General features: G+C 37.9%; 1 protein-coding gene and 2 long non-coding RNA genes across 6 annotated transcripts; 1 reads left to right on the plus strand and 2 right to left on the minus strand.

Moving 5' to 3' along the window:
* Positions 1 to 135,257: 135,257 nt before the first annotated feature.
* LOC104007680 (uncharacterized) lies at positions 135,258 to 400,445 on the minus strand. Of its 2 annotated transcripts, none has more exons than XR_681965.4 (7): positions 400,100 to 400,397; positions 348,349 to 348,669; positions 328,883 to 328,967; positions 174,813 to 174,886; positions 172,436 to 172,505; positions 171,712 to 171,878; positions 135,258 to 136,183 (listed from the first exon to the last, which is right to left on the minus strand). It is a non-coding gene; the product is annotated as an uncharacterized LOC104007680 (long non-coding RNA). The 2 variants fall into 2 exon arrangements; XR_010159280.1 differs by lacking the exon at positions 135,258 to 136,183 and adding an exon at positions 356,207 to 356,318 and having other exon boundaries at positions 168,605 to 171,878; positions 400,100 to 400,445.
* A 15,932-nt stretch (positions 400,446 to 416,377) lies between these two features.
* TMEM64 (transmembrane protein 64) lies at positions 416,378 to 440,825 on the minus strand. Of its 2 annotated transcripts, XM_528186.9 has the most exons (3): positions 439,854 to 440,825; positions 425,918 to 426,073; positions 416,378 to 420,247 (listed from the first exon to the last, which is right to left on the minus strand). In XM_528186.9, exons 1-3 carry the CDS (start codon positions 440,646 to 440,648, stop codon positions 420,056 to 420,058), a joined length of 1,143 nt encoding a protein of 380 aa, XP_528186.3. In that variant the 5' UTR covers positions 440,649 to 440,825; the 3' UTR covers positions 416,378 to 420,055. The 2 variants fall into 2 exon arrangements, with proteins under 2 accessions (XP_528186.3, XP_003311872.1); XM_003311824.6 differs by lacking the exon at positions 425,918 to 426,073 and having other exon boundaries at positions 439,854 to 440,769.
* A 2,543-nt stretch (positions 440,826 to 443,368) lies between these two features.
* LOC107976384 (uncharacterized) lies at positions 443,369 to 470,874 on the plus strand. Of its 2 annotated transcripts, XR_010159281.1 has the most exons (4): positions 443,369 to 443,454; positions 444,705 to 444,850; positions 463,817 to 463,909; positions 467,874 to 470,874. It is a non-coding gene; the product is annotated as an uncharacterized LOC107976384 (long non-coding RNA). The 2 variants fall into 2 exon arrangements; XR_010159282.1 differs by lacking the exons at positions 443,369 to 443,454; positions 444,705 to 444,850; positions 467,874 to 470,874 and adding exons at positions 454,831 to 454,991; positions 465,266 to 465,781.
* Positions 470,875 to 572,587: the final 101,713 nt, after the last annotated feature.

Below are 572,587 nucleotides of genomic sequence, written 5' to 3' on the forward strand. Positions count from 1 at the left end.
ATGGATTGAGCCCAGGAGTTCAAGGCTTCAGTGAGCTATGATCATGCTACTGCATTCCAGCAAGACCCTGACTAAAAAAAAATTCTCAAAGGGTCTATGATCCAATAAAGTTTATGAACCAAAGGTCAAAGGAAAGAGCACCATTCCACTCCAAAACTTACTCTGTATGTGAATCAGTCACTTAACCTCTATGAACCTTTGTTTCCAATATGTGTAAAGTTAACTGTCCTGCCTCCTCCACAAGTACTATCATATGGTTCAAATAAGATAATGCGTGTGAAAATATTAACCAACACTGGTATAGGGAGAACTCACTGTGTGCCCCAGGCACATTTTAAAGAACTTCATGAATTTTATCTCAATCTTTATAATAACTCTATGAAATGAGAATTACTTTCGGTATTTTACATATAAGGCCACTGAAGTACAGAGACCAAGTGATTTGCTCAAAGTCACACAGCTAGTAAGTGATACCTCTGGAACTTGAAACTACTCAGTATGATTCCAGAGTATAGGTTCTCTGTTGCAATGTTCAAATGCTTCTCTAACGTCAAACATGAACTAATTTATGAATGATGGTTGATGGAGATATTTTAAGGATAGAGAAGTTAAAATTTACCAATGATTTTTTTAAGGTGGTGATTATAGTGGGTGCTCAGGAACACCAGCTTGGGGAACCTTAGGGAGCACTAGAGAGACAATAAAATGTAAGTAGAAAGTCTGCTAGTTTTACCTGTCCTCAAACTTGCTGCTTCGTACTCAGATTGTTAAGGCAAATTGGGCTCAAGCTAAACCACAGTTTCAGAACCCCTTCAGCCAGACCAGCCTTAATATGCTTGGTAAGCTGACTGAGGAGGGCTTAATGGCCTCTCCCTTGTGCAAAAGCATTTGTTCAGTGTGGCAGCTCTGGCTGACTCCTGATGAAGGGCATATGGAGTGTGGGAATGGCCATGGCCATGGTTTCCTCCTTTGAGGATTGGAACATCAGAGAGCTATGGAAGATGTTTGCTGGAACAGTAAAGATCTATATTTGCTTCAACAAGAGTATTTTTTTCCTTTTCCCACCCAAGCAGCATGCACCATTTCAGCTGTAGCCTACAGTGTCTAGATGAGATACGGAGCAAGAAGAAAGACATTTTAGGAATTCCAACCTGATCCCAGAAGTCATAGATCATTGGAAATCTCTTATTTCTCTTATATCCACATGCTTGTGATATTTAGAACAGAGGGTTCCTTTCTCACAAGCATCTCAGAGCTCCCTGCAAAATCTCATAGTGGGAAGGAATCTTAAGATGTCGTCCTACCCAGAGGTTGTTAAAGAGCTTCAGGATCTGTGTGACTGTATGCATTTTTCTGAGATGATCTGTAGGTTTCATAAGATTCTCAAAGAGATTTATGGCCCTTGCAAACAATAAGAACTACCAGTTTAGTCCAAAACCTAGGCTTAGAAAAAATAAAATTAACTATAATCCATGTAGAATAGATAATTGCTTTAAAAAGCTCTTCAGAAGGAAATGCACTAGTCGCAACAACTGTTTTCAGCTACTCTTGCTTCTCAAAAAGGTCCTCCATTTATCAACTGTAATCTCTAAGGCACTTTAAAGTCATTTATTTTAGTTATAATCTCTATGATGATGGACGGAAAATAGCTGGTCAGGAACACCTTTAAAGTAAGTCTTGCAGAAAGTCACTAAGTTTCCAAGGAGTTTTCTTGTTTCTGGGCTAATAGCTCCACCTCCTTTAGTTTCTCTATTTGTCTCGGTCCCCACTCACTGAATTCTTGATTCTTGGTGTCTATGATTAAGACATTAGAACTTGGAAGGAGTGTTATAAACATAATAAAAGTTCACATTAATAATTAATTGAGCACATTTTCATGCAGTGACTGGATAGTTTGGACGACGTTGGAGACACTGCGTATCTTTTTGTGCCTCTATTTCCTCACATATAAAACAAAAAATTAAATAATGCCAAAGAATGATCTTTTTTCTTTTCTTTGAGACAGGGCCTCACTCTGTCACCCAGGCTGGAGCACAGTGGCGTGATCACAACTTACTGCAGCCTCGATCTCCTGGGCTCAAGTGATCCTCCTAGCTCAGCCTCCTGAGTGGCTGGGACTACAGGTGCATGCAACTACACCTGGTTAGTTTTTTGTTTGTTTGTTTGTTTAAATTTTGGGCCAGGCATGCCAGGCATGGTGGTGCGCACCTGTAATCCCAGCTACTTGTGAGGCTGAGGCAGGAGAATCCCTTGAACCTTGGAAGTGGAGGTTGTAGTGAGCCAAGATAGTGCCACTGCACTCCAGCCTTGGTGAGAGAGCTTGACCCTGTCTCAAACAAAACAAAAAATTTTGTAGAGACAGAGTCTCGCTATGTTGCCTAGGATGGTCTTTAGCCCCTGGGCTCAAGCTATCTTCCTGGCTTGGCCTCCCAAAATGTTGGGATTACAAGCGTGAGCCAGGGCACCCAGCCTCGGAGAGTGATCTTAGTGGTGGCTTCAAGGAGGTTGTGGACAATTGATAGATGTCCTTATATTCTGAATGTTGTTCGAGGACTCAAAGATGAAATAAGGACTAAGGAAGTACAGTTACACACTCAACTGAAAAATCTCTGTGATCCAGCTTGTCCCGGGTGCTTCCACACAGGACAAGTGCTTCGAGTGATTCACAGAAGCACTAGCAGGCCACTAGCACTCTGCTGGATGGTTAGATGTGAAAACTGGAGCTTCTTTGCCAGGTTCCTTATAAAAGTAAAAGAGGTTGCTGTCCCCAACATAGCTCGATGGAGAAAAAATATGTTTTTCTGGGACATAGATGTACTGTAGGGCAGTCTGTTTAAACTTTTGGGCTTAAGTGATTTTGATGACATCTTCATATTGGCCAACACAGCCTATGGTCAAATCAGCTGTTTGGCAAATCATATTAAAATGTCACTAAAATTGAGGGTTCTTTTAAGGAGTATAAATATTTAGAGTTATTACCCAGTGGGAGGCCGGGCGCAGTGGCTCACGCCTGTAATCCCAGCGCTTTGGGAGGCCGAGGTGGGCAGATCACGAGGTCAGGAGATCGAGACCATCCTGGCTAACATGGTGAAACCCCATCTCTATTAAAAATACAAAAAATTACCTGGGTGTGGTGGCACGTGCCTGTAATCCCAGCTACTTGGGAGGCTGATGCAAGAGAATCGCTTGAACCCGGGAGGCCAAGGTCGCAGTGAGCCGAGATCGCGCCACTGCACTCCAGCCTGGGTGACAGAGCAAGATTCCATCTCAAAAGCATTAATAAATAAAATAAATAAATAGAGTTATTGCCCAGTGGGAATAGCTCATTACTATACATTCTTAGAATAACAAACATTTTTTTTCTCGGATCATTCACTTACTAGTCATATGACTTTGTCCAAATTACTTAAATCTCTGTGTATTTCAGTTTTCTTATCTGAAAAATGGGGTAAATAATTGTAGGTGTTTCAAAAGTTTACTAAGAGGAATAAATGAGTTGATACACATAAAACATTTAGTACAGTACTTGATCCATGTTAAAGATTCAATAAATATTGAGTATTATTATTTTTCATTATTTGGGTGGTTTTTCTACATATATGAAAGCCAGTCTTTTAATCATCATAGTTATTATAAATGACCAGTCTATTTAGGGTTAAAGTTTAGAAATATTAGATAAAACCACATTATAACTTTTACTAATGTAATCACTTTTTAATTTGTACACTTTATATAATCATCATTATATATTTATTTATACAGTGTATACTGTGAAGTATCATAGGCAATGTTTTCAGTACTGTATGCATGGAAAGGAAACATCTTCCCCCGGACTCCTTAAAATAGATTACTGAGAAGCTATCCCTGATCAGAAGGTGAAATTCACACGGGAGACACTGACTCTTTAGACTTTGTTTCACTGGCCTGGTGGAAGATGGACCTCTGTGTATGAAGAGAGGTCAGCTGATTCACTGAAGGTCAGAGACAGAGTGGCTGGGCTGAGACCAACTTCTGGTCTTCCTGACTTCTAGTATGTTTCTTCTGCTTTTCTTACGAGGAACAAAGAATCTTATAACAAACAATTTAAAAAGAAGTGTTTCAAATAACCTGCTTCATACTGTTTTAAAATAACTATACCTTAAATATAAATCTCTCACAATTGCACTTTCTATTCAGAATACATGGGAGAAAGGAAGTTAAATAGTGAACTTACCTGCTTATGTTCAGTGATTGAGCTCATTTCTGAGCACCAAAGGCTTGAAATTATGAATTCTATAAAATTGTCTGAATTTCTGCTTGAAACTAAATACCCGGTTGCCTTTCACAGGAGAGATAATAACCCTTTACCCTGGTCTTGGTTAAGGAGCACTTTGCCCAAGCTATATATTACAAGGAAATGGAGCATTCATTACGTGGTGTTCTGAAGTTCTCCTAGTTCAGCAGGCTCCCAAAGAAGAGCTCTCAGCAAGTGTTAAAAATTCGAACTGCACAGGTGCCTGAGAGCCAAGTTGTTTTTAGCTTATTGGTTTTTTGTTTATAGCTTGTAAAATGATTTAAGTAGAAACTCTGAGCCTGTGTGGAAGTCCTATCTGGGAAGCTGCTTTCCAAAAGTGTAGGTACCTATATATGTTGCCTAATGTGATTATGCAAATTGTACAACAGTTGGTCCAGTCATTTACCCAGAGGCTTTATCAAATTTGCTAAAATGGTAAGCAGACTAGCTAAATGTGGTCCCTGGGATCTGAAAGATGGAAATCTAGCTTATAACAGGATAAGGACATTCCACTGGCCATATTTCAAACTTACAGGTATCATAGCATAGAAACCTCAACCTTCATATTTGGTTATTGAGACAAATTATCAAACACACTTTAAATTCTACTGATTTCTATGAAGAAATCACATTCTTCACATCAGCCAAAAGCAGACTCCTTCATACCCAGAGTGGACCAGGCCCCCCATGAAGTGCTATATTCTTCTGAACACTATTGTTCAGTTTGTATTCACACAGCTCAACCACTCAGGTTAAATGACCTCTTTTAACCTGAGGTCATTTTGTAGTCTGTGTTTCTTTGTTGAAACAATCAGGTATTAAATAGTTACTTACTTTATGCAACATGGTTTTGGTGTGTAGGTATGGTTGACTGTCTCTGGCTCTTTACGTAGGTGATCTATTGTCTTGATACTGTCAACGATTTAGTATTGAAAGCTTTGAGTCCTAGGAAACTCCTCCTTAGAATATGAAAAGTCCCAGTTTTCAGTGGTGAGTGAGGAAGTTTCTGGGGAGAGTACAAAATACACATAGTGGCCCCAAAAAAGGGCCTGGAAACAACACTGTTTTGAGTGTTAAATGTATATAGCATAGATTATCTACCTTTTATAGTTGCTGTCACTATTTTTTCTTCCTTCCTTTTCCCCTGATCACTGATGCTGACAGCCATGATTTGTGCTTCATAGAAATGGATGTGATGGAAATGTGCAACTTCCGTGTTGCAATCATGATTGTGAATGTTAACAGTCAGTGACTTTGCCTGTGGATTAATCACTGTTTTTTTGTATTGAGAGAGTACTATCTTAACTTTTAAGATTGCAAACTGCTATTGCTTTTTATGCACAGCCATATTTGATTTGATTTTTTTTCTCTTTTGAGACAGGGTGTTGCTCTATTGCCCAGGCTAGAGTGCAGTGGTGCAGTTATGGCTGACTGCAGGCTTGACCTCTTGGGCTCAAGTGATTGTCCCACCTCAGCCTCCTGAATAGCTGGAACTACAGGTGTGTGACAGCACGCCTGGCTAATTTTTTGACTTTTTTTTTTTTTTTTTTTGTAGGGATGGGGTCTAGAATGTTGCCCAGTCTGGTCTCAAACTCCTGGGCTCAAGCAATCCTCCCACCTCGGCCTCCCAAAGTGTTGGGATTACAAGTGATCCACAGTGCCTGGCCCACATTTTCTAATAGTTCAGAAAATGACAATGAGAAGGATTACAGTGCCAACTCCAATTACAGTGCCAATGACCCAAACATTATAAAAATGAAGTTGAAATGAATATACTATTTTAATGATAGGTGGAAGGACAAATAGAACTAGATTATGTGGGCAAACACCCTAAATAGGACTGTATAATATGCAGAAAAAAATTGGGGATTGGGCATGGTAGAGAAGATGATATAAAAGCATATGCAGATACTCCTTGACTGACAGTGGGATTCTGTCCCAATAACGCTAACTTGAATATGCATGGCTGACTGGGAGCTGCAGCTCACTACTGCTACCCAGCATTGCAAAAGAAGTATTGTCTGTACTGAATTGGTATTGATTTTGCACCATTGTAAAGTAGAAAAATCGTTAAGTCAAACCATCATAAGTTGGGGAACTTCCTAATGGAGAATGGGTCTCAGAAGTCAGGATGAGACAAGCAAGTAATTCTAAGTCAATCAAAAGTTGTTTTGGATAGCAAAAAGAAACCAATGCTCAACCAAAAATAGTAGCTCCGGAACTAGCTTGTACAAAGTACACGAAAGAACACACATTATTTTATTGTTCCCATGATTGCTCTGTGAAACTGAGTAAAGTTAGTTTCTGGGGTTGCCCCTAAACTCAGAATGGCTTGTGCAACTAACCTCAGAAAAGAGAAATTTTGATAACAAATGATTCAGCTGATTCTATCAGATTTAACATTTATTCTTTCATTCTTTCATAGTATTAACATATCAAGTGATGCTTCAAATCAAAGTAACACAAAATATTCCTCCTAGCTCTTCAGCACTTTAATCCGAAAAATGGATTCGCAAAACATCTTGAATTCTATAAAGATTTTAGTGAAGTCTCGAGAAAACATAAAACAAAAGATGGTTGATACCTTGTCCGAGTACAAATTAGGCTTTGCTTTTCTGTCTGCGCATTCCGTAGACACTGCAAATAAAAATTTTGGGAAATTCCATTCCATCTATAAACTTCTTCCCCAAAATAATGAGGAAGATCTCACCAGGGAAATGTCCTGAACATTTTGTACAGAATACTGCTAAATAGGGGCATGATATGATTACCTGTAGTATTGAAATATTTATAATAAAAGTTTTTGGTTACTTTTTAGTTTTCTTAAAATGTGAAGAAGCACTTAATGAGATATTTGACTTTATAGAAATGAAAGGAGACAGCTTCCTTAAACATGTACCTACAAGATGAATGTAATTTTTGCTGCCCATGGGAAAGATTTTTAAATTCTGACTTGATATCAAATCATGTTTTCAAAGTGTGAGACAAGACGAATGAGTTTTTCTAATTTGGAATTACGTTGAGGGTGAAAATGGAGAAGAGGATTAGAGTAAAAGAGAAATTTGGATGCAGTTTTCTCAAAACTGTTTGATAATTTTTCAAGAGGACATAAGGTGCCTAGAAAAGGATGAACTAACTGCACTTCAGTTCCTGAATATCATGAACAGGGAAACCAACCAGAAATAATTTCTTCAATTTCTTTACTGGAACTAATTTATCTGGAATTCAAATTATTTTAACTTCAAAGCCTCAAGTACATATTAACCTGTTTCCCAAGAAAAAGAGGTTATAAGGTAGGATGATGTGTACTGTGCTATAAAGAGTTTAATGATGATGGGCATTTCAGACATAGATAGTCATTATAACGAATTTATAGATGCAAATAACCTGCTTGACAGATAACTACTCTATCAAAACCAGCCTGAGGATACAAGTGGTTGGAAAGTTTTGGAGCACTGGAAACTAATTCCTTCAAATCTAAAAACTTGCTCTTGCAAGTAAGCAAAATTCTAAGTATTCCATGATTAAACACTTGGGCGGAAAGGATATTTAACTTGATACTATAGCTTTGGACTGACACCAAGAGCCAGTGCAATGTGGGCTTGATATGAGAAGAGCTGCAAGTCAAAGTGAATTTTATGTTGGACTGTATTCAATTTTACTACTACATAAAAGAAAAAAGGATGCCTAAAGACTGAGTCAGTTCAGAGAAGTATTATTGGAAAGCAAACTAGAAAGAGAAAAAATATCCTGGGACAAAGAAAAACATGTCAACTTTTTTTTTCAATAAATACAGGCAATATCTGTTTAGCAATGCTTACATTCTTCTTTTAAAGTCACATTTATATATTTAAGGAGTACACAGTAATAATGCCTACAAAATTTAAATATCCAATGAAGTTAAAAAGTTACATTATTCCTTTAAAGAAACATTGTAAAAGAATTTAAAAATTCTTTTAAAGAAACATTGTAAAAATATCAATATATATTTTGCTCACATATTATTTAATTTGTCCTACTATAAGTAACTATTGTTTATTGCCTATTAACTATTTCTACTGTTGTTTTGCTTAAATTATAGCAGTTACATAAAAGAAAAATAAATAATACAGAATAATCTATAATTTTGATAAACACCTATTATTCATATTTTAATGTTAAAGTAATGGCACATATGAGTGTTATTTATTATATAGTATTTTATTGTGGGTTATTTGGTTTGGTTTGACTGTGTCCCAGGCTGGCTTTCTAAAAAGTTGGTCACCCTACCTTCAAGCCAGGCTGACATAATTCCTCATGTACTCTTATCTATTAACGCGGTCGAGCAACAGACACCATAAAGCTGTTGCCAGAAACTGCCACTGAATCATCACTTTTTTTGTTTTTCCTATCTGTTTTTACTCTGATAATGATTATTTCAGACTTCTGCCTCTTGGCAATTTGGATATAATTGTTATTTGGTTTCTTGGGCATTTTTACTCTCAGTTTCTACTTAACTTGTCTGGGATTTGTCCCTTTAGTCCCCAGACTGAATACAGTGACATGTTGAAATCTTATGCAGTTCCATGGAAGCAAACTGTCAGCAGGACCTCTCCCTGTTTCCTGTTCAAATCCAATCAAAATACAAACAAATGCTAACTATTGCAGTAAGTGTAAAAACTTTAAGACAGCAATTATTGGCCTTGTAATTTCACAGTGTTTAGAATCCACTTTAGGACTGAATGAAAAATCAATAAAGCAACCCTAAATGTCTGAGTTAAACAACAAGGGCCGATAGAAAGCTCTAGGTCACAATTTTTCAAGTTTGTGCAAATGTAGAATGCCTAAATATTTACAATATTATAGATATATTTGCTGTAATAATGGGGTCTTGCACATACACACGCATGCACACACAGAACAGGTGTTGGAAAAGTAAATTTCTGACTTTTTTTAAAGGTCAGAAATCTTGATGTCCCAAGACAACTGATATTACCATGTGAAAATGCTGTTCATATCTGAGTTGCTGCCTAATGTAGGCACTGTGCAATTTCAAACACATTTTAACTTATTCATTATCACTAGTAATCCTAATTCAATAGAAACTTCTGACTTTATAATAACAAATAATTAGCATTGACAATAAAAGTGCGAATGAAGACATGATTGATGAATTTGTTTATTAACCATTAATAATGTTAATTCAAAATTCTATGGGTGTATTTGTCTATGTGTAGATAGTGTATTTTGTTACATGTAATTTCATAAAGCTTATAAACAGATTTAGATTTGAACTAACAGAAGAATCAAGCAGATACTTCTTAACAGTGTTAAAAACTTCATTTTGTTTTTTTATTAAAGTAATAGGAAGAATATACTTAACAAAAAAGGATAAAATGTAAAGTAAAATTGCAGTCTCATTAGACCCAAATTATAGAGAAATAAAAATTATTACAAAACAATTTAAATTATAAAATCTTTGTGGTAGCTATTACCTCAGTAGAAGGAGACTTTATTCTCTCTGAAAATAATAAGGAAAAATGAAAAAATTGCTCTAGCAATAAGCATGACCCCAAGTTACATCTTAATTTAATCAATTTTGGTGCATTTGACAGGAGGGACAATGTCTTATCTTTGGATCCCACATAATGCCTAATACTGTTTGAACAGAATAAGTGCTCATTTAAAAAGTACTTTTTCAAAAAACAATTTAGTTGTGAAATTGGTCCAAGTGGAAAACTATGAAAAAATAATATAGGTTTTAATTTTATACCTCACCTTCAAACTTAAAGGCAATACAACAGTGTCAACTTTTAGAAATAAGAATCTTATCAGAGCTTAATATTAATTTTCAGGTAACATGCGTGGCATATTTACATTCACACTGGGAAATTGTATACATCACTATATTTTAACTGGTTAATTCTAACTGGTTATCAGCTCCATTCACTTCTTCCTGTTTCAAACCACATACACCTTCACATGTTCTTCTTTTAATTCACTACATAGGGTTAATCTACGGTATTTTAAGTACAGTATTAGGAAATTCCTTGTCAGAAATGGGCTACTAAAGCCTGATATGGAGCAAATTTCCCTTGATGCAGCTTTTTCTTCCTGCCTTTTAAACATAGGCTTTCTTTTTAAACACTGTGGTCACCAGGATGGGGATTTAACACCTCACATGATCTAAATCCTCTCTCTAAACAATCTCAATTAGTTCCACGGCTTCAACTTACCATCTAAGTGAAGTTTGTCCAACCCACGACCTGTGGGGTGCATGCGGCCCAGGATGGCTTTGAATGCTGCCCAATACAAATTCGTAAACTTTCTTAAAACATTATAAGACTTTTTTGTGATTTTTTTTTAGCTCATCAGCTATTGTTAGTGTTAGCGTTGTTTATGTGTGGTCCAAGACAATTTTTTCAAAGTGGCCCAGGGAAGTCAAAAAATTGGACACCCCTGATCTAAATGTTGATATTTCCCCATCTTTCTCTAAGGTCCCAGAATTTCATTTTTAATTTACCTAAGGGATGTTAGATTTCTCTACTTTGATGTCCCATGGGGACTTTGCATTGTCTACTTGCAATCAGCATCCATTTGTATCTCCTTTGTATGTTCCTACACTCTTCCACCATTCACATAATATTATAGGGGCTATTAGTCTAAACACTATGTTTTAAAGACATTTTGTGGCTAGGGTCCTGGATATGATTAAGGTTGTGCCAATGAAATGCACTCACGAACTATTTGGAAAATGGAGGTGATTCTTTTTTATAGTGCTGTGGGCAGAAAAGCAGCTCCAGCAGACAAAACTTCTGGCATCAGGCGCTCTGAACGCCCCAGATGTGATGTTGGCAGCAGTGCCCTTACTGCAGGGTGGAAAGAGCAGTTCCTCATCTGTAAATTCTGTTTTCTACACTAAACCCTGATGGATACAACCCCGCAACTGTTTCTCATTGTGCAGTTTCTATCTTGGATAACATCACCACTTCTAGACAACTACCCAAGCCAGCCCGTATGCAGATGGCTACCAGGTCCAATTCTTTACCATTGACTTTTGAACTTTTCTGTATTTCCATATCTCTGCTTTCCTGTTGGATACATCGACATATCTGACTCACTGTCTGTCACCCCAAACCTGACATATCTAAAATAATTTTTTTCAAAACAAATTTAAGAAAATGATACTATTATCAACAGAAATAGACAGTCCTCTTAATTGCGCTATTCTATATCTGTTATTTATAGTACTACATTTCTCCCAGGTACTCAGGCTTGAAATGCTAGATTCATTTCTCACTGTTCCCTCTCTCTTCTTCAATTTTCAGTCATTCTCTGTTCACAGAGCTTACCATTTTTCACTGGGATTTTGCAATGGACTGTTAACTAGTTAGTCTTCATATCTCTGTTCTTTCCTTCTTTAATTTGTCCTACTGCTGTGACCACACTGATTTTAAAACTCTCCATTGACTAATTTCTTTCCCTCTTCACAAAGCTTCAATAATTTCCTACTGACTTTTTGTTTAATAAACTTCAAATATGTTTGCCTGTCATTTAAACTTCTCCATAATTTCCTCATTTGAAATAATATCTCATTATTCTTTTAACTGTTCCCTCTGTGAAATAGTCAGGATGGAATAGGTTATGCTTCTTAATAGGCAGCTCCCAAATCTCAGGGGCTTGGAGTTGAAAATGCATGTTATGTGTGCTTGAGGCTCAGCTGGGCCTCTGATCATCACTGTCCTTGTGCCAGATCCCAGGCTGATGAAACAACCACTTTATAAAACAGTGCCAGTCATTGTAGCTGAGGGAAAAGGTGGGTCTTGAAGTGGAATTCAGTGCTTTGGCCAGAGGTAGTCACATTATTTTCCCCTTCTCCTGTGAAAGCAAAGACAGACATACAATTACTATACTTTCCTACTCATTGTCTTTAAATATCTTTTGCTTCTCTGTCTTTATTATCTGCTTAAATTTTTGAACATAAATGTTTCCTTATCTATCCACATTGTACCCATTGTTTTATATCCAGCTTTCATATCTTGTTTTCCAGTAAGACTTCCTAGATTAGCCATATCTGCAATAACCTCTTCCCATTGCACTCCTAAGAAAATTGTCTAATTATTGTGAGATCTTTGCTTTGATGCTTTATTATTTTAATTTTAAAAAGCAATGCTTAGATTTCTTCACTAAAGTTGTATGGAATCGTTTGTTTCTTTCTGTATCCCACCCATTCTGGTTGCCACCATACTCTTCATTTGTAGGCTTTCATATTTTAAAATTTTGATGGATATCTTGGAAATGGATAAACCCTGACCAAATTTGTAAGAATAGAAAAACATACCACTTTAAACTTTGAGAGACCCCCAAATTGGTACTACATAGACTATTTTACACTGATATTTATATGGAAAATATAAGTAAGTATCCAAGGTAGAAAATATTTTAAATGGAATTAATTTGTTGGTAAAAACCTAGGAGTTACTCTATCAATACTACATTAAAATATGAAACTGAATTTTAACAAAAAGGTGCTATTCTCTCATAGATTATATGACTTTAGGTGAAAGCTTTGTGTTACCATGTGTTTAATTGCTTTAATAGTAATGAAATTATTGTGCTAATTTGATTAAAAATAAATTTCTTCTAGTGGACAGTTTCTTATTTTCACATGTCCCAAATCTTTAAATATTGCGGGCACAAAAAAACGGGAAGCAGAAAATTTACTAGCAACATGAAATATGAGACTACTGCAATATCTTCAGGTTATTTTTTAGGATTGTATATTGATTTGAAGATGCATTTCACCATTTTATCCATATGTCCTTGGACATTTGAGGTAGAGAAAAAAAGATGAAAAATACATTGTACAGAATAAGTTGCTAAGATAGGAAGATTAGCAAAAGTGAATGAGACAGGCAGGACATTTGGAAAGGTACAAACTATTGCTTGTGCATCTTTTTCTTGCTTAACAAAGTGGTTAAGAAGCACATTGATCTTCAAAGGATGACAATAAATTGTGCATACTCTGCAGCCATCTCATCTTTATGCCTACAAATTGTGTGTTGTGCAGAACTGAATTCTTCAGGAGTCACTTGTTATGAAGAAGCATTCTGATAGTGACTTGCAATTATACCGCATTGGAGCAGGGAAAAAATTGATTCCTTTTTCTTCACTTGATGTATTTTTAATTAATTTATTAAATAGTTGAATATATAAAGAGAGTAAAAATATTTGAATAAGGTAAAAAGAATAGCAATAAGATCAATATCTAGGTATTGTCAACCAGTTTAAGAAATAGAACACTATCAGTACACTTCAGTTTCTCTGTGTGTCCTTCTTCAATTCCATACCTCTACCTTATATGTTTGTATTTCTAAATAATATTTGATTTTGTGTTTTTGAAATTTACATAAATAGAATTATACTATATTTATTCTTCTGTGATTTGCTTTTTGAATGCAGCATTATATCCCTGAGACTCTATTTTAATATATATGGCTGAAATGCATTCATTTATACTGCTGCAGAGTATTTCATGTAAGACTATACCAAAACTTTGTATTCATTCTATAATTGATGGGTATTTCAATGAGTATTATTTTATTATTTTTATTGTAAAAAATGCTGCTATAAATATTATTTACCTCTCTTCTGGTGCAATTGTTCAAGAATTTTTCTAAGATACACGCTGGGAGTGGGATTGCGAGGTGGTAAGGTTGGCGCATCTTTTTTTTTTTTTTTTTTTTGACGGAGTCTCGCTCTGTCGCCCAGGCTGGAGTGCAGTGGCGCAATCTCTGCTCACTGCAAGCTCCACCTCCCAGGTTCACGCCATTCTCCTGCCTCAGCCTCCCAAGTAGCTGGGACTACAGGCACCCGCTACCACACCCGGCTAATTTTTTATATTTTAAGTAGAGACGGGGTTTCACCGTGTTAGCCAGGATGGTCTCGATCTCCTGATCTCGTGATCCACCCACCTCGGCCTCCCAAAGTGCTGGGATTACAGGCGTGAGCCACCGTGCCCGGCCGGTTGGTGCATCTTAACATCATGACATGATATTAAATTGCATTGCCACTTGCATCTGCGAATGCTAGGTATTGTTTCCTACACTTAATGAACATCTAGCTTTAAGTTTTCTAAAATCTAGAGGGTGTGAAATGGTTGGCTTAGTTTTACTTTCCCTCATGATTAATAAGATTTTTTTCCTTTGTTTTTAATGAATATATGTTGAATATCATTAAAGGATTTTTCTGCACCAATTGAAATAATTACATGATATTTTTCTGCTGTAATCCATTCATGTGGTGAGTGACACTAATTAATTTTATAACTTTACACTTTTGGGAAAAATTCATTTTGATCATGATGTATTATCCTTTTATATTGTTGGATTCATTTTGCTAATGCTTTATTTTGTACCTTTCCTCGTGACTACTTTTTCTTTCTTGTGCTCTCCTTGTCAAATTTTTGTATCAAGGTTATGCTAGTCTCATAAAATGAATTTGGTCAGGTGTTTTATTTTTTCTGTTTCTGTAATGGTTTTATGAGATGTAAATTATATAACCTCATAGAATTTGTTGGTTAAATAATCTCAGATTTGTATTCCCTTTATGGGAAATGCTTTGACTTTGGACTCCACTTATCTATAGCTATAGAATTATTCAAATTTTTAATTTCTTTTGACAGCAATTTTTGGCCAGTTATATGTTTCTAGGAATTTATTATAGGAATTCCTATTTAAGTTCAGTTTTAAAATTATTGATATAACATTGTTAATGCTACTTTATTATGTATTTAATCTCTGCAATATCAGAAAATATGGATATTTTTCATTATTAGTTATGTTTGTGTCTTCTCTTTTTAAAATCATCCATGAGTTTTGTCAACGTTATTAGTGTTATCAAATTTTTTTGCTGTGTTAGTATTCTGTATTGTATCTTTGTCTTATAGTTCATTATTTTGTTTTTATATTTATAATTTTTGTCATCCATTTAACTTTATTCAATTACTTTCTCTGATTTCTTAAATTGGGTATTTAACTTATCTGTTTTCAGGATTACATTTGTATAATGCAAGGATTTTTAAAGCTATAAATTTCTGACCCAGAAGCATTTTAACTTCACCATACAAGTTTTGATATACAGCATTTTAAATCTTTCATTATGATTTCTTTTTTGACCCATTAGTTAATTTAGACATTAAGATTGATATGTTAAATAGATTCTTGATTTCTAGCTTAATTGCACTTTTATTAGAGATTATGGACTAGATAACTATTTTTTTGAAGTTTGTTGAGGTTTGTTCATCTGGTGCAAGGTCGATTTTAAAAAACAATTTGTCCATGTGTCTTGAAAAGTATGGGTTAATCTTCAATTGTTGCTCACAGTCTTCTGCATTTTAAAGACAAATACAATCTAAAAATAAGAAGTTTCATTCTCTCAACTGAAAATAAGAGATTTCTCTCTCCTCCTTTTTCTGCCAGCATTAACCTTAGAAAATGTAATGAAGTGATTAACTAAAACTTAAAGTACTTTCTTATTTGTCTGAAATGTCCATAAATCCTTTTGAAGACTAGATAGGGATTTCATCAGCTTTAAGAATGTCTTTCTTTCTTTCTTAAGGACCTGGGTGACATCTCTTTGAAATGTTAACATTAAGGGAGATAGCACCCTTATCTCTCATTTTCTTAGGAAGGTAGGAGTGTCAGTGGGTGTCTTGTTCCAATTTGCAAAACCACCTCTTGTCAAAAATACATGAGAAATTCTCCAACCTCCCCCAAACCTCTGCTCTGGATCAAGCCACTTAGCTAACACAGATGGTCACCCTACTTACCAGGTAAAGTTAGGATGGACTATGTGTGACTGATGGTGCTATCAAGTCCTCTCACTTAAGAACTAGTTATTTTCTTGTAAACATGTATGTAATGGGTTGTATCTGCTTGCTTGTATAAGGGGCGAGATTTCTGTCTTTGCAAACTCTTAGTGGATTGCTGTGATGTGCATCACACTCTGGCTTAACACTTATTCAAAAATGCAACATTTTCTTTTCCTACTACTTTTGTGAAGAGGATGTCTGGGTTGGGAGAATATTTTGTTCTTTTTTCTTCTTTTCTTGTTTTGTTACTGTTGCCCAGGCTGGAGTAGAGTGTGCGATTCAGAGCTCACTGCAATCTCTAGCTCCTGGGTTCAAGGGATCCTCTTGCCTCAGCCTCCTGAGTAGCTAGGACTGCAGGCATGCACCACCACACTTGGCTACTTTTTATTTTATTTTCATTTTTTTGTAGGAACAAGGTCTTACTATGTTGCCCAGGCCTGTCTCAAACTCCTGCTGATCCTTTAGCTTCAGCTTCTCAAAACGCTGGGATTACAGGCGTGAACCATTGAGCCTGGCCTAAGATTTTTGTTGTTTTAATTATATTTCCCCAACAACATGTGCACACACACATATACTAAGTTTTTAATTGTGTTTTTCAAATCTTCTATATCTTTACAGAGCTTTTGATCTAATAACTATCAACAGAGGTATGATAGCAAATTTGTCCATTTCTAATTGAATTTAGTTAACATTTGCAGTATATATTTTTGGGTTATAACATATGGGCATTCAAGTTTAGAATTATTACATTTTTCTTTAAATTGAAAATATTATCAAAACATGTAAATTAACTTTATTTCTAATAACGTGCTTTGTATTAAAATGTTAATATAGTAACAATTTATTTCACTTACCATTACACAGAATTCTGCTTCTAATATGTCTTTGTTTTTAGCTCTCTTTCATACATGATATAGCTGATTTTTAAAAATTCAGTTTTAAAAATGTCTGTCTTTACTGGAAAGGATTCTACCTTTACTGATTTTCATTACTGATATACTTTGATTTATTTCTGTCATCTTGTTTATTCACTTTCTTCCCCCTCTGTTTTTCTCTGGCTTTATTTTGAATAATTTATTGATTTCCCCTCTATCGGTTTTGAGGTTGTATAGCCCTTTTATAACATGTTGATGGTTACTTTAAAAATTTCAACATGCATGCTTAACAAAACAAGGTCTAAATTTAAACAATATTTTACCCTCCTCCTAAACAATGCAGGGGTTTATAGAATAATTTAGCTCACATCAATCTCCTCCTGACTTACAAGATATTACTATCCAATATTTTTTATTTATTTTGCTATATCACTCTTTTATACATTTATATTTTAATTAGCTTTACACACATATTCTACAAGTTTGTTTCTTTGTTTATTACTATTCCTTTCCGTATCTCACAATTTCGGTAGGGGATGATTTTCCTTCTATCAGAGACAAATTTTTTAGAATATCCTGTGGTGAGGGTTTGCTACTGTGAAACTTTCTCAGTTTCAGTCTAAAAGGTAGTTGTACTGGATATATAACTGTAAATTGATAGTTTTCTTGTGTTGGGAGGGTAGGGTGCTGAATATAGTATTCCACCAAGTGATCCAGAAATATGGTGACCAGCCAAAATATTGTTCAATATGGTAGCACTTGGCAGGTATTAAGATATAAAAGATCTTAAATAATACAGAGCTAATGAGACTATCTTAGAGAAAAAGTGTTTAAACATAAAGTCAAGCAATGAAATAAAATTAACCTTAAGAATGAATACATCATGGAAAAATAGCTGGTGATGAACATTAGATCCATTTAAATATTGACCTGGGATTCCCGGGCAAGATGGCCAAATAAGAACAGCTCTGGTCTGCAGGTCCCAGCAAGACCAACGCAGAAGGGTAATTTCTGCATTTCCAACTGAGGTACCCAGTTCATCTCATTGGGACTGGTTAGACAGTGGGTATAGCCCATGGGGGGTGAGCAGAAGCAGGGTGGGGAATCACCTAACCCAGGAAGTGCAAGGGGTTGGGGAACTCCCTCCTCTAGCCAAGGGAAACTGTGAGGGACTGTGCCGAGACGGACAGTGCTATCTGGCCCAGATACTATGCTTTTCCAGTGGTCTTTGCAACCCACAGACCAGGAGATTCCCTCAGGTGCCTACACCACCCTGGGTTTCAAAAACAAAACTGGGTGGGCATTTGGGCAGACACTGAGCTAGATGCAGGAGTTTTTTTTTTTTTTTTTTTCATACCCCAGTGGCACCTAGAATGTCAGCAAGAGAGAACCGTTCATTTCCCTGGAAAGGGGGCTGAAGCCAGGGAGCTGAGTGGTCTTGCTCAGCATATCCCACCCCCACAGACTCCAACAAACTAAGATCCACTGGCTTGAAATTCTCGCTGCCAGCACAGCAGTCTAAAGTCGACCTGGGATGGGGGCAGGGGCATCCACCATTACTGAGGCTTGAGTAGGCAGTTTTCCTCTCACAGTGTAAACAAAGCCACCGGGAAGTTTTAACAGGGTGTGGAAAACACCTCAGGGTGGCAAAGCCCCTGTAGCCAGACTTCCTCTCTAGATTCCTCCTCTCTGGGCAGGGCATCTCTGAAAGAAAGGCAGCAGCCCTAGTCAGGGGCTTATAGATAAAACTCCCATCTCCTGGGAACAGAGCACCTGGGGGAAGGGGCAGCTGTGAGCGCAGCTTTAGCCAGCTTAAATGTTCCTGCCTCCCAGTTCTGAAGAGAGCAGCAGATCTCCCAGTACAGCACTTGAGCTCTGCTAAGGGACAGACTGCCTCCTCAGGTGGGTCCCGGACCCCTGTGCCTCCTGACAGGGAGACATCTCCCAGCAGGGGTCAACAGACACCTCATACAGGAGAGCTCCAGCTGGCATCTGACAGGTGCCCCTCTGGGACGAAGCTTCCAGAGGAAGGAGCAGGCAACAATCTTTGCTGTTCTGCAGCCTCCACTGGTGATACCCAGGCAAACAGGGTTTGGAGTGGACCTCCAGCAAACTCCAGCAGACCTGCAGCAGAGGGGCCTGAATGTTAGAGGGAAAACTAACAGAAAGTGATAACATCAACACCAACAAAAGGGATGCTCATGCAAAAACCCCATCTGAAGGTTATCAACATCAAAAACCAAAGGTAGATAAATCCACGAAGATGGGGAAAAACCAGCACAAAAAGGCTGAAAATTCCAAAAACCAGAATGCCTCTTCTCCTCCAAAGGGTCACAAGGGATCAAAACTGGATAGAGAATGAGTTTGACAAATTGACAGAAGTAGGCTTCAGAAGGTGGGTAATAAAAAATTCCTCTGAGCTAAAGGAGCATGTTCTAACCCAATGCAAGGAAGTTAAGAACATTGATAAAAAGTTACAGGAACTGCTGACTAGAATAACCAGTTTAGAGAAGAACATATGTGACCTGGTGGAGCTGAAAAAACACAGCACAAGAACTTCATGAAGCATACACAAGTATCAATAGCCAAAGTGATCAAGTAGAAGAAAGGATATCAGAGATTGAAGATCAACTTAATGAAATGAAGCATGGAGACAAGATTAGAGAAAGAAGAATGAAAAGGAATGAACAAAGCCTCCAAAAAAATGGGACTATGTGAAAAGATCAAACCTACGTTTGATTGGTGTACCTGAAAATGAGAGGGAGAATGAGACCAAGTTGGAAAACACTCTTCAGGATATTATCCAGGAGAACTTCCACAGCCTAGCAAGACAGGCCAACATTCAAACTCAGGAAATACAGTTAATGCCACAAAGATACTCCTGGAGGAGAGCAACCCCAAGACAGATAATCATCAGATTCACCAAGGTTGAAATGAAGGAAAAAATGTTAAGGGCAGCCAGAGGGAAAGGTTGGGTTACCCACAAAGGGAAGCCCATCAGACTAATAGCTGATCTCTCAACAGAAACCCTACAAGCCAGAAGAGAGTGGGGGCCAATATTCAACAATCTTAAAGAAAAGAATTTTCAACCCAGAATTTCATATCCAGCCAAACTAAGCTTCATAAGTGAAGGAGAAATAAAATTCTTTACAGACAAGCAAATGCTGAGGGATTTTGTCACCACCTGGCCTGCCTTCAAGAATGCCTAAAGGAAGCACTAAATATGGAAAGGAAAAACTGGTACCAGCTACTGCAAAAACATACCAAAATGTAAAGACCATTGACACTATGAAGAAACTGCATCAACTAATGGGCAAAATAACCAGCTAGCATCATAATAACAGGATCAAATTCACACATAACAATTTTAACCTTAAATGTAAACAGGTTAAATGCCTCAATCAAAAGACACAGACTGGCAAATTGGATAAACAGTCAAGATCCATCAATGTGCTGTATTCAGGAGACCCATCTAACGTGCAAAGACACACATAGGCTCAAAATAAAGGGATGGAATAATATTTACCAAGAAAATGGAAAGCAATAAAAAGCAGGGGTTGCAATCCTAGTCTCTGATTTAGCAGAAAGAGGAATTTGCGTCATGATTAAAACTCAACGTTATACCTTCATCACAAATGACACTGCCCCTTATAGAAGTATAACAAACGTATTGCAAGGTCTGACTGCTATATCCAGTGAGTTAGCCAGCAACCCAGGGGTAAATGACTCCTTTACAGAATGGCTAAAAAAAGGTAGTTCAGTAAATGGAAATGAATAATAGCCTTAACTCTTATTTCCCTCACAGCCGTAATAGTTATACTTATTCTTGTTGAGTGCTATGGCATACTTATGCATCCATAAGTAGATGCTGAGGCTCATAAAAATGGCACTTACTCCTGTAGTCCCAGCTACTTGGGAGGCTGAGGCAGGAGAATGGTGTGAACCCAGGAGGTGGAGCTTGCAGTGAGCTGAGATTGCGCCACTGCACTCCAGCCTGGGCGACAGAGCAAGACTCCGTCTCAAAAAAATATATATATGGCACTTACTAAAACCTCCGTTAATTATCCTCACCTTATCCAGAGAAGCTTCTTCTTTTGGAAAATCAAGCAAAACAACTAAGCCAAAACATGTGTAAAACAATTTAAAAGAAAGCTGTATGAAAATACAAGGGCAGGGATTGTTAGATATGAGTTATAAATTTCTTTTCAAAGAATTAATATGTCAGTATGTTCAATTCTTTACCTTCTACTTTTAAACCTAACTTCCTTGTAAAGCAACCTTTTTTGATTACCTACTCCACCCTAACTCATTCTGATTACCTGCTCCACCCTAACTCATTCTGATTACCTGCTACCTGCTCTGCCCTGACTCTCGCCAAAGCACTCACCCCATCATTCTCTTTAAATTAGCTAACTGGAATTAGTTTAGCCTGTGTGGTCTAACCCTAGCCAATAGGAGAACGACACAGCAGCAGGGGCCACATGCGTCAGGGATAAGAACCCCTTCCCCTCCCTTGTCCAAATGTGTGCTCACCATTGTTCCATCTGTAAGGGTGAACCCTTCTATATAGAAGTAACTTGCCTTGCTGAGAATTAAAAAGAAAATTTAAAAAAATACACTTTAAACCAACAAAGAAAAAAGACAAAGAAGGACATTATGTAATGGTAAAGGGATCAATGCAACAAGAAGAGCTAATTATCCTAAATATATATGCACCCAATACAGGAGCACCCAGATTCATAAAGCACGTTCTTAGAGACCTACAAAGAGACTTAGACTCCCACACAATAATAGTGGGAGACTTTAACACACCACTGTCAATATTAGACAGGTCAACGACACAGAAAATTAACAAAGATATTCAGGACTTGAACTCAGCTCTGGACCAGGTGGACCTAATAGACATCTACAGAACTCGCCACCCCAAATCTACAGAATATATATTCTTCTTAGCACCACATCACACTTACTCTAAAATTGACCACATAATTGGAAGTAAAACACTCCTCAGCAAATGCAAAAGAACAGGAATCATAACAAACAGCCTCTCAGACCACAGTGCAAACAAATTATAACTCAGGATTAACAGACTCACTCAAAACCACACAACTACAAGGAAACTGGACAACCTGCTCCTGAATGACTACTGGGTAAATAACAAAATTAAGGCAGAAATAAATAAATTCTTTGAAACCAATGAGAACAAAGACACAATGTACAAGAAACTCTGGGACACAGCAAAAGCAGTGTTGAGAGGGAAATTTATAGCACTAAATCCCCACAGGAGAAAGCAGGAAAGATCTAAATCGACACCCTGACATCACAAAAGAACTAGAGAAGCAAGAGCAAACAAATTCAAAAGCTAGCAGAAGACAAGAAATAACCAAGATAAGAGCAGAGCTGAAGGAGATAGAGACACCAAAAAAACTCTTCAAAAAATCAATGAATCCAGGAGCTGGTTCTTTGAAAAGATTAACAAAATAGACTGCTAGCCAGACTAATAAAGAAGGAAAGAGAAAAGAATCAAATAGACACAATAAGAAATGATAAAGGGGACACCACCACTGATCCCACAGAAATACAAACTACCATCTGAGAATACTACAAACACCTCTATGCAAATAAACTAGAAACTCTAGAAGAAATGGGTAAATTCCTGGACATATACACCCTCCCAATACTAAACCAGGAAGAAGTCGAATCTCTGAATAGACCAATAACAAATTCTGAAATTGAGGCAGTAATTAATAGGCTACTAACCAAAAAAAGCGCAGGACCAGACGGATTTACAGCCGAATTCTACCGGAGGTACAAACAGGAGCTGGTACCATTCTTTCTGAAACTATTTCAAACAACAGAAAAAGAGGGACTCCTTCCTAACTCATTTTATGAGGACAGCATCATCTTGATACCAAACGTGGCAAAGACACACACACACACAAAAGAAAATTTCAGGCCAATATCTCTGATGAACATCGATGTGAAAATCCTCAATAAAATACTGACAAACTGAATCTAGCAGCGCATCAAAAAGCTTATCCGCCATGATCAAGTCAGCTTCATACCTGGGATGCAAGGCTGGTTCAACATACACAAATCACTAAACGTAATCCATCACATAAACAGAACCAATGACAAAAACCACATGATTATCTTAATAGATGCAGAAAAGGCCTTCAATAAAATTCAACACTGCTTCATGCTAAAAACTCTCAAAAAACTAGGTACTGATAAAACGTATCTCAAAATAACAAGAGCTATTTGTGACAAACCCACAGCCGATAGCACACTGAATGGGCAAAAGCTGGAAGCGTTCCCTTTGAAAACCGGCACAAGACAAGAATGCCCTATCTCACCACTCCTTTTCAACACAGTATTGGAAGTTCTGGCCAGGGCAGTCAGGCAAGAGAAAGAAATAAAGTGTATTCAGATAGGAAGAGAAGAAGTCAAATTGTCTCTGTTTGCAAATGACATGATTGTATACTTAGAAAACCCGATCTTCTCAGCCCAAAATATCCTTAAGCTGATAAGCAACTTCACCAAAGTCTTAGGATACAAAATCAATGTGCAAAAATCACAAGCATTCCTATACAGCAATAACAGACAAACAGAGAGCCAAATCATGAGTGAACTCCCATTTACAATTGCTAAAAAGGGAATAAAATACCTAGGAATACAACTTACAAGGGATGTGAAGGACCTCTTCAAGAAGAACTACAAACCACTGCTCAAGGAAATAAGAGAGGACACAAACAAATGGAAAAACATTCCATGCTCATGGATAGGAAGAATCAATGTCATGAAAATGGCCATACTGCCCAAAGTAATCTATAGATTCAATGCTATTCCCATCAAGGTACCATTGACTTTATTCACAGAATTAGAAAAAACTACTTTGAATTTCATATGAAACCAAAAAACAGCCCATATAGTCAAGACAATCCTAAGCAAAAAGAACAAAGCTGGAGGCGTCGTGCTAAGTATACCACAAGGCTACAGTAACCAAAACAACATGGTACTGGTACCAAAACAGATATATAGACCAATGGAACAGAACCAAGGTCTCAGAAATATCTACATCAACAACCATCTGATCTTTAACACACCTGACCAAAACAAGCAATGGGGAAAGGATTCCCTATTTAATAAACAGTGTTGGGAAAACTGGCTAGCCATATGCAGAAAACTGAAACTGGACCACTTCCTTACACCTTTTACAAAAATTAACCCAAGATGGATTAAAGACTTAAACATAAGATCTAAAACCATAAAAACCCTAGAAGAAAACGTAGGCAGTACCATTCAGGACATAGGCATGGGCAAAGACTTCATGACTAAAGCACCAAAAGCAATTGTAACAAACCCAAAATTGACAAATGGGAACTAATTAAACTAAAGCACATTGGCACAGCAAAAAAAGCTATCATCAGAGCTAACAGGCCACCTACAGAATGGGAGAAAATTTTTGCAATCTATCCATTTGGCAAAGGGCTAATATCCAGAAACTACAAGAAACTTAAACAAATTTACAAGAAAAAAACTAACAACCCTATAAAAAGTGGGCAAAGGATATGAACAGACACTTTTCAAAAGAAGAAATTTATGCGGCCAACAAATACATGAAAAAAGCTCATCATCACTGGTCATTAGAGAAATGCAAATCAAAACCACAATGAGATACCATCTCATGACAGTTAGAATTGGATCTTTAAAAAGTCAGGAAACAAAAGATGCTGTAGAGGATGTGGAGAAATAGGAACGCTTTTTCACTGTTGGTGGGAGTGTAAATTAGTTCACCTGTTGTGGAAGACAGTGTGGCCCTTCCTCAAGGATCTAAAACCAGAAATACCATTTGACCCAGCCATCCCATTACTGGGTATATACCCAAAGGATTATAAATCATTCTACTATAAAGACACATGCACATGTATGTTTATTGAGGCACTATTCACAGTAGTAAAGACTTGGAACTAACCCAAATGCCCATTAATGATAGACTGGATAAAGAAAATGTGGCACATATGCACCATGGAATACTATGCCACCATAAAAAAGAAAGAGTTCATGTCCTTTGCAGGGACATGGATGAAGCTGGAAACCATCATTCTCAGCAAACTAACACAGGAACAGGAAACCAAACACCACGTGTTCTCAGTCATAAGTGGGAGTTGAACAATGAGAACATATGAGCCCAGGGAGGGGAACATCACACATCGGGGCCTGTCAGGAGGTAGGGACAAGGGGAGGGATAGCATTAGGAGAAATACCTAATGTAGATGACGGGTTGATGGGTGCAGCGAACCACCATGGCACATGTATACCTATGTAACAAACCTTCATGTTCTGCACATGTATCCCAGAACTTAAAGTATAATAAATAAATAAATAAATGTTAACCTAAGGGTACACAACTATTGGTGTTAGGACTATAGAGCACAATGGGCATGTTATATACCTAAATAATGTAATGATAGCAGTGCAAGTATATTTTGGGAGGTTAGAGAAAGTATGAGAGTGCTAAAGCCTTCATGTTATGATCTCTAAAATGAAACATGAGTATAAAAGCCATAACTGCAACCTTTTATTATTATTATTGCAATCTCATTCTCTCTTTTAATTTTAGAGAAATTCTTAAGAAATCATACTTTTGTAGTGAGAAAAACATTTGTTTGCAATTCAACAATCCTTTCAGTTTTAGTTTTATTATTTAATTTAAATAAAATTTAATGCTAGAATTTATATATGATCTTGTTTTCATGAAAGATTTTCTCTCATTCTGTTTATCTTATTATAAATTATTTGAATATACATACTGAATGATAACTTGAACATTCACCAAATAACTGACAGTCATTTCTGTGTAATGGAATTTAGAATTACTTTAAAATTTTAACTTTTGTTCCTTTCAGCATTAATTTTTTATTGTAAACATAAATCAATTTTATACAAATAATGGAACATTTTCTCTTAAAAAATAAATGCGACAAAATGTTAGTAGCTAAATGCATGAATATATTTTTAAACTTCCAAAATTAAAAAAAAAAAAAATAATGGCTGGGTGTGCTGACTCATGCCTATAAATCCTAGCACTTTTGGAGGCTGAGGTGGGAGGATTGCTTGAGCCCAGGGAAGCCTGGGCAACAGGGCTGTCTCTACAAAAACTCAAAAAATGAGCCAGGCCTGGTGGTGTGCCTGTGCTCCCAGCTACACGGGAGGCTGAGGCAGGAGGATCACCTGAACCCAGTCATTTCAGGCTACAATGAGCCTTGTTCGCACCACCGCATTCCAGCCTGGGTGACAGAGCAACACCCGGTCTGAAAAAACAAACAAACAAACAAAAAACTTTAAATATTTTTTTCTATAAGTGTTTTAGTTTATTTTGTATTGCTGTAAAAAATACTTGAGACTGAGTAATTTCTTTATTTCTCTATGTTTTTTCTTTCTTTTTTTTTTTTTTAGTTGAGGCAGTCTTACTATGTTGGCTGGGCTAGTCATGAACTACTGGGGTCAAGTGATCTTATTTCAAGTAGCTGGAACTACAGGCATGTGCCACTGCCTCTGGATTCAGGACTGCGTAATTTATAAGAAAAGAGACTTATCTATCTCCCAGTTCTGTGGGCTCAGAAGTTCAAGGGCATAGCCCTGGCTTCTGGCAAGGACATTCATACTGTGTCCCATCATGGAATAGTAAGTCAAAGCGGAAGCCGCTGGCATGTGCAAAGAGAAGAAATCCTGGCTTTATAACCACTCACTTTCATGGGAACGAATCTATTCTTGAGAGATGGAATCCAATCTCAGGAGAGCAAGAGCTTGCTCACTACTGTGAGAAGAGCACCAAGCCATTTATCAGGAATCTGCTCTTGTGACCTGAACAACTCCCACTAGGCTCCACCTCCCAACGCTGCCATACTGGGGATCAGACTTCCACATGAGTTTTGGTGGAGACAAACCAACCAGATCCAAACATAGCAACATGCTTTTTATTTTTATTTTTTTCAGAGGGTTTGTATAGGATAAATCTCCTAAAATTTTTATAGAAGGACTATGCAGCTATTACCTTTCCTCATTTTAAGAGTTTAAATATACTTCTGATTGATACAGGGATATTGATTCATCCTTCAGCGTTCCTCTTCCTTTGGGTTACCTTCTTCCCATAAGCTCAGATCAGCGCCTATATTTCTGACATGCATTTGCAGATTCTTCTCCTGTAAGCACTTGCATCTATTTTTCTTAATTTCTCAGGTAGCTATTTTACCTGTATTTGGAAAGGTTCCCTTTTCCCTGACACCTCTACTATCTGAATCCATAAAAGCCTGAATTCTGACATGGGTGGAAGTCAGTGTGTAGGAAAATGGTATACTGGTGAGTTTCCTAATGCTTGCATCACATTTATAATTTAATAGGATGGGCCATGTTTTGTAGTTAATAGATAGTTTTAAAAGATCTTAATCTATAAAATACAATGGTCACTCTTGAAGGTCTAATTCTTACATAAACTTTTTTGGGTTAGTTTATAATCATTATAATTTTTTAAAAATCTAGATTTTAATGTATAAGCCAACGTGGTTTGACTCCCAGTTCTACTACTTACAAAAGTGTAATCACTGGGAGATTTCTTAATCTCTTTGATTCTCAATTTTTAAAATCCATAAAGCGAGGATAATGCCTACCTCATAGTGTTGTTTTCTTGAGAATTCAATAAGCTAATATGTGGAATGTACATATTATTATGCACTTGGACCTAGAATATCTAAAAGTGAATTCAATGGTATAACTTTCTTTTAAAAATAAGTGTAATTGGGTAATTTATTTATCATTGTTAACTATTTTCAGTCATTACTCAAACAAATCTTGATTTCTAGGTCTGGGCTCAAACTCACCAAACCATCTTATCTTGGAAGTAGATAGAAAGATTGTTTACTATAGTGATGAAGAGCAGAGACTTAGAAGCAGACAGCATAGGATTGAATCTCTGTTTCTACCTTGACTTGCTCTACCTTATGAGCAAGTTGCTTAGCCTCTGTCTTGATTTTCCCATCTGAAAAATCATTATAGATAGTCCTTATGTCACAGGTTTGTTTGAAGTTTAAATAAGTTAGTCTTATAAAGTGCTTAGAATACTTTATGAGGTTATGTTGAATAGAAGAAAGATAGGTACCTCCAAGGAAGGGCCAATGTTAGCTTAGTTTGATATAAAAAGGGCCTCTAAACTTTTTTGACTTTGTGGCCATAACCCCTTCTTAAACACTATTCTCTCCTGTTTTGGCCCTTTGCTTCTCATCTTTCAGGTCATAGCTTAATCATTTTTTTTTCCCATCAAGACTTACTGGATCTCACAGAGGAGGCTATTTGATAAAAGCATCCTTGAAGTCCATCTTCCCTTCTAACACATATATAAGCCCTGTGCAGGCAGAGATCAGAGTGTCTTGTTCACCATTGAAACTTGAGCACTTAGCACTGTGCCTGACAATATTTGTTTGAGAAAGAAGGAATACTCCTTTTTTTCACTCCCGTATGGGCTATTCATTAGGAGGCTAATAGATGCAAATAAAAGAGGGCTTGGGATTTCTCTTTCAGCCTTCTTACTCTCCAGAAAGACCTGAAATTCTCTCTGAATTCCTGCTGATTTCTCCTTGCCACAGACAGGCAAAGAGATTACAGTTTCACTTGATATCAACGGCTTTAACCCCCATGAGGGTTTCTTACCAGTTAAAGAAGTCATTTTTTTTCAGTCTCAAAAGTGAAAGAGATCTTTTATCCTAGTAGGAAAGTTACAGTTTGCTGTGTCTTCTTTGAGATTTAAGGTAGTTTACATGTAATCTCTTATCTGTTCAACTGAAGATATCCCTGGCAAGAAGCTCCCACATCTGAATCAGATTTCTGTTTTCTTACAGAGTGTCTTTCTGAAGAGCTGGAATTCCTTCAGAATAGGGATAGTAAATCAGAATTTAAGATGCTTGTTAGATGATATAGTCCCACAGTGGTTTTCTTGCAGGATTCAAATGACCTGATTATTTGTAGATATTATTGGCTTCTCATTCAGAAATGCTGCTCAGCAGGAACTTCTCTCAAACTCTTTCCTGTCATAAGGGAGGATCCTTGGAGAGGAAAGTGAAATAACTTGATGGCATTGAGATAATATGCAAATTAAGCATTCTTACACACTTGCTTTCAATCAACTATTTTATCGTCACTGAATAAGAAAGACAAATGGACATCATCATTTCAAAATATAAATGGATATAAATATGATCAAATATAACTTCATCATTATGATTCATAATCATGAGGCATCCACAGAGTAAAAGATATAGAAAAGAAATGGCCTTGGTTGTTCTGATTATTAAATCAGAACATATTGACCATAGCAACACATGCATATTCCACTTCAATAATGCTAAAATGCCTAAGGCAAGATAAATCCACAGGAAGATTCATCTCAGCTCACAAGGGTAAGCAGAGGAAAGCATCTGCAAAAGTCTCAATGTGAAGTGCCTGCCTTTGAAATTTGGAAACAAAACATCAAATATTTAACAACATTCAGATCCATCTATGGGGTCTAAATTTGGTCACATCTTATCCAGGTCAGTCCAGTGCTTACTGGCCATGACAAACTGATTTTTTAAAAGGAATGTTATTTGGGATTTGTGGAGCCACCCTAAAGATCAAAACCCTACTTAATCTGTGAATGACACAGGGTAGGTATCAACAATGTGACATGTCAAATTTATGTCTCCTTAATCCTTTTCTGTAAGAATGGTGTCAATTATTTTCATTCTGTGTTCGTGTGTGTCAGATAGCCAGTCAGTCAACAGCATTTAATGAGTGTCCACTGTGTACTCTGGGGAGCTATAAAGGAAACAGCTCCTGTCCTTGAGGGGTTTATAATGAAATGGGATAGATAAGGCAAACAAATGAAAAAAATACGCAATGGTTGTCATAGAGTCTAGGGCTAGCCTTCTGATAAAACAACAACAACAAAAGACATTTAGGTTCTGTAATTTCTTTTGTTTGAAAGTTCAGAAGAAAATGTCACTTATTTTCAGAGGTTATTTAGAGGACTACCTAAACAAATATGAAGATTTATTTTAAGCATTTGAGAAAAACTCCTCAGATTTTTAAGTCAATATGCCTTTAGTACTATTAAGCTCTTTAGCAAGGTATCTTTAAATACCCACTCATAGATAGAAAATCCTGGCTTAGCTTTCTGAGGTTGAAAGTGGAAGAAGGGGCAGTTTATCTGCTATAAACATGTTGATATTTCTGTTTTCACAGTTTTGATGATACCAGCTAGTTTTTGATTAAATTGCATAGAAGTTACAAGTGGTAGGAGAGTGATGCTTTCCTGATTTTGTTTTCCCTGCATCAGTGAGAAAGATGAGATAAAAGTTTCTGGTTTCCTCAGTCTGATTTGTGGGCAGCTATTGCCAATAAGGGCCACCTGTAAGAGCTATGTGATTGCTCAGCATATGAATAGTTTCTACTGAAAGTATAGTCCTGACTTTTAGGAAGACTACTTTTTTTTCTCATGCAAATATTTTAAGCTTGTCCTCAGTGCCTTTCTGTCTGCCATCTGTCCCTTCTTCTCCTGTCTGAGGTGTTTCCTTGCCCTAGGATCAGTACTTCTAAGCTCTCCCACTGAGATGTTCTAATAAAGGACTGCCATTCTGAGGGAGTTTCTCCTTTTGAATATTCTCCCTCACTCCTCAATTCACTTATTTCTTCTATGCAAATTGACAAGTTAGTGGACGCTAATTTATTAATGACTTAAATAGGGTATTATGACCTAATAGTTGCATCACAGTATGAATCTCTGAATATGATATAAATCAGTTTCTATTATTGAAACTTTAATATTAAGTGGATACCCGCGAGACATCTTTCAGTGTGAGAGGGCTTCTTTGGGCCTTGAATTATTGACCTCTGATTAGTCTTATTCCCAGAGTGATGGGAGAACCACATCAAGATTTGGGATGGTAGAAAATTTAGGAAAACATTTTGTATATCCTCATATTTCCAGGAAAATTGTGTCACTTCCTTTGAACCCTCAATGGTTTGTTATCACAATCAGAATAAAGTCCACACTCTTCACTGTGGCCCTAAACTTTACTTCATTTGGCCTCTGCTCACTCCTCTGATCTCCTCTTCTCCAGTCTCTCCTTCCTTCACAAGGCCAAAGACACCTTGACTTCTTCCAGTTCCTTGATTATCCTAGCTCTTTCCTGCTCTGGAGACTCCAGAAATTCTCAAGGCCGAGACTTTCTAGGCATTCAGGTCATTGTGTCTAAATGAATTCCTTCTTACCTCCTCTATTATATTTTCTTTAAAGCACTTCTATTTTCTGGAATAAATGAAATTATTGTTACTCTGCTTATTGTACATTTTCGACCACTGAAATTTCTTGAAGGCTGAGACTTTATTTCATGATTGCTGTATTTTCAGGGTCCAGACTATACTAGGCAAATAGTAGATAATAAATATTTGATAAAAAATGTTGCCTAAATAATCATAACTAGTATACAAATCATAGCTGAATTTAAGTTCAGGCTAAGAAACGATAAAATACTTAAAATGATTGCCTCCTTATTGACAACCTGATTTTATATTATTGAAAAAAATACTTTATCACACTTCAAGCCTTCTCAAAATGTTCGATATGGTGGAATATGAACACTTCTGCTCTTTGAATATCTTCAGTTCTTCATGGAAGAAACAGTGGAAGACTGACTACAAATTAGGAAATGCTAATAGCATCTGTTGGGAAGAAGAGTGGTGGATCATAGTGTAACTGGGAAGTTATTGAAAAATGACACGAATGAAGCCAAAGAGAAGAGTCACTGCCTGGAAGCCTGTTGTAGTTAATGCACACAGTGTTCCCTTCTTTGTCCTCCAAGTCCCCTGAAACCAGCAGAGTGTGAAGTTTAGAGTTGAGGCTTGATTACACCAAACTCAGGTGTGAGCAGAAACAAAGACTGCGGGCAGAGAAGGCAGAAAGGGCAGAGGTGGCAAACACTAACTCTGAGTTGGCTGACAGTTGATTAAGACAGAGTCACAAGGGAGAAAAATTGCTTTTATTTGCTGTGAGGATGACCAGTGCCCCACCTGGATGGACCCCAATCAAATATCCTAGAGTTGACTCTTACTTTTTGTCAGCTCCACAATAAACTGTGTTCTCCCTGTAATGACAGGCTAGACAGATTATTTTAAGGGTGTATGTACTCTTATGGAAATGGAAACAAAAGGACAAATGGCAGGGTCTTTCTCCCTTGCTTGAACTCTTACTTGGTTACTTTTCTCCTCCCCTACCTCCACATCATTTTTTTTTTTTTTTGGTCTGTTTTGTTTGGAAGCCTTGTCTTACCAATTTCCAACCATTCTCACTTTCTTCAGCAATCTGTCTCTTTGTAGCCTTGCACTCAATGAGTGCTATAATTGGAAGAAAACTCTGTTAACTTGAAAGATAAATAATGGTAACAGTATTTTAATTTGTGTTTTTCTGATGACTCATGAGTTGAACATGGTTATAGTTTTGATCACTTCTTTCTTTCCTAGAGTATTACCTATTCATATAATTGTCTTTTTTTGGAGTATTTCTATTTTTTCTTAACAGAGTTTAGTGCTTAGAATCATAGGCTCTCTAGCACCGATTTTCTGAGCATCATGCTGACTCTGTCACTTCTATGGGACACCAATGGGCAAGTTGCAGAATGACTGTGCCTCAGTTCTCATCTTTAAAATGGGTAATAGTAGATATGACTATGTCTCAGAGTAGTTGTGAGGAGTAATGAGATAAAATATAGTAAGTGCTCACAACACTACCTGGCACATAGTATATGCTCCATAAATGTTATCTATTATTATTAGCTATTTAAATATTAAGGATATTATTTCCTTGTGGATCACTTTTTAAAAAATATCTTTCTTCATTTAATACTTGCCTCTTCCTTTTATCCAAGATTTTAATCTTCAAATGTGTTAAATTTTTTTGGTGGCTGGATTTGTTGATCTTTAACTTTGCATTTTCCTTCAATGCTTTTATGCTCAGAGAGTCTCCCTCAATGGCAATTTGTGAAAGAATAGATTTTCAGACGCTATCTCTATTTTTCTTTTCCTATTTATGATTCGTCAATTTCCTGCCATGTGTTTCAGTCCTCTTCATTCTTTTTTCCCTCATTTCCTTGATTTTTATTTTTGATTGTGACAGAATATATGTAACATATAATTTACCAGCTTAATCATTTTAAGTCAGGAGTGTAAAGTATATTCACACTGGTGTGCAATCAAAATCCAGAACTCATTTCATCCTGCAAAGCTGAAACTCTACCCCTCTTAAACAACAACCCCTCATTCCAACCTCCTCTCAGCACCACTGGCAAGTGCCTTTCTACTTTCTGTCTCTACAAATTTGACTACCTTAAATACCTCTTATAAAGGGAATCATACAATATTTGTGTTTTCATGACTGGCTTATTTCACTTAGCACAGTCTCCTCAAGGTTTATACGTATGCAGCATGCATTATAATTTCATTTTTTAAGGCTGAATAATATTTCATTGTATATGTAGATGTATAGACTACCTTTTGTTTATCCATTTTCTCATCAATGGGCACTTGGGTTATTTCTACCTTTTGACTAATGTGATTAATGCTTCTATGAGCATATTTGTACAAACATCTCTATTAGACACTACTTTAAATTATTTTAGTTATATACCCAGAAACAGAATTGCTGGATCATATGGTAATTCTATTTTTAATTTTCTGGGAAACTGCCATACTGTTTTCCATAGTGGCTACATCATTTTACTTTCCCACCAACAGTGCACAAAAGTTCCAATTTCTCCACATCCTCACCAACACTGTTATTCAAATGTAATGGCAAAATAGAAGCATTTTTCACACACAAAAAGAATAATACAATTTATTGTCCACAGAACTGAAGTAAAAGAACTATTAAAGTTTGTGCTTTAGCAATAAGACAGTGAACTCAGGATGAAGGTGAGGGTGTAAGAATTTCTGAGTTGAACTACAGTTTTAGAACATGTATTGGTAAATTTACTTTAACATTAATCATAAAAATATAAATACCCCTTTTTAAAAGGGCAAAACTAGAACTATGAGCAATAACAAGATTGTGTGGGAAGTGTTCAATGGATAGTTAAAGCATTCTATGGAAATTCTCTGGATAACAGAAGAGATAATGAGTAGCAACAGTCCTGTTGGAAAAATTTACATTTGGTAAAATTTATAAATGTAGCATCTATCTGTAAGTCTGTTCTTTTTATAGTTGAATATATCTGTTCATATGGACATACCATATTTTGCTTCTCCATTCACAAGTTGATAGACATTTCAGTAGTCTCCAAATTTTGGCTATTATGAATGATGCTGTTACGAACATTCATGCACAAGTCTTTGTCTGGACATAGATTCTCATTTTTCTTGAGTATAGACCTAAGAGTGAAATTACTGGGTTATATAGTAAATAATAATTTTTGAGTAAACGTAGCATTTCACATTCCCACCAGCAATGCATGAGAGTTCCAGTTCTTACATTCTCATCAGTCCTTGTTATTATTAGTCTTTGTTTAGAGCCATCTTAGTGGGTTCGGCATTATATCTCTTTGTTGTTTTAATGTTAAATACACCCTTTTGAACTAGTAAAATCTTTGAGAATCTGTGACTCCTCCCTAGCTCTCTGGACTCCCAAAGCTTTAATCCACTGTTTAGTGTTCTTTTAACAATTATGATGTGGCTATAATTTATTCATTGATCTATTCATTCATTGATTCATTAACTCAACAGTGATAACTGAACGTCTGCAATAGGTCAAGCGATATTCTAGGAATAAAAAACTGAATTAAATTGATTCCTGCTCTCAAGGACTTGACTAACCTAATTGGAAACATGGACCTAGACAGTAAGAATTAAAATACAATGTGGTAGATGCAAATAAAGTACAAAATGTTATTCAAGTTCTGATCTAGTCAAATCTTAATATGTCAAGGGCTTTCAGTTGCCATTTTCCTTGTCATGAGAACATCTTTCTAACATGCTCAGGGTTGATTTCTAATGGTAAGAGAATGAGGTTGGAATGAGATAGGAGCTGACTTCCAGTCAACACTGTGGGCTCCACATATCACTTTTCTTTAGTCCATTATCAGTGCTATTATCTAGTTCAGAACTTGATATGCTCAAAACACCCTAGTTTCTGTTCTTGCATCTTAAAGTAGAAAGATCAGATGCTATTTCCATTAGTTGTCCATCTAAGGATACCATATAGCTATTCCCTTGATAGATTTAGTTTCACCACCTTACATTGAATTTTTCTTAAGAAGGAAGCAACTAAAATAAACAAGAAGTTCAATCCTGAGATTCTGAGGGCAATGGCATTTGCAAGCAATTTGTGGCGGGTAAGAGAGCAGTCCATAAAGTACTTCCTCCTAGGATGTTCTTGTGATTTCTGCTCTAATATATCTCCTACCCCCAAAATGCATGCAAGTGCCTACACACACACACACACACACACACACACACACACACACACACACCGCCACCACCTTCTCCACTTCCCTAAACCCAATGAATGACTAACTTGCACAACATTCATCCACAGATTTTAAATATGAATACAAAGAAGGGATTCTAGTGATTGGTACTTTTCCTGACCTTTAGATAACAGTTAACTAAACCATTTTAAGCTGATGTTGACATAGCCTATTAAATATCTCTACAGCAGAAATTCTATAATCTGCATTGTTCAGAAGTCCTGAAGTCTATGATTTAATGTAAAAATAGACCAGAAGTCTGAAGAATTTATACAATTTATATTTATAACACAGTTGACAGAGTTAGTTGAATGTGTCAGAACACAATATGTGTACATATAAAATTTTTGGTGAAGTATGCCATAAAATTATAATTTGTTCATTAATTTTACCAGTTCACAAACATTTCTTAGGTATGGGTAATATGTCAGGCTATATGCTAGTTATTGTGGATACATGGATAAGAAAAAGACAATCCTCATCTTAAAGGAACAAACTCATTGGAGATAGACCTGTAAACAAAGAATTACCACACACAGTAATAAACATAGGGAAAAAAGAAAAATTAATCATCAGGATAGGAATGAAGGAGTTTTAGGGAAGACTTCCAAAGAAATAGGTTTTTGAACTGTGTCTTAAATATTTGCTGCTCACAAAGTGTGGTTTTCAAACTAGAGGTATTCACATTTTCCAGAAGCCTGTTAGAACTTCAGAATCTCAGATCCCATTCAGGACATACCAAATCAGGATCTCTATTTTCATAAGATCTCTGGTCATTTGTATGACATTAAATTTTAAGAAGGTTTGCTTTAAAGGATGGTGAAGAATTCCCAAGTAGGTTTGAAGGAAAGGAAAAATATTCTCCAGAAGTGGGAACGATACTTGTAAAGGGACTATCTTGGACAAGATTCTCCTCAGAAGCACACTCTGAGGCAAAGAGTTGAGTACAGCAGTTTATTTGGGAGGAAACACTAGTAGGGGAGTGGGAAGTGAGATAAGGAAGGGAAGAATGACTGTAAAGAGTGTCTTTTCTGGCAGATTACTTCTGTGAGCAACTGGGTCTCTCAGTTCTTTGGGAGCACCCTGGGAAACAGTGTGGCTATGACTTGGAGCTGCTCACCAGTTCCAGTCATTCTGTGGTTGAGAGCTGCTCCCTATGGATGTTAATTCTTCTCCATTTTAGATTTTCCACAGGTGTGGGCCCCATTAGCTCTGGCCACCTGAGAAAGCCCTCAGGCAAAGAGTCGCAGGTGAAAGCCAGCAGTTAGAGGTTCACAGAAATGGTGAGTGCTGAAAGGATATGGGTGGGTATCAATGATGGCTGCTATAGAGATCAAGGCATGAAACGGGACTACAAGGTATACTCAAGGAATTGCTGGTTGTCTAGCATTCTGGGAGTGTAGGGAATAAGTGTGGAAGTATCAGGATCTAAGGCTGTCTAGATACATAACAGCCAAATCATGAAGGGCCGTGTGAGGAAGACATGCTAAGGAAGTTGGAACTTATTTTGCGGGCCACTAAATATTTAAAAAATAGAGTGTCATAGTAGAAATTTCATCTTTGGAAAGATTATTTTGCAGTCTAGAGGGTGGGACTTCAGTGAGACTGAAGACAGAGAGGCCAGTTAAGAACTCTATAATCTTGGATACAGCTTTTGTAGTTAGGGTATCACCATTAGCTGACTGGATTAATTAATATCTCTATTGAGCTTCTGCTATGTTTACAGCATTTTGCAGGTAGCTGTGTGAGGTATATCAGGTATTTTCTTTAATTAATGCAAATAATCTGTTTAAAGTCTATTCAATATATTAGTGCTATTGCTGTATGTTAGTAAGTGTTGGTGTGTTTAAATTTTACATGATGTGTATATATCACAGGTCTTGAGTACGCTAGCTGATACCTAGTATCATTCTCTAAAAAACGACCAATAGTATTTTTCTTTTTCCTGAGAGCACAGGATGAAATTTAAGCTAATAATTTTCTTTTATACCAAAAAATTACCTTTATACAAATTTTTTAATACCAAAAGTTCGCATTCATTGGGAACCATATGTAGGTCCCCAGTGAATGAATATATTAATTATTCACCTTGCTCATGGACACTAGTCACATTTTATTTGCGACCATTGCCACATCTCATAGAATAGGAATTTCTTGATTATTGCTATATTCACTCATATCAAAGTGTTGCCTTCCATTTCTCTTAGCTAAGATAGGCATAAAACTTTTTACTAAGCCAGATAAATAATGGCTCATGTACTAATCCTTGTGAAATTAAACAAAAAAATCTGTGAAATTAAAAAAAATTATGAAATTTAAAAAAAAAGGAAAGAAATTCCTGCCATGTCACTTACTATCCCTAATCTTAATTTCAGTGTTGTATAGATGTGTGCTTCTAAACTGTCATGTTTTTCACACTTCGTTTCAATCCTTGAACTCTATTGAAAAGCTTCATTATATATTCTCCATTACTGATCTCATTATAAAAATTTGATGTTGCTTAAAATAACCATTTGCTTTATTAAGCCAAGCTTTGTTTACTTCTGTATCTGTTGAGATTAACCTCCCATCACCATCCTTATACATGTACCCTTTGATTATTCTCAGTATTGATATCTTGGTCTTCCAAGAGCTGTAAGTTTTCGATTCACAAAAGGAAGGAGGTTCTAGGATTCAACTAATGTGATGACTAGATTTGTATATGGTATTAAAGTATTAAAGGAGAGAATTTCTTCGCCCGTAGCTTATCATTTATTTGAATGCAGAGAAAATTTACTGGGGAGATTCAAAATGATAAATTTGTCTATGTGGAATTCAATAAGCAAGATGCTGAAATAGAGTCTAAATCTTCCATCATCACTAAAGCTGTTTGATAAGAAATTTATCTCCTCTTGTCTGCTTTAGCTTGATCTAAGTTAAGTACTAATGAATCATGACCCAGTCTGTGTTCATTTGTCCTCACATTTTACTTGCTGTGGCAAGGATTCAAAAGTGATTGATTAATGTCAAATAGGTTTTCGCTCTCTATTGGAAATCTTGCCGCAGTAACACATGCTTTTTTTGTTTTAAATTTATATAAGGCAACTTTCTCTATGGTGGGTACCGTAGAAGACTAGAAGTTTCTATTATAACACATTCATCATTTTGAAAAATGAAGGTGGCTGGCTGCAGTGGCTCACGCCTGTAATCCCAGCACTTTGGGAGGCCGAGGCGGGTGGATCACCTGAGGTCAGGAGTTCGAGACCAGCCTGGACAACATGGTGAAACCCTGTCTCTACTAAAAATACAAAATTAGCCGGGTGTGGTGGCGGGTGCCTGTAATCCCAGCTACTTGGGAGTCTGAGGCAGGAGAATAGCTTGCACCCAGGAGGCGAAAGTTGCAGTGAGTCGAGATCATGCCACGGCACTCTAGCCTGGACAACAGAACGAGACTCCGTCTCAAAAAAAAAAAAAAAAAAAAGTGTGAAGCTATCTGAAGATTGACTCAATTGACCTGATGCAATGAGGAAGTCCACTAGAGGATTTAAGCAATAGGCCAAGTTTTCAATCAAATCTTAAAATAATTAAGTGACCTTAAAATTCTTGACTAAATTTCTGAGTGATCACTTGTGTATTCTCATCAAATGAGGTAGTTAAGAGACCTGAGGAAGAGAATACTTTTGGGTCTGAGTTTCTGTCTGTTAAGTAAAAATGGATTTGTTGTATAATCTGAGTAAGCTGTTTACCATCTCAAGAGTCTCCATGAAGAAAAAAAATGTTAGATAGTGGACAACAATGCTCTCTTTATGAGGACTACATGGTGTAAAGTGACTGTCATGTGTCAAAGCTTCATAAATTGGGGAAATAGATAAATAACTGTGGATAGTTTTGCCTTTTTGTAAACAGATACTGATAAAAAGACCTAGAATAAAGGCTCTCTCTTTTAATAATTTCTGAATTTCTTGTAACTTTCCACTGCCTTTCACTCAAACTCCCCATTACTCCAGTTATGCAGCATTTATGCTGGGGGCTTTATGGGCTGCCATTACTGCTGTGCATGCTTTTCCATTTAATTTTAAAGTTCCATTGTTCTAGGGCATTAGGATTGTTATCAGATTTCTTAAGGTCAAGGTCAGTGAGTCAAATATACTGGAGCATAAAACATTTTTGTCATCCTTTTAAAAGTCACATTTATTTTGAAAAGACCAGGAAACCCACCCATCTTTACCTCTCCTTAATGTTGATCCAATCTGAGCTTTAAATTTTTTACTTTTTGCAGCATGATTTGTAACATAGATGGCTAGCCTTAAATTTGGCCAAAAAAAAAAAAAAAATGGGTTTCTTTTTTGCTTTTGCTGAAGCGAGCCCTTCTGGTCATCTATAGGTCAGCTCTTGTTGGTGAACTGATGACAGTGGAGGCACCTGCACTTTGGAAATAAACATTATATCAAAAGAAGTCAAGCAGCAAAGGTTAAACCAGAACATGGACCCTGTTGCTCACATGAGCCCCAGGCAGGCATTCTATAGAATCTGAGAAGCTAGTCTCTAGGGAGAGGCAGAACTTTGTGTTCTCGCCCAATCACTCTCCACTGCTGCTCAGGACAATGCAGACATGCCCTAGTGAAAGTCAGCTCTACCCACGCAAAGTGAGATAGGAGAACATTTTAGGGTGAAACTAGAAAATGATACATGAAGATAATTGCAAAAAATAAAGTGATTTTAAAGTTTTCTTTGGGGCATGGTCATCTGCATGGGGATATCTAGAACTGTGGCAGCCATCTGGAGACCTTGAAGCAAGTCAGTCTAAAAGCAGACACTTTGCTATGTCTTAAATCTCACTATTGGCAAAATGGAAAGAAGAAAAGCATCTATGTTCTCATTACTTCCACTGGTTTACTGAATTAACCAACTTAACAAGAAAGGAGAGAGTTTCAGGAATGTTTGTATGTTAAAGAAGTGATTTTTAGATGTTAGCAACTGTAAACTAAGGATGGTCCTTTGAGTTAGAGATAAAATAGAGCTTTTTAGTGACCTCCTTTGTAGTTGAATAACCACTACCTACACAGGATCTTCACTGAGGCAATTGGTTTTAAATATCACCTTTGAAGCCAACATTTCTCCTGTTAATTTACAATCTTTAGAAAGAGTGATAGGTAATTAAAAGGCTATAACAGGGAATGTGCTCACAGAATAAATATGAAACACCTTTGATACTGTGGTGCTAAAGGATAGATGAGAAAGTCTTCAGTCAGCTTCAGGTTTTCTCCCATTCGAATCATGAGGTTAGCATTTAATTAGTAAAGGGGTGGGACAATGTAACAGACTAGGTATCTAAAGACTCATTCTTTCCTTCACTTAGGAGAATTACTACCAGCCAATTATCCCTTTACAAAATGCTATTTATCTCATCTTCATGTATACATCTTAGAAATAAGGGAGGATGCTATGATTCATGTCTGTGATTTTGGTCTCTTGGTTTTAAAATTGCCCGTAAGTGTAGATGCTGTTATGATGTCACACTCACAAGAAACCTGAGTTTACCATCAAGACCCATTGTGAAAGCTTGACATTGTTATTCCAGCATTATCCAAAGTTATTATTTTTGTGAGGCAGGATGAAGCTGAATTGAACTAAAGAAATAGACATACTGTACAAAACCTGATGACTTTTTCTTGAAAGCTGACCCAGACTGCTACAAGCTCTTTAACTTTTGTAATTTAAAATTAATTTGAATGAAAAAATATTAGGAGCACTTGTTTCTGGCTATTTTGAACAAAGTCATTTCTTTTTGGAACATTAATGGCTCCAAGGTAGAAGGAGAAAAATGAGAACTTGCTTATGAGCTTATGGAAGAAACATTACGTTTTCAAAATGAGAACCCAAGGTAATTACTTCACTTGAGGAAAAAAGGGAGTATGGCACTTTGGCACATTCCACAAACCAATTAAATATTAGCAAAACAAGTAGCCTTAGAAATGACATTTCTTTATGTGGAATATATAAGCTCAGATTTTAGAGATAAATCTTATCTCAACACTTCTGTCTCTGCCTCCCTACTCCACTCCTATAAGTTTCTCACCTATAAACAAGAAAATATTCTTCAGAGTATCAGCTTGGCATTAGCATAGGTCATGGAAAATCCAGTAAGCCCAGTAACAGAGTGTGATACTGTGTGTGCTGCTACTTCCAGGAAGTGCAGTGCTGCTACCTGGGGAAACAGACCCAGATGAATGGGCTGACCTTGGGTGAGTTGTATAGTCATGCTTTCTTGGTTTCCTCAGCTGCAAAGGGGTAATGGTGATGCTATCTACCTTGCTGGTGTTCCACAAATATTACTGAAATGGTAGTTGGTTAACATTTTGAATGAATGTGCTGTTTTAAAACTGCCCTTATTGCCGTCTCTTCAGGGCATAGAAATCTTCTACAGCCAGGAGCTAGTCTACCTGTACACCATGTCCATGAAGCTTGGAAAGGAGAAGAATGTGAATCTTAGACGAGAGCATGAGTTCAATTATTTAGATCATGACAAGGCAATGCACTTATTTGTGAGTGGAGAAAGACCATTCTGCATCTGGCAGTGGCCACCCCCAAATAAAAATAAGTAAAATTAAGTTATATTTCCATCATACTCAAATTAAAAATTAAAAAACTGTCCAGAAAAGGGCAAACATGAATATATATTGAGGGGAATTGATAATTATTTATTCTCAACATGTGCTAATCATTACACTGGAAGAATGCATAAGTTATGTTCATATGGTCTGCTTATAGCAAACTCACTCTCATAGCTATCAGATACTCAAGGGTTTTCATTAAAAACCGGTACTCAAATCAATAGTCTTCCAATTCGAATGGGAATAGGAGAAAAGGTTAGACACGGCTGTTATTTCAGCTTTGGCTGCTGTCCAAGACGCTGATGTGCTGTTACCTAGCAGTAGGCATTGGGGCCACAGAAAGCCTATGTGTCAATTCTATGACCAATCTGCCTGAAGTTCTGCAACAGTGAAAATAGTAACTTTCTTGGAATTCCATGGCTCACAACACTTCTGCTTATAGAAATAAAATTTGTCTTTTGAAGAATGTGCACTACAACTGGAAAAATAGGTCAAGACATTTTAAAGTGCATTTAGATAACAAGAAATGTTCAGTGATAGTCACAAAGTCCAACCCCTATGTGCCATTAATTAGTGCACTTTCAGCTTTGAATGCCGTTGGTTGTCCACAATCCAGGCATCTTAAACCTGTAAAAGAAAAGGATGGATTTTATGGCCACCTCGCTATGGCGGTTTTAAATAGAGTAATAACCTAAGTTCTATCATTATTAAGTCTCAAAGACAGTGATGCCTAATCATATAATTATTTGTCTGTTTATAGATTCTCAATGAACAGTATGTCTTAGTTTATTGCTGTACTTGTTTGGATGTTAATTAACTGTCAGAGCAATTAAATAACAATTCTTATCATTTGAGGGGCTTAAAGAGAGTCTGCTGGGTCAGTTTAAGATTTAAATGTAGTCCAAATTGCCCAAGATAACATTTTTTTCCCTTTCCCTTTAGAAGCATTTTTATATGCATTGTTCCTTAGAATCCTCCACAGACAGCATACTCTCCAGTTTTGGAAATCCTGTTTGGAACTCAAAAATGCTCCCTTTAAGGAGTGTCTTATAATGATTTTTTTTTTATAACCAAGCCAGAGATAAAGAAGCAGTGGGTTCAGCAATTTATATCACACCCTTTGCACACATCTTTCCCACCTTAGCTTGCATGTACATATGTAAATAATGTGAGTCAGGAAACTGAGAAAAATGTGCACATCTTCTACTGAATTCCCCAAATGGGCAACTCAGGCCATTATTGGCTCTTCAGTTACCTAGCAAATATGCTTTCTGCTAGAAAGAGTGGAAAGGCAGAAGCTCCTGAAATTGCTCAGCTATCTGGGTAAACTCAAGAGTCACGGGACTGGGAATTTCAATCTGGATTCTCTAAAATCTCTTTGTGAGTATTGAGGTCGCTTGCTGGCTTAGAAAACTGTCAGTGCTCACAAGAAACTCTTCACAACTATTAACGGATGACTCAGTTTGCCTCTGTATGTTCTCCCAATAGCAGAATTGTTGGCTGGCACCTGCTCCGCTTTTTAAGCAATCCCAGAAAATGGATGTTAAAACCTTCTGGTGATTCAGCAGCATGTAGAAATGTTACTGCTGTGCTAGAAGGATTTGTTTCTACAGGCAAAGAGCTTTTATGTATTTGCCTGGGTTATTTAATAAATTTTGGTTTATAGAGGCCATTTATTTATGCTTTTCTGTCTATAGCTGGACCACACTACTCTGTTATATAAACACTGAACCAATCCTGCATGCTACTATATTTTTGAGTTTTTTACATCAAATTAGTTTTATACATCATACTCTTCATACCACACCAAAAGACTGTTTTGAGGACTGGCCTTCACAGAAGTTGAGCTTTAACTGTATGTTTAAAGAAACAACTGTCCCCTTTCCACTGTTTTTTCAGAAGTCTGAATCAGCCCCCCCCCCCCCAGGGTAAAATTACACTTAGCACCACCTCATGCAGCTGGCAGGACAACTCATCCAATTTACTCCACAGATATAATCCTGCATTTGAATAACTGAGGTAAACATAGTTTATTGCTACCATAAGGTACTGTCATTGCAACTGTAGGCAGTCATTAAGTCAATGATAATTTATGGTTCTATCACCACAAAAAGGTGTATCAAACTTTTTGAACTCTGCAATCAAAAAGAACTAAAAATGCCCATAAATCTGAATGTTATCATCCTAAAACCTTTGAGGATTGAGCTGATGTCATCTTCTTTCCCAGTTATACTGCACCACATAATTATTATGTTAAAAAGAGAAAAGAAAATGTATTACAAGCCTTGTAGACATAATTTGATGTGAGAAAACCTTAAAATACATGAGTTTCATAAAGTGGAGTCCATCAACCCATGATATAGTCCATCAGCATCTGTAGGCCATGGGTCCTGTAGATGTAATTGTCCTAATGAAACAAGCCCATTTAAAGCATATATATTCTGTGCTAGGTTCCGCACACAGCAAATTCTATAAAAAAAAATTGATATTTGGTTTTATAAAGTCCTAAGCTGGGAGTCAAGAAGAATGGTCTCTTTCACACATTCGAAATAGCCATTCCACGTCTTGGACCTGGTCCTGCACTGTGGACGGTATTATCACCACTGTGTCTTTTAGCTCTAAGACTGTTTTGGAAAAAAATCTTATAGATACTCTAAAGCCATACATTGCAGAAGAGAATGTTTAACATTAAAATACAAAAGTAGTTTTAAATTTTAGAGCAAGACAAATAAATTTATTAAACTAATCTCATGTTATTTGTGCCCACACTGAGATAACAGACAGTTCTACAGTCATTTTAAATTGCAAATGTTTTCAGTTCAGGAATTAGGCTTATCTTTGGAAAATAGTAATCAAAACCCCAAATGTTATTTAACAGGTAAACTCCTTTTGACAGGTTGGGTTTACTTTGGTCTGGAAAATTCTAGTAGAAAAGTGGTGGGATGGAGTTAATTTCTTATTTGTTTTTCCTGCCTCATGGCTCCCTCTTGCTAACTAGTTTCTAAACACTTTGGAGTGGAGAAGTAGCAGGGAGAAGAGAGGAAGAAATAAATGGGTAGGGTCTAGGTCTTACTAGATCAAAGTAACATGGCTTCTTGCCCTCTGGGGCTGGCCCTTTCTGTTGTGAAAAACATTTTTCAGAGGCTGAAAGAGTGTGCCTTCTGGGTCTCATTCTTTCTTCCCAGCAATCCTCTTGACCCAAGTAGATGCATCCTATTCTGGGTAGATTTGCAGTTTCTTCCACAGCCATTTATCCCCAGCTTGTTGCTTCTGTGCCTCTTCTGCACCTGCAAGCTATGCTATTGGAAAGAGCCCAGAGTGATCTGGAATCTGCTCTACCATGTGGCACCCCTCTCTGTTGAGGGAAGCACTGATTCCCCACTGTCCCCCAACAAATTATAGGAGTCTATTTCTCTTCTCCTGACTCCCATCTAGGTATTACTTGGCTCTCACTGTCTAAATTTCCTGGGTAGGTGTCAGATCCCGGTCTGTCCTGCCCTCCACGTTAGGCAGTCACATAGGCACTCCAAGTAGCCCCATGGACTCACTCTCACCAGACTTGGGGCATCTGCCACCTTTCTCATGAGTTAAAGGAGAGGGCTCAAAGTCGAGCTTTCTTCAGTGACATCTCAACAAATCCTCCTCACAGGATTCTCCCTCCTACACTTTTGCACACATTTAATATTTCAAAGTGCATAAAAAGGTTCAAGAGATAAGGAAGAATTTCTTGGGAATTTCCTCTGAAAATTTGCATTTAATGATTCTGCAATTCACCACGAGCCCCTCATCTTTTATAAGTTAATGTTTAATTGAAATATCAATTTTAACACCTAGCAGCTTGGCTAGATGGTTAAGCATTTATAGAAAGGATGCACAATGAATACATAATTGCAGAAATACTCTTTTAAAAAATCCACAATTGAGTTTTTTAAGAAACCTAACTACTTTAATGAGATATAATTCATATACCACAAAATTCAACTTTCAAAACGTGTATGACTCACTGTTTTTTAGTGTATTCACCGAATGACGCAACCATCAGAACTAATTTTAGAGTAGTTTCATCACCCTCAAGAGACACCCTATATCTCTTAACAGTCATCCCCATTCCCTGCCCACTACCTACACCTCTGGAAACCAGAGGTTTCTTCCTGTATCTATGAATTTGCCTATTCTGAACAGTTAATAAAAGTTAAGTGGCTGGGTGCAGTGGCTCACACTTCTAATCCTAGCACTTTGGGAGGCTGAAGCGGGAGGATTGCTTGAGCCCAGGAGTTCAGGGCAGCCTGGGCAACATAGGGAGAGCCCCATCTCTACAAAAAAGCAAAAACGTTAGCCAGCATGGTGGCATGCAGCTGTGGTCACAGCTACTTGGGAAGCTGAGGTGGAAGGGTCACTTGAGCCCCGGAGGTTGAGGCTGCAGTAAGCTGTGATTGCGCCACCACACTCTAGCCTGAGTGACAGAGTGAGACATTGTCTCAAAAAAGAAAAGAAAAGAAAGTGAAAAATAGAGTCATACAACATATCACCTCTTGTATATGGTTTCTTTTACTCAGCATGATGTTCCCAAGATCCATCCGTGTTGTAGTTTCCACTGTTACTTCATACCTTTTTACTTCCAAATAATATTTCATTGTATGGATACACCACATTTTGTTGATACATTTATTATTTGATGGACATTTGGGTTGTTGTCAATTTTTGGATATTATGAATAATGTGGCTACAAACATTTGTGTCAAATTTTTGAGTGGACATGCTTTCATTTCTCTTGGGTATAAACCTAGGACTGGATCGTATACTAACTGCATATTTAACATTTTGAGGAAGTGTTTACCGAAGTGTTTACTAAAGTGTCTGCACTATATTGCATTCCCACCAGCAATGTATGAGGGTTCCAATTTCTCCACATCCACACCAACACTTGTTATTACCTTTCGTTTTTATTTTAATTATCCTAGTGTTGGTAAACTGATTTTGATTTGCATTTCCCTAATGACAAATGTTGTTGAACATATTTTCATTTGTTTTCTGGCCACTTATGTATATATTTTGGAAAAATGTATATTCATGTGCTTTTCTCACTTATTAATTACTTTTTAATTGTTATTTAAAAGTTCTTTATTTATGATGCAAGTCCCTTATCAGATAGATGATTGCAAAATTTTCTTCCCATCTGTGGGTTGTATGTTTACTTGGTGTCCTTTGAAGCATAAAAATCTTTAATTTTGTTGAAATCCGATATATATCTTTTCTATTGTTACTTGTACATTTACTGTTATCTAAGAAACCATTGCCTATCCCAATGTTATGAAAATTTATTCTATGTTCTCTCCTAAGAGTTCTAGAGTTTAGGCCTTCAATTTATACCAACGATCCATTTTGAATTAATTTCTGTATATAATATGAGATAGGTGTCCAACTTTATTCTTTTGCATTTGGGTAACCAGTTATTCTGGCAACATGTGTTTGAAAGGAGATTCTTGGCCTGGCATGGTGGCTCACACCTGTAATGCCAGCACTTTGGGAGGCCGAGGCAGGCAGATCACTTGAGGTCAGGAGTTTGAGACCAGCCCGGCCAACGTGGTGAAACCCCATCTCTATTAAAAATATAAAAATCAGCCTAGTGTGGTGGTGGGCACCTGTAATCCCAGCTACTTGGGAGGCTGAGGCAGGAGAATTGCTTGAACCTGGGAGGCAGAGGTTTCAGTGAGCCAAGATTAAGCCGCTGCACCCCAGCCTGGGTGACAGAGCGAGACTCCATCTCAAAATAAATAAATAAGTAAATAAATGTTAAAAAAGTTTAAAAAATAAAAGGAAATTCTCAAGACTTAACAGCAGCCTGGGTGTTTTGGTGGCATCTATGTCCAGGTGTAAGTGATGATAAAACACTATATATGGAAAATTCAGTTATAAAAATAATTCATTGCTCCTTGAGGGAGTTCCTGACTCAGGACTGAACTATATGAAAATAAACCTCCCTCTGCAATTAGTTCATGGTCCTTTATTTTTATTTTTTGGCTGCTGTACACCCAAGATAGCTGCCTTTGGGGTCAAAATGCATTCCTGCAATTCTTAAGGATTCCAATATTCCTCTCTATGTTGAAGAAATAAGGCTAAGGAACAAAAAAGACTGATGTTACCTGTAACAAATTATAAAAACAAAAATTGCATTGAGGTTTTATATATACACACACACACACACACACACACACACACTACTCTCAGACTTTTTTACAAGATTTCGTGATCTTGTATAAAAGACAAAAATTGCATTGAGGTTTTATATATATATATATATATATACACATATATATGTATATATATACACAAACTACTCTCAGACTTATATACAAGATTACGTGATGAGCAGCTAACAAAGAGACTGAATATCCCAACAAGGTCGTTTTTAAATGATGTAACAGCAAAAAAAATGGAAAGATTTTTCTTTGTTATAAGAGTATAGTAAAACCTAAATGAACAGAGTGCTAGAAAATTTTCCTACTTCAGCAACCTATTATCAGAGTAATTTATATCTGCATTGATCTGCAAACCTAAATAAAGAACCAAACTATATTATATGTCAATTCAGGGGAATATTCTCTACATGTTTGAATTGTGTGTAACCAAGAATTGTGTTTCATTACAAATTTGTAGGGACTGCATTAGCTCCACCATGAACAAATTGCCTATTATAATATTATATGTGCTAAATTTATAAGCAATTAAGTGATTTATATCTTCAACTGTGTTTCTTTTTTTAATGTTACTTCCTTGACTTTTAATTAGAGTCCTGGGAGGTAAGAGAGAGAAGAAGCAGAATTGCTTGTCCCAGTTAGTTCTGTATCATCAGTCATCATTAGGAAATTAATACGACTTTGCCATCCTCTTTTCTATCTAGATATACGTGGGTATGTTAGAGTAGAAAATAACCACTTGAAACTTACAAAAGCAGGTGAGAAGGGTTAGAATACTGTTCAAGATATTGGGGTTACTAAGATCTCATGAGAACAAAGGGCTAAGGTTGTAGGTACTTCAGGGGAGGTAAAAGTAAATAAATTGCTAGAAAAGGTCAATACAGTCTCAGATTAGTGTTGCTGGGAACCAAGATGGTAAGACCCCTTGTGAATAGAGATATTAAAGAACAGGAAATCTTTCTATATTCTCAGCACTCCAGGAATAAATCACTGTGCACAGTCAGATAAGACTGAACTACATTAATCTGTTAATACTAAGATCAATTATTTCATTACTCTTTAATATGCTAATAATCAGAAATCAGGGAAATTCTAGAGCTAATGATTGGCAGGAGAGAGAAGAAGCAGAGGTGTTGTGAGATCCATGTATCAAAAAATCAATCACAGAAACTTAAAAATGGATTCAAGTTTTCAATGTCAGACTAAAGACAAGTTTATCAACTCTTCCTCCCATGACCTAATTACAGAAACAGGAATGACATTAAAGAAGGCAGCCAATTAAAGAATGACATAAAAGTGACATAATTTCCAACAGAAATAATGAACTGTAGAAGGGATCATCAGTGGACATAACATTTAATAAAATCTGTGGAAGTCAGAAAGCTGAGGAAGGGATGGTGACTACTGAATTGAGTGAAGGAAACCATAGCCTAGAATATCCTTGAGGGCCACTGCAGTGAAAGAGGCCTCTAATCTACCTGTAGGGTCCCATAGGTGCTATAGATTTAAAGAAGAGATCCCCAGCATAATGACTGGCTTTCTTCTCACTCAATTTAAAGCAAAGTCTGCCAGCCGGCAAGCTCAACTCACATACAGTACCCAGTCAGCCTTTCTATTGCCTTATTCTTATATATAAACAAGCAACAAAGGATCATAGATATTTGAGGAAAGCCTGCAACACAAGAGAGACTGGATGAAAAAAATGCATCAGGAAAAACAGGAAAAATTTCAATAATGCAAAAAGAATTATATCCTTAAATTGGTGACCTCAAAGATTTTTATGACTATACTACATATGCAAATGAGATAAGCATATTGTAAAAAATAAAAAATGAATTCCAATTCAAGATAGCAGATCACCACATGCATTGATCTCTTTTTCCTACTGACTCCATGAAAACAATAGTAAAATAAAAAGGTATAAATCTACGTAAGTGGAGTGAGAAACTAGAAAATGTGAGATCAGAATAAGTTTCTGAAATCTAGAAAGAAATCCAGTGAACACTGGGAAATAATGAAGCAGAGTGGCAGGCTTTCAAGCTAGAGAAACTTGACTTAATGTTACTAATGGGACCCTAATAAGGCCTATGGAAAAATGAATTTTAATATATTATTACAGAAGTCCAAGAGGAAGGCCATGAGAGCCACATGAAGGCCACAAGTCTATGAAAGGCCATCCAATGTGTTGGTAGGTCCTATAAAAGAAATTAATGGAGAGAGGTCCTTACAAAAGAAGCAATAATTAGGGATTTACATTTGAATAACTTGACTTTGGAAAAGAGAAGAGACACTTTTCCCAAATATTAGCAAAAGAAAATAATGGAGGCTGGATAAGAAGAGATGAGATCATGGACTGAGAATCAGATGGGCTTCAGGTAAGCTAGGGATGCAAGAGGAAAGGTAAAGGTTTTAAGCAGCTATTGAGAGAAATATGTAATGGAACTGACACAAGATGAGAAATCATTGCTCAGTAGCAGTGAGGTCTCAGTTGAAGCTGGAATGAGTCATAATCCAACAAATCACCAGTGATTTTCTCTATTCATGCTCAGATGCCATAGGTATTAACACTGCAGAGAATCAAGAGGCCTGGTGATGCTTGTGTAGAATTGCTGAAACGGTTGATCGTGGAGGACAGACAGGAGAGGAATCATGCAAATACTACCAGAAAAGGTTAATGGATGGGGGAATATAAAGGAGAAAGAAGCCTGCAAAAGCAATGAAAGCAAAGAACAGGCTTAGTGGAGGTAAGGCTGTTTGAGGTGAAAGACTTTGGGGCCATGATTACAACTGAAATACAGGGTCCTAACTCATAAAGTCAGTGTATTGCATGTGAATGAGAAGATGCAAGGCATAGCTTTAAAGGTCACTAGATGGCATAGGGTATACATCTGGAGATCCATCTTAGCATTTTTTTGGTAACTAAGCATGTACTCTTTGTAGGTAATAGAGGTTTTTAAAAATTGTGTGTATGTATGTATCAAAATGAATCAAAACAATTAGGATAAAAATAGCTTATGTAAAGGTCCTTGGTAAGATGATAGCAAAATAAACATCCCGAATAAGGCATGTCAGAGTAAACTGTAGTTATTTTTGTCCCTCAAAAGCAAATTTTCTAATAGTGGTGCACATGTGGCAGATCTATTTCTAGGAAAGCAATAAATTGTGTTGAAAAGAGACAAGACATATGCCTCACTCATGACTACTAGTAAGAAAAAATAATTTCTGCATGACCAGTCAATGGTCAAAAGATATAAAAGGTTAGAAAGAAGGTATTTGGATAAACAATCCAAGGATGATATGTTAATGCAGATACCTTTAATCTATCATGTAGGTTAAATACATTAAATGTATACTATTTTGGCTATCTCTTGCTATATAATAAGCCACTCCAAAATTTAGCAGCTTAAAGAACAATAATGACATTATTGCGCAGAAGTCTGTGGGTGGATTGGGATCAGCTGTGCAGTTCCTCTCATTCGTGAAGAGTTGTTAGGGGCTGAAGACAACTGAGTACTCAAGTGGGCAGGACTGTCGAGAGCACTTGGTTAGCAGTTGGCTGGAAGTTCAGTTGGGGATCTTGACCAAGATGCCTCTCTGTTCCTCCGTGTGGTTTTCCATATATCTTGGCCTTCTCACAACACCATGGCTGGGTTTGAATATTAAGAATTCCAGGTAGAAGCTGAAGATCTCTTAAGGCCCAAGTTTAAAAGTTACACCTGTCACATCTGCTGCTTTCTACTTGTCAAAACTAGTTTTGAATCTGGCCAGATTCAATTTACAGTGGTGATGTGTGGGAGTATCTTACTATATATATGTATAATCAAAGTAATATATGCATATATGTTTTAAAAATCAAATAGTAAGAAGGTCTTGTGTGAAAAGTAATGAGTCCCTGACTGGCCTCCACTCTCTGCTCCACTGCAAAGATGAACACTTACTTGTTTCTGTTTTCAGTTATTTTGATAGCTGTCTCAATCAGGGTCTGGGATTTGAATTTAATGTTTTGTTTTATGTTTAAAACAATTTTTGTAGAGACAAGGTCTCACTGTGTTGCCCAGGCTGGTCTCAAACTCCTGGGCTCAAGTGATCCTCCCACCTCAGCCTCTGATATTTGAATGTACATTGCTGACAAGTGAATGACTTAGTCTGTCACTGTTCGAGTGATGCTCCTAGGTCTGTGAAAAATGATGCATTACTGACAGCACAGTGAGTAACATGTGCATTGTCTTGTTTGTGTTAGTTCTCTTTGTCCTCTCAAGTCCCACGGGATGACAAGGAGGGTCCGGACAAATGTCAGCCGCACATGCAGTGAATTGTGTGACAGGATCACTGAGCTTAGGGAGTCCACTGTTTCATTATAAGCAGTAAACAAGCCTGCTCTCTGACCTGTGGGAGATATTACTTCATTATTTAAGGTTGCTGACAGCAAACGCAGTCTGACATGTGGTTCAGGTCTGGGCCTTGCATTTCTAGCATACCCAGCAAGGTGTGTTTGAGCACGAGACCCCAGGAGGAGTGTCTCCCACATCTCTAAATCAGGATTTGACTTTTTTTTTTCTCTAAATGGCTACATAGCAAATAGCTTAGGCTTTATGGGCCACATATAGTCTCTGTCACACATTCTTCTGTTTTGACCACTCTTTAAAGATAAATGAAAGCATTCTTAGTTCACCAGGCATACAAAAACAGGTCATGGGTTGGATTTGGCCTGCGAGCCATTGTTTGCTGACCCCTGCTCTTAACAATATATACCTTAAAAATAATTTATTAACATTGGACCTTATCTATTGATTTTTATCTGTGCTGGAGAAGAATATAATTCACTTTCACTTCACCTTTGTCCCTTTCTGTGTATTTAGTTTTTAGTTCTCTATTAATGAAATTTGCAACTGTAAGTAATATACAACTATTAATAGCTCTATTTTCTGTTCTATTAATTGTGGGTAGTGCCTTTGGACTCCACAGTTTGTAAAATGAGATTATTGGTGTCTTTTCCCTTCCTGTTATCTCTCCTTCTCTAGCTCCATCTCCCAGCTTATGCAATTACTTTTACAACATTAGTGTTATTTTTATTTGTATTCAGTTCCCTAACTATAACTTTTAATACTTTTATATAGAATAATTATAAACTTTTAAAATGTAAACAATATTTGTACCATGACTATTAAATATTGTTCACTTGACTGCCAAGAATCAAACTCTGATTAAGTTTCCTTTCTGACACAACTTTTTGTTTTCCCTGGGGCTACTACTTGCCTTACATATTTTTATTTTATTTTCTATCATTATTGCATTCTTCAATTCTTAAAATTTCTCAAGGATAGTATCATATCTATGAAATCTCTATTTCCCAGATATCTTTCTTGGAACCTTTCATATTCTAACTCCAGTATGAATTGATTGCTCTCTTAGGCTCATTGAACCGCCAATTTATTGGGATTTTTAAAATTAATCTGCTGCATTGGCTGATATTTCCTGGATCTTATGTCTTTTTTCTTGTTTGATTTACCTCTTTATTTGGCTGGAGCACATTTTCAAGTAATATTATAAAAGAGGATACATGAGACATAGTTTTCAGTTCTTGGTTGTTTAGAAATATTTTTTATTCTGCAGTCACATTTGGTTGATAGTTTTTTAGGTATAGAATTCTAGATTGAAAATAATTTTCCTTCAAAATTCTGGAGGCATTCTTCCATAACTTTTAACATCTCATGTTACTGATAAGTAGTCTAATTCCAGTTCCTTTGTAATTATTACCTAGAACATGTATGGAGTGGGTTGAAATTGAGGCCAGCTGATCTATCTACCTTGCAAAATTCTGTAGTTGGCTAGGACTATGACATTTCAATAATAATAGAATGTAGAAACAAGAGATAGGACTAAAAGGTCGGTGTGGTAGTCAGAGTGGCTTCTTCAAAATTATCCATACCCTAACTCCTAGGACCTGTGAATATGTTACATTACATGGCTAAAGTGACTTCACCGATATAATTAAATGTACAGACCTTAAGACAGGAAAGTTATTCTGGATTATCTGGGTGGACCCAGTCTAATCACAGGAGACCTTAAAAGCAAAGAACTTTCTCTGGATGGAGTCAGAGGGATAAGACAGAAGGAAAAGTCAGAGAGATTTGAAGCATGAAAGAGACTCAACCTGCTGTGGCTGCAGAGGACCACATGGAAAGCATGGGAAGAAATGCAGGTATCATAGAAGAGTAAAAACCTGCCTCAACTGACAGCCAGCAAGGAAATGGGGGTCTCATTCCTGCAACCACAAGAAACTGAACTCGGCCAACAGACTCCATGAAGTAGGTTGGAAGTGGATTCTCCCCAAAGTGTCCAGTAAGGAATGCAGCCCTGCCAACACCTGGATTGCAGCCTTATGAGTCCATCAGCAGAGGACCCAGCTGAGGTCCCATGGACTTCTGACCTACAGAAACTGTGAGATCATATGTCTGTGTTATTTTAAGTTACTGAGTATATCTGTTGATTTAGTATGGCAGCAACAGGTAACTAATAGAGAAGGTCATTAGTTGAAATCTATATGAAAAAAAAGTTAATGGCCCTATCCTTTTTTCTAACTTTCTTCACACATAATATTCATCATCAGGTTTGCCTACAATTGAAGTCAAAAAATAGCAAAGTCACTTTTCTGAAGAAATATAATCATCTGCACTCTGCAGAGGCAAGGCAGCTTTAAGAGCTTTGACTTGCATGTTGATGGTTCAGAGACTGTCCAGCATGGTGGCCAGTTTCCCGCTCTCATGCCATAAAGCAAAATCTGCCAATCTGGCTTCCAAAGAACACAAATGGTTATCCCTAGACTAGTCAAATCAAGTATAAAATGTGAAAGAGTGAGGCAAATACAGAAAGAGAGAAAAAAAATAACTACAGAGGAAATAGAAAACACAACTAATAGGAAATTTCTAAAAATTAAAAGAAAATACAGGAAGGGGAACGTCACACTCTGGGGACTGTTGTGGGGTTGGGGGAGGGGGGAGGGATAGCATTAGGAGATATACCTAATGCTAAATGACGAGTTAATGGGTGCAGCACACCAGCATGGCACATGTATACATATGTAACTAACCTGCACATTGTGCACATGTACCCTAAAACTTAAAGTATAATAATAATAATAAAAAGAAAATATTTCATAATAGAACACTAATTAGTATTCTAGGGTTATTTGAGAAGGTTGCATTGATATTGCAAAAATAGGACACTAAACAAAAACAATATCTAAACAATTAGAAAACATACAAAATAACCCTTGGGAAAGCAAAAAATGATGAATGGAAGAAAAAAAACCCAAATAAATTTAAAGGTTGAAAACAAAAATCAAGGAAATTTTCTAGCAAGTAACTAAACAAAACAAAAACAATATAAAAAACCTATACCATTGGGAAATAAATGAGAAAATATTATAGACTAGAAGACCAAGCCAGGAAGCTCAATATCTAGTTAAAAAGAGTTTCAGAAAATAACAGAAAAACAGATGACAGAAAATTTTGGAAGAAATAACACAGTCTTTTTCAAAATTTCATGAGGGATATGTGTCTCTAGTTTAAAAGGGGTAAATACAGGCATATAATTTTTCCTCTTTCCGTCACTTGGATAGAAAAAAAAATCTATCTTAGCATTTTATATGCTCATATTGCTACATAGTTCTGCTTGAGTGGGGCTGCCTTTGGGGAAAAGTTGTGAGAAAAGAAGGAGAAGAAAACAATGAGGATTCCCCTACATTAATTGGATCACAGGACCCATCTCTGTCAGTTCTTCTGGCTAGAAAGACTGGTAAGGTATCTGAACTATTTTTCCATTGCTTTAGTGCAGTTCTGTGGCTCAGGTTCTATTGGGTTAGAGTCAGGAGGTAAAAAATGAAAAAACCAGGAAAATCATGCCTGTTATGGTTCATTCTTCAGGTTTTGGCACACCTCTCCAATTCATCTTTTCAGAGTTCTCAGATTTTGATTTTTTAAATTTTGACCAGAATTTTTAGGTATAATCAGTCGAAAAACAAGTAGGGGTGTGCTTACTCCATTGTGGCCAACTCTGGAAATATAAAGCAGGTTTTAAATATTTAAGTATTTTAAGTATAAAATGAAAACTCCAGGAAGTTAGAAATATGAGACAAGATAAAAAGGTATATGGTTATCTATGGAAAGATTAATAAATTAAGTAATTGAATCAACAACGTCTCAGTTTCCATCTAGTGTAGGACTATGACACTTTACTTTTGGAGTAATTGAACTCACATCAAAGAACATTAATAAGGAGATGTAAGGCTTGGTATTATGATGAAGGTGGAGGCAGCAAAGGTGATAAGTGGTTTGAGAAAACTCATAAAATGCGTAGACTTATGCGTAGACTTCTGAAACTTAGACTACAAAGTGCTAAGGAGGAGAATTGCCTGGCAGACTGCTGTTTATATATCTTTGTCTCTCTAATGGTGTTTAGTACAGTGCCTTACACATAGTAATGACATAAATGCCCAAAGAAAGGTTCAACTGATAATGACTGCAATGAAATTACTGAGCTGGTGTGAAAAAGATCAAGAGTGAGTCCTGTTGTAATTGTTTTAGTCAGATGATGAACATTTTGTAGGGTATCGAGACTGGAATAGATGGAGATGAGATGGACCCATCTTGTTGAGGACATTAACTTTGAAAAAGAAGACCAGTATGGTGGCTCATGCCTATAATCTCAGCACTTTGGGAAAGCCAAGGCAGGAGGATTACTTGAGCCCAGGAATTTGAGACTAGTCAGGGCAACATGGCAAGACTCCGTCTCTACCAAAAAAAAAAAAAAAAAAACAAAATTAGCTGGGCATGGTGGTGAACACCTGTGATTTGTGATTCCAGCTACGCTGAGATGGGAGAATCACTTGAGCCCAGGTTGAGACTGTAGTGAGCTGTTTTCATGCCACTGCACTTCAATCTGGGCAACAGAGTGAGGCCCTGTCTCAACAACAACAAAAAAAAAAAAAAAAAAAAGAAAAGAAAAAAAAAGAAAGAAAAATAAATCAGAAAGTGATCAGCAAGTATTTTGTCAAAAAATTTAATGCTACCAGCAGCTTGTGATATTTGTGATGTTAGGCTCTAGTTTCAGCAGTATTTGGGAAAAAAAAAAGACAAAAAAAAGACTATGAGTCATGAAGCTTGATCATTAATAGCACAATCTTTTCATGAAATTTCTACCATCATTTATCAAAATTTGCTCATCCTTTCATTATATCAAATAACAATATAAAAAAGACTTAATGGATTCTTTAAGTAGCTTAGATTTTGGTACTGAAGAATCATTTTCAAAATTAATATATACAAGGAATTTTAAGCATAGGAAATCCATTTGAACAATCAAACTCTTATAAAAGTTTACATTATGTGTTTATTAAATCTAGGCTATATGTAAAGACTTGTGTAGGAGATTTCTTAACAGGACTCCAAAAAGCACTAATCCTAAGAAAATCTGTTAAGCTGTACTACATTAAATTTAAGAACTTCTGTCTGTCAAAAGATACATTTAAGAGAAACAAAGCAAGTGGGATGGCCAACCATCCCAGTTTGCCCAGAACTAAGGGCTTTCTTGCAACATAAATTTTTAGTGCTAAAACTGGAAGAGTCCTAGACAAATCAGGATGGTCACTCTAAAGACAAGCAACAAAGGAGTGACAATATTTGCAAAATGTCTGTAGGATCTGACAACTGGGACCACCTGCATCTACAGGGCTTAGTTCTCAAGACTGGAAACAGACCACTTACAATTTGTTCTGAAAAGTTTGCTAAGAAAGATAAGACTGAAAACAATACATAACTTCACTACTTGCTTCAGGAAATTCATGAAAACTAATTTTTCCAAAGAGTAGATTGCTCGTCTAGAAAAACGGCCCCCTTCTCAGGACAGTAGTTTGCTTACTTAGTGGAAAATCTCATAAAACAACTGTTTGTTTACGAAGACTCATTTTATGACCGTTGCCTTGTTGTCCCTCAATCCTATACTAATTTATTATGAATTTTTCCCAGTCCCAATCAGATGTCTGTATTGAAAGATTCATAAATCATTTGATTTTAGATTTTAAAAAATTCCACGGATATCCGCTCTTGTCTTCCCTTTTCTGAGACTGAAGAGTGTCAAACTGATGCTTTTCATCACAGTAGTAGGTTAAGATATTTGGTTTTGCTTGATCATTAGGTTAATTTAATAGTCTTTGAGGGGAGTTGGCAGTTGACAAGTCTCTTTTAGAATATATAATGAATTCTTAAACATATAAGAAAATGAGAAGATCACCCAATATAAAAATTGGCAAAAGACTTGAACAAGCAGTTTACAAAAGAAAATACACACATAGCTAACAAACATAAAAAGGGCTCAACTTCATTAGACATCAAGAAAATGCACATTAATATTGTCCAGCAGAATGACTCAAATTACAAAGTGCTGGGGAAGAATATTATGCATGTTGATGGGAGTGTAAATTGGTGCGGTTACTTTGGAAAATAGTTTGGTATTATCAGTAAAAAACAAACATTTGTGTATTTTATGAATCAGAATTTCCACTCCTAGGCATAACACCCCCAAATATACAATGAATATGTACACCAAAAGACATGCACAAGAATACTAACAGTAGTATCATTTGTTAGAATCCCAAATATTCATCAACAGTAGAACAGAGAAAGTATTGTATGTTTATACAATAGTTCATAGCAATTAAATTGAATAAACTACAGATTTTGCAACAATATGGGTTAAGTACACAAACATAATATTGAGATAAAGAAATTGGTCACAAAAGAGTACCTATTGTGTGAGTCCATTAATGTAGAATTCAAAATATTCCAAACTAATCTCTGGTATTAGAAATCAGGATATTGGTTACCTTTTGGGGGGTTACAACAGGAAGCGATCTGGACAGGCTTCTGGGATACTAGCTACGCTTTATTTCTGGAACTAGATGATGATTACACAGGTGTGCTCATTTAGTGATGACTGAACTGTACAGTTATTAGCCACTTATTGGTATGTATGTGTTCCAGTTATCTATTGCTTTGCAACAAATCATCTCCATTGCAGTGACGTGAAACAAGAACAGTCATTTATCATTTTTATGAATCTGCAATTTGGGCTGGGCTTAGTAGGGACAGTTTGTCTCTGTTCCTTGCTTCATCAGCTGGAGTGGCTTGAAGACCAAGAAGGCTTCAAGGCTGAGGGCTGGAATCATCAGAGGACTCCTTGCTCACATATCTGCCTGTTAATGCTGACTACTGGCTGGGGCCTCATCTGAGGCTTTTGGCTAGAATGCCTACGAAGGGCTTTTCCATATGGCTGCTTGGCTTTCTCATAGCATGGTGGCTGGGTGTCAAGAGTGAGCCTACTAATAGAGCAAGGTATTTTTATAATCTAGTGACTCAGTGTTGCTTCCACCATACTCCAATGGTTAAGGGAAGTCTATTCAGGTTCAAAGGAAGGGCATAGACCTCACTGCTCAATGGCAGGAAAGTCAATGTCACCTGTAAGAATATTATGTGGGATGGTATATATTATCGTGGACTTCTTTGAAAAATACAATTTGCAGAAGTGTGGTAGAGTTTTTTAAAAAGTACGCTAAAGACATTGCAAGTTAAAAAATATAAAACAGCAACCCCTGGCGGTTATTTTAAAGCAGAGGGAGTCCACATGAAAAGCAATGCATCAAAGGGAGAAAATGGCAATCTGGAGATGTCAACTCTTACAAATTAACTCATTTATTTGTTTGTTAATAACTCTTTAAACATTCAGTGTTTGCCAAGTTCTAGGGGATATAGAAATGGGAAAATCAAGGTTCTTGCTCTTAAGAAACTCACCTAACATGGCAAATAGCTCCATCATAATTTTAGTACCATTGTTTAACTTTGGGAGCATGCCTTGTGCTAGCACAGTAAGTAATTGTTAGAAGAGATGGCCTCTGATCAGAGGCCCTTACAATATTTGCTATCACAATGTTTTCCTGGGTGTGGCCTATATGGTCAGTGTGTATAGTCTGCTTGAATCTGGTATGCAGATCTGCCAATCACTTGCACCTGGCAAGCCCCATTATTGCTATTCACACTATCATTGATTTAAATAACCGTGGTGCTTAACTTCTCAAGGATACCACTCTGGAGGGTATACAGATTTAGATAGAATTAAAGTAAACTGGGGCAGTGTATTTGGTTACAGAATATAGCAATGTGTCCTACTAAGGGCAGCATCTCTGTCAGGGGAAAGCTATATTTAACTCACTCTTTTTTAATTGCTTGGATGTAGTGCTATGAACATTAAAATTTAATCTCATTGGAAATGTCCCCTTTTTATAGATCCCAGGCCTTTCTCAGATTTAAAAAAAAATGCATTTACCTCATTTTAGCAAAGAGTAAAGACTACATCATGCAAAAGAATATTGTTTTAAAACAGAAAATATATTGTTTTAAAATGATGCATGTTTCAATATCTAAGACATAAAATAGGTAAGTAAATAAATTTTAATAAGGTTAGCATAGTTACACATTTATTTCCTCTTTTATAAACCCAGAAGAGAATGGGACACAAAGTATAATTGTGTAAACTTGGAGCATTAGCTAGTAGGATGCCACAAATAAAGTGGGTCATGAAGATTTTCAGGATATACAGCAAGTATTTATATTTGTGACATATAGACAATATGGATGTGATGGCTCATTTGTAAAAATTATCTTATTTGCAGAGTACAGAAGCATCTTCAGTTGGAGAGCCACTGCCTCTTGCTGTGAAATATTTGGGAATCTTCAGAAACCATGAAGAATAACCTGCTAAAGGTAATAATCATACAGAATTAGATTCTGATGCTTGCTTGGGAAGGTATATGGTGGTTTCTCCCACCAAAGTAAAAATGTCTTCTTATCTGGAAAACTGCAGTGACTCTCCACCCCTCTGCCCTGGTCCTTTCCGTTGTTAGACTATTTCTTGCTGTACTGAATTGAATCTTCCTTTTATCAATTATTTCCCTTTAGATTGATGAGTAAAAATCCATCTTAAGATGGATTAAAGTACTGCTTTCCAAATGTTGAAGATAACTCTCATGTCTACTTATCCAGAGGAAAACATTTACATATTTCTATATTCTTCAGACTCTTCTATGGCTTTTTCATAGTATCAACATAGGTAAACTCATTAGTCTGTTGTGAAACAAACAAAAGATGCCTACTCTAGGTAATGGGCTAGGTACTTACAAACACATATTTTCATTTTATTTTTATAGTAATCTGAGGAAGATGTGATCAATCAGTAGTCTGAATGGTAAGGTTAAGTAAGTTGCTCCAACCAGACTAGTGAGTGGCTGAGCTGGTATTCCCAAGCAGAGCCTTTGACTTCATCTTCAGGTGTCTCCACTTCTCCATTGCTACCCTAAGAGTGACTGGCCACCTATGAGATACTAATTAAAGGATTGGCATTTACAGCAGCAGTGCTCAGACTTGAGTGGGTGGCAGAGTCACCTGGGGGGGCATGTTGAAACACAGATTTCTGCATCCTACTCCAGAGTTTCAGATTCAGCATGTCTGGGATGAGGCCCAAGAATGTGCATTTCTACACATCTCCAGATGGTGCTAATGCTGATGTCTGGAGACCACATTTCGAGAATCACTGATTTAGAGTTCCTCAGCATTTGTCTGCAGGACCCTGTAATCAGATCAATACCCTTGATTAACAGGAAAACAAGAGAAAGCACTGCCTTTCCCAGGAAGCCTACTCTCATGTAGTAAGGCCTCTTCTGCCCCCTACACCATCCTCCAGCTTCCCTGTCTTCACACTCTCACAAGCCATCACCCTTTTAATTCCATAATCAACTGAGCCTATCTCTGTTATTGCATTTGTCACAATGTTTGCAAAATATATATTTTCTCCCTTTTCCCCAACAAGATTGTGGGGCTCTTAAGGGCAGAGGCTATTTGATTTCTTTCTGTACCCCTGACATCTAGCAAAGAGTTTAACATTCAGCAGAAACTCAATTTTAAAATGAACAAGGGAAAAAATATGGCTTGGTAATTACATTTCTGGGAACCAGAAAGCTATGAACATAACTGGTATGTCTTTGACAACATAAGAATTCAAAAAACATTTGAAAGGTGTGTGCCAAAATGAAAGAGATAAAACTCATAAAGAAAATGCAAATTTTCAAATTCAGATTCAAAAGTCACTTGATTAAATACAGAATCGAGGCAAACAGTCTTTGTTGAGGTTGATGTGAAAAATTCTTAGGGGGTTTTAGTTCAATATGAATGAATAGTATGAAATGACTGCTAGAACAATTAGTACAACTATGAGCTTTATATAGAGAGGTAGAGTATTTAGATTTAATACAGTCACGGTATTTGCTACGTTTTTAGTTTAAAGGCAATATCAGTGTTTGAAAGAAAAGAGCCTAGCAGGAGGCTGGGTTCATGTTCCCAATACCTCCTTATTATACCAAAGCCAGATTTAACTATAAAGTACATAGTCTTTCATTTGGTCTATTTTAATTTTACTTCAGAAAGATTTCATTGATTTTTTTCTTTTTTAATTTAAGAGCAGCAAACTGTTTCCTGTAGTTTCTCTTTTCTTTTTCCAGCTTGGAGGAAGCTGTAGCCAATTTCTTCTTATAGCATTTACCATTGAAAATTGACTTCCATTGTTCATGCCTCTTTCACCAACTCCTAATATTTTGAAATGGGTCTCTTTTGAACTTAAAAGTTCATAAGTTTAGTCTTATTTCAGGTAAGAAGATTACTGAAGGAAAAAAATGGCTTAAATGAAAACCATTAATTTTTTCCTAGCTATCTACATAGACTAGCTAACTAATTTCCAATCAGAAAAAAAGTCCTGATAACTCTTTTAGGAAATATTGAATTTAAAAATAAGTGATATTTAAAACTGAAAAAACAAAATTCTTAGTTTCAGAAAAAGTAAAAACCAGAAATGGAAAAAAAAATTGTAGCTGGTCAGCTGCTCCCATTCTGAGTTTGAATTGGGCATAAAACATAGCATTTAAAAAAAGGTTCAAGAGAAGTTGGTGCTTTTTTTTCTTTTACGGCATGATTCTATTTGTATTTTCCCCATGCTTCTCTGGCCTCCCGTTCTCTATTTTCTTTGCTGGACAGGACATTTACTTATGGGTCCCAAATTGTCCTCCTTGTAGTTATTCCCAAAGTCTCAGTTCTTGACTCCTAGCTCTTCCCTTTCCATATTCTTCTTCAGAAAAAAATACCTTTTCCCATTGTACTTTTTAAATAGCTTTAACTCTCACCATCATATAGCTGATTTTAATGCATAACATCCGATTCTATTTTTAACCTTAGATTCAGTTCCATATTTTTAGTTGTCTACTTAATTTCATGTGAATGCCTTTAATTATCTCAAATTTATTGTTCTTTCCATTGGGATATATTACCTTTCTGCTCCAGTCAGATATTTCTCCTAAATTTTTTAGCCTTATCAAAGCACCATCATTCTCTAGATTAATTAAATTTAAACTTTTATATCAACTTCAAAATATTTTCTTTTTTCACCCTTTGTGTGTAGCTAGTCATCAACTTCTTTTATTGTTTCTTCCAAGAAATGTCTTTTTTTCCCATGCCCATTGCTATAGTCAAAGTTCAGGCTCTCCTTGTGCGATATCTCAGTCACTCACTCACTGTTCCTGCTTAGTGCAACTGCTCCATCCCCAAAATCAGGAACTTGCAGTGCTCCCTAGCATGTGCCTTACCACATCCTGCCCCCAACTGGAGCAAGGCTGGGCAATTTATTTAAGCCAGGAATTTGGAGTTGGAGTCTCAAATGACAGTCAGATGAACAAAGGTCATGTTGGATGGGAATAACTGCTTTTTGTCTATGTGTATACTGTGTAGGTGATAGGCAAGCTAAAGGGTACTAAGAGAAGCAAGAATGTTTTGCTACCTAGCAGAGAGGGGGGTGGGCCAAGAGTCAGGTGACTTCCTGAGATATTGAGGGAGGAGCCTCACTTGCTGGCTTTCTGGTCAAGCCTCTGGGTGGCTTGACCTAGTTTCTTTCTTGTCCTGAGATACTTGTGAGTTTGCAGCTTGAATTCTTGTACTGTCTCCCTTTACTTAAGTTAACTGGATTGAGATTTTGTTTCTTGCAAAAAAACATGTCCTTACCCCAGTACCACTTTTCAGTCAATCACACATGGGTTGTAGTCATAGCTTTTTAGTTCACCTCATTAACACTAAGATGTAGGGATTTAAATCATTCTTACATTCACCTGCTAGATTAATATTCCTAAGTAAATTATCGGATTCCTGTTAAAAAGTCTAACCCTCTAGAAGTGCACTTCTAACCGCTACCAAAAATCAAGCACCTCTTCCTGGCTTTTATTAATTAGAAAATACAGATTCAGCTTTACATATTTAATCAAATTTCTCCCTTCTATGAATATAAACCCTCCACTCAGTCAGGCTGGTTTATCCCAGAAATGCCATGTGCATTCCTCACTCCATGACTTGAAATGTGGCCTTCACTTGAAATGCTGCTGCATTATCTCCTCCATCTGTCCAGGTCCTACCTGTTATTTCTACACCTTTGGCCTGATATAGGTCCATGCTTCAGCAAACATACAGCTGGCAAATTATCCTTTAAAACTTAGTTCAGGCCAGGCGTGGGGGCTCACGCCTGTAATCCTGGCACTTTGGGAGGCTAAGGCTGGTGGATCACGAGGTCAGGAGTTAGAGACCAGCCTGGCCAACATGGTGAAACCCGATCTCTACTAAAAATACAAAAATTAGCTGGGCGTGGTGGTGGGCACCTGTAGTCCCAGATACTCGGGGGGCTGAGGCAGGAGAATTGCTTGAAACCAGAAGGCGGAGGATGCAGTGAGCCAAGATCACACCACTGCACTCCAGCCTAGGTGACAGAGTGAGACTCTATCTCAAAACAAAACAAAACAAAAGAACAGAAAACAAAAACAAAAAATTTAGTTCAGGCATTATCTGATTTAGAAAGCTTTCTCTGATCCCTATACTTCAACAATGCTCCCCTATCTGTATAATTGCCCTAATGTTGTATTGACATCACCTTTTATATATTTATGTTTCCCAGAATAACTGTGTGTACCATTAAGTCAGGGCATAAATAAACTTTATGTCCTTTGAAATTAACAGAGTGCTTGGTAGAGAGTCAGTTCTTAGTGAATGAATGCCAAATGAGTGAATGAATGAATGAACAAATGTCTGCCTTTTAAGACTCAAGTTAAGTTCAACCTTCCCAATGAAGCCTTCTCCCATTATTCTCAGCATTTACTAATGTTCTTTTCTTCTACACATAGATTTTGCTACACAATTTAGTATTCAATTACATAATTTTCATGCTTTTCAAATTTTGTTTTATCTTCTAATCTTCTTTTTCTTAACCCGATTAAAATTTCTTGAATGTTAGGAAACATGCCATTGTCTTATTCTGTGTTATTTTCCACATGTTTAGTAGGGAATATATGCTGTTGTTCAGATTTGTTGAGTATAATTGCTCAAGAGCTATATCTCTGAAAGAATTAGAGTTGGTGTCTTATGTAATTTGTCTAGAATTACTTCTGCAAATATATTTATACTTCATCTGAAATAAAAGATACAGCATCCAAAAACATTTTTCCTCATTGGCACAACACAGTAATGTCACTTCCTTTCTGTATCTGATCTTTCTTTTTTCTCATTTGGCAGTGATTTTATAGTAATAAGTCCCATCCTAACAAATGCCAGTCTAGGGGGCCAACATGTTCCTTTGCTTTATGTCTCATAGTTAAGCCTCTGATTTGGTTGAAACACTGTAGAAATATAGGAGAGAATTGTTGTGATTCATCCTGATTTAGAAAGTTCACATTTGCCAAAATCCACCTTCTTTGTCAGATGCTCATTTTGAAACTTGAGAAATTTGGCTAGAAATGAGTACTAATTTGAGAATGGTGCCAAAAGGTAGGAACTAATTAAAAAATGAAAAGAAAATACAAAAACCCAAAACCAAACAGAGCTCCTTTACTTTAATCAATGTTCTTCAAAAGGTAATTTTTTGCTGTTAGTTTGAGGGCCATGAAAAATAAGGAGTTCTTTTTTAAAAAGACAATAAAAATTGATGTGATTTCTATTAAGTCAAGATTAAGTATGTTAATCAGTTTCTTTGAAAAAACAAAAGATTGACTTCATAATTTTAAATCAGAAATATATTAAAAGTCAAGAAAAACATCCCTTGTATAATTACCTACTGTATTGCATCCAATTTTTAATAAAATTTAGTTAAAAACTATCCATATGGGAAAGAGTAATTCATCCTAATTCATATGAGATATTGTTGGCACTAGAGTGAGACTTGAGAAAAGTTCAGACCATTTTAATAATCTTCTTTCCCCTACCCAGTATTAATACATTTAAAGGCAACTGGACACTTGGAAATAATCTTTCTCTGGTCTTTCTAAATGAAAAGCTGTCAAGGCATCACTATTTGGGTTGCTGTTGCAGTGATACCGTAACTGTAGCAACCGTATGCTGATGAACCAGCTTCTATCAGGAATGTGTTTTATAAATTCCCATGAGGCTTCAGCAGCTTGGTAAGCCAAAGGGGAACATATTTCAAATTAATTGTTCCCATTTTATGTGATAAAAAAAATCAGCCAGGCTCCTCTGTGACAAACCTGCTTTATTGTGTCAGTAATGGAACCACACATTTAATTGACAAGTGACAGTTTCTTGCTGTTCTATTTCCTTTGTTATTTATTATATTATGAGTGGGTGTCTGTGGTGCTGAGAATGCCTGTGGTGGTAGGAAGGCAGTGTAAATATGGTCAGTTCTGTTAGTGTACCAAACAGGTGTCCCTTACCTTACCCTATAATATTGTTTTTCACTGTTTGTTTATACCTTGAATTTTAGTAAACTGAATTATATTTTTCATCCACAAGGGGGTTTCCTTTTGAAGGAAATCATGCCATGACTTTTTCTAAAGTAAAAGGTCCCTTTGTATTATAATACAAACAATTGGTCAAGGGAAAAGGAGAGCTCAGATTCAGTAGGGTTATACTTGAGAAGAACTAGGAAATCTAGCCAGAACTCCATGACCATTAAGCTTTATCACCTAGGGAAAGCACAATTTGAATTCGAATCTCTAAGAGTCTTGCTTTTAATCTCTGTGGAAGAGACGTTAACTTTAAAAGCTGATATTTTTAGCATAATCTATTATACCATATTTTTAAGAAATATGTTTACTTATTGTTTGAGCTTGGACTGTTAAAACATAAATATAATAGATTGGGTGGCTTAAACACCACATTTATTTCTCGCCATTTTGGAGGCTGAAAGGACCTCCAAAGGTCAAGGTGCCAGCAAATCTGGTGTCTATTAAGGGCTGGAGTACTAGCGTCCAGACTACTGTCTTCTCATTGTATCCTCACATGATGGAGAGAAATGAGAGAAACAGAGCGTTCTCTCCAGTTTCTTCTTATAAAATAACTAATCCCATCTGAGAGCTCCACCCTCATGACCTAATTACTTCCCAAGGGCCTCATCTCCAAATACCAACATACTGAGTTTCAATATATGAATTTTAGGGGGACACAAACATTCAGTTCATGAGACATATAATAGACTATGTAATACAAATAAAAATAAGTTTTTGCATAGAATGTAATAGAAAGAATGTTGCTCCCTCACTAACAATGAGGAAAATACATATAAACTACAAATACGACTTTTTAAAATCTGTCAGTGGGCTGAGGTCCTAGATAAATCAAGTCACCTCAAATCCAAGGAGGGCAGATCCCCCACCCCCCAACCTCCTGCAAGGAGAGATGGAACACATGTACTACCTCCACTGTGGGAGTTATGGTAGGAGGAAAGGGCCACCCCATAAGAGGGAAGAAAGAATTAGCTAAAATTGTATGAATTGCCAAAGGTTGAGATTCAGCTAGTGTGACAGTATAGACTTTCTGGGAGCCTCAGACCCAAGGGGCATTTGCAGCACCCTCACAGACTATATACCATTTCCACTGAGTGTTCATGAAAAACAATTAGGGGTTGAACATGAGGAAAGGTCTGTCACACTCAGGGCAAAGAACCAGGGTTGCTGGAGAAAGAGACAAAAAAACTCCCTTACTCCTGGGCAGGAAAGAGGGCTGAACCAATACTAATACCATTAGAGGTCTCCTGCTTCTATGGAAGGGACAGAAAACATATGCTCTCACAAAGCACCACCGCAGACACAGGCAGAGTTTGACTGCTGTGGGGAAGAGGGAAAGGAATATGATAAAACCCCACCTGAAGGCTCAGGCTCACAGGGCTTCCTTAGGATTGATGCTCAACCAGGACAACAGGGCCCTCTCTCTGCTAGCCTAGCAAGCAGTGACAGCCTATTTCAGCCTACCCTTGAAGGAAGGGCAAGAGGCTGGGGAGAGGCCTCTCCCTCTCACCCCCGTGGCAAAGGTATAAAGGAGTGATTGTAAGATGAGGATGAATCACAAATACTGAGAAAAACCTCATAGCAATCTCACTTCCCAGCCTAAACTCAGGGCATTCTTAGAACAATTTGATGCCTTATAGAGCACTGAAGATATTCATACAACAAGGAAATCTAAACTCAACTAAATAACTAAATTCTGACTAGATTGATACAATCCCTCTTACTAAGTGCCTGAAAAGATCTGTGCCCATTTATAGGCACACATACTATTTACCTCAGTCTTTTCCAAACAATACCATAGACTGGTCTAAAATATGTGTAATTACAATCCAAGATGAGTAAGAGTGAAGACAAAACAGAAGAAATATTTAAAGAAATAATAGTGTAGTTTTTTTCCCAAAATAAAGACATTAAGCCATGTGTTCAAGAGATACCAACAATCACAAACAAGAATTAAAATACGCATACACAAACACACACAAACACACACATAAACTAGACACATCATATTCAAACTGCTGAAAACCAAAGATAAAATGAAAATCTTGAAGGCAACCAGAGGGGGTTAAACACATTACATATGGAATAACAAAGATAAAAATGACTGTATACATCTCATCCAAAACTATGCAAGCTAGAAGAAAATTGAATAACATCTTTAAAGTTTTGAAAGAAAAAACAAACCCTTTGTCAATTCTTAATTCTATGACAGTGATAATTTATTTCAGATGCAAACATGAACTAAAGCATTTTTAAGACAATCTAAAGTTTAGAGAAGCGATTTCCATCAGATTCATGCTAGAAGAAATATTAAAGAATGTCTTTCAGGCAGATATGAATCAGAAACATGTACCTACAAAAAGAAATGAAGAGTTCCAGATATTGTAAAAAGTTAAGGTAAATATTTAAAAATTTTCTTATTTTTATTTACTGAAAAAGATAAGTGATTAAAGAAAAATTGTAAAATATTGTGGTATTTATAACGTAAAATTAAAATGTATGACAACAATAACACAAAGATGGGAGAAAGGTTTGCAAACACACTGCTATAAGGTTTGCACAGTCTACTTGAAGTGCTGTGATATTATTTGAAGGTAGGTTGTGATAAGTTAAAGATGTATATTGCCTAGGGAAACCACAAAGCAATTAGAAATAGATGTATAAATAAGTCAGTAGTGAAGATAAAGGAATCATTTAAAAAGTACCCAATCCAATAGTAGGCAGACAAAGAGGAGAAAGAGGACAAAGAACAAATGAAAAAATAGAAAACAAAATCTAGCAAGATGGTAGCTAGGGAAAGCACAAAGCAATTAGAAATAGATGGATAAATAAGTCAATAGTGAAGATAAATAAATCATTTAAAAGGTACCCAATCCAATAGTAGGCAGAAAAAGTGGAGAAAGAGGACAAAGGACAGATGAAAAAATAGAAAACAAAATCTAGCAAGATGGTAGATTTAAATCTAACTATGTCTATGATTATATTACATGATCCTAAGCACTCAAATTAAAAGACAAGTTTGCCAAAGTTGAGGAAGGCAGCAGGCAGGACTTACTTCAACGAATTAATTTCAAATATAAAGACATAGCTAGGCTAAAAGTAAAATGATTAAGAAAGATATACAATAAAAATGAATCAAAACAATTCAAGAGAGACTGTGTTGATATTAAATAAAGTAGATTTCAGAAAAAGGAATATCTCCACAGAAGAAAGGGACAGTTCATAATGATAAAATGATTAATTTACCAAAAATGCATAAAATCTTAAATGTATGTATGGTTACCAAAGAGCTTTAAAATACATGAAGCAAAAACTGATAGACTGAAGGAGAAATAAAGAAAAGCATAATTATTATGTAAGATTTCAACACTCTTCTTTCAATAGTTGATTGAGCAAATAGACAAAATATCAGTAATGACAAGGAAGATCTGAACAACCAATTTTACCAAATTGGCATTTATAGAACATTTAATCCAACAACAGAGAATGGACATTCTTTTCAAGTAAAAACAGAATATTCAACAGGATAGGCCATATCCTGAACTGTGAAGAAACCTCAACAGATTTAAAAGAATTAAAACCGTACAAAACATGTTCTCTATCCATATTACAATTAAATTAAAAATCAATGAGAAATCTACCTGGATGATTCCCAAATATTTGGAAATTAAACAACATACTTCTAATTGAGTCTTTGGTCAAAGTTGAAGCCGCGAGGAAAATTGGAAAGTATTTTAAATTGAATGAGAATGAATATGTATATTTATTTGATTTGAGCATACCGGAATTTGAGAGAGACATTGACAGTGTTGCTTCAAGAGAAATTAATAGCTTTAAATGTTAATGCTTGTATTAAATAAAGAAAAGTCTCAAATCAATGATTTAAGCTTCCTCATTAAGAAGTAGAAAAATAAGGGCAAATTAACTCCCCCCAAATCAGAAGTAATGTGTTACAGAAATTAATAAAATTGAAGAATGAAAAAGAAAAGCAATAAAGTCACTGAAATCAAAAGCTAGTGCTTTGAGAAAATTAATAAAATTGATAAATCTTTACACTAGAATTTTTAAACCTTGACACAACTGAAATTTCGAGCTAGGTAATATTTTCTTTTTCAAGGGCTGCCCTATACAGGATATTTGACAGCATCTCTGACCTCTACCCACTACATGCCTGTAGCATCCCACCAAACTTGTGGGATGATTAAACATGTCTCCAGACATTGTCAAATGTTCTTTGGAAGGCAGTATTGCCCCCAGTTTAGAACCACTTCTCTAGACAGATTGATTAAAAAAAAAAAACATACTTAAATGACCAATATCAGAAATGAAAGATGGGTCCTCACTAAAGATCATACTAATATTAAAAAGATAATAAAGGAAATATATGAACTATTTTATGACAGTACAACATCTTACATGAAATGAGCAAATTATTTGAAAGACACTACCAAAAATCACTAAATAAGAAATAGAGAATCTGTGTAGTCCTATTTCTATTCAAGAAAACTGCTGGTCCAGATTACTTTGCTGAAAAGTTCTACCAAACATTTAAAGAAGAAATTATTCTTCTACACATACTCTTCCAGAAAATAGGAGAGTAGAAAACACTTCCCAATGCAATTTTCTGTTATCTTTATAGAAAAACCAGCTAAAGACATTGCAATTAAACTACAAACTATATCGATCATAAAGAAAGGACACAAAAATTCTCAATAAAATATTAGCCAACTGAAACCAGCAGTATATTAAACAGATATACATCATGAAAAAGTAGGGGTTATTCTCAGGATGTAAAGTTGATTTGACATTTGAAAGTTTAACAATGCAATTTACTGTGTTGATAAAAATGAAGAAAAATTATGTGACTAATCTCAATAGATGAAAAAAAACTTTTAACAAATTCAACATCCATTCATGAATTTAAAAAAGCATCTCAGAAAACTAAAAATGGAAGAGAAAATTCTCAAGATAATAAAAGGCATCTATAGAAGTCCTATAGCTAACATTATACTCAATGGTGAAAGATCAAATGCATTCTTCGTAAGATTGGGAATATTGCAAAGATGTCTGCTTTTACCTCTCCTACTCAATCTCATTATTTCTATCCAGTCCAACAAAACAAGACAAATGAATATAATATTTGCAGACTGGAAAAGAACTAAATTGTCTCTATTAACAGATATTATGATTGTCTAAGTAGGAAATCTTGAAAATGTATGAAAAAAGCTAGTAGAACTAATAAGTAAGTTTAGCAGAGTTTAGGATATAAAATTAACTGTATTATTATATACCAGCAATAAAAATCTGAAATTATTTTACAATACTACCATTTATAATAGTATCAAAAACACAAAATATTTTGTAAATATAGCAAAATATGTACAAGATTGAATACTGAAAACTTTAAAACATTGAGCAGGAAATCAAAGGGGATTGAAATGAATGGAGATATTTACTATAATCAGGTTTAGAAATATTGAGTTTGGAATACTCAGTATTGTTAAAATGTCAATTCTCCACATGTTGATCTATATTCAGGTTTTTTTGTAGAAGTTTACAAGTAAATATTAAAATGTATATGGAAAAGCAAAGGAATTAGAATAGCCAAAAATCTTTGAAAAAGAAGAACAAGTTGGAACATTCAAACTATCTGATTTCAAGACTCATTCTAAATCTATAGTAATCAGAACAGTGTGATGTCAGTGAAAGAACAAACACACAGATAAATGGAACAGAATAGAACATTGAGAAATAGAATCATGCAATTGATTTTCAACAAAGGGATCAATATTTTAAGGTAGAAAAATCATCTTTCCAACAAATGATGCCAACATAACTGAACATCCAATTGGATAAAAGAAAAAATTACTTAGATTTCTATTTCACCCTGTGTACAAAAATGAACCCATAATGAATGACAGAAAAAAATGTAACGCCTAACTCTATAAAACTTCTATAAAAAGCAAAGAAGAGCTGGATGCAGTGGCTCATGCCTGTAATCCTGACACTTTGGGAGGCCAAAGCAGAAGGATCTCTTGAGGCCAGGAGTTCAAGACCAGCCTATTAAAAAAAATTATCTGGGCATGGTGGTGCATACCTGTAATCCTAGAAACTCAAGAGGCTGAGGTGGGAAGATCCCTGGATCCCAGGAGTTCAATGCTGCAGTGAGCTATAATTGTGTCACTGCACTCCAGCCCAGGTGACAAAGAGAGATCCTTTCTTTGAGAAAACAGCAACAACTACAAAACAAAACAAAACAAAAAACAAAGAAAAAAATCTGTGGGACTTTGTATTAGGCCAGGATTTATTTATTAGGTAGGACACAAAAAGCATGAATCATTAGAGAAAAAATATGTTAAGAAAATGAAAAAAAAAAACCCAAGAATGAACTGGGAAGGAATTGCATCCCTCAATAGACCAACAACGAGCTCTGAAATTGAGTCAGTAATAAATAGCCTACCAACCAACAAAAGCCCAGGACCAGATAGATTGACAGCTGAATTCTACCAGATATAAAAAGAAGAAATTGTACCATTCCTGCTGAAACAATTCCAAAAAATTGAGGAGGAGGGATTCCTCCCTAACTCATTCTATGAGACCAGCATCATTCTGATACCAAAACCCGGCAAAAACACAACAACAAAACAAAGAAAACTTCAGGCCAATATCTTTGATAAACATCGACACAAAAATCCTCAAAAAATACTGGAAAACCAAATCCAGCAGCACATCAAAAAGCTTATCCACCACAATTAAGTAGGCTTTGTCCCTAGGATGCAAGGTTGGTTCACCATACACAAATCAATAAATGTGACTTGTCACATAAATAGAACTAAAGACAAAAACCACATGATTATCTTAATATTTGCAAAAAAGTCTTTTGATAAAATTCAACACCCCTTCCTTCATGTTAAAAACTCAATAAACTAGATGTTGAAGGAACATACCTCAAAATAGTAAGAGCCATCTCTGACAAACTCACAGCCAGCATCATACTGAATGGGCAAAAGCCGGAAGCATTCCCCTTGAAAACTGAAATAAGACAAGAATACCCTCTCTCACCACTCCTATTCAACACAGTATTGGAAGTCTTGACCAGGGCAATCAGGCAAGAGAAAGAAATAAAAGGCATCCAAATAGAAAGAGAGGAAGTCAAACTATCCCTGTTTGCAGATGACATGATCCTATATTTAGAAAACCCCACAGTATTGGTCTAAAAGTCTTTAAGCTGATAAACAGCTTCAGCAAAGCCTCAGGATACAAAATCAATGTGCAAAAATCACTAGCACTCCTATACACCAACTACAGTCAAGCCAAAAGCCAAATCAGGAACACAATCCCTTTCACAGTTGCCACAAAAAGAATACAATACCTAGGAATACAGCTAATGAGGGAGGTGAAACATCTCTACAAGGAGAACTACAAAACACTGCTCAAAGAAATCAGAAATGACACAATCAAATGGAAAGACCTTCCATGTTCATTGATGAGAAGAATCAATATTGTTAAAATGACCATACTGCCCAAAGCAATTTGTAGATTCAATGCTATTTCTATTAAACTACCAATATCATTCTTCACAGAACTAAAAAAAAAACTATTTAAAAATTCATATGGAACCAAAAAGAGCCCTAATAGCCAAGGCAATCCTAAACAAAAGGAACAAAGCTGGAGACATCACGCTACCTGACTTCAAACTATACTACAGGGATACAGTAACCAAAATAGCATGGTACTGGTACAAAAACAGACACATAGACCAATGGGACAGAATACAGAACTGAGAAATAAGGCCACACACCTACAACTGTCTGATCTTTGACAAAAATGACAAAACAAGCAATGGGGAAAAGACTCCTTATTCAATAAATGGTGCTGGGATAGCTGGCTAGCCATCTGCAGAATACTGAAACTCGACTCCTTCCTCACACCAAATGCAAAAATTAACTCAAGATGGATTAGAGACTTAAATGTAAAACCCAAAACTATAAAAACCCTGGAAGACAACCTAGGCAGTACCATTCTAGACATAGGAATGGGCAAAGATTTCATGATGAAGATCAAAAGCAATTGCAACAAAAGCAAAAATTGACAAATGGGATCTAGTTAAACTGAAGAGCTTCTGCACAGTAAAGGAAACTATCAACAGAGTGAACAGACAACCTACAGGGTGGGAGAAAATTTTTGCAAACTGTGCATCTGACAAAGGTCTAATATCCAGCATCTATAAGGAACTTAAAACACATTTACAAGAGAAAAACAAACAAAGTGGGCAAAGGACATGAACACTTTTCAAAAGAAGACAAACATATGGCCAACAATCATATGAAAAAAAGCTCAACATCACTCATCATTAGAGAAATGCAAATCAAAACCATAATGAAATACCATCTCACACTAGTCAGAACGGCTACTATGAAAAAGTCAAAAAATAACAGATGCTGGCAAGGTTGTGAAGAAAAAGGAACACTTACACACGGTTTGTGGGAGTGTAAAGTAGTTCAATCATTGTGGAAGATAGTATGGTGACTCCTCAGAAACCTAAAGACAGAAATGCTATTTGACTTAGCAATCCCATTACTGGGTATATACCAGAGGAATATAAATTGTTGTATCATAAAGACACGTGCATGCATATATTCATTGCAGCACCATTCACAATAGCAAAGACATTGAATCAACCTAAATACTCATCAATGATAGACTGGATAAAGAAAAATGTGATACATATATACCATGGAAAACTATGCAGCCGAAAAAATGAATGAGGTCATGTCCTTTGCAGGAACATGAATGGAGCTGGAAGCTATAATCCTTAGCAAACTAACACAGGAACAGAAGACCAAATATCACATGTTCTCACTTATAAGTAGGAGCTAAATGATGAGAAAACATGGACACATAGAGGGGAACAGCACACACTGGGGCCTACTGGAGGATGGAAGGTGGAAGCAGGGATAGGACCAGGAAAAATAACCAATGGGTGCTAGGCTTAATACCTGGGTGACAAAATAATCTGTACAACAAACCCCTGTGACACAAGTTTACCTATATAACGAACCTACACATGTACCCCTGAACTTAAAAGTTAAAAAAACCTAAAAAAAAAAAAAAAGAAAAAGAAAAACAAGTCACATGTGGGAAGAATATGTTGGTTAAACACTTACCTGATAAATCACTTGTATGCAGAATATATAAATAACTCTCACAACTCAGTAATTAGAAAACAAATGTACTGTATTTTAAAATGGGCAAAAGCATTGAACCTATACTTCACCAAAGAAGATATACAGATGGTGAAAAAAAAATCATGAAAAGATTCCCATTGTTGTTAGTCACCAGGGAAATTTAAATTATAATCACACCCATCTATTCAAATGGCTAAAATTTTAAAAATTGAATGATCCTAAGTGCTTATAGTAATGTCGAGCAAGTGGAACTATCATACGTTGCCAATGCAAATTTTTACTACCAGTTTGGAAAAACAGTTGGGCAGTTACTTTTAAACTTATACATACATTTACCTTATGACTCCAAAATCTCACTCATAGAAATTTAATCAAAAGAAATGAAAACCCTTGTCTGTATAAATACTTGAACATAAATGTTTATATTGTCATTATTCATAATTGCCAAAATTTGAAAACAACAAAAATTTCTATCAACTGGTGCATGTATAAACCAAATTGTAGTAAACCTATTCAATGCAATACTATTTAGCAATAAAAGGAATGAAGTACAGATGCATGCAACAACACTGATGAATCTCAAATGTGTTAAGAGAAAGATGCCCATCTCAAATGGCTACATACTATAGGATTCCATTGAGATGTCCTTCTGGTGTTCTATTTCTTGTTTGTGGTGTTGTAAACACAACTGTGTGCATTTGTCAGAATTTATAAAACTGTACACTCAAAAATGTCAATTTCACAATATATCTAATATATCTCAACATCTTGATTTTTAAAAAGCTAAATGTGGCTTATAGAGTGTAATATAACTTGAGATTGGGTTTCTTGTTTCTAAACATAAATTGTTAATGTGTTGGCAAGTATAACTTCTATCCTTACTAAAACTTTCCTGAAGTTTTTATGGATTACCTCAATGATGCACACTTAAATACAGACTAAAAGTAAATATTTATCTTACTAGATTTATCTTCATTTTTCTTATCTTCCTGTCCTTGGCTTTTAAAGATCAATTCACTAGAAAGAAATCTAAAAGTTATTAGTTGTTATCTCTGGAGGTGGAATCACAGGATTAAATAATTTTGTTCTTTGTATATTTTTGTATTTTCCAATGTTATGATTAACATGTATTATTTTTATAATCAGAAAAACTTACTAAAATAAGACAGTACCCCAAATTACCTTAAGATTACTATTTGAAGATATCTGACTTTCTGGAGCTACACACACAGAGTCACTCTCTTTCTTGCAGCCACCTGTCTAATTTAGGTTGCTTCCTAAGGGACTAACAGATGTTGGTCACCAAGAAGCTCTGCAACAGAGACAGTTACCTCAGTCGAGTTGTGGTGAAAGTGATGCCTCTTTCTGACTTGCGCAAAATATGTCTTCACTCATAATGTACACAATCTGCATGAAACATGGCCTGTCTTATGTTCGAATACATACACCTACTTAAGCACAAATTTAAAAATTCCCGTAAGTTCTAGATTGCATTTTGTGTAATATGTGTGGGCCATTCATAGCTCAAGCTATTTTTCTCTATCTCACACCAAGTTTAAATAGAATTCACATAGATGATAGGCACATTTTAAAAATAACATCACTAATGAAAGAAAAAATGCATGGAATATTTTAAAGCTGTCTTTTCTATTATGAAAGTATCACAATGAGAATCTAGAAAAACCAGAAATGCTATATATCTACATATCTCTAACTCCTTATATCTATCTATCTATCTATCTGTCTATCTATCTGTCTATCTATTATCTATCTTTCCATCATCTATCTAATCTATCACCACACATATCCCTACTACTCAGAAATAAGGTGCTATTAACATTTCAGAGCATTTCTTTTAGGTATTTCTATGTATGTATGTATGTATGTATGTATCTATCTATCTATCACCACACATATCTCTATTACTCAGGAATAAGCTGCTATTAATATTTCAGAGTATTTCTTTCAAGTCTATCTATCATCTATCTATCTATCTATCTATCTATCTATCTACCATCTATCTATCTAATCTATCACTGTTCATATTCCTGCTACTCAGGAATAAGCTGCTGTTAACATTTCAGAGTATTTCTTTCAGGTATTTTTCTCTATGCATAAACACTACCACATGTATTTAAAGCTGTCCTATCTTTATATCATCACTTTAGTACTTCCATTGGTAAAATAAAACTGCAGCTGTGTTCCACTGTATACCCTGCTACTCAGGGTATTTGGAAGCTGAAAATTTCTTCTTATCACATTCTTTTATTACTAGAATTAGCCAATAAATTATTAGATACAATTCAGTAAGGCCATGTGCCTTTTACTTTTATTTATTTTGTTTTCCCAGCAATTTGCTAATTTCCCCATATTTCCTGAGCTCCTTTTCAGTTTCTCTCAGGTAGTTATTATATCTATGACTGAAAATAAGAGGGCATTAATATTAACAATCTTCCTGCCTCAATGTGATTAATCCCATCCATAAGTGAAGTGTTTTCTATTTAAACACAATTTGAGGGGGTGGAGCCAAGATGGCCAAATAGGAACAGCTCCAGTCTACAGCTCCCAGCGTGAGCAATGCAGAAGATGGGTGATTTCTGCATTTCCAACTGAGGTATCGGGTTCATCTCACTGGGGAGTGTCAGACAGTCAGTGTAGGACAGTGAGTGCAGCACACCGAGTGTGAGCCGAAGCAGGGCCAGGCATCGCCTCACTCAGGAATCGCAAGGGGTCAGGGAATTCCCTTTCCTAGTCAAAGAAAGGGGTGACAGTTTGCACCTGGAAAATCAGGTCACTCCCACCCTAATACTGCACTTTTCCAACAGTCTTAGTAAACGGCACACCAGGAGATTATACCCCACACCTGGCTCAGAGAGTCCTATGCCCACAGACCCTCACTCATTGCTAGCACAAGAGTCTGAGATCAAACTACAAGGCAGCAGTGAGGCTGGGGGATGGGGCGCCTGTCATTGCTGAGGCTTGAGTACGTAAACAAAGCAGCTGGGAAGCTCTAACTGGGTGGAGCCCACCGCAGCTCAAGGAGGCCTGCCTGCCTCTGTAGACTCCACCTCTGGGGGCAGGGAATAGCCAAACAAAAGGCAGCAGAAACCTCTGCAGACGTAAATGTCCCTGTCTGACAGCTTTGAAGAGAGTAGTGGTTCTCCCAGCACGCAGCTGGAGGTCTGAGAATGGACAGACTGCCTCTTCAAGTGGGTCCCTGACCACCGAGTAGCCTAACTGGGAGGCACCCCCTAGTAGGGGCAGATTGACACCTCACACGGCTGGGTACTACTCTGAGACAAAACTTCCAGAGGAACGATCAGGCAGCAACATTTGCTGTTCACCAATATCCACTATCCACTGTTCTGCAGCCTCTGCTGCTGATACCGAGGCAAACAGGGTCTGGAGTGGACCTCCAGCAAACTCCAACAGACCTGCAGCTGAGGGTCCTGACTGTTAGAAGGAAAACTAACAAACAGAAAGGACATCCACACCAAAACTCCATCTGTACGTCACCATCATCAAAGACCAAAGGTAGATAGAACCACAAAGATGGGGAAATAAAAGAGCAGAAAAACTGGAAACTCTAAAAATCAGAGGGCCTCTCCTCCTCCAAAGGAATGCAGCTCCTCACCAGCAATGGAACAAAGCTGGATGGAGAATGACTTTGATGAGCTGAGAGAAGAAGGCTTCAGATGATCAAACTACTCCCAGCTAAAGGAGGAAGTTTGGACCCATAGCAAAGAAGTTAACAACCTTGAAAAAAATTAGATGAACGGCTAACTAGAATAACCAATGCAGAGTAGTCCTTAAAGGACCTGATGGAGCTGAAAACCAGGGCACGAGAACTACGTGATGAATGCACAAGCCTCAGTAGCCGATTTGATCAACTGGAAGAAAGGGTATCAGTGATGGAAGATCAAATGAATGAAATGAAGTGAGAAGAGAAGTTTAGAGAAAAAAGAATAAAAAGAAACAAACAAAGCCTCCAAGAAATATGGGACTATGTGAAAAGACCAAATCTATGTCTGATTGGTGTACCTGAAAGTGACGGGGAGATTGGAACCAAGTTGGAAAACACTCTGCAGGATATTATCCAGGAGAACTTCCACAATCTAGCAAGGCAGGCCAACATTCAAATTCAGGAAATACAGAGAACGCCACAAAGAAACTCCTCGAGAAGAGCAACTCCAAGACACATAATTGTCAGATTCACCAAAGTTGAAATGAAGGAAAAAATGTTAAGGGGCAGCCAGAGAGAAAGTTCGGGTTACCAACAAAGGGAAGCCCATCAGACTAACAGCTGATCTCTCAGCAGAAACTCTACAAGCCCAAAGAGAGTGGGGCCAATAATCAACATTCTTAAAGAAAAGAATTTTCAACCCAGAATTTCATATTCAGCCAAACTAAGCTTCATAAGAGAAGGAGAAATAAAATACTTTACAGACAAGCAAATGCTGAGAGATTTTGTCACCACCAGGCCTGCCCTACAAGAGCTCCTGAAGGAAGCACTAAACATGGAAAGGAACAACTGGTAACAGCCACTGCAAAAACATGCCAAATTGTAAAGACCATTGAGGCTAGGAAGAAAATGCATCAACTAATGAGCAAAATAACCAGCTAACATCATAATAACAGGATCAAATTAACACATAACAATATTAACCTTAAATGTAAATAGGCTAAATGCTCCAATTAAAAGACAAAGACTGGCAAATTGGATAAAGAGTGAAGACCCATCAGTGTGCTGTATTCAGGAAACCCATCTCACATGCAGAGACGCACATAGACTCAAAATAAAGGGATCGAGGAAGATCTACTAGCAAATGGAAAACAAAAAAAGGCAGGGGTTGCAATCCTAGTCTCGGATAAAACAGACTTTCAACCAACAAAGATCAAAAGAGACAAAGAAGGCCATTACATAATGGTAAAGGGATCAATTCAACAAGAAGAGCTAACTATCCTAAATATATATACACCTAATACAGGAGCACCCAGATTCATAAAGCAAGTCCTTAGAGACCTGCAAAGAGACTTAGACTCCCACACAATAATAGTGGGAGACTTCAACACCCCACTGTCAACATTAGACAGTTCAAAGAGACAGAAAGTTAACAAGGATATCCAGGAATTGAACTCAGCTCTGCACCAAGCAGACCTAACAGACATCTACAGAACTCTCCACCCCAAATCAACAGAATGTACGTTCTTTTCAGCACCACACCGCACCTATTCCAAAATTGACCACATAGTTGGAAGTAAAGCACTCCTCAGCAAATGTAAAAGAACAGAAATTAAAACAAACTATCTCTCAGACCACAATGCAATCAAACTAGAACTCAGGATTAAGAAAGTCACACAACCACTCAACTACATGGAAACTGAACAACCTGCTCCTGAATGACTACTGGCTACATAACGAAATGAAGGCAGAAATAAAGATGTTCTTTGAAACCAGTGAGAACAAAGACACAACATACCAGAATCTCTGGGACACATTCAAAGCAGCGTGTAGAGGGATATTTATAGCAATAAATGCCCACAAGAAAACCAGGAAAGATCTAAAATGGACACCCTAACATCACAATTAAAAGAACTAGAGAAGCAAGAGCAAACACATTCAAAAGCTAGCAGAAGGCAAGAAGTAACTAAGATCAGAGCAGAACTGAAGGAAAGAGACACACAAAAAACCCTTCAAAAAATCAATGAGTCCAGGAGCTGGTTTTTTGAAACGATCAACAAAATTGATAGACCACTAGCAAGACTAATAAAGAAGATAAGAGAGAAGAAACAAATAGACGCAATAAAAAATGTAAAGGGGATATCACCACCAATCCCACAGAAATACAAACTACCATCAGAGAATACTATAAACACCTCTATGCAAATAAACTAGAAAATCTAGAAGAAATGGATAAATTCCTCGACACATACACCCTCCCAAGACTAAACCAGGAAGAAGTTGAATCTCTGAATAAACCAAGAACAGGCTCTGAAATTGAGGCAATAATTAATAGCTTACCAACCAAAAAAAGTCCAGGACCAGATGGATTCACAGCTGAATTCTACCAGAGGTACAAGGAGGAACTGGTACCATTCCTTTTGAAACTATTCCAATCAATAGAAAAAGAGGAAATCCTCCCTAACTCATTTTATGAGGCCAGCATCATCCTGATACCAAAGCCTGACAGAGACACAACAAAAAAAGAGAATTTTACACCAATATCCCTGGTGAACATGCATGCAAAAATCCTCAATAAAATACTGGCAAACCAAATCCAGCAGCACATCAAAAAGCTGATCCACCATGATCAAGTGGGCTTCATCCCTAGGATGCAAGCCTAGTTCAATGTGTGCAAATCAATGAACATAATCCAGCATATAAACAGAACCAAAGACAAAAACCACATGATTATCTCAATAGATGCAGAAAAGGCCTTTGACAAAATTCAACAACCTTCATGCTAAAAACTCTCAATAAATTAGGTATTGATGGGATGTATCTCAAAATACTAAGAGCTATTTATGACAAACCCACAGCCAATATCATACTGAATGGGCAAAAACTGGAAGCATTCCCTTTGAAAACTGGCACAAGACAGGGATGCCCTGTCTCACCACTCCTATTCAACATAGTGTTGGAAGTTCTGGCCAGGGCAATCAGGCAGGTGAAGGAAATAAAGGGTACTCAATTAGGAAAAGAGGAAGTCAAATTGTCCCTGTTTGCAGATGACATGATTGTATATCTAGAAAATGCCATCATCTCAGCCCAAAATCTCCTTAAGCTGATAAGCAACTTCAGCAAAGTCTCAGGATACAAAATCAATGTGCAAAAATCACAAGCATTCTTATACAACAATAACAGACAAACAGAGAGCCAAATCATGAGTGAACTCCCATTCACAATTGCTTCAAAGAGAATAAAATACTTAGGAATCCAACTCACAAGGGATGTGAAGGACCTCTTCAAGGAGAACTACAAACCACTGCTCAATGAAATAAAAGAGGATACAAACAAATGGAAGAACATTCCATGCTCATGGGTAGGAAGAATCAATAGCGTGAAAATGGACATACTGCCCAAGGTAATTTATAGATTCAATGCCATCCCCATCAAGCTACCAATGACTTTCTTCACAGAATTGGAAAAAACTACTTTAAACTTCATATGGAACCAAAAAAGAGCCCACATTGCCAAGACAATCCTAAGCCAAAAGAACAAAGCTGGAGGCATCATGCTACCTGACTTCAAACTATTCTACAAGGCTACAGTAACCAAAACAGCATGGTACTGGTACCAAAACAGAGATATAGATCAATGGAACAGAACAGAGCCCTCAGAAATAATGCCACACATCTACAAACCATCTGATCTTTGACAAACCTGACAAAAACAAGAAATGGGGAAAGGATTCCCTATTTAATAAATGGTGCTGGGAAAAATGGCTAGCCATATGTAGAAAGCTGAAACTGGATCCCTTCCTTACACCTTATACAAAAAGTAATTCAAGGTGGATTAAAGACTTAAATGTTAGATTTAAAACCATAGAAACCCTAGAAGAAAACCTAGGCAATACCATTCAGGACATAGGCATGGGCAAGTACTTCATGTCTAAAACACAAAAAGCAATGGCAACAAAAGACAAAATTGACAAATGGGATCTAATTAAACTAAAGAGCTTCTGCACAGCAAAAGAAACTACCATCAGAGTGAACAAGCAACCTACAGAATGGGAGAAAATTTTTGCAATGTACTCATCTGACAAAGGGCTAATATCCAGAATCTACAATGAACTCAAACAAATTTACAAGAAGAAAACAACCACATCAAAACGTGGGTGAAGGATATGAAGAGACACTTCTCAAAAGAAGACATTTAGGCAGCCAAAAGACACATGAAAAAATGCTCATCATCACTGGCCGTCAGAGAAATGCAAATGAAAACCACGATGAGATACCATCTCACACCAGTTAGAATGGCGATCATTAAAAAGTCAGGAAACAACAGGTGCTGGAGAGGATGTGGAGAAATAGGAACACTTTTACACTGTTGGTGAGACTGTAAACTAGTTCAGCCATTGTGGAAGTCAGTGTGGTGATTCCTCAGGGATCTAGAACTAGAAATACCATTTGACCCAGCCATCCCATTACTGGGTATATACCCAAAGGATTATAAATCATGCTGCTATAAATACACATGCACACGTAGGTTTATTGTGGCACTATTCACAATAGCAAAGACTTGAAACCAACCCAAATGTCCAACAATGATGGACTGGATTAAGAAAATGTGGCACATATATACCATGGAATACTATGCAGCCATAAAAAATGATGAGTTCATGTCCTTTATAGGGACATGGATGAAGCTGGAAACCATCATTCTCAGCAAACTATCAAAAGGACAGAAAACCAAACACCGCATGTTCTCACTCATAGGTGGGAATTGAACAATGAGAACACATGGACACAGGAAGGGGAACATCACACACTGGGGCCTGTTGTGGGTGGGGGGAGTGGGGAGGGATAGCATTAGGATATATACCTAATGTTAAATGACAAGTTAATGAGTGCAGCACACCAACATGGCACGTGTATACATATGTAACAAAGCTGCATGTTGTGCACATGTACCCTAAAACTTAAAGTATTATAAAAAAAAAATAAACAGAATTCATGAGACATCATGTTTCTAATGAAATTTTGAATTTCTTTTGAATTTCATTTTATTTTTGAAACAGGCCTCCTTCTTGTTATTTTTTCTCTTTTTGTCTTTCTATTCATTGATATCTCTTGATTCTCTTTTCCTTACCAATTTCATATCTGTAGAAATTGCTCTGAAGTTTTAGAACCACTCTGTAGAATAATTTAAAACTCCACTATTTCCTGTAATAAAATATTAACACCACACAAAAAGGGAGATTTGTAGATGAACACAATCTGGACATAAGTATTGAGAGATATAAAAAATTTTCCTTATTAACATATACTTCCTAAATTAGCTCTCTTGAGTAAAGATGCATTGAAAATGGAAATCACTACATTCTGTTTAAAAGAATTCCATTTCACTTCTAAATAAAAGCAACATTTACCTTTACTATTGAGGACAGACAAAGACCTATACAATGATTCATTTCATGACCTTCAAAAAGAAAAAGTCAAGTGTGCCACCTTGTAATAAAATGGGAGAGCAATGAGACAGGTCTTATTACTAGCTTGAAGGTCAGCAACCACAATAAAATAAACATTATTATTTGTGATTTAAACTTTTTACAGGAACCAAATCGACATTGAAAGAGCCTAGAACACAAATTGTATATTAAAGTGAAAAGAAATGCATGTCTCATTTTAAAACTAGAATTTTGCTGCATATGGGAGCATCTGTCAAGTGGGGGCTACGTGGGATCCACAGTGTTGGAAATTCCCTCCTTTAGTGATTATGTTTTAGTCAGGGTTAAACAACAGAGAAGCCAATTAAGGATATCTCTTCTCTGAATTGTTAGGTAAGGTTTCCCAAACCAATATATATGGAGAATTAATGTATTTAAACAGATTTTTTAAATACCCCATTTTACTTTAAATTCAGATCTTCTAGTACAGTAACCTTTCCCAGAAGTAACACTGGGAATCTGTTTTTGGGAGGTTTGTCATTTCAACTCCCAACTGCTATATATTTTAAAAAATTGTATGAAACAATACTTTGGTACTATTATTGCCAAATCAGCTTGAGCTCTATCTGTTTACCCACATCTGACCTGGATTCTACTTGCACAGGAGAGTCTAGACTCCCTTGGGTAAATGAGGATTACTTGAGGACTGATAGTTCCTCAGATGCTGGAATTAATACTCTTTTTGAACATGGAGAAATCTGAAGTTTCTTCCACCTTTGGCATAGGTGTATTCCAGAGGAACAGGAGCTTTGCTGGATGGGGAAGAGAGTCAAAAGCTAAGTGTCCTTTAACAGCGTTCAGAATTATTGTCAGTGAAGAAGGGTGGGGCAATGTGTGTCAGTCAAGGTCCAATGAGGAACAGGTGGCCCCAAAAAGCAATTTAGTGTGCTTTTATTAAATTTTCCAACAGAGGAAATAGAGGAAGGTGAGGTGACTCAGACATTACAAACTACAGGAAGCCACTGCTTTCTCTGTCTGGAGAGCCAAAAGGGAAGGAAAGTGGATTCACTTGAGCCCTGAAGCTGGGGCCACCCACCAGAGCGGAGACCACCAGGCAGCCACCAAGAAGGAGTTGGGTCCTAGAGGGTAGGTCTGCCTGGTGGGAGCTGGAACCACAGAGAAGAATTGAGCTCTAACAAAGATGCTGACTGAAGCAAAGAGAGGGGAAAATTATCCTGGATTCTCCTATCTGTCCACACTTGTCTTTTGCCAGAGCCTCCTACTGCCCAGTCTCACAGAAAAGAAGCTCCTAAGAGAGCCTGGGTAATGTAAAATGCAGTGGTCAGAACAGGAGAGGGCCACGAAAGGGACCTTAACTGAAGGAAAACAGACATATGACCAACTCATCCTAGCTGAGAGGGCTCTCACCCAAACTGTTCCCAGGCCAGACTTTAGATACTGTCTAAAGTTTATCCATGAGGAAGACTTAAAACTGAAAGACCAAGAGTAACTTCTGCATTATCAGAAGCTATGAGCCACAAGACTCAGGTTGTTTAAAGGAGTGGTGATCAATAAAGGGAAATAATTTTTCCACTTGGGGCAAAAAGAAATATGGTTCTTTAAGGAGAAGTTTTGAAGTCAGTGGCCTAGCAGGAGCAGCAGGAGAGAACCGTCTTGGGAACAAGTGGTGATGAGGAGTGAAAGATGAAGGTGGAAGAGAGGTCAGAGGCTCCTGTTAGGGAAAGGTTCAGCCTTAGCCGAAGGGGTGGTCTCAAGGCTGACACAGAAAAAGCAGCCGTGTACAGACTCTGAAATCTGCAGGCAAGGAAGTTTGACAGGATTTCTTGGACCTGTTGACATAAAATGGCAGAGATAGAACCAGCCTTTAGAAAGTAGAGGACAGTCACTGAAACCTAGAAATAAAGGCTCTATTATTAGGACACACATTATATATATATATGGTGATAATAAAGATAGTTGGTAGTGTCTGTGGCCTTGGGCATGGTGTTAAGTGAGTAAAGCATCTCACTTAATTCTCACAAAAATCTTGTAGAGTAGGCTCTCTTCTTATCACTTTATAGACCAAGAGAGTAAGGACTAAAGTCAGGGCTGGTAAGAGGTAGAATAGAATCTGACCTTGTGCCATCTGACTTCAGAGGCTTCTTGTTCAACCATCATGCTGTGCTCTCCCATTACATAATCTTTGTGGTGTGATGATATAATTTCATCATCCTTAAGACTAGCCATACTTTCTGTTCTTCTTTATAGGGATAAATTTATAAGATTTTCTAGGTCATGCCCATTAAAGAAAGAAAGTTAAGTTTCTCAAGAAGCATGTATTTCTCCCAAAGGACAAAACAAACGTGTATCCACTGACACCCCCAGAAAGGGTATTTTGGCCCCCATTCAAGCTGGCCAGGTGCCATCCATCTGGCTGTGCATCCTGTTTGACTTAATTCAGTAATTTGACTCATTGAAGCCGTGTGCATCACAGTTTACTACTTGGGAGCCCTCTTAAGAACAGAAATAAAAACTCTCTGCAGATGTGACCAATCTGATGAAAAGCAAGGAAGTTTCTAGTTAGAAAGTACCATCATTCCATTCTCATACCATCTGAATTGATAATGCCAGGAAGGAAAACTTTCATGTTATTTAATAGGATGAGCACTTCTTCCTGAGGAATCCAGTCTTCTATAAAATGACAGAGATCCTGGAGATAAGCCTGCATGGCCCAAAGTTCATCTCTTGCTTATCTTAAGGTAGCTGCAATTTAGAATTTCTGTTTCTGAAGCAAGGAAAAATAAAACAGCAGCCAAATTTCAGCCGGTAATAGGATGTTCTGGAACTGCTCTTTTATTTGGGGAAAAACACAGAAAGAGTTTTACTGTGCTTTATACCAAAGGCATGTATGATAAATTGCATGCCACTTTAGTTCCTTGTAAGTGAAGTGGAACCAAAGCACTCATTTTTCTTAACCTTGATCTTTCCAGCTAACCATAAGGATTTACTAGCCAAGATACAAAAATATAAATCACAAAAGAAAAAAATTGGTAAATTGGGATCCACCACAACATCTTTTGCTTGTAAAAAGACATTTTTAGGAAAATAAAAAGCAAGCCACACATCAAAAGAAATATTTGATAACTACCTACCAAATAAAGGTCTAGTACAAAGAATATGTAAAGAACTCTCACAACCTCATTTAAAAAAATAGGCAAATGATTTGAATAGGCTCTTCACCTAAAGAGATATATAGATGACTGTCAAACAAACAAACATATAAAATAGTGTTTCAAATTAGTAGTCACTGGGAAAATGCAAATTATAATCACAACAAGAGATCATTAGAATGACAAATATTAAAAATCTGATGATCCTAAGTGCTTGCAATAACATGGAGCAAGTGAAACATTCATATGTTGCTCATAGGAATGCAGGATTTTGCTGCCACTTTGGAAAACAATCTGGAAGTTTCTTTTAAAGTAATATGTACATTTACCATATGATATGGTTTGTGTATGTCTCCACTCAAACCTCATCTTGAATTGTAGCTCCCACAATTCCTACATGTTGTGGGAGGAACCCAGTGGGAAGTAATTGAATCATGGGGTTGGGTCTTTCCCATGCTATTCTTGTGATAGTGACTAAGTCTCTTGAGATCTGATGGTTTTATAAAGGGGAGTTTTCCTGCACAAATCTCAGGTATTGCCCAGACTTTCCACTGCCCAGTCTCGGGTATGTCTTTATCAGCAGCATGAAAACAGACTAACACAGTAAATTGGTACCAGTAGAGTAGGGCACTGCTGAAAATATACCTGAGAATGTGGAAGTGACTTTGGAACTGGGTAACAGGCAGAGGTTGGAACACTTTAGAGGGCTTAGAAAAAGACAGGAAAATGTGGAAAAGTTTGGAACTCCCTAGAGACCTGTTGAATGTCTTTGACCAAAATACTGATAATGATATGGAAAATGAAAGCCAGGCTGAGGTGGTCTCAGATGGAGATGAGGAACTTATTGGTAACTAGAGCAAAAGTGACTCTTGTTATGTTTTAGCAAAGAGACTGGTGGCATTTTGCCTTTGCCCTAGAGATTTGTGGAACTTTGAACTTGAGAGAGATGATTTAGGGTATCTAGTGGAGGAAATTTTTAAGCAGCAGAGCATTCAAGAGGTGACTTGGGTGCTGTTAAAGGCATTCAGTTTTAAAAGGGAAACAGAACATAAAAGTTTAGAAAATTTACGGCCTGAAAATGTGATAGAAAAGAAAATCCCATTTTCTGAGGAGAAATTCAAGCTGGCTGCAAAAATTTGCATGAGTAACAAGGACCCAATGTTAATCCTCAAGACAATGGGGAAAATGTCTCCAGAGCATGTCAGAGACCTTTGTGGCAGCCCCTCCCATCACAGGTCTGGAGGCCTAGAAGGAAAAAATGGTTTTGTGGGCTGGGCCCAAGTCCCTCTGCTGTGTGCAGTCTGGCGACTTGGTGCCCTGCATCCCAGCACCTCCAGCCTTGACTAAAAGGGTTCAAGGTACAGCTTGGGCCATGGCTTCAGAGGGTGCAAGCCCAAGCCTTGGCAGCTTCCACGTGGTGTCGAACCTATGGGTGCACAGAAGTTATGAATTGAGGTTTGGGAATCTCCACCTAGGTTTCAAAGGCTGTATGGAAATGCCTGGATGCCTAGGCAGAAGTTTGCTGAAGGGGTGGGGTGCTCATGGAGAACCTCTACTAGGACAGTGTGGAAGGGAAATGTGGGGTAGGCACTACCACACAGAGCCCCCACTGGGGTGCTGCCTAGTACACCTGTGAGAAGAAGGACACCATCCTCCAGACCCCAGAATGTTAGATCCACTGACAGCTTGCACCATGAGCCTGGAAAAGCTGCAGACACTCAATGTCAGCCCATGAAAGCACCCAGCAGGGAGGCTGTACCCTGCTAAGTCACAGGGGCAGAGCTTCCCAAGACCATGTGAACAGACCTCTTGCATCAGCATGAACCAGATGTGAGGCATGGAGTCAAAGGAGATCATTTTGGAGCTTTAAGATTTGACTGCCCTGCGGATTTTGGACTTGCATGGGGCCTATAGCCCCTTTGTTTTGGCCAATTTCTCCCATTTGGAATGGTTTTGTCTATCCAATGCCTGCATACCCATTTTATCTAGGAATTAACTAACTTGCTTTTGATTTTACTGCTTCATAGGTAGAAGAAACTTGCCTTGTCTCAGATAAGACTTTGGACTGTGGACTTTTGAGTTAATGCTGAAATAAATTAAGACTTTGGGGGACTGTTGGGAAGGCATGATTGTTTTTGAAATGTGATGGCATGAGATTTGGGAGAAGCCAGGGTGGAATGATATGGTTTGGCTGTGTCTCCACCGAAATCTCATCTTGAATTGTAGCTCCCACAATTCCCTCATGTTGTGGGAGGGACCCAGTGGGAGGTAATTGAATCATAGGGGTGGGTCTTTCCTGTGCTATTCTTGTGATACTGAATAAATCTCACAAGATCTGATGGTTTTATAAAGGGGAGTTTCCCTGCACAAGTTCTCCTCGTCTGCTGCCATGTGAGTTGTGCCTTTCACCTTCCGCCATGATTGTGAGGCCTCCCCAGCCATGTGGAAGTGTGAGTCCATTAAGTCTTTCTTTTGTAAATTGCCCAGTCTTGGGTATGTCTTTATCAGCAGCATGAAAACAGACTAATACACCATACGAGTGGCATATTCAGAGTACAATGGGGCTTTTGATCAATGTAACTTAGGGTAGGGGGTGGTATAGCAGAGGAGTGGGAAGTGTCAATGCTTCACCACCATGGAAAAACTCAAAGCTTGTCACTTATCAACAGAGAATCTGTGCCTGCCATTCTTTTTCTATGCTTATGTGACACTATTGACCAAGAATGACAGGGAAGTACAGTTTTTATTTTAAAGTATTCAACTAATTCATTAGGTCACCTCCTTGCTATGGCAGCCCTATATTATAATTTGTATTGGAGTTTGACATATTTAATAAGTCCTTATTGAGCACTCTTAGTGTGCAGATCACTTTAATGAGTACTACAGGGAAGGAAATAAAAGACAACTTTAGATTTCTCTGGAATTTATACTACATTGCATGCTGACTCTGCACTATGAAATAGTGCTGAGGGCTGTTTTTAGAGCATCTCATTTATTCTTGACAATAGTACCATCATCTCCATTTAATATACAAGGAAACTGAGGTTCAGCACAGATGAGTAACTTGTCCAGAGTCACAGTCAATAAGTGGCAAAGAGGAGTTTAAAAACAAGGTCTGTCCATTTTTAATTCTAAAACCTTTGCTATTGGTCACAGAGTTGTTGGGACCCAGCTGGCTGCTCTTCCAATCTTACTGCTCATGGCTTCCATAACAAGCTGTTTAGTTTTCCATTTGCTTAACTGTTTGTCTGAGTGCTAACATCTAAAACCAGGAAGAAAAGGAAACACTGAACTATCCACAAAGATATGTGAGTCCCAAAGAAGAATCATTTTTTTAACATAGAGAATAAGAAAACCATATTTAAAAGATGTAATGATAGGAAAATAAAATGTTTGCTTAGGTTGTTTCTTATACAGTCATATCTAGCTCATAAAATGTCAACATTAGAACAAAGACTGACATTAGTTTATAGTTCATGAAATAATGATACCAAATAATATAGATTGGGCTATTAGCCACTAATGAAACCTCAGGACTAGTAAGCCTTATAGTCCCTCTTATCATTCTGATCTAAATTTGAATACACCAAAGAAAAATAAAAATTGGGAAAACTTTTAATTGTGTTTCATTACATTAATACCCAATAGATTCATCTGGCAAAAAAATTAAATGATAAAAATCAAAATAATTTTAATTTTAAAATCAAAATAATTTAAATCAGCTTAGTAAAACCTTTCTCACCTTCCACCTACCTATTTCATCAGTGAGAAAAATCTTGGTCTAGTGAAGTTGGGGCAGGGGCAATGTATAAGCCCTCTTACATCCCCAGGACACAGCATAAGTCTGGAATAGACGGTTTAGGAAGCAGTTTCTTAAACTGCATCATAATGATGAAGTCCTACATTAAGTAAGATCCCAGAGTTAGTTAACAGCAGGCAGGGTAAGAGTTGAAACCTCTAGTCTTTTCCTTATGAAATATTGCTTCCAGTTTAATTGATTTTATTTAGATGGGTTTATACTTCAGCACAGATATTCAGGCAGCACTTGTATTTCCCTAGGGACTCTGTTTATAAACATTCAGAGATAGTTACAGGTAAAGTTAGAATATCTTTCCCTCTTTTGTTTAATATTTATTAAGGACTTACTATGTGTTATATTCTGTGCTATGTGTTTTGCATAAAATATATCATCACAATGAACTTTTGCAGATGAAGAAATAAAAGTTCTGAGAGATCTTCAGGAACTTGTACATAATTACAGAAGTAATAAGTATTGGTTGGAAATGAAACCAAGGGCTACCTCCTGTCCCCAAATCTCATGCTCTTAACTCCTTCACCATGAGTTTCTGGTTCTATTCCTAGACTCCAGGCATCATATACTCCTGTTAATACTTTCTGTCTTCAAGCAAGTCCATTTACATTATAAAAGGTTAAGTTGTTCATGAATATAACTTCTAGATTCAGACCACCTGGATTCAAATTTAAACTCCACATATACTAGCTGTGAGTTATTGCCCAGTGTGCATAATGTTACAAAGGCTTCAATTTCCTCACTTATAGGATAAGGAAGACAGTATGGCCTACCTAGTGACAATGGATGGTTGTGAGGATTAAATGAGATAAATCATGTAAAGCATTTGCCTGACTCTTATTAAGTGTTCAATAATACTATCATAATCTCCTTTGAAATTAGGCATAAGACTTTAGGTGTACAAAGAACCTGAACAGAGATGTATTTGAATTCATGTCTTTATAAAACACAAAAATTATTGCAACAATCTTCAAATAGTCTTCAAGCCTTCTCCACACATTGTTGTAATCTATGTAAAGGAAAATTAAAAAAATCTCATCCAGGTGCAGTGGCTGAAGCCTGTAATCCCAGCACTTTGGGAGGCCGAGGTGGGCAGATCACCTGAGGTCAGGAGTTCAAGACCGTGCCTGGGCAACATGGTGAAACCCCGTCTCTACTAAAAACACAAAAAAATTAGCCAGTCATGGTGGCATACACCTGTAATCCCAGCTACTCTGAAGGCTGAGACAGAAGAATCACTTGAACCCAGGAGGCAAGGGTTGCAGTGAGCCGGATCGCACCACTGCATGACAGCCTGGGTGACAGAATGAGATGCTATCTCAAAAAAAAAAATCTCAGGACCCCATTCTCCTTATGCCTGGAGACTGAGTCATGCAACACCCCTTCCAAATGAATAGCTGTTACTAGCATCGTGAATAGCCAGATCCCCATGAAAAAGTAAAAGGCCTCAGGTATCTACAAAAGACTGGCCTCACAGAACATTCATATGAAAATTCTTTGCTGGCCCCACATAAATAAGGGCATGCCAATTATAATTTTAGGTCTGTAATCTAAGTCTAGCTTCTAAAACTAAAGTCTGTCTGATTCTACACTGATAATGTCCATTGCAAGCTTATCTTCCCAGGTGCAGAACAAAGACAAGGCCAGATCAATCATTCCTCCACTTATTCAGAGACGTCTGCATAATTGATTCTTCCTTTATTCCCTTTTTCTCTTCAAACATTCACCTTATTCTGTGTACACAAGAATGTAACCTTGTGAGACTTTAGTTAGTGCCCGGTAAATCTATAAATTTATAAGGAGACTTATGTTCACCTTACTGCCTGCCTGTCTTTCTTTCTACATGTCTTCCCTCATTTAAGGAAATGTACAAATACTAAATCTCCTGAAAACTTTTTCAGAAAAGCAGCCACATATGCATCTGTGGCTTGAGTTTTTCCTAGACATAACCTAATGCTGGCTTAATCAACCTCAATTGATTGATATCTTTGCTTCAATCACTCATTTTTATTTTCATCTACATATTGTATCCATTGTATACCACTATAAACTGAAATGTACTTACTGTTGCTAATGTGAACAAAAACGTATCTGAGACAAATCTCAATCAGTTTAGAGGCTTATTTTACCAAGCTTAAGGACATGCCTGTGACGCAGCCTCAGGAGGTCCTGAAGACATGTGCCCAAGGTGGTTGGGCTACAGTATAGTTTTATACATTTTAGAGAGACATAAGACATCAATCAATACATGTAAGATATACATTGGTTCTGTCTAGAAAGGCAGATGGGACAACTCGAAGCCAGAGGGGTAAGTGGGGTGGGTGGGACAGCTTCCAGGTCATAGGTGAATACAAAGATTTCCTGATTGGTAATTGGTTGGAATCAACAGAAGAAAATGTCTGGGTTAAGATAAGGGATTTTGGAGACCAAGATTCTTGTTGTATGGATAAAGCCTCTGAGTAGCAGGCTTCAGAGAGAATAAATCTTAAATGTTGCTTATCAGACTTAAAAAGTTGCCAGACTCTCAGGAATCAGGGAAAAGACCTAGAAAGGGAAGGGGATTCTCTACAGAATGTAGATTTTCCCCACAAAAGACAGCTTTTCAGGGCCATTTCAAAATATCAAAGAAATATACTTTAGGGTAAAATACTTGGGCTTCTTCCAGGGCCTGCTACCTGTCATGTGATGCTATACTAGAGTCAGGCTGGAATTTGATGTCTCATTGCTACAAAAGGTCTGTTTCGTCAGTCTTCTTAAGATCTCTGTTTTTTTCTTTTCTTACTTTCTTTTTTTTTTTTTTTTTTTGAGACATTGTCTCACTCTGTCGCCCAGCGTGGAGTGCAGTGGTGTGATCTTGGCTCACTGTAATCTCTGCTTCCTGGGTTCAAGTGATTCTTGCACTTCAGCCTCCCAAGTAGCTGGGATTACAAGTGTCCCACCATGCCCAGCTAATTTTTTTTCCCATATTTTTAGTAGAGACAACATTATGCCATGTTGGCCAGGCTGGTCTCGAACTCCTGGCCTCAAGTGATCTGCCTGTCTTGGCCTTCCAAAGTGCTGGGATTACAGGCATGAGCCACTGCACCTGGCCAGATCTCTGTTTTAATGTTAATGCTGATTAGTTGTGCCTGAATTCCAAAGAGAGGAGAATATTATGAAGCACATCCAACCCTCTTTTCTCCTCGTGGTCTGAACTAGTTTTTCAGGTTAACTTTGGAATGCCCTTGGCTGAGAGGAAGGGTCCATTCAAATGGTTGGGGGCTTAGAATTTTATTTTTAATTTACACTAAACTAATCTGATCATGAGGCTTCCTTGTCTAAAAATCTTCCATTTTTCTGCAGAAGACTAAGACAAGAGAGGTCCAAACTGAACCACCTTAGTGTGACAACCAGATCTACAATTTAACCTTCACTTTATATAATCAATGTTTGAGCCACAGTGAATCACTTGTTACTCTCGTTATAAATTATTTGCTTCACTCATATCTGCATGTCCAAATCACACTTATTCCTAGACTTGGGTCAAATGCTGCCCCTTCCACGTCTTTCTTGATCCCCTCAGCTTTAAGTGTGTTTTCTTATAGAAATACTTCTCAGTCTTTAGTGTGCATTATAGTCACCTGGAAAGCTTGTTACAACACACATTGCAGCAGTCAAGCCCAGAGTTTCTGATGCAGTAGAAATAGGATGGGACCTGGGAATTTGCATTTCTAAGAATTGCCTCGGGGTGTTGATGCTGTGAGTACAAGAACTGCACTTTGAAACCACTGTCCTACAGCATGTTAGCTCAAGGCATTTACTACCATTTGCTTTGCATTTCAGTGGTGTATGTTCATGTCATTCATCTTACTAGAGAGCAAACCTCTTGAGAGCAAGATCTGAGGCTAATTAGCTTTTGTCTCTCTATCTTATAATATTAGCGAATGGTGGGGCTTTTAATTATGTTGCTTGGCTAAGTGAATGCTAATGGTATGGAAAGACTTCTCTAGTGGTGGGATTTAAAGAAATTGAAACACTTTGAACCCATATATGTGGCCATTTGCAGGCTAAAAGAGAATGCATATTTAACAAAGACTTGCAATTTGCAAGCTCCTGATTGAATGTGCTAGAGTCAGGCTGGAATTTGGTGTCTTACTGCAACAAAAAGTCTGTTTTGTAGCTGTGCCCACCCTGCAAAAAACTGATATTAAGCAAGGCAATATTTTACACATATTATCTTGCTTAATTCTCATCACAGCTTTTTGCTGGGTGGGCACTATTATTATTCTTACTTTATAGATGAGCAGTGACAATTATATAAGTAATTCTCCCAAAGTCAGCTGGTGAGCAATGGGGAGGACTGGGGTTTAAACCAGGCTCTCTTTCCAAATCCTGGCTCTAAAAGGCTATGCTATGCTCTACTGTCTCACACTGAATGATGACATCTTGACAAAGTCATAGGTTTACATTCTCATCATCAGTATTCTCATCATCAGCAGGTAGCAGTGGTCTCCTTTAATGTCAATAGTAGGAGGTCAATTATCCTGATATATTTACAGGATTGGCTTCCTGTTATTTTTGTCTATTATATCCTAAACTTAAAAATATATAGGGCTTACTTTGGAATTATAGGCAGAAACTCAAATTGTCAGACTACGCATCTACGAACTGGTAAACTTAAGCATCTTAGGGTTATTAATCAACACTAGGACTGTCACATACACTTCCATCCATAAAAATGATGATGAATTTAAATAACATGAAAGACACCACAAGATTGGATTTGTCTGGCACAAATACATTGATTGACAGAGAGAAAAAAAAGACAAGAAAGCCTGAGCAACTAGTGTTAGGAGAACCAGTTTTATATTTAATATTCATAATTAAAACTATTTGCTTCAAAATTACTTTAAGACTCTTGATTGCTTTTTAAAAAACTAAAATTTTAGTACTTAGATTAAAAAAAACAGAAATGGCCAGGTTCAAAATGATACATAAGGAGTATCTGTAATAAAATACAAAAATTTCCAGGTAAAGCTATTTTGTAGTAATAGTGGTTATAGTTTTCTAGTGTGTTTTTTTTGTTGTTGTTGTTGTTGTTGAGTGGATTTGAAACACTGAGTTATCTGGCCACTACAGTTTTTGGCCATATTATTAACAAAAAATATATATATTTCAAAGAAAGAAAGGGATGGACAGTTTCTGCTGTGAGTTTGCTGAATCCGGGGGGCTATAGACAGCATCTTTCATGGAGATGCACCCATGAAGGCAGAAGTAGCAGAAGGAAAGGTGGAGAAAAGTCCTGCAATCTGCAATGTGGTCTGAATATTCCTTAGTTAACTCCCTGAGCTGAAGATTAATTTACTTGATTATAATTTGCAAAATACCCTGCTGTTATGCTATTTCAAACAACTGTGAGTTTGCACTCTATTAAGAAGTAGATAAAAATTAGTATACTACTTGGAGCTATATTTGATTATCCCTCAGAGTTTTTGCACCCAAGTTTCCAGAAAATTGAATGAAGTTCAGGGGCCATGCCATTAAACCCCAAATAAACCACTGGTAATCCTGGCAGCTTGAATTTACCCAACAGTTTTGTGAATACAATCAGAGAATTTACTGTGGTAAGTATGAGCTAATTAATATTTTTATGGCTTATAGTTTTTTTAAAAAAGATAAAAAGCTGCAGGGAATAAGCCCAAATAAAACATACGTTTATTAAAATATCAATCTATAAAGGGAAATAATAATCTTTCTTAGAGTTATAAGAAAAGAATCATAAGAAACATTAAAATAGTATCTGATTTATGACAAAAAATTAGATTATATCAAGATGATAGGGACAGAAGGCAGGGAAATTCTGGGCAGAAATTCCCTGGTGAGGGCCCTACCCTCAAGTCCAAAAGCCTGATACCACGGCCCAAAGTGAGAACTTACATCCCTGTTTTCTCGCTCAAACGTTGCCTTTTCCAAAACCACCCATGGCCTGCCCTGCCTCCCATCCTGTGCCCATAAAAACCCCAGCTTCCACTGGCAAAGAGAGGAGAAGCAGCTGGATGTCAGCCTATGGTTGGATGTTGGAGAGATTCAGCTTGACTTCAGAGGGACAGCTTAACTGTGTAGCTTCACTTAATCTTCCAGGGAAGATTACCTTCCTGATCTGTCCCTTTTTCAGCTCCCCTTCCTGCCGAGAGCCATTTTCATTGGCAATAAAATCCCTCACATTTACCACCTTCAATTTGTTCATGTGATCTCATTCCTCCTGGACGCTGAGCAAAAACTCAGGTGCCATTAGTGTGGGTGCAAAAGGCTGTCACGCTGACCCTCCACTGAGCTGTTAACACTGAAGTTGTCCACAGATGGCAAAGCTAAAAGGGCACTGTAACACTTCCTCTGGGGCTTCAGGGTCATGGGCACCCTTCCCTGGATGCTGCTGTGGGGCCAGCATAGAGTTTGCTCTTGCCAGCATCCAAAAGTACTCACCCTAGCTCCTGCACCCACTCACCTGAGCTCCCTATCCCATGAAGGGTGGAGCAGCAAGGGAGTGGAGTTTGCCCCTGCTGGTGCCTGGGCACTCCAGTTCCCACACATGAAGGGGTCAGGGAAATATCCTGCTTCAAAGATGTACTGAAGGATGTCACTGCTTACTAGATAGAGACCATTATTGTCTTAAAGAGGACTGGGCTTCAGGGATATAATCCTCATAAGCAGCACACTCTAGTCCTGTTTGCCTACATGATAACTTGCAACACAAAATCTTCTCCAGTAGGAATTATGTGTTTTCTAATAGCCAATGTGATGCAAAAATATATATATATATTTTCAATTGATAGTTGTAAGAATCTGAACTTTTGCCCCCAAAACTCACGGATAAGGTAACTGGACATATTTTCTATAAAAATATATGGATTCCCATAGATATTTTTCTTCAATAGACATGGGAATCTTTTCCTTGCAACCTTGGATGAGTAATAGCCAAGTACACATTGTTAGTTGATCAAAGGAAATAGCATTTGGTAAGGAAAACAAAAGCAAGATGAATGAGGATGCCTTCAAGGAAGGTAGGAAAATGGCCTGAGCTTTTGAGAATATTTTTTTCAGCTCAAAGGCTGAACTTTCCACATTTTGTGTTTTTGCTTGAGAACACTGAAGGTTAAGTTCCTTTCCCTCTATCTTCACAGTCTTACTCTGTGACCTCAATTTTCCGTCAGCTTCAGGGCTCCTAGAGAGCATCAATGTGTCGCTTCCCAAGAAAGATAAATGTGAAGTAAATCCAAAATGCATCTGGGCATTTGAACCCCCAAACCTCTCGAACTTTTATTTGCCAGTGAAAAACTGTTTAAAGTTCAAGCTGGGAAAGAAGATACATTAAAACCTTTCTCTCTCTCTCAAGCATCCACAAATGCCTTGTCACTTATTCCCCCTTAGTCCTCCTGAAGTTTTAAGGCCCTATTCCTCACATTATGGGTGAAAAAAAGGCCATACTCATCGATTCACTGATTGGCATTCTGTGATGAGAGCAGCAGGACAAAACCCTGGCATTTCAGTAACAATGGCTCAGATCTGCATGAGGCTTTTATCTAGTCCCTGGTGAAGCACGATAATTTCCCTCATCCCTTCATGGGTAGGAATTGGAGTGCACCAGCACTGGCCAGGGATGAACTCCACTCACTCACTCAAACCTGCTGTGCTCAACTCCTTGTGCGAGGGAGCATGCAGGTGAGTGGGTGCAGGACCCATGGTGAGTGCTTCTGGGAGCCAGCAGGAATGAACTCCATACCAGCCTGGCAGCAGCATCTAGAGGGTTGCCCATGACCCCTGAAGCCCCAGAAGGAGTGTTACAGTCAGTGCTCTTTTAGCGTTGCCATCAGTGGACAGCTTAAGTGTTAACAGTTCAGTGGAGGGTCAGTGTGACAGCCTTTTGCACCTGCACCAGAGTTCTTGTCTAGCATCCAGGAGGAACGAGGTCACACGAATGAATTGCAGATGGTAAACACAGGGGATTTTATTGCCAACGAAAGTCACTCTCCATGGGATGGGGAGCTGAAAAGGGGATGGAGTGGGAAGATATTCTTCCTCTGGAGTCTGACTGGGGACTACAGGTAATCTTCCCCTGGAGTCCATCCAAAGCTACACTCTTAAGCCAACCCTCTGAAGTCAAGCTGCTTCTGTCTGATGTCCAACCATAGTCTCCAACATCCAGCTGCTTCTCCTTTTCTCCTCTCTCTGCCAGCGGTGCCTGGGGGTTTTATGGGCACAGGACGGGGGACAGGGCAGGCCATAGGTGGTTTTGGAAAAGGCAACATTCGAGCAGGAAAATAGGGATGTATATGCTCACTTTGGGCCATGGTTCCAGGCTTGAGGGTGGGGCCCTTACCAGGGACCTGGCCTCTTCTGCCCAGAGTTTCTCTGCCTCTTGTGCCTGTCACTGTCTAGGGTAGGAACCTTTGGCTGGAGGGTCACTTTCTATGCACCCCTCCAATCCCCTCTGTAAAATATCCCAGTGAGACCCTAGTGATTTCTGTGAGCCACTGGAGCTGCTTGGAAAATCCAGTGATCCTTCTGACCTACAAGGGAAAACTGGGTGGGCTGGGAGAGCTGCCAAAACTCATGTGATGCCGCTTGTCAAACTCTAGAGCCCACCCCAGGTTACTGTAGAGACAGCTTGTGAAGAGTATCCTTCCAGGGACCCCAAAGCCTCCTCTGATTTGAACTCCTCCCTCCAACTCCACCCAGACATCTTTTCTCTCAAGGCTAGAACAGTGCAGCCATTGGTCTAAAATTTGCCTCCCTCCCTTTTTTCCTGGTGTAGGAATCAGGGTCAAGTGTCACTGGGAGGTAGAGATGGTAGAAGTGAGGTTCCTACCTGCCCTCTTGCTTTTATGGAACTTGCAGTCATTATACCATCCTCTTTCGTGAGATGGCATCCATCTTCCCCATTACATTTGGCTAGAATGGCAGAACAGCTCAGGTGAGCTTAATTTATAGCAGAAAAAAAATTCACATTGGTTTAATAGTTTTCAACACCAGCCAATTTCTATGTGTGCACAGAGCTGTACGTAAGAAACAGTGGCTATGGTGCTGAAATGTACTAAGCTATGTCATAGTAAAATTGATTCTGAAGGAATAAACAAAGATTCCCATTCCTAGAAGAATCTCTATAATATTATCAAGTTTACTTACTGCTTAAGGGAAAGAAACCCAGTATCTTAAAACATTGTCAAGATTCTGGGCACTCTGATTCTGAAATCTCCCATCAATTTTGCCTTTCAATCAGCAGGTTTTGAACAATATCATGCCCTCGCATATTGCTTTACTGATCTAATAACTCCTATGCATATTTCACTGTTCTTTATATATTAACAGTGATGTGAAACAATCATTTTTAGAATATATGTTTTCAGGTTTTGTTGTTTATCTATGGCTGGTCTCCTTAGAGCCTTTAATTTGTTACTATGCACCAGAAGCTTCCAACAAAGGACTACAGTGTCAAATACTATTTTAAAAACATGGCTGACTACATAGTCATTTTCTTTTTTGACAAGAATTAGAGGGAGGAAAACTAGGTCCCATAAGGAAGGGTCAAAGTAATTAGTTTTTCACTTATTTATGTTGTTTTGCCTATTTTATTTTGCTTTTCAAAGGGAGGAAAAAGGTGAGAGATTACTTTTAATTTATAAAGATTCTAATTAAAAAAATTAAAACAGCTTTCCTTGTCAGCAGCAACTAAAATAAGGACGAACAGACTTTAAAGAGTAGATGATTTCACTAAGAAATTAACTAGGTTTCCTGATCACCAAGAGGAAGTTGTATCATAATGGACCTCTTATGAAGATTATGGAGTTTGAGTCCCTAAAGATCTTCCAGATTTTCAGTAGGTTTGGACATTTACTTTGCCAAATGTAGGGTGTTATATCAGGTTGTGACTGGAATGACCTCATCTCTGCTCAGAACTTTGCAGTTGCTCCTTATCCTTCAGAGTTACTAGAGGAAACCTAGCACCCATCAGAATCAGTGAGGACTGCAGAAACATTATGATGATCTGACTGGGCTTTGGTGTGGGAATTCTCCCTTCTGTTCAAGACCTTGGTTCTTCAAAGAGGTCATTGAAGTTGAGCTAGACCTGAACATCTAGGAATTTGCTCAGTGATCTGCGGGCTAACCATCCTACAAATGGTACCCTGGGTGGTTTACATAGGAGGGTGACTGTAGCTCTTGACCTGGAGGTTTCAGGCTCTCTGAGATTTTGTCCTGGTTGCATTATGGAGATCATCCAGTGCTGCACAATGCGCTTCAGTCACATGTTTTCCCAACAATGTGGGAAAACATTTTGATTGTCCTGCTACTTTGACATTGGGGAGTTCACCTTGCTGCACTGTCAACATATTTCACTTAGGGAAAGTTTTTAGGCTACAGAAAAGTTTATCTAGGAGTCTGAAGGGAAATAATGTTGGCTTACTCGGAAAGAGGGATGTGGTGATAATGGTGCACAATATCTGGATTGCTGGCTTGGGAGTATGCTTCCAGAACATAGAGTAACTTTTTCACGGACACAAAATGACTCTCACAGCCTATTAAATTCAAGTAGTTTCTGAGATGCCTGAACGTTTAGTCTATTGACATATTCCAGTCTTGCTTTTCAGTTTTCAACTTTTCCTAGTTAAATGGGCTGAAGAAAATGGAACTTCCCTTTATCTTTTATCTTGTGATTATAGGAGATGGCAGCTCTAACCTAGCTCTTGCCTATGACCTCAGGATATGAATGAACTTTTCTGGAAAGTGAAATGTATTTAAAATCAAAAGATGGAACATTTTTAAATGTGAATTTAAATAAAAACAAAAATTACATTAAAATTATGTTATATTTGCTTAAATGAATGTTCTGAAAATATATTCCATTTACAATAGAATTGTAACAAGCAGACACTTTTATCTAGTTTTATATCATTTCTTAAACAGGTATACAGTGTAGCTTAATTCTTGGATTTTGCAAGTTTGCTTCTGTATACTTAAAAATTTTTTTCCAGTGGCAGGATAAATGATTTAAAATAGCACTAAACGATAGTAATATCTTATTTGCTTATAGTGCTTTTTAGCTTTTAAAACATTTTTGTATAGTTTATTTATTTGATTACTCAACAGACATATTGAAATATTATTCTTAAGCTTCTCTTAATGCACAAAATTAAATAAAATGTATTATCTCATTGACCAAAGGCAATTGTTACCCCTAGAAAATAGAGAGCTTCTTGGCGCTTTACACAAGATAAAGATTAACTGCTAAATGATTGCAATCTTTTAGGTAACCATAACTCAATTTGCAATAATAATTAACTTTATTCATTCCTTGAATTCATGTAGCATACTTCCTGAGAAAAGCCTTAGGTTTGTAAGTTTATATTAACGTGTTTATTCACACAATGTTCTCCACCACACAGGTCAGGCAGATTTTACCACTTCCATTTTATGGATGGAAAAACAGTTCATGATAAGGTCAGATAAGACGCCCAGAGTTGATTGGTTGGCCAGGGTCACCCTAGTTAACCTAGCAGAGTAGGGACATGATCCTCTGACAGGTATCCCGTGCAGGCTGATACATCTCCCCATGGGCTTAGAACCACCCTCAGGGCTCTTCACCCAGGTATGCCCTCCCAGATTTTGCCCTGCCTTAGAACCACTCCCTCTCAGTCTATTCCTTCACCCTGGAGTCCACCATTGAAAGTCTGCACATTTTAAGTGCTTTCCAGGCCGTTCTAGTCTCCAGTTTCAATCTATGGAGCTAAGAGTTGTTAGTGGTTTTATGTCTGACACCACCATAAGGCTCACTTGCAGTTGCCCTCAGTAACCTCCAGGCCAGTGAGGAAAGGAGGCGTTGGAGGCACAAGGGGACTTTTAGAACTCCTGTTTCATAGCTGTCTTTGTGTTCAGATGTGACTGATTCCTATACCGATCTTCCAGCTCTTGAATGATGCCACTTCTGTGTTATCATATACTCATTTTATTGACAAGCATAATTTTTTTTTAAAAAGTCTCTAAAAATGTGTAGCTTTCACCGTCAACCAGGGACTTGCTGAAAACCCCTTTATAGCATTTTATGACTGAGGTTTCCAAATTGACTTAGAGAGGCCTTTTCAATGGCAACATTTTTTTTTCATCCCAGAGGGTTTTATTTTTAGCTCACATATCTGGCTCATGAAGAAATATAAGTAAACGAACACTTTAGATACACTTTAATGCCCAGTAGCCTCAAGAGAGTCTCACAATTAAAAAGTTCAATTTCCTTTATTCATTAAATGTCAATAAGTACCAGAGAGACAGGCATGTTGTAATATTCATGCAAAACATCTCCCATTAATGGATTCAGATGTTAAAAATAGGTCATTTTAATAATTCTGACTTCTGATACACAGTCCAGAGTTCCATTTTCCTGTATTGAAATTTGTTCCATACTATGAGGGTTTGAATATTAAATGTTGCAGAATTGCATATATATTTAAACATTTAGAAAGCAACATCATAATCTAAAGAAAATACCCAACTTGTATTTTTAAGAGATCTAAGTGTAAACTTATCAGATTACTAAAGCTGGCTGGGTGCTGTGGCTCACGCCTATGATCCCAGCACTTTGAAAGGCCGAGGTGGGCAGATCATCTGAGGTCAGGAGTTCGAGACCAACCTGGCCAACACGGAAAAACCCCATCTCTACTAAAAATAGATGATGGCGCATACCTATAGTCCTAGCTACTTGGGAGTCCAAGACATGAGAATTGCTTGAACCCAGGAGGCGGAGGTTACAGTGAGCTGAGATCACGCCACTGCACTCCAGCCTGGGCAAGAGTAAGAGACTCAGTCTCAAAAACAAACAAACAAACAAACAAGATTACTAAAGCCTACCTTTCCGAAGCATCCCACGCTTCAAGGAAGCTGCCTGTTTGCTCAGAAGAGGAGCATTTAAAGAGTATTTCTTATTAGACACATTTTGGTTCCCTGAAAGGGGGTCTGTTCATGTGTGCTAGTCACAGATTAATTTATGTCTGCACTGTGGATTCCAGACCTTTTCTCATCCTGCTCTGAAAATCAGCACTTGTTATTTTCCTTGATTGTTCTTTCCATCTCCTTTAATCATCTTCTTCTGCAAAACTCCATATCCTGTGCCAAGACTCACCTCAAATGTTATCTCATTTGTACAAACCTTTCCACCTTATCTAGGAAAACTGATGGTGTTATTTTATATTCCCCCGAATCTTGTCTGTATCTTGGTTATTATCATATTTTCCAATGCTTATTAAGAACTCATGACATGCCATGTAATTTACTGTTCCTCATATAGACTACCTTATTCAACTCTCACACATCCCCTATAAGATAGATATTGTCTTATTATGTCACATGAAGCTAAAAACTTATCCAAGGTTTCACAGGTAGGAGGGAGCCAGGACTTGAACTTGGATACTTTGACTGTAAGGCCACTGGAAAGCACCACACTCTGTGGGGAAATCACAGATACTAACTTCTTTTATAGTAAGTTTACGTGAGCTGATCCAGTCTCATGGCTTCAAATACTATCTTACTGTATGTTGATTATGCTGAAATTTACAACTTTTCTCTGAAAACCAGATTTGTATCAGCACTGGGGTTTCCAGTAGATATCTCAAAATGAATGTGTCCAAAATAAAACTCCTGACCATCTTTCCCAAACTTGGCCCTTCCATAATCTTCCTCATCTTGGATGACAGCAACTACAGTCATTCACTTTCAAAGTCGTAAATGAGATCTTGTCATTACCAATAACTGCAATCCTCCATAATTTCAACTTCCTGCACCCCAGTGTCTCTGACCACATCTCCAAATTGTATAGTTCATTCCATGGTTTTCTCAACATAACAATCCTTCAGTCCAAAATTGATTAACCACTTTTGACTGTGCTCGTCCCTTTGCTGTGTTCCACTATTCCTTACAGGCTTAATTCTTCAAACACTTCTCATGTATATCCTTTCTTACACTTCTCTTGCTTTATCTCACTTGTTAAAACAACGACCCTGAATAATTCAACTGTCCACCACACCACCATGTTGACTCACTATAAATTCATGAATGAACCCTAAGTGAGACTGAAGTTCTGATAGGTAACCATACACTCACACACTCTCCTAGATGACTTATTTCCCTCTCCTCATATTCCCAAAATTTCCTCTCCCAGCCTCATTCTCTGTTGGGAAACTTTGCTTCACTAAGAAAATTGAAACAATTAGGAAAGAACTTCTATAGACTTCCGTTGCCATCTCTGGCCAACTATCAGCATTTATACCAAGATCCTTTGCTTTCATGCCAGTTACATGAAATGGATTATCTATACTCCTCTAAAGCAAATATTTCCACTTGTGACCAGATCCTATCCTTCATGACCAATTAAGAGCATTGTTCCAGGAATTCTCCCTTTTCTCTCTTACATTAGCAATGTTTCACTGTCCACTGGATCAATCATTCACATTAACATATAAATGTTATGGCATTCTTCCCATCTTAAAAAATAAAAACAAAACATTGTATTTTGATTCCATTTCTATTCCTCAATACTACATTAATTTCTTGGCCCCATTTTGCAGCAAACTCCTCCAATTCAGATTGTATCTGATTCTTCTCCTCTCATTGCCTTTTAAACTCTTTCCCACTAGGTTTTCACCTCTACCATTCCACAAAAAATTTCTCTTGTCAAAGTCACAGATAAATCTAATGTTCAACTCTCAGTCTCCATATCACTACTCTCTCTATAATTGGCTCGATGATAACACACCCTTATGGTTTTCATCTTGCCTTCATCATTCCTTCTCTGTCTCTCTTGTGGCCAAATCCTCTCCTCTTCAACCTCATAGTGTTGAATATCCCAGGATGTTGTAGTTTAAGATTCCCTTTTCTTTTCTATATAAAATCATTCCCTTGGTGATCTCATTTAGTCTCATGGATTTAAATTACCTCTATAAAAATGACTCTCAAATTAGTAATTACATCTCTAGTATCTCTTTCCACATACCCAGACTTACATAGCCAACTGCCTGCTAAACATCTTCACTGGATGTTTAACAGACATCTTAAACTTAGTATCTCAATGTGCAGCCTCCATCTCAGGTGATAACTTCATTCTTCCAACATTCAGGCCAAAATTAAATCAACAAAAAACTTGGAGTTTTTTTTTCTCATATCACACATCCAGATCATCAGGAACTCCTATCACATTTACCTTCAAAATATATCCATAATCTAATTATTTCCCACTGACTCCACTGCTCACATTCTTGGCTGAGCCACTACTACTATCTAACTGCTTTTAATTGTTTACCTACAGTCTGAGTTCAATACAGCAACCAGAGTGATTCTATTGAATCCTAAACCAGATCATCTGAAACCTCTCTTAAAAACATAACAATAGTCCCCATTTCAACCTCAGTGAAAACCAAAGCCCTTTCCATGGCCCACGTGGCCCTACATTATCCTGATCCACATCGCCTTTAATATCCATCTCCATATTCCCCCCATTCTCTTCGTTCCTTTCACGCTGGCTTCCTAACTATTCCCTGAACACACCAAACATCCTCCTGCCTTGAGTCCTTTGCACCTGCTCTTCCCTCTGCTTGGAATACTCTTTCTCAAGATATCCACATGGATAATGTTTCTGTACTTCAAGTTCTTGTTCATACATGAAGTGTTCTGTCTCCAACTTGCCTCCTTTAATCTATTCTTAATACAGAAGCCAGAGTGGACCCCTTAAAATGCAGATCAAATCAAGTTGCATTTCTAATCAAACACTTGCAATGAACGACAGTTACCATTTCAGCTTCCAGAGCCCAGCCTTTTTCCCTCCTTGACACCATCTGCTTTGCTCCACTCCTTACTCAGTCCATCCACATTGGTCTCTCTGCTGTTTTTTGAAAATGAAGCCAGTTTCCTGTTTTAGAGACTTTGCATTTTCTTTGCCAGGAATGTCTGAATAAGGATTAAACCTATGGGAATTGAGCCCCAGAGTAAGCACATGAATGAAAAGGTATCAGGACAAGAAGAGAAAGAGTATTAATAAATATAAACTTCCTTATTTTGTGTCATTCTTCTCTGTCTTCTACCTTCTCCTGTTTTTCCTTCTTCTTCTTCTGGTGGGGATTTTCTGATGTGTTTTGGAAAAGCAAAATTTTCTCAATTATCAGTTTATTTTTGCCAATGTATCCTGAACCTTTTCCCTAAACTTTTCCAGTAATAGTAGAGTCCTCCATCCTTCATGTGTCAGAAGCTATCATGGGGTTGAACTCTGGTTATTAAATTGAGCTGCCATTGGTGGATAAGTCATAGTTTCTCTTAAGTTACTCACCTTCCTTCTTAACTCTATTTGTGTTTTTGTGAGAGACACTTCCCTTCTCTCTATACCCCTCTCCTCCCTTTCCTCTAAGTCAAAATGTAACTGTTCCATAGAAAATAAAAAAAATTGAAAGATTAGAAGCATAATAATACAAAATTAAATTGTGAAGCTCTGTATACTGGATTAAAACATACATATTGATTTGTTATTTGTGATAAAAGAAAAATATACATATGCAGTGATTAAAATATACAATGCAGATCTTCTAAAAACTTTAATGAAGCTGAAATTGATGATAATGCCAGTTAAGACAATAGTAACTACGGAAGAAGACCCTCTCTAGTCAGTCAATTATGACTGGTGTCTAAAGTTTCATAACTCAGATGAAGAAATTCTTACAGCAACAATGAGCAAACTCAACCTTCCTCTTCTTTCTTGTACCTGTATGCAGCAGCCTTTTATTTTGTCTTCAAGCAGGAATTCTAAAGAGATGGTGGTGCATGGCTGGGAATGAAAACTAGGCCCGCATGTGCCTCCTTCAAGTACTACTTGTGCTTTCTGGGCTGCCTGTTCTCAGTTAGACTTTCAGCTGTACAGCTGAGAAAGAGAAAAAAGTACAAAGCACAATTAAGAATTGAGCCTTTACCTTCAACATTTCAAAAAGAAGGCAATGAAGACCCTTGGTGTTAAAAATTGATCGATTTCTATTGGAAAAAGAGGACTTTTTTTTTCCTGTTCAGTTTATGCAATGAGAGGCTCAACTTTGGGCTGAGACTAATTTCATATTTGCTATAATTAACCACTAACACAGATGTAAATTAAAGATTTTCCTGATTTTTTGAACAATTGGCTGTAAGAAACATTGAAAAGAATCATAGTCTATCTACAGATCTCCTCAGTCGAGTTCATTCTCTAGAGTTGGCAGTTAAAAATAGTGCACACATGATCAGGAATGATTTAATCCATATAAAGCTATGTTTATTGATTTTTTAAAAAAAATTTATTGGTAAGAGGCTACTGGAAATACTGTGTTTCATCTAAATTAAACTCACAGTTAAATTAAAGTCACAATTAAAAAAGAAAAGAACCACCAGTGTACCTGTCAATAAAGAGCTACTGTATTAACAGTGTTGAAAAAAAAGTGTTTTCAGACAGTCTAGTGAAAGTAAGAATGCCAGAGGTTATCATAGCTGTCAGTTTTAAAGTCAATCTCCAGCTCCTGCTAGGAGGAAATTTCCCCCAGTGCAAGATTAGGGTTGTTTTTATTGGCTCCCATCTACTGAGTCTTAGGGATGTGTTAGGCACCAGGGAAAATGGGGAGAGATGGTCTGTCCAGTGTACTCATACTTGAAATCTACAACTGAGTCATCAAGGAAAAGTAACTGACAAAAGAGAGAAAGGTAGTTGATGATGAGGGGTGAGAGATTTTGCAATTTGTAGTTGGTGTCTGTCTTCATTCACTGGCTCCCTGAACAGGGTGGATGGTGTTTTAAGGCTATCTTTTTCTCTTCACACTTACTGGACTGTTGGAGGGCATCTTGGCATATCACATTGCTTTACCTACTTTCATATTCTCCTATAAAAAGTCATTTCTAAGAGAACGTGATTTATTTTCTTCCTTCAAACTTCAGGACTTCATGGCTGAACTTCCTTTCTTCCCAGGAGGATATAAATCTGGGCAGAAAAATTTGAAATTTGTGAATTACATAAAGTCAAGATTGAATTTAAGTTCTCCTTAGCAGTTAAGTTTGGGCAAGTTCTTAACTTCTGGAATTAAGTTCCTCATTTAAAAATTTAGTGGATATTATCTTTCTCATAGGATGTTACAATTAAATAAACTACACAAAAGATTGACATATTATATATATTTATTTAATACATGTTGGTTCCTCCAAGAAACTAAAAGCATGTCACATATCTAAATCTGTCACAATGAGTTCATAAAGACTTTCTAGAGGTTTTTGGAGGAGGAATTCTGTATTTAGGCAGAGGGGGTGGTTACCTGTAGGATTATTTAATGAGCTTTCAGAATGTTCCCATATTGAACATGGTTTTCATGGCTCTAAAGTTCTTATGCTTAAGATCATTTCCTTGGATTAAAATATTGTAAATATTAAAGGTAAGGGTTAAGAATGCAAAATGTTAAGTGAAAAGGAAACGTAACTGTGGAGCTTATGAAACAGATAACTTCAAGTTTTCTTGGGGAAGGAAGCAGGTATGAAATATGGTCCAGGGCCAGTCAATTTGAGAGATGTTCTTTCCACTGCAGATGTAAAAAGTGTCTATGTGTGTGGGGTATCTGTTAGAAATCTTCAGGCCACCACACTGTAGCAGAGAGAGAGAGAATCGATACCCATCCATTCATACACACATGCAATGTTTACTGAGCATCGGCTATGAGGCAGCTCTGGGAGAACCAAATCAACACCTTCCCTGCCCAAATAAAGCTTACAGTTATTTAAAATTAATCAAATGATCAAGCAAGCATAAAATTATGCTACAAATGGAGAAGTGATGGAGTTACTACTGGATGTTACCACCAACAGCCATTTCAGTTCTGAAAGAGGTGATAAAAGGAGTCAAAAACACCTCCATAAGTTCTAGGGAAAATGTTTTTGGCCCTGCCCTGGGAAGGTGGACATCCACATCATCTCTGACATAAAAGAAAATAATTATTACCCACATACAGCTGACACCCATGTGTTAACCCTTGAAAGTGTTTCGAAATGGAACTTTTAAAGTGTCAGAATAACTCATTGAACTCCAGATCTCTTGATGTCTAGATATTTCCACCTTATTTATATTTTAAAAGATCCCCAAAGCAGGCCGAGACCAGAAGAGGGAATCTCTCTCAGTTGGCAGATTAGAGAAGAAATCTGTACGGTGGTATGTGTGTTAGACCTGTTTGTATTAGTCCATTCTCATGCTGCTATGAAGAAATATCGAAGACAGGGTAATTTATAAAGAAATGAGGTTTAATTGACTCACAGTTCTGCATGGCTGGGGAGGCCTCAGGAAACTTACAATCATGGTGGAAGGCACCTCTTCACAGGGCAGCAGGAGAGAAAATGAGTGCCAGCAGGGAAAATGCCAGACATTTATAAAACCAACAGATCTCGTGAGAACTCACTCACTATCACGAGAATAGCCTGAGGGTAACAGCCCCCATGATTCAATTACCTCCCACCAGGTCCCTCCCAGGACATGTGGGGATTATGGAAACTACAACTCAAGATGAGATCTGGGTCGGGACACAGCCAATGCAGATCACTGTTCTTCCTTGGATGTGCCATATATCAAGAAAGGAAAGCCAGCTACGAAATGAGTCCCCTTAATTACACATAAGGATTGAACTATATTTGCTGTCCTGTCACTATGCAGAGTCTTCATAAGGCTCTACTTTAGTTAGGATGAATATGCTTGTTAGATACCATGCTGAGGACAGTTTTTGACAGCAGCAGAAGAGAACTGTAAAAGGCCATGTAGTGAAGAGATCCCATATCTTCAAAAAGGAGAAATGCCTTGAATATCCTAATGTGCTTTGGTGTCACATCATTTACTCAAAGCACTGAGCAAGTTTCTCTGGTTCTCAGTAGTCACCTGCAGAAATGTTCACAAAACAACTTCTCCACTGGAGTTCCCCACTGCAGGCAGTGGCACAATGGCCCATCAAGTGGCCCAAGACAGCAACCTGGGCATCTTCCCTCATTTCTCATTATTCCTTAGTTTGCCCCACAATAATCACTGCACCCAATCCATCGCTCTGCTTTGTTGATTCTGCCTCCTATTTCCCAAGAACGTTCATTTATCTACCGTTACCTTCACTATGACCTCTCAATTAGGCTAGTGGATTTCTAGTTTCTCCCAACTCCATTTTATTATGTGCTTTGTACCCAAAGAGATCCCTAAAGATCTAATTTTATTACATTCTTACTTACAATATTTTAGTATCTAACTCCCTGGCATGACATACAAGGCCCTTTAGGATCTAGCCCCTGAGGACCTCTTCAGTGCCATATCTAACTCCCGACCCCTTGCCCCATTCCTCCTGCCCCAGCCCCACTGAACTGGGTGCAGACCACAAAGGCTCCACCTTTTCTGTCACCTTTGGGTGTTTACACAAGCCACACCCTCTATCTAGAATGCGGTTCTCCCTTCTCCTGATTCTCTCCCACTTGTCCTTTGGGTCTAGTTTAGATGTTGACCCCTATGCAGAGCCTCACCTGACCCTGGGGACTGGATCAGATGCCCTACAATGTACACCACAAAAATGTGCTGCCATTTCAGTTTTCGCACTATATTTTAGTTGCTTATTTACTTGACAGTCCCTCTTTGCTAGAGATGTAAATTTATTGGAGCAAAGATGACTCAGATGTACTCTATTGTATCCAAAGCACCCAGGGACATTGTAGGACCTCAGTCAATGTTTGTTGTGTAGGTGAATTTGCATTCCCACTAGATGCAAGCCTAGGGCATTACTTCCCCCTGCAGCCTCCAGGAGAGGGAGAAGAAACACAGGCTCAGAGGACTTTCCAGCCTTGGGATTCCAGGAGTTTATGAGGACACTGATGGCTTTAAGCAAAGGAAGAATATCATTGAATTCAGAAAAAGGGAGAAAGCAGAATTGGCAAGATACAAAGAAGAAAATTCTGTTCACTTCTCATTTTGCCTCAAACCAACGTTTCATGTAATTTAAGTTCACTTTCTTTTATGCTGTTGACACTTTATGCTGACTTAGTGGGGTACAAGTATCACTAATCCCTGTCTCAGATCTTTAATAAATTCTTTTTAAAAAATGCATCTTGGCTATCCTCACCTGTCCACAGTTTCAATCTGAAATTCTCTGACAGGAGGAGGAAACGGAAATAATTTTTGAATTCACCCAGGATAAGACCATGTTCGTGTCTCCCAAGATAACTTTCACTCTTAAAGATTATATAATATTTCTGTCCATTCAGTTATCAAGATTTGCTTTGCTATTTAATGTGTAAGAGACAACACCATAAATATAGATGAATATTAGATTTCTAGGTATTATTTGGTAATGTTTTATTGTATTAAGAATTATTTACATATACGTCTGGAAGATGATTGCTTATTTCCCATAATTGTGATGTCTTTTTAAAGGACTATTCAGTTAAGGGATCTATATTTCTCTCGATTTTGATGGTGGTGGTGTTTAAGTGCATGATTTGTACACCTTAAAAGTAGAGACATAAAAGCTCAATACTTAGAAAGGAATTTGAAATTCATTGAAACACTGTGGGAACTCAGGCCTGTGTGTTTCTGACTTCATTAGGTAAATCTTTGGGAAAATTTGAACAAAAAGTAAGTCAAAAAATAATGGTTGTAAGTTTCATCACCATTTTTAGCAAAAAAAAAAAAAAAAAAAAAGTCAGATGTGGTTTTTCTCAGAACTGCCCTTAATGAAAGAAGTCTGTAAAGTATAGTTCAGTTACTGACCAGAGGAAGCTTTTGTATGAAAGATTTCAAGAGCAAGATCCCTCTTGAAATCTCTCATATAAAACTGCGTTTTTGTGGAGAAGCACCAGAAGATTAGAATACGTGTCAAAAATGAGAATGAAATGTAGGATTTAGGACCTCTTTGTTGTTATTTGAACTCTTCTCATAGAAACAACTCCACATCAGCTGACATCAAGGACATGAAACTCTCAAAGATGGCACCTCTGATTTGTACACCTATAAATTCCAGGAAACTCAGGCTATATCCTGACAGACAAGAAGTGCAGGTTACAGTAAGAAAGGCTGGAGGTATTAGAGCCTGCTGTGAGCCTACTTACTCTGGGTTTGAATCCTAACCCCACCATTTACAATTCTGTGACTCTGGACTCATCTTTTCGCTTTTGGAGCCTTAGACTCTTGGTAAAATGAGTCCCCAGATACCAGCCTCAAAGGATTGTGATGAGGGTTAAACAGGGCTGGCTACATAATTTTCGGGGCCCAACATAAAATAAAAATATAGAATCTTTTGTTCTATATTTAGTGATGTATAGACACTAATCAAGAAAAAAGTGCTATGGAAGGTACTAAAAGTAAAAAAGATTTTCCTTTCTTCCTTGATCTCTCTCTACACTGGTTGCAGCGTTTTTATTTGCTATGTTGTGCTCTCCCACAGGGAGATTCACCCCTCCTGCAGAACTCCCCTTCCATGGGCCTTCTGTTCCAACTGAAGATAGACTGGCAACTGCCAAAGGATTGTGACCTGGTTGCCAAGATGTGCTCAGTACCTGGGGCAAGCAAAGTCTCAGGAGTCATCCACTGAATGCGCCCATAGCACTTTCAGTCTGGCACTCCAAGCACCACAAGTGGGGGAGTGTAAGGCGAGAACCTATCCCAGGGAGGGAGGAAGTTGGCCAGAGGAGGGACCCATGCGACCTGAGGCTCCAAGGCTCTCATGCTCCATTTTTCCATAGCCTTCACTTACAAAATATTAAGTTCAGAAATAAAATTATTAAGCATTTCAAGAAGGCTGCTGTAGAGGATTAAACCCTGAGCCCAGGGCTCTTTCAGTACAGGGGACTATGGGACTGCACTGGTTGCACATCCATGAATCCCACCTTGGGAATAAATAACAATGTTCTAAACCCCCTGGTGCACAGGAAACCCCACAGTTATACATGATGGCTATGGGACAATTCAGGTCGAGATGACACATGGTATTTTTAATTAAATATTTTGCAGAGGTAAATATACATTTAAAAAATAAAGATGTTTTAAGAGTCATCTTCATCCAAGACCCTTCAGTGATAGTGCAGCCTTCTGAGTGAAATCTTAGCTAAGAGACAGCATGAAATACAAGCACTCATTGGCCAGTGTGCACAGCAGGAAAAGCATCCCCCAATAAGGTTTTAGGACTCTAAGTGTGCAGGTGGCACCTGTAATGGTAGAACTGTGCTCAAATAACAATTTTTACATATCAGTCAGCATAATGGCAGAGTAAAAAGTGCTTGATTTTGGTGTTGGAATAAGAATGAGCCATAATTGGAAGTTTAATTGAGGGGAGGGAGAGGCATGTGGGGCTGGGTTATAAAGTCCATCTAGGGTTTATGGAGACTCTAAAGAAGTGATTCACGTGAATGCTTAAGCATCTTATCAAAACTTCTGTAGAGACAGGGACACTCGTCTAGTGAAATCGCCATTCATACAAATCTGCTTTAGCAGGGTGAAGGGTACAGATTAACAGCTGACTCTGGAATAATACATATATGTTCAGAACCGTCAGAGGGACAGCGATCAATGTCAAAGCTGATGAAGCTCTTGGGTACTATTTGGATTACTACAAAGCCTCCCACTGCAGGCAGGCTGACCTTTTTCAAACATATATATCATGATGTCACTATACTGTTTGAAATATATTGGCTTCCAGTTGCCTGAGAATAGCCTAAACCCTTACATTGCTGACAAAGCCCTTCACAATTCGGGTTTGTCTACTTCCTCACTCTGCTCCACACTCTTATTCCTCCACTGAATTCCTCTCACCTCTTGACTCCTGCTTCTTTTCTCAGAAACATTCTATCTTCCACCATCCTCTCCTTTTTCAATAAAGTCTTGTAAGCCCATTAGTACATAACCTAAACATCAAATCTTCAGGGATGAAGGTCTTCCCTTATATGAGGTAGAGTGTATGCTTCCACTTGGCTCCAACAGCACCCTGTAAGGCTATCAGAGTACTTTTGATATTGTTTCATATTTGCTACAGGATAGCAGGTATCATATCCATCATGACCATCTTCCTATCTTGACACATGAATGTATGACACATAGTAGGCACTCAACAACTATGAGTAGACTAAAGAAGTGATAAATGCACTTTTCCTATAGCCTAAGGAGTATAAAGAAGCTCAGTGTCTATACATCACTAAAGCAGATTATCTACGTGTTTACACTGTGTTGGGGTAAAGTATTAGTGAAATACGTGATGCAGATGCAGAGACAGTCCTTTCCTAGAGCTGGGCTGCCACTCAGGCTATAGATGTTGGACCATTCTAGGTGTCAGATGTTGGGATTAGAGTCACAGCTGTGTTTAAAAAGATCTGCATAAGTCGAACTCCAAATAAACAGTATGTCATACAAAGCATGAGTCAAAAGCCAGAGCAAGAGATAGCTTTGGATGTGCTTGATATGTTTCTTGAAGCAGTGTCTTTTTTTCGTGTCTCTTCAAGCTTGTGACAATTTGAGGGGTCTGCCAAGGTCTCCTGAGACAAATATTTTGGGAGATGATTATCGATGTGGCTTTCACATTGACATGCCTAACTGGAATGTCATACCTGTGGAGGAATATTGACAAAAGATTGAAGAGGTTAGGTTGTCTCTGATTAGGCTGAGAGTTTCAACTGATATGACTGGCTCTCAAAGGCTTTATAGGGCCTGGAACAAGGCAGTAATGAGATGAAAGTTTTCTCACAGTGTCAGACGGTTTTAACTCTTAGCGTCTGTGTAAAGAATCAACAGTAGGGGTGACATGGAAAACTGCTATGATGAGATGAGACTATGTATCAGCATCCAGGGCTGTGCACATTCCACTTCAGAAACCCTGGTACAAGTTTGAAGAGATATGCACTCACATTATATTACTGCCTATTTGGAGAAGTTCTGGATACCTTCATCAAAGTTCCATTACAAAGAAATCCTATTGAGTTTCTATGTAAAGACTGCTGATAGACAGCTCATATAATAATCTAATGTTTTTTCCTTTATTCATTCAATAAATATTTGGTGATCACTCACATGTGCCAGACCCAGTTCTTAATACTAGAGATTTAGCTGTGAACAAGAGATACATTTATGTACTGTCTAGAACAGCATTGGCCAATGGAATTCTGCAATGATGGAAATGTTCTGTTATCTGTACTAATACAATAGCCAGTAGCCACATGCGGTTATTGCACATTTGAAATGTGTCTGGTATGACTGAGAACCTAAATTCAAAATCTCTCTTATTCAAAACCCTGTACTCTACTTGATGTCCAACAGAGGCCACCTTTCTCACACCTCATCCATTGCATTGTCAGTGCAAAATCTCACAAAAATATTTGTAGTTTCCTATAAAACTTGACTTTATTTCTCTTCTGTGTTTTTGTTTGTTAAGTTCCCTTGGCCTAGAATAAGCAAATGCCTACCACTACCCCCACCACAAGACCCTCCCTGACCACTTCTATTCCCAGTAGGAGCCACAGCCTTCATGAAGCCTTGCCCACATGCCTCCGTCAGTTCCCATAGATCCCCATGCATCTCTTCATCATAACACTTACCACATATTACAAATAGTCACTTTTATACTTTAGAGGTAGTGGAGCATGACAGGTATGAGTACAAGCTCCAAGGCCAGATTCCCTAGGTTCAGGCACACAAGGATTTACTATAAGCAATATATTTTCGAATTTTATAAATACTAATTATCAAAGGCATGCATAATTGCCAATTACAACATTAACTCTAGATAAAAAATATAGAAATATAACACATTTAATATCCATGATCACCTCATCAAGCATGAGTGAGTTTTCAGTGAGAACTTTTGAATTATTGGTTATGATTGATTAAGAACCCCATCACTGCTCTTGGGGAAACTGAGCTAATGTAAAGGGAAAAAAGGGTCATCAGTTAAATTTGCATTTATTCTAAACTTGTGTGCTAAACTTGTGTGCTAACAATTTCTAGCTGCAGATAAGTTCAGAGGAAACATTCAAAAAATAAGTAACACAAACAAAGGCATTCATGAGTAAATCAACCAACCAGACAATTTACTCTAGGGAAGGTACATGAGTAGCTTTTTCCTTGTTCATTGTAGAACAAATGGAGCTCTTGATGTTGTCAGAAATTTGTCAAGATGCACACTCAGATAGCTCTTGAAAGGATGGAAAGTAAATGTTGTTCTCTATCATTTTTGCCATAAAGGTATGGCATTTAAGTTATAGGGTCTGAAGATAAGACGGACTGTGAGAGTCCATTATAATCCAGCTCCCTTCTGCTGCAGTTACAATGCCATTTCCATTACTGCACACAGATAAGAAGAGCTCTTATTTCAAAAGATTTCCAAGCACAGAAATACAATCCTCTGATACCCTCCCCACTGAAATATGGTCTTTCCTACTCAATTTAAACCAATCTTTTTTTTTTTTTTTTGGCTGGAAATTGTTAAACCCATTAACTTTCATTCTATCTTGTGGGGAGACAGGGAAACACTCCCATCTTCTGAAAAATAACTCTCCACATTGCTAAGCATGTTATAAACTGCCTAATACCAAGAAGACAGGTTTGGGACATGAGCAGGAGTTTCTGATGCTTTTTCAATGTGCTTGTTGATACATTGATTGACTGGGCATTAGTTTTCCAATCTGTAAAATGTGTACACTAAGACTTTTCACTTGCTTTTCTCATTGGTGTTTTGTGAAAAAATCATTCTCTCTGGGACATCGTGCTGTATCAGACAGCTACATTTTTCATCAAAGAATGCTAGGAAATTTGGCTAAACTCTTTTGGGCTTCCAAATGCCTTTTAGGTTGAGGAGAGCCATACTACAAATCTTAAACTTATGAGTTATTTGAATCTCTATTGGTGGAGACCTAAGAAAATTTTCTCACATGTACTAAGAAGCTGTAACTTGATAGAGAACAAAGAAAAAAAACTCCAGAATGGGAGCTACTCTGAAAGTTCTGAGATGAAAGGACTTAGTTTCTCCTACTAAGCTGATAGGTTATTCTATTGTCAGAGTATGGGAGTTAAGCTGGTGGTCCTCATTTTGATCCAGAAGCTGAGAGCTGAGGTATAGATTTCCTGAGTTGGAAAATTGTAACATAGCTCTTCTGCTTCTGTCTCCTTTTATTTGTGACATTTGGTCTTTTACTTTGTATTTTGGATGTAATTGTACTAGTGCTGTTATTGGAGTAGTCTCACAACGTACTTTGTAAATAACTGGAGTCTAGGTACATAAATATGAAATATGTAACTCCTACTCAAACTTATTCCATTTCACTTTTGCTAAACTTCACTTGTTTATTTTGAAGACATGTGAAGCACACATATTTTATTGTTTGTGTAATTACCAAATACAGGAAAAGTTCTTCGCTCTTTAACCTGAGTTTTTCAGGCTATGTCTTCAAATCACACCTCCATATTGCCACTACTGTTTCAGCTTTGCTGTCATAATTTCATGGTTTAAACACTTAGATATTTTATTATTTTATCTCAACCTTTTGTGAAGAGTCAAGGAAATTATCATGAAAATGACAAACAAGCCTCAGAATAGGAGAAAATGTTTACAAATTGTATATCTAATAAGGGACTTGTATCTAGAGTATACAAATAACATTTATAACTCAATAATAAAAAGACAACCTAATTAAAAATAGGCAAATGATGTAGATATTTCCCTAAAGAAGATATACAAATGTCTGATAAGCATATAAAAAAGTACACAGCATCATTAGACATCAGGGAAATGCAAATCAAAACCACGCGATGCAACTTCACATCCACTTGTATGGCAATAATAAAAAAGACAAACAATAAGTGATGTTTGGAATGTAGAGAATTCCTCATAGATTGCCAGTGGAAAATTAAATGGAGCAGTCAAATAGTCTGGCAGTTTCTCAAGCAATTGAACATAGACTTACCATATGACCCAGAAATTCCACTCCTAAGAGAAATAAAAACATGTCCACACAAGAATGGTGCACATGAGATATTCATAGCAGCATTATTCATAGTAGCCAAAAGCTTGGATAATCCAAGTGTTCATCAACTGATAAATGGTTGAGTAAAATGTGGTATATAATGCAAAGAAATAGTATTCAGTGATAAAAAGGAATGAAATATATACTACAACCTGGATGAACTCAGAAAAGTTTATGCTAAGTGGAAAATTCCAGTAACAAAAGATCACATATTGGATGGTCCCATATAGCTGAAATGTCCAGAATAGGCAAATACATAGAAACAGAAAGTAGATTAGTGATTGCTTAGGGCTTGTGGAGGAAACTGGGGAGAAATGGAGGGTAACTGCTAAAGGGTAGAGGATTTCTTTTTGGAGTGATGAAATGTTCTTAAATGGACTGTGGTGATGGTTGCATAACTCTGTGAGTATACTAGAAACCACTGATTTGTACATGCTTAATGGATGAATTTTATGGCATGTGAATTATATCTTGATAGAATAGTACTAAGGAAAGTAACTATAGAGCCCAGACAAGGGTGAGGAAAGAATATGGGATGATTGTAGTTAAATAAGAGATAATAAAGACCATAGAAATGGTGATGAAGGGTCAGATGAAAGAAAGACTTAAAAAGTAAAATAAGCAGGAAGCAATTGAAATTAAAAGATAAGGAAGCAGGAAAAGTTGAGGATGAGTTTGATTTTCTATTTTTAGTTGGTGATACCATCTCTGGACTCCAGCTTGAGTTGTTGAAAAAAAAATCCTTATTTTCAATTAACAGTTTCCTTTCCCAAGTCTTCTCCATGTAATGTAAATTGCATTCCACTGAATTTAGCCTAAAAAACAAAAATTGGAAGTTTTCTCCTGGGATAAATATGCATTAGAGAGGTTGACATTAAAAAATTACGGTGACATATTCCATAGGAATATCAAAATGGCAAAATTGTTGAACAATCTCTCCCACAGCATCACCCAAATACAACTATTGTATTTATGATGTGATTTAAAATTTCATTCACATATTTTTCCTTCACTCATTTGTACAGTAGATGCCTGTGGCAAAAGTTTCTGATCATAGATTTTCTTGAGAATCCAAAGAAATGAACAATTTTAAATTATTGGATGGCTGAAATGTAAACGATACCTCTGAGCAACAGAAACCCACTAGGTTTATGAAGCAACCTCTTGACATAAACTATCACTGATGGATTTATATTAGTGATTGCTCATACTTGAGCTCAATGTCATTTAGTAGACCTTTCATTCTTATGCCATTCATTTGAAGCCCTGTTACCCTTTCTCCTTCAAATAAACGAGGAACAAGAAATCCTACTGAAATTTGCCCTCTGTAATCACTACTCTGAAGTAATGAGAACTTTTATTAATTTTACCTTTTAATGTATATTCACTGATGGGAAACTTCTCATCAATGAATATACATTAAAATCTTGAATGACAAGATTTTTAAAAATCATATGGAGTAACAGTTACTCTGCCATGACATTGGCATCCCTCAATTGGCAGATGCCATCTTGCAGCCCAGCCAGAATGGAGAAAAAGGTTAATGCATACAGGGCATCCCCACTCTGTGACTGAAATCCAGGGGCACCCAAATGCTTCAAGGGTGAAGACCTCAGATCTGAGGTTGTTTCCAGTAGTTAAGAAAGTCCTTGTCAAATATATACTTGTTCATTTTTCCTAATTTTTCTCATGAGTTTCTTTAAAACAAAAAACATAAAGGTGCTTAGAACAGAGAATTCAATAACTGATTGAGGCAATCTTTTTTTAAAAAATCTATAGTTAGTTGAGTTGTTGAATGATCACATGACACTACAAGTGGGAATTCAAATTTATTTTTGTGTTCTTGTAATAGTGATGTCCACATCTCTTTGCCTCCAGCTCTGTGTACCACATCTGACCCCAAGATCATAGGTATTAAAGTTTTCACTACATGACTGGTAAGGCAGCACTTTCCAATCAACCACCTTTTAACCACTTGTCTCTATTACACATTCAGTGAGGTCTATTATTTGTGAGGTTTAAGGGTGTTTATGAAATTGTCCTTTATAAACTGATAAGGACTTGTGGGTAGGCATTCAGTGCACATGAATGCTAAGGAGGGCCAGAATCTATCAGTCAGTGATAGTTTGCCCAGGAAAGGCAGTCATCCACTGGGATCCCACAGCCTCCACTTTTAAATCATAGAAAACAAAATATTGACTGTAGCCCATTTTCTGGACAATCAAAGTTGACTGTTTTCAGTAGGAACCAGTCATTTCATATGCTGAAGTTCTGTGTATAGGTTGTCTTCAGGAGCCCATACCTTCCACATGTTAAAAACAAAACAAAAAAAAAAAAAACCTTGTTCCCTGCATAAAAGTGAAATATTTTCCATGTCATAGCAATGTCACTCTTATCAAGAGTGAGATAAAAATCACGTTCAATTTCCAACAGGGTGCACTGTCACACCTGAGAAAATCTTTCCTCACAGAAACTGAATTATAGAGAATTGGCTTGGTTTCATGCTTGGCTAACAAAATCCATGAAATCTATAAGACAGTTGAGAAGCCTAACCAATAGTCTTGTAGAATATAACCAGCAGTCATTGAATTTAACCACTAAGCATATAATATTTCTATGGAAAAGTATGCTCAGAATTCCAATTTGGGATTCCAAAGATAATTTTCTCCTTCAAAATTGCATTGGCTCTTGATGTCTAGGAGATAAAAGCAATATAAAGGGCCATTTGGTTCCTAGTGTTATGCACTGCTTAAATACTGGCCCTTAATTTCTGCAGTTAGCTCTCTTCACATATCACTCAGGGATCATGTGTGCTCATACTGCTCATGTATCAGTGTCTCTCAAAGTGGCCCACCTGATGCAGTATCACCTTGACAGAGCCCTACCTACTGAATTTGAATTTAATAGTGTCTGTGTGCATCCAGGATTTTAATGTTTTATCTTTTACTAAACTCTTGCGGTGATTTTTAGGAATATTAACATTTGTGAACCACTTTCTTAGAAGCAGAAAAAAGAGTGCATGCCTTGTTGTCTGTCACCAACAGTAACTGCAAACAGCAATAATGGGTACTGATTGCCCTTATCATACTGCATTGCCATGATATGTTTATCTTTCTTCCTCACTTGCCTGTAAGCCCTTTGAAGGCAGAAATTGAGCCATATTTATCTTCATACTTTATGTGTTTAATACAATATTTGCTATGAAGAAATATTCAATAAATATCTGCTGAATAAATGAATGAAACAATGAAATTATTAAATATACCTAGAGATAAGGTAATCCTCGTGTTTACATTTAAAGCAGGAGTAGGTTTCAGATGGAAATGTTACTTTAAAGATGTCCATTGAAAATTTTTAAAAATATTTTCATATACTGCTATGTTTTTCAAGTTTTGTTTATGTGTATTCTTAATGCTGTTTATTGGTAGGTCATAGACTTTCAATTTCTTCTGTCCTACATATTAATGATTCTGTTCCAGATATTATTTAAAAAGTGAAAACTAGATTATACCTGCAGATAAGTAACAAGGTAAAAAAGATATGTTTGTATGGCCAAAATGAATGGAGAATGAAATAACCAGCATCTTGAATTTTGCGATTCTCAGTTAGGTCTGTCCCTAAATTATGTCTGACCTTTGTTCTGGCATGTCTATTCTCTATGTTTTGTTTTAGTTTGCTTTTCTGTAACATCAAAATGACCACAGTGACTTAACTCATAGAAACACACACACACAGAGAAATGGGTGGTCTGCAGTACCCTGAGATTTAGAATTGCAAGGTGCTAAGATGTTGTGCTACTGTATCTTTATTTTCAAAAGTCTTATTTTGTTTTAATGCTATTTTATCTCATTTAAAGAAATCTTGCCCTTTGAAGTATATGGCTTTGTCTGAGCCTCTCTAAGCATAGCTGGCCTTTCTTCTGTTTCTTCTGTTCCTCCTTCTGTTCATTTAATTAGAGAAAACACATTTGCTGCCCACAAAGGCTTCCTTCCCACCCAAATCAGTAATCACAGAGGACTGACTGGTTTGCATTTGTTGTTGTTAGGACTCTTCTTTTTTTCCTCCTTCTTCTGTGTATTTTTCTACAAAAGAGATTCATTTAAAGAGTTGTTTTAACCTTTATTTCTTTCTTCAAAAACCTAAAAACAGTGTCGGGATTCATCATAAAAATAAAATGAGTGTTTGGTGGAGAAAGAACCATAATAATGTTTCTTGGGATCTTTGTTATTTTTCTGTTCTTGCAAGTTCAGTGTTTTACTTACTTATTTTTGCTACTTCCAGTGCATGTTTTGGCTTCTTTGTGTGTATGCCATCACAAGTCTTGCCAAAACATGTTGGAGAAAATGGGTGACAGCCAGTTTGCAACAATAGAATTCCCCTGTTTTGACTTACAAATGGTCTTCTAACATCAACATAAACAGTGTGCCCTCCCCACATGAAAGAGATTGGATTAAATAACACACATAGGAAATTTATACCTTCTCAAGTATTTATTTTTGTAGGTATCTCACCAAAAGAATTTTTGAATTTGCTTTGATTCTGATAAGATCATGAGCAATTAATTTATACTGTGAAAATATTGTTTAAAACTTCTGAATTTCCAAATAGTTCATTTTGCTCTATCCACATGATCCCCTTCTTTTCTTCTCTCTTCTAACATGTCAACTGTAAGACATAATTTCTTGTTCCATAATTCCTCAAATGATCACAGTGAAAATCCTGTCAAGACTCTTCGTACTGCAAGTGAATATTTATAGATGATTTATAAACTGTTGAAAACTAGAATTTATAATGAAGAACCTGGCAGGGCCTGAGATGTTTCTGCATTGGGAGGTGTTAATAGAACAGAAGAGCAGACATTAAAGCACACCCACAAAAAGGAAGATAATATACAGCCTGCTCGGAATGGACTGAAATCACTGAAATAATTATGGACTTCTCAAGAACTATAGTGTGCTTGTCTGTAGAGCCCTTACACATAAATGGATTTGAAAAAGCATTATAACAGCTTCCCTTTCAAGAAGATGACTTCTGCTTAAAAGTCTCCAGGGTCTGGAGGTTTTATTGTGTTGTATGGATAGACACAGAGTGGTTTCTTTCAGACTCATACAACTAAGAGTTTCAGAATCTCTCAGGAACATGATGTTGTGAATGTCTAGGTTTTATGTCATTGAATAGGAAAAAATATAGGAATCTCAAATTTGAATTCTCTCTTATACTTTAAGGACAAGAAAAATACAAAAATATTAAATTCATAGATAATTGCAAGACTTTCTGATGGCCAACAGTTTTAAGCTTCAAACAAATTGATTCAGTAGAAACCCCAAAAGACTGATTTGGGTTTCTCTTCCTATTACCTTCCTTCTGCCCACTCTGGATTACAGCTGATTGTAGGGGTTCAGTCACGATGGTGGGAAAAATTGTAAAATAAGCCTTATTGGAAGGCCAGAAGGTTTTTGCAAAAGCCTCAGAATAGAGTTATGGCTGAAGGCAGCCTAATCCTCTTTGAGCTATAGCAAGGGTAATTAACAGGAATGTAGAGGAGTCTATCTAAATAGCTTGTTTACTCATGTGGTCCTAAGACTAACCTTTAACCATCTGTGGGTGCGTGATTGCTCTCTACTTGGGGGGTCAGCAGCGGTAATTATCTTCTAGTGGTGTTTACTTGAGACTTTTATCATTTAATGTGTGCTGAATAAATGCTGGGAAGGCCAGTGAGTCAGGGTCGCAGTTGCAACTTTTTACAGCACTCTCCTGGGAGTCTGTAAGCGGCCGGCCCCAACTCTCAGCTGGACTGACAAGCATAATATCTATGTCAGAGTACATTATTCATCTGTCATTGGGTCAGGGTCTGCGGGAAGGACCCCCACAGCTGATAATAGCAAAGCATTGCCCCAAAGTCAGACAGTAGTAAAAAGGAGTAGGAACAGGGCCAAATAATTCACAAGTAGAAATTGCAAATCTGTGTATAATTTTAAATTGCAAAAAAATGGTCAATATTTTTCTAATCCAAAGAGAAAATCCTCATGTCTTTTTTTCATAAATGGCTATTATTAAAAAGCTGTGGAAAAGATAAGTGTAAGATGAAGCCTCAAGAATACATATGACTGGATTTATGGGCCCACTGTCCAGCAATACTTATCAAGTGCCTACTATGTGCTAGCCACTCTTATCAAGACTGTGAGAGTTTTACTTGTATTTCTTATATCCTCATAAAACCCCTAAGTTGTTGACTATTATTAACACTATTTCATAGCTAAGAAGATGGAGGCATAAGTAGACCATGATCATGCAACTATCTAGAAGAAAAAACTTTGACTTAAACCCGGGCAGTCTGGTGGGAAAGACCACCCACTTACCCACTTGCAATGCTGCTCATATGCTCCTGACCTATCTAAAACACATGTATGTGAATTATCAGACCTTCAGTCTCTCAAAACCTCCCATATCATTCATTAATCTATATTTAATTATTGGCATTTTTTGAGTATCTATAGAGTATACTTTCTGTACTAGAAGAACTTGATTACTAATTGGGAGAGAAGAAATGAATGTGTGAGGCAGATTTAGATTTAATGATGCGATTATAAAGCAACCTGATATGGTTTGACTCTATGTCCCCACCCAAATCTCATCTCGAATTGTAATTCCCACACATTGAGGGAAGGATCTGGTAGGAGGTGACTGGATCATGGTGGCAGTTTTCCCCATGCTGTTCTTGCAATAGTGAGTGAGTTCTCATGAGATCTGATGGTTTAAAAGTGTGTGGCAGTTCCCCCTTCACTCTCTCTCTCCTGCCACCATGTAAGACGTGCTTTGCTTTCCCTTCACCTTCTGCCATGATTGTAAGTTTCCAGAGGCTTCCCAAGCCATGCAAAACTGTGAGTCAATTAAATCTCATTGCTTTATAAATTACCAATTCTCAGGTAGTATCTTTATAGCAGTGTGAAAATCGACTAGTATACAATCTGTGAATAAATAGATGATTATATGGATCAATCCATATACGTAAATACTTATAAGAAAGAATCTTGGTGGAGAAGAGAGAAATTATTGGGGAAAGTTTAATCATTTCAGACTTGATTTAATAAGAACAATATGAAGTATGGTAAGGTGAATAATGAGCCCCCAAAAGATATTCAGCTTCTAATCCCAGGAGCTCTGAATATGTTACCTTACATGCCAAAAGGGATTTTGCAGATATTATCAAAGTTAAGGAATTTGAAATGGGAAGATTATCCTGGAGTTTCATGCTGGGCCCAAACTAATTATATGAGGCTTTAAAAGCAGAACACTTTTCCTAGGTGTCAGAGAAAGATTTGTGATGACTGAAGAAGGGTCAGAGAAAAATTCAATGTTGCTGACTTTGAAGATGGAAGAAACGGCTGTGAGCTAAGGAATGCTAGCAGCCTCTAGAATGTGGGAAAGGCAAGAAACCCAATTCCTCCCTAAGTCTCCAGAGAGAAACACCATCCTTGCATTGTTTATAGCCCAGATTGACTTTGTGTCAGACTTTTGACCTTCAGAACTGTAAGAAAATAAATGTGTATTGTTTAAGCTACTAATTTGCAGTAATTTGTTACCACAGCAATAGAACATTAATACAACTGGTATACATTTGTTTGACAGGTCATAGAACTCTCACAGTCACTAACTCATTGGGTCCCAAAGCAATCTTAAGGGTTAGGCTGGGCAAAAGAAGACACAGAAGCTCAGGGAGGTTGAATGGCTTATCTCAGGTTTCACAGCCAGTGGATGCCAGGCCAGCCTCAAAATTTAGAACTGACTCTGCACCCTGTTTTCAAGTATTCATGAATAGTAACACTCAAATGGTAGAGTGGTCTGACAGGTCACAAAATCCCTTTACTGATCCTTATATTACTTAACTGATGCTTAATGAAGGTGATCCAGTGGTACACCACAGAGGTTGTGGAAAAAATAATTTAAGATAGTTTACAGGCCCTCAGTCCTTCTTGACTATACAGCTATAAATGAGAAATATTCATCCTCATGATGCCAGCATAGAGCATCTGCATCTGCTTAAAGAGCCCTGACTTTTATAAACTATAAACTCATTTATACTATAAAATCAAAAATTATTTTCTTCAAGATTCATCCTGTCAAAATGTACTGTGGTTATGATTCTATAATAAGCCTGTTTGATAAAATATCTCTGTGATTTGAGTATGCTTAATAATTAGGGTAACTTGTTTAATAATTGATCCTCACATTGTGAACCTTCTAGTAAATCCATCATACATTTAGAAATCCAGACATTAATGCAAAAAGAGGGAATGCCTGTTCAATTTAATCTATATTACAGAGACCACAGTGCCCTTGTTACACAGCTACCAAGCCAGGAATTTCAATAATTTATTATCTGTAATATACAAATAATCAGATGGAAGTTGAAGACTTGAATATTGAAAATTATTATTTGCCTGAAGAAATGGGAGCTTGGAAGAAAGGATGACTCATATGTTCAATAAACGTTTGCAATTATCAAGACATCTAATAAAAATGGATAAGAATGGAAAGTTAATATGAACTAAATTTCATTGAATCAGAATGTATCCTTTACAAAAATAAGCTTTAATGAAATCACATTAATTAATATATTCAGTGCTAACTAGATAAATTTACATGCTGTGTTTGTTTTAGATGTGATTACTTGAGTACTGCTAGGCTGTAACTAGCACAACAGTATAATTGCCATAAATGTCCCCATACTATGCATCTAATGGGTTTTAACTATTTTATTTATTTTATTTTTGCATCTGGCCACAGGGAATAAATAGTCCTCTTCTCTAATGTCATTAATAAGTAATGACTTTTACATTTACCAGCCATTTTCATTTTCTCTTCCTTTTCTGTAATTGAATCCACAAAACATCTAAAGTCTCTAAAATCTATCTAAAGGAGAAATTGAATAAGATATCTTCTTAAAATATCTAAAATGTTGAGGTTTTAATAGGTACAAGTCATTTTGGTAGTTTTGGCATAATACTAGAAACTGATGGTGGGAGGATAGAATAAATTCATGCTTTTTAAGTGTTTATGACCTTGTTGGGGATGCAGAACATAAACATATGAAAAAATAAATAGTATTTTCTCAGAAAATCTCATGGTATTATCAATAGCTTTGTGTCATAGAGTGTAACTACTATGTGGATGCCACTTCTTGCTCGACCTGCTCTTCCTCCCATATTTGGAATTCTCTTACATTCCTTTTAGTACCTGATTTGTAGAATTTTTTTTTAACTCTCAGAAATAAGTCTATTGGTGTACTATATCTGGTCAAGGTTTCCTTCAAGGGAGTCCTCTGGTATGAAGGATACCAAAAAACATGTGAGAAGAGAAGATCTTGGACAAAGAAGATCCTGAGAAAGGAAGCCAGATACATACACTCAGTGCAGCGGAAGGAGACCACAGCCACACAAAAGACCATTGTCTAGTCCACATGTATATCCTCCTTCATCTTCCATGATTAAAGAGGCAGGATGGATTTTCCAATTTCGTTAAATCTGAGGTTGGTAAAACATAGCAGATCTATTTCCAGGTTATTCCCAGAGAATTGACAGCTTAACAAGGTGTGGTAAAAGATAAAGGGAGATGGACAATGAGCCACTAGAGGCTGTCAAGCAGATATCCTATGATTAGAACTCTGATTTAAGAAGACTGTAGGGTCCATCCATTGAGGCAATCTGGGACGAATTGCTAAACTAGCCATAAGCATACATAAGCATTATCTTATGTCCTCTGTGTAAAGGATGTTGCTTAAATAACAGCAAAAGGTTTTTGAAAATGGACTATGTTATAGTTATAGTAAATTATATTCCAAACATAATTGTTATTTTTGCCTTTCCAAACATAGAGTAGCTCAGCTGGTGGGTTATACAGCTATACATAGCTATACTTAGATTGTTTATTAATTATTTATAATTCTATTGCTTATGTGTTGATTTACTTTACAATAGTTTTATATAAACAGGTGTGTGTATGTGTGTGAGTGTGTAAATGAACTCTAACCACTTTAGGTGTGGTTATTAGCATTTGAAGTCCATTTAACCAGGAATCAACATTTTCAAAATGGTTACTTAACATGTGACATATATTTATTGAAATATATCCCACAGTGTTTGTTAATCATAATTGGTAAAATGACAATTTTCAAGATAGATGCATGGTTAAAATATATTATAGAAGCCTCACCACCTTGAATAAGTGAAATACAAAAGTTCAACAAGCCCAGCAGTTTAACGTCATTGGTGGAATAACCAAAGTCTACAGTCTCATTGGCCCTGTTTCTCTACTTCCTGGAGAAATCAGATGAAGGATTCTACTCTAAGCCTGACTTGATACGCTGTCAGAACATCAGTGCATTCACTTCAGTGAGCCTCTCATACAAGGTGGTAAAATCAATGTATCTAGGCAGAAATTGGATTTCCTCCAAGCTGTGTAACTGTTGCATAACCTCTTAGGAGCCATTTTGGTAACAAATGATCATAAGTTTGATGGAACTTGGTCTGAAATTTGGTTTTATTGTAAGATAGCATCTATTAGTAAGTTTGTGAGACAAGGGATATATATAAAATTGCCACTTAACTATTTACAGAGTCTACTAACATTTACTAAAAGAATCTAACATTTGCTGAGTAACCTAATTGGTTTGAATCATTTTGTAATCTATCTAAATATATCTAAGCAAATCCAAGTCCAAATAGAATTAATCTTCATATCCATATATCTAGATACATATCCATATTTATATTCACACTCATGTCCCTATCTATTTTTGTTTAAGAAGCAGCATTCAGAGAAACAGTAAGGGAGAGATGAGGCAGTGACCTGCTGGAAACCCAAGTGAAAGATTGATTTAAGGAGGAAAAGGGCTAAATTAGAACTATACTTTCCAGAATCCCATTTCCTTTATGGCCAGTTTTGTCCTAAAAAGAAATATGGCAGGGTTTGGAAGGCAGCCCTATGCAGGCAGCCATTGCTCTGTTAAGGTCCTAGTGGGTAAATGTGCTGAGAAAGCATACAGAAGTCCCAGCAAGTTCCAGCTGTCTTTGCCCTCCTTGCTCTGCAACCACCTCTTCTTTCTGCCAGCTTTGTAGTGACTATACCACTAATCTCATATCCACTGCCAGGCACAGCGACAACAGCCTTTCATTGACTTATTGACCAGCTCTCCCTTTCTCAACTCTTAATCCAGCAGCCAGATGGTTATCCATCCTTCAGATTCTCAAATGATGCTGTCTTTCATTCTTTCCCTGGTTTATAGGACCTGAGGTATCAAATAAGGAATAAAAGATGGTCTTGTGGAGAAAGCTCTGCGTGAGGAGTTAAAACTTGAGCATCACAAACTCTTCATCAGAGTGTTTATATATAAACTGCCAATTTTATAAATTGTTCCAAATTGTATAGGCATAGGAAGAGACTTCTACAATATAGTGTGTGGGGAAAATACATATTTTAAGATGCTCAGGTAAAAGATAATACCTCAATGCAAGAAATTCTTACTAACATGACTGCTCATATTTTGTCCAGTTTGTGAATTTCTAGCTAGTAAGCATACATTTAGATTTGTGTACCTATAGACCAATATGTTGATTTTTACCCCATCAACAAAATAACTTCAGAAAAAGAAAAGCCTGAAATATTAAGGGTTTAGATTTTCAGTTTTTTAGCTCATTTCATGATAATGGAGCTTCATAATGATGTTGTAAGGAATTCTATGTATGTCCTTTACTAACTTAAAATGTGATCATTCTCTATTTCACTTAAAGCTTAGGAATATGATACTTGATGTTGTGGAGAATACCAATCAGCATAATATATAGTCTCTTCCACTCAAAAACTGAAATAAGGCTTGGCAAGGAAGACACATATACATTTACCGTTGAAATACAAAAAGTGGCAAGACATGAATAAATGTTTTAGATATAGAAGTGTTAGTGTAAGTATACATACATAGGTCAGAGACTGGATCATTCATGGCTGATATAATACACGGATGCTTCTAGACTTGGTAATATGTAGCTAAGCACAAAAAAAGAAGGGAGGAAATAACAGGTTGGGTGAACAGCATGGGCAAATGCAAAGTTAAATTTAATAAATACTGAATACCAACTTAGCCAAGGCATTCACAGAAAGCAATATCACAGATAAAAGCATTCATCTTGGGTGTAGAAGAAGAAATTACCAAGCATTTCATAAACTGTCTGAAGGGCATTTTAAACATATGATTCTGTCCATGCTCACAAAAAAACAAGTCCTGGTTTTTGTGAAGGAGTTTATAAAATATTTCATCCTCAACTAAGTTGTTTTTCCTTCCTGTTCACTTCGTGGTAGATATCCAAGCATGATAAACCTCTTCACAAGTGGTATGTTGTTTCAACTGGCTTCCAAATGTTTGGGTTTTAAAATGGTTCAGTTATTCTCTTCTGGAAGGCAGTTGTCAAGGCTGATTACAAAATATTCTTTAAAATACGACTAGCAGCACATTGAAAGAGGCCGTTTCAGTGAACGAAATTCATGGCTGCCTCGTACGTTTGGCATCTTCCTCCCAACGGAACAGGAAGTAGGGAACATATTTGTTTAGTCAGGAAACTTTCACCCATTGTTTGTGCTGGCTACGCGGGAGGGTGAGTGGGTATTTATATTCCTGTTCTGATTGCAGGGCACTTTTGATTCCTCATTAATGGTGTTTGGAGAGTTGTGAAAAGAAATATAACAGCACACAATTATTTTCATAGACTTCCTTTAAAGTACTATAATTCCTACAAATATTGCCCGAGTCTCCTACTGAGACAATCAGAACCTAATTTCAGATAGAATAGAGTACAAATAAAATAAGATGAAAGGCTTAAGCCAGCTAATATTTCTATCAAATGATAGGATTTTAAAATACATGTCTATTAGAACTATAACTTTCAAGTGATAATTTCCATCTAGTTGTGAATTAAGGAATGTATGGAAAGAAGTATTTTTTATGTCATGCTTTCTTTTTGTTAGTTTCTGGTCTATGTGTGTATAGAGATCCTTTTTGCTATCTCATTTTTGCTCATACTTGGAATATACACAAAAATGATGTAAACTCTCCAGTTTTCTTCCTGTGTGCAAGGGCTTCTAGAAGACCTTATCTTTCTTCTATAACTTCTTCACCCCTTCATTCATCTGCAGAGCCATGAATGCTTAAAACAAATCTGGTAGGACTAAGATATCAAATGCTGCCTTGCAGTGGAAATTTTCAATATTAATTAAATAGATAATTATGTTAAAACTATGTGCATATGGTTCGTGTTTTTTATAATTTTTTGAAAGTTCTTTCTGATTAGAAGAACTATGTATATTTTTGCACACAATAGTCATCTGATGTACACAAATTTACTTTGAGCTCTCTAACAATGAGGCTTGTTTATTTGCATTTTTGGTTCAAGATTCAAAAACTCTCTTACCCAGAGATGCCAAGAGGTAAGTGAATGCATGAGGAAGGCCATGGGGAAAACTAAGAGGCATTACAGCAAAGATGGCAAACTGAAGAGCATAGCTATTCCCAAACTGATTGTCTCCTATAAAAATGGGAGCTACTACTGCCAAATACTCAATTTTGTGAGAAGCTAAAATGCTGAAATTTGATACAGAATTTCCCGATGAAAGAAACTCTTGTATGCTACAAAGCAAGGCTATGAGGGGATCTAGGCTTCAGGATCAACACTGATATCCCTTGTAAACTTTTATATCTTTTAAATGTGACAAATGTTTGGCCTCTTGAACAGTGAAAACCAATGAGCTATATCCAAGATCCATTTTGACAAGGACTATTTCATTTAACACTAAAAACGTTAGTTATAGATTATTTATATAATTTTATATCATTTATTAGTACATAAAAATTTTATATCATTATCTCAAATTATCTATCCACCCGCCCACCCATTCATTCATCCACCTATCCACCCATTTATCCATCCATCCGTCCATCCATCCATCCATCTGTCTGTCCATCTGTCCATCCATCCATCCACGCAGCCCCCCACCCATCCATCCATCCATCAATACACATATGTCTCTGAGGTATGTGGCATGGTTATTAAAGAATCTGAGCTTGAGTGTCAGACTGCTGATGTCCAAACCTTGACTCATAGCTATTAATGAAGCATCCTTGGGCATTTACTTAACCTTTCACTGCCTCAGTTTCCTCATCTGTAAAATGTGGCTAATGGCAGTTGGCATGGCATAGAACTGTTCTGAATACTGAGATTAATTTTGTCCTGCATCTCCGGTAATGTTCATAACTTTCTGGGCATTTTCATGCCTGCTGCGAGGGAACAAAAAAGTGATCTCATTGATTCCTTTCCATTCACCAATGTGAGATACTCAAATAAAAGCAGAAATGAGAACAAGAGCCCTCTGGACATGTACTGTAGTGTAAAGATTTCTTTACAGGATTTGGGGAATACAATTTTGTCACAAAACTGTTAGTCATTATAGTTTCTGTGACCCCAGTGCTAGGCTGCTTTAAAAATAAGTCATAAACCTATATACTTTTTCAAATCGTCTCCTATGACCAATTACATAGGCATGTCTTTAAATAAAGCTGTTCTCTCTGTCTCGTATCCATTTCACAAGATGAATTCTTCATGTTACAAGAAGATTTAGAGTACGGTTTCTTTAAATAGCAAGACTTCAATGCATTCAAAGTATGAATCAATTTATAAAAAATTGATTTATATACAACTTTACAGGAACAAATCTATTGCATAAAAGCTGTTACAGGACTCAATCCAGCAAGCTTTAACAAATGTGGAATGAATTGCTTGTCTAAAAGCAAAATAACTATTCATAACTCCCTGCCCCCATCTCAGTTCTTTCAATACCCACAGCTTTGTTTAGTTTTTTTAACTGGTGTCCAAACTGAGTAAACCTTGCAAGAAAATTTCATAATAATGAATATACACCCCAGATGCTGAATTAAACATTTTTGAAGAGAGGTTGTTGTTCTACATATTGGCTGTCTGTAAAAAATTAATTGATGATTTTCCAAAGCAAAAAGGAAAAATAAAATTCCAAATTAGGGTAATTGCTTTACTCTATGTGAGCTGCATAGCTCTTTTTTGTTGCTGTTTTTGCTAGTTATTTGTTGATCCTAAAGGAAAACAAAACTCAAGGCTAGAAGCATTCATCAGTGGGAAATTCTGACTGACCTTCCTGGCAGGCTGTCAAAGTGCCATTTAGCACACTAGCTGTAAATGTGCAAATAATAACCCTTGTTGCCAGGTAGATACAAAAATCAAAACCAAAAAAATCACTGAGCTCCCCTCCCTGAGGTGGACCCTTATTTCCATCTGCCTGGTCATGCAACTCCCATTGTGCCATTAACTACCCCTTGGGCTTCTGGTCCAGTGTAAAAGTGTTTGGCTTATTTGCATTGACATGTAATTAATGCATGTAACTGGATGATTAATGGTACCTTGCCTGTTCTCTTAGAGTTTAGCTGAGGACTCCCGAGTTGACGATAATAGGTGTTAAATGCCAATAAATTCCGAAAAGAGACGTTAGATCCATCAGTGTCTAGCCTTAGTGAGACATGAACTGCTTCTGTGGTGCTTTCTTCATCCTATATAAGAAATGGAAGTTTAAAAAATAATTGATAAGATAAATGAAAGAGAATTGGAGCTACCTTGAAATTCATGGGAGAACTAGCACTGTGTCCACTGGAGTATGTCCCAGAAATTGTGGTGTTTGACTTTCCCTGGAAAGACCTGAAGATAAAGGGCTGGGTGGGGACAACTATGAGGGAGAGTGAGCAGCAAGACCACAGGAAAGACTCTGCACATGCAAGGTCGGGGAGGGTACAGATGGGCTTTGCTTCCCAGGGACCAGAATGTACAAGTAGCTGGGCGGGAGAACACTGTAGGAGAGGACTGCCTGTCAGAGAAAAGTAGATTGTGCCTTGGGAGCAATTGCTGAGACCTTGCCAAAAAGACAGGGAGAGGCAATTGCTTGGAGCAGGCAACATGGCCAACTCCAGGGTTTCCACGCAGTCCCAGAACTCACAGAAAAGCCCCATCTACTACACAGACAGATTCTCCACCCAGCAACACTGAGTAATTCCCCAAATAGTTTTTTCCTTTCTGTGAAAGCATTTCTGTTCCTTGAATACCCTTTTCCTGCCTTGTCTGATCTGCCTGGAAGCCCTTTACCTTCAGGCCTTTCCAGAGAGAGTCAAACACCACAGTTTCCGGGACACATCGTTGCGTATTCCAGTGGACACAGCGCTAGTTCTCCCAAGAATTTCAAGGTAGTACCAATTCTCTTCCAGACAAAGACGCCAGAGAACAACAGTCCCAACCAAGTGAGATCTTTCATCTCAGTCCCCTCCTTTATTCTGGACCAGCCAGAGGCAGTGGAGCCAGTGGGCAGGAGGTGGGAAGGGGCAGAAAGCAGTACGTTACCTCCCCTACCACTACTGCAGGGAGAAAATCTTGACACTGCAAGGGAGTTGGAGTGCTTATATAGATCTGACTTGTTATGTTAACACCTGGAAATGAGATTGCTGTATTGCTTAAAATTGGGATCTGTCAGAGATACTATTAGAGGCAGGGAGGAGAGATTAGAAGGGAGATTAGCTAGAGTGGGTTTGAAGGACTTTCAGGAGAAGAAAAATAAAGATTTTTCTGATCGGCATAGCTGCGTTCGCCCATTCAATAAACATTATTTATACAATGAAATGAACTAAAAATAGCCCTTATTAATTAGGAATTGGCAAGGCAGCAGGATTTGTACAGTTCTCTGAAATAAAATGCCAGGAGTATAATGATAAATAGAAATGCTGAATATCTTTTTAAATATTTCGTTGTAAAAGAAGTCTGCCAAAGTTCAGGATAATGGGCTCATTATTGCTACTAAAGATGTCATCCAAGCCTCACCTGAGAATCACCTAGACTTCTCTTCCTCATTTTCCACCTAATCAGTCACTAAATTATGTCTCATGAAAGTAGCTGTCAAATCAGTTTCCTCTTTTCCAATTTATTCCTACAGCCCTAGTTCAACTCCTCGTCGTCTGTCACGTGGGCTATTGCAATAGCTTCTTCTGTAGTCTCCCTGCCTCTGATCATATCCCCTTCTGTCCATCCTTCATATTATAGCCAGAATAATCTAAAATGCAAATTATACCACTCCCTTTCCTGGAATACACCAGTAGTTTCCCATTGATGACAGCACAGCTTCTCGAGCTTTGATCTGGCCCCTGCCCACCTCCCTACTTAATTTTCTACCATTCTTCTCCACCCAGCAACACTGATTAATTTCCCAGAGTTTTTTCCTTCCTGTGAAAGTGTTTCTGTTCCTGGAATACCTTTTTCCTGCCTTGTCTGATTTGCCAACACCTTTGGTTCCCTTTTTGCTATGCCCATCGAAGAATCCTCTAAGGCTCTATTAAACACACAGGCTCACAAGGCTAGACTAGGCCACAGTTGGCATCAACTTATCAGAAGGTGCCACATAGGAAGCACAGCTTGCCAGGAGGGTATAACCAAGTGAAATCTCAGGGAAAAAGCCCATACGACTATCATGTCCCCAGGGACAGCTCAAGGGCAAGGAGATGAAATCCACATCTGGGCAGTTCAGTTTCTGCCCTGGCATAGAAGAAGATACCTGCCTCACAGGGCCAATAGATCTTGTAAAAAGTCCATAGTCACTGCTTCCACAGGTCACTATACTCAGAGAAGCTTGAAGCTATGGCTCCCCATCTGATATTTGTAGTTCACTTATTGTTCTCCCATTCTAAATGCAATTTACCAATCAGGGGTCATTCTACCACCGGTAAGGTTGCCTGGCAATATGGTTAATACATACCACCATATCTGGCTTCCAGGCAACATTGTTAGCCAGTGACCATAGGTTGGATTCTCATTTGTGCAGCAAGAAAAGAGTTTATTAATCCTTCCATCTGTTCCTTTCTCCTCTATGGGACTTCCTTATCACTACACCTTCACCTTAAGTTATTTATTCTGTTTTCTTTACAGCCTGTGGATCTTGCACATACTTATATCATTGGCTTCATCCTTGCAAATGGCAATTGTTTGCTATATTAAAATACTTTCCAGGACTAGTGTAACGGTGTGGCTTTTTGCAGGATGGGGTGGGAAGATCATAGATGCTCCCCAACTCTGAGGATTTTTGACCATATTTGGTTGTAACAAAATAACAAGAGTAGATAAAGTCCCCAGACATATTTTGTGGACTTTGTCTTTTCTCATCCACTGGATGTAAAGACCAACCTATTAGATTTGGTAATACAGGTATTTTTTTAAAAAAAATTAGATCTTTCAGAGACTACTAGATAAAATGAAAACATGAGCTAAGTTAAATTAATGCTTTAATAACACTTTTAATTGAGAAAATGTGACTTTTAAAAATCAGTCCAGCTCATGAATTAAAGATCCTCATTAAACTATAGACCATGGAGGACTTGTAACAGCTCTACATCCAAGTTCAAGTGACGTCCTCCATCTAGAGCAAATCATGACCTCTGGATTTAATGCATACGTTATTAGCAGTTTGATCCCTTAGATTCAGTCCATGAATTTTAATCCTCTTTACAAGATGTTCAAAATGATTGGAAAAGTGGAGCTGAAGGTAAACAGGAGCAGCTGTTCACCAGAAAACCTCTCTACCTGACCCCTGCTGGGTTAACACAATGGATTCTGAGAGAACATTGTGACTCATTCCCCTCCTGGTATTTATCACAGACTCATACATTTTGCTCTTTCTTATATACTGCTTTAATCCTGTCCTGATCACGGAACATCATTATCCCCACTTGGAAACTGACTCAGAGGTCAGTGCGATGCAGCGTGGCCGTCCTATTCAGCCTTGTTTGCTTCCTCCCACTCCCTATAACTCTGGGGAAGGTTGAATGTCCTGAGGAATTTGACAGAAGTGTGAGGCCTGGGCTCTAGTGATATCAGAGTTTCATATTAAAAAGAAAGGAACTGGAATATAACCTCATTGTTGGAGCGAGGAGAGCTAAAGAGGAGGTAAAAGATACACAAAAGAAAAGGAAGTGGCAGGTGCTGGCAGAAGGCTGAAACGGTGAGTTTCCACTGCAGAGAGAGTGTGAGGAAATATATAAATTGCCAATAGGAAACGGGATTCTCTCACCACTCCATAACACACTGGGCTGAAATGCTCAAGTGGGAAGAATGACAGCCAAGGCCAACCTGAGCTCCACTCCTGCCCTGCTGTGCCTAGATTTCACTCATTTCCAGCCCTGGGTGCTCTTGTCTCACATATGTGAAAGTGGAGAAAACACAGGAACACTTTGTTTTCTCTGAACTGTCTGGGGAAAAAAAATGCTGTACAGTAAATCAGAGAACCAAACCCTGTGTAAACCGTGAAGAAGGCTGTACTAAATCTAGAAATGGAAGGTACCCGAGGTGCTGCACTGAAACCACTGTTTCCTTACAGATTTTGACTCTTAAGTGCTTATTGTATATGAGTGAAAGTCCATGCAAAAATACTTATTCTACTCTGAGTATGCTGTGGGCAGCAATAATTGATGTATGACGAGAACATGTCATGGTAATGTAAACCCAAGTTTGCTTAATGGTAGCATGTCTTTAGAGATGAAGCCATTGAGGTTGTCTAGCCAGATACCTGGAAGAGTCTCCTTGCTTATAATTATTAGGAAGTATGGAGTTAGGAATTTGTGTATTTGAATATTCTGCCTCGAGTTTTTTATTTAGTTGTTTCCCTACACTGGCTCAAGTGGCAGCAACATAATAGATGATGCTGAGTAAAACTCCTGGGCATATTTCTTTCTAGAAAAGACTTAAAATTGAAAGGAATAAGTGCATTTATTCACTTGCACATTAATTCAGTGGATTCTCTCTGGGGTCCCATGGCAAGACCTGCTTTAAGTTGCAACCATCTTACAACATGGTACCTTTGCTCCATATTAATGACAACTAACACTTATTGAGTGTTAATCCTTATACATATAGTTTCTCATTTTTTAAGTGACCAAACCCCATGTTACAGGTACTTTAATTTCATAAGTTATTTTCATAAATCATTTCATAATTTCATAAAATCATTTCATAAATTACTTTAATTTATGAAATTTCAAAAAAATTTCATAAAATCATTTCATAAATTACTTTCATTTCATAAATGAGAAAACTGAAGGAAGAGGTTCTGTAATTAGTCCAAGGTCATATACCTGGTAAGTAATAGAGATGGATATTGAAATTCAGTAGTCTGGCTCCAGAGCCTATGTGGTTTAACCACTACCCAAACTGTATCAGGAGCCTGAAAAAAAATAGGATTTGCGCATGTCTTGGAGTGGAGAATGAAGGACAATAAGGTACAGTCAAGCATGCGGTGACCCTGCCTCTTCTGATGAGTGTCAGTTGTGCTTTTCCTACTGCCCTTCCTGATTAGCCTTCATTTGGGCACCATTCGCCTTCTCTTCTCTGTCCTCATGTTGCCCACTGCCTTTGTCTCATTCTAGATAGCAATACCCACAGCTGTCTTTTCTTCTCACTCTATGTCCTCCTCCTGGTTGGTATCAATTCCAGGATTAGTAATCAAAAACTAATATATTTCCAAATACATATCTCTACCTTAACTACCAAACCCATTTCTAGCTGACTTTTGTCTATCAGCACCTGACTGTTCCACAGGCTCCTGAAACTCAACATGTCTAAAAATGGCTCTACATTTTTGAGTTACATGTTGCTATGGTATAAATGTTTATATCTCCCTAAAATTCATTTGTTGAAATCTTTACCTCTCAGGTAGTGGTATTAGGAGGTGGGGACTTTGGGAGGTGATTAGGTCATGGGGTTGAAGCCCTCATAAATGGGATTGGTACTCTTATAAAAAAGGTCCAAGAGAGGCTCCTTGCCCCTATGCCATGTGAGATTAGAATGAGAAGACCACTGTCTATGAGGGAACAGGGCTTCATCAGACACCAGCTTTACCAGCACCTTGATCTTAGACTCCCCAGACTCTGGAACTGTAAGAAATGCATTTCTGTTGTTATGTCTATGGTATTTTGTTATAGCAGCTTAAATGGACCAAGACACACCTGTAGGCTTTAAATGTTTATATTTGAAAATAAAAGAGAGGAAAATAAATAAATAAATAAATAAATAAATAAATAAAAGACTCCACAGCCTAGTGGATAGGCTCTGTTCCCGGACTTGCTTCTCTTCCTGTATTCTGAGTCTTAGTTAATGACATCATTTCTGACTTGTAATTCACAGTCAGCAATTGCTACTTTGCACTCACCCAAACCCTGCCCACTTGAGATTAGGGATCATTTTTCTAATCCAGCTGTTTCTTCTACCTCTGCAGCCTTTACTTTATCTTAGGTGTGTGTCACCTGCCTTGTTTGCCTGCCCTGCCATTAGTTTTTCTCTCTTCTGTTTATTTCTTCCTCTTTATTTACAAGATTATAATTCTCCAAACTTTGACCATCTTAATTCGGTATCTAGAAATATAGATCAGCTTTCTATCATTCATAATATAAAATCCAAACTCAAGATGGCTGGCAAGCTCTTTCAAACAGAGCTCTTGTCTATCCATACCAATATAATATTTTTAAAAATAATAGTAAAATGGTTGTGGCCAGCTTGCTTTACCTGCCTTCCATTTCTCACACTGAAGCAGTCTAAGAGCCAAATTTGCAGAGTCAAGATGAGAACAGTAGCTTTGAAAGTGCAAATTGAGGCTGAGAAGGAAAGATACAGCTCTTGGTTGGGACATCTTGCTTCTTACCCTCTCCATGGTCCCTCGGTCTATCTAATTCCTTACCTCTCCTCTACCAACCTACTCCTCCATCTACTCTCCTCTTGTATTCAGCCTCAAGGGGGTAGTATAGCCACTGATGCTAGAGGAGAGGCTTACTGGAAGAAAGAATCATCAAGACCTAAATTTAGGGTAGATTATTAAAAACAAAACAAATATAACCAAACCAAACCAAATTAAAGCAGCAGGGCACAAATGGTACATGCCTGCCTATAATCCCAGCTACTCAGGAGGCTGAGGTGGGAGAATCACTTGAGTCCAAGAGTTTGAGACCAGGCTGGGCAACATAGTGAGACCTCATCTCTACAAAAAGTAAAGATTAAACCTTTCTCACTGCCAAGATACACAGCCTGCTAGTATCTCTGATATATTTGTTATGAGTTGAAATATGTTTCTCAGAATGTGACTGTATTTGGAGATAGAGTCTTGAAAGAGGTGATTACAATAAAATAAGGTAATTAAGGTGGGCTGAAACCTAAAATCACTGGTATGTTGTAAGAAGAGGAAATCAGGATATAGACACGTAGAGATGGAAGATCACATGAAGACACAGGGAAGAGACAGCCATCTACAAGCCTCAGAAAAAAAGAAGCCTCAGAATAAGCCAACCATGCCAACACCTTGATCTTTGACTTCTAGAACAGTGAGAAAATAAGCTTCTGTTGTTTAAACCACCCAGTCTGTGGTACTTTGTTATGGTAGCCCTAGCAAACTAACACAATGCTACTATAAGAAATAATAATAGGCTGGGCACAGTGCTCATGCCTGTAATCCCAATACTTGGGGAGGGTGAGGTGGGAGAATTGTTTGAACCCAGGGGTTTAAGACCAGCCTGGGCAATGTAGTGAGACCTCACCTCTACAGAAAAAAAAAAAAAAAAAAGAAAGAAAATTAAAAATTAAAACTTAGCTGGCTGTGGTGGTGCACACCTATGGTCCTGACTACTCAGGAGGCTGAGGAGAAAGGACGATGTGAGCCCAGGAGTTTGAGGCTGCAGTGAGCCGTGATCGCGCCACTGCACTCCAGCCTGGGCCACAGAGCAAGACCCTGTCTCAAAAAAAAAAAAAAGAGAGAGAAATAATAATAGCTAGTATGGTTTTTGAGTGTTTAGTATGTGCCATGTTTTGTTTGATATGGTCTATGTTTTTAAACTTTTTTAGTACTCACAACAACTGTAAGACAGTATTACTTTTATTTCTTGTATGTGGATGGGGAAGCTGCAGTAGAGAGGTTTAATGTTGTGTTAAATAGCTAGAAAGAACGCAAAAGTAGAAACTAGGTAATCAGAGAAGATATGTGTGGTCTTGCCCTGAAAATATTAAATATCAACTGTTTCCACAAATCAATAAAGGAAACAAAGACAGCTCAATACAAAAATAGGCAAAATACTTGAAGTTTCACAAAAGGTGTATCTACATATCTACGTGACCCATAAATATATGAATGGCTGCTAAGCCTCTGGTGGGTATGTAGTGCTACTGCATTTTATTTTTTACTTTACTAAGAAATGCAAATTTAAAAGGAATTGAGATTGAATGTACTCTGTGCTGCCTGCCACACCCCTTTTTATGTTCTAAGCTTGAGACACCTCTGACTTCCTGCATTGCTGCAGGGAGAGTACCATGATCCTGGAGTTTTTTAAGACTTTGAAGATGATACTCTCCCTCCTCTACCTTTTTTTTTTTTTTTTTTTTTTGAGACAGCGTTTTGCTCTTGTCACCCAGGCTGGAGTGCAGTGGCATAATCTTGGCTCACTGCAACCTCTGCCTTGGGGTTCAAGTGATTCTTCGGCCTCTGTCTCCCAAGTAGCTGGGATTACAGGCACCCGTCACCATGCCTGGCTAATTTTTGAATTTTTGGTAGAGATGGGGTTTCACCATGTTGGCCAGGCTGGTCTCGAACTCATGACCTCAGGTGATCCACCCGCCTCAGCTTCCCAAAATGCTGGGATTACAGGTGTAAGCCACCGTGCTCGGCCCTCCTCTGCTCTTGACCAAAATAAAATTGCACCATCACTGTCACTCAGATGAAACCTCTCTGTTTTCCTCTGGGTGCCTATTGTACTGTGTATGCCCCTTATCATAGTACCCACATTGATTGTAATTGATACATCTGTCCCTCTCATTGGGCAATTAGCAATGTGGGGTCAAGGACTGACCGAATTAACATTATAGTTTCCTGAAGCATTGAGCATGTGGCTATAATATATTCTGTGGTTGACACATATTTGTTGAAATAATCCTAACTCCTTATTATGCTCTTTTGTCAGATTACTTTTCAGGTTTATGCTGGGCTATGTCTATGACTTCAATGAATAGCTGAAAATTAAGAGTTTGATGTTTTGTAAATAAGTACCTTAATGGATTTATTTGGCATTGTCTACCAACAATGCTTATTGATTCTGCTTTCAGGAGTTTTGTTCTCCACTTATGAACTAACCTAAGTTGGTTTGGCCTTTATAATTGTCCAGTTGTTTTTAGAAGATATCTACAAGGCCGGGCACATGGCTCATGACTGTAATTCCAGCACTTTGGAAGGGCGAGGTGGGCGGATCATTTGAGATCAGGAATTTGAGACCAGCTTGGCCAACATGGCAAAACCAAGTCTCTACTAAAAATACAAAAATTAGCTGGGCCTGGTAGTGCATGCCTGTAATCCCAGCTACTTGGGAGGCTAAGGCAGGAAAATTGCTTGAAGTTGGGAGGGGAAGGTTGCAGTGAGCCGAGACTGCACCACTGCACTTCAGCCTGGGCAACAGGGCAAGACTCCATCTCAAAAAAAAAGAAAAAGAAAAAGAAAAAAAAAGGTATCTACAATCTGAAAGGACTAGAGGTGGATAAGGACAAAAAGCCTGGGCTGCCACAACCTTGCCACATATGGGTGTTATATTACAATGAAAGTGAGTCTCAGATGAGAGTGTGCCACACATTTGAACACTTCTCAGCAAGCGACACAGTGATGTAACCTGTTCTGCTGGCTCCTGACGTCCCTTTTCTCTGTCATTTTGGGTATGCCACAAGCACCTTGAATGAAAAGTACATGATGATGGCAGGAAAAGTTAACCTTCCAGCTGAATTAGATATTAAATTCTCCATAAGGAAGATAACTAGAAGCTGAGTTTTGATTCTAAGACATAACTTGAAGATGTTAAGTTGCTGGGCTCACCAGGTTATTTTACTCTACACCTGGAAAGGTGAAGATACCTGCAGAACATATTTAAGCAACCGCATTTCCTGAACGCCACTCATTTTACCAACGAAAAATCATTTCTGATACTGTCTTTGCCAGTTAGAAATGCTTTAGAAGCACTTTCATTTTTGACGTGCTTGCAAGCCCTAAGAAGACTCTTGATTAGGATCTTTCAAATGTTAACTAGCTGCTATTACAGTGTGAGCTTCTAGTTAAAATCTTCCAAATGTTAATTAACTGCATCTAGGATATAGATTAACTACACATACACATAACTATTTATACTAAAGTACTTAAAAGAAAATTATAGTTGTACACAATATTGCCATGGAATTTTCCAGAGTTGTACCAATTCACACTCCCAGAAGAAAATGAGAGTTCTAGTTGCTCCACATCCTCACCATCATCACTGCATTCTTTAAAATTTTTAATTTAGCCAATCTGATGGGTACATACTGCTACTGCATTGTATTTTTAACTTGCATTTCTCTGGTAGTTAACAAAGCTTAGCAGTTTTTCATATATTTATGGGTCATGTAGATACGTAGATGTGCTTTTTGTGAAAGTTTTCAAGCCTTTTGCCTATTTTCCTATTGAGTTATCTTTATTGATTTGTGGAAACAGCATATATTTAATATTTTTAGAGCAAGAATATAAATATTTTCTCTGATTACCTAGTTTCTACTTTCACAGTTCTCCTTCATGTTAACGTGGTTGTTTATCAGTAAGAATTTTATCTAGAGTTGTATTATGCACCAGTCACATTATATGATCTTAGTGGAAAGCTAGGGGAAATGAGAAAACATTTCATGTTTTAAAATGAATGTACATTAAATTCATTTTGTTTTATCAAATGTTTGGTAATTAGAAATTTTTATTAATACTAATCTAAAATATTAAACAATAGAAATCCCACAGAGGGGAAAATAAAAGGAAGATGCATGGAAGGACAAAAGTATCTGCAACTTACTAATCTTAGATATTATGACTTACTCATACAACCATGTTTTGTAGAACCATAATTAGAATGCTTCTTTCTGACACACTAGTGTTGTTAAATTGCTATCAGATCCTTCTTTTAAGATATTTGGCCATCAAAATTCACTATGAATCCCCACAGCTTTTCCTTCAAGTATATCTTCCAAATGAATCAGTCTTCTGAGTGCTTTCTACTTGGCAATTCCTTTTAAGTTCCAAAGGTTTCAACATCACTAGAGCCCTTATTTTTCTTCTATGCATCAGAGAAAGGGTAGCGAACATTAAAGTGGCATCATGATGCTGATGAAAATATAACTAGTTTTTGCAATCGGAAAAAGGGAAATTTCTAGAACAAGCTTCCCCCAACAGAGTTTTCAAGCAGCAACTGCTGTCTAGGCATTCCCTGAAATGTTTCTAGAAGGAGGTGAGTTGATGTTACTAGCAATGACTTGAGTTCACCAAAGTTTTATAGCTTCCTGTGGAACAAAAGATTTAGATAATTATTCAGTGTTTCAATACAGTAAGAGTCTTTCAGATTGCTAAAAGATCATTAGCCTACCTTATGAAATATTTTATCATCAAATTTGAGCGATAATAATAAGATTTCATCCTGTTTAATGAAAAATGAGATCCAAGAGTGACCTTTATCTTAAATTTTATTCCTGTAACCAAGAGTATTATTCAAGGTTTGTTCTTAGATTACTGACTTTTAAAAATTTTTCAAATGTTGGGTTGTGAATAGATACAGAGGTCTGTTTATGCATCAGGTATTTGAAACAGTGGATATTGTCTAATTTTCCTGAAAGGTTAGGAAGATTCCCCAAGGAGATAGACCTTGAGAAGAGTTTGAAAGAGTAGATGACTTGACAGAGGAAAAATTAGAGTGTAGGTGAGAAATGGAGTGTAGTAAAGGGCATACACAGGTAAGTTCAGCAAGTCAACTTGCTGAGGGCAAGCTTAAAATGACAGCTTTGAAATCATATTCAAAGTACCCTGAAGGAACTGTAAATCAGTTCTGTGGATGATAGGTTTTACAAGGCATATCATTGAAACTTGCTAAAATAACTGCATTTAGGTATGCTATGAGAGCTGAGCTGTGCTTTAATGAGCTCTATACTTAAGCTATCACTCTTCCTTTTGTGTGCCATAGTCACATTTTCTTCATCTCAATAGACACTGTACATTATTTTAATTATATCTTATTTCTTTTTTCTCAATTGTGATATTATTTCTAACTACAGCATCATATTTTATGAATCTCAGTTTTTTTAAGTTTACATTTCTTTAATTACTCCATTGTAGACAATTTTTTTGGCCATAAAATTTGGACAAACATCTTTTTTTTTTTCTTATTTTACCTTTCTCCACAAACTTGTTAGGGTAGCTCAAGGAATTTTATCATCTCTATCTATAATCTCTTCTAATATTATAATACCCATTGGAAAGTCCTCCTTTATATCCATCCAAAATCTCTCATGTTGACTTGCCTTCTTTTATATATTAAGTAGACACTAAGAACAGGTTATTGTCTTTGAAATAGCCATTGTGGGGTGGAGCCAAGATGGATGAATAGGAACAGCTCCAGTCTACAGCTCCCAGCGTGAGCGACCCAGAAGACGGGTGATTTCTGCATTTCCAATTGAGGTACTGGGTTCATCTCACTGGGGAGTGCCAGACAGTGGGTGCAGGACAGTGGGTACAGTGCACCGCACGTGACCCGAAGCAGGGCGAGGCATCGCCTCACCTGGGAAGCACAAGGGGTCAGGGAATTCCCTTTCCTAGTCAAAGAAAGGGGTGACAGATGGCACCTGGAAAATCGGGTCACTCCTACCCTAATACTGCGCTCTTCCAATGGGCTTAACAAATGGCACACCAGGAGATTATATCCCGCACATGACTCAGAGGGTCCTACACCCACAGAGCCTCGGTCATTGCTAGCACAGCAGTCTGAGATCAAACTGCAAGGTGGCAGCCAGGCTGGGGGAGGGGCACCTGCCATTGCCCAGGCTTGAGCAGGTAAACAAAGCAGCTGGGAAGGTCGAACTGGGTGGGGCCCACCACAGCTCAAGGAGGCCTGCCTGCCTCTGCAGGCCCCACCTCTAGGGGCAGGGCACAGACAAACAAAAGACAGCAATAATCTCTGCAGACTTAAATGTCCCTGTCTGATAGCTTTGAAGAGAGTAGTGGTTCTCCCAGCACGCAGCTTGAGATCTGAGAATGGGCAGACTGCCTCCTCAAGTGGGTCCCTAACCCATGAGTAGCCTAACTGGGAGGCACCCCGCAGTAGGGGCGGACTGACAGCTCACATGGCCCGGTACTCCTCTGAGACAAAACTTCCAGAGGAACAATCAGGCAGCAGCATTTGCGGTTCAACAATATCCACTGTTCTGCAGCCACCGCTGCTGATACCCAGGCAAACAGGGTCTGAAGTGGACCTCCAGTAAACTCCAACAGACCGGCAGCTGAGGGTCCTGACTCTTAGAAGGAAAACTAACAAACAGAAAGGACATCCACACCAAAAACCCATCTGTACGTCACCATCATCAAAGACCAAAGGTAGATAAAACCACAAAGATGGGGAAAAAGCAGAGCAGAAAAACTGGAAACTCTAAAAATCAGAGCGCCTCTCCTCCTCCAAAGGAACGCAGCTCCTCACCAGCAATGGAACAAAGCTGGATGAGGAATGACTTTGACGAGTTGAGAGAAGAAGGCTTCAGAAGATCAAACTACTCCGAGCTAAAGGAGGAAGTTCGAACCAATGGCAAAGAAGTTAAAAATTTTGAGCTGAAAACCATGGCACAAGAACTACGTGATGAATGCAAAAGCCTCAATAACTGATGCGATCAACTGGAAGAAAGGATATCAGTGATGGAAGATGAAATGAATGAAATGAAGTGTGAAGAGAAGTTTAGGAAAATGAGAATAAAAAGAAACAAGCGAAGCCTCCAAGAAATATGGGACTATGTGAAAACACCAAAACTACATCTGATTGGTGTACCTGAAAGTGACAGGGAGAATGGAACCAAGTTGGAGAACACTCTGCAGGATATTATCCAGGAGAACTTCCCCAATCTAGAAAGGCAGGCCAACATTCAAATTCAGGAAATACAGAGAACGCCACAAAGATACTCCTCGAGAAGAGCAACTCTAAGACACATAATTCTCAGATTCGCCAAAGTTGAAATGAAAGAAAAAATGTTAAGAGCAGCCACAGAGAAAGGTCGGGTTACCCACAAAGGGAAGCCCATCAGACTAACAGCTGATCTCTTGGCAGAAACTCTACAAGCCCAAAGAGAGTGGGAGCCAAGATTCAACATTCATAAAGAAAAGAATTTTCAACCCAGAATTTCATATCCAGCCAAACTAAACTTCATAAGTGAAGGAGAAATAAAATACTTTGCAGACAAGCAAATGCTGAGAGATTTTGTCACCACCAGGCCTGCCCTACAAGAGCTCCTGAAGGAAGCACTAAACATGGAAAGGAACAACAGGTACCAGCCACTGCAAAAACATGCCAAATTGTAAAGACCATCGATGCTACGAAGAAACTGCATCAACTAACGAGCAAAATAACCAGCTAACATCATAATGACAGGATCAAATTCATATATAACAGTACTAACCTTAAATGTAAATGGGCTACATGCTCCAATTAAAAGGCACAGACTAGCAAATTGGATAAAGAGTCAAGACCCATCAGTGTGCTGTATTCAGGAACCCATCTCACATGCAGAGACACATACAGGCTCAAAATAAAGGGATGGAGGAAAATCTACCAAGCAAATGGAAAACAAAAAAAGGCAAGGGTTGCAATCCTAGTCTCGGATAAAACAGACTTTCAACCAATAAAAATCAAAAGAGACAAAGAAGGCCATTACATAATGGTAAAAGGATCAATTCAACAAGAAGAATTAACTATCCTAAATATATATGCACCCAGTACAGGAGCACTCAGATTTATAAAGCAAGTCCTTAGTGACATACAAAGAGACTTAGACTCCCACACAATAATAATGGGAGGCTTTAACACCCCACTGTCAACATTAGACAGATCAACGAGACACAGAGTTAACAAGGATATCCAGGAATTGAACTCAGCTCTGCACCAAGCAGACCTAATAGACATCTATAGAACTCTCCACCCCAAATCAACAGAATATACATTCTTTTCAGCACCACACCACACCTATTCCAAAATTGACCACATAGTTGGAAGTAAAGCACTCCTCAGCAAATGTAAAAGAACAGAAATTATAACAAACTGTCAGGCCACAGTGCAACCAAACTAGAACTCAGGATTAAGAAACTCTCTCAAAACTGCTCAACTACATGGAAACTGAACAACCTGCTCCTGAATGACTACTGGGTACATAACGAAAAGAAGGCAGAAATAAAGATGTTCTTTGAAACCAATGAGAACAAAGACACAACATACCAGAATCTCTGGGACACATTCAAAGCAGCATGTAGAGGGAAATTTATAGCACTAAATGCCCAGGAGAGAAAGCAGGAAAGATCTAAAATTGACATCCTAACAGCACAGTTAAAAGAACTAGAGAAGCAAGTGCAAACACATTCAAAAGCGGCCTTGAGGGGAGGGGTAGTATGCACTCCTTGGACTTCTTCCACTTCAGGCTCCCACACTGTGATCAACAATCATTGTCTTTGTGGTCTGCACTCATGGTGCAGATGATACCTAGTGGTGGCTTTGCTGGGTGGCGTGTTTGGCTCCAGTGTAACCATACAGTGCAGGAGACAGAAAATCCCACAGTGATGCAGCTTCTCTTCTTCCCCCATCCCTTGTAAGTGATCCAGCTGCTTCTGCCTGCCCTTGCAGCACACCTTTCTGGAACTAGAAAGTTCCCTCCTTATTCTGGATGCACAGCAAGCTTATGAATGAGTCCTCCCCACACTCCTCTTGAGTCCTCAGTCACTACAGAAAGGATGAATCCTATTATCTTAGAGCTGACTTAGCAAATTAGCACACACTTGGCTTAAAAAAACAGAAATATATTCCCTCACAGTTTGGGAGGCTGGAGATCCCAGATCAACCTGCCCACAGGGCCTCTCCAGGGCTCTAGGGGAGAATTCTCCCTTGCCTCTCCCAGCTCCTGGTGTCTTCTGGTGTTCCTTGACTTGTGGCTGCATAACTTTACCTCATTCTTGATATGGCCTCTCTTCTCCCTGTGTCCATGTCTTCTGTCTCTTATAAGGACACTTGTTCTTGTGATTTAGGGCTCATCCAGATAATATAGGATGATCTCATCTTGAAATCCTTAACTTAGTTACATCTGTAAAGACCCTTTTTCCAAATAAGTTCCCTTTCACAGGTTGCAGAGCTTAAGATGTGAACCTATGTTTTGAGGGCCACCATTCACCAAGTGACAGTGGGGGAGAGTCTGAGGTCGTTGTTATAACTATTCATGCCATGCTGCCATATCTCTGGCTTCCTCCAACTCAGTTGGGTGAGACCAATTTGTAGGTTTGTCACTCTAAAGGTGTAGACAGGAAATAATTCTAACCCCTGTTCTTTTAAATGCCCTCTAAACTTCATGAGGAGCTTGTGTTTTGTTCCCTCTGTCCCAACCTCTCTCACCCCTACTCCCTTAAAATTCTGCTCTAAGAGGTCAAGGGGAACAAAATCCATCAGTTTTCTCACTGTTTGTACTTACACTGTTTTGTGCTTGCAATGGCCACTACTCCCTTTCTTACCATCCCCCTCTACACCCCCCTTTCCCCACACCAACCCGATCAATTTTTTTTTCTATGCAAAAAACTATCTCCAATCTTTTGGTTTTACATTAAGAATAGAGCTTCTCTAGATGTAGCAATTTAGGGTCAGGATCTCTGCTGTTCGGGTGAGCCCTCTACAATACACTGGAAACCAGTAGGTTTCGCCTCCAGATGGGAGAACCCACAGTAACGGGAAGGACTCCACCACACTGACACTTGACAACGCATCCTGTCCCACTTACAAATTGAGAAAGCTCACTCATCTCCACTTAAAAAATGCTCTGCTTTTAGTTGTTTTAAGTGCCTAGCAGTTGCTTGAAAACCTTAAATCATTTCAGTTCTTTTTCTTTTTCATTTGAGAAGCATCATCACCCACAAAAACAACATTTTAATACAGTTCTTTCAAATGGAAAATAAAGTGATTTGGGGCTGATGACAACTCAGGAACCATTTCTAATCTTTTGAGATAAATGAACCCTTATCTGTCCTTTTTGAGTATTTTAATGGATTTGTGCAAACTGCTACAGGATTGATTTGGCTGCAGTTTCGCAGAGTTGGTTAGAATGAATCTATCAGACATAGAGTTGGTGCCTTAGCAAGGAAAGTGCAATTGGGATTTTGTTCCCACGGCCCCCAAATTTAGAATTTATAAACATTGTAAAAATGTATTTTAAAAGATTTCTCCTTTCTGCAGCTCAGAAAATGTCTCTTCTCAGCAATAGAAATGGGTGGAGGAAGAACATCTAGGAGGCCAAAGATTTCCAGCATCTGAAAAAAGAGATGGTTTGGGGGTGTGAAAGGAGTCATCCCAGGAAGCTGGGAGAAGTGGAAATTTGGAGGTGGAGGGACAGACAAAGAGGACTGAAAGGGCTGAGCACATGATAGAGAGTAGGGAGAGTGTGAAGACAACAGAGGGTTCTGGCATAATGTTGTGTCAGCCGAGGGAATGTGCCTACAGAGATCCCCCAAAGGCTGGCAGCACACCCATCCACTTGCCAAATTATCACAAACTTAGCAGCTTAAACAACACGAATTTATTATCTTACAGTTCTGCAGTTCAGAATTCCAACATGAGTCTCGCTTGGCCAAAACCGAGGCATTAGCAGAACCACATTGCTTCTGGAGACTCTAGGGCTGAATCCATTTCCTTGCCTTTCCCAACTTCTAGAAGCCACCCACATTCCTTGGTTCACTGCCTCTTCCTCCATCTTCAAAGCCTGCAACGTTCCTTCTCTATGACCCTACTGTGTTTGCCAAATCTTCCTCTGACCAAATCCAGGGAAGATTTTCTGCTTTAAGGACTCCTGTGATTAGATTGGGCCCACCTGGACAATACCAGGATACTCTCCCCATCTCAACGTCCTTAATTGTATGACATTTGCAAAGCCCCCTTTGCCATATAAGCTAACATTTTCATAGATTATGAGGGTTAGGAAAAAGACACTTCAGGGAGCCATTATTCTGCCCACCACAGATGGCATGAGTTACCCGGTCCGGGGCAGCTACAAGGGAAACTTCACCGACATCCTAGCTCCCCACCATCTATCATGTGAGATATTTCTTGTGAACATAAAGTGGATGTTTCCCACTTTATGTTCCTGTGATATTTTCTGTGAACATAAAGTGGGTGTTTCCCACTGTGTCTGGGTGTTTCTACTTGCCTGTCAAAAAAAGAATCATGGAACTTCTGTCCCCATCTCCTAGAGACACCTGTGGCACGTTCAGGGAGGTGAAGCAAATCCGCTTGCTAAGAGGAAGCTTTCCTTGCCTGCCTGGCTTCCCATACTGAGGCTCAGCTGGAGGATTTGAGGCTAGCTTTCCTGGTGCCTATTGCAGGCATGAAAACTGCTGATTATGGTCTGTGTGCAATAATCTTGATTGCTTACTAACTCTATCAATTTCTTAGGGCTGCCGTAATAAAGTACCACAAACTGGGTGGCTTAAACAAAAGAACAGTACTCTCTCACAGTTCTGGAGGCTGGAAGTCTGAGATCATAGTGTCAGCTAGGCAGTGCTCTCTCCGAAGCCTCTAGGGGGTGGGGCCTTCCTTGCCTCTTTCAGCTTCTATTGTCCCAGGTGTTCCTAGTTCGTGACAGCATAACTCTAGTCTCTGCCTCCATCTTCACATCGTGTTCTCCCTGTATTTTTGTGTCTTCACATGGCTGTATTCTTATAAGGACACTGGTAATGTGGGATCAGAAGCCCATCTTACTCCGGCATGACCTCATCTTAACTAATTACATTTGCAAAGACCCCATTTCCACATAGGGTCATATTCTGAGGTACCGGAGGTTAGGATATCAACATTTCTTTTTTGGGGGGGAAACAATTCAACCCATAACACTGACCAAGTTTATGTGTCATATGTGTGTTATATTCCTGTAGTTATTTTTATATATTCTAGCTTTTATTTTTACTCCATTTCCATGGTCAGTCCAGATTGGTGCCTGATATTGTTTGGCTGTGTCCCCACCCAAATCTCAACTTGAATTGTACCTTCCAGAATTCCCATGTGTTATGGGAGGGACCCAGGGGAAGGTAATTGAATCATGGGGGCTGGTCTTTCCCGTGCTATTCTCATGATAGTGAATAAGTCTCACAAGATCTGAGGGGTTTATCAGAGGTTTCGCCTTTGCTTCTTCCTCATTTTCTCTTGCTGCCACCATGTAAGAAGTGCCTTTTGCCTCCTACCATGATTGTGAGGCCTCCCCAGCCATGTGGAATGGTAAGTCCAGTTAAACTTCTTTTTCTTCCCAGTCTTGGGTATGTGCCTACAGAGAACTAATATAGAAAATTGGAACTAGTAGAGTGGGCATTGCTGAAAAGATACCTGAAAATGTGGAAGCAGCTTTGGAACTGAGTAACAGGCAGAGATTGGATCAGTTTGAAGGGTTCAGAAGAGAGAGGAAAATGTGGGAAAGTTTGGAACTCCCTAGAGACTTGTTGAATAGCTTTGCCCAAAGTGCTGATAGCAATATGGACAATAAAATCCAGGCTAGGGTGGTCTCAGATGGAGATGAGGAACTTGTTGGGAACTGGAGCAAATGTGACTCTTGTTATATTTTGGCAAAGAGACTGGTGGCATTTTGCCCCTGCCCTAGAGATTTGTGGAACTTTGAACTTGAGAGAGATGATTTAGGGTATCTGGCAAAAGAAATTTCTAAGCAGAAAAGAATTCAAGAGGTAATTTGGGTACTGTTAAAGGCATTCAATTTTATAAGGGAAGCAGAGCATAAAAGTTTGGAAAATTTGCAGCCTGACTATTCAATAGAAAAGAAAAAAACATTTTCTGGGGACAAATTCAAGCCAGATGCAGAAATTTGTATAAGTAGCAAGGAGCCTAATGTTTATCCCCAAGATCGTGGGGAAAATGTCTCCAGGCCATGTCAGAGAACTTCATGGCAACCCCTCCCATCAAAGGCCCAGAAGTCCAGGAGGAAAAAATGGTTTTGTGGGCTGGGCCCAGGGTCCTCATTCTGTGTGCAGCCTTGGGATTTGGTGCCCTGTGTCCCAGCTGCTCCAGCAATGGCTGAAAGGGTCCAATGCACAGCTCGGGCTATGGCTTCAGAGGGTGGAAGCCCTAAGCCTTGGCAGCTTCCACATGGTGTTGAGCCTGTGGGTGCACAGAAGTGAAGAACTGAGGTTTAGCAAGCTCCGCCTAGATTTCAGATGTATGGAAACACCTGGATGCCCAGGGAAAAGTTTACTGCAGGGGTGGGGCCCTCACAGAGAACCTCTGCTAGGGCAGTGCAGAAGGGAAATGTGGGGTCGGTGCCCCCACAAAGAGTCCCTACTGGGGCACTGCTTAGTAGAGCTGTGAGAAGAGGGCCACCATCCTCCAGACTCCAGAATGGTAGATCCACCGACAGCTTGCACCATGCACCTGGAAAAGCCACAGACACTCAATGCCAGCCCGTGAAAGCAGCCAACTGTACCCTGCAAAGCCACAGGGGCAGAGTTGCCTAAGACCAGGGGAACCCACCTCTTGCATCAGCGTGACCTGGATGTGAGACATAGTCAAAGGAGATCATTTTGGAGCTTTAAAATTTGACTGCCCCACTGGATTGTGGAGTTGCATGGGCCCTGTAACCCCTTTGTTTTGGCCAATTTCTCCCATTTGGAACAGCTGTATTTACCCAATACCTGTATCCCATTGTATCTAGGAAGTAACTAGATTGTTTTTGATTTTACAGGCTCATAGGTAGAAGGGACTTGCCTTGTCTCAGATGAGACATTGGACTGTGGACTTTTGAGTTAATGCTGGAATGAGTTTAGACTTTGGGGGACTGTTGGGAAGCCATGATTGGTTTTGGAATGTGAGGACATGAGATTTTGAGGGGCTAGGAGTAGAATGATATGGGGAGGGACTCGGGGGAGGTAATTGACTCATGTAGGGGCTGGTCTTTCCCATGCTATTCTCATGATAGTGAATAAGTCTCACAAGATCTGATGGGTTTATCAGGGATTTCTGCTTTTGTTTCTTCCTCGTTTTCTCTTGCTGCCACCATGTAAGAAGTACCTTTTGCCTCCCACCATGATTCTGAGGCCTCCTCAGTCATGTGGAATGTAAGTCTAATTAAACCTTTTTCTTCCCTGTCTCGGGTATGTCTTTATCAGCAATGTGAAAACGGACTAATACAGTGGCTTCCACAATATGTTCCTTGCCCAAATTCACAACCACATTTCCAATTAAAATGTAGTAGATGGCTGCTACTGCCATATTTACTTCAAAGACTATCTTACCTTTCAAATAATCTTTTCTAGTTTCTCTGATTTTAGTTCTATTTCCTGATACCTGGATCCTCACTCCCAGCAAAGTGGGTCTATTCTGATGATTGGCAGTGGATACTAAAGTTTTGTGTTGAAAAGCACTGGGAGGCCTTCAGGGCTCAGTGAAGAAGGACATCATGCTTATTTAATGATGTCTGCCACAGTCTTAGTGGTATTGTAGGGGCATGTGAGCAACATGCCAAGGATTTCCTGATTCTGAGCCTCTAGGGCCTTGCTGGCCTTGAATTTGGTTTCCATCAAAATCTATACACCTCACATTACTCCTTTCAACATCATGCATTGGAGCCCTTTGGAAGTAATAATAATAAATAGCTATTACTTAATGAAAATTTACTTTGTGCTGGAAACCGTGATGAACCTAATATATGTTACATAATTTAATTCCTAATTTAATTAACTATGCAGTTCTATTGGTAGGTAATATTATTTCACAGACAAGAAAAACTAAGAATTAAAATTATTTCCCAGCTGGGCACGGTGGCTCACACCTATAATCCCAGCACTTTGGGAGGCTGAGGCAGATGGATCACCTGAGGTCAGGAGTTTGAAGCCAGCCTGGCCTACATGGCAAAACCCCATCTCTACTAAAATTACAAAAATTAGCTGGGCATGGTGGCACGTGCCTGTGGTCCCAGCTACTCAGGACGCTGAGGCATGATAATCTCTTGAACCCAGGAGGTGGAGGTTGCAGTGAGCCAAGATCACACAACCACACTCCATTGCAGCCTGGGTGACAGAGCGAGACTCTGTCTCGAAAAAAATTATTTCCCGAAGTCATAGAGATAATTGTTGTAAAACTGGGATTTATAGCAGTTTCTGTCTGACGCCAAAGATTTTTCAAATCTGAGGTTCTGGACCATATCCCTTAGCCCTGTCTGACCCTCTGGAGTCTCTTACTTCCCAGCTGGCATCCTTCACACTGAACTGTGCTTTGGTTGCACCTTTTACAAAATGTAAACTTAGCATGTGTTATTATGTGCAGAGTGGGACAAAGGATAGTTTGTTCCAGCCTGTATGTTTCCATGCATAATGCATATTCTTAAAAGGGATACTTATGAATAGCATTGCTGACTGAATAGTAACAACATTCCATTTTTGTTTATAATGTATTCTTGTAAGAAGATCATCTATTAATAACATTAATTGAAGCTGAATTTTTCATAAGGATTACGCTTAAGTCTTGTTGGCAAGACTATGAGCTGTTTCATAGGCTGCAGAGAATGATGTTATATTCTGGGATGTTTTTCAGACTTCCATGAACTATGACCCTACTAAGAAGTTCTTTTGTTAGAAGTGTATTATAAGTCACATGTTTACAAGTTAACTCTCACCTCTTCTTTCACTATGAACATGCCTAGCAAAGCTCAAGCAATCTGCACAGGAGATATAACAAACATTTTAGGGATTTTGAACACAAAATGATTTCATTTTGAGTTGACCTATAACAGTTTCTTCCTGTCCTAGGATTTGATAATCAAATAAATCAGCCATTAGCTTATCATAGGAATTGAATTTGCCTAAAATATATCATGACAAGGCCAATGGAAAACTATGTAAGGGTATTCAAGTATTTAGTAAGGAGAATACAGATCTGTCCCAAACTATGGCCATTTAGAGTGAGGGAACTAAAGCAGAACCAGATAAAGGAAGTTAGGTTTCAAACTTAGCAAGTGAAATTTTATGCTTGGTGGATTACATGCTTCACTACAGGGATGTCTGAAGGAAGTGGCAGTGGGAGCTCTTGGTATATCCTTTTAGGTTACAGTGTACAATCCTCAGAAGGGAGATTTAGGTCCTGTGCAAAACCACCAACACATATTGAAAACATTCATAAAGCTAAATTTCTTCCAAGTGGACTATTAACTGCTAGACAACAACGTGCTCATTTACAATATAAAAATAAATGGGTCATTTAAACTAGGTTACCATCAGATCAAAATGAGAATAGGGAGGCTTATGTGAAAGAAGAAAAGGACAAAGGGAACAGTGAACCTGTAAACTCTGGTGTCTACAAATGTCTGCAGGGCAGGGAGGGTGAAGACACCTTAGATTGGGCACTTCTGAGGAGACCTTACATTTGTGGGTTTGCATCTCTCTGGAGGTGTTCTATGTGTCTGTGGGAGCATGTGACTTGGTCAATATGACAAATGGCCACTAAGGAAATAAATGAAATAAAATTCACATTGAGGGAAAGAGCTAGCCAGGGAAAATCTGGGGCATAATCTTTTGAATAAACAGCAGTAAGGAAGGCAGAATGATATTTTAAGTACACAAGAAGTGGCACAGAGGACAGCTTTCACACTTCAAGAGAGCTGTAAGAAAACTTGTGATGTATGATGTTATTTGTGAGTACAAGAAGGAAGACCTCAGGAGTCTATGAAATACTTCTAAGAAATCATATACATATATATGTGAAAGGAAGCATTTCATTATATTAAGAGTGTCATTTGTACTATTTTATTATTAGTAAAGGTCTAAATCTATTAGATGCCTTAAAAATACCATGCTGAAAGATTAAAACAGAAATAATAACCTGCGCATAGGAACTTTGATCTATAGCAATTCATAGTTATGCTTACGTATCTTTCAGTTGCTTATAGCTCATCCTACTTAAATAAAATAAAGGAAAAGATCATCTAAGGAGCATAAAGTTTTCTACTGCTTTTTGTGAAAGGAAGAGATATGTTTCTTAACTAGGAAAATAGCCTTATTAATATGTTAATGACAGTGAATATACAAAACAAAACAAAAACAAAACTGTTGTAGAAGCCAGAGACAGACAGGCTTTAAAAGAATATACATGGAAAATAACACTTTGGGATAAATACATCACTAATCAAAGCCCCAGCCCTAATAATTGGAAGTTTGATGAATAAGATGTATATGAAGGACAATATTCATGCCACTGAGATGGAGAGCATGTGGATTCCTGAAACACCATGTTCTTGCATGGAACAAGCATTTTATAAAACCCAAAAAGTCAATTTTTCATCTTGTTCTGCCCCTTTCACCCTTACCAAAATGGATCCAAATACAGAACACCTATTAACTCTGCTATTCTAAAATAAGCATTGAGTCATCCTTTTTCTTCTGGTTCAATCAACTCAGCTTCTTAGACTTTTCTTGAGCCAGGAAGCTTTACAGGCATTCATCATTTCTGATTCATTCATTCTTTTGTTCTGCATCTTAAAAGCTCTGCAGGTTTGGAATTGATAATAGAGTTGCAATCGCTTTCAAAAACAGTCAACAAATTTTTCTTGAACACCAGAGTGGTGCACACAGCATGCCAAGAGTATAATGACCACAGGTGGGCTTACGTGGCTACTAAGTACAAAGCCATTATAGGAAATGGAAAAAAAATGGAAAACATGGCTCTGCCACTGAGGCTCTTAGAATTTGATTCTAATAGAAATGACTGTGTAGGACTGCACAGACCAGCCCTAGGAAGTGAAGGCAAGCACAAATGCTCATCTCCTTGACTGGTCACACTATTCATTTGCCTGTTCTGAAGCTGTGAACTATTCTCCTCTGCCAAGTTCACTGGATTTCAAAACTCCAAACCCCCAAAACATCTTTGGGCAATCCCAGTGTTAATGGAATGGGTCCTGAGAGGCTACCTTTTGTTGAATTGGAAAGGCAATACACACGTTTTGTTTTAAAAATTTAAATAGTAAAAAGGAGTTTTTAGTGAAAAGTATATTCCTGTCCTCCCCACCCTAGATTTCCAGGCTCCCCCTCCAGGGATAATCATTACTTTCACATTCTTGTAACTAGAAAAATTCTACTGCAGTACAAAAATAGATAAATAGCTCCACCCCCCACTTAAAAATAATTTTTTAGTACAGTTCAAGATTTACAGAATAATTACACAGACAGTACATAGAGTTCCATGTGCTCCACCCCACCCCCTGCTCTTGTACCCAGCTTTCCCTATTAACGGCTTGTATTAGTGTAGTACATTTATTAAAATTAATAAATATTGATACATTAATTTTAACTATAGTCCATAGTTTACATTAAGTTCCACTCTGTGTTTTATGGTTCTAGGGGTTTTGACAAATGTATTACATAATGACATGTACCTACTATTATAGTTGTTTTTTTTCTTATACAGAATATTTTTACTGCCCTGTCCTTTACCCATTCATTCCTCCCCTCCTTATACTCTGCTTCTTATCCGAACCCCTGGCAACCACTGATATTTTTACTGTTTGTATAGTTTTGCCTTTTCTAAAATGTCATACAGCTGGAATCGTATAGTACATGGTCTCTTCAGACTGACTTCTTTCTTTAGCAATATGCATTTAGCGTTCTTCCATATCAAAACTGACTTTTTTCTTTAGCAATATGCATTTAATGTTCCCCTATGTCTTTCTGTGGCTTGATAGTTAGTTCATTTCCTTTTATTTATTTTTTTGAGACAGAGTCTTGCTCTGTCGCCCAGGCGGGAGTACAGTGGCACGATCTCCGCTAACTGCAAGCTCCGCTTCCCGGGTTCACGCCATTCTCCTGCCTCAGCCTCCCGAGTAGCTGGGACTACAGGCGCCAGCCACCACGCCACCACGCCCGGCTAATTTTTTTCTTTGTACTTTTTAGTAGCGATGGGGTTTCACCGTGTCAGCCAGGACGGTCTTGATCTCCTGAACTCGTGATCCGTCCGCCTCGGCCTCCCAAAGTGCCGGGATTACGGGCGTGAGCCACCACGCCCGGCCTTCCTTTTATTATTGAATAAAATTTCATTGTATGTATGTATCACAGTGTATCCATTTATCTATTGAAAAACATCTTGGTTGCTTCCTATTTCTGAAGATTATAAGTAAAGCTACTATAAACATTTGTGTGCAGGCCTTTATGTGGGCCTAAGTTTTCAAATCGTTTGGGTAAATATCTAGGATCATGGTTGTTGGATAGTGTGGTAAGACTATGTTTATCTTTATAAGAAACTGCCAAACAGCCAAAGTGGCTGCACCATTTTACATTTCTACCAGCAACGAATAGGTATTCCTGTTTTTCCACATCCTTACCATCACTTGATGTTATCTGCTTTTCCGATTTTGGACATTCTAATAGGTATTTAGGGTATCTTGTTTTAATTTGCAATTCCCTAATGACATATGATTATCATCTTTTCATATGCTTATTTGCAGCTGTGTACCTTCTTTGGTGAGGGATCTGCTCAGATTATTTGTGCAATTTTTAATTGGGTTGCTTATTTTCTTACCGTTGAGATCTAAGTGTTCTTTGTAATTTTAAACAAAAGTCCTTTATCAGATATATGTTCGCAAACATTTTTTCCCCCAAAATGTTTCTTCATTCTCTAACAAAGCAGAAGCTTTAAATTTTAAGAGTCCAACCTATCCATTTTTTTCTTTGTGAATTGCCCTTTTCATATTGTATCTAAAAACTCATCACCAAACCCAAGATTACCTTGATGTTCTTCTGTTCTATTCCATAGGTTTTATAGCTTTGCCTTAAATTTAAGGCTAAAATCCATTTTGAATTTTTTTGTATGTAAAAGGCATAAAGATTGTGTCTACTGGATTCACAGTTTTTGCATATGGACATCCAATTTTCACAGCACCATTTGTTGAAAAGATTATCTTTTTTTCTATCGAATTACCTTTACTCCTTTGTCAAAGATCAGTTCGTGTAAGTCTATTTTTGGTCTACCAATCTGTTCCACTGATCAATTTGTCTATTCTTTCACCAACACCATGCTGTCAGCATTACTGTAGCTTTACAGTAAGTCTTAAAGTCAAGTAGTGCCAATCCTTCTAATGTGTTCTTCTTGGGTATTGTGCTAGCTATTCTAGATCCTTTGCCTTTTCATACACATTTTAGATTCAGTTATTTGACAGCTACAAACTAACTTACTGCAGTTTTGATCAGGATTGTGTTGAATCTATAGATCACCAGCTGTCTTCTGATTAGTACTAATACTGCCTAATTTTTTGTTTCTTTTATTTTAGCCTATTTGTGTCTTTATATCTTAAGTGCATTTCTTATAGGTAGTTTATGGTTGGATCTTGCTTTTTCATCTACTTTGACAAGCTCTGCTTTTTAAATGGGAGTATCTAAACCACTTATATTTAATTTATTTATATCATTAGTTCTAAATTTACCATATTTGTTTGTTTTCTGTTTGTCCAATTCATTCTTTCTTCCCTTTTTCCTTTTCTGTATTTTGTATTTATTGTAAATGTATTATGATTCAATTTTATCGCCTTTTTAATATAACACTTAAAAAATTTTACAGGTTGCTTTAAGGGTCATAATGTAGTTAAATGGTGAGCCAAATATGAACTGCACACTGTATTGTATCACCCATGAGCTGAGAATGAGTCTTACGGTTTTTAAAGGGGTAAAACGAAACAAAGGAATTATGCAACAGACTCTATATGACACACGAAGCATAAAATATTTGCTATATGGACTTTTATAAAAAAACATTGCCAACTCCTATTGTAGAAATAAGTGTACCCAATTTTAAAAATCTTTTCATTTTTATGATGATACCCACAATTCTTTCCTAATATTCTATATTTGTGGGTTTTTTAAAATTTTAACTAAATAGGCTTGCAAGAATTTGAGTAACTATTAGTTTTTCTGAAGAACTGGCTCTTATTTTTATTATTTCATTTTACCTTCTTTGTTGGCTTGTTAATTATAACTCTTTGTTTTCTTATCTTATGGTTAATTTAGGGTTTTATGATGTACATATTTAACTTATCGAATTCCACCTTCAAATGATAGTATACCACTTCACATATAGTATATGAACCTTACAACAACATACTTTGATTTCTGCTGATCTATTTATTTTTAAAAATTCACTTCTCTCTCTCTACTTCATTTTGGATAGTTTCTATTGCTATCTCTTCAAGTTCGCTATTTTTTTTTCTTCTGCACTGTCTAAATTGAGGCTAAACTCTTCTAGTGATTTCTTCATTTTAAATCTCGTACATTGTGGTTTTCATCTACAGAAGTTTGATTTGGAATTTTAAAATATTTTCTGTGTCCATGCTCTACTTTTATCTTTTGAACACATGGAATATAGTTATAAATACCCTTTTTAGATTTTTGTGTACTAATTCTAATATCTGTGTTAGATCTGGGTTAATTTCAAGTGATTGGTTTGTCTACTCATTATGGGTCATATTTTCTAGTTTGTTTGCATACCTGGTAATTATTGATTATTAGATTCCAGACATTGTAAATTTTACCTTGTTGGGTGCTATATGTATTTTTTGTTCCTATAAATACTTTTGAACTTTTCTGTGATGTAGTTAAGTTAGTTGAAAACAATTTATCATTTCAATTGTTGCTTTTAAGATTTGTTAAGTGTGAGCAGAACATTGCTAAGTCCAAGGCAAATGGTTCTGCATTTCTGATATAAGATGCTCCTGTGTTCTCTATCCAACATCCTGTGACTCTTGAGACCTTACAGTTTGACTGGTGGGAAGAGGCACTATTTTCAGCTCTATATGAGCAGAAGGCACTGCTGCATTTAATCCTTTGATATGACTCTTTCTTTGGCCTCAGGTACATGCACTAACCATGACTCATCTGAATACTTGAAGACCCCTTTTGAAGACTTTCAGACTTCTCTCTCTGTGAACTCTCTCTACTCTAGTGCTTTGTTCTGTGAGCTTTCACTGTCTAGGTTTTCCCAGACTCTCATCTCCATCTTTTTAAGGAGTCCACCAGGTTTTGCTTGAGTTCCCCTGGCCAATCCCGTGGACTGTGGCCTGGAAATGCTCTCAAGGCAAGAAGCTGAAGCAATATTTGGGCTCATCTCATCTGTTCTCTTCTCCCAGTGGTTGCTATTCTTCACTGCCTGGTTTGAACGTCTTTAGGAGAATAAATCCAGTCACTTTCAATGTATCTTGGCCAGAAGTGTAAGTTTACACTGTTCTTTTTAACTTAACGTTTACAAAGTATTTCATTTTATGAATGTGCTGAATTTTTTTTAACCAATTTTGATTTAATTGATGTTTGGGCTAATTTTTTTGTATGTTATTATTGCAGAAAAATGCTATAGTGAAAATCATTGCCTCATTGTGAATACAGCTATATCATATTTTAGAAGCTAATTCCTCCAACAAAATGTGTATGAATTTTAAATTTTGATTAACATTAAAAAATTGCCCATCAAAAGTTTATACCAATTTTCATCCCAATAAAAATGTCTGCGAAAATGTATTTCTCTAGAGATCATCTCTCAGATTCCCATTCTTTTCTGTCCCATCTAAATGCTTGGTAAATACGAAAGAATGTATGGAGAAAAGTTTCAAAATTTCAAAGAATCTTAGTATTTGAGTTTTTTCTCTTATACCTGTTATAAATGATTCTAAATTTGCCCCTCACTTGCCCATACACATATACACATTCTGTTAACAACACATAATTTATATATTATTTAATTCTCATAGCATTATCAGACAGAGATTATTACTATTTCAAATTTAAGATTATTACTATTTCAAATTTACAGATGACAAAATTAAGGCACATAGACATCTAGTAACATCTAAGTTCATGTAGTTTTATCCAGAGGTTCTTGGACTTTCTGTCTGATTGCCACCCCTGCAAAATCTGGAGCTGGTCTTGTTCTCAGTTTTGGCTGCCCTTCCTCTATCCTTCAGTGACTCATGGGAGCCTACGACTCTGCCTTAGCCTGGAAAGAGGAGGATCTAATTAGAACTCTAACTCCACTCCTGGTGTCCTACCCTTGCCTTGTCTACACCCGTCAGGGTGTCTGGAGGGGTCCCAGGATTTTCCATGCATCAGAACTTGCTGCTTGTACTCTGTCCACCAGTTCTGCCCTCTTGAGATACACTGTTTCCTGAAACCTTGTGAATAAAAGAAAGTTTTTCTCTTGCCTGTGCCTGTGCTACTGGCTTCCTGCCATCCCACCCTGACCTTGCAGAGAGACCTCCATCACCTCTTGCTGACTCTTCCACTGTTTCTGGCACCAGGAGAGTCTATTCTTTCTTCTCTTTGTGTTTTTCACTACTATAAATCTTGCGTTTTTTCCCCTGAGCAAATCCTGACTTTTCTCTTCTGATGGAACTTCCTAATGATGTAGTTATTGCCAGAATACTAAGTCAGTATCTATCTTTACATGAGGCCAGTTTCTCTGATGCATCAGTCCTACCTGGAACATTGACTCTATGCCCTTCTAGTGCATTTTGGGTCAAGCACATCATTTTATTCGTCTTCCCCACACCATCAGCATTTTTATTCCCTCACACAGCATCAGCTCCTATTATCATCAGAAAGAGGATCACCATCCTTGCAGTTTAAAATCCAATTCTGTTTATCTTTTCTCTTTCTTGGCAGCTGAGCTGGGACTCTGCCTGGATATAACTTATGGCCTATTCTATATGGAAAGTTGGTTTTCTCACAGTTCCACTCCCTTCCCAGATATCAGCAAATGGCCCTCCTAGCCCAGAAGTCTCCAGAGAGGTATTTATAATAGTCAAATTAGTGCAAATTTATAATTCTTTATCTTTAAACATTTGGAAATTGAAATAAAAATAGTTTCCCAGAGCCTTTTGCTGCAATGAAATTGGTAATCTTATTCCAAAGGTTTTTATGCAGAGTTAACATGACCAGGCAATTTTACATGCAGTAGAAATAGAAAAAGAATTGAAGTTGTTAACCAATAACAGAAAGTGTTTAATTTAGATTTAAGGAAGAAGGCTTTATGTATGGAAATTTTTAAAGAATGGGATTAAACCTATTTTAGTTTCCTGCCTTGGGCATCATGAGCAATTGCACTGTGGAGTAGGAAGAGTTGAGATAGTTGGCCATCCTAGCTTCCCTGAAAGTCATGCTCCTTAGGACAGGGATGGGTGCCTGCAGGAGAGTTTGTTCTCACTGTTCCTGGCCATAGTAGATTGATCATAGGAAGACAACTGGCTAAAACAAGAAAAATAAATTTAATTCTTAGAAATGTGCCATTGGAATTTAGAGAGCACAGCCTGTTACCTGGGACACCGGGTTTGGAAGCAGTACAAACCTAGGGGTGATGGCATTGCCCATCATGTGCCCCAAGGAATAGCCAAAGTTAATTATGGAGTATGAAAAAATCAGCCTATACAAACAGAAATACAAGAGCGAATGACGATGGTGCCGAGGAGAGCAGAGACTGACCAGTTCCTGTGAAACCTGGCTGTCCTTTCTGATTGTAGGTTACAGGCAAATCCCTGGTGTCCTCCCAATACATTGCACATACTGTATTGTTATGCTGAATGTGTTCTGTAGCTTGCAATTAAACGACATTTAATGCAGAGAGAGGTAAATTATAACATTTGGGATCATTTAGGAGAAAGCAGCCTGAAAGCAGAAGGAATTAATAACATTGGAATTTTTCTTCTCTTGATATAATTGAGTGAAAAGTACTGTTCTTAGCTAAAGGCTAACTTGCATAGGTACAGCTATCTTATGCAGGACTCCTATCTTGAAAATGGGTAAAAATAACATTTTAAGTAAAAAGTATATGATAATAGTGTTACATTCTGCTACTAAAAATCCCAATAATAATTTTAATCCTATATTTATTTATTGAATACTTAGTATTTATCAAGTATGTAAACACTTTGCATGCATTTGCTCTACTACTGTCATGGGTCACTTAAGGACGAGGATATCTTATGGGAAATGTGTCATTAGGCGATTTTGTCATACGAACATTGTAGAGTGAACTTACACAAACCTAGACGGTATAGCCTACTACACACCTAGGCTATTTGGTATAGCCTATTGCTCCTAGGCTACAAACCTGTACAGCATGTTACTGTATTGAATACTGCAGGCAATTGTAACACAGTGGTAAGTATGTATCTAAACATATATAAACGTAGAAAAATTACAGTAAAAATATGGTATAAGATAAATGGTGCCACTATATAGGGAACTTACCATAAATGGAATTTGCAGGACTGGAATTTCCTCTGGATGGTCAATGAGTGAGTGGTATGTGAATGTAAAGACCTAAGACATTATAAATACTGTACACTTAGGCTACATTAAATTTATAAAAAAGTTTCTTCAGTAATAAATTAACCTTAGTTTACTGTAACTTTTTCAATTTATAAGCTTTTAAGTTTTTAAAAACTTTTTGATTGTTTTATAATAACACTTAGCTTAAAACACACATTGTACAGTTGTGCAAAAATGTTTTCTTTTTTGACAGCCTTATCCTATAAGGTTTTATTCTATTTTTAAACATTTTTATTTTTATTTCACTTTTTAAACTTTTTTGTTAAAAACTAAGACACAAACACATACATTAAACTAGGCCCACACAGGGTCAGGATCATCAATATCACACTGTCTTTTGCCTCCACATCTTGTCCCACCGGAAGGTCTTCAGGGGCAATAACACATATGGGAGCTGTCATCTCCCACAATAACAATGCCTTCTTCTAGAATACCTCCTGAAGGATCTGCCTAAGGCTGTTTTACAGTTAACATTTTTTATATTAATAAGTGGAGCATACTCACAAATAATAAATAGTATAATAAATTCATAAACCAGTAACACAATCATTTATTATCAAGTATTGGGTACTATATATAATTGTGTGTGCTATACTTTTATATGACAGTCATCACAGTAGGTTTGTTTATACCAGCATCATCACAAAAACATGAATAATGCATTGTCCTACAATGTTACGGGGCTACAATATCACTAGGGGATACGAATTCTTCAGCTCCATTAAAATCTTATGAGACCACCATGGTATATATAGTCCTTCTTTGACTGGAATGTCATTATGTGCTGCATAGCTGTATTTCAACTTCATAACATGAGGACTATTTTTGCCTTGATATTGTTATATGATTAGAAATATGAGGTAACCTCAGAATAAATTATCTTACTCCTATTTCAGAAGAAAGACCAATAGAAGGACCAAATATGATATGGTCTCTATGCCATGTGTCATCTTCTGGTTATAATATAGTTTGTGGATTTCTTAAAATGGCCAAGTCAAGCAAAATACACATAGCCTGACCAATGTAGTGATATCATTAGCTTCTATATTCTAGACAATACATTTCAATTAATTAATGCACTCATAAGTCAACGAAGATTTAGTTGAAATCTAATGGAATTAGATTGGACGAAATCTATATGGAAGATATTCTATTGAGTGCTAGGGGAGTAAAAATAAATTAGAAATAGTGGTGGAAGGATACATACAAACAGGCAAGTGTTATTGCAAAAGTTAGAGCAAAGAACTGTGGCTGCACATTTTCTAGGAGGAAATCAGAGGTAGATGCTTGGGAGGTGTCAGGAAAGCTGAATATGGGTGTATCAAGAGTGGCAGAGGAGGAGAAGCACTTCAGGCAGAGGGAATACACAAGCACAAAAGCACAAAGCCTTGTGGTATCTTCAGAACAGCAGTTCTTTGTTGCTGGAGTAAAGATGTGTATGTACTAGAAGTCAAGTCCTACATGTACATGAGACTGGAATGTGTCTTTTATACTAAATAATGAGTCCGCCCTTAGTCCTAAATACCACCATGAGAACAGAGTTTATAAAGTTAGGACTGACAAATGCCCATTTGTTTATCTGAAGGTAACTGACAGCTGTAGGGAGAATGGACTGAAGTCACGAAAATGAGAAAGCTGGTATAGAAGCCTAGAGACTGGAAACAGTGGGGCTTGAAAAAGGCAAGGACAGTGGAGTACAGAAATAAAACTGGGTATTCAAGTGATGTCTTGAGATAGAATCAGCATGATTTAGTGATGCATTAAACATGGGACGGGAAGGAGAAATGTGATAATTCCAAGGCTCCTAGCTGAGATCCCTGTGGGCGGTATACCAATAACCAAAGAAAGAACAGAGGAGTTCAAACAGTTTCACAGGGAGATTGGGAAGGTAACAGGATTAGGCTTTGGCAAGCTGCATTTGAGGAACATGTGGAATAGGCAGCTGGAGATGTCTAGCAGCCAATGAAAGTGCAACCTCAAATTACATTTGCTTTGTAAGCAATCATGACCCATCATCAATTGACATTCACATCTTTTAGGATGTGTATTGTTATCAAGCACTTTTCCCACCCCTCCCATTGTCCTGAAAAAAAGCTTTTTATTATCCTAACTGGGAAACTTATCTAATTTTCTTATAAACTTTTATTTTATAGATTTCTATCTGTCAAGATAATTTTGCATCTTGATAGAAAACTTGTTGGTTAATCACAGATTTCAGCTTTTTGCTATTCACAGTCTGTCTGATATTCTGGCACTATTTCTTTACCCAAGTGGTTAAAAATGTTGAGCAGGACCAAAAGCAAACACTAGGGCTCACCAGCAGTGAGGAGTTGTGATTATTCCACATTTCGTGCCAGGCCTTTACCCCTAATCTGCTTACCCTTTTCTACCTTGCTTTTGCTCCAGAAATTTACTCTTACTGACTACATAAATGGAGCACTTTTTCCCTTTGGCTTCTGGTTGGATCTGCCAGTGGTAAGACACAGGAAGGGGATCTGAGAGTGGAAGCAGGGAGAGGTCAAGATACTGTTTCCTCTACTCTCTCTCTTCCTCAACTTTGGGGGCTCTGTCAGTGGTTGCTTTTGTCATGCTCTCCTCCTTTCTTGACTCTGTCACTGGGCTCTAGTGACATCATGATCTCTCTTTAGCCTCTCATGCCCATGGGCAGTAATGGGTTCTGAGTCCCTGGGTACCTCAACATACTTGTTGGTTCCCTTGGATCCACTCACATCTATGCACAAAGACCATTACATTCTATTCAAAATCTCAGTGGAGCATCTTGTTTTACTGCCCTGGTCTGATGAGTACACTGCCACTGAATACGACATTTTAGATGTCTCTATTATGTGACTTTTCAAAATGATATGGTGAAGTTATTATTATAGAGAACTTATAATGTTTCACTTAAATAATTCTTCATCATCCCAACACCATTTGTTACTACAAAATGATATAGTATAATAGCTTCAAACAATTTAAGGGGAAAAACCCCAGCTGTAATCAGAGAGTGCACAGTGCATACACACTCCAAACCCTCACCTCCATTAGTTCGTTATTTAGTTGTTATTTCCCCATTGTGAAAATCATGATATAAGTTAAGAGTAGCTGTTTGAAGTAGAAATAATATACCAACTTATAAATGTCTCATCAAGGGTTATCATTTGCAATTTAGTCATACGAGGTCACTCCACAGCCCCAGGGTGCCCTGGGCACTGTTTACTACATAATGAGCAACTAGGTTACTCTGATCATAGCTACTACCTATCAAATGTGATCCAGCTAAAAGAGATTCAGGTGTTTACAATCCTAATCTTATTGTTTGCACTAATGTTAGTAGAAAGACAAATGTATTTGGCATGAAAAGCTTAGGAGTAAGGGTCTCTTCCTTGCCCTACTAAGGGTGGGCAAGGGCTTAGCTGCTCAGACCATAGAAGCAATGTTCAAATAGTCAGGGTTCTTGGAAGATTCTCTATTTCTTATTTAAAACACATCAGTCCCTTGCAGGGTTCTTGGAAGATTCTCTATTTGCTATTTAAATCACATCAGTCCCTTGACTAATGTATCAAATGTAGTGAAATTAGGGATGATGGGTAGGGAGTTGGGGCTAGAGGGGAGGAAGGACATAATTACTTTAAACTCTTCTGGTGTAGAAATTTTCATCATGGTCCATTCTTTTCTTCCACCATAGGATATTCCTATTCCAGTTTTCTGAGAACATAAATGGCTGTTTGGTCACATCAAAAAATCCCAATCCCAAAGCCAAAGGCATTATTAATAGCCAGTATGATGCTAGAAAGCTGAAAAACAGAAAAAAAAAAAAAAAACTGAAGCCACTTCTGCCAGGATCAAATAGTAGCTTGTCAGTAGTGGAGCAACATTTAGAAACGTGGCTATGTCTGTTACTCAGACAGTGACATGATAGGGAAATTCCAAGTGGTAATAATCTTCATTTATTCTCAGAGTTGTAAAAACAATACATAGCTTTAAGTGCTTTAACAATGCTTTCTTAAAAGGTTATGTTATGTAGATGATGTTCAATGAAATTAGAACAGCTTTCCTTGTATAATTAGATGTCATATTAATCAAAATGGAAATTTAGGGCTTTCTCTGTTGGAAATTTTAAAAAAAGCCTTCAGGAAGTCTTATGTGTCCATCTTTTATGTATCAGTTGAAATACTTTTATTACTCATATTGAGATTGCTTAGTTCCCATGATGAAATTTGGGTATTACATTATTAATAAATTAACTGTCTTTTTCTTAAAGCTTTGAAAGCACCAATATTATGTTTCTATAAAAATCATATTTTTCCTGTTACTTTCTGTATTTTTCTACAATCTCTTAGAGTAAAATTACCTTGATCTTTTCCTTTAATGCTGTCTTCTTCATTTTTTTGCTTTCGTCTATTGAATTTTGCTTTCATTGGCTAAAATAGAAAATAGAAATTTTAAAAAGATTGCAATTTACACTCATCGAGCACTTGCTATAAGGCATGCACTATGCCGACCCCGTTGCATACATAGTCTGCCACAACTTGGTTATTCCAAGATTCTATGGAAGAGTGTCCTACTTTACATTAAACATTTTTTAGGACTTAGAGAGTTAACTAACTCATATAAAGTAACACAGTAAGTGTTAGAGTTGAGATTAGACCTCAAACTCATCTGAGAGCAATGTTTTCCAGTCTTATAAAAAATTTGTTACTACTTGTAATTATTTCATGACACTTTGTGTTTCTTGCTCAAAGTAAAAGCAAAAAAGAAAAAAACTGCATAAAAATAAATATTGTGGAACGTTTCATATTTTGCTTCTTAAAGCAAAAGTTAATTTATATTTTATGTTTGTGACTACTGATGGACCATTTTCTCCTCTGAAGCTCAAAGGTTTAAATTTCTCTTTAAAATAGCTTAAACCCTTCAAAGATGAAGAAATAATTTCTAAATCCATGTTTCTGATTTTTCACTTAAAACATTCTGTATTCTACATATGCCTAATTTTTTTAATTGAGGAAAATCACCTTTTCCCCCTAATTGCAAAACCATCTTAAAATGACATATTTTTATTCATTGATTATCAGTAGAGCAATCTATTCCATGAATTATACAATTTGTATAATTTTATCTTTGAAATTGAGATTTTTTGCTTTTGTTGGGTATTCACTATAAACCAAAATTTGATGGATTCAATAAATTAGCTTTCAGCAAGCAACCTGCTTGTGAGGAATAAAGGACCCAATTGGTCAGCTCACTGAAGCAGTAGTGGATGTAATGGTGCCCTCATGGCCATTCAGTAAATCAATTTCCTGATAAATCTTTGCTTACAGAAAACACTTTAAGTATCAAGACAATATACCATATATCGGCCTAGATTCTCTATGGCCATCTCTCAAGAGGACGTTTGACCTGAAGCTTTGAGAGTTTGTTTGAAACTTTGAGATATTTCTTGGTCAAGGATAGTATAACATAGCCGTTGTATAGCAGTCATCTTATTCCTGATTATTACAGGGCTAGACTACATTATAGATTACAGGCTAAAATTTAGGTGTACCATTAGTGAAGGACACAGTTTAGTGTAGAGGTTAAAAATGATGGCTTTAGAGTAAAGCTGGATTCGAATCCTGGGCTTACTACTTATTCTCATTGTCACCTTAGACAAATTACCTAATCCTTTTAAGTATTCATCTTCTCACTCTAAATAGATTAAGACTACCAATCTTACTGAGTTGTAGAGCATAGAAAATAGTCTATGTCTGGTACTTAGCACAGTGTCTGTTCTGCTTTGTAAAGGTCAGCTTTGACTTGGACATTAAACACAACATCTGTAACCATTAATGCAGCAAATTAGCCCATGGTGCTAACAACTGTATGGTTATGTGGTCAATGCTCTATGGAGGCCAATCAGCCTTACTCTGATTCATGGCCTCAGCTTTACTCGGCAAGGGCATAAGTATGCCAGAATAAATCTATATCCATTACTGGAGAAAAAAATCAAAATGTCTGCCCCAAGGCTGGTCAGTCAGTAAGGTCAGACTCATACACAAAGAGCAATATTAATGTTAAGTCCGTCTGCTCAAAAATAAAATGTTCACCTGCAGTTAACTTTGAGGATTGGGAGAAATCAATGAATTAGCAGAATCTTAAGAAAGAGCAAAGTTAGATTGGAAAGGAAGTTCACAGTGAGTACATTTCAAGCAGGAGCTTGGTGAGGCTACTGCCACAGAACTAGTTATAAGAAGGACTAAATATGACTGGAATAATTTGGATCTATGATGTCAATTAAACCATATTGTCATATGAAATTCCTTACAAAATTGGAGATGTGTAAATTGGTTCCCTTTCCAATAAAGAAGCACTCTTGAGTAGAAATTTAAAACAAAGCCAAAAGATAAACACTCTTTACTGGTAATTATTCCACTCACGCCAAATGTTGTATAAATAATAAAATGATATTAGTTTCAGATTATCAGCTTGCCAGAGGCACAGAACAGCAAAAGCAAACATCTCCTGGTAATGTGGTTTCCTTGATGATGTATGAATATAATAGCGAGGTGCTAATAGGAAGAGAACCTATGAATAAAAGGATTTGATTTTTTTCTGGTTTCTGCCATTGGCGAATCCTTTGGCACAGGCAGTGTAAGACGTACCTTGATAAGTAGTGGGGATGATGCTTTACTGAATTAGTCTGGTGAAAAACAGACCATAATATCATAATTTACTTACCATTTGGGGCTTACCTCAATTTTAGAGCTCTTGACAGCTACAAAAACTCATCAGGTTAACTCAAAAATCAAATTATCATCTTGCTTGCCTGGAGAAGGAGAACAAGCATATTCATCATCATTTAGAATTTTTTTAACAACACAGATTAACAATAAAGTAGTATCTCACATCTTTAAAGTATTTTACACTCTCTTGGCTGCTTTCACTTACAGTAGCTCTCTGACACGCAGAAGTCAGGAGAACCAAGAAGATTACCTTCCTAACTATGCAGCTTTATGGAGACCAGGATGAGCTAACAGGAGACATGGTGAAGGGCGCATTCGTGAAAAGCTCACATCACAGTGTCAAGTGTACTCGGGAAGGACTCACAGAATTAAAACACATTTTCTGTTTTTTTTTTTTACATTTAAAACTTTTTATTTTATTTTATTTTATTATTATTATACTTTAAGTTTTAGGGTACATGTGCACAATGTGCAGGTTAGTTACATATGTATACATGTGCCATGCTGGTGTGCTGCACCCATTAACTTGTCATTTAGCATTAGGTATATCTCCTAATGCTATCCCTCCCCCCTCCCCCCACCCCACAACAGTCCCCAGAGTGTGATGTTCCCCTTCCTGTGTCCATGTGTTCTCATTGTTCAATTCCCACCTATGAGTGAGAATATGTGGTGTTTGGTTTTTTGTTCTTGCGATAGTTCACTGAGAATGATGATTTCCAATTTCATCCATGTCCCTAAAAAGGACATGAACTCATCATTTTTTATGGCTGCATGGTATTCCATGGTGTGTATGTGCCACATTTTCTTAATCCAGTCTATCATTGTTGGACATTTGGGTTGGTTCCAAGTCTTTGCTATTGTGAATAGTACCGCAATAAACATACGTGCGCATGTGTCTGCCTGACAAAAAAAGGGCCAAAACTATTTGGCCCACCTCTGCAATTGAAACCACAGTTTCTTCCCATTTGCAAAGGCTGTATTTCCCTTTATTTTTCTTGCTCTCCACTGTGCTCCTTTTTTCAAAAAAAAACTCATCTGAGGGCAAGATCAGGAGCCTCTTGCGGCCACAGAAACACCCAAAGTGCCTGCACCAATACAGACTTTCACAAACATCAAATATGAGAGGAATTTAAAAAATGAGATTTTTTTTCATTTGGTCTTTACTGAGTCTTCAGTCATTTTAGGCACATGACATTACTTATTTGTGTCAATTCTTACCCCCCTTTCCCCCAACCTTTTCCTTCCATAAGTTCTTCAAGTATTTGCTCAAATCTTACCTTCTCAGGGAGGTTTATCTTTTGAAACTTGCACACATCCCTTAACATTGGGTGTGTGTGTGTGTGTGTGTGTATGGTGGGGGGTGATGATCCCCTGTCTCACTCTAAATTTTTTCATCACCTTCTAAGGTAGTATATAATTTTTGTATTTATGTTTGTTGTTCACAATCCATCTCTCCTCACTAGAACGCAAACTCCAGGAGGGCAGGGATCTTTGTTTAGTTCACTGATGAACACGCAAAGAAATATATGTTGAGTGGAAGAACAAACCAATGGCTTTCTTTTGTCCTTCTTATAGGTAACTCAATACTAACAAGCATCCCAACCAACTCTCATTTTAAACTTCTAGAAGATGGCCAGGGAAAAATGTTAACATGCATTTGCTGAACACATCTTATTTTGCAGAGAGGAATAGAAGCATATTTCAATAGAGATGTGAAAAAGCTGCTGAAGGTCTAGCACAGAACTTACTAATAGTGTGTAACAAATTATTGGGTTTTAGAAATTCAATTTAGTTCTCAACATGTGCCGCTTCACCACCTGCATACACATGAGTCACACCCACACCCGCTCTCTCTGCCAGCTCCACCTTTTATCCTCCCCCTCATTAGCCAACACCTAATTACATACTAATTGGCTCAGAGAACACAAGCTTGTTATTGCACTAAAAACACTCAGAGCTCCCCCACAGACAGATTCTCATGAAAACCAAATATAAAAGGAGTTGGCCCACTGCCTGGTTTTCTTCTAGGTCCCGGACACACAGATTAGTGTTTGTTTTCAGGCTTCTCCTAAGTCATATTTTTCAGGGGCACATTTCAATACTCGGTACCAGCCAATGGGACCAACCAGATTTGAGTCTCTCATGCGGGCAGCAATTTCAGACAGAAAGGACCTTTATAGATGACCTTAATTGTTATGTGAATGGTTCATTAGACAGACACACCTGCAGATCACCGGGAACATTTCTTCATTAAGCTTACTATTGTTCCCCTTATGTGATCCCTGAACATCAAAGTGTTCAAACTGCAACTCTCTAGGATTAGATAAACTGACTTTATAAATACATTAGGAACAAGAACATGTAGCTCTCTTCGCTGAAATTCATTTTTCTTCCAATGGAAAACACACCAAACCATACCCACCATCAAAACACAACTAAATGAACTGCGACTAATGACAGATTATTAGGAGTCTGAGTGGAGATGGAGTTTTGTGAAACTGTGGGTTTCTTTTTTTTTTTTTTTCCAACTAGAATCTGGTACTGTAATTACCAGTAAGGATAGGCTCAGACACCTGGAGGAGGAGACAAAAATATAGAACAGAGTGTCCACATTGGCTGCATACTGCTCTCCCACACTCCCCTAGTGTGGGCGAGGTGGGGGCGGCACCAGGGGGAAGATGCTTGCCATGTTCGGAAATGGAATGCCATATCAGGGCAGGAAGAATTAAGAACAAGGAGGGAAGAAACCCTTCAAGCTACATCTGTCTCCCAAAAGGAGCCACAGACCAGCTCCAATTGCACATATAAAGGAGATGAAGAATTTTGGAGACAGTCCACTGCAAATTGTTGTTGCTTTGCTTTGTACGATTTTTTTTTTTAGACGGAGTCTCGCTCTCACCCAGGCGAGAGTGCAGTGGCGCGATCTCGGCTCACTGCAAGCTCCGCCCCCGGGTGCCCGCCATTCTCCTGCCTCAGCCTCCTGGTAGCTGGGACTACAGGCGCCCGTCACCACGCCCGGCTTTTTTTTTTTTTTTTTTTTTTTTTTGTATTTTCAGTAGAGACGGGGTTTCACCGTGTTAGCCAGGATGGTCTCGATCTCCTGATCTCGTGATCCGCCCGCCTCTGCCTCCTAAAGTGCTGGGATTACAGGAGTGAGCTACCGCGCCCGGCCTGTTGTTGCTTTGCTTTGATGGTGTGAGGCAGGGGCTGAAAGATGGATTCCCTACTTGGATAAGCCGAGATTCTCAGAGTATTATTTAATCAAACTTCACTACAATGCAGAGATCTCTTACACAATATCTGTGTCAGATTATTATTCTATCTCTGAACAACTTTAGTAGTGGGAAACCTACTTGATAATCCAGTCCTTTTGAGGAAAGGTTGCATTTATATATACACCTTTAAGTATCACAGATACCACAACGAACAATTGTATGGGTTTATGTTCTTTTTCATTTAAACCTCATGCTATAAATTCCACATTCTAAGTATTGTTAATATTGTTATTATTATTAAATGAATAAACAAATAATTAATGTGCAAAGGGTGGTACACAGTATCCAACACATGGTAAGGCCTCAATAACTATTAGTTGAGTCAATAAATCTTTTTAAAGCACAGTGCCAGTTTCACATGTGCTGGAAACTTATTTGGTGAATGTATTGGCCCGGGTTCTTAGTTACAGACAATAAAACCCATTTTAGCATGTTTAAACGGAGATAAGAGTCATAAACAGCATAGAATCATTGAGTAGCCTGAAGAAACATACTCTTTGTTTCCAGGAAAGCCCCAAACCGCACCACACAATTGGGCTTTTACTTGTGCTGCTGCTGGATCCAATGGTTCAGGGTGAGAGAGTTCCTGCTGCCTGCTCTGGAACCATACCAAGTCTACCAGGGTGTGCATGGCTGACTGAATGCCTTTCAGCTGTTTCTCTCCACTCTTAACTACATTTCAAATTAAAACCCTGCATGAGTGTGTCTGATTGGTGGACTCTAACAAATCAGGAACCTCCTCCACTGGAACCTTAGAAATAGACTTTTTAACGTTTCATATGTCAAAACACATCAAGTGAGTTGACCATTCACATCATCTGCCACAGTGGGGTGGGAGCTGTGAGCAGGGACCTAAGCAATAGCTCATGAGGACAATGGACTTGGGCAAACTGACTTCTTCCCAGGCCATCAGCAGTATCTGAGCAATCTGAGATGAATCCCACAAATTCATAAGATTTGCAAACAGTATGAACTATTCCACCAACCTCTTCACCCTCTTGTTCTCCCAACATGATGAATGTGTGATTCATCATGATCTGGTCCTGACATTCACTTCTGCCTATCCTTACCTAAAAATTAATATCAACACCTGCTTGGAGTCCACTGAGCAAATACATTGCCATTTCTTGCCTTTGCATCTTTATGTTTATTGTCTCTTTGCTTTATTTCCTTTTCTTTCTGTGGGTTTTCCTGATTCAAGGTCAAGTTTGGGCATTACCTCTACTAGAAAGCCTTCCTTAATTCTCCAATACTGGGTCAGTTGTCTCTGCCATAGTATCAAGTGAATTATCTTTGTACTTGTAATATTTAATTATCATCATCACTTTGTGGGTGCGTGTCTCTCTCATTGTATTGTGAGTTCCTTGAAGGACAGGTCTACAAATTATTCATCCTCCTTTTGCATTGTGAGCTCGTTGAAGGACAGGTCCACAAATTATTCATCCTCATGTTGAAATATAGTGTCTAACAGTATTCATCAGGGATGGATAACTCCTTTAACAAACAATATGAATATTGCAATGGCTTGACTCAGTAAATATTTATTGAATAAACAACTATTGCTTACTCACATTATAGTTCAATTTGGGTCAGTGGAGGCAATGCTCCACCCAGTCATTCAGGAACCCAGGCTATTTTTATGATTCAACTCTGCCATATTTTAGACCTCTATTTTCTTCTCCTTTATAAAGGAAATAGAAAAAGAAAAAAATAAAGAATTGTGGCAGAGGTATACTACTTTTTAGGTGGTAGGCCTGGAAGAGGTATATATGACTTCCGTGTGTGTTCCTTTGACTAGAACTTAGTCTCTTGTCCCCACCTAACTGCCAGGGAGTTGGAAAATGAAGTCTAACTGTGAGGTCAGGAAGAAGAAGAAATGTCATTTAGTTAACGCAAAGGATTACTTATACCACAATACACATTTCTGGCCACCAAATATCATTCTTTCTCTCACAGGAGAGACAACTCAAAGTCCCATTCAATCATGGTGTACAGCTCAAAGTTCAGAATCTCTTGGTGATGCTCAGTTCTCTCCACCGTGATCCCGTAAGTTAAGAATTAGAAAGACAAGTTTTCTGCAAGTGCCACCCCATTCCAATCTTATGCACCCAATGTACAGTGGTCCAACAAGAACAAAATAACTGCAATAATATCTCCCATTCAGAAAAGTGAAAAATAAAAGATGCAGCAGTAACTTATTCATAGCATATAAAAATCCTTTAGGCCAGGGATCAGCAAATATTTTCCCCTCCCTCCCTCACTTCTTCCCTTCTTTCCTTCCTTCTTCCTTTTTTTTCTTTTTTTTTTTTTTTTTTTTTTTTTTTTTTGAGACGGAGTCTCGCTCTGTCGCCCAGGCTGGAGTGCAGTGGCGCGATCTCGGCTCACTGCAAGCTCCGCCTCCCGGGTTCACGCCATTCTCCTGCCTCAGCCTCCCGAGTAGCTGGGACTACAGGCGCCCGCTACCACGCCCGGCTAATTTTTTTTTGTATTTTTAGTAGAGACGGGGTTTCACCGTGTTAGCCAGGATGGTCTCGATCTCCTGACCTCGTGATCCACCCGCCTCGGCCTCCCAAAGTGCTGGGATTACAGGCGTGAGCCACCGCGCCCGGCCCCTTTTTTTTCTTTCTTTCTTTCTTCCTCTCTCTTTTTCTTCTCTCTCTCTGTCTCTGTTTCTCCTTTTGAGATGGGATCTTGCCATGTTGCCCAGGCTGGTCTTGAACTTCTGGGCTCAAGCAATCCTCTCACCTCAGCCTCCCAAACAAATGCTTTCCTAAAGAACACTCAGTTCCTATTTCCTAAAATGGCCAATATTTTAGGTTTGCAGGCTATATACTGCCCACTGCAATTACTCAACTATGCCATTGTAGTTCAAAAGAAGCTATGGAGAATATATAAAGCCCAGCTACATTTCAATGAAGCTTTATTTATAAAAACAGTACACATGCACCTGGCCTGTAGTCTGCAGATCTATGCTTGAGACAAACATTCTGAAGTCTGCCTAACTTAGAGATGGGGAGAGTTGCTTGATTAGGGCCTGATCTCCCTTTTTGGGAAGAATTCCAGTGTCCATTTTTCCTCCACAGCATCTGGCTCAACAGTAAGAGATTTTTTTTTTGGTTTATTATTCTACTGGACCATATCTGAAATGGGAATTGAGGAATATGCACAACTTTCTCAACTGCTTCTAGCCAGAGCAAGTGGAAAACATAAAGGAATATGAGGAATTCCTTTATGTTGGAATAGGGCCTACTCAAATAATCCCTTCTTAACTTGAGTACAGCTACAAAGATCCTAGTTCAAAATAAGGTCACATTCACATGTACTAGGGATTAAGACTTCAACATATTGGCCCAGCGTGGTGGCTCACGCCTGTAATCCCAGGGCTTTGGGAGGCCGAGGTGGGTGGATCACAAGGTCAGGAGATCAAGACCATCCTGGCCAACATGGTGAAACCCTGTCTCTACTAAAAATACAAAAAAAATTAGCTAGGCGCAGTGGCAGGCGCCTGTAGTACCAGCTACTCAGGAGGCTGAGGCAGGAGAATCACTTGAACCTGGGAGGCAGAGGTTGCAGTGAGCCGAGATCGTGCCACTGCACTCCAGCCTGGCAACAGAGCGAGATTCTATCATAGAAAAAAAAAAGAAAAATACTTCAACATATTTATTTTGGGAGACACAATTCAACCCATAATAGCATATCATCTGCCTTCCAAGTTATTGCAGGTGACATTTCTTTTTGTTTTTGTTTCTTGTGAGACAGAGTCTCACTCTTTTGCCCAGGCAATAGTGCAGTGGCATGATCTCAGCTCACTGCAACCTCTACCTCCCAGGTTCAAGCGATTCTCTCATGCCTTAGCCTCATGAGTAGCTGGGACTACAGGCATGCACCACCACACCAAGATAATTTTTGTATTTTTTTGTAGCAGTGGGGTTTCACCATGTTGGCCAGGCTGGTCTTGAACTCCTGGCCTCCAGTGATCTGCCTGCCTTGGCCTCCCAAAGTGCCAGGACTACAGGTGTAAGCCACTGTGCCCGGCTGCAGGTGACAGTTTTACCAAATATTTTTGACACTGCATGAATTACCAATATTCCAACCTCCAGTATCATTTTCCTTACCATGTACTATCTGACTGCTAAGCCAATTTCACATATTTTAGGTTTTGTTTTGGCAGCACCCTTTTATTTTCTTTCTTTTTTTTGAGATGGAGTCTCACTCTGTTGCCCAGACTGGAGTGCAGTGCCACCACCTTGGCTCACTGCAACCTCCGCCCTCTGAGTTCAAGCAATTCTCCTGCCTCAGCCTCATGAGTAGCTGGGATTACAGGCGCCTGCCACCGCGCCCGGCTAATTTTTTGTATTTTTAGTAGAGACGGGGTTTTACCATCTTGGCCAGGTTAGCCTTGAACTCTTGACCTCGTGATCCACCTGCCTCGGCCTCCCAAAGTGCTGGGATTACAGGCATGAGCCACCGTGCCTGGCCGGCAGCACTCTTTTCAAGCAATGAATACCTGTCTTATCAAGCAAGATAGGTTGACTGCATAACAATGCCAAAATTTCTGTGGTTAACCCAATAAAAGTTTATTTCTCACACTATATCCAATGAGGACCAGTGGGATGCTCTGCTCCACACAGTCATTAGGGAATCCAGGATCCACACATCATGTAGCTCTGTCATCCTCTGTTCATGCTCCTCTGCTTTCAGAGGGTGGAAAGAGAAAAGTATGGAGGAATGAAGGTTGGAAAGTAAAGCATGCCACTCCCACTGGTATTCAAGTAGCCAAAATGAGTTACACATCCCAAACTAGCTGCAGGCAAGACTCAGAAATGTGAATAAATTGTGTGCCCAGGAGGGAAAGAAAGAGAGCTTGGTAAACACACAGTCTTGCATTTGCCACAAATACTTTGAAAATATCTGAAATATGCTTTTGAACAAATTATTTTAAACAAATGAGTTTCAACAGGCTCAAGTCAGTTCCTAACATTTGTTAATATTTGTGGCATCTCATCTGAAGGCACAAGGTGGTATATGCTATCCAGACTTCTGGCTAGCCCTGGCACCTTGTTTGTATCTTGAGTCCAGCTGTGAATCTGGGAGAGGCCTGACAGTCTTTTCTGACCCCATAGTTAAGCAATAGCTGGGAACGAGAATTCCTCATATCTTAGCTGAAGTTTGAGGCAAAATTCTAAACAAATGAAGATGGGTATGAAGAAATGTAAAAGACATGAATAAACCAAGGCCAGAAAGAAGTTAGGAAAAGAGATTAGATATTAGATAGAAAGCTTCAGTTCAATTCTAGAATTCTACTTATCTACATCTATTCACCCATCCATCAAAGAATGACTTTCAGATCCCTCTGATAATAGCCCACTTCCAACCTAAATTTTCATTGGTTTTAAGTCTGGGTAGAGACAAAAATGCAAGTTAATAACTATTTTCCAGCTGAGCTGGAATGGTCAACTATTTTCATCATTATGGTTGCTAGATATTTTCCCCTAAGTATCTCATCTTTTGTTAGTCTTTCATGGGGCCAAATTTCAGATAGGTATCTTGTATCTTGTCTCATTAAACCTTATTTCCAAGCCTCCCATGATAAGATGTCTGTCAGAATTCCTCATATGACATGGTATCTCTACCCTTCTTCCTGTCACTCTCCTAGGAATATGCTTTAATTTTCAAACTTCCTACTAAAATTTAGACTCTAGAAATAAATTCAGGTCCCTGTATGTGGCTGGACTATGGCAGAATATTATAGGAGTGTTGTTTTTCTTTGTATACAGAACCACTTTTCATTGTTTTGATCCCACCCTCAGTATACGATTTCTAAAAAAATTTGTTGCTTGTGACTCAAAATCACAGCAGTCATCAAAAACTTGGAGATTTAAAGCCTTCCCTCAGTGCTGGTATCATAATGGACACTAGGAAAACATCATTCCTATGCTTTGCCTGTCCAAAGTGAAGGCTACAAAATTTGTAGTACATACCACAAAGAATGTCTGGTTCTCCTTTTATCTTAACTCAATATTGCTCAATTTGCACTTTCTCAGCATCTTGTCCTACAAATGCATTAGTTAACATGCAATATTGTTTTCTACTATTAGAGCTGATTCTTTTGAAAAGGAAAATTTCTATTGTTCTATTTCAAGAATGAGATATCCCCTCAAATCTCTCATTAATAACTATTTGTTTATATTTTCTTGGGATGTTAAAAGTTTCAGTGTTTTACTTATCTATATATCTATATATTATCTATCTATATCTTGCACATTGCTTTCTCTGTTTTTCTAGAAATTAGTTTTGATTTATTACTATTTCCTTAGAATGATTGGGCTTATTTTTCTAGTATATCTTTAGTCTTCCATGCTGCTGTTTTGTGTTTTTTCATAGACATTTTTTAACCACTATAGAAATATGTGAAGTTTGAAATCCTCTTGATTAAAACCAGTGATTAAAATACTAAACCTGACATTTTTAAGTTGTACTACATCCTTCCCTTGACTGGAAAAATTAATGAAAACCTTTTCTGTACTTGAGTGGCAATTTCTTTAGTTGAGGGTTTCAACATTACAGAAATGACACTTTGTCTTTATGTATGTATCATCCAGCCAGTGATCACTAAGACCTGGCAGTGGGTTTGATGGATTTCAACAGACTACCCAGGGAGTCAGAAACACTTCTTGTTACACTTCACATCACCACCACGGTATCCAGATAGTCGCCTGTTGCTGGAACTGATAAAAGCATTCTTCTAGCTTCACTGTAAATATACTTTAGCTTTGTGAAATATGAAACACATTTTTTTTGCAAAGTCCAAAGCCACTTTCTATGAAAAGAACCTTGGTTTCTTTTTAAAAATATATATATTTCTGGAGATACAATTTACATACCATTAAAATATCCATGTAAGCATATAATTCAGTGGTTTTTAGTATATTCACAGAGTTATACAACCATCAGCACACTCTGATTTTAGAAAATTTTCATAAGCCTGAAAAGTCACCCAGGAAGAAAGGAATTATAGTCTGGGAAACGTTGTTATGGATACATTACTCTCTGCTCCTTCCTGATAAATATAACAATAAATCTGGAAAACAGAACAAGGGGCAACCAAGGGAAAACTTTGAAAAGTGGTAAGAGAATGACAAACTATTTAGAAACCCTAGGACTGGAAGAACAACACAGCAGTATGGTGAACTATTCCTTCTACCTTCACTCAGCTGCAGAATGTGACCGAGACCAGGCAATTTCCACAAAAGGCAGCCCAGGGAAGCTTATTCCTCTCCCTAGATAGAATGCTTATACCTCCAACAATACCATGTGAGCCCAGCACCACTGGTAAGTAGAATCAACTGCCCTGCAAATAGTAAGAGGCCAAGGGAAGTGCCCTCCTTTCACACCTGACCTGAGACTACTCCCCTGCTGAGAGAAACTGAGATGTCCTTGTGGCACCAGCAAAAGAGACCCTGCCACAACAAGCAGCCTGACTTTGTACTTGTGAACCTGAGATTCCTCTTCCCTACCCAGAGACACCTGGGATGACAGGGCCCTATCATGCTACTACAACAAGCCCCTGTCCTGGGAGGCATCTTCATCACCACAGTCCCAGTAGTCCTCCTTCAACACCCACATTGCCTCCCCATTCTACAACGAAGCACATCTAGCAGCCTGACCTAGGGAAACACTTTCCATCCTCTCAGAGAGCATTAGCAGGCACAAATAGGAACAATGGCAACAGATGAAGCAGACCAAAATAACATTGCAATGGCTCTGAAAATTAAACTGTTATTAGAACTACAGTCCATGAAGTAGGCCAGGATCTGCTTGCTAAACCTAAATGTGCTGATTTCTTGCTAAAATAGAACATTTCAGTAGAACCTAGAGTTTACTAGAGTAAGAGACAAAATATCCAGAATGCAATTGACAACCAAACATGATAATCAAGAATCAAGGAAATCACAACTTGAGAGCAGAGAGATAATGAATGCCAGCACTTAAGTAAATCACATGTTGAAATTATCTGGCAAGGATTCTAAAACAATCATAATAAAAACGTTTCAACAATCAATTATAAATTCTCTTGAAACAAATGAAAAAATAGAAAATTGTAGCAAAGAAAGAGAAGGTATAAAAAAGAAACAAGGTAAATACAGAACTAAAAAATACAACAGAAAATTTAAAACTTACTAGATGGACTTAATAGTAGAATAGCGATAACAAAACATAGAATAAGTGAACTTAAAGTTAGAATGATAAAATTTACCCAGTCTGAACAACAGAGAGAAAATATACTATACCAAAACAATAAAACAGAAAATAGAACATCAGGAACCTATTAACACAATAACCAAAGATCCAACATTTGTATCATTGGAACCCTAGAAGGAAAGGCAAGGGAGGGAGCTAGACTGAAAGAAACTTTGAATAAATGATGCCTAAAAGTTTTCCAAATTGGTGAAAGACATGAATCCACAGATTCAAGAAGTTGAGTGAACCATAAATAATATAAATCCAAATAAATTATACCAATATATACCATAATTAAACTTCTGAAAACTTAAGACAAAGATAAACCTTGAAAGCAGGCACAGAGAAATGACACATTACTTACATGGGAATACCAATTTGAATGAATTTACTTTTGATATCATGGTGGTCAGAGGAAGTGGCACAACATTTTTCCTGTGTTGAAAGAAAAGAACTGTCAACTGCAAAGTCTAAACTCAGTGAAATTATTCTTCAGGAATAAAAAGGAATTGAAGACATTCCCAGAGAAAGTAAAGTTAAAAGAATTTGTTACTAGCAAACATTCTCTTAAAAAGCTGAGCGTGGTAGCTCATGCGTGTAATCCCAGCATTTTGGGAGGCTGAGGCAGGCAGATCAGTGAGGTCAGGAGTTTGAGAGCAGTCTAGGCAACATGGTGAAACTCTGTCTCTAAAAAAAATGTAAAATTAGCTGGGTGTGGTGGTACACACCTGTAGTCCCAGCTACTCAGGAGGATAAAGTGGGGGGATCACTTGAGCCTGGGAAGTTGAGACTACAGTGAGCTGTGATCATGCCACTGCACTACAGGCTAGGCAACAGAGTGAGACCCTGTCTCCAAAAAAAAAAAAAAAAAAAAAAAAAGGTTGGCAAATGAAAGTTACTCAAACAAAAAGGAAATCATAAAAGAAACAAACTTGGAGCATCAGAAAGGAAGAAAAACAACAGACAGCAGACATATGGGTATATTTTCCTCATGAACTTTCTAAACCATGTTTGAGGATAGAAACAAAAATTATAGCAACTTCTAATACTCAAAACAATGATATTTAAAGTAGAAATGGTAAATAAACCTAAATGTACATAAAATTTCCACATTTCACTTGAAGTAATAAAATGTTGATACCAGTAGATTGTAAGTTAGTCACCATTACAGGCTGAATTGTGCTTCCCCAAAATTTATGTGTTGAAGTCCTAACCCCCAATAATTCAAAATGTGGCTGTGTTGGGAGATAGGGTTCTTAAAGAGGGAATTAGAGGAAAATGAGGTCATATGTATGGGCTGTAATCCAATATGACCAGTGTCTTTATAAGAAGAGGAGATTAAGACACAGATGTGTGTGCACATGGAGAAAAGACCAGGTGAGACACAGCAAGAAGGCAACCAGCTGCAAGTCAAAGAGGCCTCAGAAGAAAACAAACCTGCTGACACCTTGATCATAGACTTCCAGCCTCCAGAACTGTGAGAAAATAAATTTCGGTTGTTTAAGTTACCCAGTCAGTAACATGTTGTTATGGAAGCCCTAGCTTGCTAATCCAGTCACATATGCATTTAAAAAAATATTCAGAGCAACCACTAAGAAAACTATAGAAGGAGATACACTCAAAGCCACTATAAAGAAATAAAAATTCTTTTTTCAAAAAGTTCAATTAATATTCAGGTAGACAAGAAAAAAGAAATACAGGAATAAGACTTAGAGGAAATAAACAGAAAATCAGTAATAAAATGGCAAATGTGGGCACTAAGTATCAGTAATTGCTGTAAGGTAAATCATATAATTTACCATCAAAAGGCAGATATATGAAGAGTGGACATAATGAAAAAGCCAACAATATGGTGTTTATAAGAAACTAACTTCAAATTCAACAACATAGATAGATAGGATGGAAAAATATATTTAATGCAACCATTATTTTGAAAAGGGACATGCAGCCATATTGACATCAGATAAATTAAATTTCACAGCAAAGGAAATTACTAAATAAAAGTGGGACACCATGTAACGATAAAAGAAACAGTCTACCAAGAAGACATAATGGTTTAAGTGTTTATGTACCAAGAAACAGTATGTCAGGATGTATGAAGCAAAAGCTGATAGAGCTGAAAGGAGAAATAGACAAATCAACAGTCTTAAATAAGGACTTCAACATTTCTTTTTCAGCAACAGAACTATCAGAGAGAAAATCCACAAGAATATAGAAAATCTAATGCATGCAGCCAACCAACAGGATCTATTTGATATACATAGCACACTTTACCCACCAAGAGCAGAATCACACATTTTAATATGCCCATGGAATATTTACTAACATAGATTATATCCAGGACCATAAAGCAAACCTCAATGAATTTAAAAGAATTGAAATTATAGAGTACACTCTTTGATCATAATATAATTAAGCTAGAAAGACAATAGGAAAATCTCTCAACACGTGGAACTTAACAACATATTCTGAACAATTGATGGATCAAAGAAAAAGTCTCAAAGAAAATTAAAAACCAATAGAAGTGAATGAAAATGAAATGCAATATATCAAAACATGTGACATATAGCTAAAGCTGTGCTTAGGGTGGGTGGGATTTAAGGCACTAAAACTTGCATTGGAAATGAGGAAAGGTCTCAAATCATTAATCTAGGCTCTTACCTATGAAAATAGAAAAGATAGAATAAAATGAACCCAAAGCAATTTGGAAGTAAATAATAAGGATTAAAAAAAAAAAACCAGAAATCAATAATTAGCACCCTCTGAAGCCATGGCCCGAGCTGTGCCTTGGCCGCTTTTAGCCATTGGTAGAGCAGCTGGGATGCAGGGCACCAAGTCCCTAGTCTGCACACAGCAGGGGGTGCCCTGGGCCCAGACCAGGAAACAATTTTGTTCTCCTAGACTCTGGGCCTGTGATGAGAGGGACTGCCACAAACGTCTCTGGTATGCCCTGGAGACATTTTCCCTATTGTTTTGGCAATTAATATTTGGCTCCTTATTACTTATGCAAACTTCTGCAACCAATATGAGTTTCTCCTCAGAAAATGGGTTTTTCTTTTCTATCGCATTGCAAGGCTGCACATTTTTCAAACTTTTATGCTGTTTCCTTTTTAAACTGAGTACTTTTAACAGCACCCAAGTCACCTCTTGAATATTTTGCTGCTTAGAAATTTCTTCTGCCAGATACCCTAAATCATCTCCCTCAAGTTCAAAGTTCCACAAATCTCTAGGGTGGAGCAAAATGCCACTAGTCTCTTTGCTAAAACATAGCAAGAGTCACCTTTACTCCAGCTCCCAACAAGTTCCTCATCTCCATCTGAGACCACATCAGCCTAGATTTCATTGTCCATATTATTATCAGCATTATTGGTCAAAGCCATTCAACAAGTCTCTAGGAAGTTCCAAACTTTCCCACATTTTCCCGTCTTGTTCTGAGCCCTTCAAACTGTTTCAACATCTGCCTTTTACCCCGTTCCAAAGTTGCATCCACATTTTTGGGTATCTTCACAGCAGCACCCCACTCTACTGGTACCAATTTACTGCATTAGTCTATTTTTATACTGATGAAAAAGACATACCTGAGACTGGGTAATTTATAAAGAAAAAGAGGTTTAATGGACTCACCATTCCACATGGCGGGGGAGGCCTCACAATCATGGTGGAAGGTGAAAGGCACGGTCTTACATGGTGGCATGCACCAGAGAATGAACCAAGCAACAGGAGAAATGCCTTATAAAATCATCATTGCTAGTGCAGCAGTCTGAGATCGAACGGCAAGGCGGCAGTGAGGCTGGGGGAGGGGTGCCCGCCACTGCTGAGGCTTGAGTAGGTAAACAAAGCAGCTGAGAAGCTCAAACTGGGTGGAACCCACAACAGCGCAAGGAAGCTTGCCTGCCTCTGTAGACTCCACCTCTGGGGGCAGGGCATAGCTGAACAAAAGGCAGCAGAAACCTCTGCAGACTTAAATGTCCCAGTCTGACAGCTTTGAAGAGAGTAGTGGTTCTCCCAGCACGGAGTTTGAGATCTGAGAACGGACAGACTGCCTCCTCAAGTGGGTGCCTGACCCCCGAGTAGCCTAACTGGGAGGCACCCCCCAGGAGGGGCAGGTTGACACCTCACACGGCAGGGTACCTCTCTGAGATGAAGCTTCCAGAGGAAGGATCAGGCAGCAACATTTGTGTTCAGCAATATTCGCTGTTCTGCAGCCTCTGCTGCTGATACCTAGGCAAACAGGGTCTGGAGTGGATCTCCAGCAAAATCCAACAGACCTGCAGCTGAGGGTCCTGACTGTTAGAAGGAAAACTAACAAACAGAAAGGACATCCACAGCAAAACCCCATCTGTACGTCACCATCATTCAAAGACCAAAGGTAGATAAAACCACAAAGATGGGGAAAAAACAGAGCAGAAAAGCTGAAAATTCTGAAAATCAGGGCACTTCTCCCCCTCCAAAGGAATGCAGCTCCTCACCAGCAATGCAACAAAGCTGGATGGAGAATGACTTGATGAGTTGAGAGAAGAGGGCTTCAGATGATCAAACTTCTCCGAGCTAAAGAAGGAAGTTTGAACCCATTGCAAAGAAGCTAAAAACCTTGAAAAAAGATTGGACAAATGGCTAACTAGAATAACCAATGTAGAGAAGTCCTTAAATGACCTGATGGAGCTGAAAACCGTGGCACAAGAACCACGTGACGAATGCACAAGCTTCAGTAGCTGATTTGATCAACTGTAAGAAAGGGTATCAGTGATTGAAGATCAAATGAATGAAATGAAGTGAGAAGAGAAGTTCAGAGAAAAAAGAGTAAAAAGAAATGAACAAAGCCTCCAAGAAATATGGGACTATGTGAATAGACCAAATCTACGTCTGATTGGTGTACATGAAAGTGACAGGGAGAATGGAACCAAGTTGGAAAACACTCCGCAGGATATTATCCAGGAGAACTTCCCCAACCTAGCAAGGTAGGCCAACATTCAAATTCAGGAAATACAGAGAACGCCACAAAGATACTCCTCGAGAAAAGCAACTCCAAGACATATAATTGTCAGATACACCAAAATTGAAATGAAGGAAAAAATGTTAAGGGCAGCCAGAGAGAAAGGTCGGGTTACCCACAAAGGGAAGCCCATCAGACTAACAGCTGATCTCTTGGCAGAAACTCTACAAGCCCAAAGAGAGTGGGGGCCAATATTCAACATTCTCAAAGAAAAGAATTTTCAACCCAGAATTTCATATCCAGCCAAACTAAGCTTCAAAAGTGAAGGAGAAATAAAATCCTTTACAGACAAGCAAATGCTGAGAGATTTTGTCACCACCAGGCCTGCCCTACAAGAGCTCCTGAAGGAAGCACTAAACATGGAAAGGAACAACAGGTACCAGCTACTGCAAAAACATGCCAAATTGTGAAGACCATTGATGCTAGGAAGAAATTGCATCAACTAACAAGCAAAATAACCAGCTAACATCATAATGACAGGACCAGATTCACACATAACACTATTAACCTTAAATGTAAATGGACTAAATGCTCCAATTGAAAGACACACACTGGCAAATTGGATAAAGAGTCAAGACCCATCAGTGGGCTGTATTCAGGAGACCCATCTCATGGGCAGAGACACACTTAGGCTCAAAATGAAGGGATGGAGGAAGATCTACCAAGCAAATGGAAAACAAAAAAAGGCAGGGGTTGCAATCCTAGTCTCGGATAAAACAGACTTTAAACCAACAAAGATCAACAGACAAAGAAGGCCATTACATAATGGTAAAGGGATCAATTCAACAAGAAGAGCGAACTATCCTAAATGTATATGCACCCAATACAGGAGCACCCAGATTCATAAAGTGAGTCCTTAGGGATCTACAAAGAGACTTAGAGTCCCAGACAATAACAGTGGGAGACTTTAACACCCCACTGTCAACATTAGACAGATCAATGAGACAGAAAGTTAACAAGGATACCCAGGAATTGAACTCATCAGCTCTGCACCAAGTGGACCTAATAGACATCTACAGAAATCTCCACCCCAAATCAACAGAATATACATTCTTCTCAGCACCACATCTCACATATTCCAAAATTGACCACATAGTTGGAAGTAAAGCTCTCCTCAGCAAATGTAAAAGAACAGAAATTATAACAAACTGTCTCTCAGACCACAGTGCAAACAAACTAGAACTCAGGATTAAGAAACTCACTCAAAACTGCTCAACTACATGGAAGCTGAACAACCTGCTCCTGAATGACTACTGGGTACATAACGAAATGAAGGCAGAAATAAAGATGTTCTTTGAAACCAATGAGAACAAAGACACAACATAGCAAAATCTCTGGGACACATTTAAAGCAGTGTGTAGAGGGAAATTTATAGTACTAAACGCCCACAAGAGAAAGCAGGAAAGATGTAAAATTGAAACCCTAATATCACAATTAAAAGAACTAGAGAAGCAAGAGCAAACACATTCAAAAGCTAGCAGAAAGCAAGAAATAACTAAGATCAGAGCAGAACTGAAGGAAATAGAGACATAAAAAACCGTCAAAAAATCAATGATTCCAGGAGCTGGTTTTTTGAAAAGATCAACAAAATTGATAGACTGCTAGCAAGAATAATAAAGAAGAAAAGAGAGAAGAATCAAATAGATGCAATAAAATATGACAACGGGGATATCACCACTGATCCCACAGAAATACAAACTACCACCAGAGAATACTATAAACACCTTAACGCAAATAAACTAGAAAATCTAGAAGCCATGGATAAATTCCTCGACAGATACACTCTCCCAAGACTGAGCCAGGAAGAGGTTGAATCCCTGAATACAACAATAGCAGGCTCTGAAATTGAGGCAATAATTAATAGCCTAACAACCAAAAAACGTCCAGGACCAGACAGATTCACAGCCAAATTCTACCAGAGGTACAAGGAAGAGCTGGTACCATTCCGTCTGAAACTATTCCAATCAATAAAAAAGAGGGAATCATCCCTAACTCATTTTATGAGGCCAGCATCATCCTGATACTAAAGCCTGACAGAGACACAACAAAAAAAGAGAATTTTAGGCCAATATCCTTGATGAACATTAATGTAAAAATCCTCAATAAAATACTGGCAAACCGAATCCAGCAGCACATCAAAAAGCTGATCCACCATGATCAAGTGGGCTTCATCCCTGGGATGCAAGGCTGGTTCAACATATGCAAATCAATAAACGTAATCCAGCATATAAACAGAACCAAAGACAAAAACCACATGATTATCTCAATAGATGCAGAAAAGGCCTTTGACAAAATTCAACAGGACTTCATGCTAAAAACTCTCAATAAATTCGGTATTGATGGGATGTATCTCAAAATAATAAGAGCTATTTATGACACACCCACAGCCAATATCACACTGAATGGGCAAAAACTGAAAGCATTCCCTTTGAAAACTGGCACAAGACAGGGATGCCCTGTCTCATCACTCCTATTCAACATAGTGTTGGAAGTTCTGGCCAGGGCAATCAGGCAGGAGAAAGAAATAAAGCGTATTCAGTTTGGAAAAGAGGAAGTCAAATTGTCCCTGTTTGCAGATGACATGTATATTTAGAAAACGCCATCATCTCAGCCCAAAATCTCTTTAAGCTGATAAGCAACTTCAGCAAAATCTCAGGATACAAAATCAATGTGCAAAAATCACAAGCATTCCTACACACCAATAACAGACAAACAGAGAGCCAAATCATGAGTGAACTCCCATTCACAATTGCTTCAAAGAGAATAAAATACATAGGAATCCAACTTACAAGGGATGTGAAGGACCTCTTCAAGGAGAACTACAAATCACTGCTCAATGAAATAAAAGAGGACACAAACAAATGGAAGAACATTCCATCCTCACGGATAGGAAGAACCAATATCATGAAAATGACCATACTGCCCAAGGTAATTTATAGATTCAATGCCATCCCCATCAAGCTACCAATGACCTTCTTCACAGAATTGGAAAAAACTACTTTAAAATTCATATAGAACCACAAAAGAGCCCACATTGCCAAGACAATCCTAAGCCAAAAGAACAAAGCTGGAGGCATCACACTACGTGACTTCAAACTATACCACAAGGCTACAGTAACCAAAACAGCATGGTACTGGTACGAAAACAGAGATATAGACGATGGAACAGAACAGAGCCCTCAGAAATAATACCACACATCTACAACCATCTGATCTTTGACAAACCTGACAAAAACAAGAAATGGGGGAAGGATTCCCTATTTAATAAATGGTGCTGGGAAAACTGGCTAGCCATATGTAGAAAGCTGAAACTGGACCCCTTCCTTACTCCTTACACAAAAATTAATTCAAGATGGATTGAAGACTTAAATGTTAGACCTAAAACCATAAAAACCCTAGAAGAAAACCTAGGCAATACCATTCAAGACATAGGCATGGTCAAGGACTTCATGTCTAAAACACCGAAAGCAATGGCAACAAAAGCCAAAATTGACAAATGGGATCTAATTAAACTAAAGAGCTTCTGCACAGCAAAAGAAACTACCATCAGAGTGTACAGGCAACCTACAGAATGAGAGAAAATTTTTGCAATCTACCCATCTGACAAAGGGCTAATATCCAGAATCTTCAAAGAACTCAAACAAATTTACAAGAAAAAAACAAACAACCCCATCAAAAAGTGCGCAAAGGATATGAACAGACACTTCTCAAAAGAAGACATTTATGCAGCCAAAAGACACATGAAAGAAATGCTTATCATCACTGGCCATCAGAGAAATGCAAATCAAAACCACAATGAGATACCATCTCACACCAGTTAGAATGGCGATCATTAAAAAGTCAGGAAACAACAGGTGCTGGAGAGGATGTGGAGAAATAGGAACACTTTTACACTGTTGGTGGGACTGTAAACTAGTTCAACCATTGTGGAAGTCGGTGTGGCGATTCTTCAGGGATCTAGAACTAGAAATACCATTTGACCCAGCCATTCCATTACTGGGTATATAAGCAACGTATTATAAATCATGCTGCTATAAAGACACATGCACACGTATGTTTATTGTGGCACTATTCACAATAGCAAAGACTTGAAACCAACCCAAATGTCCATCAATGATAGACTGGATTAAGAAAATGTGGCACATATACACCATGGAATATATGCAGCCATAAAAAATGATGAGTTCATGTCCTTTGTAGGGACATGGATGAAGCTGGAAACCATCATTCTCAGCAAACTATCGCAAGGAAAAAAACCAAACACCTCATGTTGTCACTCACAGGTGGGAATTGAACAATGAGAACACTTGGACACAGGAAGGGGAACATCACAGGAAGGGACACAGGATGGGCCTGTCATGGGGTGGGGGCAGCAGGGAGGGAAAGCATTAGGAGATATACCCAATGTAAATTATGAGTTAATGGTTGCAGCACACCAACATGGCACATGTATACATATGTAACAAACCTGCACGTTTTGCACATGTACCCTAGAACTTAAAGTATAATAATAAAAAAACTCATAGTTAATATCATAATTGTGAGTAATATTTTTCTCATAAGATCAGGATGAGAAGATGTCTGCTTCCATCACTAGTATTCAACATTTTAATGAAGTTTCTAGCCAGGACAATTCCAAAAAAAAAAAAAAAAAAGAAACAAAGGACATCAAGTTTAGAAGTGATGTAGTAAAAATTATGTCTATCTGAAGATGGTATGATTTTGTGTATAGAAAATCCTAAAGAATTCACTAAAATCTACTAGAGCTAATAAATGAATTCAGAAATGTTGCAGGACATACCAATCAACCTACAAAATTCAATTGTTTTTCTATACCTTAGCAGTTAATAATCCAAAAATGAAACTGAGAAAATAATTATATTCGCAATAGCATCTAAAATAATAAAACACTTTGCATGAATTTAGTTATATAAGTACAACATTTGTACACTGAATACCACAAAAATTCATGGAAAGAAATCAAAGCAGATCTAAAAAAACGGAAATCCATAAATGGGTCCATGATATGGATCATATCACTTATTACTGTAAAGATGGCAATACTCTTCAAATTGATCTGCAGATTTGACAAAATCCTTATCAAAATATCAGCTGGTATTTTTGCAAAAATGGACAGGCTGATCCTAAAGTTCATATGGAAATGCAAACCATCTTGAAAGAGATGCCAAACCATTTTGAAAAAGAAACTCAAAGTGGGAGAACTCAAAATTATTATTATTAATTGTTGCATAACATTCTGTTACTTCAATGCACAATGTATTTCAAAACAAATTTTGAATTGTTGAATATTTAGGAGGTCTTCACTTTTTTGCATAATGCAATAATATTTTTATACATTTTTATGCAGATCTTTGATACCTTAGAATAAGTTTTGGGGAGTTGAATTACCAGGGGAAAATATATGAATTACTTGCAGGTTTTGAGACATAAGTCCAAAAGGCTTTTAGTAAAGTTCTGAAAATATAATAGCCTTACAAGCATGCTTGAAAATTTCCTGAATTTAAGAAAACGTTAGATATTATAATACTGTAATGTTTCCTAAAATGTAGTTCATTGTTACCTATTGTTTTTAACTTGCTGTTTTTGTTAATGAGTTGAAAGTACCATTTTCCATTATTTGCTGACCTTTTGTATTTCTTTTTTAAATGTTTGGTCCTATTATTTACCCATTCTGTTTGAGAATTTACCATTGTTAACAAAATATTGTCATTAAATTATTATAATTTATACCATAAAATTTCTCTTTTGTGAATTTTTAAATACAACCAGTTTAGGGAGTAATAGATTTTATTTCATGGAATTGAAATGATAAAGTAGATAAAACATTTAAAGTGTTTAGTTCAGTGCTCGGCACATAGAAAGTCCTTAATTAATGTTAATTATTCTTATTCTCATTATTGATAGTAATATTAACAATCATCCTCAAATGAGAAGAAATTTCTCCAAATTGTGCCTTTTTTTTAGGTGAGGAGTGTGCGTTGCTAGTGACCTCACTCTGTGACTAACTGGATGCTTGGACCCTTATATACTTGATTGGAAGTCTCGTTGCGATAGCTCCCACTAAACACTCTAGAGACTGGGAGTCCTGTATCTCATACAACTTTGCATAACCAAGTTGGGACTTTCTCCTATGGAAGTGATAGAATATATTGAAAAAAAAAAAACAAAACAAAAAAACAAAAACTCTCCACAGCATACAGCAAACCTTGGGAAGCACAGGGCTCTTTTTTATGCTTCAGTTGTTTTAATAGAATCTATAGCCCTGGGAGTGTACAGTTCCTCTTCCACTCCTCTTTCTCCTCCATCCTTACACCTCCATCCCTCATTCCCATAATATTCTGCCCTTTCTTCCCTCTCTCTGTTTAGCTATACAAAGATGAGTGTTGTGGGGACACTTCTCTGGCAAACCTAAAATGTAGCACCTAACCAATAGAGAAATGTCAACCTAGGTTTTCAGGGTGAGTAGTTTCTAGGTCTCTAAACTGAACAAGACAACAAAGAATGTTTATGTTGTTTCCTACTTTCTTTAAGATAATTGTTCCTCTTTTCACTGTGTTTTCATTTATTTTTGAATGGGAAGGCAGTTGTGAGAGGCTGCATCAGAACTTGCTAACAAGATAAGTATTTTTAGAGACTCATGCCAATGGTTGATTTTTGTAATTCTCAGAATACTGAGATACTACTAGAGTGCTTTGCATAAAGTAGGGCTCAATAAATATTCATTGAATGAGTCCATGAATGAATCTCCTTCTTTCCTTTAGTCTCTGTCTTGTCCTTCATCTAAAATGGTTGTCACACATTTAGATTCTTTCATTTCTAGGGAAAGTTCTCCCTCTGGAATTTTTATTAAAATTATGTCTTGGGACGTCTAATCTCTAATGTGCAGGGGTACAGGAAAGCATTGCTGAAGTCTTTTAACATTCCACTCTGGAGAGGGTAACAAACTGCTTTTGTAACATGCAAAATTGATGACTCTCTAGGACATGAAGATAAATACAGTTTATATACTTCAGGTCACTGTTACTCATTGCTGTTTCCATGCCTCATATGTTAGATTTGATTCCTTGCCCCCTTGGTGACCCAGCCATCTCAGGATGAATTGATTCTCTCTCTTTGTGACAACACTCTGCTTTTATAAACCACAAGCATGGCTCTTATCTTCCACTGAGACTATTTTATATCCCTGATCCCTCAGCTGAAGGTGATCCAGGACAGAGATTTTCTCCAACTCATTTTTCCATGAAATCTACTATGAAGTTAGTGCATGATAAATGTTTTTAAACAAATATTAATAGCGAATGAATAAACTGCTGGAAGAAACTGAAAACTGTTTTTCATGGCTCTTTGTTGCTGGGCTTTTGTTGGCTAGACCCCTGGGTAATGCTGTGTTTATCCAGCCTGACCTCTCCACAGTTGTGATTACATTCTAACATAGGTATCAAGGTTAGCCTGTAGTAGAGGGTTGGCAAGGTTTGCTTCAAGACTCATATGGTGGGGAAGAAAATTAGGCCTTGGAGAATTAGCTGAAGTCCCTCAGAGGATAAGACAATAATCTCCCTACCAAGTTCAAAAGGTCAAAAAATCTGAGAAAAACAAGCAAAGTACTAGAGGCTTCGGGAAGTTGTTGCAGAGTAAGGACTAGTGTCCACGTTGATACACAAGGAAAAGATGACACAAATAAGCAGGAATCAAGTCAATCTCCAGCTTAAAACCCACCAAGTTCTCCAATACTATGGTATAGGGGCCAAACAAGTAGTAAGCCTACTTTTCAAGATGGCACCTATCCACCTTTTCTGCAACATTTTCAAAACTCTGCCTTTCAAGCAGATGCACCAGCAGTGTCCAAGAAGTTTAGAACACTTCACATGCTATATTGATTTTAAAAAACCTGTTGGGGAAAAATAACTGTAGACTCATGGGAAGTTGCAAAAATAATACAGAGAGGTCCTGTGTACCCATTACCCAGTTTCCCCCAGTAATGACATCCTATATAACTATAATGCATCATTGAAACCAGAATGTTGACTCTGCTGTTTGTTACCTCAGTAGCCTTGCTCAAGCTGTTCCTTCTGTTTGCAATAATGCTCATTACCTAGCCTCAGTCAGACATCACCTCCTTCAGTAATTCTTTGTTAGCCTTAAATTCTATTCACATGGCACCCTGTGTATATTTGTATCACATCATATCTTATAATAATAATCTGTTTTCTCCTGCATGGACTGTGAGCTCCTTAATGGCAAAATCTAAGTTTGCTTCATCTATATATCCTTACTCAGTGATAATTTATAATGTTGGCACATTATAGATAATGCATACTTGTTGAAGAAATTAACTAATGAAATGTTTCAAGGTAACATATTGATGTTATAATATCGATGGAAAGAAAGGGATTATTTAAGAAGTAGTCTGCAATACTTGGTGATTGATTATATGAGACAAGGGTTGAGTGATGAGAGATAGAGAGAGGACACTGGGATCCTGTAATTTAGTAGGTTTAGTGGATAGGGTTGCTTGCTGCCCCAGAATCTACTCCAACTGTTTTTTTTTCCTGGCACTAGAATTGACTTTTAATTTGTCCTAAAGCTGCTGAAGCAAAAACCATGATAAAACATCCTGCTTTCTTTTCTTTTACAACCCCCCGAATGCAAAAAAAAAAAAAAAAAAAAAAAATGAAAACCCAAACTATTTGTAGGAAAAAATGATTTGGTCCATGGGATGAAACAGTATAAATTCAAAACTTACAGATAAGAGTTACCTCTATCACTCAACTCTTTAAAAATCTTATATGAATATCCAGTCAAAACCAACAAGGTATTGCCCTTGAAATGTTATCTATACAGATTTCCAAGGAGAACCCAGGACTGTATACTGTCTTGGAATGTCCTCAGAAGGCTCTGTCAGGCCTACACTCTTGATTCCAGTAGTGGAGCATTTGACAAAGGCCTAGACAATCAAAATGCTTTCCAAGGAATGTTGACCATTTTAGAGTTGGTCACCTGACCTAAGCTACTTCATGTTCCTTTTAGGGGGCCTACCCCTGCAAAAAAGGCTTTTGATCTTTTCTTCTGCACTTGCAGTGGGGAGGTTATGAATCAGAGGCTGCTGTAGCTCTTCTGATCCCCCACGGATGAATCTGGCTGTGTTGGAAGTCATCAAGTGAGAGAATTGAGAGAAAGCAAGTCTGGATGATACTTTATGTAACCCAAATTGAGCCATGCCTGAAGAAAACTCTTTACCTTGGATCAAAGGAGATGACACTTTGAGTGAATGAATTACCTCTTTCACTAGAGCTATTTTGAATTGGTAATTTTTTAAAGAAAGGGTCCTAACTGACATCTAAAAATTCTGTTCGAGAGTATCAGAACTTTCTGGATTTTTCTTTCCTCATTCAGAATGTTTTCTAGTAAATTTATAGTTAAAAGGTCCAACCAGCGTAAAAGCTTCTCTTTTTAAAAAATAAAACTTGGCAAAGATACTCATTTCAAATGGTGCCTCAGGTCACTCAACTTTTTAGGAGGTCTCATTTCACAGCAGTTACAAATATCCATGCATTTGAAACTGCAGGCAAACTTTTTTTTTCTTTTCTCTTTTCTTTTTTGAGATGGGAGATGGGGTTTCTCTTTGTTGCCAAGGCTGGAGTTCAGCCATGTGATCACAGCTCTCTGCAGCCTCAAAGCCTTGGGCTCAAGCAATCCTCCCAGCTTCCCAAGTAGTTAGGACAACAGGCATGCCTTGCCTGTTTTTTTTTTTGTTGTTGTTGTTGTTGTCGTTTTCCTGTGGAGACAGGGTCTCACTATGTTGCCCAGGCTGGTCTCAAACTCCTGGCCACAAGCGATCTTCCCGCTTTGGCCTCCCAAAATGCTGGGATTACAGGCATGGGTCACCATGTCCGGCCCAAACCTGGTTTATAATCGTGACTTTTCCAAGTACTATCTGCATGAGTTGTACATGTTTTTCACTTCTTGAAGCCTCAATTCTAGCATCTGGTGAATGGGAATAAAAATATCTACCTAAGTGCTGTGAAAATTAAATGAGATAATGTTTGTAAAACATTGTATCCAGCATTTAGCAAGTGCTAGTTATTTGATGGAGAAGAAAAGAACAAAAACAAGAACAAGAAGCAGAAGAAAAAGAAGAATAAGAAGAAGAGGAATAGGGAGAAAAATTAGGAGAAAAGAAAGAGGAGGAGAAAAAGGAAATTAAGGAAAGGAAAAGAAATAAGGCTTTATACACTCTATCAAGTAGATCAAAATCTTGATCATGAATGAAGAATCTACAACACTGAGCATGAATCTCACTGCCCTGCCAATAGTCTGTCTTCCACTTCTACAACATCTCAGGATACTGTTGGTCTCACTGGTAGTGATAGGTAAATTATTCTCCTGCTTTCACAATAGGAATCTCAATGCTGAATAAGTTTACTGAAAAGTTTTAAGTCTCTTTCTGTTTTATTGAAACTTTTACTTTTTTTTTTTTGATACACGGTTTTATTTTGTCAGTCAAGCTGGAATGCAGTGGCGTGAACATTGCTTACTGCAGCTTCAATCTCCTGAGGTCAAACAATCTTCTCACCTCAGCCTTGCAAGCAGCTAGGACTACAGGCATGTGCCACCACGCCCCACTAATTTTTTAATTTTTCTTTTGTGGAGACGCAGTCTTGTTATCTTGAACAGGCTGGTCTTGAACTCTTGGAGTCAAGCAATCCTTCTGCCTCAGACTCTCAAAAGTGCTGGGATTACAGGCATGAGCCACCACATTCAGCCAGGAAAAGTTTTTGTACATTTAAAAAATTATAGGATATTTGTGTATATAGCTTTGCTGGTTTGACTTCCTAGAATAGCTCCCAGGAACACAAAGTACTTAATTGATTAGTATAAAATGATTATGTCATACTCACATGTTGGTTTTCTAAATGCACTTAATTTTTCAGATTAAGAACTGAAAACTATGCTGACCAGGGACACTGTAGACCTGTGGCTCATTTTTGCATAAAGGTTATCTGTTTATTGTCTGATTTGGTCATGCCTATAGGCCAATAGTGTTTTATTTTGAAATGTTTCAAACTTACAATAAGGCACAAAAATAATATAATAGACACCATGGTCTCAGCATCCAGATTTAAGACATGTTAAGATGTTACTACGTTTGCTTCAGACTTTTCTAACACACACACACAAAATACTAGAGATGCAGCCAAAACCCCATCTATCAATCCCTTCCTCTTCTCTCCAGAGGTAGCTATTACATTGAAGTTGGTATGTAATATTTCCATGTTTGGCTTTGTACATGTTCTACTTATGTATGTATTCATTAACTTCGTACTACTTTTTAATGTTCTTATATAGTTTCATTAGTAACATCCCAGAGGGCATATCATTTGTGAGTTTGATTTTCTCACTCTTCATTTCTTTTTTGGGGATAATTTATTCTTGATGGTACATGTAGATCTCCTCACTCCACTACAATTGCTTTATGGTACTTAATATATGAATAAACTATGGTATATTTATTTCCTACTGATGGACAGTTAGGCTGTTTCTTCTTTTTGCTATAACACTGGTGTAATGAATATCCTTGTACAATTCTTAAAATTTTCTTTGCTTTCTAGTTGTCTAGAAATCTAGGCATAGACTTTTTGAATCATTAACACTAACATCTTTAGCTTTTTAGGGTATTGCCAAGTTGCATTTCAAAGTAGTTTTACCAGTATATATTCACATAAACATTATGCTGGTTTCTACTTTTTCATATTCTTGCCAATACTTGGTGTTTGTAACACTTAAAATGTTCCCATCCTGCAAATTCACACGACAATATTAACCTTAAATGTAAATGGGCTAAATGCTCCAATTAAAAGGCACAGACTGGCAAATTGGATAAAGAATCAAGACCCATAGGTACGCTGTATTCAGGTGACCCATCTCATGTGCAAAGACACACATAGGCTCAAAATAAATGGATGCAGGAATATTTACCAGGCAAATAGAAAGCAAAAACAAAAACAAAAAAAAGCAGGGGTTGCAATTCTAGTCTCTGATAAAAACAGACCTTAAACCAACAAAGATCAAAAAAGACAAAGAAGGGCATTACATAATGGTAAAGGGATCAATGCAACAAGAAGAGCTAATTATTCTAAATATATATGAACCCAATACAGGAGCACTCAGATTCATAAAGCAAGTTCTTAGAGATCTACAAAGAGACTTAGACTCCCACACAATAATAGTGGGAGACTTTAACACTCCACTGTCAATATTAGATCAACGAGACAGAAAATTAACAAGGATATTCAGGAGTTGAACTCAGCTCTGAACCAGGCAGACCTAACAGACATCTACATAACTCTCCACCCCAAATCAACAGAATATACATTCTTCTCAGCACGACATTACACTTATTCTAAAATTGACCACATAATTGGAAGTAAAACACTCCTCAGCAAATGCAAAAGAATGCAAATCATAACAGTCTCTCAGACCATAGTGCAATCAAATTAGAACTCAGGATTAAGAAATTCACTGAAAATTGCACAACTGCATGGAAACTGAACAACCTGTTCCTGAATGACTACTGGGTAAATAATGAAATGAAGGCAGAAATAAATAAGTTCTTTGAAACCAATGGAACAAAGACACAACGTACCAGAATCTCTGGGACACAGCTAAAGCAGTATTTAGAGGAAAATTTATAGCACTAAATGCCCACAAGGGAAAGCAGGAAAGATCTAAAATCAACACCCTAACATCACAATTAAAAGAACTAGAGATGCAAGAGCAAACACATTCAAAAACTAGCAGAAGACAAAACATAACTAAGATCAGAGCAGAATTGAAGGAGACAGAGACACAAAAAAACCTTCAAAAAAATCAATGAATCCAGGAGCTGACTTTTTGAAAAGATCAACAAAATTGATAGACCACTAGCCAGACTAATAAAGTAGAAAAGAGAGAATAATCAAATAGACACAATAAAAAATGATAAAGGGGATATCACCACTGATCCCACAGAAATACAAACTACCATCAGAGAATATTATAAACACCTCTACGCAAATAAACTAGAAAATCTAGAAGAAATAGATAAAATTCCTGGACACATACACCCTCCCAAGACTAAACCAGAAAGAAGTTGAATCCATGAACAGACCAATAACAAGTTCTGAAACTGAGGCAGTAGTTAATACCTACCAACCAAAAAAAGACCAGGACCACATGGATTCACAGCCGAATTCTACCAGATGTATAAAGAAAAGCTGGTACCACTCCTTCTGAAACTATTCCAATCAATAGAAAAAGAGGGACTCCTCCTGAACTCATTTTATGAGGCAAGCATCATCCTGATATCAAAACCTGGCAGAGACACAACAAAAAAAGAAAATCTTAGGCTAATATCCCTGATGAGCACTGATGCAAAAATCCTCAATAAAATACTGGCAAACTGAATCCAGCAGCACATCAAAAAGCTTATCCACCATGATCAAGTTGGCTTCATCCCTGGGATGCAAGGCTGGTTCAATATACACAAATTAATAAACATAATCCATCACATAAACAGAAACAATGACAAAAACCATATGATTATTTCAATAGATGCAGAAAAGGCCTTTGATAAAATTCAACACCCCTTCATGCTAAAAACTCTCAATAAACTAGGTATTGATGGAACGTATCTCAAAATAATAAGAGCTATTTATGAAAAACCCACAGCCAATATCATACTGAATGGGCAAAAGCTGGAAGCATTCCCTTTGAAAACTGACACGAGACAAGAATGCCCTCTCTCACCACTCCTATTCAACGGAGTACTGGAAGTTCCGGCCAGGGCAATCAGGCAACAGAAAGAAATAAAGTGTATTCAAATAGGAAGAGAGGAAGTCAAACTGTCTCTGTTTGCAGATGATATAATTGTATTTTTACAAAATCCCATCGTCTCAGCCCAAAATCTCCTTAAGCTGATAAGCAACTTCAGCAAAGTCTCTCTCAGGATACAAAATCAGTGTGTAAAAATCACAAGCATTCCTATACACCAATGATAAACAAACAGAGAGCTAAATCATGAGTGAACTCCCATTCACAATTGCTACAAAGAGAATAAAATACCTAGGAATCCAACTTACAAGGGATGTGAAGGACCTCTTCAAAGAGAACTACAAACCACTGCTCAAGGAAATAAGAGAGGACACAAACAAATGGAAGAACATTCCATGCTCATGGGTAGGAAGAATCAATAACCTGAAAATGGCCATACTGGCCAAAGTAATTCGTAGATTCAATGCTATACCCATGAAGCTACCATTGGCTTTCTTCACAGAATTAGGAAAAACTACTTTAAATTTCATATGGAACCAAAAAAGAGCACATATAGCCAAGACAATCCTAAGCAAAAAGAACAAAGCTAGAGGCATCACGCTACCTGTTTTCAAACTATATTACAAGGCTACAGTAACCAATACAGCATGGTACTGGCACCAAAACAGATACATAGACCAATGTAACAGAACAGAGCCCTCAGAAATACCACCACACATCTACAACCACCTGATCTTTGACAAACATGTCACAAACAAGCAATACGGAAAGGAATCCCTATTTAATAAATGGTGTTGGGAAAACTGGCTAGCCATATGCAGAAAACTGAAACTGGACCCCTTCCTTACACCTTATACAAAAATTAACTCAAGATGGATTAAAGACCTAAACGTAAGACATAAAACCATAAAAACCCTAGAAGAAAACCTGGTAATACCATTCAGGACATAGGCATGGGCAAAGACTTCATGACTAAAACACCAAAAGCAAAGGTAACAGAAGCCAAAATTGACAAATTGGTTCTAATTAAACTAAAGAGCTTCTGCACTGCAAAAGAAACTACCATCAGAGTGAATAGGTAACCTAATAGAATGGGAGAAAAGTTTTGCAATCTACTCATCTGACAAAGGGCTAATATCCAGAATCTACAAGGAACTTAAACAAACTTACAAGAAAAAAAAAAAAAAAACCCTTCAAAAAGTGGGTGAAGGATATGAACATACACTTTTCAAAAGAAGACATTTATGCAGCCAACAAACATGAAAAAAAGCTCATCATAACCGGTCATTAGAGAAATGCAAATCAAAATCACAATTAGATACCATCTCATGCCAGTTAGAATGGCGATCATTGAAAAGTCAGGAAACAACAGATGCTGGAGAGGATGTGGAGAAATAGGAACACTTTTACACTGTTGGTGGGAGTGTAAGTTAGTTCCACCATTGTGGAAGACAGTGTGGCAATTCCTGAAGGATATAGGACTTGGAATACCATTTGACCCAGCAATCCCATTACTGGGTATATCCCCAAAGGATTATAAATTATTCTATAAAGACACATGCACATGTATGTTTATTGCAGCACTATTCACAATAGCAAAGACTTGGAACCAACCCAAATTTCCATTAATGATAGACTGGATAAAGAAAATGTGGCACATATACACCATGGAACACTAGGCAGCCATAAAAAAGGATGATTTCATGTCCTTTGCAGGGACATGGATGAAGCTGGAAACCATCATTCTCAGCAAACTAACACAAAAACAGAAAACCAAACATTATATGTCCTCACTCATAAGTGGGAGTTGAACAATGAGAACACATGGACACAAGGAGGGGAACATCACACACTGGGGCTTGCCGGGGGCTGGAGAGCAAGGGGAGGGATAGCATTAGAAGAAATACCTAATGTAGATGTTGGGTTGATTGGTGCAGCAAACCACCATGGCAGGTATATACCTATGTAACAAACCTTCACGTTCTGCACATGTAAACAGAACTTAAAGTATAACAATTAAAAAAAAGTCCCCACCCTGATAGGCAGGAGATAATGCCTTAATGATATTTTAACTTCTGTTCCCCTTCTTTTGGGAGAAAACAAATAGTCACATGGTCATAAAAGACTGGGAAATGAAGTCTGGCCTTGCACAGCCACCCCACAGTGCCAACTCCACATTGTGGAAGGAGCACAAATTTCTGGTGGACGGCTAGCTGACTAATTAATGAGACTAGTGACTAGTCTCAGCCACTAATTTTTTAAAAATGCTTCCACTGACTTAGCTCTCATTATTAATTACTGAAAGACACAGGTTAAAATTCTCCATTATCATTGCATATTTGTCAAATTTTCTTTGTAACTCATTTTTTGCTTATATAAATTTTTATGCTGTGTTGTTAGGAGTCTACAGGCTCAACGTTATTTTGTTTTCCTAGTGAGTTGTTTATTTTCACATTATGTAATGGCTCTCTTTATCTGTGTGGTTTTTTTTAAATTAAATTTTATTATTATTATACTTTAAGTTTTAGGGTACATGTGCACAATGTACAGGTTAGTTACATATGTATACATATGCCATGGTGGTGTGCTGCACCCATTAACTCGTCATTTAGCATTAGGTGTATCTCCTAATGCTATCCCTCCTCCCTCCCCCCATCCCCCAACAGTCCTCAGAGTGTGATGTTCCCCTTCCTGTGTCCATGTGTTCTCATTGTTCAATTCCCACCTATGAGTGAGAACATGCAGTGTTTGGTTTTTTGTCCTTGCAATAGTTCACTGAGAATGATGATTTCCAAGTTCATCCATGTCCCTACAAAGGACATGAACTCATCCTTTTTTATGGCTGCATAGTATTCCATGGTGTATATGTGCCACATTTTCTTAATCCAGTCTATCATTGTTGGACATTTGGGTTGGTTCCAAGTCTTTGCTATTGTGAATAGTGCTGCAATAAACATATGTGTGCATGTGTCTTTATAGCAGCATGATTTATAGTCCTTTGGGTATATACTCAGTAATGGGATGACTAGGTCAAATGGTATTTCTAGTCTTAGATCCCTGAGGAATCGCCACACTGACTTCCACAATGGTTGAACTAGTTTACAGTCCCAACAACAGTGTAAAAATGTTCCTATTTCTCCACATCCTCTCCAGCACCTGTTGTTTCCCGACTTTTTAATGATTGCCATTCCAACTGGTGTGAGATGGTATCTCACTGTGGTTTTGATTTGCATTTCTATGATGGCCAGTGATGATGAGCATTTTTTCATGTGTCTTTTGGCTGCATAAATGTCTTCTTTTGAGAAGTGTCTGTTCATATCCTTTGCCCACTTTTTGATGGGGTTGTTTGTTTTCTTTTTGTAAATTTGTTTGAGTTCATTGTAGATTCTGGATATTTGCCCTTTGTCAGATGAGTAGGTTGCGAAAATTTTCTCCCATTTTGTAGGTTGCCTGTTCACTCTGATGGTAGTTTCTTTTGCTGTGCAGAAGCTCTTCAGTTTAATTAGATCCCATTTGTCAATTTTGGCTTTTGTTGCCATTGCTTTTGGTGTTTTAGACATGAAGTCCTTGCCCATGCCTATGTCCTGAATGGTAATGCCTAGGTTTTCTTCTAGGGTTTTTATGGTTTTAGGTCTAACGTTTAAGTCCTTAATCCATCTTGAATTAATTTTTGTATAAGGTGTAAGGAAGGGATCCAGTTTCAGCTTTCTACGTATGGCCAGCCAGTTTTCCCAGCACCATTTATTAAATAGGGAATCTTTCCCCATTGCTTGTTTTTGTCAGGTTTGTCAAAGATCAGATAGTTGTAGATATGAGGCGTTATTTCTGAGGGCTCCGTTCTGTTCCATTGGTCTATATCTCTGTTTTGGTACCAGTACCATGCTGTTTTGGTTACTGTAGCCTTGTAGTATAGTTTGAAGTCAGGTAGCGTGATGCCTCCAGCTTTGTTCTTTTGGCTTAGGATTGACTTGGTGATGCGGGCTCTTTTGTGGTTCTATATGAACTTTAAAGTAGTTTTTTCCAATTCTGTGAAGAAAGTCATTGGTAGCTTGATGGGGACAGCACTGAATCTATAAATTACCTTGGGCAGTATGTCCATTTTCACACTATTGATTCTTCCTACCCATGAGCATGGAATGTTCTTCCATTTGTTTGTATCCTCTTTTATTTCATTGAGCAGTGGTTTGTAGTTCTCCTTGAAGATGTCCTTCATGTCCCTTGTAAGGTGGATTCCTAGGTATTTTATTCTCTTTGAAGCAATTGTGACTGGGAGTTCACTCATGATTTGGCTCTCTGTTTGTCTGTTGTTGGTGTATAAGAAGGCTTGTGATTTTTGTACATTGATTTTGTATCTTGAGACTTTGCTGAAGTTACTTATCAGCTTAAGGAGATTTTGGGCTGAGAAAATGGGGTTTTCTAGATATACAATCATGTCATCTGCAAACAGGGACAATTTGACTTCCTCTTTTCCTAATTGAATACCCTTTATTTCCTTCTACTGCCTAATTGTCCTGGCCAGAACTTCCAATACTATGTTGAATAGGAGTGGTGAGAGAGGGCATCCCTGTCTTGTGCCAGTTTTCAAAGGGAATGCTTCCAGTTTTTGCCCATTCAGTATGATATTGGCTGTGGGTCTGTCATAGATAGCTCTTATTATTTTGAGATATGTCCCATCAATACCTAATTTATTGAGAGTTTTTAGCCTGAAGTGTTGTTGAATTTTGTCAAAGGCCTTTTCTGCATCTATTGAGATAATCATGTCGTTTTTGTCTTTGGTTCTGTTTATATGCTGGATACATTTATTGATTTGCATATATTGAACCAGCCTTGCATCCCAGGGATGAAGCCCACTTGACCGTAGTGGATAAGCTTTTTGATGTGCTGCTGGATTCAGTTTGCCAGTATTTTATTGAGGATTTTTGCATCAATGTTCATCAAGGATATTGGTGTAAAATTCTCTTTTTTGGTTGTGTCTCTGCCTGGCTTTGGTATCAGGATGATGCTGGCCTCATAAAATGAGTTAGGGAGGATTCCCTCTTTTTCTATTGATTGGAATAGTTTCAGAAGGAATGGTACCAGTTCCTCCTTGTACCTCTGGTAGAATTCGGCTGTGAATCCATCTGGTCCTGGACTCTTTTTGGTTGGTAAGCTGTTGATTATTGCCACAATTTCAGATCCTGTTATTAGTCTATTCAGAGATTCAGCTTCTTCCTGGTTTAGTCTTGGGAGAGTGTATGTGTCCAGGAATTTATCCATTTCTTCCAGATTTTCTAGTTTATTTGCGTAGAGTTGTTTGTAGTATTCTCTGATGGGGAGTTTTTATTTCAGTGGGATCAGTGGTGATATCCCCTTTATCATTTTTTATTGTGTCTATTTGATTCTTCTCTTTTTCTTTATTAGTCTTGCTAGCAGTCTATCAATTTTGTTGATCCTTTCAAAAAACCAGATCCTGGATTCATTAATTTTTTGGAGTGTTTTTGTGTCTGTATTTCCTTCAGTTCTGCTCTGATTTTAGTTATTTCTTGCCTTCTGCTAGCTTTTGAATGTGTTTGCTCTTGCATTTCTAGTTCTTTTAATTGTGATGTTAGGGTGTCAATTTTGGATCTTTCCTGCTTTCTCTTGCGGGCATTTAGTGCTATCAATTTCCCTCTACACACTGCTTTGAATGTGTCCCAGAGATTCTGGTATGTTGTGTCTTTGTTCTCATTGGTTTCAAAGAACATCTTTATTTCTGCCTTCATTTCGTTATGTACCCAGTAGTCATTCAGGAGCAGGTTGTTCAGTTTCCATGTAGTTGAGCGGTTTTGAGTGAGTTTCTTAATCATGAGTTCTAGTTTGATTGCACTGTGGTCTGAGGGACAGTTTGTTATAATTTCTGTTCTTTTACATTTGCTGAGGAGAGCTTTACTTCCAACTATGTGGTCAGTTTTGGAATAGGTGTGGTGTGTTGCTCAAAAGAATATATATTCTGTTGATTTGGGGTAGAAAGTTCCGTAGATGTCTATTAAGTCCGGTTGGTGCAGAGCTGAGTTCAATTCCTGGGTATATTTGTTAACTTTCTGTGTCGTTGATCTGTCTAATGTTGACAGTGGGGTGTTAAAGTCTCCCATTATTATTGTGTGGGAGTCTAAGTCTCTTTGTAGGTCACTCAGGACTTGCTTTATGAATCTGGGTGCTCCTGTATTGGGTGCATATATATTTAGGATAGTTAGCTCTTCTTGTTGAATTGATCCCTTTACCATTATGTAATGGCCTTCTTTGTCTCTTTTGATCTTTGTTGGTTTAAAGTCTGTTTTATCCGAGACTAGGATTGCAACCCCTGCCTTTTTCTGTTTTCCATTTGCTTGGTAGATCTTCCTCCATCCTTTTTTTTGAGCCTATGTGTGTCTCTGCACGTGAGATGGGTTTCCTGAATACAGCACATTGATGGGTCTTGACTCTTTATCCAATTTGCCAGTCTTTGTCTTTTAATTGGAGCATTTAGTGCATTTATATTTAAAGCTAATATTGTTATGTGTGAATTTGATCCTGCCATTATGATGTTAGCTGGTTATTTTGCTTGTTAGTTGATGCAGTTTCTTCCTAGCATTGATGGTCTTTACATTTTGGCATGATTTTGCAGCGGCCGGTACCAGTTGTTCCTTTCCATGTTTAGTGCTTCCTTCAGGAGCTCTTTTAGGGCAGGCCTGGTGGTGACAAAATCTGTCAGCATTTGCTTGTCTGTAAAGGATTTTCTTTCTCCTTCACTTATGGAGCTTAGTTTGGCTGGATATGAAATTCTGGGTTGAAAATTCTTTTCTTTAAGAATGTTGAATATTGGCCCCCACTGTCTTCTGGCTTGTAGAGTTTCTGCTGAGAGATCCGCTGTTAGTCTGATGGGCTTCCCTTTGTGGGTAACCCGACCTTTCTCTCTGGCTGCCCTTAACTTTTTTTCCTTCATTTCAACTTTGGTGAATCTGACAATTATGTGTCTTGGAGTTGCTCTTCTCGAGGAGTATCTTTGTGGTGCTCTCTGTATTTCCTGAATCTGAATGTTGGCCTGCCTTGCTAGATTGGGAAAGTTCTCCTGGATAATATCCTGCAGAGTGTTTTCCAACTTGGTTCCATTCTCCCTGTCACTTTCAGGTACACCAATCAGACGTAGATTTGATCTTTTCACATAGTCCCATATTTCTTGGAGGCTTTGTTCGTTTCCTTTTATTCTTTTTTCTCTAAACTTCCCTTCTCGCTTCATTTCATTCATTTCATCTTCCATCACTGATACCCTTTCTCGAGTTGATCGCATGAGCTCCTGAGGCTTCTGCATTCTTCACATAGTTCTCGAGCCTTGGCTTTCACTGCCATCAGCTCCTTTAAGCACTTCTCTCAATTGGTTATTCTAGTTATACATTCGTCTAAATTTTCTTCAAAGTTTTTAACTTCTTTGCCTTTGGTTTCAATTTCCTCCTGTAGCTTGGAGTAGTTTGTCTGAAGCCTTCTTCTCTCAGCTCGTCAAAGTCATTCTCCGTCCAGCTTTGTTCCATTGCTGGTGAGGAACTGCGTTCCTTTGGAGGAGGAGAGGCTCTCTGCTTTTTAGAGTTTCCCGTTTTTCTGCTCTGTTTTTTCCCCATCTTTGTGATTTTATCTACTTTTGGTCTTTGATGATGGTGATGTACAGATGGGTTTTTGGTGTGGATGTCCTTTCTGTTTGTTAGTTTTCCTTCTAACAGACAGGACCCTCAGCTGCAGGTGTGTTGGAGTTTGTTAGAGGTCCACTTCGGACCCTGTTTGCCTGGGTATTAGTAGTGGTGGCTGCAGAACAGCAGATTTTCGTGAACCACAAATGCTGCTGTCTGATCGTTCCTCTGGAAGTTTTGTCTCAGAGGAGTACCCGGCCCTGTGAGGTGTCAGTCTGCCCCTACTTGGGGGTGCCTCCCAGTTAGGCTGCTCGGGGGTCGGGGGTCAGGGACCCACTTGAGGAGGTAGTCTGCCAGCTCTCAGATTTCCAGCTGCATGCTGGGAGAACCACTGCTCTCTTCAAAGCTGTCAGACAGGGACATTTAAGTCTGCAGAGGTTACTGCTTTTTGTTTGTCTGTGCCCTGCCCCCAGAGGTGGAGCCTACAGAGACAGGCAGGCCTCCTTGAGCTGTGGAGGGCTCCACCCAGTTAGAGCTTCCCAGCTGCTTTGTTTACCTAAGCAAGCCTGGACAATGGCGGGCACCCCTCCCCCAGCCTCGCTGCCACCTTGCAGTTTGATCTCAGACTGCTGTGCTAGCAATCAGCGAGACTCTGTGGGCGTAGGACCCTCCAAGCCATGTGCAGGATATAATCTCCTGGTGTGCCGTTTTTTAAGCCCGTCGGAAAAGCGCAGTATTAGAGTGGGAGTGACCCGATTTTCCAGGTGCCATCTGTCACCCCTTTCTTTGACTAGGAAACGGAACTCCCTGACCCCACGTGCTTCCCGAGTGAGGCAATGCCTCGCCCTGCTTCGGCTTGCGCACGGTGCGCTGCACCCACTGTGCTGCACCCACTGTCTGGCACTCCCTAGTGAGATGAACCCGGTACGTCAGATGGAAATACAGAAATCACCCATCTTCTGCGTCGCTCACGGTGGGAGCTGTAGACCGGAGCTGTTCGTATTCGGCCATCTTGGCTCCCCCCATCTGTGTGGTTTGTTAATATCATTTTCCACTCACTTACCTTCAAGCTTTCTTGTTTGTTCTAGATGCATTTTTTATATAGAGCCTACGGCTGGCCTTTTTTTTTTAATTTGAGAAGCTATTTCTTTTAACACTGTTTTTAGTCTGTTTACATTAGTAGGACTTATTCATATTCTTGGATTTAGTTTAGCATATTCTTCTGTTTTATTTAAGATTAGCTTTACTTTATTTTTCATTCTTCTTACCTTCTGTTGGATAGAACACATTTTCTTTTTATAATTTGCATCATTTTTAAATTTTTATTTCTATAGATTTAGGGGTACAAGTGCAGTTTTGTTGCATGAACATATTGCATAGTGGTAAAGTCTGGGCTAAAATGTAACCATTACTCAAATAATATACATTGTATCCATTAGATAATCACTCATCCCTCACTCTCCTCCTACTCTTCCATCTTTGCAAGGCTCCACTGTCTATAATTTCATATTCTCTGTCCATGTGTACACATTATTTAGCTCTCACAAGTTACAACACGGGGTAGTTGACTTTCTGTTTATGAGTTATTTCACTTAACATAATGTCCTCCAGTTACATCCATGTTGATACAAAATACATGATTTTATTCTGTTTTATGGTACAGTAGTATTCCATGGTGTGTATATCTGGACAGACTGATAGATGTCATGATAGAGATATTTACAGGTTATATATATATATATAGCATCTATTCCACATTTTCTCTCTTCATTCATTCATTGATGGGCACTTAGGTTGATTCCATATCTTTGCTATTGTGAATAGTGCTATGATAAGCATACAAGTGGAGGTATCTTTTTGATATAATGATTCCTTCCCTTTAGGAAGATACACAGGAAGTGGGATTGCTGGATCCAATGGTAGTTGAATATTTAGTTTTTTTGATAACTTTCCATATTTTTTGTTTGTTTGTTTGTTTTGAGATGGAGTCTCACTCTGTTGCCCAGGCTGGAATGCTGTGGCGTGATCTGGCTCACTGCAAGCTCTGCCTCCCAGGTTCCGCCATTCTCCTGCCTCAGCCTCCTGAGTAGCTGGGACTACAGGCACCCGCCACCATGCCTGGCTAGTTTTTTTGGATTTTTAATAGAGACGGGGTTTCACTGTGTTAGCCAGGATGGTCTTGATCTCCTGACCTCGTGATCTGCCTGCCTCAGCCTCCCAAAGTGCTGGGATTACAGGCGTGAGCCACCGTGCCTGGCCTCCATATTGTTTTACACAGAGGTTACACTAATTTACATTCCCACTGACAATGTATAAGCATTCCTTTTTCTCCACACTTTTGCCAACATCTGTTATTTTTTAACATTTTAGTAATAGCTATTTTGACTGCTGTGAGGCTGTATTGTTGTGGTTTTAATTTGTATTTCTCTGATGATTGGGGATGTGGAGCATTTCATTCATATGCTCTTCATCCATTTATATATCTTCTTTTGCAAAATGTCTCTACACACCCTTTGCCCACTTTTTAGCAAGGTTATTTGGGTTTTGTTGTTGTTGAGTGGTTCGAGCACCTTGTAGATTCTGGATATTTCATCCTTTGCCAGATGCGTAGTGTGCAAATATTTTCTCCCATTCTGTATGTAGGTTGTCTTTTCTGTTTATTTCTTGCTGTGCAGAGTTTTTTACTTTAATTAAATCCCATTTGTCTATTTTCATTTTTGTTGCATTTGCTTTTTGATGTCTTAGTCATGAATTCTTTGCCTAGGCCAATGTCCAGAAGAGTTTTTCCTGGGTTTTCTTCTAGAACCTTTACAGTTTCCGGTCTTACATTTAAGTCTTTAATCCATGCTGAGTTAATATTTGTATATGGCTAGAGACAGGATTCAGTTTCATTCTTCTGCATGTGGCTATCCAATTTTCCCAGCACAATTTATTGAGCAAGATGTCCTTTCCCTAATGTATGTTTTTGTCAACTTTGTCAAAGATTAGTTGGCTGTATGTATGTGGCTTTATTTCTGAGTTCTCTATTCTGTTCTATTGATCTATGTGTCTATTTTTTTACACAAGTACCATGCTGTTTCTGGGTACTACAGCCTTGTAGTATAATTTGAAGTCAGTTAATGAGATGTTTCCAGGTTTGTTCTTTTGCTTCAGATTGCTGTCATTCTTTGGGATCTTTTTTCGGTTCCATATAGATTTTAGGATTGTGTTTTCTAATTCTGTAAAAAATGACATTGGCACTTTGATAGAAGTTGCATTGAATCTGTAAATTACCTTGGGCAGTATGATCATTTTAAAGATATTGATTCTTCCAATCCATGAACTTGGGCTGTCTTTTCATTTGTTTGTGTCATCTACAATCTCTTTCATTCATGTTTTGTAGTGTTTCTTGTAGACACCTTTCACCTCCTAAGTTAAATGTATACCTAGGTTTGGGGTTTTTTTTGTTTTGTTTTGTTTTGTTTTTTATAGCTATTGTAAATGGAATTGACTTCTTGATTTGATTCTCAGCCTTATTGGTGTATAGAAATAGTACTGATTATTGTATTTTGGGCTTATATCCTGTAACTTTAGTGAATTAATTTTCAAATCTAGGAATCTTTTGGCAGAGTCTTTAGGATTTTCTAGATATAAGATCACATCATCAGCAAACAGGGATAATTTGACTTCCTCTTTTCCAATTTGGATGCCTTCTTTTGTTTCTCTTGTCTGATTGCTCTGGCTAGGTCTTTTAGTCCCACGTTGAATGGGCATCCTTGAAATGGGATAAGCTTTTATTGTTTCCTTTTTGCCCTTTATTAGTTTAAAAGTTATACAATCTATTTCTATTTTCTTTTTACTGTTTATTCTTAAATACTTAACATGAATATTTGACTTTCAATGTCTGAAATTTATAAAAAAAAACACTCCATCCTTCTCCCAAATAATACAAGGATTTTGAATTTTTATTTTTATTTTTTTTTGAGACAGAGTCTCGCTCTGTCGTCCAGGCTGGAGTGCAGTGGCGCGATCTGGGCTCACTGCAAGCTCTGCCTCCTGGGTTCACGCCATTCTCCTACCTCAGCCTCCTGAGTAGCTGGGACTACATGTGCCCGCCACCATGCCTGGCTAATTTTTGTATTTTTAGTAGAGACGGGGTTTCACCGTGTTAGCCAGGATGGTCTCGATCTCCTGACCTCGTGATCCGCCCGCCTCGGCCTCCCAAAGTGCTGGGATTACAGGCGTGAGCCACTGCGCCCAGCCTATTTATTTTAAATATTAGTATTCTCTCCTCACAGAACAAATGTTATATAAATATTGACCTGGTTTTTTTTTGTATTCTCAAAGCCATTTTTTTATTTATTGATTTTGCTGTAGCTATTGCCACTATGTTATTTAAATAATCATCAAGTCTTAAATTTCAACTAATTATTTATTTTAAATTCCTACTTGGTTTTATTCTATAAGATGTTTATTTTTTAAAATTCATTAATCATTTTAAAGTCACTTATTTTAAAATTTTCTTTATGACTACCTTTCTATTGTTTCAAGTCTTTAAGTGCTTAATGTCATATTCATTTCATCTGATTTTTCATTCATGACTGATTGTTGCTCATATATTTTGTAAATTTTTACTGTGATCTAATCTTCATTGGGACTGTTCTTTACCTGTGGAAATCTTTATGTTTTGAAATTTGTAAGTATTCCTCCTCGGTGGTTTTGTGTTCTTCTGCCAGTCACCTCATAATCTTTTGTTAGTTTTTTGTCTTGGGAACCATAAAATTACATGAATAATGTAAAATGAGACTCCAAACCCATAAGACTCACAGGCCAGAGCATCAGTTTTTTATGACAGACTTTTTTCCACAAAGGCCGGATGGGAACAAGATTCCTACTCCCTTCTAAGTTAGTGAGTTACTGGAGCTCCTGCTTTATGCAAGGCCTGAGCTCTAATTTTCAGCCTCATATTGGCCCACATGTCTGGGTGTTACTCTCCACCTTCCATAGTTGAAGAAATACCAGATTGCTCATTTACTTAAACTTCTTCTTTTATCTTTCTATCTGACAACTGTGGATTTCCGTTAACTATCCAGCAAACTCAGCTATAGATTAAGATTTATTAAATTTTTTATTTTAAATCTATCATTTATAGTTTAAATATTAGAAGTATTACTATTTTTATTTGAGGATTATGTTATCAGAACTCCAAGTGCTCAGTTGTTATTTAGCCCAATTCTCAAGATAAGAAGATTGAGAGAACCACTGTGATCTAGATGGACCAAAATATTTTTCACCACTCACTGAAGCCTACTGGCTTGGCTTTAATAGTATGCAGCAGTTAGAATCCTGCTTCTAAAGTTTGCATCTACAGTATAGACCAGTGCTTCTTAAACTATGGGCCCTACATCATTCTGTCTCAGAATTACCAGAGTCTGTGTTTAAAATGCAGATTTCTAGTCTGAGACCTAGATCTACTAAATCAAAAGTTTTGCAGATAGAGCGTGGACACTTTATACATTTTCCATGCAATTTCTGTAAAACCAACATTTGATAAATATTGGCTTATAAGTATCATTCAACTGGATCAAGGTTCCTCTAAGTGGTAGGGAACACATCTTTTTATTTTCCTGTGTTCTCCACAGCATTTAATACAATGCCTTACACATATTATGTGACTGACAAATTTTTTTTGATGATCAGATAGATAAATCAGGGTTGGAATCATCTTAGAGTTAAATGGGCTTGAAGCCTGCTACATATAATTGGTGGTTACAACAAGACCCCCCACCCCAATAGTGGGCTGAGCCCTGATCAACATTTAAATTAGAAAAGTGAGGTATTCACTTATTTATCCAACTAGAAGCATATCCGCAAAGAATGTATGCTATATTGTGTCATAACATATATACAATTTGCTATATATATTCATTAAATCAATATCATCAACTCATGATGAGCTACTAAGTGACAGCAAAATTATACCCGCCGTAAGACCCAGTTTCCTCCCTAAAGGAATTCACTTTGTTGGCATGTTGAATGAACCACATATAAAAGTACTTGATTCTTAAGTTAGAGCTGAAGTGAATACAATGGCTGTAGGACAGAACTGTGGGCATGGCAAGCTACGAAGCTCTCCTTTGTGTTTTACCAAAGCTCAAGAACAGTAATGAGAAATTAGAAATATAATAATCTCAAAGACAGCTAGGATTGTGCCTTTTCATTATCTAAAAAATGAAATCAAGACCTTAAACTTAACATATAATGTCACTGACAGCCAAGATGAAGAGAGGGAAAACCAACTGGATATGGTAACTGTCATTGGCAGACATGCTGCTACTTTGGGGATTATCTTTATATCTCTGATTGTTTTTCTCCAGCTGAGTCAGGAGAAACCACTGGAATTAAGGTAACAAGTTCATATGTATTCATGTTGAAGGCAGGCATCTAGGTAATCATCTAGTCAGATAATAATAACCAAAACTCTCATGCTGGAAGCTAAAAAATGACAAAGAGTGTCTATGAGATTGTGCATTAGGAAAGGCACATTCTGACAAATGCCAAATATAGTTCTTACTACGTGTCAGGCACTCTTCTAAGCACTTTAAGTATATCAAGGTATTTAAATCTTATAACAACCCCGAGTTAGGAGCTACTATTATCTCAGAAAATTGAGGCATATAGAGGTTAAATAATGTGTTCAAGCTACACTTCAGTGAGTGAACTGTTGGGATTCAAATTCTGGCTATTTGGCTCCAGAGTCTAAGCTTTTTGTGGAGATAATGCTCTCTTAAACAGGACACAAAAAGCACCAACTATATGAGAAAATATTTATATATTGTGCTAGATTAAAATTAGAAACTTTATTCATTGAAAGACAGTACTAAAGAGAGAAAAAGCTCATATTAAAAAAATATAAAGAACTTTTACAAATCAGTAAGAAAAGACAGATGATCTAAGAAAACAATGAGAAAAACACCTGATAGGAACCCCACAAAAGAGGATATCTAAATAGCCAATAAACATATAAAAAATGCTGAATGTCTTTAAGCATCTGGAAAATTCAAACAAAAATTGTAATGGTAGCTGAAGCCATCACACTACCTGACTTCAAACTATACTGCAATCCTATAGTAATCAAAACAGCATGGTACTAATACAAAAGTAGACACATAGATCAATAAAACAGAATAGGGAACCCAGAATAAAGCCACACACCTACAACTAACTGGTCTTCAACAAAGATACAAAAAGAAACCATGGGGAAAGGACACTCTATTCAATAAATGTTGCTGGAAAACCTGGTAAGCCATATGCAGAAGAATGAAGCTGGAACCCTATCTCCAATCATATACAAAAATTAACTCAAAATGGATTAAAGTCTTCAGTATGAGACCTCAAACTATAAAAATTCTAGAAGAAAACTTAGGAAAAACTTCTGGACATTGGCCTAGGCAATGAATTCTTAACTAAGACCTCAAAAGCAAATGCAACAAAAGCAAAAATAGACAAATGAGACTAAATGAAGCTAAAAAGCTTCTGCACTGCAGAAAAAAAATCAACAGAAGAAACAGACAACATACAGAGTGGGAGAAATATTTGTAAGTGATGCATCTGGCAAATGGCTAATATTCAGAATCTACAAGGAACATAATCAATTCAACATGCAAAAATCAAATAACCTCAATAAAAAGTGGGTGAAGGACAGGAACAGACACTTCTCAAAGGAAAACATACAATTGGCCAATAAGGATGAATAAAATGCTCAACATTTCTAATCATGAGAGAGATGCAAATTAAAACCACAATGAGATACCATGTCACACCAGTCAGAATGGCTACTATTAAAAAGCCAAAAAACTAACAGATGTTGATGGGGATGTGAAAAAAATGTAATGCTTATAAACTGTTGATGGGAATGTAAATTAGCACAGCCTCTATGGAAAACAGTATGGAAACGTCTCAAAAAAAATAAAAATGGAACTACCATTTGATCCAGCAATCCCATTTATTGGAAAAGGAAAAGAAATCATTTTATCAAAAAGACGTATGTTGATTGCAACACTATTCACAATACCAAAGTCAAGGAATCAACCTAAGTGTCCATCAGTGGTTGGATAAAGAAAACATGGTATATATACACCATGGAATACTACACAGCCATAGCGAATAATGAAATCACATTCTTCACAGAAATATGAATGGAACTGGAGGCCATTATTCTAAATGAAATAACTCAGAAACAGAAAATCAAATACTGCATGGTCTCACTTATAAGTGGGAGCTAAACAATGGCTATACATAGGAATAAAGATAGAAATAATATATACTAAGAACTCCAAAAGGGAGGAGGGTAGGTGGGAGGGATGAGGGTTAAAGAACTACCTATTGGATATTATGTTCACTGTTTGGGTGACAGATTCACTAGAAGCCCAAACCTCAGCATTACATAATATACCCATGTAACAAACCTGTACATGTACCCCCGAAACTAAATTAAAAAAAAACTGTTTATGCATAGTACAGCTCACGAAATAATATAGATTCAAAAAGAAAGGTGCACTCACTATAATATAATATATAACTATTAATAATTATAATGTTGTATATACTATTAATATTACATATGTACTATTGAATGCCTACAATGGGTCAGGTACTCCTATAAGCACTTTACTTTCATTATCTCCCAATAATTCTCTCTGAGGTCAGTTTTAGTATCTTTAATTTAGAGGCTAATTTATGAAAGATATATATAGAGAGAGTTATGAAATACATACATATATATATAGGTCAGTTTTAGTATCTTTAATTTAGAGGCTAATTTGTGAAATACATATAATTGAATAAGAAATTATTTAAAACATTCATAGAAGGCTTTCAAAAATATAATGTTGAATGAAAAATGAAAATTACAGAAGTATGTATAGCATGTACCTTGTGATATCAGCTTGCAAACCAGGAGAAGAAATTCTCCAAAATGTACTCAAGGTGCTTTCTGTTTGAAGAGGGGAAAGACAGATTGGGTTTTATGCCTCAGAAGCTCTGTATTAGACAACAGAGTCATACATATTCAGTACGTTTGGGCTAAAAGCGATACAAATTTATAAAGGTAGCTGAGCACATGTGCAAAGGATAAAGAGATATGTAACATACATCCCAGGTTCATTTTGGGATTTAGCATTAAAGTGAAGTGGACTTTGGTTCTTTACATCAAAAGGTGAAATATAGGACACAAAGACAGTTTGTGTGTAGCCTTTATAAACTGGCCAAAACTGTCTAGAGGTCAGTTGCTTATCAGAAAAACATGTAAGGCTAGTCCTCTGTCCAATAAGAGTTGGAGTGATCTGGGTTGTAAATCAGTTCTGACAATTTGTTAGATACCTGATAGCTCCAATTGTTAGGGAGTTTAACAAGAGTGTGGTTTTTCTTGTAGGGATTTAGAAATTTGCCATGTCAGCGAGGCCCTAAACCCATGACCCATAGGTAGCATTTTGTTTCTTTAACCTTAAAGTCCATCTTAGTTTGTAAAGGGGCATCTATTTTGGTCTCTCAGATCAGGTGGGGAAGGCCTTACTGAGAAGGTGCTGCTGCAAGACCTGAAGGAGGTGAAGGAGGAAGTTGAGCGCAGAAGTATGACTGGTGGGATGTGCTGTGAACAGCGAGCTAGCCCATGTAGCTGGAACAGAGTCAGCAAGGGTGGGAGAAGTAGGAGATGAAGGGTAGCTGATGGTTATGGAACTTCCTGGACCAGTGTAATGACTTTGGCTTTTATTCTGGAGTGAGAGCCCATCTTTAAAATAGAGAAGCGCATAGATCTGATTTACAGTTTAAAAGAATCGCTCTGGCTGATGTATTGAAAGTAGATTCTAAAACACCAAAATCTTTGTGTGTTTGTTAGGATTAGTCTAGGTTGCAGTCATAAGAGGTCCTAAACAGCAATGGCTTAGAAAAGACAGATTATTATTTCCCAAAGCAGTTTAGGTTGTGATCAGGACTGGTAAAATGATAACACAGCGTCAGGACTCTGTTATTTGCAAGGTACTTCCTACGTTTTCAGAGTCAAAAATGGCTCAGCCCCATGGCTGCAGGAAGACAGAAAGGGAAAGAGAGGGCATGCTGCCTTGCCTTTAATTGTGACCTAGATGTTGAAAGAACATCTGTTTCACTCACAATGCGTTGGCTGGGACTCAGGTACATGGCATACCCAGTTGCAAGAGACACTGGGAAAGGAAGTCTTTCATGGTTGTATACCCAAATAAAACTGCTATTACTTAAGAACAGTAGCTCTCAATGTGTGGATCCTAAGCCAGCAGCATCAGGACTACCTAGCAGCTTCTTAGAAATGCAAATTCTTAGGCCCCACCCTAAATCCACTGATCAAAAACTCTGGGGATGGAATCCAGTGATCTTCATTTTAAGGAGCTCTCTAGGTGATTCTGGTTTATGCTACAAGGAGGATAGAAGGAAGGAGACTTGTCAGGAAGAAAAGGAAGCACAGCTTTAAACTATTCATTCTTTCTTCCCTAATATATTATCTAAAGGTGTGTGGATTTTCAGTGGAAATTATTAATTAAAAGAAGTTGAGTCTTAATATTAAGGATAAGATGCAACATTATTAGTCTCATTTTAGACTGCAATAAGTATTTTTTTTTAATTTCTTTAGTATTGTGAAGGCTCCACCTGCAAAAGACTATGAAAGAAAAGTGAATGACAAAAGATTGCTTCTATTTTCTTCTTAGGCTATATTTATTTTCCTGCTTTGTTTTCTTTGGTTTCCATTCCATCTTGTCAGAAAACTACTGTGTGTTGCCAGAGTTAATTCATATTTCTAAGATGTCTTAAATATCAACACACCATAATGAACAAATGAAAATTGCCGTATCTGCCTGGAGAGAAAAAAAAAATGTTTCCTGGAAAAGTCATTCAACTTTCCCCTATTTATAAATAGAGGACTGTCTTGTGCAGAGAACTCAGGAATTAAAGTTAAAAGAATGGAGTTGAAAGTCCAACAAAAGGTCCAGCTCTGAGACTTTGGACAAGTTACCGGAGATTTGGACCAGAATTTGATTACCGGATAATCTTTAGTGCATGAAGCACTTTATGAACCAAAGAAGGATATCTTGTATTGACAAAAGGGTATAATTTATCAAGAATATTATTAAAATCATGATGATAGTTTCAAAATATGTAAAATAAAAACTGATATGGTTAAAATTAAAAATCCACATATTGACAATCATCTAATGTGTCTTTAACATATGTTCTTCAGAAATCAACAGATCAAGTTGATATAAAACAAATTAAGTAGCACAAATGATTGCTCTGTGTTTAGATACCACATATCAGAGGATACACACTATTTTCAGTCAATCCACATTCACAAACCTGAATATATAGTAAACGCAAAATTTGGTATAACCCCCATTCAGAGAATACACATTATTTTTGCTCAGTCAACATTTAAAATTGACTATATTACCTACAAAAAATTTCTCGATAAGTCCCAAGCAGTTATATTCTTTGGGCACAGTGTAATAAAAGTAAAAATTAAAATAAAATAATACTAATAAATTACCCCATTAGTAACTTATATTAAAGAAGAAGTTAACAGCAGAAATTAAAAACTTTTAGAAATACAGCCATACCTCATTTTGGGGGGGGACTTGTTTTATTGTGCTTCACAGATATTGCATTTTTTAGCATATTAAAGTTTTGTGGCAACCCTGCATCAAGCAAGTCTATCAGTGCCATTTATCCAACATCATGTGCCCATTTCATGTCTCTGTGTCACATTTTGGTAATTTTCACAATATTTCAAACTTTTTTGTTATTATTATATTTGTAGTGGTGATCTATGATCAGTAATCTTTAATGTGACTTTTGTAATTGTTTTGGGGCACCACAAAGTGGTCCCATATACATGGCAAACTTTATATATGTTGGGTGTGTTCTGACTACTCCACTCACTGGTCATTTCCCATCTCTCTCTCTCTCTTTTTAGGCATCTCTATTTTCCACAAAGCAATATTGAAGTTAGGCCAATTAATAACCCTACAATGGCTTCTAAGTGTTTGAGGGAAAGGAAGAGTTTCATGTCTCTCACTTGGAATCAAAAGCTAGAAATGATGAAGCTTAGAGAGAAAGGCATGTCAAAAGCCACCATGAGCTGAAAGCTGGGTCTTTTGTGCCTAACAGCCAAGTTGTGAATGCAAAGGAAAGGTTCTTGGGAGAAATTGAAAATGTTATTTGTGTGTTCACAAATGATAAGAATGAGAGCAAAACAACCTTATTTCTGATATGGAGAAAGTCCACGTGATCAGGATAGAAGGTCAAACCAGCCATAACATTCACTTAAGCCAAAGTCTAATCCAGGGCAAGGACCTAACTCTTTAAGTCTGTGAAGAGTGAGAGAGGTGAGGAAGCTGCAAAGAAAAGTTTAAAGCTAGCAGAGCTTGGTTCATGAGGTTTAAGGAAAAAAGCCATCTCCATAACATAAAAGTGCAAGGTTAGGCCATAAGTGCTGATAGGGAAGTTGCAGTAAGTTATCCAGAAGATCTACCTACAATCATTAATGAACATGGCTATGCTAAACAATAGATTTTTTATGTAGGTGAAACAGCCTTATCCTGTATTAGAAGAAGCCATATAAAACTCCCATAGTGAGTCAGGTGCATTGGATCACACCTATAATCCCAGCACTTTGGGAGGCTAAGGCAGGAGGATCACTTGAGCCCAGGAGTTGAGGACCAGTCTGGGCAACATGGCAAAACCCAGTCTCTACCAAAAATATAAAAATTAGCCAGGTGTAGGGGCATGTGCCTGTAATCCCAGCTACTTGAGACTTGCGAGGCTGAGGTAGGAGACTCGCTTGAACCCAGGAGATCAAGGCTACAGTGAGCCATGATCATGCCACTGCTTTCCAGCCTGGGTGGAAGAGCAAGACTGTCTCAAAAAAAGAACAACAACAACAACAACAACAACAAACCCCCCCAAAACAAAAAACTCTCATAGCTAAAGAGGAAAAGTCAATGACTCTCTTGTGAGGGGCTAATCCAGCTGGTGACTAAGTTGAAACCAGTGCTTCTTTACCATTCCAAAAATCCTAGGTCTGTTAAGAATTATGCTAAATCTACTCTCCCTTGTGCTACAAATGGATGACAGCACATCTGTTTAGAGCATCCTTGGGTGAATATTTTAAGCCCACTATTGATATACACTACTCAGAAGAACAGATTCCTTTAAAAATATTAATGCTCATTTACATTGCACCTGGTCACTCAAGAGCTCTGATGGAGACGTACAAGGAGATTAACAATGTTTTCATGCCTGCCAACACAACACCTATTCTGCAGCCCATGGATTAAGGAGTAATCTTGACATTCAAGTATTGTTATTTAAGAAATACATTTTGTAAGGCTATAGCTGCTACATACCATGGTTCCTCTGATGGACCTGAACAAAGTAAATTGAAATGACCTTCTGGAAAGGATTTACCATTCTAGATGCCATTAAAAACATTCATGGTTCATGGTAAAAGGTTAAAATATCCACATTAATTGAAGTTTAGAAGAAGCTGACTCTAACCCTCATGGATTACTTTGAAAGATTCAAGACTTCAGCAGAGGAAGTAACTGCAGAGACGTTTGGTGAACAACAAAAGAACTAGAATTAAAAGTGGAACTTAAAGATGTGACTGAATTGCTGCAATCTCAGAATTGAACTATAATAGATGAGGAGTTGCTTCTTATGGATGAGCAAAGAAGGTGTTTTTTGAGATGGATTCAGCCTGGTGAAGAGGCTGTAAACATTGTTGAAGTGACAACAAAAGACTTAGAAGCTGACGTAAATGTATCTGATAAGGTGGTAGGGTTTGAGAGAGTTGACTTCAATTTTGAAAGACATGCTACTGTGGGTAATATACTATCAAATGGCATTGCATCCTACAGAGAACTCTTTCAGAAAATAAACAACCAATACAACAAACTTTATTGTTATTTTGTTTTAAGAAACTGACACAGCCACCCCAATTTTCAACAACTATGACCCAGTCAGCAGCCATCAACATGCAGCCAATAACATGGAGTCAAGACTCTTTACCAGCAAAAATATTAGGACTCACTGAAGGATTAGATGATTGTTAGCATTTTTTAGCAATTAAGTATTTTTAATTAAGGCATGTACATTATTTTTTACACGTAATGCTATTGCATACTTAACAGACTACAGCATAGTATATTATAACTTTTATATGCACTGGAAAACCAAAAAACGTGTGTGACTTACTTAATTGCAATATTTGCTTTATTGCAGTGATCTGGAATTGACCCCAAAATATCTCTGATATTGCTTATAATCTGCAATATCAAAACTTGTTTGAAACAGCCAAAACAGAGAAATATTTACAGCCTTGGTGCTTAAGATAATATTAAAAACATTGTTGCACTGCTTATATGATACAGAGAAAGATGAGGAATAAACTAAACATTTAAGTAAAGAAGCCAAACATGATTAATAAAGAAAATCCTTTAAAGAATAGTAATTAAAAATCTAAATGCAACAACAAGCAGAAAACAAAACAGGAGACTTAATAAAATCAGAAGATTCTATGCAATATAGACAAAATGTTTGGTTAAGGACAAAAGAGGTGATGCAAACAAACTATATTAGGAATGAGAGAGATGACATAGATGGAATCATGAAAGGAATTTTAAAATAAAATAGTATAATAGTTTAAAACAATTGATTGGAATATAGGTTGGATGGACAATTTTCTAGGAAAATGTGAATTGCTAAATTTGAATCACAAAGGAATAGAAAATTAAAATATACTAGTGACAATTATGGTAATTAAAAATTGGTAAAAGATCTGCTCTCAAAAGAAGGCAAAGGATCTGGGTAGATTTCAAGGAATGATAAATTTTGATACTTTATACACTATCCCAAAGCATAGAGAGCTTTAGAAAAAAAGGATAATTTTTTAATTTACTCAAAAGGGTTAGCATCATACTAATATTTAAGCCATACAAGAATAGCACTAAAAAAAAGCCCATATGTTATAACTCATTTATAAAAGGAGGTGAAAAGTCTTAAATAAATTGTTAGTAAATAGAATACAAAGGTATCAAAAATATAAAACATAAAGACGTGAACTGATTCCAAGAATGAAATAATTATTTAACATTTGAAAAAATTCTAAGTGCAATTCTTCAGAAAAAGTTTAAATATAATTACCTAGAAACATTCTAAGGACAATCCCCTAGACTCATTAATGCTACTATAACTTAATGAAATTTATACTCATGCCTTAATTTTTAAAAATCTATTTTAGCAAACAAAGGAAAAAAACACTTTCTTAGCTTGAAAAGGCTATTGACTATAAATCTACAGTAAGCATCATAATGTTGCAACATTGGAAACATTCCTAATACAATCAGGAATAAGACAAGAATTTATGCTATTACCACTACTATTCAAGCAGGGCTCCTAATAATGCAATATAATAAGAAAATTAAATAAAGGCAAAAAATATCATTATTAGCAGCCATAATGATTGCCTACTTAGAAATCAAAAGAGAATCAACTGAGAAGCTTTCACACCTAATAAGAGAGTTCAACAAGAAAAGCAGATATAGATAAGAATGGTTAAATTTCACCAGCAATGGTCAAAATATTTATAATAACAATGAATTCAAAATAAGCACAGATAAACTTAATAAGAAATTTTCAAAACCTTTATGAGTAAAGCTATAAAACTTTACTGAACAAAGATAATACCTGAGTAAATGGAGAAATATCCTGTGTTTATAAAAGGTAAGATTTACTACTTAAACATTATACATTAGCACCTATATATTTATAGATTATCTATATATTTAATAAGTTGTAATAAAAATTGCAAGAGGATTTATCAATAGAACTTTAGATAATTCTAAAGATCATCTGAGAAAAATACACAGAAATAGAAAACTTTTTGGGATAAAATAAGGAATGATTTCTACCCAATATGAAAACATATTATAAAGCTAGAAAGATTAAATCATTAAAGTATTATTTTAGAAACAGACAGATTAGTAGAACACAAGAGAGTCATAAAAATATTCATTTGTATGTGATATTTAGTTTATGGTAAAGAAAATTTGTTCTATCAGTGAGCAAAAGATAGAGCTTTCAACAAATGGCACACAGATGATTGGCAACCCAAGCAAGGGAAAAAATGGTTTTTAAATAACATCATGTACAAAAATAAATTGCAGACACATTAAAAGGTTAAATATTAGAAAGAAATATAGGGGACAAGTTTTGTAATTTTGGTGGTTGGAAAGTCCTTATATATATATAAGACTTACAACCTAAAGACACAAAGGAAAAGACTGAGCTTTTACTACATTAAAATTAAAAGCTGCTGATCTATGAGTGATACCATAAACAAAGTAAAAAATAAAGCAACACACGGAGCAAAACAGCAACATAGCTGTATTTATTGTTATCTATTTAAAAGGCGAAGATACATATTCACAGTGTATAATGTTTTATAAGTGTTTAGGAAAAAGACAAATAATATAATTGAAAAAATTGACAAAGACTGAACAAAAATTATATGCAGAAGAAATATAAATGTACATAAAAAAGTGAAAAATGATCAGTTTCATTAGTGTTCAAGGAAGGGCAAATTAATATACAAACAACTTTTTCTCATTAGATTGACAAAAATAATATTAAAAGTCAACAGATAACATTCAAAATTGAAGTATGGGCAAATTTCATATTCTCTGTGGTTATATAAATTGGGCTGACACTTTTAGAACACAAATTCCCAATATTTTGATTAGAGAAAATTTACAAATTTAGGTAGGTCTCACACCAGTTTTACTTCTGGAGGAGATGGAGGGTAAGATTGGAGAAGGGAGGAGAAAAAATACTCACTTTGTATACTTCTATATCACTGAATATTTTAGAGTATCTTCATTACTTAATACTTATGTATTACTTAATGTATTTACTTTAAAAAATAATTGCATTGAGTTAGAACTGTCTACACAAATAGAAAACGGACCCAACTTGAAGCACAAATGTATTAATGAGAGTTCACTTTTGTGTCAAGTGAGGACACGTCCCTCTAGAATGTATAGCTTAGATTACAAATTACCAAAATGTCATCTCATTTGTAAGAAAACACAAGACATGGTTTGCTCACAGTCTCTCTACTGCTACTGAAACTTTTGTAAACATTCTTTTTCCCTTCTAATGAACATAAATTCAACTTCTCTGTTGATTCCCAGAGACTCCTTAGTTGTTTCCACCGCATATGCCTCACTAAATCAGACTTCAGTTAATTAAATTCGCTTTACAGCTGCTACAATTCTTTTGGGCCAATAGGCTTAAGGGGATCTATTAAAAATATAATTTTATGATGTCAAATTCAAGAGAAAAATGGAAGATATTGGACTTGGGCAGGAAGGTGAACTATTTCTAAGCAAATAAAGAAAGCCACTCTACCCATTCTTTTTTTTTTTTTTTAATAAACAAGTTGAGAAAACTCTTCTGCTCATCCATTATACTTTCTTAGCAAAACTCCAAACTAGGCTCAACCCTTAGCAAAACTCCAGACTAGGCTCAAGCCTGCTCTTTGTCTAAATCTGTATTGCCAAGTCCTGCTAAAGAAAATTATAGAACCACTGAGATGAGTATGATTAAAACTACAGTCAGTGACCCAAACTGGGCCCTCAACGCTCAGGATTTATTTATTCTCCCAAAGCTCCATTCTCCTCAAACCTAAACCCATGTGTGCTGCTTTGCGTTCTACTTCACTGAGAAACTAGATGCTGCTGCAATGGATATCCCTCTATTTCCCACTGAGGAGCCTATAAAACCACCCTCCCTCCTTCATTCTGTACTATAAGAGACATTCCTCTTTCAGTCTAAGATTATTGGACTCCACAGTGATCTGGGTCCCAGCACCTATAACTCTCACAGGGACCTCGCTGTATTGATAAATCTCTCCTTCTTGCTATTTCTACTTCTTTCTTTCTATTGGCCCCTTCCCACTATTATTTAAATATGCTTAAGTCATTTCCTTCTTACAAAATGAAACCCCCACTTAAACCCACATCTGCCTCCAGCTTCCATGCTCCTTTCTTTTATAGTCATGCTTCTGGAAAAAATATTGTGCTTATATGAATGGAAGTATGTTTAAGTTATTAATATCAAATAATTACTCACAATATTTCACACATCTCTTTCTCCCTATTTAAGCAGGTAATTGCCTTTTTGATCATTTTCTCAAGAGAATGATTGACCGGGGAGATATTAGAATGTGACTTTGAGTCTTCTCTTTAATTCCATTGTGAAAAAAGATGTTCAGACTGTAGAAAAAATATATGGGGAAGGAGAGAGAAGAATTGCGGTGCTTGCCCTGTCATTCCCTCTCCCTGTTGAAGGATGCATTTGGGTTGAGGGTAGGAGAGAAGAAGGGCAAGTAGCCTCATAGATGTGGCACTTCCCAGTGAGGGCAGTAGATCGAGAGGACAAAGGTAGAAGGCCTTGCTCTTTAGGAGGCCCCAGAAAGAAATGTCTCCCTTGTGTATCTAGCCATTGGGACCATGGATGCTTGTTTCCAAAGTGTGGCATAGAAGTTGAGTGGGAGCCTCAGAACTTAAGAGCCCCTGAAAGCGCAAACAGGGAATGTCTAAGTTAGAAGCATCCTGTATGTATCAATGGGTGAAAAACACCCTCTCGCAACATTCCCGAGTGCCAAACCTCCTCAGAAACTTGATTAGATCCCAAAGATGGGAGAAGCCTCCAAAAGAAGTGATAGTTTGTGTCTCTCTAACATGTGCAATTGAAACAGCATAACCAAATATCTAGGCTGAAATTTATGTCAAGGTAAGCAACAACCTTCATTCTTGCTAAATCTAATTTATGTGTTTTAGACATTTTCATATTTGACCTATTACAGGTGACTTAGTTGACCATTCCTTCCTTTAAACCCTCTCTTTTCGTGGAATTCATGACACTAAAAAATTCTGATACTTTTACTATTATTATTTTTTTTTTGCAATTCAATCTCTCTTATGAATTCTTCTACTGCTTGCTCTGTAACTGATGCTACTTATTCTTTCATTTAACAAATGTTTGTTCAGTATCCACCATGTAGCTGGCACCGTTCTCAGCACTGGGCATACAACAATCAACAAGGCAAATTTGGCCCCTTCCCTTATAGAGTTTACAGTCTAGTGTAACTGAGAAACTGAATGTGAACAAGGACCTGATGAGTGAGACCCAACATGAACCAAGACCAGGTTTGAATCACACACTTCCATCCCACTCCATGATTTTGCCAGAAATAATTAATTCAAATTCCTCTGTAGTAAGGACTTAGACATCTCTAAAGCAAGCCAGATATCTGTTTAGAAGCTCTGGCCACCTTTCATCCATCTGCCTCCTGGATCTTATCTCTTGAAATCTTTTAGCACTTCAAACTCAAGATGTCAAAAATTGGTCTGTTTTCTTATTCTGTGAATGGCATCCTATTATCAGGCAAAGCACTTGCCTCTTGTTCTTTTTTTTTCTCTCTTACCTTCATCCTAAGTTCCTAAGTTCTATTGTGATATATCCTATCACTTGAATTTACCCCCTATTAACTCTTGCCTAGATTACTAAAAAAGGTGCCTAACTGCTCTCTATTGGTTTTAATCAAATCCCACTCAAACCATTCTTCACAGTACAGTCAGAGCCACCTTTTTAAAAATATATAATTTGGGAGTGGGATTTTTAAGAAAAATAATACAAAAGAATACAGCTTTTATCAGGACTCTCCCTGCTTAAAACTCTTCAGTGATTTCCCCCATATTCTTGAGGGAAAGCCCACCCATTCATATGGCCCATAAGTTACTGCCTGATGTTATACCTATAACCCTTCCCACTCTCATCTCCTCCCCAAAACCTATGGCCTTGAATACCATTCCTGCATCTCATACCACAATTTAGTCATCTAATTTTTTTTCCAATGTTTTAGTCATGCCATGAACTCTGTTACATCCAGTTCTTTCTATCAGGAGTTTTACATTATTGCCATTTCCTTCCCACCTTCATTGGGAAACTCCTAATTCATCCTTCAAGTCTTGGCTTTGACTTTGTAGAGGAGTTGTATCCCTCCAACAGGTTGCCATGCGGTACTTTTCTTGTAATATCCTTTAATCACTTTGTATTGTGATATTTACTTATTTGTAATCCTCCAACAGTAAGCCTTTGAGGGCTAAGATATATATATATATATATATTATATAATATATTATATTTATATTATATATTATATAATATATTATATTTATATTATATATTATATAATATATTATATTTATATTATATATTATATAATATATTATATTTATATTATATATTATATAATATATTATATTTATATTATATATTATATTATATAAATATATATATAATAATATATATTATATATATTTTATATATAATATATATTATATATTTTATATATAATATATAAAATATACATTATATAATATATATATAAATATATATTATTATATATTTAATATATATATAAATATATATCAAATATATATATTTAATATATATAAATATATATTATATATTAAATATATATATGTACACACTTTACATGTACTTATTGGCATTTTAAATAAATAAATGTATGCATACTGTAGAACTTCTAAATGGAACTAAAGCTAGCAATATTTATAGTAGACCAAGAAGGCTTCTGAGTTTTTCATTTGACTAAATGCTATATGAGATGCTGACAGATCTTAGGTAGTGACCCCTGTTATTAGGCAGATGAAAAACTGTCACCTGGATTTCCCTTTAAGGAAGACTTACTGTGAAGCTGGTGGAGCTGAAATTTCAGAGCCCCTCAGATGCGCAGTCTCTTCCAAAGTCCCAGAAGGGACCTACCAGTGTAATCACAGTCCTGTGATATTGTAAATTTTGAAAAAGCACAGTATTTTAACCACAGTGGTCTCTTTCACTCCAGCTTCTCTTCTGTCATTATTTTTCCTGTTATCCTGTCATGCTGGATTAGCTGGAGGCATTTCTGAAAACTGGCTAAGGGGAAACTGAATCCTGGATACATTTAGTTTGGATTTCGTGGGATATACTAGTTGAGTTGGCAGTTATTTCTGTTCAAGTAAGTTGTCATTAACTAATTAAAATATTACATTATTTTTCTGGATGTTCTGATGTTTGTTGTTTTAGTCAGTTTTTTAAAGTTTGTAATTTTAATGAATTCTTTTTTATAATTAATAGATAACTTTTATACTTAATTTTGTATATATAATTTTGTATTTTTTTCCTTAAAGGGCCTACTCCCAAATTACATAAGTTTCAGGCCCCACATTTACCTGGATGTTTCTTCAGTTTTTCTGAATATAAACAAAAGGAATGGACTGTGGGGCAGGAGGAAACAGACTGTGCGTTCTCTCCCAATCTGTTTTCTACTTATCTTCCTGGCAAGGTCCTGTTAAGATGTCAAGAGTCACAGAGTCACACCGATGGCAGGGAATGCGGAGCCTGGAGAGAAGACACTTCATTTCCAGGTCCCAATGTGCACTAAGACTGTCCTTAGAATGGTTCCTCTTCATTCCACTGAGCACATTCTCTGAATTTGTCCCTTTACCACGGTCTACCCTATCCAACCCACTAAGAATGCTAAAATCATACGACACCTCCAGAAAACAATGCAGATGGAAAATGCCATACATTTGTTTCCAACAGTTTTTTAATCTGCCTTCTATCTGTACTAATACTGGAGATGGTCCCCTCCATCAAGAAGATCTTGATCTAATAAAGGTGGAGACAGGAAAATAGGCAACCGCACATAATCCCAAGCACACACAGCTGATGACCCAGATGTCTATCTTTAGGATGGTCTTGCATTTTTGTACTTACTCAACAAATACAAATTGAACCCAAACTCTATGCATAGAGTTATATATCTAAATGGGAGGCAGACAAAGAAAGTACTCAACTGTGACCTTTGTCAAAATAGTGTCTGATTTTAACTGGAACCAAGAGATACCAGTGAACTGTCAATTGACAGTCTCAGGAAAATCTCACCATGGTTAATTGAAAGCAGAGAAACAAATTTCAGTTTCTGCCAAAAAGGCTTAGTGGTGTTTAAATAAGTTAACATGTGTAAAATGATCTAATGTTGAAAATATTCTGCTTCTGCTTCATAATCAAAATGAAAAAAACCCTCAGAGGAAATGGAAAATTATGAGCTTGTCTGCCAGCTTCACTAAGGCATACATCTCTTAGCTTCCAACTAGACAGTTGGCTATTTCATGTTATTACATAGCAACACGACCGTTCTCAAAAGTAAATGACTAATCAGCAAGGGATAGGGAATAATGTCATTTGTTTTCAGGAAATCTCAGGAAAGTAAAGAAAATATGCTGTATCTAAGCTGCAATTAGCATGCATACTATGCTAAACTTTCTTCTCTCTCTTGTGTGATTCTCACCCTGATGGAGAGTAATGTTTTATAAGGTGAAGGAAAGAAAATTAAGCCTCTGCAGCAGAGGTATCATTTATTGAGAATCTGTTATTTCCATGTATTATCACGCTGAATTCTCACAAGAACCCTGCAAGATAAATATTTTCATTTTACAAATGAAATATTTGTTACATTTGCTTCAAACAAGTTACATAACATACCCAACGCAGCTAGTAAGTAGTTGAGTCAGAATGTAGACTCAAGTCTTACTGCACCAAGTTATATTCTGTGGCACAATGCAAGGTATTTAGTTCCCATATATAGACTCCGGCTTGTTTAAACTTTTCAAAAGGCCACTCTTTGGGCTTAGAAAGGATGTGAACAGAGCTGGCCACCACAGATACCTAGCTGACTCTGATCACCATGGGGCATAGAGTATACACACTGCATAGAGTTGGCCCCTATAATACTTCTGTCGAAAAGCAGTGTCTAGAAGGGATGGCCTTGGAGGTGTTAGTTGATTGCTCTAGAAAATATGGGTGAATTTGGGAAGACTGGTCCTTTTTCCTTCTACATCTCAGATATCAACTGAAAGAACTAACTCTTCCCCTAAAGTCATCACATAAATATGCCTAATACCATGCAAGAAATCTGCCTAGATAGATAAAATCCATCCAGTCCTTCATAGCATTAAAGGCATGCCCTTCCATGTTTCAATGTTTGGCTCTCTTTTGATCACAGGATAAATCCAAACTCTCAAGAATAGCAAATCTTTAAATAACTACTCCTTACCCTAACCCATGTGTCCTCTAACACCGGGAATAATTCAATATTTTCCAACCTTCTTTTTACTTTCACATTTCTGTATGCCTTGGCTCACTGTATTCCATCTCCTGGAAATGCCTCCTGTACCTGCTTCTCTGGTAAAACTCTTGGTTCTCCAATATGTAGCTCAGTTAAAGTATTTCTGAAGAATCTCTTGATCCCTTCAAGCAAAATTAACTTTTACAGCCTCTGAGCTCCTGAAATAATTTGTGTAGACCTTTATGAGAGCATTAATAATATTATAGCGTGATTATGTAACTGTCTACCTGTCTTAGTCTTCTACTGGATTACATTATTTCCTATTTCCTATTCATATCTCTAACTAGGTTCAATAAATAAATGGGTAATGTCCTCATTTATCAGGCTTCACTCTTTCTTCTATTTTATTTAAGTTAAAGTCTTATACTATATTTGTCTTCTTTTCTCTTTTGGTAGTATGAACTCAGAGTATTTGATTCGAGGGAAATGTATAGTTATATTCCAGAAGCCAAAAGAGAAGAAGAAGGAACAGAAGTAGAAGGGGTGGTTACAGAACTAGTAAAAGGAGGCAGAGCTGGGGACATTTTTTACCAGGCTTTCTGCAATGAGAATAATCTGTTTTTGAATGAGTCTTTTTTTTTTTTCTTGCCCTCTCTGTTAGAATGCAGTTACACATGTCACATTTGAAATGTTCCTAGGAGAGGATGAATACAAAGCATGACAAAAAGGTCTTTTTCTAAACTGTCCAATATTCTTTAGAGATACCTTAGTTCAACTGAGGTCATGGGTAAACAGATTGATGTATTGCTCATTGAACTGAGTGCAGCATGGTACAGTTGAAAAAACATGCAGATTGCAGCTAGAAGTCCTGAGGTTGCTCACCAGCTTTGCCATTTATACACAGTGTGTCCCTGGACAGGTTATATAACTTCTCCATGCCTCACCCCACTAGCCCCCAACATTAGAATTACAACAGCTCCAAATAGCATAAAATATCTCAATGTCTGGTTCAGAGTAAGTGCTCATTAATGCTATTTATCTTCCTTTGAAAAAAAAAGACATTTTTACATTAAGTATATTCAGCAATTTCCTCAAAATTACAATGGATATAATTGGAAATTTTTCTAATTCCTCCAGTCCTTAGTTTGAGAAATGCTATAGAATGCTGGTTGTAACATAAGTGAGACAGAATTAGTTATCCCAGATGGGAAAGTAAGGACAGTACTGAGCTTGAATTCCTTTTAATGAACTCCCCTGCTCCAGATAATGAAAAGAAAGTTCTATTTCTTGGATCTTGGAAAGAAATGTTTTTAGAGAGAAAACCATACATATTATTCATGCTGACAATATGGATATGCTCAACCTATGAACCAAAACAGTCTTAGTTAATGACAAGCTGTAATATGCATTTTTGCTAAAATGTACCTAATTGGAAGCTTTCATAAATTGTTTGTGTGGTTTTCCCTTTTTCCTTTCAAAATAAATAAGTACATACATAAATAAAACTGGGGTGTTTGTGGTAAAATACCCCAGATTGTTAGTGAACAGGTTTATCCTGAACTTTTCTATTTCCATATAGTAAATATCACTGCTGAGTGTCAATAATGTTAGAATTTACTTCAGAAAAATGCTACTAATGGTATAATTTGAGCACCATCTATATGTATATAGTATTTTATTAAGGTAACATGAGCACAGTATGACACTACTTGTGCAATTTTGAAAGGTTAATTGAATTGTTGAACAATATTTTAATTTATTCTAATTTGCTTCATTGGAATTCTTCCTTCTAATAGTTTTGAATATCTTTGCATGCATTAAAGTCTACTAAATTCCTTTTTACCCAAATATACATTTGTGGCCACATTTGAAATTTGACCCCATTGTTAGCTAAATGTCAAACCCTTTAAAAATCTTTTCATTAAAGCTTTTTTTTTTTTTCCTGAGAGTTGAAGTCATCTTATTCACATTATTTCCTGAAAAAGAAAGCGCTTGGTTATCCAAAAGTCTTATTTCTATCTTTTATACAGGGTACAGATAAAGACTATAGTGCTTTTATAGGTGTGGCAATGTTGCCAAATAAATTTCTAGAATTTCATTTTTATAAGTACAAGTCAGAAAATTTGATGAATTGCAAGTGTGGAATCAGAGGCCTGTATGTTAAAATAGATTGTTACTATACAAGCAAGTGGCACACTGCTACCACCATAAGACATTTTCATTATTTCCCATTCACAACAGACACCATGATTTTCCCACCAGTCATAAAGATCATCTTAAGTAAAGAGATAGAGCAACAATTTCAGAATGAGATGTTTTAAGAATATTTTATGAACTTTTTCCAAAAATCAGTGAGTAAAACAGAGAAAATAAATTCACTCTTGAGTTCTAGATTCTACAGTCAAATCCACACCAACAGTCAGAGGGTGTCCTTTTTCTGTCTTTTAGAATTACAGATGTGAGAAAACTGCCACCAAAATATATTTTCAACGTGTTAAAGTATACGTATCGGAAGATAAAAATCATGACTCTAAAAAACTTTATTTAACTCTTCAATTTATGAGGGACTTAATAAGTGTTATGACTGCCTCAAAAATATTCAAAATGCTAGGATATTTATAGGAGATTTAGCAAAGAAATGTTAGGATAAGATTGCTGATTTTGATTAAAAAGAAAAATGAAAGGGGCTGGGCACGGTGGCTCAAGCCTGTAATCCAAACACTTTGGGAGGCCAAGGTGGACAGATTATGAGGTCAGGAGTTCGAGACCAGATTGGGCAATGTGGTGAAACCCGTCTCTATTAAAAATACAAAAATTAGCCAGGCATGGTGGCATGCACCTGTAATCCCAGCTACTAGGGAGGCTGAGGCAGGAGAATTGCTTGAAAGTGGGAGGTGGAGGTTGCAGTGAACTGAGATCATGCCACTGCACTCCAGCCTGGGCAAAAGAGAGAGACTCTGTCTCAAAAAAAAAAAAAAAAAAACACGGGCTCCATTATAGTCCAACAGATCATAAGTCTTTGGCACCATTTATTTCACTAAACAAAAATTATTTTCATCGTTACTGGACAAAAATCTATCAGTAAGGTAACTTCATTAAGTCTGGGACCTTTTGTCAATAACTAACAATAAGATGAACTAAGAACATTCTTCTAGCCAGTCCTTGAGTGGCCTTTCCCCCAATATTATATGAAAAAAGCATACCACAATTTTATGCCTTTTTTCAAGTTTTTGATAATTTTTCTGACAAAAATAGTAAATTGTGCAGGCGATGCTTCTCAAAAGTTTTAAAGTACCACCAGTAAATATCTATATTTCACTAAAACACTGTTATGAGTATTGATTCTTTGGTTTGTTTTCTTGTATGTAAAGAATTGTAGAAAGCTCACTCCATACTCTATTAGCAGATATGAAAATTGAGTTGCAAATGTGTAGTGAGTACTAAGGTTACACTTGAAAGACACATTGTACTGTTTCATATTTTAAAGCCATTACCTTTTTTTCATGACACATGAATTTCTATAGCTTTTGAAAGGGCAGAGTACACAGATACTCTCTATCATGGTTGTCAGATAAAATGACCTTGCTCTGACCGATGTGGACCTACCAAGAATTACATTTCCACAAGGTTGATGAATTGTTTTTGCAATGTCCATGTCTACATGCCTCTGCCTAAATACCAAGGTCTTTCATGTTTCTCCCAAAATAGTTCTCTGCAATTTCCCAACATACAGGCTTGATTTGGGCACATATCAAGGTCACTTAGAGTCTCTGCATGAGGACAGAGGCTCTGAAGCCAGATTCATTGCTTTGAGTCCTGATTAAGAGGCTCCAGGCAAGTTGCTCAACCCCTCTAAGAACCTCTTCTCATTTTTAAAATGGGCCAATAACATTACCCTCTATGGAGAGCTCCTGTGAAGATTAATGAATACATTTTAGTCATTTAGGGCATTAATTGTGGCACAGTGAGTGCACAATAATTGCATAATACGTAGGTTATATATAAATAAATATCATTGTATTTATAATAATAATAAAGTGTCAGCTTTTTTTGGTAACTTCAGCCTTCTCATTCTCTATTCTGTGTTTCTTAGATTTTTTTTTCTTTTCACTTTTGTCTCTCCTCCCACCTGGAAAATGCTCTCAATCTGTGCCATCTTTCAATGCTGTACCACAATCTCCAGTTTCTCTAACTCCTAATGATCTCTTCTTCTAAACAGCCATTGCATTTAATTGTATATTACCTTACAACATTTGCTGCTATTTCACATATGCAGCTATTTCTGCTGTTAGACATAAGCATCTTGAGGACGGTGTGACTTCAAGTGTGTACTAATTTTTATAAGGTATCCTTCTACCTAGGAAAACAGGCTCCAGCCTAAATGCTCCAGGCTTAAAATAAATTAGAATAAGGGTAATAAAAAGCAGGTACAGTGCCATTAAGCCAAACCTCTCCGCCCAACTACTCTGCACCCACCAATCTGTGGGTATGATGTCAGTTGGCTTCCACGGGAATCTATGCTTATGGGGCTGCTCTCTGCATTTGATTTTGCTGCTCTAGTGTCCCGGAGAGCAGTCTAAGAAAACACAGATGTATAAAAGCCTGGGAAGACATCATGAAACAGTTCGTATTTTGTTTCCATCTTCAAGAAAATCTTTGGACTGTCTGTTGTGCACTAAACTGAGTACCAGTGGTCTACAAGACATTGTTCTTTCTCTCAAACTGCTCACAGTTTTATGAGTACAACAAGAGTTTTACTAATTTATATTTTTGTAGATCCATAATAATTTTAATAATCTGTATCAATTTTAAATATGAGAACGGAAAGATTTACAATCAATCTCAATTATGGATCATTTATTTGGTTCTCCACCTCTCCACTTATTTCTGCTCCCTAGATCTTTCTGTAACATGGTAGAGCTCTACAGGGAAAGAAGAGTTCACAAAAACTTTTTGCAGCCACATTCAGCACAGCTCACACCACCAACTACTTGAGCCCAAGCAGCACTTGTTCTGTGTACTGTGGCTCATCCCCAAATCGGTTCCTTTGCTGCTGCTGCTGGTGGTATCAGAACTGAAGCTGTGTCTTCCCCCTGCATTTTTGCCATGATCCTCTGTGAAAAGTTTCCTTGTGTGTAGGCTCACCAGCTGTCCTGGTTGCCTATGACTGTCTGGGTTTGAAGCACTGGAAGTCCAATGTCTCAGAAAATCCTGAACGCCCAAGCAAACTGGAATAGTTGGTCACTGGGACATATATGCACAGCTGAACCTTCTTCCAGGCAGTGTGTTAGAGACTCTGCATCCACCAACTCCTACACCAGGCACTAAGTCTACTTCCTGATTCTTTCTTTAAAGCATTTTAGGTCAATTTCTCCTGCTAGAATTCTGTATCACTCAACACTACTCTCCTGAAGGGATGAAATAGGTTACCAACAAGCATCATGCAGTGTTTTTCTGTTCCTCTCCTCTATGACAGCATTGGATTCTATTATCCTTCCTCCCTACTATTGCCCTCAGCAGCTTTAGCCCCTCTTTCCTTCTCCTCTCCCTCCCTCCACCCAATCCCCAGAGGTTCTGCCTTTTGAGAAGAATCAACCATTAGCTCTCCAAAAGGTTGCATATTTGTCTGATTACTTTTTGAGACAGAGTCTTGCTCTATCACCCAGGCTGGAGTGCAGTGTCATGATCATGGCTTACTGCAGCTTCAACCTCCCAGGTTTAAGTGATCCTCCTGCCCCAGCCTCCCTAGTAGCTGGGACTATAGGCATGCACCACCATACCTGGATAATTTTTTTATTATTTTTTAATTTTTTGTGGAAACGGGGTCTCACCATGTTGCCCAGCTGGTCTCAAACTCCTGGGCTCAAGCGATCCTTCCACCTTGTTCTCCCAAAATGCTGGGATTACAGGCATGAACCACGGTGCCTAGCCAAGTTGCATATTTAAACATAACTCTTTAGTATTTCCTTATCATCTCTGAGCCAAGATTCTTACCTCAATGTCTACTTCTATCTACAGAAGAAAAATACATCCACCAACGATGATTTATTTAAATATCTGAGGCTGGAATCAAGGCCAATTTTCCTTTGGCCAGAGTATGTGTTCTGTATTTGGTTTTACCAAATGCTAAGTCCAAATGTAAAAAAATATACACCACTTTAAGAGTCTTAGGAATAAAATGGTAAAAGAAGTTGAAGAGCATCTCTAGCTAAATAAGGGTTGTCATTTGATTAATGCAAGAAAAATCAAATAGTCACAAAGCTCTCCAAACATCTCTCTTTCAGAATTAGAGCCATAATATACATTTGATTCCCCAAAAAACACATTTCTGAAAGTTCTAAGCTAGTGAAGATATGAATTGCTAATGAACCCTGCAGGATTCATAATTATAACTTTGCAATCATGACACAACAATATGCTCAAAAGCAATGTTTGGGTACTCTTTGAACATAATTGATAGCTAAGCATATGCATTTTAGTGGTAGGTGATAAGAATCACACATAAAAGTTTTTATCTTGGTATAGCTGGAGGGGGCTATGTGAGGAGGTAAAATGATTATTTTACAGGAAAAAGAAGATGTCCTTATCTTGTGTGCCATAGATCTATCACATTCTCTGACAGGATTCTACTGAAATCCTTCAGGAGTTTCCTAGTGCTCTGCCTCTAAAGGCCCCAATCCGTATATGGCCTAAAGAGCTCTGCATGATCAAAAACAGTGACTCTTACCTGGGGGCGATGATTTCACCCTTGCCCCCACCAGGGAACATGTGGCAATATCTGGAAATATTTTCAGTTGTTATAACTGAAGGGAAGGGATGTGAATGGCATCTAGTGTGTAGAGGCCAGAGGGTGCTGCTAAAATTGTGCAAAGGGCCACTCCCCACAACAGAGAATCATCCAGCCCCAAATGTTAATCAACAGTGCCAAGGTAGAGAACCTCGATATTAGCCCCTTTCTTTCTCTGGTTTCTTCTCATATCCCTCACTCCTTCCTGTACTGTGTTCCTATTTTATTTTCCTTTCCATTCTTTAAATGGGCCCCTATCCTTCCCACAACTTGGACTTTGCCATTCTATTCCTGCTGCCAGAAGCTCCTCCTCCAGATTACTCTCCCTTTCCTGGTTAACCATTATTTCTCCAGCTCTTAGCAATTAAAGCAATTTTTTCAGAGTGTCTCGCCCCATTAGACCAGATATCTCTGTTACACAGTCTCCTGACATGTTGCACTTTTCCTTCATAGCCTGTATCACAGTTTATAATTATGGGAATGCTCAATTACAGGCATACCTCAGAGATATTGGGGGCTTAGTTCCAGACCACTGCAATAAAGTGAATATCACAATAGAATACATGATATGAATTTTTTAGTTTCTCACTGCATATAAAAGTTGTGTTCACCCTACGCCATGGTCTATTAAGTATGTAACAGCATAATGTTTAAAACAGCAGTGTAAAAGCTTTAATTTAAAAATACGTTAGAGCTGAAAAATACTAACAACCATTCAAGCCTTCAGTGAGACCTAATCTTTCTCCTGGTGGGGGGGTCTTCCTGATGTTGATGGCTCCTGGCTGATGGGGCAGCAGTTGCTGAAGGTTAAGGTGCTTTTGACAATTTCTTAAAATAAGAAACCATGAAGTTGATCACATCAGTTGATTCTTTTATGAAAGATTTCTCTGCACCATGTGATGCTCTTTGACATCATTTTACCCACTTTCAAAATTGGAGTCAGTCCTCTCAAACTCTGCCACTGCTTTGCCAAACTAAGTTGATGTAATCTTCTGAATCCTTTGTTGCCATTTCAGCAATGTTCACGTCATCTTCACCAGAAGTAGAATCCATCTCAAAAAAAGAACAACAACAAAAAAAAGTTTCTTTACTCATCCATAAGAAGCAACTCCTCATCCATTACAGTTTAATCATAAGATTGAAGCAATTCAGTAATGTCTTCAGGTTCCACATCTAATTCTAGTTATTTTGCTATTTACACCATCTCTGCAGTTACTCCTCTACTGAAGTCTTAAACTCCTCAAAGTCATTCATGAGAACTAGAATCAGTGTCTTCCAACCCCCAATTAATGTGGATATTTTTACCTTTTCCCATAAATCACAAATGTTCACAATGTCATCTAGATGGTAAATTCCTTCCAGAAGGTTTTCAATTTACTTTGCCCAGATCCTTCAGAAAAATCGCTATCGATGGCAACTATAGCCTTGTAAAAGGTCATTCTTGAATAATAAGACTTGAAGTCCAGATTACTCCTTGATCCATGGGCTGCAGAATAGATTTTGTGTTAGCAGACATGAAAACAATGTTAATCTCCTTGCACGTCTCCATCAGACGCATCCTGGGTGACCAGGTGCATTGTCAATAAGCAGTAATATTTTTGAAAGGAATCTGTTTTTCTGAGCAGTAGGTATCACTAATGGGCTTAAAATATTCAGTAAACCATACTATAAACAGATGTGCTGTCATCCATGCTTTGTTCCATTTATAGAGCACAGACAGATTAGATTCAGCATAATTCTTAAGTACTCTAGGGATTTTGGAATGGGAAATTAAGGTTGGTTTCAACTTAAAGTCACCAGCTGCATTAGTCTCTAATTAGAGAGTCAGCCTGTCCTTCCAAAGCTTTGAAGCCACTGACTTCTCTTCTCTAGCTGTAAGAGTTCTAGATAGCATCTTCTTCCAATATAATATAAGGCTATTTTACGCACTTTGAAAATCTGTTGTATCGTGTAGCCATCTTCATCAATTATCTTAGCCAGATCTTCTGGATAATTTGCTGCAGCCTCTACATCAGCAATTGCTGCTTCACCTTGCACTTTTAGTAAAAGGAGAAAGATGCATATGATCTGAAGAGAAATCACCAGAGTATCATCTTGCACTTTTATGTTATGGACATGACTTCTTAAATCTCATGAACCAACCTCTGCTAGTTTCAAACTTTTCTTCTGCAGCTTCCTCACATCTCTCAGCCTTCATAGAATTGAAGAGAGTTAGGACATTGCTCCGGATTAGGCTTTGGCTTAAGATACTGTTGTAGCTGGTTTTATCCTCTATTGAGACCACAAAAACTTTCTCCATATCAGTAATAAGGCTGTTTTGCTTTCTTATCATTTGTGTGTTCATTAGAGTAGAACTTTCAATTTCCTTCAAGAACCTTTCCTTCGCATTCACAACTTAGCCAACTGTTTGATGCAAGACACCTAGCTTTCATCCCATCTCAGCTTTCAACATGCCTTCTTCTTACTCAGCATAATCATTTCTAGCTTTTGATTAAAGTGAGAGATGTATGAGATTTCCTTTCACTTGAACACTTAGATGACATTGTAAGATTATTTTTTTCTAATTTAACTGAGTTTAATTCAAAAAAGGGTAATTCAAGATTGGGCTGTCTCCCAGGCCAGAATGCTTTCAGAGACACTGTGGCACTTCCACGTGGTTAGAGAAGATTTCTGGGCAGAATAAGGAAAGTGAATGCAAAAACTGAAGTGAGGTACAGAAACAGCTGGACTGGTTACAGCTTGGGGTGTTTGCCTTATTTGAACAGCTGGCTGACTGTGATTGGCTGAAACTCCATGATTGGCATAAGAGTAGGTTACAGTCTGTTTAGATGTCCAGTTAGGATACAGTTTATTATGTATGAGAAACCTTTAGGCCAAAATTACATGGAGGCAGCTTTAGGCTAAACTTAATGTAACAACCATTGCAGGGTTACTAATTGGACTGATTTCAATGTTGTTGTTTCTCAGGGAACAGGGAGGCTTCAGGAGAGGGAGCGAGATGAGGGAAGGGCCAATAGGTGGAAGGACCAGGACATAAACATTTAGGGATTAAGTTCCCTATCTTACGTGAGCATGGTTTTTAGTGCCCCAAAACCATTAAAATAGCATCCAAGTTCACTGATCACAGATTACAATAACAGACATAATCATGAGGAAATGTTTGAAATATTGTGAGAATTACCAAAATGTGACATAGAGACATGAAGTGAGCACACAGTGTTGGAAAAATGGCACGGACAGACTTTGCATAGACTTGCTCAATGCAGGGTTGCTGCAAACCTTCCACTTTTTTCTTTTCCTTTTTTTTTTTTTTTTTTTAACAAAAAGGCAGTATCTATGAACCACAATAAAATGAGATATGCCTGTAAATCACTGTCTTTCAGTTGGAATAATGCATGGTTCTCAGGGGACCTAAAAACAGTTTCTGGGCTAGAAATTTGGCTGAGATAGTAAGGAAAACCTGAAATAATATTTTAGAGTAAAGCAAGATCAATAAACAGAGTTAGAATTCAAATCTGGCACAATTCGATGTGGAACCAGGTCCTCCTTATAGCACCCAGCCATCCCTCTTTCGTGGTGCCTGTTTCAGCATGAGATACAATACAGATGTTCACTAAGGAAGGGACTATAACGTAGGCTCCTTGTGTTTCCATTAGATGAATCAGTAACATGCAGAGTTGCTGGTACATTCTGTAGTTCTTTGCGCTGAAAATTTTCACTACCCTTAAGATTTAAAATAGACCACTATCAGAAGGTTTTCACTTGGACATAGTAACTCCTAATAATTGCCCTGACAAATTTCAAAAGAAGATCAATTCTCTAACATATAGGAGAGAAGAAAAGCTTACATCAACCTGGGAAGGGTAGCAACCTCTTTCTTTACTTCTTCATTCCTTCAATGTGTATTTACAGGGCATCTATTATATACCTAATACTTTGGTAAACTGTAGGAATAAACCAGTGAATAAGTCAGATGTGTTTCAACATATGAGACTTACATCTGATAAAGAAGACAAAAACCAGTAGCAATATTAAAAGGAATATTCATAATTGATCCAATGGATCTACTCAAAAATGGCTGTGGGTTTTTCTAGGGAGTGTTTGTCCTCTGTAATAGGAAGACACAGTGACACAGCCATTCATTCTTTTAACAAAATTTATTCAGCATCTGCTGAGCACCAGGCACTGTGTTTTTTTCGAGATATTTGGACATCAGTGAAATGCAGTAGTCCTGCCTTTTTAAAAGGAAGCCAAATGAATGCTAACCCTCCCTGAATTAGCCACACGTTGTGTAATTGAAGACTATGTTGTCCTTCAATTTCAATAAGAACTGCAATGGGTCATTGCAGAGCATGACATTTCTCCCTATGAGATATTATCATAAAAACCATGACAGGAACATGAAATGCCAGTGGCCTTAATTTCTCCCGTGCACACTATATCCACACATAAAACGCTTTGGGTAGAAGTCATACAGATGTGAACCCACAGCAGGATGATTTTGAAGTTTCTGTCAAAGGAAAAGAAAGGGAGATAATTGTTTTCCCATTTACGGGCAGCCTGTCCTTGGGTGGCCTCAAACCCAGCCTCTGAGCTACAGCTGGGCAGGGCAGGGCCAACCCACGTCCACTGCAGGAACAAAGCCCATTGTGCTGGCCTTCATGCATCCTTCACAGTAAGGCTGGAAGTAGAAAAAATTTAGACGTGGATACCCTGCAATCCAGAGAAATGATTTCTTTTGAAAGTGCCTTGGTCTAGTTCAAGCAGACAATGCAGGAATTGATTTCCTGTCTCTCCAGTCCCTCTTGTCCTTCCGTTAGCTCCTGCTGAGCTAATGGCTCCTCTTCTGTGGTGCCCGTGAACATCTTTCCTATTGTGGTGACAGTTTCTGTTTAAGTGTTGGTCTCATGCACAAAACTGTAATATCCAAAATCTATATAATAGGTACCACCTGCCAGGCACTTTTGTAAGTGCTTTATGTCCTTTAATCTTGACAAAAACTCGATGAGAAAAATATGATTTCTATCTTAATTTTATAGATGTGGAAACTGAGGCATAAAGAGGTTAAATAGCTTGCCCAAGTAGCACATCTAGTGACAGAGCTAGGATTTGAAACCAGATGCAACTACACAGCCCCTTAGTAGCATATAGAAGCCACATAATAAATATTTATTAGCACTCATTTGGTCATTTCACTCCACTAGTTCCTGCAGGGGTTTTTTTGTTTGTTTGTTTGTTTTTTTTTTTGAGATGGAGTCTTGCTCTGTCACCGAGGTTGGAATGCAGTGGCGTGATCTCGGCTCGCTGCAAGCTCCACCTCCCAGGTTCACGCCATTCTCCTGCCTCAGCCTCCCAAGTAGCTGGGACTACAGGCGCCTGCCACCACGCCCGGCTAATTTTTTTTTTTTTTGCATTTTTAGTAGAGACGGGGTTTCGCCATGTTAGCCAGGATGGTCTCGATCTCCTGACCTCATGATTCGCCTGCCTTGGCCTCCCAAAGTGCTGGGATTACAGGCGTGAGCCACTGCTCCTGGCCGTTCCTGCAGGTTTTTACTCTCCAAGGGGTGATCTCAGTAAGTGGTTTCCTATGTGACTGTGTATCAGAATGACCAGAGGAGACTTTTAAAACTGTAGTTCTCTGAGAATGGCATTTGACATTTTATGTTTTTTTTAATGTTCAGAAGATGATGATTTGGCCACATGGGAAACAATGGTACTAGACATGATGAAAACAGTGGAGTTGGCACTGGCCCTCTCTACCTTCCCTTTCCAAATCCCTCTTATATTGACAATGCCTCTGCCTACTCCTAAATATCCCTGCTCAGGCTCACTCTCCTAGAACCTTAATCTTAGCCTAAATAATCTTTCCTAAAGTGTTGGAAGGTAAGGAACATACTTCCTAGGACTCCAGTCTAGGAATCAAGATGTTATCTTTCATTACTAGCCACATAATTTTAAGGTATTTCAGAGCATTTCAGAGTTTGTCTCTTCATTCGTAAAACACAATGAGATAAGACAATGACTTATATTGTCTAATATGGTAGCCACTAGCCACAAGTAGCTATTTACATTTAAATTAATTAAAAATTAAATAAAATTTAAAATGTAGTTCCTCTATTACACTAGTCACATTTCAGGAACTTGATGGCTACATGAGGCTACAGGCTAACATAATGGATAGACTAATATAGAACTTTTTCATCACGCCACCAAGTTCTATTGAACATCACGAATCCTATGCTCAAGTGAGATCAGCTCAAGTGAGACCAGCTCAAGTGAGACCAGATATCTGAAGACCTTTTCATTTTCGCCACCCTCAAATGAAGGCATGCAAGGTATGTAGCCATCTTTATTTTTCTATTATTTAACTTCATTTTTCCTTTGTGCCCTCATCAGCCTTTCATTTTAGGCAAATAAAACCCTTTAAATTTGGAACACAGGCACTTTGGAATTTTCCCCTTGAAATGCTTCTCCTTCAGATAGCACATAAGTTTTAGGCATCATAACAATTTGGGCTTGCACCCAGGCCTCAACACCTTCTAGGCTGGAGCCCCTCCAAGAACTAATCTGTGTTAGTGGTACCCTTTAATTAAAGCTTGTGTGTATGTATATATGTGCATACATGCTTATGGGGTAATGGGGTGGAATGACAGAAAAGGGAGAGGGTATAAGAATCTGGAGAAAATTGTTTCATCTGCGTTGCACTTTTTGAACGATACTCCATAGATAGTCACCTACAAAGCATCAGGGAACGTGTATCTGGGTTCTATGGGAGTGAGTTCTCAAAGTCATAAAAAATGTCTCCCACCTATCAGTTTTCATTAATGAAAATGTCAGTGACAGCTGAATAATTTTCATAAACCATTCATTCAAGGTATTTATTAGCAAGAAACAAATTGCTGTCTTTTTATTTTTTGTAATCATTTATTCATAATGCTAGCCTTTGGTAAGACAATGGCCTCTTTTAAAACACAAATAATCAACACGTTCTGAATCCTGGACATATTCTGTTTAGGGAGTTGCTTCTTATGATTGGCACTATCACAGCCTTGCTTCAGTTTATTACACTGTTGGTAAGTGGAATCACTAAAGCTGTCACATCAAAAGCCTTCTGGATTTTCAGAATCCTTCACTAGCATTCTTCTCTGGCAAGAAATGAATTGTTCTTTTGTTGTTGCATAATCTGATTGACAAGACTAACATGAATAGGGTCTATTGCATGGAGGAAATTAGGAACCATTTCTCTTGTCAAAATTTCTGTCTTTGCTTTTGTCTTTCCTGTCTAAGCACAGATATGGTCACAGTAAGTAGTGGGCAGCCTACGAAGGCAGTGGTGCAGCTTAAAGAGCACACGTCATCACCTTGTTTTCTTGGGGAGCCATAACCTGAAAAAGAAGGGCAGGGTCCATGCTATAACTATGAAGCTGCCAGGTACCCTTCAAGATGACAATTTCTGTTTCTACCATTCTTTTCTCACTTTCCATCATTTCATGTTAAATAACAAAGGAGTTCTTGTGGAGTGTTATATAAAATTCTGCGTGTTAAAGAGACAGATTATAAGCCTTTTGTATTTTTCTCTCACCAGTATTAGCAATAAGTAAGACATTTCTAGGAAACAAATTTAGGAACTATATGTCACTAAGAAACAGTAACCCACACTATGGGCAAATCATGTAACCTCTTCAGGCAACAGTGTTTTCATTGGCAAAAGAGTTTTGAAACAGCTATTTTGCAGAGGTCTTATGAGTAATAAGTGACAAAAATGGGAGTGAGGATTGCATAGTGGGAAGAACTCAGAATCTGGATTCACGCAGCACTGGATCTGAGTGCTAGCTATACTACTTACTAGTTTCATGATCTTGGAAAAATTACATGAATCCTGCGAATTTAATGAGGAAATGCTTACAAAGCATGAAGCACAGTGCCTGGCAAAAAACAAATTCCCTGTGTTTGGTAGCTGTTTATTATAATTATTATTACAAAAAGTATGTGAAAATATCTGACACAACATATGTTACATAGAAACACAAAAATAGTGTTTTCTTCCTTTTCTAGTTTTTTTCCCTCCTTTTTTCCTAATGTATATTAAGGTTTTGACATTGGAAAATGTGTCATGGCAAATGTTCTAACTAGTACCCTCAGTGTCTCCTGGTGCAGGAAGCAAAAATCAGATTATCAGTTCTATCTTGACAAGGACAATATACTATTTTCTCATTAAAATCTTATAAGAACAGATAGACCAGCAAAATGTGTATTTCAAGTAATATTAGTTTGTTTGTTAATTCTTTCTCATTGGCTCGTCCTGGTTTTATTAACAAATATATTTTCTATTTTTTTAATGGAAATATTTCAGGCCTTTTAAAACTGAGGATTTTTTCTCTGAAAATGGTTAATTAAATCAGTGAGGAGAGAAAATATTAACAGGATTTACTCAAAATATATGAAAACATATGTCCACAAACAATCAACCAACCAACCAACAAAAACTTGAAGAATAATAATCTTCAAAACATTCTTCATAGTGGCCCCCAAATGGAAAAAATCCAAATGGTCATCAAAAGAAAAATGAGTAAGAAACTGTACTATATTCATACAATGGACTACTACTTGGCACACAAAGGGGAATGAACTACTGATAAAGGCATTAACATGGATGAACCTCAATATATTTATGTTGAGTAAAAAATACAGGAAGAAGGAAGTACATATTATATGGTTCCATTTACAGAAAGTTCTAGAACAGGCAAAACCATCCATGGTGATATAAATCAGGATGAGATTGCCTCTGGGAAGGGAGAGGGAAATAATCGACTTGAAAGGTCATAACCCAGAGAGTAACACAATAAAATATAACACAATAAAATATAAGTGCTCTCATAGGAGACACTGTGATATTTTAAATGATTGCTGAAAGAACTAATATTCTTAAGAATAAAATACTATGAAATCCAGGCCCTCTGGGCTTTTAATGATGAAAAAAATATTCTGTCTTCTGGGGAACCCAAAAACTAACTTTAGTCTACTAAGTGTCAACAAAGTTGTAAATGTCAATTAATGAACTGTCAATCTTGACTCATAGCCTCAATATTTTTTTAGTTGTTCTTTGGGACCAGCATTGATCAAATGAAGAAGCAATTTCCCAATTCCTTCTCTTGAACTTTTATTCTCTCTGGTTTATTTTGTAATTGACTTTTATTTTATACATGTTAAACCACCCTTTTCCTTATAACTTAAAGACAAGAATATAAATTTGAATTATAATTTACATTTTCTTGAGATGTTGGTTAGATAGACAGCTTTAATTTTTCTTTCATTAATGAATACTTAAATTTAGTTTATACCTTTTACACAAAGACACAGGTAGGATTTAGGAATGGATTTTATTCTACTTTCAAATATTGGCTTTGTCATTGTAATTCTGTATTTGTAAGGTTCAGAAGCAGTTATGTGACTTTTGAGCCACCTGGTACCACTGCTTTAGTTTGGGAGGAGCTGCAGAAATAGAATCCAGCGTTTTCAGACCAATCATTCCTGATTCTGAATTTTAGTTCAATCTTAGACATCTGTCATGTGAGTTTACAGTGAGAAGATGGCCATCTATGAACCAGGAAGTAGGCCTTCTCCAGACACCAAATCTGCTGGCACCTTGATCTTGGGACTTCCCAGCCTCCAGAACTGTGAGAAATAAATTTATGTTGTTTATAAGCCACTCAGTTGGCTGGGCGCAGTGGTTCACGCCTGTAATCCCAGCACTTTGGGAGGCCAAGGCGGGCGGATCACAAGGTCAGGAGATCGAGACCATCCTGGCTAACACGGTGAAATCCCGTCTCTACTAAAAATACAAAAAAATTAGCCGGGCATGGTGGCGGGCACCTGTAGTCCCAGCTACTCGGGAGGCTGAGGCAGGAGAATGGCGTGAACCTGGGAGGCGGAGCTTGCAGTGAGCCGAGATCACACCACTGCACTCCAGCCTGGGTGACAGAGGGAGACTCCATCTCAAAAAAAAAAAAAAAAAAAGCCACTCATTTTATAGTATTTTGTTAGAACAACCCAAATACACTAAGACAGACATTTGTGTATAATTTCTGACATATTAAAATGGATGCAACATCAAAGACTAAATTTAATTACACTAGAAGTAAGCCAGCCATGTATTCAAAAATTGCATGTGTTTCATCAAATGTTGAGTTTTAGAAGGAGCTATGGACCAAAAGCAAGACTTGTAACACAAGTCTGAATTTCACCCCTTGTTGGCTGTGTGAACTTACACACTTCCTATAAATTCTCTAGGCCAAGTTTCATAAACTTTCTTTCTCCCCAGTAAGTTAGGGTTGAGGTTGAAAATTTGGGCATTAGGTCAGGTAGTCTGATTATGGATAAGTTATGAAAGCTTAATAAGTGATAATGGTGACATAATATACTACAAAACACTTAGCATACTGGTCAATAAAAAAGTGGTAGCTATAATTATTGTTCATAGCCATTTAATTATTATTCATAACAAAACAATATAGAATTACATAATTGGTACTTTATCATTATTGCAGAAATGTGTTGACTGGAATAATAAAATCACTAATAGCATGGATGTAAAGCTTGGCCAAACACCAGGCCTGCAGTGACAACTAAAGAGAACTTATCAAAAAGATACTGAAGAGGCTGCTATTCAGGGAACCCATAGGGGCACAGCAGGATTCACTGTTGCAAGGATACCACGTTAAGTACAGGCAGGTATTATTTGCCAGCCCAATTTGCAGCAATCAGGACTCAGTGGTGGTCTCCTAGGGCCAGTCATCACTGAGATGTCTAGGCCCTGAGGCACTTGGTGCTGTTGCTACCACATGTAACAAGAAATAAAGATACTTGGTGGAGACTTTGCAACATAATGTACCCAATATTTTAAATCTTTTATTTTGCAACATAAAATATATCACATTTTACCTACCTAAATCAATAGAGAATGTTATTTGCTGTATCATATATCACAGCCACCAAGGTTGGTTGATGAGCTACAGTCAAGAATTCCTACCCAGGGTGGGAGATTGGACCAGTTGGAATGTAAAGATTTCCTCAGACTCAAGATTCTGTGATTATATAATCATTGAAAGTTCAAAATTATTTTCAACTAAAGCAGTTATCATGAAACCTGTCACCAATTACTAAGTTCTACAGTCACTACATATATATACGCACATATATTAATTAATTAAATATATATACTTAATTCTGGAAAGAAAAAGGATGCGGCTGACTCTAATTGTGGCTGCTTGGATGAGAGTCACACGTGAGTTAGTAAACATGATGCATGGTTTGAAAAAGCGGATTAAGCTCTGTTAGAATTAAATGATTATTTTCTTGGAAAATATGTTAGTGACAGGTAAATCAAAATTAGGTTGCTGAGTAAGGCCCCAGACTACACTAAAGGGCTTTGACAATACTAATCAATATTTATTACACTATATTGACTTTAAAACATTAAATTTTTAAAAATTAACCACAATGAAGTTAGGATACATCTTAAAAGCAATGACAACTCAAAATTACCATCAGTCAAGGGATAGACATGATACAGTTGTGTGAAAACCTTTTGGTAAGATAAAGAAAACTCCAGCATCAATATGTATGAAATTTGATGAAATACAGGTCAGTGCCCAGAGGTATAATGTGGCAGTAATGTGAGCACTATGCAGAATGTTCCAGTCTGCTTGTTCTTTCCTGAACTGGATGGGCTTTTTGGGCAGTAAAAGAGGTCATGAAAAGTTTGTTGTAGACAAAACACAGACGAGCACAGTGGGTAAAGTTGTGGGCTTTGGATATAGAGAGCTGGCTCCAAGTGCCTCTCCTGCCATTCACTAGCACTGTGTATTTGCCATGCTCTTTAATCTCTGCACATCAGTTTTTTTTTTTAAAGTGGAAATGCTAAAAATAGTACTTAACTCATTGATATGTAAGAATTAAATAAGATTATTCATTTCAGAGTTTAGCTTAGTGGGACACAGTAAGAATTCAATAAATATAAGCTCACTGAGCTTTCTAATGCTTTTGTGCAAAAGCCATATTTAGGAAACAAGGCTCAAGGGCTGCGTCAGCTCCTGCCTAAGGAGTTGACATTTGTTGACTCTGGACACAAGAATGGAAATGTGAAAGTACAATTTACGCAAAGATCTGATTGAGTTTGTGGACAAGCAACCCATGACATAATTTTGATAGCTGATTATTGCTCAGTAAGTGATTTGACTCTTGAAAAAGAATGCTTTTATTAATCCACTGTTAAACTGCAATTATTAGCTAGTATTGAAATTTATATTCTTCCTGTTAAGTAACCCCCAAACCTAAAAATTTAGACCAGAACCAAATATTTCAATTTTTACAGCACACCAGTGCTGTAAAATACTTGGTCTCATTTAGCTTTAGGTCAGAATAGCTACATATTGCTAAGGCAATGAATGATGGTTACCAAGTGTTTATAAAGTCCTTGTACAAGTTTAAAATCAAATAACTTTGAATGGACACAATGGAGACAACTGTAAGCACCATATGGAAGCATATGATTAACATGCTAATATTCTGAATGCACATTTTAATGTTTTATTTTATTCACAAATCATACACAATGGCTGTGAATACTTTTTTGAGAGCGCACCAGTTGGTGAATATTCTTTCATAATGTTGCAGTATTTCTTTATTATGAACCATGAAAATGGGGCCTTTCCAACAGCAACTTCCTCAAGCAGCAATGTGCTTACTTACAGGATGCTTCAAATATGCAACAAAAGAATGATAATGACTTTTCAAGAGGAGCGAATTTGTAGGAGGACAGAATTGCTTATCCATATAGTTTCACCCAAGCTTTCCCATTTGGATAATTTCTATTTCAAGGAGTTATCTTAACCCTATGAAATGCATCATAGCCATAAAAAAATCAAATGCTTGAGATCAGTAACTCAAATTTAATTCAGGACATAGCATCAACTGGAGAGTACTTGAGCAAGTTGGAAAATCAGAATTCAAGATGTTTTACTACAGATCTCACAGTGTGCAGCTCTCACTAGTTATTCACCTCCAGAAGGAAGTCCATCCTCTAGGAAGCTCTTCTAAACATGCATAGGCATAGTGTGGAAGCCATCACACTCTTAATACCACACTATATATTTGAGGCTTTGATCAGATTTAAATAAAGACAGTATTAGAATGAAAACCTTACTAGATTTTATTGTTTGTTACCCATCAGAAAGCAGAGCAATTATACACAAAGCTACATATTTGAGCCGTGGTCTTAAAAAAATCTGTAAAGTATATGTTCAAGTGACATTCACAACTTTTTTTTTTATCAGGAGTACATAGGTGTTTCTGAAACTTAATTTCACATGTTCAATACACTACAACCTGAAAGGACACAGATTTTTCTGCTTGAACATAGCAATGAAATTTCTTAGCTAAATCTTTTAGGCACATGTTTTCCTTCTAATTATAGGTGTTCTAATATGTACATTGTTATTTTACTGCTAAAAAATTACCATTTGTTGAGCTATTACTATGGGTCAAATGCTGAGTTAAGTGCTTAATGAATATATTTGCTCGAAAAATATCCACAATGTCTCTATGAGGTGGTTATTTCTTTTATCAGATGAAGAAGAGTAAAGACTGTTTAAGCAGCCTGTTAAAGGCCAGCCATGAGGCTATAACTGACAGAATGGAGAGTCAAACCCAAGACTGAGATGGCCATGTATACTGTGAAAAAGAATTTGGGTTTTTAAAAAAATGCCATGAATATTAAGCAGGTTACTGAAGGTGTTTTGGCAAGAGAGAAAGAGAAGAGAGTCTGGATCTTGAATATACCCAAAACCCCACCTGCAGGAATGATAAAATCCTTGGGCTAGAAAAAACATGAAGCTCATTGGCACAAAATGTCATGATGTTCATCTTTCCAGGTCCCATGTCACTCTCTGCTACAGAATACTAGCAATATGTACTCCTTGCTTTCCTAGAAGAACATGATAATAAGATCTTTCTGCCTCCCTTTGCAGTATTGTTTGCAGCCACTCATCACCCCACTGGCTGCTCCCCAGCCACCTGAGTAGCTTTCTGTTCCACACACTCGCCAGTATCTTGTGTATGTATTGCAGGATCTGTATACACAGTTCCCTGTGCCTAGACTTGTTAGCACCTCTTCGTCCTTCAGATCTGGGTTGTCCTTCCCCAGCATTCTATTTTCTCTCACAAGGTCTTAGTTTGAGTTCCCCTGAGTTCCTCACTAACCTAAGAGCCCTGAAACAATGAGAACCCAGATTTTTGTGCATCATTGTTTCCTTAGCAGCCTGACCATGTTTCCTGGCCTGTAATCAGAACACAATAAATGTTGCTGACTGAAAAAATGTAATTGATTTAAGCTTCCCTACAAATCTTTCAATTTATGTTAATTGTGAGAAGCTCAGCATCTTCTCAAGGGCTTTTTCTCATCCCCGCAGTAGAAGCCTCTTTAAGCAAGTCTCTCTTCTCTGCATATGTAGGCGTTAGCTCTGGGGAACCTCAGCCTTCTCTGTCTTTAAGTTAGGGGTGATCAACATACAAAGTAGCTTGTGTCTTCTCTGAGAATCACATTCCTTTTCTGCTGGGATTCTCTTTACCAGAAGAGGTGGATTCACTCCCCAGTTATCGAGGATCACTTGTGCAGGAGTCAGAATTGTCATTCTCATAGTGGCATCTTTGATCACTCAATAGCTTACTCTTGGACCCATCGTACAAAATTAAGGAACGAAATAATCCAAAAATAGTCATGGTTTGCACTGTCTTCTAAGTTTCAAGCACAATAATTAGGTATGGGAGGCTCGTGCATTCATCAAACTTCACTAGACATCAGGCTCTTGGAATGCTAGGATGACTTGTCATTCTCATCCTCCTCCATCATCACTGTCATCACCAAAAATAACAGTTATCATTTTTAAACACCTACTATGTACAAAGGACTGTACTAGAACTTTTATCTATTTTGTCCTTACAACAGCTTTATAGAATGGGCATCAGCCCTCTTTGAAAATGAAGACATTTCTGCTGAGAGTGAATTATCTAGCCCAGGTCACTGAGCTAGTACATGAAAGGGCTGTACTGCCTTTCATCTTTTAATACCCAGCAGCTAGCACAATGCCTGGCATGTAGCAGGCACTCACCCAGTAGAAACTGAGTCCCAGGGCTTCACCACATGCTGGGATACAGTGAAACTCAAAATAAAGTAAATGACCCCAACCTCTGCCTGTCATGGGCTACTTTACCTGTGCCTACAGCCACCCTATGCTATGCTAGACCTTGTTAACCAGATAGAGAGATAACTTAGAACCTATATTATGGCCACCATAATATAGGTGGACATAGGGCATATGACATTGGTGGAATAACATAGCCAGAAAGTATTGGAGGAGAGAAGAGATGCACAGAAAGAAATGACTGGAGACAGAGACACTTAACCTCTGCTCTCTCATGACTCTCCAGAAAGGCCTCCACACACTCACATCACACAGAGAATACAGATCATTTACCTACAATGTTACCAGAACCTTATGTCCCCCGAAACAGGGTTCAAGACTGAAGAGAACATATACAAAACAGGAAGAAAAGATTATGGAAGGCAGTGGGAAATAGAGTTAGAAAAAGTCAGCCTCGCTTAGCACATTCCTTTGTAAGAAAGTTAAAAAGTGCAGAATGGGGCAATGGTACGCTTGATCATGTCCATTGTTGTTTTTAATTGGATTTTTTGAAAACAAGTTCTAATTTCATTGAAATTTCTGACTATTCTTGTGAGGTTTTCAATCTTTTCTCCTGGTCACTTCTTTTATGTGGTTTTTCAGAAGATGTAGTTCTATGAAATAACTAGCTTCACAGTAGAGTTACGTCTTTTTTTTCTTTAAGAAATTGCCTTTGATCTTGATTTCATAATAGTTAGGTGAAGTGCTAAAAGAAGTTTAAAAGTTCATACAAATTGGAAATGAAAAAAAATCAGAAGTTGTAATCATTTTCTTCACCTTTGGAAAGACCCCAGAGAGCTCCCAGTATAAACTTAACTGGAGGCTATTATTATGAGCACTCTAGGAGAATGAGTTTTTACCCAATTCTATCATTTTTCTGGCAGGTACTTTTTTTCCAAAGCCCTCCACAAAATGAAGTGGGTATTTTAAAGATAATCCTCAGTTCTATGAGAGTAGATAATAAATACTTGTTGAATGAATGGGTCAGTTATTAATAATAAAGAGTAGAAGACAAGACAATAAAAAGGGGATAATTGAAAAAGCATTATATTTGTTATTTCATCATCCTTTAATTTTTACAACAGAGTTGTGTGCATCCCCTACTGTGAGTCAGACACTGGAAATGCTGCAGCCAGAATGACAGCTCACACAAATATAAGTGCGAAGCATGTTCTGAGCATTTACATATGTTAATTTACCTGATCCTCACAATGCTATAAGGTAAATACTCTTATTATTCCCATTTTACATATGAGGACACTGGGGCACAGAAGGGTTAGGTAACTTTCACTGAGTCACACGGCTAAGAAGTGGCAGCACTGATATTTGAACCCAAGCACTCTGGCCGCAGTGTCTGTGCACATAGCTACTAGTCAGTACTGCCTCCAATAAAACCAACAAGCTAGTCATGAAAACAGAAACTATATTATCCCTGCCCTTGGGGAAATTATATTTTATTAAGAGAGCAAAGCAAAGTGTATAATGACAATAGAGCATGGTAGTATGCTCTATGAGTGTAGTGAGCAGAGGATCTTACAGAAATATCAAGGAGGATGTCAGATTCCATCATGAGAAGGGGGTGAACAGTGAGCAGGAGTTAAATATGCAGAGAGGGGAGAAGAGTTGGGGTTTCAAGTGTGGAAGAAGCATTTGCAAAGGCACTGAAGTAATAAAGCTAGAAGACTAAGGTAAGAAAAACAATTCAGAAAAGCTTCAGTGAAGAGTCTGACAGTGCTGAGAGATGAGACTGCAGAATTAAGCAAGTTCCACATCGGGAAAAGCCTTATAAACCATGCTGTTAGGCAGGCTGCTGCTACCAGCACCAGTCTTTGAAGGACTTTATACAAGGATGTATGATTCAGTCAGATTTTTCATGGAGAACTTGTAAGATTCATCTAGAAAAGTGTGGAGAACAGGTTGGAACAGGGCTGGATGGGGAAATGTAGGAAGATATTAAGAGGATTTTGCAATAAATACCTGCAAAATGATGAGGGCATTTTATATGGTTTGGCTATGACCCCACCCAAATGTCATCTTGAATTGTAGCTCCCATAATTCCCACATGTTGTGGGAGGGGCCTAGTGGGAGATAATTTAATCATTGGGGCAGTTTCTGCCATCTTGTTCTTGTGGTAGTGAATAAGTCACAAGATCTGATGGTTTTATAAGGGGCAACCCCTTTCACTTGGTTCTCATTCTCTCTTGCCTGCTGCCATATAAGACGTGACTTTCGCCTTCTGCCATGATTATGAAGCCTCCCCATCCACGAGGAACTGTGAGTCCATTAAACCGCTTTTTCTTTATAAATTACCCAGTCTCCAGTATGTCTTTGTCAGCAGTGTAAAAGCAGGCTAATATAACATTAAGTCTTAAAAGTCTTATATACTTTTCAGTGAGGCTGTAGGCTGTAGAGAAGTGACCCCTTCATGGTAAAAGCCCATATTTCCCATGTATTCTTTCAATTACTTTTGATAAGAATTTTCTTAATAATGACATTTATCACACATCAGATTTTTCTTACAAATAAGTCTGTGCTTATGCATAGATGGTAATATGAATACCCAAATCTAGACTCTATTTGTATACTATGATACCACACTTTTCTTTAAGTAAGTGGAAGCCTTCTTGGAGGTCTTTTGTCAAATTAATATTTTAAATTGTAATGGGAATTCAAAGGTAAAACAAAAGAGATAAAGGATGATAATATTTAGAAACAATGATCAAATTCCCAACTTTTGGGGATTGAAATGGAAAAAAAATCATGTTTGGGGGAAAGTGGATTATGTTAACACAATTTTAGGTTAATTTATCCATCCTTTCCTTTTGATTGCTCTGGGTTTATAATGTGCTTCCATCACTTTATACTTATATCAAGGGCAGGAACACACCCTTTCTTGGCTACATTTAGCACATCCCAGGCAAGCTGTATGCATTCTACCCCTCATGCTGTGCTGCTCTCTGAGAAGCGGGAGAGCAGTTATGACTATTACATGCAGAGAAGAATTTCTTAAACTTTCCAAAATAGCAGTGTAAAAATGTGGAAATGTTAACAGGAAAGAAAAAGAGTTGTATTCTGACAGTAGGCGTAATTTGGAAAGACGTATTTAAGTAATATCATCTATTTTTATAAAAGAAATAAAATAATGATGCCTGTTTGCTGAAAGAGACATGTCTTCAAAACAACAAACATATAACCCAAGCATACCTGGGTAGAATCTGACTTTGAAGCTCAGGGTTCTGTCTATTTTTTGCTACTCTCCCTGTAACCTAGCTAATCAAGTCCTTATTGCCATAGTGAGTATAGTCATTTGTTTTTCATAGTTATTCTGAAACAGTAGTATCTAATTTTTTCAATAGATGTTACTAAAGGCTGCTTACCTAAAATAAACTTGTACTCTGAAATTATTTATGGCCCCAGATTGTAAATAAATAGATAGATGGATAGATAGATATAAATATAGATATATAGATATAGATGTTGTCTGATATATATTATCCACTTTAAATAGGTTCATTAATGGAAAATAAATTATCTAGGGAAAGCTCCATATGATGCTTTTTCTGTGTTAAGCCATTTGTTATCTGCTCCAATTTGATATTTCTAGTGTCATTAACATACCCATTTTAAAGGATGACTGGCTTTGACTTTTTTTGGTGAAGTGTTTCATAATAGAGATTTCAGCCTTGCCCATCATCAGTACTAATTTAAGAGTTCTGATTCAGAGAAATATGTGTTCATTACAAATCTAGGCTAGAAATGCTTTCACTTCAGTTTTCTCATCACAGGAAACAAAGCGATGGTTTTCATCAACTTGTTTTCAATATATTTGAATACTTCCATAATTTTCTAAGAAGACATATTCAAATACCTTGGCATTTGTGAATGAGACCCTTCACTATGTGTTCTAAATATACTGTCATTCCTTTTGTTCCAATCTTTTGGATCTTTTATATTACCACAGAGCTAGTTATAAACACAAAACAAGGTCATTTCTTACGAAATCTGAGTTCAGTGGCCAGCCTGCCTATTAAGAAATCAGGTGAAGGCGAGGGAGATTCTGATTATTAGCATGTAAATAACAACTAAACCACCATAGAGAGCATAAGAAATATTGGTACATTTCTTATAAAGAGTATCATGTAGGCCACTGAGAGGTGTAAGCTAAGCTCATATTCATAAATGAGAGCACTGAGCTATCTCTATACTGATTAATACATTAAATTGAGTCATAATCAGAGGGTTTCATAAGACTTTCTCCTTGAAATCCTGAAAGAAATGCTGCTAGGACCCACATCGTGAACTTCTCCTTGTGTAAAAGAGCCAGAAGATCTGTAATTAGTCAGACACGATGCCTGCTTTTTACAAAACATGCATTTCCAATGACGTCAAACCAAGTGAGATTGCACGAGGGGCTCTCACTTCCTGTGCTTGTGAGCATGGCTTTCAGTGTGTGCTAACCACAGCTCCTAAGTACATGGCCCACATTGAGTTTCATCTGTGTCTAGATTCAAGAGCAGATTTTAGCAAGGGGGCAAATTGAGCCATCAATTAGCAAATCCATCCCATTCAAATGGCAGTGCCCATTGCTTCCACCAATGTCCAGGGATCTCAGTGAGCAGTCAACTGTGTGTCTATGCTAGGGCTGTGGCACCCGATGCAGCCACACCTCAAAATGCCTTCTCCTTGACAGTTCACTGTGGCACTTTTCCAGAGTAATCTGAGATACGCTAAGGGAGGCACTGACCTCCTTTTGAAATCCCATAAAGGGCTAATTCACTTTTTTTTTCTCTCTCTCTCAGACCAATTTCTGAGCAGCAAGCATTCAGTGTAAACAGAAGTCTGGAAATAAAGACCAACCCTAATTCTTCATGATTAAAAATTTACTCACTAATTTTTGCTGCTTCTTATCTTCAAAATATCTAGTCAAATTTTCAAGTTTTAGAGACAAACTCCAACTTTATATCATTTAAAAAAATTTTAGGATAGCCTAGTTTTTGTATCTTAATTAGGTTACCAGATCTCTATTCTTTGCTACATAAATCCTACTTCATATATTTAACAGTACTTTAAACATAGTAACAATACCTTATATTTGTGCTACGTCTGATTTTTTTTAAAGTACCTTTATATACATTGTCTCAAATAATCCTTACCTCTCAAAACCAAAACATTAAGCATTAATTTAATTAATGAGACAACCCCTTTCATTTTGCAGACATGTATACAGACATGTAGAAAGATACATGACATGCTACATAGCTGTAAATGGCAGAGCCAGGTGCAGATTTTAGTCACACATACTCTTCCCACTAATTTAAACATTGTACGTTTCAACATTTTCATCTTTGATGTATTCTTAAATATGAATTGGGTACAGAGATAGACCTATTTGTTGTAGCAGCATCTTTCTTCTGTTAAAAGATAGTTAAATTCTAGAAATGTTATTATTTATTTTATTAGTGTCTTAAATCTGCAAACTTCTTGAGACATTTATCTGGAAATTCTGAGTACATGTTTAGATTTTCTTTTTATTTTCTATTGAAATTTCCTTAGTTTGCTATAAATATCTCAGTACCTTTGATAAAATGTATTGGTTGATTCAAGCCATAAAAACAAAAATAGAGTCAAGTGAGATAAGTTTATTTTTGTTTGTTTTGTTTTTGAGACAGAGTCTCACTCTGTCACCCAGGCTGGAGTACAGTGGCATGATCTTGGCTCACTACAACCTCCAACTCCCCAGCTCAAGCAATCCTCCCGCCTCAATCTCCCAAGAAACTGAGACTACAAGTGCATGCCACCATGCCCGGCTAATTTTTTTTTTGTATTTTTTGTAAAGATGGGCTTTCGCCATGTTGCCCAGGCTGCTCTCGAACTCCTGAGCTCAAACAATCCACCCGTGATGGCCTCCCAAAGTGTTGGAATTACAGGTGTAAGCCCCCGCATGTTGTCATGCTATGTATGCTACTTGTACCAAGAGGTATTGGGACTACCAATGTTTGTTTAGAAATTTATGCTGGCTATTTAGTATCTAATGGCTATCACTCAGTTTCTATTTATTACATTTCTAAACTGAGCTTCCTTTCTTTGTTGCAATGGTTGACACGTCAAAGGCTCAAATTCTTCCTCTTTACCATTCTAAGGTATTTTCTTTAAGCATTTAAGCTGTTCCTATATTTGACCAACTACTAGCTCTGTACTTGTATTTACCTTTTTAATAGTTGATAAGATACATTTTAATAGAGTTAACTCAAGTTACCATAGTTTGCAGTATTCTTATCTATTCTGCTTAATTCATTTTTTATTGATAAAGGTAGGATTTTTAATAGCTTGGCATTAGCTACAAGAGCATGATTTTAAGTCAACGTAATGGTTTCTAATTTAAGAAAAGTATGAAAAAAGAGGTTTAGAAATAAAGGTTAGTTTTGTTTTAGGCCAGAATTTTTCACTGATTTAATAGTAATGCAGTCTCTTCCCAGTGGAAAGGGAGATTAGGAATCTAGTAGAAAGAAATGTAAATATACCATTTGGATTTTATAATGTTAATGTCATATTTAAAGGATGGCTACTCCAAAATGTTACATACCCTTATTCAAATATAGGAATAAATCTTCATAAAAATAAAATAGTAACAACAGTATTCAGAAATTGGCAATGACTTTTGATAGCTTTACCTATGATCCTTCTAATTGATGAATAACTTGACTCAGGTACAATTTTATAATCTCTACTGTCAATTTATCTTAGTAATAATTTTTTAACTTTTTCTTAAAGTTGTAATAATTATTCTTTTTGAAGTTTCATTTATATTTACATGTACATTTATGTATTACATTTAAATTTCAGAATTAGAATATTCTTGACATAAGTTATTTTATACATGGTGAAACTCTTAAAAAATAATTCTCAAGCCTTAGTATTTCATATAATCTTTCGATAGGGTTTTATATGGCCTGTAATTTCTTATCTTTCAATTATTTGCTTATGAACTATGAATTTAATTTTTAATTCTTTACATCCAAGGACTTGTTTATATAGGAATGGCTATTTCAACTCAATACCACCTCTTTATTTTGAAACAAACATTAACCAATGCACAGTAAATTACCAATGCACAGTAAATTAGGAAATAAATATGATAGTAAAGCAATCATATGATGAAAGTCACATGGGATTCTCCAAATCATTTTTCTTCCTCCTTTAGCTTAGAAGCCTAGAAGGTTGATGATTCTTCTTAGAATGAAACTATCCTCCGAAGGTTACATTTCTAGGATTCAATTTCTGCTCTTGTGAAAATAATGCATTCTTGAGTACTATGAACTACATAAACTGACAGTGTCTTATCTATTGTATTTATTAGTTTTTAACATGTAAGAGCTTTGCTGTGGTTTATTGTTATATGATTGGTTTTGTCATCTATATATCACCAAATACCTTTCCATTCAGAGACAACTTGGAGAACAGTGGTGGGGAGGCCATATTTTATGATACTTTTATGCTTCTCCAATCTGTATTAGTAATAGACTGCTTCTGAACTCAAATTAATAAAAAGTCCTTGCTCAAGCAAATTTTTAATTATCACTAAACTTATTAGTTTGTACTTTTCCTGAGGAAGACAGACCACTGTTTTGACTTACAGACCATAATGTCCTAGGTCTTGCAAACTAAATAAGGATTCTAATTTTATCATAAAATATTGACTCAAATTGACTGGGAGATATTATATATCACTTATAGAAACCTATGAATTAGCTATTTCAATTTAACAAAAATATTTCTTGTCAATCATTGATAAAAGAATCAATATAACTGTGGCAATATTTTTTAGATCTCAGTTCTCTTATTTTCTCATTGAGCAGAGATCCTCAGAGGCTATTTTTCTAAGACAGAGACATGGGAGTGTGGAGGCCTACAACACCACAGGGATGATTCAGTGCTCAGGAGAGCACGATCCACAGAGGATAGACAGTATGTGTTGCTTTTGGTCATAATCTGAGTAAAGAGGTTCAATCATCGTTGTCTTTGGCCAGGAGATCATATGCGTTTCTACTCACTTATTCCATAAGGAAAGATCAAGGTCAAGGACAAGGACATTTTATTTAACTCCAGCTTTGGGAATAGTGCTTTCATTCTGATAAGCAAGTCAATCAGTTAAGTTCAGAGTGCATGTAGGGTATCTTGTGCTCTATTTCTTTAGATTTTCTCTTTTATATGTAGCTGGTGACAAGGTGCAGTGCTCTTCACACTTGTTTGCAAAAGGAGTGAACCAAAAGCTTCTCTTCCCAGGATGTGTGTATGGTGCTCCTGTGCGCGCGCACACACACACACACACACATCAAATGTGAGGTGCAAAGAGTAGAGATTTGGGGAGCAGGTGAGAAGAGGAAAAGAGGGCTCTGTTCCTCCTTTGTTTTAGGTTCCTTAAATAGAACTCTAGTCTATGCACAAAAAGCCCTTTTCAAGGTCTCTTCTCACATCTCCTGGGACCCGGAGGAGCTTATGTGTCCTGAGGCTGACGAAACATCAGTTTCATCTCTCTGGAATCTTGTATTCCACACTTCCTGTGATTCACTTTATTCTACAATGATGTAGTCAACTTTACAGTGCCATACCTCACAGTGGAAACTCCTTGGTTAACAGCTCTCTTCCCTATGACACTGTAAGTGCCATAAATGAGGAGCCATGTCTGTTTTGTCCTATGAGGGACCCTCCTGCACACAACACAGTGACTTACAGGTAGCAGATACCCGGTGTAATATTCATTGAATTAATAAGAGTTTAAATAAAAGATGCAGGATTTAAACTTCAAACTTCTCATTCTTTCACTTCCAACAGTCTGCCTATAGCATATAAGCCCTTTGGATCCCTCCGAAATGTCACTTCTTCACATGGACTTTTCCTGACCTCCCTATCTACAGTAACTGTCTCTCCTACCTTCCACTGCCACCCATCATTCTGTACTTCAGCATCCTGTCTTCTTTCCTTCGTGACACTTATCAACTCGTTTTCTCATCCACCCTCCCTCCCTTCCTTTCTCCCATCCTTCCTTTCTCCCAACTCCTTCCTTCCTTCCTTCTTTCCTTCCCTCCTTTCTTCCTTCTTTCCTTCCCTCTGTCCCTCCCTCCCTTCCTTCCTTCTCTCTCTTTCCTTTTGCGATTTATCTCATCCACTCCTACTGTGGAAGCACCATCAGCATGAGGGGAGAGGCTTATTCCCTCCTGTTCTTGATAGCGCACCCATCATCTAACTCAATGCAGAAGCACAATTAGAATAATACTCCTAGTGCTTACTTTTAGGTTAAAATACTGCGATGAGAATGTAACATTTCTGGAAGCAAAAGATACGTCTGATTTTGGAAAATGCATGGTTCTTAGCCCCAGTGGAAAACAAATACATCACTCTTGCCCATAGATTAGGGCAGTTGTGAGATACGATCTCAACAATATCTCACTCTGTCTTTCCCTTTTCCTGGTCAGTCTGAAATATACTAGCTAAAGGTAGCCATCTATCTGCCTTCAGGAAGAATGCAGTTATGTGAAACCATATGCTATTAAAGCACAAATAACTTTCTCCTACATGATTCACAAGCTTGGTAATCTTATATAAAAATAATGTAAATCACCCTAGTGCTAATGAAAGAGTAAATTATTAAGTATTATAGGTGTCAGTATGCCTAAGTGGGTTCATTTTATTTTCTGGAACACCAAACATTATTTCTTTCTCTCCAACTGAGAATTTATATGCCTCAGAGTAGAAATTACTATTTTAGGAGCTCTCAGAGGATGAGAATTTGTTTACCAAATACACAACCACTCTCTTGCACATCCAACTAACATTGAATTGGGTTGTCTCTTTTTCTCCTTTTTGACATGACTTGACACATTAGAATGTGACAAAAGAATTTATATTTGGCAGAATTTCTTGCTCCATATTTAATTACCCTGTCCATACTAATGCCACATTTGAATAAACAACCAATAGCCCAAAACCCTGGAGAAGATTTTAACATAATGTATGAAGATTCTGTCAAGTCCACCTTTGAAGTTGTCTCCTCTAATTATTAGAAACTTACCACTGGTTTCAGTATAATCACTATGGGAGTTAGAATGTATTACACAGCAATTTCAGTTCATGGTCAGTAGTCATGGCAACACAGGAGGATAAATCTTAAAATAAGAAATAATCTCCAAGGGCAAGAGTTTGCATCTTGCTTCCAGATGTTTGCAATTTCATTTTTGGAAATAAATAAGCTATTTGGGTTTTTAAAAGCCTTAAAAATCTATTTTGAAGGTACAATGTTTAATTTTTTTTTCAAAGTGAAAAACTGCACCATGTTTTCTAAATAGCACCATATGCTAAATTTTCTTTATAGCTTTTTGGATGCTTTAAAAATTTTCTCATTTAAGAATTACACCAATTTTTTCTCTAATTCACTCAGTCAATAAATATTTATTGAGCACTTGATTTGTGCCAGACACCTTGCTAGACATTGAGAATTCAGAGATTATTTTCTTTTGCTGACTTTGAATATGAACAAGGGATGGTTCTATGTATGTAGATTTAGGAAACATTAATATTTGCTATATTTGTGACACAAATCCTCAAGAATCAGAAGTATTTAGTTGAAGAAAAAAATAAAGAGACAGAATTATTCTTTATCTGTAATATGCATAGAATAGGATATACCGTATGTAGTTATATTTTTAGTTTACAAGCAAATTTAAGTAACAATTATAATTATTTATTGCCTGGTACTATTCTCATCCACTGGTACCTTTGTCCTGGAAGGAAAAACCCTGTGTCATGCTTACAGAATAACATCAAGCATTGTGAAGACATCGAGTTAGTAAAATGTGGGTACTTTTAGAAATGTAGTGGAACTTAGGTGATTCTGCCCTTCTGCTTCTCTCCTTGTACCCTCTCTCGGGTATCCCAAGAATACTCAAGATGTTCCTGAACAACAAAACAAATCTATAACATTGTTAAACAACTCGAACAACTCATTCTACATGCTCTCCAATGTTTTCCAATTTCCTGCTGAGTATGTCCATTTGAAATGTTGCCAGCACCCCAAGCCCAATTCACTTGAATATCAAAATAATGGTCTCTCCTTCCTCCTCTGTTTCCTGAGAACGGCCATATTATTTGCTCACAGCATATTCAACTTCTTTCTCACTCATATTTGCAATCACTTGCCACTCCACACACTCTTCCCATTCATCTTTTCTCCCATGTGATCTTGACAACCACAGTCCTATTAGACCCTTATTATCATCTTATTCCTACATTATAAACTTTGAAATGAATCCTCTTGCCTCCATGTTTATTTTTCTTTCCTCCATCTGCACACTACTGTCAGATCAATCTTTCTTAGTAGAATCTCTTAAATAAGCCAATTGGGAGGTGGGTGTGTGGAACTTGTAGACCCATGACCCATTTCTCTGACTAGGAATATGTCTGTATAATGATGATTTTGTTTAGGACAGGGGTTGACTGCAAAAAAGAGAGATAATGCTTGAGGCATGAGTGGATACCTGAAGTGGAATAATAGCTGAAGGAGAGAAATCTAGGGTGAGCAGGAGAGATGGAGAGGGCTCACTTCTTAGAGAGTCTGAACCACCAGGTCTGCCCCTTGTATAAGAAAGAGGGAAGCAAGAACCTGTTGGAACCTGTGGAATTTAGGCTCTTGAGTTGCTTCTCTCCAGTACTTTGTGAGCAGCAAACCTATACAAAAGGCTAGAGGAAAAGAATATGAACAAGTTTGTTGCTAAGCATATGCAGTTTACTCCCTGGGACCTCCACAATTAATTAGCCTTGGAGGGTGGTTCTTGAGTTCTTGAAGAAGTGATGGTAGAGACCATATACTAAAAAATCAGCTGTCAATGTACACATTTTGATCAAAGGCTGGTGATGCCTGGGAGAATATGCTTACAAATAATTTTTGAGGCCACTTTTCAATTTAACAAAATAAAATCGATTGTCTGTAGTACAAAGTTCAAAATTTTTATATTTGTGTTTTTAAAGTCTTTCTCAAACTCATTCCAATTTGCTATTCCATACTTGTCATCTCAATTTTCCCACAGAGTTCTATTGGCTCATTTCAAGGTTAAGTTATTAAATGCGTCTTCAATGTGCCGGGGACCATGGAGGGACTAGAAATACAAAGGTAGATCAGAATTCCTGTTTTCAGGGAATACTCAGTGAAGTAGGGGAAACAACTGTTTAATCAGTAATTACATTGCAACGTGATACATACAACAAAATGTGAATGCGCAAAAGACATAGATGGACCAGAAGTGAGAATGGCTTGGAGAAGCCTTCACAGAGGATGGGACTTCCGGCCTAGCATTTACACACCTGTTTGTTTTTCCTCATGCTTCCTTCTGCCCATGACCTCCTGCCTCCTGATTAACTATGTAAAGCCCTCCCAAAGTTCAGTACCAACTTTAATTGCACCTCTCCCATACATCGTTTCTGTCCCCAGCTGAGGTGAACATTTCTTTAGTTAGCATCTGAAGGATATTTTCAGCAATTAATAATCTGCCTTGTGGAACTTCATGGTCTTGAAATGTGATTCAAATCTTTTATTTTGTTTACATTACTTCACCAAGCTTTTAAATTACTGTAGAGCTGGAATCAGTTCATAATGCCTTCTTTGTAGTAACTGCAGTGCCTTGATTTAAAAATGTATACATTATATAATTATATTATATATAAATATATATATAAACGTGTAAAATCTAGTGAAGTGTTGGTTTCTTGATATTAGTGGAGGTTAACTTTTTAGGACCTAGTTCTATTCATGACTTACAGTTTCCATTAATTATTTTATAAATTAATATGACATTCAAATTACTCTTTTCCCCTCACAGCACATTATTTATTCATTTCTTTGAATTAGAGCCTCTCTTTCATTGAGGATTTTTATATGCTTTTGTCTCTCAGTGGACTCTGAACATCTCATGGTCAATATACAAGTTTTATTTACATTTTATTTCCTATCATATCTTGTCAAGTGTTTTCTATGCTAGTCAGGTGAATAACATTTGTTTAATTAAGTGATATATATTCTGAATAAAAATTTTATATCCAGGAACAGTAATATTGAATTCAGAGTGAAAATTCCATGATCACGTAACAAACTTGATGAAGATTATAAGTTTTTATAATCAATGACCTATTTTTCTTTCAGTCCTGTTTGTCTCTGCCACTCCTCTAGCTGATATGTGCTCCAGATTTGAAAATTAATTTAAGAAGCCAAATTGTTTCCTGCTTTTCAAAGTTATACATATAGTTACATATGTTTATATTTATGTGTACACACAAATGTAAAGCAATGATGCCTCTATTAAAATGATGTTCAGTTAATATTGTCTGTGAGAACTGTAAATCATCTATCCTTTATTTCTACTTTGCACTAGATACACCTAAGAGTTTGTGACACATGCCTTGTAAGTACCTCTCATTTCATCTGATGGGTTTCTAGGGAGAAGTAAGCCACAGACACCAAATGTTCCCATCCTTAAGCTAAAAAGTTAGCAAGAATGGGACATTAGACATATGCTTAAAGGGAAATGGTTACAGAAAAGAGGAAAAATATAATATTTAAAAAAGGGTGTGAGATTGAAGACAAATTTTACCTACTGTATATTTGTGTATGATGCACTTAGCTGAATGCTATGTTCACGTAAAATACATTTCAGTAGGAACTTCATCTTCATTACAGCTAGCTCATACTTACATATGCCTAACAGTCTGTGAAGCACTTTCAAGTACATCAGCTCTTTTGACATTTACAACAGTTTCTAAATGAGAAAGTAAAGCCTTTTGTATATGTGTGCCTTGTTCAATGTCAGGCAGCTATTGCCAGAGTCAAGAACTTCTGATAGTTTTCAAGTCAACAAAGAATTTCAATTTCCCAATGAATGATGAAAAAATCAATTGTCTCATTATTATAAGTCCTGAATTAGTTTTCTAATTAACATGGAAAGTTTATGAAAGCAGTTTATAAAAGCAATCTTCCAATTTTTAGTGGGATCTGTGCAAAAGCACTTCCCTTTGCTTGGGTCTTTGGTGCTTTTCTTTCTTCTGTCTTAACATGCACTGGTTATATTAGACCCCCAAGTCTCTTCCTTTTGGGAGAGATAAAAGGACTAATAGTATCTTTAATCCAAATACACGAAGTACTAACCTTTAAAGGTCCACTCCATAAAATGCTTGTTTTCCTGTATGACCTTTTATGCTTCCACACTAAGTCAACTTATAAAGCAAGACATTCAACTTGTTAATGTTGCAAATATCTGCTCTTCCAAAAGAATGCCAGTATTTAAGGGAACACCACCGAAAAACCCTTTCCATGCTGGCCATTCAGAGTGGTCTGAGCAGCTTGGGCATTTTTATGTCATGCAGACATACTCTCTGAGTGCCAGGAACATTTTATGGGCTTGCCATTAAATTTCATTCAACATATAACATTTATTTTTGCTTTAATTGAGCTTACCTATTGTTTCAGTAGCATTCTATCAAGTGAAGTGTTGACTCCACTGCATATTGCAAGCAGTAGAATTAGGCTCACTATGAGTTAAGAGACATAGAAAAATGTCAAGTCAGGGCCAAAATAAGCTCTAGGGTAGAATGAAACATATAAGGAAGAACAGCTCAGGAAGGGAATAATTAGATTCAGTATAACACAGTGCTGAAGAGTCAACCAAGGAATTGTTGTCATTATTGTGCAGCTTTTATAGTCCCTGGAAGACACTGTAACTCTGTAATAGTGATTTCATCACCATTATTGCTGACTTGTTCAGTGTTATTATGAGTGCTATATTCCTTCTTATGCGCCATTGAAATGCTAGTATTTAAATGTGTAGTGTATGGCTACAATGTTCAATATTTAGATGACAGGTACACTAGAAGCTTAAACCCCACTATTATGTATGTAATACCCATGTAATAAATAAGCACATGTATCCCTTGAATCTAAAATAAATAAATAAATAATAAAATAGATGTGTAGTATATACAAAAAAGCTTAAAGACTTGTTTTAGGGGAGTGCTAACATGGCTAGAGGAATGGGGCACTGGAATCTTTGTAATTTTAGAATTGCGATAACATATGGTATTTCATATGGCTAAAACTACAGACTTGGAACAATGGATAAGCTTTGAAATTTCTCTCCAATGACAATACTGCTTCAATCCATTTATTAATTGCCATCAATTCATCAATGATGGCATTCATGCTATGGCTTTTGTGGCATGGCTTTCTGAATACAAGTTGTGTCAAAAAACTGTGAATTATGCCCCAATATTTGTTTTCTCGTCTTTCTTTCCTATAGTAGACCTCCTTGAGTTTTAGCTGGGAAATGGATGCCTAAGCTAGACATCACATTTTCCAACCTTGCTTGTAGCTTAGAGTGGATATATGAAAAAGTTAAGCCAATAGGATATAAGTGGTGATAGGTGCAACTTCTGCTTACCCTGACTTCCTCATTTCCCACTGGCTAGAGAATTGCAATGACTGAAGAAAACCCAAAAGCCACATGGTAAGGTTCAAAGATCCTCTGTACTGGCCTTGAACCACTCACTTCTGAACTATCTATGAAAGAAAAATAAACTTCTATTTTAAGTCAACAAATAGCTGTTGCAGCAGGTTTGTTTGTGGCCTAAATAATGCAGAAATGTGAAGTCTCCGTTTATGAGGCTGAATGAATTTCATTAGTCTAGAGAAATTTAAAATCTATGACATTGTCCTCACTGACATTATGTCCTAACCAACAAACTCCCAACAGAATCATAGATTCCAAAGGCTAAAAGAAACTCAATGAAATGCCATAATTCCCAAACTAGAATTTGTTTGAAGAGAAGTAACTTTTCTGAGAGTGCTAATCTTCTACTAAAATAATTGATCCTTTGTTTTGAATAGGTCTGTAAAGCAAAAGTGAAACCTTTTTAGGGTAAAAAAAAAAAATCCAAGTAAGTCATTATGACATGCTGCCATTCTTTTCTAATTTTGAGTTTTTAAGAAACTATTGACTCATAATAAAGCTTAGATTAAGCTACTCCCAACTGAATACTGAAATCTGGATTGTGGCTTGCCATTCTAAACAACCAGACTCACTGTAGATCAGCTTAATAGAAATGCATGGAGTAACATGTTTTTCATTCAATTATTCTCCTCCTTACAATTAGACCTCTTATATTAAAGTATCCAGTTATGTACTCACCAAAAGCAAAAGAGTTGAGCACAATACTTAAAATACAAGTACTTTTTAAAAGGCAAAATCCTACATATCTTTATACATGAACCTTAAGAATTATGGATCATTGTCCATGTCTTCTTTTCTCTTTGTAATGTTAGTGAGAAGGATTTTTAATTCCCCTCCTTTGATAACAGAAGTGTCAATGACCCCTGGCTCTTAGAGTTGATATTCCTTTTGGAGTTTATAAACCTTACGGTTTTCCAGGAGATAAAATAGGTTTTGAGTGTGACTCACAGTTCCACCACTTATTTACTGTGTCTTTCTGGAGGTTGATTTACTAAGCCTTGCTTTTTTCCCATATTTCATTTCTCTTTTCAATTGATACATAGTATTTGTAAATATTTAGGGGGTATGTGTGATATTTTGACACATGCATACAATGTGTAATAATCAAATTAGAGTAATTGGGACATCCATCACCTCAAACAGTTATCATTTCTTTGTGTTGGGGAAATTCCAAATCTTCTCTTATGGCTGTTTTGAAATATAAAATAAATTATTGTTAACTATAGTCCCCCAACCATTTTTCTGCACTCATTACCAAGCTCTCTTCATCCCATCCTGTCCCATACCCTTTCTAGCCCCTGGCAACCATTCCACTCTCCATCTGTTTGAGGCCAACTCTTTCTAGCTCCCACATGTGAGAGAGTACATGTGATATTTGTCTTTCTGCGCCTGGCTTGTTTCACTTTTGTCCTCCAGACTCATCCATTTTGCTGCCAATGACAGGATTTCATTCTTGTGTATGACTGAATAATATCCTTTTGTGTATATATACCACATTTTCTTTATTCATTCATGCATTGTTGGATATTTAGGTTGATTCCATATCTTTGCTATTGAGATTATGCTGTGATAAATATGGGAGTACAAATATCTCCTCAAGCATATCTCATACTGCTTTTCTTTCTTTTGCATATATATCCAGCAGTGGGATTGCTGATCATATGGTAGTTCTATTTTTAATTTTTTGAGGAAACTCCATCCTGTTTTTCATAGTGGCTGCACTAGTTTACATTCCCCCAATAGTATAGGAGAGTTCCCCTTTCTCTGCATCCTTGCCAGCAATTGTTACTTTTTTGTTTTTTTTAATAATAGCCATTGTAACTGGAGTGAGATTATATCTTATTGTGGTTTTGATTTGCATTTCCCTCTTGGTTAGTGATGTTGAGCATTTTTTCATATACCTGTTGGCCATTCGTATGTCTTTTGGTCTCATCAATAAACGGTGCTGGAAAAACTGAGTATCCATATGCAGCAGAATGAACCTACACCTCCATCTCTTACCATATACAAAAATCAAATCAAACTGATGTAAATATGTAAATATAAGACCTCAAACTATGAAACTACTAAAAGAAAATATGCTGGAAACACTTCAGGACATTGGTGTGAACAAAGTTTTTTTGAGGTAAGACCTCAAAAACACAGCCAAAAAACAGATCTTATGTCAGGTGGTGATAAGAGTCATAGAGAGGATTAAAGAAAGTTAAAGGAAATAGTAAATAATTGGTGTGGGTAGGGTATTGCTGTTTTTTAAGATGGTCATGGAAAAGCTCTTTGAAACATTGACAGTGTAGGAGAGACCCAAAACCTTGACTGAGAATCTTTCAGTGAAAGAGCATTTCTGGTAGGGAAGTAGCAAGTATAAAAATTTTGAAGCAAGAATATTCTTGACATATTCAAAGGAAAGCAAGGTGGTTATGATGGCAGAAGTGGGCCAGGCAAAAGAGAGGGTGGTAGAAAATGGGGTAGGACAGGGAGACTAAAGATCCTCCAGAACCTTTAGCACTATTGTCAGGAAAGCTTTACTCTGAATGAGACAAGAAGCCAGTAGAGGCATTTGTGCAAAGAGAGACCATCTGATTTAATGTTTAGAAGGAACCCTCTGTGGAGGATAGAATAATGGAGCAAGACCAGAGACCCCACGTCTGCTCAACCCCCACCACTTTTTTGGTTTACTGCCATATCTCCAGCATTTAGAACAATATCTGCAGCATTGTAAGCACATAATAAATATTTGTTGAATGAATGTGTGGATTAAATGAAAGCATATGAATTACTTATTTAAGACATGGAACAATCAAAGGGCTCAATAAATGGTAGCCAGTATTTTTTTATCTCTATCAAAATAACAGCCACTCACTTCCCTGGATTCTTCCTTGCTTAACTATTAGAATAATTTCACAAAGATTTAAAATTATTTTTTACAGCTCAGTTTTCTCCTATATGTAAATTAGTAATAAAAAAGCATAACATAAATGCAATTACATTGTAATATATCTTTATGATTTTTTTTCCAAACAGAAAACAATATTTTTAAATTTCAAGGTAACATCCTGCCCATACGCTCAAGAAAGAATATATATTATATAATATTTTAATTTTCTGATTCAAGACAAAGTGTTCTAACTTCCCTACACTAGTAATACAAATATTATGCAAAATCCTTGTCACTTAAAGCTACTGTTAAATATTAGAGCATAAGTATTCATATATAAAGAATGAAACTGGACAACTAATTGTCATCATATACAAAAATTAACTCAAGATGGATTCAAGACTTAAATGTAAGGCCTCCAACTATAAAAATTCTAGAAGAAAACCTAAGAAATAACCTTCTAGACATCAGCCTTGGCAACGAATTTATTACTAAGTCCTCAAAAGTAATTGCAATACAAACAAAAATTGACAAGTGTGACCTAATTAAACTAAAGATCTTCTGCGCAACAAAAGAAACTATCAATAGAATAAACAGACAACCTACAGAATGGGAGAAAATATTCACAAACTAGGTATTCAAGAATTGTCTAATATCTAGAATCTATAATGAACTTAAATCAATGAGAGAAAAAAACAAATAACCCCATTAAAAAGTAGTCAAAGAAGCCAGGCACAGTGGCTTACACCTGTAATCTCCGCACTTTGGGAGGCTAAGAGAGGTGGATCGCTTCAACCCAGGAGTTCAAGAACAGCCTGTTCAACATGGCAAAACCTCATCTCTACAAAAAAATTTTAAAAATTGCCAGACATGGTGGTGTGCACCTGTAGACTGAGCTACTCAGGAGGCTCGGGTGGGAGAATCATCTGAGCCCAGGGTGATTAAGGCTGCAGTGAGCCATGATTGTGCCACTACACTCCAGGCTGCGTGACAGAGTGATGAGAACCTGTCTCAAAAAAAAAAAAAAAAAAAAAAAAGGAAAAGAAAAGAAAAAAGAAAGAAAGGTAAAAAGCAAAGGGCATGAACTGACACATCTCAAAAGAAGACATACAAGTGGCCAACAAACATATGAAAAAATGCTCACCATCACTAACTATCAGATAAATGCTAATCAAAACCACAATAAGATACCATCTAATCAATCTGTCATCTACATTAGGTATTTCTCCTAATGCTAACCATCCCCCAGCCCCCCAGCCCCCAAAAGGCCCCAGTGTGTGATCTTCCCCTCCCTGTGTCCATGTGATCTCATTGTTCAACTCTCACTTGTGAGTGAGAACACGCAGTGTTTGGTTTAATGTTCCTGTGTTAGTTTGCTGAGACAAGAACTCATGTTTAATGTTCCTGTGTTAGTTTGCTGCAAAAGACATGAAATCATTTTTTATGGCTGCATAGTATTCCATGGTGTATATGTGCCACATTTTCTTAATCCAGTCTATCATTGATGGGCATTTCGGTTGGTTCCAAGTCTTTATTATTGTGAACAGTGCTGCAATAAACATACGTGTGCATGTGTCTTTATAGTAGAATGATTTATAATCCTTTGGGTATATACCCAGTAATGGGATTGCCGGGTCAAATGGTATTTCTGGTTCTAGATCCTTGAGGAATTGCCACATTGTCTTCCACATTGGTTGAACTAATTTACACTCCCACCAACAGTGTAAAAGCATTCCTATTTCTCTAGGAATAGAGAATAGGTATTCCTCTATTCCTCTCCAGCATCGGTTGTTACCTGACTTTTTAACGATCACCATTCTAACTGGTATGAGATGATATCTCATTGTGTTTTTGATTTACAATTATCAGCCAAGAATTTTGGATCTGGCAAAACTAGGCTTCATAAATGAAGGAAAGACAGTCTTTTTCTGACCAACAAATGCTGAGAGAATTTGCCACTACCAAGCCAGCACCACAAGTACTGCTGAAAGGAACTATAAATCTTAAAACAAAGCTTTGAAATACAACAAAATAGAATCTCCCTAGAGCATAAATCTCACAGGCCCTATAAAACAACAACACAATGAAAAAAAGCCAAGGTAGTCAGGCAACAAATAGTATGATTAATAGAATAATAGTACCTCACATCTCAATACTAACATTGAATGTAAATGGTCTGCATGTTCCACTTAAAAGATACAGAATGGCAGAATGGATAAGAATTAACCAACCAAGTATATGCTGTCTTCAAGAGACTCACTTAATACATAAGGACTCACATAAACTTAAGGTAAAGTGGTGGAAAAGATATTTCATGCGAATGGACACCAAAAGCAGGCAGGAGTCGCTATTCTTATATCAGATAAAACAAACTTTAAGGCAAAAGCAGTTTAAAAAGACAAAGAGGAATATTATATAATGATAAAAGAACTCATCCAACAGGAAAATATCACAATTCTAAATACAGATGTACCTAACACTGGAGCTCACAAATTTATAAAAAAATTACTACTAGACCTAAGAAATGAGATAGACAGCAACACAATAATAGTGGGGAACTTCAATACTCCACTGACAGCACTAGACAGGTCATCAAGAGAGAAAAAGTCAACAAGAAAACAATGGACTTAAATTATACCCTACAACAAATGGACTTAACAGATATAAACAGAACATTCTACCCAACGACTGCAGAATATGCATTCTATTCAACAGCACATGAAACATTTTCCAAGCTAGACCATGTTATAGGCTACAAAACAAGTCTCAACAAATTTAAGAAAATCGAAATTATAGCAAGTACTCTCAGACCTCAGTGGAATAAAATTGGAAATCAACTCCAAAAGGAACCCTCAAAACCAAGCAAATACATGGAAATTAAATAACCTGCTCCTGAATGATCACTGGGTCAACAATGAAATCAAGATGAAAATTTAAAAATTCTTTGAGCTGAAAGATAATAGTGACACAACTTATCAAAACCTCTGGGATACAGCAAGGCAGTGCTAAGAGGAAAGTTCATAGCATATTTCATGCCTACATCAAAAAGTCTGAAAGATCACAAATAGACAATCTAATGTCACACCTCAAGGAACTAGAGAAACAAGAACAAACCAAACCCAAGCACAGCAGAAGAAAAGAAATAACCAAGATCAGAGCAGAACTAAATGAAATTGAAACAAAAAAAAATACAAAAGATAAATGAAACAAAAAAGCTGGTCCTTGGAAAAGATAAATAAAACTGATAGACCACTAGCTAAATTAACCAAGAAAAGAAGAGAGAAAATCCAAATAAGCTCAATTAGAAAAAAAAGGGAGATATTACAACTGCTACCACAGAAATACCAAAGATCATTCAAAGCTACTATGAACAGCTTTATGCGCATAAACTAGAAAACCTAGAGGAGATGGATAAATTCCTGGAAATGCACAACTCTCCTAAATTAAGCCAGGAAGAAATAGACACTCTGAACAGACCAATAACAAGCAGTGAGATTGAAATGGTAATTTAAAAGTTACCAACAGAAAAACGTCCAGGACCAGACGGATTCACAGCTAAATTCCATCAGACATCCAGAGAAGAATTGGTACCAATCCTATTGCCACTCTTCCAAAAGATATAGAAAGAGGGAATCCTCCCTAAATTATTTGATGAAACCAGTATCACCCTAACACCAAAACCAGGAAAGGACATAAGAGAAAAAGAAAACTACAGACAAATATCCCTGGTGAACATAGGTGCAAAAATCCTCAACAAATTACTAGCTAAGTGAATTCAACAGCATATCAAAAAGATAATCCATCATGATCAAGTACGTTTCAAACCAGGGATGTAGGGATGGTTTAACATATGCAAGTCAATAAGATACACCACATAAACAGAATTAAAAACAAAAATCAGATGATCATCTTAATAGATGCAGAAAAAGCATTTGACAAAATCCAGCATCCCTCTATGATTAAAACCATCAGCAGAATCAGCATAGAAAGGACGTAACTTAAGGTAATAAATGCCACCTATAACAAACCCACAGCCAACATTATACTAAATGGGGAAAAGATGAAAGCATTCCCCTTGAGAACTGTAACAAGACAAAGATGCCCACTTTCTTTATTATTATTATTATTATTATTATCATACTTTAAGTTTTAGGGTACATGTACACAACATGCAGGTTTGATACATAGGTATACATGTGCCATGTTGGTTTGCTGCACCTAGCAAGTGGTCACTTACATTACGTATCTATCCTAATGCTATCCCTCCCCCAGCTCCCTACCCCCCAACAGGCCCTGGTGTGTGATGTTCCCCGCCCTGTGTCCAAGTATTCTCATTGTTCAATTCCCACGTATAAGGGAGAACATTCGGTGTTTGGTTTTCAGTCCTTGTGATAGTTTGCTGAGAATGATGGTTTCCAGCTTCATCCATGTGTCTGCAAAGGAGATGAATGCATCCTTTTTTATGGCTGCATAGTATTCCATGGTGTTATATGTGCCACATTTTCTTAATCTGGTCTATCACTGATGGACATTTGGGTTGGTTCCAAGTCTTTGCTATCGTGAATAGGGCTGCAATAAACATATGTGTGCATGTGTCTTTATAGTAGCATGATTTATAATCCTTGGGTATATACCCAGTAATGGGATTGCTGAGTCAAGTAGTATTTCTAGTTCTAGATCCTTGAGGAATTGCCACACTGTCTTCCACAATGGTTGAACTAATTTACACTCCCACCAACAGTGTAAAAGTGTTCCTATTTCTCCACATCCTCTCCAGCATCTATTGTTTCCTGACTTTTTAATGATTGCCAATCTAACTGGTGTGAGATGGTATCTCATAGTGGTTTTGATTTGCATTTCTCTGATGACCAGTAATGATGAGCATTTTTTCACGTGTCTGTTGGCTGCACAAATGTCTTCTTTTGAGAAGTGTCTGTTCATGTCCTTTGCCCACTTTTTGATGGGGTTATTTTTTTCTTGTAAATTTGTTTGAGCTCTTTGTAGATTCTGGATATTAGCCCTTTGTCAGATGGGTAGATTGCAAAAATTTTCTCCCATTTTTTAGGTTGCCAGTTCACTCTGATGGTAGGTTCTTTTGCTGTGCAGTAGCTCTTTAGTTTAATTAGATCCCATTTGTCTATTTTGGCTTTTGTTGCCATTGCTTTTGGTATTTTAGTCATGAAGTCCTTGCCCATGCCTATGTCCTGAATGGTATTGTCTATGTTTTCTTCTAGAGTTTTTATGGTCTTAGGTCTAATATTTAATTTAGGTCTAATACCATCTAATACCATACCATTTAATTTAGGTCTAATATTTAATTTAGGTCTAATACCATCTTGAATTAATTTTTGTATAAGGTATAAGGAAGGGATCCAGATTCAGCTTTCTACATATGGCTAGCCAGTTTTCCCAGCACCATTTATTAAATAGGGATTCCTTTTCCCATTTCTTGTTTTTGTCAGGTTTGTGAAAGATCAGATGGTTGTAGATGTGTGGTGTTATTTCTGAGACCACTGATCTGTTCCATTGGTCTATATATCTGTTTTGGTACCAGTACCATGCTGTTTTGGTTACTGTAGCCTTGTAGTATAGTTTGAAGTCAGGTAGCATGATGCATCCAGCTTTGTTCTTTTTGCTTAGGATTGTCTTGGCAATGCAGGCTCTTTTTTGGTTCCATATGAACTTTAAAGTAGTTTTTTCCAATTCTGTGAAGAAAGTCATTGGTAGCTTGATGGGGATGGCATTAAATCTATAAATTACCTTGAGCAGTATGACCATTTTCATGATATTGATTCTTCCTATCCATGAGCATGGAATGTTCTTCCATTTGTTTGTGTCCTCTTTTATTTCATTGAGCAGTAGTTTGTAGCTCTCCTTGAAGAGGTCCTTCCCATCCCTTGTAAGTTGCATTCCTAGGTATTTTATTCTCTTTGTAGCAATTGTGAATGGGAGTTCACTCATGATTTGGCTCTGTTTGTCTGTTACTGGTGTATAGGAATACTTGTGAATTTTGCACATTGATTTTGTATCCTGAGACTTTGCTGAAGTTGCTTATCAGCTTAAGGAGATTTTGGGCTGAGACAATGGGGTTTTCTTAATATACAATCATGTCATCTGCAAACAGGGACAATTTGACTTCCTCTTTTCCTAATTGAATACCGTTTATTTCTTTCTCTTGCCTGATTGTCCAGGCCAGAACTTCCAACACTATGTTGAATAGGAGTGGTGAAAGAGGGCATCATTGCCTTGTGCCAGTTTTCAAAGGGAGTGCTTCCAGCTTGTACCCATTCAGTATGATATTGGCTATGGGTTTGTCATGAATAGCTCTTATTATTTTGAGATAAGTTCCATGAATACCTAGTTTATTGAGAGTTTTTAGCATGAAGGGCTGTTGAATTTTATCAAAGGCCTTTTCTGCATCTATTGAGATAATCATGTGGTTTTTGTCATTGGTTCTGTTTATGTGATGGATTATGTTTTTTGATTTGTGTAAGTTGAACCAGCTTTGCATCCCAAAGATGAAGTCGACTTGATCTTGGTGGATAAGCTTTTTGATGTGCTGCTGGATTCAGTTTGCCAGTATTTTACTGAGGATTTTCGCATCGATGTTCCTCAGAGATATTGGTCTAAAATTATCTTTTTTTTGTTGTGTCTCTGTCAGGCTTTGGTATCAGGATGATGCTGGCCTCATAAAATGAGTTAGGGAGGATTCCCTCTTTTTCTATGGATTGGAATAGTTTCAGAAGGAATAGTACGAGCTCCTCTTTGTACCTCTGGTAGAATTCAGCTGTGAATGCTTCTGGTCCTGGACTTATTTTGGTTGGTAGGCTATTAATTGCTGCCTAAATTTCAGAGCCTGTTATTGGTCTATTCAGAGATTCAGCTTCTTCCTGGTTTAGTCTTGGGAGGGTATATGTGACCAGGAATTTATCCATTTCTTCTAGATTTTCTAGTTTATTTGCATAGAGGTGTTTATAGTATTCTCTGATCGTAGTTTATATTTCTGTGGGATCAGTGGTGATATCCCCTTTATTATTTTTTATTGCATCTGTTTGATTCTTCTCTCTTTTCTTCTTTATTAGTCTTGCTAGTGGTCTATCAATTTTGTTAATCTTTTCAAAAAAACAGCTCCTGGATTCATTGATTTTTTTGAAGTGCTTTTTGTGTCTCTATCTCTTTCAGTTCTGCTCTGATCTTAGTTATTTCTTGCCTTCTGCTAGCTTTTGAATTTGTTTGCTTTTGCTTCTCTATTCTTTTAACTGTGATGTTAGGGTGTGGATTTTAGATCTTTCCTGCTTTCTCTTGTGGGCATTTAGTGCTATAAATTTCCCTCTACACACTGCTTTGAATGTGTCCCAGAGATTGTGCTATGTTGTGTCTTTGTTCTCATTAGTTTCAAAGAACATCTTTATTTCTGACTTCATTTCGTTATTTACCCAGTAGTCATTCAGGAGCAGATTGTTCAGTTTCCATGTAATTGTGTGGTTTTGAGTAAGTTTCTTAATCCTGAGTTCTAATTTGATTGCACTGTGGTCTGAGAGACAATTTGTTGTGATTTCTGTTCTTTTATATTTGCTGAGGAGTGTTTTACTTCCAATTATGTGGTCAATTTTAGAATAAGTGCAATGTGGTGCCGAGAACAATTCTGTTGACTTAGGGTGGAGATTTCTGTAGATGTCTATTAGGTCTGCTTGGTGCAGAGCTGAGTTCAAGTCCTGGATATCTTTGCTAACCTTTTGTCTCATTGATAAACCTAATATTGACAGTGGGGTGTTAAAATCTCCCATTATTATTGTGTGGGTGTCTAAGTCGCTTTGTAGGTCTCTAAGGAGTTGCTTTATGAATCTGGGTGCTCCTGTATTGGGTGCATATATATTTAGGATAGTTAGCTCTTCTTGCTGAATTGATCCTTTTACCATTATGTAATGGCCTTCTTTGTCTCTTTTGATCTTTGTTGGTTTAAAAGTCTGTTTTACCAAAGACTAGGATTGCAACCCCTGCTTTTTTTTGCTTTCCATTTGCTTGGTAGATCTTCCTTCATCCCTTTATTTTGAGCCCATGTGTGTCTCTGCACATGAGATGGTTCTCCTGAATACAGCACACTGATGGGTCTTGACTGTTCATCCAATTTGCCAGTCTGTGTCTTTTAATTGGGCCATTTAGCCCATTTACATTTAAGGTTAATATTGTTATGTGTCAATTTGGTCCTGTCATTATGATGTTAGCTGGTTATTTTGCCCATTAATTGATGCAGTTTCTTCATAGCATCGACGATTTTTACAATTTGGCATGTTTTTGCAGTGGCTGGTACTGGCTGTTTCTTTCCATGTTTAGTGCTTCCTTCAGGAGCTCTTGTAAGGCAGACCTGGTGGTGACAAAATCTCTCAGCGTTTGCTTGTCTGTAAAGGATTTTGTTTCTCCTTCACTTATGAAGCTTAGTTTGGCTGGATATGAAATTCTGGGTTGAAAATTCTTTTCTTTAAGAACATTGAATATTGGCCCCCACTCTCTTCTGGCTTGTAGGGTTTCTGCTGAGAGATCCACTGTTAGTCTTATGGGCTTCCCTTTGTGGGTAACCTGACCTTACTCTCTGGCTGCCCTTAACATTTTTCCTTCATTTCAACTTTGATGAATCTGATAATTATGTGTCTTAGGGTTGCTCTTCTTGAGGAGCATCTTTGTGGTGTTCTCTGTATTTCCTGAATTTGAATGTTGGCCTGTCTTGCTAGGTTGGGGAAGTTCTCCTGGATAATGTCCTGCAGAGTGTTTTCCAATTTGTTTCCATTCTCCTCATCACTTTCAGTAAACCAATCAAACGTAGATTTGGTTTTTTCACATAGTCCCATATTTCTTGGAGGCTTTGTTCATTTCTTTTTACTCTTTTCTCTAAACTTGTCTTCTCACTTTATTTCATTAATTTGATCTTCAATCACTGATACCCTTTCTTCCACTTGATCGAATCGGCTATTGAAGCTTGTGCATGTGTCACGAAGTTCTCATGCCATGGTTTTCAGCTCCATCAGGTCATTTAAGGTCTTTTCTACACTGTTTATTCTAGTGAGCCATTCATCTAACATTTTTTCAAGGTTTGTAGCTCCCTTGCAATGAGTTCGAACATGCTCCTTTAGCTCAGAGAAATTTGTTATTACCAACCTTCTGAAGCCTACTTCTGTCAACTCGTCAATGTCATTCTCCATCCAGTTTTGTTCCATTGCTGGCAAGGAGCTGCGATCCTTTGGAGGAGAAGAGGTGCTCTGGTTTTGAGAATTTTCAGCTTTTCTGTTCTGGTTTCTCCCCATCTTTGTGGTTTTTATCTAACTTTGATCTTTGATGATGATGACCTACAGATGGGGTTTTGGCGTAGATGTCCTTTTGGTTGATGTTGATGCTATTCCTTTCTGTTTGTTAGTTTTCATTCTAACAGTCAGGTCCCTCAGCTGCAGGTCTGTTGGAGTTTGCTGGAGGTCCACTCCAGATCCTGTTTGCTTGGGTATCACCAGCAGAGGCTGCAGAACAGCAAATATTGCAGAACATCAAATATTGCTTCCTGATCCTTCCTCTGGCAGCTTTGTCTCAGAGGGGTACCTGGCCATGTGAGGTGTCAGTCTGACCCTACTGGGGGGTGCCTCCCAGTTAGGCTACTCAGGGTTCAGGGATTCACTTGAGTAGGCAGTCTGTCTGTTCTCAGAGCTCAAACACCATGCTGGGAGAACCATAGCTCTCTTTGGAGCTGTCAGACAGGGACGTTTAAGTCTGCAGAAGTTGTCTGCTGCCTTTTGTTTGTCTATGCTCTGCCCACAGAGGTGGAGTCTATATAGGCAGTAGTCCTTGCTGAGCTGCAGTGAGCTCCGCCATGTTCGAGCTTCCTGGCCACTTTGTTTACCTACTCAAGCCTCAGCAATGGTGGATGGCCCTCCCCCAGCCAGGCTGCCACCTCGAAGTTCGATCTCAGACTGCTCTGCTAGCAGTGAGCAAGGCTCTGTGGGCGTGGGACCTGCTAAGCCAGGCACAGGAGAGAATCTCCTTGTCTGCCAGTTGCTAAGACCTTGGGAAAAGCACAGTATTTGGCAGAAGTGTCCCATTTTTCCAGGTACAGTCTGTCACAGCTTCCCTTGGCTAGGAAAAGGAAATCCCTGATCCCTTGCACTTCCTGGGTAAGGCAACACCCTGCCCTGCTTCGACTCACCCTCCATGGGCTGCACCCACTGTCCAACCAGTCGCAGTGAAATGAACCAGGTACCTCAGTTGCAAATGCAGAAATCACCCATCTTCTGCGTTGATCACGCTGCGAGCTGCAGACCAGAGCTTTTCCTATTCGGCCATCTTGGAACAGAGCCAAAGATGCCCACTTTCATCACTTCTATGCAACACAGTACTAGAAGTCCTAGCCAGAGCAATTGGACAAGAGAAAGAAATCAAGAGCATCCAGATCTGTAAAGAGGAATTCAAACTGTTGCCGTTTGCTAATGATATAATTGTATAACTAGAAAACCCTAAAGAGTCATTCAAAAAGCTCCTAGAACTGATAAATGAATTCAGCAAAGTTTCAGGATACAAAATTAATGTACACAAATCAGTAGCCCTGCTATACACCAACAGTGACCAAGCTGAGAATCAAATCAAGAACTCAACCCGTTTTACAACAGCTGCAGAAAACCAAACCAAACCAAAACAAAACTTAGAAATATACCTAACCAGGGAGGTGAATGACTTCTACAAGGAAAACTACAAAACACTGCTGAAATAAATCATAGATGACACAAACAAATGAAAACACATCCCATGCTCAGAGATGGGGAGGATGAATATTGTGAAAATGACCATACTTTCAAAAGCAGTCTACAAATTCAATGCAATTCCCATCAAAATACCACCATCATTGTTCACAAAACTCGAAAAAAAATCCTAAAATTCATATGAAACCAAAAAAGTTCCTGCATAGCCAAAGTAAGCCTAAGCAAAAAGAACTAATCTGGAGGCGTTAGATTACCCAACTTTAAACTATTCTACAAGGCCGTAGTGACCAAAACAGCATGGTATTGGTATAAAAACAGGCATACAGACCAACGAAACAGAATAGAGAACCCAGAAGTAAAGCCAAATACTCATAGTAAACTGTTCTTCGACAAAGCAAACAGAAACATAAAGTGGGGAAAGGACACCCTATTCAACAAATGGTGCAGGGATAATTGGCAAGCCACACGTAAAAGAATTTAGCTGGATCCTCATCTCTCACCTTATTCAAAAATAAACTCAAGATGGATCAAAAAATTAAATCTAAGACATGAAACCATAACAATTCTAGAAAATAACATTGGAAAAACCCTTCTAGACATTGGCTTAGGCAAAGACTTCATGACCAAGAATCCAAAAGCAAATGCAACAAAAACAAAGATAAATAGATGGAACCTGATTAAACTTAAAAGCTTTTGTACAGCCAAAGAAATAATCAGCAGAGTAAACAGACAACCCACCGAGTGGGATAAGATCTTCACAATCTACACATCCAACAATGGACTAATATCCAGAATCTACAAGGAACACAAACAAATTAGCAAGATAAAAACAAACAATCCTGTCAAAAAGTGGGCTAAGGACATGAATGACAGTTCTCAAAAGAAGATACACAAATTGCTAGCAAACCTGAAAAAAATGCTGAACATCACTAATTATCAGGGAAATCCAAATCAAAACCACATTGCAATACTACCTTACTCCTGCAAGAATGGCCATAATAAAAAAATTTAAAAATAATAGATGTAGGCACGGATGTGGTGAAAAAGGAACAATTTTACACTGTAGGTGGGAATGTAAACTAGTATAACCACTATGGAAAACAGTGTGGAGGTTCCTTAAATAACTAAAAGTAGATCTACCATTTCATCTACTTTTCCCAATCCTACTCCTGGGTATCTACCCAGAGGAAAAGGGGTCATTATACAAAAAAGATACCTTCACACACATGTTTATAGCAGCAAAATTTGCAATTGCAAAATATAGAACCAGCCCAAACGCCTATCAGTCAACAAGTACATAAAGAAAATGTGGTATATATACATACCATGGAATACTACTCATCCATAAAAAGGAGTGAAATAATGGCATTTGGAGCAACCTGGATGGAATTGGAGACGATTATTCTAAGTAACTCAGGAATGGAAAACCAAAAATCATATGTTCTCACTAAAAAGTGGGAGCTAAGTTGTGAGGATGCAAAGGCAAACAAATGATAAACTTGGGGACTTGAGGAAAGGGTAGGAGGGGAGTGAGGGATAAAAGACTACACATTGGGTACAGTGTATACTGCTCAGATAATAGGTGCACCAAAATCTCAGAAATCACCACTAAAGAATTTATTTATGTAACCAAACACCACCGGATCCTCAAAAACCTATTGAAATTTTCTGGGGTAAAAATATCCCAGAAAAGTCCAGCATTCTCTAGGCAAGGAAATACTTGTCCTTCCAGTTAACCAATTGTCCTGGTACGAAGGTCATTGCCCTCTCCATTGTGACCTCTCCAACAGTAACATATCTTTCTTTCTGGAGACTTGACCAAATTTCCCAGGAATCTTAGTGTACAGACAATTATGTCTTTTATGCCTTGCACATAGTTTCACACTGATAAATAACAAATTCTTAATATAAATCATTATCATTCTTTTTTCCTCAGCTTTATTAAAGTATAATTGACAAATTAAGTTGTATATATTTAAGTCATAAAATGTAATATTTTGATATATCCATATACGATTAAATGAGTACCATAATTAACATATCGATCACCTCATTTTGTTACTGTATGTGGTGTGTGTATGTGTGTGTGTGGTGAGAATATTTAAGATCTACTGTCTTAGAAGAATAAAACTGGATCTCTGTCTCTCACCATATAGAAAAATTAACTCCAGATGTATTAAAGACTTACATTTAAGATGTGAAACCACAAAATTTGTAGAAAAAAACCTAGGAAAAACTCTTCTGGACATTGGCTTAGGCAAAGAATTAATGAGTTAGACCCTAAAGGCAAATGCAAGACAAACAAAAATAAAGAACTAGTTCTTAATCAAACTAAAAAGCTCCTCCACAGCAAAAGAAATAGTCAACAGAGTAAATAAACTACCTGCAGAATGGGAACAATTATTCCCAAACTATGCATCTGACAAACAACTAACATCCAGAATCTACAAGGTACTCAAATAAATCAGCAAGAAAAAAAAATAATAATCCCATTAAGAAGTGGGCAAATGACATGAACAGACATTTTTCAAAAGAAGATATACAAATGGCCAATAAACATATGAAAAAAATGTTCAACATCACTCATCACCAGGGGAATGCAAATTAAAAACACAATGAGGTCGGGTGCAGTGGCTCATACCTGTAATCCCAGTACTTAGGGAGGCCGAGATGGGTAGATTGCTAGAGATCAGGAGTTTGAGACCAGTCTCGTCAACATGGGGAAACTCCATCTCTACTAAAAACATAAAAAATTAGCTGGGAGGCAACAGCATAAAGATTTAAACTTTAGTAGATATCCCGTTCTTTGGTAGAAAATTCCCATAATCTGTACTCAAGAAGTGCCTAAAAATGGATTTGTTGATTTTAAGCCCATCTAATAAATTATATGTATTTTCTATGGTATTGTATGGCTTGTCCTAACTGATGACACAGCCTAGAGGGTTTCTGTCACAATTTGTGCTTTATTTGAATAAAAAGTCTTTTTTGTTGTTGTTGTTGTTTTTTAGACAGAGTCTCACTTTGTCGCCCAGGCTGGAGTGAAGTGGCGCAATCTCAGCTCACTGCAACCTCTGCCTCCTGGGTTCACGCCATTGTCCTGCCTCAGCCTCCCAAGTAGCTGGGACTGCAGGCGCCTGCCACCACACCCGGCTAATTTTTTGTATTTTTAGTAGACACGGGGTTTCACCATGTTAGCCAGGATGATCTCAATCTCCTGACTTTGTAATCCTCCCACCTCGGCCTCCCAAAGTGCTGGGATTACAGGTGTGAGCTACCAAACCTGGCCTGAATAAAAAGTCTTGAAATTGAAGATATTCACCTAATCCTCAACAAACCATGATGTAATGAAGCACGAGTCACACCATTTTGTCTCTTTTCTAATACAAATATGTCCCTGGCATTAGTTCATGCCAAGACTAGAAAACTGAACCCTACTACTGTTTTTTTAAAACAGTTTTAACAGAAAATTAAACTGTATGTTTGAAATCATAAGTAAAAGTTTGTTGCTTGCATAAGAGTAGCCTCTTGATTCTCATAGTTAGTGGTAATTTTGTGTCATATCATTTAGATGTTGAGCCATTTCATTTGTGCATGTGTATATGTGCCCAAATTCCTCCTCTTTGTTAGATTCTGCTTACAAATCAAACTAATAGAATCTGAATACATTTATCATATATTCTCCAGGGTTTCTGTTAACAGACTGTAGAGTGGGGCAAAGCTTGATTGTATTTTCAATGATGTATAATTACATTGTTTCGTGTTAAAATCATCGTGCATGGAAAGTGAAATGTGCATATGATTTTAAATTATTGTAATATGTACTATACCCTTCCCCTAAACTTCTTTCATTGATGATACACAGAATTCCTCTATTTTTGCTTGAAAATAGTCCTTTAGATTGGAGTAGCCTTTTCTTACATCCTTCTGTGTTTCCATGAGATGAGGTGATACCTGCAAAGCACTTTTAAAGATTTTTTTTAGGCTAATGTCCAAGATACATCATTGAGGAGGCAGCTATGTCTAATGAGGGCTCTCTTGGTTGCTAGAGATGAGAGAAATGTATACTAACCATTTTAATTTGTACTTAAAATACATTTTACTTATTGATTTTAAATATGACAAATCTTTCTTGTTTATCATATTGTCCTAGAGAAGCCTAGATAAAAATGGGTTCCACCTAGTCTCTTTGTGTAACACCTTCCCCCGTCCCCTCCCCATCCCTGCCAATTGGACTCTATGCATATTGACAAGCAAATAAGAAAACCTTAGGTTTCTTGTATTTGAATTTCCAAAACAATAAAAGGTTTTGACTCAAGATTTGCATTCAAGGAGAGGCAGAAATTTTGTCTCATCTTTTTATCATTTTGTGAACTTGTGTTTCTCTGTGTGCTAAGAAAATTTTACACACAAGGAATGTTTGAAAAAGTGAGAATTTTAGAGTGCTTGGGTGGTTTTTATTTGATCAGTGCTGATGTGTTAGGTGTCTAGGGAAATAATGCTTCAGGACCTTTTTGACAACACAGATTCATGAATGACTGGGGGATATTTATGTTTGTGCTGAGAAAAGGGAGGGAGTGGGCAGGTTGGACTGGGGATCTTTCCATTGAAAGCAGTGCAGTCAGCTGTTTTGTAGATGTGTTTTTTCATTATACTTGTAACAGTGTTCTTGTGTCCATAATTGACTGAAATGGCAAGCTCCAGGAATGCAAGGCGTTCTACAGTTGACCACAAGTAGAACCTTGTTGATTACGAAATGGAAGAATAATGTCAAGGTAGTTGGGGTAAAATGACAAATAAGGTTTTACTGGTGAATTTCCATGCTTAATATGTACATTAACCTCTTTTTAAGTTGCATGTTAATCTGGTATAACATATTGTCTCTGGTTTATGCTTTTGAGTAAAAATGAAAGAAAAAGACTTGAGTTACAATTGTTACTCTATTATGTACTATTACATTTACCTTTTCTTTTAGAAAGGGTTAATTATAATTACTATTCACACCAAAAAAAAAAATTAGCTGGGAGTGGTGGCACATGCCTATAATCCCAGCTACTTGGGAGGCTGAGGGAGGAGAATCGCTTGAACATTGCTTGGACCTGATTCAAGCAATTCTCCATAGCCCCACTGCACTCCAGCTTGGGTAACAAAGTGAGACTCCATCTCAAAAACAAACAAACAAACAAAAAACGCAATGAGGTACCACCGTACCCCAATCAGCATAGTCATTATTAAAAAGTCAAAAAACAATAGATGGTACAGATGTGGTAGAAAGAGAACACTTACACACTGTTGGTAAGAATGTGTATTAACACCACCTCTGTGGAAAAGAGGAGATGTCTCAAATAACTAATAGTAGATATACCATTTGACCCAGCAATCCTACTAGTGGGTATCTACCCACAGGAAAATAAGTCATTATATCAAAAAGACTGGACAATTAATACATGTAACCAAAAAACACTTGTAACCCTAAAGCTATTGAAATTTAAAAAATTATTTTGCTACAAACTAGCATTTAATCTCCAAAATTAAAATAAAAAATACAATTTAAAAATCTACTCAACAAATTTCAAGTATATAATACAGTATTATTAACTGTCGTCACCATGCTGTACATTAGATCTGCAGAATGTGTTCATCCTGTCTAATTTAAACTTTGTACCCTCTCCCAACATCTTTCCAACAACCCACCTGCAGCCCCTAGTAACCACCATTCTACTTTCTGCTTCTGTGAGTTCATCTTTTTTAGATTTTACATAAAAGTGAGATCACGCAGTATTTGTCTTTTCATGCTTGGCTTATTTCACTAAATGTTCCTCAGGTTCCTCCATGTTGTCACAAATGACAGGATTTCCTTTTTTAAGGCTGAGCAATGTTCCATCGTGTATATATATACACACACACCACATTTTCCTTTTCCATTCATTCATCAATGGACACTTGGGTTATTTCCATATCTTGGCTATTGTGAATACAACATAAGTCCCAGAACTGAAGTCTAAAACTAGAAGAAAACATAGGGAAAAAATCTATTGACATTGATCTGGGCAACGATTTCTTGGCTGTAACACCGAAAGCACGGACAACAAAAGCAAACAGACAAATGAGACTGCGTCAAACTAAAAAGCTCCTCAAGGCAAAGGAAACAATCAGCAGAAGGCAGAGACAATCTACAGAATGGGAGAAATATATCTGCAAACAATGTACCTGATAAAGGGTCAATATCCCAAATATATAAGGAACGCAAACAACTTAATAACAAGAAAGAGAATCACCTGATTCGAAAATCAAAGGACAAAAATAGACATTTCCCAAAAGAAGTACAAATGGCCAGCAGGTATATGAAAAAATGTTGTAACATTTATGTCAGAGAAATGCAAATCAAAACCACAATGAGATATCACTTCACACCTATTAGAATGGCTGCTATAAAAAAGACAAAAGGTAACAACTGTTGGCAAGGATATGGAAAAAAGAACCCTTTTACACTGTTGGTAGAAATGTTCATTGGTAAAGCCATTAGAGAAAACTGGGTAGAGATTCCCCAAAAATAAAAATATATATATACCTACCATATAATTTAGCAACCCTACTTCTGGGTATATATCCAAAGGAATTGAAATCAGCATGTTGAAAATATACCTGTATTTTCATTCTCATTCTTTAAGTTGTAAGGCTTACAATATTAAGAAAATGATCATGCAATTGTGCAAATAATTGGATGAAAAAATGTTTCACTACAATTATTTGCATAATACTATTACCTATTTCTAAACCATTTGGTTGGATTATAGATGTTTACCCTCATGATTTTTTTAAGTCATTAGAGAATCAACAGAATAAAATAGGCCTTTTATTTATGAAATAAAATGGTAAAAACAGGCTTTATGGAGAAACCTAAAGGGACAGAATTTCCTTCCCACTTACTTTATCTCGCATGCATTCAAACTAAACACCCCTTCATCTACAAATAGATTGTTTTCATGGGACTAATGTGATCAGTAGGTTTTCTTTAAAAATATTTTCATTCTTTGAAGCTAGAAAATAAAGATAAAACTGACCATAAAACGCAAATTAAGAAAATTATATTTCCCATCATCCTATTTAAGATTTCTCCATTAAAAAAAATGAGAATGTGCCCGGGTGTGGTGGCTTACACCTGTAATCCCTGGACTTTGGGAGGCCGAGGCAGGTAGATCACCTGAGGTCAGGAGTTCGAGACCAGCCTGGCCAACATGATGAAACCCCATCTCTACTAAAAATACAAAAAAATAGCTGGGTGTGGTGGTGAGTGCGCCTATAATCCCAGCTACTAAGGAGGCCAAGGCAGGAGAATCGCTTGAACCCAGGAGGCGGAGATTGCAGTGAGCCGAGATCACACCACTGCTGGGCAACAAGAGCAAAACTCCATCTCAAAAAAAAAAAAAGATAAAAGAAAAAAAATTGAGAATGTAGAGAGAAAATTGTCTCTCTTTTCTCCTTCCAGAGGGCATGTTTCCCCAGGAGTTTTGGAGAAGGGGATCAAGCCATGAGTTTGCCTTTGCAATGGTATGCTTGAAAAGAAAGGAAAGGCACGGTGGCTCATGCCTATAATCTCAAAACTTTGAGAGGCCGAGGAGGGTGGATCACCTGAGGTCAGGAGATTGAGACCAGCCTGGCCAACATGGTGAAACCCCGTCTCTACTGAAAATACAAAAATTAGCTGGGCATGGTGGTGCAGGCCTGTAATCCCAGCTACTCAAGAGGCTAGGGAAGGAGAATCGCTTGAACCCAGGAGGCGGAGGTTGCAGTGAGCCAAGATAGTGCTACTGAACTCCAGCCTGGGTGACAGAGCGAGACTCTATCTCAAAAAATAATAATAAAAAAAAGAAAGGAAAGGATAAAAGATGAAGAAAAATTAGTGTAATAGTAAATTAATATAATAATTCTTGTTTCCTTTGAATGAAGAAAATATAATTTAATATGTAAGGAAGTATATAATGGAATCAAATGATTTTGGGGAAAAGTGCATATGTGTGTGTGTATATATGTATGTGTGTGTGTGTGTGTGTGTGTATTTAATATCTGATATTTAACAATCAGCAAATATTAAACAGGCAGCTGGCAGAATTCTCTCCACATTAGTACCAGCACACATCTGAATAACTGCCTTGTAGTCTGTTGGCTAGCTCCCAGCCTTCTCTGTATAGCCAGCTGGGTTTTCTTGAAGAAAATCTTCCTTGCTTTTTTCAGATGATTTACCTCCTTACGTGGGTCCTCCAATTAGACAGGAAAAAAATGGAAGCCTTCATGCATCATTGCTAAAAAACTAGAAGCTTTAGTAAAGCTTCTATGTTCTAACTTTTTATGAAACATAAATTGTGTAACTCAGTGTAGGAGATGATTTTTAACAGACAGGTTTGAATAAATAGTGTAAGCAACAGCATGAATATTTAAATGCATGAATATTTTGTTGTGGTTACTTTTTTTTTAACAGTAAAACATTCCACGAAGTTTCAAGAAACAACCACATCAAATTTTCAGACAGCAATTTTTCTTAGCTGCTAAGATTTTCACCTATTTCTAAGCTCTTTTCAAGTTTTTTGTCAATATTTATTTCAAGATTATTTGCATAGTCTTTTCAACCTTTCCTTAGCTGTATGAACCTTTTTAAACCTGCTCATAAGTGTGTTTCGTTTTCCTTCTGTAATTAATGAGACATTTATTGTGTTATTTCCTGACTGGCTCTGTTGAAAATAGCTGATATCTGTTATCTGATCTTGGGAGAGATTCATTTTTTTTCTTTTTAAATATCAGCATTGTCAGCAAGCACTGCAAAACCAGCCCTGTTTATTCATTATTCTATTTAATGGAAATGTCTATTTCACAGAATAGAAGTGACCATGGCAACATGAAGTTGTAAAAACAATCTCCAGGAGGTGGCAGCAATTTTCAGCATTTTAGTACATTTCCATCCATTAAAATATACTTTATATATGCCCTGTCTACTATTTAACCAGCTCATCAGTTTAATATTTCTTTAATGTATCTTTTACCACCTGCTACTTCCCATTTTTCCCTTCTTATTTTCACTGGAGGCAAAGAAACCCACTAGAGTCCCCTTGGGGGGCTCATCATCATCTCCTCAACTAACAGGTAGCTCCCAGTCCAAACGCTCACTGCGGGGGCTTGCTGGATCTTTCGGCTATTTGTTCTCATTTTCACTTATTTCCTCTCTAGCCCTGTGACAAATGATTTTGATTTTTACTCTACTGAGTGGTCAACATTCTCTTTACAGTGGAAATTTTAGTAATCCTAAGGGTTTTTTTTTTCTTAGCTGCTGCTGTTTTTCTTCAGAACTAACAATTTCTACTCTTATTGAGTGTTTTTTTATCTTTTGTTGCATGAACACTTTTACTACTTTCTGCTATACAAATATACATATATTTATACATATAATCAACCAGTGTTAATACTTTCTGGTGTGTGTGTTTGTGTGTGTGTGTGTATCCATCCACAGATATATATATTTATTTTTTTCTTCTAGAAGATATTAGTGGTCATCTTTCTAATAAAGAAAAGGCTTAGACAATTATTTGCTAGCATACTTATACCAAAGAAGTGTTTCTCTTTTTCCTATCTACCACCAGCTCAAGAGTTAGTACGTTAAATATTTGAGTCTTTGAAGAGACAAGTAAATACCAGCTATTGGAGAGCATGACTTTATTGACCTATTACAATTATTCTAAAACCATATGTGTTAGTTCAGGCTGCTATAAGAAATTACAATAGACTTGGTGACTTAAATAACGAGCATTTATTTCTCACGGTTCTGGAGGCGGGGAAGTCCAAGGTAAAGGTGCCTACAGACCCGGTGTCTGGTGAGGTCCCACTTCCTGGTTTTCAGATAGCCATCTCTTCATTGCATCTTCACATAGCAGAGAAGAGAAAGAAAGAGCAAAAGAGAGCTCCTCTCTCTTCTATGATGCACTAATCCCATTTACACGACCTCTACCCTCATAACCTCATCACCTCCCAAAGGTATCATTTCCTAATATTGGAGGTTGGAATTTCAACATAAGGATTTTAGGGGTACACAAACATTTGTTTTATAACACCATGCTTTTTAAATATTTTCTGCAGTTTCAAGGCCTCCTTTTTTCCAAAGGAAAGAATCTATCTACCTACCTACCTACCTATCACACATAAACACACGCACAAGTATAGAGCCCAGCTGCTCTGGTTGAAGTGGAGGGGACCCACAGACTTCCTGCTAGACTTCTACCTATCCTACCCAATCCCTAAAATGATCCCTGAGACACTGCCAGGAGTTCCAGGGTTCCACAGAACACAGTTTGAAAACTCCCATTGTAAGGTAATTTTTAAGAATGCTAAAGTAAATTTAAATTGTATGACTATCAGACAAAAGCTGGGGAAATAACTAATGGATCAATTCAAATGGTTTCAAAATACAATCATGTCAAGATAACCTCTTTATTTCCTGTCAGACAGGCATCATGCTAGTCCTCATATCTTTGTAATCCCAGGAACATCAGACTCTAAGGAGCGGCCATCCCATATGTCACCTCATGCTTGAGATACGGTGTTGGGGAGCTAACTGTTCAGTTACTTCACTTCCTCTAGCTCCATAGTTTTCAACCCTTGCTACACATAAAGTAATTGATGAACTTTAAAAATATATATACACATATACAGGTCACACCCACGAACAAATGATTCAGTCAGACTCTGGGGACTGAGCCTGCCTGGCCCTGTTTCGAGAACCCATCCTCAGGTGATATTTATGTGAAACCAAAGTACAGAGCCACCAAGAAGAACTCCTAATTTCCTTTTTCTGTTTTCAAAAGAATATATATCTAGTTGAATTTTGACTCCTCAAAGTTGTTTTCCTCTAACCATGCATTACACAGGGACCCACAGCCTATCAGACATTATGCCACACCTAAAATGAATTAACTCCTATAAAGTAAAAACATGGATATCAAAAATAGAAATTATTTGCTAAAGCCACCTACACTATATTTAAGTTGTGGAGGATTCATTGCCTCAAAAAATGCAGCTTTAGTCCTAGAACAGAAGAAAAAATATTCTAGGTAGTTAAATATGTTCTGTAATATGTTTTATTTAAGGGGCCAAATTGAATTATGAAATTCTAGAATTTAATTATGTTTGTTTACTGTGCTTTTTAAAGTTCACTTTTTAAAAATTACTAAAATTTAAAGGGTTTATTTTAATAGGCTTATCTTTTCCTTAAAATTCTAAAATATGCTGTTAAAAGAATATCAGAAATGGGAAGGACAGTAAAAGCATCTCTCTGTCAGAGTCAAAAAAATGCCTTAGTTCAGATATTTGAAAGAACTCACCACACTGCACAGAGCATAGTCATGTACAGTTTTTATTCAAAGGCAATGGATACAATGCCTCAAGAGAAAGAGAGGGCAGGAATCATTAGGGGTCCGACTGGCATCCCATGAGCAAGTTCCCAGTGTCATTAGTCCCAAAAGGATCTGATCACGCTGTCTCCAGACTGAATCATCAAGATCTCTGTAAAGAATCCAGGCTTCAGGAGAGCTCAAAGCAGGAGTTCCCATTGGTGGTTCTATGCTCCTATGGTCATATGAACAGATCAGGTTATGCCAATTGTAAGCCACTGGTAAATATTCTGACCCCGAGGGTCACCAAGGGAGCTTAGAATTTTAAACAGGATATACCTTAAACAGCACTGTTTTTATCTTGGCCAACAGTCATAAATCAAGTACCCAGGATTCCCCTCAGGTAAAGGCAGAGTATTTCCAGTACAGCTATAAACCAACTGTATCTTCCACAGGTTCATAGTTCAGAAAAATAAAAATGAAACCCAATTTACTATATTTTAAGTGAAGTAGATTCTGCAAATTTTCGTCTATGAAAAATCTAAACACTTCGTGTTTCCCCTTTCTATTCTAACCATTTTTTCTAACCAGTATCCTTGCCATTCCTCCTCTGATTTCAGATTTTAGACTTTCCATATCTGGCTTATATAATGTTCCTTTATTTGTATGTTACATAAAAATATAAACGAAGTGGTCGTTCTAGAGCTCACTTGCTTAAAACTCTTCATTGCCTTTGGGAAACAGCCTAAAGCTGGGCTTGACCTGATCTTGCCCACCCAGCACCTTCCATTCCAGTCTCCCTAGACCACTTGTGGTTTCTCTTAACACCGAGCTATTTCATCTTTGTTTACTTCCCACAACTCAAATGTCTTACAGTTTTCTGAACCTACCTGGATATTTAAAACCCTAACCCTTTATACATGCTGCTTCCTTTCTGTGATAAAACCATTTCCCCAGATAGGGGGAATTTTATCTTTGCCTAAGCAATTATTGGTCATCTTTGAAGACAGCTCAGGCTGTATCTCTTCTCTGTGCATTTCTGAATATGCTGTTACTCAAAGCTCAGGTAGAATTGTACACTCTTTCCTATCACATTGCTTTAATTATATACTTATAAATATATTGGCTTAATGTTTCTTTACCTTGTTATATTGCAAGCTCCTTGAAGGCAAAATTCCTGTCATTTTATTCATAATATCCCAGCACATACCACAGTGCCATGCTCACAGAAGACTCATCCATCCACTCACGTATCAAAAGTTTTTGAGTGTCTAATTTGTACCAGATACTGTTCTAGGCACTGACGACATAAAAGTGAACAAAAGAGACAAACCATCTGATTTTATGAGCCTTATATTTTAGTGGGAGATTAAAAAATATGTATATTATATATATTAGATAGGCATAAATGATGCTTAATAAATACATGTTGAACACGTAGCCACTGTTAGCCTATAATTATTTCTAATTGGACCATAAGCTCCTTGAGGGCAGATTTAATGTTATTAATTCCCATGAACCACACACAGAGCTTGACAATTTTTACTTAAGTATTTTTCATCAAAGCCAATAAAGAAATGTTCTGACAGTAATTTTTTTGTAAAAAGAATCAATTACTGTCTTTGGAAATGTAATTGACAGAAGCGTAATAATAACAGCTATTCTCGTCATGTCTTCATTTAGAACAATAGTATTATCTTCCTTCTAAATAGCATTTGATTTAGAAAGTTTACAGTGAACTTTTATATTTTCTACTTTATCTTGTTGCATTTTATATGGATAATGCTTTCTAAGGTGTTCTTACAGTCCTCTTTCTCTGTAAATTGTTCTCCCCTTCCTTGCTCCTCAGCTTGCAGACTATTGTGGGATTTCACCTTGTGATTGTCCGAGTCCATACTCCTTAATAAACTCCCCTTTATATATACCAGCTCCTTGGAGGTTAAAATCCAGAAGCTGTGTACATGCTGAGTGATCTTGTCCCTCGGAAAATAGGGATGAGACTGACCAGGGTGGATAACTGTCCCATGTTGAGTCAAACAGATTCTCTCTCCACTGAATTTAGACTTGGGTCTGAGAGGCAGCACACTGTTCTCCATATGTGTCTGCAACTATCATAAATAAACTGGGAGCTGTGGGATGAGGGAAGAGAATTGAGAAGTTTGAGATGATTTAAGAGATTTACCAGGAACAGAGCACAGAGAAATTAAAGAAAGAGAAACAAATGCATCTGGAAGGCAAGAGGGAAAGGGTAGGATTTAGCAAGGACAGGCAAATGCTTATTTGGGGGTTCTGATGGTTAATATCGAGTGTCAACTTGATTGGATTGAAGGATGCAAAGTATTGTTCCTGGGTGTATCTGTGAGGGTGTTCCCAAAAAGATTAACATTTGAGTCAGTGGACTGGGAAAGGAAGACCCACCCTCAACCTGGGTGGGCACAATCTGATTAGCTGCCAGCATGGCCAGAATACAAGCAGACAGAAGAACATGGAAGGACTGGACTGGTTTAGTCTTCTGGACTACATCTTTCTCCCCGGCTGAATGCTTCCTGCCCTGGAACATTGGACTCCAAGTTCTTCAGCTTTGGGACTCAGACTGGCTTCCTTGCTCCTCAGCTTGCAGACTATTGTGGGATTTCACCTTGTGATTGTCCGAGTCAATACTCTTTAATAAACTCCCCTTTATATATACATCTATCCTATTAGTTCGGTCCCCCTAGAGAACCCTGACTAATACAGCAGTATTTAGAAGAAGGGAGAGCATGGTTTCACAACATTGCAAGTTGTGTGGAGTGCCTCTATCATTGGGTGACCATTTGTGTCCATATATGGATAAAAATATCATTTTTGCTTTTTTGATGCTTTCTCTAATAACTTTTTCTCCCCATCTAAATAAAGGAAAATTTTATTTTATTACTTTGTTCTAGATAGTTCCAGCAAATTGAATAGAATTTTGAGCTAGTTTTGTTAGTGTAAAAAGCTATCAAATATTAATGTTTGAGGCAATTCCCTTGTCATTTGGGAACAATATAGGCCGGCTATATCCTTCAAGGTTAATTGCAGTTAAAATATATGTTTATAATTTTTCTGGAAGAAGTGCTTGTAAACTTGGGTAACAAATCTAAAAATAGCATTGTAAGTCTTAATTGTAGTAATAATTATGTATTATTTACATGATGTAGTTACTTAAGGCTATTAAAACATCTTAACTCTACTAACTCATTTGTAATCTTAATGTGCAAAGTTACTACGAAGGAAGAATTATAGTAAGAATAACCCAACACAAGATGTAACAGTGACAGTGCTTCATATTTATCAAGTCACTGGGTCATATATATTGTATTATTTTTTTCTTTATATTAATCTTCTGAGGTAGAAAATCTACTCCCATTTCATAGGTGGAAATAACTTATTGATCTCGTATTTATGGTACTCTTTTTAAATTCTCCTTGATTGGAATTCTGTAATTATAGAGAATCTTAGAAATTAATCTGGCCAGTCATGTTAAATAAAATTAAAGCCCCAAGAAAAGTGACATATTTAGGCCACAGAACTTTTGTTTGTTTGCTTGATTGTTTTAATTATTTATTTTGGTCCAAAATATAAATAGTGATGAGGTTAAGAAGCTCTGCTTTAAGCCACCTCTTTCATATCCTAATTTATTTCATTCTGTGTTCTTCCTTAATACCATTACCCCAGGAAAATGCATGTGTTGTCCTTTGTCTCCGCTACATGAAGGCTGCCCTCATAGCTGGTAGCTAGGCAGTGATTAAAGATACAGTAGACGTGGAGTAATAGGTAACAGCACTTTTTTTCTTTCTTTTTTTTTTTTTTTAAAGAAAATACTGTTTGTTAAAAAAAAAAGAAAAGAAAAGAAAACTCCAAAGTGGTCTTTGTTCATATTTAAAACTAAATTCTATTTATTTATGTATGCTTAAAAAGATTGTTAACAATGGTTTATTTTGGAGAATGAAAATGAAGAAGACAGGGATATGAAAGATGACTTTTTAAAAAATACTTTTCTATATATGTGAGTATTTAATAACAGAAACACTACATTCTTGCATTAAAAACATGATATAAAATCTTTATTAAAAAGTTGAAGTTTTCTAAATGGAACCTAGAAATGAACACTGGTAGAGTTCAGATATATGCTTTTTCTTAGAATACAATTTTGCAATATTTCAAAGTCAAGCCATATGGGAATAATCTAACCATTCAGCAAACAAGTAGGTATCGAGTGCTTATCCACACAAGGATACAGTCATGAAGGATGCAATTCTTATATTCAATTTGCTAACTATCTTAGGATAATTATTATGTGAACACAGAAGAAGGGTGCCTAACGTAATCTGGAAATACCACAGAAGACTTCCTGAAAGAAGTGTCTTGGCCTGAGTCTCGAAGAATGAGCAGTTATTAATTAAATGAGGTTAGTAGGGAAGAATGCTCAAAGGAAAAACAACCTGAAGATAAGGACGCTATGTTTCAGCGCTGAAGGGCCTGGTCATTAGGGAAATGGAGACCTTCTGTTCCTGCTCCTTGCCGTTTCCACCCACTTCACTTCCTCTCATTTTCCTCCCTTTGTTTGAAAAATAGTTAAGACAAACATTTCACCTGTCCAATAAGCCAGTAAAGAGAGAAATGGTAAAAATAAAATCGAGGAAAGGAATACATTATGGACAGATGTCTACTGAGAGGTGAGAGAGGCTCAGAAGCAGGGCAGGCACCAGAAGTTTAATTAGCCATGGATAGGAAGATGGTAGCCATTCAGAAAGCAGATCAGAAAAGACTTACATGAAAGTATATTTAATAGAGTGGTTTAGGTCAGGAAATATAAATTGCTACCTGATGCTATTTTTCTATTGTTTCCTGAGAATGTAGAACTTACTGAGTAAACTGGGTACTTAAGGGCTTACAGAAAGGTACGCAAGATAAAGTTCCTATCTTTGTGTAATCTAACAGAAGAGAGAAGACACATATTCCAATAATGATTATAAAAGAGAATGAGTGATAAGTATGATGAGATAATGAAAAATAAAGTGTTAGGGAGTTCAGAGATGGGGATATTCTTTCAGGCAAGGATATTATTGCTTATTGATTTATAACTGCCAGATAATAAAGGTAATTGCACATTGGTAAAAATTGGAGTCTAATCTAAAAATCAGATGAGTGGATAAATAAGTCAAACCAAATTAATCACCAAAGTGAAAATTAAATATTCACCACCAGTATGTTCTCCAATACACAGGGGCTATTGCTTTTCTATTAGTTATAATAATGGGCTAAATTGTCTACTCTAAATAATCTCTTTCTCTTTCATCTTCTCTCCCTTCATTACTCCCTTCTTTCTCCTCTCCTCTTTTTTCTTCTCTGCCCTTTTCTTATCCTCACATATTTGAGAATCTATTAAAGTTCTCTGAGATTCACAGAATTGATCTTACTCTAGTGACAAGCACCAGAGATCTCACTAGAGGAATTCTAACAGGTAAGTTTGCAAGAACTAAAGAAGAAAAAGAAGAAGGAGTAACAAATAGCATTGAATATAGGAGAGAGAAAGGTATTAAGATTAAATTAAGAAGGAGGAAGAGACAGAATAAACCAAACTCTGGCTCTCCCAGGAGACTAGGGAGACTGAGATATAAGATTATTATGATACACGAGAACCAGGAAGTAATCTTTCTATTAATAAAAAAGAAAACACATTACTACATTCTATTTGTTTTTTCTTCTTCTTCAGATGATGAAGACATTGAAGGAGGCTCAGAAAATACTTAGTCAATAAGCATTTATTATCCCTCTACCCCAGGGGATATTTGGCAATGTCTGGGGACATTTTTGATCTTCACAACTGGGGAAGGAATGCTACTGGCATCTAGTGGGTAGGGCCAGAGATGCAGCTAAGCATCCAACAATGCACACAGCACAGCCCCCACAGCAAAGAAATAGCCCCAAATGTCAATAGTACCAAAGTTGAGAAACTCTGCCCAGAACACTCTTCCTCCAGTCACCCATTTCCTTTAAGTCTCTACTCAAATATCATTTTAATGAGGCTTAGCCCGACTGCCTTCTGTGTAAAATTGTTACCCGTCTCGGCACTTCCTCAGCTCCTTCTCTGATTTTGTTTTATTGTAGTACTTCTCACTGTTGGCTCTACTGAACCATTTACTTATTATTTTATTATCAGCATCTCTCCACTGAAATATAAATTCTCTGAGGGTGGAAAATTATTATTGGATTGGCTGTTTCTGTTTTGTGCATGGTTGCAGCTTTCCCAGTTCTCAGTAAATATTTGATATCCGGGGGAAGAAAAGAATGGGCTCTGGGGTTAAGAACACACTTTGGGGGTGAGGCATGGGGTTATCTAAAATATCAGTGGAAATACAGTCTAGAGGTTGGGAGAAGAGTTTTTACAGAGCAAATACTACTTTTGGACAAGGGAGCCTGATTAGAAGTTAGGGTAGGCAGAACCCCAAAAGACTCTACAAACGATTTAGCTTCCTGAGTGTGAGGCAAGGTTATATCTCAAAGTATGAACCTGGTTGTATGTGATGTTTCTGACCCCTTTCTCTCTATCTTTCTCTCTATCTTTCTCTCACTCATAACCAGAGGGCCTTTTTCCCTCTCTCCACCTTTTTACTGCATTACTAACAAAGATTCAAAAAATGGTTGAACCAAATTCAAGACAAAGATTCTTTTCTTGGAGACATCTGTACAGGGTCTTTTAAAAAACAAAAAGCTTTCAAGCTATTAGATAATATCAGCCTAAAGGGAAGAAGTGAAGTAAAATTAAAATGAATGAAAAGAGGAGGAATTTGGAGGGAGGAAGATGACAAGATGATGTCACTCTAGAGCAGAATCTCAGAAGATAAAGAAGTCTCGAACACCCTGAACAGGCCTGATCTTGTCTGAATTTGGAAGCTAAGCAGGGTCATGCCTGGTTAGTACTTTGATGGGAGACCACCTGGGAATACCGGGTGCTATAGGCTTGGCCAGGCATGGTGGCTCGTGCCTGTAATCCCAGCACTGTGGGAGGCCCAGGCAGGCAGATCACTTGAGGCCAGGAGCTCAAGATCAGCCTGGCCAACATGGTGAAACTCTGTCTCTACTATTAAAAATACAAAAATTAGCCTGGCATGGTGGTTCACACTGGTAGTCCCAACTACTTGGGAGGCTGAGGTATGAAGATCACTTGAGCCCAGGAAGCAGAGGTTAGAGTGAGCTGAGATGGTGCCACTGAACTATGGCCTGGATGACAAAGCGAGACTCTGTCTCAAAAAAACCACACCCACACCCACACCCACAACCTAACAGAGTCACTGCTTGGAAATGACTACTGATCAACAGTCGCAGTCCCTGAACCCAGTCACAAGCCTCCTGAGCAGCAGGTAGGAAGGGAGCTTGCGTGATGGCAAACAGCCAAGACAGCCCTAAGGTTCCCTGCAGTTTGGCTGAACTTTAGACAGGCTTCTCCCTAACTCTAGACCCTGACTTCTCTTTTCTTAGAGCATTTGCTTTAGAAAACTTATATTTATAAATGCTTTATCTACCCCTTTGAGATATAAATCTTTTAAAAAGCCTCTTGCCACCAGTAAATGCAAGAATGTCTTTCTCGAGGACCTAGAAACCAACTCTTTGAAATGGAGTCATCAAAGAAGATGGCACCTCTATTTTCCAGTCTCTTTGTGAGGGTAGGAGCCTAACTTTAGTGGACACCTTGTTCTTCTTGTCATGAAGATACAAAGTTAGCCACATAGTGAGAAAGACAAATATTAATTAAATTCATAGTAATATATAATTGCAATAAGAAAAGTACCCCAATGGAATAGAACACAGATCTCTGAATGCACATATCAAAGGAAACTAGCCTAGATATTTGGGTGTGGAAGAAAGTTTGGGCTGAGAAGTGAAAGTTGTGAAATGCTAGGAGTCAACAAGGTGAAGGGAGTGTAAAGGGATGAGGTGCTAGTGAATGTTCTAGGAAGAGGGATGAACACTAGCAAAGGCCCTGTAACCAAAGAAGGCATGGTAATAAGAGCTCAAAGAAGACTGTGATGGACCCAGGAAAAAGGGGAAAAGCTAGCACTGGATAAAACTAGAGAAGAAGACATAATAGAGAGCTTTTTCTTAATCCTAAGGACAATAGATGAACTCTGAGAGGCTTTAAGCTTGAGCAGGGGGAGGGGATATAATATTTTCGTTAAATTGAGACCAGATATAATTTTAGGAATCAGGAGGTTCTTGAAATAGTTCAGGGGATCACTGATGATGGTTTAGCTAGAGATAAGTAAAGTTGATGAATCCAAGATGCTGAGAAAGCAATATGACAGGTCTTGGTGAAGGATTGTTACAGAGATTGAGAGAAAGGAATGTCTTGTAGCTGAAGAGGTGTTTTGATTGTGCACAGGATACAGAGGAGCCACCCACTGAGCAGTCTGAGAAGACACTCTTTGCAAAAAAGCCTTTATATTGAATTTTGCTTGGGTTTATAATTGACTGTTCCCATTTTTATTAATATTATTATTTAATATAGACCAAAATCTCAATACTCTTATTAGAGAAAAATTCTCCAAAAAAGTTCCAAAAATCAGTATGCAGAAAACTGATACTGAACCCCTTCTTTACACCATATACAAAAATCAACTCAAGACGGATTAAACACTTAAATGTAAAACCCAAAGCTATAAAAACCCTAGAAGAAAATCTTGGCAATACCATTTAGGACATAGGCACAGGCAAAGATTTCCTAACAAAAATGCCAAAAGCAATTGCAACAAAAGCAAAAATTGACAAATGGGATCTAATTAAACTAAAGAGCTTCTGTGCAGTAAAAGAAACTATCATCAGAGTGAACAGACAACCCACAGAAAGGGAGAAAATTTTTGCAATCTATTCATCTGACAAAAGTCTAATATTCATAACCCACAAGGAACTTAATCAAACTTTACTTCTCTTTAGCTAAACAAAGTATATGAATAGACACTTCTCAAAAGAAGACTTACATGAGGCCAACAGACATATAAAAAAAAGCTCAACATCACTGATCATTAGAGAAATGCAAATCAAAAGCACAAGATACCATCTCACACCAGTCAGAATGGCTATTATTATAAAGTCAAAAAACAGCAGATACTGACAAGGTTGTGGAGAAAACGGAAAGCTTTTACACTGCTGGTGGGAGTGTAAATTAGTTCAATCATTGTGGAAGACAGTGTGGTGATTCCTCAAAGACCTACAGGCAGAAATACCATTTGACACAGCAATCCCATTACTGGGTATGTACCCAAAGGAAGATAAGTCTTTCTTTTATGAAGATACAGGCACATGTATGTCCACTGCAGCATTATTCACAATAGCAAAGACATGGAATCAACCCAAATGCCCATCAATGATAGACTGGGTAAAGAAAATGTGGTACATATACACCATGGAATGCTATGCACCCATAAAAAAGAATGAGATTATGTCCTTTGTGGGGACATAGATGAAGCTGGAAGACATTATCCTCAGCATACTAACACAGGAACAGAAAACCAAATACTGCATGCTCTCACTTACAAGTGGGAGCTGAATTATGAGAACATAAGAACACATGGTGGGGAACAACGCACACTGGGGCCTGTCAGAGTGTAGGGTGGGAGGAGGGAGAGCATCAGAAAGAATAGCTAATGGATGTTGGGCTTAATACCTAGGTGATAAGATGATCTGTGCAGCAAACCACAATGGCACACATTTACTTATGTAACAAACCTGCACATCCTGCACATGTACTCCTGAACTTAAAAGTTAGAAATAAAAAAAAGAAAAGCAATCAGACTCTAATAGATAAATGGACAAAGAATATGAAAAAAGAATTCTTTAAAAAGCAACTATAGTTAATAAATATTTGAATACATGCTCAACCTAATTAGTAATAAAATAAATGCATATTAATGTAATAAAATAACTTTTATAATAATAATTCTTTTTTAGATGAAGTCTCTGTGTCACCCAGTGCAGTGGCATGATCATAGTTCACTGCACCCTCAAACTCCTAGTCAAGTCATCTCACCTCAGCCTCCCAGAGTAGCTGGGCTTACTGGTGCGCACCACAATGCCTTGCTAATGTTTTTTCCCAAATGGGGTCTCACTATATTGACTAGGCTTAGTCTTAAACTGACTAGGCTGGGTCTTAAACTCCCAGCCTCAAGCAATCCTCCTGCATCCACTTACTTGTAAGTAAAACAAGATGAAAACCTTGCTGGTGAAGATAAATGAAACAGGACCTCTGAAAAAATGCCAATAAGCATATAAATTAATACAGTATTGTAGGGAAAAATTAGCAATAAGTCTCAGGAGGTTTTTTTAAATATTGATGGTCCCATGCCTAATAATTCTATGTGTGGGAAAATATCTAATGTAACTGACCAAAACTTTAGACACAGACTTATGTGCAAAGATGTTCATCACAGACATATGTAATTGCATAATTGCAAAGAAAGAAAAGAAAAAGGAAATGAAATAGTTAAATAGTTCTAATTCCCCAAATTATAAGTACATAAGTAAATCATGGTATATGTATATGTTGGCATATTATGTGATTGTATTAAGTAATAATTGTGAAGATTTCTTAACAACATAAAAAATTATGATATATGAGCTGGGTTAATTAACCAAAGAATACAAAGTTGTAAGTACCATACGTCAATTCCATTGAAATGCATAGATTAAAAACTGAAAGACTGTATGTGAAGTATTAATATTGGTTAATTCTGGGGGCTTTACAGTTAATTTATTTTCCATATAATTTTCTGTATTTCCCAAAGATGCAATAATGAATACATATTACATTTTAACTAAGCAAATACATCATGAAAGTCTGGTGTGATATACAGTTCAGATGAGCTCTCAGAAAATTTCCAGTCTGTGATTACAGTAGTATCACTTTAGCAATCATTAAGAACAATTAATCTATACTCATTAGAGAATAAATTAAAATACAAAAGAATGTAGTAGATATAAAGAAGTCATTGCTTTTCATATGATAAAATACAGTTTATAATTAGCATCTTTGTTATTTTTCCTTTGATTTTGTTTCATGTGTAAATTGGGTTATAAATTGGATCTTGAGTTATAAATTAGATCTTATCAGGTTTTTCTAGCCCACATGACACATAGTATAAAGTAGATATGGGGGCAACAGAGCAATCTCCTTTCTTTACATCAGTGAGAAAATAGAAATCTGTTGTCTTTTGTTTAGACATATGACTGATTTTATGTGAAGGCTGGGATCAAATATGACCTTCAGTTTCATTCAGACACAATTATGATAATACTGTAGAATACTGCTACAAAATAATTTGAATATATTGCTACCTCTATATGATTATTTGTTATGCTTATGTTGTCATCTTCATGTTTACATTACTCTCCAGAGCGGGTCTCAAACTTTATCAGGTGTCAGAATCACCAGGCTAGAGGGCCTGTCAAATCAGATTATTATACTGCACCCTCACAGTGTCTGATTTGGTAAGTCTGGGGCCACTTATGAATTCCCACTTCTAACAAGGTCTCAGGTGATTCTGATGCTGCTGGTCTGAAAGCCACTGCTCCACACTGATCATTTCAACTGGTATTGTAAGCTTACTTAAAGCAGAAGATCGTCTGTTTTCATCAATAATATTTACTCTAGTCACTTATTTTTTGGAGGTAGGGGGATGGGAGTACTTCTCATTCCCTTCAATGGAAATTTTTGATAACAGATACTAATGGCATAAGCACGCCTCCACCTCCAAACAGAAATAAGGCCACAGATCAGTTATATGAAATACAACACTGGTGCCTTTAATTCCTGTTACCATGACTGCAGTATGCCCAAGGAATAGTGGCACGTCTCACATAAACATTGGGATTATGTGCTCCTTCCTCAATGGCACACATTAATGAATGAACATGAAGTTTTTTTGTAATAAAACTCTCAGAAGGCGATATCAGGGGATTATCTGTAAAATGTGTAAAAGTTGTCATCAAAGAAAAGATTACACTAAGTATCATATTCTGAGAACTTTCAATCTATACTCCAAGCCTCTCTAGCAGAGTCAGAGCTCTTTACTCTCAGCCTGATTTTAAATGAGTTTTATAAAAAGTATAAAGTCAGCCGGGTGCAGTGGCTCATGCCTGTAATCGCAGCACTTTGGGAAGCTGACGCGGGTGGATCATCTGAGGCCAGGAGTTCGAGATCAGCCTGGCCAACATGGCGAAACCCCATCTCTACTAAAAATACAAAAAAATAAATAAAATAAAATAGCTGGGCATGGTGGCGCATGCCTGTGATCCCAGCTTCTTGGGAGGCTGAGACAGGAGAATCGCTTGAACCCAGGAGGTGGAGGTTACACTGAGCTGAGGTGGTACCACTGCAAGACTCCATCTCAAAAAAAAAAAAGAAAGAAAAAGAAAAAGAAAAGAGTGTAAAGTCACTGACCTGAGATCCTACAGGAATAGAGATGAAAACATAATTTTGGATAAATCCATCTAACATTCAATTTAGCTACATTATCTTTCATGTAATTTATATAGATATGAATTTTATTACATTTGCTTAGTGTTACATATTAAATTCCCATAATTTACATTTGAATCAAGTGAAGCAATATATGTGAAGGAGCTCAGAAAGAGAGTTCAATACAAATGTAAAAGTGTGATGGTAGTTACTTTTTTTCCATCATCTGAATGAGAGAACTGGACAAAAAGGGTTTAACAAATACCTCTCTAGGCTCACTGGTACAATCAAGAACATGATGAAAACTCACTATTTCTAAGTGAGTGAGTAAGTGGGACTTAAGAAGTGATTAAGTGAGTAAGTGGGAAAATCTTGGACTTTGGAGACAGACTTTTGTTCAAATACAGAACCCATCCTTCCTACATGTGAGGTTTTGGGCAAGACTCTTAGTCTCTTTGAGCCTGATCCAGTATGGTGGTGGTAATGATAGCTACTGATACAGTTTGGTTCTGTGTCCCCACCCACATCTCAGGTTGAATTGTAATCCCCAATGTTGGGGGAGAGTCCTGGTGGGAGGTGATTGGATCTTGGGGGCAGACTTCCCCCTTGCTGTTCTCATGATAGTGAGTGTGTTCTCATGAGATCTGATGATTTAAAAGTGTATAGCACCTCCCCCTTTGCTCTCTCTCTCTCTTTTGCTCCAATATGGTATGATGTGCTTGCTTCCTCTTCACCGTCTGCCATGATTGCAAGTTTCCTGAGGCCTCCCAGCGATGCTTACTGTTAAGCCTGTGGAACTTTGAGTCACTTAAACCTCTTTTGTTCATAAATTACCCAGTCTCAGGTGGTTCTTTTTTTTTTTTTTTTTTTTTTTTTTTGAGATGGAGTCTCGCTCTGTCACCAGGCTGGAGTGCAGTAGCACAATCTCAGCTCACTGCAACCTCCCGACTCTGGTTCAAGCAATTCTCTTGCCTCAGCCTTCCGAGTAGCTGGGATTATAGGCACACACCATCATGTTCAGCTAATTTTTGTATTTTTAGTAGAGACTGGTTTCACTATGTTGGCCAGGATGGTCTTGATATCCTGACCTTGTGAACCTCCCGCCTTGGCCTCCCAAAGTGCTGGGATTACAGGCATGAGCCACAGCGCCTGGCCTTCAGGTGGTTCTTTAGAGCAGTGTGAGAACAGACTAATACGTAAATTGGTACCAGGGAAATGGGTCATTGCTATAAAGATCCCCGAAAATGTGGAAGCAACTTTGGAACTGGGTAATGGGCAGAGGTTGGAAGTCTTTGGAGGGATCAGAAGACAGGAAGATGAGGAAAACTTTGCAACTTCCTAGACACTTTTTGAATGGTTGTGACCCAAATGCTGATAGTGACAGAGACAGTGAAGCCCAGGCTGATGTGGCCACTGATAGAGATGAGGAACTTATTGGGGATTCAAGCAAAGGTCACTCTTGCTGTGCTTTAGCAAAAAGACTGGTGTTATTGTGCCCTTGCTCTAGGGATCTGTGGAATTTTGAACTTGACAGAGATAACTTGGAGTATCAGGTGGAAGAAATTTCTAAGCAGCAAAGCATTCAAGATGTGGCCTGGCTGCTTCTAAAAGCCTATACTCATTTGCATAAACAAAGATAACATATTTAAAAGAAAAGTGAAATGTACAAGTTTGGAAAATTTGCAGCCCTTCTATTTTCTGGGGAGGAATTCAAGCTGGTTGCAGAAATTTGCATAAGTAAAGAAGAGCCAGACTTTAATAGCCAAGAAAATGGGTAAAATGCCTCCAGGTCATTTCAGAGACCTTTGTGGCAGCCTCTCCCATCACAGGCCCAGAGACCTATGAAGGAAAAAGTTTTGTGGTCCAGGCCCAGGGCCCTGCTGCTCTGTGCTGCCTCAGGACATGGCTTCTGTGTCCCAGCCACTCTGTTTCCAGCTGTGGCTAAAAGGGGCCAAGGTAAAGCTTGGGCCATTGCTTCACAGGGTGAAAGCCCCAAGCCTTCGCAGCTTACACATGGCATTGGGCCTGTGAGTACACAGAAGAGAAGAGCTGAGGTTTGGAAACCTTCACCTAGATTTCAGAGGATGTACGGGAATGCCTGGATGTCCAGGCAGCTGTAGGGGTGGAACCCTTATGGAGAACCTCTACTAGGGCAGTGCAGAGGGGAAATGTGGGGTTGGAGCTTCCACACAGAGTCCCCACTGGGTCACTGCCTAGTCGAGCTATGAGAAGAGAGCCACTGTCCTCCAGACCCCAGAATGGTAGATTCACCAACAGTTTGCACTGTGCAGTGGGGTTGGAGCTCCCACACAGGGTCCCCACTGGGGCATGGCCTAGTCGAGCTATGAGAAGAGGGCCACTGTCCTCCAGACCCAAGAATGATAGATTGACTAAGTTTGCATTGTGCACGTGGAAAAGTTGCAGGCACTCAACACCAACCCTTGAAAGCAGCCAAGGGGGCTGTACCCTGCAGAACCAAAGGGGCAGAGCTGCCCACCCTTAGGAGCCCACCCCTTGAATTAGGGTGCCTTGGATGTGCAACATGAAGTCAAACGAGATTATTTTGAAGTCTTAAGATTTCATGATTGCCCTGCTGGGTTTCAGACTTGCATGGGTCCTGTAGCCCCTTTGTTTTGCCCAATTTATCCCTTTTGGAACAGAAGTATTTACCAAATACCTGTACCCTCATTGTATCTTGGAAATAACTACCTTTTCTCATTATTTTATTTTACAGGCTCATAGGCAGAAGGGACTTGTCTTGTCTCAGATGAGACTTTGGACTTGGACTTTTGAGTTAATGCTGAAATGAATGAAAACTTTGGGGGACTGTTGGGAAGGCATGATTGTGTTTTGAAATGTGAAAAGGACATTAGATTTGGGAAGGACCAGGGGAGTAATGATATGGCTTGGGTCTGTGTCCCCACCAAAAACTCAGGTTGAATTATAATTCTTAGTGTTGGGAAAGGGACCTGATGGAAGGTGATTGTATCATGTGGGCAGATTTCCCCCTTGTTCTCATGACAGTAAATGACTTCTCACAGGATCTGTTGATTTAAAAGTGTGTGGCACTTCTCCCTTCACCCTCTGTCTCTCCTGCTGCCATGTAAAGAACGTGCTTGCTTCCCCTTCACCTTCTGCCATGATTGCAACTTTCCTGAGGCCTTCCATTAATGCTTCTTGTTAAGATTGAAGAACTGTGAGTCACTTAAACCTCTTTTCTTCATAAAGTCCCCAGTCTCAAGTAGTTATAGCAGCATGAGAACAGATTAATACAGCTACTGTTAAGATTGATAGAATTAAATGAAATGACATCTGTAGAAAGCACATAGCAAGTTGCACAAATATGTGGCTATATTAGAAATCACTAAATTTTATGCATTATACTTACATTTTTAAAATTTAAAAGTGTGAATTTTATGCTATAGGAATGTCAATGAGAAAAAAATTCTATAACAAAGTGCCTCCCATGGAGTGTCACTTAACATAACTTTTTTCTTTCTGCTGTGTAGCCTAATAATTAGGGAATAGTAACTATAGTAAACACATAGCTGGATGGCATAAAATGCATTGGGGTTCTGACTTTGTTGAAGACTGCCAGAAGCTTTAAGTCAAGTTACACTAAGAAGAGCATGCATTTTTGAGGGATATCTGGTTAAAAGTGTAAGATTGAACAGAGTTATCACCATTTCTTTATCAAATAACAATAGTAAAGCAGTAAGAAAATAAAAATGCTATAAAACCACAAAGAAAAAGAGAACAAGAGAGGAAATAACAACAAACAAGAAATGTCAATAGCTTTTTGAAAGACAGAATGCTGAAATGCTTTGCAGGAGAAGATACATGGCTTTTGAGGTGCCAAGGGATTTCAGATTTGGAGGATTAGGGTGGAATTAAGTATAAGAGAACTGATTGAAAGTCTGTATATCTAAAAGTTAGAACCTGTCTAACTCCTATCCCTTATCCCATGCTCCCAGATAACAAACCTTCTTCCAATCCTAGTAAGAGAGAGGAGGTTAATTCTCTGGAAAGAAATAGCAAGATTCTAACTTGGGATACAGAAAAGGGTGAGAAATTGGGCAGAAAACATGGAATGTTAAGGGGAAGTATACTGACTCTAGAGTGAGAACTCCAAATTTCCTCCTCTGGGTTTTCAGAAAGCTCGAGTCCAGATTTATACTTCTCATCTCCTTTTCACCACCAAGTAGAATGTTGGAGAATTCCTCTGGAAATACCAGCCAACCACAGGCTCAAGGAATGCACAGCAGCCACATCCCTGTGTAGTCAGCCTGGTGAAAAGCCTGCCCACAGCCACTAAGTATGTATCAGCTTTTCAAGCCTCACTGTCAAATCCGAAAGAATAGCCAAGGATCACTAGGTATTTGAGAAATTTATATAGTCTGAAAAATAAGACCAAAACAAAACAAAGTGAAATCCCTGTCTTAATTATTAAATATAGGCAAGTTTATGCTACACAACAACCTCGACATTTCAGCAGTATAAAATTATGACAACTGGTTTTTCTTCTCTGTATGTGCTCTAATGGGTTGCCAGGCAGGCTCTGCACATTATAGTAACTCAGTGACCTAGATGGGTACAGCAACCATTCTCTTGACCCTGGCCAATCACCATGCCAGGTACAGGGAAAAACTGGAGAGGCTGGAATGAGCAGTTAAATTCTCTGGACTGGAAGTGACACGTGTTCTCTCTGCTCATTACAATTGTCCTGAAGTGGTCATATGGTTCCATTCAACAACACAGGAACCCAAAGCAGCATATTACCATGTATGAAGAAGGCAGAAATGTGAAAATATTAGTGAATAGCACCTACAAAAAGGAAACAGGTAATTCACGGAAAGTTTTATTTTAAGCTATAATGAACATACTTGAATACATTTTAAAATATTGTATCCATTAGACAAGAAGAGAATGTCATAAAAAATAGATGAAGAACATAAATTGCCTTTGAAAATTAAATTATAATTATATTAAGTTGTATTTAATATACAGAATTTATATATTATATATAACATATATTAGATTTATATACATATAACATATAAACTTGAAAATTCAATAGAGTGAAAACTCAAGAAATTCAATAGAAGTACCTTTAAAAAATAAAATATAAAGAAAAAATGGGTAAGAAGAGAGTATGCCTATAAAAATGAAGCACTCCAGTTTTCAACAATTGATTGATATGATTTCCTAAAAAATATAGCCAAGAAAAAATAAGTTAGGAGCTTATCAAATAAGGAAGTCAGTAAAACTTCCTATGGCCTGGGTTTCCAGATTAGAAAGCTCACCAAGTGCAAGCAGAATCAATAAAGGACTGAATCAAGGCAACTTGTGCAAAGGGTCATCCCCGCCTTTCTAAGTTCTTTCTTCCACCATGGGCATAGAGCCTGGAAACTATATTTTTCCCATGTTTCCTTACCTCAGGATTTTGGTTAAATTTTACCAGTGAGAAGCACTCATGAGAGATTTGGAAGGCAGAAGAGAAGGGAAAACTATTATTCCTAGGCAGCGGCTGTGGAGTGGCTCACAGGTATTGGCAAAAGTGGAGTTTTCCCCACAGTTTTAGATTCTTCTTGAGGACCATCCACTTTGGTGTTGCAGAAAGCTGAGATTCATAATTGCCACCTTCCTGAGGGACCTATACTTATTCACTTTCACTCCTCAGTTTTCCAAAGTTTTGTAAACTTATAACCCAATTTATTAAACCCCTTCCTCCTTGAAATACTCTAGAAATATCTAGATGATACAGAATACTTGATTCTACATTCCTGAACAAACCTGATGATTATAGTACATTAGCATGAAATTCCCAAACACTAATGATAAAAGAAAAAATCCTAAAAGCTTGTCAGAGATGAGATGAGAGGAAAACATTCAAAACTTTACTATCAGAATGACCTCAGGTGCTCAACCCTGAATACTAAAAGTAAATGAAGTAATGCCTTCAAAACAGGCAAAATTATTTCTAGCCTAGAATTTACAATTCTTACATAATATTTTTAGGTAACATGAATTATAAATCTAGAAGTATGATTAATCAAGTATGAAGATAGAGATATTAACAAAAATCAAAGGTCCTCTAAAATGTACTGCTGTGGAGGAATTTTTTTTTCTCAGAAAGCAACTGGAGGATGGGATCCCCCAAGTCTAGAGAGGACACCAAGAAGGTGAAAGACTAGCAGCTAGGGGATCAAGTGCAGGAAAGAGAGAAAGAAAATACCCAGGATTTGTTAGGATGACATATGAGTAGCAGGACTAGAAGTCAAGAGCCCACATTGGAGGCCAGATGCTCCAGGAAGGATGTCTCCAGAAGAAAATTACCTGCTGTGTTTAATCATGCTGAAAAGTGTGGTGTCATAGTGTGAGAAAGTTTGGGAAAGAAGTGGTGATACTGTGGTAGACAGTGTTATTTGTTCGAAAATATTGCTGCATCTCCCTAATACTCTACTCTAGGGGAAAAGCACATTTTCTGAATTATCGATGTCAGGAATGGCCAATGCAATGCAAGCAAAAGTAGCACAGCCACTTCTGTATGGAATTTTGAAAAGCCATGACAGAATTTTCCATTCATTCTTTTCTTCCTGCCAGGAGTCCAGCAGGTCCTAGATAAAGACTGCTTCTTCATCCCAGGTCCTAGAAAAGGGAAACCTGGAGGATATCAGCAGCCATTTTGACATGGAAAATAACCCAGCAAGAAATGAGCCTTCACTGTTATAAGTTTCTGGGAATTGGGGGTTATTTGTTACCTCAGCATAATTTAGCCCAAAGTGACTAAATATTTAGAAAACCAAACAATCTAACAAACGAAAGTGGTATTAACACCAAGGCAGTGAAACAGTTGCATAAGAAATGAATAGTAGTATACTATATGGATCAAGTATCAGCAACTTATTCACTCAACAGACATGTAATCAGCACTTATTAGAGTGTGTGGATACAGACAATAAATAAATATCAAGTAACTATATCAAGTAAATCAGAGAAAAATAAAGCAAGAGGGAAAAAGGCTTGCCATGGGAAGCAGGTATTTTTTACATAAAATGTACATTTGTACTGAGCTTTAAAGGATGTGAGGGATTGAGCTATGGGGCATCTGAAAGAGGAGTCTTCAAAGAAAGAAAGTAAATCCTCGAGGGGGCAACAGAGTTGGAATTTTTTAGGACCATTATGGGGACCAGTGTAGCTGAAAAAGATTAGTAAGAGTGACAGAAGATGATGTGATATTGGAGAGGTGGGTGGGGGCAGGTGGTGCTCCATCTGGGAACTTAACTGCCATTGCAAGGCCCCTGCTCTTACTTAGAATGAATGGGAAGCCATTGAAGGGTTTTGAGCAGGACTGCCTGGATCTGATGTAAGAGTTTTGAAGCTCACTCTGACTGGTGTGCTGCAAATTTTCAGTAGGTAGAAAAGGGCAGAAGCGGACAGACCAGTTAATAGGCTACTGCAAAAATTTGGAAAATGAGGGTGTCTTGGACCGATGATATAAGAGGATGAGAAGTAGATAGATTTTTGGATGTATTTGGAATGGCCAGCCATATTATGACAATAAAACAATATAACTTATAAAATAATGTAAACTCTGAATGTTGATTTAAAACAAAATAGTAATAGAAATACATTGAGGAGATGAAAAGATGTCTCTATGTGTTGTGTGTACTTGTGTGTGTGTGTGTGTGTTTGTGTGTGTGTGTCGTGAGTGTTATAAAAGAACTAAATCCTACCTTTCAACTGAAGAATCAAAAAATAGCAGTGTAAGCACATTATTTGAAACATAGAGACAAAAGTCAGAGAAAAACAATACGAACAATTAGAAGGGTTTGGCTTTGGAAATGGGGAATGCAATTGGGAGCCGGTTGGTGATGAGGCAGAAGACAGCTGTTTTATGATAAGCCTTATAGCATTGTTAAATCTATGTACATATATGACTTTGACAAAAATAGAAATCGATGTTTTGAAAGTATACTTTTAAATGTACTTTTTTAAAAAAGTAACACCTACAATGTAAAGAACAGTATATGATAATTGTGGATGGTAAAGGAGAGTTATACAAAATGGAAGCTTTGTTCTCAAGTATTAGAGCTCTGTATCGTTTAGAATTTAGATTCAGCCCCTGTTATAGAGACCTCCAAAATAAGGCAGAAGTTTGTTTTTTTTCCCCATGCAACATTCAGCTCAAGGCTACTAAACAAGACTCATGCTTAGGAATTTAGAATCCTTTCATCCTTCTCCTGCCATCAATACACAGATCAATACCCAAGTCATTCTTGGTTTCCTTGGATACTTTGTCTCTGTAGGATTCCTTATGTAGAAGAAACAGCATTGTGGTGAAATGAGTGTGGGCTTTAGAGCCAGACAGCCCTGGGCTTGAATCCCAGCTCAATCAGTTATTAGCAGAGACAAATTGTTTATTAAACCCCTTGTTCTTCTATTTTCCCATCTTTAAGGCTAGACTATCTCCTAATAGGGTTGTTGCAAAGATGAAAGAAAATAATATGTAAAACTAAACAATGGCAGCCATGAAGGAATTGGTCAATAAATTGGAGCTATACTATTATTAGCTAAAGTGAGGGTCTTAAGTGAAATAGTTAAAATGTAAATCTGGTCATGTGACTTTTAGAATCAGGTCTAAATTCCTTACCACAGCCTGCAAGACCTCACGTGATCTGATTCTTGGCCACCATGCTTCACTCCACTCCACCAAAGCAAACTCACATCTTAGGCTTAGGCTCTTGCTGTTTCCCCTGCCTGGAATTCCCCTCTCCTCAATTTACACATGACTTTCTATTTCATTTTATTCATATTTATGTAAAACATTACCTCCTCAGAAAGATATTTCCTAGCCATGCAGCTAAAATAATAACCACCATCACATTGTCCCCTAAGTCTGGTTTCTATTTGATGCAAAGCGCTCACCAATCTATAGAATTATACACTGTCTGTCTCTCCCAAGAGAATGCAAGCCCCTTGAGGGTAAGGACCTTGTGATGTTCCACAGTTGTATCCTCAGCATCTAAAAATATGCCTGGCATATTGTAGGCCCTCAATCAAGGTATGTTGCAGATGCAGTACTCAGCCTCATTTAGACATGTATACATTGCACCCATTCCTACTCCGGATCGTTACAGTGAAAATGAATTTCAGCAGAAAAGAGAAGCGGGTGAGGCAGGAAGTGAGGAATGAAGAGAAGCAGTGACTGAGGTTTGTATTTGTGTTCCATGAAAGGAAAGCATCAACCTTGGAATGAGGCCCATTAGCTCTGAGGCAATAACCCCTTCATCTGGTGTTTGCTTTGAGTGCCCTATTTCTTGGCTTTGTGGGAATGATTTCTACAGTACCAAACAGAGCTTTGAATCCATGCTCTCAACACTTAAAAGTGGAGAAACATTGTTCCTCTGGGGTGAGATGTTCTGGTCCAGCTGTCTATATGGATCAAATAAATTATTTACTGACCAAGATATCTTTCATTTTATACTGGACAGTTTGTACTTAACAAAGACTTATGAAACAGAAGAGAGATATGGAAAGTTAAAAAATATCCCTTTAGAACAGAAACAGCTTTAGTGTTTGGACATGGTTAATTTAAACACACGTGTTTGATATAAACAAATGAAAGATTTTCTTTACTCTTACCAAATGTTGTTAACCTGGAACCATGAACAGAGACTGAGAAAACTGTAACCTTGCACTTCAAAATTATCCAAAAAGACAAAAAGGTAAAATATAAAGTATAAAATTCAGAGCAAAAATTAAATAAATGGTTCCCACAAATTCCCTAATGTAAACATTTTCCCTGTTAATAAACATAATTTTAAAAGCAAGAATTGAGATGGTTTGCCTTTTGACCAACTGAAATGTCAGCTTTTTCATATAAGTTTGAAAATCATACTTAACACAATCAGTGCTTTACATAAACAGGAGATACTTATGAAATGATATTGATTAATTGACCCAACAGATGTTCACTTTAACTTTCTAGATTAAATTAGACACATATGGATGAAAAAAATCTAATGCTTTCCTATACTGGCTAATATGACTTAAATTTATCTTATGTTACTCCACAATCCATTTATGCTTTACCTCTTGATTTTGCCTGGTAGCTTTTTTATTTTAAAAATCCTAAGGTGTTACCAACTAACGAACACAAAGCTTTATTCCTCTGATAGATATAGCATCAGCTCAAACATGCTTAAAATCCTATGTCATATGATATTTCACTCTCCTCTTAGCACCCCTCTACCCAGGTTCCCTGCTTGGCCAACTCCACACATAGAGGGTGATAAACCACTTCTTTGGTTTTTAGTGCTTGACATCAACTGACCCAGCAGTCATCAGGCTTCCTCTCCATGAAAACCTAAAAGCTGCTATTGAGCAGAATTTGAAGAGGGAGTAAACCTTGTATTACTTCTCTAATTCCAACTATGATGCAGAAGAGTTTCCTCACCTACGTCATATTTTTTTCTATAATGTGTATTTGAAGCATCTAGCAGTATAATATTCAAGTCTCCTCAGTAATTTCTAGAAAACATTTGTTTGTAAAGTACTGTCAGAAAAGTTACAGTTGGCCCTCCATATCCACGGGCTCCATATCCACAGATTCAACCAACCATAAATGAAAATACAGCAGGGCAGACTTTTCCTATCTTCAGGATCCGCAGACCACAGCACTTGGGCATTCTTGGATTTTTGTTTCTGTGGTGGATCTTGGAAACAATTCTTTTTTTTGTTTATTTTTATTTTTGTTTTTGTTTTTTTGAGACAGTGTCTCACTCTGTCACCCAGGCTGGAGTACAGTGGTCCAATCTTGGCTCACTGCAACCTCTGCCTCCCAGGTTCAAGCAACTCTCCTGTCTCAGCCTCCCAAGTAGCTGGGATTACAGGCGCCTGCCACCATGCCCGGCTAATTTATTTTTAATAGAGATGGGCTCTCAACATGTTGGTCAGGCTGGTCTCGAACTCCTGATCTCAGATGATCTACCTGCCTCCGCCTCCCAAAGTGCTGGGATTATAGACGTGAGCCACCACGCCCGGCCAGAAACAATTCTTTGTGGATACCAAGGGATGATTGTACTACACATTCAATTTGTATTTAATTTAAAAATGTTATGTTATCTTATGTCATGAGTGGTCTACATACAAATGAATCTCCCAGTGATGCACACCTGCCCGCATTCATGCCCTGGTAGATTAACTTGTACATTATTGACTCTGAGTTTAGCCATGTGAATTGCTTTGGCAAATGAGATATAAGCAAATGCGATGCAAGCAGAGGCTCGAAAGGTGCCTGTGTGGAGGGTCTTGTCCCTTCTTGCTGCCCTGAAACCACAAATGTGAAGAAATCCAGGCCAGCCTATTAGAAGATGAGACACATGGAGCAGAAAGCAAACATCACAGCTCAGGATTCCTAGAACACTTGCGCTCAGCCTACCTGACAGCTACTGCAGTTGCAAGAAGTGACCCCCAACAAGGTCAGTAGAACAACTCAGCTGGGACCAGCCCAGTGTGTTAACCCGCAGAATCATGAGCAAATAAGATGGGTTTTATTTTAAGCCACGAGGTTTGTCATCGTTTGTTACACAGCAACACATAACTAATACACATCTGCTCATGTGATTTCTACTACAAGAATCCTACTAACAGAAGAATCCTGGGATGAACTCATATTTTAATAAGGGATGGTTTCAAATGCCTTCTTTTCTCTAGAACAGTTTTTCTCAAATGTGATCTATGAAGCCTCTGCATCAGAATCACCTGAGGAGTATCTCAAAATTACAGATTCCTGGCCCCATCTTGTCTCCACTGAAGACAGTGTCTGAGAGAAAACCTGGAAATTTGCACTTTCACAAAGAGCATCTGCTGATTATTATGTGCGTGTGTATGTGTGTGTTTCCAATTTATTTTTTTTAGCTTGAGGTATAATTGACAAATAAAAATTATACATATCCAAGGTACACAGTGTGTTGTTTGGATATAGGTATACATTATGAAATGATTACCACAATGGAGCTCACAGAATTACCCTTTTTAAATTTCAGAACCACCTGCTTTAGGTCAGTGGTCTCCCAAGTGGAGTGCACATGACAATGGGGTGGGGGAAGAAAATACAAGAAAATTCTATTTCTATCAATTTTTATGTCATTCTTTTATAATTGAGTTTGGGGGTCAAGCCTATGAGTGAGAACATTGTGAGAAAAAGAAAAGAAAAATTGTAATGTGTTCTTGAAATTACAAATAGTATGGTGCTCTTGTAAGACAAAGAAGCAGATGGGATGTGGCAAGAAATGAAGATAGAAACAGACATGAAGTGGTGAGTCAAAGCATATACACAAGCTGAGCAAATGCCCCAAGCATGGCACAGCAAGACAAGCTGGCCTCTGGTCCATAAGGTATCCTGAAAAGAGCCTGACCTTTGTTTTCCCAGGATTGGGCTCAGTTCCTGGTTTGACCATAGAACAGCTGATGCCATGCAGGAAACTCTTAGTGTTTCTGAGTCCCACTTGTTAGAAAAAATATGTTTAATATCAATTCCTGCAGCCACTGTCTAACAAATTCTCATAAGCATTGAGTATCAGGGTCCTTAGGTTACGTATTAGCACTGATTCCTAAAAGTGTGTCTTCATGTCATGTAAGACTGTGATTGTATATGTCTCAACACACCACAATGCTAAGACAGGAAATATAATTTTTTAACAAAAACATTATTACATAAACACACAATTTTCATCTGTTTATCAAAATTGACTCTTTACCTAAAGCAAAGTCTATGGTATGATTTAATCAAGCTTTCTCCTGGTCATGTTATTATTCAGATCCATATTTCTTGTAAACTGACTTTAACTGAGAGGCTAGTGACAGCTCATATGCCCTACCCCCTCTTCTTTTTTTTTTTTGAGACGGAGTCTCGCTCTGTCGCCCAGGCTGGACTGCAGTGGCGCTGTCTTGGCTCACCACAAGCTCCGCCTCCTGGGTTCACGCCATTCTCCTGCCTCAGCCTCCTGAGGAGCTGGGATTACAGGCACCTGCCAACACGTCCGGCTAATTTTTTGTATTTTTAGTAGAGACGGGGTTTCACCGTGTTAGCCAAGATGGTCTCGACCTCCTGACCTCGTGATCCGCCCCCCTCGGCTTCCCAAAGTGCTGGGATTACAGGCGTGAGCCACCGTGCCCGGCCGTCCCTCTTCTTAATAAGAGTTGATGGCATTAAGTCTTACTGTAAAGAGCTAATTTGGAAACATAATGATTAAATGAGAATAGCCGAATGTACCCCTTCAGCTGGTCAAATTAAAAGTACTCAATGTTTGAGGAGAGTGAGATGCACGGTCCAGAGGCTATCTTATTCTCTAGGAATAATTTTATAATCAGTGTAACCTAATAGCAGGATAAAATCTTCAGTGTGATTTTAACTGTTAGAAAATCATCCCCCCTCCTTTCAAACCCTTCTTCCTACCCCAATCCCTACGCTACTTGAAATTCATCAAAACTTTAACACAGTGTGTGAGATTATAACTTTATTTCTGTTAATATGCTCTTATTTCAAAATATTATTTCTTTGGGAACCTTTCAGGTAATCTACCTTTTGGGGTTAACTAGATAACTAGCTATATTTCATTCTAGCACATGGTTCAGATGTGAGTCACACCAAGGGATTTAGGAGTATTGTTGATGGACAGAAAGTGGAAGTAATTAAGGAGCAAGAGGAAGTTGGGGAGGACAGCCAACTTTGAGACTTTGAGTAGCGAAAGACAGTATTGAAGATTCTGGGATATTTTGGAAGCAGATTGAGGGCTTGAGGAAAATAAGATCTGTGCTTATATAGAATATCCTTTACCTATACACTAATATCATCAAATACCCTTTTCCAGATATACCTAACTTGGTTATCCGTTTGGAAGAGTGAGAGCTCTTTCCCAAATTAGTGACTGGTGCTTCAGTTTGAGTGCAGAATTCTCTAATTTCCAAGTAACAGCAGCAACAACAATAACAGCAATGACACCAATAATAGTAACTATCATTCATTGAGAAGGCATCACGACAGAGTGTTAAGATCATAGATGTTAGCCAGATTGCCTCGCTTTGTCACTGTTGCCCTGGGCAAGGTTCTGAACATTTTCTGCCTCAATTTCCTAATCTGTGAAGTAGCACCTCTTCATAGGATCATAATGAGGATTCAGTGTATATGTAAAGTACATAGTGTTCTGTCTGGCATGCTGTAAGTACTCAGTAAATGTTAGCCATTCCTGTTGAGTGTTAATCAGATCCTAGATCCTATACTAAGTCCTTTTCCAACATTAATATGATCCATAGGGTGAGCCTATTACATTATTTTAGATGGAGACAATTAAATTCAAAGAGCCTGGGTTATTGATCAACATTACACAAACAGAGATGGAGGAAAGATTCCAGCCCAACTCTGACTGATGCAGAGTCCAAGATCTGAGCAAGTATGCTCTCCTGCAGTGTTGTGTGAGGTGCTGATAATGACATAGAGAAATCACCAAGTTCCCCATATGTTAAGTAAGAAGTATTAGGTTGGTGCGAAAGTAATTGTGGTTTTTGCCATTAAAAGCAATGGCAAATTACTATAGAATAACTCTGTGCTACTGGATCTATTATATTCCCCCACTGCCTTGAGGTGGGGTTCACAGGGTAATGCTAGGTAGCTTCAGCCAGTTTCTTCTGGAAAACAAATTGATCCCTTACTCTTTGCTTACCGACTTAACCCAAAATTCTCTGAAAAAAAAAATAGAAATTTCTTTCTCTGTGTCTAGAATATTTATGCCATAACCACTACATATATTTGGCTATACTTCAGATAAAGATACAGATTTGTGCACTGCAATTTTTCTTGATGAGTGGAAACAAAATATTTTCCTCCCAATATTTAAATGTATCAAAACATAGGATCCAGGTAGATACAACCCAGCCAGTTTCTTCCCTGCAGCCTTCAACTTTTAGCACAAATGCCAAAGAGCAAGCTAGAAAATTAGAGAAAATCCAATTCACCCTACAGAAATTGGTTCTGGAAAGAGATGACCAATAATCAGATGGTGCTTAACTACCAAGCATTTTGTACAACTAAGAAGTGGATAAGCTGCTTTCTCTCAAAAAATCCGGGTCTGAAGCAAAATATCCAATATTTATAATGCCCACATGCAGTAGCTACTTCAGAGCTATCACCTGAATGAAAGCTAGAAATTCTGATTCTTCACCTAGAAATGATTGCTACAGGCAAAACACTAGGAAATGGGAAATGGATATTTCACTGTGGACAACTTTAGACTGTGTACTCAGTTAACTGTGTATCTCCTCTGGAAGCTTCCTTCAATCCCCAGGTCTGGCCTCAACAGCCACATTTATACCTGTGACCCTATGTCTCTGGAAATGGTAGTTTGATCCAACAGTGGACCAATAAAACTGGGTCAATCAGAGCCATACACGTAGGAACTGGTCTACAAATGCAACTGGACCATTGACATGCAAATACAGGAATTGTGGGATGGCCAGATGTGGTTAGGGGGCATCTTCTATTTCTATTTCCTGGAACTTGGTTTCTATTCCTTGAAACAAAGAAGGCTGGCTCTTACACAGATGGGTGATGAAAGCAGTGATTGAAGGTTAGAGAAGAGACATAAGGAGATCAAGCTACCTCTTGGGGACCTCTTTCCAGCAGAATGCCCATTCATGGACCAAACAGGAAAAATGCAAGACAGATCCATTGATGGACCTGTTAAGAGTTAAAGTATAAAAGCCAGTCATTAAATCCATTGATCATGCCCTGTAACTTACATATATGTTAAATGTATTCTTTGGTATATATCAAATATTTGTTAGTTTATTTAAAAAATTAAAAATTAAATATTCCACTTCTAGTAAATAGTCTTTTTTGCTCTTACAAACGTGACCCACTATTTAAAATGATAATCTTGAGGTATGAGCTGTGTAGTATATATATGGGCTTTAGAAACTGAATCTTATTTTATATGCACAGGAAATACTTCATTGAATGAATCCAGGCATAAAAAATTTAGCCCAATTACCACAATTCAGTATTGTTAAGCTATCAAAGCAAGTCATGTAATTTTCATCAGTTTTATGCATATTCAAGAATATACAATAACAGTAGGAAATACCCATTTCTACAGTGAACTAATTAGAGAGAAAAATTCTGTTTGAATTCATCAACTGGGAATTTTTTTTAGATTAATTATTAATGAATTGTTCATCAGGTGCACATAAGACCACAGTGATAAGATTTATCTTAAATTTCAAAAGTGCTTTATTTACAGTAGCTCTAAATGATGAATCATATTACAAGTAAGATTTCAGAGTAGCATGTTTTCTGTTGGGGATAGTTTTTTCTTAACTATACTCGAAATATTGATCCATAGTAAACTTGGTGACATTATTTATCCCTTATGAATTTGTTCAGAAAATTATACAGCACTTACTAGTTATCCAAGCAAAGAAAAATATAGAATAAAACCTCCTGAGAAAACACTGGAGGAAGGGAGATGGAAAGAAGTAAATTAATTAAAGAATCTATTTCAATTCTTCATTTTATGTTGAGTATTAATGTAGATATAACTCAATATTAAGTACCATTCTTATGTATATCTGAAGTTTATAGCTAGGTATATTTCATTATTTTATAAGCAGTATGTATCACTATTTTAAATTTATTGCAACAAACAGCAATTCCTTCTTTTACTTATTGTTTTCTTTTTTCTTCTTTTCAATTTCTCCAAGTTTCCTTTACTCATAAGTTTAGAAAGTAGATAAGGCATTGAAGATATTTACAGGAAAATTGTGTCCACCCCTACTTCAGATTATAATATACTTGAGAAAACAACTGGGTCCCTTGAAGGACTGAATAAGCACTAGGGATGGAATGAACTCATTAGAAGTCAGAGACAGCCTACAAGATTACAGCCACAGGGTCCCAGGCTGGGAACCTTGGATAACTTCAGCTAACATGAAACTAACTTTCTATTCCCTGGAAGTTACTGAAAGCTTAGATGTTTTGTACGTTGTTTTGGCTTTTTCAAAAGAGTAGTTGATATTGAATAAGCTTACAAACCTTAAATAATGCCACGAAGTGTGAATCTTCAAATGCTAGAAATGATGAAATACAGTCATGTGTCACTTAATAACTGGTACACATTCTGAGAAATGCATCCTGAGGCGATTTCATTGGTATATAAATATCATAGAGTGCACTTACACAAACCTAGATGGTGCAGCCTACAATACACTGAGACTATATAGTTATAGCCCATGATTTCTAGGCAACAAATTCATGCAGCACGTTACTCTATTGAATACCATAAGGCAGTGGCAACACAATGAAAATATTTGTGTAACTAAACATGTGTAAGCAGAAAAGGGGCAATAAAAATGCAGTGTTATAATCTTACAGGACTGCCGTCATGTATGCAGTCTGCCATTAATGGAAATGTCATTATGTGGAACACAACTGTAAAAACAAACCATCTGAAAAATGTTGAGTGAATTCCAATGGAATCGCTCATAGCCTGCTCCCACATGTATTACATCAAATTGTTTTAGGTATTTACCTTAAAACTATTGAAGATCTGTTAGAACATGGAGAATTTGTTTGCTATTATATCATTTCCTTTTCTTCTCTTCTTCGGTATGTATTAGAGTGACAGAAAAGAAGTATAATCATCGAGAAAACTTGGAACATGCATGAACTATTGTTTTGACCATTTTACCATGGGTGAGGTATGGTGGCTATGGTGAGGCCAGATGCAGGTCAAGAGAGAAAAAGCACGGTTTTTATAGTTTTGTTATACTCACAGTTTCCTAGGGAGAACAGTATACAGGGCCACTCAGGGGTTGGTCAAGAAGCAGAGGCAGGAAGAACAACTTTTAATTGTGGTTTCTGTAGGAAGAAACAGACAAGGCATGGTAAACAGGTTTAGAATTGGCTACTTTGAATACTATCAGCAGGTTCTGGGGCACAGGGGCTGTCCCTGGTTATCTGGTACCTGGCCCTGGGGTGATTGGAGCTCATTGATAGTGACCCAAATTAGAAAAGACCAAGAAGGGAGGTGGTTGGAGTTTTGGATTTAATCAGCTTCTCTAGAAGTAAAACTGACTAGCCTCAAGCCAGGATCTCCAAACTGAGTTAGGACAGTGCTTATAAAAACCGTACTGCACCTATACAACAGATACACATAGAAGTAAATAGAAAAGCCTCAGGCTGCTACAATCAGAGAAGATGTCTCTTAAGAAAGACCGTGAGGCTGTTATTCCACCAATGTCAGAGTAAATGCAGGCAGGTTTTAATGTACAAGTTCCTTATGGATCAAATAGAGGGTGTAATGTTATTCTCCCGAAACATTGCTGCAAATTGGTAGAGATACAAAGGGCGAAAAAGGGGTTATCAACCAGAATTTCCAGAAATACAATTTTGTACAGTATATAAGCAAAAGTAAGTGCTTTTAATGATTCACTTCACAAGCAATTTCTTTAAAATCTAACCACTGAGCAACCGCAGGAAGAGAAACTGAGGAATCCTCTACAAGAGATATTTAGAAATTTAATCCATAGAAACAAGCATTGCAGCACGGACTGGCATGGGAGAAGGTCAGTGAGACAGAGGGAAAAAAGTGGATCAATGAACAAAGACAGCAGAAGACCCAGTTACAGACCCAATTACTAAAACCACCCCATAGTCCCACCTGCTGAGGGGTTTTACCACTCCCATAGGAGGACGTCAGGAAGTTTATGACACAATTCCACTAAATTCATTTGCAATCCTTTGCTTAGATATTCATTTTGTTGTTGTTTCCTGCATAGCAACTTCATACAATTCTTATCCCAGAGGGTGGTTTGATTATTCTTGACTTTTTATTTTGTTGTAATCATAAGTAATTTTTATTTTGTTAAAGATAAAAGTCTACTCAGAATTTCAGTACCCAGAATAAGCAGACCAACTGACATGCAATCCCTTAAATTAAGGAAACTGACTTTCGTAGTCAGGGCATTCCTCCTGTTTCCCATGGATCACTCATAGACCCAATGCTCAGTTGTTAGGAATGTACATGGTACCAGTAACTGTGAGAAATACTTGTGTGAAAGTAAGATGCAATAGATTCATTCTGCCTTATACTGTTTTCATTACTCTTAACAAAATCTTAAGCTGCTCCAGAATGATCTTCAATTCATCAAGGTCAAAGATAACTTACTTTTTTCAGGCCCTTGGCCATAGGATCGAGGTAATGACACCCAATCCCAAGGGCAGCATGTCTGAAAATGTAGAAAAGCTGATGTAGCTGGTCCCCAACCCAGACCGATTCAGAATACCTGCGGATAAGCATGGGGCTCTGCCTTATAACAAGCTCATCTGGCGACATATTGCATTTGCAAAGAGAGCTCCTGCCCTCCAGCCTGAAGAAATGTTATGGCTCTTTTTGTTGTTTCTGAGCTGTCCCCTCCCAACACAGACTCAGGCTTTTTAGTATAAAAGGAAAAGGAAAAGGAAAGAAAGGAGGGGTTCAACTCTGTCACTACCCATTAGTGGCAAGTGTAACAAGAATTAAGACTTCGCAGTCATTTACTCAATGACACAGAACATGGTAGCCTGATGGGTAAAAACTTTTACCAAAATATACTCCTGAAATAAGGATCTGTCCAATATGCATTTGTTTCAAAGAGTCTCATGCCCGAACGTTTCTTTTAGATTTGAGTCTTCTTTATCCAGATGGTATTTGATTGACTTGAAGTTCTTCTCATCTTTCACTGTGTCACTTTTTCTGGAGGATCACTCACTTACACATATTAAGTGTGTTCTTTATTCCATCAACATAATAGTTTTCTTTTCTCAAATTTGATGTGATATAACAGAAAATGAACTGGGCTAAGGAGACCCAGAATCTAGGCTTGCTTCTGTTCTTGAGTGCCTATGTCCAGTTAATTGAGTGAATTAACCTCAATTCTTTCTACTACTCAGTTTTCCCATACACAAAATAGGGGAATTGGACTTGAAGTACCTTACAACCCTGAGATTTAGCAAGTGAATAAATGTCTAGTAGTCCTTAGAAAGTACAACACTGACTTCCTGAACTTTCCCTTCTGGGTGAGGAAAATTTGGGCATAAATTCAAAAAATGTGTTTTATGTCCCGATGATTAAATCAACCCTGCCTGCATTTCTAGGATGACTCAGTTCCGCCTTACCTCCAGTACTGTTTTGTTCTCATGTGCTCCAAAGAAGTCAGTAAACCCAGAATATCAGGTCTCATAAGCCAAAGACAACCTATAAATGAAGGCCAGAATTATCCCCTCTACTCTTGCAGCCAATCCAGGTGAAACCAGAGATTTTGTGTCTGATAGCCCAGCAAATATTAGAATGTCTCCTTGGCTATGAAATCACAAACTAAAAAATACTTAATTTCTGCGGCCTCATCAGCCATACCAGCTAACTGGAGTCCCCTGAGGCTTTCCTCCACAACCCGTCTCTTTCATTATACAGAAAGAGAAGGCAGGTGAGAAGTGACAGATGTCACCCTGCAAATATTCAGAATCTCCTGCTTTTAAATTTGGAGGACAGTAGTAAGCAGTGTTTAGGACTATTTTACCATAATCTGTGAACCATTTAAAATATATAACTGAATTATTATTATTATTGTTAATTAAATTCATATACCTAGATGCCAGAAAAGCCTCCACAATTTTTCATTTGATACTTATTAGAATTATATGATCTAGATGGAAAGGGCCTCAGGTGCTAGGGTGAGAAGAGCTCAGCCCAGGGGTCAGAAGACATGGTCTGCTACTCTTCAATCAACTGCTGGGACGTTGGGCAGGACATAAGTTTTTTGAGCTTCCTCATGAGCAAAGCAAGAGAGTTGACTAGATGACCCCTAAGATCATTCTGGAGCTGAAGTTCCAAGAAACTATGAGATCTACTAGTTTACAAAGGCGGGAATTGAAGCCTAACAGGGTTGATTGAATTGCCTAAGGTCAACACAAAGCTGGACTTCAAGTGTCCTGACCTTTGGTCCATTTTTTTTCAATTAATCCAACTAATCCAATTCCATGATTATATAAGAGTCCAGCAAACAAGGGGATTAAGGCTTGAAGAACAATTTATTTCTATATTATATGACTAACTGGTGGTAGGGTAAAGGTAGGAACAGAACTATTTTGCTTTTCAGTCCACAGATGTTGCCTCTAATGAATAGAGGTCAGCATTGACTAGAGAGAAAAAAGCTCATAAGTAGGATAGATGTAAGAGCACAACTGATAGAGGAATGACCAATAAATTAGTTAGGAAAACAAGTGGAAACAATTTTTCTATAATTGGCTAGTGGTCATACAAAGAGTGAATACAGGAGATGGATTAAAAAAGATCAATATCATTAAACAGCATAGATACTAAACTGAGGTAACTTTTAGTTTATTATAAACTCTCCTTTAATCCAATTTCCCATTATAAGCATGCTTGTGAACTTGTTCAGTTCATAGAAACATTAATGCTAGAGATAAGACTAAAATCAATATAATCCCTAAATTCTATTTCAGTGTCTGACGGAGTCTTCAGATAGATGGTACACTACTACACACCATTATATTCATTACATAAATGGATTTCACAATGATTTATTCTCGGCTCCATCCTCTTACCTGCAAGTCATTTAGATATTGAAATGATACAATCGCTACCTCCAGTTTATTTCTTTTTTTAAGATTTTTATTGTTTCTCCAAAGAAAGCATTGTAAATTTGAATAATAATTAATTCTAGTAGTTCTAGGCATAGCTTAGGATTCCCTCTTCCTGTCTACAGACTCTTCCTATAACTCATTTTCTAACATTTTTGGTGGCTGAAGGAAAAGACAGTTTATGCTTTGGAAGGAGTAAGAGAAAGGTAAAGAAAGAGAAGCAGTAATTATTGCATACATTGCCTATCAGGCAATAAAGTGTGTTTATGTACATTTCTCATTTAATCCTCAGGATATCCCAGTGAGATTGGTGCTATTATTTCTACTTCGCAGATGAAGAAAGATGAATTAAGAGGTCAAATCACATAGTCATAAGGTCACATACTTTGTAAGTGACTTGGGAGACCAGAATTAAAGTTTGTATCTTTCTTTAGTTCTCATCCCATTACATTTTTATATTTGGAAGATCTAAAAAGGCTTCGAAATAAAAGGCATCCCTAAAACCAATCACTAATAAAGAAATGCCTCAAATTAAGATTGAAATCAATAAGCACACAAATAATTGCAATTTATTTCAAGCTATGGTCTGATCCATGCACTATATGGCCTTCTATTCAGAGCAAGCTGATTCTGCAGGTGTCTAATAAGCAGACAGTAGTGCAGATGTTGTCTTAGAAATGATTATTTACTTGCTTATAAATAACACTGTAATTTGCATAAATACAGACAGAATAGGCAACTAAGAATCATACCCATATAAAAAGTTTAGTACAGAAGCTAAGGAACTTCCAGCTGTGCTAGCTCAAAACCAGCAGATGTGGTTCACTTTGTAGATTTGTCAAGTAATCATGACAGCATCTTATAAATATATGAACATGAGCAAAGAGCAAGTCAAGAAATCACTCTTTTTTTTTTTTCAGATTGTTCCTGTAGAGACAATAGATGCTGTAATGCAGAAATTGAGAGATGGTATCAATAGATATTATGGGAACTCACTAAATTCAGACTGTACAGGAAAAGAATGTTTCAGAAGAGTAAAAGACTATTTTGGAATGAATTATAGAGTATTTTTTAAAGAAATGTAATTTTCTTCCTGTTTCCTTCCTGTTTATCCACATTTACAGAAAATGTTTACAGGTAATTTAAGAGACTCATTATCATTTGAAAAATTTTCTGATCCTCTTAGCACCCAACATACACTAGTATTTTTCAATATATAGCCACACATTTCCCATCAGGATTTTTACAAAGTGGAATTAAATAGACCCAATAGTTTCAGGCTTGCTGAAGAGATGAATAAACAACATAGCAAAAGCCCTTTAAATCTCCTAGCAAAGGAGACTTTCAAGTATAATGTGTTATTTCCTTTCTAACCGCTTATCAATTTTGAATTAATTTATTGCCATTGAGATAATGCCTAAATCAGTTAGATTTCAGGCAATAATGCAGAAAAAAATCATAGTCTGTCACTGATCATGAAACAGCTAATAGAGTAGAGATCTGCAACATTTTTCTGTAAAGGTCCAGATGGAAACTATTTTAGGCTTTGCAGTCCATATTGTCTCTGTTGCAGTCAATACGTAAACTAATATGGCCATGTTCTAATAAAACTTTATCAAAACAGACAGTGGGTGGATTTGGGCAGTAGGCCATAGTTTGCTCATCTCTGTTATTGAGTATAAGTCTCACAAAGACTTTTTCTTCTTAGAATTAGCAGGGCCTCAGGCACGTTAGAATTGAACTTTAAAGCCCTTTGAACAGCAAGAAAATGTAAAGTTAAGGTTTGATCTTGATTAATTAACTACATAAAGGATTAATTCCCTGATCAAGTAAATTGTAAGTAAGACCTGAAACTAGCACAGTGCTGTGTTCTTCGGTGAGAAATAGGCACTGCAGGCATCTATTCCAAATTCTAATTTTTTTGTAAAATGTGCTAATATTGTATAGTTCAAAAGAAAATTTTTACATCCTTTCTTCAAGCAGATGTCAAGATTACTGACATCATTACTAGAAGCTAAATTGGCAATGAATGGTCAAGAAAAATTATCTTCAGAATTAGCCTAGGCAGAATCACACAATGTGTTGAAAACTCTTCCTCCCCAAAGATGAGCATAATTACCATGCCACTGATTCCCTCTCCTAGTACTGAAAGGAAACAAAACATGCTCTCCTCAGTAGCAGGCAAGAGAACATCCCTTACCTTTCTGCCAGATTCATATTTGCATTTCTGTTCAACTAGACTGTGCACTGCTTGGGGAAAGGAGCATAGATACCCAGGCCACATTGATGATCAGTATATACTTATGAATAAATAAAGCCTGAATAATAATTTTCAACACATGATGAGGAAAACACAGGTGGATCATAGGGCTGCTGTCTGGAAGTCCATAGCTGAATCATTCTGTCACAGCACTTCCCCTATTTCTGGCAGTTAACCACAGAATAGAATAGCATCAAGACATTTTAAATTCAGTCAAATGCTTATAAGTCACCTACCGTGTGTCAGTCACAGTGCAAATGCTGTGAATACAAGGAAAGGTGAATTTTCTGCTTCCTCCCACAGCATGTAGCCTACACTCAGAGGCTTAGTGCCCAAATTAGTCTCGTAAGTATTCTAACAAAAACTGCCTAAGATTCATTTTTTAACTGTGATATTTTAATGAAAATGTATTTAGCTATATTTGGTGGTATTAGAAAGCACAAGTGAACAAATGTAATAACTCAGACTTCAAAAAGGAAGAAATACAAAATGAAAACTCATTGACATAAAGGCATTTTCCAGGTGCTCCACATGTGTTTATTAATGCTGTTTTATGAGATCAATTCACAAATTCAGCTATTCCTAAGTGAATACACATAATAAACTGTGGCAAAATATTAAACCAGTTTGTGAATATTAAAATTTTAACTGTTTTACTTATTTGCATGGAGATTTTCTCTGTTTGTTGGTTTTGGGGATACTAATACTGCATATAAAACAACCCCAAAAACATTGCAGTGGCCACCAACATAAGCTAAGGTCTTATTCACACATCTAGAGATGGGCTGCAATGGTTCCACTTCAGGCTGAAAGTCATGTTTAGGTCGACTTCCTTTGTCTGTCATTGCAGGACCCAGGTCAAAGGGGCAGCAATCCCCTGAGACATTCCCTTCTCATTTTCCCATTCAGAGGCAGCAGTGAAAAAGGCCAAGTGAGTCAAATCATAACCATGGAAGTCCATAAAAAGCCCGGGAAAGCCTGGTGAAATCACAATCACTCATACTCCAATGCAAGGAACACAGTCAAGTCCAACATCAATGGAACAAGAATGTTTTCTTTTTGCATTAGAGAAGAGGAAAAGGAACAGTGAATATTTACTAAACAACAGTTGCAAAGTTAAAAGTGAAGTTCAAAATATAAAAGAAAAATTTTATTTGGAAGTTTCAAAAATACTTTATATATACAAAATCATAAACATCTAAGATAATCAAAGGCCAGGACTCCAGAGAAAGAGAAAGTGAGTGGTGACATAAGAAGGAAATCAGACAGGCTAATCTGTTCCAGCAGGGGCAGTTTTAATCCCTGTGGAATGCAATTTGAGCTTATCACCAGAGGAGAGCAAACAGCATATTTTTTAAAATTTCTGCTCCAAAAGACAACATTGAGGATAAAAACTTTCTTGGAGTTTTAGTTTTACTTTTTCAGCTTTAGGTTTTTTTTAAAGCTATGTTGTTGCTTGCAATAAATGTAATTACTGTGTTACTGACTAGTCCTATCCAGAAAGAACAAAGTCTAAAATTGTTACCATAAAAAATAAAACACTTTCTCTTCTGTTGATTTTAATTGGCAAATAAAAATAGAATATATTTATTGTGTACAACATGATGTTTTGAAATACGTACACATTGCGGAATGGCTCAACTGAGCTAATTAACATATCCATCACCTCACATGCTCACCATTTTTTATAGTAAGAACACTTAAAATATATTCTCCAGCAATTTTCAAAATATAATACAATGCTATAAACTATCATCACCATGTTGTACTATACTCTGTGAAATTTTTTTCTGAATAGATTTGGATAAAAATTTAACCAAAATTAAAATAAAGAACAAAACGCATCATTTCCCAGAATTAAAAATAAGTACAGAGTTCACTACCCTGAAGCGATGGCTATGTTGTAAGGTAAAGAAAAGGAATTTTCTGAGATTAATCACAGCATATTTGTCCATTTCTGAAGAGCAACCCAGACCACTGAGAGCTACTAAATTATGTTATGAATAATCAGTGCTAAGGAATGAACAAAATAAGAGTTGAAAAAAGTTATCTTATAAATATCCACCAACAGTTTCTAGCAGAAATGCTCCAAGAAACTGAAAAAGCATCCCCAAGCCAAGTCACGTGAGAAATACATGTCTCCTTCCCTCTTGGATTAAGAAATCCTATTTTCTAGTTCAGCTCAGCAGGTATCTATTAAGCACTGTTCACTGATTTGGTGAACACTTACTCCATGCTTGCTAGGCACATGTTTTTGCTAAGTGCAGGGAATACAGATAGAAAATGCAAACCTTGCTCTTGAAAGCACTCTAGCCAGGTCAACAGCAAACAAATAATTATAACATACTGAGATAAGTGTGATGGGATTCTTTCTTAGTTTTGCTTCCCCCAAGAACCAGACCTAATACAAGGATTTGAGTGAACATTATTTATTTGGGAGGTGAAGGAAACACCAGTTGGGAATTAAAAAAAAAAAAAAGTGAGAAAGGAAGGAAAGGCCACCAATAATGGATGCAATATAAAGCAAGGTACTGCTGTGAGCCACTGCTGGGGAACTCAGCGTAACAGTGTGGAACACACACCTCAAAGTCTGGGAGGGCCATAAGCTTCCCAGCATTCTCCACCTGCATATGAGAAGCAAAGAGTGAGCTTCAGAAGGCCTTCAGGCAAAGAGAGGCAGTTGTTGGCTGTTAGAAGCTTGGTAGATACGCAGTACTTCCCATCACATGCACACATAAGTCCGAGGGCATGTAGACATCTGCTGCAGAAACATTAGCTTCATAGTCAATCCTGTCAGGAAAAGGAGGTGATTACCCTTGAGATCATAAGGTGTGTAAGACTCATGCAGGTTCAGAAAGAAGGAAAATGGTATTTCTGGCAGAAGGACAAGTGTGAGGGCATTCCAACCAGAAAATCTGAGGCACTTAGAGAAGTCACAAATCCTAGCATACAGAAGCATGCAAAGACGAGAGACAGGGGAGAGAACTGCTGAGAATTGAGGCTAGATGGGGAGGCAGGACAAAGAGTCAGCCTTGAACCCCATCCAAAGATCTGGATCCAGCATCATGAGATATTTGGGATGCATAGAAATAGGGATACACTATAAAGGATTATGGCACGACTTAAATAGCATAAACTCGGTGACAATCAGAACCTCTCTTGACTTTCAGATCTTTTGCTTGTAATTGAATGGCTTCAGTCAAGGAACTTGAGCCCCTACTCTGGTACTGGGGGCATATCAATGCACAGGAGACAAATGGAAGCCCTGCCTTCATTAGATTTGGGGGTGAGGGGTAACGTATAATTACATAAATAGTAAATAACAATTTCAAATAGAAGGATATTGATGAAAGGGCAGTGGGATTAAGAGTGACTGGGCTATGCAGCTAGACATATCAGGAAAGACTGGTCTGAAATGGGGACATTGAAGCTAAGAACCAAATAATGAGGAGGCAAAAAAGCTGAGGAAAAGGCATACTGTGTATGAGATATAGAAAATGAGACTATTCTAAAGCAGAGATATGAAATGTGGCCTAAGATGTGGGCAGGAAGCAGATTACATTACGATAAGGAATTAGGAATTTCATCTAGGGGTAATGGGAAGCCACTGGATGGTTTCAAGCAGTGGAGTGAAACGATAAAATATACAATTTTTAACTTACTCATGCTCCTCTCTGGAGAGTGGATCATAGGCATGCAAGCATGGAAACAGGGAGACCAGAGGGGAGGCTGTTGCAATAGTCTAAGGGAGAAATGAGGGTGGCCTGGGTCCACAGCTGTGGAGAAGGTGAGAAGTGGTTGGAATCCACTATTTTAGAGATTGTCAGGGCTTATTCACAAATGATGAGAAGGATGGTTGTTCATAAACAATGAGAAGGATGAGGAAAAGAGATGATTTGAAACTACTGAGTGAATGGTGGTTTGATTAATGTTCTGTGTCTTATGTTATCTAAATTTCATGTTATTATTGTGGAAAAAGGACTGCAATGTAAAAACCCAGACTATAAAAGTCCTCAGTAGTCATAAGATATTAGCATCACTATTATTATTATGTCATGATGCAAAAGTAATTTGATGTATTGAAAATAATTCTAGGCCAACCCTGCCCGTTTTCCACAATTAAGCATGATTCCTTGTGCCTCATCTCTTGTAACATCCCGTCTTACCTGTAATTTCTCATGAACTCTTCCTCCACTTCCCCAGGTGATTATTTCTCATCTACCAGTCTGTTACTTAACCTCCTTAACTTTTCTTGGCTTCTCTTTTTCAGATGGCTCTACCCCATCCTCATATCTCTTGACTCATGAACTAAATCTGAGCCTCTGTTTGCTCTTTCTCCACTGATCAGCAACTTAACTCAGGCTGCCTTGACGAAATGCCATAGACTGGGTGGTTTAAACAACAGAAATTGATTTCTCACAGTTCTGGAGGCTGCACGTTTGAGATTATGGTGCCAGTGTGGTTGGGTTCTGGTGAGGGCCCTCATGTGGTGAGGTGGGTGAGCTCCTATCTTTCCCTTCTTCGTCATCCTATAAAGGCACTGATCCCATCATGGGGGCCCACCCTCATGACCTCATCTAAACCTAGTTACCTCCCAAAGGCCATATGTCCAAATACCATCACATTGTAGGGCAAGGCTTCAAAGTATGAATTATACGGGGACAGAAACATTCAGTCCATCACAAAAGGGCATCATGGTAGTGACAACAGCATGAACAGCTGTGAGGGTGAGAAGGAACACTTTATTGTGTGTATCTTTACCATGAGCTCCCATTCTGCTGAACTGATGATAGGAAACTTAAAAGTCATGCAGAAGGCCCCCCAGTCTATGCCACATTTTGTATTTTATGCAGTGTCAAAGAGTTAAGTAGAGGGTCTTTCTGGTTATTGGTCATTTCTCCACATAGGTTTCTTCTGAAGTGTCCATGTGAATGTCTCCATAACCCCCTCTTCGTGTTCTTTTCTTCCAGCCTTAGGGTGTCATCAAAGAAAAATTACACTGAGAAAACTTAAATAGGCAAGGAAACTTTATTCGAGACTATTGCAATAGGGATCAAGACTATGACAATAGGGGAGAGATGTTGAACTCAACTTTGTTGGAATGAAAAGCAAGACAGCTTTTAAGCATTGGGGTGAGCTGCTGGAAAAGTATTGGAGGACCATTGAGTGGGGAGATCGACGAATGTGATTAGGTCTTTGGTATTTTCTCACTGGCGCGATATAAGTCAGGCCCCTACCCTCCTACAAAGATGAGGAGATAGGACCCTATCTTTCTTGATGATTACATTTCAAGGGGATGACTCACAGGTCCTTGAAAATTACATTCTTTGGGTGTAAAACTAGCAAGAGGCTGAGAGATTTATATCTCAAAGGGGCAGAAAAATAACTTGAAATTGCAAGTTTTCTAGGGCAAATGCACTAAGAAAAAAGATGCCGGGGACTTAACAGTCAGAAAGAAACCTATCTGAAATACAGTCAGGCTGCAGGGAAGAATGAAGGCATCTAGGTCAATGTGGAGGATCTGTTTAAGGTCCTATAAGTCTTGGTCCTGGCAGTATCAGGCACTCTTCTCTGGAGTCTTTCAGCTTCCCAGGAGTTTGTGCCAGGGAAAAGTGTTATGAGTACCCTGCTCCAGTGCTTCAGCCCTCTGTCCATCAACCCTAGTGAGGGAGTTCTCTTTTTCTTTATAGGCGGGGGCATAAGGGCTTGGAGGAGTGGGCTCCTGTCTACTTCCCTTTTCTTCCAAGTCACTCTGCTTCTTTGGGAAATATCTCTATTCTTTTTGTTTGTTTCCTAATTGACCTCAGTGGCCCATTACAAGGAAAATCAACCAACAAAAAATGAGTTTCTTTTTCATCAAGGATTGGAAGAAGGAATTTTCAAACCCTCCCAGTGAGTGGAGGGTAAGGAGGAAATTTTACATTTTGACTTCACAATGTAGAAAAAAAAAAAAAGAAGGAAAATGAAAAACAGTGCTAAGTTTTCATACTTAAACAATTATGTTCATACTCTGGCACAAAGATAATGTACTTCATAGAATGGTTGTGAGTTTAATGGGAAAATTCATATTTCTGGAAGAAATTCTGACTCTTAAGTACTCATTAAATAAGCTCCTTTCTCTCTCCTACACTTTCATTAAGAAATGAAATATTACCTGTATGTTGGTAAAACACAGAGTGCCTTTTCCAAGATCTTTCTAAACCCTTTCTCTTCTGAATTTCAAACTTTAGCCCATGAATCTTTACAAAATTCTACAGAAATAAAATTGTTGATCAAATTTCAACGTTTAGAACAAAAGAAAAAGTACCACCCTTTAATTTTTCAGTGGAAAGGGCTTGTGGGTCAGCCTTATCATTACCAAGTTCATTTATTACTGCTATGAGGCAGTTGAGCTTGCAGTGTTAATTAACTCTATGAGGGGATATATATCACTGTTGCCCTAGAAAATAACGGTAGGCACTGTGAGGTACTGTCACCCACTGGTGCTCCAGCTAAGCTCATCTTCATGTTCATAGCTCCACTATGACCTAGAAACCGCTCTTTTCCTGATTTAGGGCTAAACTAAACAGCAGATAATGTGGATGTGAGAATTGTGACTATATATATAAGATATATATGAGATATATAATGCATATATAAATATATATATATATATATATATATTAGTTTCTCACTTTTAGGTAAAGATAAGGGAATCAGGGTACAGAGGGAAGTACTTAGACTTTTAGATTCTACTTGGTCCACAGTAAGCGTCCCATGATGTTATGTCCCTACTCTTCCGATGATACATGGGCGGATTCCAAGTATTCCGAAATTGTTCACTTGCATCTCCTTCCTTTCCTCATTTTGTTTTCATATTTGTCCCCTGCTTGCTGTGCATGTGCATAGACTATGAGAACTGTGATTCCACTGATTGAGGCTGCTGTTGCCTGGTAGGGTTCAAAGGCAGCAGCAGTGGTGCTAGAACTGCATATTCATTCTGTCACATTCTTCTTGTTTCTACTCCATGTACACAGCTCTATACCACAGAGTCCGAACCCAGACTGCTTGTTTCCATTGTTTAGATTCTGGCATCTATTCCTCCTGCCCTGGGGATGATGAATAATTGAAAACTGAACATGAGCTTAATTTGGTATGCCTTGGAAGTGGTTTTTTATGCTGATTTGGTTTTGTGTTCTCTGAAACATCAAGGGCCAGCCTCCCATGTCAGGAATAATTACTATACCCCATATGTGACACACCTCAAAAATGAACAGGGGACACAGATGACTTCCTACATCATTAGGAATAGTTTTAGATATCTTAATAAATGTCAAGAATGATAAAGAGAATTTGATAGCCCTCTTTTTGGGAAAATATATCTTTTCTAACTATTTTGGAAATAAATGTTTTCATTTTACAAGGGATTGTAGAAAATTATGTCCAAAACTCTATGCTCCTTGTATCATTCAATTGCTTTCCCTAGATAATCAGTCATGGTAGAACCTTCATTAATAGGAATACCAAAGATGCTCACACTTCTCTGCTACTGTATTACAGAATGCACCTGAAACTGGAGGTCATCATGTTAAGTGAAATAAGCCAGGCATAGAAAAACAAATATCACATGTTCTCACTTATTTGTGGGACCTAAAAATCAAAACAATTGAACTCATGGAGATAGAGAATAGAAGGATGGTTGCTGGAGGATGGGGAGGGTAGCGGAGAGGATGGAGGAGAGGTGGGGTTGGTTAATGGGCACACAAAAAAATAGAAAAAAATGAATGACCTAGTATTTGATAGCATAACAAGGGAACTATAGTAAATAATAAATTAATTGTACACTTAAAAATAACTAAAAGGATATAATTGGATTGTTTCTAATACCAAGGATAAATGCTTGAGGGGCTGGATACCCAATTTTCCATGACATGATTTTTACGCATTGCATTCCTGTACCAAAATATCTCATGTATCCCATAAATACATACACCCACTATGTACCCCCCAAAATCTAAAATTACAAAAAATTTTTTTAAAAGAATGCAGCTGAAATGCACTACTCCCCACTGCCCTACACAAAATTTATATGCTTAAGTTTCTCCAGCACTTCAGAATGTGGCCATATTTACAGACATGATCTTTACAGATGTAGTTAGGTTAAAATTAAGTCATTAGAGTGAGGCCTAATCCAATATGACTGGTACCTTTATAAAAGGAGGAAATTTGGACAGTCACCTAACAGAAGGATGATGATGTGAACATCACAGGGAGAAGACAGCCATCTATAAGCCAAGGAAAGAAGCCTGGAATAGACAGACCATTCCTTTATGGCTTAACATCTTGATCTCAGACTTCAAGTCTTCAGAAATGTGAAAAAATACATTTCTGATTTTTAAGCCACCCAGTGTCTGATACCATGTTATTGCAGCCCTAGCAAACTAACACAGCATTCTTCTGTCAACCCAAGGCAGGAACACCTAGGCCTAGCTGACTCCATCCCTACTGTTCACAGCTGATTGCACCAGAGGAGTACACCTAATCCAAGAGAGCAAAACCACTGACTGTCCAGCAGCCAATAAGAGTTTCTCAAAAATCTGAACCAAAAAGCAAAGCTGAAAAGGAGGACGTTGTCTTTAAGGGCAGAGCACTGTAGTGGGTCTTGCTTCTATGTGGGCCCTTTGTTGGGCTCGGTGGTTGTTCCACTCTTTTTTGTTTGTTTGTTTGTTTGGGATTCCACATAGTCTGTGGCCTTAACATAAGCTGGGGTAAAAAATTTCGAAGAATTCTTACCTCAGAAAATAGAAGTAAGTCAAGAAGGGACCAGATGCAAGCCAAGAGAAAGGTGAAAGGGGGAAGAGAGGAGAAAAATGAGAAAGGGAAAATAAACATGTCACTGCCTTGATTGTGAAGCCAAATTCATCCACTCATTCATTCTACAGAGGCCCTGTGCTAGGCCCTGGGCCAGATGCTGGTAACCCAGTAATAACTAAGACTTAGTTTCCATATCCAAGAAGCTTAAGGTCTAGAAATATTTGGCTTCTTGGTTATTTTGAACTTGCCTTACCTCTATCGCCTTTGATTACAATAGATCAGTTAACAATAATTTCTCCCTCATTATGTCCAGCTGTGTTTTTAAATAAATGACTCATTCTTGCCTGTATGTCTGCATATATATATACATATATATATGTAATTTTTTCTGCTATTCTTATTATTTATTATAAACTCTATGACGGAAGCAGTGTCCACATAGTTATGAGAGAAAATAAGTCAGAAAAATTAACTTTCCTTCTCTTTCTTATGTTTAACGATGGCTCTAGAAAAATAAATCCTGGAACCAAGAAAGCATATTATTTTAATATCCCTCTCTCCTTTTATACCTCTTTCTTATCTCTTACTTCCTCTCTCTCCAGGTTCTAAGCCTGTCTGAGAATCACTTCCAGGCTTGATCCCTGATCCATGAAGTATACCATGCTCCAAAATTTTTTATTCCTCCTTCCATCTTCTCCACTTTAGCAGTAAAAACCTCCAATAAATTCAGTGCAAGTGAATTACCTGGTGTCAGGAAAAGTGTAATCAGATGGAACTCAAATGTATGAATGTTTTTGACTAATAATACTTTCACCCTCCCTATAGGTTTTCTGGTCTTTCAAAGAAGATACTTATTAATGTAAATTACTGTCCAACCTTTAGAATTACAGGCAGTGTAGAAAAATGAGATTTTAAAATTCTAAAGATATGTGTACAATGGACCACCAAAAGAGCAGGAAAATTCCCTATCGGATTCTATCCCTAGTGTCCGCATCCCTAACTGCCTCTTCATTCAGTTTGTCTTCTTCCATTCCTTAGTCAGAGACTCTTTGCAAGATTCTTTGCAAAATCCAGGGTTTTGTGGGATTTATTTTTCTTAAAGGAGGTGAGATGAAGTTACAAGAGAAATGTGGAACAGGAGTAGCTGTCTTCTATATAGGTCAACTAACTTAATCATCCTTTTATTCCTTTTTATTTAAGAAGTATGTATTAAGAGCCTACCTTGTTGTCTTTTCCATACTTGGGATACAAGTAACCAGTATGGAAATTGGTTACTTGGGATACAGTGTCACAAAGCCTCTGCCTTTGTAATACTCACTTCTGGGAGCATGCAGGGTTCATAAAGCTACATGATCTGGCCAAGGTTTATCACTGCAGGAGTATGAAGTGCACATCAGGGAAGAGTGGCTCACGGCAGATGAGATAATAAAAACAGTGTTCAAAGCTAAGACATGCATGGTGCTTGCTATGTGCCAGGTGACAGTATGTCCTTTACATACAACTCACATATAATTATTTTGTTCTCAAAAGACTCTAGGAATTAGATACTATTGTTACCATCATCATTCCTGTTTTACAAATGAGGAAACTGAAACACAAAATAATGAGAGCCATAGAGCTGGTTATTGATGAAGTTGGGATGTAGACACAGGCATCTGGCTGCCGAATCTATATGCTTCTCCACCACCCTACTGCTGGCATGAGATTGTTTTATGTAAGTTGAATTTTAAAATCAGAAACTTTAAATACAATGCCATTAGACCGAAACTAATCTTGTGAAATCCTCTAGGATTCTAAGTGGGAAATGTAGACATGCTATACTTTTGTGAAATTATTGCAGTGATATTTATAATCAAAACTGGAAACTAAAAACCATCCCTTTCTGAACTGTTAGAAAAGCAGATTAATATGTAAAGTGGTAAAGAAAAGCAATTTTTAAAAATTTGTCCAGTTCTGTCACTAACCTACTGCATGTCTAAGGGTTAGATCACATCAACTCTCCAGACTTGAAATTCCTTATATGGTGGGTGATCACATAATTAATTGTCCAAATGGGGACACTTAGCAATGAAGGGGGGCCCTATTAATAATTACACTGGGACGATATTGCCAGGCAAACCACAGTAGATTGTTGTTCAACTTATGTATCGAAATGAGGCCACAAGAGCTGATCCCTAAATTCACTTCTAGTTGTAGTGGGTGTGTTTGTGTTTGTTTGACCGACTGTTTATCCAAAGTATTAGGATCATTTAGTAAGAGGCAGAAGGAAAACTCAGAGGTCTGACTTAACCCCGTTATGGTTAACAAGGTCTGTGCTAGATTAGGACATTTTTATTCTAGTAAATAAAGTAATAACTACAACAATTTATAAACTGACCACATTTATATTAAATTGAAATTGTGCAAGAGAAAACAAATGCAAGTTAATTCCAAATAGGCTTAATGCCCAGACAATCAGTACTGCGAAAATAAAACAAAACAAAACCAATGCCCAAGAAAGGCTGCCAATTAGAAAGAAAGAATTAATTTAATTCAAAACATTTTTTAATTTTGAGTCCTCAAGACTAAACAGCTAACTTGGGTACCTCCAACCAGTATGACACTGAGAACAACGTGACCTGATTTAAAGGAATTTTGAGTTTGTGCAAAGAGCATTGGCAAGAGATCTTAGAGTCTTCATTCATGTATTCATTTAACGGATTGGCAAGAGCTTGTTATGTGCCAAACATTGCTATGGGCTGATGATACAACTAAGTAAAAACATAACCCTTGCCTGGAGGAAATATCAGTCTGATCTTGACACTGCCATATAAGTGCAGTGAGGCTTTGGATATATCATTTAACTTTTCTGAGTCTCGGTTTCCTTAAAGTAAAATGAGGGAACTAAAAATGCATGATCACTAAAAATCGTCATTTGGCTAGTTAAATTTTATGAACTCAGAAGTTCTGTCTGGATAAATGTTAGCCTTTATCTGGTTTCATTATATTAGATAATAATGTTAGGAAAGTTTTGAAAATACAATAGGCATGCTTCTGTTTGTTTCCATAGTCATTCTGTTGAAAAAAAGAGATGTTTTCCTTTCCCCCATAATTTTCCCTTTGTTCACTCTCTTCAGGCCACATTTTCCATGTGGTTGTTTATCAGTATGTGCTATGGTCTGAATGTGTCCCCCAGAAAGCAGGTGTTGGAATTTAATCCCCAATGCAACAGTGTTGGGAGAGAAGCCTAATGGGAGGTTTGGATCATGAGGGCTTGGCTCTCAAGAATGGATTAACGCTGATTATAAAGGTGGTTTGCCAGATTCCAGCCCCTCAATCTTGAACTTCCCAGCCTCCAGAACCATGAGTCCGTTAATTTCTGTTCATTTTAAATTACCTAGTTCAAGATATTCTGTTATAAGCATCACAAAATGGACTAAAACAGCCTTTAAGTATGCAGTTTCAGAATACGCTATACCAGTGGTCTTCAAATGTAGATAGCTACGCCTCACCTCCAGAGTTTCTGTTTAGTAGGTCTGATGTGTCAGATTAAAATGACCAACTATCCCACGTTTCCTGGGACTATCGAGTTTTAGCACTAAAAGTCTTTTCTCTCTCCAGCCTCCCTTTTTTTTTTGGATACAGAGTCTTACTCTGTTGCCCAACCTGAAGTGTAGTGACATGATTATGGCTCACTGCAAGCTTCAAACTCTTGGACTCAAGGGAACCTCTCAGCTCAGCCTCCCAAGTAGCTGGGACTACAGGTGCACACCACAATGCCTGGCTATTTTTTTAAAAAAATTTTTGTAGAGATAGGGGTCTTGCTATTTTGCTCAGGCTGGGGCTGGTGCTGAGCTCCTAGGCTCAAGCAATCTTCCTGCCTTGGTCTCCCAAAGTGCTGGGATTATACATGTGTGCCACCTTGCCCAGCTTTTTTATCTCAAGAAACTCTTCAGTCTCAGGTAAGCCAGACTAGTTGTTCACCCTAGGTACAGCATAAGAATTTGCATTTTTAACAAGTTCCCAAATGATACATATACTGCTGATCCAGGGGCCACATATTGAGAACTACTGCTCTATACCTATGGTTCTCATCCTTGGCTGTCCATTAGAATTTTTTGAGGAGTGTAAAAACAATATTTATTCTGATCTAACTGATCTCAGGTGCAGCCAGGTAATTGTCCTTTTTAAAAGCTTCTCAGGTGATTCTAGAGTACAGCCAAATTTAAGAACCACTGCTCTAGATCCATGAAGCTAATCACTGAACACTTTGACTCTGTCCTGTTAACATCCTGTAATTGCATCGTCTTGTCATCTTTACTGCCCTTGCTGTGATTCAAGACATCGTTTCCTGCTTGCACGGTTGCACTAATCACATGACTGACTTCCCTCCCTTCAAGTTTCTCACACCATCTCTACTTCATGCTTTCCGCAGCTGCTGGAGGAATCTTACTAACATAAAAACTTGATTATATTACTCCTTTGCTGAGGATCTGCTGGACTTTCTTGTATTAATGTAATTCATGTTATCTGCTCTAAAAAGCAATTGCCAAATCCCAGACTTACCACAACAGAGGTTTATTTCTTTGGCATGCCATAGTCCAATGGCTGTTCTCCTGAACAATTCTTCTTCCAGAACTGTGGTGACAGCAATTCTCCCATTCTGTAGCTTCATGATCCCTAGGGCTTCCTTGGAGTCCTCCCTTGCATCACTTCTATTTAGTTAACTGAGAGATGAATGGACAGAATGTGGAGCATGACACAGGATATTTAGAGGCTGGGCTCTGAGGTCATATACATCACTTCTGCACATATTCCGTTGGCAGAAAAAAAACCTTGTGGCCCCAGATAGATGCCAGGTGATCTGGAGAATGTCTTGTTGTGTGCCTAGAATGAAAATGAAATAGCACAGTGACTATAAAGTATTATCTCTGTTACAATTTTTATCAGAGTAATACAAACTCAAACACATTGTGGGTAATTTATTGGGTTGTATTACACATAAAAATTACTCCTCATTGCCTTCAGTATAAAGTCCAAAGTCCTGTGCTTGACCTTCAGTGATCTTAAGATTCTATTCCTGACTCACTTTTCAGACTCAGCTTTTGGTGCTTTTCACAGGCATTCCCTGTCCTTATTCCCAAAATGTCCCATGCTGTCATGCCAATTTGGGGGTCTGAAAAACCTTTCCCCATTTCTTCACTTAACTCTTTCCTACTAGCTTCTCAGAGCTCAGTTCAAGAGTCAACTCAGAAAGCTTTTTCTGAATCTCCATCACCTTCTGCTTCCCAATTTGAAATTGTTGCTCTTGTTCTCCATTCTAATAGCCCCTGGCATTCCACACTCATAGACCTCACTCCATTGTATACCTTTGACATGGTCCAGAACATCTTGATTGTGAGCATCTTGTGGGTGACAAAATTGCTTTTTCTCATTGTGCTTAATACTACATGATACCTGGCGTGTAGCAGACATTGAATAAATGCTTGTTTAAATAAATGAATGACTGTTTAAAGACAATTTAAAAAAAACCCTGATATCATATTACAGAGTAGTCAAGATGGTTTCCACTGCAATTTGATAGGTGTAAGCAAAGAGTCCCCTACTTCAGACACTTGTGTGTGTTGAACTATTGAATATCCCTTTCATATTGCAAATGGGGCACTGTATTAAACATATATTCACCATTAAACACAGCCTTTCTTGGATTGGTTTCTCAGTTTGCACATCAAATTGTTATGCAGACTCCATCAGAATAGGACCCAGAAGAAGTGTTTTAGTAAGAGCTGAGATTTTAAAACTTAAAAATATATTCAGATTATGGGCTATTTAATGAACAAAGACCTGGATTTTATACCACGCTGGAGGTCTTAGATAGCCAGATATAGCATAAAAACATAGGACTGAGGCCCAAAGGACACACGAATAAGTGGTAAGGACAGAGGGGCAGGGCAAGTTAGCAGAAAAGAGGCCTCCACCAATTGCACCCCCAATAAGGACACCAACTTAACAACTATCTACACCAAAAAAAGCACTTTCATAAGAACCAAAAATCAGGTGAGCACCCACAGTACCTGGTTTTAACTTCGTATCACTGAAGAGATAGGAAAAACAATCTTGAATCACCAACGCCACCCCTTCCCCATCTCCCCACAGTGGCAATGAGGTGCAGACAGCATTTTGCCATGCTGGGGTGAGGAAGACACAGCATTTATGAGGCATTGAACTCATTGTTGCCATATTATAACAGAAAACAAAACTAAACCAAACTCAGCTGACACTCACCCGTGGAGGGAGCATTTAAACCATCCCTAACCAGAGGGGTATCACTGATCCCAGTGGCCCAAACGTCAGTTCCTACAAACCTCACTACAGTGGGCTAAAGTACTCTGGAGTTCTACCTAAACTAAAAAGACAATCTAGGTGACATGGACAGGAAATCCTTGGTAAGTCCTAATGTTAAACTGGGCCCAGAGACAATAAACTGGGGGGGGGGGGGCATGCCACCTACAGAGACACCAGAGGGGTGGCTAAGGGAGTGCTGGCATTACCACTCCCCTAACCCCAAGCTGCACAGCTCATAGCTTTAAAAGAGACCTTTTCCCTCTGCTTGTGGAAAGGAGAGAAAAGAGTGGGGGAAGACTTTGTCTTGCATCATGGATACCAGCTCAGACACAGCTCAGAGTGAACTGTAATTACTTTGAGAGGTTGAGGCAGGCAGATCACTTGAGGTCAGGAGTTTGAGACCAGCCTGACCAACATGGTGAAACCCCGTCTCTACTAAAAATACAAAAATTAGCCGAGCATGGTGGTGCACACCTGTAATCCCAGCTACTTGAGAGGCTGAGGCAGCAGAATCACTTGAACCTGGGAGGCAGAGGTTGTTGTGAACCAAGATGGCGCCACTGCACTCCAGCCTGGGCAACTGAGACTCTGTCTCAAAAATAAATAAATAAATAACTTTATGGTATGTGAATTGTATCTCAATAAATCTGTTTTTATAATATACATATATATGTATGTATATCTATTAGACAAATCTCAACTTTCATTGTTTTTTTCCCTCAAACAGCGCTTTGGATTATATTTTAATAGTTATAAATGCAGTGGCCTGATGGCCTTAACGAGGGCTCAGCTAGCTCCACTAACTAGTCAACTACCCAGTAGCAGCACCAGGCAAAGTTGTCATCTTCCAGTGGAAATCACCTTTATTTTTCTTAGCATTGATCTGTTGTATGCCATCCTGTAAATATATAATGCATAATTATCTTCCCTTGTTTGCATTTTTAGCATGAGAGATGGCCAGAGCTTATGTCAGAAAGATAATTCCAAGATTCTTTCCCATTTTCATCCACCATCTTCTGGGATATAGTTGGCATGGAGAGATGGCAATGTATATGTGACTACATAAAAATATATTTCTGGAATATTTCCATTTGCCTTTCTATATCCATTCTCTACTCCTCTTGACTCTGGGAGCTGACCCTTACTAACTGTGTCTACAAGTTCCCTTACCTCTTCTGACTAGGTTTGTTCATAGGCTGCATGAACAGTGAATCAGAGGTTGGAGAAAAGGTTCTGTACAATTATCCAACTGGTTCCCTCCCTGTGGGTTACAACAAGTAAGATGCCTCTCTACAGAAGTCCACAGGTCCAGTAGGTTGACCTCTAGGTTGCTGGAAGTTACCTCCAGTTACTCAGCAAGTTTGCATTAATTGCTCCTTCTAGGATTGATGTCGGTTCCATGCAATTGCTAGCCCCATAGTGTTTTATTACCTCTCATTGGTTTCCCTTACTAGAGTAAATAGTCTCTTAAACATTGGGAATGCCTCTTTACTGAAGTTTCCAGCTGGAGAATGCCCTTTCTTTCCTACAGGGCTCTGACTGATACAGTAACTGTCTGACTAACAACAGATAATTGATATTTAGCAGCCAGTTGAAAGGCTGCAAATAGACTCTATACTTAATCTCTTTTCATAAACTACAAATGCTTAAAAAGTTACTTATGACCAATGCAAAAGTGTCATATATTTAATACTATTTGGAAGACCTTTCCAGGTGCATAATGCCAATCCACAATTCAATCCCTCCTGGCAAATGATGTTATAAATAAGAGGGAGAGAGTTTAAATTAGTGCTCTCTAGATTCAGAGTTAGGGGTTAGGAGCATTACACATAGAATTGAAATCTCCAGTTCCATAAAAAGTGCCCAACATTCTCTTAATATAGCTTTTGGAATACTATTGACTGAATGAAATTTTGAGGTCTCAGAAGTTGAACATTCACATGGCCATCCTAAGAGCCCTGTCTGACATGTCTCTGTTTAGTCAACATGTCTCCGTTTAATTACCACCATGAGTGAATTTACCAAAAGAAAATAAGCTATGGGTGACATGCCAACCTCCCACTTACTAGCTGTCTCTACTAGAGAGATTAAAAAGTTAATCTCTCTAAACCTCAGCTTTCTGAAATTAAAGAGGATAATAACAATTTTTACATCATGGATTCTTGTAAGATACAAATGAATTAGTAAATCTAAGTGTTTACCACAGTAACTCATAAAAAGCACTAAGTGAATGGTGACTATCCTGTCATGCATCTCTCTTTTCCTCATAATAAACTGTTATGTAACAATTTATTACATAACAGAGCACAGCAAATTTTCTTTTGTGGCCATCAGCTTCCAGGCTACCATGTCTGTTCCCACAGTCATTGTATTTATTTCTGGGAATGGCATTCCAGTTGAGAGTCCAGAAAGTGTAGAATAGGAAGCAACTTTGGACATGATGTAGTCCAACCTGCTCAATTTAATGATGAGAAATCCAGGACCCAGATGAGTGAAATGGCCTATGGGCTCACTGATGCAGCAACCACGCAGGAGCTAGCAGCAGCGCTTCCATTTCCCATGCAGTTGCCCTGTTCACCACACAGTGGGGATGCCCGCAGAAATGTTTTCTGAGAGTATAGCTTCTGCCCTGAATCCCAGATCTCTCTTTGGAACACACTGCTTGGTCTTTCATGCATATGGCCTGGTAAAGGTTCCAATCCTGTTCTCACCACCACCACCACCACCACAACCCACTAACTCAAACTGGACATTATAACATTCCAAGACAGGTGCTAAGAGCTCTGCTTACAACTCTCCAAGATGCAAGCTCAAGTCAGAGCTCTAATTTAGGCTTAAATTAACTGAATGATATTTTGAAATAAATAATTTTCTCCTGCCTTCAGGGCAAAGAAATCAGATGCACGAAGGGTAAAGACCCTGGTCAAAATCACCAGACACAAAAGGTCACAGATCATATGATTCACTTTATATGGAATATCCAGAATAAGTAAATCTAGAGATATTGAGAATAGAGTAGTGGTTGTTAGGGCTGGAGGAAGGGCAAATAGGCATAGATTGTGCTTTTGGAGTGAGGAAAATGTTGTGGAACTAGATAAAGGTGATGGTTATGTGTATAAAGATACTGAATGCCCCTGAATTGTATACTTTAAAATTTTTAATTTTATGTTATGTGAACTTGATTTCAATTTTTAAAAATCACATGAATACAAGTATATTATTGCTTGACAATGATATCATGCAATCTCAGACAATGACCTAGTCTGAGAACTCTTTCACACTGATTGCTTTTGTCTTCTCTTCTAGTCTGTGCCCGCTTAACAATTTTATTTTTACCAAGCTGTGCTCAAAAATCTTTGCTTGCTGAATGTTTCTTCGAGGAGTCATTTTTTTTCTTTCTGTAAATGATTCCTTCAAGATACCAAGTGTTTCATTCAACTGATATATTCAGGAGAGATACTGATCCATAATTTTTTTTTCTTGTAATGTCCCTCTCTGGTTTACTTACCACGATTATGCTGGTTTACTAAAATAAATTGGGAATTCTTTTTTCTCTATTTTCTGAAAGAGTTTACAGAAGACTTATATTACTTTTTTCTACTATATTTTGTAGAATATACCAGCAAAGCAATTTGGGCCTGGAATTTTCTTTTTTGGAAAAGCTTTTATTATAAATTCAACCTCTGTAATAAATACAGATTTTCATTAAACAGATCAATATTTGCTTTTACTTCTTTTCTCAATTTTACTAACTTGCAACTTTGTTAGCATTCTTATTCATTTTGAAAAATTTTAATAATTTTCTTATTATTTCTTGATTCATGGATTATTTGTAAACATGTTATTTAATTTCAAAATACTTTAGGATTTTTCCAGGAATTTTTTTTTTTTTTTGCTATTGATTTCTATTTTAACTGTGTTGTGGTCAGAAAATAAACTTGTATTATTTCAATCTTATATAAGCTAGATAATACCATCAAAATCAGGAAGGTGATACTGATATATTGCTACCATTGAATACTCAGGGCCAATTTTCAATTGTTCCAGTAATACCTTTACAGAATGAGGACTCAGTTGAGAAACAGTCATTACATTATTTTTAGTCATTTATTTTAGTCTGCTTTAGTCTGGAAAATTTTCTCAAAATTTCCTTGATTTTCATGAGCTTGACACTTTTGGCATTTACAGGCCAATTATTTTGTAGAAAGCCCCCTGGTTCGGACCTGTCTAATGCTTGTTCCTCATTACATTTGGGTGCTATGTCTTTGGCAGGAATATCAGAGGTAGTGCTGTGTTCTTGTTGCTTCCTATCAGAGAGTGCACAAGATCAATTGTTTCCTCCTCTCATGATGTGCACTTTGATCACTTGTTTAGGATCCTGTCTGCCAGGTGACATTACTCTTTCCAATTTGTAATTAATACGTATTTTGTGAGAAGTTACTTTGAAACTATGCAAATATGCTATTCTTCACTAAACTTTTTATTGATTCACTAATTTATTTAAATCTTTATGGTCTCATGGTTTCTTATTTAATTCAATGAGCTAGAATGTACTACTGACTACATTTATTTTCACAGTCAAATTATCCCTGCTTAGACCAGTAGGAGCTTTTGCAGTTTTTGAGAGGGTCTCTGTCTCTCTCTCTCTCTCTCTTTTTATTGTCATTAAGCTTTTGCATTCTTTGACATTTTGTTACTTTTCGGCACAATAAGATAACTTAGGCTTGTGTTGTACTTTTCCTGATCCAGCCCCGAAATTGACCATTCTTTTAGGAAGCCCTAGTTCCTTTTAGATGAAAATGGTAGTTGGAAGACAAGATTTAGGCTCTAGTTATGCTAATCAGAATTGGATTATTGCTGCTCCCAATCCCACTCAGTAGATAAGACTGAAAAATATACATGTATATACAAACACATATTTACATCTACATTTATTTCTATATTATAAACCATGAGCTCACATTAAAACCTGAATTCCAATCCAACACTCTAGAATTCATCCCAGATTTTCCACTGTCTGAACTCCCCATCAGCTTAGTGAGACCTCCATGATCTGCTTGGATTCTATAACCCTCGCTTTGGTCCAAAAACTGCTTCCAGACAAAAGAATAGAATGATTGTTGACTCACTTAGGTAGGTGTTTCTTCTTTCTTAGGGAACATGGTCCTGTGTGGCCTATATCTAAAGTCTGAAAGAGTTGCTTTATGTATTTGATCTGGTTTCATTTTAGTTTACAGCAGGAGGGTGGATTCACAATCACGTACTCCCTCATTGCTGGACAGGAAAGAATATCACATTAAATGTTCACAGTACTCATGTTAATATATCAAACATGGCTCACACAGACTGTTACAACAATCCAGGCAATAAATCTATGACATCTGTACTTGACAAAGCACAGAGGAAGAGATCCGAAGACAGCCACGCCTATGTCAACTTTACTTTTTTCTACTGTGTGACCTTAGGCAATATACACAGCACATTTGGTCTCAATTTCTTCATCTCTAAAGTGGGGGGTTTGGGAGAAGATTAAAGGATATAATGTACTTGAATCACCACTGGAGAACATTACACAGAGGTCTTCAATATGTGGAAGTTTATTCCTCAAATACTTCTATGACATTTATTAAAATTTATTTTGAAAGAATAAAGTTTATTCAATAAAATATACTGAAATTCCTCCACAAACATTTTTCTCATGACTTTTATAACTTCAAATTTTCACTCTTAAAAAAGAAAATTATTTTATAAATTGAACATCAGCATTTATCTTGTCAACCACTGCTGAGAAGTCAGAGTATCTGGGGGTAGAATATGTTAGCTTTTAAATGGTGTGCAGATACAGCTTGGTTCAACTTTGAATAGAAAGTTAAAATACTTCAATCACCCAAATCTTCAAGATACATTCAAAAGTCAGGCACCAGCCAGGTGCGGTAGCTCACGCCTGTAATCCCAGCACTTTGGCAGGCCGAGGCAGGTAGATGGCTTGAGGTCAGGAGTTTGAGACCAGCCTGGCCAACATGATGAAACCCTGTCTCTACTAAAAATACAAAAGTTAGCCAGGCGTGGTGGTGCCCACCTGTAATTCCAGCTACTTGGGAGGCTGATGCAGGAGAATTGCTTGAACCTGGGAAGTAGATGTTGCAGTGAGCTGAGATGGCACCACTACACTCCAGCCTGGGTGACTCCACCTCAAAAAAAAAAAAAAAAAAAAAAAAAAAAAGGGCAGGATGTCATTTACCAAATTAGTACTAAGCGTTCACGGCACTTGTTAACTTTTGTACTTGTGTTTGATATAACTGGTTACTTGTTACTATTCTTCATGGCTGAACTTTGAAAAGATGTTGAGTATATAGCATTTCCAACTTTGGAAATTGTTTTCCCACCTCTCTGGAAATAAAGTCCTTTATGTAAAAATTTTAATAGGCTTGTATGTGAAACTGTAAGTTTTGTTATGCAATACCCAGTGTATGTGTGGATATGTATGGGTGTGTGTGTATATATATATATATATATGTTCGGTATATGCATACACACATATATGTGTAACTGTTTCCAGGAGTTGTTTTAGTTTTTAAGGCTCCTCCTCCTCCTTCTCTTCCTCCTCCTTCACCCAGGCCTTTATTCTTCCCTCCTTTTCTCCCTCCTTCCATTGTCTTCCCTCTTTCCTTCTCTCCTTTCTTTCTTCTTTGCTTCCTCCACATATATTCATTAAGCTGCTTTTATGTGCCAAGGATATTAGGGACTTGATGTACATGATAAATAAGAAACCACTCCTGAGCCTAGAGTGTCAGGGATAATGACAAAATACATAAAATTGGAGCACAGATCAAGGGCAGCCAACCCAATTCGTGGGATCATGTGAGGGTCTTCGAAAAATGTAAGCTCTGATGTAAATCCTTCCTCTGCCCCATCTACTTTTCTTCAGTTCTGGAAACTCCTAGCCATTATCACTTTGAACACTGCCTGTACCCTGTTCTCCTACCATTCACCTTTGGAACTTCTACTGATGCTTATGTTTAACTTTTTAACTTAATTTATTCATCTTATAATTTTTTTCATATTTTCCATTTCTTTTTTCCACTATTTTGCGTTCTGAGTGAGTTCCTCAAATCTAGTTTCTAATTCACAAATGCTTTCTTTAGGTGGGTCTAGCCTACCATTTATGTATTAATTAGTTTAAGTTTCAATCATCATACTTCAACTATCATATTTCCATTTTTAGAACTATTATGTTCTTAATAAATCCAATTGTGCTTTTCCCCAATATCCTGAATTTATTTCGTAGGTCCCATTTATTTCTCTGATTATTTAAAATATTTATTTGAAAAATTCCTTCATATAATTCAACAGTCTGTAGATTCTGCACGTGAATGGTCACAGCTGTTCTGTGTTTTGAGCCTCTATTGGTGGTGAGTTTTTTTATATTACTTGACTGAGCTCATTTCTGGCAGAAGTTGTGGAAATGCTTCCTCTGCTTTGAAATGAGGGGGGCAGGTAGCCTCCTGCCTAGGGCAGTTTGGTATGTGCCTCTAGCAAAGTTTGGTGAGTTTCATTGGTTCCATGCTAGTTTCAACACTGGCTTCTCAGCCAAGTCCCTGCCCTGGCAAGTAGTGTGTATCCATGCCCCACCCACAGTCTTAGGTGCTCATATTTCTTGTGGATGCCTGTTTATCACAGTCTAGTACAGTCATCTGGCATCCAACTGTGCCCAAGAATTGCTACTAATGAATACAGTTAATTTACTCATAATTCATGAACTACACAATTCCTTGAAAGCTCCACTATTTAAGGAGTCCAATGCCAACTTCCTAACACCTTGTAGGTGTTGGGAGACCAGCCCATAACACATACCACAAAGGACTACTTGGCATCCACTTTCATTCATCAAAATGGCTTTGAGTTTTCTCTTTGCATCAGACTCCTAATTTGTTCCTGTTCTTTCAGTTGAACTTATCTAAGATGTAATATTTTAATATCTACTTTATCCAGTGTTTCTCTGTGTATAGACCTAGGCAGGGCAGAGGAATGGAGTGGCAGTTTCCATATCTGCTCAGCCCACCTTGTTGCCTCTACAATTATGAAGCAGAGTCTTAAAGGTTAAGAAGGATGTGCAGATACTGTGCTAACTCCACGTTCACTCCAAGGATTTTATCCCTTATCGGAATTCCTGCGTACTGTGTCAGTTTTTGTTCACTTAATGACAAACTTCCTTGAATTCATGTAATTTTACTTATCTATACTCCACATTCACCCACGTTGGTTTTACCTCAGGAAATGATGACTAGATTTATAAGAGAACTAGGATTTTGAATGGATGCTGGGTCTAATTCCCAGGTCATGGGATGATCTGCGCTGCAATCCACCATGGCACACATTTACCCATGTAACAAACCTACACGTGTAACCATGACCTTAAAATTAAAGTTGAAGAAAAAAGAAAGATTTACACCTAAGTTTAAGGAGACAGAAAGAAAGAAAACAAGGATTTTGTACCTTAACAAAATGTGTGATCTGAACGTGGAGGGGGCATACCTAGGGCTGGCAACCTGCAACACCTCCACTGTGCTGGACTGGCAAGAGAAGGATGTTGTAGTGAGGGTCAAGAGGTGCATGTGTTGCAAAGGGATTCCAGGCAATGATACCCTAACATCCCTCTCACCCTCTGTTAGCTTTCTCTCATTTTCATTTAGTAATAATTCCCTAATCACCGTATATGGGATTATACATCGTTCATCTATACACTCTGTTATGGGATGAGGTATATAATAATCCACAGGGCAGGGGTGTTAAAGATTGTGAGGTACAGATGACCCATCCATGAGGTGACAACACAGCAGAAGCTCTGAGGCCACACATGCCCAGGTATAACTTTGAATCTTAGAACACGTGTCAAGGGCCTAGGAAAAGCTGCCCTTTGCATGTGTAACTCTACATTACCCAACATATAGGCCAGTTTCAATTCCAGATATATTTGATATATTCTAATAGTCATAAGCTACTAGATATTGTCTAATTTGATCCTTACCACAATCCCATTAGGAAAGAATTATGCATGTTGTATGAGTCTTTTATTCATTCATTCAACAAACATTAATTCCATTCCTTCTGTGTGACAGACACCATTCCAGGCAGAGAGTTTACAGCTGAGCAGACAGAAAAGTTTAAGTAAGTTGTCCACAGGCCACACTACCATCAGGCGCCAGTCTGAATTTAAATCAAGATCTCTAACTACAAAAATGCTAACCACTACCCAGTACTTCCTTCCACATGTTGCAAGTAAACTTTTATAATTGTGGTACTGTTATCTTTCTTTCTTTCCTTTCTTTTCTTTCTTTCTTTCTCTTTTTTTTTTTTTTTTTTTTTTTTTTTTTTAACATGGTCTCACTCTGTTGCCCAGGCTGGAGTGTAGTGGTGCAATCACAGCTCACTGCAGCTTTGACCTCCCTGGCTTAAGTAATCCTCCCACCTCAGCCTCCCAAGTAGCTGGGACTAGAGGTGCATGCCACCATGACTAGCTATTTTTTTTTTTTTTTTTTTTTTTTTTGTAGAGATGGAGTCTTATGTTGTCCAGGCTGGTTTAGAACTCTTGGGCTCAAGTGATCCTCCTGCCTCCAGCTCCCAAAGTGCCGAGATTACAGGCATGAGCCAACCTGCCTAGCCAGTATTGTGATTTTTTTTTTTTTTTAATTTCCTCTGTTTTCCATTTTCCTTCCTCCTAGTTATGTCCTGTCCTAGGGCTGCTTCTCTTCATAAAGGGACTAAGTCAGGTACTGGATTAAATTTTCAACAGAAATTTAAAATGTTGCAATAAAAGCAATTCAGTGGAACCCTAAGTATGATGCCATATATTTAAAAAAATTTCAGACAAAATAAAAATTCAAAACATTTATAGCATAATATTATCTAATGCCCTTTTTCTACAGACTTCTAAATTCTTCTTTCTTTCCTTCTTTTTGCTTTTTTTTTCTCAGTGTTCAGGTTTGTATTTAATCTCTAAAAAGGAAGTGGCTTAATGTTCAACTACTTGTTCTTTTCTTTTCTAGTTGTTCGCATCTATTTTTTGCTTTGCTTTCCAAGTTAAATCTTCACTTTTTTTTTCGCTGTTAGCCTCTTCCCATCCTTCAAATGGTTTCTGTATAAAGTTCTTTAGTTTTTAAAACTCTTTCTTCACAGACAACTTGCCTTTTTTCTAAAATGTTTTGAAGATTTTCCTGTGTTATGGGAACCAAGACATAAGGGAAACCTTGAAAAACTTATGTTTCAGTCATTTACAAAAGCTTCCTGCTGTACTGAAAAGTAAAAAAATAAAATAAAATAAAATTAAAGATATTTTGTTTCTGATTTTCTGATTTCAGCTTATGTTGACACATCGTTCTAGGAAGAAAACAGAACATTTCTGCTCATCAGTGTTTTGCAGTAAGAACTTGTGACCCCTAATTGTCAATATATCCTGTGGGACGGTAGGTTTTATGCCTTAACAGAGGCCACATCAGTGTGCCCTCTGCCCAAATAGCCCTCTTCCCATCACTTGATGGGATGACATTGGCTAGGGCATGACCAATGGAAGAAGGCCATTTTACCTTCTTCCCATGTTGCTCACACACTTAAATGTTCAGGGCTTTTCTGTGCTCTCAAGGCCACACTCCTCAACCAAATAAGAAAGAACTCACATGATGGGATGACACTGAGTAGGGTACTGTCTAACTCACTGCTCACCTCTTAGAATGGAAGGATAACACATTTAGTTGTTGCTAATGCCTTAGAATGAATATGTTTATTAGGTGGCTCTTTTGGGGCTAGTTCAAAAAGGCCACTGACAAGAATGGGAGGAGACTAGATCGGTCATGTTGGGGAATAAAGGGTGAGATGAAGGATCCATGAAAGAGCCATACGTGTGGATTACCTGGGAGAGCCCATGAAGACCCTGGTACCTGGAGAGTGGAGTGGGCAAGAAATAAAAGGGCAATTCAGAAAGGAGAGTGGTAGCCTGAACAGAAACTTCCAAACTGTAATAATCAAGGATTCGGAGAAAGCTTAATATGGGGATCTCCAGAGACTGAATTTGCAGAACAAGAGAAGCAGCACAGGGGCTGCCGTTGGTGAACATTCTAACCTTGGTCACCCAGTTAATGTGCTATAGCTTCTGGGGAATACACTTGTCCTAACTGCCACCAAATAGTGAGGTTTTCCTTGAGTAATGAGAAGAAAAATGCATTCACTCCCTCAATTCAGTACACAAAGCCCGCAAAGGATAGTTTTACAGGGTTTTAATATCTTCCTGAGCTTTTTAAGGAGGGAAACCAAGCACGTCATATCTGCTTTGCTGAAACTTTAAGATTAATGTGGCTGGGTGCAGTGGCTCACGCTTGTAATCCCAGCACTTTGGGAGGCCTAGTCAGGTGGATCACCTGAGGTCAGGAGCTCCAGACCAGCCTGGCCAGCATGGTGAAACCACATCTCTACTAAAAATACAAACATTAGCCAGGTTTGGTAGCGGGTGCCTGTAATCCCAGCTACTTGGGAGGCTGAGGCAGGAGAATTGCTTGAACCCAGGAGGTGGAGGTTGCATGAGCCAAAGTCGTGCCTCTGCACTCCAGCCTGGGCAACACAGCGAGACTCCATTTCAAAACAACAACAACAACAAAAAAAAGATTAATGTACAAGAAGTAAGATATGTGGTAAAAAATAAGTTGTCCGTATTCAATACTTGTAAAAGCAAACTTTGCAAGTTGTGCTTCTAATTCATTCATGACAAAAAAGCTCCACCAAGCTTCCATTCAGCACTGGCATCAACACTCCCCCTCCCTTATTTCAGACAGACATTAACACGTTGTCCACAGTCTCTTACACAGCTGAAATCTTTATCATCTTATATCTCAATGCTGTGCTGCAGGAAGCCATGAAAAATTAATTGGGACTGGTATCCCAGGTGGAGCTTGTGTGAACCTGGTAACTTAATCCCTGCCATGTACTAGGAGAACCCAGGTTATGTAAAATCATGCCATTGCATAAGTTTGTCTTTTCTGTCCTGGTCACTGGCCATTTTGCCTTCTTCCCATGTTGCTCACACACTTAAATGTTAGGGCTTTTCTGTGCTCTCAAGGCCACACTCCTCAACCAAATAAGAAAGAACTCACATGTTTCTGATCATTTATTGACTAATTATAGATACCTATAGATAGTTCTTAAAGGGGTCAGTTGGTGGTATTGTCAATGTTTCCTTCCTCCAAAATGTTTCTTTGATTTTCCTAAGGATGAATTAGCTGCCCTGCTTCCAAGCATAACAAGAAATGTAAGTGCATTTCTACTAAAAGTAAATCTTTCTCTCACAGTGTCCAGCATTGTGGGATCTCTGTTAATCGCTGTTTATATGTGAACCTTTAAAGAATGAACATAATGTCAGTTTTGCCTGGGGTAAATTCTTTTATTCCTTATTCAGTTTTCTTACCCAGAAGATTTCCCATCTGAATCACTTTTACCTGGTTTGTTTGACTGGCAGGTGGATCCACTTATTGAGATTCCAACTCAAGCTCATTTGGAAAAAAAACTAGAGACTGCACATTTTGAAACAGAAATTCTCCAGGACCTGATCCTGGCATCTTCCATGTCTCTCTAGGGTCTAGAAAGCACACCTGCTTTCACTGATTCTGATAGAGGCCTCTGCTGATTTTCAAAAGGGTCATATGAGAATTCTGAGAGTTCTGCACAACTTAAGATGCCTCTTGGGAGAACTAGCAAGACTAGGAGACAGACCCTTTCCCCATGCTGTGCTTATAGGGTTACCTGACAACAAAGGTTTGCTCCCTACCCCTCAAAATACCATGCACTTTTCTGACTCAGCTTTGAGTCACACTACTGAAGGGTGGCAGGCTATGCCACCCCCAAATATGCCACTTTGACATAAGGATCACTTCAAGCCAGAGGCACTTGAAAAAGAGCAGATTCAAGAAGATTAGATGTATTCTAATCTTCCCTTTCTTTTCCCTGAAGGTAGGAGATAAAAACTATCATGTGGAAGATGCCCTCCCTGTGCCAAGAGAAAAGAAACATTCTTCCATGAAGACTCATAGCCGAGATAATTCCGTATAAACAAACCTTGTTAAAAGAATTATCTCCCTTTGGCCTCCCCACAAAATTTAGATACTTTTCCACAATTGCATCTTTACAAAATCATGTAAGCCTTGCTTTTTTTTTTATCTTCATTTTCTCATGAGGGCTCCTGTGTCATGTAAAATATGTTAAATTTATATGCTTTTCTCTTGTTAATTTATCTTACGTCAATTTAATTCTCAAGCCCAGCCGAGACCCTAGAAGGGCAGAGGTAAATTTTTGCCTGCACTACACTATTGATCCCAAAACACACACACACACACACACAGAGAGAGAGAGAGAGAGAAAGAGAGAGAGAGAAACTCTCTTCCTATTCTGTGCCAGTGAAATTCTGCCATCCTCTCAGACTCAAAGTTCCCACACGAGCCAGAAATGCACCCTCTGTCTTGATTCCGGGTTTACATGCATTCTGCCTTATATTGTTAATTACTGTTTGGTGGAAAGCATGTGACTCCCAACTTCCCTTCTTGAATCCTGGTATAAATTTCCAGCCTCCTGCTAATAATGCCCCCACCCCTGTGACCTACAGGCGCCCCATCCCACAGAGCTATGGGAGCATAGGACTGTAAAATCCATGGCTTCTTTCTCAGCCCAGCACCTTGCCCCGTGTAGGTATTCAGTTAAAATCTGCCAACAGACTCCGTGCCCACCTGGTCCAAAGGGAAGGATAAAGTTCATTCAGCAAATATATCTTTTCTGACTTTGAAAATACGACAGTGGAGATTAAAATCCTACCAAGGCTGCTGCAGAATCAATGACACATGAGGTGGCCAGGCATGGTGGCTCACGACTGTAATCCCAGCACTTTGGGAGGCCAAGGTGGGTGGACCCCCTGAAGCCAGGAGTTCAAGACCAGCCAGGCTAACATGGTGAAACTCCATCTCTACTAAAAATACAAAAAATTAGCCAGGTGTCGTGGCACATGCCTGTAATCCCAGCTACTCAGGAGGCAGAGACAGGAGAATTGCCTGAGCCCAGAAGGTGGAGGTTGCAGTGAGCCGAGATCATGCCACTGCACTCCAGCCTGGGTAACAGAGTGAGACTCCGTCTCAAAAACAAAAAACAAAAAACAAAAAACAAAAAAAAAACACATGAAGCTTCACCAAAAGATTTCAGTATGTCCTCCAGTGCGTAATTCATTTGTTCAACAATTTTTACTGGGCAGGCATTCTATTAGATGTTGAGGATATCACAATAAATAAGGCAAACAAAATCTCTACCCTATGGTAGAGATTTTGAAATATCAAATTATTAAGTTTTAGGAAAATTCAATGACAAAAAGAAAGTCTTATAATATTACCATGTCCAGATAATGTAAGTATTTACACATTACTATTTCAATTTCATTCAATTTTTTTCTAAACTTTTTTTTCAAACATGTAATCATAATATATTAGTGCTAAGTATTAAAACAATTTCCTAATTCCCATGTAAATTTAAGGGTATTTAAGCTTTTTTTTTTTTTTTTTTTTTTTTTGAGACGGAGTTACACTCTTGTTGCTCAGGCTGGAGCGCAATGGCGCGATCTCAGCTCACCGCAACCTCCGCCTCATGAGGTTCAAGCAATTCTCCTGCCTCAGCCACCCCAAGTAGCTAGAATTACAGGCATGCGCCACCACGCACGTGGAATCAGTTGTATTGTTTCAATACAACTTTTGGAAATAAAAGTATGGCAAATTCTCACTCTCTTGCTTAGGTAAGCACCAAACTTTAAAAACAAAAGGCACTCACTATAAGTGTGCTGTAGTGTTATAATGGCTATGAGGTCATTAAGAGATAGGAATTTTTCAGCCCGTTATAATCTTAGGGGACTATTGTATATGCAGTCTATCGTTGACTAAAATATTACAGTATATGACTGTACTTTTGTTTAAGATCTTATGACAAATCCAAATAAAAAGAAAAAATAAAATAATTAAATGAAAAGAAAGGTTTATCATTTCTTCTACCATATGGATCTATATACTAACTGACACATATATGGTTCACACTAGGCCTTTCTTTGGGGTTTTAGAATGAGAGTCCATTTAGTCCAGAAGTTTATAAAAGTTACGAAAATTATTATTTGTGTTAGGATTAATAAAAATGTATTTCTACCAGCTGAATATTTGATTGGCATTACATTTATCCACTTATCACTCTAAATAAATAAACAAATATATACACTCACATTTCTTTTCTTTTAAACACTCCCTCCCTCAAAAAGAAAAGAAAAAAAAAAAAAGAAAACGAGACTTTCCTAAAAAGATAAAGGCAGGTTTAGTGAAGCACTGAGTGAAAAAGTGTTAGTGTCCTGCCATCCTGTGGTTAGGAACAGTACTACAGCATTGTCTTGGCAATTTCCATCTGAGTATCCCTAAGAATCAGAAATGCAGTTAGCTTCACCAATAAATTAACTTTAAAAAGAACTCAGAACATAAGGAAGCATTCTAAAGGATCTACAAAGTTATTTCATCCTAAAATATAAAAACTTCCTGGTTGATTTGGGTCCCTGAAAGAAAATGTTGTCATTATATGTACAGTGTTTTAAATGTTGTTTTTGACAGATACTTAAGCAATTAATAGATATCATGAATGACAAGTTAACATCTCAATAAGCTAAAGCTTTTACATTTTAATAAACAGAAAATCTTGTCAGACCAAGCAGAGAAAGTATGATTTTAATATTCTAAGCATAGCACTGATCTTTAACTAAACAGGGGAGTTTGATACTTTGAAAAGATTAGCAAGTATCTGGAGGACACTAGGAATAGCTCTTGGGCTTGAAGGGGAGTAAAGCCTCTTATTACCCCAGTCTTCCACCCTCTGCCTCAGCCTAACTTAGTCTAGAGGCAGATAATAGGTTTTTATTTTTATAATGCAGATTTTGTGCTAGGGTCCCACATTTCACTAAGCCCATAAAATAAAACATCTATCAAAGAGTGAAGGACCAGAATTGTCATTCTAAATTTAGTTGAATACTGTTGAACCCACCAATTCCGGACACAATACCTTTCCCAAATCTAGTTAAGAAGCCGCCTTCAGTGCCAAGCAATTACAAAGGCCCCCAGCAGCCACCACCAGTAAACACTGCAAAAAAATTATGAGCAACCATCTACAACAATCTTCATATTCCCACATGCCCCATTAGAGAAGTAACAACTTAGTAAAACTTGCTGATATCTTGTTCTAAGAACCATCAAATGTTGGATATGTGGAAGTATCTGCAGTTTGTTTTCACTCAGCTTTTAAGTGGGCCACAGCTTGCCAATATGTACATTTATAAATCTAGCTGGTGAACTTAATGGACAAATAAAAGGTTATTTAAAATTTATATCAAACTATTGTTCAGGTCAAATTGAAATAAAGATCAGGCTGTGATTTCATTGTGCACACATTTACTTATCCCACTTTTATGGTCCCTTTACAACTCTTCCAGGCTTCTTCGTTCCCTTTTCTCTAGCTTTGCTTTCTGCTTTTATCTGTAGCTCTTATTCCCACTTCCCCCTCTGGGCGTCTTTTGCTTCAACTCTCCATCACAATCTGACTTATATGTCCTCCATAACAAACTGAATAAAAATAAAAGATTCCAATGTGAGGCTTAGGTAAGTTTGCCACAGGTTGGCAGAGGTCAGCTCAGATCTTTAGCCTGCTTTCCCTCCGTATTTGCTTTGTGGTGGGAACAGGCAAGTTGTATCCCTTAATCTGAACCTTTAAAGCTAAATTGTCAAACTGGTTTACTGAGGGCAAGGGTCTTGAGAAGATTTACATGCAGAGATTAGAAGTAACCTTGGTAAAGCCAGCTTTTTAAAGGTTCAACTCAAAATGACTGCAAACATTGATTTAAGGGCTGGAAATAGAATGATAGAGACAAGAGAGAGGAAGGTAGAAAGATAGAGAAGGAAGGGAGGGAGGGAGGGAGGAGGGGGGAGGGAGAGAGGGAAGGAAGGAAGCAGAGAAAGAGAGAGGGAGAGAGAGAGGTAAGGATGAAGGATGGAAGGAAGGAAGAAAGGAAGATCTAAGCCTCAGTATAGAAATGCTAATAGCTCATTAGGTCTTTAGGTTATGCTCTGAATTTAGTATCTAATCCTCTAATGATGCCCAACACTGAGACTCCCATTTTTCACACAACAATGTGAATCTTTATTGAGCACACACCATGTGTGTTCTGGGCATTTTACATATAACCTTTTAATCTTGACAATCACCCTGTGAGGTAAGTACTAATTTGATCTCCATTTCACAAATGAGAAACCTGAGTTACAAGATAGGTGAAAGAACTTGCTACAAAGCTGGGGTTTTAAACTTGACAGACAGCTGCCCCTGAGGAAACAAGCCCCAGAGATTAAATAGCGCGCCACAGGAAGACACCCATAAGAAGAGGGGCCAGGATTTGAATCCAGACCTCCCTATTGTTCCAGCAGCACCCTGTGCTATATGCACACTGCCCAAATGCTATGGATTTGGTGACCCTTTCTGCCTTACATCCCTACTCTTATTCCTCTTTGACTTCTATTCTTTCTCAGTCTATCTTTCTTCCTTTCACATCTTGACTTTCTCTTTTCCTGTTTCTAGATGCTTTTCTATATTTATTAAGGTAGTATCCTTTCTTCCCTTTTCCTTCAACCTGAAAACCATGACAAGCAGGAACAGCAAAATGCAGTGGTTAAGTGTACATGGGCCTGAGTTTGACTCCTGCTCCACTGTTCTTCAGCTGTGGGACTTTCAGCAAGGTAATCTTAAATCTCAGTTTCCTCATTTGCAAACTAAAACACTAGGAGAGACCTCATGACGTTAATCTGAAGGTTAAAAGACATAGCCCCTGTAAATAGCCTTTTATAGTACCTGGCTCATAGCAGGAATGCCTATCAGCGCCACCACCTCCTCCACCTCCTCCTCCTCCACCGCCTCCTTCTCCTCCTCCTCCTCTTTGTCATTGTCATCATCATCATTATTAAATGTTATTCACTTAAAAATTATTTTTGAGTATAAAAGTCAAAATGCTTTTCCCATTAAAATTTTCCTTCTTCCTTTTAGATGGCAAATTGCTCAAGGGAGGCAACCTCTCTTTTTGAATGCCACAGATTAACAAAAGTTAAATAGTTGCTATTATAATCCAATCTCTGTCTCCAGTGTAAAGTTGGTGAAGTCTAAATTTAGAACAAATTGTTACATTAAAGGTCAATTCCACAGTGAGGACGAGGGGGATATATTGCTTTTTGCTTTAAAGTGGGGCATGAGCTGAAGAGGGATGGATTTAAGAGGCATCCTGCTGCCACAGTGCTTGGTGCTTTAAGGACACCAGGGCTGCAGGACCCAGCGAGGGTGGACCTCAAGAGGCTGAGTGATATGTCCCTTACGGCTGACTTTCAGTGACCCACTGCCTCTCAACCAACTGTTGCCTTCCCTAAAACAATCTGCCACTTGGACCTCTCCAAAGAATTGAGAAAATTGAAGGCTGCATGAATTCAACTTCTGAAAAAGCATTTCCACTCAGCCAAGGAGTGAGTGAACAGAGTTTGGGGAGATAACAGTAGTTGCTCACAATAAAACTGTCTTAATCAGTAAAGGTAATTCTCATTTTCAAAAAAATAAACACATTATGTTCTTAACTTGGTTTAGTAAATATAAGCACAAGTTTAAATATTAAATTCCACTTATATCTGTGTTAACAGACTTAAAACAAACTCTGATATCTGATTTCCCAGCCATGCTATACTTCTGGTTTCTAAATTTCCTATCCTAAGCATACCGGAATTTGCCCAAACATGAGGAAGCTGTTTCCATTTTCCCCTGTGTTCCGAGTATCTCCCTCTTAGTGCCATCTTCACACTGCCCTATTCCCTACACCCCCTCTTTCCATTTAATGATTGAAAAACAATAAGCAGATGTTCAGTTAGTCCACTGCTTGGAACATAGTTCACATATCGTGATATTTAATGAATGCTGCATCCTCCTAAAGAGAATATTTAACTTCAATAACTACACAAATGGCATGCACGTGTGTCTGCCCCTTCCTTCAACTCCATGAAAGGGATAAGTCATTCTGGTAAAATATCCAAACTGCCTGTAAAAACATCCTCAGACTTGCTGTGTAAATCTCTGATGGGAAGGACAAGAGAACCCTGGAGGCTTTATTGCCATTGTTGCTTAAATCATACTGCTACCATTCCCCTGAAATGTCCGTATGATGGTACGTTATGAATTCAGTGTTTATGTTCCCCAGGACATTTCTGCAATACTATTTTTGAATAGCAATAATTTTTGAGTTTTTACCAACTTGGCTTCAAAATACCATCACGAATCATTCACGTCTTAGCCTTACTTACGTTTTTAGTATTTTCCATGAAAAGCTAGCTCACGTTGCCTTTAGCTAAATGATAATGATCACAAAAATTATTTTGATCAGAAAACTGATTCCCATGGGGTAAGGGCCTCCTGGTCCATCCAGACTCACACTGGTTAGGTTAGCCAATTCTGTATTAGGTTAACAATTAACTTGCCTACTCTGAAAATCAGTCACATTCCTCTGATCAGCCTCCACTGTTTGGATAAAATATATCAAAAAAAATCTAGAAATATTGGTTCCAAGACAATGCACCAAGATTGCTCCTTGTTCTTAATAAAGAAATCTTCTGAGCTCACGAGAGACAAGGTCTTCTAATCAGTATTCCCTCTTCTTTCTGCCAGGCTTATCTCGTGTCAAAAGGAGATATTTTGAAAGGATCATTCAATATATAGACCCAAGGGCCTCTCTGGGGTAGGGAAGAAGGGTGGGGCTAGCAGACACAGAGCTGCCATGTCTGTTTTTAATCTGCAGCTGCTACTGCTGATGAGTTGAACTGAGGAAGGGAATCCTGCCTAAGGGTGGAGCTGCCCTGACTGACTCCCATCTGCCTGGCACACAGCTCATGAATGCATTTTCCAGCACACCATCTGCATCTCTGAGCTTCCTAATATGTGAGAATTTCACTGTGATCTTCCAGCTCTACTGCACACATTATTTTAGCTCACATATAGTATCCTGAGTCCTCTAACTCCTACACTGGATCCTGCTTCTCTGGAAACACCAGGTTCCAAACTGGACCAACCAGGGCTACTAAAAACTCCCTGTATATTTGACCCTACTAATTTAGAATTTCCATCTATTAGAAAGCAAATGGTTTCAAGGCTGACTCACCAAGTAAACTAGGTAGCAGTTAAAGTTGATCCTGAGTTGTAGATAAGTCTCTTGAGGCCTTTCCAAAAATAAAAATGTAGCAGAATGTTGAAAATGTAGCTTGTGCTCAAGAAATACGTATTAAATGCACAACAACAATAATGATTTTAAATCCCCAACACAATAAAAAGGTCTCTTTTAATGTTCACCTGGAAAAGTCTTTTAAAGTAATATAAGAGCCTGGGCACACACCGCAAAAAACTCAGTGCTGTGTAGCTGGGGTAACAGAAATTCTCATAGGCCTCCAAATCTTTGGTGCTATGTGTATATATATACACACACACATATATATACACAGTGTATATATATGCATATATGCACACTATATATAGTGTATATAGACATACATACACACTACATATATACACTATATGTATATATACACATATATAGTGTATATATATATGTGTATATATAGTGTATGTGTATATATTTATGTTATTAGGGAGAAGCAGGAAGATACAATTTGCCAGAGTTTATTCTTTCTCCAAAATGGATGTGTAGAGAAGTAACTGAGCTACTTAGAACTAATCCAGTGTCATTTACTCTGGTTTCTTGAAGTCTGTATAATGTGTGATCCACATACAACAGAAGGAGGAAACCTCAGCATCATCACAGAATTTCTGTTGGTTGGGAAAGAGAAATGGGAGACAGAGGAGCAGCCACTCTGAAGAGCTGAATGGAGGTTTAGAGCCATTTTGAAATTTTTGAATGGGGCTTATAGAATTTTGTTAAATCTAAGCTATGATTTTGGCATCAACCAACCAATAAATAACAGTGCCTCCCTTTGCCACCTTTCTGTATGGCCCAGCCTCTGCCTCCTGCTGACCCTGGCTTTTGCCTCCTCCAGCCCTGCAGTTCCTCCGTTGCCTCCTAGTCTTGTGAGCCTTTAGTCTTTCCAACCATACTCAGTTTTCTTTGCTGATGATCAACTGTGTAACTTAGGGAAATTGCTCACCACTCTGAAGTTCAGCTTCCGTATCTCTAAAATGGGGATAATATAACATCTACATCAGAGGGAATGGGGATAATATAACATCTACATCAGAGGGATTATGAGAATCACTTTATCCCATGGAGTAAAGAACCCCTGTAGTGCCTTACACAAGCACCTTTGAATCCTAAATCTCTTTGGTCTATGTTTGCTGCCAATCATAGGGAAAAACCCACCCTCTGTTTTCTCTGCTCCTGCTCACATTGTCTACACTTAGGAAGATCAACACCCCAGCTTCTCAAACTTCTCCACAGGCCTTCCTGTAATAGCAAAAGAGATTTGAACAGATGCCCTTAACCTCCCAGAGATGGTTGTGGTTATCATTCAGAACAGTTTACTGGGTCATGCTCAGTGGCTTATGCCTGCAAGCCCAACAATTTGAGAGGTTGAGGTGGGACAATCACTTGAGTCTGGGAGTCCAAGACCAGCCTGGGCAACCATATTAGTCTGTTCTCACACTGCTAATAAAGACATACCTGAGACTGGGTAATTTATAAAGGAAAGAGGTTTAATAGACTCACAGTTCCACATGGCTGGGGAGGCCTCACAATCATGGTGGAAGGCAAATGAGGAGCAAAGTCACATCTTACATGGCAGCAGGCAAGAGAGCTTGTGCAGGGAACTCTCATTTATAAACCCATTAGATCTCATAAGACTTATTCACTACCATGAGAACAGAATGGGGGAAACCACTCCCATGATTCAATTATCTCCTACCTGGCCCTGCCCTTGACACGTGGGGATCATTATAATTCAAGGTGAGATTTGGATAGGGGCACAGTCCAATCATATCAGCAACATAGTAAGACCTTGTCTCTACTAAAAATAAAGCAAAAAAACCTAGCTGAGTGTAGTGATGTATGCCTATAGGCCCAGCTCCTGATTAATCTGAAGTGGAAAGATTGCTAGAGCCCAGGAGTTAAAGGTCACAGTGAGCTATGATTGTACCGTTGCACTCCAGCCTGTGTGACAGAGTGATTCCCTGTCCCCATCTCTAAAAAAGCAAAGAAAAACAGAAAAGAACAAAAAAAAGGCTTACTACAGTATTTGTTTGAAGTTTCTCATTTACCTTAAAAATTTAACAAACCTGATTTTCATCCTATCCTTCTATATTAAAATGATTTTTAAAATACTGATCTAAGCAATTGCAATTTCACACAAATGTTCCAAGTAAAATTGACACTAGAGGAAGATGTGTTATGCTCCATGGTCACATGTATCCTAGGCACAAGGTCCACAGACCCAAGGGTGTGGAAACCTGGATTTGGACACTATGGCCTAACGGATTGTTTTATTACAGACTTGTGATATACAGCCTCACCCTGGCTCTCATTCTGATCCACAACATTTCCATTCATTAAATATTGACTTTCTGCCATATTATTCACAAATACTGTATTGAACATTTCCCCTCTTCAAATTCTAACCTCATTTGTATTTTCCTCACTGAAATAGATACCCTCTGAAATCCCTCAACTCTCATTTCAAAAGCTAGCAAATCAACACTTAATCCCACCTTTTCCCTTTCTCTTCTAATTCCATGACTGTACCCCTCCTGTGTCACAAATTTAACCTTCCTTGAGCCCTCCTGCCTCATCTGAACTTGTGTCTCTGTCCCCCTCTTTTCTTTGTATTTTTAGTTTCTTCTCAGAATTGAACCCTTCTTTCTAGCCAGTGCTCCCTGTAACCTAGCTAAGCTTACCCAAATACTCGGCCTGCTAGCCAAGCATCTTGTCTTTTACTTCTTAGTATTCCTAGATTTCCACTGAGACTTGAAGTGTTTACACAATGAATTATGAAAAGGACTCACCACCCACGGAGAGCAGGCAACTTCAAGTTTAGCTCTAAAGTCAGTAACTGCTTTTCAATTTGCACCATAAAAACAACACCCAAATGTATACGAACTGTAAAGCTTTAACTGAGAGCAGGTTCAAATATGGACAAAATTCCATTTGTCTCAAATGCCTTCATTAGGAAGTTTGAGGCAACAGCAAATCTTCATATAAACATTATTGAAGAAAAAATTTTCAATCATTAATTTCTGCATTCCAACAAATAACTCCTAGTCAAATTGGAAAACTGATGTTCTTAAACCAGGATCACTTGCCACAAAGAACAAAGTGGCATCTTGCAACAAGTCATTTTAAATAAGGCTGGAAGACATCTTTGTGTTTCCTTTTTCAGAGTGTATTCATCAGTAAGGTACTAGCCTAAGATAAACCAGCACCATGGAGCCCTGAGATCACCATGGCTAAGTGGAAGGTGGTTTTGAGGTACTTTTGGCTAAGTACCAGGTAGGACTCAGAAATCTGAGCAGCAGCAGAACTGGGTCAAAGCCTAAGAACCTCTCTAAAATATCCACTTGCTGATCTGCTATCATTAACTACACTCTCCTGAGAATGAAATCTGAAAAGGAAAGTAGCTGAATCCAAAGGTCTTTTGTGAAGTCTAATTGGAATAGAAGTTTTGAATATAAATTCCTAAAAGACACAGGAAGGTATGATGGGGGATAGTGGGGGAGCAGGGGTAATATTCCAACTGGTTTACATAATAAAAACCAAAGAGACTGATAATTAGTATGCACATTTATTTGACATTCTTTGATAACCTTTCCTCTGCTTCACTTTTGCGAAGGGCTATTCAGCATTTTCCCAGACTTACAATTTGGCCCAGATGCTAGAAATAAGCAGCTAATAGAGACCTGGTGTACAGAAGACAGTAATAGGAAATGCACACAAGTAGATAAATTTGTGGTCTGCAGCCTGAGCCTCAGCACTAAGAGGTCAGTGGGTTATTCTCAAGGACACTCAATAACTCCCCCTGCCATTTCTTGCAAACGTAGGACACCCACTATATTATGTCAACTGAGGAAAGAATATTAAAAGACAAAGTTTGTGACCCATGTTAACTCACACATTTCCTCAAAAGAAGAGTTGTGTATTATTTTAAGATCCATTACTGGGCTGCCAGTGACAATTACTCAGCCCCGTATTAGTAAAACTGAGTGAAATGCTGTGAAGGAGTTATTATTTTCTGAAATTGTCTAGATGAAAAAGAAAAAAAAGGTAACATTTCAGATATCTTAGCCTCATTCTATTTAAAGTTCAAAATTTGAGTGCATTGGTTTCCTATGGCTGTTCTGACTGAGGCAGGAATAATACAGGGTGGTCACAGGAGAAAAGAAAATTCCAGGCAGCAGTTTCACATGACTAAGCAAAAGGAAACTACTGAAATAGCTGCATAAGCGAGGGGCTGATAAGACCCCGAAGAACAAGGGTATGGGCCAAGCTGGCTAGACCGACTGGACCCAACATGGTGCTGGATTTGACCTAGGTTTCACCTAGAACTTCATTACATGCTCATTACCATGCTAAATCACACACCTTTCCAGGGCCATGACAGTTCTGGAAACACCCATATTTGGTGTAAAAAATGGGTGGTACTACAGTTCCGAGAAATCTTAAAGTTTTTCCAGGAATCTTCATGAATATTCTACCCATTGGTTAAAGAAACCCATAAAAGCAGAAACCCCAAACCCTCTGGCACAACTCAACTCTCATGAGTACACCAGCACTCCCCTTTCTTGAGTGTGTACTCTTTGCTTTGCAATAGATCTCTATACTTTCACTATTTTCTGACTTATCCTTGAATTCCTTCTTGTAATGATGTCAAAAGCCTGGACACCAGCTGGGGTCAAGGTCCCACTGGTGTTTTGGGGGTCTCCCGCAGCCCACCGGTATCACTACAAATTAACACAAATGTGGTGCTTAAAACAATACGCATTTATGCTCTTACGATTCTGAATGTTAGAAGTCTGAAATTAGTTTCACTGGGTTAAAGTCAAAGTGACAGGCTACCCTCCCTCTGGAGGCTCTTGGGAGAATCCCTTTCCTTGCCTTTTCCAGTTTTCAAAGCTGCATTCCTTACATTTCTCGGCTCATGGCCTGTTCTTTCATCTTCAGATACAGTACCATAGCCTCTTGAAATGACTCTCTGCTTCCAACACATTGCCTTCTCTGCAGTCAGAGCTCCCTCTGCCTTCTCTTGTAAGGACACTTGGAATTACATTTAGTATCCACCCAGATATTTCAGGATAATCTTTCTCATCCTCGAATCCTTAATCTCATCTGCAAAGTCCCTTTTGCCATATAAGGTAACATTCACAGGTTTTCAGAATGAGAACATGAACATAAATGGCCATTATTCAGGCTACCACAATGAGTGTCCATATGGTTGTTTGATTTAAATCCTATAATGTGAGCCAAAAGAAAGAAGGCACAGTGTGGTGGTTAGATCCTTATCCCCAGTGATGCTAAGACCCATCTTGTCATTATCCATTGTGCAAGACTGGAACTACTGAAGTTCCTACACAAAACAAGTTCAGACCCAAATCTCTGTGACTCCAGATCTGCAGCTTTTAAAGGAGCAAGCCAGCTAGGTCACGCTGACAAAAACAAAGACAATCATCCTGGGCTGGTGATTAGAAATCAGGAGGCATATTTTTGCAGCACATTCCAAGTGGACGTAATTATCTGCCCTCTCATGAAAGCCCTTGAACCCAGAGCTAAGCTGCAGTCAATAGCACTATGGAGGGAAAAAATAATATTAATGAAATGGTAAGGATAGCTGGAAGGGGTGGGAGAACATTTTGCAGAAAACCTGTAAATACTCTCCTAAAAGAAGTAGGTCAGATGGTATTGAATCTTGAGATGTCTGCACTGGGCAGTGACAGTGATTAAGTTGGTATTATAAATGACAATGATTATTCCCTGAACAGGCTGAATAGGAACATTTTAAATACTAACACACCTAAGCCTGAATTCCAGCTCTGCCACTCACCAGCTGGGTTACCTCAGGCAAGTTATTTTCTGAGCCTTAGATTTCTTACCTTATAGCAAGATAAAATAAAATTATTTCTTAGGATTATGGTAAGGTAACAGGAGATCATATATTATCTGAGTGCCTGGAACACACGGTTGTTCACGTAGCTGTAAGTACAAGGGCAGTGGTAGCTGAGGGAGGAGTATGATGTGGAGCTAATGAAACAGCTTAAGGGCATCCAGCTATAGGCAGTGATTATAAACCTCTGCCTCCATTGGCACACTGCCAGGCGTATTGGTTGTCATGTCCTGGTTTACTGCTGTGTATGGCACAATGGTCACCTAAAGAGTTAACTAAGGTTCAAGTGTAGCAAGGTTCAAGTGTAGCAAGGTTCCATGCTATCTTCCCTGCACACGTGAGTCTGTGGCATCACTGCCAATGCTCTATATTTCTGGACTTTTTGTGTCTCTGGCTTAATGAGCTTTCGTGTAGGGGTGCAAGCTGCAGTTTGTAGCAACAGATTAAAGACTTCATTAATACTCAATATTGACTCACTGACTTGCCTCATATTGACATCAAGATGCCTGTTTTGCAGTCTGCTGCCACAATCATCGAGATTTCCTGTCAAGGCGTTTGCCACCATTAGCCCTCTTCTTCTGACTGCTTGTTGTTTGTACTTCCTAGAGGCCTTGGTCATGCATCAGCCCTACTCATTTCAAGATCACACAAAAAGGTGGGCCTTTTATAGACATTATGAACTAATCACATAGAGTAATACCGTTGGTAAACTGACCAAACACCATATGGGGAACATCTTTGGGTCTTTGCTGCTTTTTACTGATGGCTGCACAAGAGTTTTCCTGGATCCAAAAGGCATGATTCCCTCCCCCACTCCCTTTTTCCCTAATCAACAGCTGTTCAGGACTCAAGGTCCAAACACTGTTCTCTAGCTATTAATTCTAATTTCTCTGGGAAAATGGCAGATAATGACTAACTTCTAGGGAAGATGTACTATCATTTATTTCTGTAAACATTGCAATTACTTTTTCTTTCATTTCCGAAAGGTTTTAAAACTGCTTATGAATTAAGTCAAAATGAGACAAGAATATGAGAGAACATTTAAAGGAAGAAACAGAGTAGGTGTTCAGGCACGAGTTTGATGGATTATAGCTTTGGAGCAATACACTTGACTCTAAGCATTCCGGATGCCTAGAGTAAAAAGGGAAACACATTGAGATTTTAAAAAGGAAAGCATACATATTAGCATACGAAACTATTCTTGCAACTAAACTCAAGTAGAAATTTATTATAATGGTCTTATAGCATGTCAGTATATTAATAGCTTTGCAAAACAGAAAGTCTTATTTAAAAATAACATTTTCATTTCAACATTCTGAAGGCATATAGAAATATATTTAATTCTAAATCAATGAAAGTCTTTTTTTGAAGGACCATATATCAGTCTGCCAAAACAGCCATAACAAACTAGATTGCTTAAACAATAGAAATTTATTGTTAGAAATCCAAGATCAAGGTGTCAGCCAGATTGTTTTTTTCTGAAGGTTGTAAGAGAGAATCTGCTCCATGTCACTCTCTGAGCTTCTGGTGTTTTGCTGGCAGTCTGGGGTTCCTTGGCTTGTAGATGCATCACTCTGAACTCTGCCTTCATGCTCACATGGCATTCTCCCTGTATGTATGTCCCTGTGTCCAAATGTCCCCTTTTAATGACACTAGTCATATTCGTTTAGGAGCCCACCTTACTCCAGTGTAACATCATGTTTACTTAACTAATTACATCTGTAATGACCCTATTTCCAAATAAGATCACATTCTGAGGTACTGCGAGTTAGGACTTCAACATATGAATTTGGGCGAGGCAGGGGTGGGGCACAGTTCAACCCCTAACAGATTCAGATGAGGTACGATAAATATTTTAGTTGCAAATGAGCTGTCCCAACACAGACACAGACCTGCAGCACTTAAATAGACTACAGCACTGCACAATGTCTTAAGCAAACTTTGGACAAGTCCTAGGTCATGGTTAATTCCTACCTATGTGTATGTAGAAAGTCTTTGTCGCTGACAGCTTAGGAATGAGATTCTAACTACAAGGGACACTCTGAATTATTTTTCCAGGAATGATGATTAAGTGGATACATCCATACCCACTCCATTAAAACTTCACCTCAATACTCCAAGATTGTTCCAAGCTTCTCTAACTTTCTGGATCTTACCAGATGTCCTAAAAACATGCCACTAGAATAAATGAAAGAATAGGACTACGTCTATGTGCAGCAACTATCACTAGCAGGGAAAGTAGCTTCATTTCATGATCTACTGACATAAGCTTCATATAAAAGATAGGCTTATTATTATAGTGAAAGAAAGATACAGTCCCTTGATTCTAGCATTTGAAGGAGGCCACATATTTCCTCTCCAAATGTGAGAATTAAAAAACAAAAACAATAACACCCCCCCAATGTCTGACTTCTGAGACATTTCTAAAACTAGAATACAGGTACCAGGTAATAAATAACAACCAGGTAATAAGCAAATAACCAGGTAATGGGTGGACAGATAAAACAGAAAAAAAAAAATCCTCATGATGAAGTACTCAATGTCCTGTGAAACACTATATTATAGTGATTAAAGCCAAGGTGGATACCAGGTTTTAACATTATTATTTTCACACTGCTGCCACTATCATAGTTGTAACAAGCATCACATCAACATAACATTCTATTTTTCTTGTTAAAAAGATCTATCTTTTAAAGAATCTGTTCGGAGGCAGCTACATATTCTCTGCTATTCGATTTTTAGCATAGTTCCAGGTACATATTAAATGCCAATATTTTCCAGGAATAATTATTGTTAAGTTTACTTTTTCTGAAGAAAAGAAAAACCCTGCAATTCAATGCTAATTGATAAAGTGGCTGTGTTCCACATGTTATTGTTTGAGAAATATAGGGAGTAGATATTCATATCCAAATTATCAGTTAAAACCTTTTTTGGAATATTTCTAACATCAGTCAAACTCAAAGCATCTGAAGCATTCTTGTTAACACTAAAAACCAGGCAAAAACTGATGCTAAGAAACCAAACCTTGAGAGAATTCTTTACTGGTAACAAAGGAATATGCGAATATGCTGTTCTGACTCATTATGGTAATATATTACTCTTCGACCAAATGAACAGTAAGCAACTCATAGAAATACTAAATGAGAAAATTACACAGATGCTAGAATGATATATAGAAAAAAAGTAAATGTTTTATGTATTTATACATAGGGTAGTTTGTTATAATAAGGCAACACTTTCCCTGAGGTGCTAGAGACATAATACCCTGACAATGTATCTCTAAAAGGATTTTAGATATAAGCATGAAACAAAGATAGGTTTGATTAGAAAACTTTATGCATCACAGTTTTTATTTAAAATAAAGAATTTTAGTGGCTCACCCTGTAATCACAGCACTTTGGGAGGCCAAAGCAGGCAGATTGCTTAAGCCCAGGAGTCCAAGACCAGCCTGGGCAACATGGTGAAACCCTGTCTCTATAAAAAATTAGCACCAGACATGGTGGTGTGTGCCTATAGTCCCAGCTACTATGGAAGGCTGAGGTGGGAGATCACCTGAGCCTGGGAAGTTGAGGCTGCAGTGAGCCATGATCATGCCACTGCACTCCAGCCTGGGCAACAGAGACCATGTCTCAAAAATAATAATTAATAAAATAAAGGATTTTAATGTGATATTTATTCCCTTCTCTTATTATAGTCACTTGTCTGGAAAGAGGCTTTGTACCCAGCCTTAATTTGGGTTGACAGTTTGCAATGTTAAACCTTGACGTGTGGTCTGAAAATAGTGACTAAGACAGTATACAGAATACTGACTTTCCGTTATTTGAGTGGAATCTTCTGAGTTTCACAAAAAGGGTAATTTATTTACTTCATTCTGATTATTAATTTTGAAGTCATATATTCTTTTATTCAAAGTCCAAATTATTAAAGTTGACAGGACCCAGAACAAAAGAGTCCTAAAGTTTTTCCTTAATGAGATATTCTTTTATCATCGAAAATTCCTCAACTTGAAGAAACTTCTAAGTTTTTCATGTCTCTGATCCAATACTTTGTTGTACAGAGATGGCTTTAAATCAATTGGTTAGTCCTATGGGTCTGGTGAAGAACTGAAGAAAAAAGTGATAGGTCAACGATAGAGTAGGATAAGAACAGACAAGAAGAGAGAAAATGAGATATTTAGAAATAAGGATGATGACAAGATCTAAAAAAATGTTTTAAGTGTTCAGGATATAATTAACTAAAAACATAAATATATATGGGTCAAGACTGTGCTCTTCTACTCAAAAGATTTGAACTTTAAAAATTTTGAAAGAAAATGAATTCCTTTGGCCCAATTTATTTCAAAGTATGTTCCCCAGTCAGCAATAGGATATCCACTGGAACTCCTTGGAAAAAAAGTACAGACCACTTTAGATAAACATAATCCACTAATATTCCATCCTCTTTCATCCTACACCCTCTCACTGGGAAGAGGTATTTGAGATGGGGAAAATAATATTCAAAAAGTTTTGGAGCCTCACAAAAAAGACTGTTATGCAAAGAAAGTTCAGAAGTGTTTTTAAAAATATTGTGGACTCTAAAACTTACCAAAAATTATTGAATCCTTATCAGCATCAAGTAGTTATACCACAATGGCAAGGTTGAAAGCTCATTGAACTTAGGTTGTTAAAACTGTGAGAATTTGGCTAGGCACAGTGGCTCATGCCTGTAATCCCAGCACTATGGGAGGCCGAGGCAGGCCGATCACGAGGTCAGGAGATTGAGACGATCCTGGCTAACATGGTGAAACCCCGTCTCTACTAAAAATACAAAAAAAAATTAGCCGGGCATGGTGGCGGGCGCCTGTAGTCCCAGCTACTCGGGAGGCTGAGGCAGGAGAATGGCGTGAACCCGGGAGGCAGAGCTTGCAGTGAGCCAAGATCGTGCTACTGCACTCCAGCCTGGGCGACAGAGTGAGACTCCGTCTCAAAAAAAAAAAAAAAAAAAAAAAAACTGTGAGAATTTTCTTTTAGAATTATATTGCAATTAATTAAAATATAAGAAACAATTGCTCAGCATAAAGTCAATGAGTAGCAAAAATAAATGATATACATTGGAAGGACTTAATGAAATCTTTCACTGGCCATGGCAGAAAAGCAATCATCAGACTTGCTTGGTGAAACACTCTGGTTGACCCATGTAATGTTAACATCCGATACAGCCACACACCTATGCAATCAAGCAAAGGCAAGGCAGAATATTTCATATCTCAATTTAAAATAAGCTGAATCTCAGGGGAGGCAGCAGTGTGGATTCCAATGTACACTGGTGGAAGCATCAGGGTATCTGCATTTAGACCCTTGACCACTTGAGAGTCAGTTATACAAATCTGGACAGTTCATTTAACCTGGGCAAAGAAAGAACAAAACTAGAACCTCCTTTTTCAACTCCAGAGATTTCTATGAGGATTAAATGACCTCAAATAAAGAGTAACATAAACTACACAGCTCTGTAAAATTTTAGTGGTTAATACTGCTAAAATAAATATTTGTTAGAACTCACTTTCGAAAGAGCTTTGGTATTTTTCACCTTCCCATGTAATCCCATGGTTGTGTATAAAACATGGGTTTAATTGGTTCAAGTTGCTGGTCAATTAACTTTTTAAAATTCTACCTTAATAAAATGCTGAATCACAGTGCAAACATTTCAAATCAGTGCCGCTTAATACAATCATTCTTAACAGAGAGTACATATTTCCATTTTCTTCAGCGCTTTAAATTGAGTGCTGCTGTCCCTTTGAGAATGCAATGCCAACATTCTAATTTATTTTCAATTAGTGGTTAATTTGCTTTAAAAGGTATGTTATCAACACTTCCTAGTCCTGAGAGTTTCCTGGATAGGACAAGAGTATTGGGAACCCAACTCATTTTCCTTTTGTGAACCATTAATAGGTCACACAAAATCACAGTCTACTGAGTAAACTTTCAGAGACACACAAGGTTGCGAAAACCTCAGCATCCTTTCTTAGCTCACTCACCGATCATTTTCTCCTCAATCATCTACAGGACAGGTAACAAAAGTCATCTGCTTAGAAACAGTATGTTAGATAAGATAGTCCCCCAAAAGGTAGTATAAATAATAACTTTCCTATATGACAAACATATCAAAATAATAACATTTATTGTAAAAAGAAAAAAAAAACCTCACTTACCAGAAATCCTCTTTATAAAAAAAAAAAATCCAGGAATAAACTCTAAAACTTTTCCAAGTAACACTGTAAAAATCTCAGATTACTGGTGTAACATAACATATTCCTGAATCAGAAAGCTCACTATAGTAAATGTCAAATTGATTCAAAACTTTAGCTAGAGAGTAAATACTCCAGTATCCTTAAGAAATTTTTTAAAGAATAATAAAATAATAATAAAACAGGAGCTGTCCTCCTGGATTTAAAAATGTAAAATAATGCTACAGACATTTAAAAATCTGGCCCTGGTATATTAGAATAGATAAATGTATCAATGGAACAGAACAGAGAGGCCAAAAATAAACTCAGATGTATATGGGAAGTCATCTATAAAAAAAGGTGGGACTTCAAAGCAAAGTTTGGACAACTAGGCCATATAGGGAAAAACCCCAATCATTTAAAAAACAAATTTCATATGTATGAAGTATCTAAATTTAATATAATAGATAATATATGTAAATATAAACACACGTATAATATACCAGAAAATAGAGGTGAATACTTGTATAATCTTGAAGAGAAAATGGCCTTTCCAAGTATGACCCAGAACTCAGAAGCCACATAGGAAATACTTGGTTTGGTGATTTGTTTACATACAATAATGTAAATTTCCATGCAGTAAAAGGCAGTTCAAAGCTGAACTACATGAATCACAGCCAAAAGTTGGCAGAAAATATTGAGCTCCTCCTACAAATCAAGAACTAAGGCAAAAAACCTAATAGAAAAATGAGCGAAAGTTATCAGCAATTTATTGAAGAATACCAATGGCCAATTGACATTGTTTTATTAAAATTGTTTGTATTGAGTTTTGAGAATGTAAATATGTATTTTTCTCTAAAAAATTGTTCCAGAAGTTTTGAAAAATATGTATTTTAAAGTTTGACTATTAAAAATCAGGAAGTGTTCTATCAAAAAAAAAGAACTGGTAAGAATTTGCTTGTGTAGTCTTTTTCTCTCATTTTTCACAAATAGATATTCTATTTATACACTATTGCTTTTTTCACTTTATTTTATAGACACAACACACAATTTTAGATTAAAAGAAAGTGAAAAACAGAATATATATTAGGAAATTAGTGGCTGTCTGTAGACAGTTGGATTATGGATGATTATTTTCTTTTTGTTTATCTGTATTTTCTAGATTCCTTATATTTTGCATTAAAAAAGATTTTAAGGGTATAACTTGAAAAAAATGAATTACTTCAACTATTCTTTAAAAAATTACTCATGAGACATCAGTCTTCAAACAAATCAGATAACTAAGTCACTATATTGGTGAAAAGATGAACTCACTAATTCATAAATGCAACATGATTCACATATACATGGTCCTCCAATCAATCATTTGTATATTTAATTAAAATAAATTATTGACATTTACTATGATAATTCTAATAACAAAAGCCTTAGGATGTTTACTTCTTCGTGTAAAAACCATTTAAACGCAAGTGAAGATATCTTTAAGTCAGAATTTCACAGTTAAGGCCGGGCATGGTGGCTCATGCCCATAATTCCAGCACTTTGGGAGGCCAAGGTGGGTAGATCACCTGAGGTCAGGAGTTCAAGAGCAGCCTGGGCAACATGGTGAAACCTGGTCTCTACTAAAAATACAAAAATTAGCCGAGCATGGTGGTGCATGCCTGTAATCCCAGCTATTGGGGAGGCTGAGGCGGAGGCTGCAATGAGCTGAGATCACACCAATGCACTCCAGCCTGGGTTACAGAGAGAGACTCTCTCTTAACCAAAAAAAAAAAAAAAAATTCACAGTTACACTTACAGCTAGTTAAAAGAGTTTTTCCTACTTATTAAAGTATTTCAAACAAAGCTTTGTACACTAAGAAATTGACAAACAATTTAAGGCACAATCTTGCAAAGACATTAAAGCCAACAATAGCCCTACAAACAACATAAAATTATTGTAAAAATAAATCTTGAAGATGGTGCCTATTTTTAAACGATCTATTTTGTTTAAGTTAGCACTGGGGAAAGAGGGGCAGAGCAAATCTGTAATCCAGATCCACAAAAGAAATATTCAACACAACAAAAATTTAAATGAAATACTTTCCAAATCAACTAACAGGAATAAAACATAAATCTGAATTCACGATCCAGAAAAATGGCTGAAGAGTGGCTATAATATACAATCTCTTGCAATTAAAGAAAGTCAAAGTCATATTTGAATTAGGACATAAACAAAACAGAATTTCAAGTAATTCAGCAATGTTTTTGCCTTCATAGTCAAATACAATTCTGCTGACAGCATAATTTCTATCATCCGTGCACTGGAGTCAAGTGAATATAAAGATAGAGAAAATGCATTTTCTTGTTTAGGAAAAAATAGATTCGAAATTTATGGGGAAAAAAAAACCTAGTGCTTTCCCAAATTAGAGGAAATTTGTATTAAAAGACTGATTGTAGCTCAAGGGTCAAAAATCCTACAGAATCTTGTCCCATCTAAAATCCACTTTGCCATCTCTTCTCAGGCTCCAAGTGCTTTCTCTCTTGCGGGCTCTCTGCTCAGCAGCACTTCTCAGCTGGCCGCTGGGTCTACACATGCTTTGCTGACACTGCTTAAAGAACCAAGATTAATTTTCTATAAAGTGTAGGTAGATGGAGAAAAACCAGAAGGATTCACAGGACTAGTCTGTCATTCTAATAAACAGAAAAGCCAGAAAAGAGAAAGAGAAGGGAAAAAGAAAAAGGAAGGAAGAATGAAGAAATTGAGATGGGAATTAAAAAGAAATTATTCGGGCAGATAGGGTAAGGAAGTCCTTGGTAAGGTTTCCCTTTTAATGAAAAGCAGTTCCAAACTTATTTCTTTTCTCACAAAGAACAGCCCACAAAATCGAGCTGCAGACAGATAAGTAAGCTGGAAGCTTGCACAGGCGAATGCTGGCAGCTGTGCCAATAGGAAAGGGGGCTACCCGGGAACTAGGCATGTTCAAAATGGCAGCTCCATCTTTCCTTTTCCTTGCCAACCACGTGTGCAGTAGGGAGCAGACAACATGGCTGCAGGTCAGGCAAGGACTCCATTTGCATCATGATTAGGGTGGGGCTGCCAGCTTCCCTGTGTGCTGTGTAAATGTCACACCTGGTCCAACCAATCTATGGGCCCCATGTCACTCAGACACCACCTTCTCAAGCCTGTCTATAAAACCTTTGCGCGCGCTCTCTCTCTCTCTCTCTCGCAGGAGAGACAGCTATTTTCCTTTCTCTTTCTTTTGCCTATTAAACCTCCCCTCCTGAACCCACTTCTTGGTGTATCTGCGTACTTGATTTCTTTGGCGTGAGAGGACGAACCTACAGTATTTACCCCAAACGAGGCCGCTTCAAAATCATTGATTTAAGTGAAGATATCAAAGCATGTAATTAACAGTCTACAAAGCTTAAATCAGCTGATGAGGGAGAGTGTGCGGTACCACGTAAGGGCCAGAGAAGCTTCCCCAATTCCTGAGTAGGTAGGCTTCAGTCATGCACCATTATTTCTCCACCTAAATGTGGGTCCAGGGAATTGAGTCCAGACAGGCCCATCTGCAAAAATGTGAGGTGAGTGTTACAAATGTAGGACTGGAAGACAGACATCTGAACATGTGATGTGATAAATGTTAAAGGAGAAGAGATTACAGGATGCCACAGAACACATAGCAGAGGCAACTCATTTAAACTTGGGGGAAGGAAAATATTTTAGCTGAGACTGAAAGCGTGGGAAGGAGTTAGACAGGCAAAGCAAGAAAAGGGTGTTTTCTTTGAGAAAAGGGAAATGGAAATCTGTAAATGCCCAAAGGCAAGAAATGTGTTAAAGATGGAGTGAAAGTAGTCTTGGAGGAGAGTACTGGAGACCAACCAGGTACGATTGGACCATCGGGATACTGGAAGGGCTTGGAGGTCCTATCAGGGACAATGGGAGCCACAGAGAGTGCAAGCAAATAACCTGAAATAATAAAAATCACTTAATGACTGGCACTATATATAATTTTACTTTTAAACTAGAGGCAATTAAGAAAATTTAGACTAGAGGGTAATTAAGAGTTTTGCAAGGCCCCAAGGACATTGTTATGGCTTTCAGTCATCATTATACTTTACTGGAGATGAACCCAGCACGTCCTACAAATGACCTTTTAGCTTTATCACCTGATATATGTACTATGATTTAGCTGTTTCTTACAGAAGTCTTTTTTTTTTTTTTTTTAAAGTTCTGTTTATTTGGACTACTGGTTGGTTGGATCACGAATAAATAAATGCTTGTTATATTTTAGAAAAGTTAGAAGTGTAACTATCAAATTTATAAGAATTCCTAATACTTTATAATTCCAAATCTATAAACTAGTGCACTCCAGAGCATTTTTGATCATGTATTTCATCAACAAATTGTTTTTGAGCTGTACCTGATACATACATCATAGTAATAGTACATAATTTCAAGTATAAATTATTACTATTATGCACATTATAAAAGATTTATGTATATTTTAAAATATATACAAAAATAGAAAATAAAAAACAATGAGAAAAGGAAAAAAAAAAACAAAACCAGAAACTAATAGAGGAAATAGAATCCTCCCAAGAGGCAATCTTGTGGACCACTCTGGAAACCACATGAAATATTTTAATAAGTGATTCCTGATTTTTTTTTCATATAGACAAGTTCTACATATGGGATATTTTATTTCTGATTTGAAGAAATATAATATTATGCATGCAGCATTCCTAATTCTTAATTTATAGGCACACCTTAACAGGTACTTCATCAACAGATTCTAACTATTTTCATTACAAAAAATATTCCAACCACAAGCATCACTGAGATCACCATTGACTCTTGAATGGATTCAGTGTGTTATGTCACCATATCCTGGACAAGGAATTTCAAACATGTACAGTTGTATGGCCTTCTCGAAGCCTTATGTGTCTTACTGCAAGGAACAGAGAAGAATAGATAGATTTAGTATTTAAAAATTAACACTAAAGGCCTCAATAAAAGAAAAATAAAGATGGAAAGAAGAAAAAAATGTGTAGTAAAAAGGACCATCATTTAAACCTCTCCATAAGCTTCCTAAATAAAATAAATAGTTCAGTATTATCTTTCCCTTATTGAGTAACTGCCTTTAAACATACCACTGAATATTCTGCTGTAGTGGCCAGACCATGGGTCAGGTCTGTCCGGTTTGGATCCAGCTCTGCCACTTACTGTGTGATGTTAGGCAAGTTACCTAACCCAAGTCTTTGATTCTTTATTTATAAAATGGGTTATAGCAGCACCTACACCTCCTAGGATTCCTGGGTGTATTACATTAAATAATATAATGTGAGGTGCTTAGCACGGTGTCTGGGCTACTATAAGTACTCAATAAACCAGCATAATTGTTCAAAGAAGTAAAAGGATATGTGAAACAAAACATTGCCTTTTCTGATAAAGAGCCCAGGGTTAATGTAAATTATAAACACTTTTTTTTGCTCTTGTTCTTACAGAATTTTTGTCTCCCTTGGTGATCACGGTGTCCTTTCAGATGTCTGTCTGAATCAATGCCATTTTTTTTAGATTAAAAGGTACAGATAGGAGGCTGTCAAACTTGCTCTGCAAATGAGCAGAGTCCTGAGGGCCAAGGGGATGGATGGATGAGATAAAAGTAATTAAATTACCAAATGTAGTGGTTTCTAGCGGCAGTCTTTGCTTATGCCAGGAAGAGTGCCCAAGGTTGAAAAAGCCTTGAGAGTGGATGGGTAAATGAGGTGGAAACTTCAGTTCCCAAATATGGGAGCCAGCAGCTACAATATAGTTATTAGGAGACAAAGGAGAAACAGTTTCCAGGAGGAAGAAGGCTGGAAAAGTACAACGTACATGTTCACGTATTTCTTTCCTAAATCTAGTATTTACCTGTACACATACTGTGCTACTCATTCTCACAAGCTATCTTTCTCCTCCTGTCTTACAGATGAATCAACCAAGGTTTGGAGACAATAAACCGCTCACCCAAGATTATATAAAGAAAGCAAAAATTGCAGTTAGAAGTGGCATTTGTTGGTTGTAGTAACAGTTATCATAATCTGTGCCATGGATATCAGAAAGGCCAAGTGTGAAGGAGCTGAACCAACTAGAAACTGATTTTTAAGTTGTAGGTTTAAAACATACCAGTTGATGGACAGAGGCCTATTTGCATTGATAAGTCACTGGAGTAAAGAGGTAAAAATCCTAAGAGATTTCACGTGGCTGATTCATTGCTACAGAAACAACTTCCTTGGTATCTGATGGTTATAAGCTTAATGACTCTTGCTTTGTTTCCATGAATGAATTGGCATCATTATGGAGAACTGAGGGAATGCAGACTTTGAAGGCAGGGAAACATTACATTTAGCTCATATACATGATAAAAAGAAACAGATTGTGTAATTACTACACATCTGTGAGCACATTTTTTTTTAATAGAGCTTTTCCTGAATAATTAATCACATCTCTTGATTTAGGCCTTGGTAGTTTTTAATAAATTTTAAATATTTATACCGTGTTGCCAACTATTTAATTGCTTACCAACTGCACAATATACAGTCACTTTGGGAGAGGAATCAAGAGGCTGATAAATAAAAGGGTGCTATCCACAAGCTGAAATTTTTTACCCTCACCTGCCATTAAAGTACCCAAGAATTTTTCAAAGCTACCTTTCAGAAGTGTTTTCAGATTTTATACAGTCTTCTTAAAAAAAAGTTCTGCTCCTGTAATGTTGTTGAAATATATTTGGACACCTAAAGTGTGTGCCATAAAGACTGCTTTTCTCCTAGGAACATTATGCCTGTAATTAGTAGATATTATCATGAAGATGATAGAATTTAAGTTTATGGATTGGGACCCATGCAGTACAGAAAGCCCGGCAACCAATGACTAACCAGTCCGGATTCACTCAGCCTTTGCTACCAAAAAAAATCTTAGTAAGCTAGACACAAAAGGACAAATATTGTATGATTCCATTTACATGAGGTACTTAGAATAGGCAAATTCACAGAGACAGAGTTAGTATAGTGATTACCAGGGTACAGGGAAGAGAGAAATAAAGATTTGTTTAACGAGTATATGGTTTCAATTTGGGATGCAAAAATGTTCTGAAGATGGATGATGGTGATGATGGCACAACAATGTAAATGTACTTACTGTCTCTTAGCTGTACATTTAAAATAGTTAAAATTGTAAGTTTCATGTTATGTATATTTTCCCACAATAAAAAATTTTTAAGCAATAACACCACCAATAGTATTCACTAGCCTTGAATGCCCTGCTATATGATATGCTAAGTGCTTTTCATGAATTTTGTTATTTAACCCCTAAGTTAAGCACTGCAGAGAACATGATACAAAAGCTTAAGTTACCTGCTTAAGCTTTACACACGTAGAAAATGGCAGAGTAGGCTTTGGACCTAAGTTTATTTGCAAAGCCCACACTATATCGTTATCATTATATGTTTAGGACTTTATAGAACTTTTTAAAGTTTAGATGAAACTCTCATTTTTATTTTTTCATATCAAATGAAGAACAATGTTTAAATAAATAAAATCACCAAGCCTCAATGTTCTAATGCCAACAAGTGGCCTTACTGTCAGCTGATCTTTTTCTCTTCTTAAACTCTCCTTCATCTGTGGAACCTCAAACATACAACAAAGGCAATTCCAGGCCTAGCATCCTTTTCTCTGATAGTCAGTTGTAATTCTGACAGTAAGAGGGAAGAAGAGAAAAGCGAATTGACTCCGTTTCCCTAGCTGTCCTCCACTATTGGTTTCAGATCATGCTGCCACTTATGAGCACCTGATTGCCTCTTTTTCAACCTGGGCCAGTTCACTCCTCCTTAGACAATCTTATGGGACTCTGCTCCCAGAAAATCACCATATTGATGCCAACCTTAATGTGGACCCCAGATTGGCATAGCACACTACAGCCAAGAACTTCTGGCTTAAGCCATCCTCTCACCTCCACTTCCTGAGGGCCTCTTGTATGATTTCTAGAATGGACTTCTGTTAAGTTTGTTTTTGCCCCATATCACACCCTGCTTCACAAACTCACTTCCTCTCCCATGGGTAGTCCCACCAGGGGCTCTACCTCCTTGACAGGCAACTGACCCCAAGAGACAGAATCATTTTGAAGAAGTAGATGTTGATCTGCTGCCACTTAGAGAGAGCTTGCTTGAAAAGAAGCCAGTACCTAGATCACCAGAGCTGAGAGATGCAGAGAGTCCTGCTGACATTGTCTAACAATGTCTGACCTGTATTCCAGGAATGGTTGGCACAAAATGGGTATCCAATTATATTTTATTTGAAATAACATTTCATCAGACCACTTTATCAGAACTCCAAGATCTTGATTTCTGAAATGAGGCCTTAAGTACAATCTTTTCTCATTTCATTTCTTCCGTTTATTTATTCAATGAATATTTTATATCACTGAATTTTGTTCTTATGACACAAGAACATAAACAGATAAGTATGATATTCTGGTAAATGCAGTGTCAGAAACATAGAGTATTACGGGAGCACAAAGGAAGCACCTCAACCCCTGTGGGAGGAGCATTGCAGGCTGAGGATGGAAGGTGCAGGCCCCAGTAGGGTTGTGCTTGGTGGTTTAGGAACACCAAGGAGGCCAGCTGGCCTGTCTCCTTCGCTGCCCAACTTTTGACTTTCTCCTCCTGTTAAGGTGGTTAACCAGGTAATGTGATGAGGCCTATTTTTATCAAGCTTATCTTTATCCTTTCTTCCTTGTAGGTCTCTTTCACCCCTCCTGCTATGAGTACCTATGAGTAGAGTACCCTAACTCTAAACCTCCAGTCCTAATCTCCGCACACGACTCCAAGCAAGAATTTCCGATTGCTTTCATTAACTCTCCTCTTGGGTCTCTCCCTAGTTTCTCCAGATCTCCATGCTCCCCAGTGAATTCAACATCCTCTCCACCTCACAGCACATTCATTCACCTCGTCTTCCTGGTAATATTTTCCCTGATAATGGCCCATTTTATTAGGTCTATGAGGTTTACAAGCTCTGAGTCACCTTCTTTGCTTCCCCCTGCCTTGTATTTCATATGTCATCGGGTATTCAGACCAGATCACCGATAGTCAAAGCTCCCTAAACAGTCCCTAGCAAGTCACTAAACTAGATCAGATGTATGTAAGTGGACATTCTCTGGCTATTGCAATCAAGAGGAAATGAATTTTTCCTCTTTGATTTATCTGCAACATGTTTTATCTTTACCTGGAAACTTCTATTGAGAAGACATCTGGAAAACCACAAACCACACACTTTCAGATGAGCTTCCATGATTAATGCATTGTGAAAAAAAAAATCATTTTAAACACAATGAAAACATTTGAGTGTAAGTGTTCATGCGTCACTACAATCTCATTTAAGCCAATCCGGATTACCAATTGGGTTCTCCTGAGCTGTTCCTTTGGTGTCAGAAATTCTGAACTATTTTATCTTTCTTCATTAATGGTACTAAGTGATATAAAGTCTCCAACACCACTTCAGTGCTACTCAAGGGCTCCTGAACAACACAAATCATTCCTTATCAAGACAGTACACACATTCTTTCCATCATATTTTTTTAAACTTGCAAGTATCATTTCTTTACAAAGTGTTCCCTTATTAACCTCATTCACCCTTAGGTACTTCAACATTTAAGCCTAAACATTTGCCAATTCTGATAATTGGGAAGTAGACAGTTCATAAGAACAGTAAAAAAAAAAAAGTATCAATAATAATTAAATGAATTCAATTTTAATGATGTAAAGACTTCATTTTAACTCTAACTAGGATAAATGTTGCCTAATTAGCAGTTAAGAATAACTGACATGCAGCATAACAAAATATCAACGGAAAAAATTAAGTCTTTGTACTCAAACCATTTTTCATATGTAATACTTAGACAAAAACCAAAATAAAGTAGAATTATACAAGGTATAAGAGTTATCCCTTGTCAGAGGATTGCTGAATCTGAAATTTTATTTTAATGTTAGCTAAAAATTAGAAAACATATTTAATATATTTCTAAATGTTTTCTTTGCTCTAGGGTGTGTGCTTGTCAAACATTTTTGCTTCACAGCACATGAGAAAACCATCATCTTTGTATAGCACACTGGTCTAAGTGGATGAAGCTTCTCACAGATAGAAGAAGAGACCTGGAATGCTGGGCTCCAGGTCCTGTCCAGCAACGTCAAAGGCTGAGGGGATCAGTACCTGGGTATACCTGTAGCACATTCATGGCTGAGAAGCTCTAGTCTAGAAAATGGGAAGGCATATTGCATAGTGGTCCTAAGATCAGTTCTAGAATCAAACTAAAGGACTTCTCAGTCACTAGAGCTCACTGCCCTTCAGTTGCTTCATCCATAAAGGTCTAATAAAGTCTACCTCATATGGTTAAGGTTATTCCTCTTAAGTGCCTGGAGAGTTGGAGCTTAAAAAACATGACCTGTTGCATTGTTCCAAACCCTGGGATTATCCCAAAAGACTATGGTTAAGCCAGATCAGCTGCAGTGGAACAGAAAGGCACACAGCTTCCCAGGAGATGAGTGGGTGGATCAGGAGAGAAAATGCTATGTAGTTACTGTGGAAATCTCAGTGCTCTTCTCCTGAGAGCAAAGTCACAACTAAACTAGATTGAGGCATTTATTTTTCCAAAGAATAACTCCAGACATTAACAAAGTATAACTCAATGGGCAAACAATCAACTTACAGGATTCACAACACAGATCCTTATTTCAGAAATAACTCTATGTTCTACATTTTAAAAAATCATTTAAATTATTTTTTTTATTTTGACCATACCAGCATGTAAACCTAAAATAACGTGGGCTTTGCAATACAACTTAATATGAAAATTTTATAAGATTGAATGTAAATTTAATGAAGTCAAGAGGTAATTTTACTTATGAAAGGGGCCATAACATATGAAATAAACAGAGTAGTTGTTAATATGGAAGGAATGTTAATACTTAAATATTAGATAGAGTTTAATTCTCAAAGTTTCCATCTCTACCTTTTATGTGTAATTAGCATCATTTAGTGAATTCGTATGTTCTGTGATAGAAGGATATTTAATTAGTACTTTACTTCCCACTAGATAAAATTAGAACATAAAATCAGTATCTGAAATCTGCTGAGAATTATTTTGAGTTTTCTGTGTTTTCACGTAGATAATTTGCTGCAAAGAAATTTCTTTATAAAATTAAAAAATAATTCTACTCTAGAATAATATAAATCTCAAGAAGCATTTTTATGCATTTTCCTAAGAAGAAAACTCAAGATGGACACATTTTCAATATCAATTTATCAAGGTACCTGGGCAAAAATACTAGGATACATTTATTGTCATTATTTCTAGTGACAGGAATAAGTTCATATATCCGAAGCAAGAGATATCACATGACAAGCTCAATAGAATTTATCCAAATATGCTTTGACTGAGTCCCAAACATTTCAGTGACTTTTTGTTTTATATTGGCTGGATTGTCAGTATACCTTCCCAGTTACATATATAATGACGGTAATAATATTCAGCTCATTTATGCAGCAATTTCCCCTGGAAACATAAGTGCATTTTTTGTAATTTTTATTTTTTTGTTTTTGTTTTTTTGAGACTTAGTCTTGCTCTGTCGCCCAGGCTGGAATGCAGTGGCATGATCTTGGCTCACTGCAACCTCTGCCTCATGGGTTCAAGCAAGCCTCAGCCTCCTGAACAGCTGGAATTGTAGTTGCCCGCCATGATACCTGGCTAATGTTTGTATTTTTAGTAGAGACAGGGGTTTCACCATGTTAGCCAGGCTGGTCTTGAACTCCTCATCTCAGGTGATCCACCCACCTTGGCCTTCCAAAGTGCTGGGATTGCAGGCATGAGCCACCATGCCCAACCCATTTTTTTTGTAATTTTAATAAAAATTTAGAGGCAACAAGCCATGCTAATTAGAAAAAGGTATTTTTAAGTTTAGGAAAATCAAGCATTTATTTTTAATTGAGTAGTGTCAAGCCAATCACATAATGTTCTTTCTACTAAATTATTTCTATCATCAGAGGACAAAAATATCTCTTATTACAAAGGCAAAGGGACAATATTTATTCATTTATATAATCTATATGAATTATTACTATGTGTCATTTAAACATACTTAGAAATCATCTTGATAAATATAATGACTCTTTGGAACCCTTATGAATTTTTAGTTCCACAAAGAATGCTTGCAGTTTTAAAATACTGTTTTAGGGGAGATATTTTCAGGGTAATTGATGTATTTTCTCCTCATTTCTAAAAATCTGTGTCTATACATCTAAAATAAACTCCTCTCCTTTTTGTGAAATATAAAATTGTCTAACATAAAAGTAGATTTTTAAACATAAACACTGGAACTACTGAAAGTACAAGCAAGAAAATTAATTTCTAAAATCCTAATGACCATATTTATTACACTGAATTCTATAATAACACTCCTTAATAAATTTACTTTAAAAATTCAGAAAGTTTCTATCAAATTCACAAGAAATTAAATGTTTTTGTTTTCAGTAACCCAGAAAAAGCAAGATCCTTAGTATAGCATAAGTGTGAGTATTAAATTATATACCCTGGCATTTACATAACACGTTAAAAGTGAAAAATGATTAATATCAACACTTTTAAATGTTTATTAAATCCAATAAAGTAAGCAAATAATATTAACGTTTGAACTGTAAAAAGTAATAATAATTTTACTATTTCACAAGTCAACAAATGTATAATATATCTACTAGGTACCAGGCACTGTATGTACTAGGTACTGCCATATGGTAATGACCAAGACAGAGAACAAGACAAATGCTTCTGAGAAGGCAAGGATGTTGAAGCAAGAGAACTTAAGTGTACCTTAGTAGGCATCGCTAAAGCTCCATAAAACATTCTATTTCCATATATCTGCCTCAGCTGAACCCTAATTGGAGTCCCTGGTCTACTCCAGAAAAAGAGAAAGAAAGCAATTGTGCATAGGCTACACAGAGAAAGGAAAAGAAATGAAAAGAGATTGGCTTGTTTTGCTCTGTGAAATGGTAAATAATGTACTACTACTGATTTCACTGTTAAGGTTTTGAATTTTAGAAATTAGAATAATATGCAACAGTACATTCTTCAAAACAGATAAAGTAGGAAGGTTTATAAATATAGCCTAGACATTAATTTAGAACAAAAGACTTCTTTACAATTTGATTTCCAAATAAAATCACAGCAGACCTTGTTTCTTTGAAGTTGACAGTAAATAATGTGATTTTAAAGGTCATCTGGTTTCCAAAATATGTTGTGCACTGAAAAAAAACTAAAGATAATAATAATGTATATAGCACAATCCCATTATAGTCAGTGAAGCAAATGCATACAAACATACTTTTATATACTTGTACACAAAAAGAAAAAACTCCAAAGTATTTTACGCAAACTGTTAGCTGTGAATTACCTATACCTGCAAAAAAAGATGACTGTTAAAATACCCATTAAAATGGTAATTTAAAATACTACACTGACCTAAGAAAGAGCATAATACTAAATAAAATGGAATATAAAATGTAATAAACACGTGTTTCTGCATTAGACAGTATGTATAGAATAACAGATGAGAATAAATTAAGTATTTTATGGAGGTGGAATTAAGGCTTGGATTTTCAAGTTAAAAATTTTAAATTTATCCATGTCCCTTCATTCTGGTAGTAGCATGTTATATTTAATTTTTCCCGTTTTAAAACTCTGATTTTTCTTTAAACTTTTCAAAAGATTATTTGTTTTCTAAATGCTATTTATTGATATTACCTTTTAAATATAATATATTCTATGTACACCTAGGTCTCATTCTAGACTTTCTCTTCCGTTCCATTAGTCTATTTCTTCTGATTTCCGTGACTTTACATATTAAATTTTGGTACAGGAAGTCCTTCTTTATAATTTTAAAGCTTTCCTGGCCATTTTCACAAAATTTTATTGCAGATGATCCTTGCATCATTTTGTTAATTAAAAAACAAGAACAATGCTTTGGAATATTTATTGTAAGGAAACTACATTGATAGGATAAGTTGAAAGAAATCAATACGTGATGTGACTCAACTGGCCTCTCTCATCTCACAATAAAGGCACAGTCCTGGCTACTCATTCCCAGCTAAAAGTTAGACATTTAAATACAAAACAAATATATAATAAGCCCTGTAAGAAAAGCAATAGGGCATTTTTTTTCTTTTTTATTCTAAAGGGGTGATATGAAACACAGTAAATCATAATAAGAAAGGTAGTTCTAATTTGATTACAAAATTTAAAAATGCTTTATCAAGGGTTGATAGGTGCAGCAAACCACCATGGCACATGTATACCTATGTAACAAACCTGCATGTTCTGCATATGTATTCCAGAACTTAAAGTAAAATTTAAAAAAAATGCTTTATCAATCCAGAGGTTAAAAGACCTCGAATTAAATCAGCTCATTTGTCAGAAGTATGAAGCCAAGAAATTCAATGTACTCAAGTGTTACTAAATGGTAACAGCTGCACCTAAACAAGCTAATTCTTAACTTATTAGTCAAGAGTAACTGACACCCAAAAAAGACTAATTGTAATTGTTTTGTTGTTGTTTGTTTTGAGACGGAGTCTTGCTCTGTCACCGAGGCTGGAGTACAGTGGCGCGATCTCGGCGCACTGCAACCTCTGCCTCCCGGCTTCAAGCAATTCTCCAGCCTCAGCCTCCCAAGTAGTTGGGACCACAGATGCGCGCCACTGCATCCAGATAATTTTTGTATTTTTAGTAGAGACCGGGTCTCACCATGTTGGCCAGGCCGGTCTCAAACTCCTGACAGGTGATCCACCCGCCTCGGCTCCCAAAGTGCTGGGATTACAGGCGTAAGCCACCGTGCCTGGCCACGTAATTGTAAATTATTTGGTCTCTTACACCTTAGTGAAAATATTTGAGCCTCTTTTGTCACTGGATGTTCCTCCATACAGTGTGTCCTGCAGAAATGGTCATTAATTCTGTCACTTAAAGAAAGCAAAGCAGTGAGGAAAGAAATTCACGTTTCTCAAGTGTCTATAATGGATGGCTTAGGTCTTCTGCGTATGTTATCATCATTTCATAACTTTTGGTGGTGGGGGGGAATGTAGCACAAAAATTGTGATCCAAAGCCAAATCAAGTTTCACTTCTCTGACATCAGAGTTAACTCATTGAGCACTGTAATTCAGAACCTTAGGTTAAAAGACTCGTGAAAGTAGTTCCTATATACACTTCAATCTTTCCATAGTATTACAAATAAAATTGTTTCTTTTGATCTGTTTGAATAAATCCTATGTTGTTTCTAATTGTGTCTATCAAATTAATAAGTACAAAAGGTTTGTAAGCTAAATTCGAAGAATTCCATTGATAACATCTGCTCCTAAGTGTTTAGCACACATTTTAACCCTGAAAGCATATTATGAATACATGCATCTCCAGAACTTTATCATTTCTGAAGCTTGAAACTAATGCTAGAGCAAAAATTATCTTATATCTGACCTAATGTCCTATATATACAGCCAGGAGATATGATAAGGCTTGCAACTATTCCTTAGGAATAATTTTCCTTTCTTTTCAATTACTTCTTATACATGTCTCTGTATTTTTAAAGATTTTGCTTTTTTTGCTGAGTAGAAAGTATATCTACTTTGACATGTAACAAACTTTTCTGTGTATCACTAACTAAATACCCTAAAATTCATTTTTCTTTATTTCAATGGCAAAGATTTAAAACTAAGGGATTGTGGCCCACGCGCGCGCACACACACCCCCATATATATACCATGAGTCTCAAACTATTTGTTATTATTAGATATGCAATTTTCCAGAATATTTTTGTTGTTGTTGTTGTTTGAGACGGAGTCTCGCTCTGTCACCCAGGCTGGAGTGCAGTGGCGCGATCTTGGTTCACTGCAACCTCCGCCTCCCGGGTTCAAGTGATTCTCCTGCCTCAGCCTCCCGAGTAGCTGGGACTACAGGCGCGTGACACCACACCCGACTTATTTTTTGTATTTATAGTAGAGATGGAGTTTCTCCGTGTTAGCCAGAATAATCTTGATCTCCTGACCTCGTGATCTGCCCACCTAGGCCTCCCAAAGTGCTGGGATTACAGGCGTGAGCCACTGTGCCCAGCCCAGCTTAATACTTTTAAAGAATTCAGTTTTAATCAAATTATATGTAGTTTAAGTAGTTGTGGAGTAAAACTTTCAATAAATTAGGAAATTCTAAAGGTGCTCTGGAGCCTCCCGTATCACCAAGGCAACACAGGCTGGATGCTGTTCTGTCACTGCTTCTGCTGGCCTCCTGTTGCCATTGAGTTGACTACCATGGAAAGCACAAAATGGGACAAGGAAATACTGAAATGCTTTGCCACTAACTTTCTCTCACCTTAGGAAATATCCTCTTTTTTCAACATGAAAAATCTGAACTAGATAATCTTCATTACTTTCAGGTTTAAAACATGTTTTTCTAAAATTAAACTAAATTTAAAATAAATTTCACTGGAATAAAAATGTTGACGGTAGAGAACACAGAATGAGTTTTCTCTAAGCCCTGCAGTTCTCCAAGGAGAGTATCAGATGTGTTTCATCATATGAATCTTTTGATTTTTTTTAGGAAATTAAAGAAAAAATGTTAAAGCATCCTAAGATTGATTACAGTTGGAATTATATTTAACCCCGGGGACAAATTAGTTACTTGTTCTAGAGAGCCATGATTCTGCTAAAAAGGTGGTTGAAAACTAAAACAAATTTAGACTGAAATGGACCTTAGGTAAAGGATCTCAGCCTCCACTTTTTTTTTTTTTTTTTTTTTTTTTTTGAGATGGAGTCTCGCTCTGTCGCCCAGGCTGGAGTGCAGTGGCACAGTCTCGGCTCACTGCAAGCTCCGTCTCCCGGGTTCACGCCATTCTCCTGCCTCAGCCTTCCAAGTAGCTGGGACTACAGGCGCCCGCCACCACGCCCAGCTAATTTTTTGTATTTTTAGTAGAGATGGAGTTTCACCATGTTAGCCAGGATGGTCTCGGTTTCCTGATCTCGTGATCCACCCACCTCGGCCTCCTAAAATGCTGGGATTACAGGCGTGAGCCACCGCCCCCGGCCCATGTGGAAATCATTTACTTGCACAAAATTATGTAGCTAACTGGCAAGAGTGAGAATTAAAATGTATTATGTTTCTTAACTCCCAGACCAATGCTGCATTTACTTGTATAATACCAGTATCTTGTGATATAGGCTAAAGGTATCTCTAATCAATGAGTTACAACACACTAATATAAATTATAGAAGGTTTATCTCTCTCAGTTTTTAAGTAGGCTTCACTCACGCCTATCTTAACTGAAAAGCCCTTCCTCTGAGGTTTTCCAGTCTCACCCTCTTACTAGGCATCAGAATTAGCTGGAGCTCTTACATAGAAGTCAACGCCCAAGCCTTACCTGGAAAGATTATGATTAATTGATGGTAATGGCCAGGTATGGGCTATTTTTTTTTTTTTTAAGTTCTCCAGGTGACTTTAATATGAGAGAACTACAGTCTTACCGTGTCTGGAATTGCTGGGTTCTTGGTCTCGCTGACTTCAAGAATGAAGCCACAGACCCTCGAGGCGAGTGTTACAGTTCTTAAAGATGGTGTGTTCGCAGTTGGACGTGCCCGGAGTTTCTTCCTTCTGGTGGGTTTGTGGTCTCACTGACTTCACGAGTGAAGCTGCAGACCTTCGCAGTGAGTGTTACAGCTCTCATACGCAGCACGGACCCTAAACGTCAGCAGCAGCAAGATTTACTGAGAAGACTGAGAGAACAAAGCTTCCACAGCTGAATAAGATAACCTACCGGGTTGCAGCTGTTGACTGGGGCGGCCTGATTTATTCCCTTATCTGGCCCCACCCACATCCTGCTGATTGGTCCATTTTACAGAGAGTTGATTGGTCCACTTTACAGAGAGCGGATTGGTCCGTTTTGACAGAGTACGGATTGGTGCGTTTACAATCCTTTAGCTAGACACAAAAGTTCTCCAAGTCCCCACCCGTCCCAGAAGCCTGGCCGGCTTCACCTCTCACTGGCACTTGCCATGGGGACTTTGCGGCACCTAGCCCAGGCACTCTGGCAGCCCAGAGGGAGCTTGACCACTGATCAAGCTCAGCAGGCGCCAGCCAGTCGTGCGGAGTGCAGGCCCGCTGAGCCCGCACCCACCTGGAACCCGCGCTGGCCCGCCAGCGCCTGCCGCAGCCCCGGCTACCGCCGCGCCTCCCGCTCCACACCTCCCTGAGCAGAGGGAGCAGAGGGAGCCGGCTCCGGCCTAGGCCAGCCACAGAGAGAGGGCCCCCACAGCGCAGCGGCGGGCTGAAGGACTCCTCGAGCGCGGACAGAGCGGACGCCGAGGCCGAGGAGGCTCCGAGAGCGAGGGAGGGCTGCTGGCACGTTGTCACCTCTCATTACCTCTTTCATCTTTTCCCATTCCTCAGCTACTGCTTTCTCCTCGTTAACTCAGTCTGACTTTCTAACACTTACAATGACATAATAACTATATTAAAAACTTCAAAAGAGGTGAAATTTACAGTAAAGGGTAAAGAAATTCAAGTCTCTGAAAAGCAGGCCCTTTTCTAACAAGCCTCAATGTTTATATTGTAGTCTTCCACTGCCGCTGCTAAGCTTATCTAGAGTGGTCTACATTTTCCCATCTCCCATTCGCAACTCAGCACTGTGGCAAGGCTTCTGTGTTCCCAAGTTGTGTGTAATTACTGCCGGCAAGCTACCAATGACTGCTTAAATTGTCAAACTCAATCAGTGTTTTTAAGTTAACACATTTGGCCTCTCTGTAGTATTTAACAGCGTCCTGTTTCTCAACACTTTCTCCTTTCTCTTAGCTGTTTTTTTATCTGACTCCTTTGTGGGACTCTCATGCCTGGCCCTAGTCTTGGTCACCATTTCTTCTCACTTGGTACCAAATCCACACCAAACGCTTGATATATCACCTATGGATGTTGATACATTTTCAAACCTCTATCTCCAGCCTCTATCTCTTCTTGAGTTTCAGCTCCGTAGGTCCACTTACCCAGTGTCTCTTGATTTCCATGGCACATAGGCATTTCAAATAAAATATTGTCTCCTCTGCCTCCAAATTGCTCATACTTACATCCCATCTGCTATAGTTTAAATGTGTGTCCCATCCAAAACTCATGTTGAAATTTCATTGCCATTGTAACAGTATTAAGAGGTGGGACATTTAACATGTGATTGGGTAGAATTAATGCTGTTATAAAAGGACAGGTTCAACCCCTTTTTGTCTCTTGGTTCTTCTGCCTTTTGCTGAGTAACCAGCCTTTCTCCACTCCAGAGTGTGCAAAGCATAGTTTTGGAAGAAGAGAATGGCCTCACCAGACACCAAATCTGCCAGCCTTGACCTTAGACCCCAACCTTCAGAACCATGAGCCAATAAATTTCTGATCTTTATAAATTACCCAGTCTCAGGTATTCTGATATGGCAGCACAAAACAGACTAAGACACCATCCATTCCAAAAACTGAGGAGCCATCACAGCTTCTTCCCTCTTTTGACACCATTCGTCCTATCCTTGCCAAATTTATTTTCTTTATGCTAATGGCTCTCAAATATAACCACTCCCTATATTTGTTGTCATGTCCTATTTCTGGCCTTCATTATTTCTTCTGTAGTCAGTCTTCAGTACTTTTGTCATGTCCTATTTCTGGCCTTCATTATTTCTTCTGTAGTCAGTCTTCAGTCTTCAGTCAGTACTTTTGACCCTCTTCAATTTCTCCAAACTTCTATGAGTGTGATTTAAAATGTAGACGCAATTGTCACTTTAATATCACCTCATCCATACATATAAAACCCACACTTGTCCACGTGCGGTGGCTCATGCCTGTAATCCCAGCACTTTGGGAGGCTGAGGTGGGTGGATCACAAGGTCAGGAAATCAAGACCATCCTGGCTAACATGGTGAAACCCCGTCTCTACTAAAATACAAAAGAAAAAATTAGCCAGGTGTGGTGGTGGGCGCCTGTAGTCCCAGCTACACGGGAGGCTGAGGCAGGAGAATGGCGTGAACCTGGGAGGTAGAGCTTGCCGTGAGCCGAGATTGCGCCACTGCCCTCCAGCCTGGGCAACAGAGCGAGACTCCATCTCAAATAAATAAAATAAAAATAAAAACCCACACTTGTTAATTCTTAATATTTTACATTACTCTATATACATGTTGTAACACGCAGACATACACACACACACCCCTATATGCAAATCTCCAGCCTCAGTTCAATAACCCCCTCTAGCCCTCTATGCTCTAGCTATACTGAACTACTTGCCATTCTCTCCTGTGCTTTTGTCTTTAAAACACCCTTCCTCCTCTTTTCCCCTTGGACTATTTGTGTTTATTCTTCCAAATTCAATTCAGCAACCACTAGCTGTAGCATACCTTCCAACTCTGGTTCAACCCCTCCCACCCCCAGTGCCCTCTGTCCCTACCTCCGAAACGGCCTTTGCAAAAATTATAACAGTGAAAAAATTATGACAGTAAAATTATGACAATCTAACCAGCTCCGTCCTGTCTTTGACCTCCAAACTGGGTCATTCCCGGGTGTGGGCCAAGCTAGCTAGGAGAAAAATTTAGATTATAGTTTAAATAATAATAGCCCCTCCCAAAACTAAATCACCTTTATAAAACTAATAAACATTTACTAGATTAAAAAAATGAGAAGGGCCTAAATTCTGCTAAAATATAGGCACAGTTAAACAATTACCCATCATTATTCTAAAAGTCACAAGATTTACAACTTCCTCAATTACTTCTGTAAATAACATCACTATTATAAAACTGAAGACTGACCCTTTGAAATGTCTTTTCAGGCTTTTGCATTTCTGATGACCAGATGTCCCTACCCGAATCTGTGATTCTGACTCAGTTGGTCCTGTGAATCCTGCCCAGAAGTGAACTCAATGCACAAAGCCAATTTTCCATACCTCTATGATTGCATCCCTAACCAATCAGCATTCTCCATTCTCTAGCTCCTGCCCAGCAAACTATCTTTGAAAAACCCTAGCCTCCACATTTTCAGGCAGGCTGATTTGAGTAATAACATAACTCCAGTTTCCTGTTTAGCTGGGTCTATGTGTATTGAGCTCTTTCTCTATTGCAGTTCTCTTGTCTTGATAAATTGGCTTCATCTCAGCAGAGGGCAAGAGGAACCCATTGGGTAGTTACATATTTGGGAGCTCATCTGGGATAGTTGTTGCGGGCACCTGCCTGCAGTTTGGCAGCCCCTCACTGGTGATGGGTCTGGAGGCCAGCCCAAGTGGCCACCTCAGTCTATTGGACTAAGGGCTATTTTTGGCACTGCAGCTACCAGCGGGGTGCTGTTGACCTATAGTGGATGGATCTAATTGCAATGGAGAAATATTGGTGAGTATTCCAGGCACTGTCAACACCCCCTTACTTCTCTTGATCTGTTGGCCTCTCTAGAGGCATTTATTATTTTTTCCTCCATTTTTCCCATCACAGAGACTGTCTGGCTGTGTAGTCTATCATGGGGACTGTTTGGCTCTCCGTAGATTGTAGGAAGAGTTTTGCTGTGGGGATATTTCTCCCCAAATGTATGGAGAATAGGGGACCTGTTTGGAGGAATATTCTTCTGGTTTGGAATCTGGTTTGGAAGGTCTTATGTCTTTAATTTGTTGCGTGTGTTTATGTAAAGGAGATCGCTGAAGGAATTGCTGGTTGAAGTCTAGCAGCCTCTCCTAGTTTGTCTGGGGGGTCACATTTGGTGAGCCCTGAAGGAACTGTTAGCAGGAGTTCAACAGGTCTAGATCAGGGTGATCGTCTGCTCTTCCATCTTGCCCAGAGACCACCTGTTGAAATTCCTGGTCAGAAATCATCTGACTCCACTTTGAGTAGATCAAAGATGTCAAGGTCCAATAGGAGCAACTTTGAGGCTTGCCAGGTCGATACTCAAGTGCTGAGTGGGGTGACTGGTGTGTGTTTTGTTATGTGTATTTTGTTCCAGTCAGAATAAGATATGTTAATTCAGCTCCCCCATGAAAATTGAGAGGCTTTTGCCTATGGTTCCATGAAGTGGAGAAGGATGACTTCCTTTTGTAATGCAGCTTGGCCCCTCTATCTATGGCACAGCAAACATAGTCACCAAAGTCACTCAGAGAAAGGGAACCTGGAAACCTGTCAAACTGGCAAAAGGGTAAGAATTTCTTACCAGGCAGGCTTCTGGCCTCTATCTGAGCAAACCAGTTGGTTGAATGAATGGTAACAAAGAAGTCTCCTCTGCAAGGTTTTGATTAATAGGAAAAAAGATTTGTGAGACTAGACTTAGGCTGTAGCAAATCTGGTGTATTTTGTACCAAAATTTGTCTTTCTGTGTTGTTCTATTGTGGAGAGGGGTACCACAGAATAGAATGTAGGCCTAGGACCCCTATACACCCATTGTTCAAGCCCACCCTGAAGACTGATCGGATACAAACTTTGCTGCACATCCCTGAAACAAAATGATGAGGTTTCCCTCTTGTCTTATGTCCTTAAAAACTTGACTTTGTGACCACATGGAGGCACTCTCTCTTGGTCTCTGCCATTTGGCGGGAAAGAATTTTCAGGTTCATGTCATTGCTAGCCTTAAGAATTCTCTTGAGCAGTTAAAATCCTTTACAAGCTTAAAAATGACCACTCTAGACTCCTTCTGGGAGAGCAATGACAATTGTCCCATGCTGTAGTTCAGTAGCTAAGGCACTGCCCTTTCACAATGGTGGCCTGGGCTCAATTCCCAGATTAGGGAACAAGTCCTTTCTGGTTTAAAAATTGTGGGACTTTTGCCATTTATTATTTTTTCCTCCATGTACAGCTTCTGATATCCTGTCTTAAATTTTTCTTTCCCTGAGCTACCTTTAGGGTGATTTTAGATCTTGTAAAGCTCACCTGCCATCTCTTTGGAGACACCTCATGTGTCTGTGGTTAAGTCATAGCCTGAGTTAAGGACTATTAATTTTATGTGGGAGGTTAACTTTGGTAAAAAATTCAAAAGCTGAAAATATCCACTGTTTGTTCCTGCTGAAATCTGGTAATAAGAAATTTTTTAAAGGATTTTTTTTGAAAGCTCTGTAGTTAAAATTGATTTAATTTGAACTATATGGGTACAGATATTGTTTTAAGGCTCTTGCTCTCCCTCTGTAAAAACTACTTAGTCAACTGAATTCTGTTTCTCATTTACTCCTGTTTGTCCCTCCTTCCACTGTATCTAATCTCTGACTTTTGGGGGCACCAGGATTAATTTGCATTATGAGAAAATTTAACCTTTATGTATAATAGCTAGATAAGAGATATACTTTTTTAAATGGCTGATGTCAGTTGCTTACAGTGAATGATGATCACCACAGGGTTGTACGTCTTTCTTTCTATGTTTAAATAAGGAAAGCATGCTTGTAAACACCTAGAAGGTACAGAATGGAAGATGGGGTGATTATAGGGTAGGCTGATTGGCACTGGGTTGCCAAGCGGCCTAGGAGAAATGTCCTTTCAATGAGATACACTGTGGAATGATTGCACTGTCTTGTCTTAGAGTATTTCCCTCTTTTGGGGACCCCAGGATTTGGTGTAAAAATGAGATCCTTGATCTTGGGGATCTGTTTTGCCTTCCAGCTGTGCCTGCTTATTGGACCCTAAAAACTGCATGCTTTCCTGACCCTGTGCCCTAAAAGACTCCAACCTGAAGCCAATAATCCAATCAAGAAACATCTTTAAAAAGTCTCTCTGTGTAAGGTGGAGGTTGCAGTGAGCTGAGATCACGCCACTGCACTCCAGCCTGGGCAACAGAGCAAGACTCCGTCCCCCCCCCCAAAAAAAAAAAAAATCTCCCCGTGTAAGCGTGTCTGTTTTTCCTGGTCATCTTGACTAAACTTTTATCCACACCATTTTCCCTTGGTTTAAATAAAATATAAATTCTCTATTTTGTTTCACCTAAAAAGTATCCATTTAAAAACACAAATTTAGAATTGCCTGGCTGACAATTATTAAGATCAGAGAACAGATAATCAAGAGACTAATGGTCTGAGGTCAAAAAGGAAAACTTAAAAACTGACAAAGAATCTTATCACAATTAGCCAGGCAGGGTGGTGTGCACCTGTAGTCCCAGCTACTTGGGAGGCTGAGGTGGGAGGATTGCTTGAGCTCAGAAGGTCAAGGCTGCAGTGAGCCATGATTATGTTAGTGCACTCCAGCCTGGACAACAGAGACACTGTCTTAATTAATACTAATAATAATAACAATCATCATCATCATCATCATCTTATCCCCCCACCAGATCTGCTTCTGTCTATTTATATATGCTGGGAACATATTTTGTTACCAAAATACATAAAAGAACTGTAATTAATTGGCTTTAACAAAATTCTGTATATAAGCAAGTTGGCCAAAATTAAAAGGATATTACTTAGTTTTTCCATAAATTAAAATATTAAAATAAGAGTACACTGATGCAGGGCCAGAATCTAGGTCCATCTGTCTAAATAACAGTTTCCTTAGAACACTGATCTGCCCTTTAATAAAAAATTAGAAAGGATTATAAAAATAGACATAAAAATTATACCTCATAGTCAAACTAATTAAAATTGGACAGATTTATTTACAAAATATTAAAAATTGAGTATAACATTAAGAATACACTAATGCAAAATTAAAATTTGGCTTTCTCTTTTAAATAAGATTTTCATAACATTGAGAAATAAAAAAATTTATTTGTCATTTAAATACAGGGGAGAGAGAAAAGACAGATTCAGTTGGCTTCATGCTATCTGTATTGGTCTTAACAAGTTGAGACTCCTCTCTATTAACAAGTAAAGATTTTTGCCTTTTTGAAATTTTAAATTATTATTTTGGCTAAATAAATGACTTACAATGACTAGAATTCTATTTTGTGATATCAAGTGTTAAACGTTAGATATTTGACAGACATTCCAAAATCAAATTCTGATTTAAGTATATTTTTGACCTCATTAACTTTTAAGTATTAGGTCTCCTGAAATCCAAAAGAGACATATTTGACTTATTTGGTATACTAAAATCATACAGAGAGCATTGTCAAATATAAAATGGTATTCAACTTTTTTTTGGCTGCAGTCAATAAATGTGTTATTAATATGTGTTCCAACATTATATACTTTTCCTATAATTCTGATATGACTGAGTATATGTTATAAATAATAATAATTACTATATGGTTATGTGCCATAAAAATGACCAGGTTTCCTTTTCAGTTGCATCTTTAACTGTGGCTGTCCTGACTTTTGTCTTCCACAGATAACTGTCTTGTTTTGATCCTTTTCAAAAGGCGGTTTATAAGCAGCTATAAGATGCTAATGGGTGCTCTTGGATGCAGGTGTCTGATAATTGTAGAGACTGTGCCATTAAAATGAAAAAGAAAAAAAAAATAAACTTCCAGGACTGTCATAGAGAGCTAGTGTGTTCATGAGGACTGCTGGTCCAATACTGGGCAAAACAGGAATTGCATGGACTGAATTAATAAAAGACCAATATCAGGTGCAGTGGCTCACATCTGTAATCACAGCACTTTGAGAGACTGAGGCAGGAGGACTGCTTGAGCCCGAGAGTTTGAGACTAGCCTGGGCAACTTTGGGAGACTCTGTCTCTTAAAGAAAAAAAAAAAAAAAAAAAAACACTGAAATAGTATTTATGACATTTTGTTTAAAATATTGCTAATTCTTTTGTTTTGCAGAGTCTAGAAAACTTTTTTCTTTTAAGCTATTTACAGAGTATACCCAAAAACACATTTCTTTCTCTCTATCTTATTTCTCCAGAATTTAAAAACTATTTGTAAGCATATACTTAATTTATAACAGTATAGTTACATGCATACGTTCAATAAAAATCTGTTTTCTTTTATGACAAGACACCACTGGTTATTTTACCAAGGCTTTGACTAGAATGGCATGCTTTCAAATATAAAGAGACTGCTTTAAGGAATCAAATTGACTTACTAGAGTTGATAAAAGCCCCTTGAAAAAATCAACTTCATACCTTGTCTATCTAGTCCCTAACACAGGGTTCTGACCTATGATTTAAAAAAAGAAAATCACTTTCTGATAGGCCTGGGAGCCTCAAGTTATCTTGGGACCTGGAGAAAAGAAAAATTATCCAATTCATACAACTATTTGCAGGCACAGATAAATCCATGGCTGGCTCAAGGCTTTAAAAATTCAAATCTGCAATTCCTTATTTTAAAAAGTTCCAGCAAAGCCAATGTTTAGAAAGCCTGTATGGCAAATAATTGTTCTTGCTGCACTTTATGCAAATAATCAAGCCAAGTATAAAAAAACTCGACTCATTTTGCAAATAAATTTGTCCTACTATGATTTGTCGTTAATAAAATAGAAACTGGAGAGAGAAAAAAATTATGTTTCAAATAAAAAAACCTATAATACATCTGTTTTTAGGTTCTAGTCTTGTCCACTGTTTTGGGGTTTTTATTATTTTCTGCAATTTGGACCGAATCTTGAATTCTTTCCAGGCTACAGGTCCCTAAACTTAACGTTTTCAAATTTTTCTTCCATTTTTCTGACAATGACATTGCGACTACCTTTTCCCGAAGATCTTGAAAGCTAGAACTTATTCCTTGTAATACAGGCAAGAAAATCATGTCAGATCAGACTGCCACCACCTTTTTCCTCTGTAACTAAAAATGTTTTGAGTCTAATATCTGGATAAATTGTGCCCAACATTAACCTTGGCTTTTATTTCTATAAAAATGCCTTTTATTAAAAACTTCTGCCTTCATCATATATAGAGGCCTAACCTCCTGAAATGAGACACAATTGTTTAACTGATCTAGTCACAGAACTAAAACTGACTATAAAAGATATGGTATATTTAAATGTACTCTTTCCTGTTTATCCCAATTTGTCTTTCTAACAACCTCTGACCCAAATCTCTCTCTACTAGCAAACTCATCTCTGATTGGCTCTCAGGGCTATTCACCAGGATCTCTCAGGGCCTCAGATGAATCCTACAAGAACTCCTGCAGCCAGAACTTGTGCTTGTTATATTAGGCATGCAGACAGCTGCAAAGCAGTTTTATTTCTCTTACCCTGGGACTAACCCCAATCTCAACTAAGCCCCTGTCAGCAGGAAGTTGGAGCAGTCACTGACTTTTTTCCATCTCTGACTGGTTTGGCTGTGTCCTCACCCAAATCTCATCTTGAATTGTAGCTCCCATAATTCCCACATGTCGTGGGAGGGACCTCACGGGAGGTAACTGAATCATGGGGGCAGGTCTTTCCCACGCTGTTCTCCTGATAGTGAATAAGTCTCACAAAATCTGATGGTTTTATAAAGGGGAGTCCCCCTGCACACGCTTTCTTGCCTGCCACCATGTAAGACATGACTGCTCCTCATTTGCCTACCACCATGATTTTGAGGTCTCTTCAGTCATGTGGAACTGAGAGTCAATTAAATCTCTTTTATAAATTACCCAGTTTCAGGTATGTTTTTATTAGCAGTGTGAAAACAGACTAATACAGTAAATTGGTACCGAGAGTGGTGCACTGACGTCAAGATACTCAAAAATGTGGAAGCAACTTTGGAACTAACAGGCAGAGCTTGAAACAATTTAGAAGGCTCAGAAGAAGACAGGAAGATGTGGGAAAGTTTGGAACTTCCTAGAGACTTGCTGAACGGCTTTGACCAAAATGCTGATAGTGATATGGACAATAAGGTCCAGGGTGAGGCGGTGTCAGATGGAGATGAGGAACTTGTTGGGAACTGGAACAAAGGTGACTCTTGCTATGTTTTAGCAAACAGACTGGTGGCAGTTTGCCCCTGCCCTAGAGATTTGTGGAGCTTTGAACTTGAGAGAGATGATTTAGGGCATCTGACAGAAGAAATTTCTAAGCAGCAAAGCATTCAAGAGGTGACTTGGATGCTATTAAAGACATTCAGTTTTTTGTATTCACAAAGATCTGGTTTGGAACTGGAACTTATGCTTAAAAGAGAAGCAGAGCATAAAAGTCTGAAAAATGTGCATCCTGATGATGCAATAGAAATAAAAACCCATTTTCTTTTAAAAAATTCAAGCCAGTTGAAGAAATGTGCATAAGTACCAAGAAGCTAAATGTTAATTGCCAAGAGAATGGGGAAAATGTCTCCAGGGCATGTCAGAGGTCTTCACAGCAGCCCCTCCCATCACAGGCCTGGAGGCCTAGGAGGAAAAAAATGGTTTTGTGGGCTGGACCCAGGACCTTGCTGCTTTGTGCAGTCTCAGCACTTAGTGCCCTGCATCCCAGCTATGGCTAAAAGAGGGCAACATACAGCTCTGGCTGTGGCTTCAGAGGGTGAAAGCCCCAAGTCTTGGCAGCTTCCACATGGTGTTGAGCATGAAGATGCACAAAAGTCAAGAACTGAGGTTTGGGAATCTCCACTTAAGATTTCAGAGGATGTATGGAAATGCCTGGATGTCCAGGCAGAGGTGCATTGCAGGGGTGGAGCCCTGATGGAGAACTCTGCTAGGGGACTGCAGAAGGGAAATGTGGGGTGGAAACTGCCACACAGAGTCCCCACTGGGGCACTGCCTAGTGGAGCTGTGAGGAGAGGGCCATTGTCTTCCAGACCCCAGAAGGGTAGATCCACTGAAAGCTTTTACCGTGTGTCTGGAAAATCCACAGATACTCAATGCCAGCCTGTGAAAACAGCCAGGAGGTGGGGCTGTACCCTGCAAAGCCATGGGGGTAGAGCTTCCCAAGACCACAGGAACCCACTTGCATCAGTATGACCTGGATGTAAGACATGGAGTCAAAGGAAATCATTTGGGAGCTTTAAGATTTGACTGGCCCACTGAATTTTGAACTTGTATGGGGCCTGTAGACCCTTCGTTCTGGCCAATTTCTCCCATTTGGAATGGATGTATTTATCCAATGCCTGTACCCCATAGTATTTAGGATGTAACTAACTTGCTTTTGATTTTACAGGCTCATAGCCAGAAGGGACTTGTCTCAGATGAGATTTTGGACTGTGGGCTTTTGAGTTAATGCTGAAATGAGTTAAGACTTTGAGGGACTGTTGGGAAGGCATGATTGGTTTTTATGTGAGGATGTGAGATTTGGGAGTGGCCAGAGGTGGAATTATATGGTTTGGCTATGTCTCCACCCAAATCTCATCTTGAATTGTAGCTCCTGTAATTCCCACGTGCTGTGGGATGGGGGTAATTGAATCATGGGGACGGGTCTTTCCTGTGCTGTACTCGTGATAGTAAATAAGTCTCACAAGATTTGATGGTTTTATAAAAGGGAGTTCCCCTGCACACACTCTCTTGCCTGCCACTATGTAAGACATAACTTTGCTCCTTATTTGCCTTCCACCACTATTGTGAGGCCTCCCCAGCCATGTGGAACTGAGAGTCAGTTAAACCTCTTTCCTTTATAAATTATCCAGTCTTGGGTATATCTTTATTAGCATGAGAATTGACTAATACAATCTCCAAAGCTCACACCTTAAGAATAAGGTGTGGTAAAACCCAAAAGGGAGGATTGAAACTATCTTTGCAAAAATTATAACAACTTGTGTCAACTTTTATAACAGTAAAAGATATCCAATCTAACCAACTCCAACTTGCCTTTAACCTCCAAATTGCCCTTGGTCATTCCTGGTATGGGCCAAGGCTAACTTTGGAAAAAAATATAGCTTATAGTTCAAATAATAATAGCCCTTCCCAAAACTAAACCACCTTTATAAAACTAATAAATGTCCACCAAGTTAGGGGCCTAAATTCTGCTAAAACACAGGCATAAACAATTGTCCACCATTATTCTGGAGGTGACAAGATTCACAACTTCCTCAGTTACTTCTGTAAATAACATCACTATTATAAACTGAAGACTGGCCTTTTGAGGTGTCTTTTTAGGCTTTTGCACTTCTTACAACAGAATGGCCCCACCTGAGCCTGACTCTTGACTTAACTGGTTCTCTGGCCCCTACCCGAAAGTGGACTCAGTGCACAGGGCCATTTTCCACACCCCTATGATAGCATCCCCAACCAGTCAGCAGCACTCACTTCCTAGCCCCTGCCTACCAAACTATCTTTTAAAAACCCTAGTGTCCAAATTTTCAGGGAGGCTAATTTGAGTAATAAAACTCCAGTCTCCCATTTAGCCAGCTCTATGTGTATTGAACTCTTTAATTCTCCTGTCTTAATAATCAGCTTTATCTGGGCAGTGGGCAAGAAAAATACACTGAACAGTTACACCACAGCTTCTATTTCTACCTTATCTTTCTGCTTTTACAGTAGAAACCTTTATTATAGACCTGGTTGGCCACATTTTATTGTAATTGTGTCTTCACTTTTCTACCTTCCCCACTGAGAATCCCTCTAATGTTATTTCTATCTCTGTAACCCCAAAGCCTAACAAATGCTTGATATCTAGCCTATTTTCTCTATTTGCTCAAAAAATGACTACACAGAAATTCAGAAAATTTAAATCTTACTTTCTCACTAATGATACAAGGGATTATATGGATAACAGAAACATTGACGTAAAAAAATCACAAGAATTCAATAAACTTAACCTTAACTGTTTATGAAGGAAAGAACTTGGATAACTCAAAAGATATGAATCAAATGAGTCTAAGTTATGTGTTAGCTGAATAATTTTTTAAAGCTGCTGGTGGAGGTAGTAGTCAACTGAGGAAAAAAACTCACTAGACTGAAAACTCATTTGTTTACACCACCCTGAAAAAAGTTCCTATTTGCATGACTTTTACCTTTTGCCTCAATTCTTCTTAATCCTTTTTTGGTCAGAGACCCCCTTGAGTACCATGAACTATAGTTTCTTCCTGCAAAAACCAAAAACAAGGTAAAAAAACATATCTTTTTTAGAAAATTTCCCCAACCATCCCCACATGCAATTTCTTTAAGTACTCCTTTCACCACTCAGTTTGTGCTATAGTAATTTTTACATTGATATTTTACCCTGTAAGTATTGTATGGTTGTCATTTTTGTTGTATTTGTTGTCTCTCTACCTTCATTGTGTGCTCTGTAAAGACAGGAGCTAGGTAACTTTTAATACTCTGTTCTACTCTAGCCCATAAATGACCAACTCAATGTAGTCTGCCAAATACTCAAATACTGAAAGAGCTTCTCAATGCCTAAGAACAAGTTGGTGCCAGGTAATAATAGCTAATGCTTATTGTGTACTTACTACCTACCAAGTGTTACTCTCAACACATAACTGTATTAAACTCTTTAATTTTGACAATCACCCCAATGAGCTAAGCTAGGCTATCATCATCCAAGTGAGGAAACTGAAACACAGAAGTAACTTCTTAACTTCTCAAGATCATGTATCCAAGAAGCAATGGCCCTGGTGTTTGAATACTAGTAGCTGGCCTTAAGAAAGGACATTCTTCAATTCTCTACTACATCACCGCAAGTACTTGCGCAGAACAACTATCAACTGGGATGTTTTAAGAAGAGAATGACTTCTAACATGTCAATGAAAGAAATACAGGCCCATTTTGACCTTAAAAATAATTGCTTTTTTCCCTTCCTTTTTGGCTTTATTATCTTCCCCCTCCCTCCTCTTCATTCTATCCCCATCAAACCCCTGAACCCAGCTTTCCACCCCCACCAGAGTAATCCATCTTAAAGTAGTTTCCCTTCCATATTTTTATCCATACTAATTTAATCCTATATGAGGAGATGCAGATATTCACATGCATACAAACCCACATATACATACATATACCAAGGAAGAAAGGGCGTTTTCTTAAAAATGCAATATTTTTACAACTTTGTGCATCTTCTTTCACAGAACAATACCTCCTGGTAACGTCTCTCACTGGAATACATCTAGTTCCTCCTTTCTGATGGCTACTCAATCTTCCTTGTGTGGATCTATCACAATTTATTCATAAGAGAGTGGCTGAAAACAAAGTTCACTTTGTTTCCAGTTGTTTGACACTAAGAACAAAGCTGCAATTAATATAAGACATCACAAATGCCAGTGGTGGAACATGAAGCAGGCAGGCTGAGTTCCTTGGAGGAAGCTTCTCTGTCTCTGGTCTTCCTGAATTCTCTTCTCACGCAGCAGGGAACACTCCCTCCTTCTCAGCCATTTGTTGGGGGTCAGGAAGGGAGAAGTGACATATTTTGGTGGGGCCAATATCAAACTTCTCTTCAGAAGCTCAAATTTGAAAGCCAAAGAGATCTTCAAGATCTGCTCTCCAGTCTTTTCCCCTGACACTTGCTGCACCATGTATGAAAAAATCCTGTCCTGGTTTTCTCTGCCAAGACCCCCACCAGAGAGCAAGGCCTTATATGCACTCAGCAGCAAGGGAGGGAAGGAAAAGCCCAGGTTCTATGTTCCCAGAACCTATTCCAAGTCCATCTAATAATTTAATGCTCTGCTATGAAACCTACTTGAAATGCTCATTCCAAACAAAGCTGTTCTATTGTATATTTAAAGTAGAAATGTGATTATACAAAACCAGCTAATTTACTTAAAAATCAGAGTAATTAACTGAAAAACAAAAACTAGTGGAAAATAACTCAGTTCCTGCCTTGCCTGCCAAGGTCAACTTAGGACAGGACTGTAAGAGTTAGAGTATGAAACAGGCCATGTTTCAAATCACTTTACTGAAAATGGCTTGATAATCAACAAAGACAGAACCAAAGAGTTCCCTCTTGGCTTCTCCTACTTTGTGGTGGTCATGAATTTTATGTCTCCTAGGATAAATGTACTTACATTGAAGCATACCACCCAAATTGCACTCTAAAATTTTTGTAATTTTGGAATTATTATTTTTTGTCCAATACATATTCTAATCACTCTTCCTTACTGAACTTCACTGCATATTTTAAGATTTTCAAGTCTTTCATCCAGCAGGCTACCTTATAGAACACTAAGTCACTTTTAAGACAGTGATATCAGTTAGTAATTTGGATAATCAACTTGGCAGAGTGCTTAAATGTAAATTTACTATATACACATATCTTGTTTAATATCACCATGCATATAATGCTACCCCTACAAATGTTAAATATTTAACTTAAAATACAGTATACCACTAATATACACTTTCCCCACACTCAGGATGCTAATAGGCACTGTCAACCAAGAAGAGCAAGCATGGCAGACAGTATCGTACAACCTTGGATAACAAGCATACAACAATGTCAAAACGCTTATCTGATGAATGCTCCTCTACACCACCTTAGTGAAAGTAGTCTGCAACATGTGGCTATGTCTTGTGGCCCATTTTATAAACTAGCAAATAATTGTGGTCCAAAATGGCTAACAAAAGGTGTACAACAGTATTGAAGCTTCTACAAATAAACAAGGACAAATATTGTTCTTGGTGCTAAGATGAAAATGTTATGGCAAATGGAATGTGCCTTTTAGGAAACAGTCATGGAAATAGGGTAGAGATCAACAGAAAATTAGATTAGTTAAAGTCCTCTGACATTATGAAAAGCATCATAAATATTGCCACTGGCTGGGACAAATGACTAACAACTGTTTGGCAGTTGGCATTTCGTGACTTAAAGATATAGAAAAAAACTGGAGTGAGTGCCAATTTAAGACGTCAGAATAACTTCTCCTTAAAGCTTCTTCAAGAACCATAAGCACCCCATGGAGGGTCAATCATCAACATTCTCATTTTTAGGAGTACATCCTCCCTAACCCCTCAATCAAGGAGTGATTCAGGGGATTCAGGATATCCCCTGAATCCACCCTACATGACATGTAGGGTCTTTTCTCTACATGCATTAAAGTATAAAGACAAAGAAAGAAAAGCGAGAAGAAAGTAAAATATTACCTTTTATTTTCTCAGGCACACAAGTGATTTGGATACCAATTATCAAGACATTTTACTGATTTCCCTTTAGAATGATCTATTTTAAATCTTCAGCCACCTTAGAAAAAGTTTGCAGTAATCATTTTGCAATTCATAAGTATCACGTTAGAATTTAGTTGTGGAATAAGTTAACAGTTTATGTTCAATATGTGAGGTTATTTGAACTCCTGAGTTTTAAATATCCTGTGGAACAGTGATTCCTCTCCCTTCTAATGGCTTTTCAGATTAAAGCAATGACTTTAAAAAGATTACATCCTAAATACTTGATTACAACAGAAATCGACCAATCTAAAAATCAGATAGTGTTATACTGAACATCATTCTGATATAATGAGTAGCCTCTGGCTGAAACAAAATTCCACCACCAAGGCCATCAACCAGGTTAGTACTGTTTTTCCTGGGGTCTATGTAAAACTCTTTTCTCTGCAAATGCTGCTTTGCTGTGAACAGCATGGATTTACCTGCACCAATGTGGCACACACCTAGCAACTTTCTCAAGCATTCTAAAGATATCCCCAGAGCTAACAAATATTGACATATGTAAGTCACAGCACCTTTCTCAAGAACAGTCCAAATCAGCAGTGCACATTCACACACACAGGAATGCTGGGGATATGCTTATACCTGCACCACTTAGTTACAACAAGGGGAAATAAGAGTAACTAATGAACTTAATAGCTTCACAAGAAAAATGTTTTATAGTCATATACTTGACCCTATCAGGGAAAAGCCACCTAAAAGCATGTGTAGCTGGTTACAAAGTGCATCAAGGGAGAGAATGGCTGGCTCTGAATAAACCCACAGTCACTTCTGAACATAAAGTACACATTCTAATGACAGAGATTTGGTAATATTATTTTCACAAACCAAACAGTACAAATTTCAAGTTATTTCACAAATCAGATGATCAAATAAAAGTGGACATGAATATGCTTAGTAAATTAGCATATACATTTTTTTAAAGGTGCTATTGTAAAATAACCTACATGACAAAATTTGGCAAAGAGTAAACAAAATCATTAACAATAAACCAAAAAACATGTAAAACTTAAGAAAACTCCCAAAGAATTAAAAAAGAACACATATTTCATAGGATTCAGAAATTATATATCATTTTTAAGTGTGCATTAAGCAACTTTATACTGCACTTTAACAGTCTGAGAAATTTGACATTTCATTTCTATAAATATACATGACTGGAGACATTTTATAAGTACATATGACTGACAGCAATATTTGGACAACATAAAAGTATCCTGTAGATATGTGTTGCTGCCATAAATCTGGGATGCAGGATTAAAAATGGAGTAAATAAGGCATGACAATGCTTTGCACGATTTATTGTGAGTGCAACTTAAAAACCCAGCAACCAAATTTACCCATCAAGTAGCAGGACTATAAGGGACTATTGTTTACTTGGATGCTGGAAATGCTGAAGAAAAGAAAAACCACAGCCATAGATTGGTATTTTAGAAACAGTCAATCCATACTATTTTAAGAAAAAAATGGATGATTTATTATATAAAATTAAGATTGGCAGAATACAGAAAATTATTTCTTTTACCTTTACATATTTATTGTTAAGTACCAAGCAAACTGTAACAATTAGAAGAACTCATTACAAACTACCAAAATGTATTCATTTGGTGAAATTATTCAAGTCACAAATGCTTAGTAAATAAATGTACTTCAAAATACGTGAAGTGTAAAACAAGTATGAAAACAGTGATCTTAAATAATGATTCCTTTCACAAAAACTAACCAACAAACAAGAAGCACAAGAAAAAGGTTGTCAGGTTAGACAGAAAAAAATAAATCAAATGTATTGTTGGTTGGGATTGTTAAACTAAAATCATTAAACGAAAACCAGCAACTAGATTCAAAAGAGAGAAAAAAAACCGAAATGAGTAATTAGGATTCAAAAAGAATAAGGGTATTACAATACTATATCTATTTTCCTACTAATAGCAAGAAATGAGGATTTAGATGCCAATTATGTCCTGTAGACCCAGGTGCTCTCAAAGTATTTGCACTGGTCTTCTAGGTATGGACATATAAATGAACTTTACTGTTACTCAAAGGTGAGAAAACTTACGCATTATAAAGGAAAGGAAAACAATTATACCTGATAGAGCAAAAAGATCACACATTAAAATGATCAAATTCATCTCTAGCATAAGACTAGAATAATCTGCTTCCAAAGAATTCCTTTGTACTTTAGTAGATGAGGGCAAAGCTTTCACCGTAATGAAAAGGCAAATGGGAGGTCTCTGATAAGTTGGAATCATCATAGCAAAAAAAAGAGATACCTACCAGAAAATTTGCATTAATATCTATAACCTCATTTGTAAAAAAAATTCATTAAGTTTATAAACTATTTTAAAAATAAAATGAATACATATGTAATATGAATCATATGCCAAATTATATTCTATAGTCATAAGTGCTATTAATAAATACATTTGATTCATGCTACAAGAGAAAGAATTGAGACAATTTCACATTTCAGAATTCCTGAGTCTTATCAGAGAAAAACAAGTACTGAAAAAACAAACACAATAAACCTACTTAAAGTAGGGCAAATAACACAAATTTGGGCATATTTATAGTTTTAAAGCTGAAGACTGTGGGAACAATATATATGTACTTCATGAAATTATAAACATGTTTTTAAAGCTTGGTTTTTAAAAAAGGCGTTTTGATCAAACAAGGCCACCTGAGTGACATCTTCAATGATGGTAAGCCCACCATTTTAAAGGAATAACATCTTTATTTAAAAGCCTAATTATTAATATAAAAAGGAAAAAAGTTTATTTTAACAAAATGTTTTAGTAAGATTGCAATGGGACAGCCCTTTGATGAAAAATCTAAGGAGGGTAAAGCCAAAGTAACTGAATTAGAACAAGAGTTCCAATTTTGAGCTACCATCCACCAAATAATTTCCCTTTTGCTTTGCATATTACACAGTGAAAATAAACAGTTATATTAAGAGCACTTCAGTCCCACAAGGTAGGATTTAAGCTTTGTGAATAGGTGTAAATGGCCCTGTAACAATATGATGCCTGCAAAAATACATTCAACTGAAAATTAATGTCTGTTCTTTAACTAGTAAGGAAACGGGAAGCTAAGTGGTCCCACTTAAACAATAAAACAAAACAAAACAAAAACCACTGTTTATCCTTTCTGGAAAGACTACCAAAGCAAAGAACATCCAATAATATTATAAATTTAAAACTGCATACTTTTACTCATCTTTACAAGTAGGAAAGATGCATACAAACTACTCATGGGCTTTATAAATAAAGACACTAAGCAGAAATAATATTTGGGTTATTTCTCTGTTCGTAAATACCCAGAAATAAAACAATTAAAAAACACTAAAGTGCAGACCTATAGGCCAATACAGGCATGATAAAGAGGTGCAGCCAAATTTGCATCTACATTTACACTTACATACCCAGAAAATGATTCTTGCTTTAAAAAAAAAAAATTGTGCAATTTAAAAACTAGTCAGTTTTGTTTGTGCTGTAATACAATTAGAACTTGTCTCTGCCCACTAGTGAAGTGACTGCTAGACCTTAGATAGCACACTAGGCTCTTGACAATCACGTATCTCATTAGAATCATACAACATTGATTCCACCTCCAGAAAATGTTAGGGTCCTCTTGTTGTAGAATGAAGAGCCACTGGTATTTGGTTGATTGCCTTTAACCAGAGAAGATTTCAGTTCCATTTCACAAGCTACAATAGCTGCATTCAATTCCACTTGAGCTCGATGAACTACATAAAACATGAGGCCTATACTTATAATAATCTGTGAATAAAAATAAAACATTACAGTTATCAATATTTTATACAAAAAAAAGAGAGAAATAAATCCAATAAATATTTGGCTTAGAAATGCTTCAAACAGGGTGCTTCTCAAAGATGGTAGGTAAAGGGTTATACATTTTTAAATAGTTTACACACAGTTATTGTTTATTCTTTCCTTTGCTGCTTCTCCTGGTAGTGGAGGACCAAAGTCTACAGGTAACCATGACATGGTATTAGGAAAACACACATTCCTTTTGGTTCACTTGATACAAGCCAAACCTGTCTCTTTGTACCAAAAGGCTTTCTTCAAGGAATAAAAAATGTCTACAATAGAGGTAACAGCTGGCTAAACTTTGTTGGTATAATTAATGTAGTATTATACCTTTGCATGACTATAAATGTCCATAGGTATTTCTAAGCCCACTTAGTGAGAAGCACTACTATTTGCAATGAACTACCTGGTGAAGACAAAATTAAAAGTATTACAGACCACTTAAAAAAATGAAATGCCAATAAACTTCCAAAGAATTAACAAGAGATTGTGAACAAGTAATTGCCTGTACTTAGGAAAAAACAAAATCAGAGGAAAACATGATGATTATTTAAAAATGTTAGTCAAAGGGATACTAGAAAAATCATCACACTGATCAAATTGAAAGTCAGGTTTCTAGTCTTAGCTTAGCTATTCACTAGTGATGTGTGATTTAGGGAAGCTTCAGTTTCTCATTGTCCTATAGGAAACTGTGGTCCCTCTGTACTTTTTTTTTCTTTTTTTTTTTTTTTTTTGAGATGGAGTCTCGCTCTGTCGCCCAGGCTGCAGTGCAGTGGCACAATCTCGGCTCACTGCAACTTATGCCTCCCGGGTTCAAGTGATTCTCCTGCCTCAGCCTCCTGAGTAGCTGGGATTACATGCATGCGCCCCATGCCTGGCTAATTTTTGTATTTTTAGTAGAGACGGGATTTTACCATGTTGGCCAGGCTGGTCTCAAACTCCTGACCTCATGATCTGCCTGCCTCAGCCTCCCAAAGTGCTGGGATTACAGGCATGAGCCACAGCGCCCGGCCCACTTTAGCATTCTATGTACAGTTCCTCAGAATGTCTAAGCAGTATACATTTTCTAAATGAGTTTTATTCCAAAGTTCATTTGTAAATCAGTTCTTTAGGATTTGGAGCAAACACAGCAGGTGTTATTTAATGTCCCAGCAAGTTTACAAAGGCTGCTGTAACCAAAAGTGATACGGAAATATAATACAATTTCAATAAAATCTACCCATAATTATAACATAAGCTTTAAAGGGAAAGTATTCTAAATCCAAGTGCTGAGGGTGGTTGGGGGAGGAGATAACAGAAGCAGAGCATACTGGGGGTATGGTAAGTGTGAGAGGGGAGGAACTTGGAACTTGCACAAGGGGGTGCCATTAAATGAGTACCCATCACTCAGTAAAATTGTAAATAAGTTAGGCATCTTAAAGCTGGGTCTTTAAATTCTGTAATTGTTTTCTGTTACTTCTCTTAAAAGAAACAAGATATATTTACCGAAAACTCCTAAGTTTGCTATGTATCAACAAATGGAAACACCATGTAAAGAGATGAAAAAAATATGGGGGCGGGTGCTTTGTGAATTAGATGCTACCTTCTGTTTAAGACATGCTGAATTCGAGGTGCCTCTTAGATATCCAAAAAAGTTCATGGATGTCAGTGAAGGGGTCTGAAGCTATGGAAAGAGGTCTGAGCTAAAGACAAGTGCTGAGGAGTAGGATGAGGGCAGGGGGAGGGTCTTGACCCAAATACACATATTAGCAACCATCAGAGTAACTGGATTTGCTGTAAAAAAGTTTTCAGAGTAGGACTAGAAAACTTAAGCTAGGATCTTCAAAAACACAGATATAAGGGGTGAAAGGAAGAAGTTAAGCATAAGCTAGGCAAGTGGGAAAAAAAAGTTAAGACAGTGGTATCAAAGAAACTAAGGAAAGAGTGTTTTAATAATGAAGGCACTGTCAGGAGTCTTACGACTACTAACAGGTCAAGCTAGATGAGAAATGGAAAGTACATCTCGTTTAGACAAGCTTACTGACAGCCCTAAGAAGAGCAGTTTGAGGGAAGGAAGTGGCAGGGCCACAGATAGCAAGGGTGAAATGGTTACATCTTTAAGTGGGACTTTCCCAGCTGCACTTCTGATCCCAGGGCCTGACGATTTGTACTGTCCCCCAACACACCTTCCCCATCTTCCTTAGCTAAGTGAAGTGTTAAAAAGGGTTTAGAAAATGGAAATAGATAGTACAGACAATTGTTTTAAAAGTTTCCTTATTAAAATGAAATCAAAGAATCAAACACAGGCAGAAGGTCAAGCCTCATACAGAAAGACAGGCATCTCTTAATGCTAACTGGAAAGCAAGCTAAGCAGGGGCAGGAACATAAGAAGTTAACAGATTTCTTATATGAAAATTCAGGGGTTTCTCAGTTGAAGGCTTCTGATTTTTCTGTTAAGCAAGAGAGGTAATCTGCTGACAATAAAGATGGAAACAGATGAAGGAGTCAAAATTGTGAGGAGAAGTGAAGATAGTTTAAAATAATTAACTATTTCAAGACAACAGCAGGGGAGTGAGAAGACAAAGGAGAGAGATGGGATGTGGGGCAGTGTCGAGAAACTAGGTGAAGATTTGCAACCATGAGTTAAATATCAATGTGTCTGGTTACATGACTTCCCCAAAAGAATAGGGGCAAAGCAGATAAAACTTGGATGTATTCAGGTTTGGGGTTTTGGTTAGTAGATACATAGAAAAATAACAGGCATGGAAGAGTAACTAAATAGACCACAGAATCTAAGCTGGATTTCAGTACAGTTTGAGCATTCCTAACCCAGAAATTCCAAACCTCAAAGGCTCCAACCCGAAGTTTTTGAGCACTAACAAGACACTCAAAGAAAATGCTCATTCGAACACTTTAGATTCCAGACATTTGGATTAGGGATACTCAACAGGTAAGCACAATGTAAATATACTGAAATCTGAGGAAATTCAAAATCTAAAACATTTCTGGCTGCAAGCATTTCAGATAAGGGATAATCAAACTGTACAAGAAATGGTTGTGGCTTCCTATGAACAGTTATTTTGTATTGCTTTATTTTAGGCTGGCAGCCATAAAACTCAGAGGCAAATTTGTGGCTCGTTTCTAGAAAATAAGAGGAATCTCATGAATATACTTATTCTGCTAGCTTTAACCTAAGCTCTCTTTTTTTTCTTTTGTATATATTTTGTAAGCTGCATTAAATGCCTCCTGATACAAATTAAGCTGTAACTAATATCAATTAAATCAAACAAGCGTAAACATGTCTTCACTTCTTTTCATAAATCCCTAGGCTAAGAAATATGTGCTTTCCCCACTGTCTTGTATTATAAGCTTAAATTTTCCAGCTTAGCCAACGGGTGAGAAATCACTGAATAAAAGAAGATTCTATAGTTTAAAAAGCATCATGAACTTCATTGACTATAGTTGAGTAATTTACTAAGATGCATAAAAATATAAAGTTTCAAATAGTAAAAGTTCTCTCTAAGCTACTAACAATGAGGGATTCTAATTACTCAAATGTAAAGTCAAAGGGAAAAAAATGTTACAAATAGATTACTTATTTTCAGGAAACTACAAAAAATGCTTAACTTCATACTAAAAAAATCTGAGAATGCAATACATATTAGATAATTTTACAGTTCTTTGGGACAATCATAAATGTTAATTTATATACTGTGCTATAGATATAATGCATAGAAAGTTTAACTTTATATGATTAGGATGCTGTATTATATAAATAAACCAACTGTAACAAAAACATTTAACTTAGATTCAGATTATCTGAAGAAAATATAGCTCTGGGGAAAAAAAGTAAAGAAAAATAAAAACTGACTCTTTGCATGTCAAAAATATTACAAAATTTTTCTTAAAGCAAGTACTCTTATTGATAAGCTTTATTTAGGCAATATTTCAATGTAAATATTCATGGTTTTACTTTATGTACTAAACTTGTACCTCATAAGCGCAAAGAAAATTAACTCTGGCTTTATTTTATCATAGTATTTTAAATAAGATAGGGCCTCAAAAACTTGAGAATAATGCCACCAAAATTAAATTTGTAATACGGTACCATATACTCAATAACAGTTAAGTTAAAACTAACAAGTTAAAAGACCAGTAAGTCTGGAGGACCATTTCATTAGTATTATTTGCTTAGAGGAGTATAGTGTTGTCCCCTGTATCTGTGGGGTATTGGTTCCTGGAGCCCCCCAGATTTCAAAATCTGTGTATACTCAAGTCCCTGACATAAAATGGCATGATAGTTGCATATAACTTTTGCATATCCTTCCATGCTTTAAATGATTTCTATATTACTTATAATACCTAATATGATGTAAATGCTATGTTATTGTAATACTTTTTTGTGCTATTTTTTATTGTTGTATTGTTATTTTTAATTTTTTTCCCAAATATTTTTGATCTGTAGTTGGTTGAATCCATGAATGTGGAACCAATGGATACAGAGGGCTGACTATATTCTACTGGTTTTGAGCATAATCTCTAGAACCAACCACCTTGGTTCAAATCCTGGCTCTACCACTTATTAGTCGGGACTTTAAACAAGTTACTATCTAATGGTGTCTTTGTGAACCAGTTCTTGTGGATCAGAGATAGGGGGCTTGATTTACAGCACTTGCCATTTCCCATGGTGTAAATGTTCCCATCATGGGCAATTCAAGCTATCAATGTGATGTCACTGAATGCTGAGTTGGGAAGAGATGTATAATACATAACCAGCTCAAGATAATAAACATCTGAAAAAAAAATCTGTACATCCTAGTTGGTAGGGACTAAATGAGCTTAAATATGTGGCATATAAAGCATGGAATAAAGGTGAACTATCATCATCATCTTACTAGTTCATGAAAAATTATGATTTTCTATTTTGTTAAATCTCAGGAATAAAATCAATCACAAATGTTAACTATTTCTGCATGCAAATTTAAAGGCTCTAAAGAAATTTGCCTATGTGGCAGTGTTTTCCTCTTTCATCAACTTCTTATGTAAAATTTTATGTGCCCCAAACTATATTACAATCTGCATGGTAATAATAATCCATTATACAAGTCTTATTTGGACTTGTAATAGAAAACCTTAGATATTTTTATGAGGTAATACTTTTTAAAACAAATCTTTTGTTTCACATCAAATTGTACTAGAAAGAAATTTACACTCTCAACATAATACTAAAAAATACAAATAGGTGAGTTTCAATAATTTGAATATAAATAAGATAAGCACTCAACTCTGCCCGATCTTACTGAAATTATTTTCAGATACACTTCACACAAAATCAAAATACAGTATTTGATTTGTGATGACTCTGAAAATAATCACTGCAAAAATAACCCTATTTTTGTCATTCTTTTTTGCCTCTTTAAGAGGATTTTTCTGTATCAATTCAGTTCTACACACTTGCATATATCCACACAATTAAAAAATTTTAATGTTGTCAAAATATGTAGTAGTAATGAAAGAACAAAGAAAAAATCTAAAATGGAAAAACCCTCTGATTATTTTCAATGAAATCTGTCAAATCAGCAACGCCATACAAAAAGAAACAGAGAGAAAAAAAGAGACAACCCTTGGCCTTAAACTCACCTGTAAACAAAAAACAAAATATCCACTAACACTCTGTTCTGCAATGACATCTTCCATTGTCCGCAGGGTGGTACCCAAGTAAGAATTCAGAAGCTGGGTAGGGAGCAGTCCAACCGAAGATGCCATCAGATAGTTGGGTAATGAGAGATCAGTAATCTAGAAGAGTAGATTAAAGGGAATGATTCATTACCAAGTAAAATTTCAATTCAACATAAAAAAATGTGTGTATTAAGTCTAACTAGTGGTATTTCCTTGGGAAGGAGCTGACATCTTTACAACAGTATCCTGAGTTTACAAAATGATTATAAAGAGAATACATGCAGAATGTAGAAAATTTAGAATGAAATAAAAGTAAATTTTAATATTCTATTATACTACCATTGAAAGGTAACATTTGTGACTATTTTTTCTTTCATGTAAATAAAATCCACACATTGATAACTCTGTAAAAACAGTTTTGTAAGTCTTCCTCATATCATTAAACATTCTTCATAAGCATTCTTAAATAGCAGTGTGGTCGCTGAGCTTTGAAGCCAGATAACCCTAGAATGGCATTCTGGTGCTGATAATTCAATATGCTACTCTGTCTCTAAATATCTGTTTTGTTTTGTCTGGAGACAGAGTCTCGCTCTGTCACCCAGAGTGGAGTGGAGTGGTGCGATCTGGCCTCACTGCAACCTCCGCCACCTGGGTTCAAGCAATTTTTCTGCCTCAGCCTCCCAAGTAGCTAGGACTACAGGCACATGCCACCACACCACTACTTTTTGTTGTAGTTGTTATTTTTGAGACCGAGTCTTGCTCTGTCGCCCAGGTTGGAGTGCAGTGGCCCCATCTCAGCTCACTGCAAGCTCCGCCTCCCGGGTTCATGCCATTCTCCTGCCTCAGTCTCCCAAGTAGCTGGGACTACAGGCGCCCGCCACCATGCCCGGCTAATTTTTTGTATTTTTAGTAGAGATGGGGTTTCACCGTGTTAGCCAGGATGGTCTCGATCTCCTGACCTTGTGATCTGCCCGCCTCAGCCTCCCAAAGTACTGGGATTATAGGCGTGAGCCAGCATGCCCGGCCCTACTTTTTTGTATTTTAGTACAGACAGAGTTTCACCGTGTTGCCCAGGTTGCTCTTGAATTCCTGAGCTCAGGCAATCCGCCCACCTCAGTCTCCCAAAGTGCTATCAGTTTTTCATCTGTAAAATGAAAATCATCACCAGCTTAGATGGCTGTTGTTAGGACCAAAAATATTTCTAAAGTATCTAGGAAATACCTGGCATATGACTGACACTCAAAAAAGGTGAAAATTATCATTATTATGCAATTATACTACTATTGTGTGGATGCAGCACAATTTAACCACTCCTGCTGTAGAATATTTACATTGCTTTATTTTTTGTATATATGTAATTACACATTTATTTTTGGCTATTATCAAAAAATTCTAAAATTACAATGACATCTTTTGGATATTAACCTCTGTGGTAAGCAACATCTAAAATATTCCTAATGACTTCATCTCCTGGTATTCATGCCCTTGTGTGATCCCTTCCCCTAGAGTGTGGGCTGGACTTCGTGCTTACTTCTAGCAAACAGGCAAGAGCAGAAGTGAGGAGATGCCACTTCCAAAATTAGGTTACAAAATGAATAGGACTTCCACTTCTTCCTCAAGCAAGTAAGCTGCCACGCTCTAAGTAGCTCCCATGGAGAGACGCAATGTGGCAAGGAACCGATGTCTTCAGTCAATAGCTAGCAAAAATAGTCTGGAAAAATAGCCAGTCAATAGCCTGGAAGTGAATCCTGCCCCAGTCAAGCCTTAAGATGATGCAGCCCTGGCCAAAACCTTGATTGCAGCATTGTGAGGGAGCCTGAGTCAGAGGTACCCAGCTAGTTGCACAGGAATTCCTGACCCAGAGAAATTGTGAGACAATAAATGATTGTTTTAAGCTACTAAGTTTTGAAGTGATCTGGTATACAGCAATACATGACACACGTATCTTAACTCTGATAGGATAGATCATTAGGAGTAGAATTATTGGTTCAAATAGTAAAAAACTTATTTTCCAAAATGTTCACAATGATTTAACACACCTGTCAGTATGTGATACATGAATGTGTCCATTGTGTCATACTGTTACCAACTGTAGGTATTAAATTTTAATCTTTCTTATTTTGATAGGAGTAAAAATGATGTTTCATCATTAATCTGTACTATTTTATATTGACACATTTTCTACATATGTTTTTTATTCACATTTCCTTATGGCTTCATTTGTTCACATTTGCTCTTTTTTTATTGAGATGTTAAGTGTTTTTCTTGTTTATTTGTAAGAACTATTTATATAGTGAGGGCAACCTGTTGTTTATTATATGTAGCATATAGTTTTTGCTAAAGTGTCCTTTATCTCTTAATTTTATGTTTTGACATACAAATGTTTTTAAATTTTTATATAATCAAATATTATCTATTTTTTCCTCTTATTTTTCCACTGCATTTAGCTTTAGAAAGTGTTTTAAGAGTCTATTGTTGGTTTCTACTTATATATTTCTTCTGATTATGTTTTCCTTTTTAGCATTCACCACTTATTCCTTCTGAAATTTATTCAAATTAAAGGTGAGGATATAGCCTGATCCCTCCCCTTTCCCAGTAGCCAATTTTCCCAGCATTAGATACTAAATAATCAATAACTTCTCCATGGACTTATTATGTATACTTCAGTAGAAATAAAAGTTACTTTATATAAAAAGGGCTTATTTGGAGCTCTAATACTGTCCATGTATCTTTTAAATCTTGTACTAGAACTAAAACATGGGTATCTCAAATCTCGTACTGAAACCAAATTGTAATAAAGACTACCAGTTAATACGTGGCAAGGAATTTCCCATTCTATTCAAACTCCTTCTTTACGCTTCTTTTAAAAATGGCCATAACTGTTCTTGGCCATATTTATTCTTGCAGATCATTCTGTCACTCAAAAAAAATCAGTAAATTTCATATTGGGATTAAGGCAAATCTGCAAATTAATCTGGATAGACCTGAAATCTCTACAATATTAGGTATTCTTATCCAGAAATTTTTCTATAATTACTCAAAATCTTCTTTTATACCTCTTACTAAAGTTTGGTCACTTTATTCACATATCTCATGTATTTCTTATTAGTTTATTTCTAAGCACTTCATGTTAATTATTGTTGCCACTACTACCGATTTTGAAAGTAACTTTTCCACATCCCCATCTGAGTATTACTGGTATATAAGAAAGCTACTGGCCACTATATGAAACTTTTTTACAAATTTTAAAATCTGACATTTTAATCAGCTATAGGTGAATCTATAACTATTAATACAACCAAATCTAAAAATCATTTCACATTTTCAATAAAACTACATTCAACTCTATTAATAGCTAATGAACTGGAGATGCATCACTGCTGATTTGGAAAGAATATTACAGTGACTGGTTGTTAACAATCCACCTTATCGATCACTGACTCAATAACAGCTCATGCGAGATGCTCCAAGAAGTGCTTGGAAGAGATAAAAAGACACAATGCCTACCACTGATGGATTTACACACTGACAAATACACATAAACTACTTCAGAAACAGACAGAATGGGGAGCATTGAGAAGGACTACATGCTGAGCATTAAAGAATAAAGGATGAAAATTAGTTGTAGAAGTGGAAACCAAAGCGTAACTTTTTGGGAAGAGAGGGATTCAAGGGATTCACTGAAAGCCTAGTATGAGTTTAGCAAGCAAAGATAGATAGGATGAGGAAGGCAGGTGTTTCAAGAAGAGAATGAACAAAAGATGAACAGCTTCCAAATCATTTTATTTTATTTATTTTTTTTTTTTTTTGAGACGGACTCTCGCTGTGTCGCCCAGGCTAGAGTGCAATGGCAGGGAAAGTACAGAATATATTCATAAAGTTGGCAGTACAGCTAGGATTGTTTATAGGACACACACAAATCCCGTAAAATAAAGACAGGAAAACTACATGGGGTGATACTTGTTGGGGCCTTGGATAAAAGAGGAAGGAGCCTATACTCAGAGGAAAGGTACCAGGGAGTCTAGTCAAAGAATGATGTGAATGGAGCTAAGCTGAGCAAGGTTCCTTCTTCAATTTAGAGCACTTACAGGAGCAGAGAAATTTCTTTAGAATAAACATGTCAAATAAAGAACATGAGAACATATGACAAAAATGAATGTTATAAAATTATATTGCAGTTAATAACAAAACATTACATATTGTGGAAGTTATCTTTAAAATAAATATCTCAGTTCAAAAATTTCAGAATGCAACACTTCTGGCCACAACCTTTACCTTTAAATGTAATGAAGTTTCTCTAAATAGAACACATAATTGACATTCATAGATGACATCAATAATATTCAAATTGGTAATTTAAGAACAGATTTCCTAAATGTGAAACAACTCCACCACTCAACTCAACAAGACCGTTGCCCATGCATAAACTGCATAAACTGAAGTTTATCAAACCTTTCATGACCAAACCTTACCCTTGGGAAACAGTGTTACTATGCATACATATAATTTTAGTTAATAATCATAAATATTTTTGCTGGAGGGCTCAATGCTTTAACCAATGGAGCAACACAGTAACATACATATACACAGGTTTTAAACTATTAATAACTTTATTAAAGATGAACAGCTTCCTCCAAATTATTTTATTTTTGTTTTATATATATTTTTTTGAGACAGAGTCTCACTCTGTTGCCCAGGCTAGAGTGCAATGGCACGATCTCGGCTCACTGCAACCTCGGCCTCCCAGGTTCAAGCGATTCTCCTGCCTCAGCCTCCTGAGTAGCTGGGATTACAGGTGCACACCACCACATCTGGCTAATTTTTTGTATTTTTAGTAGAGGCCGGGTTTCACCATGTTGGTCAGGCTGGTCTCGAACTCCTGACCTCATGATCTGCCCGCGTCGGCCTCCCAAACTGCTGGGATTACGCGCGTGAGCCACTGCACCCGGTCTATTTTAATATGGCATTTTCTATAAGCAAAAATTTTACTCAGAATCTCCATCTAGCTCAGTCTTTGACAAACATATTTGGAATACTTGTTCCCACAAGGAGATGCATCCAGCCTTCTCTCCCCAGTAAGTCTTCAAGCACCAAAGTTATAAAATTCTGTCTCCTTGTTCTACTTTGTAGAAAGACATTAAACATGAGCCTAGATCAATACCATTGCAATTCCTGCCTGCAGTACCCAGCATTTTGGCTCAGGAGTTGTATTCCAAATCAAAGAACCCCTACATTTCTCAACCTAGGATGTCGATGCTATCTTGCTAGTTAGTTTCTATGATGAGATACCACAGCAAGAGTTTAAGGGATGGCAAACACCACCTGACTGCTGTCATCTCATATTTTAAAAACTCTAGAAGCACTATAAAATTATATATCCTCTTATTCCCAGAGGTACAGTGATATACTTGGAGATGTGATTCACTTAACTGGGTCAGCAGGGGTTAACACGTAGAACATCACTTCACCACTATACCAAATAGATCCTGAAAACAAAGAAGTACTCCATCTGGGAGGGAAAAAAAAAATGAGAGGAAAAAAACTAATTCTGAAGAGCAAGAGCTGATTCACCTCTGAACACAGCATTTTTGGAGCTGACAACAGAGAACCTCTGTCTTCAGATCATTCACTGAAGCTGGGGTTGTGGTCGGTCCTCTTAGGCACAGCACCAAGCACAGCTCTCAGGAAACCTGACCCAGCTCTTCTGCTTTCTAAGATTATAGCTTTTTACACAATGGCTTTACCACTTTAATTTAACCCATGAAGAAACTTTGTTTTTACATAGAATATCTTGGCATGGATGTAATAAAAAATATAAAGGTGACCAGTATTCAGAAGACCTCAAATTTTATGTGCAGCTCTGTGAATCTAGCATTAATTTTGGCAAATTATACCTTCCTGTATAGACTTGTTGCTTGGTATTTGAGATGCTGCTTATTAACAAAGTTACTGTTAAAATATTATAAATTCCAATTAAAATACATTATATTATATACGAAAAAATCATGAATCCCTATAGAAAAAAATCATGAATCCCTATGACTGTTAAGAAAGGATTGGTCAAGAGAAATTAAAATGACCAGTTTGGTCTTTTCATCTAATTAATATTTACTGATAAATTATTTTACTGTACATATCCCCAAAATATTTCCTATTAATATTTCAGAAAACTTGGGGAACAGAGAAAAAGAATTCAGAAGCGGCAACTATTTTTCACTCTCAGAAAATCAAAACTTTAAAAATCAGTTTCAAGAAAAACATTAACTACCTATTCTCTTTCCTTTACTCCCCAAAATACCTCTTCATCTTTTCTGTGTTCCCAATCTCAGCGGCCCTAGCTGGAGACCTCATCAGTCAGGCACATAGCTAATTCCTCATTTCCCACATTCAATATCTACTACATCTTGTCAACCGCACCTTCTCTGGGGAAATCTATCCACCGTCTGGGCCTATTTCTAATTCAGTCTCCTCTTTGGTCCTGACTACACAGACTACCCCCACTCACTACCTATGGTAACCCTGCAGAAATCTTTTTAAAAAGTGAGCCTAATCCTACTTAAACTCCCTCCTACTGCCATGAGGTTCTTCAGAGTGCAAAGTGCTTCATGATCTGGCCTCTGAGCATTTCATGCATCCTGTCACACTATGTCCCAGTCACATCAAAATTTTCTCAGTTCCTAGAACACTACTTGCTCCCCTTTCCCTCTGGGCCTTTCTACATTGTTCCTTCTGGGGAGTACAACAAGCACATCCTTCTTCCCACTGCATTTACTCCGAAAACTCCTACACTGTCTTTCACTACTCAGTCATCAATTACTCTAGGAAACCTTCCCAGATGCCCCAAATCTTTGTTAAGTGCTTTCAAGTGCTCTGACAGAACACTATACTTCCCTGTCCCCTTTGCACTGGAGAACAACTGAAGGTTTCACCGTTTGTTTGCCCCTCAGTCCTTTCCCAGACTATAAATTCTGTGAGGAAAGGGACTGTCGTTCTTGGTCCTCATTGTGTCCCTAGATCTTAACAGATGCCTACTATATATTAGTTGCTTAATATATGTTTATTGGAGGTTGGATGTATCAACACCAATAATGTTTTATTTATAAATATGGAAACCTAGAATAGTTGCCAGTTTATAAACAAGTTGGAATGCAATGTCCATTTTTAATTGGATTTTCAGAAATTAAGAACACTTTGCCAAACACACAGAAAAAATGTTATAAATGAAAATTAACTTATTATCAGCAAAACTTACACCATGATTTACCTAGAATGCTATTTCTCCACTGGAATGCTACCACCTCAAGGGAGAGACTTTCTTTTATTCACGGCTACACCTCCAGCATTTAAAACAGCAGCAGGCACATACTAGGCACCTACTAATTATTTACTGAATGAATACTAAAAATATTTCCAGAAACCTCCAAGGTGAACCTAATGTCAAGGCTAAGACCCTCTGGTTAGGGTCTCTCAAGCAAACCTGAGAGTACTGAAAAAAGTCTTGCTACTGGAGAAAAAAAAAAAAAAGAACAAGAAGGCCGCAGCAGTGCTGAGACCCTACCCTAACAGCTAGAGAGGGCTTCAGGGTAAAGAGATTTCTACTGACAGAAATGGTTAGGTCAATGTCTGTCTACAACACAGAAGCATCTTCACATATGCAAGCTTTTTCATGAGTTCACTGTCCCTAAATTAGGAACTGCTTTTAATGGTTCCCAAATATCTTAGGGAGGTGTCACCAATTTATTTGAGAATCTGGTTTAACCCCCCTTCCACCCTCCCACCCACATACACACAGAGGCCTTGAATCTTCTCCCAAGGGGGGAAAAATTTATATCTTATTGTACATAATTTCTGGAACACAAGTTGAAAAGCTTTTCTTCATACAGTCTGACATACTATAGGTTTATTATTTGTACTAAAACATGTATCATATGCCTTCTATATATATCTAAGACCCAGTTCTAAGCAGGAATAAAAAAGATACAAAGATAGAAAACTACAGCTGACTGCGCAGTCATTAGAAGTCATGTTGTAATACATGTAATAACAAGATGTTCATTACTTCAAGTAAAAGAAGGTCACAAAAATCATTAACTCAATATTACATTAAAATACATATCAATAAAATGCAAAGAGAAAAATAAACACTAAAATGTTAATGATGTTTTTCTTTGTACTTGCTATACTTTTCAAAGTTTTTACAATGAATACATACAGACAGAAAAAACAAATATTGTTAAAACATGTTTTAATAACCTCTTTGCTTTTAAACAAATTTTTTTTAATCTAGGAAGGGTTAATAAAACATACTGTATATACATTAATATAACAGGCTAGAGATATAGATTAGTGAATTGTAAGCCTACATATGACACAAAAACTGCAGAAGCTGATGAGATAACTAAAGAGACACAAAGAGTGGGAAAACAGTTTCAAGGAAATAAAGGTCAACTGCATTCAGTGGTATTGTGAGGTCTCAGGATGTGCACTGAGATGACATTACACAACTTGTTCATCCTATCTGACCCTTAAGGGCCAGACTCCAACTCTTTCAAAACACAGACCGTGTCTGCCTTTCTATTTTGCCTGAACTGTACCACTGGCAGCGAATCATTACACTTTAATAGTAAGAAGAAATCATCATTAGATACACTGATACAGTGACAAGTATTATGACCCATCATATCTTTTTCTGAATCTATGGCTCTATCTACAGCACAGAATAAGAATTAAGAAAATAAGAAAACATATTACAGAATAAGAACTCAAGAAAATGAGAAAATGTGTATTTTTATAACACATACTATCACTAAACTGTTAAAAAATAAAAGGTAATGTTACATTGTTGCTCAGAACATTTGTCTTTTTAAAAGCAAACTCTGACCTCATCTGTACCCTCTCATTTTACAAATAAGGAAAACTGGAGGCCAGAATCATTAAATCACTTCGCCAGGGCTACAAAGGAGCTAAGACAGAACCAGAAGACCCCATAGCATAAGCTAAGACTATACTGTATTTGCGGTCTTAGAGTCATTTGCCAAAAACTTTAATTTAGTTGTAATAAATTTCAGTTCAAATATAAACTAAATTACTAAAAGTAATTTACCTTCTTGATAGCTCAATGCAAACTCTAAGAAAACTTGAGAACAGTTATATCTGCTTAAAGTTATGATGACATCTTTCACTATTATTATTTCAGTCAGTACCAGTTTCATAGCTCCCCGGCTCCCTCCAAAACAAAGAATCTATTTGTTGCTTCAAACCTATGGTGGGCTCATATAAATAACCAAAGTAACTGGCAGTTTGGTAACACACAATTCTATAAAGCAGTTCCCTAAGAAGTGAGCCAGGGTGATGGGTAAGGTCTTGCACTTTAAAATTTACTCATTTCTATTTTGTTTGCATTTTACACACAGTACCCATTTATTGCTTTTGTTTAAAATTTTTTTTCTGTTACATAAAAATACAAGATATATGTGAGAAATTAAGGGCCTCTTCCTACAGTTGCAGGGGCTCAGCCTTGGTAGCTGTTTTGTTGGTGTGACTCTAAGGCAGAAGTTGGCAAACTTTTTCCATGAAGCACCAGGTAGTAAACAGTTCAGGCTCTGTAGGCAGTAGGGTCTGTAGTAACTACTCAATTTGCTGTTTTGGCTTAAAAGGAGACACACATAGCACACACATAAATGAGCACAGCTGTATTCCAGTAACACTATTTACGGATGCTGAAGTTTGAATTTCATATAATTCTCATGTATATGAAATATTCTTGTGATATTTTTTCCAACCATTTAAAAATGGAAGAACCAATCTTAGCTTGTATGCCATACAAAATTGGGCTGTGGTTTTCTGACCCCTGCTCTAACATCTGGGATGATACCTAAGTCAACTGTATAGAACCTTACCCAGTCCTCCATAATGTCTGATCTTTAAGGTGCTCTAGGATAAGTATTCTATAACTGGAATCAGGATGTGTCTGGGAAATCCAGCTCTTCTTGGACCAACACTAGTTCCTGGATAAGTTAATGACTCTAAACATTTACTAACTGTGTAATCTTGAGCAAGTTATTTCACCACTGTGCCTCAACTGCTTCAGCTATAAGATGAGGATCAGGGCTGAAATGAACAGTAAATAAGTTATGTGTGCATGATTAAACAGTGCCTGGGAATTAGTTAAGTACAATGTAGGTATTTGTTAAATTTTTTTAAAAAGTAGCTCAACTTCACTGTCCTTATTTTGGAAGGCAGAGGATGGTGAGAAAGAAATAGTAAATAATGAGCAAACTATATATTTTATCACAGTTTTGCAGCAGGTATTATTAAACACATCCCACAACAGAAAGTATAGCTCAAAAGAGTAACTATAACTACTTCAAGATGACACTGTAAATGTTGGAACCAATCTGATTTCAAGTTTCTACCATGCATGGGAGAAGGGGAAAAAATGGTTCAGAGGAGATAAGCAAGGGAAAGCACCTTTCCTTCTTCCATATATTATCCTTTACAATCAGCTCCTGCTTCTAAAATGTGAATACAACTACCTCCACCACTACAAACAATAATAACACTTAACAATTACTGGGAAGTGACTATGAGCCAGACAAAATACTTAATGCCTTCACTGTATCAGCTTTTTTAAGCCTCATAACTACTTTATTTTACAGATGAGGAAATGGAGAAGGCCAGATGGCACAGACTAATTCAGGATCATCTATTTCCAAAGCCTGGGCCTCACATGACCACTACACCTAACTTCTTTGAGGTACGCCCAGATGAATTTCTCTTATTATGGGCACACACAAAAAATGAGTTTTAACTGGAATTTTTTTCTTTTTTTAAAAAAAAGGATGATTTCAAAGATAGGGAGGGATGTGGAAAACACAAGAAATATGCCTAGAAAAGGGGGCAGCTATGGTCAGCAGGAGGGGTATGAGGTGGAGAGGATACATGAGGAGGCAGAATGGAGTTCTAGAAGGCAGAAAGTCAAGTCAGACTAAAACCAACATCAGCCTTAACTAAGCTTTCTTTTCTTTCACATATCTTGGGTGAATTCAGTAAACTGTTTTTGTTGAAAGGACTACTTCTGTAAGCAGGCAGTTCAGAACAATAGGTATAAACAGGACGTAACAGACCATATCCAGGGGCTTCACAGTCCACCCCGCTATGGCTATGAGTCAAAATTTTACAGTAAGATGCACCATATCAGCTGATCCTGGGTTCAAACCCTAGCTCAGCCACTTGGTAGGTGGGTGACTGAAGAAGTTCCTGGATGGTTGAGCCTCTGTTTCTTTCTCAGTGAAATGGTGACAATAATACCTATTGCAAGAGGCCATTTTTCTTTTTTTTCCCTTCTTTTTTATTGACCACACAATGCTAAATTGAGAGTTGTCCCTTGTCAAGCTCAGTTTCAACTACAAGATTACCTTAAATTATTACCAAGCACAAAATACAACTTCTTAGTTACATACTTAATATGTAAGAGACAAAATCAAAAGAAAAGCCTACCTTATTGTCAATCGATAAATACATAATGAGCCCTTACTATTTACCCATGACTACACCAGGCATTAAATATATATTGAAGAAATAAAGAGGTGGTTGGTTGAGACCCTGCCATCAGACCATGGTTCAAAGTTTGACTCTACCATTAATTTAGTACCTTGGTGACCTTGGGTCATAACAACAGAAACGACAAAAGCCAACACGTGTTTGTTAAGCCAGGCTCTGCTGCATGTATTCATCTCATGTAATCTTCTCAATAATCCTATGGAAGTAGGTATCATTACTTTCCTCATTTTACAAATAAGAAACTGAAGCCCAGAGAGAATAAACAACTTGCCCAAGGTCACTAGATTCTAAGCAGACAGCAGGACTTCACAACACCAGCCCTGTGCTCCCAACTAGTAGACACCAGTCTATAATATGTGCATAATCAACTTCTGCAGGGCTGGTTTAAGGATCAGAAATATGTGGAAAGAGCCTAGGACAGTAGTTGGCACACAGTAGATGGACAAGAAAAGGCCCAAGGATACATGCTATATTGAAACACAAACTAACAGAATCAATCTACTTAGGTTCCTTAGCCCAACCTTCTTTCAAAGTCCTGGGACAGTTTATTTATTATTACCCAAGACTGGGTCAAAGTTCAAGTTTATATTTCATACTATAGGAGGGTATGAAAAAGAAATTTAAGACTAAGACTATATCAAACTACTGCTAACACTCAACTTTATCTCTGCAGAAAACCCCTTATCTGTTCCACTGCCTCTACCAAATACCATTCCATAGTCATTGCTGCTGTTGCTTGGAATCAAGAGGTTTGCAAAAGGCATTTAAAAGAAAAGAAAAAAGAGAAAGATTTTAATTTCATCACAAAGAGGTAGATTGGTTAGAATTATTCCTAATTCAAAACAAAATGAGTTTCCAGAAACTAACAATAATTTACTTTTTGAAACAAAACAATGCATCAGAATCACTTAAAATACATCAATTCCTATGGTTTTGAATGCAATTATCTCTTTATTTCAGTACAGTTTTCTTTAAGTCTAGCTGAAGGGTTAAGTTCCTGGGAATCTACATAAACTCTTGGTAGTTTAGAATCATTGAATTTGGGGAACATGGTAATCTACTTTTTTTTTTTTTTTTATACTTTAAGTTTTAGGGTACATGTGCACACTGTGCAGGTTAGTTACATATGTATACATGTGCCATGCTGGTGCGCTGCACCCACTAACTCGTCATCTAGCATTAGGTATATCTCCCAATGCTGTCCCTCCCCCCTCCCCCCTCCCCACCACAGTCCCCAGAGTGTGATATTCCCCTTCCTGTGTCCATGTGATCTCATTGTTCAATTCCCACCTATGAGTGTGAATATGTGGTGTTTGGTTTTTTGTTCTTGCGATAGTTTACTGAGAATGATGGTTTCCAGTTTCATCCATGTCCCTACAAAGGACATGAACTCATCATTTTTTATGGCTGCATAGTATTCCATGGTGTATAAGAAAATGTGGTAATCTACTTTTTTAAGTCCTTCACTTTAGAAAAGAGAAAAGTGAAGCCAGACAGGGTCAGTAACTTGATCCAAAGTCACAAAGTTTGTAAAGACCAGATTCCTTTCTTCCAATAAGATGATCTCTTCACTAGCAGTGTTTCTATCCTAAATCAGTTGCATGGAGATGCACACTAGCTACAGAAACTTGAGTAAGCAAAACATATGAATACAAGGACAGAAAAGAGTCTATAATGGTGCATATACAGAAGAAAAATATATGCTACCTGAGCAAAAGATTATCTGTTTTATTCACCACCCCGTGATTTCGAAATGAAGTTCTTCCAAAGAAAGAAAGATAAACAGTAGGATTTTCTTCTTTACATCGCATTAAAGCACAATTACTTGAAGAAGAAAAAGCCCATTTCAAATCTAGGAAACTCCAAAATCCGGAGTCTGCAACTAGCTCCTCCACTGTTTACTGAAACACTTCCTTTGGTCCATGTCGCTAAAAACTTGAATCAAAACCCTGGATGTATTTATGCAAGCAAGACAGAAAGCTTTCCTCCCTAAATGTTGCCAAAGCTGCTACAAAAGATGACAAGTATTAAAGATGGGCATTTCCATTCATGTCCCTGCATGCCTATTGTTAAGAGGGCTTTTCATTTTTAATTACATTCCCATCCCGAAAAGAAACATTAGTTTTTTATCTAACAAACTCTCTTTGGAGGCTCCGCGTTAGGTATGTTTTATGTGTATGACAGATTTCCAGGCTGCGATGGAAAGTAATCGTAACTCCTGCCGTCAATGTCACTTCTCTGCTGGTATTTATCTGATAGAGCGCCCTCCTAGGGCCGCCACAAGACCGCTCAACAACAGACTTGGAGAGGGATAGGCCAGCGGGACCCCACTTACCGAAAACACTGCATTCTGAAGCCCAAAAGGTATGGGTGTCAGTCTGGCCAGCGCCACCACTTTCAGGCCGCTTCCTCCCTCCACTACGCGAATAACCGCGCTCAGCTTCTCGCTGCTCTGGATCCTGGCGGCCACCCAGGCGGTGAGGAGCCGCTTGCAGACCACATGGGCGATGAAGGTGCCGATGAGGACGCCCACCATCATCAGACCCATGCCCAGCACGAAGCCGTACAGGTAGCCAGCGGCCACGTTGAGCACGATGTAGCCCCAGCCGCAGGGGAAAGAGACCACGATGAAGCCCACGACGAAGAGCAGGACCCCCAGCAGCGAGTCAAGGCTCTCCACCCACAGCAGGAGGTGCTGAAGGTAGCGGCGGACCAGGGCCAGGGAAGCGAAGCACAGGGCGGCCAACACGCAGAGCAGCACGAGGCTCCGGCACCAACAGGTGCTGCCGAGGCAGCAGCAGCGCCAGTTTCTCACCTCGGCCACGCCGACCACCAAGCCGCCGCCGCCACTCCCGGGGCCGCCCGCCAAGGCCCCGCCCGGCTCCGGCAGCTCCGAAGCCTCGGGCGGACCGTGGCGCTCCAGATAGGCGCCGAGCAGGGCGCCCGAGGCCGCCGCTGCTGCCGCCGCCGCGCTCGCCCCGCCCCCGCGGGGAAGGCGGTCCGCCGGGCCGTCCCCGCCCGCACCCCGCGGCAGGGCCCAGCGGGCCGGCGGCTCGGCGAGGCCCGGGAGGGCGGCGTGCTGCAGCAGCCGGGGCAGCGCCTGGAGCAGGATCCCGCCCGGGCTCCGCATGCCTCGGCCCAGCGCGGGCCCTCAGCCGGCCAGCCCCTCCGCCGCGGCGCCCGTTAGGCAGCTGCCCTTCATGGCGCCCGGTTCGCCCGGCCTCGACTCCCTGCGTCCGCTCAGGGGTGGGAGACGGCCCGTAGAAGGGCGCGGAGTCAGCGGAGGAGCGACGGCCAGGCGGGGAGTGAGGAAACTCCGGCCCCAGCACCCACGGAGCCCACTCCGGTGGTGCCCGCCCCTTGTCGGCCAGAGGGGGCGGGGCCGCGGGCGATGGGGCGGAGCGGGCTGTGTTCTGGTCCGCTCCCGTGACGCGCTGCCCGCCAGGCTGCGGGGGTCGCGGGGCGTCCGCGTGGGCCAGTGGAGGCCCACAGCTGCGGAGGGAAACCGCTGGGAGGGGAGAAGGAGCTGTAGGAAGAGCGAAGCTGCAACGAGGGGAGAGCCGGGCGACGGGCAGGGGCCCAGGCGCGCTCCCCGACTTCCCACAGGCGCGCGCATGCCTGCGTGTCAGGGCGCGCGCTCCCCCTCTCGGACCGAGGCGACCCCAGTCCAGGAGCGGCTTGGATCCTCGCCCGTTCCCTCCTGGTCGTTTCCGCAGTAACCTCTTATCAGAGCGGGCAGCTGTGAGTGGCGCTCACATCCGCCGCTGCCCTGTCGAATTGGGGAAAGAGTTCTTGTGTTCTGAGGAGGGTTTGGCTATGGTCCTTGACCCTATTCTTGTCTCAGACTTGCCTCCCAGGTATCGAGGTCTCCCCGTGGGTTTCATATGGCTTGGTCCTTTAGGAGCTGCAAAAATTAGGCATAAAGTCCCCCCACCCCCTTGACAGAACCCCTTCTGACTCCAGAGGTCCTTTATCGAGTGCCAGGCATTGGTCTAGGGGCATTTGAAAAAGATTCACTGAAGGACATTTTTAAGAGTTCGCTTTCTCAGAGGGCAGCTTCTCAAACTCATTCGCTGGTTTCTTTTCCTCTTTCCGCCTGTTTAAGGTTAGTGTTCCCCAGGTCCTCTTGCCTTCTTCCTTTTCAGAGTTTCCTGAGCCATCTCATCCAGGCCCAACAGCTTTGATCCTGCCGTGCCCCCCATAAGAGGTGACCCCTAAGTGAATGTCTCTGCCCACACTTCCCAGCTTGTGGTCCGGCCTGTGGATACAATCAGGTGGAATTCCTGCAGGCAGCTCAAACTCAGCAGAGCTTGGTAGATAAATGATCAACTTGGGCTCTGGTGCAAATCACGTTTAGTAACTGGTCAAACAATCAGTCCCTGAATCTCATTGTTTCTTTTTAAATTGCAAAATGGAGATAATGGTACAACTTAGCTTCGTAAGAGTGTTGTGAGGATTAAACAAAATAGTAAAGTAAGGTGATTAGCACTATGCCTGAAATCAGTCGTCAGTAAATGTCAACTGTGTGATGGTATCCCTCATTAAAAGTGTGATCCCCCATAGACCGACTCTTCCTTCTGGGTTTCATATCTCAGTGGATGACCTTCCACCCAGTTGCCTGCCAGATAACGGACCAGGACACCTTAGGTCGTTGCTGATCAGGCTCCTGCTTGCTGGCTGATCAGGCTCCTCCATGCCATTCCCTCCTATCCACCCTGGTTGGGCTGAGTCAGGTAGAGTCCCTACTAGGTGCCAGGCAAGTGCTACATCCTTCAACTCCCTTTTCCAAGCCTTGTGACTCACACGGAGGAGCAGCTCTAACTGCCGCCACAGCATTTACCTAAAGTTTTACTTCCGTAAAACAGTACCAAGGAGGGATGGTGCTAAACCATTCATGAGAACTCCATTTCCATGATCCAATCACCTCCCACCAGGCCTCTCCTCCAACAATGGGGATTACATACAGTTTGACATGAGATTTGGGCAGGGACACAAATCCAAACCATATCAGTCCTGCACTACCTTCCCTTCACCATCACCCTCAATTTGGTATTTCCTTTCCTTTCCCAGGCTACTTTCTGTATGGCCATGATCACATTTGTCCCATTGTATTGTAATTTTTTGTTTACATCACTGTCTCCCTCTTTAAGCTTTGAGTTTCTTCAAGATGGGCCTGTTACTTATTTAATCTAAGGAGCAATGAGCCCTCTTTAAATGTTTGTTGCATACACAAATGATTGCCATTTGTAGGGGAAATGAAAGCAGGAAAACCGGACAAAATTGCATAGGCAAGAAGCTGTGAGGATCAGTGAAGTAGGATAATGGTCCTGGTGTTAGTTGAATGGGGATAAGTTTAAAGAGGAGCTGGGCAACTGATTTGTTTTCAGAAGAGAGGGAGAGGTCAAGGATAACACCTGGATTTCTTATTTAAAGTAATAGATAATGGGACCATTGACCAAGAAAGCGACTACAGCAAGTCTGTAAGAAAGATAGCCTTCACTCTTGATGCATGAGACTTGAGGTGCCTATGATAACATCCAAACGTGGTATTCCAGTAGGTGGTTGAAAATATAGATATGGAATTAAGTGGGGCATCTCTCCTAGAAATTTTGACATTGGTATATGGGCAGCAATTAAGACCATGGTTATGAATGATTGCGTGGTGATAGGTGTGCCAAATATTTCCTGTTCTCTTACAGGAATATAGGAGGATTGTATGCCCTGGCCTCCCTGTGATGGGGTTGAACTACATGACATGTTCTCCGAATTAATTGTGAGCATAGCATTTAATTGTTGATGCAAGACCTTCCAGAACTCTTTTTCTCTTTGCCATGGCAATCATCAGTGTTCCAGAGAGCATATGCACTATCAGCCTTGGTAGTGGTGAGAAGATGATGCAGAACAGAGTCCCAGTCACATCATGAAGGACATGTAAAGTGAGAAGTAAACCTTGGTTGTTTTAAGCCATTGAGATTTGAGTTTTGTTACCAGAGCAGATCTTTGTCATCCTGGCTAATGTGCCTGAGAAGAAGAGGTTTAAGGAAGAAAACTTGTGAACACCAATGTGCTTGTTAGATTCCTTTGCTTGTAAGAAAGAGAAACTCAAGAGACTAATGAAAAGAAGGAACAAGTGTTTATATGGGTATATGAGTAGCTATTAGGAGCCCAGGCATAAGCTACTCTCTTATTTCTTTCTCATTGTGTCTCTGCTCTTCTCTACCTCTTTAATCTATTCTCACACTACCAACTGGCTAATTAATCCACTTCTTATCCTTTAGTCTGCATTTCGGAAGAATATAAGCCAGTTCCAGAGCTCTTAGCTCTAAGTAGCTTCATGGGCTGCCAGCCAACCTGGAAATGAGCTACTCTTGGGTCAGGTGCCAATCCTGCTCTAAACAGTGTCACTCCTACCTGAAACATCATTTAACTTTCCTGGGCATGGGACCTCTGGTACAGCAATGCAAGCAGTAGTGGGATATTTCTATTCTCGTCCCACTACAATTTATTTTTCACAGAATTGTGAAAATTATATTTTACAATTGGACATCAGATGTGTCTTAATCCATATCTACCAGCCCACCACAACCAGCCTAAAACCCTTATATTGCATTAGGGAAAGACCCAACTCCCTGCCTGGCCTACAAAGCCCTTTACGATCTAGCCTCTGCCTGGCATTCCTACCTCACCTCCTGCCACCCTCCGTCTCACACGTTCCAGCCACCCAGGCCTCCTGTGTCTCGCTTGGATGAGTCAAGCTGGTTTCCTCCTCAGGACATTTGCATTCTGCCCTTGCTAATCTTTCTTGTTTGAACACGCTGCCCTTGGCTCTGAGAAAGCCTGGTTTCTTCATTCTTATTCATTTTAAGCTCTCCTGTCATCTCCTCAGAGATGACTTTCCTGATTACCCTCATCTAAAGGACTGCCCTCCCTACATCGGGTTACTGGTACCCCTTATTTTCTTCATAGCACTTATCATCACCTGAAATTGCCTTGTTTATTCCTTTACTTTCTGTCTTCCATAAGCAGAATGAAATACCATGAGAGTGAGTATCTTTCCTGTCTTGTGAACCCCTGTACTCTGATTCCCTAGAATAGTCCCTGTCACACTAAATATTTTTTAAGTGAAGGAAAGGGATGGTGGGCAGTGTGCTCATGTGCTGGTTGTTCTCTGGTGTCCTCTATCCAGGTTCAGTGTCTACCCTTCCCTGGCTTGCTGTGTGTCTCAGGAGGTTGGCCTCTAGAGACGGTGTCACTCAGCCTCCACTGGGCTCTGGATTTCCAGTTAGGCTTGACCAGTGAGAGGCACCAGCAGAATATTGGAGGATAGTACAGGTAAGAAGTGGTCAGGGTATTTATCTCTACCCGGTTGAGTTTCACTATGGTTTTGGCAGTGGTTGAATTTTGTGAACAAAGTTCTTATTTACCAAGTTTCCAACTCTTTCCCAGCTCTAGTAATGATTTTCTGATGCTTTGTCATCCTTTTTAATACTTCCTTGATTAGACGCTATTTACAGTTGCTTTTGTTGCCTGCAGGAACTCTCACTGACACAGCAGGGGCAGGTCAGAGGCTGACAAGCTCAGTACAACTAACACTTGAGTTCATATAACTCACCCATAGCCACACAGAGAAAGTGGTGGAAGCAGATTTCAAATTTAAACTCAGGGAGTGTGAGGAGATCTGCAGAAACTGTTATATTAGAAGTCCAAGGAAGAGAGAATGTTAAGATGTTAAGATGGAAAGATGGAATGTTAAGGTGGTTTGTCAAGTGCAGTCGGAGTCCCTTTTTCTTCTGGGTTTGGTGGCCTCCTGCACCTTTGCCTTTCTCTGACTCTCATTAAAATTGTTAAATAAGGGAGATTTTAGAGTCCTAGGCTCAAAATTAAAATTTGGTTTATTTTGTAATACGGCTCCAGAAGCCTTTAATTCTCTATTTATTTCTAAAAGAAAAAGATTGGGCACTACTGACCTAGATAAAGACCCCAGATGAGAGAAGGACCAGTGAGTGTCCCTTAGATATTTCTTTTAAAGGTAGCCACTAGGGCCTTAGGGAAAGTACTTTCAGGAACAGACAAATTGCACCAGTTTGAGAGTGAATGAAAGGTAACTATGAAAGAGTGAGTTTAGATAGCATTTTTAATAATTTTGGATGGAAAGGAAGAAAAAGGGGATAGCTAGAAGGTAATACAGGGTGAGGAAGATGGGGACATTCTAACTGAAGGATTCCAGTGTGTTTATAGATTGAGGTAAAGAAGGCTGGAGAGAAGAGGGCATTAAGGCACAGAAGAGAGGAAATATAATGAAGCCAGGTTGTAAAGGAGATGAAAGAGAATGTGGTTAAGATATTAGGGGAAGGATTAGAGGCAGGGGAGACAGTGCTTCCTTTGAGATTCAAAGGAAAGATGTAGAGATGAATGCAAATTTGCCACTGCCTATTTCTAATCGTAATAGATTCTGTCATTTCAGGATTTATTTTAATGTAGTTGGGGAGTGGCAGGTAGTTTTTCTCTCCCCTTTGATAGCCTGGGGCTTCATTTCTATGACTTTTCCTGATCAAAAATGAGAACCGATCTATCTTCTCAGCTCTTCAGGTGTCAATTATACAATAAGCAAATTTTTCCAGGCTCCCTGTTACATACTTGCCACTACACTTCTGACTGAGATGTGGTATTTTGTTAGTATCTGTTGAGGACTGAAAATGAGATCAAAGAGAAAAATCCAATCAAGCATTAAGTAATCATATTTAAATCGAAAATGGGAAGATACTATTAATGAATTCAATGGTACATCACTCTCTAAACTCTAAATTTGCTATTTTATAATTATGAATTTCTGTGTATTGTACAATATTAGCTTCAGTTAATTTTAAGTGCACCCATAATATTAAATGTGTTTTGATATGTGGTTGTTGAAGCTAACTGTTAAAATTAGTTTGCTGTGATTTATTGTTATTCATACAAATGGTTTATCAAATGCAATTGGAGTCCCCTTTTCTTCTGGGTTCGGTGGCCTGCTGTGTTTTTGCCTTTCTCTGACTCCCATTAAAATCTTTAATTAAGGGAGATTTTAGAGTTCTGGGCTCAAAATTAGAATTTGGTTTATTTTATAACAGGGCTCCAGAAGGCTTGAATTATTTATTTTATTTTATTTTTTATTTTTGAGACAGGGTCTTGCTCTGTCATCCTGGCTGGAATGCAGTGGAGTGTGCATGGCTCACTGCAGCCTCCACCTCCTGGCTTAAGTTATCCTCCCACCTCAGCCTCCTGAGTGGCTGGGACTACAGGCATATGCCACCCCGCCTGGCTAATCTTTGTATTTTTTATACAGATGGTGTTTTGCCATGTTGCCCAGGCTTCTTTAGAACTCCTGGGCTCAAGTGATACACCTGCCTTGACCTCCCAAAGTGCTGAGTTTACAGGTGTGAGCAACTGTGGCTAACCAGAAGCTTTGAATTCTTCATGAAATTCTGAACCACATAAACACATAAGCCAGGCATCCCTCAGTGAATAACTCCTGCAGCAAAAGGAAATGAAATTATAAGTGCATTGCATCAAATGGTGGCCTCAGGAGAACAATGCTGTTCTTCAACAGGCTCCTCAGCTAGCAAGGCAAATAGTTTGTAGATCCTTTTTGGTGCATTTTACAGAGACAAGTGCCTTTTTTTCAGACTTGCTTAAGATCTGTAATTTAAATAAGTACATTTGGACCCTGTATGAAATTGCTCTTTACTGTTAACAACTAATTCTTCCTGAATGAGGAGTATTCAGCTTATTTGTTCAAGAAGAGTATATTGAGGGTATATACTTTGCTAGACTCTTTTGAGAATATAAAGATGAATTAAAGGCATTTCCTACCTTCAGGGAGTACAATCCAATTGTGAAGAAAAGAACAATAACTCCATTACAAAGCCTGTGTGGTGCGTGCATCAGAGTGGTGTTGAAAGGTTTAGGATGGCAAGGGAAAGCACAATGACTCCAGATGGGGTGGCCGTTTCCAAATAGTGCTCCTAGTTCTGTTCCTTGGATGTGTTAACTAGACACTTGAAACGGAAGGTGTCCTTGATACTCTGAGCTAATGGTGAAAATAACCAATCTTGGACAACTCTCCCATGCAAGGTTACAGTTGTAGTGGGAAATGCTGCAATCTCATCCATGCTTGATCTGCCATCCTCATGTTTACACACTCGCCCATGCTTCCCCAAGTACGCACCGCCCTGAGGAGTCTCTCCAGTCTCCCTCTCACACTGCTCCTCACTACATATTTGACCCAAAGAAATGAGTCTTGGTGGAGGCAACATATAAGGATTAGCAGAGAAAGGGGAATCACCAACTCGTATTAGCTAAGTAACTGTTTAGCTAATTACCACTCCCAGTCAGAAAATGAAAAATTATAGGTTGACTCTGCAGATGTGACTTCCAGTCCAGAAGACTCAGAAGATTTGGTGTTTCCAGTTTCCATTAATTTCAATTTCATGGGAAATAGTATTTCAGGATTCCAAAAAGAAAACTGTTGTTCATTTATAAAGGTGAACAAAAATGCCAGATCTTACTGTTATTATACTTACGTTACCATACAAGTTGATATACACACAAAGTACTTCTCAGTCTAGCCACTACGCTAATTAACACCGTATAGCATATTAAGGAGAAAAAGTAATATAAACTATCCACCTTAAATTTTTGTTTAAAAATGTAAGTAAAAGGAAAATTCAGAATATTCTACTGCCAATGAACCTTTGTTTACTAGTATAGAAAATATGATTAGAAACTTATATTGATTACTTTCACAGAATAAATTCATTACTTTTTAGTCACACTAATAATGTCTTTTTAGTCACCCAGAATAATGTCTTTCAAGATTTATTAAATACTATGGTTTTTTAACTCTTCTCATTAATCAAGACTTAAATAAAATCTATGATTGGAGAAAATTTTAAGAATTTGAACTTGAATCTGGATTTGCATCAATATTATTTGTTTCATTTATAAGATATGAATTAGGGAGGAAAGATCTATACTCTGTGGAACTCTAGGCTTAACGTGACTGACCTCATCTCTTTACAACCTTCTCTCCCAAACCTGTGCTCTCAGTTGAAGAGGAAGAAGAGGGGAAACTTCATCTTCAGTTAAAAGAAAGGAGTGAAAAACAAAGCACAGGAAGTGAGGGGCTTGCCTGCTAAGCCACCAAATAAGATCTTACTCAAAAATGTCTTGTTGGGCATCTACTGTGATCCCAGCATTTTAAAGGATACATTGGAGGTGTGCCCTCAAGAATCCATCTTTCAGTGTGAGACGGCCTAAACAACTGCACCACAAAGTGTTAAATACAGTGACAGCACTGTCAGAAGGAATAACTATATCTGCCTGGGAGTCAGAGAAAGTTTTGCAGCCATAATGATATTTGAGCTGGGTGTTGAAGTATAAGTATACAGTTATTTACATCTTACTCATTTCAAAAGGATTTAAGCTGTCTCTGGGATTTGAGCAGACAGTGGGAGAGTAGAATAGCCTTTCAGGCACAGAAAGTGCCGAAGCACAGAAGTATGAAAAGGTACAATGTGCTTGGGAAGTGGCAAGCTGTTCTGAGGACACAGGCATAGAATGCACCTCTATGTACTCTGGGGGAAGCCAGGCAAATAATATCAACAAATATGCCATCCTCTAACAGTGGTTTGCAGACTTGAGCATGCATCAGAATTCCCAGGAGAGCTTTTCAAAGAACTGTTTACTGGGCCTCATCCCCAGAGTTTTTAATTCTGCTGGTGTGTGGCCTTGGAAAGCAAGAATTTGCATTTCTCACAAATTCCCGGGTGATACTGGTGCAGCTGGTCTTGGGACCATACTTTAAGAACCATTTCTGGTTTTCTGGACTTCTTCCTATAATCAAGTGGGAGTCCCTGGAATTGTTAGAGCTTTAGAAAGAAATAAACATATTTGGATTTAGAAAATTTACTAAAAGCTATGAGGAGAACCAGGGAAGGAAACCACTTGGTAGATTATGTCACATGTCCAAGAGACAGAGTAAATAGACTGCAACCCATTTATGGAAAGATGAAATAAACGTGAGAATGTCTAAAGCATAACAAGATTACTTGGAATGATGGAATATGGGGAATAAGAGAAAGGGAAGGAGTCCAGGATGTTACAATTATGTTCCACAATATAAATGAAATTCTATAGTGTTTATGAATTCAAAGAATCTTATTCCACCAACAAACCATACAAAGTTTTAGATCATGTTCTTGCCAGTATCATGAGCTGGGCCTTTACAGCTAGATAAAGAGATGGCCCAGTCATGGTCATTCAGCAGTCATATCTCAAAAATGAGTAACCCGAAGCCCACTCAGATAGGAGCAAAACTTCCTAAGGAATCTTCTAGGGGTGCTGAACCCACTTCTAGTGGTTGCAGAACTCATTGCACCCGCTCTTAGTATCAGAACCTTGGCTGTAAATCAGTCGTGGTGTTTCAGCAAAAGAAACTCAACAGAGTAGACAGACAACCTACAAAATAGGAGAAAATATTTGCAAACTATGCATCTGACAAATGTCTAATATCCAGGATCTATACGAAACTTAAACAAATTTTTGAGCAAAAAGTAAACAACACCATTAAACAATAGGCAAAGGCCATGAACAGTTCTCAAAAAAAGACATACATGTGGCCAAAAAGCATATGAAGAAATGCTCAACATTATTAATCACTAGAGAAATGCTAATCAAAACCACAATGGGATACCATCTCACGTCAATTAGAGTGGCTGTTATTAAAAAGTCAAAAAATAACAGATACTGGCAAGGTTGTGGAGAAAAGAGAGGGAGGAGTATAAATTAGTTCAGCCATTGTAGAAATAAGTGTTGCAATTCTTCAAAGAACTCAAAACAGAATTACCATTCAACCTGGCAATCTCATTATTGAGTATATATCCAAAGGAATATAAATTGTTCTACCATAAAGACACATGCATGCATATATTCATTGCAGCACTATTCACAAATAGCAAAGACAGGAAATAAATCTGAATGCCCATCAATGGTAGACTTGATAAATGTGGTGTATATGCACCATGAAATACTATACAGCCATGAAAAAGAATGAGATGATGTTCTTTGCAGGAACATGGATGGAGCTGGAGGCCATTATCCTGAGGGAACTAATGCAGGAACAGAAAACCAAAATATCTCATGTTCTCACTTATAAGTGAGAGCTAAACAATAAGAACACATGGACACAAAGAAGGGAAAGCAGACACTAGTACCTACTTGATGGTAGAGGGTTGGAGGAGGGAGGTTCAGAAAAAATACCTATTGGGTACTATGATTATTATCTGGGTGTCTAAATAATCTGTACACCAAACTCCCATGACACACAGTTTACCCATATAACAAATCTGCACATGTACCCTTGAACCTAAAATAAAAGTTAAAATAAAATTGTGGTGTTTCCAGCCTGAATATACTTCAACAAGTGTAGGAGCCCTGTCCCCTGACCCCCAGTACATAAGAGACTTCATGAAAACTATAAGAAATTGATAAATTGAGACTGGTGGAAGCCACAAAATGGAAACATTAATATATTTGAGTAAGTTGATACCAATTATATTAAACACTTAAGAGGGAAGTTTTGAAATTAACTTCCAGCTTCTCTGTCTAGCAACTATGGAGCCCTTAGCCAAGAATATTTAAGGAATAGTCTCTATTCTGATCTATCCTCCTTTGAATGTTTTTCTTTTTCAGGTGCCTTGGTTCTGATGACACTCTTCTTGAGTTATACGACGTTCTTATCTCTTGCGGGGCTGTTGAAATAATCAAATCTTTGTACAAACACTTATTTATCTTTTTGCAGATTTTGAATTTTCCCATCAATATAATTTCTGTCAGTAGTATATCCAAAGTAGTTGCTTTCCTTAATCCTCATTGCTAAATATTTATAACTCATTAGCCTTTCTGTTTTTGCAGCCCATGAACCCTCTGTGTCTCTTGGATTGGACTACAGCCTTTGTGGTGTGTCCTTGGTTAGGACTACACAGGGGGTGGAAGGAAAGTATGGAGTGGGGTGGGAGTAAGATAGGAGTTACATTTTGCTCCTTTTGACTGGAAGGATAACTTTCATATGGGGTTTAAACTGAAAAAAGACTGGCGCAGTGGGTCATGCCTGTAATCCCAGCACTTTGGGAGGCTGAGGTGGGTGGATCACTTGAGGTCAGGAGTTCAAGACCAGCCTGGCCAACATGGCAAAACCCAGTCTCTACTAAAAATACAAAAATTAGCCAGGTGTAGTGGGGGGGGGCCCTGTAATCCAGCTACTTGGGAGGCTGAGGTAGGGAGAATTGCTTGAACCCAGGAGGTGGAGGTTGCAGTGAGCCAAGATCACGCCACTGCACTCCAGCCTGGGTGACAGCATGAGACTCCATCTAAAAATAATAATAATAAATTATTGGGAGAACCCGCCCCCAATATTTCAACGTAGGTTCTTTCTATTTTCCCTAAGTGTCAGCCGGCTGAGAAATAAAGAGAAAGAGTACAAAGGGAGGAATTTTACAGCTGGGCCTCCAGGGGTGACATCACATATTGGTAGGACCATGATGCCCACCTGAGCCACAAAACCAGCAGGTTTTTATTACGGACTTTAAAAGGGGAGGGGGTGTACGAACAGGGAGTAGGTCACAAAGATCACATGCATCAAAAGGCAAAAAGGAGAACAAAGATCACATGCTTCTGGGGCCAATAAAGATCACAAGGCAAAGGGCAAAGCAAAGATCACAAGGCAAAGGGCGAAATAAAAAACTCCCAATAAAGGTCTATGTTCAGCTGTGCACATATTTCTTGATAAACATCTTAACAGAAAACAGGGTTCGAGAGCAGAGAACCAGTCTGACCTCAAATTCACCAGGGTGGGTTGTTTTCCCCACCCTAATAAGCCTGAGGGTACTGCAGGAGACCAGGGCGTATTTCAGTCCTTATCTCAACCACATATGACAGACACTCCCAGAGCAGCCGTTTATAGACCACCCCCCAGGAATGCATTCCTTTCCCACCGTCTTAATTATTAATATTCCTTGCTAGGAAAAGAATTCAGCGATATCTTCCCTACTTGCACATCCATTTATAGGCTCTCTGCAAGAAGAAAAATATGGCTCTATTCTGCCCCACACTGCAGGCAGTCAGACCTTATGTTTGTCTTCCCTTGTTCCATGAAAATCACTGTTATTTTGTTCTTTTTCTAGATGCACTAATTTCATATTGTTCAAACACACATGTTTTACAATCAATTTGTACAGATAACACAATAGTGGTCCTGAGGTGACGTACATCCTCAGCTTATGAAGATACTAGGATTAAGAGATTAAAGTAAGACAGGCATAAGAAATTATAAGAGTATTATTGGGAAAGTAATAAATGTCCATATTAAAATGAAATCTTCACAATTTATGTTCAGAGATTTCAGTAAAGACAGGCGTAAGAAATTATAAAAGTATTAACTTTGGGAACTAATATATGTCCATATTAAAATGAAATCTTCACAATTTATGTTCTTCTGCCTCGGCTCCAGCCAGTCCCTCCATTCAGGGTCCCTGACTTCCCACAACAATAAATAAATTGAAAAAAAATTCCTCCCTTGGACAGAAATTTTACCCTTTCTTTATAGCAATATTAAACACAGTCTTTGGCTGCAGTCTTTCAGGAACTTCTCTGATTCATCATTTTGTGCTCACAAATCATATGGGAAACAAAAACTTGCATAATACATTTCCTCAGTATTGGGGTAAGGGGGGGTTAATAAATTAGACCTCCTCACCACCTAAGTTTTGAACTGTTGAGAGAGATGTAGGTCAGTCAACTGAAGGTCAAAACTTTAACAATATTCCTGATAGAGTTGATGGAGAATGGACCTTAGAGTGAGAGCCAAATAATAGCTCTCTACTGCCAGCAGGAACCTTGGAATAGCCCAGTAGCTGGAAGATTTGAGTGTAGAGCAGACAGACTAACCTAGGCCAATCACTGTCACCCACTTACCAGGTAATTAATTCAACCACCACAGAGAGCAAGAAGCCATGAGAAATACTTCCTCATGGAAAGCAAAGGATAAGTTATGTAAGACATATATTTTATAAGAGAGTTTTAAAGATAGTAATAAAAAAAATGGCCAGGCGCAGTGGCTAACACCTGTAATCCCAGAACTTTGGGCAGCCAAGGCAGGAGGATCGCTTGAGACCTGGAATTTGAGACCACCCTGGACAACATAGTGAGACCCCATCTCTGCAAAATACATTTTCAAAAAAGAAAATAACAATGACTAATGCTAACCATGTCTAAAAATGACTTCTAAACTATAGAAAAATAGTTTCTTCCCTCAAAGGTAATAAATGTCAAACACAATAAGGAATTTTAAAAATTCAAGAAAGTTAATATTTATTTTCAATCTATGAATGAAGATGATGATTAACTACATGCATATCTTGTGTTGACTCCACTAAAGGCCTGTTTAATTTTTTAAAAGGTACAATTAGGAGAGTTAAGATTTTCTAACGTCACACACTAGTTCTTCTTCCATCTGTTCCTCCAGTTTGCATAGTGGTAGAGTTAAAGCTGGATCCATGGCCACCCAGCTAGAAATACAACTGTTTAGTTTTACTCGCAGCTAGAAGTAGCCACATGAATAAGTTCTCTCCAGCGGAATGGTAACATAAGAGTGATGTGCGCAACTCTAACTTCATTTCTTTGTTTTTTGGGGTTTTTTTTGAGACACAGTCTCACCCTGTTGCCCAGACTGGAGTGCAGTGCAGTGGCACAATCACAGCTCATTGCCTCCTCATCCTCCCAGGCTCAAGCAATCCTCCCACCTCAGCCTCACAAATAGCTAGGACTACAGGTGCATGCTACTACACCCAGTTAATTTTTGTATGTTTTGTAGAGGCAGGTTTTTGCCATGTTTCCTAGGCTGGTCTTGAACTCCCAGGCTCAAGTGATCCTCCTGCTCGGCCTCCCAAAGTGCTGGGATTATAGGCGTGAGCCACTGTGCCCAGCTGAGCCTTACTTGTTTAAAACGAGTAGTTGTTCCCCACTTCCATTCCCCCTCTGAGTTGAATGCCAACATGGCAGAGACCGGAGGCACCAGGGACCCTTTGTGACCTAATGGAGCAGAGCCACTCTAACCACATAGTCTGGCCAGACTGTGAGATGAGAAATAAACTCCTATGTTATTTAGGCCACTATATGTTTAGGGCTTTTTTTTTTTTTTTTTTGTATCAGCTTAACATATCATTTAACACAAATATGTATACCCATTTAAAAGGTATTTTGAAAAAATATTCAATAGAAAAATATCTGTACAATTAGCTACTGTGGTGGATTGGATAATGGTCCCCAAATGATATGCCTACTCAGAACCTGTGAATGTGAGTTTATTTGAAAATATAGTCTTTACAGATACAATGAAGGTAAGGATCGCCAGATGATATCATCCAGGATTAACCAGGTGAGCCCTAAATCCAATGGCACGTGTCTTTATAAGAGACAGAAAAGAAACCAGAAGACAAGAAAACCATGTGAAGGCAGAGGCAGAGATGGAAGTGAGGCATGTGAAGCCAAGGGACACCTGGTGTCCGCAGGAGCTGGAAAAGGCAAGGAAGGCTTCTCCCCTAGAGTTTTTACAGAGAGCATAGCCCAGCTGACAATTTGATTTTAGACTTCTGGCCTCCAAAGTGTGAGAAAATAAGTTTCTGTTGTTTTTAAGCCACATACATAGTTTGTGGTGATGTCTTATGGCAGCTCCAGGAAACTAGAACAGCTACCTAATAAAATTTGATCATGAGGATAGAGAAACTGGACATGGAGAAATAAAAAGAACAATTTCTTGTATTGTTATGAAATGCTGAGAGAAGCACAGAGCACTATTTACATTAGTTTTATATACTGGCTCATTCATTCATTCGTGACTTTTTAAAAAAATTATCTGAAATGCCTCAACTGCTGAAAGATGCAGGGCATGTAAAATGAACCACAGGGTCCCAGCCCTCAAGAGGTTCCTTGTCTCCTTGGAGAACATAGATGTTCATAGACAATACTATTTTATTCATTTTAAAAATAAATTTCATGTGAGAATTACAGGCTACTTGGCAATGAGGAAATCACTTACTGAGTTGTTAGGAAAATAAGTTTACCTGTCTAAGAAAATCAGATATGCAATTTGTCCCATGATGATAATTCTGTCTGGTGAATAGGATAAAAATATTGATTTTTTAAAAAGGTTACTTGTACTTCTAAAGCAATTCACTTTATAAAATAAATTTTTTAAATAAAATATCCTCTAATTTAGTTGAATGCTTACTAATAGTGATAACGACTTGAGAAATATGCTGAAAAAAAGAATTTGAAAGCTTAATTCTTAGGAAATATTACCACTTAATCATTAATCAAAATGGAATAATATCTTAATATGAAAATAAAATGACTTACAGAGGCAAACATTTCATTTATATTTTAGTAATATCATTATATTAAAAGCTAAGTACCAAGAAATCATGTAAACACTTTTAATGTAATTTTTTTTTTTTTAAGACAGGGGTCTTGAGCTTCTGTCTTCAAGTTTTTCTCCTATGTTGGCCTCCCAAAGTGCTGACATTACAGCAGTGTGAGCCACTGTGTAGTGTGAGCCACTGTGCCCAGCCAAATGTGATATTTGTTATTCTTCTATGCCCTTTGGAAAAATGGTATTCTAAAAGTTCGTAAAATAAAAGGAATTGGCTTGAGTTCGTTAATAAGTATTAATAAATACAGGAAAAATATTGCTTTGCATAACAAAACTAGTTTAATATTTAAAAACAGTTAAATATTTTTCATTTGCACAAAAAAATCTGACCAAACTCCTTTTCAGATTTAATGCACGTGAATAGAAGTTAAGATTAATATCTTTGTATTCCTGTTTTTATATTTTTATTGCCTTATAAGTTGATGAAATAACATTCCCTTCTAATGTTAATGAAAATCTTCAATTGAGAATAAGCTGGAAAATCTATTTAATAAAGGGACTTTTTCTAGGGGGGCATTTGTGCATAATTCCTCTTCATATACCCAGTATATAAAATATGCCTTTTAAAAAATATTTTGACAGCCCATAAATACAGTACCTATTTCAAAAACACAATTGTCCTGGAGCCATTCCTCAGGTTAAAAGTCAAAAAGCCAAATAACAAATTGGCTCTGTGATGACACAGAAAGAATGTATTGAGCATTATTCCTTGGGTTGCATTTAGACTTGGGTATGAATAGTCCAAGATTCTTCCCTATATTAGTTTCATATTGGTGCAACAAGCTACAGAGTGAGCTAAAAAGTGTCCTTCTTGGTTTTATTACAGGTTAAACTGTAAAGCAATATGCGATCTATTGTCTAAGTTATCTCAATTTTATTTTGGAACTTAAGATCCTCACTAGGTTCTCTCATTTTGAGGGTCATCCTTCTTAATTACTCCCACTGTTTGCTGAGTCCCTTCCCCTCCCCGCTAGTATTTTAGTCTGTTTCATATTATCTTTTATTTTGGCTCCCTTCTAATTTTTTACTAAATACTGAACTTGTATGATATTCCCTTTTATGCTAGGCAGTATTATTTTGACACTTAAAATGAGGACTTAGTGTATAAGAAATGTATATTGAAAATATGCATAAAAACACTGGAAGGAAATATACCAATATGTTTCCCTTTGAGTGTTATTACAAGTAATTTTTAAAAATCGGCTTAGTACTTTTTATCTTTTCTAACTTTTTTGGACAGAGAAACAGATAGCACTTTATTTTGCTTTGTTCCAACTGCGAAATTGGACAGAAAATCCCTCTAGGTTTTTGTTTGTTTTGTTTTGTTTTGCTCATGGGTTATCTTGTTAAAATGCCTTCACTGGAACTGTTTTATGTCAGGAAGTTTGTTGTAATGTCACCTTGATCATTTCTGATTGTGCTTAGTTAGATCTTCTGGGTTTTTGTTTTGTTTTGTTTTGTTTTTTTGTTAATCTAGCTAGCAGTCTATTGATCTTCTTTATCTTTTTAAAGAAACAGCTTTTGGTTTCATTGAGCCCTTATATGATTTTTGGTTCTCAATTTCATTCAGTTCTGCTCTGATTTTGGTTACTTCTTTCCTTCTCCTAGCTTTGGGGTTACTTTGTTCTTCTTTTTTAACTTCCTCTGTGTGTGATATTAGATTGTTAATTTGAGAGCTTTCAACTTCTTGAGGTAGGCATTTAGCACTATAAACTTTCTTCTTAACACTGCTTTTGCTTTGTTTCAGAGATTTTGGTATGTTGTGTCCCTGTTTTTATTTATTTCAAATAACTTTTTGATTTCTGCCTTAATTGTATTGTTTGTCCATAGTCATTCAGAAGCAAGTGATTTAATTTTCATGTAATTGTGAGGTTTTGAGAGATCTTCTTGGTATTGATTTCTATTTTCCATTCTTGTCTGAAAGTATAATTGGTATGATTTTGATTTTTTTGAATTTGCAGAGACTTGCTTTATGGCTGAGCATGTGGCCAGTCTTAGAGTATGTTCTGTGTGCAGATAAGAAGAATGTATATTCTGAGGATGATGAGTGGACTGTTCTGTAGATGTCTATCGGGTCCAACTGGTCAAATGTGAAATTTAAGTCCGCTATTTATTTGTTAGTTTTTTGTCTTGGTGATCTGTCTAACACTGTCAGTGGAGTGTTGAAGTTCTCTACTATTATTGTGTGGCTATGTCTACTTATAGGTCTAGAAGTGCTTGTTGTATGAATCTGGGTGCTCCAACATTGGGTGCATACATATTTAGGATAGTTAAGTCTGCATGTTGAATTGAAACTTTTATCATTATGTAATGTCCTTCTTTGTCCTCTTTTACTGTTGTTGGTTTAATGTTGGTTTAAAGTCTGTTTTGTCTAACATAAGAATAGTCACCTCTGTCTTTAATGCATTCCATTTGCATGATAGATCTTTCTCCAACCCTTTACTTTGAGCATGGGATGTCCTTACGCATGAGATGGGTCTCTTGAAGACGGCAGATAGATGGTTTGTTTTTGTTTTTGTTGTTGTTGTTGTTTGAGACAGGGTCTTGCTCTGTTGCCCAGTGGTGTGATCACTGCAACCTCCGCCTCCTGGGTTCAAGCAATTTTTACACTTCAGCCACCCTAGAAGCTGGTACTACAGGCACATGCCACCACGCCCAGCTAATTTCTATATTTTTGGTAGAGACAGGGTTTCACCATGTTGGCCAGGCTGGTCTCAAACTCCTGATCTCAAATGATCTGCCCACCTTGGCCTCCAAAAGTCCTGGGATTACAGGCATGAACCATCACCCCAGGCCTAGGTCTTGTTTTTTTAATCCAACCTGCCAGTCTGTGGCTTTTAAGTGGGGTGTTAAGACCATTTACATTCAGCGTTAATGTTGATATGTGAAATTTTGATCCTATCATGAAGTTATTAGCTGGTTGCTTTGTAGTTTTTATTGTGTGGTTGCTTTACAGAGTCTGTGGGCTACGTATTTAAGTGTCTTTTTGAGGGAGCAGATATTATTCTTTCATTTCCATGTTTAGCACTCCTCCCTTAAGGAGTTCTTGTAAAGTTAGTCTCTTTGTGCTTGCTTGTCTGGAAAATATTTTATTTCTCCTTCGTTTATGAAGCTTAGTTTGATGGGATATGAAATTCTTGATTGAAGTATCATTTCTTTAAGAATGCTGAAAATAGGTCCCCAATCTCTCCTGGCTTGTATGACTTTTGCTGAGAAGTCTCCTATTAGCGCAATGGGTTGCCTTTGTACATAATCTGACGTTTTTCTCTAGTTGCCTTTAAAATTTTTCCTTTAGCATTGATCGTAGACAGACTGGTGATTATATGCCTTGGTGATATTTGTTTTATATAGCATCTTGCAGGTGTTCTCTGGATTTCTTGTATCTGAATGTGTATGTCTTTAGGAAGATGAGGAAATTTCTCTTGAATTATTCCCTCAAATATGTTTTCCAGATTGTCTTCTTTTTATCCATCTCTCTCAGGAATACCAATAATCCATAGGCTTTGTTGCTGTACATAATCCAATATTTCTTGAAGACTGTTCATTTTTGTAGTTCTTTTTTCTTCATTTTTTTCTGACTGGACTAATTCAAAAGACTAATCTTCAAGCTCTGAATTCTTTCTTCTACTTGTTTCAGTCTATTGACAAAAGTTTCAATTGTATTTTGAAGTTCCTTAATTGAGTTTTTTAGTTACGGTAGCTCTGATTGACTTATTTTTAAGATATTTATTTCTTATTTTATTTGCTGGATTTATTTAGAAGTTTCTTTGTGTTGATTTCAACCTTATCTTGGATCTCATTAAGCTTCCTTGCTATCTATGCTTTGAATTCTTCATCTGTCATTTCTGATTTTCCATTTTGGTTAAGGACCATGGCTGGAAAGCTAGTGCAATCCTTTGGTGGTGTCACTATATTGAGATTTTTCATGGCCCTAGAATTCTTGCACTGGTTCTTTGTCATCTGGAGATGCTGGCACTTCCAATTTTTGTAATTATTTTCCTGTGGTTAGGATGTTTTCTTTTTCTTTCTTTATGTTATTGTTTTTTTTCTTCTTTCCATTTCCCTGCTTCCTTAGGGGATGTGGCTGCAGAGAATTTTGGCTAGGGCCTTCTGGCCTTGCATTTATAGCCCTATGCACTTCTGTCAGCAGGTTTTTTACTGGGTTATGCAGTTCCACTCCACCCTTCCTGTGTGGAGATCTGCATGCAGAGGGACCCTCTCTGCTTTATGCCAGGCAGATCTGCAGGCACTTGGAACACCAGTTCACCTTGTTCAGTTGATATTACCCAGATGTTGCTTATAGGTAAGAGCTGGCTGTGGCCAATGCAGCTGGGTATATACTTGATCCTTGTTTACTGGAAGAAGATATCTGTTGCCTCTGACAATGCACTGATTTATGGAGTGCACAGTGGTCTGAGCTCCCTGCTCAGCCCTGGGTGGTGGAGGGGCAAGATGAGTAGAGTTGGACTGGGAAGGTCCACCTGCAGATCCTCCAATGGCAGGCATAAGTACCACTACTGAGGGAGCATCCAGTGGGTGGCCACCAAGTGCCCAAAGATATGCCTAGGTGTGGAGCTGAGAAACCTCTTCAGCCCCAGTTCTCTGCATGGGAATGAGGATAGTGGGTACTCTAGGTTCCTGGAGATCTGCCTAGGTATGAGGTGGAGAGGGCCCCTCTGCACCCAGATCTCTGCACAGGAAAGGTGGATCAGCTCAGGCTGCTGAATCAGGTGATCTGTTCCAAATACTTGAAGATCTGCCTGGGTATGAAGCAGAGAGGGTCCCTCTGCACCTGGATCTTTGCACAGGAAGGGTGGGGTGGCTCAGGTTGTCAATCCAGGTGAGGAGATACGTTGAATGCCTGGAGATCTGCTGGGCATGGAGCGGAGAGGGCCTGACTGCACCACAATCTATATATAGGAAAGGTGGGGCAGCTCAGGCTGCTGATACAGGCGAGGGGTGCTCTGAATACCTGGAGAGACCTGCCTGGGTATGGAGCAGAGAGGGACCTGCTATTCCATGTTTATGTCCCATGCTACACCATGTCCATGTCCATGAAGGGTCGGGCAGCTCAGGCTGCTGGTCCAGGCAGGTGGGTGCTCTGAGTGCCTGGATTTCTGCCTAGGGGTGGGACAGAGAAGACCTTGCTGCACCATGATCTCTGGGGAGCAGGCTGGGGCACCCAGCAAGGACACATGCAGACTGATTCCAGGTCACCAAGCTGGCCCTAGCTGCAAGTCTTGCCACCCAGGAGAAACTACAGCTGTAGCAGCTCTCTCCTGCCCCAGCCTTGTGATAGGAGAGAGCACAATTCCAGTGCCTACTGCTGAGGTACTTCCCAATTTGTGGCTATGTAATTCCCTACCCCACTCCAGGGCAGGTGCTCCAATCTCTTGGCAGAGAGTAAAATGCTTCCACAGCCAGGCTGCTAGGTTGACAAAGAATGGCTGACTTTGTATGCATCTGGATTAAAAATGGCATCCTGCTTTAGGTCCCGGGTCTGGGAAAATGCCTGCAGGTTTTTCTGGTGTCTTTCCCTCACAGTGTCTCCAAGCCTCTCCCCAGTTTATTCAGAGCTTGGGAGAAACAAAGTGCTTTCCCTTGGCCTGGGTTGCTTGGATCCCCAGTGGAAAGGTAAGTCACAGAGGAAGGTTTTCTGCCTCTTTCACATACTGGGGCTTCACGCACTTTTAGTAGCCAGATGCTGTCACAGGAGCTGTTTGCCCACATTATCCTCCCTGGGATCTGGGGTGTCCTTCACAATTCCAGTGGATTCCCATTTTCCTTCCTGAATTAAAGCTCACAGAATTGATCTTTAGGCACTATCTTGTTATTTCCCAGTTGCTGAGGCATGCTAAAAGCCTCAAATCTTGGAGGGCAAAAACTCCTTTCTAACTTTCTATAATAAAATCTGATAGATATTTACATTCGTTTATTTGCAATTTAAAGTGTCAGCTTTATTCTACAAATGTAAATAGGGGGAAGGAGATAGCTGTGGGGTCTCTAATGCCTGTCCTCCAGGGAAGACAGCTGGGTTCACAGTTGTCTTCCCCAGGATCAGTTAGAGAAGCTGGAGAATCCCATTAATCTCTTTTAAGGAATCCCTACGTATGTAGGGATACCTTTGTATGGCAAAGGTAGTGTTGAAGAGTCTTCTTGTGACTTACCAATTCATGAGGCACATAAGCACCAAGGAGCCAGCATTGTACATATTTTACTTAATCCAAATTCATTGTAAATGAGAAGTATAAAATGATATTTAGAAACTATTGTCCAATGGAAGAGAAAAATCAAATGGGATCACTGACATACTCAATTTTAGCTTAAGTTAAAAAGAAAAGGTGATAAAATTATATTTTTGTTTAAGTACCTAGGTATCTACTATGATTTTAGAATGCCACATGGTGGTTATCAATTCATTAGACAGAAGCTTGAAATGTATTTGTATACATATGTAGATGCATATAATTTTAATGAATTATCTTTTTGCCATTAAATTCTATGTATAGCTTATCTCAGCAGTATTGGTTTTTGGTAATACAATGTTTGATAAATCTTTGGAAAAGTTAACATGAAATCCATTGTTGTTCTATTCAAGCAGCCAGAAAGCACTTTATTTTAAGCATGATTCAGGTGGTAGAAAGAATAAAATCAGTTTTGTGTTGGTGTTGCTGCTTTTTCACTCTGAAAAAGATTTTTGTTGCGTTAAAGCCATTTTGCTTCTCGAAGTGAATCTTCTTTCCTATATTTTCAGTAAGGTTTCTTATGGGCATTTTCAAATAAAATATATAAGTGGAGACATATTAAACCAGTAATATTGCTTTCCAGGTGTTCAGTTTCAACTTCAAAACACAAAGAAAAATGTCAAATAGGACTTAGAATAAAGTTGCACTAGGTTTTTAAGACTTACAACATTCACTTATGGAACTACTCATATTTTAAGACAAATATAAAAATGTTCCCCCTGGTGAAATGTTTTCTATTATATGATACATAGTTAAATCAATGAGAAATAAGAGCAAGAATAGACAAATACTAAAGAGAAGCTTCATTGTGCAAATATCCGCAGAAAAACCTTGAAAAACATACCTCCCAGTTGTAAATATTACAGCTGAGTTTACACAAAATGGCTATTAAAGCCAGTGGGAGTCATGCATTCATACATTTCTGGCTAGTATAGGAGTTTTTAATCATCACTAAAGCCTTATATAAAGGTCTGTGTGATTCCTTGTCTTAATTATTTTAAGTAGCAGTTCCTGTTTCAATGTCCAACTTTTCTGCTGATTTAATGTTTTGAAACATCAATTTCTGAAAATAAGGGGATAATCACTATTTCAGTTGTAAATTAGTAGGTATCACATTTGCTTTTGTAAACTTGATTTGCAATTGTTGTTTAAGCATTTACCTATTAGCATAACAACAGATAACCTCGTATTATGTTTTGGTAATGACTATGTAGACATTTTATCTGTGAGAGGGCTAATGCCTATCATGGATCAACCCACTAGTAACTTGTGCTTAATTTAAATCTGGTTTTAGCCTAATGGTTTGCTTATCTCACTTTGAGGGGCTGTTAAAGATCAAAAATAATTTAAAGAAAATAAATTTAAAGAAAATTAAAAAAGAATTTTAAAAATTTGTATTACTTTTCAGAAATAGAAAAATCATGTTATAAAGAATAAACTAAAGCAGTTTGAACACAACAGATTTGATGAAGACCATCTACGTTTGCTGCCTCCATAACTTGCCTTCCTTAACCTATTTATCTGCAGATGCTGTAGAAGAACCTCTTCTGCAAGACCATTGATTCATGCCTTGAGACAGTATGAATCAAGATGACTTTTTTTTTTCCAAGGAGTTTTTAAGTAAGTAAATGAATATACCAGTCAGGAGATGAAAGAGAAGTCCAGCCTAAAGATGCAAATATAGAAGATACCAGTATTTCAGTAGTTGGTAAAACCAAGGCAGTGTGTGAGATCATCTAGGAAAAAGATTATCTATCAGTTTTCTAAAGCCCATGCCTTTTTTGAATAAACAGAACACCTTTTCCCCCACCCCATCATCATTGAGAATCTTAGCCTCAACATCCACCTAGTTCCAGCTTTGTTTTTGTTTTCTACATTATAAAACCAACATTTTTGGCTTCATTTTCAAATTACTATAATATTTAACATGCCTTTTCAGACTATATATGTGACACCCCTGATGAATAAGAAGAGCAGCCAGCTGAGAATGGGAACTCTACAAAGCTATTTTTTCAATGGCTGTGACTGACCCACTCACCTCACAGGGTGGGTAAGAGCAGCAAACCATATAGATCTCTACTTATATGAAAACCATATAGGTAGAGATCTTTGAGACTCAGTATATAAATGCCAGAATTTACACGACACTCTTGCTAAAAACAGATAATATCCATTTCTAAGAATGTGTGCAAAGGGAAATTTTTATGTTAGCACTTGCTTTTGGAAAGTCTAGCATGGTATATTACAGCGATTAGTAGTTCTATTCATTGTAAAATTTCAACCACATAGCTGCAAAGTAACTCATGGTAGATATATTTTATTACCAGCATTCAAACCATTCTTAATATTTAATAGTTCTCTAATTCTAAATTTAGCAGTCAAGTGGAGCAGCTCATGAACAGTGTAGGTCGTAGTATGGGTATCCTTTATTCAGCGTGGGCAGTCTTGGCTTCACTGTCAAGATTTTGTTGAACTCCATGGATTGGTTTACAAATATGTAATTGCTCTGTATATTATGCTGTTTACAGTGAATGTCAAGGCCTTTACTGACACCAATATCAGTAAAGTATATTCTGCAAACAAAAACAGCATTTTTTACTTTTAAATCAATAGTTCATGTGTACATTATTTAGAAATTTGAGGGAGATTGGGTTACTATTTAATGTGTTTTGTCAGAGTGCTAAGAGTATTTCTAAACTCGCCTTAACTAAGTCTCCTCCCCTGATACCTCTGAGAGGTGTATGCTCACAAAGCAAATGATTCAAGGGAGAAAGTAACTAAGCAACAACAGTTAAAAAAAAAAAAAAAAAAAACTTTATTAGTTAGGAATTTAGCTTCAAGCCACTCTACAAAGCTCTAGTAAGCTTGGCTGAGTACATGAAAGGCTTCTTTTTCCTGAGCTTATTAGGCCTGAATAGCCTTAAGCTAAGGCAGGCTCTTAGGATGCTCTCTCTTCATTTCTTTTCCTTTTCTTAGACTCCAGTGGGCACTAATGGAAATGGAGAGAAAGACAAACAAGAGGACCCTGTTAGCTCCCTGTGTACTGCAGATGTGGTGTAGGCTGTGCTCCGAACTTAAGAGAGAAGAAGGAAGAGAGGACAACCCCTCTATCCCCAAATTCTCTTCCAACCCTGTTCTGCCAGCCATCTGATTGGAAGCAAGAGGGAAGGGAGGCCTGTGGTGACCTCTCTCCTGACACCAGGGGAAAACCTGACCCTAGAAAAATCAGCTCAATCAATATCATGTGATCTTATCAAAGCAAGCAACCCTACTCCCTAAACTGGTGGAAAGGGTGTGAATGTCAACTAGAGTTCTATACTTTATAAACAACAAAAATATTGCAAATTTTGAGTATCCTTCCTAAAGAAAACAACATATTGTAATCTTGTTTTCTGTTAGATAAACCTCTGTTAAAAAGAAGCTTTGTTGGAACTCTCAAGTCTCTAAAAAATAAATCAGCCATCTTTTGATTGCTTAGGGACCCATGAAAAAGTCTGAGCACACACGCATTCTTTACGATGAGTCTCTGGCACTAAACCAGAGCCCTAGTGAGTGAGGCTGAGTCATGGCATTCCGCAAAGTCTCCTTTTGTGCCGCTGGCCTAAAGCCTAGATGAAAAGAAAGCAAAGAGGCTCCTTTGATTTCACTGCCCTAGGCCTACGCCCTAATTGTTGCTTTCAGAGTCTTGTAACTTCAGCAGTAAGAAGGGGGAAAGTCAAGTTTAAGAAAGAAAAGTGCCAAGGGTAAAAGATCAGTTCTCCTTCATAACGTAAAACTGATCTTACCTGTGTTACCCAGTCATGAGCCATTGGTGTGCATGTGTGAGTGTGTGTGTTGGGGGAAAAGGGAGCATTTTAATATGAAAACTATGTGAAAAGACACACTCTATAAGAGACAAAGAACAGCAAATCCCACAGAATGCTAAAGGTGCCAAAGGTAGAGCTGTTTACTTGTCTGCGAATCTCTTGGAAACCTTCAGCCAACAGCTGACTGGCTCAGCTTCCAAATTGTATCTTCCTTTGGCTCTCTGGCCTTCTCCCACTGAGATACTCATCATGTTGTATTATTCTTCAACAGCCATCATTTTCCTAGACTGGAAGCTACCCGAGGGCCAAAACATGTCTGTCTTGTTCTCCAGCACTTATTAGGCACTCAATAGATTTTGTTTTTCCTGTTGAATGGCATTTAATCATACACTTGACTGTAACCTTTATTCAGAACACTATTGGGGAAGGTATTTAGGGGAGGGCTTCATCATGTCTCCTAAAGCATAGAGTCTTTAACCAAGATTAACTCTGGAAGTATTATCATTTAAATAACTGATTATGTTAGGAAAATTAAACTCATAATTACACACACACACACACATTTTAATTTGTTAGCCTCTCAGACTAGGTTTTATGTGTCTGTAGCCCAATGAACCATCCTTTTTTTGTATGCTCACTTGTAATTTCATTATGAAAATTTTTGTTTCAGCTAGACTGTAAACCACAAGAGTACAGAAGACTTTGTCTTGTTTACTGCTGGATTCCTTGGGCCCAACACCTGGCCTAGCATATATTAGATATTCAATAGCCATTCACTGGATAAATGAATGAAACACTCAGCAATCCCTTTTTGCAGACAAATCAGTAATCTCTTTTTGTCATTTTGCTCATTTGATCACCTCCAGGTTTTCATTCAAAGACCATTAGAGGTCTAATGTGTATGCTAACTATTGTAGTTGCTGCAGCTATTCATGATCAGTTATGTTTATGCTTCATTAATTCTTATATTTCATTAGAAAGACAAGGAAAAATAAATTGTTACATTACTATTTCAGAAATTAATTTTAGAAGATATCTGAAACTCAATTCCAAAGTACATACCACTAACTTTTTGATATTATAAAATGGTGCATACATCTCTATATGCAATATATAATACATCTATATAAATCTGGACAGTATAATACAGTTTTTACTGCATCAAAATTTATCAATAAAGTTACATATAAGTAAAATTTTAAACTATAGGCCAAATGTATTTTTGTATTTACACGTGGTCACAAATAACTCTTGGTGCACAATGGTATTTCTATTCTAGATAATCCCCACAGTTCCACTTATGTAAAGTACCTTACAAAAAGATCTTTTCAGTATTTAATCTAGATATAGATATCAAAAATGATTCTTCATTTTTTGAATTACTGAATTTTCAACAGATTATACCTTATGTTTAATCAAAAAAGATGAATAGGACTGGAAAAGTCAATTATAAAAGCAGTTGCTGCTTGCTAGTCTTACACAAATTTTTATATTTCTTTAAAGTGGAAATTTGAGACAGCAGAAGATAGTGATAAATTCTTACATATGATGCGTGTGCTTTTTTTTAAAAAAAACAAATTTATGTATCATTTTTATGTTAGATGCCTTTTAATTTACATTGTCAAATTATAAGGCCCTCAGTATTAAAAGGAATCCAGAAAGATGTTCGTTCTGAGAAAAAAAAAATGGTAATTTAAATACCGTATTGCTATTTAATCAAGGAAAGTTCAACTTTGCTCAATTCATAAACATTTAAACATAATTTATTTCCATAATAGGAACAGCTATGCAGAGGAGGAATGACAAGTAGAAGAGGGGAAAAGGGAAAATATAAACAAAAAAAAAGTACATTCCACACAAAAGCAGAGGAACCAAGTGAAATCTGAGATGTGAGTAAAGTACTCTTGTTACACCATGTTAACCACTTAGGCTGTAAGATTCAGCATGTGACACAATTTTCTGAGGCTTTTGAAGTAGTAATACTAATTATACGATTAAGTATAGTACTATTAACCTTGACTCTGGAAGCTCCAGGAGCTTTCATTCATTATTTATTCATGGAGCTCAGACTATACTACTCTGGAGGTACAGAGATGACTATTTGCCTTCAAGGGATATACAGCCAATTAGAGAAGACAGACAAGTAATCAGAGGATGCTAATATAGTTTAATATGTACTATAATACTGGAAATGCTATTTTGTGGCAAAACGTGCTAAGAAAAGAGTCCAAAAACTCTTTTTCAGGATTTCATGTGTTGGATGTTAAAATGGCATTTTACAGCTATTTTTTTAAAACTGGCATTAGTTGCACTTAAAATAAGCATTTCATAGCAATAATATTCAATATTATTTTATAGTTCCCTATATAATAAATGAATACTATTTTAGTCACATATTATTTCAAGTCAGTGTGCAACTTTTTCCCACAGTTAATATGGGACCAGCTTATTTCATAATTGATATATCAGAGCAAATTCAGCAGAGTGGGAAGGAATGAATTTGACATTCAATTCCTTGCTTCAGAATATAGTAAAATGATAGCTCCTTTGAAGTTGCCCCCAACTTTTTCTGAGTTTGGGGTTCTGTGAATATATTTGGTTCTGGAAGAGTTACAACAGTGTTGCTGGAGGGTACTATAGCACTAAATACCATTTTGATACCTTTGTTTATATGGGTGATTATAGTGATAGCTTTTGATATAAAATCAGGTAAAGCTCTGGATACTTCAAAGGAATCACTCCACCATTTAAATTAGTATTTCCACTGAACAAGGATCTGTGCAAAGGCTACTCCAAGTAGTGTCATGTGGAGGATGCAATAAACAGAGGTGCTATTGCCTAATTTGTTTCAGTAAGTATACATTAGGATTAACCACTCAAAAACACTAATCACAGTTTGGGCAAACATCCTCTCCCTCCTCTGAAGAAGTCTAAGACTGAACTTAAAGGTAATTCTACCAGAACTCTGAAGACAGTGTTGTGTAAAATATTCCCAGTGAAAATAAATTAGTGGAGAAAAAAATCTTAAAGAGAGGGCAAGCTGTATGCAGCAGAAGTTAGCAAGAGCAGAGATACATTAGAAGGAACGGAGCTACAGCAGGAAGGGTTGGTGAAGGGATTAGCCTGAGACCAAAAGAAACTGAAAGGTGAAGAACTGGGGATTTTAGAAATGCATTGAAAGCCAATTTGGCTTGATTTCAGTCACATATTTAATTTCCTCATTCTTACTCTTAGGAGTATGCCTAAGAACATGCTGCACTGTCTCTACTCCTTCACCCACACCATCTCAAGCGAGGTGGAACCAATGATATATGTAGTAAATTTGATTAGAGTAAGAGTATCCTTGGCTGAGCTTCAGCCATCGTTCCTTTCAGGAGCATCATTTCTTGTGGAGAGCATATGTTCTCCTTCTCCTCCAAGGACAAGCTCTTTCTCCCATATAAGAAGACTCGTTTGGGTCCAATGCTGCCTTGAACTTGGTTAAATCTGCTGTATTCTGAGATTTGACATTATCAAATTCCTGTGGCTAACAGACATAAAGCTATATTCTCCAATCTGGCCTCTATTGTTAATAAAAATGTTACGTTAGTTTCTGTCTGTTATTCTTTTGTTTCTCAATGAGATCAGTATTGGGTGGGAGAAAGGACTGTTATCTCACGTGCCAATTAATCATTTACTCATCAAGTATAGCATGCATTATGTGAGTGTGGCAGACTGCTAGTGGGCCCCCCAAATCTGCCCTTCCATTCTTATTCAGACATGGATATCCAGCTAGAGACCATATTTCCCATTCTCTTTGCACAAAATGTGACCATAGAGCTAAATATCACCATGGAAAGTGATCAGAAGCAATGAGTGCAACTTCTACCTCACTTGCTTCAAAGGAAGTTACTTTCTCTTGTCTTCCTGTGGACTAGACCTTAGGAAAAGCTTCAAGCTAATTTGACTATTCAGAGGAGGACTGAGTCCCAGGGGTTAATAGAGCAGCATTGTGGAGGGAATCTGAGTTGCTGGATGTCCTTGGAGAGTAGACTTGGCCCACTATGATACCTTGCCCTATTACATAAAAGTGAAATAAACATTTATCTCATTTCCATTGTGTATTTGGGGATCTTTCTTAAAGAAGCTTAGTGTTTACCCTAACACCCAGGATCAAGTTGATTTGGCCTTAAATAATCACTGTTATAAGATGCAGAGAGGTAGATTGAATTTATCATACGAATGTCTTTAGCTACAAATTAGCCCTATGGGGTATAGCTACTATACTTCTTAGAGAAATGAGTGGCATAATTTTAATATAAATAATATGACAACTATTAGTATATTATTAATACATCCCAAGAATGGTATGTGAGACAAGAAGCTCCCTGGTTGTGCTTATATCTGTAAGAAAGGTAACTTAAGTAAACATAGGCTTGCTCTAATTCTGTTTACTTGAACCAGTTAATTTTCAGTTACATTAAGAAAGTTTGACAAAATCCTTTAGGGCTTTCAGGCAGACAGGACAGCAAGCATAAAGGTTCCTAAGCCAGGAATGAACTTGGCATGTGTGAGAGTCAAAAAGAGCAGTGTACCTGGTACATGATGGATAAAGAAGAGTTGTAAAGAATGAATTTAGGCAGATTGGCAGGGGCCAGATCAGACAAGTCCTTGAAAATCAGGATAAGAAATTTGGATTTTATTCTAGGCATGATGGGAAGCCATTAGAAAACTTTAAGCAGCTAGATGGCATTAGTAGGTCTCTTTTTAAAAAAAAAACACCCTATCGAAAATTGATACAAAAAAAGCAGGAAAACTGGTTAGGGGATAGTGTAGTAACTTAGGCAACAGAGGACAGTGACTTGGGTAATGGTTCAGCCCTTTGGGAACACTAAACAATAATATATCAAAGATTTTATTTCATCTGGCACTCATTAGGCAGAACATTCCTTCACTCCCAAGCTCCAGAACTGCTCCTGGCTGCTCCCAACATGCCTTTGTTGTTGAAGAGTGAATGTCTTGGCTCAGCTCAGCAACCCCAAACAGAGGCCTGGATTGCAGCTGCTTGCTTATGTGAATACGGTCCACAAAATGGATGTCTAGATTGCAGTTAATCAAATCAAACACCAGATAGCACTTTTTGTTTGGTGCTTCCAAAGCAAGTTGCTGCCAAGTCCAGTCATCATTCTAAACCATTTTTAAAAGAGGCTTCTGCAGCTGCCTGGCTCTGGTGAGGCTTCTAATGGTAAGGCTATAGACAGATCACAGATGGGAGAGCTTCTGATATTATTTGATCCAATGTGCTGAAAAAAAGAAAATAACAAAATTGGCAAGTGATAGGTATAGAAATGAGGTACCAGGAAATTGGAGCAGATGATGACCTAAAGAGCATACTAAAATAGACAGTAGATGCTTGTGTTTTCCTTGAAAAGCTAGTCTGTCCGGAAAGGTGAGACATATCAAAGTTGGGACTTTCAGGTCATAGGTGGATTCAAACATTTTCCGATTAACAATTGATTGAGTTTATCTAAGACCTGGAATCATTAGAAGGGAGTGTCTGGGTTAAATAAGGGGTTGTGGAGACTAAGGTTTTTATTATGCAGATGAAGCCTCCAGGTAGCAGGCTTCAGAGAGAATAAATTGTAAATATTTCTTATCAGACTTAATAAGGTACTAGATTTTTAGTTCTCTCCTGGACAGAAAAAAGACCTGGAGAGGGAAGGGGATTCTCTACAGAATATAGATTTTTTTTCCACAACAGACAGCTTTGCAGGACCATTTCAAAACATGTCAAAGAAATACATTTTGTGGTAAAATACTTTGATTTCTTTCAGGGCCTGCTGTCTGTCATACTGGTATTTTATTGTTACAAATAGCCTGTTATGTCAGTCTTCAGGTCTCTGTTGCAATGTTAATGCTGGTCAGCTGTGCCTGAATTCCAAAGAAAGGAAGATATAATGAGGCATGTGTGACAACCTATACCCATTGTGGCCTGAACTAGAGTTTCAGGTTTACTTTCGAATGTCCTTGACTGAGAGGAGAGATCCATTCAATTTGTTGCAGGGCTTAGAATTTTATTTTTGCTTTACAAAGATACAGAGATTTCCCATATACCCCCTACCCTTAAACGTGCATAGCCTGTCCATTATCAACATCCCACACCAGACTGGCACATTTGTTACCATCAGTGAACCTACACTGACACATCATCATAACCCAAACTTCACAGTCTAGGTTAGGGTTCACTCTTGGGTTTGCACAAATGTATAATACCATGTATCTATCACTGTAATATCATTTCCACTGCCCTAAAAATCCTCTGTGCTCTGCCTGTTCCTCTATCCCTTCCCTCAGCATCTGGCAACTACTGATCTTTTTTCTGTCTTCATAGTTTTGTGGGAAGCATACCATAGCCTTTTCAGATTGGCTTCTTTCACTTAGTGACATGCGTTTAAGTTTCCTTCATGTCTTTTCATGAGTTGATAACTTATTTCTTTTTAGTGCTGAGTAATATTCCATTGTCTGAATGTACCACAGTTTATTTATTCATTCCCTTACTGAAGAACATAGTGCTAGGTTATATGGTAAGAGTAATTGACATGTAATTTTGAGGGTCATTTTTTCGGATGGCTAGTACATAGCCTGCTGCAGTATACTACAACAAATTATCAAAAAATGAATAGTGTCTATATCCACTAAGGGTACATCAAGAAGGCATATTCATGCATAACAAGAGGAGAAAGTTAGTAGATATAAAGCATGTCTTGCCTATGGAAATTGTCAGAGACTAGAATGTCAGGGAAGGATATGAAAAACAAAGGGTAGAGAGAAGAACAGGCAGTTACCTCCTGGGTTTTATTCTGAAGTTTTGAATCATCTATATGAGATTGATTCTAAATGTCTTCCTCACCTGTACAGTTTGAGTGATGGGCCAGGTTTTCTTCTATCTGAATAACCACTGTGAGATGGCAGTAGGGGCTCCATGTGGCAAGGTGGCCCAATAGAGAGAAGGCAAAGTGTAGGGGAAGGAAAGTAGCTTTATACTGAAGGAAAGGCAAGAATGAAAAATGTCTTGGCCAACCTCAAAATGGACACTCAATTAAAGTATATTTCAGCATTTGTCTTTTATAAATAATATGTTTAAATAAGCACAGCACTTTGGAGAGGCTATCAACTAAAGCGTACTTACTTTACCTAGTCAGAGCTGGCTCCAAGAACAGCTTATCTCCTTTATCTGAGTTTGTTGTTATTAACACAGTTGAGGAGTTGGGCAATTATTGCTTATTTTATTTGTTTTATGCAGAAGCTCTTCTTTTGCTTGACTCATCTCATTAACTTAATTATCTACTAGTTAAGTATCACTCAAATGGAAACATGTTTATGCTGAGTATTTTTAAATGGATAATGTAGTGTGTCAGGAGATGGGTTTGGTAAAAGTAGAAAAAAATAAAAGTTGAGGCTCAGCCTTTCATGAGAATGCAAAGAATCACATTTTTTTCCCTCCAGTTTCTGATTTTGTTAAAAAGGAGGAAAGAGGTTTCAGTCAAATTTAAATCAAATTTAGAAGAACTCTGTTTAGACACAGTATATTAGTCCATTCTCACACTGTTATAAAGTGTAGCGGTACGAGCCGCAGACAAGAACCCCTCAGACACCGAGTTGTGGAAGGAAAGGGCTTTATTCAGCTGGGAGCATCAGCGGACTCATGTCTCCAAAAACTGAGCTCCCTGAGTGAGCAATTCCTGTCCCTTTTAAGGGCTTACAACTCTAAGGGAGTCTGCATGAGAGGGTCGTGATCCATTGAGCAAGCAGTGGGTACATGACTGGGGGCTGCATGCACCTGTAATCAGAATGGAACAGAACAGGACAAGGATTTTCACAGTGCTTTTCCATACAATGTCTGGAATCTATAGATAACATAACCGGTTAGGTCAGGGGTCGATCTTTAACTACGAGGCCTGGAATGCAGCATGGGGCTGTTTGACTGCTGATTTCATTTCTGTCTTTTCTTTAACTCCTACTTTTTCTCTGAGGCAGAAATTGGGAATAAGACAATACGAGCGGTGCTCTCCTCCCTTAAAAGAACTGCTCAAGTGCTTTATATGACTCATAGTTCTGCAGGCTATACAGGAAGCATGGCTGGGAGGCCTCAGGAAACTTACAATCATAGTGAGGCAGGAAAATAGGGTCTAGATGCAGGGAACATAAGGCTGATTCACACTTCAGCTATGATAGGAAATATCCTCTCTACAGGATGTAGGCCAAGTAAATGACTTTGTAACTTTACTTCATCCTCCTCATTTACATAGGGTGTACCCCAGGTAACCAATGGAATCCTCTGGAGGGTATTTAAACTCCCAAAAAATCAGTAATGGAGCCCTTAAGCCCCTATGCTTGGGCCCGCTCCCACACTGTGGAGTGTACTTTCATTTTCAATAAATCCCTTCCTTCCTTGCTTGCTTTGTTTGTGCGTTTTGTCGAACTTTTTCCTTTCTGCCCCATAGTTTACTGTCTAATGGCGAAGTGGAATGTGTTGCATGTATCCAGGCTTTTGTACTGTGGTTCTAGAAGGGGGCCTGGTTAATGTGTGATGATGTCCTTTGGTGCTGTTTGGTCCCAGTGCTCTTTGGAGTCTGGGGAGGCTTGGCCTTTAAAAATCAAACTGCCGTGGCGACTGCTTTACCCAAAATTTTGGTTCACAGCCTTCACTGGATTATCTATTGGGGCAAAGTAAAACCAGCAAGCCTGTATTGCTATCTCATGGCTAAGGTTCCAAGCTATTGGATCTTTGTTTATATGTGTGTATATATGTCTAGATGTGTTTATTTGTATGTACCTTATTGTTATATGTTGTGTCTACCAAAATTGGCTTATAAATAAAAGAGTGCTCATAAGTAAATAATTCTAAGCAATTTTCAAGCTCACGTGACTTAAAGTATAACTTTACTAAACAAGCTAGCTTTAAAATTATTGGTGGAATAAAAATAGAAATCCCTTCATAATTGCCAGCATACATTTTGTCTAAATTTTATGTTTGTCTTTGCTAGATATTTTAAAATGTCAGTGTTAATTCAAGCTGGGAGCTGCTTGGGGTGAGCCTGCCTCCCATTCTATTTAAAGTCTCACTGAGATAAATGCATATCTGATTGCTTCCTTTGGAAAGGCTAATTGGAAACTCAAAAGAATGCAACCATTTGTCTCCCACCTACCTGTGATCTGAAAGCTCCCAAACCACCTCCCCGCTTCGAGTTGTCCCACCTTTCCGGATCAAACCAATGTTCATTTTACATGTGTTGATTGACGTCTCAGGTCTCCCTTGTTAAAAGTAAAAAATTGGGTACAGTGAATTGGATAAATGTTTTACGTAAACTTTTGTGTAAATTAAAATCTTTTAAGTTATTTTTGATGCTCATTTAATATCTAGGTCATTTCCAATTAAGAAGGGGTTATGATACGGGGAACTATGTTTCTAAAATTGTGGAGTTGTTCTTATCCATAAATGCCCATATCTAACAGTTCAGGATTTCTTGCTTTTTAGGGTTACACTGAAGTTTTAGGTTGCTGAGGATAAAATTCTAGTTAACACATAATTCTGTATACGAAATGTGCCAGAAAGGATTGTTATTAGTGGAAAAAAATTTTGTCTAATTCAGAAGTTATTTAAAAGTTAGTTCAAATTACATATTTGAAAAGGTTATTTATGAAACAATGTAGTAAGGAATCATTAAGTAAGAGAGAAAAATGTGGAAAAGTTTAAATAATAAAATATTCTTTAAAACCTGATAGAGAATTGGAGACATTTGGCTAATTACCATTTTCATAAAGCTCTTAGTCTTGATTAAAGTAAAGTTAGAAGCTTTGTAAATAAATGCATCAGCAGTTTGGCAATTCTTTTTTTTTAAAATATAGTTAAGCATGAAGCAGGATTTAGTGTGAAGCCAAATTTCACATACATGCTTGCATTGCTTCACACTATGTTTACTGTTTTGCATGGATAATGCTGGCACTGGAGTACTTATTGTTCATGTGCCTAAAGTGGACTTCTTGATTGCACAGAACGTATAATAATATTGGTGAACTTAAAGATATTAAATTATGTGTCAGGAATAAAATATTCATTATGTGGGTTTTCTGGGGCCCTAGGTAACACTGTAGCCTCCAGGTAAAATTAAGTAGGAAAATTTAGGGTTGGTTTCTTCTTTGTTTTTACTTCTAGTTTTCACTCATTTGCTTTTTATTCTCCTCTGGCTTTGCTTGTATATGCATTTACGTATAACCATGATGTTTTTTAGGTCCTAGTGGAAGACTTTTATTTGGTTCTGTGAATACTTATTTTGTTTCCTATGCATTTCTAGCAAGTCATCATTCATTCCTTTTATCTGGAATTCCTAGGCTACCTTTTTCAGGCCTGCAGAAATTGATAGAGCACACCAGCCTTTTTGTTGTTGTTGTTGAGACAGAGTCTCACTCTGTCCCCCAGGCTGGACTGCAGTGGTGTGATCTCAGCTCACTGCAAACTCCATCTCCGGGTTCAAGCAATTCTCCTGCCTCAGCCTCCTGAGAAGCTGGGATTACAGGCACCCGCCATCAAACCCAGCTAACTTTTGTATTTTTAGTAGAGATGGGGTTTCACCACGTTGGTCAGGCTGGCCTCAAACTCCTCACCTCAAGTGATCCACCCACCTCGGCTTCCCAAATTGCTGGGATTACAGGCGTGAGCCACTGCGCCTGGCCTGTACCAGCCTTTTAACCTTTAACTAACTTTTTGGGTTTTAGGCTTCTTGATACTTTAAGCCTATTAAGTATACTCTCATAAATAGAATTTGAGTCATATTTCTCTCTCTGCCTAATTTCTCCAAAATTTGTAAACCCTTCCTAAATATTCTTAATTCATGGCAATGTGTTTGTTTGCATACAATCAAGCAGGGTCACTAGGGCCGCTTGGAGAGAGAGAACCCAGAAACCTAGCATGCTGGCAAAAGGGTAAGAATTTCTTATCAGTCAGTCTCTGGCCTCTTTCTGTGCAAACTGGTTAAATATAAAGTAAAAGTCACTGTTTATTACCTCTGTAAAGTTTTAAACTAATTGGTTTAATAATAAGAAAAAACAAAAATCAAATATTTTGTCAGAAAAGTGAAAAACATAATGACTTTTATTTAGTTCATGTGACTTGAGTAATCTTTGGGAAATGAAGACAGTTTTAAAGATTACTGGTAAAATACAAATGTCTTCAAAATGTAAACATGTGGTCTAAATTATGTTCAAATATTAGGTTTGCTAAATGCTTTAAGGACATAAGCTGCTTCTTTGGCTTTTGAAAACTGTTTAACTTGCCTGCTTTCCAGCTAGGTAAGGCCTGGGGACACGTGGAGCTGGCAACACCCCCAGCTATGCTGGAAATAGTCAAACCTCTCAGAACATAACTTACCAGGTTTTATGTTAGAATTTACCATTATAACATGCAATTTAGACTACTAGAAACAGTTTTACATGCAAGGAGTGTAAGAAGAGTAGAACGTAGGGTTTTTTTGTAAAACGTTATAAAAGGTTTTTACTTCTTTAAAATTTCTTAGTCATTATTTTGGCGAAATAAATAATTTATGGTAATCTGGAATTCCAAAATCAAACTTCAGTTTTAAAATTGTCTTTCCTGGCCAGGCATTGTGGCTCACACCTGTAATCCCAGCACTTTGGGAGGCTGAGACAGGTGGGTCACCTGAAAATCACCTGAAGTCAGCAGTTCACGACCAGCCTGGCCAACATGGTGAAAACCCATCTCTACTAAAAATTCAAAAAATTAGCCGGGAGTAGTGGCAGGCACCTGCAATCCCAGCTACTTAGGAAGCTGAGGCAGGAGAATTGTTTGAACCCGGGAGGCGGAGGTTGCAGTAAGCCGAGATCGTGCCATTGCACTCCAGCCTGGGCGACAAGAGCAAAACTCTATCTTAAAATAAAAAAAAAATTGTCTTTCCTAATGCCTGGCTTTGTGGATGGATCAGAGGGCCCCTGAAAACATACAAAAAGGAAGTAAACAGGGTTATTTGACATTTTTAGATACATGGGATTGCCAAATGATGTTCAGTCTTCTTTAGGTTATGCTTTTTTTTTGTGAATAATACTAATATATGTTCCAAAATTACATGGGATTTCTAAAATTCTAATGTCTAAGTATATGCTATGTATTATAATTATGGTTATTATGTTAAGTTATTGTAAACCACAGCAATAACCAAATTTCCTTGTCAGTGCTATGCACCTAATTTGGAAAAACAAATTAGGTGTATCCAAGAGGATATAAGTCTAATGTTAATTAAGCATGGACTCATGGAGAACCAGGATGGCCTCCTTGTCCTTCCTGAGTCCTTAAAGCTTTAATTCTTAAAAGTTCTGCATCCCATGACTCATCATGGAAAAGATAAAATAATCCAAATTGAATACATTGGTGTGGTGACTTACAAATTACTAACATAGTTTATAACCAATGTTTGATCCCATATTCCTGGAAAAAACCATTAAAGCTTCAGGTACATTTGGTCACCTGGTTGGCCAATTAAACATTTTATAAAGGGATTTCATTCAATTGTTATTTTCAATGCATGTTTTCTGGTTGTATAAAAGCTTTCCTATGCAAGAGGGCTGATGTTATAACAAAAGATTATTATGCTACAGTGTATTTTCACCAGGTAAAGAAGGCTTTTTATGGTTTGGATCTTCTGGAAACATCAAAGAAAAACTGTCCTTGCCATCCACATTACAACAAAACTTCGGGAGCTTGAGCTTTGAGTTCATAATCTCATAACTGAGAAAGGTACCTTCATGCTCTCAAAACTGTACACCCATTGGAACCCTTAAGGTAAAACTAACCAGGGAAATTTCTCCCAAGAAGAAAATGGCATCCTTGATGTGAACAGCTTTTCCTAAGTTCACAGATTAAGACTTCTACTATCATGAAACTCTTATCTTTGAATATTTTCTCTTGCTTATGCCTCTATGAACAATAGAAGAGAAAAGGGAGTCTGTTATGTGCACTTATGGGGTGTACTTTGATTTGTAAAGGAGTTTGCAGCCAGCCTTATATATGGATAAACTTATACTTTGATAAATAAAAGATGAAGGCCCAATGTAGGTAGGAAACTTTAATGGTACATAGGTTGCCTCATAATCAGTCAAAAACAAAACATTAGTTCACTCCTCTTGACCCACATCACGGGTTAAGGAGAGCATTGCCAGGAGGCTTTTGCTCTTCTAGAAGGGCATCATTTGTTAGGTCCTTTTTCCATGTTTTAAAGTAAAAGAAGTAATGATTCCCTCATGATAGGCTCTATAGCAAATTCTACTGTAAAGTCTACAGTTACACAACAGACTTCAAATTCTCGTGTGAAAGTTATGTTAGGATTGGCTGAACAAAGAAGTATCTGTGCAGCTGCTGGCACTTGTGGCCTATGGAGAAATATATCAAATGAAGATCATAGAAATTTGATTGTAGCGGATTAATGAAGAAACTGCTTAGTTAAGTCATTTTTTGATCTATTTGATTTTAGGTTTGGTTTATGAAGACCTTGGGTAAGGAACATACTCCAAACTCTTGGTATTATCCTCCCAATAGTCATAATAATAGTCTCCCTGGTACACTGTATTCTCTCAAAGATTTTAAATGTTTGCATGCAGCCATCTCTAGAATGTCATATGGTCTCTCTTCAACTGGAATGACAAGAGCTGAAAGAAATGTGCAACCATGAGGACACTGTAACCTATGAATGATGTGCTGAGATGGGAAACCAAAAATGATGGTAACTGAGAGTGGCACTAAGGCCGTAAGTTTTGGTCACAATCTCACCTAAGTGAGAACCTAACCAAAAGGGGGAATTTTTTAAATAAAATTATGGGAGGCCATTATTTTGGACTGAGCTCAGGCACTAGGCCCCAACAGACCAAACCAAACTAAAATGGAGCCTTTCATGCTAAGACTTTAAGGAAACACATAGATCCTAGAACACACCACAAATCAGGTTTCATTTTTCTCCTGCAAATCCCTATAATAAATATTCCTGACAGCATAAGTATCCGGCCCCTGAAGTTCCCATTAAATCTTTTAACCAAGTTCTTTTTTTTTTTTTTTTTTTGCCTAGAGACCATCAAGCTTCAGACCATCGTGCAGCAAGGGCTCTAGCCAGTTCCAGGTGAAGACACCACCCCGGGCCATCAGGGAGCTTCCCTGCCTCCACTAGACAGAGCAGAGTGAGAGTTCCATGATCCCCAATAGGTAGGGGCTATGCCTCAAGCCAGCATGAAGCAGTTACAGAAGAAAAGACCATCGGTTCCTCTGCCTCCCATGGGGATCACATCTTTCAGCAGGGAGATGAGGCAGAAAAATAAGGTCTGGAGGCAGGGAATTCAAGGCCGATTCACACTTCAGCTATGACAGGAAATATCCTCTCCATAGGGTGTAGGCCAAGTAAATGACTTTGTAACTTTACTCCTCATTTTCATAGGGTGCACCCCAAGTAAGCAATGGAATCCTCTAGAGGGTATTTCCCCAAAATTCTGTAACGGGGTCCTTGAGCCCCTATGCTTGGGCCCACTCCCACACTGTGGAGTGTACTTTCATTTTCAATAAATCCCTCATTTCTTCCTTGCTCTGTTTGTGCATTTTGTCCAATTCTTTGTTCAAGACGCCAAGAACCTGGACACCCTCCACCGGTGACAATGGCAGAAGGTGAAGGGGAAGCAAGCCCATCCTACCATGGCGGACCAGGAGAGAGAAAAGAAGGAGAGTGAGGGGAGAAGTGCCGCACACTTTCAAACAACCAGATCTCCTGAGAACTCACCCACTATTACGAAAACAGCAAGGGGGAAGTCCGCCCCCATGGTTCAGTGACCTCCCACCAGACCTCTCCTCCAATACATGAGGATTACAATTCGAGATGAGATTTGGGTGGGAACACAGAGACAAACTATATCATACAGTAATCTCAACAAAAGCTTCCAAAAGTTACTTTTGAACATCGGAGATGTAGGATATAGGATTCTCTCTCTGTCTTGGTAAATTTAATAAAAGTAGATTAACTATAAGATATTGTTAATGAAAGCAATTGACTGTAAGATTCACTGTAAGCTTACAACTATGCAGAAAGACAAGCTTTTGAATAAAGTTCAGTTATAGATTAAAAATTTAAAAACAACTTATTCTGCACAACAATGCAAGTGCCTAAATTTTGACCTGCAAAATAATAAAGAACAGGAGGAAGCTCTACTTGAGGCCAGCTTTAGTTTAATGGAGGACAGTGGCCCTAAAACAAACAAACAGCAAAACAAATGGGGTGAAAAGCAAAGGTTATTCTGGAACAAAATAACAGAGGATATTGAGGCATAGGCAATTCCCTCCCTCTCTCCCACCCTCCTTCCCAGTCATGCCACTAGAACAGGAACCTTAAAAAATGGAAGAGAGGGGCCTGGCGCAGTGGCTCACACCTGTAACACTAGCATTTTGGGGAGGCCGAGGCAGGTGGATTCCCTGAGGTCAGGAGTTCAAGACCAGCCTGGCCAACAGGGCGAAACCCTGTCTTTACTAAAAATACAAAAAAATTAGCTGGATGTGGTGGTGTATGCCTGTAATCCCAGCTACTCCAGAGGCTGAGGCAGGAGATTCACTGGAACCCGGGAGGTGGAGGTTGCAGTGAGCCGAGATCGCGCTACTGCACTCCAGCATGGGCAACAAGGTGAGGCTCCCTCTCAAAAAAAAAAAAAAAAAAAAAAAGGAAGAGAGACTGAGATCCTGCTATTACAGGAATTAGGGCTCTTAAGTCAACCCATTTAGATTTAGAAGGTATAGAAAAGGATGACGTGCTTATTGTTTCTTTTTAAACTTAAATTCACTGACAGTCTTACCACAAGAAATATAACTACTTCATAATAATATCATTTGATGTTTTGATGAACAAATAAACAACATATCTTACTCTTGTAAGATACTTACAATATGTAAACACTTTTTATTTTTGCATTTATTGAATATAAACTCTCATATGTTGCTATTTTCACCTGTTACTACATACTAAGGAATTCTCAATATTCCTATGGTTATCCTTTTATTTTGAAAGGGCACATAATATTCTATAATGCTTATGTGCTATAATTTATTAAAACCATTACCTAATGACAGACATTCATATTTGTTTTATTTTGGGGGGTAGGGGAGAGAGAGTAGTGTAGAGCTAGTGTATGTAAGCTTTTGCTTCTATTTAATTATTTGCTTTAAGTTTATTTTACTTTGAAGTTGAACTGACTGGGGTTGCAGATGGTTGGCTTACTTCCATTCCCCACATTCAGTTGACTATAAAGGAACACTTGACTTTTTAAAATGAAAACAAAACTTTGAGTCTCAATTTGAACAATAACAAAATTCTCTTTAATCAAAAGTTAAACAAAAAAGTGGAGAATTTGAGAAAAGGGCTGCACCAAATTTTTTTATTGTATTTTTAAGCAATACTTTGCTTAAATTTTTAAGCAAACCTTTAATATTTTAAGATTGTATTTTAATTTTAATACTGTATTTTTAAGCAAACTTTTGGAATATTTTTAGATTTCATAAAAAACTTATGAAGATAGTACAAAGAGTTCCCATATATTCCATACCCAGTTTTCCCTATTGTTAACATATTATGTTAGTATGGCATACTAACTAATGAACCAATAATAATATATTAGTATTTACTAAAGTCTATACTTTGTTCAGATTTCCTTCCTTATAGGTATTCATATATGAAATATTGATTTCTCATTTTTCTTTTCTTTTTTTCTTTTTTTTTAGACAGAGTCTTGCTCTGTTGCCCAGGCTGGAGTGCAGTGGTGCAGTCTCGGCTCATTGCAACATTTGCCTCCTGGGTTTAAGCAATTCTCCTGCCTCAGCCTCCCAAGTAGCTGGGACTACAGATGCCTGCCACTACAGCAGGATAATTTTTGTATTTTTAGTAGAGATGGGGTTTCACCATGTTGGCCAGGCTGGTCTCAAAGTCCTGACATCAAGTGATCCACCCACCTCAGCCTCCCAAAGTGCTGGGATTACAGGTGTGAGCCACCAAGAGTGGCTGAAATATTGATTTCTAAAAATCAATTTATACTGGTACAAATGGACTCTGTGAATTAGCCTAGAAGACTTAAGGGGAAAAGAGCTTCTAGAAAATCCTTTCCAACTCACCACACAGATATGTCTAGGCAGGGGTCTTGCAGATAGAAAAGAGGAAAGCCAACATCTTCTCTTTCCAATTCTTTGCTCTCACCCTTCTTCCACTGGTCCCGAGGCAGGGAATTGCAATGGATAGGCATTCTCTGTTAGGACACAGTGAGAAACAATGGTAATCTAGTTTTGGTGGTATAGCAAAATCAATACCAATTTCTTAAATGAGTGAGTGAATGAATAATGAATGAATGAAAACATTTCCTAGGTGGTGAATCCTTGAATAGGGTATATCTTGTGTGAGTCAAGGTTAGGAACTATAGTTTACCCTCATCTTTACCTTAACAAGATTATTCAGGGTAAACTTCTGGAAGAAATACATTTTGTGCAATTTTGAGTTTTGAACTAGGAATAGAGAGACTAACTTAAATGATACAAAAGAGGAAATGATTTTACATGAACAACATGAAAAAAGTCATAGTGAAGGAAATAGAGAAAGGCAAAGAGGCCTGAACATTCCTTTGATTTGCTTAAATTAAGTGCCGCTTTTAATTTAATCAAATGGAAATGGAAGGAGATTGATTACCTATTGTCTGGGTGGGTTATTTGGGTGAGGTGCTAAAAGCAATAAAGACTCATCTAAATTCAGTGGGAAGAGATGAGGCTGTCCTTGTTGAATCTTTTTTTTATTTGGCTGCAGCTTTTTGTGCTGATCAGGATGTAGAGAGTGACCAAAGTCAGGAAGTAAGGAACAGAAGAGGCTTCATTAATCCACAGCCAGGACAAATGATTGACCATAGTTTCAATGTGGAAGGAAACATTTGTGAAGCTATTCCAGGGAAAGAGGCAGCCTCCTCATTTGAAAGCCATTTTGAATAACAAACAAAGAATAACGTAATTATTTATTTCTCTTCCTGACTTCTAAGATTCTCCTTTTTATTTTCTTTTTCTTTCTTTTCATTATTTGTCAGAATTAGATACTAATTCTTGTTGAATAATTACGAGGCCTATGACATTTTAAATGTGAATATTGGTAAGTTTCATTTATTTCATCCAGGGGTCAGTAACACAGAAAGTTCAAACTTACACTTCTTTAACTTTAAATTGCATTAATGTATTGGAGTACACAAAGGCAGACAACTCTTTTTAGTTTCATTTTGCTTAAATTAACAGTGCGGTTTACATACTCACAAAACATAATACAGTTTTGTATTATGTCAACAGGAATCAATCAAGAGGAAGTCTGAGAAGGAGTTTCAGAATTTAGGATTTTTAGGGGAAAACCTGGAAAATTTGAAACTTTCCATGAAAAATAAAGCTAAGAATTGAGAGCCTAACAATAATATGAATACAAAATATTTTAAAAATTAGAATCCTATCCCATTAATAGTGACTTTCCAAATATAAATCCTACTGGGTAACTTTAACTCCAAAAAGTAAATAGGTTCAATAAATGTAAAATAACAAAGGTTAAAATAGTGCAGGACCAGGCTATAATTGTAAAGTCATTGTAACAACTATGGAGGTAGCTTTGATTAAAGAGATTAATAGTCAATACTTAGAAAAAAGTCTAGGTGACCTGACACTGAGTTTCTAATTTAGATTACCAGTTACCCTTGGGGGACTTTTAACTGTGTACCAGTTTTTTAACTTTTGCAATTTTGATAATGAACATGGATTATTTAGAAAAAAATTAAAACCAATAAAATGATAAACACCGAGCTGTTTGCTTGCTAATATGTCTTTAAATTAAGGTGGCTTATCTGAGCTATATAAATCTTGAATGACCCTATTTAGGAAATTGGTTTGAGACCATAACATCGTCCAAGATTTTTTATTAGAGATTCAAGTGTTCTTTACACTAAAGGAAAATTAAATGAAAATTTAAACGGAAGAATGGCATTATCCCCCTTTGAGCAATACAATTCTAAGTTGTTTATAACGCTCTTTCTCACTAAGCACTCATCCCGTAGGCTGCCTGCCTCTCTCACACACAAATACAACTCTGAAGTTGTTAGTGGGGATCACCAACAGAGGGGAGAGTTTGATCCCACAGCACATAGCAACACTTCCTAGGAATTCTCTATTAATGCCTCTCTCTTTCTCCATGATTCCATTTGCTATGGAAGTTATTGTGTATCTTTCTTCTCTCTTCCAGAAAAATCCTTTCAGCTGCGCCAGTAAAATTCCTGCCACTCTCTTTCCCTACTTTCACGTACAAAGCTTCAAATGTGCTCGCATACCACAATTAGCTAGACAAAATCAAAACAAAACATCACCAAATCAAACCAATAGCAACTTAGTCATCATTCTAAGCATATCACTAAGGAGGCTCAGTTTATCCCATCAAATAATATCTAAAAAATAAACTAGCTGAAAGTAACTTTTTTAAATGTAAGAGGCAAGGTGAAGCATTCCATTTCCTGATCGTAGTCCCATGCTGTAACTGCTATTTCTTTCCTCATGATATTCATTTCACCCTCATGGTTTACCCTTCATGGGTGTACACAAGGTCACATACCAGTCTATCTGTGACATTTTTTTAATATGGGAAAATATTAAGCCACCAGCTGAGTCATTTATCCAAGAAGCATTTTTAACAGGTGCTGTGGAAAAATGACCTAAATTTATAGGTCAGAGTTTCAAGAGCTAGTTTAAGTGAGTCAGTGTGTGTACATGCCAGCGTTTTTCTTGTTATTATTATTTTAAATGTTTATTCAGCTGATGGTAGGAAGGTACTTCAGTAACAGCTGTTAATGGAATCAGAGCCTGCTTTGGAGAAAGCTATGGTATACAGGGTTTTTGGAAATGAGTGAAAAGGAAGTCATCTAGTTTCATGGTGGGGCCCGTTGATCGGATACCCCAGGAACCATTACAAATATTGCGTACAGTCTATAAGCCCATGAGTAAGTGTGTGTGTGTGTGTGTGTGTGTGCAAGCAAGTGTGTAGGGGATTCAGATGCTTCACTATCTTCCTCTCTGCCATTACTGCAGAGCATTTTCATTCTTAGGTGATGAACAATGGAGGCATAGTAAAGCGACATCAAATCATATCAAATGCAAAACAGAGTTCAACTGTGATTAATGAGTATGTTAAGATGTGAAGCTGTTTGTCTTTCTAACTTCTCTGAAGACAAATGAATTGATGAAATAATATATTGTACTTAAAAGTTATTATAGGTGCATTATTGTTCACAACAGAAAACTGTGACTTTTAGTTAACACCATTATACCTGGAAAAATTGTTCTAGCCCTGATGGTTTAAGATTTGCATCTATAATGAAACCCAACTGTAGGCACAATGAGGACAAGAACTAAATCGCCATGTTTACCATAATGTAGTGCCTGGGATGCAACAGGCACCACAATAAATGTTTGCTGAATAAGTAGTAATTTAGGGCTACATTGTAGATCTGATCTTTCCTGATCTGAGGAACCTTATAATGGCATAATGATGATGATGATCATAAATAATAGCTATGATTTACTAAGTCCTTCTTTGTTCCTGGGACTGGAATTGTAAGTTTTACACATATTATTTCACATTTCATATTATCCTAGGGAATATTATTACCAACATTTTACAGATGACCAAACTGAGTTATACTGTTCCCACTAAACCCCACCCAGAGCAGTCTGACATTAAAACCTGATCTTTTTACTGCACTTCTTTAGGCAAACACATTCTATATATACACCGTGAACACAGAACTAAGTTAAGGAGAGAGATTGAATGTAATATACACTCTTAGATGTTAAGGAAATAAAGGCAAATTAAAATACTGGATATATTGCAAGGCCCATTTGCCAAATGATTGGTACGGAAAACCAGTGTTACAATTTCAAATAAGAAGAGATTGCTGTGTCCCAAGGAGCTCACAAAATGCTTCATGAGGGAAAGAAAGTTGTACTGGACATTGAAACATGAATAGAATTTGAATAGGAAGATGAGGGGAAGTATGTGAACCAAGCTGAGAAGCAGCAACACACAATGGATGTTTAGAGAACAACAGGGAGACTAATGCGGCTGAGGCTGGCTTAGGAAACAGCTCTCATTTAGGAAAGTGTTCAAAAATACGTTATTGGGACACCAGCGGTGGGTAGCTCACATGTCCAGATAAGAAGTTTGGAATGTGTCCCATGACAACCAAAAATTTTTGAGATAGTATTTTATTGAAAGCAATTATTTTGTTTTCCATTTAAAAATATTTTATCTCTGTTAACTTTTTGGTTATCTTCATCCAAGTCTTATTTCCTTGAATATGTTATATAAATTGGGATTATTTTCTATAAACAGTTTGAAATGGAATACATCAAACTTAAAATTCTATATCCCAGCAGCAGAAGTGTTTCTTGTTGCAGCAAGGTGTGCAGGCCAGATGCCTGTGCTGGAGGCACACAAGTACACAAATAAACTAGGCTTGTGGCTTGTAGTTGTGTGTGCCTGTGAATGGTCTCCAGTAGTGGCTCCCAAGATTGCATTCTCAGAATCCCTGGGACCCTGAGTCATTTCTCAAGGTCTGCTGGAGGGAAGAGGTGGAGCTGGTCAGGGAGCTCAGAGCCTCTGTCCTTCTTCAACCACTGCAACTCCTCAACATTCACTAAGTTGGGGTTACACATACATTTTTATTTAAAGAATAAATTCTGCTCATGAAATTCACTTGAAAATGTCTGCCCCTTGACAAACATGGACACTCATTGCATGGTCTGGAGCAGGAATATCATGTTTTGGATCAGTGAGCATGCACTCTTTACAGATGAAAATACCATGTTTGTGCTTAATGCTTTCAGTTGTCCTTTGCCTTCCTTATAACTTTATGCATTTTTTTACATCTTGCATTTTAAAAATATTACATTTTCCTCTGTGATTTTTTTCATAATCTTTCTGTTCCAATTTATCATTTTTTCCAAAGGAATTTAACAATCATTTTTAAGCTTCTCAATCCTCATCCTCACTTGTCTATACATACATCTCCAAAATTGTGTTTTATAATGATGATGAATGGTTTTGGCACTTTCATACAGATTGGACCCTTATAAGGAAAGTCCAGAGCAGTGGATTTTCCTTGGGCCACTTTATCGGAATTACTAAATCAGCCCCTCTGGGGGTGGGACCCAGGAATCTGTATTTCAAGCAAGTTTTCTGTGGTTGAAAGACATGGGTGTGGAGGCACAGGTACACATTAAGAGAACCCTACATAGTCTAGGCATGAAGTGATAGGGTCTGAATAAAAGTGATGATCGTGATATAAAAATGGACAGGTATAATCTATTTCAAGGCAAGAGTTTGACCGTATTTGTTTTGAGCATTTGTTTCTATTGATTTTGAGTTTAGGGGGTTGATAAAAAGCTATGCCACTAATGAAAATATCGACTTGAGGAAGGCTTTTTTCCCTTTGGGGAAAACAATTAATTTATTTGTAACATGTCAAAATTGACATACTGCCAAGATTTCCAATAATAATTTGGCTCAGGTGAGAGAAGGCTGTGAGCAAAAGATGCTCAGGGGTTAAAGCATGGGCTGTGGGAGTGACGATACATCCATCTTTGCCACTTGCAGGCTACAGCTTCTTGAGTGACCTCGAGCAGATAACTTAATTTCTCTAAGCCTTAGTTTTGTTGCAGGCTTGGAAATGGGAGGTGGATGCAATGATTGTCCATGGAGAGAGGATTGTGAAGCTCTCAGGTTGGATTACTTCTCCTGTGGGGAGCTGATAAGAATAAAAAGCAGAGGATAATGGGCTGAGTCCTGAGGAGCTACTACATTCAGAGGATGCTAGGAAGAAGGGGAAGCAGCATGGGGGTTGGAGGAAGTGCAGGTAGAAAAACAAATCTAGCTCTCTAGGTTCCTCATATCTCTCAGTTCATCAGCTGTAGTTGGACAGTGATTCCCATTCAGTTTTTGTTAGCAGCAGGACTCTTTCTTTAAATGCATTTCATGGAAAAATTCTGGAGATGCCCTTGCTGAAGTAAGAATGAGGGCCTTCCAAGGTGAACCTCCAGACATCTCCCTGGGCTTGAACCGCAGGATGTAGGATATTTGTAGCTGGGAGGCCAATACTCCCTCCATCTATGAAGTTGCAAACTGAACCTAGTATACCTAAAAGTCCAGAAGAAACCTTACCTTAGTTATGTGAAGATATCAGCTGAGTACTGACCAGAGGGCTTGAAGAAGGCAGGTTTTGAAGTCACATGTTTGTCTCTGCATGAAAGTGTTACTGTCACTGATACCTACTTTACTGTAACCTTCCAGCAGTCAAGAAGTGAATTCTACTTAAGTACTTTACCATCTTTCTCATTCTAAACTATTGTGGATGTTTGTGTTATTTAATTTAAAGTAGTTATTATTCTTAGTTCACTAGACCGTTGATAATAAAAGCTTGGAAAAGAAATACAAGGAGAGCAGGTGATTATAGAGAGGAATGCAGGAAGTTCATGATAATTTATGTTTTATGACCCATTATCTCTTTTCCCCCTTATCTATTGCCTTGCAGATGAATTCTGAATTTGTCTAATGTATATTTTAAGTATCTGTCAACATGATTTCTATAACTATTGTAGCATTAACCTTGATTATTCCTTTATTCTAGTGTTCCAAATTCTACTTGATAAACACTGTCCTCTGTCAAGAAAGATAACAATGCAACCAATTAATTTCCCTTTTAAGACTGATTCTGGCTTTTATAGTCTGGTCTTTGGGGGATTGAAATTAGACCACAAATTACTTTAAAGAAGAACAAAAAATTCTGCCAGGCAATAGCAACTTCCTGTAATTTTTTTGAGATTTAGGGATCATGTTACAGAGCTAATACAGAAGTTCAAAGCTTTTCCTGGAAAAGTGGATCCATCTATAACTTGTGGTACTTGCAGAGTAATTTGCCTAAATCGTCAAGTTGTGGTTCTCAAATTTTTGTGTGAATAGCAACCACTCACACTACTAACTAAAATGCAAATTCCCAGATTCACCCTCTGATATGTTGAGTTCAGTAGGTATGGAATAGAGACCAAGGCTCTGCTTCTTAAAGAACTACTCCAAGTGACTCTGATACAGGTTGTCCATGGGTCACACTTTGAGAAATTCTGGTGTGTAGAGTAGGTTCACATAAAGGAAATCTTTTGAGGGAAGCCCTTTGATAGAGATCGCTGGAGTGGATAAATCATGGAGAATTTCCACTTCACCCAGCACCCTGTGTTTACATAGGTACAGAGCTGCATGATGCCTGGTAGTGAGCTGGTGTAAGTAAGGTAATTTTACTTAAACCTGGGAATGAGGAAGTAAATAATCAGGGATATCATTGTCCTACCATAGTTATTCAAGCAATCCTATCATTGATGTTTTGGTCATTCCATAGGCTCCTCAGATGGTATCCTAATTAACTTTCAGAAGATACACTTGCTTTTCCTTGAGTTCTGTAAGCCTTTTAAAAAATGAATAATAAGCACTGTAAATCCACCTGTTTAGAAATTATGTTGGGCCGGGCGCGGTGGCTCGCGCCTGTAGTCCCAGCAGTTTGGGAGGCCGAGGCGGGTGGATCACTTGAGGTCGGAAGTTCAAGACCAGCCTGGCCAACATGGAGAACCCCCGTCTCTACTAAAAATACAAAAATTAGGCCGGGCGCGGTGGCTCACGCCTGTAATCCCAACACTTTGGGAGGCCGAGGCGGGCGGATCACCTGAGGTTGGGAGTTTGAGAAATTATGTTGATAACCATGTTTCATACTTTAATTATAGAAGTTTATTTTCATTATCTGTTCTTTCCTCAGTATATTATCACATATTTTGACTCTCCTTTCTAACAATTCTGAAAAAAAAAAACCATAATCAAGTTACTTAAATTTGCAGCAGTTTTCTGAATTGCAAAAGAGTTGCTCTTGTAATACAAACACAAATATAAATTTATTCATGAAAACGTTTCTTTCAAAGGGAATTGTGTGAAGAGAATATTCTTATCCCACTGGTGCCAGCAATAACTAGGTAAGAGGGAAAGTTTACCTTCTTTTCTGTTGATCTTTGCTGGTAGCTGTAACTACTAGTTGTTAAGACATGCAGTGAAGTAATTCTGGAAGTGCACAGGGGGTCTGGCTTCAGCATTTCCCAACTATAGGAACTTAGTAATTAGTTTACTTAGTAAATTGTTTACTACTTTCTACTCTCTATTTCCTCTTATATATATATTCAATACATTTTATTTTATACCCACTATGTGTGCCATCTGAGGGTGCTGAGATCATATTGATAGCACTTTGAAAGGGTGGTGATGGTGATGAAGATGGAGAGAAGTAGATAGAGGCATTGTGTCATCTAAGCTTCAAATGAGACTAATGCATGTAAATATTATTTCAAGATATAAGGTGCGATACAAACGTAAGTTATTAATATTTTCTCATTCCCTATCCCTGTCTTCCCATGTAATTCAAGCATCCTGAGGTATTTATTTGAAGGGCCTTGTAGATATGTATCTACATTGACCAATTCATTGAACACTGTACATATATAGATTATAAATAACCTAAATAACTATCCAGAGGGAACTGATGAAATAAATTATGGTACTTTTATATACAGGAATACCTAATGGTAACAATGACAATAAGTAACCTCACTGAGCACTTACTGGATCCCAGAGGTGACACCAAACTTTGTTTACACATTAAGTTGCTTAAGTATTATAACACCCCTATGAGGAGAAATAATTATTATTCATGTTTCACAGACAAGAGAACTGAAGAACAGAGAGGGTAAGTAATTTGCCCAACATTTCAAAGCTAATAAGTGATGAAACTAAAATTTGAACCCAGGCAGTTTGGTCCTTAGTCTCTGCACTTAATGCTAGTCTTTTTCACAGTTAGAATGAGTAAAGCAATTCTGTGTGTAGGGAAAGGAACACTCTCCAAGATATATTGTAAAGTGAAGAGTAGCTACCATTTCCTAAAGGAAAGAAGGAAGAAAGGAAGGAAGAAAAGAATAGAAGAAAAAGAAAAGGAAATATTACGAGAAAATATGCATGCATGTGCATAGAATATCTCTAGAAGGGTACACAAGGAAATGATAACAATGGTTGCTTTCTGGGAGGGTCTCTGGATAGCTGGAGAACAGGATGAAAGAGTTAGCATTCACTACAAGCCTCCCTGTGTCTTTTGATTTTTGAACCCTGTGCATGTATTATCATTTAAAAAGTAAATAGATTTTTAAAAAGTAAAGACCTCATAGTAAATCTTTGTAAAGCAAATAGTAGCCTTGTAACATATATCTTATTTCCCAGGATATACTCTGCAATCAGGGATTCACATTTTGGGTGCCTAGAGGACCTCAGTTTCAGGATAATGACTGCAAGTGATTTCCTTATATGTTGCTCTGTGACCTGTATCAGCATGCAGCTAAGGAAGTAAGCAATACTTAAAGGAATTGGCCTCAGTCAGCCTTCTCATGGCTGTGTTACAATACAGCCCTTTCCCCTGGCAGCCCAATTCAGGCTAGCCCAGAAGGGCCTCTGTCTGGAGCCTTTCAGCTCAGGCCAGCACATAAAGGTTTAAAGCCTGGTAGACTGAAGAGTAACAGGCACATGAAATGTATCTAATACATATTTTTTGAATGAAAAACCAAAAAGAGCAAAAAAGGACAAAAGAAAAAATGTAACTGTGCAAATTTATGTGCTCTATATTTATACAATGGTGAGATAGATTTTTTACCTGTGTTTAATAAACTGGCTCTAAGTTCACTATGAAACAAGTTCTCAGAATGGCTCATTAAGCAAGAGCCATTAGCTTCAAAGTCATCAATGATACAAAAAGTTCTGTTTAATGTATCTTTTACCGCATGGGTGGGTAGGTGGAGGTGGGCACAGGAACAGGATATTAGCTTTTTCATCATAACTCGTACCATTTATCCAGTACATAAAAATCTTTGAAAATGATAAAGGCAAAACATCATGTTCTACCAATAGAATTTTAACTTTAAATAGAGACTTCTAGGAGCTGAAGTTAAAATAGGAAACTTTGGGGATTTAAATTTCAGGATCAATTTGGCTACCTGGCAAGAAAAGGCACTAAGGTTTTTAAAGCATCAGAGGATGGTAAACACAGGATATGTCCAGTCTGGATTCAAGCATTTAAAGGTGTGAGAGCCCAAGTTAAATTCCTCGTCCTGATGAGATGGCAACTTAAATCAGAAGGACATTTACTTTTAAACACCAAAAGAATGTATATAAATTGTATTATTGTTCCCAATTTTTCTCTTTCCTCCCTAAAAGAAGATTGTAATCCTGTGACTTGCCATGTGACTTGCAGTAGCACCTTCTCTATGGGAGGAATATACTTCCAATTCCACTTATATCAGGTTTGACTACATGACTTGTTTTAGTCAGTGAAATGTGACTAGAAGAAACACACAGGATGTCTGAGCAGAAGTTTTAAGTGCTATTACATAATTCTGCCATAGTTCTCTTTTATGTTTGCCCCTAGAGTGACACATACCAAAGAAAATCTGCTCCTTCAGCCTGGATTCTGGAATAAAGGACACATCTGGAGCAGACTCTGAGACAATCCTTAGTTGATTTTTAACATAAGCAAGAAATATATCTTTGTTGTTATAAGCACTAACGGCTTATAATAAAGTTTGTTACCGCAGTATAACCTAATGAAAGCTGACTAATAAAAAGTGATAACTTGAATAGCCATGCTTGCTACAGGAAAATATGAAATGAGAAAAAAGATGGGAGGAAAACATAAATTATTGTGTCAGCAGCCCCACTCCCTCAGGCTGAGTGAACGACGAGCCTGGCAGTGGGCTCAGCCTCTGTGGTGCAGCATGCCCAGGTCAGTGATAGGTGGGTGGCTGACATGAGCAGCTCAGCTCTAGGTTGGGCCGCTCTCTGCCCTAGGCCTCCGGGGTTGCATACATAAGGACATAGCGCTCAGAATATGTGTTTGACTATCCATGTGACATAGCCATCGAAGCTGCTATGAGAAAATATTTGAATCTCATGACCATTGTGTAGGGGAAGTAAATGCATAAAAGCAGAATATTAATGTTCTTGGAAGGCTTCACAGGCAGCACTTTCTCAGCATCAAGTGGGGATTGCTCACTCTTGTCAAAGTGATGAGACCTCAGATTTTAGAAACCAGTAGGATTTTGACATACATCAAAGAACATTTTGTAAAGGGCTGGATAGTAAATAGTTTAGGCTTTGCAAGCTGTACCACCTCTGTCGCAATGATTTGACTCTACCATTGTACTGTGAAAGCAGTCATAAACTACATGTGATGAATCATTGTGGCTATGTTCCAATGAAACTCTTTTTTTTTTTTTTTTTTTACAATAACAAGTGACTGGCCAGATTTGGCTTGCAGACCATGTGTTGCTGATTCTTGATCTAGTGAAAAAGAAAATGGAACTTTGTTGCACCAACAATATCACAGTCAGCAATTCGGTGTCAGTTAATGGGAAGTTGTTGTACACACCTCATTTAGAGAACCTTGAAATAACCATGCTCACTCAAGGAGCCATCATTACCATAAGTGGCATTACCCTGGGGAACTATTTGGAAAGTTTAACAGCAAATATTATATCATCAAATCCATGAAGGGTCCAGATATCTTAGCATGGGTGATCCACAAACCTAATGCAGTTTGAGGACCCCCTCTAGAAGCGACAACCAATGAGAGTACGTGAAACATGCAGAGGCAACCATGAATATAGATTCTGAGAGCACAGAAAATACAAAAGTTGAGAAGTGAGTGTCTATAGAAATTCATTATTCTGCCTTGTGTCACTGTGGAATGTGCTCACTTAGTCCACACTTGGTTTGTCAGAAAGAACATTAGCTCTTAGTACATGTCAGAAGAGTAATTGTGAGTTGATTTAGGAAGGGAACACTGGAACATGGAGTTATTTGCTGTATCTTGGCTTTTTAAAAATTTTACTAGAGCAGAAATATTTTTATGTCCCAAGAAAGGCTTTTTGCTTATTAGACAAGAAATGAGCTTAAATATTTGATATTCTTTCCCCCAAAGTCCAAAACATTTAAACATAAGTTTCTTGGGAGTTTTGGTATTTAAGTTTGTTGCAATCATGGATTGAACATTCTCCTTGGCTTTTTTGCAAATCTTGCTACTCTCAGAAGGTCAGAGTAGTGTTCTACAGCCTTGCTCTGTCACCGAGGCTGGAGTGCAGTTGTGTGATCATAGCTTATAGTAACCTTGAATTCCTGGCCTCAAGCAATCATCCCACCTGGGTCTACCAAAGTACTATGATTACATGGTGAGCCACAGTGCTTGGCAGAGTTCTTAAACTAGGGAGCTTCTAGCTTTTGAAAACTGCAGACTGATGGGCTTTAGAAATTCTATTAATTCTGGGGTTTGGCTCCTTAAAATGTACTTTAACCAATACTGCAGGATTGTGGTACAGTGGTCATCGAAGCATGTGGCAACAAACACAAGGACACTGATCCCTTGGAACTGAATACAGGGCACTGGTGGAGTCTCCTTACTGTGCTAGTGCTGCAGCTCTGGGGCAAAAATCTTACCTGTCAAGGCTGATGTTCAGATTCTAAAAACACCACAACGACAGTGCATAGTGCATATACCCTTGGTTTATTGATTGGATTTTATTATTTCCTACTGACCAGAGAATTTAAATTTAAGAGTACTGTTTTTAATTATGTGTGTATAACAAGTAACACAAACCATACCTATTTCATTTTAGCTTCTGAATACAAAATAGGGCATATTTTCCCTAACGTATGTTGCAATCAAACCAAAGATTTTTGTTGTTTCAGAGGAAATGCAAGTACCTCATGAGAAAAAAGTTATTTGCTAATGTCATATTTTTGTCCAAGTTTTTATTTCATATGAAAAATGATTTTACCAAAAGCATAGAAATAAAACCTGGATCCTACTGCCTTTCTTATGTTCTTAATTTCTAATGTTACCTCTTTGTTAGTATGACCCTTGAGTAGAGCAAGAATAATGACTTTGTATAACGGATATAATAGTATAAATTTGAAGATACCCAAAAAAGATATGACCTGGGAGTCATGTAATTCAGATAAAATTACATTCAAACTAACAATAGGTTCTATATAAATAAGAAATCTGTATATAATACAATAAACTGAAGTCTAATTTGTAGTTAATTAGTGATACTTTGGGCGATTCATACAGAAGTTATATGTCTTGTATAGAAATGTAAAATCCACTATGACACTTACACGTGGAGGCATAGCAAAACCATCAGGAGACTTCGAATCAGGTAAGTATTAGTCCGCTTGCAGTTTTGCTAGTCACTGTCTGTGTGACTTTTCTCAGGTCAACTGAACTTTCTGAGCTTCATCCTCCTCCTGTGTAAAGTAGGAAGAAAAATATCCATTTCATAAAGTTATTATAAAAATTAAATGAGGCAATGTTTATAAAATATTAACATCACAGTGCTGAGAAAATTCAATTACTTTACAAAGTTTGACGACATTCCTGAACCCTGAAGAGGAATATGTTTTTTGTTTTCCTATGAGGAAAACTTATTTTTTTTTTAACTTTTATTTTGAGTTCAGGGATACATGTGCAGGTCTGTTATATAGGTAAAGTCGTGTCACAGGAGTTTGTTGTGGTGGATTATTTTGTCACCCAGGTATAAGCCTAGGACCTGTTAATTATCTTTGCTGAACCTCTCCCTCCTACCACCTTCCACCCTCTGGTAGGTCCCAGTGTCTGTTATTTCCTTCTTTGTGTTCATGAGTTCTCATCATTTAGCTCCCACTTATAAGGGGGAACACGAGGTATTTGGTTTTCTGTTCCTGTGTTAGTTGGCTAAGAACAATGGCCTCCAGATCCATCAATGTTTCTACAAGGGACATGATCTTGTTCTTTTTTATGGCTGCATAGTATTCCATGGTGTATATGTACTGCATTTTCTTTATCCAGTCTACCATTGATGGGCATTCAGGTTGATTTCATGTCTTTGCTATGTGAATAGTGCTGCAATGAACATATGTTTGCATGTGTCATTATGGTAGAATGATTTATATTCCTTTGGCTATATACCCAGTAATGGGATTGCTGAGTCAAATGGTAGTTCTGTTTTTAGCTCTTCAAGGAATCACCAACTGTTTTCCACAACGGTTGAACTAATTTACACTCTCACCAACAGTGGATAAGCATTCCTTTTTCTCCATAACCTTGCCAGCATCTGTTATTTTTTGGCTTTTTAATAATAGTCATTCTGACTAATGTGAGATGGTATCTCACTGTGGTTTTGATTGGCATTTCTCTAATGATCAGTGATGTTGAGCTTTCTTTCATGTTGGCCACATGTACGTTGTGTTTTGGAAAGTGTCTGTTCCTATCCTTTGCCCACTTTTTTTTTTTTTTTTTTTTTTTTTTTTGAGACAAAGTCTCACTCTGTCGCTCAGGCTGGAGTGCAGTGGTGTGATCTCAGCTCACTGAAACCTCTGCCTCCTGGATTCAAGCGATTCTCCTGGCTCAGCCTCCCAAGTAGCTGGGACTACAGGCAAAAGCCACCACACCCAGCTAATTTTTGTATTTTTAGTAGAGACGAGGTTTCACCATGTTGGCCAGGCTGGTCTCAAACTCCTGACCTTGTGATCCGCCTGCTTCAGCCTCCCAAAGTGCAGGGATCACAGGCGTAAGCCACCACCCCCAGCCTGCCCATTTTTAAATGGGGTTGTTTTTTGCTTATAAATTTGTTTAAGTTCCTTATAAATAGTGGATATTAGGCCTTTGTTAGATGTATAGTTTGTAAATATTTTCTCCCATTCTGTAGGTTCTGTTTACTCTGTTGATAGTTTCTTTTGCTGTGCAGAAGGTCTTTAGTTTAACTAGATTCCATTTGTCAATTTTTGCTTTTGTTGCAATCACTTTTGATGTCTTCATCATGAAATCTTTGCTTGTTCCTATGTCCAGAATGGTATTGCCTAGATTGTGTTCCAGGGTTTTTATAGATTGGGTTTTACATTTAAGTCTGTAACCTATCTTGAGTTGACTTTTGTACATGGTGTAAAGAAGAGGTGCAGTTTCAATCTTCTGCGTGTGGCTAGCCAGTTATCACAGCACCATTTATTGAATAGGGAGTCCTTTCCCCATTGCTTGTTTTTGTCAGCTTTGTCGAAGATTAGATAGTTGTAGGTGTGTGACTTTATTTCTGGGCTCCTAATTCTGTTTCATTGGTCTATGTGTCTGTTTTTGTACCAGTACTATGCTGTCGTGATTACTGTAGCCCTGTAGTATAGTTTGAAGTCTGGTGGCATGATGCCTCCAACTTTGTTCTTTTAGCTTAGAATTGCCTTTGCTATTTGGGCTCTTTTTTGGTTCCATATGAATTTTAAAATAGTTTTTTATAGTTCTGTAAAGAATGCCATTGATAGTTTGATACGAATAGCACAGAATTTATAAATTGCTTTGGGCAGTGTTCTCATTTTAATGATATTGATTCTTCCTATCCATGAGCATGTAATATTTTCCCCTTTGACTCGTCTCTGATTTCTTTGAGCAGTGTTTTGTAGTTCTCCTTGTAGAGATCTTTCACCTCCCTGGTTAGCGGTATTCCTAGGTATTTTATACTTTTTGTGGCAATCGTGAATGGGATTGCATTCCTAATTTGCCTCTCATCTTGACTGTTGGTGTATAGGAATGCTAGTGATTTTTGTACTTTGATTTTGTATTCTGAGACATTGCTGAAGTTGTTTCTCAGCTTAAGGAGCTTTTGGGCTGAGACTACAGGGTTTTCTAGATATAGGATTATGTCATTTGTAAACAAGGATAACTTGACTTCCTCTCTTCATATTTGGATGCCCTTTCTTCCTTTCTCTTGCACAGTTGCTCTTGCCAGAACTTCCAATACTATGTTGCATAGGAGTGGTGAGAAAGGGCATCCTTGTTTTGTGCAGGTTTTCAAAGGGAATCCTTCTACTTTTTGCCTATTCAGTTTGATGTTGGCTGTGGGTTTGTCAAAGATAACTCATTACTTTGAGGTATGGTCCTTCGATACCTAGTTTCTTGAGAGTTTTTAACATGATTTTTATCAAAAGCCTTTTCCGCATCTATTGAATCATGTGGTTTTTGTTTTTAGTTTTTATGTGATGGATCACATTTATTTATTTTCATATGGGACCTTGCATCCCAGGAATAAGGCCCACTTGATTGTGATGGATAAGCTTTCTGATGTGCTTCTGGATTTGGTTTGCCAATATTTTGTTAGAGACTTCTGCATCAATGTTTATCAAGGATATTGGCCTGGAGTTTTCTTTTTTTTTTTAATTGCGTCTCTGCAAGATTTTAGTATCAGGTTAATGCTGGCCTCATAGAGTGGGTTAGAGAAGAGTGCTCCTCCTCAATTTTTTGGAATAGTTTCAGTAGGAATGGTATCACCTCTTCTTTGTACATCTGGTAGAATTTTGCTGTGAATCCATGGTCCTGGGCTTTTTTGGGTTGGTAGCCTATTACTGATTCAATTTCAGAGCTATTTGTCTGTTCAGGGAATCAATTTCTTCTTGGAGCAGTCTTGGGAGGGTGTATGTGCTCAGGAATGTATCCGTTTCTTCTAGATTTTCTAGTTTGTGTGCACAGAGGTGTTCAAAATATTCTCTGATGGTTATTTGTATTTCTGTGGAGTCAGTGATAATATCCCCTTTATCATTTCCAATTTTGTTTATTTGGGTGTTCTCTCTTCTCTATTAGTTATTAGTTTAGCCAGTGATCTATTGATTTTATTAATTTTCTCAAAAATCTAACTCTTGAATTTGTTGATATTTTGAATTTTTTTGTGTGACTCAATCTCCTTCAGTTTGGCTCAAATTTTGATTATTTCTTGTCTTTTGCCAACTTTGGGGTTGGTTTTCTCTTTGTTCTCTAGTTGTTTTAGTTATGATGTTGCATTGTTAAGATATTTCTAACTTTTTAATGTGGGTATTTAGTGCTGTAAGTTTCCCTCTTAACACTGCCTTAACTGGATCGTAGAGATTCTGGTATGTTGTATCTTTGTTCTCATTAGTTTCAAAGAGCTTCTTGAATTCTGCCTTAATTTCATTATTTACCCAAAAGTCAGTCAGGAGCATTTTATTCAATTTGCATGTAATTGTATGATTTTTAGCAATTTTCTTAGTCTTGATTTCTAATTTTATTGCACTGTGGTCTGAGAGAGTGGTTGTTATAATTTCAGTTCTTTTGAGTTTGTTGAAGAGTGTTTTATTTCCAATTATATAGTTGATTTTAGAATATGTGTCATGTTGTTAGAAGAAGAATGTATATCCTGTTGTTTTGGGGTGGACAGTTCTATAAATGTCTATCAGGTCCATTTGATCTAGTGCAGATTTCAGGTCCTGAATATATTTGTTAATTTTCTGCCTTGATGATCTGTCTAATACTGTCAGTGGGGTGTTGAAACCTCCCACTATTATTGTGTTGAAGTCTAAGTCTCTTTGAATGTGATACAGTTTGGATCTGTGTCCCAACCAAATCTCATTGTGAATTGTAGTCTCCAGTGTTTGCAGGTGGGGCCTGGTAAGAGGTGACTGGATCATGGGGGCAGATTTCTTATGAGTGGTTTAGCACCATCCTCTTGGTGTTGCTCTCATGATAATGAGTTCTTATGACATCTGGTTGTTAAAAAGTGTGCACCACCTCCCCTCACTCTCTCTCGCTCATGCTAAAGGCATGTGAAATGCCTCACTTCTCCATTGCCTTCCACCATGATTAGAAGTTTCCTCAGGCCTCCCCAGAAGCAGAAGCCACTATGCTTCCTGTACAGCCAGCGGAACCATGAACCAATTAAACCTCTTTTTGTTGTAAATTACCCAGTCTCAAGTATTTCTTTATAGCAGTCTGAGAACAGACTAATACAGAAAATTGGAATTGAGTGGTGGGGCATTGCTATGAGGATACCTGAAGATGTTTAAGTGACTTTAGAATTGTGTAATGGGCAGAAGTTGGAAGAGTTTGGAGAGCTTAGAAGAAGACAAGAAGATGAGGGAAAGTTTGGAACTTCCTAGAGACTGGTTGAATGGTTATGACCAAAATGATGGTAGTGATATGGACAGTGAAGGCCAGGCTGATGAGGTCTCAGATGAAAATAGGAACTTATTGGAAACTGGAGTAAGCGTCACTTTTGTTATGTCTTAGCAAAGAACTTGGCTGTGTTATGCCCCTGTCTAGGGATCTGTGGAATTTGGAACCTGTGAGTGATGGTTTAGGGTATCTGGTAGAATAAATTTCTAAGCAGTAAAGCATTCAAGATGTAGCCTGGCTGCTTCTAACAACCTATGCTCATATGTGTGAACAAAGAAACGACCTAATGTTGGAACTTATATGTAAAAGGGGAAGCAGAGCATAAAAGTTCATAAAATTTCCAATCTGGCCATGTGGTAGAAAAGAAAAGCCCATTTTTCAGGGGAGGAATTCAAGCAGGCTGCATAAATTTGCATAAGTAAAGAGAAGCCAAGTGATAAAAGCCAAGAGAATGGGGAAAACCACCTACTCAAGCCTCAGTAATGACAGACGCCCCTTCCCCCACCAAGCTCGAGCATCCCAGGTTGACTTCAGACTGCTGTGCTGGCAGCGAGAATTTCAAGCCAGTGGATCTTAGCTTGTTGGGCTCCATAGGAGTGGGATTCACTGAGCAAGACCACTCTGCTCCCTGGCTTCAGCCCTCTTTCTAGGGGAGTGAATGGTTCTGTCTCACTGGTGTTCCAGGTGCCACTAGGGTATGAAAAAAAAACTCCTTCACCTAGCTTGGAGTCTGCCCAAATGGCTACCCGGTTTTGTGCTTGAAACTCAGGGCCCTGGTAGTATAGGCACCCAAGGGAATTTCCTAGTCTGTGGGTTGTGAAGACCATGGGAAAAGTGTGGTATTGGGGCCAGATAACACTGTCCCTCATGGCACAGTCACTCATGGCAGCTTCCCTTGTCTAGGGGAGGAAGTTCCCCAACTTCTTGCACTTCCTGGGTGAGGCGATGCCCCACCCTGCTTCTGTTCATCCTCCGTGGGCTGTACTCACTGTCTAACCAGTCCCAGTGAGATGAACTGGGTACCTCAGTTGGAAATGCAGCAGTCACCCACCTTCTGCATTGGTCTCACTGGGAACTGCAGACCAGAGTTGTTCCTATTCGTCCATCTTGGCTGGGAACTTTTTGTGTTATCTTTAAAGACTCATCTTTAATTTGCTCAGCTTTCATGAATTCTGGAAACAAAAAGCATATCCCGTTTAGAATCCTGCAACAGAAACCCAATCTAAGCACGTTATTGTTTTGTTTTTTATAAGTACTGTGTGTTCATTGCAGAAGAATTAAAACATGCAAACTAAAAAAGAAAGAATAAAAGCTATCTATTAAATCTACAAGTCAGAGATAATCATTGATTGCACTTTGTATAAAAATGTCTTTGTGACATTTTTTATTTGCATTTATACATAAAAACCCTTTAGTCACTCTAAAATAAATAATAACCATCTCTCTCAATCAACTGTACTTATATAATATAGGCATTATCTTTAGTTGTTTGCATATACAATAATTCATTTAACAAATCTATATTTTTAAGTATTTAGATTATTCCACTATTTTTATTATTAAAATGCTGCAATTATAATCCCATTTATATAAAACTATTTCCTTCATTCAAATTCTTGTATATAGAATTTTTTTCCTGAATCCAAGTTCATTTAAAATCCACCATAAATTTCCACATAGAACTTTATTCTAATTTCTCCACTAGAGACTTGTTTCTTTCTCTGCTTCTAAAACGTTACCTGTATACAAGCGAACTCACTGTAGCTACCTTTGCAGACACACAGCCCATAAACCTTGTTACTGTTAATGTTTCACTAACATCCAACCTCCAATTCTGTCAAGGTGCTTTTTTCTTTTAAACAATTGTAATTGTCCTAAAATAAAGTTTTTTTCTATAACTCATTTATTATTCAGACACTAATTGAAATTCTAATATGAGCAAGACATTATTGAAAATAAAGAGAAATTTAGTAACTCTCCACCCTCGGTCACGACTTACATGATTAGAACATGGGTATAATGTTGGACATTAGCAGGGTTCCTATGAAGGTAGATTTGCTCCTTTGAATATCACTCTAGTCTCAGAATTAAATTTCCATCATGGTCTCAGTTCTGGATATTACCCTGCCTGTCCTGTGTTGGACATCATGTTCTTACTCCCGAAACCTTTCCCCATTACTTGGTTCTAGTAGTTTTCATCCTGGCAGCTCCCAGAGATGCCCTACCTTGCCTAGCCCTCTGGCTGGCTTAGTCCCATTTTGAGCTAGCTTTTACTTCTTAATCCAGACCACTGTCTCACACTGAGAGATCTCTCACATATCTATATACATACTCCTTGGCTACATGGAACTTAGTTTCTATATTTCTATGCTAAGAATTGAAGTCCCAAGCTCTGGTGCAAATTCACACCTTCATTTGTTCTTTCAGTATGTATTTACTGGATACCTACACTGTGCTTAGTGCCAGGTGAACAGCAAAGCAAGGAGAGAAACAGATATGGCTCCTATCCTTGTAGAGAGTGCAGCCTTGAAGGGAAGGGATTCTAGCACCTCTCATTGCAGCACTTCTCCCAGGCATTTGTTAACAGAGATACAGATGTATCTATCATGCAATGTCAAATGTCATGAAGGGTATAAGCATATGTAACTGAAGAAGTATGGGCGTTCAGGAGGGAGATCTCTTCTGAATTGGGGATATCAACAGAGAATCTGATAATGATATTAAAGTTGATCTAGAATAGGTAAGATTCTTAATGGTAGAGTAGGAAAGAACATTTTCATTATCTCTCTAAGGAGAATTGATGAGAAAAACAAAATGAGAACATCTTTCCTAATTTTAACTCTTCCACTTTCTGGTCATCGATCCTTACTGGCCTGGTTTTGTCATCCGTAAGTTGGGTGAGTGATACTGCCCCGACGTTCCACTGCAGAGCTGTGAGGTCAAACCAAGATAATGTAATTGGATATATTTTTAAATTGTTCAGTGATCTACAAGCATAAGGAACATTTAAACGTTCAGCGTTAGCATTTTGGGTGTCAAGATATCAAATCATAATTAATAATTCTACCTGAAACTCATTTAAAGAAAATTCATCATAGGAAAATACAAAATACTTTCATTGTAAGTTCAGCTATTATTTTGGCAAGTGATCTTTCAAGTTAGATTGAAGTTTTATGGAGTAATTTCATAAATTATATTACTAATTGCAGTAACTCTCATTAATGTATTGAGTACTCTGATAAATACCTTACATCCAACCTTTTTGGCACCACAGGCCGGTTTTATGGAAGACAGTTTTTCCACAGGTGGGGGCGGTGTGGCAGGGAGGTCTTGGGATGAAGCTGTTCCAACTCAGAAAATCAGGCATTAGTTAGTTTCTCTTACGGAGCATGCAATCTAGATCCCTCACATCACAGTAGGGTTCATGCTGTTATGAGAACCTAATGGTGGCCTGACAGGAGGTGAGGCTCAGGCGGTACTGCTCCCTCACCTGCTGCTTATCTTCTGCTGTGCAGCCTGGGTCCTAACAAGCCTGATTACCTGTTCGTGGACTGGTTAACAGTTCATGGACTTGGGGTTGGGGACCCCGGGCTTATATGTATTATCTTATTAAATTCTCATCACAACACAGTTAAAAAGAAACCACAGTCTTTTTATTTTATAGACAAGTATATTGAGTCTTAGCGAATTTGTGTGACTTGTCCAGTGTCACTTCAATGTTAAGTGATATAACAAGGATTTAAACACAAAATTCTAAAACTCGCAACCTATAACCACAAAAGTACAAATAGTACTCCATCAAATAATTTACTTTTCAATTTTTAAGAGCTACTGTAATGATAATGGTGGTGATAGTTGTAAAGTCAGAAGTTGGGCTGACTAGACTACAATGTTGAGGCTCAGAAGACCTAGACAGGTAACCCGAGGTCACACTTTACTTTCGTAATCTATTACTGTGTCACAGACCTTTTGCTTGAGACTTGAAATGGTAGTCTTATTTTGCTCACATTTTTGGTGGTCTGGAATCCAGGAAGAGCCTGCCTGGGTGTCTGTCTCTAATTCACATGGTATCAGCTAACGCAGCTGGGGCTAGAGGAACCACTTTCAAGAAGGCTTCTTTATGACACATTCCGCACCTCAGTTTCCTTGACCTCTCTTGTTCTCCACATGGTCTCTCATCCTCCAAGGTTTGTCCACATGGCGTGGGCTTCTCACAGCATGGTGAACTCAGAGTATTTGTACTCCTTAGATGGAGACTGACATCCATAAGGCACAAAGCACGTATGCCAGGCCACTGAAGGCCAATGGCCCAAACTGGCAGGGCATCATTGCCACTATGTTCTATTGATTAGAGCAGTTGCAGTGCCTGCCCAGATTCAGGAGCTGGAGACATGGACACCAACTTATGGGGGATTGTGGAAAACTCACATCACAAAAGAAAATGTAGGATAAGATTTCCTATTAGAGATACCTTTGAGAAATACAATCTATCACACAGATTTGATCAGTGGCTGAGGTCAAGTATTTCAAGTATCTAATACCAAGGATTAAATTCTTCATTTTTGCATTACACTGAAACTTAGACAGCCTAGCAGAACAATGATCAATGGACCTATTTTTAAAAATTCAGCATGACATCAACACATGCCACTGCTGATAAGCTGACATTCACATTTCCATTAAACTTCTTCAGAAGATGACAGTTTCTGTTCCGCTGAGTACACTGAATTCGCTACTTTTGCCTGCAGTCCTTGCATTCATGCCAGGGCTCCACCCTCTTTTAAATGCATAAACCTAGTGGATTCAGGACTTCAGCAGTTAGGATAGGTACATTTCAGGGGTCAGAGGCTACTTAGAAATGGCATTGTTTTTAATTTTTAGGACATGCTGCATTCTTCAGCATCTTGGGGCTTAGTCATTGCCAAAATCTGCGTTGAAAGCAGGGTTTTCTATATAAGAATGAATTCTCCACCACATGATTAAGGTTATACAGTGAACAGAGCTGCAAAATATAACTGGAACAAATTTCAAAATTTTGTTATATATAAATACTACTCATATTGAGAGGTCACTTTTTAAAAAAAGACTGGAAACTAAAGTAATGACTGTGAAACACACAGTATCTCTGTTCTGCTTGCCTCTTTGAAAGTAGTAAAATAGCTGTGTAACAATGTTTTTTAAATAGCAATTTATTTCTTGATTCTCAAACCTCTGCCCTCCACAGTACCTATTTCACTTCATGTAAAACCAGAATGCTGTTATTCATAAACTATAATGCTTCCCAGATGCCTACCTTGTAGGATGTCAGATTTAGCAAACAAAAATACAGGACATCCAATTAAATTTGAACTGCAGATAAACAATGAATAAATTTTTAATATACCTATGTTCCATGGAATACTTAGTACATACTTACACTAAAATATTCTTTGTTGTTTATCTGATATTTTAGTTCAACTGGACATCCTTATTTAATTTGCCAATTCTACTACCATGGTATAGGCCTTGTACTAGGCGCTAGGAGTACTACTGTGAGTGAGTAGTGATTACTGCCCTCCAAAGACTTGTAGCTCAGTGAATTATACATTGTGAAAAGGCAATGACAGAGAAGTGGAAGAGATGCTACAAGAGATGGAAGTAAATGCAGACTGGACAGGTAAGCTAGGCTAGATGACAAAGGGCTTGAAACTATGGGCAATAAAGACTACTGAAAAAGGTTATAAGTAGTGAAGGCATAATCAGATTCACCATTTTTGAAGGCACACTTTGGCTGCAGTCTGGAAGGAGGAGCAAGATTGGACAGGGACACGCATGAGGACCCTGCAGTGATCCAGGAAGAATGTGATGAGGGCCTGAGCTAAGGGAGTAGCAGTGAAGATAGAAAGGAGTTAATAAATCCAAGCAATATTTAGTAGTTTGGATTTAGGGGTTGCCTAGCTCTTTTAATGTGTAGATTCAGGTCTTTTATATCCATAAAGCTTTCTTGGATTATAGTTTTAAGTATTAGACCTGTTGGTTGCAATTTTTTTCACCTTTGGGAACTCCAGTTGTACTAAATACTCTTGTGCATTTTTCTATATCTGTCACTAATTTTTGGATCCTTTGTACCTGTTTATTTCTTATTTTACTTCAAATCATTTTCTTTCCTCTCTTTAATGTATTTTAAAAAATATTTTAAGTCTAATTTATGTTTCTATTAATTTTCTCCATGGTAAATGATTTTCAGCATTTTCTCATGTAGTTATTGTTCTTTGTATATCTTCCTTTGTGACTTGTCTTTTGCCCTTTTTAAAAAAATGTGTTGTCTTTTTATTAAAGTTTAATAATCTTTATATGTTCTGAATGCAAGTTTTTTGTAGGACATATGTATTGCAAATATATTCTCTAAGGCTATTGATTGTCTACTCATTTTCTTAATAGGGTCCTTTGATGAGCAGATTTGAATATTGATGAAATAAAATTTATAATTTTTTTTCTTTTATGGTTGGTTCTTTCTGTGTCTTATCAAAGAAATGTTTCCTAGTCAAAGGTTACAAAAAATGTTTTAAATGTTCACTGTTTTAGCTTTCGTATTTGGGACTATGGTGCACCTTGAATTAAATTTTTTGTTTAAGTGGATTTTTGGTTGAAGTTCATTTTTTTCCCCACATGGATACTCAGTTTTTGCAGCAATATTTGTGGAAAAGGTTTCACCATTTGAGTTGTTTTGGCATTTTTGTTGAAAATTCAGTTGAGTATATACATGTGGGTCTCTTTCTAAACTCTCTTCCTTTAATCTATCTGTATTTCTTACACTCATACTCTCTCAGTAGTATAGCTTTACAGTTAATTCCTCCAACTTTCTTCTTATTTTTCAAGATTGTTTCAGCTAGTCTAAATACTTTGAAATTCCATGTAACTTTTAGAATTATCTTGTTCATTTCAACACAAAGCCTGTTGGATTTTGATTGATTTGAATCTACAGGTAAAGTTAGGGAGAATATCTTAGCAATATTATTGCTAAACCATAAACATAGTATATTTCTCAATTTATTTTGGCTTCCTTTAATTTACCTCAATTATTTATAGTTTTTATTTTAGAGGTCTTATATATATTTTAAATGTTCATAAGTATTTTATGTGTTTATGCTTTTTAAATATATATTTTAACATTTTAACAATTATTTGTTGCTTATATATAAAAATATAACTGATTTATTTTAAAATCTCAGTTCTTTATTTATAAAATGATAATGATAACTTACAAGATTGTAATAAGAATCCAAATGCATGATCTACATAAAGGACTTAGTGTTAAACACTGAACTAGGAGAAAGTGTTCAACAAATGGCATTATGGAAATAGAAGAACAGAATAGAAGATCTGCATTTTAAAAAATATATAGATATGTTCTTTAATATACGCATGTTAATTAATTTTATTCCAAACCCTTGAGGCTTAATTTAAATGAACCCTAGTGAAAAGTATAACAACACTTACAAGCTTAACAAAATAAGAAGTTTGAACTGAACAAGAAAAAAGATTAGATTTTTGTTTATTGTTTTTCAAATTCTTCTTTTATTTTTAAAATTTTAATTTTAATTTTAGATTCAGGGGGTGCATGTGCAGGTTTGTTACAAGGGTATATTGTGTGATGCTAAGGTTTGAGCTTCAGTTGATCCTATCACCCAGATAGTAAACATAGTATCGAATAGGAAGTTTTGCAGCTCTTGCCCCTTTTCCTCTTTCCATCCTCACCAACATGTTATCTTTTGGCTTTTTAATGATAGCCATTCTGACTGATGTGGGATGGTATCTCACTGTGGTTTTGATCTGCATCTCTATGATGATTAGTGATGCTGACCATTTTTTCATATGTTTATTGGACACTTGTATGTCTTCTTTGGGGGTTATTTGTTTTATTCTTGACTTAAGTTCCTTGTACATTCTGGATATGAGCCCTTTGTTAGACGCATAGTTCGCAAATATTTCCTCTCATTCTGTATGTTATCTGTTTATTCTTTTGCTGTGCAGAAGCTCTTTAGTTAAATTAGGTTCCACTTGTCAAGTTTTGTTTTTGTTGCAATTGCTTTTAAAGACTTAGTCATAAATTCTTTGCCAGGCCGATGTCCAGAATAGTGTTTCCTAGGTTTTCTTCTAGGATTTTTATAGTGTGAGGTTTTATATTTTAGTCTTTAATCTTTCTTGAGTTAATTTTGATATATAGTGAGGGATAAGTGTACAGTTTCATTCTTTTGCATATGATTAGCCAATTCCCCCAGCATCATTTATTGAATAGGGAGTTTTTTCCCCATTGCTTATTTTTGTTGATTTTGTCAAAGATCAGTTAGGTGTAGGTGTGCAGCTTTATTTCTAGATTCTCTAATCTGTTCCATTAGTCCATGTGTCTATTTTTGTTCCAGTACCATGCTGTTTTGGTTACTGTAGCCTTGAAATATACTTGAAGTCAGATAATGTGATGCCTGTGGTTTTGTTCATTTTGATTAGGATTGCTTTGGCTATTTGTGCTCTTTTTTGATTCCATATGAATTTTAGAATTTTTTTCTAATTCTGTGAAAAATGACATTGGTAATTTGATAGGGATAGCATTGATTCTGTATCCTGTGGATTTACTAAATTCATTTATTAACTCCCATAGTTGTTTTGTAGATGCCTTTGGATCTTCTAAATTGAGTATCATTTTATCTTAAAATAAAGAGAGTTTTATTTCTTTCTTTTCAATTTATATATATATATTTTTTCTTGCCTTATTTCATGGTTAGTTCTTTGTTGGGAACAGGCCCCCCAAAATCTGGCCATAAACTGGCCCCAAAACTGGCCATAAAAAAAATCTCTGCAGCACTGTGACATGTTCATGATGGCCATAATGCCCACACTGGAAGGTTGTGGGTTTACCAGAATGAGGGCAAGGAACACCTGGCCCACTCAGGGTGGAAAACCACTTGAAGGCATTCTTAAACCACAAACAATAGCATAAGCGATCTGTGCCTTAAGGACATGCTCCTGCTGCAGTTAACTAGCCCAATCTATTCCTTTAATTCAGCCCATCCCTTTGTTTCCCATAAGGGATACTTTTAGTTAATTCAATATCTATAGAAACATGGCTAATGACTGGCTTGCTGTTAATAAATATGTGGGTAAATCTCTGTTCAAGGTTCCCAGCTCTGAAGGCTGTGAGACCCCAGATTTCCCCTTTCACACCTCTATATTTCTGTGTGTGTGTCTTTAATTCCCCTAGCGCCACTGGGTTAGGGTCTCCCTGACTGAGCTGGTCTTGGCAGTTCTTGTTGTACAGGTTAGTACAATGTTGAATATAAGTGGTAAGAATTCGGGGTAAAATGTTCAGTCTTTTACCATTAAATATACTGTTAGCTGCAAATTTTTGTAGATGCCCTTGGTCAGATTGATAAGCTTTCTTTTCATTTTAGTTTTCTGAGATTTTAAACAATCATAAATAGGTATTGAATTATGTCCAGCGATTTTTTTGGATCTAGTAAAATGACAATATAATTTTTGTTTTGTTCTGTTAATGTGGTGAATTACATTGTTTAACTTTACAACATGAGACCAATCCTGGGATAAAAAATCCTTAGTCTTTATGTGTTAAACTTTTTACATATTTCTTGATTTGATTTGCTAATATTTTATGATTCAGGGATTATTTATAAATGTGCCACTTGATTGCTAAACATTTGGAACTTCTTGTTTTTTTCTCTAGTTTTTTCAGTTTTTTATTCTGTATTTAGAAGCTCTATTATTAATCTGTATGCACATAATAAATTTTGCATTTAAAAAAATAAGTGGCCAAATAGTAAACAATTTAGGTTTTGGGTGTCATACTGTCTCTGTCACAACCCACATCTGTCTTCGTAGCTCTAAAGTAGACAAAAACAATATGTAATCAAATAAGGATGGCTGCATTCATAAAACTTCATTTAAAAAAGAAACAGGTACAACAATTAACTCAAGATGGATTAAAGACAGAAACGTAAAACCTAGAACCATAAAAACCCTAGAAGAAAACTTAGGCAATACCGTTTAGGACATAGGCATGGGCAAAGACTTCATGACTAATTCACCAAAAGCAATGGCAACAAAAGCCAAAATTGACAAATGGGATCTAATTAAACTAAAGCGCTTCTGCACGGCAAAAGACACTAGCATCAGAGTGAACAGGCAAACTACAGAATGGGAGAAAATTTTTGCAATCTACCCTTATGACAAAGGCCTAATATCCAGAATCTACAAGGAACTTAAACAAATTTACAAGAAAAAAATACACAACCCCATCAAAAAAGTGGGCAAAGGATATGAACAGACACTTCTCAAAAGAAGACATTTATGTGGCCAACAAACATATGAAAAAAAGCTCATCATAACTGGTCATTAGAAAATGCAAATTAAACCACAATGAGATACCATCTCATGCCAGTTAGAATGGCGATCAATTGAAAAGTCTGGAAACAACAGATGCTGGAGAGGATGTGGAGAACTAGGAACACTTTTACACTGTTGGTGGGAGTGTAAATTACTTCAGCCATTGTGGAAGACAGTGTGGTGATTCCTCAAGGATCCAGAACTAGAAATACCATTTGATCCAGGAGTCCCATTACCGGGTATATACCCAGGGATTATAAATCATTCTACTATAAAGACACATGCACACATATGTTTATTGCAGCACTATTTACAATAGCAAAGACTTGGAACCCACCCAAATGCCCATCAATGATAGACTGGATAAAGAAAATGTGGCACGTATACACCATGGAATACTATACAGCCATAAAAAATAATGCGTTCATATCCTTTGCAGGGACATGGATGAAACTAGAAACCATCATTCTCAGCAAACTAACACAGGAACACAAAACCAAACACCGCATGTTCTCCTCATAAGTGAGAGTTGAACAATGAGAACACATGGACACAGGAAGGGGAACATCACACACCAGGGCCTGTCAGGGTGTGGGGGGAAAGGGGAGGGAGAGCATTAGGACAAACGCCTAATGCATGCGGTACTTAAAACCTAGATGACAGGTTGATGAGTGCAGCAAACCACCATGGCACATGTATACCTACTATGTAAGAAACCTGCACGTTCTGCACATGTATCCCAGAACTTAAAGTAAAATATAAAAAATGAAAGAAACAGGTAGCAAGCCAGATTTGGTTCACAGACTGTATTTGCTCATTCGTGAAACAGAATTGATATGTCTTTTAATGAATAAACTTTTTGTCATTATGTAATGGTGATGTCTCTGGTGGTACTCTTTTCTTGACATCTACATTGCCTTATTAATATAAATACTTCTTTCTCATTCTTACTATTTTCATATTTTTTCTTTTAATATATTTATGTCTTTACATTTAATGCATTTCTTTCTAAATAGCATACAGTTGGGCATTGCTTTTTTTCCACTCTAATACTCTCTGTTTTTTAATTGGAGTATCTAGTTCATTGCCTTTTATGTGATTATCAGTATGGTTGGGTTTAAAACAATCATTTTGCTTCTTGTTTCCTATTTGTTCTATCTTTTCTTGAGACTCCACTATTTCCTTCTACCTTCTTTTTGACTAGTCAATTTTTTTATATTTCATTTTACCTCCTCTTTTAAATGTTTATCTGTAACTCTTTTATTTTTAGTGATTTCTTTAGTTATTATAATATGTATCCTTAACTTATCACAGTCTATTTTAAATTAATATTACAGCACTTCCTTATAAGGTAAGAATCTTCCAAACTATACTATGATTTATACACTTTTACTTTGTGCTATTATTGTCATCCATTTGACTTTTACAGATAATTTAAACCACACGATATATTGTTATTACTTGTGATTTAAACAATCTGTGTTTGTGTCTGAAATGTCACTATCTGGATGATCTGAGCATCTGTTATATTGTCTATTGTTTTTCTTGGTTTCCATCCCGTAGTTTTGTCTCCTTGTGTGCCTGATCTTTTAAATTTCATGCCAGTTGTTGGTATTTGAAAAATTATAGAGGTAATTTGAAGTCTAAAGTAAACTTCATCTCAAATAATATTTGCATTTGTTTCTGGCAGATTGTTGGAACAAAAGCAATACCAGCTTACCTTAATCCACTCAGGAATTGAGGTGATTCAAAACTGAATGTCAGTCCTTGTGAGGGCTGGACTACACCAGTTTACCCTCAGTCCTTAGGTGGAGGTCTCGTCCTAAAATTTGGAGATTTGTAGGGCCCTCCCTCTCCTTGGAAGACTCTACATTCTAGTTTGCACCCTCCTAAGCTCACAGTGCTGTTGAAAGCTCAGTTTAGCTTCCCAGCCTCTGAAACTTCTCTTGTAGAATTAGCTACTGTCTCTGCAGAAAACTAGTCCAAATATCAGGCTTGCCTTTCTGGGTTTTCTTCTCTGTGCTTTTGTTTGGTATTCATTTCTTCCTTTGTAGCTCACCAATATTCTCATATTTTTAAAAACATTGTTTATCAAACTTTTCTAGTTGTTCTTGGCAGTAGAATTGGTTCAGATCAACCAGTTGACCAAGCTGAATACATTTTTTCATAATTCCTAAATTTGTTTATGTATCTCCCCAGGATTATATTTATAATTAATTTTATATCTGGCTGGGCTTTTAGTAATATTAGTTATGAAAAACTTTTTTATTGTGAATTGTGTTACATTTAGAAAAACTCATACAAAATCTAGACACAACTAATTATTGTAAAGTGAATATTCAATGTAACTACCACAAAGGTCAAGACTTTTAATTTTAAGCAAAAATTATCTGACTTTAGGAAGTTTATAGATACTCTCCAACAATGATGGTCGTAACACAGTGGAATATAGCAACCTTAATTACAATGATAGGCACATAGAAACTAAAGATTACAAGGCTACTTACAAAGAAATGATAACTTTATCTCAATAAATTTTATTAATTCCAAGTAGAAGGTATATTTCTTAGAGTGGGAGCAAAATAAGAATATTCAGAAACCAGTTCACTGACCAAGGCTTAAAATAAATGCACATTGTGTATAATTCAAAGATGTGGGAAATTGATTATGTTGTTCACAACACTTTTCTCACCAGGATTAGGATATAAAGGATTGAATATCACAATTTGGAGCATTTCAATTTGTGAATAGTAATTAAATTTATTTATTAATTACATACACTTTGAAAGTTAATGTTTCTTACAAATCACATAAATATAGAAAGGATAAATTGATGAGACTATCTGGTACAAAAGAAAATAGTGGTAGAAAATAAAACAAGCTAAGGTTAGTATACCAAAATCTTTATCATAAGTTTATGTAGTATTTTTAGAGGTGAGCTACACATTTGACTCTGAATTTCTTTTAGTGACAAAGCAAAGAGGGAAAAACAATCAGTTTCAAGATTCACAGTACTACAAACGATTGTTTGAAGATTCACAAACAAACCAATTGTTCAGGAGACGCACAGCTGTTCCTGGTACTGGTATCTGATAAAAATTTCTGCTAGGAGCCCTTATCCTGAAGCTACTTAGATGAATATACAAACTAGAATGGACTGATTTATTTTTAACCAAACGACAAGACACATTAGATGTGGTATAGAAAATAAGTTGCTAAAATGGACTGGACAATCACATGAATATGAGTAAACTAGTTGTGAATATGAACAAGAAAGATACTAAAGACATGTCCAACCAATAGAGAGTTAAATCAGAGGAGAATTTATACCTTATCTAGAGGTCTGAGATAAATGTTTTCCTCTGCCACTTCCTTACAAACAGCTGCTCTACTAAACGGTATTTGATTTCAGTGGACTATTTTAAAGTAGAAACAAGGAGAATCAATGTGAAAAGGGTGTACTATGGTTCTGAAGAGTTATGATTTTCCAAAATTCATCTCAAATTAAGGTGTAAACAAAACATAAAGTCACCTCTGGGACCCAGTAAGTGCTCAATGAGGAAATTCTAGGACTAAAAATGCATTCTATTACATTAAAAATTACTGGCTGGGCTTAACAGCAGGGTACAGAAGAAAGAGTCCATAAACTACTAGAAATTATCCAATCAGAAGAATAAAGAGAGAAAGATTGAGAAAATATCAGCATTGCCTCAGAGACGTGGGAAAATATCTAAAGTTCTATTATACGTAAAATAGTTCTAGAATTAAAAGAGAGAAGTACTAGAGCATAAAGGTTATTTGACAAAATAATGCCCAAGTTAGTTCTGCTTCTCTTTAGGATCTAGAAAGTCACAAAAGAACATGAACCCCATTGTAACAATAAGTAAAACTGGATAATCTACAAAATCATAACTTTTCTTGCTTACTACCAAGCATGATTCATACTATTACTGAATCAATATAACCGAAATTTTGTGGGGTACATTGAAGCAACATTTGTGAAAGGGGTAAAATCATCCCCATTCCTGTAGAAGGGATCTTTGCCATAGAAACTCTGACACTAGAATTTCTTCAGGCACAGTAGCTGTCCATACGGCTAACTGTTGTCCTATCAGGGTAGATGAGAAATAGCAGATTAACTTTATTACAGCTCAGTCTCCTCTGTTTTGACCTTCAGGAGTTGGGAAATTGGGCATATCTTTGTTGTTAAGTACATCAAGAAAATTAAATAATTCTTTGGGTCCAGTTGTAATAACAATTATAGCCAATATTTATTAAGCACTTACAATGTACTAGGCACTGTTTTAAGTTCTTTTAGTTGTTATTATACTCAATCCTCCTAACAAATCCATTAGGTAGTTACAATTAATCATTCCTCTTCACATATAAAGAAACTCAGCCCCTGAGAGGATGGATAAGGATCTTTCCCAAGGTCACAGCGTTAGTAAATGATGATGCTGGTATTAGAAATTGGGAGCGCGTTCTCCTGAATTGACATTATTAATTAATCTTATGCTCCCTTCCATTGGGGACAGAAGGTGTATTAGTCTAAAGCAATGGCTTACTAGATCACAGTTTAGAAGCTACAAAAAGTAAGTAAGAGGTAGGAAAAAGATATTTGTCTTAATCATCTTTAGTGACTCACCCTACTTTAATGGTTTCAATATGCTAACATATCTCCTTTCCAATTTTGATTTTAAAAAGCACTATAGACATATTTAACTTTACTGAGCATCTGTGTTTAGTTATACCTTACTGTTCCTACCCACTAATCATATGAATTGTTAAAATATTAGTCATTCTTTATGATAGTTTATAAAAATAAAAGTTTTTATTTTAAAAATTCTATTACAAGAGTTTTCATCAAGAAAAATATATTATTAACCTAAAAGGCTCAGAAAATTGGCATAACTATCATCATTGTCATTTCAGTAGTTTAAAAAAATCATACCCTATTCAGATAAATACTGCTTTATTCTTTGATGTATTTTAATAGAAAATAAACTATGACATGAATAAAAACTAAAATAGAGACCTCAGCCTTACTTTAAGGGACAAAAAACTCAAATAACTAGGGCCTCATTTCTCCTTTCTCTTTTTTTCTCTATGGAGTTCTTTCAATTTTCTGCCTAAACAGACTCTGCCCCCATGTGTTGTATATCCTTAATACTGGCATTGGGTTCTCTTACAGGGCTGCAAAAGTACTCAAGTCCACTGAGTAGTTTGGTGGGTTGTTCAGCCAATTTGGCATTAACATCTGCCCAGCTACTAGGCTTGTCTGTATAAAATAAGGCTAAGTCAGTAGTTACAGATGGTCCACTAAAGCTACTCACTCACCTTTGAGATACATGAGAGCTCCCTTCAATCAGAATTGAAATCAAAGAATATGATGATTAGAAAGGAGTTAAAATCCGGAGAAGGAAACTGGGATCACTGTTCTGTAAGACGTTTCTGAGCCCCTCAATCAAAGGAAGAGTCCTTCTGGTTGTTATCATAGCAAATACAAGAGGAAAAAAATAATTGGCAGTCTAGTGTAATAATATTATTCATGTAGAGGAAATATTTAAAAATAATTCATTGAATTATGAAGCAGACATATTGTCTTTGCAATTAGAAATGTTTAACTCTCAGGAATTAACACTGTAGATTTGGTAATGTGGTGTCTTTAACATTTTTTTCTTTGGGTGGTATAGTTTTGTAGGCATAGAAGGAAACTCAGTAGTACATATCAACATCAAAAAAGAACAGAAGAAATGTTAGTGAAAGATTTCAGGATTTGGGTTTTGGTGTTTTTAAGTGCAAAACAGAATTAGCTTTGTATCATTCCATCCTCAGATGTGGTATCAAAGCATTCCATCAAATGGGGAAAAGCTATTATGTATTTATATGAATATATACTACAGAGAAATAAATTCATATTTCTAGAGTTATATTTACATATTTATATATTATATATACATATTTATATTTCTAGAGCTAAGTAATTCTGAATTTTTAAAATCACCTTTAGTTTTTGAAGATGTATATATTTGCATAGCCCAATATTCAATAGTCACAAAAATGATTCCTTCTTCCTGTCCCCCAGACACCAGATCCTGCCTTCAGATATTACCAATTGTTTGTGTATGCTAGCAGAGCATTCTGCACATGTTCTACTAGATATATAAACTTATATTTTCATTTTTTATCAAATGGTAGCATATTACATGCATTATTCTGTGTCTTTGGAGTTTTTTAATGTTATTAATTTATGTTTTACATATGTATATATTCATTGCATAAAGAGATTTCTTATTCTTTTTTATGACTGCATATGGGATGATATTAATTTAACTAGTCCCTTACTCAGCTTCTGTTAATGTAGCCATGTAGGAATGTAGGCCCAATGTAGCCAAATCACAATTTTCTAAAGGACACCAATGCTTAAAGATTTTATGTTAAATCTTCCATATTTTAAAATAGGATACTAATTTTTAAAGATTTTAGAAAACTATGCAAACATATAGTCTATACACTATAAATTATATCAGCAAGTTATATCTGACTAGTGGGCCACCCACACTCCACTTTTAAAAAAAATCTCTGGTAGCTAAATTGGAACAGTCAATGGATGAAGAAGCATATATGTGACATCCATTCAAATTATAGGAATGTTGATGTAATAACATTGATCTTCTTTCATAAAAATATTTTTAAATGTATGATCTTTTCTTTGAACCTAGCATGACATTTAAGGCTAAGGGACTTACAAAATTGGGCCAATAAGAAGAAATACAGACTGTGATACCCTGGCAGCATATGTAACAAAAGTTAGGTTTTTCTTTTTTTTTCAATTATTTTAATTTTTGTTTGTTAGCTTTACTTCTATAAAATTACATATATGTGCTTTAAAATATAAAATATTTCTGCAAGTTTTGTAATATTAAATAGGCTATTTCATATTCCACTCCTATAGATAGTCAGATAGTTCATACTCACAGGAAGCAACTGCTTTCACTTCTTTTAGCTATTTTTTTCTAGTATTTTCCTTCATTTTTCTTTAAAAAATGCTTATGTGAGAGAGGGCGAGATGGCTGACTAGATGCAGTCACATGGAACAGCTGCCACTGAGGGACCCAGAGGACTGGCGCACTCCTAACAGATCTTCAGAGGGAACCCATTGAGAGTGGATGGAGAGAAGAAACAGAAGCTGGGTCGAAAGGAGATGAAGCTAGGAACATTGCGTGGGGCTACTGTGCACTGGGACTTGTTCTGGCCCCCAACAACTCCAGGGTAATGGGTGAGTTGAACTGGAAAGGAGCAACCCACTCTTACCAGGGGCCTCTGGAATCCCAACAGGAGGAGACCCCTCCCACCAGGGACACTCAAGTTGGCAAGGAGAGCTGCTTAGAGAAGTGATAGGGGAAGCAAGCCAACTGATGTGGAGCCCAGAGGGCTTGTTGCAGGAGTGTCTGCAGCAGACCATGACCAGGGAAGCCCATCAGCCCAGGCTCGACTTGCCCCCACAGCAGACTTTAACCCTAGGGGAACTGTCGGACCTGAACTCTGCAGGGCAGTCTTGCCCATCAGACAGGAAGGACCATTCCAACTTGAGCACCCCTTGGCCTGCTGGTCTCTCCTGGGGCCCCAGACTGGCCACACTTGCTTGCAGGGCACACTTAGGTGCCCTGGGGTTCTGTATCATAGTTCCTGCCTATGGCAGACCTACCTAACCAGCTGAGAACTCCAGCGAGATGGCCCCTATAACCACGCACCAGTCTACCTGCTCCCTCCCAACGCTGCAGTCTCCCTCAGGCCCACAGCAGCCCCCCATATTGCTTTGCTGGTGCATTTGTGCATGGGTGGGTTTTGCCTTCTTTGCCCTACTGGCACCCTGTGTGCACCCTGCCTTCCCAATGCATGAGAGTACACTCCATCCCTCTTTCACCCACTGGACCACCATTGCAGTCAGAGCCATGGCAGGCACAGAGCCAGCCAGCCCACTTCCACCAGCATCCCACCCTTGCACCAACACTGCCACAGGAGTGAAGCTAGGCACAGAGAACAGTGGACCCTCCCCCACCATGAACATTCACCCCTACTTGCAGCCCACAGAGAACACACACAGACATGACCCTGGCAGTGCCCCACCCCTGTGCTAACACCACCACCCCAGTGAAGGTGTGCACAGTCGCTGTCACTGGCAGGGGCACCCCCATCCCCCAAGCTGTGCTGTGTCTGTCCTGTGGTGAACATGGGCACAAAGGCAAGCATCCTGGCACCCCCTAGCACCCTAATGCAGCTGATGAGCATACACCCCACCATGCTGCTGCTGCCGCTGCTGCTGGGACATATGAATGAGGATGCACCCTGCTGCCACTGCGTTATGAAATACTTTGGCTGACACCATCTATCGAAGTGTAATGACCAGTGGTCTGGGAGCATCTCTTCCCCACCCCCTCTACCCTTCAGTGCAGTGGATTCCTAACCTCAAGGAGCCAGAGAACAAAGTTGGGGACCAATAAAAGTTTCCCATAATTAGATCACACAGTTCAGGAGTTGGAAGCTGAGCATGGCCCCCCTAAAATCTTCCAGAAATGAAGCCGGTTGGCTGAATTCACCTTATACCACAAACACCCAATGTCATCAAATAGGATAAAAGGGAAATAAAAAACCCATTCGGAGGTCAGCAACTTCAAAGATTGAAGAAACATCAGCCCATAAAAATGAGAAAAACCAAAGAAAGAAATCTTACAATTCAAAAAGCCAGAGTTCTTCTTTCCTCCAAATGACTGCACCACCTCTCCAGCAAGGGTTCTGAACTGAGCTGAGATAGCTGAAATAACAGAAATAGAATTCAGATTATGGATGATAATGAAGATCATTGAGATGCAGGAGTACATTGAAATCCAAGGAAGCTAAGAATCACAATAAAATGATAAAGTGGGTGACAGACAAAATAGCCAGTATAGAAAAGAACATAACTGACCTGATAGAGCCAAAAAACACACTTCAAAATTTCATAATGCAATCATAAGCATTAATAGCAGAATAGACCAAGCTGAGGAAAGAATCTCAGAGCTTGAAGACTGGATTTCTGAAATAAGGTAGTCAGACAAGAAAAGAGAAAAAGAATGAAAAGGAATGAAGAAAGCTTCCAAGAAATATGAGATTATATAAAGAGACCAAATCTATGACTCACTGGTGTCCCTGAAAGAGATGGGGAGAATATAAGTAACTTGGGAAACATATTTCAGAATATCATCCATGAGAATTTTCCCAACCTAGCTAGAGAGGCCAACATTCAAAATCAGGAAATGCAGAGAACCCCAGTAAGATCCTTCACAAGAAGATCATCCCAAACACACATAATCTTCAGATTCTCCAAGGTCAGAATGAAAGAATACTTGTTAAAGGCAACCACAGAGAAAGGTCAGGTCACTTACAATGGGAAGCCCATCATTCTAACAGCAGATCTCTCAGCAGAAATCTTAAAGGCAGGAGAGATTGGGAACCAATATTCAACACTCTTAAGAAAAGAAATTCCAACTCAGAATTTCATAACCAGCCAAACTAAGCCTCATAAGCAAAGGTGAAATAAGATCCTTTTCAGACAAGCAAATGCTGAGGAATTCGTCACCACCAGGCCTGCCTTGCAAGAACTCCTGAAGGAAGCACTAAATATGAGAAGGAAAGTCTGTTACGAGCCACTACAAAAAACGTGACTAAATACACAGACCAGTGAAACTATACACAATCACACAAACAAGTCTACATAATAACTAGCTAACATCATGATGACAGGATCAAATCCACACATATCAATACTAACCATGAATGTAAACAGACTTAATTCCCCAATTAAAAGGCAGAGAGTGGCAAGGTGGATAAAGAACCAAGACTTATTTGTATGCTGTCTTTAAGAGACCCGTCTCACATGCAATGACACGCATAGGCTCAAAGTAAAGGGATGGAGAAAAGTCTCCAAGCAAAAGGAAAACAGTAAAAAGCAGAGGTGGTGGCCAGGCGTGGTGGCTTATGCCTGTAATCCCAGCACTTTGGGAGGCCGAGGCAGGCAGATCACAAGGTCAGGAAATCGAGACCATCCTGGCTAACACGGTGAAACCCCATGTCTACTAAAAATTCAAAAAAATAGCTGGGTGTGGTGGTGGGTGCCTGTAGTCCCAGCTACTCAGGAGGCTGAGGCAGGAGAATGGCGTGAACCTGTGAGGCGGAGCTTGCAGTGAGCCGAGATTGTGCCACTGCACTCCAGTGCCTGGGCGACAGAGCAAGACTCTGTCTAAAAAAAAAAAAAAAAAGCAGAGGTGGCGATTTTAATTTCAGACAAAACAGATTTTAAACCAACAAAGATCAAAAAAGACAAAGAAGGGGCATTACCTCATAGTAAAGGGTTCAATTCAATAAGAAAATCTATTCTAAATATATATGGACCCAACAGAGGAGTACCCAGATTCATAAAGAAAGCTTTTGGAGACCTTCAAAGAGACTTAGATTCCCACACAATAATAGTGGGAGACTTTATTTTATTTATTTATTTATTTTTTATTATACTTTAAGTTCTAGGGTACATGTGCACAATTTGCAGGTTTCATACATACGTGTACATGTGCATGTTGGTTTGCTGCACCCATCAACTCATCATTTACATTAGGTGTTTCTCCTAATGCTATCACTCCCACCTCCCCCCACCCAACGATAGGCCCCAGTGTGTGATGTTCCCCTTCCTATGTCCAAGTGTTCTCATTGTTCAATTCCCACCTATGAGTGAGAACATGCGGTAGTTCATTTTCTGTCCTTGTGATAGTTTGCTGAGAGTGATGGTTTCCAGCTTCATCTATGTCCCTACAAAGGACATGAACTCATCCTTTTTTATACCTGCATAGTATTCCATAGTGTATATGTGCCACAGTTTCTTAATCCAGTCTCATTGATGGACATTTGGGTTGGTTCCAAGTCTTTACTATTGTGAATAGTGTCACAATAAACATACGTGTGCATGTGTCTTTATAGCAGCATGATTTATAATCCTTTGGGTATTACTCAGCAATGGGATTACTGGTCAAATGGTAATTCTAGTTCTAGATCCTTGAGGAATCACCACACTGTCTTCCACAATGGTTGAACTAATTTACGCTCCCACCAACAGTGTAAAAGCATTTCTATTTCTCCACATCCTCTACAGCATCTATTGTTTCCTGACTTTTTAATGATCACCATTCTAACTGGTGTGAGATGGTATCTCATTGTGGTTTTGATTTGCATTTCTCTGATGACCAGTGATGAGCATTTTTTCATGTCTGTTGGCTGCATAGATGTCTTCTTTTGAGAAATCTCTGTTCATATACTTTGCCCACTTTTTGGTGGGGTTGTGTGTTTTTTTCTTGTAAATTTGTTTGAGTTCTTTGTAGATTCTGCATATTAGGCCTTTTTCAGAAGCGTAGATTGCAAAAATTGTCTCCCATTCTGTAGGTTGCCTGTTCACTCGGATGGTAGTGTCTTTTGCTGTGCATAAGCTCTTTAATTAGATCCCATTTGTCTATTTTGGCTTTTGTCGCGATTGCTTTTGGTGTTTTAGTCAGGAAGTCCTTGCCCATTCCTATGTCCTGAATGGTATTGCCTAGGTTTTCTTCTAGGGTGTTTATGGTTTTAGGCCTAACGTTTAAGTCTTTAATCCATCTTGAATTAATTTTTGTATAAGGTGTAAGGAAGGGATCCAGATTCAGCTTTCTATATATGGCTAGCCAGTTTTCCCAGCATCGTTTATTAAATAGGGAATCCTTTCCCTATTTCTTGTCTTTGTCAGGTTTGTCAAAGATCAGGTGTTTGTAGATGTGTGGTGTTATTTCTGAGGCCTCTGTTCTGTTCTGTTGGTCTATATATCTGTTTTGGTACCAGTACCATGCTGTTTTGGTTACTGTAGCCTTGTAGTATAGTTCGAAGTCAGGTAGTGTGATGCCTTCAGCTTTGTTCTTTTGGCTTAGTATTGTTCCATATGAAATTTAAAGTAGTTTTTTCCAGTTCTGTGAAGAAAGTCATTGGTAGCTTGATGGGGTTGGCATTGAATCTATAAATTACCTTGGGCAGTATGGCCATTTTCACAACATTGATTCTTCTTATCCACGAGCGTGGAATATTCTTGCATTTGTTTGTGTCCTCTTTTATTTTGTTGAGCAGTGGTTTGTAGTTCTTCTTGAAGAGGTCCTTCACATCCATGTAAGCTGGATTCTTAGATACTTTGTTCTCTTTGTAGCAATTGTGAATGGGAATTCACTCATGATTTGGCTCTCTGTTTCTCTGTTAATGGTGTATAGGAATGCTTGTGATTTTTGCACATTGATTTTGAATTCTGACATTTTGCTGAAGTTGCTTATCAGCTTAAGGAGATTTTGGGCTGAGATGATGTGGTTTTCTAAATATACAATCATGTCATCTGCAAACAGGGACAATTTGACTTCCTCATTTCCTAACTGAATACCCTTTATTTCTTTCTGTTGCCTGATTGCCCTGGCCAGAAATTCCAACACTATGTTGAATAGGAGTGGTGAGAGAGGGCATACTTGTCTTGTGCTGATTTTCAAAGGGAATGCTTCCAGTTTTTGCCCATTCAGTATGATATTGGCTATGGGTTTGTCATAAATAGCTCTTATTATTTTGAGATACGTTCCATCCATACCGAGTTTATTGAGAGTTTTATTGAAGCGCTGTTGAATTTTGTCAAAGGCCTTTCTGCATCTATTGAGATAATCATGTGGTTTTTGTCGTTGGTTCTCTTTATGTGATGGATTAAGTTTATTGATTTACATATGTTGAACCAGCCTTGCCTCCCAGGGATGAAGCTGGCTTGATCATGGTGGTTAAGCTTTTTGATGTGCTGCTGGATTCAGTTTGCAGTATTTTATTGAGGATTTTTGCATTGATGTTCATCAGAGATATTGGTATAAAATTCTCTTTTTGTGTTGTGTCTCTGCCAGGTTTGGTATCAGGATGATGTTGGCCTCACGAAATGAGTCATGGAGGATTCCTTCCTTTTCTATTGATTGTAATAGTTTCAGAAGGAATGGTACCACCTCCTCTTTGTACCTCTGGTAGAATTCGGCTGTGAATCTGTCTGGTCCTGGATATTTTTGGTTGGTAGGCTATTAATTATTGCCTCAATTTCAGAGCCTGTTATTGGTCTATTCAGAGATTCAACTTCTGCCTAGTTTAGTCTTGGGAGAGTGTATGTGTCCAGGAATGTATCCATTTCTTCTAGATTTTCTAGTTTATTTGCGTAGAGGTGTTTATAGTATTCTCTGATGGTAGTTTGTATTTCTGTGGGGTCACTGGTGATATCCCCTTTATCATTTTTTATTGCATCTATTTGATTCTTCTCTCTTTTCTTCATTATTAGTCTTGCTAGTGGTCTATCAATTTTGTTGATCTTTTCAAAAAACCGGTTCCTTGATTCATTGATTTTTTGAAGGGTTTTTTGCATCTCTATCTCCTTCAGTTCTGCTATGATCTTAGTTATTTCTTGCCTTCTGCTAGCTTTTGAATGTGTTTGCTCTTGCTTCTCTAGTTCTTTTAATTGTGATGTTAGGGTGTCAATTTTGGATCTTTCCTGCTTTCTCTTGTGGGCATTTAGTGCTACAAATTTCCCTCTACACACTGCTTTGAATGTGTCCCAGAGATTCTGGTATGTTGTGCTTTTGTTCTCGTTGGTTTCAAAGAACATCTTGATTTCTGCCTTCATTTCGTTATGTACCCAGTAGTTATTCAGGGGCAAGTTGTTCAGTTTCCATGTAGTTGAGTGGTTTTGAGTGAGTTTCTTAATCCTGAGCTCTAATTTGATTGCACTGTGGTTTGAGAGACAGTTTGTTGTGATTTCTGTTCTTTTATATTTGCTGAGGAGCTTTACTTCCAATTATGTGGTCAATTTTAGAATAAGTGTGATGTGGTCCTGATAAAAATGTATATTCTGTTGATTTGGGGTGGAGAGTTGTGTAGATGTCTATTAGGTCTGCTTGTTCCAGAGCTGAGTTCAGTTCCTGGATATCCTTGTTAACTTTCTGTCTCATTGATCTGTCTAATGTTAACAGTGGGGTGTTAAAGTCTCCCACTATTATTGTGTGGGAGTCTAATTCTCTTTGTAGGTCTCTAAGGACTTGCTTTATGAATCTGGGTGCTCCTGTATTGGGTGCATATATATTTAGGATAGTTAGCTCTTCTTGTTGAATTGATCCCTTTACCATTATGTAATGGCCTTCTTTGTCTCTTTTGATCTTTGTTGGATTAAAGTCTGTTTTATCAGAGACTAGGATTACAACCCCTGTTTTTCTTCTTTTTTTTTTTATTTACTTTCCATTTGCTTGGTAGATCTTCCTCCATCCCTTTATTTTGAGCCTATGTGCTTCTTTGCACATAAGATGGGTTTCCTGAGTACAGCACACTGATGGGTCTTGACTCTATCCAATTTGCCAGTCTGTGTCTTTTAATTGGGGCATTTAGCACATTTACATTTAATGTTAATATTTTTATTTGTGAATTTGATCTTATCATTATGATGTTCGCTGGTTATTTTGACCATTAATTGATGCAGTTTCTTCATAGCATCACTGGTCTTTACAATTCGGCACATTTTTGCAGTGGCTGGTACCGGTTGTTTCCTTCCATGTTTAGTGCTTCCTTCAGGAGCTCTTGTAAGGAAGGCCTGGTGGTGACAAAATCTCTCAGGATTTACTTGTCTGTAAAGGATTTTATTTGTCCTTCACTTATGAATCTTAATTTGGCTGGATATGAAATTCTGGGTTGAAAATTCTTTTCTTTAAGAATGTTGAATATTGGCCCCCACTCTCTTCTGACTTGTAAGGTTTCTGCCAACAGATCCGCTGTTAGTCTGATGGGCTTCCCTTTGTGGGTAACTCGACCTTTCTCTCTGGTTGCCCTTAACACTTTTTCCTTCATTTCAACCTTGGGGAATCTGACAATTATGTGTCTTGGGGTTGCTCTTGTCGAGGAATATCTTTGTGGTGTTCTCTGTATTTCCTGAATTTGAATGTTGGCCTGCCTTGCTAGGTTGGGGAAGTTGTCCTGGATAATATCCTGAAGAGTGTTTTTCAACTTGGTTCCATTCTCCCCATCACTTTCAGGTACACCAAGCAAACATAGATTTGGTCTTTTCACATAGTCCCATACCTCTCGGAGGCTTTGTTCGTTTCTTTTTACTCTTTTTTCTCTAACCTTGTCTTCTCACTTTATTTCATTAATTTGACCTTCAGTCACTGATACCATTTCTTCCACCTGATTGAACTGGCATTGAAGCTTGTGCATGCGTCACGAAGTTCTCATGACACATGGTTTTCAGCTCCATCAGGTCATTTAAGGTCTTCTCTACACTGTTTATTCTAGTTAGCCATTCATCTAATCTTTTTTCTAGGTTTTTAGCTTCCTTGTGATGGGTTCAAACATCCTCCTTTAGCTCGGAGAAGTTTGTTATTACCAACTTTCTGAAGCCTACTTCTGTCAACTCATCAAAGTCATTCTCTGTCCAGCTTTGTTCCATTGCTGGCAAGGAACCTTTGGAGGAGAAGAGATGCTCTGATTTTTAGAATTTTCAGCTTTTCTGGTCTTACTTCTCCCCATCTTTGTGGTTTTATCTACCTTTGGTCTTTGATGTTGGTGACCTACAGATGGCGTTTTGTTGTAGATGACCTTTTTGTTGATGTTGATGTTATTCCTTTGTTTGTTAGTTTTCTTTCTAACAGTCAGGTCTCTCATCTGTATGTATGTTGGAGTTTGGTGGAGGTCCACTCCAGACCCTGTTTGCCTGGGTATCACCAACAGAGGCTGCAGAACAGCAAATATTGCAGAACAGCAAATATTGCTGAATAGCAAATATTGCTTCCTGATCCTCTGGAAGCTTCATCCCAGAGGGGCATCCGCCTATATGAGGTGTCTGTTGGACCCTACTTGGAGATGTCTCCCAGCTAGGCTACCTGGGGGTCAGGGACCCAATTGAGGAGGCAGTCTGTCAGTTCTCAGAGCTCAAACGCTGTGCTGAGAGAACAACTGCTCTCTTCAGAGCTGTCAGACAGGGACGTTTAAGTCTGCAGAAGTTGTCTGCTGCCTTTTGTTCAGCTATGCCCTGCCCACAGAGGTGGAGTCTAGAGGCAGTGGGCCTTGTTGAGCTGCAGTGGGCTCTGCCCAGTTTGAGCTTCCCAGCCACTTTATTTACCTACTCAAGCCTCAGCAATTGCAGATGCCCCTAATAGTGGGATAATTTAACACCCCACTGACAATATTAGACAGATAATTGAGGCAGAAAATTAATGAAGATATTCAGGACCTGTACTCAGCAGTGGACCAAATGGAACCTAATAGACATCTATAGAACTCTCCACCTCAAAGCAAGAGAATATACATTCTTCCCACTGCCACATGGCACATACTCTAAAATGAATCACATAATTGGGCACAAAACACTCCTCAGCAAATGCAGAAGAAATGAAATCATAACAACCACTCTCTTGGACTACACCACAATAAAATTAGAAATCAAGACTAAGAAATTCACCCAAAACCATACAATTACCTGTAAATCAAATAACCTGCTCCTGAATGACTTTTGCATAAATAATGAAATTAAGGCAGAAATAAAGATGTTGTTTGAAACTAGCCAGAACAAAAATACCACATACCAGAATCTCTGTGACACAGCTAAGGCAGTGTTAAGAGGGGAATTTATAGCACTAAATACCACATCAAAAAGTTAGAAAGATCTCAATTTAACAATGTAACATCATAACTAAAAAACTAGCAAACCCAGAGCAAACTAACCCCAAAGCTAGCTAGCAGAAGACAAATAACTAAAATCAGAGCTGAAGTGAAGGAGATTTAGACACACACACACACACACACACACACACATAAACACACACACTCTCAAAAGATCAATGAATCCAGTTGTTAGTTTTTTGAAAAAATTAATAAAATAGATAAACCACTAGCTAGACTAATGGAGAAAAGAGAGAAGATAAAAATTAAAAACAATTAGAAATGAGAGAGGGGATATTACCAATGACTCCACAGAAATACGAATAACCATCAGAGACTACTATGAACACCTCTATCCACATAAAATAGAAAATCTAGATGAAATGGATAAATTCCTGGATACATACAGCCTCTTGAGACTCACCCAGGAAGAAATTGAATCTGCTTATAGACCAATAATGAGTTCTAAAATTGAATCAGTAATAAATAATGTACCAACCAAAAGAAGCTCAGAACCAGATGGGTTCACAGCAGAATGCTACTAGATGTACAAAGAAGAGCTGGTAGCATTCCTACTGAAACTGTTCCAAAAATTAAGAAGGAGGGACTCCTCCCTAACATATTCTATGAGGAAAGCATCATCCTGATACCAAAATCCATCAGACACACACACACACACACACAAAAAAAAAAGCTTGAGGTCAATATACTTGATGAACCTTTATACAAAAGTCCTCAACAAAATACTGGTAAACCAAATCCAGCAACACATCAAAAAGTGTATGCACCATAATCAAGTAGACTTTATCCCTGGGATGCAAGGTTGGTTTAACACACACAAATCAATAAATGTGATTCATCACATAAAAAGAACTAAAGACAAAAACCACATGATTATCTAAATCGATGTGTAAAAGGCTTTTGATAAAATTCAACACCGCTTCATGTTGAAAAAAAAAATCTCAATAAACTAGGTAATGAAGGAACATGCTTCCAAAAAATTTTGAACCGTATATGACCAGCCCACAGCCAACATCACACAGAATGGGCAAAAGCTGGAAGCATTCCCCTTAAAAAGCAGCACAAGACAAGGACTCCCTCTTATACCACTCTTGTTCAACATAGTATTGGAAATTCTGGTCAGAACAATCAGGCAAGAGAAAGAAATAAATGGCATCCAAATAGAAAGAGAAGAAGTCAAATTATCCCTGTTTGAAAACGACATGATCCTATATCTAGAAAACCCCATAACTCAGCCCAAAAGCCCCTTAAGCTGAGAAAAAACTTCAGCAAAATCTCAAGATACAAAGTCAATGTATGAAAATTGATAGCATTCCTATACACCAACAGTCAATCCAAGAGCCAAATCAGGAATGCAATCCCATTCACAATAGCCTCATAAAGAATAAAATACTAGTAATACAGCTAACCAGGGAGGTGAATGATCTCTACAGGGAGAAATACAAAACACTTCTCAAATAAATTAAAGATGAATCAAACAAAGGGAAAATATTACATGCTCATGGATAGAAAGAATATCATTAAAATGAGAATACTGCCCAAAGCAATTGATAGATTCAGTGCTATTTCTCTCAAACTATCAATGGCATTCTTTACAGAACTAGAAAAAACTTTCGCAATTCATATGGAACCAAAAAAGAGCACAAATAGCTAAGACAATCCTAAGCTAAAAGAACAAAGCTGGAGGTATCATGCTACTCAATTTCAAACTATACTACAGGGCTACCGTATCCAAAACAACATGGTGCTAGTACAAAAACAGACACATAAACAAATGGAACAGACTAGAAAGTCCCAAAATAAGGCTGCACACCTATGACTATCTGATCTTCAACAAAGTCAACAAAAACAAGCAATGGGGAAAGCACTCCCTATTCAATAAAGGATGCTGGGATAACTGGCTAGCCATATGCAGAAGATTGAAACTGCACCCCCTTCTTATACCATATACAAAAAGCAAATTAACATGCATTAAAGACCTAAATGTAAAACCCTAGAAGACGACTTAGGCAATACCATTTAGGACATAGGAATGGCCAAAGATATCATGATGAAGACACCAAAACAATTGCAACAAAAGCAAAAACTGACAAATGGGATCTGATTAAACTGAAGAGCTTCTGCACAGCAAAATAAACTATAAACAGAGTAAACAAACAGCCTACAGAATAGGAGAAAGTATTTGCAAACTCTGCATCTGACAAAGGTCTAATATCCAGTATCTATAAGGAACTTAAACATATAAGGAAAACCAAACAACCCCATTAAAATGTGGGCAAAGGACATGAACAGACACTTTCAAAAGGAGACATGCATGCAGCCAACAAGTATATGAAAAAGAGTTCAACATCACTGATCATTAGAGAAATGAACATGTAAACCATGATGAGATACCATCTCACACCAGTAAGAATGGCTATTATTTAAAAGTCAAAAAATAACAGGTGCTGGCAAAGTTGTGGTGAAAAAGAAACACTTTTACACTGCTTGTAAGAGTGTAAATTAGTTCCACCATTGTGGAAAACAGTGAGGTGATTCCTCAAAAAGCTAAAAATGGAACTACCATTTGACTCAGCTATCCCATTGCTGGATATATACCCAAAGGAATATAAATCATTCTACCATAAAGACACATGCATGCATATGTACAATAAAGCACTATTTGCATAGTAAATACATGGAATCAACCTAAATGCCCATCAGTGGGAGATTAGATAAAGAACATGTGGTACATATACACCACGGAATACTATGCAGCCATAAAAAGGACAGGATTATGTCCTTGGCAGGAACATAGACGGAGCTGGAGGCCATTATCCTTAGCAAGCTAACACAGGAACAAAAAAACAAATACCACATGTTCTCACTTACAACTGGAGCTAAATGATGAGAACACATGGACATATAGCAGGGAGCAATAGACACTAGGGCTGACAGAGGGTGGAAGGTGGGAGAAGGCAGAGTTTCAGCAAAAATAATGAATGGGTACCAGGCTTAATACCTGGATGACAAAATACTCTGTACAAAAACCCCCCCATGACACAAGTTTACCTATATAACAAAACTGCACATGTACCCCTGAACTTAAAAATTGAAAAAATAAAATTAGAAAAATAAGTTAAAAAGAAATATTGCATGCAAAAATAAAAAATTCTTATACTGATATTTCTTGATTTTCTAAATCTTAACACTTGTTGGTTTCCTTTTCTGAAATATTATAATTTAGCTAAACTTATACTTCCTTATCCTCCATTCTCTCAAGTTATAAATCATAATTTTTAGTAAGATTGCAATTTGGTGTTTGCCTTATCACAACTAAACCACGTAGTGTACTATAATTTCATAGTCTTTCTTATATTACTGTTTTTTCTTCTCAGGAGATTTTTTTTTCCTGTTACTTCCTAAGCATCATTAGTTTGTCCCCAAATACTCCACCTCTCAATGCAGTCAAAACTTCCTTTTTCTACAAATTTCTTCCTTGTCTATGAATTTCTTCCTCTTTCTTCCCTGACTCTCTTGCTCTCTCTGTCTTAAACATTCTCTCTTCAGCCCTCACAACCCCTCCCCCTGATGAAATGGTTGTTCTCTGGTTTGTTGCTGTCTCCTCATGGGCTCCTGCTTCTCCTTCAGCCTTGGAATTCTCCTATGTCCTGGATGCAATGTCTTTCCTTTTATTTGTTGACTCTTGTATTTTGGTGAAACACTTTTTCCAAGAAAAGGTATCTTTTAGTCTATTTTGTGCTGTTATAACAGAATACCTGAGACTGGTTAATTTATTTTAAAAAAAGATTTATTTCTTACACCTCTGTAGGCTGGGAAGTCCAAGATTGATGTGCCTATATCTGGTGAGGGACTCCTTGCTGTGTCATAAGACAACAGAAGGTATCACAGGCAAGAGAGAGCAAGAGAGGACCTAATTGTCTTTTATAACTATTCACTTACAATAATGAACCAACTATATTAATTTATTCAGGAGGGTTTTGCTCTTATGACCTAATGACCTCTTAAAGGTATCACCTTTCAACACTGTTGCATTGAGAATTAAATTGCTAACATTTGAACTTTGGGGGACACATTCGAACCACAGTGCAGTACATAGAACATCAAGTTTTTGATGACTTACTGATTGAATTAGGGTTATCTAGAGAATTGGAACCAGCTGGAAGTCTGTATAGATAGAAAGACGTTTATTTTAAGGAATTGATTTGTGTTATATAGAAACTGGCAAGTCCAAAATGTGCAGGGTAGCCTGACAGTCTGGAGACCCAGGAAGGAGCCAACGTTTTAGTTCAATTCCAAAGGCTGGATGGCTGATTGGCTGTCAGCTGCAGGGATACAAATGATGTCATCACCCAGATAGTGAGCATAGTAGCCAAAAGTTAGTTTTTCAACCTTTTCTCCCCTCCTTTCCTTCTCACCTGTTAGTCTCCAGTGTCCCTTGTTGCCATCTTTACATCCATGAATACCCAATGTTTAGCTCCCACTTATAAGTGAGAACATGTGATATTTGGTTTTCTGTTCTTGCATTAATTTGCCTAGGGTAATAGTCTCTAGCTGTATCCACGTTGCTGCAAGGACATAATTTTGTTTTTTATCATAACTTCATAGTTTTCCATGGTGTTTATGCACTACATTTTCTTTATCCAATGCACCGTTATTGGGCACCTAGGTTGATTCTGCGTTTTTGCAATTGTGAATAGTGCTGCAATGAACATACAAGTGCATGTGTCTCTTTGGTCGAACCATTTATTTTACTTTGGGTATATACTCAGTAGTGGGTATATCATTGCTGGCTTGAATGATAATTCTGTTTTAAGTTCTTGGAGAAATTTCCAAACTGCTATCCACAGAGGCTGAACTAATTTATATTCCCATCAACTGTGTATAAACATTCCCTTTTCTCTGCCACCTTGTCAACATGTGTTATTTTTTGACTTTTTAGTAATAGCCATTCTGACTGGTGAGATGGTATCTCATTGTGGTTTTGATTTGCATTTCTCAGATGGTTAGTAATGTGGAGTGTTCTTTCATGTGTTTGTTGGTCATATATGTGTGTTCTTTTGAGAAGTGTCTGTACATGTACTTTGCCCACTTTTTAATGGGGTTATTCGGTTTTTGCTTGTTGAATTGTTTAAGATCCTTATAGATAATGGATATTACAGAATGATATTTCTTAGGTTTTCATCTAGGAGTTTTATAGTTTCAGGTCTTACATTTAAGTCTTTCATCCGTCTTGAGCTACCTTTTCTATATGGTATTAGATGGTGCTTCAGTTTCATTCTTCTGCATATGGTTAGCCAGTTTTCTCAGCCCCATTTGTTGAAAAGTGAGTACTTTCACCATTACTTGTTGTTGTATTAGTCCATTTTAACACTCCTATAAAGAAATACCTGAGACTGGGTAGTTTATAAAGAAAGAGATTCAATCAACTCATAATTTTGCATGGCTAGGGAGGCCTCAGGCAACTTACAATCATGGCAGAAGGGGAAGGGGAAGGGGAAGCAAGGCACATCTTACATGGTGACAGGAGAGACAGAGTGGGGAGAAGTGCCACACTTTTAAACCATCAGATCTCATGGGCACTCACTATCACAAAAACAGCATGGGGGAAATTTGCCCTCATGATCCAATGATGTCCCACCAGATCCCTACCCTAACATGTGGGGATTAAAATTCCTCATGAGATTTCAGTGGAGACACAGAGTGAAACCATCTCACTTGTTATTGTTTACTTTGTTGAAGATTAGATGGTTGTAGGTGTGCAGCTTTATTTCAGGGGTCTCTATTCTGTTTCATTGATCTATGTGCCTGTTTTTGTACCAGTATCATGCTGTTTTGATTACTGCAACCTTGCGGTATAGTTTGAAGTTGGGTAGTGTGATGCCTCTGGCTTTATTCTTTTTCCTTACAATTTTTTTGGCTATTAAGGCTCTACTTTGGTTCAATATGAACTTTATAATAGTTTTTTCTAATTCTATGAAAAACATCAGTAATTTGATGGGAATAGAGTTGAATATGTACATTGCTTTGGGGAGTATGGCCATTTTAACAATATTGATTCTTCAAATCCATGAGTGTGGGATGCTTCCATTTGTTTGTGTTATCTGTGACTTTTTTCAGCAGTGTTTTGCAGTTCTTCTTGTAGAGATCTTTCACCTCTTTGGTTACATGTATTCCATGATATTTTATTTTATTTATTTGTGACTATTGTAAATGGGATTGCATTCTTGATTTGGCCTTCAGCTTGAATGTTATTGGTGTATAGAAATGCTACTGATTTTTGTCCATTGATTTTGTAACTTGAAACTTTATTGAAGTCATTTATCGCTTTAGAAGCCTTTTGGCAGAGTATTTAGGGTTTTCTAGTCATAGAATCATATCATCAGTGAAGAGAAATAATTTGACTTATTTTCCTATTTAATATCTTTTATTTCTTTCTCTTACTTGATCTGGCTAAAACTTCCAGTACTATGTTGAATAGGAGTGGTGAGAGTGGGCACCCTTCTCATGTTTGAGTTCTTAAGAAGAATACTTCCAGCATTTGTCCTTTCAGTATAATGTTGGCTGTAGGTTTGTAATAGATGGCTCTTATTATCTTGAGGTATATTCCTTTGATGCCTAGTTTGTTGAGGGTTTTTATTGCAAGGGTATGTAGGAACTTATCAAAATCTTTTTCTCCATCTATTGAGATGATCACATGTTTTTTGTTTTCAATTCTGTTGATGTGGTGAATCACATTTATTGATTTGCATATGTTAAACGAGCCCTTTATCCCAGGAGTAAAGCCTAATAGATTGTGGTGAAATTAACTTTTTGTGTGCTGCTGTATCAGAGATATTGGCCCATAGTTTTGTTTTTGGCTGTGTCTCACCAGATTTTGATATTAGGGTTATGCTAGCTTTGTAAAATGAGTTGGAGAGAAGTCCCTCCACCTCTATTTTTTGAAATATTTTTGGTAGGATTGGTACCAGCTATTCTTTGCATATCTGGTAGAATTTGGCTGTGGCTCCATCTCGTCCAGGACTCTTTTCAATCGGTGGGCTTTTTGTTATTTATTCAATTTCAGAACTTGATATTGGTATATTCAGAGTTTTTATTTCTTCCTGACTCAGTCTTGGCATGTTGTGTGTTTCCAGGAACTTATTCATTTCCTTTGGATTTTCTATTTTGTATGCATAGAGGTGTTCATAATAGTCTCTGAGGATCTTTTATACTTCTGTGGGATCCAGTGTAATGTCACCTTCGCCATTTCTGTTAACACTCATTTAGATCTTCTCTCTTTTTTTCTTTGTTAATCTAGCTAGTGTTTTATCTATCTTGTTTATTCTTTCAAAGAACCTCTTTTGGTTTCATTGATTCTTTGTATGGATTTTGGGGGCCTCAATTTTATTTGGTTCTTCTCTGATTTTGGTTATTTCTTATCTCCTGCTAGCTTTGGGGTTAATTTATTCTTGTTCTTCTAGTTCTTCTAGGTGTGATGTTAGATTGTTAATTTGAGATATTTCTAATTTCTTAATGTAGGCATTTAGTGCTATAAACTTTCGTCTTAATACTGCTTTAGCTGTATCCCAGAGGTTTTGCTATGTTGTGTCTCTGTTTTATCTCAAATTTTTTTATTGCTACCTTAATGTTTTTATTTACCTCAAAGTCATTCTGAAGTAAGTTTAATTTCCATGTAATCGAGTGGTTTTCAGGAATCTTGTTGGTATTGATAGTGTTTTTATTCCACTGTGCTATGAAAGCATGTTTGGTATGATTTTGTTTTTTGTGAATTTATTGAAACTTGCTTTATGATGGAACATGTGGTCAATCTTAGAGTATGCTCCATGTGCAGATGTGAAGAATGTATGTTTTGTGATTATTTGGTATTTTATAGATGTCTATTAGATCCAATTTGTCAAGTGTCAAATTTAAATCCGGGGCTTATTTGTTTGTTAGTTTTCTGCCTCAGGGGTCCGTCTAACACAGTCAGCAGGGTGTTGAAGTCCCCCACTATTATTATTTGGCTGTCTAAGTCTTCTGTAATGTCTAGAAGTAGTTGTCTTATGAATCCACGTGCTCCAATATTAGGTATGTATATACTGAAGATAGTTAAGTTCTCTTGTTGGATCAAACCCTTCATCATTATGTAGTGCCATTCTTTGTCCTTTTCTACTGTTGTTGGTTTAAAATCTATTTTGGGCCAGGCAAGGTGGCTTGTGCCTGTAATCCCCAGCACATTGGGAGGCTGAGGTGAGTGAATCACTTGAGTCCAGGAGTTCAAGACCAGTCTGGGCAGCACAGTAAGATGCTGTCTCTATAAAAATATAAAAATTAGCCAGGCCTGGTGGCATCTGCCTGTAGTCCCAGCTACTCAGGAGGCTGAGGTGGAAGGATCTCTTGAGCTTGGGAGGTTGAGGCCACAGTGAGCCATGATTGTGCCACTGCACTCCAGCCCTGAGAGACACAGCAAGACTCTATCAAAAAACATCTATTTAATCTGATATAAAGATAGTGACACTTGTTTTGTTTTGTTGTTGTTGTTGTTGTTGTTTTTTTGTTTTACTTAAAGTTCCAGGCAGTATACATGTGCAGAATGTGCAGATTTGTTACACAGGTAAACATGTGCCACTGTGGTTTGCTGTTCCTATCAACCCATCACCTAGTTATCAACCCCTGCATGCATCAGCCATCTGTACTGATGCTCTCCCACCCCTTGCCATCCCTGGTGGGCCCCAGTGTGTGTTGTTCCCTGTGTCCATGTGTTCTCCTTGTTCAGCTCCCACTAATAAGTGAGAATATGCAGAGTTTGGTTTTCTCTTCCTGTGTTAGTTTGCTGAGGATAATGGCTTCCAGCTTCATCCATGTCCCTGTAAAGGACATGATCTCATTCTTCTTTATGGCTGCATAGTATTCCATGGTGTATATGTATCACACTTTCTTTATCCAGTCTATCATTGATGGGCCTTTGAGTTGGTTCCATGTCTTTGCTATTGTGAATAGCACTGCAATAAACATACGTGTGCATGCATCTTTATAATAGAATGACTTATATTCCTTTGGGTATATACCCAGTAGTGGGGTTGCTGGGTCAAATGGTATTTGTGGTTCTAGATCCTTGAGGAACCCCACACTGTCTTCCACAACAGTTGAACTAATTTACATTCCCACCAAAGCATTCCTATTTCTCCACAGCCTTGCCAACATCTGTTGTTTCTTCACTTTTTGATAATCATCATTCCGACTGGCATGAGATGGTATCTCATTGCAGTTTTGACATGCATTTATCTAATGATCATGATGTTGAGCTTTATTTCATGCTTTTTGGCTGCATAAATGTCTTCTTTTGAAAAGTGTCTGTTCATGTCCCTTGCCCACTTTTTGATGGGGTTGTTTTTTTCTTGTAAATTCATGTACGTTCATTGTAAATTCTGGATATTAGCCCTTTGTCAGAAGGGTAGATTGCAAAAATTTTCTTCCATTCTGTAGATTGCCTGTTCACTGATGAGAGTTTCTTTTGATGTGCAAGAACTCTTCAGTTTAATTAGATTCCATTTGTTAATTTTTGTTTTTTGTTACAATTGCTTTTGGCAATTTCATCGTAGAATCTTTGTCCATTCCTGTGTCTTGAACGGTATTGCCTAGATTTTCTTCTAGGGTTTTTATGGTTTGGGGTTTTACATTTCAGTGTTTAATCCATCTTGAGTTAATTTTTGTATAAGTCATAAGGAAGAGGTCCAGTTTCCATTTTCTGCATATGACTAGCCAGTTTTCCCAGCTCCATTTATTATTAGGGAATCCTTTCCCCATTGCTTGTTTTTGACAGGTTTGTCAATGATAAGATGGTCATTGATGTGCAGTCTTATTTCTAAGGTCTCTATTCTGTTCCATTGGTCTGTAGGTCTGTTTTGGTACCAAACATGCTGTTTTGGTTACTGTAGCCTTGTAATATAGTTTGAAGTCAAGTACCCGGATACCTCCAGCCTCTTTCTTTTTGCTTAGGATTGTCTTGGCTATACAGCCTCTTTTTTGGTACTATAAGAATTTTAAAGTAGTTTTTTCTAATTCTGTGAAGAATGTCAGCAGTAGTTTGATGGGAATAACATTGAATCTATAAATTACTTTGGGCAGTATGACCATTTTCATGATATTGATTCTTCCTATCCATGAGGATGGAATGTTTTTCCATTTTTTGTGCCCCCTTTTATTTCCTTGAGCGGTGGTTTGTAGTTATCCTTGAAGAGGTCCTTCACATCCCTTGTTAGCTATATTCCTAGGTATTTTATTCTCTTTGTAGCATTTGTGAATGGGAATTCTTTCATGATTTAGCTCTCTGCTTGTCTATTATTGGTGTATAGGAATGCTTGTGTCTTTTGCACATTGATTTTGTATCCTGAGACTTTGCTGAAGTTGCTTATCAGCTTAAGGAGCCTTTGGGCTGAGATGATGGGGTTTTCTACATATAGGATCATGTTGTCTGCCAAAAGAGACAATTTGACTTCCTCTCCTCCTATTTGAATACGCTTTATTTCTTTCTCTTGCCTTATTGCCCTGGCCAGAACTTCCAATACTACGCTGAATAGGCATGGTGAGAGAGGGCATCCTTGTCCTGTTCTGCATGGAATGCTTCCAGCTTTTGCCCATTTAGTATGATGTTGGCTGTGGGTTTGTCATAAATAGCTCTTATTATTTTGAGATGTGTTCCATCAATAACTAGTTTATTGAGAGTTTTTAACATAAAGGGATGTTAAATTTTATCAAAGGTCTTTTCTGCATTTATTGGGATAATCTTGTGGTTTTTGTCACTGGTTCTGGTTATGTGATGGATTACATTTATTGATTTGCATACGTTGATCCAGCCTTGCATCCCAGGGCTGAAGCCAACTTGATTGTGGTGGGTAAGCTTTTTGATGTGCTGCTGGATTCAATTTCCCAGTATTTTATTGAGGATTTTTGCACTGATGTTCATCAGGGATATTGACCTGAAGTTTTCTTTTTTTGTTGTGTCTCTGCCAGGTTTTGTTATCAGAATGATGCTGGCCTCAGAGTCAGGGAGAAGTCCCTCCTTTTCAATTGTTTAGAATAGTTTCAGAAGGAATGGTACCAGCTCTTCTTTGTACCTCTGGTAGAATTCTGCTGTGAATCCATCTGGGCTTTTTTTGGTTGATAGGCTATTTATTACTGCCTCAATTTCAGAACTTGTTATAGGTCTACTCAAGGATTTGACTTCTTCCTGGTTTAGTCTTGGGAGGGTGTATGTGTCCAGGAATTTTCCATTTCTTGTAGATTTTCTAGTTTATTTGCATAGATGTGTTTATAATATTCTTTTATTGTAGTTTGTATTTCTATGGGGTCAGTGGTGGTGTCCCCTTTATCATTTTTTATTGTGTCTATTTGATTCTTCTCTCTTTTCTTCTTTATTAGTCATTCATTGATATTTTGAAGGGTTTTTCGTGTCTCTATCTCCTTCAATTCCACTCTGATCTTTGTTATTTCTTGTGTCCTTCCAGCTTTTGGATTTGTTTGCTCTTGCATCCCTAGTTCTTTTAGTTGTGATATTAGGGTGTCGATTTGAGATCTTTCTAACTTTCTGATGTGGCATTTAGTGCTATAAATTTCCCTCTAAACACCATTTTAGCTGCATCCCAAAGATTCTGATATGTTGTTTCTTTGTTCTCATTAGTTTCAAATAAATTTTTGATTTCTGCCTTAATTTCATTATTTACCCAGGAGTCATTCAGGAACAGGTTGTTCAATTTCCATGTAGTTGTGTGGTTTTGAGTGGGTTTCTTAATCTTGAGTTCTAATTTGATTGCACTATGGTCTGAGACACCGTTTGTTATGATTTCAGTTATTCTGCATTTGCTGAGGAGTGTTTTACTTCCAATTATACAGTTGATTTTAAAGTAAGTGCCATGTGGCACTCAGAAGATGTATATTCTGTTGTTTTGGGCTGGAGAGTTCTGTAGATATCAATTAGGTCCGCTTGATCCAGAGCTGAGCTCAAGTCCTAAATATACTCGTTAATTTTCGTCTTGTTGATCTGTCTAATATTGACAGTGGGGTGTTAAAGTCTCCAACTATTATTGTGTGGGAGTCTAATTCTCTTTGTAGGTTGCTAAGAACTTGTTTTATGAATCTGGGTGCTCCTGTATTGGGTGCATATATATTTAGGATAGTTAGCTCTTCTCATTGCAGTAATCCCTTTACCATTATGTAATGCCCTTCTTTGTATTTTTTGATCTTAGTTGGTTTAAAGTCTGTTTTGTCAATAACTAGGATTGCAGCCCATACTTTTTTCTGCTTTCCATTTGCTTGGTAAGATTTCCTCTGTTTTTTATGTTGAGCCTATGTGTGTCTTTGCACATGAGATGGGTCTCTTGAATACAGCACACCAATGGGTCTTGATTGTATTCAACTTGCCAGTCTGTGTCTTTTAATTGGGGAATTTAGCCCATTTACATATAAGGTTAATATTGTCATGTGTGAATTTGATCCTGTCATCATGACACTAGTTAGTTATGTTGCACACTAGTTAATCAAGTTTCTTCATAGTGTCATTGGTCTTTGTATTTTGGTGTGTTTTTGCAGTGGCTGCTACCAGTTTTTCCTTTCCATATTTAGTGCTACCTTCAGGAGCTCTTTCAAGGCAGGTCTGGTGGTGATGAATTCCCTTGGCATTTGCTTGTTTGAAAAAGATTTCATTTCTCCTTCCTTTATGAAACTTAGTTTGGCCAGATATGAAATTCTGGGTTGAAAATCTTTTCTTTAGGAATGTTGAGTATTGTCCCCCACTTTTATCTTGTAGGGTTTCTGCTGAGGGATCCTCTGTTAGTGTGATGGGCTTCCCCTTGTAGGTTACCTGGCCTTTCTCTCTGTCTGCCCTTAACATTTTTTCCTTCATTTCAATCTTGGAAAATCTGAAGATTATGTGTCTTGGGGTTGATCTTCTTAATGAGTATCTTAGTGCAGTTCTCTGTATTTCCTGAATTTGAATGTTGGCCTGTCTTGTTAGATTGGGGAAGTTTCTCTGGATGATATCCTGAAGTGTGTTTTCCAATTTGGTTTCATTCTCCCCATCTCTTTCAGGTACTCCAATTAGTTGTAGGTTTGGTCTTTACATCTAGTCCCATAGTTCTTGGAGGTTTTGTTTATCCCTTTTCACTCTCTTTTCTGTAATTTTGTCTGCCTGCCTTATTTCAGCAAGATAGTCTTCAATCTCTGATATTATTTTTTCTGCTTGATCGATTTGGCTATTGATATTTGTGTATGCTTTATAAAGTTCTCATGGTGTATTTTTCAGCTCCATCAGGTCATTCATCTTCCTTTCTAAACTGGTTATTCTAGTTAGCAGCTCCTGTAACCTTTTATCATGGTTCTTAGCTTCTTTGCATTGGGTTAGAATATCCTCATTTACCTCAGCGAAGTTTGTTATTACCCACCCTCTGAAGCCTACTTCCATCAATTTGTCCATCTCATCCTCTCTCCAGTTCTGTGCCCTTGGCTGGAGAGGTGTTGCAATCACTTGGAGGAGAAGGGGCACTCTGGCCTTTTGGGTTTTCAGTGTTTTTTTGTTGGTTCTGTCTCTTCTTAATGAGTTTGTCTAGTTTCAGTCTTTGAGGCTACTGACCCTTGGATGAGCTCCCTAGAGGAAGGGCAACAGCCAACACTGCAGCTGCTAGCTACCTAAGACACTAAGCCCCCCAGGGGGGAGGGGCAGCAGCCATCACTATACCTCTAGGCCATGCTTTTCCCCTGCTGGAGCCAGGAAGGCTGGACAGTTTGGTCTCAAGGGGAATCATGGATCATCTTCCCACAAGAGCACACTGGGTATGGCAGACCGTGGCCAGATTGCCTCTTCAGGCCAGACCCTGACCCTCCTTCCTCACTGGGTGAGGCCTCCTTGCCTTCTCATTTGGAGTTTCTTTTCTTTGAGAGTGATAAAAAATAGGCCCTCAATCTCTCCTAGTTTGTAAGACCTCTGCTAAGAAGTGTGCGTTAGCCTGATGAAGTACCGTTTTTCTGTGAGCTGACCTTTTTTCTAGCTGACTTTAAGATTTTTTTCTCAAGCATTTCCCTTAGATAGTCTGGTAACTATATGCCTTGATGTTGTTCATTTTGTTTAGTATCTGGCATGCGTTCTCCGTATTTCTTGCATCTGGATATCTCTATCTCCACCAAGATTAGGGAAATTTTCTTGAATTATTCCCTCAAATGTGATTTCCAGATTGCTTACATTTTCTCCTTCTCTCTCAGGAATGCCAATAATATGTAGGTATGATTACTTTATATAACCCCAGATTTCTTGGAGACTTTGTTTCTTTTTTAAAATTCTTTTTTTCTTTATCTTTGTCTGACTGAATTAGTTCAAAAGACTGATCTTTAAGTTCTGAAATTCTTCTGCTTGATCTAGTCTATTGATAAAACTTTCAATTGTATTTTAAAATTCTTTTTTTTTTTGGGTGGGTGGGGGATGGAGTCTCGCTCTATTGCCAGGCTGGAGTGCAGTGGCATGATTTTGGCTCACTGCAACCTCTACCTCCTGGGTTCAAGCGATTCTCCTGCCTCAGCCTCCTGAGTAGCTGGGACTAAAGGTGCACGCCACCACACCCAGCTGATTTTTGTATTTTTAGTAGAGATGGGGTTTCAGCATGTTGACCAGTATGGTCCCGATCTCTTGACCTCGTGATCTGCCTGCCTCACCCTCCCAAAGTGCTGGGATTACAGGCGTGAGCCACCACACCCAGTCTAAAATTCTTTAAGTGAGTATTTCTGTTCTATAGCTCTGATTGATTTCTTTTTAAGATGTTTACCTCTTCCTTTGTTTCTTGGATTCCTTTACAGGTTTCTTTGTGTTGATTTTCAACCTTATCTTGAATCTCATTTAAGTTTCCTTGCAATCCATAATTTGAATTCCCCGTCTGTCATCTCTGTGCCTCCACTTTGGCTAGGGATCACCACTGGAGAGCCAGAGTGAGCCTTTGGTGGTGCTACAACACTCAGAGTTTTCATGTTGGCAGAATTCTTATACTGGTTCCTTCTCATTTGGAAAGACTTGTATTGGGTTGTGTCTTTTGTCTTTGCTTCTGTAATCCTATGCACTCCTCTCAGCACATTTTTTATTAGGCTGTGTCATTTAAGCTGCAAGCTAGTAGACGGTGTTTTCAGTTAAGAGTCAGCTGCTACATTAGCAATTGGATGTGACCTGATCTTTGTTTACTGTGAGGTGCTCTGTTGTTTCAGGTGATTGGCTAGACAGTAGAATGCCCAGTGTCCTAAGCTTCCTATTCCATGAAGGTGGCAGGACACAGCTGGGCAGAGCTGGTGCCCCTGGTTTACCCATGAATATCCCAATGGTGAGCACAAGCACCAGTCCTCAAGAGGGTGCTTGGGAGGAGCTACTGGTGAAGTGTGCTGATATCTCTGCAGGTGGATTGAGAAGGCTGCCCCAGCTCCCCATCCTAGATAGGCAGGAGCACAATCTATTTCCCTATTTACATCCTGTTTTCCAGGACTTGTGATTCCTAGTTCAGATGCACACTGTAGTCTATCTCCAGGCTGCAATGTGGTTGAGAGCCATGCAGAATGCCTGTTTAGTGACTCTCCATGTGAGTCATTCCAAGGTATAACCTCATCACTCAACCTGATATAGTTTTAAGGCTCACTTGTTCTCCAGTGTGGCAATACTGCTGCTTCTTGTAAAGAGAAGGCTCCATCTTTGGACCAGTGTGAGTGGGTGTTTGTTGTGGTGGTGTTGGCTGGTTGGGACGGCCTGACCTCAGGCCCTGAGGTAAGTGGCTAGGGGACAGTAGAGTTGGAATGGGGTAGATAGTTCCCCCACTCCCAGGTCCCTAGATGGCCTGATGTACAGCACGTATGAGTCTTTCAGGGGCTGGACGAGGGTCAGGTTAGCCCAGAATTCAGGCACTGGCTGTGGTGGGTAGGGGTCGGGCTGGCCCCCAGATCACCAACCAAACTCTCAGGCAGGGGCTGGCCAACACATAGGTAGTGGAAGTCCAAAGGAATATCACAGGCCTTTGGAGGTTGGGTTCTCAGAAGGGTTCTGGGCTGCAGGTGAAATATTCAGGTGGGGGAAAGGTGGCTGTGCTCTGGGCCTTTCCCTGGAAAGGGTGGGAACCCTCAGCTGGAGCAATGGAAACTGGTAGTTATGGGATGTATGTGTGGGATCCTTGTACTTCTCTCCCACCCAATAGCTACTGAACTTCATCTGGGAGCACACAAATGTGTCACATGTTGTCTGTTACCTCTGGTAGTTTTGTCCCAGGGGAATGCAGTGCTGTGAACCACCACACTGCTCAAGTGGGGGCAGGGTTGCTGTGCTGGAAGCCCCAGCCAAACCTTGTTTGGTGAGGAGGAGCAGGGCAGTCCCACCACTCCTCCACACCACAACTGTGGCCTCTATCAAGGCTAGGGCAGCTGGCACTGGGCTGCCTGTTGGGCTCCCTGTGGGCTTGAGCGGTGCCTGTGCAAAAACTGCAGGAGTCTCTTTAGAGGCCCAGAGAATTCGGGGGGTTCTCCTGTGGCCAGGATTGTGAGAGTCCATGTGGGAAGTGTGGATCCCCTGGGGACTCTAACTCATTCAACCTTTTCCTGTGTTAGAGAGCTTCTCCTGGCTCCATGCCAGTCCTCGGTGTACAGCTACCTCTCTGTTCTCTGTGAGGCCCCTGGCTTCCTTGGTGGATCCAGAGGTGATTTCTAATTTTCTTGAAGAACTACTCTTTACTAGCCACTTTGATTCTTCACTGTGAGAGCAGTGCACATTAACTGCTTCTAGTCAGCTACCTTGAATCTCCTCTATTGTTTTCAAGTGAAACTTCTTTTTTATTGCATACTGTTTCACAGATTTAATATCGTATTTCTGAGAAGATACTAATTATAGAAGTTTTGTTCATTGTTGTTTTTTTCCTATTCCCTATATTATTACTGTTCTCTGAAAGTTTCTTTGTCCTTTTTTCCCTGTTTATTCTGGCATTTCATGCCTGAAGCTTTCCTCATGTATTGACTGACCCTCAGATACTGTTCAAATTTAGGAGTGAGGCACTCCAAAGCTGATAAGATCTTAGTGTGAGTGCTCAATAGCAAAGACTTGGAACCAACCCAAATGTCCAACAACGATAGACTGGATTAAGAAAATGTGGCACATATACACCATGGAATACCATGCAGCCATAAAAAATGATGAGTTCATGTCCTTTGTAGGGACAGGGATGAAACTGGAAACCATCATTCTCAGCAAACTATCACAAGGACAAAAAAACCAAACACCGCATGTTCTCACTCATAGGTGGGAATTGAACAATGAGAACACATGGACACAGGAAGGGGAACATCACACACCAGGGACTGTTGTGGGGTGGGGGGAGGGGGGAGGGATAGCATTAGCAGATATACCTAATGCTAAATGACGAGTTAATGGGTGCAGCACACCAACATGGCACATGTATACATATGTAACAAACCTGCACGTTGTGCACATGTACCCTAAAACTTAAAGTATAATAATAATAAAATTAAAAAAAAAAAAGCTGACCATCTAACCAGAAAAAAAAAAAAGATCTTAGTGTGAGTGCTAGTGTGAGTGCTGTTGTCTAGTTGGCTTCTCTGAGGAAAGACTGACTGGGCTATTTCATGAAGGAAAACCCTGCTTTATGATTTATAGAACTGTTTCTTTGGCCTGAGGGAGGAATCCTCCAATCTCCTGTTGGGAAATGTGAGCTTTATTGACAGCATTCCAGGACCCAAATTGGGAAAAAGGAAAGCAGGGTTCTATGATCCAAAATAGAGATATTTACTTAGTCTGGCAATGCGTCATAGAGTACCACCATATCTACGTCTTGTGTCCCTGGTTCAATCTCTTCACAGAGAATAAAGCCATTGATTTTTGCCAGAGCCAGTGAGGGTTGTGACAGGTAAACACTTGCATTAATTAAGCCATGTTTTGTTGGAAGTTCAGTCGGTTCTCAGACAGTCTTACCATCTCTGTAGGCTGTTAAGCAGTGGAAAAACTCCACATGTAGGAACCACAGAGAAGAAGCTGAGAATGGCAAGGCTAGCACAAGGGTGATGGTTTGGTTATGAGGATTGATTGATCCTTTTGGCTAAACCTAGGATTGAGTATGTTGGAAACTGAAAGGCAGAATGTGAGTATAACCAGCAGAAAATTAATTGCACCAACCTGGTTGGGAAGGGAAAGGGAACACAGAGTCGGTCTTGGTTAATGCTATGAACCAGTATCTATGAGAAGTGATTCAGTCATATGGGACACCACAGGAGTGCCTGTGGACCATGGCAGTGCTCCTAGACATCAAGGAAAAGATGTTTTAGGGAAGTGCTCCAGGTTAGAATAGGATCTCAACCAGCAACTATACGAACTAGATGAACTGTGAAACAGAATCCAGCCCTTAAGAGGAGAGGTAAGCTACGCCTCGGGAAGTGCCCAACACCCCCAATCATACCTGAGCCGGCTTAGCCAGCCCCATTAGAGTCCTGTGCTGTGAGGCTAAGAGCCTAGTCACATTCATTGTGTTATTTTTGACTTTGTTCCCATTTCTGGATAATGTGAGTTGGTGTCACCCTTAGGATTTATGAAAATGAAACAAAACAAAATGGTGATGTTCTGTTTGTTTGTTTTCCCAAATACAAAAGGGCCTGCATTCTACCAACACAAGTATTCAGTCCAGAGCTCTGTTGCTGGTGGCTGCTGACTCTGCCCTGGAACCTCCATTACTTTGAGAAAGATAAAGGTTCTGTTCTTTGACCCAGCTGCCTGAGGCAGTGCTGCAGAATCAGAGGAGGGGTCTAGTAGAGAAAGAAATATTGACCCCATTGAGCCAACTTACATGTAGTCCAGTAAACTTAGTTTCAATTGAGGGTACTGCTCAATCTAGCTTATTCATTCCCAAACTGTCATTCAAATATATGTCTCTACTGCTTCCTCATGAAGTAACTGTTATTGTAGGATCATATCACAAACAAGAGAATATTTTCCCTTGTTCTGATACCACAGAGAATGTCACCGTAGGGATATAAATCAGCACAGGTACAGTGATTAGTCAGAAGACAGGTATGGAGAACAGACTGTAAGAATTTGAAATAAGTCAAGATGACCTAAATAAGAGTAATAAAATGGCTCAAAACCTGCAGTCATTCTCTCTTAACTTTATGCCTAAGGCAACCAGGACTAATTCCCCTCTCTGCTCCTTGTCCCTTATTTTATGATCTTATTCTAAATCTTTGCACTTCGTGAAATGATGTGTTTAATAGAGACACAGGTACTTTTTATTTCTCTGAATGAAAGAAATGAGGCTGCATTGGTCTCAACAGAGAATTTTTTTAACAGAACATTTTTATATATCCATTAACATAGAGAGGCAAATAAAAATAATGTAATGTTAAGCTGTTTCCCCTCACATATTTTGGTTCGGAGACAAAAGGATATATTCTGTAGTGTTACTAGAAGGGATTTAGCAATGGCTGGAGGGGAGCATCTTTTATCTATGTAATAAAATATTTTAAAAGAGAACAATAATATAAAAGGACACTTGCTATTGAAAAATAAGAATACCTGTATGTTATAAAATATATAGAAAATGTCAGCTATTGTTTTCAAAAATGTCATTCTGAAAAGCAAGCCTCCATGAAGGCATAAACATAAACAATTTTAAACCTTTAATTAAACAATGTTTAAATGTTTAAACATAAACATAATTTAAAAAATTATTCCTTTCTTGAAGGCATAAACATAAACATAGAAATTTAAACAATTTTAAGCTTTTATGACAGCATAAACAATTTAAGTCAAATCTTAAATTGAATAGATTTTTCTCATTATGATAAATGTAACTAAGATACTTTTAGGTAATATATAGATGAGTTATCACTAGTATATAGTGCAAGGCATCACAAAGATTATAAAACTAATAACAGGTGAAAGTTGAAGCCATTTTTTAAAATGTAGACACCATATGTTGATATATTTGTATTATAGCACCAGATTTTTGACACTTCTTTAAAAATACCACAATTTACCAGAGACTTATCCATGAGAAATTGAAGGTCACTTGAGTCACAACTGGTCAAGTAGAGCAGAGCCTCTGCCCCATCAGCACCAATGCCAAATTGACCACAATAATTTTTCTTTTTAAGACTCCAGGGAAACAGCACAGGATTCTACAACTTTCAGCTAAAATTATGGAGTCCTGAAATGTTTTGGCAATTGGCCAAATACTGGTAAGTTCAGTGAAACATCCTAATTAATATGTGTTAGTTAAACGTTTACTTCTGTCAAACATGCAGTCACTAGAGCCAATGTGAACTTTTTGACAGGATGTTGAATAGGTCACTATTTTCCTCTCTACATAGGAATTTATAAGGCAAAACTTCACCTATTGATACACTATAATAAGGAAGTGAATTGTTCCAAAAGAGTTTTTACATAAAATCTGAAGGTTAATAGTTAAACATTATTATTGACTATTCCATATAAAGCCTTTTACACACTTTTCTGCCATAGAAGGCAGAATCCCAATCACAAAGTAAACATTTCTTGATAATTCAGTGCTGCTGTTATGACTGTATTTATCAAAATGTCGCTGCTGTAATGCCACATACAGAAGCCGAGGTAGAATATAGGTCCATAAATAACCATGGAACACCACAGATCTAAAGTAATTCCTTCCTTAAATTTAGCTAATGAGTATGTATTACTTTAATAATTATGTATTTCTAAGATATTTCTTTTTTGAGAAAGAAAAGAGCAGCATGCTTATATAGTGTTCATTTATAGAAGTATATACACATAGAACATACTGGGAACACATATGCTAAGATATTGTGGGGAATAATTCTGGAGGGTGGTAATTACTATATTATTTTCTGAAATAATTTTTATACTTTTAAATTTTTCCCAGGAAAATAATTCGCTCTTTTTAAAAAAGAAAAATCGGCCAGGCATGGTGGCTCACATCTGTAATACTGGAACTTTGGGAAGCCAAGGCAGGAGGATTGCTTGAGCCTAGGTGTTCAAGCCAGCCTGGCAACATAGTGAGACCTTGTGTCTACAAAAATTCAAGAAAATTAGCCAGATGTGGTGGTGTGTGCCAGTGGTCCCAGCTACTTGGGAGGCTGAGGCAGAAGGATCCCTTGAGCCCAGGAAGTCAAGGCTGCAGTAGGCCAAGATGGTACCACCGCACTCCAGCCTGGATGACAGAGTGTCTCAACAAAAAAAAGAAAAGAAAAAGAAAGGAAGGAAGGAGGAAAGAAAGAGAGAGAAAGAAAGAGAGAGAGAGAGAGAAAGAAAGAGAGAAAGAAAGAAAGAAAGAAAGAGGGAAAAGAAAATTTGCCTTATTTCAGCCATTTAAAAAAAAGTGAAACAAGACATGTTCAGTAACATGGCCAGCAGAAAAACACTGTGTGAATTAAATGCAGATGCTCTTTTCTCATCTTTGTCTCCTTTCTTTTTCTTTCTTTCTTTTTTTTTTTTTTTGAGACGGAGTCTTGCTCTGTCACCCAGCCTGTAGTGCAGTGACACGGTCTCGTCTCACTACAACCTCCACCTGCTGGGTTCAAGCACTTCTCCTGCCTCAGCCTCCTGAGTAGCTGGGATTACAGGAGCCCACCACCACGCCTGGCTAATTTTTTTGTATTTTTAGTAGAGACAGTTTTCACCATATTGTCCAGGTTGGTCTTGAACTCCTGACCTTAGGTGATCTGCTTGTCTCAGCCTCCCAAAGTGCTGGGATTATAGGCGTGAACCACCACGCCCGGCCTCCTTTCTTTTTATCTCCTTTCCCTTGACTCTTTACATTCATTCAATCATTGATTCCAAAGTATTCGTAAAGCAGCTATTACATTCCAAACACTGCCAGATTTTGGGTTTTAATGGTGAGTCAAAACATGGGTTCCTGTTCTCCTGAAGCTGACCAGTGGTGTGGAGTACAGGACTGTGGACAGATATTCACTAGTTATCACGCACACTCCAAAATAAATGGAGAATGATGTCTATCTCATCTGAGGTACAGAGCATGCCAGTAGCAAAGTGTAAAACACCCCATAGTTTGGAGGAAAATGCTGAGTCTAGTTAATAGTCAGCAGCCAGAGCTAAGAATCACTGAGCAGATATCCAAAGCTCTTTTGGAGCCAGACATGGAACCGGGAGCTGCCTTCAGGCTTTAGCTTTAAAAATTATCACCAGGAAATAGTTGTGATTTTGTATTCAGATTAGTGAACCTAAACTTTAATGTTATATCTTCTTAGGGCTCATCTCTTTTTCATTCTATTTTGGCACTTTTGGGGTTTTATTTTCTCCAGGTCTGTGATTATTCCTCATTATATGCTAGATAAGGGAATGTTATTTTACCAATTCTCACTCCTTGTATCTCAGCATATGTGGAGTAGTAACATACATTTTTTTAAAATTCTAGGATATAAACTCTAGATTACCAACCAACTCTGAACAGCTGTTTTCCTTGCTGTCCTAAAAAGATAATGGGTTATCTTTTCTGAACTAAAGTCTCTTGTTATTTCCTAAGTGTATAGCCAGCAATATATACTGATTTATAGGAATTCAGATGTTCAAAATAAGGAAGGAAAAGCGTTAAAGGTAGTGAGAAAGACAGATGTTGTCTTCATTTAATAGGATGAAATAAGTAAATGAGAAGATGAGTTTTAGATTATGTAATAACTTAGTGCTGGAGGTGGTATTCAAACCCAGGCTTTTTGATTCCAAGTCCTGTATTTTTTCTATAATGTATCTAAATCAATATTTAGAACTACATTAATGTTGTATTTAAAATTTATGTAAATTAATTCAAGAATATGTGTATTTAATCTCTCTGAAGTTACATTTTGACAAAATTTTTCAGTATTCTCTTCCTGCTGCACTGGCACTGCTTTTTCTGATCATAAATTTTTAAGTTGCCAACTTCAATTTTTATACTTGATTTGCAAAGAGATATTTGAATCATAAGCAGGATGAGTAAAGTTTCTGAAATAGCATTAAAGTGATGCTATTTTTCTGATGCTAGACATTCCCAAATAGTTGAATTATATTTAGACCAGAAGATGGCATAAGAGTTATAGCAATAGAAAATTATACACAATAGGATGGACTCCCTTAAAGGACTGCATTGCAAACCAGAATCTACATTATATAATTCTCCTTTCTCATTAAAGAAAGCTTTTTTCCCTGTGCAAATTTCTCCTTCCTTTTAAATTACATAATGACTGCAGAAATAAACAACACACACACACACACACACATACAAATTAAAGTTAAAAGTATCCAATCTCACAATCTAGAGACAGCTATCACCAGCATCCTGGTGCCTGTGTATCCATGCTTTTTCCGATGGAATCAAATATATAAACTGCTCTACCAACTGCCACTTTCATTTAGCAACAGGTAATGGGTATTTGGGGGTTAAAAATGTTCTGTGTGATCATTTAAGGGCAGCATGGTGTTCCAGTGTAGCATGTACCCTAATTTATTTCATCACTCCCTTACTGTTAGATAAGTAAGCTGTTTCCAGTGTTTTATTATGATACACAATTATGCAGTGAGGATCCTTTTACATATATCTTTGCTTATATGTTTGACTAAGCAAAAATTCCTGGAACTTTTCTTAGGAACAGAATGATTGGTCAGAAGATTGGAATTTTGAAGACTTTTCCAGGCATCATCAAATGGCTCTCTACAAAAGCCAAGAATTTCTTTCCTTAGCAGTATATGAAGGCCCCACTCTCCCAACACCTACATCAGCCCTGCATATTATCCTGATACGATTTCTAAAAATAATTTAACATGAAGTTTCTTTTTTAATTTTCAATGTTTGTGGGTATATAGTAGGTGTATATATTTGGGGTACATGAGATATTTTGATACAGGCATGCTAAGCAAAATAATCACATCATGGAGAAAGGGGTATCCAGCCCCTCAAGCATTTATCTATTGATTTGCAAACAATCAAATTACACTCCTTATTTTAAAATGTACAACTTATTATTGATTATAGTTACCCTGTTGTGCTATCAAATAGCAGGTCTTATTCATTCTATTTTTTTGTACCCATTAACTATCTCCACCTCCTTCCCAGCCCCCAACTACCCCTCTTAGCCTATAGTAACCAACCTGCTACTCTCTATATAATTGAGTTCAATTGTTTTGATTTTTAGATCCTACAAATGAGTGAAAACATGTAATGTTTGTCTTTCTGTCCCTGGCTTATTTCACTTAACATAATGATCTCCAGTTCCATCCATGTTGTTGCAAATGACTGGATCTCATTCTTCTTTGTGGCTGAATAGTACTCAATTGTGTATACGTACCACATTTTCTTTGTTCATTCACCTGTTGAATGAACACAGGTTGCTTCCAATTTTTAGCTATTGTTAACAGTGCTGCAACAAACATGGGAGTGCAGAGATCTCTTTGAGGTACTGATTTCCTTTCTTCTGAGTATATACCCAGCAGTGGAATTGCTGGATCATATGGTAGCTCAATTTTTAGTTTCTGAAGAACCTACAAGCTGTTCTCCATAGTGGCTATACTAATTTACGTTCTCACCAACAGTATACAGGGTTCCCTTTTCTCCACATCCTTGCCAACATTTGTTATTACTGTCTTTTGGATATAAGCCACTTAACTGGGGTAAGATGATAACTCGTTGTTTTGATTTGCATTTCTCCGATGATCAATAATGTTGAGCACCTTCTCATATACTTGTTTGCTATTTGTGTGTCTTCTTTTCAGGTGTCTATTCAAGTCTGTTGCCCCCCTTTTTTGATCAGATCATTAGATTTTTTTTCTGTAGAGTTGTTTGAGCTCCTTATATAGTGTGGTTATTAATCCCTTGTCAGATGGGTAGTTTGCAAATATTTTCCACCATTCTGTAGGTTGTCTCTTCACTTTGTTGATTATATCCTTTGCTGTGCAGAAGCTTTTTAACTTGATGTGATCCCATTTATCCATTTTTGCTTTGGTTGCCTGTGCTTGTAGGATATTGTTTAAGAAATCTTTGTGAGGACAACGTTCTGGAGAGTTTCCCCAAGGTTTTCTTGTAGTAGTTTCATGGTTTAAAGCCTTGGATTTAAGCCTTTAATCCATTTTGATTTGATTTTTGTATATGGTGAGAGATAGGGGTCTAGTTTCATTCTCCTGCATATGACTGTCCAGTTTTCCCAGCACCACTTATTGAAGAGACTGTCTTTTCCCTCAGTGTATGTTATTGGCACCATTGTTGAAAATGAGTTAACTGTAGGTATGTGGATTTGTTTCTGAGTTCTCTATCTGTTCCATTGGTCCATGTGTCTTTTTTTATGACAGTACCATGCTGTTTTGGTTATTATAGCTCTGTAGTATAATTAGAAGTCAGGTAATGTGACTCCTCCAGTTTTGTTCTTTTTGCTTAGGACAGCTTTGGCTATTCTGGATCTTTTCTGGTTCTATATAAATTTTAGAATTGTTTTTTCTGTTTCTGTGAAGAATGACATTGGTATTTTGATAGGGATTGCATTGAATCTGTAGATTGCTTTGGGCAGTATGAACATTTTGACAATATTGATTATTTCAATCCATGAACATGGACTATTTTTCCATTTTAGGTGTCCTCTTCAGTTTCTTTCATCAGTGTTTTATTGCTTTCCTTTCACTTCTGTTAAACCAAGTTCAGTCTAAAGCTGCCTCCTTACATATGTTAGGTTTGGCCTAGAGGTTTCTCTGTACATCATGAACTATAACAAGTGGAGGTGTAAGTAGACCATAGCATACACTTGTGCGAATCACCGAATTTGGGCCCATCAAACGCTGTAACCAATCCAGCTGTTTCTGTACCTCACTTCCATTTTCTGTACATCACTTTCCTTTTTCCGTCCATAAATCATCTTTCACCACATGGCTGCGCTGGAGTCTCAGAGCCTACTCTGACTTCAGAGGCTGCCTGATTCACGAATTGTTCACTGCTCAATTAAACTCCTTTAAATTTAATTTGGTTATAACACTTCTTTGGTGAAGTTAATTAATAGGTATATAATTTTATGTGTGGCTATTGTAAATGGAATTCCTTTTTAAATTTCTTTTTCACATTGTTAACTGTTGGCATATAGAAATGCTACTGATTTTTGTACGTTGATTTTGTAACCAGCAACTTTACTGAATTTGATTATCAGTTTTAATAGTTTTCTTGTGGAGTCTTTATCATATTATCTGCAAACAAGGATAATTTAACGTCTTCCTTTCTAATTTGGATGCCCTTTATATATTTCTCTTGTCTGATTGCTCTAGCTAGGACTTTCAGTACTATGTTGAATAACAATTGTCATAGTGGGCATCCTTGTCATGTTCCAGATCTCAGAGGAAAGGCTTTCAGTTTTTCCCCATTCGATATGATACTAGCTGCGGATCTGTCATTTATGGCTTTTATTATGTTGAGGTATGTGCCTTCTGTCTCCAGTTTTTTGAGGATTTTTATCATGAAGGGATGCTGAATGTTATCAAATGCATGAAGTTTCTTATACAAGTCACATCTATACAGCTATACATAAAAATAGAAAAGTATTTAAATTCTTTAAAAATTTTATTCACACAAGTGAATGAGTATTCTTATTGTTTAATAAGAACAACAAATACATACTGGAACCCTATGTGTGTTATATTGAACATTTTCTGAATGAAGGAATAAATGAATAAAAGAGATAGTAGTAGTAGCAATAATAACAATGTCACTTAGTATTTTCCAAGGGCTTACTATGAACCAAGCATTGTTCTGAAAGAATTAGAAGTAACTTAATTCTTATAATAAGACAATTAACAGAAAAATTTTCCCAAAAAAACACCCATACTTTGCCTACTTGTGTTTATCTACTTATTTATCTAAGTATATATGTATCTATCTCTCTAGAAAAGAATTTTTCATATATTAAGGGCTTGTTTCCTTGCCATCGAGGACAAAATCCAAACTTATAAGACCATATTTCATGCCTCAGTGGGCATATCCAATGGTGGGTGAATAATTCCATGATTGAAAGATTATATTCCATGCATGGAATCTGACTATTCATGCTAAGGAAGCAAGGTTCCATGTCTAGGAAAACCAACTTCCATGACCAAAATCTAAGTTCCATGTCTGGAATGTCAAGTTCTGCATTTGTATGGCCATGTTCCCTTTTTGGAATTTGTGGTTCTAAACATGGAGTGTCAGTTGCCCTGCTTATATGGTCATATTCCATTCTTGGAGACTGAGATTGTATACACTGAATGGCATATTCCAAAGATAATATTCCATGCTGAAGATTAAGATTTTATACATGGAGTGGCATGTTCCATACGTGAAAGCACAGTTCTACAGTTGAAGGCCACATTCAACACCTGGAGATGTATGATGTCATACTGAGAAAGCCATATTTTATCCACAGATGGCCAAATTCCAAACATTTAGACTCAGATTCCATATTTAGGGATCAAGTGCTAAGACTAAAACATCTTGTTTCATTCCCAGAAGGACAGGTTAGATATTTAGAAGTCCAGAGTTCAGATCTAGATGGCCAGGAACCATTTCTAGTGGGCCAGATGACATGTTTTGAGATTCAGGTTTCATCCAAGAACCTGAAGGTCCAAGCTTGGTAAAAGATACTTCACATAGGTCATAACCTGTGGCATATCTGAAGGACTACTCCATGGCTAGAAGACAAGGATCCATATATAGCAGCTCAGGCTTTATATCTAGGTTAAGTGTGTATGCTTGGAGAGGCAGGATTTATTTCTGCAGAGATATTCCATGTCTGAATAATCAGATTCTGTGCTTGGAGAGTCAGGGTTGATATTTTTTAAGGGCCACATTAAACTCCTGGAAGGCCAATGTGCCTGCTTAGAGGGCTAGGTTTTATGCTGGAGATGATGGGGTCAAAGTTCTATGCCTTTAGGGCCACATCTCATGTGGAGGACCAGATTCCATGTTGTATGACCAAGTTCCATGCTTGGAGATTGAGATTTTATATACGACATATCAGATTTTGTGCCTGGGAGACTGGTTTCCATTTCTTAGAGTGGCAACATGTAAGGGGTTCCTTTAAGAGACTTGGGGCTAATCAGGGAAAGAGATATGACCACAAGATGCAGTAACACCCAATAAGCTTTATTGTGTGGTGCTTAGACAGCTTGGCATAGAGGGGACGTCCCTACAGGATGAGTCCATCCAGAGGCTTATGGTGAGTGGGCCATCATCCAGAAAAGGAGGAGGCAAGGGAACCTCGGGTTAAGGGGATAGAAGAGGGAGTCTGTGTATCTAAGTGATGTTCATTCAGCAGCATAACAGAGTGTCTCTGGGTCAGAAAACTCAGAAGGGCAGCAGCACCTTGGTGTCTTATAACCACAAGACTCTACCTTATCAATGGCTAGCAGATATTGGGTGTAGTTTCATTGAATATGCAAAGCAGGTTGGCCCTAAATGCCAAAATTATGCTTGTTTGGGAGCATTTTTAAAACAATTAAATGTGTAAAAATTTAAGTGTGAGATCAGTAGGCTTTTGAGCTAATGGTTCTCAACCAGCAGTGAAGAAATAACTTAGGGACCAATACACAGAGGCCATCTTTGGCTCATTTACATAACAAAGCATCTATAACTGAAAATTCAGGTACCAACCATGTCTAGGTTGCCAGTTTCCACACTTGTAATATCAGTGTTCCATGTTTGATAAGTGAGAGTCTGCACACAAAGTGCCAGGCTGTATACTTGTAAGGCCACACATAGTTTGCCATGTGCCTTGCATGTGGAGTCATGTTCCATGCATGGAATTTGAGACTTCATACTGGGAATGCCAAGTTTCATGCTCATAAGTTTCCATTTTTGGAGACTGAGATTCCACACATGAAGTGACATGTTCCATACCTCAAGGCACAGTTCTATAAATGGGGGGTCAACTTCAATGTCTGGAGAACTACCTTCCCACACTCAAAAATTCAGGTTTTATTTATAGATGGCCAGTTTTGAACATGGAGAATTATATTCCATGTCTACAGTCAAATATCAAAACTGGAAGGTTTTATTTCAGACTTAGAAGTTCAGATTAGATATTTTAGGCCTAGATGATCAGATTCCACAGTTGTTGGGCTACATAACATCTCTTTAAATTTTGGTTCTACCACTAGAAGGCTAAGTTTTAAGCCTGGAGAAAGAGACATCAAACGGGTAGGAAGTCATGGTTTGCCTCCAAGGTCTAATTCTGTGGCTAGAGGCTCTGATTCACATCTTGAATTCCAGATTCCACATGAGATTCTAGAAGGAGTGATTCTATAGGAATGATCCTATAGGAATGATCCTATGTGTGGAAGGGCAGGATTCACATTTGGATGGACTTTCCATGCCTATAAAGTCAGATTCTATACTTGAAGGGTCAGGACTCATGTTTAAATAGCTACATTCAACACTTAGAGGACCAGCCTTCATCCTTAAAGGGCTGGGTTCCATTACAGGAAGTTTAGATTCTAAGAAAGTTATACTAAGTCTCAGTGGAGAACCAATTTTCATGCCTGATCTGGATTGCCATATTGCACAATTGTAAGACCTTGTTTCATGCTTGGAGACTGAGATTCCACACATGAAGCACCATGTACCATTCTTGTAGGCTCAGGCTTCATGCTTGGAGATTGAGATTTCACAATCTCTGGTTCACTGCCTAGAAAACCAGGTTCCATATCTTAGGGATACAACCTCTCTAACTGAAATGTCAGGCTCTGTGTCTTGAGTGCTAAGCTTCTCACATAGAGGCAATGTTCCGTGCTTGAGGCTTAGGATTTTACAAATGGGATCAATGCTTGTAAGGCCAGGTTACATTCTCAGAGATTAAGATTCCACCTTTATTGTATCATGTTCCATTCTCTATGTAGGGTCAGGTTCCATGTATGGAGGTAGAGTTTCCTCCCATGAGATGCCAGGTTCTTTGTTTGGAGGGCTAATTTTCATTTTCAAAGATTGAAATTTTACACACAGATATCAGGTCCCATACTTTTAATGTTAGGCTTTATGCATAGTATCATGGGTACAATGCCTAGGAAATCAGTTACCATGACTTGGCCGAAGACTATGATTGAAATGCCAAGTTCTGTGTCTGAAATATAAGGCTCCACACATGGGAGGCCAAGTTCCATATATGTAGGTTGAGGTTCTACCATGGAGTGTCATTTTCCATGGTAGATTTTGGGTACCCTCATAAGGAGTGTCAATTTCGTCCTTGTAGACCTAATTCCATGCTTAAAGAATAGGTATTTAAAATGTGGAGTTCCAGGTTACATGCTTTTAGAGCAAGGTTCTATGCACAGAGATTGAAATTCCACAAGTTGATTGTCAGGATTCATGCTTGGAGATTGAGATTCTATGCATGGTGTATCAAGTATGATGCCTGGAATCTGTGTTGCATCTTTTATAGAGCCAAAGTCTATTATTGCAACACCAGTTTCCATGTTTGTAGTGCCACACATGTCACGCCATGTTCCATGCTTGTAGTTTGAAAGTCCACACATTGAGATCTGGGTATCTTGTTTGAAGGGTTATGTTCAATACAGGGATCATGGCGATTCTGCATGTGAAGTGTCAGGTTTCTTGCTTTAGGGCCAAGTTTTATGTTTGAAGATTGATATTCCATACAGAAAGTTCCAGATTCCATGTCTTAGAGACCAGGTTTCATCAACTGGACTGAAATAAACTATGTCAATGAGTGATGAGGAAATGTACATGCCAAGGTGCCATAATCCACACTTCTGCAGTCAAGTTTCATATTTGTATATTCTAAATCTACACATGGAGTGCCAGAACCTATCATTGTTGGTCCATGTTCCCCACATGAAACATTATATTTCAGACATGGTGAGAAATGTTGTGTGCATGCAGATTTAGAATCCATTTGGGTAGTAATAAGTTCCATGCTGGGAGACAAGTTTGTATGTCTTGGAGAGCCAAATTCTAGGAGTCAGACCTTATGTTCCCTGTGTGGAATGACAGTTTTAAAATGTATGAAGCCAAGTTACATGTTTGGAGATTAAGATGCCAAGCATGTTGCATGCTTCCAACTTGATGATTTAAATTACACACATGGAATTCCAAGTTCCTTTTTTGGGGATGATGTAGTCCATACCTGGAGATCAATAATCCATATATGGCATGCCAATTTCCATGCTGCTAAGACCTGGTACCATGCTTGGAGATTGAAATTCCATATACTAAATGCTGTTTTCCATGCTTTTAGAAACAAGTCCGTGCTTGGAGGTTGAGAACGTATATGTGTGTTCAAAATTCCATGCCAGGGAATGAAGTTTCCTTGTCCTGGAAAGCCAAAGGCTATACCTCAAACTGCTGTTTAATGTCTAGAGTGCCAGGTTCCATTCAAATAAGACTATGTTTCATGCTTGCAGTTTGAGATTATAGATATGGAGTGCCTGGTTCTATGCTCAGTAGGCCAGGTAAAATGCTTATTGATATCGATTCCAAACATAAAGTGCCAGTTTTCATTTTAATTGAGCAATGTTCCAATTGACCATTGGCATGGAATTTGAGATTTTACACATGGAATTCCATGTGGATTCATATGGTTCTGGATCATGCTTGGGGATTGAGATTTCACACATAGAGTATCAGTATAATGCTTATAGGACATGATGCCATGTCTGGTGATTGAGATTTCAGACGTGCAGCTCCAAGTTGCATAATTTTAAGGCTAGGTTATATGCTTTGAGATTGAGATTTCACATGTGGAATGCCAGGTTAAATTCTTGTTGGGCCAAATTCCATGTGTGAAGATTGATATTCCACATATCATTGGAAGTGCCAAGCTTGTAGGACCAATTTCAATGCTTGGATATTGAGATAATATCCATGAAGCACAAAATATCATGCATAGTTTTACATAATGTAGTGCCAATTTACATAATTTGAGCATTAGACTCCATGTTTTGAATGCCAGTTTCAGTACATGTAAGGCCATATCTGTCCCATGCATGGAGATTGAGATTCCCCACATGGAATGCTAGATTCCATGCTTGTGGGTTCATGTTCCATCCTTGGATTTGAGATTTCACACTAGAACTCCAGGTTCCTTTTTTTAAGGACATACACTATGCTCAGAGATTGAGACTCCTCACATGGAGAGCCAGATGCTTTGTTTTCAGTGCCAGCTTTTATGCTCAGAGATTCAAATTACACAAGTAGTATAACAGGTTCCATGTTTATAGCACTTGAGATTTAGATTCCTTACATTATATCGGACTGCCATAACAAAATATCACAGGCTGCGTGGTTTAAACAACAGAAATTTATTTTCTCACAGTTCTGGAGGCTAGAACTCCAAGATACGGTGCCAGCAAATTTGGCTTCTGGTTAGGGTTCTCTTCCTGGCTTACAGAAAACTACCTTCTCACTGTGTCCTCAAATGACCTTTCCTCTCTATGCATGCAGGTAGAGAGTGATCTCTGGTGTCTTTTCCTCTTTTTACCCCGCTTATAAGGACACCAGTCCTATAGGATTACGACCCCACCCTATAATCTTCCTCAACCTTAATTACCTCCCTAAAGGCTCTATATCTCCAAATACAATCACATTGGGAGTTAGAGCCTTGACATATGAATTTGAGGGTGACATAATTTAGTCCATAACACATGCTGCACCAGGTATAATGCCTTGTAGGGCAGTTTCCATGTTTTGGAGAGTCAATGTCTAGGATTGAAATGCCAATTTCCATGCCTCAAATACTGGGTTTCAAGCTCATTTGGTTAAGTTTCATGCTTGTAACCCACACTGGAAGTGCCAGGTTTCATTTGTAGGTCCAAACTCCATGCTTGGCAATTGAGATTCCACACATAGAATGCCAGCTTCTGTACTTGTATATTGGATATCCATACTTGGATATTGAGCCTCCATGCACAAAGTGCCAGGTTTGGTGCTTGTGTGGAGTTTCTGTCCTTGCAGATTGATTATATACATGGAATTCTAGGTTTCTTGCCAGGAAGACTGCATTCCATATGTGGAGAGTCAAAATCTATGAGATAAATATAGATTTCCATGTCTTGGGTGTCAAGATACACACGTGATATATGTGAAGCCATTCTCTGTGCATTCACCTACTTGGACATTGAGATTAAATACATGTAATTCCAGGATCCATGACTAGGAAACCAGTTTCCAAGTTCTGGAGAGTGTGTATGTATGGCTGAAATACGAAGTTATATACCTGGAGGATCATGTTTCATGCTTGTAGAGTCAAGTTCCATGCTTTGAAAATGACGTCCTATATATGAAGTGTCAAGTTACAAGCTTGTAAAGCTAGGTTTTATGCATGCAATTTTAGAGTTTACACATTGAATGCTAGATTCTATGCTTGTTGGGCCAGTTTTTATGTTTGGATATTGAGCATGCATATGTAGTGTAGAGTAGTCCCATGCTTGGGAGACATGAGACCATATCCTGGAGAGACAAATTTTATAACTCAGATGCAAGGTTCCAGTCTGAGGTAGCACACTCACCACAGGTAAGTTCATATCCCATACATGGAGATTTGGATTCCACACAAGTATTGCCAAGTTGCATGTTTGTGGGGCCAAGTTCCTTGACTGAACATTGTGTTTCCACTAGTGGAGTGGCAAGTCCATGCTTGTAGGGTCAGGTGTCATACTCTGAGATGGAAATTCCACACGTCAGTTTTTATGATTATAGTGCTAAATTCCATGTTTGGAGATTGAGATTACATATGCGTAGTGCAAAATTGGCGAGGTTTCGCATGTTGGATAGTCAACATGTATTCTATACCTAGATGTCTATGAGCCACATGTAGAAGTCCTGGTTCCAGACCTAGAAGGCCAAATTCTATGCCTAGAGGAGTAGGATTCATATTTGGAGCTACTTTCTCTGTCTGGAAAGTCGGATGCTGTACTTAGAGGTCTACGTTCCATGACTGAATGGCCAGGAAGGACAGATTTCATGCTTAGAGGGCTGGTTTCCACTCCTGGAGATCTAAATTCATGCTTGTAAGGCTGGATCTTATGTGAAAAACCATATTTTATGCTTGGAAAGGCATAATTTGTACCTAAAAGACATAAATTAATGCCTTAAAAACCAGATCCATAATTGGTTGGTCAGATTCCATTCCTCTAGGCTCGTGTTCTACACCTGGAGATCGAAGTTCCTTATTTGTAGGGTCAAACTCTATGTCTAGGGCCAAGTTCCATGCCTTGAGTGCAAAGCTCCATGCCTGAATGCCAGTTTTCACAAATGGATGACCATGCTTCATGCTGGGAAGGCTGGATTATGCATCTGAAAGCTCAGGCGTCATGCCTAGTGTGTCAAGTTCCATTCATGTACTAAGATACCATAGCACAAAGGCAGATTACACACTGCAGTGACTGCAGGGTCTCTTCCCATATCTAGAAGGACAGATTTTACACTTAGAAGGACAGAATGTATGCTTGGAGGAGGTGAGTCCACATATGTGGAGTGTGGTATATGACTGCATACAATTTTCCATGTGTAGAGGGTCCATTTTCACACTGAAGGATGGAAATGCATGGGGCCAAGTTTCATGCCCAGGTGGGAGTAGGGGGCTGTCATTCCATGCCTGCAGGACCAGATTCCATGCCTCAGGAACCAGGTTCCTATGAATGGAATGCTATTCGCAGGCTTGAAGGACCAAGTCTGAAGCCTGGATTGCCTGGTATTACGGTTAGAAGGCTAGGGCCCATGCTCCAAAATCAGGTAATCTAGCTACAACTGTATTCTAGCCGGGAAGGAGAGTTTACCTCCAAATTTATTGCTACAGAAATGGCCATTCTAATTACCACACTGAGGCTGCGTTGTGATGTAAGTGACCCAAAAAATGAGCAGAAAAACGTATGAGGCCTTCCAGGTGTTTTTATGCAGTGGCACAGTTAAAAAGTGCCCACAACGAATAAATTTTAAGGAGACAGTGGAAGAAAAATATGGAGTATTTTTGTAACATAATTCCAGTATGACTGTTTGACTTAGTCATTAGATTGGCAATTACTGAGTGCTAACCATGAGTCAGGTGCTTTGCTAAGTCTATAGCTGCATTGTGTCATTTAGTTCCACAGGATAGTTTCGATTATTTGACAAACGAGAAAACTATGACTCAGAAAGCATTTTACTGATTTTCCCAAAGTTTCCCAGCTGGTATACAGTAGAGCAATGATATGAACTCTGATACATTTAATGTATTTTAAATGATAATAGGTTATGTCTGCAGTGTTGAATGAACCCAAAATGAAAAGTAGTTGGTGCTATTTCCCTTGCTGCACAGCAAGACACAGCTGCCTTTGTGGTATGATACCCATAACCTACATTTTGAACAGCAGAATAATCTTAAGTGGTATAAAAAAGAAATGGCATATCAACTCCAGTAAGTATTCTTTCTAGCAATAAAAAAACAAGTTCTATTCAACTTCAGAGGTATGAATTTATGGTATCTATACATGTGATATTTATAATTAGTTCTTATAAGGCAGTTTTTATCCCAGAAGCACTTTATGAAATTAACTAATTAATCTTCATCATATCCTTTAGAGAGAGATAACTGTAGCCTATTTGCAAAGAGCCTCTGTTATGGGGCTCAAGATGATTTATGAATATTATATACAACGATAAGCAGACTCAAGGCACTTCAGATACACACAAGCTGACACTGAGGATTTAGGATGCATTCATTCCCTAAGCAAACGTTTATTTAGTGTCATAACTATATAACCTAGGGGCTGATACATGTAGGAGGTGAGACACTGTCTGCCTGGTTAAAGGCAGTGATCATGAGGGTGGGATGTTGTCTTTAGAAAAGACAACAAATCCCTGTTGACCTCTTTGGCCCAAATATAAAATGACTGCCATGAGGGCAGTTCACCCAAGTGCAGAGACTGCTTCTTCCTTCTGCTCACATTTTCTAACCTGCAGAGTTTATTTCTGACTTGGCTAGGACTGCCTGGAATTTACAGTGCAATCCTCTGGTATTTGCATTTCTCATCACTGGTGACGCTTCCCACTGCTACATCTCCCTGCTCATTTTCAGCCCTGTTCCAATCCCTAGCACCACCCTCAACTACAGTCTAAAAAGAATTAAGCATCCCTAGCTCAGAGATACAAGTTTTACTATTCCATCATCTGTCATGGTAGTCTAACACCAAAGTACTAATACTTTTCTTTTTAACTATGCTAGTGTCTTATCTTACTTGAGGTTCCCTAGAAGCAGAGTCTGAAATGATTGGGCAAATAATTTATAGTCAAAATGCTCTCAGAAGAAACCAGTCAGGGAGTGAGAAAACCAGAATAGTACAGGAATTTGAGCAACAGTTTAGGAATAAGTCTAGCCTCAGCCTGATCTCCTGACCCCAAGGGTGCAATTCTCATTCCAGAGGTAAGGGGAATATGTTACTAAAATAGGTCTGCAGAAGTCAATTTTTGGATTGACCTCCCTCCACGAGGGACCAGGTCCACAACTGGGATATCTCTAGGTAAGATGGTGCTCATCAGTAGAAAGTTTGTCAGCAGCCAACACCTGCAGTACCTGGGGGACAGGTGCACTGGCCTGGCAAAGGGCATCTGGGCAAAGCACCACCACCATTGGCTCCAGCCCACTTGGCACCACTCAGATTTATTTACCGCTTGTATTAAGTTTTCTCAATATACTCACAGCTTCTTCTGGTTTTGGTTTAGTCATAATTTCTGAGTAAAAATTACAAGATGAAAACTAGTGAGACAAACTACAGCCCCACTGTTGCTATTGGTCCTGAAAAAGCAAGTGAAACTCATGATGACCTTTCTTTACCACTATTCTTTATTGCTTTCAATCTCAGTTCATATGTCTGATGGCCTAGGTGGCTTGCCTGCTGGCTGGCCTAGGCTCACATCCCTGAGGGTTCTGAGCCCTTGATTACCATGCGCTTATCAGGCCATAGCTGAATTTGCCCATTTTAATTAAAATTGGACTTGGGAGGTGACCTAGAGATGCCTAGTGGATAATGTGTTTGCCAAGCATATTTCTCCCTGCCTCTCTTGTACACCACCAGCCTTATATTCTCACGATTATCCACACGGTATCTCATTTCTTTGTCTGCTGGTCTATTGAAACTATAATCCCAAAGTAAATAGGTAGCACAGGTAACAGCCACAGCTTTGTGTTTAGTAAAACTTTTACTGAGTCCTAACTAGTTCAACCATTGTGGAAGACAGTGTGGTGATTCCTCAAGGATCTAGAATGAGAAATACCATTTCACCCAGCCATCCCATTGCTGGATATATACCCAAAGGAATATAAATCGTGCTGCTATAAAGACACATGCCACGTATGTTTATTGTGGCACTATTCACAATAGCAAAGACCTGGAACCAACCAAAATGTCCATCAATGATAGACTGGATTAAGAAAATGTGGCACATATACACCATGGATTACTATGCAGCCATAAAAAAGGATGAGTTCATGTCCTTTGTAGGGACATGGATGAAGCTGGAAACCATCATTCTCAGCAAACTATCGCAAGGACACAAAACCAAACACCAGATGTTCTCACTCATAGGCGGGAATTGAACAATGAGAACACTTGGACACAGGAAGGGGAACATCACACACTGGGGCCTGTCATGGGGTGGGGGGAGGGGGGAGGGATAGCATTAGGACATATGCCTAATGTAAATGATGAGTTAATGGGTGCAGCACACCAACATGTTGCATGTATACGTATGTAACAAACCTGCACGTTGTGCACATGTACCCTAGAACTTAAAGTACAAAAAAAAAATAAAAACTTTTACTGAATCCTTTGGTGAAAGTATTCCCTTTCCAGGAACTAGGATCTTCATTCCTGCAGAGTCTAAACTTACAGAGGTGAGAAACACAAATTCCGCAAGTAGGTCACTGGGAATGATTGTGACTCGGGCCATTTCTATTTCTGTGCCTTAGTTTCTAGATCCAAGTGTTCTATCTATTGGGAACACAATACCACGTAAAGGTTGTTGATTTCAGGCATTTACCCTGAAGAAGAGTGCTACACATTTGCAGGTATATTGTATCTGTAAACGATATGTTGTAGGAGCAGTGGGTCCTCACATCATCATGTGACCACTACTGTTCCTCCTTTACTATAAAGTGAGTCTCTTGGTCCAAGGCAATGTCATATAGGATATCATTTTTTCTTAAAGCCAGTACTCTGGTGATGGTACTGTTTGAAGCACTATGGAAAGGACAGGTTAACCCATATTTCTATCTCTTTTTCAGGGAAGAAGTAGTCCATGTAATCAAGTTGCTACCAGCTGTCTGATTCATCTCCTTAAAGGATGATCCCATATCAGGGGCTCAGGGGTGCCCTTTCTTATTGGTCAGATATTTAGCAGTGGCATTAGCTAGATCATCCCTGGTGAGAAGGCACCTATAGCTTCGGGCCCATGCATAGTCTCCATTTTTGAAACCACACCTGCTCCATTGATGAGCACATTGCACAAGCACAGGGGTAGACAAGGACAGAGGTGACAGGCAAGAAATCTTATTCACCTGGCGGTTCAGTGCCTCATCTGCACTGAATGTTTTCTGGCAGGCATTAATGTAGAATAAAGATATTCACATTTTGTGCCCACTTCCCCAGGTATACCAAGGTGCCTTTTACTTAGACCTCATTGCCCCCAGTCTTCTTATGTTGCTTCTTCCAGGTCACTGATGAATCAGTGAAGCCATTTATCACTACCCATGATTCTATGTAAAGTCTTAACTCGGACCATTTTTCTTTCCATACAAATACATTATGAGGTTCTCTGTCAAAGAGCTCTGTTCTTTGGGAGGAGCTTACCTCACCACTGTCTTTTAGGGCCACCCATGTGTTAGGATGTAGTTAATCATCAGTCCATTTTCAACCTGCAGAACATACTGGGCTAAACCAACTTTGAGCCAAGCCTGCATTTTTTTCCTCCTCTGTCACCTGATCTTAGGGAGCCCTATAGACTATAGTGAGAGCTGAAGGAGAGGTATTGGTTCAAAAGTGCTGGATGTAGAAGGTTTAGCTCACCTGTTCTTCTAAATTACTCTTGCCTTCTAGACATACTGAAGCCCAATCCCAAATATTCCACCTCCCCTGGAAGATGGATTTCTGCTGATCATATGACAGTGAGTCTGACAGAACTCAGTTCAGGGTAGATAGCTCAGGGTTTATGGTAAACTAATGTCCCATAATCATGAGCTCACTATCCACTAGGGCCCATAAACATGCCAAAAGATGCTTTCTAATTCTTCATATAGTTCTCTGCTGCAGGCAACATGGCCTGCATCCTGAACCTTAGGCATCTGTAATGTGATTCTCTTATTAGGCCTTGCTGGAAATTCCACACAGAAAGCTCTACTACCATGGAATCCACTGGGTCATGTATTAGTCCATTTTCACACTGCTGATAAAGACATACCCAAGACTGGGCAATTTACAAAAGAAAGAGGTTTAATGGACTTACAGTTCTGTGTGGCTGAGGAAGCCTCACAATCATGGTGGAAGGCAAGGAGGAGCAAGTCACGTCTTACATGGATGGCAGCAGGCAAAGAGAGAGCTTGTACAGGGAAACTCCCCCTTACAGAACCATCAGATCTCAGAAGACTTATTCACTATCATGAGAACAGCACAGGAAAGACCTGCCCCCATGATTCAGTTACCTCCCACTGGGTCCCTTCCACAATACAAGGGAATTCAAGATGAGATTTGGGTGGGGACACAGCCAAACTATATCAGATCATATGGCACACTAGGCAGGGCTGCTTGTACCACAGCCTAAACCTGCTACAAAATACTTTCTTGCTCTGAATCCTACTCGAAACAGGTAGCCTTCCATATGACTTTATGAATGATTTGAAGCATTTCCACAAGCAATGTATGCTGCTTCCAAAACCCAAAGAGGCCTATTTAGTTGTGCTTCTTTCTTAGTTGTAGGAGGGACAAGGCAAAATAACAGGTCCTTCACTGTGAAGGAAGTGATTGGCATATCCCACACTACTGACCCCTAAAAGTTTTTCCAATATAACATGCTTCTCAAATGTTTCAGGGTTTAGCTCTCACCCTCTGGAGTATGTGTCTTATCAGTGCATCTAGGGTACCTGCCAATTTATGTCCATTAATTTCAAATAAAATATCAGCAATATAATGGACCAACATTAAGGTCCATGGGATACTGAGATGATCCAGATGCTTTTGAATAATGTTGTAACAGATATCAGGAGAGTTAACTAGCACTGGAGCAAAACTGAGAATACATTGTCATCTACATCTTACTCACACCACATAGGAGTGTGAACTCTTTTTGATCTTCCTTCTTGATGGCTGGAGGATGCATTTTCCAGATAAATAGCCACCTACCACATACTAGAGACAGGAATATTTATCTCTTTTAGTAAAGACAGTACATTTGGCACAGATAGCTATTGGGCTAATTTTGCAGTATCTACTGCCATCGACTGTATTCAGTTCTTGCAGGGCCAACCTGATGAATTAAATGGGGATATGATGGAGTCTACCACTCCTATATCCTTTAAGTCTTTGAGAGTGTCACTAATCCCTACCATTCTACCCATAGTGTGATACTATTTTTTGTTTACTATTTTGAAAAGGGAAGTTTCAGGGGATTCCACTTGGCCTTTCCTACTCCAGTAACTCTTCTTCCACAGGGGAAGGAACAAATGTGACAATTCAGCCAACTAAATATATTTCTTCTTATTTTACACTTATGAATGGGAAAAATGACCACTGGGTAGGTCTGTGGGCCCAGTGGACCAATCGGGTAATACACCCAAGACAGTACTCTACTTATTATGTGACCTCCATTGACTGCTGCTGTAATGTGGGAAGAGGGGCTTGTAGTGGGATTTAGGGTTTCCAAGTGTTAGTGTCAGCTCAGACTCTATATCCAACAACCTTCAAAAACTATGGGTATCTCCAGTGTACAATTACACAGTAAATATCTGTAGGTCCCTTTAGGGGAATTATTGGGAGTTAATACTTGCTGTGGTATTGTGGGTCTCTTTATTCAAGGTGGCTTAATTCCTCTTTTAATGATTAATTCTGAGAACTGTCTCAAGTCTGAAAACTGGCTGAGAGATGATGCCTTTCCTTTGGGCAGCTTGTGTTTTGTGGGAGTGTGTGAGTGTGTGTGTGTGTGTGTGTGTGTGTGTGTGTACAACTGGCTATCCATGTATCTTGCCTCTGAGAACACCATGTTTTATGAGCCATCTCCATAAATTCTTGAAGGCCAGGCCCCCTGGCCGCCATTCTGACCTTACTGCCCATAACAGTAATTATACTCGTCTTGTCTCTGGTAGTTACATGCTGTTGCCTGACTTCTGCTATTCTGAGATCCATCCTTCCCATTGTTATTAAGGAGCCCACTTCTGTAACAGTATCTTCCACTATCAACCTACAGGGGACAGCCACCATTGTGCTTGTCAGTGATTATAGAATCCCTCTCACCAGAATATTCCTTCTTGCCAAAAGAAATGTTCTTTGGCCTTTCCCAGGGAGTCAACTAGTGGATCTTCCAGTTTTACATAATAAATTTAGCAATCTCACTTCTCCAAAACTTTTGATCCCTATCAGGGGAAACTGCCCCCAATATTTCAACATAGGTTCTTTCTATTTTCCATAAGTTTTGGCCGGCTGAGAAATATAGAGAAAGAGTACAAAGAGAGGAATTTTACAGCTGGGCTGCTGGGGGTGACACCACATATCAGTAGGACTGTGATGCCCACCTGAGCCTCAAACTAGCAATTTTTTTAAGGGTTTCAAAAGGGGAGGGAGTGTAAGAACAGAAAGTAGGTATAAAGATCACATGCTTCGAAGGGCAAAAAGCAGAACAAAGATGACATGCTTCTGAGGGAAGAGGACAAAGGGCAAAAGCAGAACTACTAATAAGGGTCCAACAAAGATCACAAGGCAAAGGACAAAAGCAGAACTACTGATAACGGTCTATGTTCAGTGGTGCACATATTGTCTTGATAAACATCTTAAACAACAGAAAATAGGGCTCGAGAGCAGAGAACTGGTCTGACCACAAATTTACCAGGGCAGAGATTTTCCCCACCTTAGTAAGCCTGAGGGTACTGCAGGAGACCAGGGCGTTTCTCAGCCCTTATCTCAACCGCATAAGACAGACATTCCCAGAGCGGCCATTTATAGACCTCCCCCAAGGAACGCATTCCTTTCCCAGGGTATCAATATTAATATTCCTTGCTAGGAAAAGAATTTAGTGATATCTTCCTTACTTGCACGTTCATTTATAGGCTCTCTGCAAGAAGAAAAATACGGCTCTTTCTGCCCGATCCCACAGGCAGTCAGACCTTATGGTTGTCTTCTCTTGTTCCCTAAAAATCGCTGTTATTCTATTCTTTTTCAAGGTGCACTGATTTCATATTGTTCAAACACACATGTTTTACAATCAATTTGTACAGTTAACACAATTATCACAGTGGTCCTGAGGTGACGTACATCCTCAGCTTACGAAGGTAACAGGATTAAGAGATTAAAGTAAGACAGGCGTAAGAAATTATAAAAGTATTATTTGGGAACTGATAAATGTCCCCATTAAAATGAAATCTTCACAATTTGTGTTCCCCTGCCACAGCTCCAGCTGGTCCCTCCATTTGGGGTCCCTGACTTCCCGCAACAGATCCCTGCTTAAACTGCCTGAGAACATTCTTTTAAAATGTATTTATTTATTTATTTCATTAGTTAATTTAAAGATTCAGGGGGTACCTGTGCAGGTGTGTTACATGGGTTTATTGTGTGATTCTGAGGTTTAGGCTTCTAATGATTCCATCACCCAAGTAGCAAACATGGTACCCAATAGGTAGTTTGTCAACTCTCTCTCTTCTTTTAGAATCACCAGTATTTATTGGCCCTATTTTTGTGTCCATGAGTACCTAGCATTTAGCCCCTACTTGTAAATGAGAACACATAATATATGGTTTTATGTTTCTGTGTTAATTTGCTTAGGATAATGGCCTCCAGCAGCCTTCATGTTGCTGCAAAACACATGATTTCATTATTTTTTTATGGCTGTGTAGTACTCCATGGTGCATATATATCACATTTTAAAAATTCAGTCTACCATTGATGGACATCTCAGTTGATTCATGTCTTTGTTATTGTGAATAGTGCAGTGGTGAATATATGAGTACATGTGTCTTTGGGGTAAAATGGTTTATTTTCCTTTGGGCATATACCCAGTAATTGAATTGCTGGGTCAAATGGTAGTTCTATTTTTAGTTCTTTGAAAAATATCCAAACTGCTTTCCACAGTGGCTGAATTAGTTTACATTCCCATCAATTGTGTATAAGCTTCCTTTTTCTCCACAACTGTGCCAACATCTGTTATTTTTTAACTTTTTAATAATAGCCATTCTGACTGGTGTGAGATGGTATCTCATTGTGATTCTGATTTGCATCTCTCTCTCATTATTAGTGATGATGAGCATTTTTTCATATGCTGGTTATCCATTTGTATGTCTTCTTTTGAAAAGTGTCTGTTCTTGTCCTTTGCCTACTTCTTAATGGGGTGGTTTGTTTGTTTTATAAATTTGTTTAAGTCCCTAATAGATGCTGGATGTTAGACTTCTGTTACATGCATATTTCTCCATTCTGTATGTTGTCTGTTTACTCTGTTGATAATTTCTTTTGCTGTGCAGAAGCTCTTTAGCTTAATTAAGTCTCACTTGTCAATTTTCATTTTTGTTGTGTTTGCTTTTGAAGACTTAGTCATAAATTCTCTGCCTAGGCCTATGTCTACAAGAGTATTTCCTAGGTTTTCTTCTAGGATTTTTATAGTTTGAGGGCTTAAACCTTAATGCTTAAACCTAAGCCCTAAATATTTAGTTCATCTTGAGTTGATTTCTTATTTTTATTTTTTTTTGAGACAGGGTCTTGCTCTGTCACCCAGGCTGGAATGCAGTGGTGCCATCATGGCTCACTGCAACCTCCGTCCCTCAGGCTCAAGCGATCCTCCCACCTCGGCCTCCTGAGTAGCTAGGACCATAGGTGTGCATCACCATGCCTAGATATTTTGTTTGTTTTGTATTTTTAGTAGAGACAGGGCCTCACCATGTTGCCCAGGCTGGTCTTGGATTCCTGAGCTCGAGAGATCCACTTGCTGCAGCCTCCCAAAGTGCTGGATTACAG

The sequence above is a fragment of the Pan troglodytes genome, chromosome 7 (genome assembly GCF_028858775.2).
Source record: "Pan troglodytes isolate AG18354 chromosome 7, NHGRI_mPanTro3-v2.0_pri, whole genome shotgun sequence".
Classification (NCBI taxonomy): Eukaryota; Metazoa; Chordata; class Mammalia; order Primates; family Hominidae; genus Pan; species Pan troglodytes.

What these genes read in the sequence shown, in the direction of transcription:
- TMEM64 (XM_528186.9), bottom strand. Translation starts at nt 440,648, where the DNA reads ATGCGGAGCCCGGGCGGGATCCTGCTCCAGGCGCTGCCCCGGCTGCTG. An exon ending in TTCAGAATGCAGTGTTTTCG is followed by an intron (nt 426,074 to 439,853) that starts GTAAGTGGGGTC and finishes CTACTCTTCTAG; the next exon opens with ATTACTGATCTCTCATTACC. An exon ending in ATTTTGTTTTTTGTTTACAG is followed by an intron (nt 420,248 to 425,917) that starts GTGAGTTTAAGG and finishes TTTTATTCACAG; the next exon opens with ATTATTATAAGTATAGGCCT.